The 500,812-nt window shown below is 33.7% G+C and overlaps 9 protein-coding genes across 14 annotated transcripts; 6 read left to right on the top strand and 3 right to left on the bottom strand.

Annotated features, from left to right (window-relative positions):
- The first annotated feature begins 40,420 nt into the window (after window positions 1-40,420).
- LOC149411656 (uncharacterized) lies at window positions 40,421-69,789 on the top strand. Of its 2 annotated transcripts, XM_089647017.1 has the most exons (5): window positions 40,421-40,677; window positions 53,019-53,179; window positions 57,017-60,561; window positions 62,216-62,311; window positions 69,519-69,789. In XM_089647017.1, exons 1-5 carry the CDS (start codon window positions 40,582-40,584, stop codon window positions 69,782-69,784), a joined length of 4,164 nt encoding a protein of 1,387 aa, XP_089503143.1. In that variant the 5' UTR covers window positions 40,421-40,581; the 3' UTR covers window positions 69,785-69,789. The 2 variants fall into 2 exon arrangements, with proteins under 2 accessions (XP_089503143.1, XP_089503144.1); XM_089647018.1 differs by lacking the exon at window positions 62,216-62,311.
- A 15,335-nt stretch (window positions 69,790-85,124) lies between these two features.
- LOC149411655 (ABC transporter G family member 20) lies at window positions 85,125-262,886 on the bottom strand. 3 transcript variants are annotated; one of them, XM_089646950.1, is made up of 14 exons: window positions 262,640-262,886; window positions 204,514-204,735; window positions 181,042-181,189; window positions 157,254-157,516; window positions 139,710-139,803; window positions 130,619-130,781; window positions 100,303-100,406; window positions 99,207-99,334; window positions 96,119-96,356; window positions 94,942-95,119; window positions 92,224-92,410; window positions 91,005-91,158; window positions 89,181-89,379; window positions 85,125-88,044 (listed from the first exon to the last, which is right to left on the bottom strand). In XM_089646950.1, the coding sequence occupies exons 2-14, from the start codon at window positions 204,636-204,638 to the stop codon at window positions 87,830-87,832; spliced, it is 2,196 nt and encodes a 731-aa protein (XP_089503076.1). In that variant the 5' UTR covers window positions 204,639-204,735; window positions 262,640-262,886; the 3' UTR covers window positions 85,125-87,829. The 3 variants fall into 3 exon arrangements, with proteins under 3 accessions (XP_089503076.1, XP_089503077.1, XP_089503078.1); XM_089646951.1 differs by having other exon boundaries at window positions 204,514-204,730; window positions 262,718-262,886; XM_089646952.1 differs by lacking the exons at window positions 204,514-204,735; window positions 262,640-262,886 and adding an exon at window positions 201,418-201,469.
- Window positions 223,549-382,944, top strand: Osi17 (DUF1676 domain-containing protein Osi17). Its single transcript, XM_089646714.1, has 10 exons — window positions 223,549-223,601; window positions 336,811-337,100; window positions 350,566-350,778; window positions 363,266-363,522; window positions 364,459-364,658; window positions 366,518-366,712; window positions 367,304-367,406; window positions 368,233-368,454; window positions 380,293-380,507; window positions 382,788-382,944. Exons 1-10 carry the CDS (start codon window positions 223,549-223,551, stop codon window positions 382,942-382,944), a joined length of 1,905 nt encoding a protein of 634 aa, XP_089502840.1.
- Window positions 382,945-395,159: 12,215 nt separating this feature from the next.
- Osi18 (DUF1676 domain-containing protein Osi18) lies at window positions 395,160-397,469 on the top strand. Its single transcript, XM_089646836.1, is given in 3 exon segments — window positions 395,160-395,657; window positions 396,060-396,206; window positions 397,276-397,469. Coding segments are annotated over 3 exon segments (834 nt in total). The 5' UTR covers window positions 395,160-395,164.
- Window positions 397,470-404,516: 7,047 nt separating this feature from the next.
- Window positions 404,517-406,832, top strand: LOC149411652 (uncharacterized). Its single transcript, XM_089646809.1, has 3 exons — window positions 404,517-404,768; window positions 405,278-405,697; window positions 406,675-406,832. The coding sequence occupies exons 1-3, from the start codon at window positions 404,556-404,558 to the stop codon at window positions 406,804-406,806; spliced, it is 765 nt and encodes a 254-aa protein (XP_089502935.1). The 5' UTR covers window positions 404,517-404,555; the 3' UTR covers window positions 406,807-406,832.
- A 4,072-nt stretch (window positions 406,833-410,904) lies between these two features.
- LOC149411651 (uncharacterized) lies at window positions 410,905-412,296 on the top strand. Its single transcript, XM_089646713.1, has 3 exons — window positions 410,905-411,038; window positions 411,349-411,735; window positions 412,162-412,296. The coding sequence occupies exons 1-3, from the start codon at window positions 410,955-410,957 to the stop codon at window positions 412,294-412,296; spliced, it is 606 nt and encodes a 201-aa protein (XP_089502839.1). The 5' UTR covers window positions 410,905-410,954.
- Window positions 412,297-433,900: 21,604 nt separating this feature from the next.
- Window positions 433,901-439,495, top strand: Osi20 (DUF1676 domain-containing protein Osi20). The gene is made up of 3 exons (XM_089646821.1): window positions 433,901-434,320; window positions 438,093-438,278; window positions 439,198-439,495. Exons 1-3 carry the CDS (start codon window positions 433,918-433,920, stop codon window positions 439,470-439,472), a joined length of 864 nt encoding a protein of 287 aa, XP_089502947.1. The 5' UTR covers window positions 433,901-433,917; the 3' UTR covers window positions 439,473-439,495.
- A 6,747-nt stretch (window positions 439,496-446,242) lies between these two features.
- On the bottom strand, window positions 446,243-472,944 carry Mitofilin (inner membrane mitochondrial protein mitofilin). Of its 3 annotated transcripts, XM_089647011.1 has the most exons (16): window positions 472,826-472,944; window positions 469,693-469,877; window positions 466,001-466,221; window positions 463,413-463,493; window positions 462,277-462,446; window positions 460,919-461,036; window positions 460,168-460,319; window positions 458,677-458,839; window positions 458,227-458,312; window positions 456,206-456,316; window positions 454,967-455,084; window positions 453,415-453,435; window positions 452,120-452,266; window positions 451,728-451,831; window positions 450,339-450,523; window positions 446,243-448,185 (listed from the first exon to the last, which is right to left on the bottom strand). In XM_089647011.1, exons 1-16 carry the CDS (start codon window positions 472,868-472,870, stop codon window positions 448,008-448,010), a joined length of 2,085 nt encoding a protein of 694 aa, XP_089503137.1. In that variant the 5' UTR covers window positions 472,871-472,944; the 3' UTR covers window positions 446,243-448,007. The 3 variants fall into 3 exon arrangements, with proteins under 3 accessions (XP_089503137.1, XP_089503138.1, XP_089503139.1); XM_089647012.1 differs by lacking the exon at window positions 453,415-453,435; XM_089647013.1 differs by lacking the exon at window positions 463,413-463,493.
- An 11,000-nt stretch (window positions 472,945-483,944) lies between these two features.
- On the bottom strand, window positions 483,945-500,357 carry LOC149411648 (vesicular integral-membrane protein VIP36). Its single transcript, XM_089646925.1, has 6 exons — window positions 500,156-500,357; window positions 499,956-500,071; window positions 495,931-496,128; window positions 491,377-491,539; window positions 489,397-489,563; window positions 483,945-484,498 (listed from the first exon to the last, which is right to left on the bottom strand). Exons 1-6 carry the CDS (start codon window positions 500,280-500,282, stop codon window positions 484,283-484,285), a joined length of 987 nt encoding a protein of 328 aa, XP_089503051.1. The 5' UTR covers window positions 500,283-500,357; the 3' UTR covers window positions 483,945-484,282.
- Window positions 500,358-500,812: the final 455 nt, after the last annotated feature.

Raw genomic sequence — 500,812 nt, 5'->3', positions numbered from 1 at the left:
CCATTTATGACTTCTGCGCAGGATCTGAATGTTCGTTCATAAACGAACCGCCCGGCCTAGCGACGCTAAAATTAAGTGAGGTGGTCAAATTGTAACACGTTTGTAAAAGTGTCTAACTAAAAAGTGTAACAAAATATTAAACTTCAGAAACAAGCCCGAAATTTTGTTTATCCGATTTAGGATTTGTGGTTACGTTTTTTTAGGCAGCGAGCAATTTAGGCAGCCAGCTATTGCAAAAAGTACTAGTAATTCGTAAGCAGATTTTATTTTCGAGGACCGAATGGTGATATTGCAATGCGATTTGCCTGTGTAGTGTCATTGATAAATCACCAAATATTTATTGATAAATCACCAAAAGTGGGCCTCAAGCGCTCCGCGCAAGTTGTTTTGTTCTCATTTTCCTGATTGGCTGATCTATTAATTTGAACTTCTATGGTTATACTCGTAGAATCACCGATGAGATAAACTGATAGAATAGTGAGAGGCGTGTCTATATTCCCAAATAACTCTTAATTTATCATAATTCGGTTGATATTGATTGAAAACCTTCAAATATAGAAATTTTTTCTTGAAAATATTCCAATCTGGCGTCTAGTAGTCGAAAAGACTACTATGTAAATTGACGCTATTGGTTTTCTTTCAAATCTAAATAAATCGCACTTAAACTTAAGTTAGGTGATAACCTAACTAACCTAACAATAGATCATAATATATAGTATGAACCATTATTAATATGAAACCGCGCACACAAAAGTGTCCCTAACCTCGTTCACCCATACTACTGCTGCTCGCCTTAGTTTCTACCGACACACATAATGTACAGCTTTCAATGGATCTGCTGCTTTGATAGTCGCTGCAGTTTACTCGTAGCCCCTTTATATGTATACCATATTGCCGTTTACGTCTACTATCTATACGTCGTGGGTACCAATGACGAAAAATCACAGTGAGTTGTTTGTTTACTGTCTGGTTAGAATCGATCTTGACTTATATCTAATAACTAATAACCTTCGCTAACGTAAGTAAATAAGTTATAATGAAGTCTGGGCACTCGAAACCATAAGTTGAAAATGAGCACACGATAACATTGGTTATTTTTAAGCTCATCAAAGAAGGCAACATTTAGGCCTTCACTCATTCCAGTGTGGAAAAATCCTGGTGAAAAACACCAGAATTTCAGAATCCAATCGATTCTTGAAATGGCTTTAGACGTGTTTGGTGCCAGATCTAAATAACCAGGTATTCCCCTACCTTCCTTTTCTCATCTCGTTCTCTTCTGTCTCACATTAAAAATACCCTAATCGGATTCCATAGTCCGTTAGCTCCTGGACAGTTGGAACTCTTGTTGGGGTAATTACATTAAAAATAATAATAACAACTCTGCACAGCTTTCGACAAGAATTGTATCGCTTCTAAAAACTCCTCTTCCTCATTCGGAAGACCTTAGCCTAAACATGTATTTAGTAAACTTAAATAAATACACGTATCTTCCAAGTTTACTAAAGTACTTATTTTTTTTTCATTGGAACCACTGTAAACTGAAGTTTTCTTAACTTTTTTTGTAAAAAGAAAGACGAACATTCCCGCGTTAAAATAATCTATCTAATTTGGTTTTGTTCTTCTTTTTACGAGGCAGTATTTTTGTTAAATATTTTACAAGAGCAAGGCAATTCTTTCCTAATGAAAGCTGGTGCTTGTGCTTAGGAAAGGGTGATATTAATTTATTTTTAATATACAGAGCTGTATAATAGGGTGTTGGTTTAATATGGAAGACAGTATGATAGAGACGTTATTTATAAATCTTCCAAGTAATTGTGCGGGAGACCTAAAATCCATTTTTTATAGATAAAAATCGTTTCTTACTTATTTTTATGCCCTAATATTACTGTTTTTTTAACTTGGAATAAACACAAAAGTTACGATTCAATTTTTTTAAATTAAAAAAAAATTAAAACTTTACCTTGCTTAAACTTTACCTTTACTTAAACTTGCCTTGTGCGGGAGACCTAAACATTTTTTTAAAAATCCAAAACTTTTTGTGGTGAGTTGTGGTACCTAGTAGCAATTTTTTTCAACTTGGAATTAGAAAACAAAAAAAAAGTTAAAAATCGATACACCCTACTGTATAATGATAAAAACGTAAAAAGAAAAAAGGAAAATGTTTTAAATTGAATGATAAGTGCACACAGAAATAAGAATATTTTTTTAAATACAAAGGTGGTACAGTAAATCGAATGTACATGATTAGTTATATGTTATTATACGAGTAGTTGGTACCGACATGAGTTATGTATAGTTTACACTATTTTACTTATTCATATATAAGAGGAGTGGCACAGCTTTTTATAAAATAAATCAACAGTTTTATTTCGAGATTGGTGAATTTTACACACTTCAAAACCAGAGGAAGGTCACTGTACGTACGAGATTTCTAAAAATCAGCCCTTTTCACACCCTTATTAATTTGTTTTAAATTTCGCTACATCTTCGAAAATAATTAAAATATTTTAATAATAAAAAAAATACAGTGTGTGGCAAGCCTACGCACGACGGAAGTGAAACTTTTAGTATTCTTCTCTCTCTCTCTTTTCATTTCATTCTCTCTTTTTTTCTGTCTATTGACATATTTATAAGTGGCAAGTGATAAAAAAAAAATAAAAGTTATAAAAATATGGGATTCGAACCCGGGTCCTGGATAACGAGTGTCGAACGCTCTGCCTCTAGACCGCGAGGAGAGGTATCTCGCGCGACGAGAACCGCATATGCAACGTGTACTCCTCAATTGACTTGTCCCGCGCAAATTTTCGTTTTCAAACACGGCAAATGAATAATATCACATAACGTCTCGTTAACGCTTTATATAGGGTCGAATCGAAGATATATCGGCAGTGTGAAGTCATATCTGTCGTTTTTTCAAAATATTTCCGTGCATTTGTCCGTTTTGGAAAAGATCTATCGTGTTTTAACAGTCTCATACCCGTGTGGAGTCTGAATTTGAAAAACATTTTTAAATTTTGAAAAATTCACTTACGGCTGTGTTTTTTACTAAAAAAACTTGTCACGCACGTCTGCGAGGGTAATTAGTCGCGTTATCGGCCTTGATTAGTAATTTTAATGATTCAAAATAAAAATAATTAATCAAAATACCGAGCGACTCTACCGGCTCGATTTGTAAGCTATATTTCGACCAAAATATCATATAGGTACCCACCGTTACTTCTAGCCAATTACTCGAGTGAACACCTGCCGGTCTAGAGTCTCACTAAATGGTTTTACACATTTCGGGAGACTCTCGGTTAAAATTAACAAATTTATGTAATTTTTTACTACATTATTACAAATCATGTAGATATCTTCTTATATGTATGCCTGACAAAGTCGCAGCACGAGAGCATTTTATCACTTTTCCTCGTATTAAAAAAATCACAAAAAGAAAAAAAAAATAGTTTAAGCGGGGATCGAACCTCGGTTCTTCACGACGACAGTCGGGCGCTCTGCCTCTAGACCGCGAAGCTGAGTTTGGAGAGTGACCTAAACTAGGTATATAATATTAGCTAGGCTCCTATAGCGAAATGATCACGGTTTTTCGTGACGGTCATGTGTCGGTTTTACTCCTGTCCTCGAAAATGCATGACGCGCGTAAAGAAGTTTCACTTCAAAAAACTCAGCTTACCCAAGCTATAAAAAGTACTAAACTAAAATCGAATATTATTTGAAATTAACTCAATTAACCTTGTTATATGTTTATTACGGTCGTCCGCCTATCGGTATTTGCCCATACCTGCTTTCTTTAAATACGTCCGGCATCTCTTGCTCGCTTGCACATAGGAGTTGAGTGGGGCGGAAAAGAAAAAGAGATTCGAATTGGGTTTCGCGGTCATAAAAACCCTTATTCCAGAAATTGAATTATTACAATAACAAATAATATATAATCATTTTGTTGAAATACCGATGTAAACGAAAGGCTCAATGATAAATATAAAAATCAGACTTACACTACAATTCGATAATTATGTACATATAGTTTATAGGACCTTTACAAAGAGATAAGTACATAATATTCATATAAAACATTGAATATATACATAAAAACATTCTGCCATTGAAATGAGGCCGGCGCAATAGGTAGAACTACTCTTCCCAACGTTATGCATCAATCGACCGAACGGGTAGAACTACCTTTCCCGGCCGAAATGTGTTAATATTAAAGCAGAATATTTATACTTGATGAAATTTTGTGCACTTGACGTCCAAAATAAGAGTAAATTAGATAAAAGGGCAACGCGGGGTTTCAACTAGTAATTTATAAAAAGCATATAAAATCTGCATAATTTACATTTCAAAATAGGATATTATTCATTTCAACACACGCAGGTAATCGCATAAATATGAGAATATATAGAATTCCTCCTATTCCCATCCTTATAGCAGGAAAATGTTGTTGTGCAATGATGGAATTAGTTTATTTAGCAAAGGATTGAAATGATCGCCACAGAAGAAATCCACAGCTTTGGACGACTAACCATAACTTCAAGCAATCGTTTATATGAAGATGATTGTTGATGTTGAATTTTAAATTTATCAACCATAAAGTAATGGGCCGCCCTTGCAGTGCATAACTTAGAAATAATAGACGTACATTATATAATTATCATGGCTTCCCGAGTACATTATCATAGAAAACAGGCTACACTATTTATGAATAGAAAATTAGCATCAGAATGTTAAAACTGTGACCGATGGAAAAGTACTTGAGATGAAAATACAATAATAAATCAACGGACACTTATTAATAGTTCATTATTAATACTAAGTACCGCTTGCGTTTTTTTTAGTATTTTCAAGGGAAATGGGGCAACATCCCTTTGAAATTATTTTTAAAATCAGTCAATCAACATTTTGAATAAACTTAAAAACCAGTAATCAGAACTTTGTAGTAATGTGATTAGAGCAGTGTGATAAAAGTAAATAATCGAAAATTCTACTAAAAAATATTCGTCTGCTTCTTTCTTCTTCGTGAATTTCAGTACGACCGGCTACAGACGTTTTTGATATCCATGCACGTCAATAAGCGATGAATTTCGGTAGGTTTAAAACCAAAAAACTACGCTAACACTTGGATTAACCACACAGCGGGAGTTCCACGTATCAAATTGTAAATTTACAGAGTTGCGGGGAATTTAATCTCCATGTCTCGTGAATACAGGTGAGGGTAAGTACCTGAGGGATGGTTTTTTTTCTACCCGATGCGAGTGGGCTGCTTATAGCAACTTATAGGGCTGAAATAGTATCTTTTTTAGTTTTTTTTTTCTGTAGGTATTTTTTTTGTAAATTTATATATATTTATTTTAAAAATTAATAAAGGTTTTTATTGTTTTTATTTTTGTGACTTTATACTATATTTTTTTGTATATTTGGTTGCTTTGTAATTTTTTATTTGAGTCCACTCATCGAGGGGGGAATGTAATGGAGACTGGAAATGGATAGGTGGGATTGTCATCGGGACTTGAACGCCCGAGACATGCCATGCTCGGGTTTGAGTGCATAGGAAGTTTCGAATAGAACGATTTGGCTAATTCTACCATGTGGGTTTTCAATGGGGGGATTTTTGTGCCTGAATTAATTATACTATTTCGGAAAAACCAAGGGTTTTTTGGGTATCTTCTAAGTGTGGCTTTCTGGAATGATGCAAGACGATTTGTGTTCCTCGTGCCCCATATGGGTGAGGCGTAAGTCATGATGGGGCGTACCTGTGTTTTGTAGATGAGAAGTTTGTTTTGAATTGAAGTTTTAGCGTTGGAGTGAAGTAGGGGGTATAGAGAGTTGGATGTCTTTTTAGCTTTGTTTAGGGTGATTTTAATGTGTTTTGTCCATGTAAGTCGTTTGTCAAGGGTCACTCCAAGATATTTGACCGATTTTTGCCATGGTCGTACATCGTTATTTCCTCTCTCGGTGCCCGGCCGCTCTTTCTATGGGAGAAAAAGACAGCAACGCTCTTTGAGAGATTCACGTCTATACGCCATCTATCGTACCAATCTTCAAGTATGTCAATGTTTCTTTGTAATCGGTAAGTAATCATCCTGGGTGAACAGTATCTAACCATAGTAGTGTCATCTGCGTACAGAGCTTTATGTGAATTAGAATTTTCAGAGAGAGGAATGTCGTGAGTGTAGACATTGAAGAGGATAGGAGAAAACAGAGACCCTTGCGGGACCCCTGCTGTCATGAAGCGTTTTTTTGAGAGAGCGCTTCCGTATTTTACTTGAAAAGTACGTAAGCGTAGAAATGATTTGAAGGCACCGAGTAGCTGGGGATCGATGCCTGTTTCGTGGAGTTTGAGAAGTAGGCCGTTTATCCATACTTTATCGAAAGCTTTGGCTATGTCCAGGAATATGGCGCCAGTTGATCGCTTGGAATTGAAGCCTTCGATGATAATTTCAGAGACTCTGAGGAGTTGGTGGAGGGTGGAGTGATTTGTTCTAAAGCCGTGTCAAAAGGATTTTTTCATATATTTTACCAATATTTGAAAGAAGGCTGATCGGGCGGTGATTTTCGCAGAAGAGGGGGTCTTTTCCCGGTTTTGGGAGAACGATGACGTGCGCATGTTTCCAGCGATTTCGGAAAGTAGCGCAGGCTGAGAGCGGTGTTGATGACATTTACTATTGCAAGTATTCCTTTTTGGGAGAGGGCTTCAAGAGCGAAGTTTGTGACGCCGCGCCATCTGGGCCGGGAGCTTTTTTTTATTTTTCCGGCTGTTTATATCACGGATGACTTCGGCCGGGGTAGTGAAGTGGATATTTGTATTGAGGCGGTGATTTAATACATAATTAATTTTTCAGTTGACATTTGCAATGTGATCTGATCTAGGTCGGCGTGTTTGAAACTGGGGCTGAATTGGATTTCAAGACTGTCAGCGAACGCCTCCGCTTTGTCATGATTATTGAAAACGAGACCGTTTTTGGCATAAATGGGGTGGTTAGGGGTGGGGGTGCCTTTTAGAGTTTTGGATAATTTCCACAGAGAGCCGTCCTGTGGATTTACCTCTTGAATTTTCATGTTCCAAGTGGAATTTACGTGCTCTCGAAGTTTTTTCAGTGGCGGCGGACGATTTTTTTTGATTTTATGAGGTCTTTTGAGTTTGGGAGGTTTTCCTTAAAATTTATTGGGGAGGTTGCGGGGAGGGGTTTCGAAGAATCATCTATTGCGGACATGATTTCGGACATTTATGTTAGGGTTTATGAATAATTTTTCCACTCTGTGCAAAAAGTGTGTCCAAACAGTATTTTTGTTAATTAATTTAATGGAAACCAGTGTCACAACGGTGACTCTGGTGAATCTACATCAAATTTGGAGTAAATTTTAAAATATGATGTTTTTGATGTGGCATTTGGTTTTCGAGTAAATCTAGACCCAAGTTGGAAATCTTAAGATCAAATTTCAAAAAATCATATACAAGGGCGGTTACTATTAGCTGTTCATTGGCTTTTAAAATGCGTGAAAGAATATACACGATTCCAAATGCTTTTTTAACTCTTTAGTTGCCGAAAAAATGAATAAACCAAAATCAAAAAAATATACATACATAGATGTATGTTTTCGGGATCTCTATGCGATGTAGATTCTCTAAATTTTCCGCTTATACCACTAGTTTTCGGACACCGTGTATAAATACCTACTCTGCACCTCATATCTGTATTAGTTCTATGCATCACTCCGTAAGGTAAAGTACACTCTCTGTATATCAAAATGCGTTTTTATCTACTTGAAATGGCTTTGGCGTGTTTGGTGATTAGATCTGTAGAGCCAGGTACTTCACAACCTCCCTCTTCCCCAATTCATTTCCCTCTGCACTCCCTTCAGTCTCACCGTTTACCCTGATATTGGGAATGTCCCAATAATTTGAAGCATTCGGAGCTCCAGTGCGGTAACTACAGAGATTAAAAAAATAATCCCAAAATGTTTGGGTTACATTTTTTTAATTATATGCGGTAGATGGTAAGTGAAAATATCTACCTACCATTTACAGACCAACAACAACCAACAACAGACAATATTGATTTTTCTTAAGAACACGCACCAAATTCGACGAAATTCCCCAGACAATCTTTGATATACTCGTTCTTATCTCGGAAACACTGAAAGAAACTAAACAAAGTTTGCTATGAACTCCCCACGCCTGCTCGAATAGAACCTGTTGTAATCTCATCAAATAACTTTCACTATCTGAAGTCTCGAAATGAACAAAATTTATTCTTCTTACGATATTACGAAGACTGGTAGGTAACATATTTATCGATTTGTATATTACGTCTGCGCCAACGTCCTTGATTTCTCACAGGGTTGTGAATCCTGTACCCTTGATGATTAGTATAAACCTAGACTGTTAAAGCAGATGCATTGCGAATTCGTAGAAAAAACAACAACAAAAAACATTATGTTAACGTTTGCGATGTTTTGTCAAATACGGATCCGCTATTAGGTCTCCCAATTATGAGAACCAAAATTATAGGATCGAAACCATACAAGTAACCCATGTATTCGCTTACGGTGAAGGTTTAAATGATCAATTTGTAACGTATAACGACGGAATTTCTCTCTATAAACTACACTCTCTTACAGCCAGATGTAATTTTTTTGATTTATTGCTTCTGCATCAAGAAAATCAACAAGGATTATGAAAGATATGTTCAATATTAAATCCTACCTCGCAAATACAGAATATTTCTTCCCTTTATCGCAAACATTAGGATACTATTACACTGTACACTGCTCTAATAATGAAATTTAATTACTTTAAAAACAAAATTTTATCATTAATCCCATCAAGATGATATTGTGAAGAAACCTTTTATTTATAATACTGTACCTACCAAATCTATGTCTCATTTATTCTACCTTTTACCCATAATAATAATAATAATAATATTAGACAATTTGATTTGCGCCGCTTTTGTGAGATATCACCTCAGGGGCGCTTTACAGTTGATGCAGGTATTACAAAAAATATAAATATTACAAAAATAAGTAAAATGAAGAACAGGAACAGGTGACATGAAGATAGAAGATGGAGACTCTGCAGCAAGAATTCTAGGTGGTGAAGAAACTGGACCAACTGCTGCAGCGAAAGAGTCCACCGCGTCCACCAACAGTGCCAGCACGAGGTTCGTCATCCGTCCAGGTATGTGTCTGCTGCTAATAAAGCGCTGACACCATATCCTCACATAGATAACAGACCTTGGCAGCACCGCTGTGACGTTCGACGAATATAGAAGAGGGAGATTCTGCAGCAATAATCCTAGGTGGTGGAGAAACTGGACCAGCTGCTGCAGCGAGACTTCTTTGTCATTCTTCTTCTTTTGCACACTAAGATAATTATTTTTGTTAATATTATAATTTTTGTTATTACTTTGTATCCATGTACGTACATTTTTGGGAATTATACCTATTTTATATACCGATATAAAACTAAAATAAATAAAATAACATTTGCTATATTTCTGATACTTTGAAGGCTTTAATGTTTCTAATCTCGTTAAAGTAAAACAATTAGGAGGGCTGTTATTACTAGTAATAATTTTCCGACAACAGAAAAAAAATGCATAAATTTGCTTTAGCAAAAATACTAATGTCGGTTGTGTCCGTCTGTAACTTTGCTTGAATGAACTCTAGAATTCTGATTTGCTTTGAAAGTGTCATTTTCAAAATTGGAACTGTGTGAAAAATTCAGACAAGCCATAATGTAAGTACCTACCTATTAATAAAATATTTAAAACAGAAAATTATTTTAATAGTCCTTTTCAAAATTGGAATCATAATATCCCGTGATTTTCACGGGTCTGCACTAATTATTTATAAAATTTTACATAATGTGAAAAGCATCCACCCATCAGCGGTAAAAGAGATTATTTGTATCACGCCTTCCAATGAATGCTGTTGAAATGAGATCCCTGAGGCGTATGTGTAGTAAAATCATGTATGGTCGTGTGAGGAATGTGGAGATCCGCAAAGAGTGCAAGGATGTAAGATTAAGAAAGGGACGCTTAGATGGTTTGGCAATGTAGAGCGAATGAGCGAAGAAAGGAGTGTAAGGAGGATATATGATGCAAATGCGAATGGTATATGATGCAGAAGTCGGGGACGCCCGAGGAAGACATGGCACGATCAAGTGAAGAGTCGGGCCATGTCAAGAGTCAGAATAATAGAAGAGTATGTATGAGACGATGTATGAATGTGAATGAGGCATGAAGTGTGTGCCAATACAGAGTTGTTTGACAGTGCGTCCTCTCTGCCTACCCCTGCGGGGAAACGGCGTGATGGTTAGTTAGTTAGTTTTCCACTTGTGAAAGATTTTTTCAAATTTCTAAATTCATAATTAGGCATAAATTTATCAAAATTTGAGCCAATTAATGGACTATTGAATGAATTATTAACTTACATCATTATTGGTTGAAAATATTTTATGATTTTATAACCTTCATGTGCCTATATACATTCAGCGCAGCTAACATCAACCACCTCTGCATAATATGCAATACCGACTACAAGGTACAATAAATTATTATTCTTCCGCTAGAGGTGAATATCACTTAATAGCGTTCACTCAGTTTTAGTTGGTAAAAGCCGCAGTAAGCCTATCCCAATCGATACAATTAGTTTGGGATACTAATAGTACAAGTCTGAACACCACTGCTACCTGTCTACATAAAACAACCTGTCCTAATTGAATTAGCGAATACACGGAAAATTAAATATTATGACCTACACTGGACTAGTAGCTAGTGCATGGTAAGAAAAGTTGAGGTCGACCATATCTTCGATATAAACGAGCACTTATCTACCAATATCTTTTTTATGTCCGGGTTAAATCTTCCCCGCAGGAAAAAAAACCCTTCCACACACTTTTCCACAAATGATCATCTAGTAAATCCACATTATGCAAGTGCATTATATAAACTTAATAAATACAAAAACAACACGTCAAATCACCAGAGATCAAATGGGAAAATAATTCACCGACTCCAGATATTTTCATATCAGAGGGTTCGGCTCCGTAGAACTTCTAATTGGACCTATAAATCCTACTGATTCCTCAATATAAACATTTTAAAAATCTTTCGTAATCCGACATGTATTTAAAATGACTGATTTTTGCATATTTATGTATAAATTCTTTGACAGATCTAATACGCCTAAATTTTGAATGAGAGAGCTAGGTATAATGTATATATTATAATCTAAGAATTATTATTTACTATTATTTGTGTTATTTTTCGTCCGATTTAATCCATTAATAATGTGGTAAATACAGTTTAATTTTATCGGAAAAAAGCGAGGTTATTTCGGACATATTATTTTTTAATTGACTTTTACCGTGGTAATTTAATAAAACTTTCATGAATAAGATGTCTTTCAATATTATAAATGCCTTATATAAATGGAGGTAAACACAAAATCAACGTTTGGGTTGTGCCAAAATCGACCCAAAATGTCAGATTCTTTTGGTTACTTGCTCTCTGGAAACTTAAGAAGCTTTTTTTTAGCTCCTTAAATAAAAAGACTGTGTTATTTTTAAATTTCTGTGTTTTTTTCGACGTATTGATTAAAAATGTTTGCAGTAAGCTTTTTGTTTCAACTGTTTTTCAAATAGGTATAAAGAAATACTTCGTAATTCCGAAATTCGATGAGAAGTTATAATTATTTCAAGTTTATACAACAGATAAACAACCCCCTTTAATTAAATCATTTTGTATTTATATATATTGTATATATTTATTGTGATGTCACACATCTGCCCTGATGATGGACACTGTAACGTTGTCCGAAACGTTGGCTAAAGGAGTAGGCGCAACACGGCATAACACCCTAAAAACAAATAACAAAAATACTTTTGGCCGTGAAAATCTTAAATCATATTGTATTTATATATATTGTATATATTTATTGTGATGTCACACATCTGCCCTGATGATGGACACTGTAATGTTGTCCGAAACGTTGGCTAAAGGAGTAGGCGCAACACGGCATAACACCCCAAAAACAAATAACAAAAATACTTTTGTCGGTGAAAATCTTAAATCATATTTTTTTTTATTTTATGTCAGTTTATATTTTACGTTTCAATTATTAGGTTTTCACATACACAGTCGTTCAAGGGATAAAAAAAATTACCACGTTTTTTTAGTAAGACTGATAATATTTTCATTTGATTTGATTTCTTCCGGTAATTCGCCAAATATATTCATTGTGATGTACCGAGTACATCAACGACAATATTTAAGAATATTCCTTGTTTTCTTGAAATGACCTATACAAATTAAAACAAATTTTGTTGAGTGTTGAATGAGCGACCTCTGGATCCAGAATTAAACAATCTGACATTCAAATACGTTTAGTTCCATGACCCGAGCAACACCGCATCTGAACACCACGGGACAAGGTATATAAAAGAAACTATAAACCAGATTCGAAGCTAATAATAGAGGCGAGTCTCCTTTTTGGCATTCCATACAGACCGTGCCAAGTCTCGGCCTCGCTCTGGGGCATGTGACAGAGTGACGAGGAAAACAACATTGTCTATTTGCTCATTGCATCATATGACCAAGACGAAACACATTCTGGAGCAAGTGTAAACAATAAAAGTAACTAATATGAAATAATACTGTTTGAGCTTTTCCAACACAGGAAAGAAAGGAATAGTAGAACCAACACATCATCAGATCGCCAGATAGTAAAGATCAACAGATCTTCAGAATGCTAGACTGCCAGATCGGCATTTCTTCAGATCCTGATCTCCAAACTGTGTAAAAAAACAATGCAGGAGACCATAAGGGAGATTCCGGTTCTAATTAAGGATAAGGAATTGTCCTTAACCTTAACATTATTAACGACTTTTAAGCTAACGGAAATTTTAGTTCTCCCTGACGTTGGAAAAGCGGATTGACGGCAAAAAAGTCCTTTATTTTAATCGCCCCTCTGAATCATTAACACTGAACATAAAATCATTTGAAATGCCAATGTATGGGCGAATGCTCAAAATACCATTAAATAGCGTAGAAGTTTTGGAAAACCAATGTAGAAGTTCTTCATCAAATGATCAAGAATTGTGGCTTATTTAATTTATTGATTACATTTGTTTACAACAATAACACGGCATATAACAAGAACATACAAATAATAGAAATGAAAGACGAGAATTGTAGGTACCGACAAACTAAATACACCTGAAAATAGCAACAACAAAAACACGCGCCAGGAAGATAATTATTTCTGAACAATGTTTTGATGGAACACGTGATTTACTAGCTGTAGAAGAAAACTCAATTTTGTTGGTCGTACGTTTGAAGAACGATAAATAATAAAAAATAGCCAAGAAGCAGAAGAAGACAATGTACTTCTTGGCTTATTCTTAATCTAATTGACTGGAACGAGTGCAATCTCGCAGAGTTGTTCCAGATTGTAACTTAGAGGGTGAAAAACGTCTAATGATAGGAGAGGACATCTGAAGAAAGAGTAGAGATAAGGACGTCATCTTTCCTCTCTACAAAAATTATACAAACGAATCATGTAATTGCGAAAATGTAGGTACTTTACAACTATTATTTTTTGTAGAATTGAATAAAAATCTAGAGTAACCGGTGCCATTTGGCAATTATTCAAAATTCAGGCATGAAATATTTTAGCACCAGCAAAAATTCAAGCATCTCATTAAGAAAGAAAACAGGCGCGTTTGCATTAGTGTTGGTAGTAATTATTTGAGTGGGTGTGTGGAAAAGGGACACACATGTTTCTTTAATTTATTTTTAAATGTAGGCGCGTCTCGCACGTCATGACTCAAACATTACATGATTCAAAGCCATTATTACTGAAAAATTGACTCGTGCTATTGAAACATTATTTCAATATTTCATAAGTTTGCAACCTGTTGACTGAAAATAATATATTTTATTTATGTAAAGTGTTGTGACTGCTGTAAAACAGATTAATTTATCAATCATTATTTTTCTACCACTTGAAAATATTTGTAGGGTGTATTGATCAAATGTTACAATAAAACTACATTAAAAATACATTTACAAATCTTTGCTATGTCCAGACTGTGATTTGGCCTCCTTAACCTATGCTCTCCACTAGGCACCTGCACATACTGCTCAAATCTTCTACCACGCAATCAGTCCACAACTTCCAAAATCTGCATCTTAGTCGCTTCAACTTGTCATGATTTTTGGTATCATGTCATCTGGTATTCTATCTGCATAGTTTTTGGGACCTACAAAAACCTATAATAGTTTCACGATCAATTAGATTATCGGGTAATGGTTGATTTCAATTCTGTATTTTAGATCGTCGGCCTATAAATATCTATTGAAAGTACTCAGCATTCAAATATTGATAATTTTGTTTTTCGTTTTGGATTTTTTGAAGAAAATGCAAGAAGAGTGAAGAAGATGCAATACGAGTCGAGACTGTTCAAGAAGATTCAAGTGCTAAGAATAGCCTAGAAAGGGCAAGAAGAAATAAGAAGATGCAAGAAGAACAAATAGCCGCCAAAATGATCAAGAAAGAGCAAAGAAGGGGTAAGAGAAGGCAATAAGAGCAAAGAAGAGACAGGAGGAAGGAATAAGAGCAAATAATAGACTAGAATCAAGAAGAGTCAAGAGGAGACGAGAAAAGTAAAAGAGAGACAAGATGAGGCAATAAGAGCAAAAAGGAGACGTAAGGAGGTAAAACATTTAAAGAAGTCAGATAAAAAGAAGCTAGAAGAGACAAGAAAAAGCAAAAAAGGAAGAAATGAAAAAACAATATTTAATCCATTCCTTTATTCCTGTCTGTCCTACTTTCCTATATTTTTTATAGGTTGCCATGTCTTTCGGCTGATAAAACTCCAACATACTCACATCCCCAGAGCACGTGTTCTCTCCTAATTCGATTATTTATTTGTCCCATGTCGCAAATTGATTTATTTATTTGTACCCTGTCCTACCAGTAACACCAGGATAGGAGAACTCCTGGCTGGGGTGGTACTTTCGTAACGCATCGTATGAGCAAATAAAAATCACAGTGATCATCTCTCAATTCGATCCTTTATATTTTGAAGGTCATCTAAAAATAACTAAGGTCGGGCAATTTGAATGCGTGTGTTATATTAAAATTTACAGTTGTAGCTATTTTGGCGTTGAGGTGCAAATTAAACAATGCGGACCGCGAATCTATCTAGTGTTACCACGGTCACACATCATATCCACAGAAAATCTCCAAAGTTGCTTCTGTAAATCTGTAAGTACTTCGTGATTTGGAAAAAAAACATGCCATGCCTAAAGCCCATGGGTTTGGGAGATTAGAATGTCCATTTGTATTTTATTTTACGTGACATCGCGTGACTGTCAATGGAAATAAGTAACAAGGATATAAAAAGGGTCCTTTAGTAATAAAGGTATAAGATAAGATAACACAAATGGTTTGGGTGAATGCTTCGACAAGTGTGAAGCTAAATTAATTAAATCCTGTATTGATGTATTGATCGGACCGAAATAGAAGGATGCCGACTTTAAAAGTCGTGTGATACCTGCAAAAGCTATGTGAATGAAAGCATGTCAAAAAAAGGGAAATACATAGAGCTATATTATAAAATAGAGAAGTCAGCACATACAAACGGAGACTTGAAACGGTGTTCTGTTTGGTTCGGGCAAGTATAATATTTATAAGATATTATGATATCCATAAATGTGCATTAATATACAGGTACACCAGGGGGCACTGTTTTGTTAGGACTTGGAAAACGTGCTCTGAGGATTGGAAGGAGGTTGGAGTTTAATCGACCGGTACACATGGCAAGCTAGTAAGCCAATATTGGAATTAGGGATGGGCAGGAATAAAGGAACTGATTGAGCGTTGTTTTTTTTTATCTTTATGACTTCCTTCTTCTCGTCTCTTATTGTCTCTCCTGTGCTCTTCTTGTCTCTTCTTGGATCTTCTTGCCTCGCCTTGGTTCTCCTTGAATCTTTTCGGACCTTCTTGGCTCGTCTTGTCTATTCGTGGCTCTTCTTGCCTCTTCTTGGCTCGCATTGACTCTTCTTGCATCTTATCGCCCCTTTTGGTCGCCTTGGCTCTTCTTGTCTTTTCTAGCCTCTTTTTGTCTATTTTTGCTTCTTGTTGTCTCTTATTATCTCATATTGCCTCTTCTTGGTTCATCTTTACTTGGCTCTTGTTGCCTCTTTTTGTCTCTTCTTGGCTTTTCTTGTTTCTTATTGGTTCTTATGCGTCACCCCTTCTTGGAACACCATTACGTCTCTCTTTGTGTCTCTCCTTGGTTCTTTTCGTCCCCTCTTGGCTCGTTTCGTCTATTCATGAATCTTCTTACCACCCTTTCCTTGTCTCTTGTTGGATCTTAATAACTAATCCTCAGACAGAGGAGCCATCCAACTAATCCGTACCGACCCCCCCCCCCCTCACGCTCACACACCGCCTCACTCTTTTTTTTCCGGCTCTCCGAGTATCCGTGAAATGGTTCCATGATAACTCAACACAGTGAAAATTCAACACACTTTTAAAAAGTGCTATAAAGTCATTAGAAACGATGAAAAAAAAATTTAAACCTAACCTAACCTAACCTACTTAACCCAGTTAGTAAATTTTTTGTTTCATCACTTTCCATGACTTTATACATATAAATTTTTAAAGATGTGATGAATTATCATTTTGATGAGTTATCTGGTCACCCCGTGAAATACCTAAATAAAATAAAATCGAAACCAAACCTAAAATAAAAATCTCATCTATATATTCATAAACAAACATAAATATTACAAAATATCCATATGTATTCATATCCATACATGTCCATAAATACTGGTAGAACAAGTACACCATTCCCACCTGCAGTCTATGCTCCAAATACTGTATCTATCAAACGGATAGTCCGTTTCTACAGAGTTTTTTTCAGGTCTTTTGGGGCTCCAGACGAGAGTAAGCAGTCTAATTCAACACACGGTCAGTAGTGGTATTAGTAAATGAGTTAGAGGCGAGTCACAATATCATTATAATTGAACAGTTATAATGATATAATTGAACAACATTTTAATTGCATGAATGCATACAGTAGGTGACTAAATTTAAAATACTCATCGTATGTTTAAGAATTATTAATAGTAATTTAATTTACCAATGACATTATTTTTAATAAGAACTAGCTGTGTGGCTCAGAGTGACTGTGCAGATAGAGAAACAATAACAGATGGTGTTGTTTTTTTTAAACCCTGTTTTTACCTATCACAGATGACATCTATATAATATAGGTATATAAAAACACACGCGTATTCGAATGCAACATTGTGTCAAAATTTCAAAGCTACCGCTGAAGAAATTTCGAACGAACATTTATATTTTTATTTATATGGACACAAACATTTATATTTTAGTTTGGGTTTAGTACGAATTTCCGGTGAATTTTTATGCGGTGTGGAAGTTAATCATACCAGGAAAAATATTACGCATTTGGTTCGACATTGAAATGAAAAAAATGCATAGCCACAACCAATAACCAAAGGTATGCAGTAATGCACGTAGTTGGGGCAGATTATACTTACGTCAGTTAACATAATTTCAATGTTCGCATTATAAAACGGTTGTATGACGTGATGCCTAAACCACACCGGGGAAACCAACTTATAAGTCTCTGAACACAAAATACCGCAAAAAATGCTTGACCTTCGCTAGAAAATTGTTCCAACATTGTTCTTCTTCTGCTTCTTCATATGGTTGGGGATAGTTGATGGAGTTCAAAGTGGGATGCTGAGCTTATCCAGCCAGTCGAGGGCAGCGGTCACATGGTTCAGCAGAGATGTGGCTCCGGGAAACTGATGAAAGGGACATTCTTCCACGATGTATTCTGTTATTTTAATGTGTCTAAATTCACACACATAAAGATTATTTTAGGTCCCATTGATGCATCGGACAATGACTGTGACTGCACAGGATGCGGTTTAGTGAGGTCCGTGTCTTTCGAGGGAGAGAGAACCCTGGCAACCCTTTTCAAGTCCGAAGTCTGCCAATATAGTCAAAAGTAACCATGAATTTTATTGAGCATGAAACCATTGCAAGATTCTAGAGGTATTAAAGATTAGGTTGGACGTGTAAACGACACGACACCAGGACTGGAGGAGAATGTGTAGAATATTTGTAGAGGAAGCCAAATCCCACCTCGAACCTGGAACCTGCACGGAGAAAATCATGACCAAGTGGATGACCCAGTAAAAACGAACCAGATGCAGACCGACGAAGAGTACTGATTGGTTGGAGAATTGGAGTACTATTGGAAGGCCAGAGAACTGGAGGCAAATGGATAGACACCGGAACCTGTGGAGAATATTTGTATGGGAAGCCAAATCCCACCTGGAACCTGTACGGAGAAAATCATGACCAAGTGGATGCTCCAGTAAAAACGAACCAGATGCAGACCGACGAAGAGTACTGATTGGTTGGAGGATTGGAGTACTATTGGAAGGCCAGAGAACTGGAGGCAAATGGATAGACACCGGAACCTGTGGAGAATATGTGTATGGGAAGCCAAATCCCACCTGGAACCTGCACTGAGAAAATTTGATATAAAATATTGATAATTTATTAAGAATCTCTTCAAATTATTCGTAATCCCGTTAAAACTGGGATTGAAGGCCGCTAACGAATGAATTGATAGGTTTCCTGATAAACTTTTAGTAAAATACCAATGTATTGTCACGATATCGGAACTCGTGTTCATAAAAATCGTAACATTTTCGCATTTTGTGACTATATATTATTAAGCCAAACGAAAGTACATGAACATGTGTTTCGATATTGTTACGAATCTACAAAAAGTTTATCGGGAGGCAGCCTATAATTTGAAGAGATGTTGAATAAATTTGCAATATTAATGTGGATGAAATTTTACCTACTTGACCTTCAAAACAAGAGTCACTGACTATATGAGAAACGTCCCCATTTCCTTTTCCCATCCCTTAAAGCAGAATAAAGCGCGGGTAACGCCAAGGGAACTTCAGCTAGTATTAAATATTTTTGTGTTGGTCTGATTTCAACACAAAAGACAAACATTCCCGACAATATTTGAAAATCTCCTCATTAAGCGGAAAATGTTGCTTCTGTTGTGATGGAGAACTCAGCCAGCCGAGGAATTTAACACACTACGCCTGGGTGGGACCCAAACGCGATGTCAACCCAACTACCGACCGCTCAGTTTTTTTTATTTAGTAAAAGATTATACATTTATATACATTATTTAAGAAATGTTTTGAGGATTCCCGTTTTAGGACAGTCAAATTAGGATGAGTATTAACATTTTGATAAGTTGTTTGATAAGTATAGTATTAAAATAATAATGAAATAATAGGTATATGTACTTTTAACTGGTGCCTTAGCCTACTAACATATTTTGTATAAATATGAATAACAAAGAGAAGAAATAGAATAAAATAAAATATCCAATTAAACATAAGATTAACTGCTGCTTGGGTAGCATTCTAATTTAAAAGTAATAGGTAGGTACATATATACACATAATGATAAAAATTAGAAAATAAAGGTATCTTTTAAATGTTTTCTTTTTTGTTGGAGTTTTTGTTGTTGTTTTTGGTTTGTGTTTGATTTCATTTTTTGTGTAGTAAAAGTTCACTCTCCTTTCTACCTAATTGATGAAACCAATTAGTGGTCAATTTATGAAGAATAGCTGTGTTTTCCTTTTTCCAAGCATCAGGCATGAAGTTGTATAGTTTTGGACCTAAGAATGAGAAGTGTCTTTGAGCGAGAGATGTTTTAGTTGTGAGTGGTACAATTGGATTTCTCCGTGAGTGGCGGGTGTCGTGAGAGTGGTTAATAATGGGTAAAGGTGGCGTTGTTGATGGGTGTTTAAAATAAATTTTCTCATGTACAGTTGTCTAACATCCAGAACTCTGAACTCTTCAAATAGTGCATCGCTATGATATCTAAATGGTTTTTTGAGGATTACCCTTAGTGATTTTTGAGCTATTGCTAATTTGTCTTTAATTAATTTGCTAGCTGTTTCGACTTTTATGCTCAACAGTTCGGCTGTGAAATAACTTACCTTATCTTTCTTAAAATGACCCCTATACTCCCAAAGATATAGAGACATAGACAAAGAAACTCTAGAAAAAAAATGCGCTTGTTGCTTTTACGTCCAACAGATGGCGTTTTTTTTTTTCAAGCGCGTTTGTCCAACAAATTACGCTGTTTTTTTTAACACACACGTATTCGAATGCAACGTTGTGTCAAAATTTCACATCAATTGGTGAAGAACTTTGGGAGATTTAAAATTTTGAACAAACGATAACCAAAACAAAGATAACCTGACATCCAAATCCTTTTCAAGTGGGCAGATATACTTTCGAGTGAAACGTTGCTTATAAATCGTAGATAAACATATTTTACATGAAGCATTGATTTATATTACGAAATCTCTTTACCTAAGTAAAGCGCAAAACTATTAACCAGAATAGTGTATTAATAATATCTTTCTAGGTTAAAGATAAAATATAACACTTACTTTTATAGTTATTACCAAATTAAGTGACAAACCTACCAAGGTACACTTATCAATAAGTAGGTTAAGTAGTGGTCACCAGTAGCGGTTCGTAGCCACTGGGAGTTCAATCGGTGATTAAAATATACATATTTAAATACGACAGTCTTTCCGATGTTATGTTTATATTTTCTCTAGATCTAAATTCACGAAACTCAATTCGGTGATTCATTAAAATATCTGTTGCTGAAGAACATAACCCTTAAGGCGATGCACTAAGTAGTAATGCAAAATAATATGTTTTATGTTTGAAAATTTGGTCACCTAGAAATGCTTCAGGTACAAATTGAAAAAAAATGTTACCGGACAGCAAAGTGCCCATAACATTTTTCACTCCAAATGTGCTAAGGAAAAGCTGGTTAAAGTTTGTCGGGTACGTGCCGATACACCCTGTATATTTTTATAAAATTGATATGTTATAGGACAAAAACTGCGGTTTTATTTTACTTTTACCGATCGATTCATGTTATTTCCGATAAAATATTTATATTTACCTTTTATGATACCAAATAATGCAAAATTTGCGTGAAAGCTATCCGTATCTTGTACAGAACAAACATAACATCAAACCCGACCGATTAAATTGCTTATCATTGTCACATATCATATCACGCCCACTTGCAAAAATTTGGCCGAAATTAACTACTCGTACATTGACGTAGAGGCCGTTCATAACATGCATTAAACTGTCAAACAGTAAGGGGGAGTACACCACATCATAATTACATGTTATTAAACGAAGGGGGCTTCGGGATAAAGGACAGATAATAAAAATAAACGGAGATATGGCATGGAAGCGTGCCGACTGTAGCCGAGTTTCAACCAAACTATACGGACTATGAAGGCGACATAAGACTCTAATAACGGGGGTTTGCTCGACGCTCACATTTTAATTATTTCTGATGAACGTATTACTAAAATCTCAATTTTTTATAGAGGAATCCCTGCGAATGTAAGTTATTTGTATTTAATATTAACAAAAACAGGAACTTACCGTTAAAATATTTTATGTAAAACGGTTTAAAGATTTTATAAAACGTTTTTCGACTATAAAATTAGCGGTAAGCACTAGATTTGAATGAATTAGTAACTTTCCGAGGGATTCCTCTAGAAACATTTGAGATTTTAGTAATTCGTTCATCATTGGAGGGAACCCACCGCCGGGGGAGGTACCAGTGGTTCGTGGGACGGCCGCACCGGATTAATGTCAAACGACTGGATGCAGGAACAGGGTCTACCCGCCCCCATGGTGGGGAAATGAACAACACAGTAGTAATTCGTTCATCAGTAAGAATTAAAATAAACCCCACAGAAATATCGATTTTCTAGGCCTGCTAAGGCAAAGTCGACCATAGATCCATCCATTATTTTTATTTGGATGTTATCATTAATGTTTCTAATTTCTTCAGGTAGTCGATTGAAAAAAATTCTCGCCCGGTAAGTGTAATAATTTTGTGCAAAGGAAGTGTTTAATTTTGGGTATGGAAAAATATGTTTAAGTCGAGTACGGTTTTCAGTTATAAATTGGTACTTGTCTTTTTCTTTTATGATTTGAATTAATGCATTTTTAGTATAAGGATCTTTAAATGAAGGCACTTGAAATTCTTCGAATAATCGATCCGTTGGGTAATCGGAAGGTTTTCTTAATATTATTTTAATTATTAACCCTTGTACCACTTCTATTGGAGTAAGGTTAGTTTTGTATGTGGATCCATTATTTAATAATAATCATTTATTTCATTATTTTCTCTCTTCCGAAAAATAACGTCCTGTCGTCACTAACACGCTTTTGGCTCGAAAGGTCAATTAATATTTTGATAGATACATAAGCAACCAAATTCTAAGGAGGGTTTTTTTACAGAATTTGAACAATTCATCAAATTTCATAAATGATTTTCAAGTACTGTTCATTTTTTGTTATTATTTCAGTTTTGTGAAGCCCCTGGCCAATAAAGTTATAATAATATAACTTGAATAGAACATTCACTGAACTTTGAACAATTCATTAAATTTCAAAAATGATTTTCAAGTACTGTGAAGGTTCTATTCATTTTCTGATATTATTTCAGTTTCGTGAAGCCCCTGGCCAATAAAGTTATAATAATATAACTTGAATAGAACATTCACTGAACTTTGAACAATTTATTAAATTTCAAAAATGATTTTCAAGTACTGTGAAGGTTCTATTCATTTTTTGTTATTATTTCAGTTTTGTGAAGCCCCTGGCCAATAAAGTTATAATAATATAACTTGAATAGAACATTCACTGAACTTTGAACAATTCATTAAATTTCAAAAATGATTTTCAAGTACTGTGAAGGTTCTATTCATTTTCTGATATTATTTCAGTTTCGTGAAGCCCCTGGCCAATAAAGTTATAATAATATAACTTGAATAGAACATTCACTGAACTTTGAACAATTCATTAAATTTCAAAAATGATTTTCAAGTACTGTGAAGGTTCTATTCATTTTTTGTTATTATTTCAGTTTTGTGAAGCCCCTGGCCAATAAAGTTATAATAATATAACTTGAATAGAACATTCACTGAACTTTGAACAATTCATTAAATTTCAAAAATGATTTTCAAGTACTGTGAAGGTTCTATTCATTTTCTGATATTATTTCAGTTTCGTGAAGCCCCTGGCCAATAAAGATATAATAATAGCACTTGAATACTAACTTCACAGAACTTGAAAATCAATTTTGAATTGTTCAAATTCCGTGAAACAACCCGTTCTAAGTATTACGAATACGAATGAGTGTAAGCTATAATTGGCACGAAATTCAAAATGCAGAATTGCTAACTTAAATTTTTTTCTTCCTATTTACTGAAGATTTTACCGATTTAAAAAAAATAAGGTATATAACGAATATAAATTGAAAAGTCAAGCATGGAAATCGATACAAAAACATATTTATATTAGGGTAGTCGAATTTCATTAACATTCATATTATTTTTTTGCGATTTAGCATTTATCTAATTTTGCTAGAATTTAGTTATTATATTGAAAGCTGTTAAATGTTGTAAATAAAGTTGAAATATCTGAAAAATAATTACAATAAATTTTAAAGAAAAAAATATATCACGATATTTCAGTCTATTCTTAAATTTCATCGAATTCAGAATTGATTGAGAATTTCAGCAGATTACGCAGGGCCGTTAAATCTTATACAAACGTAAACAAAGTTAAAATATGTACACCGTAACTGAGAAAAATATCAAAGAGAAAAATTTCACAGCATTTACCAGTTTTGCCTAAATTTCAAAATATAACTGTCGATTGTTAATTTTAGATGATGATAAAAAAAATAAGGCAGAAATGTCAACAGTGGAACCGAAATAATTATAGAAAGAACAAAAAGATTTCTTTCTATTAACTAATCTTATAAATAAAGCCATCTTACAAAATGATTTCAGATACACCGAAATATTTCAGATAAATAAAAAATTATTCAAATTTCATGGCAATCACAATATTTATCTAAATTTCATTGAGGGTATTCAGAATCGGAATCGATAGTGAATTTCAGCTGATTTCGCCGAGACATTAAGGACGGGTTGTTTAACAGAATTTGAATAATTCATCATATTTTTTAATTTAATTTTAAATTTCTGTGACAGTTCCATTCAAGTGCTGTTATTATTTCAGGTTTGTGAGGCAACTGGCCTATAAAAATATAATAACAGAACTTAAAATAGACGTACGCAGAACTTGATGATTAACGTTGAAATTTGATGATTTGTTCAAATTCTGTAAAACAACTAGTCCTAAATATTGTAAACAAAGCCAAAATATCGACACTGTAACTGACATAAATATTTTTTTTAAATCATGAAGTTTCATATCAATGACAATATTTACCTAAAATTCATCTATATAACAAAAATCAATAAATTTCATCACAACTACAATTTTAAAATAGTATAAAATATAGTCGATATTCGCGTCTGTCTGTTTGTGCGCTTAGTTCTTCTAAACTTCGCAACGGATTGTTATAGAGTTTTCACTATCATTTAGAGCAGGGGTGCTCAAACGGTCGATCGCGATCGACCGGTCGATCGCGAGTTCTTTTTAAGTCGATCTCGAGAAAAATTTTCCATTTTTCATGCCTTCTTTTTTATTATTTATTTGTAGCTTGTAGCGGACTGAGTTACTGAACGGAGTGTTCTGGAACATTGCAGATAATATCAGATATATATCTCATAGCCACAGCATCTGACACAAAATTCTGGTATTTTATATCTGAAGATAAATATCCGAATCTAAGGCAAATCGCCCTTCAGTTGACGGCAATGTTTGGGTCAACTTACTTGTGCGAGTCTGCATTTTCTGAAATGAAGATAATTATGTCAAAATATCGCAATCGACTAACTGACGAACATATGTCATCGTGCTTGCGATTAGCACTCGGTAATTACGTACCATCGTATGAAAAGTATGCTGAGGACATGCAGTGCCACGCTTCAACATCCAAAGTCACTATTTAGTTATGTTTAGAAACTAGAACTCGTTTGTTTTTTGTAAGAACCAATAAACTTGCAATTTTGGATAAATATAAGTTTTTTATTGACTTTTTAGTGCAGACCTCCACCTACCTTGACTAAAAAAATGCATATTGCGAACTAATTTCTGTCGTTCCTCCAAATTCTATGTGGATTCGTGGCCATGCAATTGTGCAACGTCCCTATATATACACTTATACCTGCGCCACGATACACCCTACCTACATAGACGACAATCCTGCATCACACATACTTGCAGCCTCTCAGAGTCGATCGATCGGAATCTAATAATATTGAAGTAGATCGCCAGCAGTTCAAGTTTGAGCACCCCTGATTTAGAGCATTTCTTCTGGAAGGTTTACATATATGATACATGCATATTATATTTATAGAAAGTAGAAAAAAATCGATGTTTTATTATCAAGTCGTAAAAATATATTTTCGGGCACTACATTGCTAACGCTGGCTAAACCTCATGAGATACATCAAAATAATGTACTACGGAATTGTATATCTTAAAAAGGCCTACAGCAAATTCTACTATGGTTTATGTCTATCTCCTAAGGATAACTCCCAGCAACGCCAGGTAAAACTTCAGCTAGTATATCCTTAAATTTCATGGAATGTGAATTCCAGCAATTTTCGTACCACCTTCAGAGTGAGGTCACAACAAGGCTACGTGCAGGGGGCGCGTTTACAGTGACGTCAGTACGTTTTAAGGGGCGGTATTGCGTCACTTGCCCCCACTGGGGAGGCAAAATGGTAGAGAAGTGGGTTGTTGTGACGTCAGCGGGAAATTTTGGTGAAGTAAGTATTGTGACGCCATTACTGGAGATTATGGTGAAAGGTTTGAATTTTGGCAACTCCTTCTACTAATAGTAACGTAAGGAGCATATAATAAAGAAAACACAATCTATTCAGTGGTAGCGAACATTTGAAGAATTTATTTTATGGTTCATAGAAGTACCTATGTAGAAATTAAAATAACAAATAACAAAAAAATATATACAATAAAAGATATAAATTTGTTTTAGACCACTTTAATTTTAATTGTACTCTACCGGTTTCGGAAGCACCCTTCGTTCGCCAGGAGAATATTAAAACTAACCTATGATACAAAATATTGACACAAAAAATATAATTTAGGTGTTTGAGTGGGAGGTTAACAAAGGGGGACGGGTAATTGGAGGAATTCCAGCAATAACAGAGCGGTTTACTGGAAATATATCTAGAATGGGACTAAACGATAAATTAATTTGGTTATTCAATATACTAGCGTTATTATTTAGGGATTTTTTGATTTCAAGAGCTTCTAAGTTATCCAATATTTTGCTTTTATTATTACGGTGAAGAATTCTAAGCCCTGTGTCCTTATTAAAAGTATGGTGGAAATAAGATGATTGGCAAACTCTGAAAAATTATTGTTATTTAAACATCTTAAATGTTCCGTGATTCTAATATTTATATTTCTGGCTGTCTTACCTATGTAGAATGATGGACAATCATTGCAACATAGTTGGTAAATGCCTGAGTGGCTCATTTTATGATCTTTATCTTTAGTGTTTTTCAATAATTTACCTAAGGTGTTATCAGTATAGAACGCGGGTTTAATGTGGGAAGGTAAATTTTTTGTACTAACTGAAGAAAAATTGGATATATACAGGGTGTATCGGCACTAACCCGACAAACTTTAACCAGTTATTCCTTAGCACATTTGGAGTAAAAAATGTTATGGGCACTTTGCAGTCCGGTATAATTTTTTTTTCAATTAAAAACAAAAAAAATAAAAATCTCCACACTACATCACTGTCATTGGCATTGCTTTTCGGGTTCAACAGCTGTTATAAGCAAGTATGTCGAAAAGCGTCTTCGCTCTTTCGCACACACTAAATAATAATAGTTAAACATGAGACGAATGGTGCCGTGCCATTTCGTTGTGATTGTAAAAGTGCGCCAATATAGGTACACACGTGCATTATTCAACGGAATTCGAATAAAATATTGCCAGATGGGTTTTCAAACTTTGACAAAGGATAAAACAGTGGTGACATGTGGTGAAAATATCAATAGTAAATTTTTTATTTAAAAAAAAACGTTACCGGACAGCAAAGTGCACATAAGATTTTTTACTCCAAATATGCTAAGGATTAGTTGGTTAAAGTTTGTCGGGTACGTGCCGATACACCCTGTATAAGATTCTACGCCATTGAAAAAAATATATAATTAAATCAAAAGTCGCTGATGCAAACATCCCTCACATATCATGAATAACTTGCGGTTACTACCCGGTTTCGTCGGAGTTTCGAGGAAGAAGTCAAGGAAGATAGACCCTAAAATAAATTCGAAATCTTAACGACATAAGTGATGATGTCGTGTAAAAACAATATACGGCGCGCGGCCCGGCGAAATGGTCAGACCTACGGTCGAATTTGACCTAGCAGATCTAGAAAATTGATCTTTCCGTGGGTTTTATTTGATTTATTTCTGATGAACTTATTACTAAAATCTCAGATGTTTCTAGAGGAATCCCTCGGGAAGTTACTAATAATTAATCTTCTAGAAAAATTAAATCTGGTACCTGCTTACTGCTAATTTAATAGTTGAAAAAACGTTTTATAAAATTTTGAAACCGTTTTACGTAAAATATTTTAAAGGTAAGGTACTGTTTTTGTTATTTGTTTTTGGGGTATTATACCGTGTTGCGCTAACTCCTTCTTTAGCCAACGTTTCGGACAGCATTGCAGTGTCCATCATCAGGGCAGATGTCTTATTTTCTTAATTTATCAAATAAGACATCTGCCCTGATGATGGACACTGCAATGCTGTCCGAAACGTTGGCTAAAGAAGGAGTTAGCGCAACACGGCATAATACCCCAAAAACAAATAACAAAAATACTTTTGGCCGTGAAAATCTTAAATCATATAAGGTACTGTTTTTTATTTACCTTAAATATAAATAACTTACATCCGTAGGGATCGGTTTAAAATTATCGTTAGGAATTAATTAGAGTAGTTATTCGAGTCTTGTGTCGGACGTCTTCTGTCAGAATAACAGAAGGAAATATATGAGACGATGTATGAATGCAAATGAAGCAAGTGGGAAGCAAGGTCCATCCTCTCTTCCTATTGAGAAACATGTAACGAATAATATGGCGTCTGTCTTATTTTTTTACAGTTACGTGAAATTTTAAGGCTCCATAGCTCATGATGGAATGACGTGACGAGATGAAAACCGTCGATTGTCTAGAAATTGTGGAAAATGTGACTCCTCAGCCCACCGTTCGGGGGTTTTACTCATTAAAAATAAATTTAAAAAACAAAAAACAGATTTCAATTTTGTAGTCGAGATGTAGTGTGCAATAATACAGGGTTTTCCAATAAGAGGTGTTATTTTGATATTCAATCGTAAAGATCAATGGTTTCGTTGCTTGTGTGGCACGTAGCGCCATCTTTTTGAAAGTAAACGTTGTCCAGATCAATACCGTCCAATTCCGGCCATAAAAAATCATTAATCATCTCTCGATAGAGCAATCCATTCACCGTAACTGTTGCTCCAGCCTCATTTTCGAAAAAGTAAGGTCTAATGACTCCGCTGAACCATAAACCGCACCAAACAGTCACATGTTGAGAATAGAGAGGCTTTTAAATAATAACTCTTGGGTTTTCCGAGCCCCAGATGCGACAATTTTGCTTGTTCACGAAGCCACCGAGGTGGAAATGGGCCTCATCACTCAAGATGAATTGCATTTGATTCACTTAAGTGAATTTTAATCATTTCAATGCGATGTTGAAGCGTGTATCGTTCCATTTTTTATTAATGGCGTAGTTTCTACTTGTCAAATGTCAAAAAATGACAGCTTCAAAAGTAACGTCTACCGAAATAGCGGGCTATTCAAAATAACACCTCTTATTGGAAAACCCTGTACAATATAAACCTGAATCCATGGACAAAGATGACACATTTATCCAAGAAATATAACATTTCCGCGACATTTCATCATGTCGTCGACAGAATGACAAACGTGTCGTAATTATCATACTACCTACATTATAAGGATAAAGCCAATCAATTTCCCGACAAACATGACTACATACTCACTGAATAAATCCATTTAATTAATAATCAATGTCATCAACGTAATAAAGTCAGCAAATCACGGAAAAGGGTGGAGGGATATCGATAAAAAAGCACATACTTGCGATGTTCTTGAGTTCCCCAACTCGACGCATAAAGTAAGCAATAACAATGAATTGAATAAATAATAATTTCATTATTAATAAGTAGCACATACTTTGCTACTGGATAAAAAAACATAACTACTTTTCACAAGAAGTATCAAGTATGCATAGGTCGTATGAAACACGATTTATGATGCAATTTTTCAAAGAGATTTGAAATGAATTCGAATTTAAACGATGAGTCAACCATCCTCACACCTAAAATCGATGGTTTTGTATACAGAATGACGCGTAAAAAGTATCCTTGGGCGTAGACAGAGGTCGTGGAGGTGATTCCGTAGTACGATGCGTGACGTCACAGACGGGCCCCCTCGGAGAGTCATCCAAAGGTCGCTTGGCGGGCAAATGAACAGAACCTCTCAGAATAACAAGGTTATATATAACACAGCAATGATATGGGAACGTGAAATTTAAAATATATCTCTCTAGAGAATATTATACCTGAGTATGTCTGCACAGATTTATGGAATGGGTCGGTGTTCAAATTTACGTGGAATACTGCTCTACCTAGTCATAAAAGTCATAAATAATAGGGTTTATTTTAGGCCCGGTATATCGGTTGATTTAAAGCTAGGCATGGAATTCCGTTCATCACCTTGCAAACAAACACTGTGAACTTATTGATATTATATTTGGTGTTAATAATTTTGTGAGTTTCAAAAGGCAACTAATTTCAGACCTTTTTGCTAGTTATTAACCTGTATTATTTATTAGCTTTTAAAAAAAGTCTTGCCTCTATATCTTCCAAAGTTTAAATCACATACTCCTTAGTTTATTTGTTTTAGTAATAATTTAATACCATTTCAAGTACTATTATTTAAATTCGATATTAATTACAGCGTTGGTATTTTGCCATTACTTATAAGTTTTTTTTTCTATGGATACAACAGACATTATTTTTCTTCTTTTTTTTAAACTTGTTTTATAACACATATCAGTATATTAAATATGTATTTATTTTTTATATACCTTACGAGTAAATTATTTTCCTGTTTTCGGTGTTACTGGTTTGCAACAAACATGAATAATTGTATACATATACGAATGTACAATGTACATACTTCTGTTATGTTTTAAACCTTGCATTATTTACAATAGCAGGTGTTATTATTTGGCTTCATGTATTATGTCACACTTACATTCATAAATTGTCAATTTCTTCTATAAAATCCCGATATTAATGAATAATAAATTAAATCTGTTACCGCTAGCACCATAGTGTCTAAAGAGGGAACTATTCTGCGGCTTACCAAGGCTTAAGTGGCTGATTTAGCACGCTTAAATTTGCGCGAGGAATGTCGCACATAGCGAGGATACGAACTGACTGATATACCGGGCCTTAGAAAATCAAACACATACGTATGTTTGTTTACTGTGTGTTATGTTATGTACTAACACTCAATTTAGAATACTTTGTTAGTGTGTGTAAAATTTGAAGGCTGTTCGTTTTTTTAGTAAAGTACCTACGCATAATTTTCTCTTCTATTTTTGTTTGTTCGTAGTCTATTTAGTTCTAGTACTGAATTTAGAATAGAATAGCTATTATTTATATTAGTGTGTGTAAGTGAAGGTTGTTTGCATAACACAATACAATGTCTAGAGAAGTACCGACACGTAATTTTCAACCGGTGTTCTTGTAAAGGGGGGAGTTCATTTTACTCTTGGAATATTGTGTGTGGTTGTCGATTTGCACGTAGACATTATTTTTAGAGGTTATAAGACAAGCGGGTGTGTGCCCTATTTTTTTTATTCAAAAAATAAACAATATTTAAATATCGATGGTACAATCTATTGTTCCCTGCGTTCTGGTTTTTGAAAAAAATATATATTTAAAAATTCAGCCTTCGTATGTTTGTGCGCGCAAAATTCGAAAAGTAGTCAATCGATATCGCTGAAAATTTCAAAGTTTGTTCTTATTAGTGCCATGAGTGTTTACAGTGTTGTTTGACTGGTAGAAGCCGGGGACGCCCGAAGAATAATACTTAACGCAATGTCTTTGCACTGGAATAAGAAATAGATTCGAATTAAGGGGAAGCTTAATGCTCAATCACTATTTTGATTAATCGTTATAAAGAATTTGTGTACATTATGAATACCAAAAAATATGCTTTAGATAAATTGAAGGTTTTCCTATCGTTTCGCTTGAGTAGAATACAAATAAAAAAATAAATTACTCAATTAAAAAAAATGTAAAGTACCAAAAAAATATCTTTTTTCAATAGAAATGTATGAACGCGTAAAGGAATCAACTTTAAAAATACAATATTATAGCTAAGATTTTCTGTGACAGTTTCACTTGATTAATTTTTTTGCTTTCTTATAAAATTATAAAATAAATAAAAACCAGTTTTGTGCTTGAAATCGAACGTTTCTAGACTCCCTTTGTCAAGCGATTTTAATGCCTATTACCTACAATATAAGATATATCAAGAACATACACATTCTTGGCTTGTAGCTTCCTCTTAATGAAATTATTTAAAATATGGACAAATTAATTTCATGGTCACGCCATGTGTAAAATAATCTCAATGAATGCGTTTCTTTACAACGGTAAAATATCACATACTTACAACACGATCAATGAAGAGGTACATGTTACGTCACGAGTCGAGCCCCTTTTTGCCTTTACCAATACCATAAAGCTAAAAAGCCCACCAATACCAACATAACGGAATATAATACAACATTAAGTCGCGCGTTCACAACCACAAACGCAAGGAAAATAAATACCACGTGATAGGCTTACATACACATACCATAGACATCTGCCAGTACCTACTTACAGCTGATGTAATACGAAAATGCCGAAATACGTCGCAAGAATATAAAAGATGGTGAAATTTTATCATCGTGGTTCTAGAACGTCAATTATTGAGCTTAAGAAAATCTATTAATAATAATTGGGTTGTATACCAAGGAGCAAAGGTTTGTGGGTGGGATTTATGTTAAATTGCTGGAACGTTCATTTTACTGAAAGGCAGAAAACTTTTATCGGACATTTATGTCTCACTAAAAACCTAAGCGAGCTTTTTTCTATCTGAAATTAGTGCCTTACCTTTAAAAATAATAAAGTACCTTTTTACGCAATTGGATAAATTTGTGTCTTTTATTTTGTTATTATACAATAAATGTTAACCCTTTTACAGCGCATGACAACAAAATTAAAGTAAAGTTTTTAATTTAATGTTCAATTTTCTGGTACATCCGTACTATTAGAGTAACTAAACAATGATTTTGATGGTAAACTTAAATTTAATCATAAACTGATCGTTCATAGATGGCGCTAATTCAATTATTTTAGAAAAAACTAGTTTTAGTATAAATATTAAGATGAATTATTTGTTTGCACCTGCACATACGGTATATTAAGATAAATAAATATTATTTTCCGTATGAAAACTCAGAAAGGCATACAAATGTTATATTGGATTGAATCACCGATGTGCCTTATATTTTCACGAATGTAGGTAATAGGCATTAAAATCGCTTGGCAAACGGAGTCTAGAAACGTTCGATTTCAAGCACAAAAGTGCTTTTTATTTATTTTGTAAATAATTCTATAAGAAAGAAAAAAAGTGATATTTTTTTATTCAGTGACTTGGTTATTACAATTACTTGGTATATACAAATAATTCATCTTAATATTTCAAGCATAACATCCAAAAGTATTTTTTCCTAAAAAATAACTTAGCACCATCTATGAAGGAGAAATTTGTGAATAATTTTAAGTAGGGCAGCACTTAAAGAGTAAATTACGTTTTAGAAAAGGCCAAGCATACTCTTAACTATCAATTAAATACATAGGTACCAGTTCATCGCAATTACAATCTCCACCGAACATACATCAGGGTCATAATCGATTTCCTTGTTAATTTCACCAAATTTATACTACTTTTAGAGTAAGGTCATAGAATTCGCCCTTCGAACGAAACACGTCGAGGAATGTAAAATATTTTTGCCGTTTTGATTGCGAAGTTTAACGGACCATAAAAATGCTATAAAAGTATCTAAGGAGTTAACATGACAAAACCAATAAAAATACCCTAAACTAACAATTGAAAAAGATTATTTTGTATTTTGAACAATCTATTTCCATTTCAACACGTCTTTCCGGATGTCTGTGTACTGAGGACGGACCGCCATACAATTCTGCGGAAAAAATTCGGTTTATGGGAGTCACTCGAATAACCGAAATTGAACTTGATTTAGACTAATTTAGGGCTGGGGAATCCGAATCTGTAAGAATTAGGTGGGGGTCGGCACTATTAACTGAGTTATAGGGTTTTGAAATTTCGTACGCGATACATAGAAACCATGTTTTATTTATCAATTATGACATAAGAAAATCAAATTAGTGACTATTTATTAGACTCAAATTTCAGAAGTGCCAGCCAAAAAATAAAAAGTGTTGCCATATAATAATAATATCAATGCATGGAAAATTCAGAAAATTAAATATCATTTGCCAGATTTGTAGTTTATTATTTAAAATCTTGTAAATATTAAATTTATATATATATAACCTAACCTAACTGTGATTTTCTATAACAAAAAATGACCCTTTAATAACGCCCACTCGCATCCCCTTTAGAGTTATATCCCAGTTTTCAAGTAGTTTGTGGGCTACGCTAGGTTTGTAAAGACTGGTTTGTGATTTGATTCTAATACCTTTTTTCCATTTTATTTCCTGTTACAAAAAATTGCCCCTTTAATAACGCCTGCTCGCGTCCCCTTTAGAGTTACATCCCAGTTTTCAAATAGTTTGTGGGCTACGCTAGGTTTGTATAGACTGGTTTGTGATTTAATTCTAATACCTTTTTTCCATGTTATTTCCTGTTACAAAAAATTGCCCCTTTAATAACGCCTGCTCGCGTCCCCTTTAGAGTTACATCCCAGTTTTCAAATAGTTTGTGGGCTACGCTAGGTTTGTATAGACTGGTTTGTGATTTAATTCTAATACCTTTTTCCCATGTTCTTCTGCCTACTCTAACCCAAACTAAAAACCTAACCTATTTTGTAAAAAAATATTATTATTATATGGCAACACTTTTTATTTTTTGGTTGGCACTTCTGAAATGTGAGACTAATAAATCGTCACTAACTTGATTTTCTTATGTCATAATTGATAAATAAAACATGGTTTCTATGTATCGCGTACGAAATTTCAAAACCCTATAACTCAGTTAATAGTGCCGACCCCCACCTAATTCTTACAGATTCGGATTCCCCAGCCCTAAATTAGTCTAAATCAAGTTCAATTTCGGTTATTCGAGTGACTCCCATAAACCGAATTTTACCCAATTCTGCCTTGACACACATTTATTGCTTCATTCACATTCATGCACTGTCTCATAACATTAATTACTACGAAGATTTAATTAAAACCACAACCACGGGTTATAAAATATTATTTTTTTAACTGCGCACCCCGGTTTAAAGGCCTTTGGAATCTGAACCAAGGGTCATACAATGTCAAAGATCCAACAGGGAACGAACTGCGCACATGGGTAAGCACTAAGAATTCCTGGAATATTGGCAATACTTACGACACCTGAATCAATATTAGTCTTAAAAAATTTTAAGTTCAAACAGTAACCGAAAATAAAATTTATGGCTGCAACATTCGATTTTTGAAGATCAAACTAGAAATTAATTTGGAAAGGTGACGCAATAATCTGTATTGATATTTATTTACATAAATATAGGTAGATACAAAAAGTAACTCAAGAAAAAATCAAGAATATTTCTACATAAAATAAAGTGGGTACTGGATAAAAATACTACCTAATTATTGTGCAATATAATTTTACATAAATTAAGTAGGTACTTTCACCTTTCTCATTTTGAATAAGTAAGTACCTACCTAATTAAAAACGCGCTCAAAAATTAAAAATAATATCACTTCTACCCACATTGTATTTTACGAAATATCATTAATAAATAATAACAAGTACACTGAAAACTTATTTAAATTAATTTATTATTATGTATGCTTAAAATCAGGAAGTACAACGGTAGATAATTTTTGATTACAACAAAATATTTATAAAAATTTGAATGTCACCTTGGCGTTACGTTTCGGCTATGTAGTTTTATTTTTAGACTGTGAAAAAGGAAAGTCTGGTGCAAATTATTGATAGTATCAAAAGTAAAGATCGTCAAGTTAGCATTTTATAAAAGTTTCAATTCAAAATAGAATTATAAAGAGCACTTACGTATTTTTGTCGCGAATTAAATCCTTTGGCGCTCGTCTGAAGCCTGATCTGAACAAACTTCACACTTGTCCAGGCGTGCGATCTCGTAAACAATAACAGATTTTTTATGTGTTTCTAAAATAAAACTAACACAGAATCGTTCGTTTACAATCTGGAAATGTATAAATATGCCAGAAAGCTCGAAACAATGCTAAAAATCGACAGTTTTGCAGAAGATATCATAACCACAAAATACTAAAATTATTCTGTCACTCGCGCTTCGCCGGTCGGCATTAAGTCGGCACCTACCTAACAAAGTATCTCATCGAAGACCTTTTTTGTAAATGATTAGCAAGTCCAACGTCGAAGATGGCAGTAAAATATGACAGTAAAGTGTCAATATTGGAACTTAAGTGTCGTTACGTAAATAGTACCGTATAAAAAGTAAATACATTAGCAAATAAAATGGACTTGCGCAAACGTCTCAGGAGCCGACTTATCTTCCAATAATTTAGACATGTACAAAATACTAGCGCCCTGTTGCCCAAAATTGTAACTACATATCCCTCGGGCATGTCTCGGGCTATTATAGTGGATTTCGAAATTTCGGGATAATCAACTTCTTTATTTACCTTACAATAAATTTTCCTTGCGCTAACGTGTTTGAAATTTTCCAAATTGGCAATGATGTATTTGTTTCGCATTAGTAACTCTTATGTCCATAACAGTGAAGCCTCAGCTATATTAACTTTTCAAAGTTAAAAACAATCATTAGTAATGCATTACTTAATAAACCCGATTTTGTTCCCAAAATTTTACTCAATTTTCAGGTTTTCCTTGAAAATTTGCTATTTATATTACATTTTTATTTATTTTTTATTTATTTAATACATGTTACATTGTTTTGAAATTTACATAAAGTAGATATAATGAATCACCATACTAGGCGGCTGCCTGTTTCATGGTGACCAATTGAGTGTAATTACTTTGTATGAAAATGAAATCTAGTGTAAACATTACATTATAGTTTTTTAATTAACATTAACAGATTTTGTGCTTCTTTATGACGTATTTGTGTTTTAAATTATAATAACGGGTTTTCCAATAAGAGGTGTTATTTTGATATTCAATCGTAAAAGATCAATAGTTTAGATGCTTGTGTGGCACGTAGCGCCGTCTTGTTGAAAGTAAACGTTGTCCAGATCAATACCATCCAATTCCAGCCATAAAAAATCATTAATCATCTCTCGATAACGATCCATTCACCGTAACTGTTGCTCCAGCCTCATTTTCAAGTAAGGTCCAATGACGCCGCCGGACCATAATCCGCACCAAACAGTCACACGTTGAGGATAAAGAGGCTTTTCAACAATAACTCTTGGGTTTTCCGAGCCCCAGATGCGACAATTTTGCTTGTTGACGAAGTCACCGAGGTGGAAATGGGCCTCATAACTCAAGATGATTTGCATTTGATTCACTCAAGTAAATTTTAATAATTTCAATGCGTTGTTGAAGCGTGTATCGTTCCATTTTTATTAATGGCGTAGTTTCTACTTGTCAAATGTCAAAAACGACAGCTTCAAAACTAACATCTACTGAAATAGCGGGCTATTCAAAATAACACCTCTTATTGGAAAATTCTGTATATAGACCATAAAAGAATTCGATTTTTCAGCGGAAACCTTGGAAATTATTTGTTCGTTACTGATAATTATTAAAAAACAATAATTTTGCTGTCTCTACCATGTACATATAATATTAGATAAATAAAAATAGCTTTTTGGTTGGCTTAAAATTAAATTACAAATGACTAATATGTAATGAAAAGTTTGTCATATAAAAATTAATTTTCCCTCCAAGAAACGCTTCTTTTGTGATGTTTTATTTTATATTTCATTACAATGACACAGTAGCTTGGATAAGATTTTTTTTAATAATCAGTATAAACTTACAAAAAAATCCCAAGTCGCTTCTAAAATTATGTAAAACCGATTTTTTTAATGGCTTATTTCTCATAATTTAAAACACGATTAAATAAAATAGCAGATATTTATGCATATTCAAAGTTTACTTATAACCCTTTAATTTAAAAATATATATATATCAGTTTGGTTCGATATTTTGGACTCAAACCCGAATTTAAGTTTTGTTATGAAAATGTGCAACCGTTCCTAGATATGCTCAATTCGTATATATATGAAAATATTTTAGTACCTATTTGCTATTATCCAACAATGTGAAAAGAACGGTTCATGTAATAGAACTACCACGAATACATTGCAAATTTTTACCGGGGGGGTACCTATCCGGAGATTTATTTTCAAATATCGAAAATAAAAAGTAGGCAAGCGTTTAAAATAGAATCAAACAAGTGACTCCGACAAGAAACGAAAAATTTTCATCATAAATTCTTTCATTTTGTGCGCATCGGGTGTATATCGAATTTCCTCCAAATTTTAGAGTGAATACACGGTCTTAAAAATTTATTGTTACTTTCTGCTTCTTTTTAAAAAAGACGAACACGTCGTTCAGTGATATTTCTCGAAATTATTATAGAATAGTTGTTTTCCGCGATGTACTACTGTACGGAGTGTGGTGATGAATTGATGAGTGACGGTGAAGGGGAGGTATCCCCATCCACTTCTGCGCCTGATGTCCCTGAAGACGCCTGTCGACGCAGAAAGAAGAGAAGATGCGGAAAAAGGAGACGCAGGAACCCTAACAGAAGGTGTGTCTGCAGGAATCCTGCGACGGGTAATTTCAAAAGGAAGCGTTGCTGCCCATCTAACCACAGGCAATGCTTTATTATCAAGAAGAGGAGACGCAGATGTTAACCAAAAATATGGTTCACTCAAAATAAATATTATGTCGTTTATGATGTACGATGTTTTTATATTGTTTAAAAGTATTATGTACTTGTTTCAATAAATATTTAAATAAAAGACTTGTAATCCATTATTTTGTTTAACGCCACGACAGCAAGTAACCTATACCTACTGGCATCTAATATTTTATTTTATTCCAAGTTTATGAATCCGGCATGATGCCCCAAAAATATTTTTTTTGGTATTGGATATCTAAAAAAAATGCCTGTCAGATTTGAACAAAAGAAAGCGTTCAGACAATGAATCTAAAAAGCCGTTGACGGAGTTATTCGAGAACGATGTTAAGCCGCGGCGTGAAGTAAAGATGTATGAAAAAATTCTAAATCCTACTCAATAAGTATGAAAGTTCATTATGCACCATTTTGCTTACAAATCATTTCAAAAGTTTGTCATACAAGATGGCTGCCAGACAGGGACGGCCCTGAGCCAAACGGCGCTTGGAGCGAGTAAAATTTTGGCGTCCCTTGTCACAACCAGTAGACGCTAGGTGATCACTGTAGTAAATAATATTCAGATGATGTGTATTTTTGTGTAGCTATGTTTTTATGTTAAAAAAAAACCTAAGGGCAATGTATTAGGACTGTCAGGTGTTAGGTATTATCAACGCCTCAAAACAATTATTGTAGGCGTTTGATAAAGTTAGTAATCTTCTTTTTTAAATATTAATTTAGGTTATTTTTATAATGGTAAACTTATGGTTATAAGACAAGGTTGTTTATGCATGGCACAAAGAGTACTAAAATATCCATACAAATTGAAAATATCTCCTAAGTAATTATTGCTCATAATATTTTTTTATCCTTTGTGTCATGCATAAAAAAACCTTGTCTTGTAAACATGAGTTTATCATTAAAAAATAATAATATTTGACAAATAAAAATATTTCACCACCAAATGTAGATATAATATGTCTTGATGCCATCTAGTGGGAAATTTAGCACTAACAAAGCCTTTCCTACAAAAATATAATAAGTATGTTGTTTACATGTGAAAAAATATAATAAGCAATAATTGTTGATTTAAAAACTAGTACATATTGAATTATTTGGTGGGTTGTGAATAAGCCGACGTAGCTTAGTGGTTCAGAGCACCTGACCGGCAATCAGAAGGTTCATATCTCGTCGGCGGCATTTATTTTTACTGGGGAGATATTTTCAATTTGTATGGATATTTCAGGCGAGTAATTATTGCTTATATATTAATTTATTAATTTTGGCTTCACCATTTGGCCAGATTTTTCTTTAAATTAATTACATTTTTTTTTCAATCAACAGTTATATCGAAGAAAGAAACTTTTTTATAAAAAAACAGTAAATTATAGTAATCAAACATACAGACGATTCTAGAATAGTGACCAACAAAACGGTACCTACAGAGCTAATATAGTAATAGTAGGTATCACAAAATTATAAAATTAGGAACATGTGCACAGTAATCTTCTTGAAAGTATTAAACCTTTCATACTTGTTTTATGTTTTACCGTTACCGGTTTCAGCTTATTATAGCCATCTTCAGATTAGTATAATTATTCCTAAAACTATGGTTTATATTCACAACATTTGGGGGAGGGGTGAACTCCCGTTCACAGGGATTAATTTTTTTAAGTGAACTATTTTAAATAAAAAAGCCCAATTAATGTTAAAGTTCGTAAAATCCGTTGAAATCAATACTGCCTGCTCATCAAATAAAAATAAAAACCTTTCTTACGTATATTCTTGTACACCTCGATTGTCAATTAATACAAAACCCACAGCACGTCATATTGTAAATCATTACAACAAAACACAGAAATAGTAAAGTTTATTACTTTGAAAAGCGCCCAAAATTAAATTTTATACAATTCTCACAACATCATATTTGATGTTTTGATGTAGATGCGGCGTTGGGTTTTTTTTATAATGCTGCCATATTAGAAAAATAAAAGTTTCCACCCGCAGCTTACAATTTTAAGGCAGAGCACACCGTTTCCTGAAAACAGGCCAACCAACTTGCAAAAGTTATAAACATTGTGAGCATTGTCAAACAGGGAGTAAATTTTTCCATAATGTTATAAATTGCACCGATGTTTGTAGAAAATACGCGTTGATTAGTCCATCTTTGTGTTATTATTATTTTAAGTAGATTGCGTATGCGATTGTGCAGTTGATCGCCGGCGTTTCTCGACTACTAAATGGAGATAGCGCAGTCTTTCCCTCTCTTACCTGGAGACCCTCGTTTGATCGATCATATTGTTTGCGAGCTCAAATCTCAAGGAATATTCGACCAGGTTGGTGATAAACAAATTAAAAACATATCTAACAACCTAATTGCTCTTTTCATGCCTTTTGCCAATTGCTTCAAGACCCATACTTGATATATTTAATTCCGCCTTCGCTCATTCATAATATCTACTTACATCATGCTGTATGTATACATTTACAATAATTATTCGCCGACTGTCTTGTTTATCAATGGATTACCAACGTTTTATCGCCACATTGTGTGTAAGGCATTGTGTATGTATTTAGATGGGTAATCGTCCTTGAATAACATTGTATGGAAGGATTTGACATTTTGTTTTTCATATTTCGTTGTGAATAATTTATCCAGGAAATGACATCTTAGGACGGGTTGTTTCGTAAAATTTGAACAATTCATCAAATTTCAACGTTCATTATCAAGTTCTGTGAAAGACTTATTCAAATTCTGTTTTTATATCATTGTAGGCTAGTTGCTTGACAAAACTGAAATAAAAACAGAACTTGAAAAAGTCTTTCACAGAACTTGAAAATGAACGTTGAAATTTGATGAATTGTTCAGATTCTCCGAAACAACCCGTCCTTAGTAACATATACTATTGTTGGTTTATTATATTCCCCCGGTTCAACGAACCATTCTCATCATTTTATAGTAATATATATCTTTATATTATTACAAATGAAAAATATAAAGATCTCGTTATTAGATGTGATTAATAATAATAAATATAGACATGCCAATTTTCAACCTCCAAAAGTTAGGTTATATTCATTTATTGTAACGGCAACATCGAGTATTGGATATGAATGCTCTTTAATTAATATACAATAAATGATTTGCATAGTTTTCATAGTCCATCTCATTATTGGAGTGTCCGTGTATATCACAAATGATTCAACTCATTTTTGTCAACAAATACAATTTTTAAAATATTTAGTGTGTTACTTATAATTTAATAATAATAGTGTCGTAATGCGCAGATTAGTTCTTATCTTTTCTGAAATATTGATCGAGGCCATATGCTTTCTTATTTTATTTGTTTATCAATTTGCGTAATCATAAATTTAAAGCTATTTTGTAATACCCCACAATAGTCCCTCTCGAAATCAGCAGAACTATAGTGGAACCTCGGTTTATAACCATAATTCGTTCCGGAAATGTGTATCAAAGCATATTACTCCATGAGAAATAATGTAAACTAAGATGAACTTGTTGCCAAAACTTAAAATTGTTAATGTACTACTTGTACTCACAAAAATGGGTAGTGTGTTAAATATATTGCCAATCTATCCCCACCTACTGGAATGATCGTTATGCGAACTGTAAACTAAAGTGGCACCATCTCATTGAAGAGTTTAAGAGACATTGGAGAGCGCCGTTCATGTTTCGGAGAAACTTCAGTACTATGGTCGACATCCACTCTCTGCGCGTATACATAATTGATGTTCCCGGGTGACGTTCCTTGATACTTTTATTACTCTTATTTGCTTTGATTTGCGATGATATTGGGTCAATCCGCACCAAATCATCCAGGCCATGTCACCCACCATCTCAGATTTTGATGAAACTTTAAATTTTTAATCCTTCCATATAGATAAGAAAATATACCAAATTTTACCTTCCTACCTCAACTCGTTTTTTTTTATGGGCAGTTGAAGTTTGGGCAAAATAAGCGTTTTTACATATTCCGAGCACTCCGGAAGAGCTTGTACCTTCAATGAAAAAAAATTGTATCTTTGTCATTTATAGTGCAAATGCAATGAAAATTTTCAATATTATCAAGAAAACTATGCTGATTGCAGAAAAAAATAAATAAACCCTTTACATTTATCTACTTGACTTTAAAAAATTACCAAAAGTAATTTTTGGGACGGAAAAGGTACTTTACAAAAAAGCAATATCTCGGGAAGGTACAGTGTTAATGAAGTAATTTTTTTTTATTCATATCTACAAATAGCATAGAATCACATACAAAAATAAAATTCATGGCATTTTACTTGCTTCAATAAATAAAATCCATTTTAAACTTTTTTCAAACTTTTTGTGATTTTTTTTATATCTATTTTTAGTTTTTACCATTCTAAAAGTAACTAATAAAGCAATCCCTGGACAAAAAATTTGTAATGCATGCAGAGCAAAAATTAGTAAGAGCCAAAACCTTAACAATGAAATTGAAGAGCTTAACACTTTTCAAGAAGACATAAGTGAAGTTGAAAATGTTTTAAACAAAGAAATTTTTTTACAAGAAATCAACACTTCTTTAACTGACATTGGAGAATCTCCATTTAAACTACATGATATACCATCCCACAGTAAGTCTAGTTACGCTAAACGGAAGTTAGATTCTGCTTGTTCAACCTTAAAGAAAAAAGTAAGTAAAGTTTTAGAAAAAGAATTTTCCCCAGTAAAATGTGATGCAAAAATACCAAGATGTATTCAAGAAAAAGCTAATGACATGGACAGGCTTGTTGAGTTGGTTAAAAAAAAATTGGAAACACAAGTTACACGCCGTGAGAGAATTCAGCTTCTAACTCTCGCTCCATCTTCGTGGAGTAGAAAAAAGGTTGCTGAAGAATTCAGTGTTGGTGAATACTCAGTTCGTAAAGCACGAGAGCTACTAAATGAAAATGGTATCATTGCTTTACCTGATCCAAAAAAAGGAAAACCATTAGACCAAGGAACAGTTACTTTGGTTAAAAATTTCTACCAAAACGATGAATTTTCTCGTGTTATGCCAGGGAAAAAAGATAAAGTTAGCATAACCAAAAATGTTTATGAACAAAAAAGACTATTGCTTTGTAACCTGAATGAACTTTATGCTACCTTCAAGTTTGAATACCCTGCTTCAAAAATTGGGATTTCGAAATTTTGTTGGTTGCGTCCCAAATGGTGTGTGCCAGTAGGTTCTCCAGGCTCTCATTCTGTCTGCGTTTGTGCAATTCATCAAAATGTAGTGTTGCTTCTTAATGCTTGTGACAGTGAAGAAACGTACAATGATTTAATGGACTACTTAGTGTGCTCAAAGAACAATAGAGACTGTATGCTTCGACATTGCGATAAGTGTTCAACATCTAGTGAAAATCTTAAGAAACATTTGTTAGAAAAATTTGAAGAATGGGACCAAGAAGATGAAATTACATACAGTGCATGGGTAACTACTGATAGAACACAGCAGGTTTCAGTTACAGTTCCCTTTCATGAATATGTAGAACATCTTGTGAAGAGTCTTGTAAAACTTCTTCCTCATTCTTTTATAACAAAGTCTCAATCAAAATATCTCAAAGAGTCCCTAAAAGCACAGCTTCAGATAAATGAAGCTGTTGTGTTATTAGACTTCAGTGAAAACTTCTCCTATGTTATCCAGAATGAAGTCCAGGGTTACCACTGGACGCAAGACAGTTGTTCACTCCACCCAGTGGTAATTTACACTTGTGAAGAGCCTGGCAAAGATCTCACAGTGTCAAGCTTGTGTGTAATTTCAGATGACTTGGAACATGATGTAAGTTTCGTTTACGAAACTCAAAAAATTGTTGCTCAATTTTTAAATCAAAAATTTCCCCAAATTCAAAGTGTTCATTATTTTACTGATGGTTGCGCAGCGCAATATAAAAACTGCAAAAACTTTTTAAATCTGTGTCACCATCAAAAAGACTTCAACTTGAAAGCATGTTGGTCGTTTTTTGCTACGAGTCATGGGAAATCTCCCTGTGATGGAATAGGTGGAACAGTAAAACGTCTTCTAACTAGAGAAAGTTTGCAACTTGGCCCTGGCAACACTATCACAACTGTAGACAAAACTTTTAAGTTTTGTCAGTCGAGAGTAGAAAATATATATTTTTACTTGCTGAGAAAAGAAAGCTTATTCACTTGCAGGCAACAATTACAGCAGCGTTTTTCACAAGCTAAAACAATACCAGGCACTCGAGGTTTCCACTGCTTTGTTCCTCTGTCTGAAAATGAAGTTGGCACAAAAAGGATAAGTTCAGATTCAGTTTATGCTTTGATTTTTAACTTCAGTGGGGAACGAAATCGCTCTGAGCAACTAAGTATGGTACAAATTTGTACAAACTCTTATGTAGCTTGCGTATATGACAACCATTGGTTTTTTGGACTTGTGGTTTCCAAAGATGAAGACGAGTGTGATGTATCAATCAAGTTTATGCATCCTTTTGGCCCAGCTCCATCCTTTTACTGGCCACATCAAAAAGAAGATATTTGTTTTGTTCCACTACAAAATATTTTTAATATCGTTGACCCTCCCACAACAAAAGGTTCAGGAAGAGCTTACTACTTTCTTGAAAAAGACGTTCATCATGCTGATCAAAAGTTCAACCATCTTATGGGTCAGATCAAGAATAAAAGTAAAAAATGAACTTGAACATTTATTTGTAAACAATATTATTGTAATGTACTTTCATTTAACCTAATCCTACATTGCCTGTTTTATTTTTATTGTATTTGTTTTTTAAAGAGTTAACTTTGTATTGAAAAGAGTTAAAAAGTTGATCTTGTTATAAAATATTGCTATGGTGTATGCATTCAGGGTAAGGAACAAGGTACATTATTTTGTTGGTGCCTTAAGCTTACATTGCAAGCTTACCAGCATGTTGTAAAGGACCGAATAAGTTTGACTTTTTTTATTTGCAAATACAGTATCTAGATTTTAAAAAACTTGGAACAATTCTGTATGATTAAGATTTCTCATTTTAAAAACGTTTCTACACTGTGAAGCACACAAAATACCAGGAGTTTTATTTTTTTAGGTTGTACTATGTTTATTGTAGATAAGAATAAAAAAAAAATTACAAAAAGTTTGAAAAAAGTTTAAAATGGATTTTATTTATTGAAGCAAGTAAAATGCCATGAATTTTATTTTTGTATGTGATTCTATGCTATTTGTAGATATGAATAAAAAAAAAAATTACTTCATTAACACTGTACCTTCCCGAGATATTGCTTTTTTGTAAAGTACCTTTTCCGTCCCAAAAATTACTTTTGGTAATTTTTTAAAGTCAAGTAGATAAATGTAAAGGGTTTATTTATTTTTTTCTGCAATCAGCATAGTTTTCTTGATAATATTGAAAATTTTCATTGCATTTGCACTATAAATGACAAAGATACAATTTTTTTTCATTGAAGGTACAAGCTCTTCCGGAGTGCTCGGAATATGTAAAAACGCTTATTTTGCCCAAACTTCAACTGCCCATAAAAAAAAAACGAGTTGAGGTAGGAAGGTAAAATTTGGTATATTTTCTTATCTATATGGAAGGATTAAAAATTTAAAGTTTCATCAAAATCTGAGATGGTGGGTGACAAATCCAAAATTTTCTGGATGATTTGGTGCGGATTGACCCTAATTATCATCGGTTGATAATTGTTATTTTTAGATTGACTGAAATTTTGGGAGTGCGTTGCTCCAACGGTCCTTAGAGTTAGCCGCCACTGATTAAAGTTATCTCTAAGTAATCCACCGCTCGATTATCCGACAACCACTATAATTTGCCGTTACTTTTACTAAACTCGCCGATATTCATTTGTCAAATTAAGTAGTCCGCCGCATGCCTAGACTTGGCCAAGCTTTGTACACCGACACGACAATCTTACTCACATGGTTACTATTCTCGTGTGACCATTTTACCATTTGCCAGTGTTGTTTTAGGATATTTCCGTTAGTCCTGCGTATTCTATCAACATGTGTTTCTGTTTGTTTCATTCTATCACGTTTTTTTTTAGTAAATTTATAAAATGGGATCTTCTCGCAAGCGTAAACACGTTAATTTCAAAACAAAAAATGGAAATTTTACGATAGATCGATAGCGGTGTTTTTTTGTTTTTATGAAATACTAGCTGTACACCGCCACGCGTTGCTGTAGCTCAGTCTGTCTGTGCAGATAGAGAAATACTATCACGCGTTGCTTTTACGTCCAATAAATGGCGCTGTTTTTCAAAAAAGCATGTTTGTCACAGGTGACATCTAAATAATATAGGTATACAAAAACACAAGCATATTCTAATGAAACATTGTGTCAAAATTTCAAAGCAATCGTTGAAGAACTTTTGGAGATTTAAGATTTTGAACAAAAGAACATTTACATTTTATTTATATAGATTTGTTTTAATTTTCAGCATATTTGTATGTATGCACTATAACAATACGCCGCTTTTACTAATTGGACACTTGCCCGGTTTTTGATTAGTGATAGAGTACTGTATTTACTATTTAACCCTGGATAACTAATCGCTCGTCGAGGCGACGACGCGCTAGTCGGCGAAATTCGAAATCACCTACTTCCCCCCGCTCCCCGACCTTGACTCTTTCATTACCTTCCTAATTTGAGTAAACAGTGCAGCACGTGACGCGATTGCGGCCACACGCATACTAGGGCTTGCCCTATGACCATCTCGTCGTCCGCTGGACGAAAGTTTAGTTATAACAACAATTTTATTGTTAAGGTACGTACATTCATATATTGTCATGATTGAGGATATTCTTGGAGAATCTTCTACAATAGAAGCTCCGGTTCCATCTACTTCAAACGTGTGTAAAATTTGCTACCTGTGTCCATCCAAGGATGACCAAACACCGTTGCACCAGATGTAGAAAGGCTATTTGTGGTCCATATAATGTTGACATGTGTGGTCACTGTGTAGACTGATATTTTGATATTAATTTGTTCATTATAAACCGTTCCGTTTTACAGGTACGTTTTTAACGGATACGTCATAAACTTATGCTCTGTTCACACATAGGCACCGTATAACGTTCAACGGATCCGTCATTACTGGATGCGATGTGTGAACAGTATACCGCCGCTATTCTACAAGGATGGACGCTGTCGTGTTGTATTGGTACTATCGTCGGAGATGGAAGATTCGACGTTATTGGCAGCATCCACTTATGGCCCAAAGATCTAGAGAGGGTGCTTACAGTTTACTTATTAGTCAGTTACGAGGTGATGATTAATGTCTACTTTTGATGAACTTCTTAAACTATTGCAAACTATCAAACTATTGCAAACTTAAACTGTCGCATCACTCCCCCTCCTACACCCCGCACACACCTCCCGCCACGCACACAGTATCTATCCGTTAAAATTCTACGTATCCGTATATTTTTACTGTTCCGTCGTCCAGTATTCGATGACAAAACGGAATGTCATTTTTTTACGGAACGATATTTTTTAATGTATACAGAATACTGTGCCATGTGTGAAGTCGCTCATACAACTACATACGCCATCGACGAAAAAAAAATTACACAATAAAACGGAACAGTAAAACGGAGACATGTGTGAACGGGCCGTAACAAGTTCCCATCTTAATTAAATATTTTTGATTTATTTCTAGTGTTTTATTGCGTAGTGCACTCGATGAAAGTGTAGTTACAATGAAACAATGAAAACAGTTGAGTTATCTAGTGTTAATACCATTAAAGCCCAGCTACACTACTCGCGAAGTTGATCGAAGTTGACCGAATACGATAGTGTGTGCACGAACTTCACTTCGCTTCAGGCAACTTCGCTTCGCTTCGCCCGACTTCCGATTGTTGTCGGTAAATGCGCCCGAGTCAAAGGACTCGAGTCCGAGAGACTGAGTTGGACTGAGTTACTCGCGAAGTTGCACGAGTGTGTGGGCATGCACTTCGAACTTCGGCTAACTTCGTTGAAGCGTCGAAGCGAGTAGTGTAGCTGACACTTTAGGGGCCGGTGTCCTTCAAACAACACATTCTTAACATAGCCTGGTTAACCTCTAGAGACCGGAGCCCTGCATTTGCAGTGTTGAAGAATCGTGTCCACGGTACGAAGCACTGCAATTGCAGATCGACCTTATACATTAATTTTGCCTTCGGATATTACCTCTACTGGGTTAGTTAAAGACAAAAATAAAAATTTCACATTATTAAGTATGGTATTAATAATAATAATAATATTTGGATGATTTGTATGGAGTTGTTTGTGTGCAAAATCACCTCAAGGGTGCTGTACAAACATATAATACATTTCTACAATGATTACTAACTAATAAGACTAGTCAAACTATTATCAATTTATTGCTAACAGATTGCATCCACCGGTTCGTCGACTAATACAAAGCTATATGTACAATGCATTTGATTGATGAATGTGATGCTAGAATGTATATATGTTATTATTCTTATTTATGTATATTTTGTACAGTCAGATAATATACAGTACCATACTTACCTGGTATGTCACTTGAGATTAACACTGTTTATTAGAGAAATTTAGATACGGTTCGCACGCACAGGACATAATTTGACTTTCTGGTATTTATTTTATTTTAATTTTAATTTTGTCTATTGAAGTTTCTTGCCGTCCCCTACGGGTTAATATATATTGTAAAGTTCCTACACACGTCTAATCGAATTCATTAACTAAGAGCAATATCCACTGCGAACGAAGCTAAGCTAGTACTATGCGAATGCTAGGTTTTGTACAGATTTTTTGCAGATGCAACGCAAAATCTGTTTCAAATGTTTTTTTCTCGAGATACCCTGTACTCAAATGATATAGAAAAGGTGCAAAAAGACCAAGTGAATCAGATACTTGAGTCGAGACATTTAGTCTGAATAATAGAAGAGTATGTTTGATACTATGTATGAATGTGAATGAGGCAAGGAGTGTGTGTGCCAAGACCGAGTTGTTTGGCGGTTCGTCCTCTCTGCCTACCCCTGCGGAGAAACGGCGTGATGGTTAGTAAGCAAAAAAAGTTTAAGCGATATCTTTACATGCGAGAGTTTGGGTACTACTCTCTGTTGACCCTCTGGCTTTCTCGCTGGAATTCTTTAAAAAAATATTAAAAACGATTCACTAAACGTCATGTTCATGAAAAATGAGAAATTTATAACTGCACTCGAAATGCGAGATTGGTTTCCCTTGAGTTGCGTTTACAGATAAGTGCAAATCGAGTTTTAAGTTGCGTTCAAAACACAAGACTGGTTTAAATTTAAGAGTAATTCTGCATAAATTTTAATCACCACTCATAATTAAATTTTCTTCAGAGATATAGACATTTTTCAGTCAAACCTCGATGAATTCAAGATTAGAATAAGTATTTTTTTTAAGTACCAGGCTTCAACGCAACTGATATAATTAATGTATGTAATTGATCAATGTACACTTATGTATGGTATTAATTGTAAATGTTGTGAAATGTTACTGGAATCACTGTTTTTCACAAATAAACAATAAATAAATAGGTTCCATGATATTTCATCAAAATTACAATTGAACACACCTTTAAAAAGTGATATAGTCACTAAAAGTGATGAAACAAAAACTAGGTTAAATAGTTACCTTTATAACCTAGTTTTTGTTTCATCACTTTCATGACTTTATATCACTTTTTGTAGGTGTGTTGAACTGTCATTTTGATCTGATACCCGGTCACCAAATAAATAATATCCTCCATGCTAGGAAGTCACCTGTGTTGTGGAGGCATATGATCTGGTTATCAAACACAGTTAAAGTCATTTCATGCAACGCTTCGATTCTGAATGGCGGTCTTTCACCAGGGCATTTCTTTCTCTTTCTCTATGACTTAGAATCTGAGGTTCCACTGTTTGGTCAAATCTGAAAACTTTCCGACTCGAACCATAAGTCATGTATGCTCGCCGATTCACTAGGAACTTCGTCCAGTTAGCAAATTAATATTCAATTGGTACCCGACTGCCCCATTATTATCTTTATTGAGTGTATATTTTATTAAGTGATTGTAAAAGTGCAACATGATCATTATTAAGTGTAGCAATAACTTCTGCAACATTGATTTCTTTGTCTGTAAATACGCACCGTGTTTGTCTCGTCTGGAATTTAATTCTTCCACATCGTTATGTTCGCCCCATCGCAATTTTCATTCAAAGGCTAAGTAATGAATTAATTTATTTTTAAAAGAAATACTTAACATGCAAGTTTTGCAACTCCACCACAGTATAATATAGACTTTAGAAGGTTGATCTTTTTCCGAGAACTGCAATTAGTTAATTTTAGTAATATGTAGCAGCCGTGTCACCGCTGCTAGGATCATCATATCATAATCAGACCGCACGTGTAGGATGGCGAATAAAAAAAGCTGAATCAACAATCAGACTTACGAATTAAAATATCGACCTTTGATACCGCGAATGTGAAGGAATGCAGGGTGATGCAAAACGTTCATACAATGAACCGAGTCAGCGGTCCTGCGGGTTCGATGTCCAGACGCTGCTCCAACCTGTGGAAGACGAGAATAAAGGAATCAGCACCTATATAAGCGGAGGAGGACCTAAGTACATCATCATTCCACTCGAGAAGTCCGACTCGGCGTAACGGAGGAGTTTGCCGTTATGGCCGGTTCCCCCCGCGTCACGCCTCGCTCTTTCTTCACCACACCGCTTCAGGACCTGCTCATCTACACCCGGTTTTGCACGGACAACAATTATGGACTCTTTGGGATTCACCTCAGCGCCCTGGCTCTGGCTATCATTCCTGTCCAGTGCTGACCTCACGCGTCTAGACCCTGCGACCACTTCGCCGGTCTGCACCTAGGCCCCGCGGCATCGTCGCCAGCCTGCATCTCCCGTTCATCTGCCGACCAGGCCCATCGCACTTTCAGCTACCTCGTTCACACTGGAGTCCCGGAAGACCCCTCATCTCCATCAGTGCTGAATACATCCACTAGTCCGGTCTCCACCAACGCGGCGTCGACTCACTGACCCGCGCCTCGACCACATCATCGCCGTCCACGCCTGGTATCATCGTCATCGGTCCAGAGCCATCTCCCAACTGCGCAATTATACTGACTTAAAATAAACACCGTGACACAAAACACAACATCATCTTTGATTGTCTGACTACCAGATCCCCATAAATATAATAAATAATATATTTATCTGACACAGTCATACTTTCTAATTTTGCAATTGTTCCAGCATAACGAATCACATTACAAAGTCAAATAAACTTAATGATGTGTCAACATGTTTTATTTTACAAATTCTTATTCAAATACTCGATCCTCAATACCCATGCCTAACCCTTAACTATCTACCCTCGGTCTCACAGACACCAGTGATATTGTTTTTGTGAATAAATAACTAAGTGTGCACGCATTTTTATATTTCGTGCATCCATGTACCTTCTTCCCACAACCCGCGCATTTGCATTTGGTGAGTAAAAAACTTCTGTCGCCGTTCTGAGAGACCGGGGGTAAGCAGTATGTTTTATTTGCAATTTTGTAACAGTAATTACTTTTTATTGAAATTTTTGTGTTTATGTATAAATTGATTATCGTATTTATGAAAATTAGTAATGAGAAGTTTTTTTCTATTATGGATCTCATTTTCCATGTATGTTGACTTTTTCCTTTTTTTTGAGTTTATAAGGGGATTTGGATTTATCTAAGAAATACTGTTGATTTTTTATGCTTATATAATTTTAATAAATAGTAAAAATCCTTAAAATCATTAGTTTTATTTCAAATTAGTAAACTCCTGCAATGCTTCGCTATTGCTAATGTCTTTCTCGGGCGTCTCTGACTTCTCCCACCATTCACTACTGTATACCACAATGTTACTGTTAATAAAATACATTACATCGACTTTAATTCGACTCAGTATCTCATTCCAGTGCAGAGATATTGCGTTAAGTATTCTTCAGGCGTTCATGACTTTTCTACCATTCAAACTACTCTAAAGATTCCTGGCACTAATAAGAACAAACATTGAAATTTTCAGCTATATCGGCTTACTACTTTTCGAGTTTTGTGAGCACAAACTTACTCGGGCTGAATTTTTATCTATTAAGATTATCTTCCATTGCCATTGATTTTTTTGCGAGAGCGATATTTCGCCGAAGTCTCACGTGGGTAGGTAGTTAAGGGTTAATAATCTGGGTAAATTCTTCTTGAGTCATTGCCTTATTGCTGAAGATCGCAACTCCTTTGGGTTCTCCACTCCTCGCGGTTCTATGTTGCGTGGAGAGTTGCGGAAATCGACGTTTCGGGCATCTGTGATAATTGATGATCTTCATCTGTTTCACTTTGCCAGTATAACGTGCTTCTACGGGTTCGGCTTCTCAGATTGGCCAGCAACGTGTAAATAGCATGTGTATATTGGAGATTTAAAAATACTAATGACGACAATATCAAATGAACAAGCCTAAGTTTCAAAAATGTCTGTATGTTTCCTTTTGCTGGGTTTATGGGCAACAAATCAACCTCATCACTATGTTCATCCTAGCATAGGATTCGGCCTGCAAAAATATTCGTCTCTAATTGTCCGTCTTGCTTCAATCCCCTTCCACACTCGGTCCGCCTCTGGGTAACAAATATGTGGTCATTTAATGAATGAGTTATGTTTACTTTGCTTAGTTCCGCAAGGAGTGCATCGCCGATGTAGACACCAAGCCGGCTTACCAGAACTTGCGGCAGCGGGTGGAAGGCTCCGTGGCTGGCTTCCTGAGCAATCAGAAGTGGAAGCCGGACCTCAATAAGAACCAGCTCCGCGAGAAGCTGAGGAAACACATCTTAGAGTGAGCATCCCGTTATTATACTCAACATCACTCGTCATGATTTTCATTTTTACTTAGGTTTGTTGCAGACTTCGTCAAGTTTGACATCGAAGACCAGGAAAGATCATTTTGAATTTTTGGTATTTGAACTCTCTTTTTATCGCTGACATTCATAACAACATGACTGTTATGCTTTGATTTGATGATGATTTGATCAAAATCAATTTGATGAATGTGATTTTCAAAAGTATAAATTTCAAATTGGCGCTGATTGTCGATTCAACTGCCCATCATCACCCCCAACGGAGGACACCTCCCTTCCCATTCAAGTCAGATGCTTTTTGACCAGACCTCATGCATGGTTGTATGTATAATTAATGGACGTTTGCTTGCTTGGTGGCAATTTCTTCCAATCAACCAACCCAGATTTACAAATCAAGTTTTTAAATCATGTACATGTCTCGAGTGGTCGAGGGGTAAGGCTCTCGACTAGCAAGCTGGAGGTCGCGGGTTCAAATCCTGGCGTGCGCAAGTAACTTTAAAATAATTGTATTTTAGTATCGCCCTTGTGTAAGACCACCATTCAGAATTGAAAAGTTGCTTGAAATGGCTTTGGCTGTGTTTGGTGACCAGATCTGAATAGCCAGGTTCTTCCCCACCTTCCTCTTTCCCATCTCCTTCCCCTCCCCACGTCAGCCTCATACGATTTTTTCTTTCTCTTTTTATCTTATATAAATTTAGTTATCTAAACTTAAAAAAACTCTGTATCATGCAATATATCATGTTAAATACACATGTATGTAAAAGCTCAACAGGGCGTTTATAATAAATAAATAAATAACGTACCCTTATTAAGCTATAGTTTCACTGGCTCTAGACGGTTGGGAGTAGTTGGGACTTTTGTGCAGTTTTATATAAAAAAAAATTTAATTTTACATTCCTCATTTTTTTAACAGATGAATCATATTTTTTAACAGATATTTTATTATATATTCTATTATAGTATCTTTCTAATTATTTATAAATTTACGGAAAAGCTACAAGAATTAATTTCGAACAATCGATCAAAACACCATCCATACAGTAAGAATTATATTTTTGTACCGTTCCATATGTGAAACTAATAATTTTGAATCAAAATATCAATGTAAAATTGTCTCCCAGTTTTGTAACTCATCGGGATTGCTGTAACAAGAAATAAAAAAACATTAAAATATTAATGTATGCATTGAAGTTACATGTTAAAATCACCTAATACATGAATCATTAGATGCGTCACTAGCTAAATGTTTCATAGAGTGATTCATTTGTAGTAGACAACTCATTCAGAAATGATTTATTTATTTATAGATTTTACGCCCATACGGGCTTTTATAAAATTTGATGTACTATATAATAGTTTATTGTAACAGTAATCAAGAAATAGATATTTGCTATTATATAAATTCAATGCAGAAGAATAGTATTTTGCTTAGCTTAGTTATTTATATTATTAAGATATGTTACTACAGCCTTCTTGTAACTAATACAGGGTTTTCCAATAAGAGGTGTTATTTTGATATTCAATCGTAAAAGATCAATGGTTTCGTTGCTTGTGTGGCACGAAGCGCCGTCTTGTTGAAAGTAAACGTTGTCCAGATCAATACCATCCAATTCCGGCCATAAAAAATCATTAATCATCTCTCGATAGCGCAATCCATTCACCGTAACTGTTGCTTCAGCCTCATTTTCGAAAAAGTAAGGTCCAATGACTCCGTCGGACCATAAACCGCACCTAACAGTCACATGTTGAGGATAGAGAGGCTTTTCAACAATAACTCTTGGGTTTTCCGAGCCCCAGATGCAACAATTTTGCTTGTTGACGAAGCCACCGAGGTGGAAATGGGCCTCATCACTCAAGATGATTTGCATTTGATTCAATCAAGTGAATTTTAATAATTTCAATGCGTTGTTGAAGCGTGTATCGTTCCATTTTTATTAATGGCGTAGTTTCTACTTGTCAAATGTCAAAAATGACAGCTTCAAAAGTAACATCTACCGAAATAGCGGGCTATTCAAAATAACACCTCTTATTGGAAAACCCTGTATCTTGTATGATATTGTTGTTGCTGTTGAATTATATCCGTAGTATGGTAGGATTTTTATCTCTTCTACTGATACCCGTATTTTCTCCTTAGATGAATTAAAAGGGAGGATAGGTTGGTGAGACAACGCGCGCAGTTCCACTGGGTCCAGTGGACAAACTGGTGATTAACTGCATTCAGTATCATTATCTTGTAATGATAAACTTGTAACACTATTATTATAACGTTGGGCGCTATTGTAACATGTTATCAAGGTGAAGGGCACGTTGCGCGCCAATTATAACGGTTGTGACTACATAAGCCACGTTGCCGTCATTTACAACGGGATATTAAGGTTGCAAGGCACTTTGTCGCCTTTGTAACAAGTTATGTGGAACATAGTGTAGAAATAAAAGAAAGAAGGAAATGATTCCAAGATACAATATTTATTTCTACAACTTTAGATAACACGAAAACTCTTTAAATCCATAGTTAATATCTCAGGGGTGTGCATCATCCGAAGGATTGAATGCACGGTTGGAAAATTTAAAATTACATTGAGAGATTGACAATAAGGTTGGTGACATTAAAATTTAACTGACCTGATAAACGTGAAAGGGCGCCAAAGCAGTGCCATCCGGCAAAGCTAAAATTTTAATGTGTAGAGCATTGGATGACCAAGGTAAAAAAGCTAACAGCGACGTCATCGTAGCTCGTAATAATATGTCGGCCCATGAGGTGGCTCGTGTCTTCTGCTTCACAACGTTCCGGTACCGCAGCCTGTTGAATACTGACGCGTGGAAGTGGCCGTCCTGACCGCCAGCCCGTCTCCCGTTTCCTCTTGAAGTTGCCATGTGGCAAAGCAGCCGTAAATCAGAGATGGGAACTGATTGTTGCTATGACTCTGTAGCGGACTAGATATAACTGCTACAAACTAATGTTTATAAGACAAGGTTTACAACAATTTGCGTTCATAAACCTGTCGGTCAGACAAGCTGTAACCGGCTGGCACAAACACGTCGCTCTAGACTCTTTTTTGTGAAAAAAATGCTTCCGGTACTTTTGAGATGTGCACAAATCATTCTGGAGCAAAAACCAAATAGAAACACATAATAGTATGGAAGACAACCTATTGACAGTGCATCGTATTTTACAACTCAGTTCGCTCGTTTGTTCGACACGAATGAGGGTAAAAGCCGCCACCTGACAGGCGAGGGTGTGCGCTGCGAGCAGTCTTCCCTATTAAGCTCGCAACTACGCGAGGAGGCAAGAGAAACGAGGAATGTTCGAAATAATATAGCCGTTTCACCCGTACACATATTATTTGAATGGCTATCTCGGTCTAATGCGTTCTGTTCATTTATCTATGAATGATGTTATTTGTAGCCATTTCATGAATTAACAAATGATTTCCCCCCTTAACCCGCCTCACAATGTAGCCTGACCAACCAGGGAACAATACGTTAATATCCCTCGGTTGTACACAGCCCCATGGGTCTTTTGTGGTGTTTTTGGGACCATTCAAAAGCGGTGACCGGGTATGTCATCAAAACGACAATTCAACATACCTACAAAAAGTGATATAAAGTCATGAAAAGTGATGAAACAAGAACTAGGTTTAATAGTTACCTATGTAACCTATTTAAAATGTGATGACTCTATATCACATTTCAAAGGTGTGTTGAATTTTCATTTTGATGAAATATCATGGAACCTTCAAAAGCCATCCATCCCAACATCAACATCCCTGTGATATGTCATATTTGATGATACTAATTATTTTTTCTCATTTCAGTTCCAATTTTCTGGACCAAGGAGTGGAGAGAATAGTGGACCAAGCCGTCAATCCTAAAATCGCCTCTGTTTTCTTGCCGCAAGTCGAAGAAGTCGTCTACAAGTGTTTCGGGCTTGAAAAGCCTGACAGATCTGATCAAGACTACGCCAACGGGGTATCCACCTCGGAACTAAAGATCGTCACCGAGGACTTGCTCCCAGAAGACTTGGAAGCCGTCAGCCCAGATTCTGTCAAGTCTCACGAGAAACCTGCAGAGAATTTGTTTGAGAATATAGAATTACCTCCTGATCAAATCATGGTAGAAAAAAAGGAAGAGACTGAGGTGAAGGTGGACAGGATCTACCCCAGCGTCGATACGGAAGAGTCTGACGATTCTAAGGATGAAGAGTTTGAATCTCCCGCTTTTGAACCTCTGGATGACGATCTGATCAAAAGAGAAGGAAGCCCGAACAACTCGCAGATGTCCGGGTTAAGTGACTTGAATTCGAGAGATTCCAACGATTCCAACTCGATTGCGGAAAAGGTTAAGAAATCCAACGAAAAAGTTGCAGAATCACATCTTTCCCAAGCTTCAAACGATTCTGAAGTTTCAATCAAGGTCTCCAAGCTGGGGAAGAAGTCGCTCATGTACGATAGCACCTTCAGTGGTGACGATGCTAATATTAATTCCCCGGCTAAAAGAGAGCCCGCAGACGGATGCTTCAAGTTCTCAAATCACGAAGATAACTCGTCCGACGCTAGGCAGTGTTTCGAACCCGCCAAAGAGGAACCCATGGAATGCGACGATAACAGCGTTGACAAAAATTTCGCTAAGAGTGTAGTGAAAACAGAAGAAGTTGTCAAGAGTACAAGCAGCAGCGAAACAGCTGAACCCATAAAACACCACAGATCCAGTGTCGATTCTAAAACTTCCTCGGAAAGTTTAAAAATTGTGGACAAGTTCGACGGTTCCCTCGATTCTACCGAGTTAAGCTGTATTTACACGAGTACTGTGAAGAAGGAATCTTACATAGTCAAGGATTCATATACCTTTACTAATAAAATCACGTCTATGGATGAAGGCAGTATGGATGACGATTCAAGTAGCAATGGATTGAAAATTGATTTGCAAGAGACAGTGCAGTACTCCGAAGAGAACATCACCGGTATTGATAGATTGAGCATTTCCGAGGAAGCTAGTATGAAGTCTCCCATTGAAGATGCTAAGAAGGATAAGTTGGGCGGAAGTGAGAGACATAAGAGTTCTTCTAAAGATGAGAGACGATCCTCGAGTAGCCACCATTCCAAGGATCATAGAGACAAGAGAGACGACCATCACAAGAGCTCTCACTCTAGGCACAGAGAGAGCAGTGGACATCACGAGAGAAAGCACAGCTCTTCACAAGATAGGAAGGAAGGATCTCACTCGAAAAGCAGCAAGGAGTGTGGTGACAAGGACAAGTACGGAAAATCTAGCAATGGAGAATCCAGGAAGGAGTCTTCAAGTGATAGGCACAAGAGCTCTTCTTCCAGACATTCGTCCAGCTCCAAGCACTACAGTAGCTCCAAACATCGAGACGAGTCTCACAGGTCAAGACATTCCACCTCGGATAAGTCCGATGGACACAGTCTTTCTCGTCAAGACTCTCATAGAAGTGATAAGGACAGGGATTCGTCCAAGCGTTCCGAGAGCAAGGAACCTTCCAAACATAGAGACAAAGGATCCGATCACTCCAGTACCGAGAGGAGCAAGTCTTCATCGCACGGATCTAAGGATAAAAGTAGCTCAAAACACTCTCATCATGATAAGGAACGCAAGTCCTCTGGGGAAAAGAAAGATGAAAAGAAGAGTAAAGATAAATCGGAGAAAGATGATCACTACAGCTCTTCCGGTAGAGGCAATAGAACCAGGAGATCGACTGATCGTGATTCCAACGATGGGAACAATGGTTCCAACAAGAGCTCCAGCTCTAATTCTGTAGAATCTTCCACTTCTGCTAATCAATCTAACAAGGAGAAGTCCAACAGTTCAGGCAAAGACAATTGCTCCAATGGGAATGTGTCATCTGGACAGAGTGATAGCATCACTAAAGCCGCTAAGGACAAACTGAACATACTTGCCGGTGGATACATCAAATCCGAATTTAACATGTTCGAACCTGTTGTCAAGAAACCAGTTGTTCCTCTCATGAACTTACACCGGTCACCCGAAGCAACAGTCACCAAGAAACCTGTTATCCACATTGACAGCCAGCTTAATCCGAGTCCAATTAAAATCGAGCAAGAAAATATTCCAGAGCCGATTGTGGAAGAAACCTTGCCCAAGCTAAAGAAGCCCAAATTCGCTTCAAACATATTTGAAGCCAGAAAGTTGATGAAAGTCCGGAAGAACATGGACAAGATGGAGCTGAAACGCAAGCAGGACGCTCAAGAACTCATAGAGAAACAAAACAACGTCTCCAAAAATGAAAGTAGGATTTTCTCTGGCGTTTCAGGTCCTGAATTACATATTGCTTGTGCAAAGGACATTGCGGATACACCCAAGAAAATTCCTAAAATTAGAAGGTCTAGGGACGATTCAGATCTTGAATTACATATGGCTTGTGCGAAGAAGATTGCGGATTCACCCAAGAAAAGTCCTAAAATTAGAAGATCTATGGATGATTCAGATCTTGAACCAGACTTCCTCGGATTCGACGAAGAGTCTAGGAAAAAACTGCAGATCAATCTTGAGAAAGTTAAAAAGCATCTTAAGAATTACCTGGCCACTGTTAACGGAGTGGAACACAAATTCGATTCCGTAGTTCACTTGATCGGGTGCGATAAAAGCTTGGAACAAGCGTTTGTCAGGCTCAGCCGAAAGAACCACAAGATCAAGACTGTGAATCTACGCAAAAACGGGTTTGTGACACAGAATGTCGAAAAGTCTAGAGTTTCTCCGCAGAACTTTATCCTTTCGCCCGATTCAGACTTGTTACCATCAAGTTCGCGGTGCTACGTCGAGCTGAGTGATATAAAAAACAGTATGCATTCTGAAATGATGAAGGCCATGCGATTGCCGCTGAAGAAGAGAAAGCTGGCCCAACGCAAGATCATAAAGAGCCTTGAGATGAAACCGGACATTTTCGAAATCAAACCGGACCCAGTTCAAGAACTGATGCCAGATTATGATAATGATGATTCTAACTTCAGAAATTATGAAAATTCTAATGAGTACGGCAGTGAATATTATTCCAAGATGGACGATATGTTGAGTCGTGCAACAAAACAAGACATCATGGAGATTATCCTGGGAGGGGATATGAAATTTGATGCGTCTAGTGTCGATTTAAAATTTGTTCAGAACGAATTTATCCACCACTCTTCTAATGCGAATAAAATCATTGATGGAGTCATAGATAAACCAAATGGTAAAGTCACAGAGACACCGAGAAAGCGGAAGATTACTTTTGAAATAGCGGAGGAGAAAACCGAGGGGCAGAGAACAAACTTCAACAACAATTTAAAACAGCAGAATGAACCCACTGTTGCAAAGCGAAGATATATCCAGAAAGTTTCCCCTGAAGGTATGCAGTATACATTTTTTATTGGATTATAAAATATATTTCTACATATATAATACTTAACATTACTAGTTGCGTAGCGATTGCTTTGGTTAACCCCTTAACCGTCCTTCCACAAATTTTTGTTTTGATTGTTTCCCAATTCAATCAATCTGTCACTTATTTCTTTCTAACAAAGTAAGTCAATACAACCATTGTCTTGGCATTATATACAGGGTGTATCGGCACTTACCCGACAAACTTTAACCAGCTTTTCCTTAGCACATTTGGAGTAAAAAATGTTATGGGCACTTTGCTGTCCGGTAACATTTTTTTTCAATTAAAAACAAAAAATTATAAAAAAATCCTCCGTCACTGTCATTGGCATTGTTTCTCGTGTTCAACAGCTGTTATTAGCAAGTGTGTCCAAAAGCATCTTCGCTCTTTCCACACTAAATAATAATAGTTAAAAATGAGACGAATGGTGCCATACCATTTCGTTGTGATTGTAAAAGCGCGCCAATGTAGGCACGTACGTACATTATTCAACGAAACTCGAATAAAATATTGCCAGATGGGTTTTCAAACTGTGACAAAGAATAAAACAGTGGTGACATGTGGTGAAAATATGAATGGTAAATTTTTTATTAAAAAATATGTTACCGGACAGCAAAGTGCCCATAACATTTTTTACTCCAAATGTGCTAAGGAATAGCTGGTTAAAGTTTATCGGGTACGTGCCGATACACCCTGTATAATTGTAAGCTAACATAATATCGTCATTCGCCATTCGTCATTCGGCATGCAAAGTGATATTTTAAACACTCCAGCGATAGAGATTTCCGGGTGTTCGGTTTTCGATTCAGCCATTCGATTTAATTATTAAACCACACAAATAAAAATACTGAAACGTATGGACTGTGAAAAGTAGAATTTATAATTAATTTCAATTCATAAAAATCACCTAAACTAAATTTGGGTAGTAGCCATCGCTCGAGTGGTTAATTCCATTTGATTCGTAATAATTTTCTCCGAATATGTTCATCAACGGAACTTTGAATATTGTGTTTATTTTTTGGCCAAATACATAATGATGCAACACCGATTCCAATGACTGTACTTATTCTAGTTATAATAAAGTACCATTCACTTGAAACGTGAATGTAGACGTTTTGCTTTGTTAAAATATTTTTTTAATTTAATCAACGGCCACTTATCGAACAGTGAGATACTGGCACATATCCACCTATTTGTGTCAGTCTCACACTCGGGAACGTCGCCACAACTTGTTTAAGTGTCGAGTGATTTGTTCAAATCTGTATCTGAATTTACCCGTGGGGAGAGCGACCCGCTATCTGAATATGGTGGATGACAAATTCGACATATTCTTTGAAACTTACAGTGAGTTGACAATATTTTTGACACTATCTACATACAAATATATAAATGTGTCAACAGTAGGTATTGTTATACAAAACAATTAGGTATTTTTATAATATGTACGCGAATAAAATAAATAAATGTGTGTTGTGATTTTTCTCTTCACAACAATCAATTTTATGTCACATTTGAGTAATTGCATGCCGAACGAACGATGATATTTATTATAATTATTTACAAATCATTTATGGATTTCCTAAATGACTAACGTTCTTCTTTCAATGGTTTGTTTGCGCAGAGTCTAAGGGTGTGGCTCTAGTCCATACTAACAATGCGACGGGGCCCCTGGGAAAGGCACGAAGAATCGGGCTGCCTAAATCTAAGAAGTCTTCAGGTGTGGCCCGGTCTTTATAATTATTATGCATTGCCGACTTTGTGTGTATATCCTGTCCTTGTACGTCCTTGTTTGCATGTTTGCTCTTCATAAGTTTATTTTAATATGTACATTCATTGTTAGAACCTTGTTCCACAGGGATATGCAAGTATCCCATACTCATTCTGTGTACACACATCGCAAATAACTTGTCCCGCACAGCTTGTATACGTCGCTACTGAAATCACGAAACCCGCTTCGCCAACAATCATTTTCGAATTCTCGAAACTACACAACCAATCAGTTGGTGTAACTGTCTTTTGTTACATATATCCTTTCTTTGTTGACTGTATTGTTCCTAGCATTGTTTTAATGCATATGTGCACAAGTGTTGCCATATTTAAAACCTGGACGGTATGAGTTGTGATAACCTCCCCCGGCTGGTCGCGGGAGACTGGCGTCCCCTACGAGCTTACAAAATGTCGGCAACGTTTGCCTGTGTACGAACCTTCGCCCAGATGCATGGCGGTAGTCGCCGAGATACTTGAAACGAGATGATGATACCAGAGTATCCCTGTGGAAGAAAAGCCTTACGGTTCCATAACAAAACAGAACATTGATGAAAGGTAAAGAAAATTGAAGAAATAACCTCTTGTTTTATCTGTTCTGTTTTGTGACTGTTCTATTTCATCTGGTTATTGATTGCTACATAATTATTATCAACTGCATATCATCACTTAGCTACATAATAAATATATATGTAAAACCTAGATAAATATTTTTTTTTTGGTTTGTGTCATGTACCTTTATTTATATGTACATATATATTTTCTTTTTTTGTTGTTTTTGTTATCACAATATTATTTTTTAACAGGCTTAGGACCTTCCTTGACAGGAATATGCAAGTATCCCCGCGAGAGAGAGACAGAGACCCGCATCGCCACCACCTTTGACCGGGTCTGGCACCGAGGACTTGTCAACAAATTGCATTCTTACGGACTTCCCGCATCCCTGTGTACGTGGATTGCTAACTTTTTAAGGGATAGGTCGATTCAGGCGGTTGCTGACGGTTTCACCTCTTCCTCGCACTCCATAAATGCTGGCGTCCCACAGGGATCGGTTCTGTCTCCGACTTTGTTTTTGTTGCACATCAATGACCTTTTGACATGTGCACCGATTCATTGTTACGCGGATGACAGTACAGTTCATGATAGCTTTTTGTTTGACAAGCCCCCAAAGGGCACACAAACTCCAACGGCTCGGAGGGCTTTGAAGCAGAGAATGGACGGTTATCTCGAGAGTATTTCCTCCTGGGGTAAAAATAATCTCGTCGAATTTAATGTTTCAAAGACCCAATCCTGTCTGATTACGTCTAAAAGGGATCGAAATGATAATCTAGTCTCCTTCAACGGAAGCAATCTTCCGAACAGGCCTTCCATTGATATGCTTGGTGTAACTATAAGTGACCAGCTCAGGTACGGGGGCTCCATCGAAGCCAGAGTAAAGTTGGCCTCTCAGAAGCTGGGCGTACTGTACAGGGCCCGCAGATACTTTAATAGTACACAACTGCTCACCCTGTACAAATCGCAAGTGCGCCCTACGGTCGAATTTGGCAGCCATCTCTGGTCTGGAGCCCCTAAATACCTGAAAAAAACCCTTGACTCTGTGCAGAAACGGGCGGTCCGTTTGATAGATTCCCCAATCTTAACAAACGGACTGCAATCTTTAGAGCACAGGCGTCAGGTAGGTATGCTGTCCTTGTTCTATCGGTATTACAATGGAAGATGCTCTGAGGAACTAGCGTCATTGATCCCTTCGGCACCGGTGCGTAGTCGGGATACACGCCAAACGCGCGCCCAACATTTGTACACAGTTGACACTTGTCACATGAGAACGGGTCGCTTCTACGATTCGTTCTTAAGTTCTACAGCTCGGCTGTGGAACGAACTGCCGGCCTCTGTGTTTCCTCCCTCCTACAACATGGGACTCTTCAAGACCCATGTTCACTCCTTCCTCTCCACAAAAAGACCCTCCACACAGCATCCCCAAAGATGACATAGGCCCTGAGGGAAATTATTTTCTTCAGGGCCTCCTGTGTGGAGTAAATATAAAAAAAAAAAAAAAAAAAAAAACCTCTCGAAATGTCAAAACTAGCTTTCATAACCTCACTCATAACTAATGTAGTTGTCTTTTTTTGTTGGCTGTTTTGTTCCTAGCACTAAAGCACACCCATCGTTACAAAATGTCTGACACAATTGACGATGATAATATATGTACTATCATTTTTGCTAGACTATAATATTTATTAATTGCTCCGCCATATGAGGTCTTGACGACGTGTGTGGTAACGACTTCGACCGGCTGATCGCAGGAGACTGGCGTCACAGACGAGTTGACGAAATATTAGCAACGTGTGTGTGATGCATAGCGATAGTCTCCAAGATTATTCGTCGACTATCAGATACTTGTGTATCCCTTTATTACGTAAGATAGTTCAATGTCGTTTTTCAGGCTTCAATAAGGCTTCTATAAATACAAAATAACCAGTCAAACGATGCCTTAAGCCATGGCTTACTAAATTTATGTAGATGATTTTTGCCAAATTTCTTTAAACTAATTTTTTTTATAAAACCTACAAATTGGATAGTAACTGTTATGTCTCTGCTTTACTTGAAGATTTCTGTGTTGGGAACTCTTTGATAAAGTAAAAGGTTCTTTTACTATAATTGAGTTTGTTTACGTAACAATATATAAGTCTGGATTTAGCTACACTGTTCATTACCCGAGTCTGTCAATAATATCCCACAGGCAATTGCTACACTCTAGCGACATCTGTCGGACTCTGGAGTAAGCTTTATGACTAGCGCCATCTATCGCTTGAATACCCAACATATTACCATACATCACAGTAACAAATAGGTGGATTCATTGACTATATAGTCCAGTCAGTGGGGAGTTTTACCTTGCAAAAGGTTAGGTAGTAGCGATTTTGATATATGTTGTTAAGATTGGGACTCTAAGGAAAAAAAAAAGTTTTCGACCTTGGGAGGGTCGAGCTCGACCCGCCATCTTGGATTGAAGGTGCCAAAATTTGTTTTTTTCAAAATAATTGTGAAGTGGTCGTTTTTACAACCAAATTGTTCAAGGCAAACTTAAAGACAACTAAATTACCTACATTTTTTGTAGATAGTTTTTTGTTTGTAAGTCTAATAGGTAACGAGTTACAGTGGCGGAAATGTGAATATTTTTCTGAAAAATGATGAAATTCCCAACTTTGTAATTTTTTCGGGTTATTCATTACATAATTATAATAATTTTGTTAATTCATTTCCACACCACCATGAGGTAGGGAACATGGGCATTTTTTTATTGTGGTATCCCCAGTAGGTCTACTCCACAGATATACCAGCGATGGTAGATTTCTAAATTATGTTACATTACTATGAATTATGTTACTATAAATTATGTTACTTAATAACAGTCTTCGTCACCAATGTCATCATCTAACTCATTGCCTGTGATACTGAGATTCTGGCCTTCCATTGACAAAATCTCTTCTTCTTCGTCCTCGACGTCTTCTGGCGAATTTCGGCATGTTTGACCATTACAGCACCCACATACAATAGAACACTTCAATCCAGCTTTCCTGCAGCTACATGCAACACCGCATCCTTTTTTACAACTATTGCATAAAATAAATTTTAATAAAGTCTTGGGTGCTGGTTTCTTTGTCATTCTTACTGGAATAAGCCCGTTGGTGTCACGTTTCCAGCCCCAGTTTCTGGATTTTTTTGGATTCCATACCATTTTTGGACTTGATGGTACGTTCTAAATGCATGGTACCGTGCAGTGTCGTTCGTTGGTGGCAAAGAGGCAAGATTGAATTTGCTTTTTGTTGTCGACTTTGCGAAACGTTTGTAGCGGACTTCTTCCAAGGTTTCCTTATCCATGTCACCCCTGTACAAGCAACAAGAAAGCGTGTTCCTGCAACTGCTATGTCTTCTGGTGTTGCATCATGTTGTTTGAAGATTCCTATCATGGCATTGAGTCTTGTGTCGTTTTGCACAAGCGAACAAAATTTTGTTTTTCCTTAGTTGAAGAAGGACGATGTTGTATCGCAGCCGCTAAAGGCATGAAGAAACAGAATATTCTCAGCCGCCTCTTTGTATTTCACACTATTCGCGGAATACAGTCTTTCAAAAGTTTTGCCTCTCCCGGGTTTGCGAAGATATATACTACTTTTGGGTGGTGCTAATGCTGTCAACAGAACTAGGAGATCAACGTCTTCGCCAATAATGAAAACAGCGTCATATGATGAACACAAGGAAATCGCAGTATAGACAATCAACTCATCAGCATCTTCTTCAGCCTGCCTAACTGTAAAATCATCCTGTATAAATTGCTTTGTAAGCATCGAAATCAGACGGACTTTGTTATTTTCATTGGCTAAAAATCGTTCTTGTGAAACTTGAACTGGCATTGTTTCACCGAAAAGAACATCTGCAGACATGAGCATCCAGGCAACGTCCTAATCAGTGTTGCCAAGTCAGCTGTAGACTAGGATCCCACTATAACAAATCAACGTCATCGAGCACACGGATGATGCTATATAAGTATATTGTAACGTAGAAATACGTTAAAATGATATTGTGTAATATGTTTGTACAAAATTTATAAAGAAAATTGGGGTTTTACAATTTTTTGTCAAAATTTTCTTCTTTCAACCGCTGTAGCTCGTTACTTATTAAACTTACAAAAAAAAACTCTTTCAAAAAATGTAGGTAATTTAGTTGTCTTTAAGTTTGCCTTCAACAATTTGGTTGTAAAATCAACCAATTCATAATTATTTTGAAAAAACCAAATTTTGGCACCTTCAATCCAAGATGGCGGATCGAGCTCGACCCCCCCAAGGTCGAAAACTTTTTTTTTTCTTTAGAGTCCCAATCTTAACAACATATGTGAAAATCGCTACTACCTAACCTTTTGCAAGGTGGAGCCCTTTTTTATCCCCCACTGACTGGACTAATAAACCACTGTGAGAAGTTTATATGTCTCATGGTATGATTTTTTTAATGAGCACGCATGGGCGTATCCAAAACCGAACGCTCGTAGTACTCAAACGATGTGTAGTATTAAAATTATGTGAATAAACTTTGACCCAAACGTAATGGAATTTGATAATCATTTTGAAAATTAAGCTATCTTTAACCTCTCAGAAAAAGACTTTTATTTACTTTGTGTTCCTTTGCGAACTGTCAAAACGTGAAAATTTTTGTATTATTCACGAGTTTTGTTAAAAGCTTCATAACTCACGTTTTGGGAAACGTAGCCTCATTCTAAAAAATGTTTTGGAAAGATTATGAAATTCACTATCGTATTGTTTTGTTATACGTAAATATTTGCGTTTCTAAATATACATTTTCTGAAAACGTCAAAAATATGTAAAAATCGCTGACCATTATTTCAAAGCTGTGAAAAATGTACTTTTTTCTGAGTATCATAAAGAAATAACACTTTATAGTATATTGAAGAAATATAATTAAAAACTATTAGTCACCTCAAAATATTAACCGTCCAAACTAAAATATTTTTAATAAATTATTTAGAAACGCAATAAATTATGAACGAACAAGATGACAGATCCAATCGACTTAGATAATGCACCTCTACATTCCATAGATATTCTTGAATACAGACGCGTAGCGTTATTCATTATCGATACTCTGTTTTTTAAATCATGGCAATCCGTATACTAGTGATGGAAATAAATCGATTTTTGTAAAATCTCGCGCGTTTACGCGAAAAGACGTACTAATGTCTTGACCGCTATTATCATATTTACGTCTTTTGACGTTCTAATGTTCCGAGTGGTTAAAACTGAATACTTTATACAATTATACATATAGAATATGTATCACACTTTCTCTAGTATGTCTGTTTAAGATTTCACTGTTTTTAAAAAATGTTATATAGGGTGTCCGGGTTTAAAGTGCCCCAACTTTGCATGGTTTTAGAAGTAGTAAAGGTAAATAATTTTTTTCGAAATTCCAATGATTTTAGGTAGTTTTTAGGTAAAAAAGGTGAATTGTTTGTATGGAAAAATAAATATTCCTCCAAGGAAAAATATTTAGTAAGGAAAAAAAGGTATGATTTGAGATTTTCACGGCCAAAAGTATTATAGTGGTTTGTTTTTGGGGTATTATGCCTTGTTGCACTACCTCCTTCTTTAGCCATCGTTTCGGACAGCATTGCAGAGTCCATCATTGCCTCAATCAATTGCCTCCGTAATCAGCCATGCTCTTGAAATTCATAAAAATCCCGTAAATATTGATAAGAGGCGATGGAGCTAAGCTCAGTAGTTCTTGGTATCCGGTAATTGACGGCTACACCAGAACGAAACGCAGAAAACCACTTTAAACTTTTATTTTAATGCCAGCTCTTGGAGGGTTGGAGCTGGCAACACGGTATCGCATCTTCATACATAAGAACATATTTCAGCACAACCTTAGATTACACATCTGCCCTGATGATGGATACTGCAATGCTGTCCGAAACATTGGCTATAGAAGGATTCAGCGCAACACGGCATAATACCCCAAAAACAAATCACTATAATGAAAAAAAAAAGTTAGAATTTCGAAAAAAAATTATTTATCTTTTTTATTTCTACCCTTACCCTGTATAATACTAGTGCAGTCAGACCTTTGAAAACATCACGGGATATTATAATTGTAGGATTTGTGAAGCTGAAAGTATTTATAAAACAAACATTGTCAATTTTAGGACAATCAGAAATTTATCTTTTGAATTTCTAAAATTACAACATTTGTCAAAAATTTTAAGAAAAGATACACATTTCAAATATAGAATAGTATCTACTTTATCGCTTGTCTGGATTGTTATCAAAATCAGTTCCATTGTTGAAAATGACTCTGAATTAAAGCAAATCCAAGTTGTTCGGTTGTAGAGTTGCTTGGACCGAGTCTACATCTAGCACCTCCTATCACACAATCTTATCCTATGACAAGACCTAACCTAACTTATAATTTTTATTTATTTATTATTTTAATAAATAATATCTAACACTATAATGCTTCTATATGAAGGTCTATTAATATAAACCTTCAAAGTGCGAGAGAGAATAATCCACATTCTCCGTATACATATCTTCTGCTGTCCATCTTGACATCGATAATAATAACCATTTTCTCGCATTCTGATGTTCCAGGAATCTCGAGGAACAGTCTCAGCATTCCGAGCAGTCCCGAAAGTGACAAATCGGTTGAAAACCACATCAACCGAGACGTCTACTCCCTCAAGTCAAAGAACTTCAAAGAAAATTCCGAGGACGTCGGTTCCACGGCCTTGAATCACGCCAATCACCAGATGACTAAACGCACGCGTAACAGCTTCAACAAGGACAAGATAACTGTTAAAAATTGTATTAATGAGAAGTTGTTTGAGTCGAATATGCTCTCAATGGAGCAGGCATAGAAAATTAGTATTTATTTTGATCTATGCAGTTGTCGGGTATGCAATCCATCAGTATTGCATGTATGATCCGTGAAGTTTCACTAAAATACATAATACATTGTATCAATACTTGTCGCTTGAATGGATAGTTGCGTTGAAAAGGTTAACCCGATATACATTATCAATCAGCGGGTCATGGTATGCAGATAGCATATATGTGATCTGTGAAGTTTCACTAAAAACACGATACATTGTGTAAAAACGTGTTGTGTGATGGGATATGGCCATCATTGTAAAAGTTAAACATTTTAGGTTTTAATTCATTCCTGAAATGCGATTGTGTGAAATTAAGTTTAGACGGTATTAATTTGATGCGTCGATAAAGGACTTACTAAATTGTGCGATTTTCATTTAGAATTGATTGATAATAAATGTCATTATTTTAATTTCTCTTTGAATAATGTTTATTGTAAAGCTGTGTTCATTGTTCATTCATGCTTGACGGTTTTGGTTCGATCAAACGTGTTGACTTGAAACCATGCTCGTTGTTACATCCACACGCCCGAGCAGCTCGACATAAAACACCATAGACATACCACCAAGATGCTTAGTCAAATCTTAAATTTCTGTCGAACATCGAGCAAGTATTACCGCCCTTGAAATCTTTTTCTCGATAAATTTATACCAGTCACCCTGAATAGAATAAATCTTAAAATAGTTTTAATGTCTATCTTTTGATTTTATATTGTGTTAATAATAACAAATGAATTGAATAATATTAAAATAGATAATTATTTATGTATAATGCCTCACTTGCATAGTAAGAGTTGTACGTAATTAAATGCTATGTATGAAAATATAATATCAATGATTTGATCCATCCCAGCATAAGATATATTCTTCGAGATGTGATTTGAGACTTCACAACCAAAAGTATTAGTGATTTATTTTTGGGGTATTATGCCGTGTTGTGCTAACTCCGTCTTTATCCAACGCTTCGAACAGCATTACAGTGTCCATCATCAGGGCAGATTTATAAATATTGTGGTGAAGTGTGTGCTTATGTATGTAGAAGTAATACCGTGTCGCAAACTCCAATCTTCTAAGAGCTGGTAATACATTATAATTTAACCTCTCAGACATAGAATTTTATTTATTATGTGTCCCTTTGAGAACTGTCAGAACGTGATAATTTTTGTGTTATTTACGAGTTTTACTAAAATCTTCATAACTCACGTTTTGGGAAACGTAGCCTCATTCTAAAAATTGTTTTGGAAAGATTATGAAATCCACTATCGCATTGTGTTGTTATACGTAAATATTTGCGTTTCTAAATATACATTTTATGAAAACGTCAAAAATATGTAAAAATCGCTTACCATTATTTCAAAGCCTTGAAAAATGTACTTTTTTCTGAGTAGCATAAAGGAATAACACTTTATATATTGAAGAAATATATTTAAAAACTATTAGTCACCTCAAAATATTAACCGTCCAAACTAAAATATTTTTAATAAATTATTTAGAAACGCAATAAATTATTAACGAACATCTTGACAGTTTCAATCGCCTTAGATAATGCACCTCTACGTTCCATAGATATTCTTGAATACAGACGCATAGCGTTATTCATTATCGATACTCTGTTTTTTAAATCATGGGAATCCGTATACTAGTGATGGAAATGAATCAATTTTTGTAAAATCTCGCGCGTTTACGTGAAAAGACGTTCTAATGTCTTGACCGCTATTATCATATTTACATCTTTTGACGTTCTAATGTTCTGAGTGGTTAAGATAGTTTTTTTGCGTTAAGTGTAGCCTTCAATTATCGGATACCAAGAACTATTGAGCTGAGCCCCGTCTTTATTGATATTTATGGTATTTTTATGAATTTGTCTCCGTAATAGGGCGTGCTCTATGTGTTTTGGGTCTTCCCAGAATTTCAGGAACAATCCAAAGTAATGGCCGGTCTCAATTAAATGCTCGGCAATTGCCGATTTGTCAGGGTGGCCGAGTTTACATGCTCGAAATTTTTTTTATATTCTTTTGGAGATCGTCCGTTCTGTCTGGCCAACATAATCCTTGTCACATCCGGAAGAGTTGAGTTTATAAACTCCATCTGTTTCCTCAAGATTTACACATCTCCCCCGATGATGGACGCTGTAATGCTGTCTGAAAAGTTGACTAAAGAAGGAGGTAGTGCAGCACTGCATAAATCACTATTATATTCTTCCACTTAAATTTTTTTGTATATATGTTTTTTTTTTTACGTGAATACTGCACAGGATTCCCAATAGCCTTGTAAGAATATGAAATCCCCGATTGGGATATGTTGTTAGGCTAAAGGGAATGGAAAGGAGCTTTTTTTATTTAGCTTATTAAGGTACATGTAAATTCAATAAAATTTTATTTACCCGTGTTGGGTTTCAAACCAGCGACCTCTGGGTCTGGACCCAAGGAGTTAACTACTGAGCCACAAATGTTCCAATATCTTTTGCATTGATGGATACAATAACAAAATGGAATAACTGTTTGTCCTAACGCAGTTTGTTGATCGCCGAATATATTAATTAACTGTATTAACCTTTTGAATGCGTTAATTTGCTCCGTTTTATCTATACCTGTACGCGGTACATATTTTCAAATACCTATACACGCAATTAAATGTCAAATTATAGCATTCTGTCATGATTTATTGGACTATATAGACAGAACAGATTATTCTCCACAATATGAAAACAAATCCTCGTGTGTCAACACTCTTAGATGTTTATAAAAACAAAAACATAAAATTTCATACATCTTTTGAATGTGGTCCCGCCATTCTCTCGGCGTGTGTGTACTTAGGCCACTGCGTTGATAGACACAAGTGGGACACCATGATCACTTATCATTTTTAGTTACGAAAAGTTGTGAATGACATACTAGTACTAACGCCATCTGTTGACAAAAATGTAAACTAAAGGACTAAAAGGCGCACTTGATTATCGATCTTTTTTTATGAAATACAATTTTATTTTTGAGAAATTCTTGTAGATGTCAGCATCGTGATAGTTCTACGAATGTCCAAGTGAGCAAGAAATACATTTATGACGAAAGAGCGCTGGAATATCGGCCGTCAAAGTTTCCGTATCAACTGTTGATATGGCCGCGTGTGAGTATAGACTTTTTGCCGTAACAACAGTTGATACAGCCGCGTGCAAAGAGTTAAAGATGAATTTGTTGTTTCAATTTGAATGTGCTGAAATCACAACCCATGTGTTAAATTTGATAAAAATGTTGTGAATCTTTATTGTAAATAAAATGAATTAAATATAATCAAGATTTTTGATGAATTTTAGTAAATCATGAGATTTAGTCAGTGTGAATCAGCCTGAATATTTAGTACATACGTCTGCCGATTATTGCCGAGCTGTCAGCAAACCGCTTAGTCTACAAAGCGGTCAAATGAAAGTTATGCATTTGGTGTGTAGGTAGAAACTAGGGCGGGGCGATGCGATTTGCAGTAGAATGGGTTATTGACGTTGGTGATACTTTTATGCTGATACTTTTTGTACTAATAACAATGGTTCATGGCCCAACTCTCTTTTTTTCCGTTACAATCTAAGCTAAAATCCAAGAGAAGACTAACTAAGTTTGTTACAAGATCTGTACTATACTTTCTTCTTCTTCTGGTGTCCTCTCCTGTCGGAGGTTGGCTATCATCATCGTTATCTTCACCCTGCAGACTTCAGCCCGGAAAGTTTATTTGAAATACGAACAAAGGCTCAGATTAAAAATAATATTTTATATGTAATAAAATAATCATTTTTGATGTTTATTTAGTTTGTTTCATCAAATATACATGTGCTGTTATTTTCTCTCCGCCTATCCCTACTAGGATTTGGTTATCAATGAAGAGTTGTGTTTAAAAGGTTTTGTTTATGTTATATCTTATTGAAGGTATAAGTACAGCAGCAAGAGTTACTATCCATCTGAAGTTTGTGCAGTCTATTGTCATTAAATCTTGGAGATGTTCATCGGTAAGTCTGCTCCGGAATTTATTTTGAATGAAGTTCTTCTTGGAAAATGCTGCTTTACAAACATAAGTTGACCCAAACAAAGTGAGAAGTTTCAAGGCTATTTCTTTTAATTTTGGGTATTTATTACCACAAGCAAATATTATACAAAAATCTTGACAAGAAACTTCCCGTTTTTGGTGTTTTAAAACTGCATTTTCTTGGAAATCGATAATTTCCATCTGGAGAGCAGCTTTATTACTCCCGAAAATATTTGCAGCTTCATTGCTCCATTCATCACCGGGATGCAGTGAGTTAATGTTACTGAGGATTTCGACGAAATTCTCAAATTTCTTAAAATCTGTGAATCTATTTTGTGCTGACCTGTTAACACAAGGCCTGCACAAAATAGGTCGGCGGTCCGGATCCGGAACCGCGGTCCGCTATTTGGTGATCCCTGGCATAAACTGTTTTATCTCCGGCCTGCAGGAATAACTTGGCAATGATTATGCCAGCGGGGAGACCTATCTCGTTGTTAAATAAAATCACATCAGATATTGACATATTTAACGAAGCAGAATTTAGACGGCGAGTTTTGTGTAAATTCTGCTTTTGTGTATTTATCCTTTGCTGATGAGCGTGTTTTGGATTTTGCACGGCTGATAAACGGCCATTTACGATACATAAATGTTTTTTTTTCCATTCTGTAGCGTTTGGAGTGCATTTATCAGCAAGGCACTTACTGATAAATTAAATCCTTGTATAGCTTTTAAAAATGAATTAAATTTTTATTTTTTCTTAAAATGATCAAAGTGATGAATGTATAAAGAAATTAATTGAATTGAATTACACGTGGACGGAAAACAAGAAACTATATCCGAATGTTAGAAATATTCACTTTAGATTTAGATTATGTATTTGTCCTAAAATTTTAATGTTAAAATTCAGAGATAGTTATATTTTTAATTATATACTTTGAGTAGCCGTTTGATTAAAATTGCAAAATAAGGTAAGGTTTCTTTGTATTTTTATATTAAAAATTTTGGTGTTCATTTTTTATAGAAAAATTTCAACAGATAAATATATAATTAAGTGTGTATAATTAATTAAAATAATTGCATTTGTTTTTTCTATCTATATAATTGGATTATTGAGAAAAAAACTGTTTTTTTTTTTAGTTTTTAAAAGTTGGGAAGTAACTAAGTAATATTCAAAGAAATTTGAATGTTGGTCACCAGGGTGATACTGAGAGTATCTACTACTGAACTGGTAACGAAAAAGCATGGCAGTAGTCATCCAGAATAAAGTTACTAATGAAAAACGTAACACGCATTTTTATCGTTTACTTAACCCTTTAAATGCGTGACGATTCGATGCTATGTGCCCTTGTAAATGGCACTTTATCATTTATGTGTGTTTGCAAAACAACTGTTGTGACGTTCTCGTTCGGGGCACAGATGCTTGCAACCCAATTGATGTGATGTCCGCCTACAATGGGGTAACTGCAATATATAAAGTAAACACAATTTGTAAAATTATGCCCTTTAGAGTAGAATTTCTTTATTTTAGCTTGACTAATTTAGTGTGCTAACGCAGTGTAATTGTCAAAATTGCTTTCGCTAGTTAAAGAATTGAACAATAAATATGCAAAATAAAAACTTGTTTTATTTATTTTTTTTAAAATGGCACAACTTGAGGCGATGTAATGCAAAATCATGTGTTTTTGGTTTGGAAATTTGATCACCTAAAAATATTATACGCCTGCAGAATTCATCTTGGCCTTTGCTTCTACCTGGCATTTTTTTTTTGCATAGTTTTATAAGTCTAAAAATAATAAAGTTTCAGGCCTGTAAAATTCTTTAAAGTGTATCTTCTACTTGTCAATCTATTTAAGAATTTGTTTTTATTGCGTAATGTGGCAAATTTGGTTTTTGGACTCTTGTGCCTGAACTCAAATAAAACATCATTTTTAGCCATTTTTTTGTGACCAAAACAGGCGCCCGGCGTTTATCGGAAATTTCAACCTTAACGTCACCAGCGTAAGGAGTTCTAGAATTTTATGAATTAGATCTCATTGAAGGGTCAAAATTTAGTATAATGAAAATCAGGTATTAATTTTTACCTTTAGTCAAATAATTCAAATTTCCAAGTCGACGGTTGTAATTAAATACTAAAGATTATAAAACATAATCTCCTCATGTAATATTTTAAAACTTATTTTGTCAAATTATCTAATAGATTCTGAAAAAAAACGTAAATATTATCATTAATTATGTGAAAAAGTAATTTTCAATGACCTATAAATTTGTGCAATTTTCATGATTCCAGAGCACACTGTTCATGAGTTTTTAACGAAACATACATTTTTCACATTCACATTTTCAAAATTGGAATTGATCAGACAAGTGATAAAGTAAGTACCTGCCTATAATTAGACAATAATTAAATTTTTTCAAATCAATAACATTCTATGTTTGAAGTGTGTATTTCTTTTATTAAAATTTTCGACAGTTTTCATGATTTTTCAAGTTTACTAATATTCCCGGGGCATTCCAGATCGTCTCTCTATTTTGTCAACAAAATCAAATAAATATTTGTTTTATGGCAATGATTACTTTCAGCTTCACAAATCCTACAATTATAACAATCCATGATTTTTCACGGGTCTGCGTTAGTTTAGCAGTAAAAATAAAACAAAATTACAAGGTCAGTGTGCCCCAAGTAAGCTCAATTTTTTCCTCACTTCTGGTGAATATATTCAAATATGTATTGACATTCTTTCTTGAACAGATAATCAATTTCATTGGCTTGTCTGGGGCCTAGGAGTCGAAGGGTCTTATTTTGACTGGCGACATCAGTTTGCTCTCAGATCGGTACAGATCACACTTATAGGAATTATCTGTGCAGTGAGTGTTATGCACATATTGTCTATCTGGTGGAAAACTGTTGTAACCACTGGAGTGATTTTTGGCATATTATGCCAAGTTTGCAAAACGTTTTTGGCAATTGCTTTTCATAATGTGGCATATTTATAGAACCTAAAAATGTGGGATGAATCCATATGATTTTTTTCAGATTAAATTGACAATTTAATTAGTCCTAAATGACAAACTGACTATGTACATAATATTGTAAGTGTAAAACTGTGCTAAGCATTTGGCACAGTTGTCTTTTTAGTGTAAAGCTATCCTATGTAGCTAATAAAGTTCACACTTAAGGCGAAATAGGTAGACTTGACCTGAAATTTGACAATTTTGAGGCTAGTTTTAGACGTATGGACACTTTTCTAGAAAAAAAAACAAATTGATTTTGAAAGATCGTTATTTTATCTAGTAAAGCAAGATGTAAAATTTTGAAAAATAATATTATTTTCATATCATAATAAAGTGTTACCGTTGGATGTTGCGCAGATTTTTTGCATTTTCAAAGGTGAATTTGTATTATACAACAAATATTTCAAATCATATAATAATACAGTATAAACAATCAATAAATTATCTACCAAAATTATGTATAAGAATTTTGTTTTTATTTCAAATAAAATTACTAATAAATAAATCCGAACACATGTTTTGTGACGAAAATCCCCCAATTTGACTATTTATTTATGGTCTTACAAATTGGTATAGTTCAGATTTTTGTACAAAAATAATTTACCAAGACATTATTGAAACATTAGAAATAATTTATGACCAAAAAATATATTCTTAAAGTATACACGGTGTCCGGAAACTCGTAGTACAAGCGGGAAACTGGAGAATCTACACCACATGGGGAACCCAAAAAAACATAAAGTTTTTTGATTTGAGCATTTTCAAAAAAAAAAAAAAAAATAAATAAAAATATTTTTCGGCTATTTTAGGGTTAAAGTTTTTTCTGGTGTTTAGGGTTGGATAACAGATGTTTTAACCCTGCAGAGCAGAAATATTTTATGATTACACCGGGTTAAATGAAGGGTGATTTCAAAATAATGCTTCAAATCCGAGTTTCTTCATTTGTTTTACTTTCAAATAGTTTTAATTAGTTGGGTACTTTGATCTTCAGTAATAATTTATAAGAATTTGATTAAAAAAAAAAAAAAAAATCAACTTCAAACTCGATTTACTCGATAACGAAAGCTCAAATAAAAAAAAAATATACTACAAAATCGACTCCAAATGTGATGTAGATTCACCAGTTTCCCGCTTGTACTACGAGTTTCCGGACACCCTGTATAATAGTAATTAATTTCGATTCGCGGTTTGTGCATTTTTATTAACTCGGCGCAACACAAAATTTTGTCATACTCCGCCGCGACTGGGCGGCGAGCGGACGTGTAGTCCACGCCGGTCTAGTTAATAACATTTTAAAGAAATTCCTCGCTTAAAAATGGGGAGAAAAATACCCTTGGAACAAAAGTTTTTTAGAAAACACAAATTACGACATCAAAAACGTATGTGGGAGATATATTTTAAAAAAAAACAAAGGTTAGTGTATTTAATTATCCATGTACATTGTACGTACTTATATGCTACAGGGTCGTTCGAAAGAATCAGTCAGAATAAGCACATAAACATTTGGCGATAATTTTGTGTTGTTTAATTTCCAGGGAAAAGAATCAACTATGGGGACTATCAGGAGTTTATGTCTGTCATCGATGTTTCATGTATAAATGTTAAAACTTATGCCAAAGTACGTGAAACTGTTTGTGATTGGTGGTAAAAAAGTGCAACGAACCAAATGAATTTTGATTCGTGATGTGATGTGCCATTCAAATCATTTTACTGTTCATAATTTCTATTTTATTGTCCAATTCACTATTACATTGGTATAATTCAACATATTTAATATTTTTTGTTTTACTTTTTGTCAGTTTCATAATGTCATTGTGAATTGAGCTTCTTGTTTTAGGAAAAAAGACGAGGTTATTTTTGACATACTAACCTATGATTTTTCAATCGAAATTTACCTTGTGAATTTAATAACATTTCGAAAATTAGACGAGTCAGGTCGCTCCGTTAACCATGAAAACAAATACATGAAAGCGATACAATATTATGCAATCGCATAACTACACATGTAGGTAGGTACCGTAGAAAATAGTTGGAAATAAAACCTAGTTTTAATATATATACTACTTCAGTTTTAAGGAATAAACCCTCTTTTCAATGTCATACGTATCAAATTAAGTAATACTTTAAAGATAAGTTTTAGAAATAAAACTTACCGGTAATACCTTTCGGACAAACGAATAAATATGTAAAACAAAAGATTTTTACTCACTTTTGGAAAACCTATGTAAAATAAATTTAAAAATAATTAATAATAAATTATTTGAATTTTTTTTGAAATGTATATTCATATACCTACATATTTTATATCTACCATGTCAACGCACTGCATTTGTATTTATTTATGTTTACGCACTACTTATTAGGAAGAAAGCTACAACCGAGAATTCAACCACAATAATTTTTATTTCATCGGAACCATGCTGTAGTTTTCGTCAGTCGTGCAGGTGTACGGCTTGCAGTGGAATGAATTCGGTATTTTTGTCTCGTTCTAAAAAAACGTCCGATCGCGAGACCGTCTTTTAACGAAATTTGAATTCTCGTCCGCTGGTTAAGACGCCTTAAGAAGTTTTGTTTATCAGTCGCTTGAAATTCCATACAAGAACTGAAAAAAACACAATTTTTTCCCACATAACAAGTTTTAGATAAAACTGCTTCCTGTCTTGAAGTTTTTAAAGTTCTGCCGTGAATCCATCATGAACAAAAACTAGTTACAAAATAAACCTGAAAATATCCCTTTTTTCCAAAAGTTATAATTACCTGTAACCCGTTTTACGTTTTAGAAGTTGGGCAGGAAAACCATCATAAACCAAAACTAGTATTTCAACAGTCATAAAAAGAACAATTTTGAAACTGAAGCATGTTACTCGAGTTACACAGTGGCAGTTCGAGATTTTTGTGTTTGCTATGATTGAAAAAATACAAAAGTATTGATGTTGTTGAAGCCAGAAACTATAAAATATATATATTTCATTTTACCCTGTTTTACTGTATACCATATTATTTAATTAATATCATTCCTCAAAAAATGAATATGGAAACATATGAACTGCTTACTGCGTTACAAAGCCAATGAATCCACCTAGATTTCACCGCTTATCCCATATTTCTAGGTTCTATAAATTTAGCACATTATAACAAGCGATCGCTCAAAACGCTTTTGCCATAATATGTCAGAAACTGCTCGAGTGGATATTTTCGTGTCACCATTCTATTATTTTTGTATAATTCATTAGAAGCGTCATACAAACAAGCATACACTCGATAAATAGCTCCATTTCGCTCATAGCTTTTCGATAAATAGTAGATCGCATGGTTGATTTTGTAATTTTGTACAACTGTATCGCTGCCTGCTGCGATTATGACTGGCTCGCGCCCTATGCGGGGGGGTATAACTCCGATCGAAAATTTGAACCGAAATATTGTTACGTCATATATTATGTTTGCCTAACTATATCCACCAATGAAAAACTCGGAAAATCTATGGAATAAACTTTCAAAGTATTTCATTGGTGTATAGTATAATAAGTAGGCTCCGAATGAGAATTTTACTATCTATATATTGGCATATCTATGATTTTTTAGGAGAAATTTGTTTCATACAAAAAGCCAGAAGTTATCAATGTACAGAAGTTGATTTATAGCCCTGTATATAGCGGGGATGATGCGATCTTGTGTAATACAATCAGATCCACGGCAACAGAATGCCATTTTTTTTAAATCCCAATAAAATAAACGTACACATATATTTAAATATATAAAATGACCAGAGATGTGCTTTATTTCAAATAAATCCATTTCAAATGGAAATGCAAAATGGGTATTTTCCATTTTGCATTTTAAATGCTTTTCTAAAAACCATTTTGCATTTTGCATTTTAAATGCCTTTCTCAATGTATTTTCCATTTTAAATGCTTTTTTGCAACATTCTTCCTACTATCTCCACTCATCTTTTTTTCATAAGCCCCAAATATCAGTCGGTCCTCAACCTCGCTATGAGAGATAATTTACATTTGTCAAGTTGCTCCCTGGTAGGAGCCCTGGCAATTGAGTGATACCATTACAAAATACTGAACGTGGGGCCATGACGCTATAATTTAAATGTTAGAGAGCAGTTTCTACGTTTTTACGTTTGCAACATTAGTCCCGCGCAATTTTTTTGTGGTTTCATAATCTGTAGTCGTGGTGTTTTTGGATTTACCATCATGTAATATGTTTGTTCTACATTGATGTCCATTATTAAATGACAAAATTGTTTAAAAATTCTATAATTATCTTAATTGTTTGACCCGAGAAACCATTTTGCATTTTCAATGCATTTTGAAAATAGGTATTTTGCATTTGAAATGCTTTTCTAAAAACCATTTTGCATTTTGCATTTTCAAATGGAAAAGTTTTGACCCATTTCCATTTTGCATTTCAAATGGTTTTGGGTACCCATTTTGCACATCTCTGAAAATGACACACTATAAGAATAACATTCTTTAATTGCTTGTAACATCTCCCTCTAGTTACACTTTTAGGTGAACGAAATCAGAAAAAATGCTCACCTGGACAATTTACTCTTTGTCTATTAGGACAGTTTTACACTTGATAAGTAATTGTAATCATAATATATGATTACATTGTATTAATGTAATATGTTTAGAGTTAATGGAAAATTCCTATTTGTTTTATTTTTAACTGTATCAAAGAATGGTGCTTTATTTTGTGTTTAATTAGTAAAAAAATATTTTTGTGTTTGTTAATTATAGAATCTTTTAGGATAAATAATATGCATTTTTTGTGATTATGAAAAATATGTTCATTAAAAAACATTATTCTATAACCTATGATAATTACTTTAATTATAGTTTGAAAGAGCTATATAGGTACATCAAATACGGTAAAATAAAAATGTATAAAGTACATTTTATTCTTTTCATAAATCTCATATTGTAAATAATTAAACTGTAATTAAAAATACTTTTTTATTTCACAAATGAAGTTTTATTTTACTTATGGTTCATTCCAGAATGCGACAATACCTGTTGCAAAGAATTTAGTCGTAAGTAGTCATTTTTTTTACATCAATATTACAATATGTTGTTATGATAATCTTAAAGTAAGATAAGATAGGTTCATTATCAATCATAATCACATATCATTGGTTTTTGGTTTGAAAATTTGGTCGCCTAGAAATTTTTCAGATGCTTTAATTAAATACTGTGAGTAGAATACATCTTGGCCTTTGAAATAATCGAGTATTTTTTATATAAGTCTTTTTATAAGGCCAGAAAAAAATAATGCATAAGGCCTATGAAAACTGCTTTAAAGTTAAAAAATCTCCTACCTATGAACCCATTTTCGGTTATGGTTTTATTGTATAATGTGGCAATTTAAGTTATTTATAAAATGTTTGAAAAACATTTAAATATTTGTGTCTGAACATCCACAAAATAAAATAAAAGGCACTTTTTGGCCATGTTTTTTTCTTGCATAAATCAAAACAGTTGGATGGTGTTAAGCGGTAATTTAAGCCTTATCGCCATCTACGTAAGGTGTGTTATTGTTAGCGGCTCGATTCAAAATATTACACAACGTAGTGCATCGCCTTAATGTGTATATATCATTCTTTGAGTTTTTTAGTTTAAAAGAGCAGTTACCCCCAGTATCTGGAGTTGTGTGATCAGAAGTGATAGGTGGTTGAGTACCTACAGATTAAGGAAAATTAGACCCTTAATCTGAGTTCTGTAATCGTGGAAGATCACTGAGGAGTTGTGCGCTTGACAGTGGCGAAACTATACCATCGGGGGCCCGTGGCAAACTCATTGGATGGGGCCCCCCCAGTAAAAATCACAGTCGCGTAGTAATTGATTTTTTATAAATAACTTTGTTACTAATATTGTGTGCATTTTTATTTTAAAAAGCATAGGTTTTACAGATGTAGGTGTAATGAAAAAACAATTTAGTCTTTACAAGATATTTATGAATAAAATTCTTTTCTCCTAGCTTTCTGTTCCGCAAAAGTATCAATAACGTCGTCAAAGTTTAAAGATCGGGCCATTGAATTTTCAATAGACAGAATAGCCATGTTACGTAGCCTGTCTTGTCCCATTGACTTTCTTAAATATGTTTTTATTTATTTTAGTTTCGAAAATGACCTTTCGGTACTAACTGTAGTCACAGGAATTGTAACAAATAACATTAATGCAGTACATACTTCAGGAAAGCTGCACGACATAAAATGATTCTTTATTATTAATAAATCAGCAAGTTCTCTAATACTCAAAGCCTTTTCTATTTCGTCTCTGAAGGTGGACCGAAAACTGAGAATTTCCCTGGCAAATGATTCAGATATGTCTTTTTTTATATAAATCATTTAAAGTCATTTAAATTTTGCAAAGTGGCAGGTTACAAAACACTAACATTAGAAACAATTTCATTAGTTGGCAGGAAACGCGATTTCAGTTGATTAATAATGATGTCTTTTCTTGATGGCCTTTGCCATAAAGAACATATTTTATCGAGTATTGGAGAATATTACAACTAAAGAATTGTGTCTAACTTTAGTTGATTTTATGTACTTATATAAAATGTATAATTTTTACTAAATTTTGATTAAAATTTTAGGTTACTTCTGACTTTTAAGCTCGCGGCCCCGTGGCAGCCGGGGCCCCAGCCCCCGCGGGGCCTATGGCATTTTGCCAGCCCTGCCACCCTATAGTTTCGCCACTGGCGGTTGAAGCCAATAGGTATCGAAGTACCTAAAAATTTAGGGGAATTAGACTGTTAATCTGAGTTCTGTAATTGTCGAAGATAACAGAGGAGTAGTGCGGTTGAAGTCAATAGGTATAGAAGTACTTGCAGATTAAGGGGAATTAGTTCCTTAATCTGACTTCGACTCTTGGTTAGCTGATAGGTAGCTAAGTTACAGTTGAAAATCAGACCCTTTTTATCAATGAATTTTATTATAATAAATTGATGTGAAGAAAAATCGAAGAAAGTGTTTTCCTGCTTTCCTTTGGGTGTTCTCTTACCAAGACAGCAGAAACACTTATTATGATATAAGTGAATATTTTGACTTATTTTTATAACTCTTTTGTCTTCTCTGCATTTTTTCACCTCCATTGTTGAAGAGCCGTAAGATCCTTGACTCTCGGTTCAGTTACGCATTAAAATTCCTATGATTGCAAATAAAAATTGCATATTTTAATGGGTTTTTTCCAATGACTAAAGAAATTTATTATTCCTTATTCAATGGTTTTTTCACACAAAATTTATTTAAATTAAAATGTGTATTCCTATCTTGTTCCAGAGTGGTGGGTACCTTTAGGACGGGATATTATTTATTATTGTTAAAAAAATATACTTGTTTGCATAGTTTAAAGCTATTCATCAAATTTAAAAGTTAAATTTCAAGTTCTGTGAAAGTTTTATTGAAGTTCTGTTATTATTTCGTCATGGACCGTTTATTTCACAGTACTCGGATAATAACAGCTTGAATAGGAGATTCACAGAACTTTAATATCGTGAAATTTGATGAATTGTTCAAATTCTGTGAAACAACACATTATTAACATCACCTGGTTAACCCCTGGGGATCGGAGCCCTGCATTTGCAGTGTTGAAGAATTGTTCGCACGCATGGTACTAAGCACTGCAATTGCAGTGTTGACCTTATACATTCATTTTGTCTTTGGATATTCCTTTTACTGGGTTTGTTAAAGACAAAAATCAAAATGTCGCCTTGTCAAGTATGGTATTGTGTACATGTTAACTTTAACAAGAATGTATATGTATTTATTTATTGAAATTTCTTGCCTGCCCCCACTAGTTAAAGACCACTATTGAACATGGCTTTGTCGTGTTTGGTGACCTGGTCTGAATACCAGGTACTTGAAAACCTTCTTTTCATCTCCTTCCGTTCACCTCTCCGTTTTGCCTCACAACATAAAAAATCGTTTTATTTTATTTTTATTACATTTTATTTATACATATCACATTCTGTCTGACAGAAGAACCATTTCAGACCTAATTTTATTATACAGAGTCATGAACAACCTTATTGACAGCCCTGCCATCGTTGCTGCTATTAAACTCTATGTACCGACAAGAAATACTAGACAAAATACAACATTCTTTTGCGACACATATAAAACCAACTATCAGTCAAACTCACTTACCAATAGGATGCATGATTTGGGCAACAAGTTTGGTGGTATTATAGATATATTCCATGATTCCCTTTATAATCTTAAATTCAAATTAAACCAACACTTTGTGGAATCATACAAATTATTGTAATAGATTTAACGATTAGATATGTTATTGTAATGTTTTATATTATATTTTGTTCTTTGTTATTGTTAAATATTATGTTGTTTAAAATGTTTCTTTACGCCATATTCTTCAAAAACTACTTGTATATTTTTTTAAAATTCTTCACTTTTATAACTCTTAGTATAAATTCTAACTCGATAACTTATGTAAAACTTATTTATAATCTATGTAAAAGCCCCTATGGGCGTATAACAACAACAATAAACAAAAATAATAACTGGTTTATCACTCTATATCCTTAAATATTATACAGGTACACACTTCACATATCAAATGGCAAGGTGTCTTCTCATATTAAAGCATAATTTATTTACATTATTTTATGATACAATGTACCTGAAGATACATAGCAATTCCTAGATACCTATACTTTGGAAATAAAAAGTTAAAAAATCTAAATAATATCTAAGCACCTACAGAAATGAATGTATATTTTCTTATTTTTTAACCCTAGATAACTAATCGCTTGTCGAGGCGACGACGCGCTACTCGGCGAAATTCGAAATCACCCACTTCCCCCCGCTCCCCGACCTTGACTCTTTCATTACCTTCCTAATTTGAGTAAACAGTGCAGCACGTGACGCGATTGCGGCCACACGTATACTAGGACGTGCCCTATGACCTTCTCGTCGTCCGCTGGACGAAAGTTTATTTAAAACAACAATTTTTATTTTTAAGGTAAGTACATTCATATATTCTTATATTTATTGTTAACCTTTCCGGGAGTATGGACGCTAATAAACGACGGTATACACTTTCGCCAAAGGAGTATGGACGGCTATGGACGACAGGCGTCGCATATTCATATTCGATGCATATTCTGTAAATATGCATCGTATTGCCATCTATGGGCATATTCCTGTAACTTTACACCAATTTTAAACATTTTACATCATTATGGCCAGAGATATCGGCTGTTATTTATTTTGCATACTATCATAAAGCATACATTTAATCAAAAAACATATTTTTTTTTTTATGTAAAAAAAAACTCACACCTCAGAGCACGGCCGGCATTACGTAACTTACTCCCGGAAAGGTTAATGTTGGCGAATCTTCTACAATAGAAGCTCCAGTTCCGTCTACGTCAAATGTGCGTAAAATTTGCTACCATGGCTCGGAGGATGACCAAACACCGTTGCACCAGATGTAGAAAGGCTATTTGTGGTCCACATAATGTTGACATGTGTGGTCACTGTGGAGACTGATATTTTGATGTTAATTTGTACTTAATTTGTTCATTATAAACCTTACTTTTGTGCCATGTAACAAGTTCTTATCTTAATTAAATGATTTATTTGTAGTGTTTTATTGCGTAGTCCACTCGACGAAAGTGTAGTTACAATGAAACAATGAAAACAGTTTAGTTATCTAGGGTTAAAGAAATACCAACATATATATCCATTTAGATTCACTTACACCAAGACAAAAAGTAATTACTTACTCTCCTAAAAAATAATAAGTATCAATAATGATAAAAATTACACATAATTTCAATGAGATTATTGAGAAGCATACATATTTGACATTAACTAAATATCTGTTGAAAATACAATTTTTTTCATGTATTTTATGATTCGACCTTAAAGATTTGATGAATATCGTTTACTGGTTTTGTAAAATGTCACTTATTAATTTTATTAAAAGCAACTCTGTCATGACCGTAAAAACATATTTCTATAATCTTACCATTAAAACTTTACAGTTATTAAAAAATGCTTCTCGTATTGGTTTGATTACAGATACCACTTGCCAATACACTTATAATTAATTTAATTTGCTAATAATTAAAATTAACAGATCAATTAATAATATTTAAATTGTTGTTTAATTAACCACTCGAGCGTTGGGGTATTTACAGTTCCATGATAACTCCTCAAAATGACAATTTAACACACCTTTAAAAGGTGATATAAAGTCATTAAAAGTGATGAAACAAAAACTAGGTTAAATAGTTACATTTGTAACCTATTTAACCTAGTTTTTGTTTCATCACTTTTCCGGTTATCCGGTCACTGTTTTATGGAATTGTTTAATATCCATTTTTAACAATCGCATTCAATTCTACAATAGTATAACATAAGTATTTACACAAAAGGCAGTGAGATTCACATCTGAAGTGATTAAGAAATATCTGCCAAGTTTTCTGGCTATATTATTTTATAATACATACAGGGTGATATTATATTCTTGATGTGAAATATAGTATAAGATCATAAAATGCTTCGGTGACATCTTTCTTTAATAAAAAATTTAAAAAAAAATATTTCTTTCACATGTCACCGCTGATTAGAACCTAATGCCGGCACGTTTGTACCACGTGATGTGCAACGTCCAGTTAAAAGAGGATTGGACAGTAAGGGCCAGTAAGAATTAGTAGAGGAATTGAACCAACGACATGTGGGTGGGAACCTTACACTCATTTACTAACCGGTCAAGTTCGTTAATATATTTTAATAGCCTTGAGAACCTGCCCTTCTCGTATCGGAGGTTGGCTATTATCAGGGCAATCCTCACCCTGCTGGCTGCATTGTGGAACAACTCTACAGCAGAATCATGTTGTACCAGTCACATAACAAAACTTTTCATAATCGCTTCAGTTATGAATCTGAACTGTTGCTACTGACAATATTCTTAGTTTACCTTTTTAATAATAGCTAATACCAAGTTTAGTTATCACTAAGACATTTTAAGGTTATGACTTATTGAAACGGAGTGAGAGATAGCACGATATGATCAGGAATGAGATCCATCCAATTGACACAAGGTATCCATCGATAACGTGGAAGTCTGTGAAGAAATATCCTTTTTCAATGATGTTTCTCAAAGACTGGATAGGAATGGTGAAGGGAAGGAAGAGAGACACAATCCTCAGTCCGTTGGTCATACCTTCAATGGGCCAGACGATTCCTGAAAAAAAAGGAAACTTCTTTTAAAGCTGTGTTTTCTAACGAGAGTTGATTAAAATAAATAAATCGTAAAGATTAAGGCTGTTGATTGCGTACGTCGGTCGCTTGCGGTAATATGTAGGTAAATGAATAAAGAGCTGTAGAACCACACGATTCATTACGCTTTGCGTACTAGTACCATCCACTACGATCCAGCTCCTCATTAGTCATCCACTACGTCATCGTTCGACCGACGGTATGCGTGGCACTATTTCCAGCCTAAGACAAAATAAGTAGGTACATCTTTTAGACCACCTTTTCAAAGGCAAAGGCCTTTTTTATCTCCACTGACTGGAATATCTCTATCAAATTGCGTAAATGAGTGACAAAATGCCCTCATGTGTGATGAGAAAGTGTATTTATTACAGGCAAACACCAAGGAATAACATTTCATTTTCAAAGACAATGTTGGTAGTTCTTATTCGAAGTATGATACAGTTAAATATGACCGAAGGAGATAGTTCCCATTAGCTCAGTTGGTAGAGCGGTGCCCCGGCAAGGCAAGGATCCTGGGTTCGAGTCCTAGATGTGACCGTATCTTTTTCTGATTTTACTGTTACGAATCGTTAATAATGTCTTCAATATTTGAATAACATTTCATTTGTAAATGACTTATTATTGTTAGTAATACAATTATTTTTATTATTTCCTGAAAATTTTCAGCGCCATTAGAGGGAGTCAGATAGCGAATGTAGCAACACATGAATATGAGAAGGATAGCCCATCAGTAGGTCGTCTCATACAGCGTTCCTATTTCATCTTAGTATAAGCGAGTAAGCATGTCTTGTCATCGCAATCACCATTGATGTAGATGTAATATTCACCGCAACTTTTAAGTGTGTAAACGCTGTCTGGTTCTGTATCTATTTCATTCAAACACTTATATTATGCTTTGAATGTCTTTCTTTTTCATGCATGAATGAATGTTTAAATTAAGAATTTACTGGAAACATAAGTGTGTTTGACACTTACTACATTTTGTGAGATAATAAGTGTTCTACATGATTGAAATGTCATTGATGTTAAATGTATATGACTTGTTATTGACGGGAAAAAAACCAATTAATAATATGTATGAATTATTTTTGAATAACTTACCGCAAAGCAGAATCATTGGGTAGAAGCTACCGGTAGACACAAAGAATGCAACTGAGTAGGAATTGCACATGATGGAAACGAAGAAGCCGTAGCACATTCCCACGTAGCCCTGTAGCGCTAACAGTACGGCTACATTGGCTATGTCGCCGTTGAACGGCACTTTGTAGCCCAGGAAGGTGACGATCATAACCTCAATTGTCTAGAAAATTAAACAAAATTAGTTAATACTTCAACGTGAAGAGTTTTATGTTTTTAAACAGATGGACATGATGTTTGAAGAAGTTTTGTATGGAGAACTAAAGTTTTGTGGATGATTTAAAAATTCATTGATTATGGATAGCATTCATACCAGAGTTTTAAATACTCTCAGTATCGCCCTGGTGAAAGACCACCATTTAGAATCGAAATACATTAGACATAGGGGTGATGCTACACCGAAAAAATAAATCTTAAATGTATATTAAAATTCCAAAATACAGAGGTAAAACTGGCGCGACGAAAGGGGCGTGGATTTTAAAATTGAAATATGTCATTTTTTTTTCGGTGACCGGATAGCCCATCAAAATGACAAAAATAAAAAATGACGAAAATCACACCTATAAAAAGTGTTATAAAGTTATGAAAAATGATGAAACAAAAACTAGGTTAAATAGGTTACATATGTAACAGTACCGGACAGCAGATGAATATACCTAATAATTATTAAATAATTAAGAAAGTGAATATTCTGATATTGCACATTTTACGATGCCGAATCCTTTGAGGCTTATCTCGCACGATGAGTCATATTGATAAGATTTTAAATCACCTTACACGTGTCATATCGCCAGTTCAAGGATGAATTACTGACAAAACTGTGGGACCTTAGTAATTAATTCTCGGCGCTATGACGCATTGTAATATTTCTGTTTAGATATAAGAATAATTGCTACACATTAACATGTGTAGAAACTGTATTTTAACCCAATAAATACGCAAACAACTGGCCCAACTGACAACCAGTCAGTTGTCTAACGACATGCGCGAAGTTGTGTTTCATTGCAAATCCTTACCCAAGGTACCCCCGAGAGGAAACCGGCATTTTACAGTCGATATCACTGGCGTAGGTGTCCAGTACAGTAACTATTTAACCTGGTTTTTGTTTCATCACTTTTAATGAATTTATATCACCTTTTAAAGGTGTGTTGAATTGTCATTTTAAGGACTTATCATAGAACCGTTTTTTTCAGAGCACGAAGTGCAAGTACGAAGATCTAAATGTGCGAATGGGGCCCATAATATAAATGTGAATGAAACAATGAAAGACAAAGGACACATAGTAGAGATGGCCTGATAGCCTGATAAGGACGGACAGCAACATTGGTAGTCAGCACGGTTCGTTAGTAAACAGCATTGCTGCCTTGCGCTGGTTTTTAAATCGAGACATTAAAAGTTTTGTGCGTTCATTTTAGTTCTTGTCAGGACAGAGGGCTCGATAATGGTGACAGATCTGATATATCGGGATGGATGCCACATCATACTAATAAGATCAAACATAGGGTCGAAGCACAGAATGTTGAACTATGATTGAAAGAAAAGAAATTTATTGCATCTTTTACCCTCTCCCCCGACTAATAGTTATTTCTTTTAGTAATTAAATTGAAACAAAGGGTTGCGAAGTAAGTTGAGGAAGGAATTTTTTTCTGACTGTGTTACAAGATTTAATAATAGGTAGGTAGCAAGCAAAAAACTTTTAAGGACAGATCCCAGGTTATATAGATATTTAATAACCTCCATAATATGTATATGGAATTGAGAAGCTTTGTATTGAAATGATTAATTTACCTGTATGATGATGATGATGGATTGAATAACAATGTGTACTGTTAGTATCTCCCTGCTGTTGACTCCAGCGACTACGATTCTATCCCAAACTCCTTCCAGTCTGTCGGCAATCATCAGGTTTGATGTGGCGGTTGTTGCCAAGAAGAATAGAATTCTGAAATCGAATTTAGAATAGAAATATTGCTTTAAATGGTTTTAGCTATGTTTAGTGACAATATCTGAATAGTCCAATACTTCCCAATGTTACTTTTTCCAATTTATTTCCATTCCCACTCCTCTCAGTCTCCCAAACAAAATTTCTCACATCTTGTCAAGTTAAGTTACATCCTGTGATTTTTCACGGGAACAAGTAGAAAAATAAAAATTAATTTAGAAAAAAATCATGATATTTTGGGAGATTTTTCCAACGTTTCATAGACTGAGGGTAGGTAGTTAATTGACTAAAATAGGGGGTAAATAGTTGAGGGTTAACTGTTTAAAATATAAAACATTTTCATAAATAATAAACAGGGTTTTCCAATAAGAGGTGTTATTTTGATATTCAATCGTAAAAAATCAATGGTTTCGTTGCTTGCGTGGCACGTAGCGCCGTTTTGTTGAAAGTAAACATTGTCCAGATCAATACCATCCAATTTCAGCCATAAAAAATCATTAATCATCTCTCGATAGCGATCCATTCACCGTAACTGTTGCTCCAGCCTCATTTTCGAAAAAGTAAGGTCCAATGACTCCGCCGGACCATGAACAGTACCAAACAGTCACACGTTGAGGATAGAGAGGCTTTTTAACAATAACTCTTGGGTTTTTCGAGCCCCAGATGCGACAATTTTGGTTGTTGACGAAGCCACCGAGGTGGAAATGGGCCTCATCACTCAAGATGATTTTCATTTGATTCACTCAAGTGAATTTTAATAATTTCAGTGCGTTGTTGAAGCATGTATCGTTCCATTTTTATAAATGGCGTAGTTTCTACTTGTCAAATGTTAAAAAATGACAGCTTCAAAAGTAACATCTATCGAAATAGCAGGCTATTCAAAATAACACCTCTTATTGGAAAACCCTGTATGTATATATATAAATGTGAATGCAACCTTAATATATTTTAAAAGAACGTCAATTTTCAACAATTTTCTGGAGGTACTTCTGTTTTGAATCAAGTTACACGAATAATCTCTGCACCTCACCAGGATGATTTCAAGAAGTATTGTATTTAACTCACGTTGCCATCAGGCCGGGTGCCATAAAATCGGTGAAGGAGCTGTCCTTGGTGCCGTAGATAGGATCCTGGAAGTTGATCGGGATGTTGGCGAGCTTGGGCGAGGACTGACAGTCGATCAGAAGAGACTTGGCAAACTTCTCATACTCGTTGTACAGCTTCTTCTTCACAAAGTGGGAGATCTGATGGTCTGTAAACACAAACGAGATGGAAATTAGTCGACATTTTGTACATTTTGATATCTGTACAGTCTGGATCCATTCATACTGTTGCGTATGATAATTTATCACAATTTAATCAAATGCTCAAACGGACCGAGACCGTAAACGTTAAATTTCAAAAATTAATAATAGAGTTGATTGCCTGAAAATATATAGCAATCTCTCAATTTACATACTTGCATTAACCTAAAAAAAGTATGAGATAGAAAAAGTTGTACAAATTTCATTAAATTGAAGTTCACATTTCGAGAGCTTAACAATTAATATACATGTAATAATAAAAATAGTTAATTAATAGCGCAGAAAAGAGTTAATTAATAGAGCAGACAAGAGAAAAATCACAGGATAATCTGAATTTTCGGCAAAACAGTTCCAATTTTGAAAATTGAAATTAAGACAATTATCTGTTAAACATATTATGTTAACGTAGGTACTTTATCGCTTGTCTAAATTCATTGAAAAATCAAAAAGAATTTTGAAAATGACCGACGTAATTAATTATTTCATAGCGTAGAGTGGATAATTGAATTATTTTTCAAGTAGATTTGGCTCAGTATTATTATTTTATTATATACCAAAATACTGTACTTAGGGCGATGCCATACGTAGTAATGCGAAATCCTGTGTTTTTGGTTTGAAAATTTGGTTGCCTAGAAATGTTTCGGATGCTTTAATTAAATACTGCGAGTAGAATACATCTTGGCCTTTGAAATAATCGAGTATTTTTTAGATAAGTCTTTTTATAAGCCCAGAAAAAAATAATGTAAAGGCCTATGAAAACTGCTTTAAAGTTCAAAATCTCCTACTTACGAACCCATTTTCGGTTATCATTTTATTGTTTAATGTGGCAAATTAAATTATTTATAAAATGATCGGAAAAAAAATAAATATTTATCCCTGAACATCCACAAAATAAAATAAAAGGCACTTTTCGGCCATGTTTTTTTCTTGCATAAATCAAAACAGGCGGTTGGTGTTACGCGGGAATTTAAACCTTATCGCCATCTACGTAAGGGTTGTTATTGATAGCGGCTCAATTTAAAATATTACATGACGTAGTGCATCGCCTTAAATCAAAATTGAGCATGGATTTTTATAGTTATAGATAATAAATTAATATTTATGATTAAAACTAGCTGTATCCCGCATGCGTTGCTGTGACTCAGTCTGTCTGTGTAAAAGGAGAAACAATAGCGCGTGTTGCTTTTACGTCCGACATATTTTTTTTTTTTTTTTTTTTTTTTTTTTTTAAAAGAAAGACAAACATTCCCGGGTTACGAATAACCCAACAATGTTTGAAAATCTCCTACTACCACCACAGAAAGCCGAAAATGTTGCTTGTGTTGTGATGGAGGACTTAGCCAGCCGAGGAATCGAACACGCGACGCTCGGGTGAGACCCAAGCGCTATGCCCACTCAACCACTGACCGGTCAATATAGCGCTCTTTTAAAAAAAACATGTTTTTACTTGTCAAGAGAGACAAATATAATAACACACACGTATTCAAATTTAACATTGTGTTCAAATTTAAAAGCAATCGGTGAAGAATTTCCGGAGATTTAAGATTATTACCAAACGAACATTATTTTCTTTTCTTTTCTTTTCAATTTTCTACAAAGATAAAATATGTATATTTAGAGTAATTTTAACTGAACTGCCTTAAAGAAACACAAGTATACCCACGAACTGGCGATGCCTATGTGGGATTTTTTTGCTATCATACATTTATGCATATTATTATTTTTATGTATATGCTGTTTATGAACTCGTGTGTGTGTACGTGTATTGTGTGTGTATGTTATGTATGGTGTGTAATACACTATATATGTATACATATGTGCATGTGTACATATACTTTTCTGTAATTCGCATTGTTTCTTTCTTTTTTTTAATATGTATGTAAAAAACATAATTTGTATTTTAAAACCATGTATGTAACAAAAAAAAAAAATAAAAAAAAAAAAAAAAATAAAAAATTTACATTTTCATTTATATGGATGGGGACCTTTAAAAAATGTCAAATACCTTACCTCTATTGGTATTTGATACTAAATTAGAAATAATAACGTAATCTTTTTTAAAATTTATTTTATTGTTTTTAAATCAATGCAGGTTTTATAATTTTATAAGCAACATTAAATTTATTTATAAAAATGTTTTTCTTCATCGTACTGATTTTATTTTACTTAAATCTGGTAATGAGTCATTAATTTTAAATTGGCTTATTAAAAAAAAATCTAAATAAATTCACACATTTTGAAAACACATTAACTTCAAAAAATTACTGCAGTTTGAAAATATGACTAAACATATTTAATTTTCCATTATTATTTTTAAAACATTACAAAATTTCCCTTTTAATGGGTTTTTAAGTATTAAGGTTTATATATGTAAAACACATCAAACAAATGACACTGAAGCGATAGGCCGATAGAAGTACACTGTGGGCGTGTCCAGGGTGCCGGAAGTAATGTTATTTTGGGTGAAATTACTACTCACTGCTCATGTCAAGCCAGTATGTGGCGAAGCTGTTCTCGAGGGAGCCGTCCGATGCCGCCCTGCCGTCCTCGGTCCTCTCGAAGGCAGACTCCGAGAAGTTGCTGGCCAGGTACAGCACCCCGTTCACCTTGCCCGTCTCCAGCATGTGAAAGGCCTCCGCTTTGGTGGCGAAGAATGTCTGTAAGATAAAGGATAGTCATAACGTCATATTTAGAGAAATAGGCTCTTCCTTGGCTAATGGTCTAATAGATCATTTTCAGAGGCGGGTATGGGTACTCCTACCGAGTCAGAGTGGGAGAGGCCAATTGAGGTACACCCTTTCACCTCTCCAGCTGGATGGATTCGTACGTCTGTCACTCCTGGACACTCTGACCCTCAGATTCCTTCCCATCCCTCAAACCTTTTCCTTCCTAAAAACTCCTCTCCTCCATTTTCTTAAAAGACCCTCCACAAAGCAATTTGATTTTTAATGCTTGGTGTAATTTTTGCCCTTTTATGCTGTACTCAAAAACTATGGGTACAGGTCATTATGTATTACACATTATCTTTAATACTAAATTCTAAATATTGACATTTGGAATTTTTTATATCTTTTTTAAGCTTGGATTGTATCGCAGAAAATAAAAAAAAATACTCTGATTGCATCTTGTGAAGTTTATATCTTCTTCGATGCAATTTTTTGCTTTTTATTTTGTCAATTTGTTAATATACTTTAAGAGGAAGCTACAAGCCAAACATGTGTATATTCTTGGTATATCTTACAACGTAGGTAATAGGCATTACAATCGCTTGACCAACAGAGTCTAGAAATGTTCGATTTCATGCAAAAAACTGGTTTTTATTTATTTTGTAAATAATTTTATAAGAAAGCAAAAAAGTTAATCAAGTGAAACTGTCACAGAAAATCTTAGCTATAGTACTGTATTTTTTAAAGTTGTTTCCTTTATGCGTTCATACATTTCTACAGGAAAAAAAAAATTTTTTAGTAGTTTGCATTTATATTTTTTATTGAGTAAATTATATATTTATTTGTATTCTACTCAAGCGAAGCGATAGGAAAACCTTCAATTTATCTAAAACATATTTTTTGTAAGTATTCATTATGTACACCAATTCGTTATGAAGATTAATCAAAATAGTGCTTTGGCATTATGCTTCGCTTTAACTGTAAACTCACCTTTTGTATAATCTCACTATCCAAAGAGTGTATATACCGGCAGCTCAGCTTGTTATAGTGGCAGGCATACTCCTCAGGGTCGTAGGTGGCAGTGACCAGCGAGGAGTTGAGGCAGTCGCTCCAGAGTGGGACCTCGTGGTTAACGATCGCCAGAGTTATGACGCGGGGGTCGTGGCCAACGGAGAACAGGAACGCCAGCATTTGGAGTATGGGGAATAGTACTGAGAAGGCGAAACCGCTGGAAATTTAATAAAAAAATTATGGAAAAAGCCAAAAATGACAGCCGCCAAACAGGTTCGAACATGGTCATCATTTTCATGGTGCTTCATCCTAGGGTAATCTAATCTTCAGAAATCTTTCCAACATACTTTTCATTTACATATATATGCTTGATTCAACTCTAATCTCAAGGCTTCATACTCAAGGCGTCCTGAAGGTCCCTCCCAGAGAAACAGAAATACGTAAGATAAAATATTCAAAATCATGTTTTTTGTCGTGGAATTTAGAATTTAAAATCGTGTTAAAGTGAAATATTTAAAATCTTATTTATTTGTTTTTATAACATCAATTGTGATAATAATGTATTGTAATTTTTGTAGCCTAGGGTTTTAGATTAGGGCGTCCCCGCGGGTGTGATGTATGGTAATAAGTTGGGTATTCAAGCGATAGATGGCACTAGTCAGAAAGCTTACTCCAGAGTCCGACAGATGTCGCTAGAGTGTAGCAATTGCCTGTGGGGTATCCTTGTCAGACTTCAAGCTTCTAGAAACAGAGAATTACCAACTCTCGGGTAATGAACAGTGTAGATAAATCCAGACTTAATTTATTGTAACGTAAATAAACGTAATTATTGTAAAGAACCTTTTACTTTATCAAAGAGTTCCCAACACAGAAATCTGCATAGTAAGCAGAGATATAACAGTTTGATAGATTTCAAATGAATTGCAATCTTTAGAGCATAAGCGACAGGTTGGAATGCTGTCCTTGTTCTATCGGTATTTCAATGAAACATCCTCCAAGGAAGTAGCGTCATTGATCCTTTCGGCATCTGTGCAAACTTGGGAAACACGCCCTCAACATTTGAACACATTTGACATCTAGCACTCTTTCTGCATCTTCGTTTCAACGGTTTTAGTTTTAAATAGCTGGTGTGCCCGACAATGCCCTGGCTTCATGTTAATTTTTATCATCTTCAACTTATTTTGAATACCAAGTGTGCAAAATTTCACCAAGAAGCAACAAAATTTAATGGTGGGAAAAGTAATAGGGGTGGTTTTTAAAACTCTCACTCAAAGTGATCTTCTTTTTTGTGGGATTAAAAAGACGCTAAGTTGATTTACGTAGTGTTAGAGTGAGACAACAATAGACCAGCGTTCATACAGAGTAGCGCGCTCATACTCAGTCTCTTTCAATACAGGACCATCATTTAAGTTAGACCTTAGTCCGCCATAGTGTATTCTATAAATGATGTATCAATTCAATTAACTACAGAGAAGAACAGTGCAGTTACGTAAACGGTCTCTCGCACCAAACATCTAAATTATGTTGGCGCAGATGATGGGATTATTATTAAATTCTTATTGAACTCTTGTTTCGAAATCCAAGTAGCAAACTTTCATCATTCTCGGAATAAAACTGTAGATTTGATTTTTTTTTAAACTCGCAGACACTCTTCTTTCTTTAATATATTAAAGATTGATAGATATTCACTAATATCACATTAATCATTGCAATCATGGTTAGATGTGATCTCGGAATCTTCCGTTTGCTGAAAGGGCTCAATAATCAATTTCACCACCTTAAGCGATTTCCTATTGCGAGGTAACTATAACTGCAAAACTATTTGAAAAGGGAGATTCTAAATAAAATACAAAGCAAAATAATGTCTAAAGATAAACAGATGGGCTTTAATTGTAGATTATCCACTAATATGGCAAGGTACACTGCAGAGCAAATAATAGAATTTTACAAGAAACGATAAACTACTGTATACGGGTACTTCTTAGACCTAAGTAAAGTCTTTGACAGTGTCTGTCACAAAACTTTATGGGAGAAATTGAAAGCTAGAAATGTACCCACCATATATATCAACACACTATCACGATGGCACTCCCAGCAGGAAATCGTTGTACGGTGAGCAAGTACTTACTCCCAACCGATATACTTGCGGTCAAGAGTAAGGCAAGGAATGTGTATGTCCCCCATCCTGTTCAATGTATACATGGACGAATTATCAAATCGTCTGGACACCAGAGCAGGCTGTCATATTAACAATTTATGTCTTACTCACATAAGCTATGCGGACGACATGATTTTCGTAGCTCCGTCGATCAAGGGATTGAGATTATTACTAAATATCTGTGAAGAATATGGAAAACAGGACAATATGATATACAACCCGAAGAAGATGAAAATGATTGCGTTCCACTATGAGAAAAATCCCGATAAGATGCTCCTCGTGTAACATAAAATTCTTGGGGCATACCATCAATGAAGACCTTTTGGACGGCAATATTGAACGACAACGATGAAGTATTATCTAGTGTCTACTATAATTGCCCGAAGCTTTTACAAATGCAGCAATAGTGTTAAAAAAACATTGTTCAATGCATTTTGTACTAGCCTGTATATATGTGAGACATGGTGTCACTACCGAACTTCTTTGATGGAACAACCCTAATCCAATATAATAATGCCTGTAGTATACACAGATAATGCAGCGCATTGACAATGTTTACGTAACTAGGACTGAATGGATTCACCGGCCTGATGAGAAACCAGCCTGAGGAGACACATACTGGAGCCAGGATGCGGCTAATGACCGAAAACACGGTGGTGACTGCAACCCTCCAGCACCAAACGCCATTCCTGAGTGAGCGCTGGGCCCGAGCTCAATCAAGACCACGCCCGACATAATAAGTCATAATTGTTTATTTTTAGATTTACATATATCTATTTAAATTCATTGCATTCACATAACTACTGTCTATTTAAAACTAACCTTCCCACATCCTGGAATAAAGATATTAGTATTCTATTTTTATGTTTTTAAATAAAAATCTAACTATATAGTAAATTAAATATTTACCCAGGATGTCTTGAGAACTGTTGAACGCTTTTAATGAAAAGTGCTTTGAAGTGGTAACTCTGTGATGTTAGCAATTTTTTGGCTGTTATTGTCTCGTTGTTGTTATTGTTGGGGCCATCAGTCAAAATCTGAAACAGAAATAACAGTATGCAATTTAACAACAACTATATAGTTTTTATAGGTATACTCAAAAAACTTCATAATCTGCTCTTTCATAGATAGCGTTAATTTAATTAATAATAAGTTATGCTTCAAAATATGAAGATTAATTATTTGTTTGCGCCTGTACATACGCAATATTAATATGAATAAATAGTTTTGTACACATACAAACTCAATTATTTCAAGAAAGGCATACAAATACAATATTGTATCGCTGATTCAAAGAGCAGATTATCAGTTCTTACAAGTTATTAAAATTATTCAAAAACTAATGGTTCATACATAGATGGTTCAAAATTTAATTATTTTAAGAAAAAAATATTTTTATAATTTATGCTTTAAAATACGAAATATTTTTAATAATTTTCTTGCATAATTTTTAGAAGGGACTGCGGTTTATGGGCTTAGTTAAGTAAACACATACCTAATCGCAGTGAGTTTGCGGTGATGTGTATTTATGGGAATTAAAAAATATCAGAATTATTAAAACTACTCCCACATAGAAATCAAAGATGCGTTGATTGATGTGTGATTCTCATTTTAGAAACTTTGCATAAACATGCCTACTTTACGCTTTTCCTATTTGTACCGCATACTTTAAGCATATATTTTGACATTTTTATATCGTTAGAGCATATGGTATGTAAGTTAAAATATATTTAAAAAAAACATCTGTAACAGTTTTTTCCAATCCGATGGCCAAAGTTTTCAATTGGTGTTTCTGCATTGTAGGAAAAGGCCAGTAGTTTTTCGGATTGATTATCATATTAGAAGCTTTAAATATATTTGAATAAAAAACATCTGTACCAGTTTTTTCCTTAATACGGTGGCCAAAGTTTTCAAATGGTGTTTCTGCATTGTAGGAAAAAGCCAGTAGTTTTTCGGGTTGATTATAGAAGATTAATTTAAAAACTATATGTTATAATAAACTCACCTCTGAGCTTCCAGTATTGTACATATTATTAAAGTCTTCTGCAGATTGATATTGTTTTTTCACTTCTCCGCTTTCCGGGTCGGTGCCGCCATCTATGGGATTTTCTGCAAAGGAAAGGAAAAATCCAATTAGTTTTTTCACAAGAAATTCACTCCATTCAGCAGAAAATATGTTTGTTTTTCTCACTTAAAAATTCTTTACGACGGTGAGTTATGGCGTCAAGAAATTTGCAGTTTTATTCAGTAAGGAATTTCAAGGTCAAATTTTATTGAACCATTTTCATATCGTAAAGCCATTCAATTAATGAGATTATTAAGAGTTATGAATTACAAAAACAAAAAAAGACGCTTTTTCAATATTATTACAATTTTCAATTAATTACATTATTTTTATTCCACTGAAGAGATAAACTAGTATGCACGAAATAAGGTAAATTTTCCCTTATTTTTAAAAATATCGATAACCTTTATTTAATAATGAGACTAAGAGTTAAAAGATTGTCGCAAAATAAGTTTTCTTTCAAATCCTTTTGGATCACACTTCTAGAGCTTTTAAGTTCAGTGGTTTGTTCCATATTTCGAATCTCGCCAAGCAGGGTAGTAATAACTAGTTACTGTATATATATTTCACATTTTTTAATTAACAAAAAAATATTTTTTTATAAACTCGTGTTTAAAAACTAGGCCACCATATGCATATTTAATAAGTAAAACCATTTTAATATGGAAATAATTTTGGCAACTTTTTTGTAAAATTAATATTTTCACATTATTATAAAAAAGTGGTTTAATTTGGACCCATAAAAATACAAATTTATAGAACCACTCTATGAAATATTTTTCATTAACATAAAAGTTATAATAAGGTCAATATAATAAAATAAAATATATTTAAATATTTCATAAATTCATATAAAATATTTATTGTTATTATTTTATCCACGTTTACGATTCATGATCAAGTTCAGATTTATTCATAATAAAATTAAACATAAAAAATTCTATTAAGTATAATATTTTATTGCTTATAATTACACAGAACATTGATAATTCCTAGAAGTGTAATCTAGCCAATTTGAAAGAGTACGATTGTCGTAAATTTACTACGTGGTAATGCGTGTAAATCATATGTTTTTGGTTTGAAAATTTGATCGCTTATTTAACAGAGGCTTTAATAAATTTGACATTTTTGCGACAAGCCTTTTTATAAGCCTAGAAAAAATAAAGTATCAGGCCAATAAAACTGCTTTTTCGTTCAAAATCTCATAATTACGAACCAATTGTTAGTTGTGGTTTTATTGCATAACGTGGAAAATTAAGTTATTCAGAAAATTATCGTAAAACATTCAAATATTTGTGCTTTAACTTTGAAAAATGAAACAAAAGCAGTTTTTGCCGATGATTTTTCATGCATAAATTAACACAGGCGGCTGGATTCAAGAGGGAATTTAAACCTTATTGTCATCTACATAAGAAGTGTTATTGTTAGCGGCTCGATTAATTTTTTCACATGTTGACGCCGGAAAGGAAAAAGGTCGTAAGCGACAATTTAGTAAATAATGAGTTTATCATACTGTTTTCATTAGAATTTTTGTCTGATCAAAACTGTATTTTTAACTAATTTTGACTAAATTGTCGCTTACGCCTTTTTGCCTTTCCGGCGTTGACATGTGAAATTCTTTTTTGTAAGTTCTTTCTGTGCTTCTTCTGCATATTGGTTACCAAACCGTGTGTTTGAGCTTGAAAGCTTATAAACAAATTGGTATGGATATTATTGTTGCAGTAAAATATACTTTTGGTTTGCGTGACTCCATTCCTCTATTGACTTTTAGGGTCATATGTGACCGGGCATATTTTATAAAAGTATTTAAAAAAAATTTTCTACCATCTAGAAATACGTATTTTTTTGATGTTAAAAATAAAAATAATAATTCTTTCCAGCTTGCCTCAAATATTTATACTGGATGCCATTAATAAAATCCAAAAAATAGCCAAAATTAAACGAAAATAATTATTTTTATATAAGTTACAATTATCTTACAAATTCCCCAACAAAATGAATGTGTTTTCGAAATATCGAGTTCTCTCAATTTTTCTACAATTGGAGTAAAAATTAATTAAGAATGTGGTAAGCGTTTTTTGCTTTAACATTTTTGTTGTTCGATATTATAATTTTATTATTTGAATTAGAAATGTTTATTTCAAATATATATAACGGAAAGATTATTTATTTATTTATTTTTTATTTATTTAGTACAGGTGATGATACAATGACATATGTATATATACATAAAAAATACTTTGACTGCCCAACTAGGAGGAATTCCCGTTTTAGGACTTGTATTATTATATTTTATTGTATCTAGTTAACAAAAAAAGTATTTGTTTTTAAGGAAATTAAAAAAAAATAAGATGTAAATAGCACATTTGGAATACATACGAGACATTGTGTGCGAAAATATTCTGAAGTGCTAATTATATCAGTTGAGACGCAGCCTTGTGTTAAAAAATATGTTTATTGCTATCTTGAAGTCACCGAAGGATAATTGAAAAATGTCTATCTCAGAAGATACGTGGTTTAAGGGTGTATTCGTTCTTCCCAAACGCATGTTAATTGGTATGTTGGTCCTGTCTCTTGGAAAAATAAAGGTCTGTGCTGCCTAGTTCTGCTGAAGTTATTGCGAGTGTAAAAATACGTTCCAGAACTTCAGATAGCAAATGGGCCCATTTTTCTTCTAACGTCCAGAAGATCTAGTCCTACATTTAATTCCATTATTTATTAACTGGCTGACGGGTACTCGGCGTTGCTAGAATTTTCTATATATTCAATAAATAATATATCTGTCTAAATCAGAGGTTCCCAAACTTTTTTGCCCCGTAGACCACTTGCCAAAATTTTTTTTGCCTGCCGAATATTGAATTTTCCTAAAACTATTAACGTCCTATGTAAAAATCATTTATTTTTTTAGTAAAAATATTCCCTTCCCTTGCCTGCCCAACAACCGGTTGGCGGTATAGTTGCTCTGTTTTTACATTGTGCAGACAGGGGCACCCTTGTGAGGTATTACACCAAATGAAAATGAAGCAGTATAATCAACGGGAATTTCTGGAAAAACTGGCCCTACAGAACTGCCCCTTAAGTTCTCTGTCAGTGCTTATTCCGGTCAGTTCTTCTTGTCACGTGATATCCGATTCTTCAATGTTGCATTTCCTCAGCCAAAATGTCCTCAAACTTAGTTTTGAAGTCTGTGTGAAGTGCATTTAAATGTTGAACGTCATTATTACCCTGGACGTTTTTTAAAAACAAGTTGGGGAACCAGGAAAATTCGCGGCTTCCAATGTGCAATGTATAATTAATTCTGTATTAATTCTGAAGAGAAAAGGACGTAGACTCTATTTATATACCTCAATTAACAACTCAACGAAATATAAAAATACAAATATCAAATAAGTCATTTCTCAGTCTATTAAATTTGTTTTAGGTCTATTGTGTCATTTACGGAACTCTTAATTGGTAAATGGGGGTCCGCCCGAATGTACCCCCATTTGAATCTCGTGGACCCCCAAATTTTATTCTCGCTGACATAGACCCCAGCATGCCGATATCGACCCCTAGGGGTCCATATAGACCACTTTGGGAACCTCTGGTCTAAATGATAGTGGAAACCCTATCAGTCTCCGTTGCATAGTTTAGAATAGTTCCCATAAATGCTAGCGTCCCACAGGGATCGGTTCTGTCTCCGACTTTGTTTTTGTTGCACATCAATGACCTTTTGACATGTGCACCGATTCATTGTTACGCGGATGACAGTACAGTTCATGATAGCTTTTTGTTTGACAAGCCCCCAAAGGGCACACAAACTCCAACGGCTCGGAGGGCTTTGAAGCAGAGAATGGACGGTTATCTCGAGAGTATTTCCTCCTGGGGTAAAAATAATCTCGTCGAATTTAATGTTTCAAAGACCCAATCCTGTCTGATTACGTCTAAAAGGGATCCAAATGATAATCTAGTCTCCTTCAACGGAAGCAATCTTCCGAACAGGCCTTCCATTGATATGCTTGGTGTAACTATAAGTGACCAGCTCAGGTACGGGGGCTCCATCGAAGCCAGAGTAAAGTTGGCCTATCAGAAGCTGGGCGTACTGTACAGGGCCCGCAGATACTTTAATAGTACACAACTGCTCACCCTGTACAAATCGCAAGTGCGCCCTACTGTCGAATTTGGCAGCCATCTCTGGTCTGGAGCCCCAAAATACCTGAAAAAAACCCTTGACTCTGTGCAGAAACGGGCGGTCCGTTTGATAGATTCCCCAATCTTAACAAACGGACTGCAATCTTTAGAGCACAGGCGTCAGGTAGGTATGCTGTCCTTGTTCTATCGGTATTACAATGGAAGATGCTCTGAGGAACTAGCGTCATTGATCCATTCGGCACCGGTGCGTAGTCGGGATACACGCCAAACGCGCGCCCAACATTTGTACACAGTTGACACTTGTCACATGAGAACGGGTCGCTTCTACGATTCGTTCTTAAGTTCAACAGCTCGGCTGTGGAACGAACTGCCGGCCTCTGTGTTTCCTCCCTCCTACAACATGGGACTCTTCAAGACCCATGTTCACTCCTTCCTCTCCAAAAAAGACCCTCCACACAGCATCCCCAAAGATGACATAGGCCCCGAGGGAAATTATTTTCTTCAGGGCCTCCTGTGTGGAGTAAATATAAAAAAAAAAAAAAGAACTAAGCGCACAAACAGACAGACGCAGATAGTGACTTTGTTTTATATTATTTAGAGATACCAATGTATTGACACAAATTACTAAGTTTATCAGGAAACGGCCTGTAATTCCGTTTTTAGTTCATTATGATCCGGGATGTTCCCGAACGTTCCAGAATATTCCCTAACATTCCAGAATGATCCGGGATGTTCTGGAATGTTGTGGAATGCTCTCGAATACTCTCTAATGTTCTGGACTGTTCTAGATGTTTTTCAAAATCTTCAAAAGCACGTCCTTCAGGTAAAAACGGGAACCTTCTTCATGGATGGGGGATAGAGGGCTACCACACAATATAACTCCCTTGATCGTACCGGGGCTCGATTCTAAGTTTTAGCCGCACGCACATAACATTATTATATTCTGGGCAGTGAGGAATACAAATGGCAGTTAGTGCAAAAATTTCTGCCATGAAATTCATCTTAAGACCTCTGGTATTAAGTAGTGGAATCTGAAAGCTTGTCAATGCAAGCAATTCTGGACCATGAAAAGCATAATTTAGAATTTTATTGAAGAAGTAATTGAAAATCTTTCCGACAATTCAAAAATATTATTAAGGCGATGCCATACGTCGTGTGACATTTTGAATCAAGCCGCTAACAATAACACCCCTTATGTAGATGGCGATAAGGTTTAAATTCCCGTTCAACACCATCAGTCTTTTTTGATAAATACAAGAAAAAAACATGGCCAAAAAGTTGCTTTTATTTTATTTTGCGGACGTTCAGGCACAAATATTTAATTGTTTTACGATCATTTTATAAAGAACTTAATTTGCCACATTATACAATAAAATCATAACCGAAAATGGGTTTGTAAGTTGGAGATTTTGAATTTTAAAGCAGTTTTTATAGGCCTTTAGACTATTTTTTTCTGGGCTTATAAAAAGACTTATCTAAAAAATACTGGATCATCTCGTAGGCCAAGATGTGTTCTACTCGCAGTATTTAATTAAAGCATCTAAAACATCTAAAACATCTAAAGTGATCTAATTTTAAAACCAAAAAACATGATTTTTTAAAAGAATGTTGTAATTCAACAAAATTGCTGGATACACATTTTAAAATTAAGAAAATGGAAAAATTTATATTGTAGTCTTTCAATAACTTGTACATGCATATTGTAATGTGGGTTCCAGACGGGAGAATTGTATTCAAGTGGAATTCTAACAAAGGAAAAATTTGGCAGCTTAATATTTTTGTGATTTCTAGTTAACCTATTTTTAAATCCCATAATTTGTAAGCCCTTATTTTTATTATTATTATTCTGTATATTTAAAGCCAAATAATATATCACTAGACTAGAACAACTATTACCGTATACTTTGCAATGAATTTCACCGACTTACAATCCAACTAAGGAATAGTTCATGTTAATAATTTCGCAACCGAATCTCGTTAGAACCTTGGTTTAATTAATATCGAGTTAGACGTCTTAGTGCTACGACTCTACTCCTGGTAGATAACTGGTTGCTATATTATTATAAGCCAAAGTGTAGATATGTTTTTTAATATCAAGGATAACAACATTTCTCCACTTAGCTGCGTATTCTGTAGCTATCCATCTAAATGCAAAATATTTCAGTTTGTGCGTTTTGGGGTCATCGCGATCGGTGTGATATCATTATTAATTCTGAGATGTTATGCGTGGAGCAGTAGTTGAGTGATATTATTAATTAAATCATGTTGTCGTACCATTATTATATATATAGTTTTATTAACGTCATTGATGAACGCAGGTTCTTTTCCCCACAAACCTCCAATTCGGAACACACTTTCTTAAACAAAAATAATAACAGGTCTGAGCACGTGTCGAAGCTTTTTAAGGCGATGCACTACGTCGTGTAACAATTTAAATTGAGCCGCTATCAATAACAACCCTTACGTAGATGGCGATAAGGTTTAAATTCCCGCTTAACACCATTCGCCTGTTTTGATTTATGCAAGAAAAAAACATAGCCAAAAAGTGCCTTTTATTTTATTTTGTGGATATTCAGGCATAAATATTAATTTTTTTCCCATGATTTTCTAAATAATTTAATTTGCCACATTATACAATAAAATTATAACCGAAAATGGGTTCGTAAGTAGGAGATTTTGAACTTTAAAGCAGTTTTCATAGGCCTTATACATTATTTTTTTCTGGGCTTATAAAAAGACTTATCTAAAAAATACTCGATTATTTTAAAGACCAAGATGTATTCTACTCGCAGTATTTAATTAAAGCATCTGAAACATTTCTAGGCGACCAAATTTTCAAACCAAAAACACATGATTTTGCATTACTACGTAGCGCATCGCCTTAAGTGATATTTTTGCGGAGTAGTGCCATTATTTTGTCTCGAATTTTAGATTCCTGGAGTAACTAGGTAAATATCTCAAACTGGTTCAAGTATCGGGACTTCATTGAAGGATCAGCAAATCTGGCTCCTGAAAAGCTGGATGTTCTATATAGGGCTAGTCAGTTCTTCCGTGGGTTTTAAAATAGTCCAGCAGTTGTTGAATTTATTGTCTACCTCTGGACTGAACAAATCGATCCTATAATGATGCAAAAACGTAGGTATGCTGCGCTATGTGAACTCTGGTGCACCAGTTAGAAGTTCTACGGGCAAGATCGGAACACCCGTTCATACTATATATGTCGCCCACATTTTTGCAATCGTTTTCATTGACTGGTTCTTGTGTAAAACGGTGCGCCAGGCATGTGGAACGAACTACCGGCATTCGTCTTTCTTCCACTTTTTAATGCTGGCATCTTCAACAAATCCCCCACTACAGCTTCTTATTAAGCCCCGGAATTCCTAATTTCTACCGATTTAAAACAAGTTTCTCTTTAAATCTTTAAGTTTTTAAGTACTAAAAAAATATATTTGATATTTTTGAAGATAATATCTAAACGATTGTTTTGCCGAAACGTGAATTTTATAAAATTCCCTCGACAGAAAAAAATCGCAAAGTAAGCTAGTAAGAAAATTATTAAAAACACGTTTTGTTTAATTATTTAATATGTTATAGGCATGAAAAAAATCACACTGTATCTTTAAATACAAATAAAGTATTTGTCGAGAGATTTTTGCTGTATTTCAAATGAGTCGTGTTTTATTAAATATATCTCTTCTATCCAATTTCTTATTTGTAATTTTTCAAAGAAAATTTCTTCTGAAAGCTTATCACTTTGTGATGTCATTATTTATTATATTAAAAAACAAATAACTTTGTTTACATCACTTTAATATATTAAAGTGATTTATTTATTTTTATTATATATTTTACACATAAAACCTCTACGTGTTTCATGAACAAAGTTCACCTCATCAGGAGCAAGTATATACTAAAGTCAAAAATTAAATATAGATATCTTATTTGTAATTTTAGTTTGGAATGATCTCAAAAGATGGCGGTAATCTAAAATGCAGTACTTTTTATTTACTTATCTCTTATCTTCGAACGACTATGAAACCTCTGTGCCCAATTATTGAAGCTATTGGCGGTGGGAGTTTACAAAATTATAAGTCTTAAATCTGCATCATAACGTTGCCCAACTGGGTAGTGATAATTAAACAGTACGAGCATGGTTGTTCGGCATTAGGTGTCTTAACAAATGAATGCTGAGCACTTCTCGAATAGGGAACTTGTTAGCATAGTGATACTTCGCAGCCACCCTTCTCAAAGGCAGTATTTCGGCAGACCCTAGAACGTAAACGTTACTTAATAATATTTCAATGATTTTGAAAAACTATTGAGTTGATCGTTTCAACAGGAAAACAGACTTGACGAAATTTTAATAAAAAAAACAACGACAAAAAATATTTCAAGTATTGCTATTTATTCGTAAGTATGCAAATATGGTTATTGGCTATTATAGCTGGAAACACGTGGTAGATTTGAGGTAGTCAATGGGTTTTTATGGTAATGAGTTACAACACAGACACCGGCCGGAGTACGTTGTTCTTGATTTATCCAAGTGTATGACATAACAATTTTGTTCAATTCAAATTTCTGCGAGAGAAAATTCCAGGGTTGAAGTAAAAATTAAAAAATTTCAGCTATTGATTATTTTTTTATTGAAATAACTTTTAAAAGTTATACCCATCATTGTAATATATTATTGAAGAAGAAGATAATACTAACAAATGAAACAGAATAAGACACAGAAAAATAAAAAAGAAAGTAAATTCAGAAGAACAGAAGAAATATTTAAAAACTTCCAAGTCTTCAATGTACAAAAGCTATATTAAAAAAAATATTTCATAAAAAAAAACATATCTGAATACTCCACTACACAACATTAATACTCAACCAGAGAAATAAGCGAAACTATACTGTTTACTCTTAGTTTGAATTTATCTTTTGAACAGAGAAATATTAAATTTTATGATACGAAATTATACAATGCTCAAACAAAAAATAACGAAAATGAATATATTTAAAACAAAAGTAAAAATATGGCTGAGAGAACAAAGTGATATTCAAGATACAAACATTATGAAGACGATGTAAAAACAACTACTGAAGAAACTAAATTAAAAAAAAAACTAAAAAACTACAGGCCAACTCAGAGCAGGAAAAACTAATTTATACTTATATTATACTTTATACCTACATTATGTACAAACTTTGCAATTGAAACTATTAACAAAGTTTTAAAAAGTAGATCTTCGATATAAAAAAAAATTGGATGACTAAATCTGAATAAATTGCTAGGTACGTCTCAACCTTCCTCTCACATATTTTTCCATTCAGCCATACAACTCACCCAACTGGGGATGTCACAATCCCATTGGCTCCGGTAAGTAAGGAATCCTGTGCAGTTTTCACACAAAAAAACCGAGATCATTTTTTTAAACATTTTTCATTGACTTTATAAAATTTGTGCGAAACCGGTTAGCAAATTCATAATTTCATGAATTGAGAAAAAAAGTCTCATGAGCGTTTTAAAAAACTCTAATCTCTAAACAGTATAAAATAAAGTCGCTACCCGCGTCTGTCTGTTTGTGCGCTTAGTTCTTCCAAACTACGCAACGGATTTTTATAAAGTTTTCACTATCGTTTAGAGAATTTCTTCCGGAAGGTTTATCTCTAAATAGTAAAAAATAAAGTCGCTCCCCGCGTCTGTCAGTTTGTGCGTTCTTCTCAACTACGAATCGGATTTTGATAGAGTTTTCACTATCATTTAAAGAATTTCTTTCTGTCTTTCCTTTCTTCTGGAAGGTTTATACATAAGTTACACGCATATTAGTAGAGTATTGGATAATATGGAACTGCTAGCGTCTTTTTAAAATCAGGTGTGCAGAAATTTATCTGTCTGAATCCGGTTCTGTTTACCGAAATAACCGGTTTTTCTTTCTGACCCACTCTGCACAACGGTGGCCCACTTCCTCGGATACTAACTTCCTCTTACTTTCATCTTGCACAGGCCGATGATATAAAAACCATATTATGTATTATTATTAAACCACCTTATGTAACCAATTGATACTCGAACGACGGCCCCTTTTTGGCGGTAACAGAACGAGGTAATAAAATTAATGGAAATTATTTAATTTTATTTTTTGTTTTAGTACAAGCTCAAGAGTACCAACTGCTACCAACTGAAGAGAAAGGTAGGGAAATACGTGGCTATTCCAATCTGGTCACCAAACATGGATAAACCAATTTAAGGCGAAGCTTAATGCTAAATTACAATTTTGATTAATCTTTATAACGAATTGGTGTACATTATGAATACCAAAAAATATGCTTTAGATAAATTGAAGGTTTTCCTATCGTTTCGCTTGAGTAGAATGCAAATTATATAATAAATTACTCAATAAAAAATATAAATGTAAACTAAAAAAAAATTTTTTTTCAATAGAAATGTATGAACGCGTAAAGGAAACAACTTAAAAAAATACAGTATTATAGCTACGATTATCTGTGACAGTTTCATTTGACTAACTTTTTTGCTTTCTTATAAAATTGTTTACAAAATAAATAAAAACCAGTTTTGTGCTTGAAATCGAACGATTCTAGACTCCGTTTGTCAAGCGATTTTAATGCCTATTACCTACAATATACCAAGAATATACACATTTTTGGCTTGTAGCTTCCTCTTGAGCAACTTTTCGGTAATGAATGGTGATCTTCACCAGGGCGACACTAAAGGACGGGTTGTTTCGGAGAATTTGAACAATTCATCAAATTTCAACGTTCATTTTCGGGTTCTGTGAAAGACTTATTCAAGTTCTGTTTTTATATCATTGTAGGCTAGTTGCTTGACAAAACTGAAATAAAAACAGAACTTGAAAAAGTCTTTCACAGAACTTGAAAATGAACGTTGAAATTTGATGAATTGTTCAGATTCTCCGAAACAACCCGTCCTAAGAGTATCTTATATATATATTATTTTAAATTAGCTGACACGTACCCAGCATTGCTTGGGATAATTAATGGTTTGGAATAAATTTTGAGGTTGTGAATTCTATTGTTAAGATGGAAATAATATTATTTTAAAGAATTGAAAAAGTTAACTTTTTTAAAGTATTTGTCTCAGTTGATCGTATCATGTCTTATTCGGGCGTTCCCGAATTTTTCTACCATTCACTACTGTATAACGTATTGTTACTGTTAACAAACTACACAATATCGATTTTCGAGACTTTCTATTATATATTATTCCCAATGAGTTAGAAAAACACATGTCGGAAAGGACAGCATTATAAACTCAGAAGAAATTATTATAGACACATACCAAGTTATAACACAATAAATAGAAACAGCGTGCAGAGGAAAAGTATAGGTACTTGAACGTTATGGTCACAGTTGATTTCATACACTGTCTTTTGCCCTTTGACTGAATAATTATTTAGTTGATACAGGGTGGCGCAAAACTACCGTTATGGTTTGAATGTTTAATAACTTTTTAAATTTATTTTTATTTCAGAATTTTGTGAAGAAAACTTGGGGAATTTGATATGGAACACTACACAACGAAACAGCGATCAACAGTTGTTGAATTTTATTTTGAAAATCAACGGTCAATTGTTTTGATGCAGCGTGCTTATCGTCGTTTTTTTAATGTGCGTACTGGAGTTTCAGCACCAACAACAAACCGCCTGGTTGCAAATTTTCGACAACATGGTACAGTAAGACACCTTCCATATACCGGAAAACCACGTACGGTCCACACGGAAGAAAATATCCAACGTTTTGTGGATAGTGTGCAGGACAGTCCAGAAATATCAACAAAAAGACGTTCGGCACAACTGGGGCTATCGCGGAGGTCCGTTCAGAGGATTTTGGACACATTGCACAATATGTTCCCATATAAGATTCAGCTTGTGCAAGATAGCCGATAAACTACCAACAACGGCTTAATTATGCCATTTCATTCCGACAAAAAGCAGAAGAAAATCGCGATTTCATTAACAATTTGATAATGAGCGATGAAACCCATTACCAATTGAATGGTTTCGTAAACAAGGAATATTGCAGGATATGGGCTACGGAGAATCCAAGAACAGTTCATCAGCAAAAAATTACACCCACTGTTCTTTACTGTTAACCAACACCTCTGCCGGTCACCCCAAATGGTTCGATACGTTTGGTTATTTATCAGGGGTGCCCGGTTTCATCGAGTGAGGTGTGTTCAGGATGCGCCTATCCTCCAACTGCGTGGCGTGCCAGATCGGGAGAGGCTGGTTTGGAGTGGACCTCTTCAACTGGTCTCACGACCCATCCTCTTGCAGCCGCAGTGGGAGGGATATATTCATATCTCCGTTACTTCTGGACACACTCTTAAACCCAACTCTCATACCCTTTACCTTCCCGGAACTTCCTCTTCTTCCTTCCCATAAATAGACCATCTACACCGCATCCCAAAACATGACATAGGCCCTGAGGATAATTATTTTCCTCAGCCAGGTGTTGGGATAATGCAAACAAAATATTCTAAGAAACTGATGACGTTGGGGATTTCGTTACAATTCCACCAGTAGGTACCAAATGAGTCAAATGTCTTAGTTGTTATTTTATGTTTGCATTAATCTTAAATTAAATTACATCACAATTCTGTGTTCTAATTCTTTAATGGACAATCTTTTATGTACATAATTTAATTTTTACGGCCAACTAATTTCATTTTTGCATTAATTTATTTTAGAATATCACCATGAATTTGTTTGGCTCTGTAATGCCGGAATCACACGAGGACAATGCAGAAGACAATACAATAGTGTGATCACTTCACGAGGAGCAACAAATAAACGAATATCCTACGTGTGTACGGGGCCATTTGATGAAATTAATATTGAAGACTAATAAATCTTCACATCTGCGAACAAGCTCACGTAATAGAGTAAGTGTATTGATTGTTCAATGGAAATACATATTGCGTTGGCTTGTATAATAAACTCATGTGTGTCAGATCAAGTTTAGTGATGGTCTTAGTATGATTCTATTGCTCTTTGTGTACTTTTGGGGAAAAATGTGTAGTTTTAGGAATAAGGATGACAATAAAATTTGTTTTGCTTTTTTAGTCTGAAATATCTACATCCAAGCAATTATTATATTCAGATTTCAATGACAAGTTAGCCTTTCAGATATTGGGTGTACAGGGCAATTTTACAGGGTCCGTACAGGGTACACAACTGCTGACTCTGCACAAATCACAAGTAAGCTCTACTGTTGAATCTGGTCTGGGGCCCTAAGGTACTAAGGTACTAAAAAAATAGAAATAGAAGAAGTAGTGCACAAACAGTTTCTTGTTCTACTCGTATTTCAATGGAAGATGCTCCGATGAACTAGTGTCATTGATCGGGAAACATGCCAAACGCGCATCCAATATTTATACACGGTTGATATTTGCCACATTAAAACGGGTTATTTCTATGACTAGTTCTTGAATTCAACAGCTCAGCTGTGGAACGATTTGACGGCATCTGTGTTCGTTCTCTCCTACATCATGTTCATTCCATCCTCTCCTCAAAAATACCATCCACGCAGCATCCCCAAAGATGACACAGGGGAAATTATTTTTCTCTGAACCATAGTGGAATTAATAGGTATGAAGAGGAAAATCCGAGCCTAGACTACCTAGCTCCTATAGTTTTTTTTACTCTTGTTAGCCGAAAAAAATGAGAAAAATGCCTTTTTTTGGTTGTCTACGTGATGAAGATTTATCAACATTCGTTTGTACCGTTTCCAGACATCGTTTATATTTAAACATATAAATATTTTTTAATCAATACCTGCTGATGTGGGTACCGTAACTACGGTAAATAATATATTATATTATGTTCAGTGTAAACGAAGTCCAAAAGGTTTATACTCATTAAAATATAAATGAACATCATATTCACGATGTCATTTGGTGGAAGTATGGCGTTTTACAATTAATAACTGATTGCCAATAGGTACACGATATCTTAAATGTCACACTCGCATGCATTTTTCGCTTGCTGTTGAACTCAAAGAGAACTTCCTGATTGGTTATGTGGAATTTACTACAAGTGTGAAATATTTATTTTTGCGATATTTGTCGTCAATTCACATAAGATCATTCAACTCCTAGACCCGAGGTGGCTAGAAAATATTGACTATCTGCCTCGGCAAGTCAAAATGTTCCTTAAAATTATGTTAGCTATTTTTTAGTATCCAGGTATTGCACGCATTTACTATTCCCCTCTATGATTTCTTTTAACCTCAAAATATCCCTTAATCGGGCGTTCCATCAGTTCCACTGTTTTGGAGCAATAAAATACTAGTTTTAGTAGTTTATACACAAAATACATGATATATAGGATTTTTCGCATAAAATTCAATTTGGGGAGGAGGGAATGGGTACCGTCGCCCGGGAATAATTTATTTGAAAATCAACTTCTCTGTTATAAGTCATCCTAGTTGGTTTGCTATGTTTGGTGTCTTAGCAGGGTTTCCCGTATTCATGGAGTGACGTTTATACAGGCCTTCGATATTGGTAGGTGAAGGTTGAGTTTTGAGTTTTGAGCTGCCTTTGACCTCTCCCGCCGGACTTTCTCGACCCATCGCCTTACACCGCAGATGGAGGAGTGGATTCATACATCCGGGACACACTGAACCCAGATTCCTACGCACCCCTTATACCCTTATTTTTTCTTGAAGCTGCTCTACTTTTTTTCCTTCAAAAGACCCTCTTCACTTCATCCCCAAATTAAAAGTTACTTCGTTACATAAGTAGGATGAAATAGGACATCAAACCAAAGAAATTGGTCTTCAACACCACTGTAGCATCCCACCTGAACTACTGCAGAAGTTATCTTCTTAAGTAGGACAAGAGGAAAATTAGACATCAAAACAAGGAAATTGGTTTACAACATCACTGTAGCATCCCACCTGAACTACTGCAGAAGTTATCTTCTTAAGTAGGATAAGAGGAAAATTAGACATAAAAACAAGGAAATTGGTTTACAACATCACTGTAGCGTTTCCCGTGAGTTACTGCAAAAATGTAATTTTTCGAAGCAATAAAACACAACTTAAAAGAATGGAAATAATTCAGAACAGAGAAATGAGGTCTATATTGTGCTGTAGCAGATATACTAGGATTAAAACAATCCAACGCCAACTCAATCTTCTAAGTGTGTGGCGACGTTTAGGGGGTATTTCACTATCTCTGATTATGTTCTGACTAAGCACTAATCCGCGGATTAGTCATTTTTTCGTTTTCACTATATCTGAATAACGCTAACGCTCGGGTTAAAGTTCGATTTGACTAATCAGTGCTCGAACCTCACGTTAGGCGCTATTCCTCGAATCAAAGATGGCGTCAAAACATTCCGAGTTTGACAGCGGAGAAATGAGTCGAATTTTGTTGCGAATTATTATGGATACCGAGGTTTTTGATTTACAGAAGCAGGTGAAAGGGCGGCGATACGAAGGCCGCGAGTTTTAAGAGCTCGAATGAATTTGAATGCTTGTATGATTCATCCTGAATGATTTGATTGTGTTCAAAATAAGAAACAATGTATTAATTCGACACGAATCTATCTAAAATGACCTGATAATCAACATAACATAACCAAAAAAATGCACACTTTGCGGTGTGGCGGGAAACTTGTCAATTGGCGTTGACGTTAGCATTCCATAGACATTGCGGCAAAACATGACAGCCGTTGTAGTAGATTGGGTAACTGCAAACATTTTGCGATGTTGCCAGACTATTTCGAGTGTTATCTATCCGGAAGCTCGGCAACAATGGTGAAACGGTCGCCGTTGAATAACAAAGTTATTCTGATCTTTAAAGCCAGCCAACGGCTAGCTAGTCAGATATTTAGCCCGACATAGTGAAATACCCCCTTAGTCTATAATACTCTAGTATTTATTTATAAGTTAAAATGTTATGACAATGTTAAAAAGTGTTAGTATTAATAGTACAGCCCATGGCTATCCTACGAGAAGCTGCAAATAATTTAGGCTTCCCAAGACAGATTTATCGGTAAAACAAAACAATATTTATTAAAAAGGTTTTAAAATGTTCAACGAACTCCCCGTAAATGTTCAGGAAGTTAAAAGTCTAAGAGCTTTTCGCATCTTAATGTTGTAGGTAGGTAATAGAAAAATATTATAGAAGTTTTATAATATGTATTTACATGTAAAATGTTAAATTTTATACCTAAATAAAATGATCAAGGTCTTGAGGGAGATTATTTTTCGCAGGATGTAGTTATATCCAAAAAAACTACCAAGGACTGTGAAAGTTCTATTATTATTTCAGTTCTGTGGAGCGATTGGCCAATGTTAATATAATAACAGAACACGAATAGGACTTTCACAAAATTTGGAAATAAACTTTGAAATTGAAGAATTGTTCAAATTCTCAGAAACGACCCGTCCTAAGAGACAAATACATAAATCATTGCAGTGAATCTATTTCGTTTCTTCATAATATCACGTGTTTTGTGATTCAATATTTGTTTTCCAATTTCTTTAGTTTTTATTGACCTTTCACGTATCGAATCATCTCTCATCTATGAACTTGGCCCAATTTCAGGTAGCGGCTATATACCTAACATCACCCATCTGCTTGATTTTCTAATTCATTGACTGTGAGATCTAAACCAGAAAAAAACGATCACGAACATAGATAATAGATACAAATTATTAGTATGAACCTGTGCGCACAAAACGTCTCGCCAAAACTTGTGTTTCTACCTACACACTACAGCGTTACTAATAGAAATATACTTTCTAAGCGTTAAATAGTGTTTTAGTTAAGTACTGATTCCCGTTCTTACTAATAATAAATAGGTTTTATTCATTAATATTCCGGAAACACTGTTTTAGCACACTTAATAAATTATTTACCAATACGTAGAGACACCCATTCATAGCTTTAATTTTTAAGAAATGTAGCATTAATTATTGAAAAAATAGCTTTTGTAGCTTTAATTTTGCGTTTTCATAGCGTTTATAGCTAAATAGGACAACGTCAAGGAATGGGAATCGGCAAGAGGGGAAAAACAATTAAATTAGCAAAATCACTTGAAATTTGTTCATTGTACAGGGTTTTCCAATAAGAGGTGTTATTTTGAATAGCCCGCTATTTCGGTAGATGTTACTTTTGAAGCTGTCATTCCTTGACATTTGACAAGTAGAAACTACGCCATTAATAAAAATGGAACGATACACGCTTCAACAACGCATTGAAATTATTAAAATTCACTTGAGTGAATCAAATGCAAATCATCTTGATTGATGAGGCCCATTTCCACCTCGGTGGCTTCGTCAACAAGCAAAATTGTCGCATTCGGGGCTCGGAAAACCCAATAGTTATTATTGAAAAGCCTCTCTATCCTTAACATGTGTCTGTTTGGTGCGGTTTATGGTTCGGCGGTCATTGGACCTTACTTTTTTGAAAATGAGGCTGGAGCAACAGTTACGGTGAATGGATTGCGCTATCGAGAGACGATTAATGATTTTTCATGACCGGAATTGGATGGTATTGATCTGGACAACGTTTATTTTCAACAAGACGGCGTTACGTGCCACACAAGCAACGAAACCATTGATCTTTTACGATTGAATATCAAAATAACACCTCTTATTGGAAAACCCTGTATTATTGATAGAAACTCAACATGGCACATGTTTCTACAGTAGAGTGTGTCATGTTCATTCTACGATCTGTCAATACAAGATTATGGCGATACTATGCACAGGGTCCTACACAGTCATCAGAGCTGCCTCAGCAAATTCTCTGTGAACAACAGAGCTTTACAGCTAAGAGTAGCTGAATTATGTCTATAGTGACTCCATCCCTCACTTGCTCTACGAGCTGTCTTTGAAAATAGCTGTTACCTTCCAGGAATTGACTGTTATCAACTGATTTGAATATTGGTACAAGCCTACTTTTAATTGCTAAAATAATAGCGTCTGATCGCTGGACATTTTGACCTACAATCGCAGGATTGAACATTTTACCAGCGTGTTAAAAAAATGGATTAGTGCTGTTGTCTTGATGGTTCAGCATATGAGATGCAAGTTTCACAGAACTCTTCTGACAACTCTCTCTCTTATTTGGGTTAAGACAACCTGGTTCTTTACCTCCTGCACAGCCTTTAAGGTTCGCTATGAACACCATTTATCGTTTTAATTCGCGAAAATATCGTTAATGCTATGAATGGATGTCTCTACCCATACTATTTGATAGGTGGAGATAAATTCATATTAAGTAGGTAACAGCTCGGTACAGACGTAACATTGCTGCTGATGGTGGCCGTCAAAGCGATGAGAAAGTCGTCTTTAGCATCGGTGCAATTGCGCTGGGGCAATACTGAATTTTAGCGCATAAAAATAATGAATCATCAAAATTCTAGTTTAAAAATATTGCGAGTTGATTAGAATTAGGTCAAAGTGGTGGCCTACTTAGTCGAGGGGTAAGGCTCTCGATTAGCAAGCTGAACATCGCGGGTTTGAATCCCGGCGTGCGCAAGTAAATTTAATTTTATTAATTTGTGTTATTTCGCAATTTATTAATTTTAAATAACAACAGTATATTTGCGGCACGTTTCAGAGAGGAAGATACTCTCAGTATCGCCCTGGTGCTTCGTTGGCCGTGTTTGGTGACCAAATCTGAATAGCCAGGTACTTCTCCACCTTCCGCTTCCCGATCTCCTTCCCCTCCCCACAACCTTCAGCCTCACAACATATCCCAATCGGGAATGCTACAGTCTCACTGGCTCAAGGCGGTTTGGAGCAGTTGGGTCTCTTGTGCGGTTTCACATTAAAAACAGGCAGGTATCCTAAGTTCACCCGAGTATAATTTAATTTCAAATCATTTAGTCAAAATACATGATTGGTATTTGAATAGGATTTTAATGTTCAACGTAACGTACATTATAATCTACGCGTTCATAAATGACGTAAATTTAATTATTTTATTATAATATACTTTTTGCAAGTTATACGTTAAAATATTAATACAAATTATTTGTTTGCACCCATACATGCGTAATATGAATACGAATAAATAGTTTTGTCGGTATAAATACTCATTTCTTTCAAGAAAGGCATACAATTACAATATTGTATATGTGATACAATCCAATATTGTATTTGTATGCCTTTCTTGAAAGAATTGAGTTTTAAATTCAGTAAACGCCAAAGATGTTTTTATCATCCAAAAGAGGTGCCTACGAAAAATTACAAACTCTGATCACCGGGATAAATGTAGATCAATTTATAAAAATCTCAAACTTCTGACAGTGACGGACATATATATATATATATATGTCCGTCACTGTCAGAATATATATATATATATATATAATAGGTCATCTCCAGAAAAGTTTCATCAAAAAAAACTCAACACATAAACACGCTACAAGGTTCACAGAAAACTTATTAATCCCCAAAACAAACAAAACTATATTTCAAAAAGGACCACACTACATGGCCATTAAAGTATATAACAACCTTCCACGTAGCATCAAAAAAATAACCGACATACTTAAATTTAAATCATCACTAAAAACATTTCTTTTAAATAAATGTCACTACACCTTAAATGAATACCTTACATAAATTAAATACCTCTGTTTATTATTTTTTTATTTAAATACATTTGTTAACATGTAATTGTTGGGTTATGTAATATAATGTGTATTTGTTGAGTTAGCTGGAAGAAATAGGATATAACCTATAAGCTATGCCCTTTGTACTCTATATTTTTGTGCAATAAATATTTTTTTTATATTTGAATTTGAATACGGAAAACCCCGGTTTATTCATATTCATATGGCATGTATACGGGCGCTAACAAATAACTCATTTTAATATTTAAAAGCATAACATGCAAAGAGTGTTTATTATTAAAATGATTCAATTAGCTCCATCTACGAGAGTGCAGATTATGAATTATTTTAAGTTTACTCTTAAATGGAATTACAAAATTCAATGGATCATGAGGGAAAAAATGACACATTGGGAGCTGAAATTCTGGATGAAAATTACAAGGTGTCGGAGATCACCATTCAAAACTAAATGGTTATGTACAAAACCTAATATCTTAGTTAAAAATATAATAATCAATCATTCATATGAAGGTTCTATCGACGTATTTTAAAGGTACAACAATTACAATAGAGCCATTATGTTATTGTGTTTACAAATTAGCATTAGTTTGTGATAAAACAATTCAAAAGTGTTAGATGCTACTATAAGGGTTAACCAACTCGTGTGACCTTCATTGTAAAGAGGTTGAGGAACCCATTTCTGTCCAAAACGATCGAGGAAATGAAAAACGAAGATCTAAATTACCCATTGAATGGGTTATTAGTTTTAAATCATATTATTTGACAAAGGTAAATCATATTTTATATTTTTATATTCTCCCCATTAAATTCTCATAAAATTTTATGTGTTCTCATATTAATTTCCTTCATAAACTTGGAATCTTTTGTTAAATTGAAATTTTAAAAGCTTATATTTTAAATTTTAAAAAGCTGTATTGACCAAGAAAATTTACGTTTTACTAAAAAAAACTGATTTCTGCTCTATATTTCATCTTTCCGACCACAAGATCTTGAAATTTTATCTGGATATTTGTCATCTTTATGGAAGCTGAGAAGGGGGACTTTATGAACAGAGGAAGGAGTGAACCTGAGTCTTGAAGAGAACCTTATTGTTGGAGAGCGGATACATAAAAGCTGGTAAGTCGTTCATGAGCTGTTGAGCACATGTAAAAACGAACTCTACTCGAACGGAATTTTTGATCGACAAATATGTTGGCAAAGTGTTTGGCGTGTCTAGCGTGGTCATGTAAAAATAACAAGATTTAAAATGAATACCATAGTAAAATTATTTTTGTGTTTTTGCAAATTTGCAAATACATTGTTCATAAATTAATTGCATTCGATTAATCGTAGATGTTTTGTTTTATAGAAGTTGCATGCATATTATAATTATCGCAGTAATTGTAATTTCATCATGATTAGTTAGTTGTAGTGAAACCCGGCCGGCATTAAGGCGATGCAATACGTCGTGTAATATTTTAAAATGAGCCGCTATCAATAACAACCCTTACGTAGATGGCGATAAGGTTTAAATTCCCGCTTAACACCATCCGCCTGTTTTCATTTATACAAGAAAAAAACATGGCCAAAAAGTGCCTTTTATTTTATTTTGTGGATGTTCAGGCATAAATATTTAGTTTTTTTTCGATCATTTTATAAATAACTTAATTTGCCACATTAACAATAAAGGTTCGTAAGTAGGAGATTTTGAACTTTAAAGCAGTTTTCATAGGCCTTTACATTATTTTTTTCTGAGCTTATAAAAAGACTTATCTAAAAAATACTCGATTATTTCAAAGGCCGAGATGTATTTTACTCGCAGTATTTAATTAAAGCATCTGAAACATTTCTAGGCGACCAAATTTTCAAACCAAAAACACATGATTTTGCATTACTACGTATGACATCGCCTTAAGTATAACAAAAACAAGGGTAGTGTTTACTAAGCTAATGTTTTTATTTTAAACTAGCTTACTTGTACCCGGTGTTTCTGGGGGTTATCCTTAGGAGATAGACATATACAATATTGGACTTTTCTGTAAGCCTTTTTAATATATACAATTCCGTAGTTTATTATTTTGTTGTATCTCATAAGGTTTATTAGCCAGCGTTAGCAATGTAGTGTTCGAAAAAATATTTTTTACAACTTGATTATAAAACATCGAATTTTCTCTACTTTCTATAATTACAATATGCAAGTATTGTATATGTAAACCTTCAGAATGAAATTTTATAAATGATAGTCAAAACCTTATCTGTGATGTCTGTACGAATGTGGATGAGTGCAAGCGAGATCGAATGCTTGAGAGATCTTATAAAAGGCGATGCACGTTAGTTGTGCGCCTCTTTTGTTACATACAGCTCCCCAATAAATACCAGTACATAGATCACATAAGAGTATTATTGCATACTACCCGACACGCTAAAAAATACTCCATGTACTACATTTGGCGCAGCCGCGGAAAACAATATCCGTATCAATATCCGTTGTGTAGTTTATAAGAACTAAGCGCACAAACAGATGCTGATAGCGACATTATTTTATATTATTTAGTTAGAGATTGTAAGTAAAAGTCGTTATGAGGTCGGTAAAAACGTTAAAAATGGGAAGCAATATTTAAATTTGACGGAACGCAGGAAGAAGTGGTCTATTTGTTTAGCAGTTTTGATGCCATCATAATACACTTACTGTAAATCATTTTCCATAACAGTATGTCTCTTTAATTTGGCAATAATAGTTGCTACAATTAAGTTGCATTGTGAGTATTGTTCGTTTTATGTCCTATCCCACGATTAGCAAATTTTTAGCTAATTGCTTAATTAATTGTTTGACGCCGTGGGATATTGAAAATATTGATATTATCAATATTTCCATGCGAATTTGCATTTTGAGTAAGTGTAATTATTAACTTTTATTTCAAATGATATACCGATCATGTAGTTAGTGCGAATAAACCATTGTAAAAATGAAAGAAAAAGGTTTTATTTAGAATTTGATTAGAAACTTATCTTAAATACATTTTTTACTAGATGTGGGGTTTTTCACTCAGAAAAGAAGTAAAACAATTTTATTTTACTAGTTACTAGCTACTAGTATATAACTTAATTTGCCATTAGAGAATCAAACCATATCTGAAAAGTACGTAATAAGGTAGATATTTAATTAAAATAAACTATAATATTTCGAGGCGGTCCAAATTTCAAATTAAAACACACATGATTTTGAATTATGTTTCAACTGCATGACATCTGATGTCGTCCTAAAAATATTAGAAATACTTATATTAAATTTGATAAACAACTAACTTTCCGGTATAAAAAAATCTCAAAATGATGATGGATTAGGATTTCTTATGTTCGCACTTTGGTAGGTCTTTTGAAGCAAGGAACAAGGGCCAAAGAACAAGGAACAAGGAAGGAACAAGGAACAAGCAACAATGAACAAGGAACGGTAAGAAGTTAAGTAAAGGTTGAATTTTGTTGTATTTCATTGAAATTTAATTGCCATCCACATATATCAGAGTGATGCTAGTGTCACACGACGGATTATATTCATAATATATCGCTGGCCATCAATAATAGTAATGTTATAAATGCGCAAATAGTAATATAAAGTCGCAAAAATACAAACAAACTGCTTTACAAAATGACAAAAGTATGGTATCAGAATCACCCAATAACCTTTAATTTGTTTTTTACTTCCTGAATTTGATTGTTTTTTATGTGTACGTATGTCGCTCAAGAGTCTACACTGTTCCTAAAAATCCGGACCCTGGTGAACTATTGCATCGCCAATTGTGGCAAATTGTAAAGCTAATGGAAATCAATAAGGAAAGGAGATACAAGTAAGTAAGTCTGGGAAGTACCGGGCTATTCAGATCTGGTCTCCAAACATTTCAAGCAACGTATCAATTCTGAATTGCAGTTTTTCACCAAGGCGACTGATACGTTCTACCATTCTAGAACGTGTCGCAAACAGAATATACAATATTTAAATATTGAAGACAATATTAGTGATTTCTAAACGAAAATCTGAAACAGAAAAATCAGAAAAGGAAACGGTCACATCTGGGACTCGAACCCAGGACCCTTGTCTTTCCGGGACAGTGCTCTACCAACTGAGCTGATGGGACCCTATTCCCCTCGGTCACTTTTAACTGTATCATACTTCGAATAAGAAATACTAACATTGTCTTCATTTTTTCACCGCACATTTTTTATTGGCAACTATCTTTATGTATGATCGCAAGATTCAACCCGAACTAAATGCAATCCAGACAGCGTCTTTTTAGATAAAACTATCTTATTTTTTTTTATTTTTAATGTGCGACATCTGTTGACTTTTCTGCAAGTCTAGAATGAATATTTTATTTTTCGGAATAACTTTATTGAGTAAAACCTCAAATTGTAATATTTAAATATTGAAGACAATATTAGTGATTTCTAAACGAAAATCTGAAACAGAAAAATCAGAAAAGGAAACGGTCACATCTGGGACTCGAACCCAGGACCCTTGTCTTTCCGGGACAGTGCTCTACCGACTGAGCTAATGGGACCCTATTCCCCTCGGTCACTTTTAACTGTATCATACTTCGAATAAGAAATACTAACATTGTCTTCATTTTTTCACCGCACATTTTTTATTGGCAACTATCTTTATGTATGATCGCAAGATTCAACCCGAACTAAATGCAATCCAGACAGCGTCTTTTTAGATAAACCTATCTTATTTTTTTTTATTTTTAATGTGCGACATCTGTTGACTTTTCTGCAAGTCTAGAATGAATATTTTATTTTTCGGAATAACTTTATTGAGTAAAACCTCAAATTGTAATATTTAAATATTGAAGACAATATTAGTGATTTCTAAACGAAAATCTGAAACAGAAAAATCATAAAAGGAAACGGTCACATCTGGGACTCGAACCCAGGACCCTTGTCTTTCCGGGACAGTGCTCTACCGACTGCTACTACTACTACGACTACTCTCCTGGGTTCGAGTCCCAGATGTGACCGTTTCCTTTTCTGATTTTTCTGTTTCAGATTTTCGTTTAGAAATCACTAATATTGTCTTCAATATTTAAATATTACAATTTGAGGTTTTACTCAATAAAGTTATTCCGAAAAATAGAATATACAATATTATTTTACAGCAATTGTAGAGAAACAACATACAAATTAACATGAGCTTCATAGCATGGAATGTAGCTATCCATTAAAATTAAATGAAACAATATAACTTTGTTCAAACAACTACATTTTAAACAACCGCTTCATTACCACGGCAAAACAATACTAAACAGTAAAGTTTGCATCGACGATAATGTAGTGGTTCAAACAAAGTTATGTAGGCATATTTTTTCATTCAATCAAATAGAATTTATTTGCGTACACCGGAATTCGAACCCGCAACCTTTTGATTCGTAGTCAAAGATCTTAACCCCTTGACCACGGAGGTAATCATTCATAAAACATCACTAAGGATTCCATTAGAAGTAATACAATATATAATTATATTTCTGTACCTAACGACCAAAGTACCTCATTAATCCTGATTCGGTGAAATTTGCTGTCCAGCCTTCGAGTAATTGCAAATAAGAGGTCATCTTCACTTTTTCTTGCTAATTCCTACACGTACTGACCGCAATAAATATTATGTAGCATTAACCTCAAAGACGCTGCTGTATCATAAATGAGATTTTGATAGCTTGCCTTAAATGCTACTGACGCAAATATGGGTAAAATTTTAGAATTTCACTTATGTATTATAATACGCACAAATTATTAAAATAACTTTTCGTTTCAACATTCTATGGGAGATAGTAAAGATGCATTAAAAGTTTTCTTTTCTGTCAAAGTTAAAAATTTTCCATGTTTTGACCAGTTTTATACAAGTGAACCAGCAACTCGAAAATAAAGAATAAGACAAAGAAACCGAATAAGACCCTTGTAAACTTCAAAAAGGTCAATTTCTAAAAATGTCTATAATTTTTCAACAAAAAAATTATAATTTTAGATTATAAAGAAAACTGACAGTACATAAATGTTATCGCTAGGCAAACTTGAGGAAAATATTTAAAAAATTCTTTCAGCGTCACAAATCCTACAATTATGAAATCCCATGTTTTATTATGGGTCTGAGGTAGTATTTTTATAAGTAGTGCATTTTGGCGATATTTGGCTATTGGAAAAGTAATCCAGGATGTTTTGAGGATACGTCAATATTTCCAAATTTCAAAGCCCTATTCGTGTAATGTATGATTTAGATTATTCAAATTGTCGTATATACTCCTAGTTAGTTATTTACAGTTTGACGGTCTCGGACTAGCAAGCTGGAGGTTGCGGGTTCAAATACCGACATGCGCAAGATTTTTTTTTTTCTTTACTTTATTTATTTTCATTTCTTTACATATATTATACATATTAATAGATAGTAAATAATAACATAATATATAATACCGAATTGTATACACAAGAAATTAAAACCCACTAAGGCACTGCCTGAGTGTGGGTAATATAAAACGATTACTATATTTCAAGTACCTAAGTATAATATATATAAGTAGAAAAAGTTAAGTTAATTGGTGTTATTTTACAAATTACTCATTTAAAAAAAATATTTTGTATATTTGTGGCTCATTCCAGAGAAACATACTCTCAGCACCGCTCTGATGTAAGACCACCAATCAGAATTGAATCGTTGCTTGAAATGCCTTTGGCCGTGTTTGGTGATGAGAACTGAATAGTCAGGTATATCCCCACCTTCCTATTAACATCTCCTTCACCCTACCTTGCTCCAATTGGAGATGCCATAGTCTCACTGGCTCCATACGGTTTGGAGCAGTTAAGACTCTTATGCGGTTTCACACAAAAAAGTAAATATATTTTAAAAACAAAGTTTAATTACTACAATTCGTCTATTTTCAATTTTCGATCTAGTAGCCAATTTCGTAGAACTTTTTTTTTGGTTTGACTGAGGATCGAAACATCCTTCACAAGGACAAATCAACCGGGCTAACAACTCCGCCAAATCCAGATTAGGTATGACCTACATCGATTTCGTATATTAACTGCTGCAATATCATCCAATTTTAGAGGATTGCGTGTGTATGCGCGATTGCTCATCAATTTGTATTAATTCATGGATTGATTAATTCATGGATTAATTAATTCATTAATTCAATAATTCATTCATTTATTCATTAATTCATTTATTCATTCATTCATTGATCCATTCATTCATTCATGCATGCATTAATTCATTCATTTATTGATTCATTCATTCACGAAAACAAAAGTGAAATTCAAATAGATGTATTTTAAAAACAATAATCTTTAGAATTGTAATATTATTTTTTCAAGTGTGATGCTTACAGCGATGTCTGATAGTACCTAAGGTTTTTTGGTAAACAAATTTTTCCCTACCGAGAAAATACAAGGCCTCTAAGTTTATAATAGCCAGGTAATACAGGGTTTTCCAATAAGAGGTGTTATTTTGATATTCAATCGTAAAAGATCAATGGTTTCGTTGCTTGTGTGGCAGGTAGCGCCGTCTTGTTGAAAATTAACGTTGTCCAGATCAATACCATCCAATTTCGGCCATAAAAAATCATTAATCATCTCTCGATAGCGCAATCCATTCACTGTAACTAGTGCTCCAGCCTCATTTTCGAAAAAGTAAGGTCCAATGACTCCGCCGGACCATAAACCGCACCAAACAGTCACACGTTGAGAATAAAAAGGCTTTTGAACAATAATTCTTAGGTTTTCCGAGCCCCAGATGCGACAATTTTGCTTGTTGACGAATCCAATGAGGTGGAAATGGGCTTCATCACTCAAGATGATTTGCATGTGATTCACTCAAGTGAATTTTAATAATTTCAATGCGTTGTTGAAACGAGTATCGTTCCATTTTTATTAATAGCGTAGTTTTTACTTGTCAAATGTTAAAAAAATGACAGCTTCAAAAGTAACATCTACCGAAATAGCGGGCTATTCAAAATAAAACCTCTTATTGGAAAACCTTGTATTTAAAACACCCATATGAGGTAAAAATTGTGAGGCGCATATGACGCCGTTCTATTTGTATAAAGAACATTAACTTTAAATTCAGCAAATTTAAATGATTCACCACTTCATGGAAAATAAGAATCTAGAAAATCAAAAAAAAAAAGCATTGAAACTTTTCACATTGAGAAGGTTAGGTGTTAGGTTAGCATAATAATATTGCATTATGTTTGAGGTCAGGCACGCAATGGAAACGATAATTTCTTTTTCCGCTGAAGTGTACCCAAGGTTGTGCCCAATTTTCTTTTTAAACGTCTACTTTTACCAATGAGTCAAATTCAATAAGAAAAAGTTCAAATACACGAATGACTCTTTCGTAATAATATTCTCTCACTGTGATTTGTATACTTCAACGTTAAGATTTTTGGATGTTGATAAATAATGAGGTCAATGACTAACTAAGTAAATAACACGTATTTTAACACACGAATAGGCACAGCGGATTAACGTCATAAAAACATGGTTCTATCACACTCTACTTGCTTTAAAAACATGCACACTTTAATATCCCTTTTATTCCGATATTTTAAATGTCATGAGTCATGACTCGAGTATTCTAGTAGTATACTGTCAGACAGTGTTATTAGATGTAATTGATTCGTCAATTCCCAAGGAAGACATGGCCCGATCAAGTGAATCAGATACTCGAGTCGGGCCATGTCAAGAGTTAAAATAATAGAAGAGTATGTATGAGACGATGTATGAATGTGGATAAGCAAAGAAGTGTGTGCCAAGACCGAGTTGTTTAGCGGTCCGTCCTCTCTGCCCACCCCTGCGGGGGAACGGCGTGATGGTTAGTTAGTTAGTTATATTACTTCAAATTTGTCACTGAACGTGTAAGTCGAAGTGAATACTGATCTAACTTGGCTAGAATAAGCTTAAGAACACAAATAAAAACAGCGTGTGTTATGTATACCAATGTACCTTGATAAGGTAACGGCCAGCATTCCTTCCGTTAGTACTCAGGCCATAGGCCCATTAATCTATATCCCATATTTAATCTTATTCCCTTGACGGTAACCCAGTCCCTTAACCCTGGAATTCCAGATTACAAAGCCAATAGCATTTTTGTTGTTTTATTTTCAACAAAAACATAGAAAATCAGTAGGAATTGGACATTTGTTGAGCAGTTACGAAAAAAACGTCAAAATAAGTCACTGGAGACAAAAATTTCATTCACATTTTTTACTGCAAATGATATCAGGAATCACAGGTTAAAGTAAGTCAAGTGCGTCCCTTAACACCCTGTACATCTGTCCTATGTAATTTCTCCAGGTTATCTACTTATATTGAGTGAAATGTTTTTTTTCTTTCTCATGTCATTTAAAATATATTACAATGGATACAAGTGAAAATATTCTTAGTTTTATTATATTTTCCAACTAAATAAGCGTTAATCACAATAAAAATAAGTCGATGAAAATAAATACAGCACCTATATGACTTTTTAAATCGGAAATGTGATACAGGGTTTTCCAATAAGAGGTGTTATTTTGATATTCAATCGTAAAAAATCAATGGTTTCGTTGCTTGTGTAGCACGTAGCGCCGTCTTGTTGAAAGTAAAAGTTGTCTAGATCAACACCATCCAATTCCGGCTATGAAAAATCATTAATCATCTCTCGATAGCGCAATCCATTCACCGTAACTGTTGCTCCAGCCTCATTTTCGAAAAAGTAAGGTCCAATGATTCCGCCGGACCATAAACCGCACCAAACAGTCACACGTTGAGGATAAAGAGGCTTTTCAACAATAACTCTCGGGTTTTCCGAGCCCCAGATGCGACAATTTTGCTTGTTGACGAAGCCACCGAGGTGGAAATGGGCCTCATCACTCAAGATGATTTGCATTTGATTCAATCAAGTGAATTTTAATAATTTCAATGCGTTGTTGAAGCGTGTATCGTTCCATTTTTATTAATGACGTAGGTTCTACTTGTGAAATATCAAAAAATAACACCTTCAAAAGTAATATCTACCGATATAACGGGCTATTCAAAATAACACCTCTTATTGGAAAACCCCGTATTTCAAATTGATTTTTGCCACGCGCTATTTCACAAATAAAAAAAACATATTTGCAAGCAACGAAAAGACAAACTGGAATAATATTCAGAAACATTATTCACTTGCCAAGCGAATAAAATGTATTTTAGTATACTAGGAGCATTTTTAAGGTTGAAAATACCATCAAATCGATGCAAGTCCGGTGAGCTACTAACAAATCTACGGTGGATTCGCCGGCACACGTCGCGTACAAACGTCAGAAATCCACTGTGGATTTCTTGGCAGGCTAGAGGTTAGAGATGGCAACGGTTTTGCGTACAAGAATTTGAACTCTAGTAGTTATTCAAAATCTGGGTTATTGTCAGGTCCCTTTGTTCCATAATACAACTTCCCATGTTATTATTTAGCAATCCTTATCCTTGAATCCTTCAGAATTTTCACTGACCATTATGCTCAATGATGACGGGCTCCTCGTTGCTACCGTCCGCTTTCGACTGCTTGATGGACAGGATCAGGAAGGCTTCCTCCAGGGTCTGCGAGTTGAACCTCCTCATCAGCTGGTCCGGAGACTCTTCGGCTAGAAGTTCTCCGCCCCTCATCAGTCCTATCTGAAAAGTTAATGCTCGTTTAGCAAAAAAAAAACAAAATCTTATCGTATTCCATGGAATGCGTTCGTTTGAATAATCCTGATATATCTAGCATGGTAGATCGATGAAACCCTATTATCAATACTATATTGACGGAATTCGTCAACTATGGTCACACGATCAGAATCTGTTTCCGACAGTCGGTAGATAAAAGTCGCTGCTTTTAGCGCTGCCTCCAAGGTGTCAATATGCACATTTTTTGAACAACTGGCTTATTTATTTATTTATTTAACGCCCAGAGGTCTTTTACATGGTTGGTAGTATAATTTTAATTTGACAGATATTTAAAAACATAAAAAAATAAGAATAAAATTACATTTGATAAAAGCTATGCAACAAGTCATAAAAACACAAGAAACAAAAACAGAAAATTACAGCTATTTGTAGGTTTACATGATGTGTTTAGGAGTATTGTTGAAATAAATGTTTTAAATGATCCACAAAACTTGCCAAGTTGGTATTGAATATGTCAACATCACCCAAGTAATGATTTCCCATGGTGTGAAGTCGTTGCATCGGAGAGTGGGCAATGTAGTTACGCTTATGTATGCTGCTGTAGAATATTGTATTTTTTCGTGTTGTTACTGTGGGTGTATGTATGTTTATAAGTTGCAGGAGTTCACAACAGTCGAATTAAGAGTTAAGTATTTTGAATAAGAACGTTAAATCGTTTATTTTACGTCTGTCTTCTAATGTATGTATTTTTAGAGTATTTAATAAGAAATTTTATTTTAAGTTAATGAAAGGAGGTTAACTACGTAAGCTCTAACTAATTAATTCATCCAAGACGCGATCAATCGATTCCTTTCCAGCTTGGATAAACAAAAGTTGTTAGTTATGACATGCCTAAAGACCTTATAGACTAATTTACCCATTTCTTAGTGTCAAAAAGTATATACGGAGAGTCAATGTATATTAAAGTTAATATTCCAATTCGACATTGTCAATTTATTGGTATTTTCAACTTTTACATAGCCGTCTGACGTTTATGAATGTTAATTAGTCGACAGATGCGCTAGTGTTGCCATCGTATAATGATTTCCTATTATATTTCGTGTCAATATCGGTTCGGGTATCAACGGTGCAGTCGTGCTCGGAATATTGATATAAATATGTCTGAAGTTAAGTCCATAGATCTGGTAAAGTTAAGTTATCAATTTGATCGTGCTCGACCCTCTTAGAGGTTACACAAGTCGCGTCTTGTATTTAAGAGGAAGCTACAAGCCAAAAATGTGTATAATCTTGGTATACCATATATAGTATTGTAGGTAATAGGCATTAAAATCGCTTGACAAACGGAGTCTAGAAACGTTCGATTTCAAACACAAAACTGGTTTTTATTTATTTTGTAAATAATTTTATAAGGACGGGTTGTTTCGGAGAATTTGAACAATTCGTCAAATTTCAACGTTCATTTCCGGGATCTGTGAAAGTCCTATTCAAGCTCTGTTATTATATCATTATAGGCTAGTTGCTTGACAAAATTGAAATTAAAACAGAACTTGAAAAAATCTTTCACAGAACTGGAAAATGAACGTTGAAATTTGATGAATTGTTCAAATTCTCCGCAACAACCCGTCCTAAGAAAGCAAAAAAGTTAATCAAGTTAAACTGTCACAGATAATTTTAGCTATACTATATTTTTTTAAAGTTTTTTTCCTTTATGCGTTCACACATTTTTATTATTATACATATATATATATATATATATTTTTTTTAATATTAACTCCACACAGGAGGCCCTGAAGAAAATAATTTCCATCAGGGCCTATGTCATCTTTGGGGATGCTGTGTGGAGGGTCTTTTTGTGGAGAGGAAGGAGTGAACATGGGTTTTGAAGAGTCCCATGTTGTAGGAGGGAGGAAACACAGAGGCCGGCAGTTCGTTCCACAGCCGAGTTGTTGAACTTAAGAACGAATCGTAGAAGCGACCCGTTCTCATGTGACAAATGACAACCGTGTACAAATGTTGGGCGCGCGTTTGGCGTGTATACCGACTACGCACCGGTGCCGAAGGGATCAATGACGCTAGTTCCTCAGAGCATCTTCCATTGTAATACCGATAGAACAAGGACAGCATACCTACCTGACGCCTGTGCTCTAAAGATTGCAGTCCGTTTGTTAAGATTATATTTTGTATTGAGTAATTAATTATTTTATTTGTATTCTAATCAAGCGAAACGATAGGAAAACCTTCAATTTATCTAAAGCATATTTTTTTGTATTCATAATGTACACCAATTCGTTATAAAGATTAATCAAAATACTGATTTGGAATTAAGCTTCGCCTTAACCAAACCATTGATCGAATGTTAAAAGGTTTTTTTCGTGTCAGTTCGTTCGTAAACTTCAATCGTATTTGTAATTATTTCCAGGTGTCAATTTCAGAGTCCAAAGAAAAATTATCTTAACGACATTAGTGACTATTGATCACATTGACCAATATCGAAAAAAAATATTCTGATATGTTTGTTGGTGGATTTTATAGCTTATTTTGCCTAAATGGTTTAGAGAGTGGTAGATAGGTATTGTTAGTTTCTACTGACCTGGTGAAAGATCAGCGTTCAAAATTCGAAACGTTGTTTGAAAAGGCTTTAGCCATGTTTAGTAACCAGTAATTATGTTGAACTACAACACTATGTTAAATCATATGAATATGCTCAAATTGTCAGACAGAAGAATTTTCACTGACTTGGTATTTCTATATAAAATTCTAAATGATTTAGTTGATAGTCCTGTATTGCTAGAATTGATAAGCTTCCGGATTCCACAACCTAATACTAGAAGTCAGGATTTATTTTACGTCAGGACTTACTACCATATGTATTCCTCTTTGCCCAGAATACTAATGGACAGTGGACATCTTCAATTTATCTTTAAAGAAATATAAAATGTTGTTAAAGAAGTTATTAAGTTATGTACAATAAATAATGTATATTTCTTTATATTCATATGTAAAAGCCCCGAAAAGGGAGTTAATTAATAAATAAATTAGTTGAGACTCCTGTGCCGTGTTCACATTCAATATTTTTTTACACACCGGCCACACAACGCACTTGAGACGCTCCCAATTAGCAAGCAAGTTAATGAACACTTAAACATTGATGGGAACGGTCGAATGCTGTATTATAGTCACAATTGATTTAATACACTATATTTTTTACTGCTTAATTATGTGTTTGCTAGTTGGGAGCGGCTCACGGGCGCTGTGCGTCCATTGTGTAATACAAATAATGTAATAACTTCTCTATTGACATTCTGCCTTACTAAAAAACGTACTTTAAAATGTACGCAACTGATAAACAACCATTAAAAACACATTAATGTTTTTTTATCACTTGTGCAGAATGTTAAACACGTTTATTAGTAGGGCTTATCATAATTACACAAATATACTGCGTATTAAGTATACTTCGTCATAAGCAAAAATGTATAAGTATAATTGAATCGCTGACAGCCCTGAATTGTTAATGTCAAGTTTCGATGCCTACTCAGCTATTCCAAGTACAATTAATTTTGTGGGTAACAATAAACTCACTACTGACTATTATCAGAGACATAAGACACTAGGTCTTATACAAGCCTAGTACAGGGTTTTTCAATAAAAGGTGTTATTTTGATATTCAATCGTGAAAGATCAATGGTCTTGTTGAAAGTAAACGTTGTCCAGATCAATACCATCCAATTCCGGCCATAAAAAATCATTAATCATCTCTCGATAGCGCAATCCATTCACCGTAACTGTTGCTCCAGCCTCATTTTCGAAAAAGTAAGGTCCAATGACTCCACCGGACCACAAACCGCACCAAACAGTCACAAGTTGAGGATAAAGAGGTTTTCAACAATAACTCTTGGGTTTTACGAGCCCCAGATGCAAAAATTTTGCTTGTTAACGAAGCCACCGAGGTGGAAATTGGCCTTATCACTCAAGATGACTTGCATTTGATTCACTCAAGTGAATTTTAATAATTTCAATGGGTTGTTGAAGCGTGTATCGTTCCATTTTTATTAATGGCGTAGTTTCTACTTGTCAAATGTCAAAAAATGACAGCTTCAAAAGTAACATCTACCGAAATAGCGGGCTATTCAAAATAACACCTCTTATTATAAAACCCTGTATAAAGTAGTTCAACTACTGTTAAAGCCCAGCTACACTACTCGCGAAGTTGATCGAAGTTGACCGAATACGATACTGTGGGCACGAACTTCACTTCACTTCGGGCAACTTCGCTTCGCTTCGCCCGACTTCCGATTGTTGTCGGTAAATGCGCCCGAGTCAAAGGACTCGAAGCGTTACTCGCGAAGTTGCACGAGTGTGTGGGCACGCACTTCGAACTTCGGCTAACTTCGTCGAGGACTTCGTCGAAGCGTCGAAGCGAGTAGTGTAGCCGACACTTTACACTGGTATATATTTATTTTGAATTATGCATTGTCTTACAGCACTTATATTAATAACTGCATCACTTGCAATAGTGTTTTTGTTTACACATTAATATTTCTTTAACTTATTGCTAATATTATCCTGTTGACCACTGTACGCTTGTAATTCGATTATCACTGTATTGTAAAAGCCATTATATGGCGTTTGAATAAATAAATAAATAAAAAAGCAGCTAGGAATTTACAAGGGTCACATTTTGATAAACGAGACATTTAACTTATCATAATAAAAAGTACTCAGAATGTGTCTTTTGCAAATTCTAGATATATAAATATAATTGTAATAAAATATCTTTATATATTACATTACAATATTACGGCATTTGGACAAACATAACGTATAAGGCGATGCCATACGTAGTAATGCAAAATCATGTGTTTTTGGTTTGAAAATTTGGTCGTCTAGAAATGTTTCAGATGCTTTAATTAAATACTGCGAGTAGAATACATCTTGGCCTTTGAAATAATCGAGAATTTTTTAGATAAGTCTTTTTATAAGTCCAGAAAAAAATAATGTATAAGGCCAATGAAAACTGCTTTAAAGTTCAAAATCTTCTTCTTACGAACCCATTTTCGGTTATAATTTTACTGAATAATGTGGAAAATTAAGTTATTTATAAAATGATCGAAAAAAAATTAAATATTTATGCCTGAACATCCACAAAATAAAATAAAAGGCACTTTTTGGCCGTGTTTTTTTCTTGCATAAATCAAAACAGGCGGATGGTGTTAAGCGGGAATTTAAACCTTATCGCCATCTACGTAAGGGTTGTTATTGATTGCGGCTCAATTTAAAATATTACACGACGTAGTGCATCGCCTTAAATTCAGAATGTCAAAGTAATACTTTCTGTAGATAATGAGAAAAAAACTTTAGCCAATGCATTCGCCATTAGGCAAAGATATTAGAAGAACGAGATGTGCTATGCGCAGTTCGTACTGAGTGGAATTGTTTTGCCGAGTGTCGCCGGTTTTGTTCACCAATACTACTGCACACCTTCGCTTACGCTAAGGTATCCGCACTAATACATAGAACAGATTTCTGTGCGTACACGTCCCGATACCGTTCAAAGTACCCTAATTAGGTAGTACTTCGGCTACGGTCCGGCGGCCAACATAGCATATCTCGTTCTTTTAATATCTTTGCCATTAGGGAAACCGCATTTCTAAGTTAAAAAAACCGCAGAGAAAATGCGCGCAGATCTCATTACCGTCATAGATCATAGCATTGAGTTTATAGCGACAGGTTCAAATGTACCTGCATGTACAACGAGCATTACCCTTTTACAGATATAATTACGTTTGGTACCTCGTGCACCCATAAATACAGTATTACACGTCAACTAAAACTTCCTTCCTTCCTTCCTTTTATAACAATCTCAGGCGAAATTACGTAATGACATTTTATGGACATACGTAATAGGTACTACAACTATGTAATAACTAAAAAATTTCTAACTGTATCTTATTGTACTGTGTATGTCTTAACAAATAAATAAAATAAAAAAACTAAATATTATCTAGACAGGTCGTGTGATTATTAAAATTAACACCGAAAACCAAAATATACACGGAGAAAACTCACTGATATTAAATATTGTTAATTTATTAAAAATCTGGTCAAATTATTCGTTTAACTGTTAACAACGGGACTGCATTTCTTTAACGATTGAATTGAAAGGGTTCCAATTAAAGTATCAGTTAAAAAGCGAATGTTTTATATGGACGGCGGAACACGTTTTCATACAAATACTGATATTTACATTTACATAGGCACTGATATTGTCCCCTTTCTCATGATATTTAATAGGAAAAAACACGTTTCTCGATATACTCTGAATGACTAATATTTGATCAGGAAATTGGCATGCTATCACTTTTTTTAACAGGATCGTTTTTCTCCGTGTAGGTTTAAGAAAAAAATAAGTTAACATTACTTACCTGTTAGTATTTACCTATTATTTGTTGTTGTTAATTTTGCTTCTTGTCATTATCAATATGATCACCCTATGATTGTGGCTGATAAGTCAACACAGGTACTTTGTAAAACTTATTTAGTCAAAAGAATATTACTGTTTATTGTTTCTTTACATGGTATCTTTTTTACATTAGAATTTTAACCTCACTAGGACAAGCCTGTGTTGTTGTTGTTGTCAACTTTAAACGTACTGCCCAGCTGTAATATTACTTTAAATATCTGTAGAGTTTATTAATTATACCATGTTCACAAGTTAATTATTTCCTATAATTGCAAAGCTGCATATCTCGACAGAGGAATTTCCTAGTGAGATGAACGACTTAATATTTTTTTGCAACATAAGGCGATGCACTACGTCGTGTAATATTTTAAATCGAGCGGCTATCAATAAAACCCCTTACGTAGATGGCGATAAGGTTTAAATTCCCGCTTAACACCATCCGCCTGTTTTGATTTATGCATGAAAAAAACATGGCCAAAAAGTGCCTTTTATTTTATTTTGTGGAGGTTCAGGCATAAATATTTAATTTTTTTCCGATCATTTTATAAATAACTTAATTTGCCACATTATACATTAAAATCATAAACGAAAATGGGTTCGTAAGTAGGAGATTTTGAACTTTAAAGTAGTTTTCATAGGCCTTATACATAATTTTTTTCTGGGCTTATAAAAAGACTTATCTAAAAAATACTCGATTATTTCAAAGGCCAAGATGTTTTCTACTCGCAGTATTTAATTAAAGCATCTGAAATATTTCTAGGCGACCAAATTTTCAACAAAAAACACATGATTTTGCATTACTACTTAGTGCATCGCCTTACGAGTAAAAGTACCATTTTTATAAATAAATAAATAGTGAATAGTTGCCGGACTCATTTTGATTTCGTGTAATGATTTATTACACGTGTCTCTAAATAATGCTTTTTGTTTTGAAAAATCCTGTATATAAATTAAAATACAAAACAAATGTTTTAAAGTTTCACGTATATTTGTTAAACTGAGCCGCCAGCTACCGTAGATTGCACATCTCGGTCTACGCAGGAAAATTCTCTGCTCTGCAATCGGTAATCATAATATGGCTTACGATTTAATTTTTTATTACAGTAATTTCTGAAATTGGAGTATCATTTAACTTCTAATTGGGATTTCGACTGTGTTGGTGAAATACAGTGTTACAGGGCCTCGATTCTCGACGAAGTCATTCCACTCGAACAACGAATGGTTCGACCCACTCGTTGTTCGAGCGGAATGACTAATAAACGGAATGTCGAGAATCGAGGCCCCTGGCCTTACAATTAGAGTTAATCATAACAACACAAACAAGGAGCTTTACTAATAAACGTGTTTTAAATTTTACGTAACCGATAAACAACTATTAATATATCATTGATTGTTTATTAGTTGTGTAAGATTTAAAAACACATTTATTAGTTAGGGGTTTAGTGTGTATTGATGCGTGTGTATTCAGATACGAAGGCGATATCCTCGCGAAAGGTCACTGAGTAACAGTCTCTTGGCTTGCTTACGCCTACTTATTGTTATAAGCAATAACGTATAGTATACGATAATCAATTTAGAATACTCGATTTTCGATCTTTAAACGTTGTGTTATTTTTATCAATTAGTTCGAAAATGACATATTTTTAAAAATGGCATTTTTTAACGAATTTGAAACATGCTGTATGCAAGCATTGCATCTGTGTGAGTTCTGCATTCGACTCCATGTATGGTGCTATTTATAACTGTACAATCAAAGGGCTACAGAAAATTTATAAAAAAATGTATTTAGTTTGAATCCATCATAGGGACTATTCAATACAAGTAATGACCAACCATTATAAGTACAATAAATTCTTTGTTAGAACCATTATAAGTACAACCAATTATAAGTACAATAAAAAATCTAAGACATTGTAAACAATATTATTGCTGCACTCATTTAATGAACATTTAAAAATTCACACAAATTTATGTTTGCGTGAATTGATTAACCTAATTCTATGGTAACAAAAAAAACCAACCAGTTTGTTATGTAGAAATTTGCTGATGAAAAAAAAAACCAACAAAAAACTGGAATCAAGAGATTAGCTAATAAGTTTCGCGAAAAACTATAAAAAAATATTGTTATTTATGTACGTTTGTAACATTAAAGCCTGAATGAGTCTTTTGACTGCTTAAAACATTATTTCTTTTTTTGTTATATTCATAAAACCGATTACTGTATCTTGTTATTCTTATTAATGGTATTTTTTGCGTGGCGCAGTCTAGTAATTTAATTTATTTACACATGATCGTTCCATTTCAGAGTGAAAAATAAATTTATTTACGCATGATCGTTCCATTTCAGAGTGATAAATAAACTTATTTACACATGATCGTTCTATTACAGAGTGACAAATAAATTTATTTACACATGATCGTTCCATTACAGAGTGATAAATAAATTTAAACTAAACAGTTACAGTACTCACCCTGTGTGCTTGTCTTGCTTCTTCTATGTAATGAGTCGTAATGATAACGGCTACTTTATGATTGTCAGACAGGTCCACGAGGTAATTCCATATTCTGAAACAATTACATACAAATAAATTAATCAAAATGAACAAAATTTTCCAAAATACGGATAGCACTTTTACACATTGTACCACACATAAATTACTGTAGCAGCATTATATTCTTATCCAACGACGGTTTAATGAAACAAATGACAATTCTACAAAATAGAGCAATGAGAACCATATTAAAGAAAAATAGATACACAAAAATTAAGAACATGTTGAAGGAGTTAAATATCTTGTAATTTAAACAAATTATTTACTTTAATACCATATTTTTAATCTACAAGATAATCAATGGCCATACGTCTAGTGAATTCCTAAGAAAAATTATAAACTACAGAACAAACACACACATAAGGAAAATAAATCAATTGAGACTCCCCTTCAGGAAAAAAAACACAGAGTCAAAAGTCATTGATGTACGGAGCGTGTAATGATATGCCCTTTCTACTTCAAACTTTTCCTTCTCTTCTTTCTACGATACATTTTCCTTAAGTCCCGTAGGTAACTTTTCCATAAGGCTTTGGTTATATATATATCCGGGGTAGGAAGGTCCTCCCTGCCGTCTTTTCTTTATTACACACCCCTTCAAGTGTGTACATCCTAGTTTGTCTACGTGACGTACGACCTTGAACGTACTCATTTCACGTGACGGTTCAGTATAAAAAGGCTTCACCGAACGTTGTGTTGGGTTTTTGTTTCTCGGTTTAGAAACCTAGTTATTTATGTTTTGTGTGGTATCCCTTGGTTCTTTTGAGATAGAGTGAGTTGAATCCATTACCGCTGTTTTTCAAAACCATTTCATAAACCTTATCTTCTAAGTCGCCTGCTCACCCCCCCCTAGCTACTCGATTCTACCTATCGTAGGGTAATGTGAATATAATAAAGTGTTAGATTTTATATATGTGATATACATACGATAAATTTATGGTGTTAGTTGTCGGCGCCATCCATGTATATATTTTGGGAGGGGAAGGAGAGGAAAGGAAATGAATTTTTTTCAAGTTAAGATTGACTCCTCCGCTTACCAAACAAAACTGATGGATGATAGTTCGAACAAGGCAATCGATATCTGCGTGTCTGGATATCACAACCGGCCGGGTCTCCCCTTGTTCCAAATCGGCAACCTTCACGCCAGAATAAAGAAAACCAGGTCTCTTCACCAATTTCAGAATTGCCCCAATCTCAAACACCTCCAGGATAAACTACTTTACTGAGTGTAGAAGGGGAAAACCATAACATCCCTTTATCACGAATCTAGTCGCGAAAATGTGACACGTAAGGTCCTAAGTTACGTGCCACCTCTAGAAAACGTTGTAACTCCCACGTCGTCGGGGATTTACATCCCTTTCTAGGTCAATACATAGGTAACACACGACGATCTTGTCGACATTTTGCCTGCTTATTAACGATAGGTTGTGTGCCTACCCATTCAGCCAATTATCATGTGAGATATATGTAAGGTCTACTCGAAATGCCAAATTTAGGATGAGGACTGTCTGTATTTTAATATTTGGTTCCAGTATTTATTTTATGAGGTTACTAGCATCCTCGTGTATTAGGTATGGGTAACTTCTACTGAATACCTATCCTCTCAGGTAAGGTATAAACGGATAATTGGTTTGATGTTTTGCATTTAATTTAAAGAGGCTGCCTACCTCTCGAAAGATACCTGTTGAGAAAAGTTGTTCGGTTGGTAGTTTTATTTCGGAGATTACCATCTCCCTCTTTCGTCTTTAGATTTGTTTTCGTGCATCCCAATTCGTAACTTAGAAAGTCAAACAATAGATGAAAAGTATTAAATTAGAAAAGTCAAATAACAGAAGAAAAGTTTTCATTTTGTTCCGTCTGGTTGCATCCGAACGCTTTCAATTTGGGACGGCATACGCTAGCAAAACTTCCCCTTTGACTGACTGTACTCCGCGCCTCTCGGCCTATATATGAAAAGTCATTGGCCTGTCTCTCACTCACAGCTGATTGACAATCCGTCTAGGGTATTCCTTTTAATGATAACATTATTTGGGCGGCAGGTGTCGTAAACTTAGTTGTATCCGTCTTTTAAAGGGGGTCCTCTGGAATTTAATAAATAATATGAAAAACTCACCCAGTTAGGCACCTCTCATTCTCAGCGTGAAGCTTACCTGGTTACACTATATAGCTAAATCACTTTAATTTTCGACCTCCTCCCTACGCTTATAAAAGGGTAATTAAATATTCCTGTAAATAAAATTGTACCTCCCTAATCTGTTAGGATTCGAACCCACAGTTAATAATCTATTTGATTCTCTGGTTTTCGGTCTCCGTGGATAGAATGCCATCTCGCCAAATCAATAACTTAGCCCGATTAAACACTTCCTGCCTTTAAGTACATTCACTCTATTTTAAAACGCAATCAATATTTTTATTATTTTCATGTTTTTAAGACAAGCAATCTAGTTCGAACTGTATACGAAATCACGTTTAAATCAACACAACTTTATAACACAATCGCGATTGCACAACACCTGGCGCCCCTGAGGTGGGTTTTTACAAAACGGCGCTCTACAAATTATCCGATTATTATTATTGTCATTATTATTAATTGTTTTCTCACTGAGTCCAACCACTTTCACTTCGCACAAAACCGGTTCAATAATATTTCACTTTAGTTCAAAATTCCACAATACTATTAACACCATCTGAATCCACTAATTCACTGCAATTTCACACAACACTTCTCATTTGTATAGATTTCATGGAGCTGTCAACGCACTCAAGTTCCAAACCTGACTGTCGCTCCGGTCTCTCCTTTCCCGTGGGAATCTGTTTACTCCAGGCCTGTCTGTCCATAAATCTTCTCATATTCTAAACAAAAAAATTTTTGGAGTATGTTTGTCTCGTTTATTTTATGTGAGTATCCAAACATCACAAGCGTTGAAGATATTTGGAGAGCTACCAGAAGAAAACATAAAAAAATTTAAAATTAAACTACGAAAATATGTAATTGATTCATTTTAAATGTGTTACTATAATTGTTTCTGCTATCGTGGTACGAGAACACGCCGTCAGATGGAATGCAGGAAAACACTTCTTCTTTTTGACATATAAATTTATTAATTCACAATATAATTGCAGAGGATCTTATTTTCCTCTGCTAAAACTTAAACTGAAAGAAATAAAGGTCTAGTTTCCTCTATTCTTCAGTTTTCCCTAGGTTTACATAAACCTAGTAATTATCTCACGACTGACTGCCTAGGTACGTCTGTACCTACCAGTTATAGCAACACTCTAATGCTGTCCTTTTTCTGGGAGGTATCTGTATTTAAACTAAATTCTGAAGGACATTTTACCAAAATAAAGATGTTCCACCCGCTCGTTGGCAATCAACATTCTTAACATAAATAAAATGCACTTAACTATTCTTAATGATACAAACGTGACTTAAACAATACAAATATTTTAAAGGAATTATTTTAAGGGAGATGAAACTTTATTTGGGGTTTTTATTACTATGGGACAGGGGTGGGAAAGGTATTGGCAAATATTTTTAGGCATAATGGTTTAACTAGGGTGATCATAAAATATAAAGCGAACAGCCCTATTTGAAAGCTGCCGCTGCTTGAAATAAAATGTCACTAATTCTTAAATCATAAATGATACACAAACAAGACAATATCTTTATAAAAATACCAGGCCAATGAATTGTTTTATTGTAGGGTCGAATGTGCAAATGTGGGAAGCTACACTATCTTTAAAAATACGAACTGTGAGAACTGGCCTGAAGGTTAAATTTTACTGAGCAATATGTAATAGTCGCATTCTGGAAGATACATACCTCCTCCCGTGAAGTACTTCACAAAATAGGCTAAGAATGCGACTGTTATCTTTATTAGGTACATACTGCATGTCTACGAAAATTACCAGTTAAATTTATTAAAATGTCTAAAATACAAATATTTATGCTACTCTTAAAACTAAAAATTCCGTGGAATATGTAAATCTTATGACTAAAAATTGTGTAGTAGGTAATGTCTTAAAACTAGAAATTCCGTAAAAAATGTAAATCTTATGACTAAAAATTGTGTAGTAGGTAATGTATTAAAACTAGAAATCCCGTAAAAAATGTAAATCTTATGACTAAAAATTGTGTAATAGGTAATGTATTAAAACTATAAATTCCGTAAAAAATGTATATCTTAATGACTGACTAAATGGTTGTAGTAGGTAATTTCGCATTCACCTCCACCCTTAAACCCGCCTTGAGCATGTATGTATGTAATATCTAGTATTAATTTCTTCGCACTTTCTACTGAATTTACACTATCTAAATAGTCGTTCATGTAATGTTTTGTTTTTATTGCTTTGACGGCCTGGGGATACTGAGATAAAAATTGATCCGCGTTTTTATTTTTTACGAATTGCGCCGAACAAGGTGATGATTTTGCGCCAAAAATTATAAGAAGGGAAGAAACCGCGTCACGCGCCTCTCCTTTTAACGCTTTTTGTAATCTATATAAATTTTCGCTGTCAGATACTTTTAAGAAGTCTGTGGTATGATGGTATATTGATTTGAACGCAATCCATTCAATTGGATTGCCGTTAAATGTGGGAAGATCATTGACTTTGGGCCTGGTATTATATAAAGACATTGCCTTACCAATTGATTCCGCGAGACGGTCTTCAGTTATAGCAGGTGTTGGTCCCTGGAATCGGCCCTGCGACTCTGGCCACTGTTGCCCGTCGCGTTGCTCTGCTAAGTTGAATGGCTGCTCTGATGTAGGCAGCTCACAGCAGCTACTGCTTGGCTGCTGATGCTGCGTCAACTGCAGCTGAAGAGATTGCCCTACCAAGGGCTGCTGATGTGATGTTCCTCTGGGTGGGAGTAGCTCGTACCGCCCGCCCTGCTGCTGCTGCTCCAACCGCTGTCCCAAGTGCAGCGGAAGAGCCTGCTCTGTCCCAGGCTCCAATTGCGATGGGAGAGTCTGCCCTGCCAAGGGCTGCTGCTCTGATGATCCTTTTGGTGGGAGTAATGCGTACCGCCCACCCTTGTGCTGCTCCAACCGCTGTTCCAATTGCAGCGGATGAGCCTGCTTTACCCGAGGCTCCATTTGCGACGGGAGAGTCTGCCCTGCCAAGGACTGTTGCTGTGCAGTTCTTGTGGGCGGTTGTAGTGATAACCGCCCATCATGGAGCAGTTCCTGTTGCTGCTCCATTTGAACTCGAAGAGGTTGTTCATCGTGATCTCCAAGTTCTGATGATGAACTGTGATGTGACTGGTCCACCCAGTCATTGACTCTATCCTCGAGAGTCCGTTGCGAAGTCCTTGATGCAGCTTCTAAAACGAGCGCCGCATGTTGCTCCTCTGCATCCAATATTGACATTGCTGCAGCCATCTTTGCTTCGGAAGCGGCCATCTTTGCTTCGGCCATCTCCGTAAGTAGGCGGGCCTTTTGTCTCGTGATGTGCACCTTGGTTTCTGAAGCTTTTATTTGAGCCTCCGTCCAGCTGCTGCTGGTTCCCGCCTTGCTGCCGCAGACAGATGACGTCTTTGAGTGTTGTCCCGCTTCCATGATGCTGCTGTTCCCGATGCGGCTCGAAGGACCATATGTTTCTGCTATCGTGGTACGAGAACACGCAGTCAGATGGAATGCAGGAAAACACTTCTTCTTTTTGACATATAAATTTATTAATTCACAATATAATTGCAGAGGATCTTATTTTCCTCTGCTAAAACTTAAACTGAAAGAAATAAAGGTCTAGTTTCCTCTATTCTTCAGTTTTCCCTAGGTTTACATAAACCTAGTAATTATCTCACGACTGACTGCCTAGGTACGTCTGTACCTACCAGTTATAGCAACACTCTAATGCTGTCCTTTTTCTGGGAGGTATCTGTATTTAAACTAAATTCTGAAGGACATTTTACCAAAATAAAGATGTTCCACCCGCTCGTTGGCAAACAACATTCTTAACATAAATAAAATGCACTTAACTATTCTTAATGATACAAACGTGACTTAAACAATACAAATATTTTAAAGGAATTATTTTAAGGGAGATGAAACTTTATTTGGGGTTTTTATTACTATGGGACAGGGGTGGGAAAGGTATTGGCAAATATTTTTAGGCTTAATGGTTTAACTAGGGTGATCATAAAATATAAAGCGAACAGCCCTATTTGAAAGCTGCCGCTGCTTGAAATAAAATGTCACTAATTCTTAAATCATAAATGATACACAAACAAGACAATATCTTTATAAAAATACCAGGCCAATGAATTGTTTTATTGTAGGGTCGAATGTGCAAATGTGGGAAGCTACACTATCTTTAAAAATACGAACTGTGAGAACTGGCCTGAAGGTTAAATTTTACTGAGCAATATGTAATAGTCGCATTCTGGAAGATACAATAATTATATGTATATGTATATAAGGATTGTATTAGGACATAGATAACTATGTACCTACTTAAAATACCGCAATAAGCAATAGCATCTGTAGTTTTATTTATTTGATTAATGTGTTTTACTTCACAATTTACAAAAATAAAATAATATATAGTGTATTTGAGGCAAGTTCCAGAGTGGAAGATTATCTTAGTATCGCCCTTGTGTAAGACCACCATTTAGAAATGAAATGTTGCTTGAAATGGCTTTGTCCGTGTTTAGTGACCAGATCTGAATAGCCAGATACTTCCCCACCTTCCTCTTTCCCATCTCCTTCACCTCCTTTCTACCTTCAGCCTAACAATATACCCCAATCGGGGATACCATAGTATGCCATTGGCGAATATGCCCACCTTGAGCTATTCTCCAAGGATTGCTGCACGAAGAAAATGATCCTGTTAAATAAGTGATAACATGCCAATTTCCAGATAAAATTTTAATCATTCAGAATAAATCGAGAACACGTGTTCTTTTCATAATAAATATCATGATTGAATGCGTATATATCAATATGTCAATACCAATATCAATATTTGTACTGTAACTGATAGCAGTTAAGCAGGTGTTTATAACGAAAAATAAATAAAAATATTCATGTTTAGTGACCAAATATGAATAGCCAAGAATTTCCAAACCTTCTCCAAACCTTGCGAATGAGGGATAATCATTCAGAATCGAGCCGTTGGCGTTGTTTTAAATGTCTGTGACTACAATTTGTGACCAGGTCTGAATAGTCAGAACTGCCACCAGTTGTCAAAATCGCGTTGACGAAAACTCGTTTGAAGATTGCGAAGTCATTTTGCCTACATCCTACGTTTAAATAACACAAAAACTTCGTGATGTTTTTCAAGTTTTTTGTGGTTTTCTGTTTACAACTCGTCAAAAAGTAATTAGTGTAGGTACTATAATAACTTAACGGAATCATTGTCTAAGAATTTTTTCATACAATTTTGACCAAATTGCATCAAAATTACATAACAATTGATTTGACCTTCATTCTTTGTTTGCGATCATTTTGTAATCTTTAAATGACGTTGGCTGTTGGTAATCATTTTTTGATGTGTTTATTTTTTGTATCACACTGAAGCCAGTGGGACTATGGCAACCACATTTGGGGATTGTTGTGAAGCGAAAAGAAATGCATAGGTATATGATCTAGTTTAAATTGTTGGACCGCCTGTTGGCTATGTGGGTTCAATTACCCGCTAGCTAAATCCTCCATCATTGCACAAGGAATATTTTTCATTACGAGATATTGTCAGGTTATTCGTTAGAAACAAAATAAATAAACGAGAAACATGAAGTTGTTTCCAGATCACGGGTATAAAAAATATAAAACCGACTTAATATACTTACTTAAACCTGCCCGCACCGAAGGAGGGTTAAACACATCCCCCAAACGTAATTTTTGTAAGATATCTAAATCTTTTGTTAATCACATACTCTACAATAAATTCATGTAATCCTTGATAAAATATTCGGTACTCGATCTGCATTAAAAAAAAATATCCCGTCATGTTTTTTAAAGATATTAACAATCCCGCAGCCAAGTGGGGGATTAGGTAGCACCCAAAATTACTATCCTTCTTTTACGTATTAGCTTAAATACTTGACTAATCATTTTAGTATTTTACGTACTTCTGCGCAAATACATAAGTTACCATTAATAATTGGAATTTCCATAGTTTAAAATCACATAGGACAGAAAACTGCATGGGGTCGTCGGAAGACCCACTTGGTTATAGACGTTTTGCTTGGCATCTTGGCCTGTCAAGAGTTAAAAAAATATTTATTGAATTTCGACGAAATTACCCTCCCTCCATCACGTTGTATCCCAATAATTAAAAAAAAGAAGGCGAATATGGTGGTAAAATGAGCATTGTTATGCATATAATTAGCTAAACTTGAAAAAATTCCTGTGTGTCTGTATCATGCAGTATATCATGTTATGTATACATATATGTAAAAGCCCAACAGGGCGTTTATAATAAGTAAATAAATAATAAATGCGATATATTATGGGGGACAATAGTGACCCCCTTTTGGGTGATGTGTGATTTGTATCTTCTTTAAAACTGCTGCGTGAGTTTATCAAATATTTTATTTATGAGTTATAAATCTAACATTTCGACGGGAGCAATTTACAATAAATAAAGTAGAAGAAATATATTTTTCACATATTTATTTTGATGTCATGTTTTACGTACAAAAATAAAAAGATAGGTTAAGTAGAACAAACAACAAGAGAAAAAAAAAGAAACAAATAAATATAATATACATATAGGAAAAAATCCTAGGTGAGAATTTACACAAAGGTTCTCATACATGGGAAAAAATTAAATATGGATAATTACAAATATAGAGAAAATAAAATGAGAAAATAGACCAGATTTTTTTTTTCATTTTTAAATGTACTTAAAAATATTCTTGAAATGAATTGAATCTTGAAATATACTTGCGAAATTTTTCATTATTTTATGCATATCTGCAATAGTGTGTAGGCAATATAATTCAGAGATTTCATACCATATTTTACAAGTTACTATGATAACTCCTCAAAATGACAATTCAACACACATTTAAACGGTGATATAAAGTGATTAAAAGTGAAGAAACTAAAACTAGGTTAAACATATTATATATATATATTTTTTTACATCACTTTTTTTCTTGATTTTAAAGTGGTTTGATTTTAGTGTGGGTTGATTGTTGGGTAATTTGTAGGGTGGTGGTAATGATTTCATATTTGTAAAGGATTGTGATTGGAAGAATACCGGAAACTGAATAGATGTTCATGACATGAGTGAAAATTTGAGAGCTTGACTTCGTACTGCCTGCAGATCAGTTCGATTCGGAATTGTAATGTTATCACCGAATACAATCACGTATATTAGTTGTGGTCTTGTCTTATGTATGGGTAAGTTGATATATTTGTGATACAAATATTATTTTTTTAGTTTATCATTTGGTGTTAGCGTTCTCCTTCGGCGAATATGATTATGAATTCATTCCATTTGTTTACTTGACTGTAGAATGCAGAATATTGCAAATTATCGCAATTAGTTGAGTAAACAGAATTCTTTTTATTCTTATATGATATAAGTACGATTGCATTATTTATGCATATTAAATTAAGCTTTTGTATTCGAAGGAATATTTCCACAGCCTATTATGAAATAACACAGCCTGTTCTTATAACGAATGGCTTATTATGGTAGTGTCTATTGAAGATTTGTGTTTATTTGATGATTGCACATACTTTATTCAAAAACCTTCTCAAAAGCATTAAAAATATCTAATATTTTTATGCATTTCTTATAAAGGTACCCATGGTACTTTGATGCACTCGTTAAGAGTATAACCAAGCTATTTGACAACGGAATAAATATGACAGCGCCCTAAGATGACAACACCGATGGGTATTGCCTGCGGATAGACATTCCTAAACGTCAAACGGCTACGTATATACGAATAAATTGACAATGTCAATTTGTAAAACTCTTCCTTTAAAATATACTGTCTGTCAATTTGGTATTGAACCGTAACTCGTGATATTCTTATAGAAGAACGTGCGTGCAAGACGTCTTTCAATTCTTCGATCTTCTTGTCTGCTTCAGTTAAGATACAAATTTTGCACAACGAATGACATTTTTTACAAAAAAGTTGCGCATTCTCAGTGACGGCCAAAAGGCCGCGCTTAACTCTTGACAGGCCAATATGCCAAACAAAATGTCTGTAACCAAGTGAGTCTTCCGACGACCCCATGCATGTTTCTGTCTTATGAGTTTTTAAACTATAGAAATCCCAATTATTCAGTGAATTATTAATGGTAACTTATGTATTTGCGCAGAAATTCGTAAAATACTAAAATGAAATGTCAAGTATTTAAGCTAATATAAGGAGGATAGTAATTTTGGGTACTACCTACTCCCGCACTTGGCTGCGGGATAGTTAATTAGGCAGATTTTGTCTATCTACCGGCTGTTGAAACATTTTATATCAATTTATGACCACGATTGTTCGCACATTTTTCCTAATGCTGCACAATAATGAATAACCATAGATGATGGATTTAGTCAACACTGTTTAGATAAAGGGTTTTTTCGATCGATTGTGCTAGAGCCCCTGGGAATAAAGGAGTGTAATATAGTAATATATATTAGGGATACTATAGTCCCATTGGCTCTGGACTGATGGGTCTCTTGCGCGGTACCCAGATGAAAATTATTGAAAAAAAAATTCTAATTTTTCTTATTATGATTAGTGACTCTTCAATAATATGACGACTGTCTCCGTGGAAGGCCCTCAACTAATAACCCTGAGGTCACTGGTTCAAATCCCGGCATGCGCATGTTAATTTTATTTAATTAATTTGTGTTTCACATTTAATTCATTTGCAATAATATAAATTAGTCCCCAGAGTGGGAAGGTACTCTCAGTCTCGCCCTGATAAAAGACTACCATTAAAAATTTAAAAATTGCTTGAAAAGGCTTAAGCCGTGTTTGGTAACTATATGTGAATAGCTAGGAACTTTCACACCTTCCTCTTACCCACATCATAAAAAAATCACAATAAATTTACATTGGTTCAGGAGATGAAATGTAGAATATTGTAGACGTCGATATTGAATGTACCCAGTACTGACACAGGAATTTTTATTCTATTTCTGTCCTAGCTGCTCTTTAAATTCGAATATTTTATAATCGAAGGCTTTGCATACTAATGTAACTTTGCCGATAAAAATCGAAAGAGGATACAATTTTTGCTATGCTATTTTTGCTGTGAATAAAATATATCGCTAAATAAATTTTGCAGATACATGCGTCCAAAAAATTATGTTTCTTAGATCTTCCATAAATACTTTAATTTTATTTTCAATTTTCCAATCAATTTTTCAAGAGATGTAAGTATCTACGTAATATTAAAAAAATCATGCCTATAAAATATAATACCTAAGTTAAAGTAAGTATGCAAATGGGAAACCACAAAGGCATTGCCTTTGTGTTGGTAATGTAACCAGAAATTATCATTTTAAAGGATCAATTTCAACTTTTTAAAGTTATAAAATACTAATTATAATTTACTTATAAGTATAGTTAAAGCAAGCAAGGTTTAAATACAAAATTCCATGGAGTTATAAATACATAGAAGTCATGATTCAATGATGAAAGTTTTTTGAATAAAATAAAATACTGTATATAAATGTATACATCATGTATGTTTCTTAAATCTTCCATAGATACTTTCATTTTATTTTCATTTTCTCCAATCATTTTTACAAGAGATATAAGTATCTACGTAATATTATAAAAATTACATGAAGTTATAACTACATAGAAGTAGTGATTCAATGATGAATTTTTTTTTGTACAAAACAAAATACTGTGTATAAATGTACATCATGTATATTTATACATCAACAAGCATAGAATTAAGAAGAAAACTAGAAGGGCCTTCCGTATGAATTTGAGTGGTTAAAAATGTGTCACTGACTTAGTACCTTCTGGTACTTGACCATTTATCACGCGATCTATCTTAAATCGCCATCCCATTTAAATTTCGTAATCTGTTTTGTATGGAATGCAACTTAGAGCAATAGTTTTTTTTTATATTAACATCAATAAATTTGACAAATTTCAATTTTTCGTGATTTTCTCAATTATCATATTAGGCTCATGCCCGTATTACGGTAGTCGTACACGATTTATATTATATACAAGAACTAAGAAAATAATATTTCATCGAAATGCTAAAAAGTAAGATTAAAATGCTTTTAAATTATATCAATTATTTCACAGAAGACACAAATTATACCAATAATTTCACATAAGACACAAATTATACCAATTATTTCATAGAAGACACAAATTATACCAATTATTTCACAGAAGACACAAATTTTGTCCCATTTCAAATATCCAATATTGTATACGGATACTAAAAGCGATGTGTTTCAATATTTATTCAGCCATAAAAAATATGCCATTAGCCATAATAATGAATTAAAAAATTCTTTTGTGAATTTTTTTACATGTTTTAGAAATACGCAATACATCATCGCTTTACAGGATATAAAAGTGGTAGGTAAATCAAGAATCGAAGAATATAAATGTGTTAATTTTCATAGCAAATAAATTATTACATGAGGATTTTTTTCATCACATATCTATTAATTGAGGACACAAAAAGTTCTGTTTTAAAAAATGAGCAGACAATAAATGATGTAGATATGTTTGAACGTCGGTGTTTTTTAAATTTCAAGAGAAGTGAAATGATTATTCATGTTGGCTATTGAAATGACACGTGGAAATAATATTTGTTTTCTCAGATTCATTTGTATCTACTACAATTAGGAAGAAAATAAAATTGTATCCTTGTCGGATATTGAACGTAATTAAGTTGAGTTTGCACGTCAAAGCGCGTGATTCTTGAATCTTTACGGAAAATAATACACATAATACCATCGATAGGGAAAACTATTACAGTAGAACTACGTAAGTAATATTCGAAATTTTTTAAAATAAATCTTTCAGTAGAAAACTAACGAAAATATAAAAAAATACGTTTTGTAATGTTAAAAAAAAACACGACGTCCTGTGTAGAAGAGTGGTTATCTGATTGACTATGAGTTCAGAGATTATGAGTTATAAACCTAGAGAGAGAGCATAGTAAAATAAAATAAAATAAATATTTTATGTAGATAGTTATGTTTTTTACATTTTTAAATAGCTTTTGCTGCACTTGGTGATCAGTCTGGTAAGCCAAGTTCATCGCCACCGTCACCTTTTTTATATATTTCTTTTCTCCACTTCTTTAAGTCACTTAATATTCCCCAATTCTAACAATGTAATAGTTTCACTGGGTTCGGGTAGTTGGCATTTAAAATGCAGTATTTTTAAAATAGTAACACGGGTAAGTTTTTAAAACAATAACAATCATCGTTGAAATAATTTTATTACGTGATACTTTTGACTTGTCTATAAATTGTAAGTGCAAATTACTAAGCGATGGATGGTAGACTGAATTGCACTAAGTACACTTGAAAATTAAAATTTACATGGATTTTGTCTTATCGATCAGGTGTCTACCATCTACTAGACGGTTACGAACAAAGACTTACATATTTCAAATTAGAGAGTCTAGTTAAAAGATGAAACATAAATGACCTCTTAATGCTTTACAAAATTGTGAATAATCAAGTAGATAGTAACATAGTCCATCTCATCAAGTTAAACGCCAGGCCCAAATTCACTAGAAACCTTAACATATTTTGGACCGAAATTTTTGCCAATAATACTGAATATTTATTCCTATGTCTAGAATGTCTCGATCATACAACAATATTTCTAAAACACATGCCTGCTTAGATATTTTCGTAAATAATATAACTTGTTTCAAGAGATATCTCCACGATTTCTGTACCTAAAAAAATAATAAACAAATATTGGTTGTTGATTTTTGATGGTTTTGATATTTTCTATTAAAGCATATTTTTAAAATTATTATATCTTGTAATTTTAAGCTTTGTGTAAAAAACACTGATATTTTTTTTCCTTCAGTGAATGTGCAAATGTGATTGCTGCAGACACATTAGTCTAGGGACATTTATATTTGTTTGTAAATTTATTTTATACTAACCACAAAAATGTACTTGAAATGTCCTGTTTGTGTCTCAAATAAAATAAAAAATTAAATTCTATACATATCACATCGCATTATGCTCCTATATGGGTTTATTTTAAAAAGGATTCCTTTTCAACAAAAAACTGAATAACATTAATAACAAACTTTGATGCATCCATCGTAATAGCTTTACAAGCTTACTAATTTAAAATTAAAAAATATTAAGTACCAAAAAATATTTGATTATATTAGCGAACTCTCATTAAAACCAGAGCCTCTGGCAGTCGGTACGTCGGTAATTAACTAGCTATGAAACCTTTTTTTCGTTGGGGTAGGCAGAAAGGATGAACACATATCTATCTTGCCATACACACCTCAACTCTTATATATTTTTTTAAAGCGGAGACGGGTTACACGTAGTTCCCGTGAGCACTTAGGCCATAGGCCCATTGTGCTCTATCTTCCATTTTACCTCATTCCTTTAACAACAACCCAGTCCTTCATCTCAGTCTCTTCATCCTCTTCACATTTCCTGCATCTATTGGTGTTTTCTACTCCCAACATCTGCATGTGTCTCCTGAGATGGCAGTATCCCGTTAGTAGTCCTACCAGTTCCATCAGCATGTTTCTGTCCATATCGAGTAGTTTCTTGGTTCGTCTAGGGCAGAGGTTCCCAAACTTTTTTGCCCCTTTAGACCACTTGCCAATTTTTTTTTCCGTAGACCCCCTACCTGCCGAATATTGAATTTTCCTAAAACTATTAACGTCCCATGTGATAATAGTTTATTTTTTCGTAAAAAGATTCCCTTCCCTTGCCTGCCCAACAACCGGGTGGCGGTATAGTTCCTCTGTCTTTGCATTGTGCAGACAGGGGCACCCTTGTGAGGTATTACATCAAATTAAAATGAAGCAGGATAAGCAACGGGAATTTCTTTCTGTAGCTAGCCCTACAGAACTGCCCCATAAGTTCTTTGTCAGTGCTTATTCCGATCATTTCTTCTTGTCACATGATTTCCGATTCTTCGACGTTCCATTTCCATTGTCAAAATGTCCTCAAACTTAGTTTTTAAATCTGTGTGAAGTACATTTAAATGTTGATAAACGTTACCCTGAACGTTTTTCAAAAACAAGTTGGGGATCTGGGAAAATTCGCGGCTTCTGATGTGCAATGTTTTGATTCAATATATTAATTATGACGAGAAAAGGAACTTATATCTCTGTTTATATACCTCAATAAACAACTTTACGAAATATAAAAATACAAATATCAAATAAGTAATTTCTCAGTCTATTATTAGTATTACACAAACTGTGTTATTTGTGTTAGGTGTATTGTGTCATTTACGGAACTCCTAAATGTTGGCTTGAGGTAAATGGGGGTCGGCTCGTATGTACCCCCATTTGAATCTTATGGACCCCTAAATTTTTTTCTCGCTGACATGGACCCCCAGAAAGCCGATATCGACCCCTGGGGGTCCATATAGACCACTTTGGGAACCTCTGGTCTAGGGTCTGGTCCTATCTCATTCCAGGTGCCCTCTCCCATTCTTTGCGGTGCTGGGATTTGACCCACCTATCAATATTTAATTTTGTGTGGCAAGCTGCCACTCCCACGGCCGGCTCGGATCCTACAAGTGGTGCTTTCGCCCCTTTCCTTGCTAGTACGTCAGCCCGCTCGTTGTCCTCAATACCTCTATGTCCTGGCCTCGAATCATATACTATTATAAAAAAATCTTCTCTTACGTTGTTTTCTGTTATCTCGAATAAGTAAATGATCTCAGTCAATACATATTTGATTAGCTTCAGGTCATGTATTTATCATTGTATTTTTGTTTATTATTATCAACTTTTCCGTCAATCCACTCTCTACTTCATTGAACGTATTTATCTCACATCAAAATAATTTGGTAAGTTTAATTAATTATCGCCTACCCCGGGAGCTAAACGGCGCTAGTAAAAAACTTAAGAGCGCTGTTAGATGTTAGCTATTTTAGCGATTCTTAAACGAAAATTTGAAACAGAAAAAGATACGGTCGCATCTAGGACTATATAAAGTCGCAAATAAATTCAATAGATGTCGCACATAAAAATAAAAATAATATATATATTTATCTAAGACACTGTCTAGATTCCATTTAGTTCGAGTTGATTCTTGCGATCATACATAGATATGTCAGTTAATAAAAATGTGCGGTGAGAGAAATGAAGGCAATGTCGATAGTTCTTGTTCGAAGTATGATCCAGTTAAATATTACCAAAGGAGATAGAGTCCCATTAGCTCAGTTGGTAGAGCGGTGCCCCGGCAAGGCAAGGATCCTGGGTTCGAGTCCTAGATGTGACCGTATCTTTTTTTGATTTTCCTGTTTCAAATATTCGTTTAGGGATTGATAATATTGTCTTCAATAATAAAATATTACAATTTGAGGTTTTACGAATATAAAAACAAATGCCATTATTACGAAGGTTATGCAATGTTTTAAAACAATGAACTTAACTAACATCATAATTAATTTTCCCAGCACCAAATATGGTGCATATACATGAGAAACGAATGTATTGTGATATTTATGACAGGAAATCTACCAAAATCTCTATGAATTTATGTAATGTTGAAGGTGTGAACCTTTTCATTGTATTATTGATTTATTTATTGATAAACACCCTTTTTCGTGGCTTTTACATATAAATATTAGTAAAAATACATTATTTATCGTACATAACTGAAGTGCTTCATTAACAACATTTTATATTTGTTTAAAGATAAATTGAAGATATCCACTGACTTGGTATAATTGTTTTCCTCCATTAGTGTTCTGGGCAAAGAGAAATACATATGGTAGATAGTCCCAGAATTTCCGTACTGATCCTGATCCTGACTTCTAGTATAACGTAGTGGAATCCAGTAGTTTATCAATTCTAGCAATACCGGACTATCAACTAAATGATTTATAATTTTATATAGAAATACCAAGTCAGTGAAAATTGTTCTGTCTGACAATTTGAGCATATTCATATAATTTAACAGAGTGTTGTACTTCAACATAATTGCTGGATTACCAATTTAAAAATTTATAAAATGTAAGAATTTATTTGTGTATTCTTTAAACAGATTGTACATGTATATTATAATGTGGGTTCCAGACATATCATCTAACCTTTGACCTGAAATATCTTAGAGGATGGACAATCTTGTGAATCCGAATTTTTCTCTCGTTTTTCCAGAAACGCAAATAGTTTTAGGTGTTCCTATCCCAAATTTTTGAATGTGGATTGATAATAATACGGATGTCTTTTTGTCATATTATTTGCCAAATTAATACCCCGTATGCTAAAGTTCTATGTAATTCTATAGATTTTATAAATATATAAATTTAAATAATAAATTTTAAATAAATAATTTCAAAAATGTTACCTGTCTCTCAAGACCGGATCTAAGCCAACAGTCGGTTCATCAAGGATCAGCAATTCGGGTTCATGCACCAGCGCCGCCGCGAAGGAAACCCTTCTCTGCTGACCTCCGCTCAGATTCTTTAGCAATCGTCCTTCCGGAGGCAGGTCGAGCAGGACGCTGAGGGAGTGGAAACGCTCCAGGATTCTGGAGTCAGGCATGCCGTAGATGCGGCCGAAGAAGAATATTGCGTCCCTCACGCTGAATTCGCCTACCAGGGCTACTTCCTGGAAATAAAATAATTCATGTGAATTACAGATAAGTAAATTAGATTTTTATTGATAACTAGCTAAAGTGTACCCGGCGCACAGAGTCGTATTTGCACGATCTACGCGGCCAAAAGTCCCAATCTCAAAATAACAATACTATTCATAAAAACCGGTTCCCCGAACAAAGGACTAACCCGTGAACAGAACCCGTCCCTGTTCTACCTTGTATTGCGCCCCGCGCACCCGTGGTGTCAGCCGGAATTGAACCATTTCACCTAGTGCACGTATCTGTTCTCGGCGACGCGCTTTATTATACGAACTTCCCAAGTTATTTTTTATGTTAACAAGTTATTGTTACAAATTGAAAGTGATGGATTCTAATGAAGAAGGTAAGAAACTTACAAATTACATTATAAAAATCATGGTAAACTACAAAACAAGATTATTATTTCAACTTATAAAAAATGTCTTTTTCGTACCCTGATTTCCTTCAATATTTTTCTTTACTAGTGTTTTTGTTCATGTATAGGGGTAGATCGGGCTATGGTTATTATTACAGGTTGTTATTTGATCCTTTTCCTTATAACTAGTATGAAAATCGTGTCCGGAAACTTCCGGATAAATATAGTTTTGAGGCGTTAGAGATATGTAGCGAAATTTCGTATAAAATTGGAAATGTTTGTTAGTGTCTTTTAACTTAATGTATGTTTGTTTTAGGTTCAGAGGGTGCATCAGGAGTAAAGATTGTGACTCGACAATACTTATTCGACCGCATGAAGAAGGAAAATTTGCCTAGTTTAGATGCAAATCTAAACTATCTAAAAGATCAACTTTTGTCATGTGAAAATTATAATGAAGACCAAATTATTAAATTGAAACGTGGTTTTGCCTTTTTAAAATCAGAACTGAAACAAAAGTTGGTCAAAGCTCATTATAAAGAAGCTAATTTTCTAAAATACAACCAATCTTCGCTAGAATGTACTTTTGAAATACCTGTAGTTGAGACACAAAAACGGCCAGGTCGGCCATCCAAGTCGTTCGAAGACTTAAGTGAGAGGAGCATTTAGCCTATAAACTCCAAGTTCAAAAATACAGGGAAAGGAAATCGAAGGAGGAGAAAGACCTAGAAGAGCAAACCAAGAAAGAGATACAAAGAAGGTTTCGCAATGAAACAGGGCTAATAATAGATATGCCTAAGTCCAATTTCGGCAATTCCAATGATGGCAATACCAGCAGAAGGTTCTTTGAGGACCCCAAATTAGCTGCGAAAATAACTGGCATCAGCTATGAGCTAATTTACAGACTAAAAGTCATATTGCAAGCAATTTCAATCGGATTCAAAATTGATCCCGTAAAGTATGAAAAATATGCTTCAGAAACTGCTCGCGTTTATGTGGACCTATATGATTGGCACCCTATGACGCCAACAATGCACAAGCTTTTAGTCCATGGCGCAGTCATCATCGAAAAGGCATTATTACCAATCGGACAGCTTTCCGAGGAAGCAGCTGAAGATCGCAACAAACATTTTAGATGTTACCGCCAAGATTATGCGAGGAAATTTTCAAGGGAAAGCTGTAATCAGGATATTTTTAATCGCCTTCTACTTACTTCTGATCCTATGCTAAGTAGCATTTGACGGCCGGCATAGTCCAGTGGTAACGCATTGGACTGCCATTCCGAAGGTCGCGGGTTCGAACCCGGCGTGCGCAAATAAATTTTATTTGATTAATTTGTGTTATTTCACAATTAATCAATTAAAATAATATATAGTATATTTGCGGCACGTTCCAGAGTGGAAGATACTACCAGTATCGCCCTGGTGTAAGACCACCATTCAGAATTGAAACGTTGCTCCAAATGGCTTTAGCCGTGTTTAGTGACTAGATCTGAATAGCCAGGTACTTCCCCACCTTCCTCTTTCCCTTCCCCACTTACCTTCAGCCTCACAACATCCCCCAATTGGGGATGCCACAGTCTCACTGGCTCCAGACGGGAGCAGTTGGGACTCTTGTGAGGTATTCACTATAAAAAAAAAAAAAAAAAGCATGCGGACTGTAAAAAAAGGAAATCTGGAACATTTTTACCTGAAACTTTGGCCATGTTTGCACCTGCAGACCCCAATATATCAGAAAGTTCATCGGAGAGTGATGAAGAATGCCAATAAACTAGCATTTTTATTGTTATTTCCCTTTGTACAGACCGAAAATTGTACTTTTTTGATTTTTTGTAAATATATAAAGTATATAATCTTGAATATATATATAATTATTGTGAAAAATTGTTTTTTAATTTATTTACATTGTTTAGATACCAATTCAGTATAAACATAGTTTTGGCCGCGTAGATCGTACAAATACGATTCTGTGCGGCGTTACTGGTTTTTTTTTTTTTTTTTTTTTTTTTTTAATTTTTTTATTATCAATATAAAGTTTTTTTACAGGTTTTTTTTTCGATGTCTGTCTCACTAGGATAAACCTGTGTCGAGACAGACGTATTTGATACATGAATTAATGTTTACATATTTTTTGATACATAAAATATTTCATTACATTAAATGACATTGTGAAAAAGATACAAAATAATAAATGATAAATTTGTTAATCAGCATCTAGTTGGAGTACATACTTATGTTGGGATTTTTATAAAATTTTTGATCGTGGATCTGTCTTGGCTGATGATCCAAGCCTTGATGTCTGTTTTATATTTAAAAAAAAATCGTTCAGTCTAATGGCTAGTGGGAGAGCATTATATAGCCTTGTTGCAAAATATCTAAAATTTCTCTGGCCAAAAATTGTTTTAGCGAAAGGGATTTGTAAGAAATTATGTCCTTTGGTTCTAGTATCACGAGCAGTTTGGATATTGTCAAAAGTAGTTTTGTGTTTGAAGAGGTATGTTAGTATGTTTTTGGCATAAAGTTGCCTAATGTCCATAACACAGATTTTCCTAAAGATTTCATCCGAACTGCTTGTGATTGGTAGTTGAGGATAATCTTTATTATAAGTTTCTGAGCTTTAGATATTGGTTATATTTAGGAGATAAACATACACCACTGTACACTTTTCTGTAGACATTTTGAAGATTTACAATTCCGTAATAAATTATTTTGATGTTATCATAAGGTTTAGCCAGCGTTAGCAATGAAGTGCTCAAAAAAATATTTTTACGACTTGATTATAAAACATCGATTTTTTTCTACTTTTTATAAATACAATATGCTTGTATTATATATGTAAACCTTCCAAAAGAAATTTTCTAAGTGATTGAAAATTTTTTATTAAAATCCATTGCGTAGTTTAGAAGAAATAAGCGCACAAACTAAACACAGATGCGGATGGCGACTTTATTTTATACTACAGGGTTTTCCAATAAGAGGTGTTATTTTGAATAGCTCGCTATTTCGGTAGATGTTACTTTAATGCTTTCATTTTTTGACATTTGACAAGTAGAAACTACGTCATTAATAAAAATGAAAAGATAAACGCTTCAACAACGCATTAAAATTATTAAAATTCGCTTGAGTGAATGAAATGCAAATCATCTTGAGTGATGAGGCCCATTTCCACCTTGGTGGCTTCGTCAACAAGTAAATTGTCGCATCTAAGGCTCGGAAAACCCAAGAATTATTGTTAAAAAGCCTCTCTATCCTCAACGTGTGACAGTTTGGTGCGGTTTATGGTCCGGCGGAGTCATTGGACTTAACTTTTTCGAAAATGAGGCTGGAGCAACAGTTACGGTGAATTGATTGCGCTATTGAGAGATGATTAATGATTTTTTACCGCCGTAATCGCATGGTATTGATTTGGACAACGTTTACTTTCAACAAGACGGCGCTACGTGCCACACAAGCAACTAAATCATTGATCTTTCACGATTGAATATCAAAATAAAACCTCTTATTGGAAAACCCTGTATTCAGAAATATTTAGATATTTAGAGATATTAAGCTCAAAATTCACGTGACATAAAATTATTGTTCTTAAGATTTATGTACTACATATAACTCATTATATATATGAGGGCTGATGTAACTCTGGGCTGTCTCAAAAACTTTTTAAATAAAAACTCCCTGGGACTACTTAGGACTTTTATTTAGTGATAGATTACAACGAGTTAGGATGGCTTCTGTGATGAACTTGCCCTGGGATAATTTTTTTCCGTTTATTGTAGGAATTAATTAATTCTGGTTTCTCCAATCAAATCGTGGTTGGAGGTGACATCTAGTTAAAAATGGTGAGAACTAGAGGGAAAAGGGGCGTGTCGTTTTTTTTTATCTACGCCAAAAGTTAAGATGCGACCAATCAAAGAAGCCTAGCCTAAGCCTTATTGATTTATTATGGTGAGAAAGAATTTTTCAGTTGATCTCACGAAATAGGGATTTACCAGATGTTGGATAGCTGTTTTAAAAGCAAGTGCTTAGATTTATGATGGTAGAGAAAAAAACTTGGAACATGCCCTGCGTTTAGCAGAGACCTCCGGGATGGTGTTTTGAATTCTCAGATTTAGTTCAGTGCAGTAGTAGCGAATTTGCCAGGTGGGGGCGGGTAGAAAAAAAAACCCTAACAAGATCAATAAGAAACAATTCAACTCCGTTAAGCAATGCTACTAGGTGCCTTCCTTAGTAGGAAATACGCCGTTAAATATAGTTACGTAATTTTTCTAAGGATTTAGACGAATTATAATTGTGACTGGCGAGGTAAATCACATTTTATCAGGACGAGTTTGGAAGTTGCCTAATTAAATTAAAATCCTGCAAGAAGATTTAAAAATAAAACTATTACATCATAATTATTTACTACATCCTAGACCGTGTTGATAATTGTGAGCCGAGCTAAAATGCTGGTGGGCCGACACGCCACTGGACTGAGGGGAGTCGGGTTTCATTATTTTGCAAAGAATTGGACAGTTTACTTGAGAAGTAACAAGTTATTGGTTTTGAAACGATTTAAATTAATGTGACGGATTCTAGTGCTTATAATCTATGTGTGGTCTTTTTAGTGCAATTCTGTTCTTGAACACACGAAAAGTTTCAGATTTCGAAGAACATAAATTAGATTTCGCCATTTGGAGAAGGTGGAGTTGATTTGGGGGTGGGGGGAGCGCGAGAGTTGGACGGGAGTCTAGATTGGGGAGAACTAAGAGACGGTCGAGATAGTCAGCGTGGAAGAGCGGGGGAAGATAGTCGAGGGTGAAAGAGCGGTTCAGGGAGTCAGGTTTTGAAAGCGTTTGGGAGACGGTCAAGCATAGCCAGCATCGGTCAACGTTGTAATATAGTCAAGGCGATTAAAAGCTACGAGGCGCGCCAACAAAGAATTTATCGTCGGGACACGAACACGGCTAAAATCATTTAGTGTAGGAAGTGTGATTTTTCTAACAGCATGGGTATTTTACTGCATGTGACTGTGTTTGTTTCTTATAATTATTTGGATTGCACTAAGATGAAGTTTCATTATAATCTAATTATCAACCCTCATTTCTTAGAGAAATAGATTCGCTCCAATACGGGTAAACAAAATAATTCAATTGTATTTTGAAGTAAGGGTATTTAACTTGAATACTATAGGTAATTATGTTAAAATCTTCAACAGAAGAATTTTAAGTCCGGACCCTTTTACAAAAGGTAGCCATAAATCACATTGTGAAGAAGCCGACCGGGTCTTAGCCATTACAAAAAGGACGAAGAGCGGTTACTCTAAAAACGCTTTAGATTATTCAACAATAGGCATTATTTATGAGTTAGACTATTTTTCGCAATTTAACATGATTTAAAATAATTCTCCAGTAGTTATATTTAGCGTAAAAAATTTATAAAATATAAACCATTGTACTTATGCGATGTTTTTATAATCCGGCGAACGGTTATTAGTCGAAAAAATCAGATACCTATAGGCGGAATAGTAACGGATAGAATGGTTAATTATATGCTTCAATACCTGTTATTTAACAATAAGTTATCGTATTCTCCTTGGACATCCAATATATTTGGTATTATCAAAGTTATTCGCGGAATTAACACAGCGGATAGAAGGTAGCCGCCGAGAGAACACATCTGTCTAGCTTCTTTATTCTATCAAGTGAGATTTTCATTCACATAAGTTTGGTTTGGGACGAAGTGTACGAATTTTCCGTAGGCTGTCCTATCTTATCAAAGCGACAAAAGCGAAGGAATCGAAATTGGTAATTGGCTTGCCTAATAGGAACTTTTTGTATTAGCAAAGTCGATAACCCTGAATACCGAGGTAGCGCCTATTACAGTAGAACAGCGCCGGCCTTTCCCGTGCTCTTGGTGTGGTTGAGTTATTCCCGTAAAAGCATCGGTTTCTGTCGAAGGTGTTGGAGGACCAGCCTAAGACTGTTACCCTGGATAGACCCCTGTTTCGAGTATTTTCAGCTGGTGAGAGGACGCTTTCACGGAGTTCCAATCAAAGGGAACGAAGATTGCTAATGGACTTTCCTACTTGAGTTAGCTTGGTAGACGAAGGAACAAAGCGGATAATGGCTATGCTATTCTTTTCTGACGTATGGAGAGGATTTTCTCGCTGACAAAACGAAGGGATCGTGACGAATATGAAGTTGTTTCGGCGATTTCTGACGTACTTCCTGACAAATTCAATAAATACTTACCCCACTATAGGAGGAGAAGTCATCCAGAATTAGGTTGGGAATTGACTCTGACTGAAACCGTTTGAGGTGACGGAGATCGGATGGTTTCAGATTCACGACGTGATGATTCTTGTATCCTTGATCCTTAGCGCCAGAAGTCGAGGATATCATTCTATACCATTCTTTGATATTTGAAGCGAACGGAGGGTAACAAACGATAGAGCAAATGACCATGACTTTAAAGTGGGGTAAGATCTCCCGTCCCGGAAACATTCGTTATGTCGGATGGATGCCCTCATCCAAATTAAATATTGACATGACTATTTTGAGTGTGGACGAAAGACTTGAAGTATGTTCTGTATTGCACATATGATAAACATGTGTCATTACCTCTACTGGAACGAGAAGCTGTATAGACTGGAGCCAGGAGCTATTTGGAGTAACGTGACTGCAGAGGCGAAGGCGAACAAACTGGAGCTGGATCTAACTTATTCTTACTAGCGCAAACCAGAGAGGTGTTCACGGGACTCCCGAACTCCTGACGTTACTGATGCAAACCACTTCAGTATATGTTTATGTCTGAGGTTAGTAGAGTGGACTCCTAACTTTCGGCATGCTGGCGAAGCTTAACTCATCATCGATTTGGGGGAGGTTGACGCGACCTAAACCACGCGCTACCCACGTGACCCAAATGGTTCTTGACATCGGGCTATCATGCCACCGGACCGGAGCAGCTCCTTGTACCTAACGGTATAAGATGAATCTTCATCAATCATCATCATTATCAACATCATCATTTACCAACAAGAACCCACATATCAGAATTCAAAGGAATCCTACCTTCATCACCCTCCGGCAGGAGGCAAAACATGTCATTATTTCATCTGTCGCTGAGCAATATTCAATTAATTTCTGGAGGTGTTGGGATTGGACCATCAATTTGGCTGCTCTCGAGCTGGTCACGTTGATGGATGGGATTAGGACGGAGACTAATCGAAAGCAACACATTTTTTGTCTCCAGCTATTCCCAAAAATACCTACTCATAGAAAAAACTAACAACCCATAGCCAAATCATTAACCTAGAATCTTGTGCATCTTGAATTGAATTGTCTATAGAGAATTTCATGTACCTACTTGTATTTAATTGTCCCATTATATTAGCATATCAACGACTGCAGTAACCGGAAACGTTCTGGCGAGCAAACAAGGTAGGAAAAGGTAGTTAAAATCAGGGTAGTCGGTCATTGTCTTATTTTAAAACCATACAGAATGTAACACGCCTCATCTAAAAAGAACCAAAGTTACCACTACCAATTAAAAGGATCCTTCAATGAATTAATCACTGTCGAAACAAAAAATTGACACAACGTGACATATTAATTCGATAAGATTGAAGGGTTGATGTACCGCGAGAAGTTGCAAATCAGACGGGAGAAATCATTAATTTTCACGAAGTGAGAAAATAGAGTCAGCGATTTCTTTTACGCGGGAGAGGAGTAGAGTCGTTTCAGTGACACAACGTGACATATTAATTCAATTTCAATTTAACCCGAAGGGAGAACTTTAAAAACATTACACTTCATTAGCAGGCGGTAGGAATGATTCAGGATCCTGATCTCAAGGTCGCAATCGTATTTATCCAAGTCTCAATTCCTGCATTATCGACAGCTTTATTGTTACCAGTATCATCTATGACTAACGTATTAAACTACTATCTAGGATATCACAGATACTGAAAATATAAGAATTATGTATTTTTTTAGTTTTAGAATATTACATAAATTACTTCACAACTGAAATTATACTCCTTAATATTTTTTTCTCTCATTTTCTTTTCTTTTATTTGTAATCATCCATAATTTATATTTACCTATCTGTGACCGGATAAGCAAATTTCAAATGTAAATTCCTACCTTGGTTTTGTGCATGTTTATTCTAGTATGTTTCTTTTCTTGTTTACTTTTATTGTTTGTTTTACTTAAGAGGAACAGCTACGCGGCCTTTTTCACACAAAAATTTGGATTTGAGGCAGAAATACTTGACCAAAAAGAGTAAAATATTGTTTTAAATTTAAGGGTGTAGCAAATATATGGTGATTTGTGCTGCTTTTTTTCATTTATGTTTTAAATAATAAAAAAACATAGGTCATTAATTAAATCAATCTTCAACAGCCTATCCGAAAATATCAGAACAATCAAAAACGATAAACACATATTAAAAGCGATTAAAGAGAAGTTCAATGTAAATATACCAAAATGATGAAACTATCTTCTTAATTAATTATAAATTATAATATTATTATTTCCTTAAATCATAACTACAAACGTCGTACATAAAATTAAGATTTCAACCCAAAAAACGCATTTCTTACTATGTTTTATTTTTTACAGTTTATATTTAGAAAGAACTTTGGGTAAGATTAGTTTTTTCGAAATTACTCACTAAAAATTTTGAATAACGAAAAATTGAATTATTTGATGGCCTATATATCACAAATAAATAAATTTTTGTCAAGTATTTGGGTCTTATCCAAATTTAAGTTTTGTGAAAAAAGACGAGTAGCCGTATTCATGATTTTGCACTGTAAGTATTGTATGTGAAACTTATAAAATAATTTGTCATCTGTTGGGAAGTAAGAGCTTCACAGATGCACTCATAGAGGGCAGTGCATAGAGCTTGCTTGGAAGTCCGCAAGATGGCAGCTAGTATCCAGTAGTCGCCAGGACCAGTTAGAATGCTCCCAGATAAATTTGGTGTGCTCAGATCTCATTTAGCCAGCTTCTATTTAGGTCGACTATTGAGTCACCATTGTAATACGCGAAGTATTAATAAATCCCTAATTTAACACAAAGAACTTATTATTTAAAATCTCCTTCCACGACGAGTTGGAGAACTGTTAGTGGGAACACAACACTATCAACACAGAAAAAAAAGATAACGGTCACAATTATCAATCGAATACATGATCTCGTTTTTCAGGGATAGGCGTCTTAAACCAATAGACCATTATGACCAATTTATTTAACGTCAAATTTTTCGATCTCATATTTCAAATTCAGAATTAATTCTGAACCTATTATACAAGGTGTATCGGCAAGTACCCGACAAAATTTAACCAGCTATTCCTCAGCACATTTGGAGTAAAATATGTTATTTGCGCTTTGCTGTCCGGTAACATTTTTTTTCCATTAAAAACAAAAAATAAATAAAAATTCCACACTCCGTCACTGTCATTTGCGTTGTTTCTCGCGTTCAACAGCTGTTATTAGCAAGTGTGTCAAAGAGTATCCTCGCTCTTTCGTACACACTAAATAATAATAGTTAAAAATGAGACGAATGGTGCCGTGCCATTTCGTTGTGATTGTAAAAGGTACGTACGTACATTATTCAACGAAACTCCAACAAAATATTGCCAGATGGGTTTTCAAACTTTGACAAAGGATAAAACATTGGTGACATGTGGTGAAAATATGAATAATAAATTTTTTATTAAAAAAAATGTTACCGGACAGCAAAGTGCCCATAACATTTTTTACTCCAAATGTGCTAAGGAATAGCTGGTTAAAGCTTGTCGGGTACTTGCCGATACACCCTGTATACCACACACTTGCGAAGTGAAATTTTATATTGTAACCTACACTATAACGACCGGGTAGTGGCTCCATACTTAAGACCACTACCGTCATATTGACGGCTGAACAGGTGTGAGTGTAATTTTTGTTATTATATAAAATAAATAAAACAATAAATAATAAAATTGTTTACTTTATTGAATTAGTTGCACATTTTGTAGAATATAATCTACAAAAAGACAAACGAAACGAATATTTGGTGACTAGAGATCATCATGAGATTGAATACTAACAACTGACACCAAAAAGACAAAATCAAAGTTCAGATCGAGTATAAATTATATGGGATACCGAAATAAAGGGACAGATTAGTTCATTTTGCAAGGTGAACTCAATACATGTTGTAAACTTGGAAAAAAAAGGTTGTAAAAAAACTCAGCTTAGTAGCCCCAACCGTCAAATTGACGGCGGTGGTCTCTGCAGGAATAAATCATTATCTTTAAAAAAAATCAATAGTAAAAAAAATCCAATTAATACAATAAACTTTATCGGACAGCCGTCAAAATGACGGCTATGATCTTCTAGTGTTAATACTGCGCTTTATTTGGAGTTGTTAACAATTAGAGCCTTAAAAACGTAAATAACACTTATGTATTGAGCAAACGGTCTGGGAGATTGATTGGAAAACCCACAATGGCGTAATACGAATCACACTTGTTATTAGACTTTTTTTATATAATGTAAACACTGTATATGTTGTTATATAATTAACACGCTGTTAAACTCGATTGACAGTAAGGTAAGAAATTTTCAAATATTTGCACTTACTGTCCCTTTTCCGCTAATTACTATACAAAAACTGTATCTACGCAGATACACAATTTAATTTTTTTATAATTGGGTATGAAAAAACTACAGTAATGTGTCATTTCAACGTAAACGTTAACCAGAATGACATGGATTATGATGCATTATTTGCGTGTCTCTTGCAACCTTCATGGTTAATGTCGAAGATATAAAGAGAAGTGTTATTTACTAGCTTCATTCCTCGTGTCATGATGTGCTGAAGTGCTGAGCCAACATATCTGTTCTGATATGTTGTAGGTATGCATTAACACAACCCTAAGTATGTTTTGAACAGTGATGACAAACTGAGAAAATGAAAACAATAGATTAGAGATATCGTAGATACAAAATTTTTATAGGTTAGAGCAGTGATAATATACCCGAAAATTTTGAATCTATGGGGGGTGTGATTAGCGAATTTCAGATGAAGATAATTCCCCACATTTTTCAAATCTGTGTAGGGAGAATGTACGGAATTTCGAATAGGTATAATTCCCCACTATATTTTTCAAGCCATGGGAAGGGGGTGCCTGGGGAATTCGGAGAAAAATAATTCCCAACAATATTTTCAAAACCATGCCACCCTATGGGGTGGTGCCTAAGGAATTTTCAATAAAACTGCCGAAAAATCAAAAACATACGCAGGGTGCATTTTCAGTGGTAATAAACTGCATTCGAAAGATTTTCAAAAAATTCGGTGGATTTTTCAAAATTTTTGTAGATTTTCAAGAATTTCGTGAGATTTTCAAAAATTTCGGTAGATTGTAGCCGAAATCGGTAGATCTACCAAAATTTCGGTAGGTGTGGCATCCCTGATTTTGAACGCATTGACTATAATAAAAGTGCTAATTTTTGTACATTTATAGTACAGACCTTATTGACTGAGCATAAATTTTCCTGAAAAGGTAGAAACACAATATCTGATGTGAGTTTGGGGCTCAATCTGCCTGAATGCTAGTTGAGCATCCTACATACTGGTATATCGACCACCTCATTTACAAATATAATTATGTCAAACAACATTACCACGCATTAAGAAAGCGAGATTCGGTATTTACGCGCCGAAGTGTGTACACTTTTTAGTAGCATACCTCAAAGTGTTTGTACAGTTTTGTCACATACATCATGAGGATAGGTCTGTAATGCAAAACGTGAAATATGAGATGGCCACCTTCAAACTTAATTATTAGTGACCAAACGAAACTGAGCCGAAACCGAAACTTAAGTAATGTGTCCTAATACAATTCTTAGCAAGTAAATCTAAAAAATAGTATGAAACAATAATTCGCCAAATATCCTAATTGCTCCGTACATCAAGGACTTTGAATCTGGGTCTATATTTTTATTTAAATTATTATTGTTATACTTGTAACAATTTATGAAAGTTAGTGTTAAATAATATGCAGAATGAAATAAAATACATCAATTTAATGAATAAATTGGTTTACGGGTGCCCGGAGGTAAAGTTTATAAACTTCGGGAGGTGATTCTGCATGATAGTAAAAAAAGTAAAGAGTAGTCACCGAACCTCGGTAGTGTGCAGTCGTGTTTACTTCCAGTGCTCTGTGTTTGACGGCTGACTGACGGCGGCGCGGCGTACAGATAAGATTTATTTATTGTTACATTTTCGTATTCATTATTTTTGTTTCTATTATTAGTTTGCGACGCAGTTGCGTGTATTATTTCTATCATTTATTATTTCTTAAATAGTATTTATTGTTTCATTTTTTTTTAATTTGTTGAAATGGAGGAGGATGAAAATCGACCTCATGACCCTGAGTCCATTTCTAATATTGCAGACGTCTACGATTCTGATGATTCCCAAGCTTCTGTAACCATTCCTTCCCGAAAACGGCGACCTCCGCTTTGTCTTAATGTACCTCCTAAAATTAAATCTCTTTCACAAACAAACGAATCCCCAATCTCTCATGGAAGTTATAATGATACCATTCCTACAGAAGCAAAAGCCATTGAGCTTATGTATTCTATTTCATCTTCAGTTCTATTTATTGTTAATGTCCAAAGGACTGAACAGGGGAAAATAATTCATCCCCTGGATTTCGGTAAATTTATTTTTAGCTCAAAACTCAATAACCTCGGTATTATAAATGGATCAATAAAACCGGAAGGTCGATACAAACTATCCATAGAATTTAAATCCGCCACATTAGCTAATGATTTTGTTAAAAAAATAGGTTCTCTTTCAAATGATAAATTTAAATCTTTCATACCTACTTTCAATTTAACCAGAATGGGCAGAGTAAGAGGTATCCCAACCGATCTATCAGAAACGGAAATAGTAGACGCTCTTAATGACTCTCAATTAACTCCAAAAGTTTTAAAAGCACGTCGTTTGAATTTCAAGGATACTTCCACCGGCACCACTATATGGAAACCTTCCCAATCCGTTGTTATCACTTTTGAAGGTCAAACATTACCATCCCGTGTATTTATTTATTATAACGCTCTTCCCGTTGAAGTATACAGATTCCCGACGATCCAATGTTTCAACTGTTGCCGTTTTGGCCATTCAAAACCTATTTGTCGTTCCCCTCCTCGTTGCTTCCATTGCGGAGAGGATCATCCCTTTGAACAGTGTCAAAATACAATGAATAACCCTATTTGTATTAATTGTAAGGGCAACCATACTGCTGTTAGTGTGGCCTGTCCAGAGTTATCTAGACAGAGAAATATCAAACAGTCAATGGCTGCAGACAACATTTCCTACTTTCAGGCTTCTAAATTATTCTCTCCTACGAAAAAATCTTTTGCAGAGATAACGTCTAACGCTTCTATCTTTCATTTTTCTTCCCCTAAATCCCCTCTATCATCTTCCCACAAAGAAACAATTTTCAAACCGATAAAATCTAATCCAAAATTTATTCCTTCTTTCGATAAAAAACTACATAATGATCTTTTCTTAACCCGAATGGGAATAATAAATCCCAGGCTCCCAATGGGACTGCCTTAAAAAACTGTTCCACTTCCGATATCTTACCTAAAGTCATGATTGAAAATTCTTCTTTTATTCAAACTTTAATTACCCTATTAATTACGATCCTTTCAAATAACAATAAAGTACCGTCCAACGCTGCCGATTATATGAAATCTTTACTCTCTAGCCTTCCCGATGTATCCGCAACTGAGCAAAATACTTCAATGGAATAGTAGAAGTCTATTCGCCAACAAAATTGATCTTGTACAGTTACTTGATGAACATAATATTTCAGTTGCTGCCATCTCCGAAACGTGGTTAAAACCCTCATACCAATTTAAGATTCCTGGATATCATTGTCTAAGACATGATAGACTGGATGGCAAAGGTGGCACTGCTCTTATTATACATAATTCTATCCCTTTTAAACAAATTATTTTCAACACTCTCCCCAATAATTTTCAGATAGTAGCAGCTGTTGTATCTGATATTACATTACTATCAATATATATCCCTCCCTCTACAATTTTTGTTGAAAACGAATGGTCAACATTTATATCCCAGATTCGTCCCCCGTATATGATACTTGGGGACTTCAATGCTCATTCTCCTTCTTGGGGCAGTGAGTTAACAAACCGTTCTGGCCATAATCTATTAGAATTTATGGATACCTATAATTTATGTATTCCAAATGATGGATCTCCAACTCGTTTCACTGCCCCTCAACATCGGAAAAGTGCAGTCGATTTATCTCTTTGCTCATCTTCGGTGATTCCCATATGTTCTTGGAACATTCTTAAAGATCCACTTTCCAGTGACCATTTTCCTATAATAATTACCTTCCACCATCTATCTTCCACGCATTCCTTTTCGATAAACAATAGTTTTAAATTTAAAACGAAAGACGCGAATTGGAGAAATTTTTCTTCAGAATTAGACTCCATTGTTCAAGCATCTAAGTCTTCCCTTGTCAACACTAGTTTACAATGTGAATTATTTCCTAACATGATAATAAAAGCTGCAGAAAAAACACTTAAAAAACGTAATGTAAACATTGAGATAAAACATTCCACCCCATGGTGGGATGAAGAATGCACTAGTGTCGTTAAATCCAGAAGAGAAGCAATTTCCATTTTCCGTAAATGTATGTCTTTCGAAAATTACCTTTCTGTGAAACGCGCCCAGGCAGAAGCGAAACGCGTTTTGAAAAACAAAAAGCGGTCTGGATGGCGAAAATTCTGTGAACGCTTGTCTCCTGAATCTCCCCAGTCATACGTATGGTCCAATTTAAAAAAATTCGGTTCGTCATATACTCCCCAGCGTTCCAAACATATTCCAGAAGAAATTATTATAGGTTTTGCTGATAAGATAGCTCCTCCGTCAGTTGCCAGATGTGAGGAAATGCCTTCCTTTATTTCTTATCCATCTCACTCTAGCTGGCTGGACTCTCCTTTCTCAGTAAGTGAATTAAATCGAGTAATCAATTCCCTTCCAGACTCTTCTCCTGGCCCTGATGGAATCTTATATAGTTTCATTAAAGCATTCTCAGACATGTCGGTTGAATATTTTTTATCCCTAATTAATTACATGTTCGAAACGGGATTTATTCCTGAAGTCTGGAAAGTTCAAAAAATTCTTCCGATTTTAAAACCTGGCAAAAATCCATCTGAAATCTCATCCTATCGTCCTATTGCTCTTTCGTCGTGTTTAATGAAAGTAGCAGAACACTTGATAAAGAACAGATTGGAATGGTTTGTTGAAAATAACAGAACTATCTCTCCTAATAAATATGGCTTCCGGAAAAAGAAATCAACCATAGATAATTTAAGTGTATTAACAACAGACATCCGTATATCTCAGTCCCTTAATTCTTGCACTCTGGCCACATTTCTTGATCTTTCGTCAGCTTACGACGATGTATTAATTAACATTTTGAAAGAAAAATTAGTTAAAATAAAAATTCCCTTAAAACTAGTTCAATTTATTATTAATTTACTAACAGACAGATCCATTATTATCCACTTTTCCTCAAAAACGATAAATCGCAAACTATGGAAGGGGTTACCTCAGGGGTCCGTAATCAGTCCATTATTATTTAATATATATATAAGTGATTTAGACAATGTAATTCCTTCATCTGTCAAGCGATTTTATTTTGCTGATGATTTCCTTATATATTTATCACACAAAAATCTATCGCGCGCTGCGAAGGAATTGAATTTGGCTTTACATAATATTAAAGTTTGGTTGTTGACTAATGGGATGAATTTAGCTACGTCTAAAACCAAAGTAGTGGCTTTTACGCGCAAAAGAAAAATACCCCCCTTTTCTGTCTGCTTTGATAATGTCCCTCTTCAAATCGTTAAGCAAATTAAATTTCTTGGACTACTTTTGGATCATAAACTTTCCTGGCTCCCGCATATTCAGAACATTTCGGCTAAGTGTGAAAAGGGGCTAAATATTATGCGAACTGTTTCCAGAGTGTGGTGGGGATCTCATCCTACTACTCTTAAATTAATGTATGGTGCTCTAGTGCGAAGCCATTTGGATTATGGAACATTTCTTTTCGATCCTCTTCCTAAATATTTGGACAAAAAACTTGAAAGAATTCAGTCGAAAGCGCTCAGAATAATTATTGGAGCGATGAAATCTTCTCCAATTAATTCTCTCCAGGTAGAATGTGTTGATCCCCCCTTAATTCTGAGGAGACAATTCCTGGCTGATAAATATATTTTTAAATCTTTTTCTGTATCGCGTCACCCTTTAGAACAAAGCCTTGATTATTTGTTCAATAACTTAAATAACGAAAAAAGATAGACAGATAAAAATCGACTTCCTCTTCTTCTAAAAAGTTTTCTTTCATTCAAATCTCTGTCCTCTTCCCTCCAAAATCTACAAAAAGATCCTATCCTTCCTATTTTCACTATCCCATTTGATTCTTTCAATTATATCCCCAATGTTATAACTTCAGACTTCCGAACTGATATTTTAACCTCATCTAATCAAAATGTTGAGGAAAAATTTAAAAACATTACATCTTCTAAGTTTCCAGAATTTTCACTCATTTACACAGATGGTTCTAAGTCTGATAACAAAGATTGTGGAGCTGCGGTACACATTCCCGAATTCGATTTAGATTTGTCTTATAAATTGCCTAAAGAAATTTCTATATTTACTGCAGAATGCTTCGCAATTGAACAAGCTTTGAGCCAAATCCAGCTTTTCAATATTCGACGAGCCTTACTGTGCACTGACTCACTAAGCGCAGTGTTGAAAATTTCCTCAAATATCCATAAACCAGAAGACTATATTATTTATAATATCAGAAACACCCTTAAATCTTTAAATGAATTAAATTTCGAGACAATATTGGTTTGGGTCCCTGGCCATTTGGGAATTGAGGGTAACGAGAAAGCCGATTCTCTAGCTAAACTTGGAACAATTTCTGGCTCTAATCCTTTAGATTTTAGAATTCCTATCTCTGACGTCATCCCAATTCTTAAATCCAATATGATTCGCTCCTGGGAAGAAAATTGGTCTGATACGAAAACCCAAACTGGTGCTTTTTATGCTGGAATACAAAATCATATACCAAGTAAACCTTGGTTCCACGGCAAGAAAAAATCCAAAAGATTTATTTCCTGTATCTCGAGAATGAGAATTGGTCATTGCTCCATTGCATCCCATTTGTTTAAAATCCGGGTCCAAGATAGTCCACTCTGCCAGTGCGGCATGGAAAATGAGACTCTTGATCATGTTTTCTTTAATTGTAAAAATCATTCATCTTTCAAAGGCATTTATCGTTTACTTATAAAAATCACCCACCAATCTCCCCTTAGTATTCCTTATTTACTTTCTCTTAACAATTCTCGCATTTTCTCAGTTCTATACAAGTTCATAGACTTGAATGACTTCAATATTTGAGATTTCCTATTCCCGTATAGATTTCCCATAAAATTATAACCATCTCCCCTAACTTTAACGGCACATAGCACTCTTTTTAGGGTGAATTGCCTAATACAAAAAAAAAAAAAAAAAAAGTAAAAAAAAAAAAACTTTTTTAGAATTTTCATTGTTTAGAAGTAGTGTTCAGGTACAAAAGTTGAATTGTTTGTATGGAAAAAATAACATTCTTCTATGGAAAGATATTTGTGTACAGTAAAAAACAACTGAATTACGAAAAAGTTATTTTTATTACTTGTACTGAAGTGAAGAAACACCTCCCGAAGTTTGTGGACTTTTATCACAATTTATTCATGCCGAAGTTTCGGTAAATTTTTGGCCGAAGTCACTGCTGTTATGTTATAACAACAATTTCATTTTTTCTATCCCTCAGATAATAGAACAAAGGGAAAAGTGGCATGGAAGCGTGCCGACTGTTGCCGAGGTACGACCAAACTTCACGAGCTATCAAATCGGCTACACTGTGCCAGTTATGCGTGTGGTGTTTAGGAGAAACATAGAAGTATCTCCCCCAAGAACTCTCGTGAAACCCGATATTAGCAGGGGTGTCCAAGTTCATGGGTGAGGTTTATCCAGGTTTTGCTGGTGGATACATCTATCCAACAGCTGCGTGGAGAACCGAAAAGGGAGAGACTGGTTGAGGGAGACCCTTTGATCTCTCAAACCAGACTCTATCAACCTTTTGATTAGCACCGCAGTGGGAATGATGGATTTATACGTGCGTCACTCTTGGATACGCTGATCCTTAGATTCCTACCATCCCTTTTACCTTCCCTGAATTTCCTTGAAATAACCTCCATGCATCTCCAAAGATGACATAGGCCCTGAGAGAAATTATTTACTCCTATGTGGAGTAATGTACAAGAAATAATAATAATAAGAATGATGTTAAAAACTAATCTTCATCGATTCAGAAAACTATCCTAGAGAAAAGATATAGAGTTTATTTTTAATACATAACACGAAACTTGCTCTGATGGCGTTAAATTTTTAACGAATTAGAGAAAAAAAAAGACATTTCGAGAACCGTTCCGAATTGAATGGTAGTTTAACGAGAAGGCAAGTCGGAGAGCATTTTTCAATTATTTACACTCCATTTCCTATTCTTATTCAATGAAGATACGTTTTCAACACGCCTGTGTCACAATGTTCATCATAATCAGTGGCGTAACCGGGCAGCCGGAATGGCGTAAAGGGGTTCACGTTGGAGAGATCAAATGCACAGTAAACAATCGAATCAAAAATATGTGAATACATTTCAAACGATGAATTTTAAAAGAAATGAACTTTTAAAGAAAAGAAATGAACTTTTAACGAAAAGAAATGAACTTTTAATAAAAAGAAATGAACTTTTTTAAATAAAAGAAATGAACTGTAAATGAAAAAAAAAATTACAGAAAAGAAATGAACTTTTAATAAAAAGAAATGAACTTTTAAAGAAAAGGAATGAACTTTTAAAGAAATGAAATTAACGATCAGCCGAAGGAAGGTTTAAAAAATATGTGTGTACACCGCCCAAGAGTCTAAAAAGCTCCCAACTGGGATCTGCTGTGATGTTCAAGGGAGAAGGAAAGAAAAGGAGATGGGGAAGAGTTTATTTATCTATTCAAATCTCGAAGATTAAAATAAAGAAATTCCCGTAAAAACATGGAATATTAAAAAAAAATCAACCGATTTCAGAGCACAACTCAAAAAACTTGCCTCTTCAGAAATTTAAAACGATAAATTATTAAAATAAACCGAAATATATAATACATTTGAGTTTTTTTTCGCAAATTGTGAGCAACTTTTTTTTACTATCCAACAAATATGGAACCCTTCTGAGCCCGGGAATTTGTCATTACGCCACTGATCGTCATGGTGATTATTTTTTTATCAATTCGTTCCATCTGGTTGTATGACCGATCCACTTGTACTTTCGTTGTTTTTATTTCGTGGTGTATTGAAATTTATACCGTAAACAGATTTATAATCGCTGGCTTTGTTAGGATTTCAGTTTTTTTGATTACCACACACAATTATCTGCATGTTACGTGGGGAGCAGTAGAAATTTGTACGTCTTTTTGAGGAGAGTAAACATCGGTAATGGAGAGACAGAAACGGACGAGAAATTCATAAAATATCCGTAACCCTGTATGGAGCCGATTGCACATTTGACTCAGAGCATATTTCGTTGAAATTCTTTTAGAACAAACGTAGCACTATCATCTATTATCCCATCTGTTAAGGGTATGTTATGCGAAAAGGATTTCTGGATTTTCTAAAGGTTTTGTATGTAAGTATCTAAGGGTTGCAAACCAAAATTGGTTAACAAACTTACTAGTATGATGCAAAATCTACCAGAATCAAAAATGTGCGCTGTTGTAATATTTGTGGGGTTTGTACCCCAAGTTTTGACCTGGAGTAAGTTTTGAACCACGTGCTTGACCTGGCAACGTAAAAACATATTTATATGAAAAATAGCTTGTCATGCAACAGATTTCATTTATTTTTTTCTTCAATTGGCGTTAGACTTATTTTTTTCCCATATCATTTAATTATCAAACACACTTATTTCGGTTATCTGTGCTGGTCCTGGGTAACTCTGGTTTAATGAACTCAAATATGCTTTATAATTCAGGGAAATTTTCAAAACTGATTTATTGAAGAATTCATGCGAGTATTTTTATACAAGAAAATTATTTTTATTTTCCATTCTGTATTTGAAATATTATGTTCTTTTATTTAAAATATCTTGACAAATAACGACAGATTTTCAATTTTCAAGAAAGCGTTAATTACTAGATAACCAACACTTCTGTTGTAGGTTAAACAAAGTGGTTTGCTACGTTTGGTGACTTAGCAGAGGTTCCAGTGATCATGAGGTGAGGTTTGTTTGTGCATTTGTGGCCGATGATGTGCCGACCCTGAACACTCTCAACCCATCGCTTGCATCGCAGTGGGAGAGATGGATTCATATGTCAATCCTGGATACATTAACTCCCAGATTCCTACTCTCCCCTCACATCGTAGAGAAACCCTCTAGAACTTCGTTTCCTTTTTTAACATAAAAAGTCCCTCCACACAGCATCCTCAAAGATGACACAGGCTCTGAGACAATTATTCCTCCTGTGTGAAGTTAATGTAAAAAAATTCAATTTAACTCTCATTTCCATTGTAATTAACGTCTCACTCAAACGTATTGTACAGGGTACAGTAAAACAGACAGTGCAGTTTTGAAGGACAGGTACATCCCGTGTGGTGGGGGTAGGAACCTGAGAGGGGCCTCATTGTGTCGGGAGGGTCGTTCCGTTTTCAGTAGTTATCATGATTTGATCCGGACAACACCGGGGCTTCGCCGTCCGCACGTTTTGAAAAGCCGTTCTTTAATCGCCGGTGTATTGTGCAAACTGCACTGTCTGTTTGCTGCACCTTGTATGAGTTACTTTTGAAAAAAACCGTTCTTTTTTGTGCGGGTATTGAACCTACTAAAATTCAACTAGAATTTACTCATCTCTTGGTGCAACAGTTTTCTAAGTACATCACTTATAACAATACACTTTATCCGATTCGGTAATGGATAATGGTTTTCTTAGGTATTTGTAGTTTGGCTATGAGAACCAGTAACTGGTTATTCTCGTTCGGTTTTGCGGCCGCAGTATCCAGTATGTACTCAAGATATAACGGTAATCTAAATTGAAGCCAGATGTAATATCCATCTACTGCTATAACTAGTGGTTAGTCGACCTTCTAGTTGTTGTTATGCAATTGAAAGCAATTCGTCTCTTGCTGACGTCCAAATTTATGGCATTAAGCTGACGGCAGACAGATGCGGTAGAAACGCATTAAAAGGTGACTCAAATCTGATGAATACTTATAATTTAAAAAAAATATATACTCCGTTTTTACTACCCGTATATGAGCAGTTACTACATGGATTAACAAAACGTCTTTTGAAGGAAAGATAAGTCATTCATTGATTTTTCATCTTTGAATATTGATCTCAATAAAAAAATATTACTAAGTCAGATCTCTACATATTGTGATAAAAAAAATGATTTATCTATAAAAATATTCTATTATATAAGATCATATTATGCATAAAATCTATGGTTAACAAAACATAATGCATAAATTGAATGATTTAAGTTCATTTTGAAATATTATATTTAGATGAGACATGAATCGAAAAAATAGATTCTGCATTTTTACCTCCAACTGACCTCCAACTCTTCCAACGCTCTACGTAAAACTGCTGAATCCGGTCTACGCACACCGCTTATCGCGTTTTAATATTGGAACAAGTTTCGAAGAGATCAGTATCGCCTTTAATTGTAGTTCTATTAACATTATACATTTTTCGCATTAACATCTGTGGATTTCAGATATTATTAATACCTACAAAATATAATATTTTTTTCAAATTCCCTCCATTAGTATTATGGGCAAAGAGGAATACATATGGTAGTTTTTCGACAGAATTTCTGCATGAATTTTTTCATGTTTTCAAACAATAATATCAAAATATTGAGACTAATGCATCATTCATTGTTTTTCTTAGATTTTCCCACTTGCATCGCTCTGATCATAATGTCAAAAATAAAATTCTATGAGAAATAAACACAAAAAAAAATTACAACTGAATAATGAAAAACACCATGTCATTTAATTCCTCTTTTCACAAACTTTAGAAATAGCCTAGTATGTACGTGCAATTTTAATGCATTTTGACACCAACAAAAAACCAACAATCTAATTTTGAACCTTTCGAAACGAAAACATGTGTGTTTCAAAAATTATTTATTTTATGTGTTTTTACGTATCTTCGGAATGTTATGCAACAACAAATTTACACGTGTTGGAGTGCGAACAAAAGCAGAAATGCTACTTATCTTCTTATAAAGTTAAAAGTATACAACGCATTCATTGGAATTTAAAAAAAGAGATAAGAGAGAAAAAAATGTGACATGTTATAATGAATTTTTGTGTCGAAGCTAGCTGCATACTTTATGTGTGATATATACTTGAATTTGGAGTTGTATTGAGAATTTTTAATATCTATCACCGTTAATTTTAATATGTATGCATAAAAGGGTATATTGTAACAAATGGTTTTCTGCAGGTAATCGCTACAATACGAAGAATACTACAATAACTAAAGTGGTGAAATATTTTCTAGCAACCCATATGAAAGAATCTTCGATGAGGTAATCACTTATTTTTAATTAGTTATTCGTTTAAATTTAACATAAATTTACACGTTTCTATGATCCAACATAAGATTTAGATTAAAATTGAAACATAGGTATTCAATATCGCTCCACAGTGCTGAGATCGCATACAAATTAATATAGGCGACACATTACGCTATACATAACTTGTAGCGTGGTCTCTCACAGGCAACAAAAAACAATTTTATGCGCCCTTGTGAAAACCTACCATTCAGAATCGAAATATTGCTTGAAATGGCTTAAGTTGTGTTTGACGACAAGATATTTTGATACCGTCCTTTTCATAACATACCCCAATTGGAGAGACCGTAGTCCTACTAGCTCCAAACACTTGAAACTCTTTGGCGTTTGAATCCTGGATCCACAATGTGGCTTCCCATTTATCAGTATGTAATTTTATTAATAATAATTACCTGTGGCATGTATCCAATACGTTTTGCCTTCTGTGGTGAAGTATCTCCTCCAAGAACTCTCGTGAAACCAGATACAAGGGATTTCCTGCCAACTACACAGGATAGCAATGTTGTCTTTCCACATCCCGATGATCCTAGGAGTCCGTATCTAGAAATGAAAAAAAAACATAATTTAATAAGCGCTATTATATACTTACTAAGCTATTTATTTACTCAACTACCATGGATACCAGTATGTGGTGATAGGTTGTGCTTGAAAATGCACGGTCAAACAATAACATAGCTATAACAAGCAAAAAGTTACTACAATCGATAGCGGTTGTAAAACGTGTTCTTATACAGATTGAAAAGTGGAGTCCATTGAATTCATTGAAGTAGAAGAAGAATCACCATTAGAAGCATTGGCCTCTCTTGGGCCTAGGAGTCGAAATTGTATACAATTTCCATTCAGTGAGTGGAACTCGAGAAACATTCATATTTACTGAGCAAGTTCTTATTTCTTGGAATATTAAAAGAGCATTAATGGAATGTGGGATGGTCATAAAACTGTTTCAATATTAAAAACCAAAAAATCATTAAAATTAATTGCATTGGTCTGAGCTTGAGGAAACTCGAGATAAAGATTATAATATTAAATAATAGTATCACATACAAGGTGTTGAAGAACATACTTGACATAATTTAACCAGTGATTTCCGAGATTATTTGGAGTAAAAAATGTAACTAAAATTTTGGTCTCAATAATTAAAAAATTTTCGCCGTTCTTTAAATTTTAATATAGTGTTTCTAGGCGTCGCATAACTTGACAACATTAATGTTTGAACCTTAAATCAACATAAATTTAACGTTTTCGTATAAATAATTCAAACACATTTTTCTCCCATTGCACAGTAAATATAATATCTGTATTTATTTTTATGATGTAATTACGCAGGTAATACAGTTTTCCCATAGATAATTCAAGGATTTGCGTTTTATTGCAATTTTCCTGTTGGAAGTTGCCAAGTTTATGTTGTTTAGCACGAAAGAAATAAACCTTTTTTCATAATTATTTTTACATTGAAAATAAATTTATGTTTACAAGACAAGGTTTTTATGCAAAGCAAACGGATAACAGATTAATAAGAAATAATTTTTATCCTGAAACACAATATAAATTGAAAAGATCTAAAAAGAAAACACGACTTTCGCCGACGGGAATTAAACCCGCACGTTCTGATTGCTGGTCAGGTGCTCGGAACCAATGTGCTACGTCGGATTATTTTTAACCGTCAAATAGTTAAAAAAATACTAGTATTTCATTCAACAATTATTTTTCACCTGTCAAAAGTGTTTTTCACAGCGATTCCATGCACCTGACCGGCAATCAGAAAGTGCAGGTTCACTTTCCGTCGACGGCATTTATTTTTTCTAGAAAATCTTTCCATTAATATTTTGTAATAATTATTGCTTATAATAATTCGTTAATTTTACCACCGTTTTGATGTGAGGAAGAAGTGACACGTTAATGGAGGACTAAACGCCGTAGGCGCTAACAAAAAAATGTCCAAAGAAGCGAAGTTAGCAGTCCACAACGGAGTGCTGGTACCTACCTTGATGTATGGAAGTGAGGCATGGAACTGGCAAAGAAAGGATGAAAGTAGATTAAATGCCGTTGAAATGAGATCCCTGAGGCGTATGTGTGGTAAAACCATGTTTGATCGTGTGAGGAATGTGGAGATCCGCAAAGAGTGCAAGGCTGATGTAAGCGTAATGAGTAAGATTAAGAAAGGGACGCTTAGATGGTTTGGGCATGTAGAGCGAATGAGCGAAGATAGGAGTGTAAGGAGGATATATGATGCAAATGTGAATGGTAGCAGAAGTCGGGGACGCCCGAGGAAGACATGGCACGATCAAGTGAATCAGATACTCGAGTCGGGCCATGTCAAGAATCAGAATAATAGAAGAGTATGTATGAGACGATGTATGAATGTGAATGAGGCAAGGAGTGTGTGCCAAGACCGAGTTGTTTGGCGGTCCGTCCTCTCTGCCTACCCCTGCGGGGAAACGGCGTGATGGTTAGTTAGTTAGTTAGTTAAGAAGTGACACAAAAATGAATCAATTTGTGTGATAACCGCAAAACAGTCCTAGCTTTCCTGAACCAGTGACACTATTGCACCCATTGTTTGAGGAATGAACAAAGGAGGCTGTAATGCCAACAAATGTGACTATTGGTGACTTTTAAGCTGCCATTGAAGGTGTTTTTTTACTAACGTACCTCCTAAATCTTTTATTCTTCTTTGCATGGTGGATGGAAGTTGTTGGAAAAATTCAGAATCCTTTAGCTATTTTTTAGCTTACCTAGGTATATGCTGAAATGTTACACTGTATGATAAAACTCTAACATCCGGAAAACATACCCAGGCAATTAATATACTTTAATTGTTTTGTAAATGCGATTACAACGTCATTATTTATTAATCCATTATTGTTCATGTCTAGATAACACGCGTGTGTTTAACATAAATATGTTTGTTCTGTCATGAATTATTAACGCGCAGTTAGTATTATCGTCCCACGCAAATAATCAATTATTAAATAATAAACTTGTCGATTAAACCCTTACTAATTATATCAGAAAAAATGACATTATCAGGGAAATATGTCAATCAATTTTTCTGACATTGAAATTTATATACGTCGAGAAGTCATGCAAAATATCATCGATATTGGCAGATAATTTTAATAATAGAAATTGGCCGATTAAGAAAATAAAGCGCGCTTATAGCGTGGTCTGTCACAAAACACTAGCGAAATCGGGAAGCAGAACTAGTAATAGATAAATTATAAATATGAAATACCGTGGGATAGAATGGTGATGCAAAAATTGCTCGTGAAAGAGCCACAGCTATTGGTTGGCGAAATAATGGTGTCACGGAAAAAATAAGACAAAGGTTATGCAATCAACACTCACGGATTTATTTAGCGCATTATGCATTTTATGATAACGACAGGAATCATAATTCACAAGGAGTTATTGCTAAACAGTAAAGCATTATTATATGGTGAAAAACGAAGCAAGAAGATTTGAAAAATAGAAGGCCAAAAACAAGTGTTTTTGTCGATTGATGTAATTTTCGTAGTCGCAATGGTTGCATATTTGTTACCCCTCGTAATAATTATCGGAAAACAGTATAAATTTATCAGGCCAATCATCGTAGATTGAATAAATATTATCTAATATTATATTATAGAGTGATAAAAAACCCGTTCATCTTGTGAAACATTACATATTTATGATATAAAAACCGTTCATCTTGGGAAACAATAAATATTTGTCATACAAAAACCGTTCATCTTGTGAAACAATAAATATTTGTGATACAAAAACCGTTCATCTTGTGAAACAATAAATATTTTTGATACAAAAACCGTTCATCTTGTGAAACAATAAATATTTGTGATACAAAAACCGTTCGGTGAAACAATACTAGATGTACATCTATAGACTATAGAGCCGACTAAAGACCAACATTTAAGACCGACATCAAAAGCTTCAATTGAAGTCACAACATTCACAAGGTAAAGACCTCCTTCCCATTCCCATTTTTCCTTGTAATAAACACGAATTTTCATTCTTATTTTCTCGTTAAAAAGTCCAATCGTCGAGTACCAATCGATTCGGTACGCAACACTACCTATTTAACGGTCACTATCTCCCATCAATATTCTACAAAGCAAGATACAACATACGTCCCATTAGAATGCCACGGTTCCATGATAACTCAACACAGTGACAATTCAACACACCTTTAAAAAGTGATATAAAGTCATTAGAAACGATGAAAAAATTTTTTAAACCCAACCTAACCTACTTCACCCAGTTAATAAAGTTTTTGTTTCATCACTTTCCACGATTTTATATAACTTTTTAAAGATGTGATGAAATATCATTTTGATGATTTATCCGGTCACCGAATTCCACATGGTGACATAAATAGGTTCTCTGTCTAGGATTACTAGTCAGTTGCTTTCATATACTTCTTCATCATTTCTCAATTTCCTTCAACCTCACAACGTTACATAATTGGGGACGCCGTACTTAATTATACTATTTATGTGAAACCGCAAAAGAGTCCCAACTGCTCCCAACCGTCTGGAGCCAGTGAGACTATGGCGTCCCCAATTGGGGTAGGTTGTGAGGCTGAAGGTAGTGGTAAAGGGAAGGAGATGAAGAATAGGAAGGTGAAAAAGAAGTTGACTATTTACATCTGGTCACCAAGAACGGCCAAATCAATTGCAAGCAACGTTTTAAGGGGAAGCTTAATGCTAAATCACTATTTTGATTAATCTTTATAACGAATCGGTGTACATTTTGAAAACCAAAAAATATGCTTTGGATAAATTGAAAATTTTCCTATCGTTTCACTTGAGTAGAATACAAATAAATTACTTATTAAAAAATATAAATGGAAATTACAAAAAAAAAAATTTCCATAGAAATGTATGAACACGTAAGGAAAGAACTTAAAAAAAAACAAAATATTATAGCTAAGATTATCTGTGACTGTTTCACTTCATTAAATTTTTTGTTTTCTTATAAAATTATTTACAAAATAAATAAAAAACAGTTTTGTGCTTGAAATTGAACGTTTCTAGACTCTGTTTGTCAAGCGATTTTAATGCCTATTACCTACAGTAGCTTCCTCTCAATTCTGAACGGTGGTCTTATACCAGGGTGATACTAAAAGCATAAATTACACAAATTTTATTTTTCACCATCCGCTGAAATCTGTTATTAATCATTTTCCTCGAGATTTCTAGTAATAATCTCAGATTTATAATTGACAGTAATTAATTTTGTTATTAATTATAAGCTACTGCAACAAAAGTTTTCCAGCCTATATCATTAGGAACGTTGTTGATAATTATTCATCTATCATTAGATGAGAAATTATGCATCCGATAATCCCATGTTATGTTGGGTCAGTATCAAATAAGGAAATACGTACCCACCCGCTACATAATTACCGATCAAATCATTCATTATTATTCAACTTCAATAATCACTCAAACAGTTGTCATAACATTAAGCATTATCGCAAGTAGTTTTACATTATAAATGTATTAATATTACATAGTTTCTTTTTTGAAACTACAAAGTGATGATGTTTATGTAATAGTTTATCACGTTCAACTTTGATAGAATTATCCTTAAAGCGATGCACTACGTCGTGTAATATTTTGAATCGAGCCGCTTTCAATAATACACCTTACGTAGATGGCGATAAGGCTTACGGAAACAAAAGGATAGTTACGTAGAATAATTTACTTACTAACGGACCATGTCAAATTACAACATTACACGTTACACAAGTTAATACAAGAAGAATTGTTACAATACAAGAATAATTAAAAAAATATACGTCTATGACAACAATAGGGTACATAAACAATAAATAAAATATCAAGTCAAGACAGGAACAAGGTTTTAATGGATTTCACGACTTTTTCCATATCAATATAAAATTCTACTTGAGGTGACTGACAAAAATCATGGCAAACACCAAAAAATTCAAAGTCCTTTTGACATATCTTGTCATTCTGGACATTGGTGAACGGTATCCATAATTTGTGGAGTGTTGATTGAGGAAAAGCAAATCATTATTTTTGAGCCTATGGGAAGAGATATTGAAAAGGATGTGTTGCAATAAAGTATGTGAGTCAATCAAACTGTTAATAATTTTGAAAATGCAGAAAATATCAAAGTCCTTCCTACGTTTTTCTAAAGAATAAAGATTTAATTTTACTTAAAGTTCATCGTATAATCAATTGCCTCTTTCTAGCCCTAACCTCCAAGCACTTCTCCTCAAGAAGCGATGCTGTACGGATTCGACATGATTAATGTGAACATCATAGAATGGAGACCACATAACGCAGGTATATTCTAGATTACGGCGTACCAACAAACAGTAAAGAGTTTTTAGGGTAATTATATTATTGGAGTCAAAGGTAATTCTATTGATGAAGCCAAGTACCTGAAAAGATTTATTAACAACATTATTAATGGGTTCACGAAAAGACAGCTTGTAATCCAAAGTGACACCAAGGTCCTTGATAGACTGCACAGTAGAAAAGCAAAGATCATTTAGTTATTAATGAAAATTTATCATGTATTGTGCAATTGCAAGTTTTATTATTAACATGGATTAAAAATAATACAACTAAACTGTTAATATATCTGATTTGTCACAAGATATTTCGTAAAGTTATAGTTAGAAACATAGAAACAGCAACAGTCTTGTTCCATTTACTACCACCTACAAGCAAAAAAACGACAGACAAAATACCAAGAGACTAGCTGAGAGAATGTTATGCAATCTCCAAGAGTTTTTATCTGCCTGCAAAAAATTAAGACAACCAAACGCTTGTTTAACATTTAAAGAATTCAAGATAGCAAGTTACGTAGCAAAATTTTGATTTGAATCTAATATAAAAGATCTACATGATTGATTTTAGTACGGATTATTATCACAAGTGGTTAGACTTTTTAATCTGTCCTAATTTTCATTAGCAATGTGGCGTATTGATAATTATCATTGCCCCTGGGTAAGCCTGTTAACCAAACCCCACGCCTATGATTTATATTTTAAGGTAACTAATAATCAAATTACTAAAATACCAAGAAACTACTCGATATGGACAGAAACATGCTGATGGAACTGGTAGGACTACTAACGGGACACTGCCATCTCAGGAGACACATGCAGATATTGGGAGTAGAAAACACCAATAGACGCAGGAAATGTGAAGAGGATGAAGAGACTCCAATTCACCTATGGTGCCAATGTCCTGCCCTGGTGGGAACTAGGCTCAGATACCTGGGGAGACATACAGTAGAACCAGAAGACATAGCCACATACCCAATGACAACCCTGATGAAGTTTATTAAGGTTGTTGTTAAAGGATTAAGGTAAAATGGGAGATATCACAATGGGCCTATGGCCTAGGTGCTCACGGGAACTACGTGTAAACCGTCTCGGCTTTAAATAAATAATCAAACTGGTTTATAGCTCAGTTGACAAATGCGTCGGTTTAACTCTGAGGCGAGTCGTGGGTTCAATTCCTATGCTAGCTAAGTAATCCATCATTACAAAAGCGCAATGTTTTCAGCTTACAATAATATCAGTATTAGTATTGTCAGGTTATTCGTTACCCTGTTACGTTTGTCTTAAAAATTGGTTGGCGAGTCACAACGGAAACTTAAAAGTCCTTCTATATTCCTGGCAAATTAGGCATCATTAAAAATCTTTGAAAATTAAAACTGATAAATTAAAGTACTTACCTACAATACTAATCCAGTCTATCTATAACTCTGATTCAGAGAACTCTAGAACTCGGATTTGCTTTGAATTTACTTCACTTTGAAAATTAAAACTGATAAATTTAAGTACCTACCAATAATATAATATTTTTTAGCAGATTTCTTTTAGATGAATATCTTGAAAGTACTCTAACAGACTTAAAGTAGGGACCTACCTATACTAATATTAAATTATGAGACGGGTTGAGTTTTGTAAATAATTTAGAGACAAATTTGAAATTGAAAATTATATTTGAAATAATAGAATTACCCGCTCCCCTTTGTTAACCTCCCACTCAAACACTTGACACAGGGGTTAAAATTCTTCACCGTAATAATAAAAGCAAAAGTTTGGATAACTTAGAAGCTCTTGAAATCAAAAAATCCGTAAATAATAACGCTAGTATATTGAATAACCAAATTAATTTATCGTTTAGTCCCATTCTAGATATATTTCCAGTAAACCGCTCTGTTATTGCTGGAATTCCCCCAATTACCCGCTCCCCTTTGTTAACCTCCCACTCAAACACCTAAATTATATTTTTTGTGTATATATCTGTCAATATTTTGTATGATAGGTTAGTTTTAATATTCTCCTGACGAAGGAAGGGTGCTTCCGAAATCGGTGGAGTACAATTAAAATTAAAGCGGTCTAAAACAAATTTATATCTTATTGTGTAAATCCCATAGTTATATATCCCATGATTTTACGTATCTGAGCTAGTAAATAGTTATACCATATTAAAATCAAAATAATGTTTGCCTTTAAACGTAATAAATAATAATCACATTGATGCCCAACGATGCAATTCCACAGAATGATGCATTTAATATCCATAACATTGGAACTACTCGTCCTGAATTCTTTGTTCTATGACTGCGTGAAGCCATTAACTTCCAATACCAATTAAAATAATCTATTCGATAAAGAAACCTCCACTTTACCCATTTTAACAAAACAACAAAGTATGAAATAGGCTTCACCACAAATATTTATATTTTATTTTTGTAATAACTTAATGAGTCAAATCTCAAATTGTAATATTTAATTATTGAAGACAATATTAGCATTTAACCGGAAAATAAGGTATAACTATATATTTATTTATTTTTAAGAAACAAACACTTTTACATAATATACAATGTTAAATATACAAGTGAACTGAAGACAAGCCACAGAAGTTTCTTATGCTAAAGTTCATAGGAAATGAATTTTTAATATTTAAATATTGAAGACAATATTAGTGATTTCTAAACGAAAATCTGAAACAGAAAAATCAGAAAAGGAAACGGTCACATCTGGGACTCGAACCCAGGACCCTTGTCTTTCCGTGACAGTGCTCTACCAACTGAGCTAATGGGACCCAATTCTCCTCGGTCACTTTTAACTGTATCATACTTCGAATAAGAACTACTAACATTGTCTTCATTTTTTAACCGCACATTTTTATTGGCAACTATCTTTATGTATGATCGCAAGATTCAACCCGAACTAAATGAAATCCAGACAGCGTCTTTTTAGATAAACCTATCTTATTTTTTATTTTTAATGTGCGACATCTGTTGACTTTTCTGCAAGTCTAGAACGAATATTTATTTTTCGGAATAACTTTATTGAGTAAAACCTCAAATTGTAATATTTAAATATTGAAGACAATATTAGTGATTTCTAAACGAAAATCTGAAACAGAAAAATCAGAAAAGGAAACGCACAACGGTCACATCTGGTCACACGATTTTAATATCTTAAAATTAATTTAGGGTTATATGAAGGGGATAGGAAGAGGAATATAGGAAGAGGATAGGAAATGCTCCCGATACATTCCATACTCTCATACTAATAATCGATCGTACGCATTACTTCATATTGATATTTCTTTAGGTTATTACTAAAAATGTCAAAGCTGTAAAATTTTGTATTATATTGTGCACATACACGAGGAAATGGGTAATTTTTTCGAATATTTTTTCTACACGAGGGTAAATAAAATAAATCAGATCAAATTATCTAAGACACTGTCTACATTGCATTTAGTTTGGGTTGAATCATAATACGGGCACGTGCCTAGTATGGTGGCTGTAGATAACAAAATACAGTAATCATTTAAATTTTTATGAATAAAGAAACACAAAAAAAAATCTTGCAATCATACCTAAAGATAGCAGTCAATAAAAATGTGCGGTGAGAAAATGAAGACAATGTCGGTAGGTCTTATTTGAATTATGATTCAGTTAAATATGACCGAAGGAGATAGGGTCCCATAAGCTCAGTTCGTAGAGCAGTGCCCCGGCACTTTTAGATAAGGCTTGATAGAAGAGAGGATATTTGTTTTGATGGGGACAAACAAAAATATGTGATCTAGAGTTCCCCCTTCTAGATCTCAAAAGTACAATCCGAGGAGTCAAGCAAGTGCATTTTGATAAGGTGAGATGAGAACGAACGGAACAGTGTCCAATTCTCATTCGAATAAGGTATTTTTTTGTAAAATATTAGGGAAACCACTATTTTGATTGAATAGTTCTTCGTATTGAGGCATAGCAGGCTACGTTGAATTCACTAGAAATGTGCCAATACTCACTAAAAAATTGCGGCTACATGTAAATCAAACATAGAAAGGGTTCAGAAAAAGATTTTGAAATATGTTTCTTAAAGTTTGCGATATTTTGAAAACTATGTCTCCGTGAACTTTAAAACTCTTGATGAACGTCAAGATATTAGAGACCTAGTAATGTTTCATAAGATAATTCATAATTTTATTGATAGCACGTATCTATTACAAAATACTATTTTCAGATGGATTGGGATTTGAGGCCAAAATACCCAACCAAAATCAACTATTAATTTTTTTAATTCAAAATGTTTAGGAAATATCTATTATGGATTTGTGGTCTTTTATTTGTTTGTATTTTAAACTATTATATATAAGTGATTAAATAAATAAGTTTTAAGTGATCTTAGAGGCAACTTTGGCATTTTTTGTTAGTAAATATATTGTGGATACCGCATCGCCTATTGGAGTATGCTTTGTTAGTAAATATACTGCGGATACCGCATCGCCTATTGGATTATGTTTTGTTAGTAAATATACTGTGGATATCGCATCGCCTATTGGAGTATGTTTTATTAGTAAATATACTGCGGATACCGCATCGCCTATTGGAGTATGTTTTGTTATTAAATATACTGCGGATACCGCATCGCCTATTGGAGTATGTTTTGTTAGTAAATATACTGTGGATACCGCATCGCCTATTGGAGTATGCTTTGTTGGTAAATATACTGTGGAAACCGCATCGCCTATTGGAGTATGTTTTGTTAGTAAATATACTGTGGATACCGCATCGCCTATTGGAGTATGCTTTGTTGGTAAATATACTGTGGAAACCGCATCGCCTATTGGAGTATGTTTTGTTAGTAAATATATTGTGAATACCGCATCGCCTATTGGAGTATGTTTTGTTAGTAAGTATACTGTGGATACCTCATCGCCTATTGGAGTATGCTTTGTTAGTAAATATACTGTGGATACCGCATCGCCTATTGGAGTATGCTTTGTTGGTAAATATACTGTGGAAACCGCATCGCCTATTGGAGTATGTTTTGTTAGTAAATATATTGTGAATACCGCATCGCCTATTGGAGTATGTTTTGTTAGTAAGTATACTGTGGATACCGCATCGCCTATTGGAGTATGCTTTGTTGGTAAATATACTGTGGAAACCGCATCGCCTATTGGAGTATGCTTTGTTGGTAAATATACTGTGGAAACCGCATCGCCTATTGGAGTATGTTTTGTTAGTAAATATACTGCGGATACCGCATCGCCTATTGGAGTATGTTTTGTTAGTAAATATACTGTGGATACCGCATCGCCTATTGTGGTATGTTTTGAGGCTAAATAGAACAGTAGGGGTGGCAATAGAGATGGTAAAAGAGTAAGTTTGGGAAGTTCCTGGCTATTCAGATCTTGTTACTAACACCGCTGGTCATTTCAATCCACGCTCACCTTCTGATATATATATATATACTTTTGAGGTGAAACTTGAAAGAAGAAATTTAAAAACACAAGCATTTAGGTACTATATTGCAGTGTTCCGCAAACTTTTTATGTTCACGGTACACCTAACTAATCAAGAAATTTTAACGGTACACCAAAGAAAAAAAAACAAGGTAAATTTTGGATAGGATTGGCTAGGCTTATTACGAATAACGGCGAACTTTGAGGTTAAACTACGAAAGCTGCATGTCATCATAATTTAAAAAAACATCCCAGGTTTTGAATGGTTTGTTTGGCAAAGCAGGGTTTGTCTAGCCGGGTTTGTGTAATTATGATTGATATTTATCACATAACAGTGACAGAATGACCGCGAACTGTCACCGAATCGGTTCGAGAAGTGAATTTTAATTTTACGCAATTCAAAAAGTTTCCTTTTATAGTAATTACGGCATATCTAAAGTTTTTTTCTAAAAATTATTCGTAATAAGCGTGGCCACTCCGAACCAAAATTTACCAAAAACAATATTTTATTAATATTTATTATTAAAATCAATATAACATGAAAAGATGTTTAATGCGAAATGTGAGCCTGTTTAACTGAACACAGACGATCAAAATTTGGAAAAATCGTTGATAAAGCTGCTCGCATCTCTTCGTCGATCGTCCTCAGGCGTTCTCTTTTTTTTTACTTTATCGTTGTGAGAGTTGAAAACCCCAATTCGCATAAATAGGTCGTGGCAAATGGTAATAGAATTGCAATAGCTCGCTTTGACAGCAGTGGATACTCATTTTTTACGTGGAGCCAAAAATGTGCTAACTCTGTTTCAGAAAATTTTAATTTTAATGTCCAATCAGTTTTAAGCTCCATGAATTCGTAATGTTATGTTGTCACGCGCATGCACCCCGATAGCTCATGCGCAATCACGTGATAATGTAGCAATAGCACCCCACTTATGTAGTGTAGCACACGTGATAATGTAGCGTAGCGGCGCGCGTAGCACACGGCCACTTCGCAGCGATCGAGTCCCACCCACGCCACCTCCGGCCGCCGCGCCGCACAGAAAAGTAAAGACAGATTTACAAAGCACTTTGTGATAAGTGACGCGGGACTCGCGGCACACTTACAAATGGCCACGGCACACCAGTGTGCCGCGGAGCACACTTTGCGGAACACTGCTATATTGCACGACATAACCAATATATCCTACGGTAACCGGACAACTCAGGTTATCGAACGTCACGTTAGGTTAGGTTAGGTTTAGGTATAAGCTAGTTTTTCACTTCTAAATACTAATTTTTTTATGACTTTATATCACTTTTCAAAGGTGTATTAATTTATCACTGTTGGTTAGAAAATTTGATCGATAAAAAATATTATAAATGCTATGAGTAGATCACATCTTGACATTTGATAAAATCGAGAAATATTATAAATGTTTTAATTAAATGCTGTGAGCAGATCACATCTTGGCCTTTGATATAATCGAGAAAAATTATAAATGTTTATTAAATACTGTGAGAATAATAATCAAAGTTTTTTTATAAGCCGTAAAAAGGATCAAGACTATACGCAATGCTTTGAAGTAAAAATCTTTTCGGATTTTTTTTTGTATAAAGTCGTAATTTATGATAATGATTAGATGATGATAGGAAAACATATTATTTTTTTATTATTTTTTTTGATAAATTAACTTTGTGGCTTGACTTCAACAAAATAAACACAAATATTTGTTTGAAACCGCTTTACTTAAAAAGTTATTGCGCTACCGGTTAAGGAAGGAACATCCCTTAGTGAGAAAAACATTAAGACTTGAAGGAATATGCCGATGTCAAATTATAATTCTAATAAAAATAATGGCATAGCACTTTGTATCGAGGTATAATATACTAATTTTGGTTTTAAAATAAGCGTTATTTTGAGCTATTTAGTATTATAAAGAAGTTCATTAAAATTATGCATAACTAACAATATACATTGGATTTGTTCCATAATAATAATTTGTCTAACGAACACCTTGCACTTTGTTTGTGTACACAAACATTTCATTGAGAGTTGAAGGAAGATTGCATGAACAATGATTGAACAAAGCAATCGTCAGTTAACTGCGTAATAAAATACATGGCCTAAGTCTGAGAGAGCCTATCATAATATATTTACATGTTCTGCATACAATACGGCCATTAGTTTAGCGGATTGTGAATATCACAATATTATGTTGGTATACATTTATAATAATGTGGAACCTTCGTGTATTATGCTTTCGTTAACAATACAAAGGATGATGTCAAATTTATTAAACAAAAAAAAAAAAAAAAATGCAAAATTTATTTTAAGGAGTATTACTATGAAATGAAGAATGTAATATAAAAAAGACCTTGTGGAGATCAGGTTTTATTTTATTTTTAAAGTTGAGGCACAAACAAAAAAATTATAATTATTTTTATAAGCAATAATTGTTCGCCTGAAACACTCATCCACATTGAAAAAATCTCCTGATAAAAAATACATGACGCCAACGGGACACGAACCCGTGTCCATTCGATTTCCGGTCGAAAGCTCTGACCACTGAGCTATGGGGGCTTATTTCTTACCCGAGAAAATATTCAATATATGCTAGTGTTTCATTCAACAATTACTGCTTTTTACATTTTTTCACCTGAGAACAACCAACTTTATTTTTATATGAGAAAGGCATTGTAAGTGCTAAATCTCTCACTAGATGGCGTTGATACAAATTGTATACATTTTTTAGGTGAAATACTTGGACTTGTCAAATATTAATTATTTTTTTTTTTTGATAAATTAATGTTTTAAAGACAAGATTTTATTTATGCATAGCACAAAGGATAACAATTATTTTTATAAGCAATAATTGTTCGCCTGAAACACTCATCCACATTGAAAAAATCTCCTGATAAAAAATACATGACGCCAACGGGACACGAACGAAAAAAATAAACACGGTGTTTATTTTGTTGAAGTCAAGCCACAAAGTTAATTTTTTTACTCGATTGTGTTAAATTCAAAATTCAAAAAAATGTTCATTTCACAAAAATACAGAGTACAAAGGGTATAGCTTATAGGTTATATCCTATTTCTTACAGCTAACCCAACAAATTCACATTATATTACATAACCCAACAATTACATGTTAACAAACGAATGTAAATAATAAAAAAAAAACAGAGGTATTCATTTAAGATGTAGTGACATTTGTTTAAGAGAAATGTTTTTAGTGATGATTTAAATTTAAATATGTCGGTTATTTGTTTGATTCTACGTGGAAGGTTGTTATATACTTTAATATCCATGTAGTGTGGTCCTTTTTGAAATATAGTTTTGTTTGCTTTTGGGATCAATAAGTTTTCTGTGAACCTTGTAGCGTGTTTATGTGTTGAGTTTTTTGTGGGAACTTTTCTGGAGATGATCGAACTAACCAGGCATAACTCCATTATATATATGTCCGTCACTGTCAGAAGTTTGAGATTTTTATAAATTGGTCTACATGAATCCCGGTGATCAGAGTTTGTAATTTTTCGTAGACACCTCTTTTGGATGATAAAAAACATCTTTGGCGTTTACTGAGTTTCCCCAAAAAACTATTCCGTATTTTATCATTGAGTATACGTATCCATAGTATGCGCTGATTACTGACTCGATGTTTAAGATATTTTTAAGGGTGCCTAGAACAAAAGAAAAGCTACTGATTTTTGCTACAACTTTAGATACATGTTCTTTCCAGTTTATATTTGCATCTAGTTGTATTCCCAGCAATGAACAAGTTTGGGAAGAAATTGTATCGTTTTTTATTAAATTTTATACAAAGGTAGTAATGTGTTTTATAAATACGATTTCTGTGATGTAATAGGATATGAATAACTGAAGTCATCGTCATTAACAAGACAATCAACGATAAAAAATATTTAAAAAAATCATAATCAAAACCAAAATTTACTTCGCGATTGGCATGTTGAGAAACCAAATATTTTAGTTTATTTCTGCGAAGCAGCAAAAACTTTTTAAATTGTGAGAATTTATGGTCAAATAAATTGTATTATAGCTCGCAACGCATTTCCACCATGAGCTTTGAAATATACATTTTCAACAAAAAACTTGCAAATATAGAAATACATGCTGACATATTCACTGCTAGTTACTATCGTTTCAGAAGTTCATTGTATCACATTTTAGGTATTAATAGCACAAACTCATGATGATTAAATTAATTATTATATTAAAACACAAATAACTTTGTTTACGTCACTTAAATATATATAACCTCTTCATGTTTCATGAACGAAGTTCACCTCATCAGGAGTAGGTATATGAGGCCCCTAGAAACAAAGACGGAAGTGTCCACCAAACGTCAAAAATGAGTTGAATATGCAGTTTTTTAGAGAAAGGTTCATTCTATCTCGAGAATATATCTGATTTTAATATAATTGTCATTAAACCATAGTATTTTGGCTTTAAAGTTTTGTTGTTGTAACAAATACGGCAGTGTCCACCTCCTTCCGAAACAAAAGCGGCAGTTTTTCAAATAGCCAATCAGGAGCCTTTATTCATAATGGCGGCCGTACTTGAATTCATACAAACTCGTGCGGAAGCGTGAGTGAATCGTGTAGTGAAAAGTTGTTATTTTTTGTGGAAATAACCATTTATTGTTAGTGGACGTCAAATATTCCAAGAATGGAAACTTTCCCCGATATATTGCCACCGGAATCAGTGAGAAAAAGTGTCAAACAACCGCATAAATGGAAGGCAAACATCGCCAAGAAAAAAAGGTAAACCGTCATCATGTTGTAGGCAAATGTCAAAATATGACATTTTTAGATTTATCTGAATTTGTTCACAATTTTTTTTCACAATTAATCAAGTAAGGGGAGATGTCTACTAAATAATAGTAACTAATCGTTTTAATATTATTCACAGATATTCTCCAACGTGTTTACCATCTGCTCCCGCTTGCAACCACAAAACTTCAAAAAGTTTTCAATGCAGTAGCATTAAAATGACAGATTTGATACGTTTTCACAAGATTTTTTACTCACGTAAGGACAAAAAATATCAAGATGCACTAATTTTAAAATTTTGTAAACCAGTATCCATTAAACGTCAGCGACCTAGGAAAGGCACTTACAAAACAAAACAATTTCAAACAAAATTTTCATTTAGATTGTCCGACGGCTCCATAATTCCAGTGTGTCAACAAACATTTCTAAAGAGCATAAATATTTCAAAACAAAGGGTGCAACACATAATGGAATGTTTTTATAAAACTGGCAAAATTGCTACGGAAAATCGTGGTGGCGATCATCGGAGTCGTCATTTCGTGGAAAGGTTAGAATTCACCATGAATTTTATAAAGAAGTTCAAGTGCACTGAAGCACATTACTGTCGAAATGCTTCAAACCTTCGAAGATATTTACCTTCTAACCTCAGCATTCGGAAGATGTATTTAATGTGCAAGAAAAAAGCACAAGAAGATAAAGGAATTACCATCAGTCAATCATACTTCAGGAGTGTGTTCAATAAAAAATTTAATTTGGGGTTTGGAACTCCTCGCACTGATGTTTGTTCGACTTGTTTGCAATTGTCGGAAAAAATAAAACAAACTTCGGACGAACGTGAAAAAGTAGATCTGATGATAAAAAAACGAATACATAAAAAAAAATATGACGAGTTTTTCAAATGGAAGGAGAAGTGATCAGGAAAGGAGAAGTGATTTGGTAACAGTTTCCTTCGACTGCGAAAAAAATCTGGTGTTACCAAAAGTGCCTGACCAGCAAGCCTACTATAGTCGGCAGTTATATTTTTATAACTTTACGACTGTAGTTGGTTCATCAAAAGAACCGTTAACTAAAGAAAATGTATTCAGTTACTGTTGGTTGGAAAATACTCATGTAAAGGGATCCAATGAGATAGCATCTGCAGTATACCATAGATTGAAGAATCTCCCCTTAGATGGGATCAAAACAGTAAGACTGATGGCTGACGGGTGTCCAGGCCAAAACAAAAATTCCATCATTATTGGCATGTGTATGCGATGGTTTTCTGAGGCTCCAGCTAGTCTTAAAAAAATTGAGTTGATTTTTCCGGTAACTGGACACTCTTTTATGCCAGCCGATAGAGTATTTGGTAATATAGAAAAAGAAATAAAAAACATGAACAAATTATCCAACCGGAAGAATACTACAATATTGTATCCAATTTTGCTACAGTTATAAAGTTGGGTACCGAGGTAGAAGTAAGCGAATGGAAAAATGCTTCGCAACTTATTCTGAAGCCTACATCATCATGGGCATCTCGATTTTCGGAGACGAAAAGGTTCATTTTGAAAAGAAACAAGAATAAAACTACTATTCTTTTAAAAGGAGAAACAAATTATAGATGTGACCTATCAACTTTCCATAATATCTGCAAGAGGAATTTAACTGCAAATATGATAAATCCCAGTTTAATTGAGGCTAATCAAATTTCGGTTAATCCTTTAAAATTACGAGATGTTGCAAAACTGCTAAATATCCACTTTGGCGGTGACTGGAGAAATATTCCCGAATTGAATTTCTACTCGAAATTATGTCCAACTACTTCTCTTGTACCTCAAGAAGAAGATGATTATGTTCACATAGAATGTAATGAGGAATCGGCAGAAATCGTGTCAGACTTATTAATGATTTAGTTAATTTTTGTATTATTTTATAATTTTGTTAACTTTTCTTTAAATCTATTTTTACCTTTAATTAAATCTATTTTACCTTTTTTAAATCTATTTTCTGTTATCCAGAAATTTCTAAGATAGAAGTGACCTATCAACTTTCAATAATATCTTCAAGAGGAACTCAACTGCAACTTTTTCAATAAAAAAAATCTTCCTAAAAATATTGTTTTCTTACATTGACTGCAACATCTTTGAAATTGTCATTTACATCAAAACCGGCAGTTTCCAACTGTTTGTGAAACAAAACAGCAAGTGTCCAAAATGGTCAAAATGATTGAAACAAAAACGGAAGTGTCCATCAAAAAAATTCATTTTTTAAAGAAACTGGGGCATTTAGATACATAGATGATTTAAAATAGTATTCTTAAACCGGTTTACTATCATATTATTAAAATTTCCTTGCATATTGATGAATAACGGACTGATTAAACGTTTTTTTTAGATTGCCAACAATTTAACAAAGTGGACACTTCCGTCTTTGTTTCTAGGGGCCTCATATACTAAAGTAAAAAAATAAATATAGATTACAATTGAACAGTGGGAGGAGTGGGGAGGGGTAAGAGTAAATTGTACCTTATTTTATTTTTAAATTGCTAATTTATTATTTTTTAAAATTTCAGTTTCGCAGCAACATTCCCTCATCCCTTTCCTCTCCCATCCCGCTACAACGCCAAAACCTGTCTCCCACTCTATCCATCCTGTATTCTTATAAACACATATATTCTTGTATAATGCATTATAAAGGTTTATTGAATTTGTTCTCCTTCCATTTTTATACTTGTTACTTAGTTCGGCTTTTAAATTTGTTACATAGTCCTGCTTTATATATTTTTGTCTACATTCACTAAATACTTAGTTGAATATTACCTAATCAACCCTTCGGTTGACATTTATAAATGGTCTGTTTCTTTTCACCCTTCTTTGAATATTAAGACTGTTTATGTACCTTAAAATAAATAACTAAAAACAATAAAACTAACAAAAAATAACCTTATATTGTGAAGAAGAACAATATGTCGTCAGCTGTTCGATAGTAATTAAAAAAAATAACGCAAAGAGAACAAAATTTTCAACTCGAATTACCAATTATTTTGTTTATGAAGGTTTTGATCAATAACATCCAAAATCCCGGGCGAAACCGGGGAGTACCTAAATCTTAAATTATATTAATAGTATCGATTTTAGAAATCTTAAGAAAATATATTATATCTTTAATTTATGTCGGATCTCAGTGGGATTGTGGAAAAACAAATTACCTACTCATAAATAATCACTACTGGTTTTTATGTATTTTGTATTATTATTTCATCATCATTTTTTATTTTAATTAGTCAATTAAATACGCATTTAGCTTATAGTTATAGATTTCAGTTTTTTATAAAAAAAATCGCTTGATATTTTCTCTTTTTTGGAGGTTGATAAAATATTTTGCAGATTAAATCATATTGCTACTATGTGCAAAAAATTAATAATATTATTTTGTCTTTTATTACATCCTTCTTCAAATGATTATGACATTTCGTTGACCACAGATAATGTCGTTAATTAATGAAAAAAATACGAAATGTAAACCTTAGACCCGATTTGAACGAACTTGAGCCAGTCGTAAATTCGTCTCGTAATTATTAATTATTGCGCAACCAAACAAACGGAAATTAGCGTTTGACACGGAAGAAGAAACAAACTTGTGTTTTAGAGATGAATACTGAAATGACGTCAGTTTTACACACACTTCAATTGAAATATCAAAATTCTTTCTTGTCTTTTCTCGTCATCTTATAAAAGTCGTAAAAATGATGTTTACTAACGAATGTTCTATCTAAGGGCCATGGAAATCTAAAGGTAGGATCACACTGGGTCGACGTACACTACATAAGAAATACATTACGATATCTGAACTAATTACAATCCATACAATTTTTATGGAATTAGATGCTGTGACAAGTGTGTATCTATAGGTTAATGTCATCTTTTTGGATGCTGGAGGGTGCTTTTTAAGTAAAGGAAGGAGAGGAAGTTCTGGAAAGGTAAAACGTATGATGGTTGGGTGGGAATCTAGGGATCAGTTTGTCTATGAGTGACGGACATGAATATATTCCTCTCACTGCCGCGTAAGGCGATGGGTCGAAAGACCAGTTGAAGAGGTCGAAGAGTCTTCCTAAACCAGCTGGTGATGATCTGGCTTGTAAGTCACACAGACCATCAGGGAATAATTAATTCCCTATGAAAAAATGGATTGATTAAAAAATTTACTCTGCAGGAAAGGTAACAAATTATAATCCAGCCACCAAATACATAAAAACAGAAGACTCACCGAAAATATCACTCGCATTGAGTTTAGCTCCTTAATCTTCAAATTCGGCAGCGGACGGCAATCGGCACAATAATACTTGCATTTGCACTATGAAATTATAATCTGTCACAACCAGCTCTCAAGAGAGTAGAATTTAGAATAATCTTGAATTAGCACATTGTAATTCCAAAAGTACTGCCATATTATTGTGACAAAAATATTTTAATCCCTTAGTCTTAAATCGACCAAACAGGAATAGCGGTGCCTTCTTTTGTCAAATAATATAATTCGGATGAATCTAGCTGATTAATGCAAAGATGACTGTAATTAATTATCACTCACCTGCAGAGCAAAATCTATACAAAAATGACCAGAGATGTCTATTCTGTCCACTATTTTAAATTTTAAAATTTGATTTCAAACTAATTTTAAGTCTACTGCTTCTCCACCAGCCTCTCCTAATCCGGCATACAACGCAGCGCATCCTTAAAACACCTCACCCGATAAACCCGGGCACCCCTGCTAAATCAACAAACGCAGTAAACCATGGCCCCTTTGGCAGAGGTGTTAGTTATCCAATAAATAGTTCCCAGGGCGACGGTACCCAAACACGTCACCAAAATCGAAAATATATATTATTTTGTTTAGTAAATTAGCTTTGGGATTACTAGAATTATTACTAATTTCCAACGGCTCTAAAAGTGCTCTAATAATATTATCTATTCATTTAAATAAAAATGTAAATGTTAATTTGTTTAAAATATTTAATCTCCGAAAGTTCTAAGCGGATTGCTTTGAAATTTTGACACAATGTTGCATTCGATTACGCGTGTGTTTTATATTTATATTAAATTTTTATATTATTTACTTTTATTCTTCTAGACACAAATAGACCTATGTACCCATATAACTTCTCCGCTTCTACTATTTTGTTTTGTTGAATCTTTTAAACTCAATTAAATGCGTCAGGATTCATTTTTGCCATTATGTTTACATTCTTCTTTATTGTATTAATTTTTATATGTTTACTCTGATACAAAATGCTTGTATTTTTTTTAAAGAAAAGCCCACTAGGGCGTGTAATAAATAAAAATACATATATTATATAGATGACACCTGCGACAGTTTTTACATGTAAAATGTACTTTTTTTTAAATAGATGAGATCTGCTCATCTGTTTTTCATCTGAATTAAGGAAACTAACATATGTGTGGTAATATAAGGCAAATGTGAGGTAAAAACGTGTTTGCCAGAGTTAAAATTTAAAGTATGAAAAATTTTCCAGGCTTTTTGGTAAATGGAATGGATAGGATTAAGAACTGTGCGAAGAACGGTAATTGGTTTGTGCATATAGAACGGATGAACGAAGAAACGAATGAAATAGAACATATGATGGAGTACTGAATGGTAGAATAAGTCGGGACACTCCGTGGCCTCCGTCGTCGATAAGTAAGGTTCTCGAAGATCCGAAAGTCCCGGGTTCAAATCCCGGCGTGCGCAAGTAAATTTTATTTGATGATATTGTGTTTTTCAAAATTTATTAATTTAAAATAGTATTTAGTATACTTGCAGCACGTTCCAGAGTACAAGAAACTTTCAGTGTCGCCCTGGTGTAAGAACACCATTGAGAATCGAAACGTTGCTTGAAATGGCTTTAGCCGTGTTTGGCGACCAGATATGAATAGCCAGGTACACCTCCACCTTCCAATTCCCCATCTCCACTACTTTCAGCCTCATAACGTACCCCAACTGGGGATACCATAGTCTGACAAGCACTAGACGGTTGGGAGCAGTTGGGACTGTGCGGTATCCACATAAAAAGCATCAAATAGGGTCAAATTCAGAATAACCAATGTAAGAGAAGATACATGAATGTGAATGAAGCAAGGAGTTTGCCAAGACATAGTTGTGTGGCGTTCCCTGCGGAGAAACGGCGTGATGGTTAGTTAGTTATCCTAAACTCAAGTTACTAAACACCGTGTAATGTACCCGGGTCATTGAGATTAAAAACATTTGGTTGTTTTCGATTCGGGTGCAAACTGGGTACACTGCGGTCAGCAAAAAAGCACAACAAAATAGCTCCCATAAACACAAATAAAATTAAATGATTAGTGCCACAATTAAATATGAATTCAGTGAAAATATTTTTTATGATAATTTGTTAAAGATGTTATCCTGAATGTTAATTATGTGAATTCGATGACTCGGTATAAATACGTTTGGTTTGAATTAATTGAAATGAATCAACGCAATATATTTTGTTTGTATATGTTCTCATCTCTTCTTCAATAAACTAAAATAAGGTAGATATCCTCGTCTGTCTGTTTGTGCACTTAGTTCTTCTAAACTAAGCCACGGATTTCATAAACTTCATAAACAAAAATAATGTAAGTACATAAAATAATTAAAATGGAGATCAAAATATTAATGTATTGTAAGATCCTCTCGACCTACAATGAGTTTTGTAACTCATCGGGATTGCTCTAGCCAGAAATAAAAAATACTTCATAAACAAACATGTATATAAATACATAAAATAATTAAAATGGATATCCAGATTTTAAACATATTAATGTATTGTAAGATCCTCTCGACCTAAAATGAGTTGTGTAACTCATCGGGATTGCTCTAGCAAGAAATAAAAAATTCTTCATAAACAAACATGTATGTAAATACATAAAAAAATTAAAATGGAGATCCAGATTTTAAACTTCATAAACAAACATAATGTAAATAAATAAAATAATTAAAATGGAGATCTACGTATTAAGCTTCATAAACAAACATATATGTAAATATATAAAATAATTAAAATGGAGATTTACATATTAAGCTTTATAAGCAAACATAATGTAAATACATAAAATAATTAAAATAGAGATCTACGTATTTTTTTTATTTTTGTAAGAAACAAACAGCTTTTATATAATATACAATGACAGATATAAATATACAAGTTAATTGAAGTCAAGCCATAGAAGTTTCTTATGTTGAAGTTAATTGGAAATGAAGTTTTAATATCTTTAAATTAATTTGGTGTTAAAGGAAGGAGAGAGGGTATTAAACTTCATAACCAAACATATATATAAATACATAAAATAATTAACAATTACTTACATCATTCCCTTTTCCACCGTCATGTTCAAATAGTTCAGGACTATTTTTTTCTTAGGGTCGCTTTTCTTCCCGTAATATTTGTACGCCTGCCTCACTATCACAGCGGGTTCTTCTTTGGTAGCCATTTCGACGAACTGATGAATTTATTGTCTCACAAGAAAACTTAAAACTTAATTCACTTCGAATTAATTAATCAAACACTTTTCATTTATCATCACTACGCTTGGAAAAAAATAAGTTTTTATTACTTTAACTCCACACAGGAGGCCATGGGGAAAAAAATCCTTAGGGCTATGTCATGTTTTGGGAGGCAGTGTTGAAGGTTTTTTTAGGAGAGGAGGGAATGAACAAAGGTCTTGAAGAGAGCCATTTTGTAGAAGGGAGGAAATACAGTAGCCGGAATATCATTCCACAACCGAGCTGTTGAGCTCAAGTCGTAGAAACGATCCTTTCTCATGTGACAAATGTCAACCTTGTACAGATGTTGGGCGCGTGTTTTCCGACAATGCACCGGTGACTAAAGGATCAATGACGCAGGTTCCTCGGATCATCTTTCATTGATTTATTCAGATGGTGGACCACCACACAGCTCTGTATTTATTGCTTCTTGCTTTATTCACATTCATGGATCGTCTCATACATACCCTTCTATATTCTAACTTTTGACACGATCAAATTTAAGCATTTGATTAAGTTTATCGTGCTATGTCATAACTATAATTTATAAGGTTTTTTCCCTTTCTGAAAAACGTTATTTAGTGTGTTTTTTTCTTGCCTTTTAACTCTTGACAGGCCAAGATGCCAAACAAAACGTCTGTAACCAAGTGGGTCTTCCGACGACCCCATGCATTTTTCTCTCTTATGGGCTTTTAAACTATAGAAAACCAAATTATTCAGTCAATTATTAATGGCAGCTATACGTAAAATACTAAAATGGTATGTCAAGTATTTAAACTAATATAAGGGGGATAGTAGTTGTGCGTTCTACCTACTCCCCCACTTAGCTGCGTGATAGTTAACAACCTCAATACCAACAATATAAAATAATGAGTAAAATTTTAAGCAAAAAATTTAAAGCGCCAAATATTTTTGATCCATTAATTTTATTATCTATTTTTATTGATTTTATATCCAATACAAAAAGCAGTCGCAGATAAGAAAAAAAATTGCCAAACAAAAATAAAAATTGTAAAGTTTTTTTTTTGTATCGCGACTCTGATAAATTAAGTGCGTAATAAATTTTTTATAATTTCATTCACAATTAATGAAATAGTTTCATGGTCGGCATTAAAATTTGATTTACATAAACTATTTTTTTTTAATCTCGAGGTCAAATGATGTCCTTCTTGATCTGAAACAAAGAAAAACAACGATTAATTCAATAAATAATTTAGAAAAAAAACAAGCATTGAAAATTTAAAGCAGGAAGTTTTGTGCATTTAAATGTTATGTTTTAATAATAATAAATAGATTCCAAATTAATTTTTTTTCTTCTAGAACATCCTTAATAATAAAGATTGTTTTTCACGTTTTTAAATTAACTATACCCATCTGTTTGATCTTAAGAGTTTTCTTTATAAGCTTGCCGCAATAAAGCTAAAGAAGTTTAGAAACGTAAGTATTGTGTTTTTCCTTAAATGTTTATTTGTTCTTTTTTGTTTTTGTTATGTATTTTTATTTGTATTATTTGAATTTATTTAGGAAACATACAGTTGTACATGTAAATTAATTTTACATTAAAGTTGAATAAAATAAATCCAGTAAAGTTCTATAATTTAATATAATTAAGTTTCCGGATTCCACAACGTAATACTAGAAGTCAGAATTTATTTCGGTGTTGAAATTCTGGGACTAACTACCATAGGTATTACTCTTTGCCCAGAATACTAATGGAGGGAAAAAATATACCAAGTCAGTGGACATCTTCAATTTATCTTTGAACAAACATAAATATTGTCAATGAAACAATTCAGCTATGTACAATAAATTAATATTTTGCATATCCCTTTCAGCCCCAGTGTTAATTAAAATTAACATGAACTTTGTGATTTTTTTTACCATAACGGTAGCGATTTAGAAAAACCATGTTTTCGTTTTCTTATAGTTTGTAGTATTTTCTGTGGCGTCTATTTTTTCCGCTCTGTTGAAATCCTTATTCCCGCCACAACAACGATAAATATTTTGAGATCTGCTGATTGTGAGTTTCATCGAATTTCTGCCGTCATTGATTACTTAATTTAAGGTGTGATATCAATATTTCATACTCGAATTACAAATATTTTAACGCATTAAGATGTGTTCTATAATAATAACATCAGTTCAATTCACTGATCACAGTCATTTCTCAGAATATCATAAATGAATTTCAATGTTCATTCAAATTAACACTGGTAGTGTCGGACATGTTTTCGACTAGTATCGCGAATTTTTAAAGATTTATTTTCCTTGATTATTTCTTTATTTCTGGATGAATTTTAGTTAAAATTTTATTTGTTTGTACCTTAGAGATTATCACTTCATTGTAAATGTGCATTTTTGACATGAAACAGTTATTTGTATTACTTTTGTGTTATGTTTATTTTATTTCTATTTAAAAAATACCCTCTGACGCCCAATGTTAATTCAATTTAACATATAAAAATTTTTAAAAAAAATCAAAAAATTAAATAAAAAAATATTTCAAATAATTTTCTGAGGTATTATCAAGCATTACATTATTATTGTTGAAACAATAATGCGGGTGTGAAAGGCTTAAGAATATTTTCTTTAAATAAAAATAGAATATTTACATGTAAAAGCCCTGAAAAAAAGCGTTAATTAATAAATGAATAAATCATTGGATTGCTTTGCGAGTTACTTTTATCCGCTAATGTTAACTTTAACTTTGCACTACTGTACTAATTAGACCTGCTTACATGTATCTGTAATATTTGTCTATTTGAGGCAGAGGGAATGAGATACCTGAGCCAAAAAATATGTGAATACTGCATAATAGTCCCAACTTCTACCAACACTCTGGAGCCTGTGAGACTATGGCACCCTCATATGGAATAAATGGGGGTATGTCGTGAGGCTAAATATAGTGGGGAGGGGAAGCAGTTGGGGAAAAGGGAAGTGAGCGAGTTTCTGGATATTCAGATATGGTCACCAAACAGAGCTAAAGCCGTTTCAAGTAACGGTTCAATTTTGAATGGTGGTCTTTCACCTGGTCGATACTCGAGTATTACGAGTATTTTCCTCTCTTCAACATGCAGTAATTACTCCGGATTCGTAGTCGAAGATTAACTCACTCTAACTAGAGGCCATGAATGAATGATTATTGAGCGTGGATTACTGTATAACGGAGTACAAGAGGAATATATGATATATGAAACACAATAATATGTAAAATGAAAATGGCGACGGCTCAAAAATACACGGTATGAGCAAGTGAATAAAATAATTATTTTGGGTGATGATTTGGAAAAGAGAAGAGTAGTTATTTATTAATGTTCTCTATAAAACGGTTATGCTATATATTGGAATAACGATACGATTACAATATACGTAAGTTATGTATGCACACGAATGGGCACGAATTAATATAATAATATAATTTATAATCTTTATTTAGTAAATTTGCAATTACAGACATGTAAATAGATAGAATACATAAGAAGTTTAGGATTCTCATAATCTGCCTTACTAGGCTAGTGGCTAGCCTGTGTTGAGGCAGTCATTCCAAAACAATATTGTGAAAGGTACTGTTATCCTGCATAACTACCAACTGTTAAATAACTATTAGCAAACCTTAATTTTAAGATTGTTCACAGAAAATCACACCTTCGTCGAACATTTGACTTATTTTACGCTGCGTAATAAAATCCTTTTAAGGAAGTGTAACCTTCCGTGTAATAAAAATTAAACAGTCTGTCTACTTGTCCTTGTCAACCTATTTACAGAAAATTACACGTGTTATTAGCAAGTCAACAAATTTTGACGCAGGTAATCGAAAACATATCACTATAGCCAGTCATCGATAATATCATTTCGTAAATAAAATTTCCAAATTTATCATTTTTTCTGGAAACTTCATGAATATTATGAATGACGTCAGAAAATTTGGTGTGTCGCATCCGTGTGTGAAAATCAAATAATTAAGGTAATATTGGAACAGGTATTTTGGGTAATGCTATTTGGTCCCAACTGCTCACAACCGTCTTGAGTCGGTAAGACTACGGCCTCACCGATTGGGGTTGTTGTGAGGCTGGATGGAAAGGAGACGGGAAGAGGAAGGTGGGGATATACCTGGTGATTCAGACCTGGTTACCAAACGCGACAAAAGCAATTTAAAGTAACGTTTCAATCATGAATGTTGGTCTTACACAAGGGCAATACTGAGAGTATCTTCTAACCTGGAACGTGCCGCAAACCTTTTATATATTATATTATGAATAATTTTTGAAATAATAAAAAAACGCGACCTCCGGATTGCTAGTTGAGGCCTTGGCTATCTAGAAGTGTAAGTAATTAAATTAGAGGTTCCCAAGTAACACGATGACAGGGATTAACTAAAAAAGGAAGTCATTAAATTAACTCACTTCCCGACATCCGACCGAGCTGAAACTAGGCAGACTCGTTGTCGATGACTATGCATTCTATCATTCACCACTTTGATATGACTCATGCACACTTGGTTTTCCTTTAAATAAGTGTAGATCATACTTCTTAGGATTTTCTGTTCTTTGTCATCCCTATTTGGGATATGTTGCGAGGCTGAGGGGAGTGAGGAGGGACAAACGTGGAAAAAAGAAAGATTATTCAATATTATATTTTTTTTACAATTCTACATTTTAAAACTTACATTTCTAAATTCATTATCCTTTCTTATTAGATTAATACTCTAAAAATACGTAGAGACGTAAAACAGACAATTTAATTTATTTTAAAACATAAAATACTTAACTCCTAATTCGACTGTTCCGAACTTCTGCAACTCATAAATCTAACATCTACGCGTATCAAGAGCAGCACGACAAAATACACTATTCTACTGCAGAATAACTAAGTAAACTAACAACTACTACATGTCTCATTTACAGATACTGCGCGCAGCGATTCTACACTGCGGTAAATCAATACTTACAATACAATACCATATTAAATACTTATCCCAACCCTATTCTTAAACCTAACAACTGAATTAAAAAAATGTTACTTGTGTTTTTTTTTTACTATTCTGATTTTATTTTTTATAATTTTTTTTATGTTAAAGTTGTAATTAAATTGTAAATTATTTTATGTCAAGGTTGTACTTAATTTCTAAATTATTTATGTTAAAATTGTAAATCATTTTATGTTGACGTTGTGCTTAAATTATCTTCTGTTAAAGTTGTACGTAAATTGTAAATTATTTTATGTTAAAGTTGTACTTTAATTGTAAATCATTTTATGTTAAAGTTGTACTTATATTATACATTATTTTGTGTTCGAATTGTACTTAAATTGAAATGATTTTATTTAAAAGTTGTAATTATAATGGAGATTATTTTATGTTAAAGTTGTAATTATAATATAACATATATCGTCGGCCTACTGGCTAAGTCCACTAAGTCACTAAAACACAATCCTGAGATAATCGCATTTTAATATTTAGCGATTTTGGAAAGGCTATAAGTGGATGAATATCTCTAAAATACATATTTTTTAATATTTTATAATTTAGATTGAACCCTTTAGTACCTTATCAATACACAATATTAGTTGAAAGCAATAACAGCAACCTTTAATTAAAGATTTACAAAAAAATGAGCCAGACTTAGTGGTTTTTACCCGTCAATAATGACGTAGTGTGCTTTGCTTGTTAAGATTATTGTCAAATTGTTGACTGAAATGCTGCAAAATAGCTTTAAGATTATTTTAATTATAATATTTAATTATTAAATACCGATTTTTACTTCTTATAATAATTTCTAAATAAGACAAAAGTTTTTTTTAGGTTGTTTTTTTATTAAAATAATAATAATTACAAATTATTGTTGGTACCTACTGAAATTCAGATATTCAAAGCTACCAAAGAAATATTAATGATAATAATAATCACATAAAAGATATTATGACGAATATCAGAAATAAACAATGTGTGTTTTTAGATGAAATAAAAAAGATTATAAAAACATTAATCAACGTAAAAATAAGCAATGTTTGTAATATTTAGTAGAAATAAATATGAAAATTGTACCTAGGTTGCATGAAGTTAGTAATAGATACGCAGATGTGGCAGATCTATTTAACTGCACGCAAGGTAGGTACAAGAGGGCTATGCTATCAAATCTTTTCAATCAATAGTAATTTAATCTAATTCTACCTTATTTGCACTATAGAAACTTATGTACTTGTATCTCTTGTTTACTTACTAACTTACTCTCTAATGTCATTTCACAATCAAATGCCACATATATTTGTAATTCTTTTTTTTAAATATTTCTACGATTTTAACTGTGACATGTTATCATTGTTTATGGTATATTTATACCGTTGATATTAAATAAATAAATAAAACCAAGAATGCAATACAAATTTTAACATTTATTACAAATAAAAATAATAATAATTACCAATCATTATTGGTGTTTACTGAAAGACACATTCATAATATTTTATAATAATAAAAAAGGCTTTTAAGGGATGCGTATACGTGTAGACATGTACATAGGTACGGTACACTCTACTCATCTTCAGGATCGGAATCAGAAAAGCTGGGCTCAGGAGCTACATTTTTGATGCTACTTAAACATGGTATATTTTCATATCAGTTATGTAAGGCTGGTGGAATAATATTGGTCTTACTTAGTTTTCACAGGTCATTCTTTTTTTGCGACTGATATTGGAATGGGCTTTGTATAAAGCTATGGTATAATAACATTGCTTTGCTCTTCGATCTGTGCATGTGTTATTTTATTTCTGATTGGTCGTGAAAGGGAGGCAACGGAAATCCTCTTGTAGTCACTGGAATAGTCATACCGATATTCTATGTTTGGTATTTTTTCTGATATCGGAAGCATTTAACTTTTAGCCATTTGACAATGTTGGAATCCTCATCAACCTTCTTATTTTTAATTGTCATTTCAACCAACTTTTTCAGATCTAAAAAATCTGTAAATAAAACTTCTTTAGTTTCATATGGAGGCTTATTTTTTTTTGTAAGTTCGAGCCATTTTAAAAACGTTGATCCATTCGTGCACACTAAAGATATCCAAATGTTTTGTTTTGTTTTCAATTGCACTGTGCATTGAGTCTACTTTCATAAATGAATGACCGCTTTCAAGAAATTTTTGTTCAATAACACACATGGAAGTGTTTTGGACGAAATGCAGGAACAGCGCGGAAATTTGTATATTTCTATTTTGTCCACCACAAGCATCTGAAAATATGGATACTTCAGTGATTTGCTGTGGGAGTTGTTTTAAATAAATGGCCATGCACGTTCCAATTTCACAACTACCCTTTTTCCCGTTATTTTCTGTCCAAAGGTAACAGAGACCCTTATTTGGAGGTGCCGCTTCATAGATTGTAAAATTATACAAATTTAACTTTCGCAAATAATAAAGTAAGCTCACTTGGGAGCAAGGTTTTTTTTGGCAAAACACTTTGCAAGTCACATGTTATAGACATTAAAGTAGAATCCTCAATAGTTCTTTTCTTATCTTCGTCTTTGGCTTTCATGGATGCAGATTTTCGGTTTTGGTGTTGTTGATAGTTATCTTCAAGGGTTTCCTTTTCTGGGGCACCGGCCTTGTTGTATACTGTACAGGTGACGCATTGATCTTTCTTTGGTTTGAAGAAGGACAAGTTATAGTTCTGGCAGAATATTCTTCGGTAAGTTATAAGACTAACAGGATTGTCATCACCGTCTTCTGTACACTTCCCTTCATACAGCGCATGCATATTTGCAATGGTTAGTTTGGAATCTTAATATTGCCTCTTTGTGAATTTCCGTATATAGTGGCTCTCTAGTGAAGGAAAGTTTTCAATATGTTGCTTCACTTTTAAAAATCTACCGTCGTCGGTTTTGTTAGATGGAGCCCTTCGCCTAGTGTATAATGTCTGACTTAATGTGTTTTGCTTGCCAATAATATCGGATTTATGACTTAGTGTGAATTTAAAAACATGATTATATCGAAAACGATTAAATATACGACTAAATGGAGTATGCCAGTCGAAAGAGGACGATTTTTTACATAAGACCTCATACTTAAGTCATTTCATGAAGAAACGGGACTTTGTGGACTTTGCCGCCAAGCCGACGATATAAGCCTTCTGGGCATTAAATAAAGTCCTTGTAAAGTAATCGTAACTAATTTACTTGTAAACAAACCCAAACCTGAATAGTAACTAAAATTTGCCTAAATATAACTACTGAAAAGGTAGCTTCCACCACTTGCTGACATTGACTTTCATCTGTATTATAAAAACATATATTTGATTACGTATTCAAAATGAGTTTCTCAGCCTTGTGAAAAGTGACGTATTTTCATAATTTGTCGTAGAACCTGATTGTTTTTTTTATAATTATTTTAATTTACCCACGCTATGATATTGAAACATAAAGAGAAGTTTGGTCCTGACATAGTTTACCCCACATAGATATTTCTTTATAAGGTTTAATCAGCTTTTTAATAAGTCCGTTGAAACGATCTATTCTTTGCCTTGTCAATTGTTGATGAAGTTGTTGTATTTGTGCATTGAATTGTTTTTTTGACTATGCCACACGACAGAGGAAAACTTTTTTTTGGAACCTTAATTTTAAGTTGAATAAATCTAACACCATCATTTTACTAGCATTTGTTAATCCAAATATTGTTAGGGAACGGTTAGGTTAAAGTAAATCAAGTACGTCTTTTAAGAGGAAGCTACAAGCCAAAAATCTGTATATTCTTGGAATACCTTATATTGTAGGTAATAAGCATTAAAATCGCTTGACAAACGGAGTCTAGAAACGTTCAATTTCCAGCACAAAACTGGTTTTTATTTATTTTGTTAATAATTTTATAAGAAAGCAAAAAAAAAAAAGTTAATCAAGTGAAACTGTCACAGATAATTTTAGATATAATACTGTATTTTTTTTAAGTTGTTTCCTTAACGCGTTCATACATTTCTGTTGCAAAAATTTATTTTTTAAGTTTACATTTATATTTTTATTGAGTAATTTATTATTTTATTTGTATTCTACTCAAGCGAAACGATAGGAAAACCTTCCATTTATCTAAAGCATGTTTTTTGGTATTCATAATATACACCAATTAGTTATAAAGATTAATCAAAATAGTGATTTAGCACTAAGCTTCACCTTAAAACCATGCATTTAGAATTTCTACCGATTTATTACACAATTTTCTTGAATAATTAAAGTTTTTGAGCTTTCAAAAAATATACGTTATTTTTGTAGATAATCTTTATACACTTGCTGGTAATTTCTGAAAACATATGAAATTCACCCGATAGAAAAAACATGCACCGAAAATTACAACAAACACATTTGGTTCTGTTATTTAACGTGTTGAAGATATAAAAAAAACACAACGTTTCTGTAAATGCTAATTAAGACATATGTAGAAAGATTTTTGCTTTATTTTAAATAAATTAATGCTTTATTAAATGTTTCAGCTGCCACTTATTAATTGAGTTTTTTTAATTAACCCGACGCCCTCTAAAATTTGTATTTACATATCTTCGTTCCTAGCTATTTTTTTTCTTCTTTTTTAATGCTTACTTCGAAGCCTTAACTAACTAACAAATCATCACGCCGTTTCCCGGTAGAGGTAGGCAGAGAGGACAGACCGCCAAGCAACTCGGTCTTGGTAGACACTTCTTGCTTTAGTCACATTCATATATACTCATTACCCATATGTTATTCTGATTCTTATAACCCGACTCAAGAATTTCGTTCACTTGACCATGCCATGTCTTCCTCGGGCGTCCTGACTTTATCTACCATACACTGCCTCTCTATTTTCATCGTTATTAATATTCTAAATAAAACCATTGATTTATAAAATGACTACCACGAAGGCTATGATTACGGTTGCTTTATGGGATTTTACTGCCAGACAGTTGGAAAGGAGAAGAGTGTCAAGGGAATCCACTGCTCGGAACTGATTTATCTTTTTATTTGTTTAAAATAATATGAATTTGAAAAACAAATCTATTCATATGCTCGTACGTACACGTAACGATAAAAATTTAAAAAGCTGCTCTGGGGAAACATTTAACTATTTTCAGTATTTTTAGACATAATGTTACGGTTATGAAAATTAAAAAAAATAAACATTAGTTTTGCCAACCCGATTTATGGGTTCAAAAATATTTTTAAAAAACTTGAGGATTCTGGAGCCATTTTTTTTAAGGGTAGAAAAGTGAAAAATGAAAAACGAAATACTTTTGAGAATGTTTTACCAGCTATTCCAAAAATTATTTGAGGTAAAAACTTAATTAAAATTTTGGTAACCGGTGACATTTATTATCATTTTTTTTCATAAACAAACAACAAAAAAACTATTCACATGACGTCATCGGTCTTTTTTCCGAGTAACCCAACTCCTAACCCGACCCTAACTGTCAAACACTGTCCTACTGTTTTTTAACGTTTTTAGTTAAAAAAAAAAATATATATATATTACAAAAAATCTCTGTATTCACTGGTTAAAATAATTCGTGTATATCTCTTAATACCCTTCGAAATAGAGTTTTTCCAGTTTTCTCATTATTATTGCATGTACGATGTTTTATTTATTTATTCATTTTCGACAGTTTAAATTTAATCAGTTTGTACATAAGTATCGTATAGCTAAAATTAAATCCAATTATGAATTTCCTCCTTGTGACTTTACCTCTACTGAGAAAGCATAATATGGAATAAGTAATTTAGATTTCTGAGAAAGGAATATGAATTAAAAAATTTATACAAAACAAAAGATTATAAACAATACATTTATAGCCATGGAGAGAGGTTGTAGATATAAATCAAATCATAATAGATATATAAACAATAGAGACATAAACATTATTCACAAACCATCAGAGAAATATTCTTTTATCGACCTCTTGTATTTGGTAAGTTCGCAACTGAAAATATCAACCTTGGATACTACGCTATTGTAATTATTGCATAGTCTGTTCAGGCAAGAATTCTGCTTAGAGTTCGTTTTGCATTTTGAAATATTTACCAATAAAAAATGGTGTAATTTATTTATTTTTTTACTAACGCCCTTTTTAGGAACTTGTACATACGAATAGTAAAAAATATATACAGATTAATAAAGTACATATTTACCATACATAACTAAACTGTCTCAGTAACAATCTTTTGTATTTGTTAAGTGATAAATTAAAGATGTCCACTGACTCAGCATTATTCTGGGCAGTGAAGAATTCAAATCATTGTTTAGCATTTCTGCAATGAAAAAAATCCCGACTTCTAGCATTACGTAAAAGACTATCCCATCAAAACCGTGGTTTCAATAAATCGCCTATTTTTCTATTCCAAAAGAGTTATTTCCTCATTCATTCCAATGGAAATTGTTCCACTCTTTCTCACCTTTATAAAATTCACGTCCTTGATTGTACGTTCTGTGGTTTTTAACTTTAGATCACATGTTTTTTGTTAGTCCCTCTCTAAACAAATACCCTCTCTTCTATCAAGCCTTATGTAAAATTGCCTCATCTCTTCTAAGTGATGGACTAGAACACCCCCAAAAGGTGAGAGCAAGAAACACTGAAAAAAAACAAACATAAAAGTTTTCTTATGCTCGCTAACTTTCAATAATACTGTTCAATAAATGAATAAACCCGAAACTGCTGCAATAAACAGCTAATAACACCAATAAATTTGATAAATTAATAAAAAAAACCCTCAGTAAAACAGAGAAACTCAAAACAAATTTGACGTCAATCGGATTACAATAAAAACAGATATTAATGTTATTGTAAATTTGAATAATTAGACAAAAACGAATAAACCTTTACTTGCTTGGAACGAATAGAGATAAGTTAATACTAGTAGTTCTGATGACAATAGACGTCGCACCTAAAAAAGTATGTTTCTAATTTTCTTTTATGTAATAAATCAAAAACAAAATATCCGGTGAAATTATGAGACTTGTAAGTAGGTACTTAAATATACATAATATAATATTTTATGGAACATTCTTTAAATTTCAAATAAGGAATTAAAATTTTTTATTCGAAACGTGACTTGTTTTTCAAACTACCTTCTGGCAGTTAGGTGCCATAATGTTGATTAATCCTATTTTAGTAGGACACGCGATCTCTGAAAAATTAAAAATGTTCTATTGAACACGGCTACCATATTGACATAATACATTTATATACAGATGCAATGCCAAAAGGTCGAGTTGAAATAGTCAGTCAATTAACCATATAATTTTAGTTAACCTAACAATAACGAGAGTAACATAATTAATAAGTAAAAAACACGGAAAAAAAATTGGGTTTCGATCAGGAGTTGAACTGGCAGTCTTTCCTACCGAACCCAATTCATCTACTGCATTTTCAGCAATCTCTTGTTTGTTGAAAATTGTTAGCATTATGTAGAAATGTTTTAATTTTTCCATGATAGATATTAGTCCATACTGACGCTCGGTTCAATTCAGAAATTATTTACTTCCAACAGAAAGTACGTCTAACAGGAAAAAAATCACAAAGAAACAGATTTCTTGGAATAAAAATTAGTAAATAATGAAATTCACAATGTAATTACAATATATGTAGGTAGAAATAAAGATCAGTAGTGATTAAATTTAAGGCGATGCACTACGTTGTGTAATATTTCAAATTGAGCCGCTATTAATAACAATCCTTACATATATGGCGATTAGGTTTAAATTACCGCTTAACACCATTCGCCTGTTTTGATTTATGTAAGAAAAAAACATGGCCAAAAAGTGCCTTTTATTTTATTTTGTGGATGTTCAGGCATAAATATTAAATTTTTTCCATCATTTTATAAATAACTTAATTTTCCACATTATACAATAAAATCATAACCGAAAATGGGTTCGTAAGTAGGAGATTTTAAACTTTAAAGCAGTTTTCATGGGCCTATACATTATTTTTTTCTGGGCTTATAAAAAGACTTATATAAAAAAAATACTCGATCATTTCAAAGGCCAAGATGTATTCTACTGGCAGTATTTAATTAAAGCATCTGAAACATTTCTAGGCGACCAAATTTTCAAACCAAAAACACATGATTTTGCATTTCTACGTAGTGCATCGCCTTAAATTAAAATGAGAATATTCTTGGTTCCTACCGGAATATAATTGATCCATATATGACTATCACCTTACTGGAAAACTATTTGAATTATAGAACATGACGATTGAAAATAAAAAGTTATAATTCGAGTGCGTTTGTTTTTGAAAATAGAATAAGGATTGGGATGTGATTGGGACTACTATGGAAGCAAGTTGTTGGCGTTTTTCGTGTACATAATCTCGTTGAAAAGTAAAAATAAGGAAGTCAACGATCTTTGAAGTGGTTTTAAGTACTCATTTGTTTTGTTGTGGCGATAATTACCTCGAGCTATCGCGGTAATTATGTTGTGTGCTTCTTTGCAGAAATACAGTGGTAAGTGATTGGTCAACCAGTTTTCCTTCCGTCCATACCCTGTTCATTCCTATACTAATTATCACCCAACTCCAGCAAACACCCATTCATTATTTGCAGCCCATTTTTAGATACATCCCTAGAGATGATATAGGCCGTGAGGGAGATTATTTTCCTCAGGGTCTCATGTGTAGTGTTGATTTAAAAAATGGAAAAAGCCATTCAAATTTGATGATACCTAACATACCCGTTCTGTTTATAATATTTTTCAGCTTCAGACACAAATAATATTTCTTACTTCTATCTGAGCTATTGGAGGTATAGTTTGAGTTGAATTTAAAAAAGGAATGACCGTTTGAAGAGAAAGGTTGCCAGGGCAAAGAACCGACGTGATATTAGCCGCAGGGCCATCGGACGTAAACAATTTTTTGCTGTTCCATTTTTAAACACTCGGAGCGCATAAAATGACGGAGCATTTTTAGATAGGTACTGAGTTAATCAATCATTGAACTGAGGTGTTTGAACTTTTTTCAACATGGTCTCACATCTTCTTTGTTAGTAAAATACATATTTATCTTTTCATCTTGTTCGTAGGAACCCGCTCCCTATTTTTTCTTCTTTAACTTTTAACCGGTTTAAATGGTTTGGGCGTGTGATAGATAGGAGTGTAAGGAGAATATATGACGCAAATGCGAATGTTAGAAAAAGTCGGGGACACCCGAGGAAGATATGGCACGATCAAGTTAGTCAAATTTGAACGATCGGTGGCTGAGTTCAATCCAAGTGTTCAATTCCTCGGCTGGCTAAGTCCTCAATCAAAACACAAGCATCATTTTCCGCTGACTGTGGTGGTAGTAGGAGATATTAAAATATTTTCAGGTTATTCGTAACCCGGGAATGTTTGTCTTCCTTTTTAAAAAAAAAATAAAAAAAAAAAACTATAGTTGGGTCATGTCAAGAGTCAGAATAATAGTAAAGTAAGAATGAGATGGTGTATGAATGTGAATAAGGCAAGGAGTGTGTGCCAAGATCGAGATGTTTGGTGGCCCGTCCTCTCTGCCCACTGACATATAAAAAATGCAAAAAACAACAAGTTATAAGCTGTTAATTTAATTAACACCTCCCTAATTGAGAATAACTCGTGTTGATTGTCCATTTGGTTACAAGTATAGTACTATGTAACCCAAGTGGTTTTAAACACTTTTTTATTGATGCCTTAAATTTAGACAGTGGCTTGTAATATCTTACAATATTAATTCCATTAATTTAATTTCTTCTGTTAATTTCATTTTGTCTTTGGTCTGTGAGCAATGGCGTAGTTATAGCATTCACCCTCACCCCCCTCAATTATATAGTCCTTGCCTTTGAGTAAAACCCGTAACTAGATTGCATATAGTTACGAGAAGGCTATAATAACATACCTCAATAATAATAATAAAATTTAAAAAAAACTTATATCATTGATGTCGCTATTCCAAATTCCATTAATATTCAAAAATTTGTTTCTGAAAAAATAAGAAAATACACAGATTTAGGAAATGAGATCAAAAGAATTTGACATTCTCAGACTATAAAAATATTACCATTGTTATTTCGGCTACTGGCATTATATCTAGCTCTCTCAATCAAACTTTAGGCGTATTAGATCTGTCAAAGAATTTATAAATAAAAATGCAAAAAATCAGTCATTTTAAATACATGTAGGATTACGAAAGATTTTTTAAATATTTATATTGAAGGATTAGTAGGATTTATAGGTCCAATTAGAAGTTCTACCGAGCCGAACCCTCTGATATGAAAATAGGTGATTCGACGTGTCGTTCTTGTATTGTTTTGTATTTATTATGCTTCTATAATGCACTTGCATAATATGAATTGACTAGATGATCATTTATGGAAAAGTGTGTGGAAGGGTTTAGTTTTTCCTATGGGGAAGATTTAAACCGGACATAAAGTCGGAAAATGAAATTAAGGTAAGCGTAAAGCAATTTTTCAGCTTGGTTTACATATGTATAATTTTAATATCAAATATGACTTCATGATTACAATTACTAATTTATTATTGATTTACTTATCACATGTTTGTAAAGGCAGTGCTTTAATTTCATGCATTGTAGATTAGATAGATTTTTTAGTATTATTTCAACCGCCATGCTAGGGATGTCCTTGTGTTATGGCGGATTAAGTTTACAGATCGAAGCTTTTTATATGTATAATAGTTTTTACTATATTTTTTGTCAAACTGACATTTAATTACTTTTTTTTTTTTTTAAAAAAGAAAGACAAGCATTCCCAGGTTACGAATAACCCAACAATGTTTGAAAATCTCCTACTACCACCACAGGTTACTTAATACTTAAAATTATTCTCGCTTCATCTTAATCTTCTACATTCAAACTTGAATTGTATAATTTCATAAAAAAGTAACTTTAAGTTACCTGCAATTTCATAATATTGTGTCAACAAAAATCTAGCTGACAACCAGTCTGTAAATTGCCATCTCAACACAGGCGTTTTACACCTAGTGAGATGGGCAATACGTCATTATTGTAATTAAAAGTAAAAAAAATAATGAAATAAATACAATTCAGATTTAGTTATAAATATGATTGGATAAGGAATGTGAGAAATGTATGGTTAGAGTGTAGAATGTTATGATAGAAACGTATTGCAGATGTAATCCATAATGTTATTTGTGTTTTGAAAGTATTGAGTTGAAGTAGATGAATTGTCGTATTGTATATAATAAATAACACATTTAAAAAAATAATACGTTCCCGACTAAACTAGGTGCATGAATGTATTATGGTGGTTGAACTTTATTCCTATATTAATATTTCGTTATTTTGCAAAAGGCCTCGACAGTAGAGTGATGAAATATTTAAACAAACCTACCTCTAATATTGCGTTACTGTTTCTTTTGACCAGCCTTGACAGATCATAAATTCGCAGTAGGCGTAGTATAATTGCGTCATAAAAATTAATAACATTTCTTCACATCTTTTAGCCGAATGTTTAAATTACGATTCACTACCCAATATACCAATATAACACCTCTGAGATACAAGTGTATCAATTCACAAGAAATTCTTAGCAAACCTGTCAACACAGGAAATATTATACGACATTCGTTAGGTGACTGCGTATTTGCTTGAGAAAAATAAACTCAATATTTTGAGAATCTCAATCATTTTGCGGTTTAGTGTTTTTCGAAGAAAGGAATTTGGGTTTCGCTAAAACCCCTTTTCAACTCGTTGTTTTGTGTTCAAAGTTGTTTGCAGAAAGTTCTTTGAACTTCTTTTTAATTTGGGCTTCATCCATTCCAATAAAATGGTATTTTTGCTGGTTTTTTATTCTAGCAAAAAATTACGATGTGATATTTTTATTAATATTTTTTTTGACGAATAATTTTCTATAACGAATTAAAATGTGACATTTTCGATTGTTCGTTTTTATTTGTGACTTTGGCAGTGTCGACATCACGCGGGTGACGTTGGTGACAGTCGTATTTTTTTACCTTAGCTCCACACAGGAGGCCCCGAGGAATTTATCTTTATATACTGTGTGGAGGGTTTTTTAAGGAAAGGAAGGAGAGGAAAATAAGGGAAGGAAAAATATATGAGGGGTGGGTTCGAATCTGGGATTCACTGTGACTAAGAGTGACGGGCGTTTGAATTTATCCCCCACTGCGGTGCAAAGCGATGTATCGAGAATCTCTTGCTGGAATAAATATCTCCTTCAATAGTTTCTCCAAATCCGGTTAACCACACACTAGGTGGGCAGGTACCTAGGCAATCCGCACCCCATGAACCCGGGCACCCCTGCTAGTCACCAAACGTAGCAAACCACTTGGGGTGACGTGGTGTTGGTTTTCCAATGAATGGTCCCGGAACGGAGGCACTCATACCCGCCTACCAAATTATTGAAATAGAAGAAGAACATTGTCTTACCAGACATCGGCATTTTCTATGTCGCAGTGATGTTTTAGCCAGTTGCAACAGTTTCGGATTGTGCGATATTTGATCGTTTTTGAAATCAATAATCACGAATGAAAATATTAAAATTACATATTTTAGTACGATAATCGTAATCAGAAAAATAAACTTTAAATCTTCTACACATTTTTAACGGTAGATATTAATAATTTGTGTCTATACCTCGTTATATACCTATTAAGGGGGATTTTATTTTCGTATTTAAAAAAAAAATGTTCCAATAATCTCTATATCTACTTTTTATGTTAGTAAATTGAAGATTAAGAACAGATATTTTCACAGAGGCGAAACATATAATTATTGTATCGGAACTTGACTGTCTTACCGGTACAGGCCTTATTATGGCACAAAATATTGATTCATTATATATCTGAATCCGAATATAAGAGGAAAGCGGAACATGAACACAATACTAGGTTTACAAAAAATCAAGGAATGCTTGTACCAAAATCTAACAATAAATATGGACAGTGAACCCTGGAATATAACGTGCCCAAAATATTCAACATGTTACCAAGCAATATAAAAAATTGCGAATTACCTCAGAGATTCAAATATATGCTGAAAACATGGCTAATAAGCAGAGATACTCTGTATTAGTAATACTCTTGATTATGGCAGTGGTTAGTGATAAATACTATGTATAAGTTGTTTTGTAATTAGTAATGATATTATGTACATATGTTATATTGTAATTGAACATGAACATCCTGTTGATAAACTGCTTAATTGCGCTTTAGTGGGATTGTACTTTGAAGAATAATAAAAAATAGTAAAAAAGACGTCCTACGAAAACATTCCATATTTAATGTGAATTCTATACATTTTTGTTTTATTTTCCAATGTACATTTGTTACTTAAATTTTGTTTACTTTACTACCGGTTTCGACACAACCGTGTCATTAACTAGCAATCTTAAAACGAAACCGGTAGCTAAGTAAACAAAATTTAAGTAAAAAATGTACATTAAGAAATGAAAATAAAAGTCGTTTGATCTTTGTGGTTATATTAAGTTATCGAGGGTTGGATAAATGTATAAATATTTATGACTGTGGGTGAAGCAAGATGCGAAATATAGTACCTATGATTTATTATCTCGTGAGAAAATATTAAGTGCATATTAAATAATTTTGAAAGCCCAATTTTGTGAGATATTCACACATCACTAGCAGTTAAAAACCCGCTCCGCGGGTTTTTTTTGTTATAATCGTTGTTCTGTCAAAATGGTGCGAAATTATTATTTACGTAAATAATATTAAATAAAATATTTTTAAAAATCGTAAATGTTAAAAGTTGTTGTTTATTGTCATTAAGTTGAAAAATGAAAAGTTTGTTTTATTTTTAAAAGCATATTAAAACGGTAGTTTGGTAGTTTGAATTGATGAAATTGTACGTATTTGTTATGGATTATTTCAAATAAGATTATTCGCTATTATGCAGCCCGAGGTGCGCTCTGTCGGCCAACAAGGAAACTACTCCAACGGCCGGTAAAGGAGGGATTGACATTTTCAAGGAACCTTAGATGGACCTATGCGGAATTTACCCGAAACATACGATTTGAATTCGACTAATTAGGTAGCCGAAACCGTCCAGACGCTGGCGTAATATTACAAAACTAGCAGTTAAAAACCCGCTCCGCGGGTTTTTTTCTGCTAGGCCCTGCGGGCGGCTCTTAGTTGGGCTTCGCCCATTTTAAGTGATATTAACAACAGTTACATTTAATAGATAGATATTAGAACATTCACAGAGAGAGGGTGAGTAGGTATATATATTGTTAAAACACGGAACAGGAAGGAGTTAATTAATAATAACATGCTAAATTTACGCATAATAAGAATGACAGTTGTTTGAATAAATGAAATTTTACGTATTTGTGATGGATTATTTCAAATGAAACACTATTATTGACTACATGTCTACAACTGATATTAACTGTTATCGTACCTAATATAATTAGCTCATAGGAGACTTGCAGTGCTTGAATATGTGTAACAACCGTCAATGTCTAGAAGTTGAATCAATATCGTTTAGTTTGTCACAATTAAAGATAGTTTTAACAAAGTTGACTTAAATAATAGATTATTACATATTGATTAATTGTACCCGTGTTTATGAATAAAAGGAGGGTAATTGTGCGATGACATTAGCATTCGGTTTAATTAAAATGTGTTAATTTTACTCCAACTGGTGGTAATTCTTTACCTACAACTGTTACTGTATCTAATAAAGTTTAAAGTTAGATTATATATACACCTTCATCAGGAGAGTAAAAATCTATATATAAAGGTAGATTATTACAATATAGCGCCCCTGAGGTGATATCTCACAAAAGCGGCGCTATGCAAATTGTCCAATAAATAAATAAATATAATGTTTACATTTTATTGTGTATACACCGAAGTCAAAAATTAAATATAGATTGCAATTGGGAAAGAAGAAGTGGAAGGAGGGGGGAGGGGCAAGAGTAGGCTGGGTTTATAATAATTAGGAATTACAATATCGTTAGACGGGAAAGACCAGTTGAGTGGGAAAATATTTAAAAAAGGGTTTATAAAAAAATTCTTGTTAATTATATCTGCTTTTATATGAATATGTTTCCTCATTTCTAAAATTTCAAAATTATTTATAGTGAAGTATTTTAAGACCTGAAAAAAACAAATAGCATATAAGCATAAAACAATATATTCATAAGACAAATAGCATTTAATAACGGTTATTCTAATAAATTGATAGTTGAAATACTAAATAAAAATATTAAACACATTCTCTTCAAACGGTCTTTCTAAAGATAGAAATAAACAATGGCGTAGAATTCTGTTTGTGGATAACGATACTTCTAAAATTATATATATAAACTATCCTGGTACCATTCAACTGGCGTTTTACACTAATAACAATGAAGAAATATATTCTTAATAATAAAGATAGCAAAATTCAAACAAAAAAATCAGGAGTTTAAAAACTCAATTGAGATGATTTTAATTTCTTTTACAAAGGTAGAACCAATAAAAACTTTGAAGTCAGAACTAAAGAATATCGCAGGGCTATAAATGGAAATAGTGAATCTGAGTTTGCAAATAATCTTTTGAATAATGATCACACTTTCGATAAAAATTCAGGTCTTAAAATACTTCACTCAGGATATAAAGCATCGTAAATAAATAATTTTGAAATTTTAGAAATTAGAAAACATGCCAATATAAAATCAGATATAATTAATAAGAAAAAAATATATAAATAATAATGATAAATGCCATTACAAAGTGATAAGCTTCCAGAAGAAATCTTCTTATAAAACGCTTGTTAATGGTAAGTAGTCAAGTATTGTGAGCTGCATATTTAAATATTCGCGCCAGGCATTTGGTTCGTTTTTAAACCGCCAGAGGTGCGCTCTGTCGGCCATCTTGAAGAAACGCGTGAATTTTTATAAACGTCAACCATAATCACGTAACTGTGGAGAATTTTCATTGTAATGTAATTAATCCAATGGATTATGAACTTTCTAAAACATATTTTCTTCGATATTATCCAAAAATTATATGAGCAGAAACGATGCTTTTAAAGAAATCTCGTATTATTATGAGGCGATCCTATTTTAGTATGGAATCGTGTCTTAATATTCAAGTTACCCGAAACAGACAATTTTAATTTGACCAATCAGAGGGCCTACATCGTCCAGACGCTGGGACAATAATACTATCAGATTATTTATAATCAAACATACTAATTTCGTTGATCTTTTTTGATTGAACTCTAATTCGCCTTGAATTAAAGTGTGTTTTTCGAAATTGGAACTGTTTGTGAGAAGAATAATTCAGACAAGTGATAATGTAGGTACTTATCGCCGTTTTCAACGTAATGTATTAATAATTTCCCGTAATATTTCACGGGTCTGAACTAATTATATAATTAGATTATTATAAAAGTGCTTATCTATTGCAAAAAAATACTTTGGGAATAAATTACAGATTTCATTAAAATTATCATATTATACAAAGAAAAAATGCAGATATTATAAAAATTTTGCGTTACAGTGTTTTGTTTCCATCTTCTAGATCTGAAATGATATATTTTAACCGTATTTTTTATTTGTTATAAACCTTCATGAAGAAATAATTTTTTGATTTTGCTTAAAAACATATATATATATCTAGTTTTTTTCAGGCTTAAAAGGGAAAATAAATATTCTTCTTCAGAAAAGTGGAAAATAAAATAAGCTTTACAAAACTCTTTACAAAAAAATGATACTCCAATAACATTACAATTAATTCCATAACACCTACCAAATAACGATCAATATATGAAAATTTGGCGTACGCGCTCGAAATTATAACAAAACATCCGCACGACCACATGTCTAATACGAGTAATGCGTGATGACTGATGACAATGACATTAATGATTTTAGTCATGCCCCATGTGGCCGGAATGGCGGCTGACTGCGACATATATATTTTGATGATGTTTAATTATTTGGTGATGAGCCGTCGTGCATTGTTTCTTCATACTGTGACCATGGTTTTTTTATACAATGTAAAATGGCTTTACTGAGATCTTAAATTATGTTTTGGTCTAGCAAGTAAGTTGTTGTCATCGGAGAGCCATTATTTTGCGAAGTGTTACCTTTTCCCATTATTGGCTATTTAGGTTAAGGTTGGAATTTGATATTAATTGAAAGCTATCCAATCGACTGTAATTTTAAATAACGTAGTATCTCATATGACAGGTGATAATTCAAAGAGACTGGACAACTCCTTATATCTTGCAGTTGCTTCGCTTTAATGCCTTCTTTCTCATTTAAGCATTCGGATTTCTATCGACTTATAACATGTTTCTCCTGAACACTAAGTTTTTAAGTTCGTAAAAAAATGTATGTCATCGTAAGATAATATCTATATATTTGTAGAACCATTTCGGTTGTACAAATTTATAGATATTATCTATACAAATGTAAAGATAGATATTATCTACAAATCTATACAAATGTATGTGAAGATATTATCTACAAATGTATGTATAGATATTATCTACAAATATATGGATATTATCTATACATTTATAGAACCGAAATGGTAATTATATTATATTCACTTGACGGAAAAAGTCGCAAAGTATGCTGCGAAAATTATTAAAAACACATTTAAAATATTATGTATTTAACATGTTATAGATACGGAAAAAAAACGCAGTATTTCTTTAAATGAAACTTAGGCATTTGTCAATAGATTTTTGCTCTATGTTAAACAAGTTAATTTTCACTAATTGATCTCTGACATTCTTATTTACATATCTTATATTCCTTTCAAACCACCTTTTTCTTATTTTAAAACGCTTACTACGGAGCCTTAAGGAGATTCGATGCGAAGAAATTCAAAATCATTTAAAATGATGTGATTTTGGTTTTTAAATTCGGTCGCCTAGAAAATTTATACGTGACTTAATTAAATAATAATTAGAATTCATTCCAGAATGTATGCAGGGATAGTGCAATGCAATACATTCCATCTTTGGAAATAATATTAAAAATAATTAGAATAAGATAAATAAATAGGCACAAAAATGCGGAATTTAAGTGAAAAAAAAGATACACAAAAAAATGTGTGAAAGCAGCCGTTTATGGAGGATAATTGGACATCTCCCTTCTCCAGAGGGCCATCAGGGGGGACTCCATCCAGGCAACCATGGCAGTAGTGATTGTGTTACTTGACTGGCGTAGTCTGTGCCATTAGCTTCCCATGTGGTGACGGAGAAGCGCTCTGAAAGAGTGCTCTCGTCCCTCCAGGAACGTTTCCGTAGCGCTGCAGTATCTCGGTAGGCGGAATAGTTGGCGATAAGCATTATTGTAAGCGACTTTTATTGTACTGTACTGTAAACAAAGCAAGTAGAATACATCTTAGCCTTTAATGTAATAATAATAAAAATACGTCTTTTTATAAGTTTAGAAAAACATAAAGTATCAGGCACATAAAAAAAGCTTTGAAACTTGAAATCTTTTACTTTATAGAACCTCTTTTCGAATACTGTTTTATTGTAAAATGTATTAAATTATGTTCTTTAGATTACGATTGGAAAACACTTTGACATTTGTGACAACATTACAAAATGAAATAAAAATTCATTTTTGCGACTTTTTTGCATAGAAAAATCAAAGTCGGCGGCCAGTGAAAGGGGAATTTCAACCATAATTGCGTAAGAAGTGCATAATTTCGACCGGTTCCGAATGTTACATACCGAGGTGGATCACCAAGTGGCACATTTATTACACTACAAGCACGTGGGAGATATTACAAAAATTGTTATGAAAATTTAATAAATGCAATTGCTGATGGCTAGCCTGATGGATAGCTATCAGAATGGCTAGCTAGCCAGCAGTCCTGGAATGCTGATAGCTATCAGAATGACTAGCTATCGAGCAGTCCATAGAATGCCGATAGCTAGCCTGATGGATAGCTATCAGAATTGCTAGCAATCCAGCGTAGGTACATGAAATGCTGATAGCTGGCTTGATGGATAGCTATCAGAATGGCTGGCTATCCAGCAGTCCATGGAATGCTGTTAGCTAGCCTGATGGACAGCTATCAGGGAGTGAGGTGAAGAGATAAAACGAGAAGAGACAAGACAAACGTAGAATGAATGCGATAGAAATGAATTTTTGGGGTATATCTACGTTGTGTAAAAATATACGACATTAACTCGGATAAGAACGTTGTTAAGAAAACAGATGCTTATAGATAGTCATTTAGCACAAAAATTTACCACAAGTTGCAATTGCCTTTATCAACATGGTTTTCAAATGTTTTTAAATCACACATTATTCGTTGACAAATGTTTACCCTAAGTTTATCAAAACCTATATTAAGCGTTCAATATACATCTGAAATAAACACAACATCCGCTGTCGATAATTAACTTCAACATCTATGCAAAATAGCCGAAATACTGTGTTTTTCTTAATTATTTTATTAAGTATACCTATTATGTCTTTGTTATGTCGTTATAATATCCTTAACATAAAACCATACAAAAACAGGAAAAACAATATCGTAAACCTGCACAGTTACTAATTAAACTGAAATTGGCAATTAAGGCATCATTATATTACGAAAACTTAATTACTCTTGTTAATAAAATACGAACAACTCGAACTAGTCGTAAATAATAAATATATTATAATTTTAACATCTCCTGACTGAGTCGGAAATCGTGGACCATAGAAACCATAAAAAGATGAGCATCCCAGCTTATTTCGCTTCAGATATGGCGACCTTGAAAGTGCGAAGTGTCATTATTAGTTGCCAGTGCACATAGGTCCCCATCTCAGTATTAGCTGAACAAAATTTGTTTTGATTTTAGTAAAATCTAATTCAAATCATAAAATAATATTGACATGTAAAATGGTTTAAGAAAAGTACTTAGTACACAATACACACGGAGCACTTTTGTAGACGGCGCGTCGCGTTGTTGGGTTCCAAACCAAGAGTCACGGGTTCAATATTGTGCCTAACTAAACCCAACATAATTGTTGAAGCAACCATTTCCATATTTTTATATTATAGTAGAAGGAAATAAAATATTGTCAAGTTATTTTTAACCTTAGAATCTTTACCTTTAAAAAAAGTTCACATAGGAGGCCACGAGGAAAATAATTTCCCTAATGACCTATGAAATTTATATAACCATCTATAAGGCAACGTGTCATAGAGACGTCCCTTTTTCAAGTGACAAATGTCAACCGTATAGAAATGATGGGCAAGAGTTTGATTGGGATCAATTACGTTAGTTCCTCGGAGCGTATTCCATTGAAATATCAGTAGAACAAGGACAGCATTCCTACCTGACACCTGTGCTGTGAATATTTCAATACGTTTGTATAGATAGGAAAATCTACCAAACGGATAAGCCCGCTTCTGCAAGGTCAAATCAAGAGTCAAGTGATTTGAAAAATTTCGGAGAAAATAACGAATAGGGTGTTAATGTCATCAAAATAATCTCCCAAACCTGTTATTTAAATTTGTTAAGCATTCACGAATTTCACCAAAAAGCAAATTAATTAATTAATCTCATCTTTTAATACATATTTTTGACCAGTAAATGTTACGATTGGAACCATTGTGCCGTTATTTTGCTCAAAATGGTGGTAAACTGAAAATTATGGTGACTGTCCAATGGACAAAGGAAAGTGAATCGTTCTTATTATGCTCGCTCGTGCACCATTTAACAATGGTTTGTTTATTATTTAAGAGTGCGATGTATTAAAAGATATTAACTGGAACTATTGTTTATTATGTTCAACTAGTTTTACCCCTTTGATAAAATCACGTACAAGAGGGTTAGTTATGCTTTTACGCTACCAAAATTTAAACCCTCTTACTTACAATCGATAACAACCATTTACGATACAAATGGTTATTATCAGAGGCACTTAAAATACATCAACGCCAGGTCAACAACCAAAACGACGATAATCCGTTTACACACTTGGCGAAGCTTTCAGTGATATCACTATTTTCCATTAACCTTTACTACAAACCGGTTAACATTATGAATACCAAAAAATATTTCCCTATTATTTCAGTAAAATTAAAATAAAATTGTTATTTCACAATAATATAAGCTTAAACTGAATTTGCCAACCATATTTTGGTTAAAAATCATTATTTTCAAATCATTTAAATAAAGTGTTTAAAAATTTGTACATACAAAAATTAGAAAATATACTAATAGCGAACTAAATATTATTAATTACGAAATATTTTTTTTAAAATAGCTATATCTTAAATTTATTTACACATTTTTAATATTTTTTATTTTTTTTAACATATCTTGATTCTGTGGTGTTAATTTATAAAAGTTTTTGAATAAATAAGTACATAAATGCAATAATTATCTATTTTATAACTTTTTTTTTTTGATTCAAGATAAAACACATTATTTTGTGCATTTTGTATAATGCGCATCACAATAAATAATGTCTGGAGAATAAGGAAGTTGAGTCCATTTTTTTTATTTTTTTTTATCAATGTTCGCATTCAAACTTAAATACTGGTATTTTTTTTTTTTTTTAAAGTTTGTTTTCATAGTTAAATTAATTCTCAAAGTTTAAATTTTACTAAGCCCGCCAAAACGAGCGGAATCCGAGCGGTAACAGGCGGGGTGTGGTGTGACGTCATTAGAACTGTGAAAACCACGTCGCTTAAGCATTATGTATGGAAAAAAAATTAATTCTTCAACAAGGAATTCCAGTAATTTTTTTACCAATGTTAACCGTCTATTATAATTGATGTTATTAAAAAAAAAGAAAATTGATTAAGATTTCATAGTTAAATTAATATTTTAAGTTAGAATATTTGCTTTTCACGCCCGATACGGTACTTGTACGGTATCGCCGTCGCTACTTGTTGACGTTCCCCGCGCGAATTCAGGACCACCGCGCAGAAAAGTAAAGACCAAAAGTAAAATAACGGTTTACAGCCCAGTTCACTGTGAGACTTTTCTGAGCGGCCGGCGGCCTGAAGTGTATCACATGCTATGTGACATGTATAATAATAAAAACATCTAAGTTATGCAATAAACAACATATTATTATAAAGCACTATACGAATATGTATCTTTAGAAATCCATTTCATATAATAATAATAACAAATACGTACATATATTTGACAAACCCAAATAAACCTTTGGCCTATACACCTCTCTCATCTAAATCGACCATCTCTCATGTAATAGAAAGAGATGCACCATAGGTGTTCCGTTGTACGTACAAGTCACGACACATGTGACGACAGAATTCTTTCGACCAATCGTGGAGCGTATACAGTCTATTGCTATTGAATGCTTTTTCAAGAACGTTTAACTAATTCTAAGAATAATAATATAGAAATATATTTATATATTTAGAATCGATATTTTTTGATCTACATGAACATATTTTTTATAAGTCAAAATATTTTTCACTCAACTTCCTTATTTTTAGGTTGTCTCTCGTCCAAAAATCGACAATTTACGTGATTTTTTTTGACGTTTCTAGGTCTTTAAAACATGTTATTAAATGTTTATCAAATCCATGAGCAGAAATCAGGGGCCACAAAATAACAGCTACCTAATGCTACGATTGCTCTAACAAAAATACAAATAAAAAAATTTTTAAACGAAGTAGTCGTTCATATATTATTATTTCATTTATCTGCAGCTTTTGTTAAAACGACTTTAAATTCTTTACTTACTGTTATCATCACCACATAACATACCCACATAATTACGAACATATCAAAAACTGACGAGTTTCACAAATAAACATTTTGAAATGGACGCATCATTTCAAAAATTTACAGACACTAATTTAAAACAAGCATTCTATGGTTCTTTCGTATTTGTATAACATATAAAATTTAAAAAAAAAATTTAACGCATCTTAAGAAATGTAAACTTATTATTCATTTTATTAGTTTTAAATTTGTAGTTTTTCGATTAATTTAAATAAATAAATTAATTAATTCGAGACTAAATTTAGAATTTTTTCCATCAAATTTGGAAAAAGAGCATTAAAACCAGCTGTTAAACGTCTTTTAAAATAGTTTGAAGCGTATACTGAGGTGATCTATCACAAAAACGGCGCCATACAAATTGTCCAATAAATAAATAAATAAATAAAATCAAAATGCTCAAATAGAAAAAAGTTTTTTTTGGCTTCTTGTACTACGATTTTCCAGACACCGTGTAAAACGCTGTTTAGTGACTAAATAATTTAAAAGTTACTTCATTTCAGATTGTAGTTTGCTTTTTAAAATACTTGTTTTTAAAAACCTTTTAAAGCTTTCAAAACTAAGAAAAATAAACATCGTGCCACTTCACCGCAGGGATCAGGGGTAAAGCTTGAATACTTCACCGTATTCAAGCTTCATCTACATTCATACATAGTATTTCATTGTATATACCTTTGACGTAAACTGATCTCACGACTAAAATAAAGCTAAATACCCAAATTATTGATGACAAAAATATTTGTATGATTCATAAAACGAAAGTAAAAGTAATATTAATGACAAATAGAAAAACAGTTTCAACCTTGTAACGCAATATATTTATGAACTTTGGTATCCCGTACATAATAAGATTTAAATAATTGTGCAGTAAATTTTCTAATTAACTTATAATAATAATAGTTTAGTGTGTTAAAATATTAATATTTAGCAAAATCACTTTCCATTTATAAAATAATTACTACAGATTTCCTCAGCTCTTGGAAAAAATGACTACAGATTTCTCAAGTTCTTGGCAAAAATTACTTCAGATTTCCTCAGTTCTTGCCAAAAATTACTACAGATTTCCTCAGTTCTTTGCTAAAATTACTATAGAGTTCCTCAGTTCTAGGCAAAAATTACTACAAAATTCCCCAGTTCTTGACAGAAACAACTACGGATTTCCTCAGTTCTTGGCAAAAACTACTACAGATTTTCTTAGTTCTTGGCAATAATTAAAAAAAAGAGAAACAATCTCGATACCTACATACATATTTATTTCTATTATGTTTTAGTATTCCCAATTAATTAATTTCACAAATGAATTACATATTTATTTACCTGCATTGCCAGTTGAAATTTTTACCAAATTTTTTTCAAAATAAATAAATGATGTTAAAATTATTTTTTGTGTCTTAATCTGTTTCATGTTTAGCTTAGATTAGTTACTACTATCTTATTTTTCAACAACAACGAATTTATGGGTATAACCATAAAAAAATTTGTTCCTTAATATTCATTTAATGTGAATAGGTATGCCAAATAAATAAAAATTGGGATTTTTTATCACAGTCACTAACTAGGTTACAAACCAATTTATTAGGACGTTGTGATATTATATTAAATTATAACATTGTTAATTTTGAATTTGAAATATGAGACCGACAAATATGACGTTGAGTGATCAAGAAGCTGTCTCGGTAAGACGAAAGATCCTTGGTTCGATTCCTAGTTGTCACCATTATTTTTTCCGTGTTTTGCTCTGTTTCATGTTTCATTCTTCAATGGTTAATTATACATTTTTTTTATTTTAAAATACAAAATTGTACATTGAAAAGATTACACATCGATTATTGTATGTAGAATTGTTGTCTCGTGTGGTAAGAATATTGATTTAAATCTGTGTTGCAATATTTTTTATAGCAAAAAGCTTAACGAGAAAATCGCGTTGATAAAGTCAATTAAACTATAATTTGAAGAGTATTTCTAACAATAAAACTCTATTACCTTAATAAAAATACAACATTAACAGTTAATTTAAATGTGTATATTATTCTTTTAACTTTGCAAAGTGCAAACATGTTCATTATAAATAGCTATATATCATCTATCTATCTAAATTTCTTATTAAATACTCTAAAAATACATACATTAGAAAACAGACGTAAAATAAACGATTTAACGTTCTTATTAAAAATAATTAACTCTAAATTCGACTGTTGTGAACTCCTGCAACTTATAAACATACATACACCCACAGTAATAACACGACAAAATACAATATTCTACAGCAGCATACATAAGCGTAACTACATTGCCCACTCTCCGATACAACGACTTCACACCATGGGAAATCATTACTTGGGTGATGTTGACATATTCAATACCAACTTGGCAAGTTTTGTGGATAATTTAAAACATTTATTTCAACAATGCTCCTAAACACATCATGTAAACCTACAAATAGATGTAATTTTCTGTTTTTGTTTCTTGTGTTAGTATGACTTGTTGCATAGCTTTTATCAAATGTAATTTTATACTTATTTTTTATGTTTCAAAGTATCTGTCAAATTAAAATTATACTACCAACCATGTAAAAGCCCTCTGGGCGTTAAATAAATAAATAAAAATCTAAATGTTCGTTTGTTCAAAATCTTAAGCCTGTATTATATAGACGTCACCTTTGACAGCTTTCACATGTAAAAATGTAATTTTATTGAAAAGCAGCGCCATCTATTGGAGATAAAAACAACAATGCTATTGTTTCTCTATCTGCACGAACTGACTGAGCCACAACAACGCACACTCAAAAAGCACACCAATCATAACTTCGAATCAGTTTAAAAGCCAATATCATCGATCCGGCTCTAAAATGTTGCATTTATTATTATCGTCCCTCCCTTTGTACACGGTAACCGGAATATTGTGGTATAAATGAGATACTAGAAATTTAGTACATCAGTAATATAATTTTTGCTAAGCTTTTACACCTAAGTCATTTTATGATTTTTAAGGTTTTATTTTACCTTAGGATATAAAGCGATGAAATGTGATATAAGACTCTATAAGATTACAATACAAAGCAGAAGTAAATATTTTCTGTATTTCATTACATCAAGTGACTAGAGTCAAGGAACTTTATCACGGAAGTTAAATCTTTCCAAAATTTTCACATAAAACTACAAGAAATTTCAAGAAGATTTGAATAAGAATTAACAAAATTACTAAATTATATGGATTACAAAAATATATATAAATTTGAAAACAAAAACATTAAATCTGTATTATCAGATACATACTAAACGAAATAAATAAGGCTAGACTGATTTAAGGGTAATGTACACGATTAAGAAAGGGACTAGAGGATTAATTATTAGTTCAGCACAAATTTCTTAAGTACGTAAATTTTAAGCTCGGAATTCCTGTTGATTACATTAATTATGTCAGTTTGATGAATCAATTGCATCTAATAACACTGTCTGACAGGAGAATTATTTCAGACCTGGTTGTGTTACACAGAGTCATTAACAACTTAATTGATAGTCCTGCCATCCTTTCCACTATTAAACTACATGTGCCGACTAGGAATACAAGACAAAATATAACATTCTTCTGTAATACATACTCGACCAACTATCAGACACACTCACTGACCAATAGGATGCATGATCTGGGCAACAAGTATGGGGGTGCTATTGATTTATTTATTGACTCCATATATAGAATTAAGCATAATCTACACCAGGGGTGCTCAAACGGTCGATCGCGATCGACCGGTCGCGAGTGCTTTTTGAGTCGATCTCGAGAAAAACATTTATTATTTATTTGTTGCTTGTAGCGGACTGAGTTACTGAACGGAGTGTTCTGGAACATTGCAGATAATATCAGATATACATCTCATAGCCACAGCATCTGACACAAAATTCTGGTATTTTATATCTGAAGATAAATATCCGAATCTAAGGCAAATCGCCCTTCAGTTGACGGCAATGTTTGGGTCAACTTACTTGTGCGAGTCTGCATTTTCTGAAACGAAGATTATTAAGTCAAAATATCGCAATCGACTAACTGACGAACATAAAATGTTATATATTATGTCATCGTGCTTGCGATTAGCACTCGGTAATTACGTACCATCGTATGAAAAGTATGCTGAGGACATGCAGTGCCACGCTTCAACATCCAAAGACATTATTTAGTTAAGTTTAGAAACTAGAACTCGTTTTTTGTAAGAACCAATAAACTTGCAATTTTTAATAAATATAAGTTTTTTTATTGACTTTTTAGTGCAGACCTCCACCTACCTTGACTAAAAAAAAATGCATATTGCGAACTAATTTCTGTCGTTCCTCCAAATTCTACGTGGATTCGTGGCCATGCAATTGTGCAACGTCCCTATATATACACTTATACCTGCGCCACGATACACCCTACCTACATAGACGACAATCCTGCATCACACATACTTGCAGCCTCTCAGAGTCGATCGATCGGAATCTAAGTTCAAGTTTGAGCAGCCCTGATCTACACCAACACTTTGTTGAATCCTACAAATTAGAGTAGCGTTGGTAAATTAGTTTTAATGATTTGTCTTATATGTAGTGTTGTTGTAATTTCTTTTTTACTTTATGTTACTCTTACGTTTTACTAATATTGCTTCATATTTTTTAATATTTTCTCATTATACTTGTAATCACAATTTTACAAGTGTGTATTTTGTATCTTCTTTAAAATGGATTATATCTATTTACTGTCAATATCTCCTGTATAATACATATTCTCCTATGTAAACTGCATCATGTATCACTTCTATGTAAAAGCCATTTTAGGCGTATATTTATATAAATAAAATAAAATTAAGAACAGTGCGCTATGATGGTAAGAACGGATAATCGAAGAAAGGAGTGAAAGAGAACATATGATGTGGAAGTAAATGGTAGAAGTCGGAGTCCTTAGGAAGATAAAGCACGGGTAAATCATTCCACTAGAACAACGAGTGATTAGACCATAGACATATGAATATTAGTAGACCTGCCCTAAGTGATTAAAAGCGTATTATCCCCACTCCCCATACCGGTTCCATTGGAGCCGGCTGTGCTCGCGTATGGCCTCAAGTGAAATTTGAAAACGTGACGTCATCATTCTTGTGCGAACTATGGTCGAGGCATCATCGGTTCATTTTACGAAATAACACGGCAAAATGTTGACTTGTGATATGAAAACTTGTAAAAATAGATGTGAAAAAGAGAATAAACCCAATTGTCGTATTACATTCCATAAGTAAGCATTATTTTACTTTATTTTAAGCTTATTCACACCGTATTATATGGATCAGTTTTAGAAACATATACTATCACATCACAATGTAGCGATTCTCAAGTGTGCTCATCGTTGTTTACTGGGGTAAGTAAATTATGAAACATTTGTAAAAGTGTCTTAACTAAATACTCTGAAACTAACTACGACTCTGCAAACAGAAGAAATTTACTTTGCCGAATTTGGACTTCGCAAATTAGTTCATAACGTGGCGAGTAATTTGCGCTCCCATGTAAAAATGTCTATTCATTCAAAAGCAGATTTTACTTTTAAGAACTAAATGGTGATATTATAATGCGAGATGCCTATTTACTGTCAGATTGATTTATTGATGAATCACAGTCAGCTTAACCCCCTTCGTTCTTCAACAGTTGATTTTACCCCTCGCCATTATCTTCTCGTCTATTAATTCCTATGTCTGTGGATTAGACCCACTCGGTTCGATTGGAATGTCTTTTACCCACTCGTTGTCCGAGTGGAATGACTTTTGTCGTTTGGCGTATGTAATTAAGAACATTTGACGAGGCTCAAGAATAAGAATGTCGACCAACGTATGTTCTTTCGACGGGGATTGCAAGCGGCCTGGATTGGAGAATCGATACCCTGGTGTAAGACCACCATTCAGAATTGAAACGTTGCTTGAAATAGACCTTGCCGTGTTTGGTGACCAGATCTCAATAGCCAAGTTACTCCACTTTCCAATTTCCCATCTATTTCCCCTCACCACTACCTTCAGCCTAAGTATTCACATAAAAAGAAAATCAAATATGGATCAAGTCCAGATTCACAATAACAGATGTGTGAGACGATTACAGACATATGAATATATAGACTAGAAATTAAAGGTGAGGGGTAAAATCAACTGTTGAAGAACGAAGGGGGTAAAGCTGACTGTGATTCGTCAATAAATCAATCTGACAGTATATAGGCATCTCGCATTATAATATCACCATTTAGTTCTTAAAAGTAAAATCTGCTTTTATTTATTTATTTATTCATTTTTGGGAAAATCAACAGTTTACATTTTTACAGATTGTACATAAGTAAAATAGCCAAAATAAAACCAATTACGGATTTCCTCCTTGTGATTTTACGTAAGACAGCATTAGAAGAAATAATTAAATTTATGAGAAATGTGAAGTTATAATTATATAAAATAAAAGAATTGTATAAAATAATAGAACAAAATAATACAACAAAAATAAAAATAAAGGGGAAAAAAAAACTAAAATTTATATAAAATAAAAGATTATCGATACATTGGTAACCATAAGAATACAAACAATATTGTGCATATAAATCAAATCATAACCATAACCATTTTGATTGAGGTTATGATAATCTCTATCTCGTCTGTAAATATGGTACCGTGGATCGAAAAGTTCCTCATTAAAGATTGAATTGTTAAGCCATGTTTCACTGAGACATATAATGTCATAGTTGTTTAATAATACATTTTGAAGAAAAATATGTGTCTTGGTTCTGAGACCTCTTAAGTTTTGTTAGTATAATTCTAAAGATTCCATTGTATTAAGTATATAGTGCAGTTAATATAAAGTTGCTGGAAAGTTAGTTGATGGAAATATTGTATGTTTTTAGTTTTTCTAGATCATTATAATTATTTATGCAATGGTGATTTGTGTTTTCATTAAGTCTTACATAAATTTTACAATTTTTTATCCAACAGAATTTGAATTTATTAATTTTGGTAAACTCTCTGACCTTTTTGTAGAGTACTTTGTTTTTATGAGTTAAATGTTCATTTATATAGATCCGTTGTTTTCCATTAAAGTTAATATCCTCTGCTGTTAGGCCCCTTCTTGTCCGGATTGCTGCTATGATTTCGTCTTTCTGTTTCCTGCCATTTAGTTTTACTATAATATTCCGCGGTCTTCCTTCAATCTTCTCCTTGGGGGTGACTCGGGTGGCGTATTCAATGTCGTCGCTTACTATATTTAATTCTGAATAGATCCTTTCGATAATCTCCGTCAGGTTCTCTTGTTTTTTTTCTGGTATCCCAATGATCTCTATGTTATTAATGCGTGCGTGTTGTTCGTTAGCATCCAATTGTTTTTGTAATTCTTTAAATTCACTTTGTATTACGGCGTTTTGTTCCAGAGTTTTTTCAAGGTTGTTGTTTTTTTTTGTATCAATTTTTTTTTCTAGAGTTAATATTTTATTTTTTAATTCCTCGATTTCTTCTTTATACTCGTTTCTGATGATTTCCAGAAATTGTACCTTAAATTCTTCAAACTTTTTGTCAAGAAGTTGAATGAATAGACATTTTTACATGGGAGCGCAAATTACTCGCCACGTTATGAACAAATTTGCGAAGTCCAAATTCGGCAAAAAAAAATTTCTTCTATTTTCAGAGTCGAATATTTTGTTTACGTATTTAGTTAAGACACTTTTATATGTGTTCATAATTTACTTCCCAGTAACAACGATGCGCACACTTGAGAATCGCTACATTCGACCAGATGTATCTCGATGTAATAGTATATGTTTCTACAACTGATTCATATTATACGATGTGAATAAGCTTAAAATGATGCTTACATATGGAATGTAATACGACAATTGGGTTTATTCTCCTTTTCACATCTATTTTTACAAGTTTTCATAGCACAGGCCACTATTTTGCCGTGTTATTTCATAAAATGCCTAAACGATAGCTCGACGCTAGTTCGAACAAGAATGATGACGTCACATTCTCAAGATTCACGGGAAGCCATACGCGAGCCCAGCCGGCTCCAATGGAACCGGTATGGGGAGTGGGGAATAATACGCTTTTAATCACTTAGGGCAGGTCTACTAATATTCATATGTCTATGGAGACGATGCATGAATATGAAGTTACCAATCACCGTGTAATGTACCCGAGACACCAACGACCTCTTTATTAAGGTAAAAAAACATTTGGTTGTTTTCAATTTGGGTGCAAACTGGGTACACTGCGGTCAACAAGAAAGGACAAGAAAATGGGTCCCATAAACACCAATAAAGTGAAATGATTAGTGCCACGATTAAATATGAATTTGTCGAAAATATTTTTTATGATAATTTGTTGAAGATGTTGTCCTGAATGTTAATTATGTGAATTCGATGACTCGGCATAAATACGTGTGATTTTGAACGAATTGAAATGAAACAACGCAATATATTTTGTTTGTACGAGTATGTTCTATATGTTCTAATCTCTTCTCTAAATAGTATAAAATAAAGTCGCTATCCGCGTCTGTCTGTTTGTGCTCTTAGTTCTTCTAAACTACGCCACGGATTTTGTCAATATTATCATTTAGAGAATTTTTTCCCGAAGGTTTATATATAATAATGAAATGAGCTCCCTGAGGCGTATGTGTGGTAAAACCATTTATGATCGTGTGGGAAATGTGGAGATCCGCAAAGAGTGCAAGGCTGATGGAAGCGTAATGAATAAGAACAAGAAAGGGACGCTTAGATGGTTTGGGCATGTGGAGCAAATGAGCGAAGAAAGGAGTGTAAGGAGAATATACGATGCAAATGTGAATGGTAGCAGAAGTCGGGGACTCCCGAGAAAGACATGGCACGACCAAGAGAATCAGATACTTGAGTCGGGCCATGTGGGTGGGGCCGTGTGTTGGCGGTCCGTCCTCTCTGCCTACCCCTGCGGAGAAACGGCGTGATGGTTAGTTAGTTAGTTATTTAGTTTAAGTAGAGATAAATTTTCCAGAGCCGGCTATACTTCAGCTAGTTCTGTAACTATAATGGAAAAGGTTCTTCCGACCATCTTGGTCCAAATATAATATGAGGTATACTGGTAATGTCTGTAATGCAATATTTTTTGAAAAAAATATCGGAATAGTATTAACTTTGAACTATTCATAAAATTTATTTTATTTGATTAAAGACAAGACTTCCAACTTCTTCCCATTCGACTAGAGCCGGTGGGACTATGGCATCTCCAAACGGGTTATTTTATGAGGCTGATAGAAGTGAAAAGAAGGAGACGAGGAAAGGTCTGATGTACTTACCTATTCAGATGTGGTCATTAAACACGGTAAATTTCATTTCAAATAATGTTTCGATTCTGAATAGTGGTATTACACCGGAGCGTTACTGTGTGACGCTACCACTCTTAATAACATCTACTAAAATTACACACTTTTTAAAATTACACTCCTCTGGATTCATAGCCGAGGATTTTTTCAATAGGTTCTGTTCACAAATGATTCAACCACGTGAAATGCTGTCAAGCGGGTATTATTTTCAATTATCTAACTTTATATATCTATTTTATTGATTTAAACAGATAGAAAGCTCCGTAACTTATGACGGAAATGAAATTGCGATTTATTTTTGCATTTCGGGTACAATATTCTACATAGAAAAACTATGCGATTATGCTTAAACACCACAGTAAAACTTTTAAATGTGCTACTCCAGATCAGAAATCTATAAAAATGTTAGCCCGTTATTCCAGCAGCAATAAAACGATCAAATATTACTTATTTATCTCACAAAAATAACAGTGTATATAAAAAAACTCCTATAATAAATATTCTATTTGGAATAATCTTTAAATGCACTTAAAAATAAAGCTTATATATATATATAGAATCCAACTGTAATTATTCTATTATCCTGTCATATGACGAATTACACAAATGAGTTCAAGAAAATTCTAGTAATCCTCTTATGTTCAAAACGACAATAAAAAAATTGTCTTACGGTTTATTACGTTTTATGAATTGATTCGGGTCAAGAAATTAAATTTGAATGGTACCTACTCGGTTAATAAGAGATTGTTATACTTTTATATAGATTGTTGACCTTAAAAAATATTTTTATTATATTATGTGATTATTCGGACGGTTATTCAAGCAATTTAAAAATTTATTCAAAACAATTTTTGACTGTTATTTGAACTTAATAAATAACGTAAAGGCTAACCTCTTTGGTAACTTTGATTGGGTAGTTTAAGGAAGTTACCTTGGATGAATCATATATGAAAATCACGGATTCGATAACACTATAATTATTAATGTATTTATTCATATTTTCCTTTTATATTATATGTGTCATATGAGATGTTATATCTGGGTGCTGTGATGTTGATTTTGAGATTTACGAACCTTACATAAATGGCCCTTAAAAGGTTGTAAGGAACCTAAGTCAATCATAACTATGTAGCAAAATTCAGTTTTTTGTCTCAAGTAGCAAAAATCTAGAACTGTGAACTCCGGCGTGATAAAAATAATTTTAAAAAATTCTGTCTACAATTTATGGATTTAACCAAATATTTTAATAAGATCCATAGTAGAATATATTTACTGATAATCATTTTTTTCAATTTAATAGTTTTATTTGAAGCCGCTATGAATAATGTGTGATATTTATCGTCTATTGACGTATTTTATAACTAACTTATTTTATTCTCGTATCAAATAAGATTTAATAAGTCTTTAAATAACCAGGAAATCAATTAAAGGCCGGCGTGGTCTAGTGGTATACGCTTTTGACTACAGATCCGAAGGTCGCGGGTTCGAACCCGGCGTGCGCAAATAAATTTTATTTGATTAATTTGTGTTATTTCACAATTAATTAATTTAAAATAATATATAGTATATTTGCGGCACGTTCCAGAGTGGAAGATACTCTCAGTATCGCCCTGGTGTAAGACCACCATTCAGAATTGAAACGTTGCTTGAAATGGCTTTAGCCGTGTTTGGTGACCAGATCTGAATAGCCAGGTACTTCCCCACCTTCCTCTTCCCCATCTCCCTCCCCTCCCCAATACCCTCAGCCTCACATCATACCCCAATTGGGGATGCCATAGTCTCACTGGCTCCAGACGGGAGCAGTTGGGACTCTTGTGCGGTAATACTGTAAAAAAAAAAAAAAAAAAGTACATAAAATGTGGTGGCTAATAAATACTAATTCCAAAGTTATAAATTTAACTAATTTTATTATAACTAATATATAATGTAAATATTTTTATGGTGTCTTCAAGCGATTTGACTAGATTTTAATACTAATAAGACAAAAATATCATTTTCGTTAAATATTTTCATGGACACATTTTACATATTTATTCGTGTAGCCCACGTGGAAGATTTGACCTTTTTATACGATTATTATTATAATTCGTTTGTATGCATAACAAAATAAAGATAATATAAAAAAAATATTTCCAAATTGTGGCTAGGAAATGTTAAAACATATTAATGTGGACTATGGGTATCTTGTTAAGCGATACTAGGGCGATACTGAGAGTATCTTTTACTCTGGAACGATGTGCTCCTACTGTTCAAAGAATTGTTAAAAACTCATTGTAAAAAAGGTGCTGCCAGTGATGCCAGGTTCTTGCTAGCGATACACTTTTTTTTTTTAAATGACATCTTGTAACACTTTGTATTTGTTCTCTGAGGTTACTCTATCAATGTTCATCCGTTTGCCAGCTATAATTACAATCATATAAAGTGAATAAAAAATAACTAAATGCAGACTGGCAGCGCTCCAAAAATAAGTAGTATTACCATTTTTCATGGGAATCCATTTGCAACCTTCCAACTGAAATATCCTCTCGTAACTATTACTTTGTTATCAATTCACTCTATAAATATAATATATATCTAGTTGTTGGATAGCCTTAATCCTTTTAAGTTATTGTAAAGTTTTTTTTCTGCAGATCATTCCAATATTTTAAATGTCTTTGACGGTCTTCGTTATCGAGGGGTAAGGCTCTCGACTAGCAAGCTGGAGGTCGCGGGTACTAATCCCGGCGTGCGCAAGTAAATTATATTTAATGATTATTTCAAAAATTACTAATTTGAAATAATATAAAGTATTTTAAATATAAAAAGACAAACATTTTCGGGTTACAAATAACCTGACAATATATTTATTCAAATATGATTTAAGATTTTCACGGCCAAAAGTATTTTTGTTATTTGTTTTTGGGGTGTTATGCCGTGTTGCGCAAAGCTCAATAGTTATGGTATCCGGTAATTGACGGATACACCAGAGCTAAACGAAGAAAACCACTTTAAATAAAAAAAAATGATACGTTAATGTTAGCTCAGAGGGTTGGAGCTGGCAACACGGTATCACAACCTCATACTTAAGCTCACATTTCACCACAACCTCAAATAACACATCTGCCCTGATGATGGACACTGCAATGCTGTTCGAAACTTTGGCTAAAGAAGAAATTAGCGCAACACGGCATAACACCCCAAAAACAAATAACAAAAATATATTTATTGTTTTCAAGTTTAATTTGTAGAACTCCATTATATATTTTTATTTCTTTTATACATGACTTACTTTTCTACTTCCGATTTAGTTGTCCGGGTTAAATCTTCCCCAAAGGAAAAACTTAACCCTTCCACTCACTTTTCCACAAATGATCATCTAGTCAATCAACATTATGTAAGTGCATTATATAAGTAAAATAAATACAAAACAATACAAGAACAACAACACGTCAAATCACCAGATATCAAATGGGAAAAAAAATTCACCGTCTCCAGATATTTTCATATCAGAGGGTTCGGCTCGGTAGAACTTCTAACAGGGCCTATAAATCCTACTGATCCCTCAACATAAATATTTAAAAAATCTTTTGTTATCCTACATGTATTCAAAATGACCGACTTTTGCATCTTTATATATAATTTTTTTGATAAATCTAATACGCCTAAATTTTTAATAATATTATTATTCGATTTATAAAAACAGTTTATTTACAAACAAGTTCTACTAAGTAATTATTATTACGTGTGACAGTTGTTTCGCCCTCTCAAGCATTATCAGACTGTTTTTATAAATTGAATAATAATATTATTTACTAAAAATATTTTAATATTCAGGAGTATAACGGCTTAACGCATAAAAATTCTAACAAAAGGTTAATTGACTTTACTGATTACTGATGTTTTGGTTATTTTCACGGTTGACTATTAAAAATGGTCAACCAATTTCGGTGCGTTCAGACGTCACACCTGTAGTATCCCAGAAAACTGCTTTATTTATTGTTTTTAAACTGGTTGTGTGGAAATTTTCACTAAGCGGACGTGACTCAAGGCAACTATACACATCCTTCGCTGATTTTGGAACCATTTAAAAACGGACTTGGCGAATCGGGACTACGATTGCTTAGATAATTTGTATATAATTGTCTATGTGCTGAACAATATGTAGAAATTAGTCATATATGAAAATCCGTATAAAACAGGCAGGAAGTTGAAATTTCGGCAAAATCTCATAGTTTAAAAATAAGAATACATACTTAAGGCGATGCTATACGTAGTAATGCAAAATCATGTGTTTTTGGTTTGAAAATTTGGTCGCCTAGAAATGTTTCAGATGCTTTAATTAAATACTGCGAGTAGAATACATCTTGGCCTTTGAAATAATCGAGTATTTTTTAGATAACTCTTTTTATAAGCCCAGAAAAAAATAGTGTAAAGGCCTATGAAAACTGATTTAAAGTTAAAATCACCTACTTACGAACCCATTTTCGGTTATAATTTTATTGTATAGTGTGGCAAATTAAGTTATTTATAAAATGATCGAAAAAAAAATATATATGTATGCCTGAACATCCACAAAATAAAATAAAAGGCACTTTTTGGCCATGTTTTTTTCTTGCATAAATCAAAACAGGCGGATGGTGTTAAGCGGGAATTTAAACCTTATCGCCATCTACGTAAGGGTTGTTATTGATAGCGGCTCAATTTAAAATATTACACGACGTAGTGCATCGCCTTAATTAGACATTCTAATTATGAATATTTTTGGACCATGCTGTTTGATAGGAGCAACGAAAAGAAGTTTTTAAAATGAATTATCTGAACCAGTCTGTAAACGATATGTGAAGGGATTTTAGTGATACAAATATTTAAAATGAATTGCATCACGTGATTTTTTTTTTAAAACTATTTTTGTTTCATAATACTAGTACTAACGCACTTAAGAGCTTTAACCACTCCCACCCAAACAAAAAAAAATACCATGTCACCAAATATTCCAGCTTGAAGTTAATTTCAAATGGATTCGCTAATTTTTTATGTAACATAAAATGAAATACCATTTTATGTTACATAAAATTAAATACTGTTTTATGTTACATAAAATGAAATACCATTTTATGTAACATAATATGAAATACCATTCTTATGTAACATAAAATGAAATACCATTTTATGTAACATAATATGAAATAGCATTTTTGAAAGCAGATAAAAGACTTCAAGACGAAGCTTAATGCTAAATAACTATTTTGATTAATCTTTATAACAAATAGGTGTACATTATGAATACCAAAAATATGATTTACATAAATTGAAGGTTTTCCTATCGTTTTCCTTGAGTAGAATACAAATAAAAAATAAATTACTCAATAAAAATATAAATGTAAACTACTAAAAAAATATATTTTTAATAGAATGTATGAACGCTTAAAGGAAACAACTTAAAAAAATAAAGTATTATAGCTAAGATTATCTGTGACAGTTACCTTTGATTTAATTTTTTTGCTTTCTTATGAAATTATCTACAAAATAAACAAAAAGCACTTTTGTGCTTTGAAATCGAACGTTTCTAGACTCCGTTTGTCAAGCGATTTTAATGCCTATAACCTAAATTTGTGACAATATAAGGCATACCAAGAATATACACATTTTTGTGTTGTAGCTTCCCCTTAAGGTCTAGTAATTTCGCAAAAATTCAAATTTAACATTGTCATCAAATAGTCATTCAGCGCCATTTTATATTTTGACAATGAAAAGTCCCCCTTTCAGCTTTCTATCAAATTGTAAGAAGCTGAAAATATTAAACAAATGTTAGTTTACTCTTCTGCCTCTCAGAATTTATTCAAAGGCTAAAACGGTCTTAGAATCAGCATTTAACGGGAACCTTTCAATTGTCAAAAAAAACAAAATGTTGCTGAATGCCCGGATTGAATGCTTTCCACCCAGTAGGGTTTTATAAAACAGCTTCTCTTATTCCTAATCTTAACATGACCTGACTTAAATATTTGATTCATTTGACAGTGCCATGTTTTCCGGGGTCTCGTTGACATGATACTTTTGCCTTGTTAGATTATTCCTTTATCTAATCCTTTCAAATGTATACAATTTAAAGCGATGCCATACGTAGTAATGCAAAATCATGTGTTTTTGGTTTGAAAATGTGGTCGCCTAGAAATGTTTCAGATGCTTTAATTAAATACTGCGAGTAGAATACATCTTATACGCCTTAATACGCCTTTGAAATATTCGAGTATTTTTTAGATAAGTCTTTTTATAAGCCCAGAAAAAAATAATTTATAAGGCCTATGAAAACTGCTTTAAAGTTCAAAATCTTCTACTTACGAACCGATTTTCGGTTATAATTTTATTGTTTAATGTGGCAAATTAAATTATTTATAAAATGATCAGAAAAAAACCTATATATTTACGTCTAGGCCATGTTTTATTCTTGTATAAATCAAAACAGGCGGATGGTGTTAAGCGGGAATTTAAACCTTATCGCCATCTACGTAAGGGTTGTTATTGATAGCGGCTCAATTTAAAATATTGCACGACATAGTGCATCGCCTTAATAACAATGTTACATTTGACGTTTACCGAAGTTTACATCGAAATTGCATTTTTTACAAGCCTGCTTCATGATTCAAATGCGATTTTAATGCACATAATCCTTAACCATTTCGATTATGTTGATTGAAGTTTTAAATATGAACGAAGCAGTTTAGGACATCAATTAAACAATGCTTATGTAATTACAAGTCTACCTTCAAGATAAGGTCAATCTAATCAATTAGGTTTTTAAAATAACTTTCAAGGTTAACAAATTATCAGTTTATTTATTTTCCAATCACAATCAACATGTAAACATAAAAATAGGTACCTAACAAGTATGACGGAGTAACTAAGTATATGTTTAGTGAATTCTCTCTTTAATGTGACAAAACTCAAGCTTAACAGTGGTAAAGCTTGGGTTTAACCACATTTTTTGTGTAAGACCGCACAACAGTCACAAACTGATCCCGTCTGGAAGCATCCCCAATCGGGGTACGTTGTGAGGCTGAAAGTAGTTGAAAGGGAAAGGAGATGGAGAAGATGATGGTGGGGAATTACCTGGCTGTTCAAATCTGGTCACTTTAATTTTGGATGGTGGTCTTAAACTAGGGCGATACTGAGAGTATCTTCTACAATGGAACGTGCCGAAAACTTCCTACATAGTAATTTATGAAATAATACAAATTGATCAAATTAAATTTAGAATTGAATCCGCGACCTCCAGCTTGCTAGTCGAGAGACTCACCCCTCGACTACGGAGGCCGAAAACCTACCCACAATTTGGACACGTTTTCATAATTTTTATCCTTTGCTTCCCGTCACTTATAAGTTTTAGTTTTAACTAGATCGGAATTTTTTTTCAATGCGGAAATTCTGGCACTAACTAACATAATATGTAGTTCTTATTACCCAGGATAGTAATGGAAGCTAATAAAATGGATTATAAAATATTGTTGCTGGGGCAGTTCAGTTATATACAAAAATCACAAGGCCGGGACACTCATTCAAAGCAGCCTCCTAACCTGTATGGGATTTTACAAAAATATTAATTTTAGTTTTTTTTTCAATTTTATCTTATTTATTAAAACATCTTAACATATTTTAGTTAATTTCAAAAAACAAATAAAAATACATTTTTGGAGGTTCTCATACTAGTGTTAGGAGGCTAATTTGATTCAGTCTCCCGGGCCTTGTGATCTGGAAGGTTTTGCGTAACCAGGCGACTGCTCTAAGCGCTAAGCTATCTAGGCAGCCAATAGAGCAGCTGTGATTAACCTATACTTTATTTATTTGTGTGAAACAAACAGATTATGTAGTACAAAGATATAATAAATACATGAAGTTAATTAAAGTTGGTAAAAGAGATAAGAGCTTTTTTTTAGGTGAGAGGAAGAGGAATATAGGATAAGGATAGGAAATGCTGACGATATATTTCATACTTACGTATTAATTTATAAGCGTATGCGCTACTTCTGTACAATATTTCGAAAAGTTATTGTTGGAAATGTTATGAAGTTTAGTTTATAATTTAAATATTTCAATTTTTTTCGTTGAATTCTTTCGATTCTTTAACGAACACAAATAATTAAACTGAATCTTTGGTTTTATGTAATTTGAGAAATTCGATTAAAAATGTAAAAATGGTTTCTGTAGCTACTAGCTAATTTCCAATAGTATAAAATAGCTCGCAAAGCCAGTCGAAAATTAAGTTATTAATAAAATGTTCGGAAAAAAATTAAATATTTATGCCTGAAAATCCACAAAATAAAATAAAAGGCACTTTTGGCCATGTTTTTTTCTTGCATAAATCAAAACATGCGGATGGTGTTAAGCGGGAATTTAAACCTTATCGCCATCTACGTAAGGGTTGTTATTGATAGCGGCTTAATTTAAAATATTACACGACGTAGTACATCGCCTTAACTTCAGATAAGCACTTTATTAAGTGAAAAAAAATCTATGAATGTTTAACAAATAAAAACAAAAGTTCTCAATAATTATTATCTACCATTAATTTGGACTGTGGATGTAATTGTATCAAATCAAGCCCGTCGTCGCACGGATCGGCAAGCAATAGATATAAACAGAATGAAAGAATGAAGAACCTGCGCAGAAAATTAAGTTAGCTAGGTCTGCAGCACAGTTCTGAGTGGAACTTTTCTGCGCATTGAGTATTGCAGAATTCAGTTTAGGCCGATTGCTTACCGACCCGTGTGACGGAGGGCTAGTATTGATTTGTTTTTGTTACATCGAACGATTTTAAATAAAGTATTTGAAAAAGGAGATTCTCTGTGAATCGTCAAAAATCAAATGTTCAAATAAAATTTTATGTTATTACGAGGAAGTTAAGTTTTTTTAACCTAAAAATTACAGTGCTAATTTTGTCTCAATAAATGTGACCTCGAAAAATGTTTATTTGCAATTTTTATTAAGCTTAATGCTAACCTGATTTTTGGTTTCCTACTACGAGTAGGAATTACTAATTAAGAAACAATAATTTCACCAATGAAATTATTATATACAGTGTTTTCTAATAAGAGGTGTTATTTTGAACAGCCCGTTATTTCGGTAGATGTTACTTTTGAAGCTGTAATTTTTTGACATTTTACAAGTAAAAACTACGCCATTAATAAAAATGGAACGACACACGCTTCAACAACGTATTGAAATTATTAAATTTCACTTGAGTGAATCAAATGCAAATCATCTTGAGTGATGAGGCCCATTTCCACCTCGGTGGCTTCGTCAACAAGCAAAATTGTCGCATCTGGGTCTCGGAAAACCCAAGAGTTATTGTTGAAAAGCCTTTTTATTCTCAACGTGTGACTGTTTGGTGCGGTTTATGGTCCGGAGGAGTCATTAGACCTTACTTTTTCGAAAATGAGGCTGGAGCAACAGTTACGGTGAATAAATTGCGCTATCGAGAGATGATTAATGATTTTTTATGGCCGGAATTGGATGGTATTGATCTGAAAAACGTTTACTTTCAACAAAACGGCGCTACGTGCCACACAAACAACAAAACTATTGATCTTTTACGATTAAATATCAAAATAACACCTCTTATTGGAAAACCCAGTATATTAGTATTAAAAACAGATTGATGACAAAATTATGTCCTACCAGAGTAAAAAATACTTTCAGTATCACCCTGGTATAAGACCACCATTCAGAATTGTTGATTTAAAGGGTTTAACCATGTTTGGTGACCAGAACTGAAGATCCAGGTACTTCTAAATCTCCTTCCCCTCGCCACTACTTGCAGCCTGACAACATACCCAAATTGGGGATACCATAGTCTCACTGGCTTCAGGTTGAGAATTGAGACTCTCGTGCGATATTCACATTAAAAATAAGTACATTTAATGGTACGTTTTAAAGACAGTGTTGTTCTCTATTAATTAATTAACATCATGTTTATATGTATTGCATTTAGTCAGTTACATACTGTGGATAATCACGTTAATCACAACATGCATATCTGCTTAATGAAGGCACATCGTGCCGAAACCGGTTAGCGTGTTTGCATAAATAAAGTGAGTACACGAGGTTCGTGAATGCATTTCTAGTTGAAAATCCGAACAAACGTAACGAATTGTTTTTTAACTCTTGGCAGGCCAAGATGCCAAATCGTCTCTGTCTGAAACCAAGGGGTCTTCCGACGACCCCATGCATTTTTCTGTCTTATGGGCTTTTAAACTAAAGAAATCCCAATTATTCAGTGAATTATTAATGGTAACTTATGTATTTGTGCAGAAATACGTCAAAAACTAAATTTTTTTAATTTTTTTTATTTTTTTTATTTTTTTTTATTTTTTTATTTTTTATTTTTTATTATTTATTACATTTATTATATAAGTACATTTTTGTTTATTTGTTACAATATAAGATCAAATATTTCAGGACTCCTCTTCCATAGAAGCATTAGCTTGTGGCTGGAAGAGGAGTGTACATTGTTTTATTGCAATAAGTATGTAATTAAAAATAAAATGATTTTAAACTCATTTAAATGAAGTGAGTTATTTTTCATGAAGTGAGTTATTCTTAAGATTAATTCAATTGGAAACATTTTTATTTTTTGTGAGTTTGTCTTTAAAATATTTTTTTACAGTATTTATTATTTTGATGTTATCATTAATGTTTCTAATTTCTTCAGGTAGTCGATTGAAAAAAATTCTTGCCCGGTAAGTGTAATAATTTTGTGCAAAGGAAGTGTTTAATTTTGGGCATGGAAAAATATATTTAAGTCTAGTACGGTTTTCAGTTAGAAATTGATACTTGTCTTTTTCTTTTATGATTTGAATTAGTGCATTTTTAATATAAAGATCTTTAAATGAAGGCACTTGAAATTCTTCGAATAATCGATCCGTTGGGTAATCGGAAGGTTTTCGTAATATTATTTTAATTATTAACCTTTGTACCACTTCTATTGGAGTAAGGTTAGTTTTGTATGTGGATCCCCAACTAATGATACCATATTGTAGCGTTGATTGGACCAAGGCATAATATATTAAATATAGGTTTTTTAAAGATAAAAAATTTCTGATTCTTAAAAATACATATATCAGTTTTCTGATTTTTTTTACAATTTGATATATTTGTTCCTTCCAATTCAAATTTTTATCGATAATTACTCCTAGATATTTGATTGTGTTTGTGTTTTTTAGTATTGTGCAGTTTTGGAGACAGTAATTTTTATTATGTATTTTGGAATTGTCATGAATGATGATGTTAAAATTTTTAGGGATGTCTTTTGTGTGTATTGCAAATGGAATTACATATGTTTTATCGCTATTTAGTGATAGCAAATTAATGTCGAAGAAATTCTTAAGAGTATTTATGTCTTCAGTGGCTTTAAGTATTACGTTTTCCCAAGTTTTTTCGCTTATTATTAGAACTGTGTCGTCGGCATACGAAGTAATTTGGCCATGTAGTGGTTGAAAGAAAATGTCGTTAACATATATGGTGAAAAGAATTGGTCCAAGCACTGTACCTTGCGGGATTCCAAAGTCAGAATGTTCTTTATCGCTATTAACATTATTTATTTTTACGACTTGTGGTCGATTTTTTAGGTAGTTTGAAATCCATTTAATCGCGTTGTCTTTTATGCCTATATTATTCATTTTTTTTAGTAGAATCTTATGCGATATGCTATCAAAGGCTTTCCTTAGATCAATAAATATACCTGCACATTTTTTACCTTTATCTAAAGATTCGTAAATGTATGAAGTTACGTTAGCAATAGCATCTTGTGTGCTGAGAGATTTTATAAATCCAAACTGGTTTTTGTGTAGTATTTTATTATTATCTAGGAAATTGACTAATTGTTTTTTTACTATTTTTTCAAAGATTTTTCCTATATTTGAAATTAAACAGATTGGTCGATAATTTGTTACTTGATGTGGATCTCCAGATTTGTAAATAGGTGAGATTATTGTATTTTTGTAGTTCGTTGGAAATATTCCTTTTGTTAAACTTAGGTTTATTAAATGAGTGATTGGTTTTATTAAATAAGGTTTCATAGATTTTAACATATGTGCCGTAATAGAATCAAAACCGGGAGACGAACCTACTTTCATATTATCTATTATTTTTATGATTTCACATTCTGTTGTCGTTTCAAACGTTGAGAGTATATTACGTTCCTGTAAGTTTTCATTATTATGATTTTCCGGGATAAAAGATTTTTTCCGACATTAGCAAAAAAAGAGTTAAATATGTTTGCACATTGTTTAGGTTGCATATTGGCATCTATAATTTTGTTATCATGCTCAATATATTTTACGTTTTGTGTTTTTTTTGTATTGTCAATAGCCAAATTAACTGTTTTCCACATTTGTTTTTGGTTATTTTCTGAGGATAATATTTTATTTTTAAAAAAATCTTCTTTACTTTTTTAAATATAGGCTGTTAATTTATTTTTATATTTTTTATATAAAATATATGCATTTTCATTTTGGGGATTTTTTAAAGTTGTCTTGTAAAGTTTTTCTTTGTTTCTAATAGATATTATAAGTCCTTGTGTAATCCAAGGCTTTAAACATCTTAATTTAGATTTTATGTGTGTTGTTGTTTCATTTGTTGAATTTTTAATGTGTTGCGACAGGGTATTTTCAAAGTTAGTCGAACATGTTTCAGTGTCATCACTGTTTAAAACATTGTTCCAATCCTCTTTTTTTTAGCTTTTCAGTGAGAATGGTCATATTAATGGTGGATTTTTTAGTTATTATATTATGTTTTTTTTGTTTAATATTGTTATTATATAGAAGTAAGCATGAATGATGGTCAGTTATGTTAGTTTTCCAAACAATTGATTTTAATTTGTGAAGATTTTTAATATTTACGTTTGTCCAGATATGATCTAAGCAGGATGGAGTATGTTCTTTTATTTCTCTTGTGTTTTTATTTATGCAAGATATGAAGTTTTGTTCAGTCATACAGTTAATGTATTCATTTTTGCAACCATTTTCAATTTTGTCATTAATGTTTAAGTTAAAATCACCTACAATGAAGCAAAGCTTATTTTTAAATTTCGATAATATGCATTTACGGTCAAGTATTTAAGCTAATATAAGGAGGATAGTAATTTTGGGTACTACCTACTCCCCCACTTGGCTGAGGGATAGTTAACAAAGATTAACTCCTAATTCCTGTAATACATACGACTATATAAATTTTAGGTACATTTCAACAAGATTATACAATACTTGAGTGATACTCAAACAAATATGTGTAGGTATACTCACAAGTATTTAAACTAACCATTAAAATGACTGCCTCAACACAGGCTAGCCGGTAGCCTAGTGAGGCAGGTTATGAGAATCCTCAACTTTACCTCAACATATTTGTGCAGAAATACGTAAAATACTAAAATTATATGTAGAGTATTTAAGCTAATAGAAGGGGGATAGTAATTTTGGGTACTACCTACTCCCCCACTTCTGCGGGATAGTTAATTAGTGGTGAACACAATATTCAACAGTATTGTTAACTAACTTTCTAACTACACACCGTTTCGCTGAAAGAGTTGGCAGATAGCATAGACCGTCACACAACTCTGTCTTGGCATACATTCCTTGCTCCATTCACATTCATGTGTCGTCTAATATAAACTCTTTTGCTATTCTGACACAATGTATTTTTTCAAATCGTTATAATATATAGATTTATAATTTGGGAAGCGGGTATGGGTACCGTCATGTCCTCATTACTGCTTTGGCAGTTTAGCGGGTGCTTGTATTGAAGAATAAAAAATAATAATAGGTAGCAGAAGTCAGGGCGCCAGAGGAAGAAAATAAACGACCAAGTGAATCAAATAATTGAGTCGGCCCATGTCAAGAGTCAGAATAAAAGAAGAGTATGTATGCCAAGACCGAGTTGTTTGGCGTTCCGTCATCTCTGCCTACCCCTGCAGCGAAACGGCGTGGTGGTTAGTTAGTTAGTTCAAAAATAATTATTATATACTAAATATCTACAGCCTCATTTTTAATTTTAGTTAATTTAAATCATATTAGCATGTTTACACTGTATAATTGTTCAGTATATTAGCATATTTACACTGCATAATTTGTTCATTATATTAGCATATTTATGCTGTATAATTGTTGAGTTTATTAGCATGCTTACATTGTAGAATTGTTTAGTATATTATTTTTTAAATAAAAATGATTTCTTTTGTATTTATAAATAAATATATCAAAATTCATTTTTGTGGGTTTCAAAAGGCAACTAATTTCAGTAAAATTAATTTTTATCATTTCTTGACTATACCACTCTCCTTTTTATTTTGTTTTTAACACACATATTTATGAATGCATGCATGTATGAAAATATTGGCTTTATAAGTGTTTTTATTTATTTACCATTATAGGTTCTATTATTTAAATTCAATGTCAATTATGGCATTGGTGTTGGCTAATGCGTATTAATTAGTTTTCATTGTTTACATCGTTTTGTTTTCTTTTTAAATTCTTCTGTCTATAATGTTATGACATACCTTGTTTTCTGTTTTACTGGTTTACAACAATCATGAATAATTGTGTGCATGTACATTAGAGTGTCCCAGGACATAAGGAAGTATTTTTTTTCATGAATTTAAATATGCATACCCTCTTATTTTATTCCATTTGATTCCAATAACTCATATAATAAATATTATTTTGATTAAACACCGGCAACCCGTGCCGACTTGATGCCAAACATATGGTACAGAGTTAATATGGAAGGATTTTCAACTTTCATTTTTGTCGGATAAATAAAATATAAAAATGCACAAATGTTCAATTATGTAGTATTTTATATTTAAACATGGTTTATTGATTAAATTTTTTCTTCATACTTTGTTTTTTACAGTCAGGATAAATCTTCCTGTGTTCCTGAACGCATCGTAACAAAAATAATTTTTGTTCCTCTTTGACCGTGATATTAAGCCATGAAAATCTTGCATTAACTTAACAGTTCTTTCAGCTGTATCATTCACTACCCTCAGCGGCGACACCTTCTTTCTGACTTCTTGATACGAAGCATTATTTGACCACATCGTAGGGAATTCGTTAAGAAAACTGGCATCTGTGTACAGACGATCAAACAAATACTTGCTCTTAACTGAAATGAAGTCGTAAATATTTTTCTCTGAAACAAAAGTCACTAAATTATGATATAAACAAAAACCTCAATACAAAACATAATTTAAACTACTTAATAAACTTACTATACAATTTACCATCAAGATCTTCCTTCGATGGGATGTAAAGTTTGTCATGGGTTGATAAATTTTTTTTTTTTGATATTTTGAGCATTTTTATTTTAGTTGTTTGATCCACAGCATGGTCAAACAGCTATAAAATAGATCCTTCATCGGTCAAATACCATAACTGCTTACTGAACAGAAATAAAGCTGCCATTGAGATGTTTTCATCAATTTTTTCTTAAGCCTTCGTCGATTTCAAAAAGCACAAGTCCCGGTTAGGTGCTTTAACTGCTATAATACATTGTAACCATGGCTTGACATAGGATGTTACTATGAACAGGCAAACGTCTAAAAGTGCCGCCTTATCCTTACCGGTAATTTTAAATTGCGCACAAATTAATGATATTTTCAAGGAATAAAGCGCCTTTGCCATCCATCGAGCACCTGGAGGCCGAATCTTAAATTTTCTAAAATATCACACAGAGCTCTAAAAACTCTCAATAGTCATCTAAAAGTATTTTTGTTGTCAGTGCAGTACGGTAAAAGTCAAGCAAATCATTGATTTCGGAAGCGGTTAGGTGCAATGTGAGATTTTCTCTGTAGCATTGAATTTTATCGGGATCAACATTTTTACAGTTATCTTGAAACTTTTTGAAGAGTGGTATATCAGGGCTTATAGTCATTTGACTGATTTTTACTTCAAACAGAGCTTTAAAAAACCAACTATGGCTATATTTGGTATATATTGACAGTTAAATTCACTTTCCAGATATTGTTGAACAAAACTTCAAGAACTTGTCCATTAGATGGCATTTTAGAACCCGATATTTGGTGTTTTACGACTCCTATTAAAAATATACTCTTTTTAGAAATGCGTAAATCTAACAACATCTTGCCTGAACGAGTGATTTTCGTTTACTACAACTTTCGTTAACAAAATAGCAAGTTACTACAAGCTCATCAACACGTTTGCTCGCTGGCGTCTTAATGTACAAGTACTGACATCTTTCGATGCAAGTCGGCACGGGTGGCAGTTGTCCAAAGTAAACGAAAAAAAATTTATAAGTGTTTTGTCATTATTAAAACAAAATTAGAGGGTATGCGTTGAAAAATAACAACTTTAATTTTTTTGGGACACCCTAATGTACATACATACTTTTATATTTTACAATTTGCTTTGTTTACAATATAAAATGTAATAATTTGAGTTCGATGTTAATCATAGTGTTAGTACTTGTATTCTTCATACTGTAATAAACTGTCAATTTTCTTGTGAAAGTGTATTAGGCTTTAATAAATAATCTATTTTAATCGAATACCTATTATACAAAGAAACCCGTGTTTCTCTACCCGCATAATTTTCTTCACAAACAGCCACTGCCACCCACCGGTGGTTACGGTAGTAGACATCCCTTGGTGTCATATCGAAAGTAAGAGAGTTTGGCGGGGGTGGCTGAACGTTGGTTGGAGTGGGTGACGAAAATGTGATTTGTTATAGAAGGGCCGCGAATGCCTCAGATTATTAAAAATGGGCCCGCCGACTGTGTCGGTGAGTCTGGAAGGTTCCAGAAAGTTAATAAAGGTTCTCGAATGCTCTAGAAGGTTCTAGAAGGAGAAACTTCAAGAAGGTTCTATAAGGTTCCAAACTGACTGGCGGAGTGTGTCGGTGAGTATAGAAGGTTCCGGAATGAAAATGCTCTTGAAAGTTACGCGTGGTGGGCTACAATTAGTAAGTACATAAAATAATAAGCGTTAAATGCTGCTTGTACAATGATGAAGCACATGGCAATTAGACGATCTAATCCACGACGCCTGGATGGGAACCCTATGCATCGAATGTGTCCACTTGGCTACTATCCGGTCAAAATGGTCTTTGTTAAAATAGATTTGACAGTAAGAGAGTTTAAAAATGTTAATGTTTGACATTTCATGCGTTTTCAGTCGTGTTATTTGGATTCAAATCATTATAACGACGTATAGTCAATAACTTTATGTAATCATCCGAATGAGAACGGTTGAAAACACGAATACGGTGAACAAACTTTATGTAGACAACGATGTACTGACAGTTTGCTTGTAACGATTGAAACGTAACAGTAGCAATTATTGTGGTTATGAACGTGGATAGTGATTATATTGTCCAATTAAAGATTTGCTGTGATAGAATCAGCGCGTTGAAATTTAAAGAATAGTTAAATGTGTTTTGTTAAAGGTTATAAACTCGTAGTCTTGAATCGCGAGTAGGTACATAACATGGCACAGAAAAGATTGAGAAAGTACAAATTTGTTTTCGACGATACCTTGATTTTTGGGCTATCTCTATATATGAGTCATCATAAATCAGCCACGTTTTTCAGGATTTCATCACTGAAAAGTCATAGATTTTCCACAGACGTACTTATTTTACAAAAAATAGCAATATATATGATAGATCGCTCTCAATTACTTGAACGAATTCAATAAAGAGTGCCCATCACACAAACCGGCAAAACTGCACATTAAACACTTCTCAATCTAACCCTAAAACAAAACAAAACAAATCCATTCACCGTGCTTCGTACATTTTAACATTTCATACAGAGAATTCACCGCGCTTCATACATTTTAACATTTCATACAGTGATTTCACCGCGTTTCATACATTTTAACATTGCATACAGTGAATTCACCGCGCTTCATACATTTTAACATTTCATACAGTGATTTCACCGCGCTTCATACATTTTAACATTGCATACAGTGAATTCACCGCGCTTCATACATTTTAACATTTCATACAGTGAATTCAATTTATTCGGTAATTAAGTCACATCTTCAAACATGAAATCGATAAATAACATTCATACAATACAATTGTATTAATAATGAACACTTTGGTGTCGGAATTTTTTTTTCATATTTCAAACATTGATTTATTTCGTCAAATGAGTATCTCGTTGGTGGAAGATAAACTTTGAAAAAAAATTACTAAAAGTTATATGCTCGTCTTTTTCTCACAATTCCCTTTTATCAAAAATTGTTTTATGTTAGTTTTTCAATCATGCAAAGAAAAAAATGGTAGCTTTGGATAAATTTGTTTTTGCGTCCCTGAAAATTTACCTTGCCTCACTCATATAGTATAGTTGGACTCTCTGTGTGGTGTAATTTTAATTTCGTATGCACCACTTTTCAAGTTTTTTTAAACCGGTTTTCAAACCTAACCATTCCTTCTTCGGAGAACAGCTTAAATGTAGCGCAACTTTGCACAAGGTCCCAAAAAAACAACAAACAAAGGACAAATGCTAACTCTGAAAATTATAAATCAAAATAAACAGTCTACCAATATTCTTCATACTGTAATAAAGTGTCAATTTTCTTGTGAAAACCTTATTAGGCGTTAGTAAATAATGTAATCTAAACTAATATTTATATATTATAAAAATAAACCCGTGTTTACCAGCCTAATTTTCTTCACAACCAGCCACTGCCACCCACCAGTGGTTATGGTAGTAGACAGCCCTGGTGTCACATCGAAAGTAAGAGATTTTGGTGGGGGTGGCTGAGCGTGGGTGGGGGTGGGTGACGAAAATGTGCTTTATGAACACACCTTTTAATCATAGAGAAGTCAATGTTCTTTAAAATATTTATATATCTATATTTATTATTTGATTTTTGTTTACATTCGTTCAGTACTTAATTCCATTCAATTTACCGTCCACCTCACATCAGTGTTTGTATTATTTTTATACAATTATTTTGAAATGTTTTTTATTCTAGAAGGATATTCGTGATAAAAACAGTGCAGACTAATAAAAAAATATGTATTATACGTGCATAAGTTCCCTTATTGTTGCAACGGAATAATCAAGTTTTGAGAATGACAATATTTGTTTGCAAAAGAATACAGGGTTACATATAGTAACGTGTCATTCTATTTTAAGAAAATGTGAGAAAAATGCATATTGAAAGTTGCATTGAAATAAATTTTGGGAAAATTTATTATTATTTCATTTTTATTTTTTTTATTTCTTGCTAGAGCAATCCCGATTAGTTACAAAACTCATTATAGGACGAGAGGATATTACAATAAGTAGGTGAGAATTAATAGGTACAATTTAACTTTAGTATTTTGATATCAAAATTATAAGTTTCACATACGAAACAGTACAAAAAAAAAATAATCATGATTATAAGTTTCACATATAAAACAGTACAAATTAGAAACAGTAAGGTTATGTAGAACAAACAAGAATAGGGATAACTTTTTGAAGCTTATAAACCATTTAATAATGTTGACGAAGATACAACTCTCAGAGAAAAAAAATATGGAACAGAAAATAAAAAAAAGTTAACTCTTGTAAAAATTTATGTTCTTTCCAGACTTATCGAAAAAGTCAGTTAAATATATATAAATAGTTAAAATAAGTAAAATTGGATAGATATGTCCGACACACTATCTAGATTGTAAAAATATTCAAGTAGAGCTTTGCACAAACACGCACACACACACACAAAAAGTGGAAAATAATTGAAGATAAAATTAGTAATTCAAAAATTAAAGTATTAGATCGATAAAAATGACGGATTGTAATGAAGTGGCAATAGCTCAGTTGTCAGAGCGCTAGTCCCATTAAAACCAGATGATCCAGGTTCGAGTCCCAATTGCGGTGATGATATTATGTTCGTCAAAGATTGATTTATTAATAATTAAGTTTATTTTAAAAGTTCAAGTCCTGACTGATATTGATATTTAATAATTTTAATGTTTTTTTCTGAAACATTACGACTGATCTTTCGCTTGACTGATATTCTTATCGGCAAAAAGTTTTTCAACAAAACAATTATCTCAGTAAGGGTTGGCAACTATCAAGACCGAGAAGAAATGTTTTTAATTTTATCGAATCGTGAATCAACCGATTTGTTTTAGGTCAAAACAATTTCAGTGATTTTATCTTACCTCTAATTTTAACACTTCAAGACTTTGCCAATATCTTGCGCAAATTTGAAAAACAACCGGAGAAAGATGTTGAAATAATTACCAATAAAATAATGCGATAACACAATGAATAGTTAAGTGCACTTAAAAAGTTTTTTACATAAAATGATTGTGTTTCATTCTATAATAACATTTTACAAGATTTTTAAAAACGAGTAATGTGTTTCAGAAAAGTATTTTTTTAAGTTACAGTACATAATTTATCATTTTGTAAAATATCTTGTAAATTATCTATTTTAAACCTTAGATCTTGTTTTTTTTCGAAATTTTTACAATTATTTTTATTTCGTTAGAGTTGTTTCGAATTCCCAAATAATGATCAAATTAACAGTGAAAATTTCGTAACACAAGGTTTAAATCAAAGACAGAAATAATGAATCCACATACTTTTGTATATTTGTGTTTAAAAAAAATTAAATTAAAAAAATAAACAATGTTTTTAAAATCTATTTTTTGGTCACTTTACCCAAAAATAAATTATATGATTATTTATATGTTAATAATATTCTAATAGGTAATTAAAAAATTTTCAAACGCTTCTTCTCAAATATGGAATATTTTTGAGTTTAAAAAAATGAGATTGGTTGAAATAAGAAGCTACAATTTTAGAAGAAAAAAAACATTTACGTACCTCTTAGATGATTTTGTTCTGCCCACAAATTGTTAAATAACGCAAAAAACTCTGAAGACACATAATTTTTGTATAAAATTCGGAATAATGAGTAATTTTTCACTTACTTAATTGAGAGAATTAAAAATATATATTTTTACAAAATTAGAACAATTAAATGAAAAATATTATTGAAGACACCGTACTTAAATAAACGTGATTTGTTCGCAATAATTTCCGCATCAGTTTTATGCAATTTCTTCAGTTTATTTTTGCGCAATGACAAATTGAAGCCGTTCAATTTAAACTGAATGAATTTAAAATCAAAAATTACTGCAACAGACGAACGCTCGTTACAAACGAGTACCCACCGCGAAAGACTGACCAAAACTAAGCCATTAGCATTAAAACACCAGTCTACCAATGAAAGTTACTAACTTCACTTTTTACAACAAAAATGTCAAACAAACCAACCAACAAACTTTAAACACATCGAATTAAACAGTAACTTTTTATATGCACGCAAGTTTTATCTACTTATTGCTTCTTTTTATGTGTGATTGAATGTTACGCGTCAAAAATCAGTATATAAGAGTGAAAGGAAATCATTTAGTAAAATACTAGTGTGTAAAAAAATTCGCATGAAGCGTTTGTCCGGTGTAAATTATAGAATTTTTTTTTGAGGTGGTCACTTTTTACTGGCTTGTTCGTTGTTACGTTTGTGACTGTGTCTCGTAATTTTTTTAGTATTTTATCTGTTGGTAATCGAATTTCACAGCGTGTACGCGAATTGTACTGGATATTATAATACGTTAATATAAATCAGGTGGTATGTATTATGTATGTCAATTGACGATATTGCTCGTCAATAATCGTATTTCCGTATGTCAAAAAATAATGGATTTTGTAATGATTGTTGGTCAATGGATTGCTGCATAAAAAGATGTAATGGAATGAGAGTTATAAATAAGCATGTAGAGATTATAGTGGTTTCTTTTTGGGGTATAATGCCGTGTTGCGCTTCCTCCTTCTGTAACATCGCCAACTTTCGGACAGCATTACAGTGTTCATCATCAGGTCTGACGTATGATGTAAAATGAACAGAATGGCATGCAGGGAAGTTTCAGCTTAGGAAACAATAAGATTTAAATATTGAAGACAATATTAGTGATTCTTAAACGCAAATCTGAAACAGAAAAATCAGAAAAGGAAACGGTCACATCTGGGACACGAACCCAGGACCCTTGTCTTTCCGGGACAATGCTCTACCAACTGCGCTAATGGGACCCTATCCTCATCGGTCACTTTTAACTGTATCATACTTCGAATAAGAACTACCAACGTTGTCTTCATTTTTTCACCGCACATTTTTATTGGCAACTATCTTTATGTATGATCGCAAGATTCAACCCGAACTAAATGCAATCCTAGACAGCGTCTTATAGATAAACCTATCTTATTGTTTTTATTTTTAATGTGCGACATCTATTGACTTTTTCTGCAAGTCTAGAAATGAATTATTATTTTTCGGAATAACTTATTGAGTAAAACCTCAAATTATAATATTTAAATATTGAAGACAATATTAGTGATTCTTAAACGCAAATCTGAAACAGAAAAATCAGAAAAGTGACCGATGAGGATAGGGTCCCATTAGCGCAGTTGGTAGAGCATTGTCCCGGAAAGACAAGGGTCCTGGGTTCGTGTCCCAGATGTGACCGTTTCCTTTTCTGATTTTTCTGTTTCAGATTTGCGTTTAAGAATCACTAATATTGTCTTCAATATTTAAATATTATAATTTGAGGTTTTACTCAATAAGTTATTCCGAAAAATAACAATAAGATTTATTTATTTTAGACGCCCATTTGGCACATATCATATGTTAAAATTGTAAAGAATCTAAGTATATAATAACAATATTATAATAATCTTTATTATTTATAACTCCGATTATAATAAGAGTTACTACATTAATATACTTAATTAATAAAGTTAAATTATATTAATATAATTATAGTTAGTCACTATATTAATATATAACTATTGTATGTAATAATAGTTAATCTATTAAATACAAAAATAAATAATTTGCGACTCTTAATAGACTAACTATTATATTAATAATAGTTGGTGATGATAGCGATTTGAATCTCTAAATAACAATGAGGTCTAAATAATAAAAACATAAATAATATGCGACTCTTAATTGACTAACTATTTTATTTTTTAAATTTTCCGATTTTATGTCCGGGTTAAATCTTCCCCATAGGAAAAACTAAAACCTTCCACACACTTTTCCACAAATGATCAGCTAGTCAATCCACATTATGCAAGTGCATTATATAAACATAATAAATACAAAACAATACAAGAACAACATAACTCACCAGAGATCAAATGGGAAAATAATTCACCGACTCCAGATATTTTCATATCAGAGGGTTCGGCTCGGTAGAACTTCTAACAGGGCCTATAAATCCTACTGATCCCTCAACATAAATATTTAAAAAATCTTTCATTATCCTACATGTATTTAAAATGACTGATTTTTGCTCATTTTGATCAATAATTACTATTATTATTGACTAAATGATTTGCTTCTTTCAATAGACTAACTTTTATATTAATAATAGTTAGTCTATTAAGAGTCGCAAATTATTTATTTTTTTATTATATAGACCTCATTGTTGTGAGGTCAACGTATTACAGTGATAATGTTATTATGATAGGGATTTGAATCTAAAATATAAAAATAAACAATGTTTAGATCTTAGTGTGTTGTTTCTTTTAGTTGGGTTGTGTTTATAGCTCGTGTATATGCATTAGCCTAATAAGCCCAGGGCCTCAATTCTCAACGAAGTCATTCCAATCGATCAAAGAGTTGTTCGACCCACTCGTTGTTCGAGTGGTATGACTTTTGACGATTGGCGTATGTAGTTATGTACCTTCGACGAAACTTAAGAATGTCGACCAATGAATGTACTTTCGACGGCGATTACGAGCGGCCTTGATTGGATAATCGATACCCAGGTCCACGAATGACTTGATCCAGTTTTTTTATTTGTTTTTGAAAGCTAGATTGTTTATGTTGTGTTTTAATTGCGAACGAAATAATATTATGCAATTTTGGTCGGAGGAAGTACTGTGTCCTTTGTCCAAAAGTAGTATTCATTGGGGGAATTAACGAGAGTACATTTTTAACACAATAATAAACTGATACAATTAAGAATTAAGAAGCAATGTTATTAACATTAAATATGTCGACAGAGCAAGCTTCATTCCCAACACAATGCAATCTCTGTGAACAAGATAGTTAATTAAGTGCGAGAAGCAACTACATTAAATGGTGCGATGAACGACTTAAGATTTTTTTGTAACATTAGGCGATGCACTACGTCATGTAATATTTTAAATTGAGCCGCTAGCAATAACAACCTTTACGTAGATGGCGATAAGGCTTGAATTACCGCTTAACACCATCCGTCTGTTTTAATTTATGCAAGAAAAAAACATGGCCAAAAAGTGCCTTTTATTTTATTTTGTGGATGTTCAGGCATAAATATTTAACTTTTTTCATATCATTTTATAAATAACTTAATTTGCCACATTATACAATAAAATCATAACCGAAAATGGGTTCGAAAGTAGGAGATTTTGAACTTTAAAGCAGTTTTCATAGGACTATACATAATTTTTTTCTGGGCTTATAAAAAGACTTATCTAAAAAATACACGATTATTTCAAAGGTCAAGATGTATTCTACTCACAGTATTAATTAAAGCATCTGAAACATTTCTAGGCGACCAAATTTTCAAACCAAAAACACATGATTATGCATTACTACGTATGGCATCGCCTTCAACCTGTTTAATTTAGATTATCAATGAAAATATGTAAACATACATTTTTGTTATGCCTGGCATTTAAAGTGAAGCATCCAATTTCTGTAAAAATGGATGTCCAACGACAAAAATAGACATTAAAACACCTACAATTACATATTTGATAGAAAGGAAACATAGGTTGAAGAGTTTTAAATTAGTGAGCTTTTTCACAAAATATTATTTTAATTTAATACAGTTGTATTAACTATTTGTTGTTAAGAGCTTGTAAAATGAGTAAATTACACAGAAAACACTCTTCTTTAAAATATCTCAAAATGATATTAATAAATTAAATATGCAACCTATGTAAAATACAATATCGCATATTTCAACGAAGGATTTTTTTAAAGAGTTCGTTTCGCGGAATCTCCACATAATACAAGTAGACAATATTCCTAAGCTATTACCAAAATTAAGTTTTCGATTTTGCAGTCCAGTTACCAGAATACAGGGCGAGGCAATAAATAGTGCAGTTTTAAAGGGTTATAAAAAAAAACATCGCAACTCACAGAAATGGGGTTCATTTTATTTTATTTGGTATATCATGCAGTTTTTTACATCAAGATCATGTCTCCCAGCAGCGGTACATTGATAATGGTAGGTTCTGAAGTTTTCTCGATAGGTATAGCGGCGATTTCCTCCTGAATTCGATCCTTGAGTTCTTCCAAGGTGTGAGGTCGATGTTTAAAAACATTTTCCTTCATGTAGCCCCACAGGAAGAAGTTTAGAATTTCAGCTGGAAGAACCGATAAGTCCTTTGGATGGCGAAGCCCAGATGTTGTCCGGATCAAACCATGGTAACGACTGAAAATGGAACTACCCTCCCGAAACAATAAGACTCTCTACAAGGTTCCTACCCCCACACGGGATGTATTGGCCCTTCATAACTGCACTGTCTGTTTTGCTGCATCCTGTAGATAAATTTTGATAAAAGGATTTGAAAGGATGCATTACACTCAGAACCGGTTTTACCTGTTAAAGGCCCTAACCCAAGATTTTGGTCGTCCCGTAAACAACGAAATCATAATTTGAGATATTAGGCTACTTTCTTCGTGAAAATTAATTTTATTACTTCTTTAATCGCTAAATCATTTGTGGTGAAATTTCAATTAAATGAAAATAAAACACTTTGTTCAAACCACTAACTTTTTATCAAAATAATCGACACGCTTCAAAACAATACTATTAATTAGTAGCGATATCCTGATGAAGAAACCATTGGTTTTGAAACATGGAACAAGATGTTTTATTTTAATAAATTTGTTTTACTATTTCAAATTATTAATATAATTAGCTATTAAGTCTAGCCATTTAATAAATAAAGATTCGAAATTTTAAAATTGTAAATTCATATGTCATACGGCATATATTCTGGTCTAGTAATGTGTAATTTCTATCACCTAAGAAATTCTAAAAATATAGTAGGTACTATAGGATTCATATGTCTTATACTGATTTATAAATGTGGAAATTCTTACTATACAATTGTAAATGTTTTCCAAAATGCATTGGAAAGAATCTCAGACTTGTGATGTCCCGAAAGAAACCATTCATCTGTTCTGAATGCAATTACTAATGTTATCCAAATTGATCCTTGTAATAAATTACATCTTTGCGATTCTTTCAAGGATAAAGAAACCATTCTGTCACTTCGAATGCAATCAACAATGTTCTCAAAATTTGTTTTGACAGCATCGCCATTCCATTGTAAGAATATTATGTACTAAATACACAATTTAGTTGTCCTGAAACGGGAATCCTTCGCAGTTGGACAGACAAAGGTTAATTTTGTTTTGTATTGTTGTAATTTATATATTTTATTTTTCTTTTTTAAAACTTCCGATTTAGTTGTCCGGGTTAAGTCTTCCCCAAAGGAAAAACTTAACCCTTCCACTCACTTTTCCACAAATGATCAGCTAGTCAATCAACACTATGTAAGTGCATTATATAAGTAAAATAAATACAAAACAATACAAGAACAACAACACGTCAAATCACCAGATATCAAATGGGAAAAAAAATTCACCGTCTCCAGATATTTTCATATCAGAGGGTTCGGCTCGGTAGAACTTCTAACAGGGCCTATAAATCCTACTGATCCCTCAACATAAATATTTAAAAAATCTTTTGTTATCCTACATGTATTCAAAATGACCGACTTTTGCATCTTTATATATAAATTTTTTGATAGATCTATACGCCTAAATTTTTAATTAGAGAGCTAGGTATAATGCCAGTAGCCGAAATAACGAATGGTAATATTTTTATAGTCTGAGAATGCCAAATTCTTTTTATTTCATTTCCTAAATCTGTGTATTTTCTTATTTTTTCACTAACAGATTTTTGAATATTACAGGAATTTGGAATAGCAACATCAATGATATAAGTTGTTTTTTTAATTTTGTCATGTAAAACTATATCGGGTCTATTATGACTAATCGCTCGGTCTGTTAGTATAGTTTTATCATAATATATTTTATAAAATTCGTTTTCTAAAAATGAATTTGGTTCGTATTCATAATATGGTACTACATTACGGCAGTCAATCAAGTTATGTTTAATTACCAAATTTTGGTGAATTATTTTTAAAACTTGATTGTGCCTAAATGTATACTCGGACGGTGCTAATATAGAACATCCCGATATAATATGTTCTATAGTTTCCGGAAAAGCCAAACATTTTCTACACAAATCATCAATTTGATTTGTATCTTTGATTATATGCTTTCTATAATTTTTAGTATTAATGACTCTATCCTGAATTGCAAGCATAAATCCTTCTATTTCTGCGCTCAACTCTCCAATACTCAACCATTTGTTTGACTTAATTTTGTCAACATACGTTTGGTTGAGATAATTGAAGTGTTTTGCGTGTAAAATTTTATTTGACCAGGAATCTAATAATTCCTGGTTGGGATTTATAAAAATTTTGGCATTCTCATCGTATAAATTTAAAAGTGTAATATTTCTATCTGCCTTGCAAATTATTTTGTGCATTTCTGAGCTATGAGCTTTCCTATGGAAAAAAGTTCTTAGCATTTCTACCTGATTATGTTTCAAAGAAGTTATTTTGACTATACCTCTACCTCCTAAATTTCTAGGTAAATTAACTCGTTATATATATTATATATATTTATTATTTTTATTATTTTATTATTCATTACATTTATTATATAAGTACATTTTTGTTTATTTGTTACAATATAAGATAAAATATTTCAGGATTATAAAATATTTATAAAATATATAAATAAAAAAATTATAAAACGAAAACGTTTTATATGATAATTTCCTATTAGGATATATAAGTTGAAGTGGAAGGCATTATCAGTCCGTGGTGAGGCCGCTTCATTCAAATTATTAATCGGAGACCCCTCACTTTATAGGAATAAGATTACAAGAAACTTGAATTTCATTATAAATAACTATAAAAACGGTATGTTTCACAGAATTTGAAAAATTCTAAAAATTTCAAAGTTACTTAAAATTAGGATCCTCGTACATATACAGGGTGTATCGGCACGTACCCGACAAACTTTAACCAGCTATTCCTTAGCACATTTGGAGTAAAAAATGTTATGGGCACTTTTCTGTCCGGTAACATTTTTTTTAATAAAAAATTCAGTATTCATATTTTCACCACATGTCACCAAAGTCTTATCCTTTGTCAAAGTTTGAAAAACCATCTGGCAATATTTTAATAATGTACGTACGTACCTACGTTGGCGCGCTTTTACAATCACAACGAAATGGCACGGCACCATTCGTCTCATTTTTAACTATTATTATTTAGTGTGTACGAAAGAGCGAAGACACTTTTTGACACACTTTCCAATAACAGCTGTTGAACACGAGAAACAATGCAAATGACAGTGACGGAGTGTGGATTTTTAAATTTATTTTTTGTTTTTAATGGAAAAAAATGTTACCGGACAGCAAAGTGCCCATAACATTTTTTACTCCAAATGTGCTGAGGAATAGCTGGTTAAAGTTTGTCGGGTTAGTGCCGATACACCCTGTATAGCACCATGCTCATTGAAGTAAGGAACTTTTTTGTTCAAACTTGGTTTGTTCAAAATCTTAAATCTCCGATAGTTTTTCACCGTTGCTTTGAAATTTTGACACAACTTTTTACTCAAATACGCGTGTGTTTTTATATACCTTTATTTTATAGATGTCACCTGTGACAGGTAAAAACATGTTTTTAAAAAAAAAAACAGCGCCATCTGTTGGACGAAAAGCAAGCTAGTCAAAAATAAACTCGTAAATGCAGCCGTCAGTGTCGTTGACATTTTGATAGTTCACGATCTTCCGATGATAGTAGAGAGCATAGATATAACACTCACGTTGATAATAGTTTGGTGTTACAAAGAAAAAAGAAGTACATTCCAATATTAAAAGCATGGACAATACATTGAATATTGTTGTAATATCATTACGGAGAAAACTTATTCATATGATATATTGTTAATTTGTTAAAAAATCAGATCAAATTATTCGTTTTCCTGTTAAAACTGGAGGCCTATAACGAATAATTTGACAAATTTAATAACAAACTATCAGTAAAGCACGAATATGCTATGAGGAAGTCAAAACACGTGTTCTTCAAAATCATAAAAGTTTCGCATCTCGTCCGTTATATTTATTCCGATAAGGTCATCTGTATGAAATCGTATTCAGATATATTCTGAATTACTGAAATTTTTTTGGGAAATAAATAATCATGCAGTCACATTTTAACAGTATTTTGATAAAAATTTTCATTTTTCTCCGTACGACGAATATACGGATTGTATAAGCTGAGCTTAAAATCAACTGATATACCAGGCCTACATCTCCAAACAATCTAAGCCTGTTTATTGGTAAATTAGCAAAAAAATGAGCAAAGATGTTCTCCGATCAGAGGTTTTAAAACAGCGTCACCAATAGTGTTTCACAAACTGTATCCCGACACGAACACGTTGCGGACCAGGGCCGCTTGCGACCGTTTTGAAACCAAACAAGGTCGCGTCGTGGACAAATATTACGACATTTATTACCTGTTATTTCCTTTATTTACAGAGGTTGAGCCCTGTCGATAGTACTATCGGAAGAAATATTGCCATTACTATCTGCTTAATAAATAAATTTAACAGCTATTAATAAAATGTTGTTTAGTGCATTGACTTTTTGAAATATTGGCATACAGAGCTCCGGACCAAACAGGCTCCTTTCTCTTTCATCGTGATTTTAATATAATGATTGTTGAAAAATTAGTTTATTTGATTGTTTGTGAAAAATTATTCGCAAAGGGTAAACACGGCTGCAATATGGGGAGGTTAAACTTTACGAAGGATTTGTTTAGGTTTTTTTATATGTGGTACGTACGTTTTCATGGGTGGGATATCCGCATAAAATGTTTCCGCGAGACTTAAGATGTAACTAACTAACTAACTAACTAACTAACCATCACGCCGTTTCCCCGCAGGGGTAGGCAGAGAGGACGGACCGCCAAACAACTCGGTCTTGGCACACACTCCTTGCCTCATTCACATTCATACATCGTCTCATACATACTCTTCTATTGTTCTGACTCTTGAGATGGCCCGACTCAAGTATCTAATTCACTTGGTCGTGCCATGTCTTCCTCGGGCGTCCCCAACTTCTGCTACCATTCACATTTGCATCGTATACTCTCCTGACACTCCTTTCTTTGTTCATTTGCTCTACATGCCCAAACCATCTAAGCGTCCCTTTCTTGATCTTACTCATTACGCTTACATCAGCCTTGCACTTTTTGCGGATATCCACATTCCTCACGCGATCATACATGGTTTTACCACACATACGCCTTAGGGATCTCATTTCAACAGCATTCAATCTACTTTCATCCTTTCTTTGCAAGTTCCATGCCTCACTTCCATACATCAGGGTAGGTACCAGCACTCCATTGTGGAGCTTTTGCTTGAGCATTGCTAACTTCGCTTCTTTGGACATTTTTTTGTTAGCGCCAACTGGGTTCAGTCCTCCATTAATGGAGTTACCTGCATTTACTCTTCTTTCAATATCTCTGTCAGCCTTCCCATCTCTCATAAACATGCTTCCTAAATACACAAATTCATCCACCTGCTCCAAGTATTCCTCATTCACAGCTATATTGCACACTGTTTTCGTACTCTCTCTTTCAAACACTATTACTTTAGACTTACTTACATTCATCATTAAGTCATTCTTCACGCATACTTCGTTCATCCTAGACACGAGAGACTGCAGATCATCCATACTATTAGCAATCAGCACCGCATCATCAGCATACTTAAGATGTGATTTTTTAATAAGGGGATTTCAGAGTTTTTGTGGAGTTGGGTTACTCTTAACCATTTGGGGTTACCTAGGGCTATGCGTATGGCTTTATTCTGAAATGTTTTACGTTTTTTCAAAAGATACCCAGATGGGACTTGCATAAGTTAGTTTCGGCCTTATGTTGATTTTTAAATAAGGAGTTTATTTTTAGGTGATAGTTTTTTCTTCTTTTTGATTGGCATGGGGTAAGTTGTGATGTTAGAGTTTACATTTCAACTTTTTCATCATAGCAGATATGGAAATATCAATCATGGGGTTAAATTAAAGACAATTAAATTAATTTATCTTTTCCGATATCAAAAATTACGTTTCTCGTTTTTAATTTGATGATATCACAGTTTATAATTCTCATGTTAAATTAGCAGACGTCAAAGTATACATTTCAACTTTTTCATCACAACAGATATGTAAATACCAATTATCGAGTTGAATCGAAAAAAATAAAATTAATATATCTTTTCCTATAATAAAATTCCTATGATTAAATATCCCACTAGAAGAATTACAATATCATCTTTTATTAAATACTTTAAAAATACACACATTGGAAGACAGGCGTAAAATAAACGACTTTTTTATTCAAGATTCTAAACTCTAATTTCGACTGTTGCGAACTTCTGCAACTCATAAACTTACGAATACGTACAATAACAACACGACAAAATACATTATTCCAATACAACACAAATAAGCGCAATTACATTGCGAACTCCCTAATACAACGGTTTAACACTATGGGAAACCAATACTTAGGTGATGTCGATATATTTAATATTAACTTTGCGAATTGTGTGGATTACGTAAAATACTAATTTAAACACTGTTCCTATATTAAACACTATTAAACACTGTTCCATATATTTAAAACTGTTCTCAAACCTACCTTACACACAACATATTATAGTTATAAGTTTGAAATATATCATGTACAAATATAAATAATTATGTGAACACTGTAAATATTATATAGAAATAAATAATAAAAAATATATATATATATATATGGAAGTTATATTTTTGTAAGCCATTCAAATCGCTGTATTTTTTAATTTATGTTCTTTTATTTTTAATATTTCTTTCGCAAACTATGATTTGTTTCAAAACTGTCATTAAAATTGTACCACCTACATGTAAAAGCCCTCTGGGCGTTAAATAAATTAATTTAAAAAAAATACAAAAAAAAATTTACACATATTATTCTTATTAACTTAAAGAAGGAAAAATTACATGGGAGCGAAATTATTCGGAAGATAGTACAGAAAGCAGTTGTTGTCTAAGTGCGTGTTGCCAATTGCTGAATTGCATTAATAAATTCGCTTTTTATTCCCAGCTTAGTAATCGGTGAGTTTATTATGTCCTCTCATTGCTTTGAATTATCATCGATTCTTACCGGAGACTTGCATATCCTGACCTTAATTTATTACAAGTGCTGTTGTAATATCGTAAAGAAGACACATAATGCTTTTTGACCTTTCCGGAAAATTTCTAAGGTGTGTAATTTTTATCGATTCTTTGAATTCTACATTATTCTTCGGGTTTTGCAACATTTTAACGTATTTTCAGCATGTGTAATTTATGTATTTTCTTGGAGAAGTTATAATATTTCTAGAACTAAAACAAAGTTTATTTATTTCACAGGTATTTAGTTTTATAAAACCTCAAATTAAAGTAACCATTTATGCTTATAATAACCGAGTAAAAATTGACCTTTAATTAAAACTTATGCCTAGTTGATAAATTATGAAAATAGAGGTGAAATAATACTTATGAATATTTCAGGTTGATTCCGTGGTAACGAGCTTATAACTGTTTTTGATTTCAGCTTCTTTTTTGAGTAAGCTAATCAGAAGCTTAAGATAAAATTTAAAATTAATTACAAATACACAGCAGACTTGTTTTTATAAATAAACCAGTATCTTATAAATTAAATAATTAATTACGTAGGTCCGGCTCTAATATTTTCTTAATGCTTATGTAGTTATCTTAACATTTCTCAGCTATATCGGAAAGCCGACTATTTTAAATGCTCTTATACTTATCTTAACATTTCTTAGCTATTTCGGAAAGCCGACTATTTTAAATGCTCTTATACTTATCTTAACATTTCTCAGCTATATCGGAAAACCGACTTTTTTAGATGCTTCTATACTTATCTTAACATTTATCAGCTGTATCGGAAAGCCGACTTTTTTAAATGCTCCTATACTCAGCTACATCGGAAAGCTGACTAATTTATTTTAGAATTTAGCAATAAGTAATTATGAACTATAAACTGAAATACGGAAATCGGTAGCAGTACTACGTTTTAGATTTTAAATCTTCACGTTGTGTATCCACCGTTGAGTGATAACCGTGGAGGAAAGAAGGGAGAGGAGATGGGCAAATAGCTTTAGGGGAACCGGGCACAAAACATCAATTTAACTCAATTGGGCATAAGCACAACGAAGTAAAAAAAATAAAGTTTTAAATTTTAAAGTTTTTTTAACTGAAAAATCTATCAGCTTATAACCGATACCAGCACCATACAGGATGCCTTTCGCTTGTTCAAACACTTAATTTTCTTCTCTTCGGAATCTCTTCGGCTTGTTCTGGCTGTTTGTGTATACAAACCGAACGACTTAAGAATGGGCAGAGCAGCTAGGCTAATGTATACTATACCTGCTCGCGACTACTATACGTGTACTATAAACCCGAAAAAATAATACTTAGAATGCTTTGAACTTTATGAAATTTATACACAATATTTTTCCAGTAATCTTTTTTCGAAATTCATCAAAAAATACATTTTTTGATGTTGGTAAAGTGGGATAATTTTTTATAATTTTCTCAGTAGTGCCCTGTTTTTTTAAATTATTTATTACATCATAATACATTCATCACATCTTGGTAACTGTAATGCCAGCGTCACATTATAATTTTTTATTTCATCCATCCTATGTTTCCTCACTTCACCGACGTATGTAAAAAATATATGCCTTTAAATATCATTCTTGTGTCTGCACAGCTGATACATGTCAACGCATTTATTTATTACTGCTCCTAGCGCACCAATATAATAATTCTCTAAACAATAAGGTCATATTGTTTTCTTATATATTTTACAACATGCGCATTTCTTTGAAATTAAATATGTTTTTCGTTTTTCTCAAGTCAACATTCGCGGTACGCATGCCGAGGAATTCACTCAATTAAAACTCTGGTGTAGTAATCACACGTGATTGACTCTTATGTGAATATCTCACAAGTATACCAACAAAAAAATCACATTTTTTAACATAAGCTCCAAACAAGACGCTTTGAGAAAAATAACTTCCCTCAGGGCCTATGTCATATTTGCGGATGCTATGTGGAGGGTCTTTTGAGGAGAGAGTGGAGAGGAAATTCTAGGAAGGAAAAACTTGTGAGATGTATGTAGGATCTAGGGATTAATGTGTTCAGGAGTGACAGACTTATGAATCCATCCCTCTCAATGGTGTGGGATGGGTCGAGATAGTACTGCTGGAGAAATCAAAAGATCTTTTTCAACCAGTTCCTTTCGTTTCAGCCCGCTAACCAGAGAGTGAGTGAACTAGTAAACCTCAACCCAAGAACCCTACTAAGTCATCAAACGTAGCAAACCACTTGGTTAATGGTTCCCGCGGCTTAGCACCGGGGCGATACTGATAGTATCTTGCACCCTGATATATGGCACAAATTTACTTAATTAAATGTATAACAAAATAAAATATTCACATTTTTTTTTACTAGATTTGGTTTCGCGACATTTGGATTCGTAGACGAGAATCTTTATCGGTCGATCACGGAGTTAGTCGAACAAGTTGTTACAATAATGAAGGTGAATCGAAGTACATCTGCAATAAATGTAACAAAAAAGTGTGGCTTTAGAATTGCGTCTTAAGTAATTTAAAACTCAACGTGCTCTTATTATTGTAATCATTTTTTAGTGAACCTATTTCACACCTTGATTGTCCTATCCTTATCCAAATTTGAATTTAATTTATTCACGTTATTCATTTAAATACTTACCCCTTCACTAATAAACGTTTTTAGATTTTACACAACTAACGATCAAAAAACATTAACATTACTGGTTGTTGATCAGTTATGTAAAATTTAAAACGCGTTTATTAGTAAGACTCTCAGATGTTAACATAATATGAGCATTAATATATGTTTTAAATCTTTTATCATACATATTATAAGTCGCAGAAATTTAATTTACAGTCATTGCGTACGTAATAAAAACGTGTTTTTTCTTCAAAAGGTTAAATGAGAGTTTTAAACTCTTTACGACCATGTCTTAATTGAGCTCTTATATAATAATATCTACGTATAAAAAAAATATTTCAATTTTTAGTGAAAGTTTTGAATACTAGCGCCATCTATAGAGAAGCTGTCGAAATAAGGCGAAAAAGTTTCTTCAAACCACAACAAAGTGCTAGGAAATAAAGAGGCTTCGATTTTAGGAAAATATTTATTTCATAGAGGGCGCTATGCGAGCTTATCGATGTTTTCGTAACTTCCCGTTTTGAAGGCTATGGAGGTTTGATTCATTCATATCAAAATTATAATTTTTTTAATATAAGATCAATAAGAAAAATCACGGGAAAATAGAGAACGGAAAATATAAACTGCTTAAAAATATTTAAATAGTTTCCTCGTCTTGAACAATAAACTGTCGCTGAGCAAGAAATGTGTATTTTGAAAATTGCACAGTTTTTTTTCCGTGCTCCTGATATTTTTTCTTGTCGGCAAGTTCAAACTTTGACGTTTATTATTTTAATTTTTTCCTCTGTTGCTCATCTCACTGGGGAATTCCTGTGTAGAGATGAGCAGCTTTACAGTTATATTTAATCAAATAAGTGCACTAAATAATTATTTTAACCTAACCTAACCTACTTAACCCAGTTAATAAAGTTTTTGTTTCATCACTTTCCATGACTTTATATAACTTTTTAAAGATGTGATGAATTATCATTGTGATGATTTATCCGGTCACCATATCGAATATAGGCTTTCTAAGGTGATGGTGAGGGTAATCCAAAGTCACCACTCTCAGCTAGTATGGAATTTTTGACCATTTTTTTGTATAGATTTAATGAACCTATAGTTTTTATATTTTCACTGAGCATATTATAAAGAAACAGAGCTTTATAAGAAAAACTCATTTGTCCAAAAGATGTTCTGGTATTCACCGGCTGATAGATTAAAAAAAGAACCCAAACAAGTGTTTCGCACTTGTTGCGATCTTTTGGCAGTATCAATGTTGTTGAAAAATTTACAGAGCCTTATTGACATAATTTTACATTCACTTTATAATAACTGTGACGAATACATAAACTTTTCTTACTCATAATTTTTTTAATTATTTTTTGTTCAACATTTAAAGTCTCTTGGGTAGTCTTTTGACAAGAACCCCAACATACAACATGTATGAAATCATTGATTGAACAAGCATAGAATACAGTTACTAATGCAACCATATCAAATATATTTCATAGAGTCTTGAAGATGTAGGCTAGCTTTCTTATTTTAAATGTTAATATAATAACATGATTTTAGATGTCTATCAATTATTTAGCCAAGATATTTAATATTGTCTACTCTTTCCAAAGGTTGACAATAACACTCCTGCACACAACAATGTATTTTTAAGAAATGGTCTAAGGATGGATGATTTACAGAGGAAATGCTAAAATTAATATATTTGGACTTGGTCTTGTTTAAGGTTAACAGGTTTTAATCAAGCCAAATTTTGAATGCCTAGCACTTAGCATGAGTTTCATCCCATTTAATACCAGCAAATACAAAAACAGTGTCATCTGCAAATACAACTGAAGTAACAGAAAACGGCAGCTTACAAAGGTCGTTAATATATTACAAAAATAAATTTGGACCCAGAACACTACCCTGAGGAACACTATATACGGTTTATTTATTTGAAACAATTTAATCATTAATCATTGCTCTCTGTGATATATTTCCAAGATAAGTTCTGAACCAATCTAAAGCTTTAAACGATACCCATTGCACTGAGTTTTTAGGAGTCAAATGCCTTAGACAAGTCAAACATATTAGATTGTATGTTTTTTACATATCTTTGTGACATAAACTCCACTACTAAAAATTATTAACCTATGAAACTTTCGTGCTCCTAATATTTTGTTTCTGCCGACAGGTTGACGTTTAAGAATACAGAATTTTCCAATAAGAGATGTTATTTTGAATAGCCCGCTATTTCGGTAGATGTTACTTATAAAGCTGTTATTTTTTAACATTTGACAAGTAAAAACTACGCCAATAATAAAAATGGAACAATACACGCTTCAACAATGCATTGAAATTATTTAAATTCACTTGAGTGAATCAAATGCAAATCATCTTGAGTGATGAGGCCCATTTCCACCTCGGTGGCTTCGTCAACAAGCAAAATTGTCTCATCTGGGGCTCAGAAAACCCAAGAATTATTGTTGAAAAGCCTCTCTTTTCTCAACGTGTGACTGTTTGGTGCTGTTTATGGTCCGGCGGAGTCATTGGACCTTACTTTTTTGAAAATGAAGCTGGAGCAACAGTTACGGTGAATGGATTGCGCTATCGAGATATGATTAATGATTTTTTATAAAAAGAAATGTATGGTATTGATTTGGACAACGTTTACTTTCAACACAACGGTGCAACGTGTCACGCAAGCAACAAACCATTGATCTTTTACGATTGAATATCAAAATAACACCTCTTATTGGAAAACCCTGTATATAGAGCGCAGATCCGTTAAAAAGTAAGAGAGTCCATTGAACTATGTTAAAAGGTGAAATTATATTCATCTTGTTTTCAGCTTTGATATTCTCCCAAAATTGTCTTCAGTTTGATAGTTTGTTGGAAGTTCTCACTCATTCAAATCCGGTGAATCTCTTGAAGAGGATAATTATTCCATATCATGATTGGGTCATCTTATCTCAATCTTTTCACCGACCGAAGATGCTGATATTGGACTTCTAATGGTCATATTTTAGAGTACAAGTATGACAAGTTTACTTTATAAATAACTTAAAAAATTATTTAAAAAACCCAATTGAATTACAGTAGGCACTGACCGCTTTTGATATTTAAAAAAATGCTTAAAAGCTTTGACGAGATTACAATATAGGTTAACGCATGAATTATACTAAATGAATGCTGTTGTCACGATTACATTATGTTCTATTGTGTTGTATAGATATAATAAAATAGAACCTGCATTATGTATTTTTGTATGTTTTTTGTCGAGAAACACGAATACTGTTCTACATAAAAAAAATCAGTGGCTTATCGACCGCCCGGACAGCTTCAATAATCGCCTAGAGTCCTAAATCAAATATTACAAAATTATATTATTAGAGTGACATTGTTCTTACGGTCTTATAATATTCTTCGTAAATTTAGTTACTCGTGGATATATACATGGTTTTATTGATTTCTTACATTTCTTGTCACTACGACCCTGTATAACATATTTTGATATTAAAAGAATTAAAGAACGGTAAAGAGCCTACGCTCACTTTGTTTGCAAAAAGAACAAAACTTGTTTACATCACAACTTGAAAAAGATAACAGATTGTATAGTATTTTTTAATGTAATAAAAAAATAGTTGCCGATATCCACTTTTTCAATTTTCTACTTGAAAATTTTTTCTTCCTTATTCATAATAAAGATTAGCTTGTTGATTTTTAAGCAAACCTGTTTTAATTACATGAAAATATTAATGTTGTCACTTCATTGAGTAAAATAATACGTTTTCTACATTGACTGGTTTTAATTTAGGTAAGTAGCAAGAATTTGTATTTAAAAAAAAAATAATACCATAATCTATAAGTTAACTAGCAAGATCTGAGTAGTAGTACACAAACCTTCATTTTTAACCACTATTTTTTTTCTTTTGGCTCTCAAAATTACCAACATCGGCAGGGTAAACTTATACAGTAGTATCACGTACGTTACCGTGCGCGTTGGGTAAACGTTCGCCAAATTTGTGCATGGTTCACTAACGCAAAATACAAACTCTACAGAATTCCTCATTTTTTATTCAATTCAAAAAAATTTGGGTCACCTTAAAGCAGGTCGTATGTAGTATGAGCCCTACTCATTCATTAAAAAATGACAGGTAAATTACGTTTTTTCATGGTTTTCTTAGTTATTTCGCCTCTTTTAACAATCGATGCGACTGTGCGACCAACCATATTAAAATTGTGATCTCTAACAATTTTTTGGTTAAGGCGATGCCATACGTAGTAATGCAAAATCATGTGTTTTTGGTTTGAAAATTTGGTCACCTAGAAATGTTTCAGATGCTTTAATTAAATACTGCAAGTAGAATACATCTTGGCCTTTGAAATAATCGAGTATTTATTTGAAAGGTCTTTTTATAAGCGCAGAAAAAATAATGTAAAGGCTTATGAAAACTGCTTTAAATTTCAAAATCTCCTACTTACGAACCCATTTTCGGTTATGATTTTATTGTATAATGTGGCAAATTAAGTTATTTATAAAATGATCGAAAAAAAATTAAATATTTATGCCTAAACATCCACAAAATAAAATAAAAGGCACTTTTTGGCCATGTTTTTTTCTTGCATAAATCAAAACAGGCGGATGGTGTTAAGCGGGAATTTAAACCTTATCGCCATCTACGTAAGGGTTGTTATTGATAGCGGCTCAATTTAAAATACCTATTACACGACGTAGTGCATCGCCTTAAATAATGTTAGTTTCACGGGTGCAAAGAGGAAATTCTCATAAATCTGTTTTTAAGTTGATTTTGTTTTTTTAGGGGTTTGTGTGTGGGTAAAATTACACGGTTATCTTACGCTTACCCCTCTACATACTAATAATTTTTACGTTGAAAATACTTATATATTCATACTGGGTGCTTACACTTACATTGCGGTATAGATTAAGTATACGCAAACGACATATATGTGTTTATTTATTGTTATTAAGTTTAATTTGTAGAACTCCATTTTATTTTTTTATTTTTTATATATACAATAATATTATTATTGGGTTTATAAAAACAGTTTATTTTTAAACAAGTTCTGCTGTGTAATTATTATTACGCGTGACAGCTGTTTCGCCCTCTGAAGGCATTATCAAACTGTTTGACAGTTTGATAATGCCTTCAGAGGGCGAAACAGCTGTCACGCGTAATAATAATTACACAGCAGAACTTGTTTAAAAATAAACTGTTTTTATAAACCCAATAATAATATTATTGTATATATAAAAAAAAAAAAAAAAAAAAAAAAAAAAAAAAAAAAAAAAAAAAAAAAAAAAAAAAAAAAAAAAAAAAAAAAAGACATATATGTGCACCTTTGAATATATATCGGAACCATGTGAGTATTTTGAGTATGTTTGAGATAGCTAAATTATAAATTATATTATAATCATACAAAAAAACATCCACAACGTTTTAATAAAAAAATTCCAATGTCAAATTGCGTAAGGTTACCCCAATCTACTCTACAGTATCACATCAAAAACCCAGTTATACTGATTAGGATGATTAAGGAAGGTTTACATTACGAGCCTTGAGTCCTCATTGGATCCTTTCCTAGAATAGAATTCCCTGCTTCTGCGCATTGCGTAGTGCGTAGGCCGTAGCCTCATTGGAATGGAAGCTGAAGTGGGTTAGTGAGACGACAACGTGCACTTCTGCGCATCGGCCTTCGCATATAAGCATTTAAATCAAATTAGTGCAACCGCCCTTCATCGGGTAATATCACCACTTGATTCGATGAGAAAAATTATCGTGTATTCAATATGGATATTTTAATATTTTCTTAAATAAATACCGTTGAATTTCGTTTCTTCGGACAGGGCGAGTGACTTCGTACATGTGCTTTGTGCATGTAATTCATAAATCACGTGCCCCTGAGAAGAAATGGTTCGCTGTTATCAGTTATCAATTGGATGCCAACTTTCGTGACCGATGTACGTGTGTTGTTAATTTTAGTTTGCTTAAAAATTCACTTTTATCGACGTTTAAAATTGTGAATTTATTTATTGATTTATCAATAAATTCTGGAACAGGTCTGTTTCTTTCCCGTTTGTTCACTTTTTTTCAAAAGAAATTTTTTATCTTTGTTTACATATTTTTATTTTGTTCAGAACTTCTGAATGATATTTTAATTATTACATTAATATGCACGCATCTTTGCACTTCTGTTTTACTTTTGTTTATATTTTATTTGCTCCAGTGACGTGGTTACTCCGACAATATTATTGCCTCTCTTTTAAAAAGTTATTATTTTAAAAAATGTAATTCCGATACCTTAAGTTTCAAATATATTTTAAGATTTTACTTTCTTCTAGATTACCAACTTCATAAAAATTCTACGGTACTTTTTAATGTGCACAGTCATTGAAGACGAAGTAGTAAGCTAAATGTTGTAGTATATATATGCTGTTTTCCATAGCATATAAGTATAATATATATACTGAGATTGAAAACCTTTTAAGTTCCCAGGAGTAAAGGATCACCATGACAAAAAACACACAAAATCACTGTTCTGTCAGACTTAATCTGCTTACGATAACCTATTAAGCTTTATTGTTAAAATCGGATGCATCGAACATCGCATCTCTCGAAAATACTGAAATTTTTATCCTTACATAGTTCTCGGGTCGATAGTAAACTATTGCTTTTAACCCTACACAGGAGGCTCTGAGGAAAATAATTTGCCCCAGGGCTTATATCATTTTTGGCGATGCTGTGTGGGGGAGCTTTTAAAAAAAAAGAAAGGTGAAGAAGTTCTAGTAAGGAAAAAGGTATGAGGGGTGGGTAGGAATCTAGGGATCAGTGTCCAGGAGTGACGGAAGTATGAATATATCCCTTCCACATCCCTAATCACGATTTGGCATGCCACGCAGCTGGTGCCCTGCGAAATCAACCACTTGGGGTGACTTATGGCAGAGGCGTTGGTTATCCTATAAATAGTTCCCGGGGCGGCGGTACCCAAAACCCGCCTCCCAAGAAGAATATCGTTTTATCTATATATTATTATATACCATATGCGTGATGTTCTAACTGAGTTAGGACCTAGGATTTTGGTAATTTCTTGGTGCAGAACCATTGAATAAAGAAGCAAACAAGAAATGCAATGTGGACATGTTTCGTGATACAAAAGTCAGACCATTCTTTGCAATTTAATTTCGAACAAATGGGATGGCGATATACGATTTCAGGCGAGTATAAGAAAGACAGAGCGCTAATGGGCTAGAACCAAGAGGTACTAAGATACACAATGCAAGAAGGCGTTTCTAGTTCTTATCTAGTCGGTGTGCAGAACCAATTGATACCAATATTGATTCCCCTGAGATGACTTACTATACTAGTTAGATGTCTTAGAGTGGACTCAGTATAAATTTTAGGAATATTATATATATAAGTTATATATTTTGTTTTTTTTTTCAGTTTTTATTTAACATTAACAACTGTTTTAAAAATACAAAGTAAAGAAGTTTATTAAAGGACCTCCTCACTAGCTATTCTTGTTTATTGGTGGATTGTAGGTTGTTGTAAGGGTGTTACATCTTTGTAATGTTTTATTTTATTCTTATTTTATCTATATCGAACATATTATCATTAGGTCTGGTATCTATGTGAGAATATCATATCAGCGCTTTATTAGCAGCAGACACATACCTGAACGGATGACGAACATTGTGCTGGCACCGTTGGTGGACTCGGTGGACTCTTTCGCTGCAGCAGCTGGTCCAGTTTCTTCACCACCAAGGAGTCTTGCTGCAGAGTCTCCATCTTCTATCTCCGTGTAACCTGTTCCTGTTCTTTATTTTACATAACTTAACTTCACTTTATTTTTGTAATATTTATATTTTTTGTAAAACCTGCATCAACTGTAAAGCGCCCCTGAGGTGATATCTCACAAAAGCGGCGCTGTACAAATTGTCTTGTAAATTAATTAATTAATTAATTAATAGAGTTTTTTACAGGTGTACCAATTGAAATAATTACATCCACTTAGCTACGCGTATACCACTGTTGTGGCGGTAGTTAGGTATTATTAACGGAATTAAAATTAAATCAAATTATTAATAAAATCCAGGAAGCGAAGATTGTACGGAGTTAAAAGATTCCTTGTAAAGTAGGCTATTGCAATTTGATTCAGGTTTTTTGAATCGGGTAAAACAGGACGAGTTTTCATTGGATTCATCTAAAATAAAGTGCCAGTACCCAATATGTATCCAGGTCGAATAAGCTATAAGGTAAAACACGTTCCATCCTTTAAGAAAACGCCATACTCTGCTCTACTTTTAATGATAAATGTTTTGTATTAAAAACACGATTTTATTTCAGAACTTTCTTACAAGTACCTGGAAATATTACAAATTGGATTTTTTATAAATTCTTCGATATTATAAAGATGCAATAAAAAATATACTATTTATTTCAACTGAAGAGTGGTTCAGTGGTTAATGTTTCAAAGACCCAATCCTGTCTGATTACGTCTAAAAGGGATCCAAATGATAATCTAGTCTCCTTCAACGGAAGCAATCTTCCGAACAGGCCTTCCATTGATATGCTTGGTGTAACTATAAGTGACCAGCTCAGGTACGGGGGCTCCATCGTAGCTAGAGTAAAGTTGGCCTCTCAGAAGCTGGGCGTACTGTACAGGGCCCGCAGATACTTTAATAGTACACAACTGCTCACCTTGTACAAATCGCAAGTGCGCCCTACTGTCGAATTTGGCAGCCATCTCTGGTCTGGAGCCCCAAAATACCTGAAAAAAACCCTTGACTCTGTGCAGAAACGGGCGGTCCGTTTGATAGATTCCCCAATCTTAACAAACGGACTGCAATCTTTAGAGCACAGGCGTCAGGTAGGTATGCTGTCCTTGTTCTATCGGTATTACAATGGAAGATGCTCTGAAGAACTAGCGTCATTGATCCCTTCGGCACCGGTGCGTAGTCGGGATACACGCCAAACGCGCGCCCAACATTTGTACACAGTTGACACTTGTCACATGAGAACGGGTCGCTTCTACGATTCGTTCTTAAGTTCAACAGCTCGGCTGTGGAACGAACTGCCGGCCTCTGTGTTTCCTCCCTCCTACAACATGGGACTCTTCAAGACCCATGTTCACTCCTTCCTCTCCACAAAAAGACCCTCCACACAGCATCCCCAAAGATGACATAGGCCCTGAGGGAAATTATTTTCTTCAGGGCCTCCTGTGTGGAGTAAATATATAAAAAAAAAAAAAAGGAAGATCTCGACCTTCGTAAGAATAAAAGTTACAGGACAGGTTTCGTTCTTCATCTGCGTTGAAATATTTATAATGACTTCCATAATTCCCCCAAAAATTGCCGGTGGATTAAAAAAAAATATATATATTATTTTGCTTCACAACACTCAGACCAATAGCCCTCATAAATATAAATATATTTGTTGATAGCAGTGGCGTACCATAATCCTTATAACGATTTTAGCTTTTTTCACAAAAATAACTTTGAAGGGCAAATACACCTCTTAGGGATGTGAAAATTGGTAAAGTTTTTTCACATTAAAAACAAACCGAATTTTTTATTAAATAATTTAATTTTGTACGAAACAAAAATTTTCTGTAATATAAATATATATGTATATATTGTATATATACAGGGTTTTCAGGGACGTACGTGACATATTTTAACCAGTGATTCATGACATTATTTAGTTGAAAATCTGAATGAAATTTTTTGGTTTCCCGTGAAAATTTTAAAACAGTCAGACACATCTTAAAACATTAAAATAACGTTAGGTACTAAACAGTTAGGGGCGAGTGAGGGGTCAGGCGGTTGCTCGGCTGATTGACTACTGATGAAATGTGGAAGATTATTTGTGTGTTTTAAAAAAAAATAATTAATAATGAATGAAAAAAAGTGACCAGATTCAAAAATTTTAATTACATTCTTGACTTCAAATAATTTCAAAGTAAGTCAAGTACGTCCCTTAACACCCTGTGTGTATACATATAAAGTTAAATAAGGTTTGGCCATAAAAGTTTATTTTACTAAAATTGCTTAGTAATAATGTGAGATTCATAATGTCTTAAAACTAGTAAATTGGTAAACAGGGAAGATTTAGTTTAAAAATACATTTCATCTTCTGACACATTTCATACTCATTTATTATTGTATGATTGAACACATTACTTCAGTTTGATTTCCACAAGCACAAAATTTGACAGGTTCACAGGAAAGAAACAACAAGATAATATACACGGATTTCACGGGTGAAGTGCACTATCTTCAAGGAGTAAAATAATAAGAAAATATGAAGAATTTTTTTAGAAATTCCAACGTTTTAAGGTAATTTCAGATAAAAAAAGTTGAATTGTTTGTATAGAAAAAAAAATCTATTGAAAAAGATTTTTGTATGAAAAAAAAACCGCGGACTTTCGACAAATTTATTTATTATATTTTTACTTCTAGCATCAAGTTAATGCACTTTACTCCCGGACACCCAGTGTAATATGTAGTTTCCGTAATAATTGATGATATTATATATATGATATTGATAATCGTGTGATAGGAATCGAAGCCACGACCTATTGATCAGGAAGCGAACACATTACTTTGCCTTTGGGCTACGATAGCATAAAAAACTAGTTACGAAGTTTTTTTATGAATTATTGAAAAACATTATCATTTTACGGTTAAATGGACTTCGATGCCATATTAATTTTTATATCTGTGAATGTATCTCCGATAAAACAAGAAAGTTAAAGTTAAGTTATACTTTACAAGTTGGGTCAATTACAAATGGCATTACTTATTGATGGTGCGAACTGATTACCAACCTTCCAGTGGAGTGTACAGAGTTTTTAATCATGGGAGGCAGAAATTAACTGTTTATAATTTTACCATCTCACTACAGAAGTTATCGCTTAGAATGGACAAGCTGCAGGATTTAGCCAATGTTAATGTACCGTGTTCTATTACACGGAATGGACTGTAAACCAAATCAACAAGGATGCGAAAATATAAAGCACATTCAATTGGGTTTTAAAATCACGGGAAATGTGGAATGATGGAAACAGCCTACCTCGATTTCCCATGAATCCCTGCAGTATGGCTCTCGACAAACTGGCACTGTACGCAGGGTGAAAATTTCCTCCAAAAGGAGATGATATTTTGCAAACAGAGCACAAATCATGTGAATATACGACTCCAATTCACGACGACACAACAATTGCAACTGCTTGCCACGACGACACAATGTTATAAGCTAATTATTGGATAAGTAAATATTCCACACATTTTTTTGTCGCACAATTGCACGAAAGAAAGTCAACGATATTTCTTATTTCGTTAATAAAATTGTGTTAATTAATAAAGGTTCTAACAGATGGCACTGATTGCTACGTTTATGATTTGTACCCAAAGGCACGTCCTATTTCGACACTAACAGAAAATAGATTTCTTTTGAATGCGCACTGCGCACACATCAATATTTTTTTTGTAGAATACAGTCAACATTGATTATGTCACGTATCAGCTTGTGATTTGACTTTTGACGCGCGTGTTATTTTTGAGAGTGTAGGTTGATTTCTTTGTTATGTAAGTAATCTAGAGTAAGTAGTTCTTATGTGTCTATTTGGAATGCAAAGCTCTGCAACCTTCTGATTGTTAAGTTGTTCCTTCATTACCGTAGGTACAGATGTATACTATTTGCAGTGATAGATCAGGTTCAACCATTTCTAAGGGTAAGACTTGAAAGCTTTGGACGTCAATTTTCAGGATTTTTGTTAGACTTGATCAGTCCAGGTCATATGTAAACTTCCCCTTGAGTCTGGATCTACTGAAATTCATTTTACTGATGCCCAAACGATTCTAGGGGTATAACTTTTCAGAAAAATTATGCAGACACTAAATTACTTTAAAAATCCTATTTTCTAGTGAAAGCATCACATTCGACTGCAAAATAGGTGAACATATCAACTTCACACCGGAGTCATCTTTGGAGAAGCTGTGTGGAAAGAAAAGAAAAAAAAATCTGAGAAGTAAAAGGTTTGAGGGGAAATCTGGGGTTCAATGTGTACAGTAGTGACGGATGTGTGAATCCATCTATTCCACTGCAGCGGTTTGTGGATAGAGTTCGACTGGAGAGGTCAAACGTGTTCCTCAATCAGCCTCACCCGATCCAAATCACCACGCAGAAGATGGGCAGATGCATCCATAACCAAGACCAGAAGAAACCTCACCCTATAAACCCGAGAATCCCTGTCAGGTTACAAAACAATGCAAACCACTTGGCACCCCAACCCTTGGTGACTTCCTACGGCAGACGTGTTGGTTATCCAATACCCGCCTCCCAAATTGAAATGTAACATAAAGTACTACCTTCCAACCGAATTTAAATATCTCACAGAATGTATACTTATGCCTTTTTTGGAGAAGACACCTGAATTTACCTTATCAAAAAGTTTGAATCTTCGACCGTCTAGCAGAGGTTTTATATAAATATCAGTATTATGGCTAAAGTAAGTACCTACCTCTTACTGTAAACAGGAGATGAAATCGTCTTGCAATGTTCATTATTTTGAAGCACGAACTTATAATAACTAACTTGTGTCACAAACGCATGACTTCGCACGACATTAAACTAAATATCCTTTCTCAATTTCTACAATTTCTAAATTCGAACAGGAAAGTTTATGAATTTGATTGCCAATTATATAAATAATATGTGAACATTAGATTACATAAAATATTAGCAATTTCTACTTAAAATTTCACTGAAAATCATTGATCATATATTTTTTTAACCAAGTTTCGATAAATACAATATAATTTTAACTTTGAAGTTATAATACAATGATAGAAATTTCATTGGTTTTTTTTAAAGATATCCCAAATGATTAGCTACAGTTAAAGACCTCCATCTCGAATAATTTTTTTTGCACTAAAGTCAAGGTTAATTCGTCTATAACTAGGTATATAAGTTACTTGATTAATTTTTTTTTCCCTATTTTTTAAATTACGATTTCTGAATTTCGTCATTTAGGATTTAGGTTCTTAATTAGTTGGTAATTGAGTATAAATGGCAATTAATCTTTCAGATTCTTATATTGTAAAAACCATTGACATTGGACAAAGATTTTCAAAGTATAAAATATTTTGATCAAGGTAATTTTAGAACTTTTAAGGACAATATTTATGTTATTGACGTTTTTAATATTCCAATTATTTTATCAGTGAAAACACCGCCATCAACTCCAAGTTTCATTACTATATCTATGATAACATTGACGATAATCTTCATAATTCATTTCAGGAAATCCGACTCAAATGTTCATTTAATTTTTAATACGACATACTTATTTTTAGGTCAAATGCCTTAACTCTCTTAAAGCAAAGTTCAGTGTCAAGATATATGTTATGAGAAGGCGTTAGAAATGTCATTTAATACTATTATCTACCATCTAATCAAAATTTAATTTAATTCCGACAACTTCACGTTTGGATTTTAATGCCAAAACCACGATTTTTCATTGCGAATTTGTACGTTACAATTATTCATTAAGGTTAACCTCAAAAGACCGGGTTTCACGCGAATTTTCTTTTTGGCCTATTCATTTTTAACCTGTCTTTACATATTTCTGTTCAACAAATTTTGAGTTCAGTATACAGAGAAAATATTTAGTTTTACTAGATTAGGTATGTTCTTTTGTGAATTCTAATGACAATGAAATATAAAACATGTTTATAACAATAAATTCGTGCTTCACTTTGGCAACATCAAAAAAAATTATCAAGAGATTCAGGGTCGCTTATTACCTAGTGTTTAAAAAGCGTCGTCATTTTGTCTAATTGTCTAATTTTTCTCACACATTTGAATTGTTGTCTGTAAGCTAGAAAAACTAAAAATAATAATCATTTTAAAAACTATTTAGGAAGTTCATTTCAATGAATAGATCAACTTAGAGAAATAAGTTGTCCAAAGTTGCCCAAAATAAACTATTACTTACTTCAAATATCAATATATTTTTCAAAAATCTAAGTTCTTTCTTGAACAGGCCTATCTTGGACCTGTGAGTTGGAGGGTTTTAAAATGTAAATTGATGACATCAGATTTCTTCCACACCGGTAGTCAAGTTATTTTATTTATTTATTTATTACAAAATAATACATTACGAAATGAAAATTTATGATGTATTATTCCCAGTTTACACAACTCATTTCAAGAAAGACAAAATAAGATTAAAGATAAGGCAACATAGACACATTAAAATAAATAAACGCAGTAGTTATTAAGAGTAGTTGTTAAGAGTTCCAAAGAAAGAATGTGTCAGTTATTAATAAAACTGCTGAGGAAATAGCTTTTAAGAGCTTTTGCCAATGTTTTTTTTGTTCGTTGCCGTAAGTTTTAAGGAAATGCTGCCCTTGTTCCATACGTATTTAAATGAAGATGCTTCGAGCAACTATCGTATTGATCCCTTAGGCACCGGTGCATAGTCGAAAAAAACGTCAAACGCGCGCCCAACATTTATAAGCGATTGACAATTGTCATATAAGAATAGATCTTTCTACGACTCGTTCTAGAATCCAATAGCTGCTCAGCTGTGGAACGATTTGACAGTCAAATAACATTTACGCAATATAATTTCGATTCTGTACACGTGACATTCTGAGATTTAAAAAATCATAATTCTTTTATTTTATGAAAATTGATTAGTGTTGTGTTATCATATTTACAATATCGTCCTATTACTATAATAATAAAATAAATTTATTCCAGAATGTACGCAGGAGTAGTGCAATGCAATTAATTTAATTTCACATTTCAAAATAATAAAGAAAAAAATAGTCAAAATAACAATACATAAAAATAATGAAAACAGAAAAAAATTGAACAATATTAAATAAAAAAATGTATGCAAATAGACGTTTATAGAGGATAATTGAAAATCTCTTGTAGGCGTCTATTTCATTTAGGTGGGATGGGGTGGCTGTGCTGAATCTATTGTCAATCCAGTTATTACAGTAAAATAAATAATTTTGAGAATTATATTTAAATGCCAACCTACCCATCCCTCAAATGAACTATTTGCTAAAATTGTCTTAGATATTCGCCAGTTATTTACTAAGAATATTATAATATGGTTTCTAATAATAATATCTTAATAATTATAACTTTGCAACTATGAATAGATAGAATACATAACAATTGGATAAAGTTGAGGATTCTCATAACCTGCTTCACTAGGCTAGACACTGTGTTGAGGCAGTCATTTTAATGGTTAGTTTAAATACTTGTGAGTATACCTACACACATTTGTTTGAGTATCACTCAAGTATTGTATAATCTTGTTGAAATATACCTAAAATTTATATAGTCGTATGTATTATAGGAATTAGGAGTTAATCTTTGTTAACTATCCCGCAGCCAAGTGGGGGAGTAGGTAGTACCCCAAATTACTATTCTCCTTATATTAGCTTAAATACTTGACATCATTTTAGTATTTTACGTATTGCTGCACAAATAAATAAGTTACCATTAATAATTGACTGAATAATTGGGATTTCTATATATTTTTTTATTTGGTACAATATTTTTTACATTTAAAAGTTTTCCAGTAATGTTGACCTCACTGGGTGGCTTGCCCGTGCTGAGGCCTTCATTTTATAATATTTAAATATAATCTACATAATACATTTAAAAAGAAAATAATACATTTAAAATATAATCTTGTGTGTTTATGAGTGATGTGTGTTTGTTTATATTGGTTTTGTGTGTTACGTGTAGGTTTTATTTTTATTTTATGCTATGACATTTTGGTAATATTGTCTTTTTTGTTTTTTAATCCATTTTTTAATTTTGTGTTTGAATTTATTTTTATTTTCCTCAATTTTAATTTCAAGTTTTACACTGATGAATGCTTTTATAGCATGGTATTGGTAGCGTCTTTAAAACCCATAAGATAGAAAATCGTGGGGTGGTCGAAAAACCCGCATGGTTTTGAAACAGACGTTTTGTTTGGCATCTTGGCCTGTCAAGAGTTCAAATAACAAAAATTTTCTATAAAATAAAACAAAATTTTCGGAATAATATAAATATATTGATTGTACGTTTAGTTTATACGAAGTGGAGGAAATGGTTGGAGATATTTTATTAATCTGACCTGTTTTAAATAAACGTATCCGCCCACCGCGACCGCAAAATTTTCGAATCGGTACATTATATTACAGATGCAACCAATATTTTTATAATGATATACCAACTACTGTGCCAAAATCTTAACTGCCCGAGAACTGTTGGTAAAGTGAAAAATATTGTGAGACTAAAAAATATAGTGGACGAAACGACACGGAAAGATGGGATAAACATTACGATTGATTTATCTTTGTCCTTGATTAACAACTTCGTAACAATTTATTACACATGTCATAACAATTTACAATTTGTAACCTTTTTTGAAATCTTACAACTGATAGCGAGGACAGTAATCATAACAATATGAATTTGTAAATGTAAATAAGTATGTTAGTCGTAAATCTCTAGTTGTAAGAAACTATTTACTCGGTAACAAAAATATGTATAGTTTTAAGTCTAAGTTGTAAGTCACTTGTAATAAATCGGAGTTATAAGTCTAAGTGTTAGGAGTATTGGTTAAATTAAGTATAAAACACCCTTGAGGTGATTTTTTGAGGTGAATGGCGCTATAAAAATATCCAAACATTATAATATTCAAATCTCGGCACTTAACATAATTCAAGGTATTTTAATCAACCTACAGGTTTTTAAAATTTAGGATGGTCGTCTATTAACGGGGTGATACTGAAAGTATCTTCTTCCGCGAAATGATGTGATTAAATATAATTTATTTATTAAATAATAAATAATAATCGGTTTCATTTGTCTGTTTCCTTCTTGTTTGTTCTACTTAACTTCCCTTTTTCTATTTTTGTACGGTTTTGTATGTGAAACTTTTAATTTTGGCATCAAATTACAAATGTTAAATTGCACATATTAACTCCCACATATGTATTGTAAGTTCCTCTTGTCCTACAATGAGTTTTATAACTCATCGGAAATGCTCTAGCAGGAAATAAAAATAACATAAAATAAAAAATAAATCAATTATGGAAGGTATGATATTTGTTGTGTATAGAAAACAACAAAAAGTTAAATTACAGAGAAGAGACCAATTAGTATAAGACCGAAGAGATGTTTAGTTAAGTGAGATGAAGTGTAGTTATGTGAATTGAAGTTAAGCGTAGTGTGGCGAAGTCAAGTTAGTTATTAACTTAAGTCAATTAACTTCATATTTCATTATATTTGTTTATTATGTTTTAACATATTTATTGCATTCATATCTTTCAAGCATGGTCTCATTCTTATCTAATTATCACATTCACCTATTCCAGCACGAGCTTGTTATTATTTAATTATCATATTCACCTATTCCAGCATAATCTTGGTCTTATCTAATTATCACATTCACATATTCCAGCATGATCTAGTTCTTATCTAATTATCATATTCACCTATTGCAGCATGATCTTGTTCTAATCTAATTATCATATTCACCTATTGCAGCATGATCTTGTTCTTATCGAATTTTCACATTCACCTAATCCAACATGATATTGTTTTAATCTAATTATCACATTCACCTATTTCAGCATGATCTTGTTATTATTTAATTATCAGATTCACCTATTCTCTTTCTCTTTAAAACGATGCTTATGTGACATATAGTTTGTACTTTAAAGGAAAAAGGGGAACAAATATACTTTTATTTAGTAGATAATATTTTATCGCTGTAGTTTTAATCCCTTACCAATGGGCTTGTTTTAGATTTTGTGCAGCTGAGAAACAACCATTACTCTAAGGGTTGATTATCGGTTGTGTATGGCTTAAAATACGCATAAAAGTAAAGCTCAAAACCTTACATTGTATTGTTTACACTTTATTAAAAAGAACTGTATTTAATTGGCCACCAAGAAACAAGCAGTTGCCTAGTACGGTGATTAAATGTGTCAATATCTAGTAAATTAAATCAATTTATTGCCATGTATTTTATTTAAAAAAATGTTGTGTGAAGTTGTGTAATGATAAGTTTAGAAGTTGACAATCCAAGATGAGTTGAGTTGAGTAGAGTGAAGTCATCGTAATATAAATTAAGTTAATTAAAGTTTTTCTTTTTAAAAGAAAGACAAACATTCCCGAATTACTATTATTAGCTGTATCACATTCAATGTCGTTTTGTATACATATTGTTGTGTTCTTAAATGTAATACTAATATTCGCCTATGTACCACCGTGTACTTATAATCTCATGTATCACATTATTGTAAAAGCCTTTTATGGCGTTTAATAAATAAATAAATTACGAATAAAGTGACAATACTTGATAAATCTCATAATACCATAGCTGTAAGCGGAAAATGTTTCTTGTTTCGTGATGGAGGTCTTTAGCCAGCCGAGGAATTGAACTCACTATTCCATGGCAACTCAGGACAGTGGCAATATCACTTTTGAAAAGTGATACGAAGTCATTTAAAGTGGTAAAAAAAGGCCTATAAACCTGACCTAAGGTAACCTATTTAACCTACTTTTTTATCACTTTTCAACACTTTACATCCCTTTTCAAGGGTGTGTTGAATTGTCATTTGTCAGGGAGTTTGGTGATCACCGAACTCGCGACGCCTGGGCAGGAACCCGACGCGATTCCAAGTCAGCCACTGACCGGCCCGTTTCTTTGACTTGAGTTAGTTTGATTGAGATAAATTAAGTTTCCAAATTTCAGATAAATCAAGTCAATCCAAGTCAAGTTTACTTTATGTGAATGGCATACAAGAGTCCCAACTGCTTCCAACCGTCTGTAGCCAGTGAGACTATGGCATCCCCAATTGGGGTATGTTATGAGGCTGAAGGTAGTGGGGAGGGAAAAAAGAATGAGAAGGGAGTTTTTGGTTATTCAGATCTGGTCACTCAACATGGCTAAAGTCATTTAAAGCAACGTTTCAATTCTGAATGGTGGTCTTACACCAAGGCGATACTGAAACAATATTCCACTCTGTAACGTGCCTCAAGTAGGTATACTAAATTGTATAACACAACAAAAATTCGTCAAATAAAATTTCTTGCGCACGCCGGGATTTGAACCGGCGACCTTTGGATTGTTAGTTGAGATCACTCGACCAAAGAGGCCGCCAAGACAAGTACAGTTTGTTCGACATAATCAGGTGTATCGAGTTAAATTTGAATTAATTCAAGTCAAGTGCAAGTTGGGTTAAGTCAAGTTCATGTTGAGTTAAGTCAAGTTCAAGTTGAGTTAAATTAAATAAAAAATCTATTGGAATGGAGTGAAGAAACGTAAAAAGCGAATGAATCGGAACGAAGGTGATAAAATCGATGGTATAATGATAATACCTAGTTGATAGGCTGCTCTACCAATAGTGGGTACTGAAGATGAGGCGAGGCGGCATGGGGTATAAAGGGGCACTGACCCACATCGCGACGCTACTTGGTCAAAACTCGGTGAAGTCCGCGTTTATCAATACGAGTTCAATAATGGACACAATATATTTTTTATTAGTTTTTTGTCATTCGAGATGTAAACGATTTTACATAAAGTTACTACAATATTTATCTACACAGCAAGATTGACAGGACAGTATGATTGAAATTAAAAATTAAAAAAGTAATAATAAAATTCAAATGAAATAAACGTCCAGTTTGTCGGCACTGAAACGGAAAACTGAAAATTTATATCCGTATTAAGGGAAAAAGTTCAATAACTGAAATAATTCGTAAAATAATATTTATTTATAAAAAATTCAATAACTGAAATAGTATAGAGGGAAAAGGTTCAATAACGCAAATAATTCGTGTGGAGGGAAAAAGTTTAATAATTTAAATAATTAATTTAGATGGAAAAAGTTCAATAACTGAAATAATTTTTGAAATAATATTTAAACAACATAATTTCAATTGTGTGTTCCGTGTACGTGATATACAAAAATTAAAAAAAAAAAACATGGTTCTTTTATTATTTATGAATGTACGCAGAGGCAGTACTATGCAATATATTCCACATTTTAAAATAATAACAACAAATAAAAACAATTTACACATAGAACATAAACAGAAAATAAGTGAAAATATCTAAGAGGAAAATTTATGCGAGTAGCCATTTATGGATAATATTTGACCGTCTCTCGTTGATTCCATCATTTCCGTGGCGCTGCAGTATCTCGGTAGGTGGAATACTTGACGATAAGTATTACTTATGATTTCAGGCTGCTATGCCATAAGGATGCAATGTAATACACCCACAGTTCTGACGTTTACAGCAATATGCGGAATGCGTTGAATAGTATCATTTTGATATTTATAACACAAAAACGAAAAGGCCTTGACAGCATACCTGCTCTAACGTATATCGCTCTTCTTTATCTTTTCATTTGCTTGATGTCCTTCAGATCGTTTGTGATAATATGTGCCAGGTATTTCACGCTACAACTAACATCCATTTACCTACCGTCTATCCATACTGAGGGTATTTGCAGGGGTTCGTTTTAACATTTAAAAATCATAACGATTGACACGGCCTTATTATCTACAAGGTTGTGATTTTATTTTAAATGTTTACATATTTGGTGTAATTTCTTTAGTGCGCTAAGCGCGGTGCTAGTAGAATCATATCATCTGCGTAATTAATATTATTTACAAATACTCCTTGAACACGGCAATATTTTTATGAGTGTCATTAAGTCTTTAGATTAGTTCATCAGTTGAAGAGAACTGCAGACACGCTCCCTCCTTGCCTTACGATATTTTCATTAAAAAGGGTTGAAAAACAGTGCAGAAAATGTCACGACGTTTTTGACAAGGTAGGAGAGGAAGTTCTGGGAAGGTAAAATGTATGAGAGTTGGGTTGGAATCTAGGGATCAGTTTGTCCAGGAGTGACGGACTTATGAATATATACCTCCCACTGCGGTTCAAGGCGATGGATCGAGAGGTCAGTTGGAGAGGTAACTCCCCAAACCAGCCTCTCTCGATTTGGCACCCAACGCAGCTGGTGGGTATGCGCATCCTGAATACATCTCACCCTATGAACCCGGGCACCCCTGCTAAATCACCAAACATAGCGAATCACTTGCGGTGACCTATAGCACAGGTGTTCCATCCAAAAAATGGTTTCCCAAAAACGCCTCCCAAATTGAATCGCTATTATATCTTGCGAAACTACTCTTTTCCTAAGTTATAATGAATTTATGCCGCCGCGCCGTTCTTTCAGTAGTTGGTGGCGTAATGGTGAGTATGGTTGCCTTCAAAGCAGTTGATCGAGGTTCGATTCTCAGCGGTGGCAAAAAATGCATTTTTAAAATTTCATATCCCATCATGTCCAAATGATGGAAAATATTACAGGCTTTTTGTTCTATGAAATTTTGTTTTTGATTTATTTAATAAGAGAAATTTATAAATAAACTTTTTTGGATGCGAGATCTACTCTGTTCACAAAACTGGTAGAGAAAAATAAAGTTAAGTTTTTTTTACTCAAATAAAAGTTAATTTATCGAGTTTCCTATCAGGAAACGGCTTTAAAATACATTTAATAATATTTTAAGAAAGAAATTCAAGAACCTGAACAATTTATCAGGCCATCTTTAACAAACTGTTCTTTAACACGTTTAAAACTACAGTGGCCGCACAGTGTTCTCATTTGTGCCGCGGCCTTCGCCCGAGTAACCGCCGTCAGTTGCGAAGCCTTCCCGTAGAACCTTCGTCTCGTCACGTGCGAGAGATTCCAAACTCTAATGAGAATTCAAAATTCCAACCCACACGCGCGTTTCAAAGTTTTAAACGATTCCAAAAGAAATCTATTCGATTTTTAAGCCAAGCTACCGTGAAAATAAACCTATGCGTGATAAAAATTACTGAATAAAAGACAAAAAACAACTATTTACTAAGAGTGATTGCTCAAAAGAAAAGCGATTTAAAAGAATTTTGTCGTCCTCAAATTGGAGTGTTTATGTTTTCGATATTTCAATTTGAGCGCCATATTTTGATTTCTATTTAAAACTGAAAAAAACAGTTATGAAAGTGGTGTTAAGTTATTAATACAACTTAAAAGTAAGTTTATCAATCATTTGGACCGGATGTGACATATTGTGGACAGCTTTTAAGGTAGGTTTTTTATGTTTGTTTATTTTAAATTAGAGTGTTAACTGTTCGTGCCATCAAATGAGGCTTTCCTTCTTATTTTTTTGCTGTTGTTTGAATTTAAATAGCCTCCGTTTAGCATAGCCTTTCAAATTGATGATATTTGGGTTTATAGCAGCAACACTTTCTACAAATATAAATATTTGAGACATGCTTGAGAGTGGACTACTTAGAACTACTTAATTGGCATTTTAAGTAACACATCTGATTTTGTATGCGTATAAAAATACATAGGCACGCAGCTCGTGCCGTAAGATTTACAAACATTATAAGTGAGGGTACCTACTACATCACGCTATTCCTGATAAACGTCCATAAGTAGTGTCCCTTTCTTTATCATATCCGTTACACGTCTTCGTCATATTTACATTATTCACTAGGTCATCCGTGAATTTCAGCACTACTTCGAAGCCTACTCTCAGCATCAAAATCATTGGAGACATGTTGCTGGAAATGGCTTTAGCTATTCTTAGAGACATAGATCTGAACATATAGGTGCTTTCAGATCTCACCCTAACCGTCTATTCCATGCTTTTCCTTTCACTATCACAACTTTCGTCACATTAGGAATGAAATAGCCTCACTCGTTTCGGGCAGTTGGTACTCTTCGATGTTATCACGAACATAGTTTTTTTTTTTAATTGCCGTTATAATTTATATATTTTTAGTATTTTAAATGAGCACATATATGTCCTAATATAATCCTTTTATAGGTATTATTTAAAACATGTCTTTTAGAAGAAATCAATACACATGTTTTCATAATTTAAGTTTAAATTTGTTTGCGTTTACTTCTGGTAATTTGCAAAAATCTTTATTGATCCTTACATCAAGGACTTTCGGTTTTTTTTCTGAAGGGGAAAGATGAATCTTATTTCATTTCTTTTCCTCGTCTCATGTCTGTGTGGTACTGCAGGTTTTCAATTTTTCTTATAAATTCAATTGATGTATGACCATTAATTAGTTTATAGCAAAAATTGATAGATATTGCGATGATTTTTGTACGTCTATTTTTCTTTAGTATAATTCTCGTAGCTCATTATATTGTAGTATTATCATTTGTTTAGTTAATCCATCGTTGGCTAAGAATAGAATGCTGCTACTACACTAATTAAAGTGTGTTACAATGATAGCGTTGTACACTTTTTTAACCTTAGACTGTTTTTAGGAATTTTTGGCAATTTATGAAAGATCAAGAATTCATTACGAAACTAGAAACTAGTACTCCCATTCGTAGCGTTCTTATACGAAAAAAGGAAACGGATATTCACGTTTATCGCTACGAAAAGGTCCAGATTAACGGAATAAATTAATTGTTCCAATCAATAAATTTGTTTCGTAAAACAAGAACCTAAGATTACGTTTAAGTGTAAATTTCCAACAACAAATTTCAGTCAATTTTTACAAATTTATTTTACCAATAGTTACTACTCACTTTTTTTAAAGATTATTTTATTAAAAACATTCATCAATTTTAAAATTAATTTCATAAATACAACAAAGCGTTTTGTCTTATTCGTATGAACCTAAAATAAAAAATGACAAACCTTCCGAGTTGAAAGTAGACGCCTTTAATAAACCGTGCAAATTTCGTGATGCCAGAGCAATCATTTCGACTATTTATACTGGGTTTACAGTTTAGTTCCACAGCATAAGAAAGATTTCGGATACAGTTGTATTTTTATTAGTCGTGGGTATTGACGATATTGAATAAATATACCAATGTGTGTTGGCTTAACATATAACATATCTACATCACCAATACAATACTTGTTAATGTTATGCTACGTATTCATACGCCAGCCAAATTGCCGAACTGAACAACTTATGGGAAAGGAACAAAGCAACTGCAAAAGGCGCGAAACGCCAATTGCAGTTGCTTCGTTCCTTTCCCGTAATTCGTGGCTCGGTTCGCGTTTTGGTTCCCAAATGTATACGTACCATTAGAGAGGAGTATGTGTGAGTTAGTCACTTGACCCAGTCACTGCTTCTTAGTTACAAATCAATCATTTTGATCAAGGAATTTTGAGAGAAATCATTTCCAATGTTCTATATATTTTCAAAGTTTAATATATTTTTAATTTTAATATATTTTACTATTCAATATATTTTGAATGCTCAATAAATTTTGAATGTTCAATATTTACAATGTTTATTATATTTTCAATATATTTACAATGTTTTTAAAGTTCAACATATTTTGAATGTTCAATATATTTTAATGTTCAATATATTTTCAAAGTTTAATATATTTTCAATGTTCAATATATTTTCAATATTTTTAAAGTTCAATATATTTTTAATGTTCAATATATTTTCAATATTCAATATATTTTAAAACTCTCTACGTAAGATTAGGTCGATATCCGATTTCAGTGAATGAAAAAAGATTTGACTTCCAACAAAAAAACATCAATAGAATTCTATTATCATGTTTTGCACGTTCATGCTCCATATGATAATTTGCACAGCCTTTTAAATGTTCCCTAATTACACGAAATGAAAATATATTAAATTATGTTAATTTATTTTTGACTTGTAATGGGAATAAACACTCAGATTTTTGTGTCAAAGTTGACTCTTATCATAAATTGTTATACTAATTATAACAACATATAAATGTAGCGCAATTGTGATAAAATATATTTGAAGCAAGCGCGCTTTCATCCAATGCATTATGGCCCTCTACGCTAGTGATTAAAATACCATATAAATTATATGAATTTCTATGATTGGAACTTGGAACCAATATCAAACCTATTAAAAAATAGCAGCCTCTTTTCCATATTTTAATTTATATTCTTATTCTTCAAGACTGAAACAGACTTCATAACGCTAGAGTTTACGGTTGGCAAGATTTTGATGTTTTAAAACAGAGATACTTTGCAGTGAAGAGAATGACGTTATCAATTTATGCTTTGATATGAATAAGATTTTGTTATGACTATTAGAAATGACATAATTTTCAAAAGCCATACAAATATAAAGAAAATCAATATTAAGAAAGCATCTTTGTATGCAAATTATTTTCGCACATCGGTTGATGAGTTGAACCATTATGAAACTGTTAAATAATTATAATTAGGTCGTGGGAAATTGCGAACAAAAGAGTTATAACGTACATAAACGTTACTACAAGCAAGGATTGAAGTCATGTCAGGAAAATAGTCGCTCGTTAGCAACAAATGGGTACCTACGTTATTATTGTTTACAAAGTCATGGAGTAGTTTCTAATTTGGAAGGCGAGGATGGGTTCCGCCGCTCCGGGAACAATTTATTGGATAACCAACCTACTTTTGGATCGCTACTTTTGGTGACTTAGAAGGGGTTCATGGGGTGGGATTTGTCTGGGTCTTTGCATTTGCCCACCTGCTGCGTGGCGGGCTGTAACGGAAGAGACTGGTTGAGGGAGACCTTTTGACCTCTCCAGCCGGACTCTCTCAAAACCCCGCCTTACACCGCAGTGGGAGTGATGGATTCGTCCGTCACTCCTGCATACATTGACCCCCAGATTTCTACCCATCCCTCATACATTTATCATTCCCAGAATTACCTCTATTTTTTTTTCTTAAAAATACCCTGCACATAGCATCCCCAAAGATGACAGAGGCGTGAGGGATTTTTTTTCCTCGGGGCCAGATTTCCCAAAGTTTTTTTAAATGTTTAAACAAAAAAGATATTATATTATATTTATAGGTAGTACCTGTTCATTGGATTTATGTACAAGTTTGTAGCGTTTTTATTAAATTAACTATTCTTTCATAAACTAATCTACAATAAATTATTTTGCACGGTTTATGGTTGATTTTCGACGGTGTGTCAGTACGTCGGCTTAGAAATAAAAAGAATAACAAGATTGTGATTATTTAAATAAATATATGAAATCTGTAGCAGTAATACCAGGAAAATAGGGTGGACATGAAATAACCTCCAAATCGTATTTTCAAATAGTTACTTTAATAATGTTAGTGATGGCGATTGACAAACCAATATTATATCATTCAAAGCTTCTCCGTTAATCCATTACATTTATGAAAATTATTCGGGAGAGCAAAAACAACTGTGTATGTTGTTCCAAGCTTAACCTTTTCTAATTTACTTATTGTGAAAACAACTGTTTATGTTGTTCCAAGTTCAAATTTTTCTAATTTACTTATTGTGAAAACAACTGCGTATGTTGTTCCAAGTTTAACCTTTTCTAATTTACTTATTGTGAAAATTATTTTTGGGATTTTATGATCTTTTTTATTCGAAGAGCTACTATATTCTTTAAAACTGCACTTTTAACTGCAGCGTAAACTACTAAAGGGCAAAAGAAAATAACTTAAACTAAGAGCAATTAACAGTTAATAAGAAATTAACAGTTCGCTTTAATTGTTTGTTTGGTTACCAATGTCGTGTTCACCTTTATTATGAAAATAATTGCCGCTCCGTTAATTAAGAGAGTTTTCTTTATGTGTTTTATTCATTATAAACCGAGAAACTTACGAATATGGATAAAAAACAGTTGATTAATTAAAACTCACATTTTTTAAACTTATTTTTATTTTAGTACGACACAAGAGTCCCAACTACTCTCAACCGTCTGGAGCCAGTGAGACTATGGCATTCCCGATTGGGGTATGTTATGTGGCTAAAAGTAGTAGGGAGGGGAAGGAGATGGGGGAGAGGGAGGTGGGGAGTACTTGGCTATTCAGATCTAGTCAATAAAAACGGCTGAAGCCATTTCAAGCAATGTTTCAATTTCTGAATGGTGGTCTTACACTAGGGTGATTCTGAGAGTACCTTCCACTCTGGAACGTGCCACAAGTATATGTGCATTGTATTATTTTGCGAAATAACTCAATTTCATCAGATAAAATTAACTTGTGCACGCTGGGATTTGAACCCGCGACCTTCGAATTGCTAGTCAAGGACCTTACCTCTCGACCCATACACACGTCACACGTCTTACGTCTAGTGCCAGCGAAACTATAAGGGTACGTATACATTTGCGAACCGAAACGCGAACCGTACCACGAATAACGCGAAAGCGCTAACTGCAAACAGCGTTTCGCGCCATTTGCGGTTGTTTCGTTTCTTTTCCATAAGTTGAGGTTCAGTTCGGCAGTTCGGCTCGCGGATGTATACGTAGCATAACATCCTCAATTGGGGTATGTTGAACGTAGTAGGAAGAGAAAAGAGTGGGTAAAGAGCAAGGTGGGTCACCGAACACTGCTAAAGTCATTTAGAGCAACGTCTCTTTTTTTTTTTTTTAAATATAGTATTTCATGGTCAATTGTATCAAAAGCTTTTTGAAGGTCAATAAAAACTGCCAAGCATTTTTTACCTTCATCCAGTTTTTTTATAATTGTATTTGTTACTTTAGCTATAGCATCACCAGTACCCAGGTTTTCCCTAAAACCGTATTGCGTCGTTGATAATATTTTATTTTCATCCAAAAATTTAACCATTTGTTTTTTTATTACTTTTTCCAATATTTTCGATAGTGTAGGTAATAGACTAATTGGTCGATAGTTAGATATATCATTTTTGGGACCGCTTTTGTATATTGGAATAATCGTAGCAACTTTAAGACGTGTGGGAAAAATACCTTTTCTTATTGAAAGATTTACAGGGTACGTCAGTGGGTAGATTAGCTCATTTAGTAGATATTTAATTGCTCTGTTTGATATCAGTTCATTTCCCGATGAGGTATTTGTGTTTAGGGAGGCTATGGTATTTCTTATATCTTCACTTGTTATCTTGACTATGTTAAGGGAGTTTTCTTGATTGACATTTTCATTCCACACTGTTTTTTCGGCAGTAAATGAAGATTGTTTGATTTTATTCGCTAAGTTCGAGCCTATATTGCAAAAATAATTGTTTGCAAAGTCGAGAATTTTTTCTGGATGTTCTGCAAAAGATGTTGGTATCCTGTCAATGTTTAATTCTTTAATGTTTTTAACATTGTGCGAGGCTTTAGCGTTTGTAATTTCGTTTATAATCTGCCAGAATTTCCGGGAATCATTATTACATTCCTCGATTTTCTTTTTATAGAATGCTTCTTTAGCATAACGGATTACATTTTTACAAATGTTACGATATCTTTTGTAGAAGCGATGTAAATGGATATCATAGGGGTGGTTTCTTACTTTTCTGTGGAGTTTGTCTTTTTTCCTGATTGAGTTGATAATGTTCTGACTAATCCAGGGTTTAATATGAATATTTTTATGAGATATCTTTTTTTCTGTCGTTATGGTGTTTGTTAGAATAATGTTCTGAGTAAAGTCAATAAAATAATTCCAAGCAGCATCAGTATCATCATTGCCAAGAAGGTTTGACCAGTCAGCAATTTGTAGCTCGATTTTAACGTTTTCCCAATTTGTTTCAGACTTTGCTATGACAGATTTCTTTTTTTTGATTTATAGATGTATTTTTATTATTAATAGATAGAAGTATTGTGTAGTGATCAGTCAGTGTAGAAGGGTAAATAATGGTTTGAGTTAATTTATCAGTTTTACTAAAAATATGATCAACGCATGATTTGCTTTCATTGCATACTCGTGTAGGTTCATCAACCAGGCTTTTAAAACCATGGTGAGCTAGTGTATGTATGTAATCATATTTTTTTGGATTTCCATTTTCCAGGATATCAATATTTATATCTCCGATAATAAAAACATTCTTAGTATTTTTGAGTAAGTTAAGCTCGAAATGTAAGGAGTTTAAGAATGGCTCCAGATTTTTTGTAGAAGGTGATCTATATATTGCGAGAACTGTTATATCCTTACCAATTGATATCCTTAGACAGTTTGCGTTATTAATATTGATCTCTCTGACTTCAACTTCAGTGTCTTCTTTAACGTATGCAATAACACCATCACTCTTTGTATTATTCATTAGTGTGGAGTAAGAGACATATTTATCAATTTGTAGAGGGTAGTGTTTATCAGTTAACCAACATTCAGTAAGGATAATTTTGTCCCAGGTTAAATTTAATTTAAACTTTTAATTAATATTTGTAGCTCGTCAAAGTTTTTGTTTATGCTTCTAATATTTTGATGCAGTATGTTAAAATTTTTGTTCATTGTTGATAGGTTAGGTAAGTTTGCTTTTTTTGCATTAGGTTTCGTGGTTAATGTATTGTCAGCCATTTTTAATTTTTGTAATACTTGTTATTTTGAGCCATTTTATTTATATGATGTTTTTAAAATCGTCTATATGTTTAACGTAAATTATTTTTTCGTTTGCATTTCTTCTTGCCATTATTTTTCCCTCTTTGTGCCAGACGTATGCATAGTTTTTTTCTTTTGAGATTTGTTTGGTTTTCCAAAGAAGTTCCTTATGGTAAGGGCTCAGTTCTTCAGCTATGTATATTGTTTCAGTTGAAATATCTTTGATCGCAGCATAATTGATGTTTGTTCTATTTGCAATAAGCTTGTCTCTGGTCAATTTATCTGAAAATTGCACTAGTATTTTAGGTGGTGCATTGATTCGCCTATCAGGTATCCTTTTTACCTCTATAATTTTGCCGTATTTTAGATTCACTCCTGCCGCCGCTGCCACTTTTTTAACCACTTCAATTTGCTGTTCCCCATTTTTTGTGGAATGCCTGCTATTTCAATATAATTAGAGCGGGTTTTGTACTCCATATCTGAAATTTTTATTTCTAATTGTTTAATTATAGTATTTTTCTCCTGGTGCTCTTTTTTCAGGTTTATAAATTCATTTTCAATTTTTTTGGTTTGTAGGATTGTCATCTCTAGTTGTTTAATCAAATCATCATATTGACTGCTCATAAACTCCATGCTTTTTTGGGTGTCCTGTTGTTGCTTTTCAATTTTTAAAATAATTTCTTTTTTTATAGCATCTAGTTTTTTTTCGAAAATCAGTGTAATTTTTTCTATGCTGAATTTTTCTTCAGGTTCAATGTTAGCACCCTTTCCTCTAGTGTTAGCCATTATTTACTGTAAAATGTAACAACCTGCCCCGGTTTTAGATATTGAAGTAGAGGTACAATACCGATGATGACAGTTAGAAGTTTTGTTTTTATCTATGGATAACTATGGAGTGACAGTTTTATAAGATTTATTCTCAATTTTTTTTTGTAATCACTTTAGTTATCCGGGATTACGGATATTAAATCGATTTTTTGTAATCTAACTCACAGTTTCGAGCACTTTTCCACACAAATCACTCACTTTCGGTATAGATATTATAAATAATAGCAGGATAACTTATTTGCACTTTTATACGTATTTGTAGTCCATAGAAGTTTTTTTGAGTGAGTTTTTTCACCAGTGAGTTTCTACCACTCTATGAAGGAAAGACGATACTTTGAAACAAGATATAAAACGTTTTTTATGACTTTTCATCTTGTCTGCCGCCCTCTCGGGGACATTCAGACATAGATCGTTAATAATTCTTTCAGTAATATAAACTTGTAATAAAAAAATCTTACAAGTTCGTAAGACGCATGCGTATTTTTAACGATGTTTTAATGAATGTGTGTTGCGGTTTTTACTGACTGACTTGAAACATGGGATCACATATATATTTTTGTTTTTAGTATCAGAAACACAAACTAGATGGCCCCTTGCTGAAAAATATTAGTTGGCACTCGAATTTTATTTCGATACGTCATATGTTTAGTTTTAGACTAAGGACGGGTTGTTTCAGAGAATTTAAAAAATTCATCAAATTTCACAGTTGATTTTCAAGGACTGTGAAAGTTCGATTATTATTTAATTTCTGCGATATAATGGTAATACTAGGCCATGTTGATATTTATTTTTTTTAAAGCTGACCTTTATTGACTGAAAATTATTACATTTTTTTTAAACAATGTGTAGATAGTCCCACAAAGCTGCCACATGGCTGCTTGTCTGCAGGTTCTATCTCAATATACAATTATAATACAATATTTATATCTTAAATTCAATATCTCCCATTATATAAAATAAATAACATGACTCTTACATACAATCATAGAACTCACTAAAGCGTCCCAAGTACACAAACACTTTGAATGACAATACGATAACGTACATTCAAAAGTACAAGACAATATAGCACACAGATAACACACATTCAAAAGTAAGACAATACGATAACACACATAGAAAGTGAATAACATCGTACTGTAGCACAATGCAATAGAATTAAAATTCTAGTTAACTAAGTGAAAAATGTTATTTTAATGTTTTTTCTGGAAATAAAAAGCTTGGCCGTGAAAGGAAAAAAAATACATTCATAAACAGAACTTCAATAGGACTTTCAGAGAACTTGGAAATTAACTTTGAAATTTGTTGAATTGTTCAAATTTTCTGAATTAACCCGTCCTAAATCTTAAATGTTTATACTAAATTCAAAATAATGTTATATTAGATTTAAAAATAGTTTTCTAAATGCAAGGAAGCGCAAAAGTAATTGCATAATGTGAATTTGTCATAATTTTTGCAAATGGCGTCAAATGTCATTGTGTTTTAACATTTATTTTGTAGACCAATAGAGAAGTAGTTCACAACAAGCAATGGAGCGATACATTTCCGTGATACAAATAAACTCAAATGTTGAAAATCCACCCACTTCCATCAATATCGAACCCACAACGCCCGAGTGGGAACCAATAACTGCCACTCAACATTTAGTTGAGTATATATAGCACGTTTTTTTCGCTTAAAAACATTATATCACCCACTAAATAGCGCCATTGGCTCGCTAAATGTGAAATCTGCTTGACCGACCGCAACCTAACAACTGATTGGCTACTCAAATACTTACGGTTGCGAATTCATACCAACAACCCCTGATCCAAAGAATCCCAGATTTATTTATTAAATGTGTTTAAAATTTGTACGCCACTATGCAGGTGGAGATATGTTTCATAAGTAGTGTTATTTTTGGCGTGTGAGGGACATTCTAGTACATTTTTATTCTTTTCAGTTACTGTAAACCTCTTATCGCTTTTAACTACTGTTAAAACAAAGTGATGAACTTCAAACAACGAGATAATGACATCTTTGTGACAGTGGCATGTCGTATACTTTAGAATAGTAAAATGCTACTTTATGAGTTATTAAGATGTTTAATGTCGTCAAAGTATGCAAAAATAACATTTTCTTACAGCATGTTAAGGTACGTTGACTCTTATTGTTACGTTTTATGAGCGTTACGAATATGGCTTGAAAATTGGTGTCAAAAAATATTGATGAATAAATTAAATACTTGCTTGGAAAGTATCAATTTTTCACAGTTACGTCGATCGACAAATTAGTAAATGTTATGTCGTTCGCACAAAAGATATTAAATTCAAAATTACATTACTCTTATATTTACAATACTTATAATTTATGGTGTAATTGTGATCATAGTTATTTTTCAAGTAGTTCATCAGAGTATGTTTACTTTTATTTTTAAAAATACATTTTTAAATTTATTTACATTCTGTGCTTTTTCACAGGTTTGTGATTACACGTAATTTAAACATGTGTCATTGGATAAACAGTGCTATGTTATTTTAAACGTGTGTCATTATATATACAGTGCTATGTTCTTTTAAACATGTGTCATTATATATTCAGTGCTTGGCTTCTTTAAACATGTGTCATTAGATAAACAGTGCTATGTTCGTTTAAACATGTGTCATTAGATGAACGTACAGTGCTATATTCTTTTAAACATGTGTCATTACATATATAGTGCTATGTTCTTTTAAACATCTGTCATTGATAATGATAATGATTTAATGATTTATTGTCTTCTTTTCTTATTAACACATAGATATAATGATATCCTCACTGGGATCTCCCGTGCTGAGGATGTCATTTACATATTATAATTTAATTATAAGAAATTAATATTACAACAAAGTATAATGTAGTATATATATATTTTTTAAGTAATTTTAAAATAAGTAAGGTACTGTTTTTTGGTATAGTTCAGTTGATTCTGTTTTAGTCTGTGTTTGATTTCAGTAAATTTTCTATTTCAGATCTTCCTATGTTAAGTATCCAGCTTTTTATTTCAGATTTAAATGTTAAAGTGTTGAGGTTTTTGAGTGTGAGTGGTATTTTGTTGTAGAGTTTAATACTGTGATATAAGAAGCTTTTTTGCCCAAAAGTTGTATTTGTAATTATTTGTTGGATAAGTTTTTGATCATGAGATGTAGTGTTTCTATTGTACGTGTTTGTTGTTATTTCTCGTGTTTTGTGTTTATGAATGTAAATGAGTATAGTTTTAGAATATAGTTGTTTAATAGACATGATGTTAAGATTGGTGAAGATTTCGTTAGTGCTAGTTCTTACAGGAACTTTCAGTATAATTTTCATTATGGCTTTTTGAGATTTAATAAGTGGATTTAGTATGTTTTTATTTGCACTGCCCCATCCGATAATACCGTATTCTAACAGTGATTGGCAGAGAGCCATGTAGATTTTGATTAAGTCTTTTTTAATGAGCACATTCCTGATAGTTTTGAAAAAATAACGAAGTTTTTTAATTTTATTATCTAAATAGCTAATGTGATTGGTCCATTTTAAATTTCCATCTATTTTTAGACCTAGATACGTTATATGGTCAACATTTTCTAATGAGGGACAATTACAATGCTCATTTAAGTGATGCGGGCTATGAATTTTCAAGTTATGGTTTTCTTCAGAGTTTTTTGTATTTTTTATTTTGAAAGTGATGAATTTGGTTTTATTAGCATTTAGTGTAAGTGAATAGTAGTCTAGCCATTTTTTAATCCTGTTTAGTGTGTCTTCTGCTTTCTTAAATGTTTCTGTCCAATTATTCCCATTTATAAGGAGAACAGTATCATCCGCAAAACTTATGATTTCTCCGTCACATTCTATGTGGCATAGATCATTAATGTAAATTAGGAACAGAATCGGACCCAGAATACTTCCTTGAGGCACCCCGCATTTGACATCAATACACTCACTGGTTATGTTGTTAAGTTTCACAGTTTGCTTTCTATTTCCCATGTAGCTTTTAAAGAATATCAGTTCATTATCAGTGATCCCTATGTTAACTAGTTTTTCAAAAAGATGTTGGTGATTTATTGTGTCAAAGGCTTTAGAAAGGTCGAGAAATACTCCAATGCATTTTTTATGTGAATCTAGAGAATTTTTAATATATTCAATTACTAAAGCTATGGCGTTGGATGTTCCTAGATTTTTTCTGAAACCAAATTGTTTTGGTGATAATAGTTTATTTGATTCTAGGTAATCGATGAGTTGAGTTTTAACTGTTATTTCTAAGATTTTAGATAATGTGTTCAGAATTGTGATTGGTCTGTAGTTATTGATATCTGTACGATTTCCTGATTTAAAGATTGGTGTAATAGTCCCTATTTTGAGTTGTGATGGAAATCTGCTTTCCGTAATAGATTTGTTTATTAGAAAGAGTATCGGTTCGGTAATTTCATCTTGTATAAATTTTAATGTTTTCATTGTGATTTCATCACTACCAGATGAAGATGTTGGTTTGAATTTAGAAAATATTAGAATTGGTTCTTGTTTAGTGATTTGTTTTAGAGCAAATTTAAACCTTTGTGGATTTGGGTGTTTGTTTATTTTTGGGTTATAGTGTTGGGGTTTGGTTATTTTATTCGCTAAGTTCGAGCCTATGTTTGCAAAAAAGTTGTTTGTGTAGTTAATTAGTTGATGTACGTTTTTGTTGAGCGAGAGTGTGCCGTTCTCTGTGTTGATTTCTTCCAATGGGTTTGCTTTGTTTTGATTTGTGTAGGTGATTTCTTTAATTATTTGCCAGAGAAGTTTTGGATTATTATTGGATTGATGAATTTTAGATCTGTAGTAATTTTGTTTGGCCGATTTAGTAAGATTGGAGCAGATGTTTCTATAATTTTTGTAAAATAGTTTTAAGGAAAGGTCGTATGGATAGTTTTTTACTTGCTGATGGAGCTTGTCTCTTTTTCTTATACATTTTAGTAGGCCAGGTGTGATCCATGCTTTTTTGATAATTTTATTGTGTGAATATGTGTAAGTTTTTATTGAGGTGTGGTTATGTATTTTTAATTGCAATAGTTTAATAAATAATTTCCAAGCATCTTCAAGGTCTTCAGCTTTATATATTAATTCCCAGGTTTCAGTTTTTAGTGAATTTTTTAGTTCGTTGTAGTCTATAACATGTCTATTCCCCGTTAAATTTTGAGTCGATGGTCGATTTTCCTTTGCATGGATGTTAAAAATTAAAGTGTAGTGATCAGTGATAGTGGATTGATGTATGATTGTGGAATATTTTTTATTTGTTTTTGTCATTATGTGGTCAATGCAGGTTTGCGAGGGGATTGATTTATTAATTTTGTGATCCACTCTTGTTGGTTCCCTTACAGCGGCAGTCATCCCGTGGGAGAGGAGTAGTAATTGGTATTCCTGTGTTTGTGGATGTTGCCTTCCGGTATCCAATATGTTAATGTTGATGTCCCCTATGATGAACAAGTTCCTGATGTTTCGTTCTTGAAGTAGAATGGAGTCTAGTGATTCAAGAAATGGTGACAAATTTGTAGATGAAGGGGATCTGTAGATAGCGAAGATGCATGTGTCTTGATCAAGTTTTACTTTCAAACAGTTTGCGTCTTGTAGTTCGATTTCTTCTATTTTGCATTCCATCTTATTTTTACAATATACAATTACTCCATCGTTTTGATGTTTGTGAAGTTTAGTATTGAAGACTTTGTAGTTGTTGATGTTTTTATGCACATATGTTGAGGAATTTATCCAACATTCTGTAAGGATTAATAGGTCAGGTTCTAAATATAATTCATTTAGAACCTGATATATACAGTGCTTGGCTCTTTTAAACATGTGTCATTAGATATACAGTGCTATGTTCTTTTAAACGTGTGTCATTAGATGTACAGTACTATGTTCCTTTAATCATGTCTCATTAGATATACAGTGCTATGTTCTGTTAACCTTCATGGTTCTTTGTCGATGCTTGGAAGAACTAGCGTCATTGATCCCTTCGACATCGGTGCATAGTCGGAAAAGACGCCAAATCCACGGTTGGCATTTATCACTCGAGAACGGGTCGTTTCCACGGCTTTTTTCTTAGATCAAGAGCTCGACTGGAGAAAAATTTGCCATCCACTGTATTTCTATTCCATGCTAACTCCTTCCTCTTCTCAGAAAGACCCTACACACAGCATCCCCAAAGATGACATAGACCCAGCAAATAATCAAAATTATTTTCTTAAGTGCCACCTGTGTGGATTTAATGTAAAAAAGTGACTTAACTATGCCTTTCCCAAGACAATAAGCAACAAATCAAAAAAAATCAGATTATGAATGTTAAAAAACAAATAACCTTTTGTAACCTATTGATCAAAAGCATCGGTTTTGCACTCATCAATCCTAATCAAACTAAAACCCGCTTTACACAAACAAAAGTTTTAGGCTTTCGTGATAGGGGTAGGGATTAATCAAACATATAGTTATTCGTTTCAATTATAATAATAATAGGAATGAAAATTTATTTTTATTTCATTAATGTAGAATAAGTCAGAAGGCTCATGAAAATAATAAAGGAATATACGACTAACAATATCACTCTGGTGCCAGATCGGCATCGCCTCAGCTCGAGCCGTTCAGAATTCTTTGTACGTAACTCCATACTGCAAGGTACACCAATCAGCATCGTAACGGCATCGGGAGTCATAGTGAAATGAGGCGAGGCGATGTCGATCTGATGCCGAGCTGATATGTGCGCGTCGTGTGCGATTACCTTTATTTTGAGTCTTGAAATAACTATATATTTGCCAAATTTTAAATGCCTTTTCTGCAACACAGCTGATATAACTTTGAAGTTGATCTGGTTGAAATAATTACTAAGAAATTCTGACACATGATGGGCAAGAAATTTCAAAATGTTCCAGCAAAATTGTTTTCCAAAAAATATGTTAATTATCTGTTATTCTTGATCAGACTCGCACATCTTCAATCAGGGGTGAAACATTTTATAATGTTTTTAGTTTTCCACTTTCTACTTTGAACTTCCACCTTGTTTCTTGAAAGTTATACCGACAATAACCTACATTGCGGTTACCCATAGGCCTCAATTCATCGATTGATTTATATCTCAAACGGCCTATAACTTCAATCGTTAAATTCTCTGAGAACTCTTTGATTAACTGAGAAAATGATTATAATTGGCTTTCAATTGTCTGCCTACAACTTATTTGAAGATACAGAGTTACTGGCAAAGTTTTTCTCATGAGAAGCAGAGAAAATAGTGCTGTGATCAAATATCACTAGCATCAGTTGGTGTCCTTGGCTCTCCACGAGCCGCAGAACCACAAGGAGCGGTGGAGCCTTATCCACCAGGGAAATTGAAGTGGAAGTCACGGTCCATCAGCGATGAAGAACCAACTTAAGAAGAAGATGGAAAATTAGAAGTTTAGGAAGCATCTGGTTATTCCGATATGGTCGCCAAATACAGTGACAGCCATTTCAAACTTCGCAATCGCGGTCTTTTGCTATGGTGATAATGTATGTATCTACCACTCTGGCATATGTTTAATCTTCAACATTCACATTGCAAAAGTAAAAATAGATAGATTTAATCATTTTTAATTTATTTATTGCATCTCACTATACATAAAAGACTTTTTTCACATAAAAATTAACTTCACTAGGACTAAGCCTGTATCGAGGTTAATGATTTACATTTGACTGAAGCAAACATAAGAGTAATCACAAACATAAAGTAATTCTACATGCAAACACAAAATATTTCAAAATAAAAGAAAATTTAAGTATTAGATGTGTTATCAGATGGGTAATTTGACAGAATATTGTAACAATATTTGAACCATAACTAATCATTAATCATTATTCAAAAGAAGAAACAAAGTAGATAATAAAGACAGATAGGGTGACATTCAGTTTTTAGCAAATGGGACTTATATAAAATCTTATTATTTAAGAAAGGACAAGGATGAAAAATATTAAGACAATCGTCTGTCAATACAAAAACCTCAATTAACTTTTTAAATTTAACTAAGGAATTGGTACAATTAATATGATTTGAAAGAATATTAAACATAAGTGGTGCCTGATATAAATAATTTCTTTGACCAAAAGAAGTTTTAGTATGTACCGCCACAAAGTTCAATGTAGAGCTAATTCTAGTTCTTTCAGCAAATTTATTTTGAATGCTTCTGAATATGTTCTTTGAAAACGTGGGAGTTCTTACCGAATATCCAACAAGGCAATTAATTTGTTGGAATAACATTCTAATAGCAATAATATTCAAGTCCCGGTTTAGTCAGTAACTTGGTAACCGCCACATCACGGAGGTCGTATATCTATAAAATTATCATCACTTAATAACAAATGACCTGGATAAAAAACCGCATGACAGATTGCTTAAATAAATACACTTCAATATTGCAAACTTTTAAATTGACAACATCGAACATATTCCTCTTAAAATCTTCTTGTAAACAAGCGTACGTGCGTCCAATTTGTACCAATTCTAATTAATGTAATGAATTTAACATTAATAAAGTAACTCAAACATAAACAAGCGTAATTTCGCAAGCCTGAAAATGAGAACATATTTACACTTAATTAGTAGTGACCTAAATCAAACTGGATATAAATTACTTTTCTACAGCCCTTTAAAATAAATTATTCAAATTAAACCCAGTCAGGTTGAATTCCGCGAATTCTTTACTAAGAAAAAGTGAACTTCTTTTCTCAATTATATCTCAAGTATCACGTGTAAATAAAACAACGATTCCAAACAAGTTATCTCCGTTACTTTATGCTAATTGGTTTGAAGTAGATTTGGAATTTCATACAGCAGGCTGGGGTCTTGCAAAAATAATTAATAAAGATAACTCGACCTCTTTTGGGAACACGACCCAAATAATATCAGTGAAGCGTGACCTAAAAAAAGCGGAACTGCAAACCGGTTTTAAGGTCTAGACTTGCAGCAGTTTTACTTCGAAGAAATGAAGAGACTATGACGTTATATGTTATTTTCTTAGATGCTCTTGCCTTAAGTAAATCAATACAATTATGTTAGAATTTGTATTGTACAGTAAATTATAGCATTTGAGTCAAAATTATTTGCAATTCAAAAGATTGTCTCGTTTTATAATATCAGTATTTTTCTTTTTATTCGATATGGATTCGTAATGATTATAATGTGTTTTAATCTTAACTTGAATGCTAAAAACTGGTATTCGAATGAAACAGCAAAAACTTTCAAAAAGTGAGATGAAGTTTGCACGGATTTTTCGGTTCGGATTTTCTAGGTCAATGCATCAACGTGTTATATCAGTTCGCAACGTAATTTAACTCAAGGAAGCCAAGAATTGTATTAATAAGCCGTGTTTATATTGTTTACGTGTTAATAAAATCTATTTTTCTTCTGTAAATTAGTAAAACACTTATTTTTGAGATGTTTCCAATTGAAGTAATTTTTGCTGACTTAAGGCATTTTAAATACAAAAATCAAAAATTTTGGAGTACAATTTCGAAAGTTTATTTCGAAAAAAACGTTAGTGTATTTTTTCAATTCAAAATCATCCATTATTATAAATAGAATTTTTGTTATTTAGATGAATATTTTTAAAAACAAATAATCACTAATATCACTAGATTAGTTTTACAAACCCGTAAATATACGTTTTTATCGTACACTGTAAAGTTTTCATGTTGTGGCTTGAGGGATTTTATCACTTTGCAATTGATTTCGTAATAAATCTCCTAAAATATAGATAAATGAGGTAGATATTAAAACGAAATTTCTTAATTTTTTTCTTTATTTTGTTGTTTTTCCTCAAAAAGTGCACATCCTTCGATAACTACAAATACATTTATTTTTAAAAGCCTCCATTTTTCTCATTGCGGTGCTGTAGTTTGTAAAATTAAAAATCATTTATACAATAACATATCTGCACAATGCGTAGAATACATGCATTAAACTAACCCTCAAGTATAAAGACAGCCTTGGTTTTCCATAACACGTAAGTTCATTGACTACATTCCAATTGTAAATTGTCGGTCAGTGACTTTGATATTTCTTGTCTAATGATTATAAATCATCTCCTTTTTTCCACATCTTACCTACAATACTATTCCATGAAAGTTATTTTCCATTACTATCAATGTTGTGATAAATGAGTAATGTAATAACACGTTAATTAAACTAATCATCAGGTAGAGATACAGCCTTTGCATTACAGCACGTGAACTCGCAGACTACATTTTGACAATTTTATTTAATGTTAAGATGATAATTATTTTTGTTAATTCGATGTTATTTATATTATTGAAATAAATTAACAAGTAAGCCGAAATAATGAAAAGCTCTCATCAGTTTACAAAACACGAAACTGGTACTAAAATAAAAAAAAAAACATTTTAACTTCGTCCGTCTGCACATTTGTTTATACGTTCCGTTCTGGACAGCAAACACGGCTAAAGCCATTTCAAGCAGCGTTTCTACTCTAAATGGTAGTAAATTATGTATCGCTCTGTTTTTAATAATAAAATACCATATCCTAAAAATAACAAGTGATTTAAAACTGTCACTTAGACAATACTTTCAGTAGTCTGTAAAGCGTATATGCATGAATTATTGCAGAACATTTAAAAAAGATATAATAATATATATTTATCAAGTTAAATTTGATAGTTTGATAATGCTTTCAGAATGCGAAACATCTGTTACGTATATAATAATTACACATAATAACATATTTATAAAAAGGGTTTAAAAAGATATTGAAAAATAATATTGTTGAATATATAAAAGAAAAACTATATTTAATTGAAGCAAATACTTGGAGAAATCGGGGGTGCCTGAGGAATACATGGCACTATCAAGTGAATCAAATAAAAGATAATTGATCGAGTCAATAGTCAGAATAACAGAAGAATATCAGAATATCACATCTTCGGATCTACCGGATCTGCCCTGATGATGGACACTGCAACGCTGTCCGAAACGTCGGCTAAAGAAGGAGTTAGCGCAACACGGCATAACACCCCAAAAACAAACAACAAAAATGCTTTTGACCGTGAGAATCTAAAAACTTACCTAACAGAAGGGTGTGTATGAGATGTATAGCAGGAAAGATGAAAGTAGACTGAATGTTGTAGACATCGGATCCCTGAGGCGTATTTGTGGTAAAACCATGTAATGAGTAAGATTAAGAAAGGGTCGCTCAGATGGTTTGGACATAAAAAGTGAATGAACAAAGAAAGGAGTCTAAGAAAAAAATATGATGCAAATGAGGATGGTACAAGAAGTCGTGGACGGCTGAAGAAGACATGGCATGTTCAACTGAATCAGATACTTGAGTCAGGCCGTGTCAAGAGTCAATAGAAGGAATAATAGAAGAACCTCGATGTATGAATGTGAATGAGGCATGGAGTGCGCCCCAAACGGACTTATTTGATGATCCGTCCTCTCTGCCAATACTTGCGGGAAAACGGCGTGATGGTTAGTTAGTTAGTTAGTTATGTATGAGATGATGCATGAATGTAATGAACCAAGGAGTATGTCCCAACACAGATGTGTTTGGCGGGAAAATTGCGTTATGATTAGTGAGTTAGATATCAGAATTTTTTAAATCATCATCTGAAATCAAAAATCGAAATAAAATGTAAAAAATGTCCTATTCTTTTAAAATAAAGACTAAACTTCCTGATCTTTCTCCAACACGTGCGTGCATACATTAACCACCTTCTGATTGTTTCAGTGCGGTCAATGACTTGGCATTTGATAATCCGGCTAAATTATCAATAAAATCCGTCAAATTAGGCCGCAGCGGCAGATATAATCCCGCCAGCCAACTTTCTCTAAAATTGTTAACAAAAATAACCTTAAAAAATCTGTACGAGTCATAATATCAGAATAACGAATAACAAATGCATTCATTAAAGAATTATACCGTATTATTGAAAGTGACTTTGAAAAGAGATGGCGTGTCTTGGTCAACTTGTTAGAAATCACCGAAGAGATAAAAAGTTAGAAATGCTCTCTTGGCATGTCCAGGTGCTAGAAGTTAGCTCAATTTTTCCTCACGCTTATTGTCTGAAGGCCCCGTAGTAAGCTTTCATAGATGTTTTGAAAGGAATATATGTAAATACGAATGTTAGAGGGAGCTCGCTTCCATTTAAAAAAACGATAATACTAAACAAACATGGTAAACACATTTAATAAAACACAACTCGTTTGAAATAGAGTAAAAATCTCTCGTAAGATGCTTTAGATTAATTTAAAAATACACTGTTAATTTTGTCATACCCATAACATATTAAAAAACTGGAAAAAACGTGTTTTTAGTAATTTTCAGTGCTTACTTTGCGATTTTTTCTATAGAGGAAATTTCATAGAATTAACATTTCGGCATTTAGCGATGTTACGAGAATATTCTGGAACGATCTCCAATGCAAAACGCATTGTAGCGGGAACACTTTAGAAGCAAACGCGAGCGTTTGGCCTTTCTACCTGCAGGTCTGAAATGTTCTCGATGCACCGCTAGTGAAGTGGCCGCTATGGTCGTTTCCCCCCGCGTCGCGCCCCGATGTTGCTTCACCGCGCCGCTACAGGATCTACTCGCCTACACCCGGCTCTGCACGGACTAAAAATTATTATGGACTCTCGGGATTACATAAGCGCCCTGGCCCCGGCTATCTTGCCTGGCCATCGCTTCTCACGACCGCTAGAATCTGCGGCAGCTTCGCAGGTCTGCATCTTCCGTACATCTGCCGACCAGGTCCATCGCACCTTCAGCTACCTTTTTCACACTGGAGTGCCCGGAAGACTCCACGTCTTCACCAGTGCTGAACACATCCACGAATCCGGTCTCCACCAACGCGGTGTCGACTCACTGACCACCGCTTCTACCACTCCATCGCCGTCATCGCCACTTACACCTGGTGTCATCCTCATCAGTCTAGAGTCATCTCCAAACTGCGCAATTCTACTCAAAATAAAAGCTGTGACATAACACAACTATCATCATACATTATCTCATTATCAGATCCCCAAAGGCATAACAAATGTACAGATATTATCTTCAAAAATAACATAAGTCCGTCAAAATTGGGTATGCGGGGCTTAGTAACATTATTTATATTATGAATTGTTAGGGAGAAAAAATAGTAATCATAATTAATAATAGTAAATATGCCATTTATCTGCTAAAAATTTAGTAAAAGCAATAAATACTTGGGCAATACCTCTATTAATTTGGCATAATTAAATGGTCTAATACAGATTTAGATAACTTAGAAAGATTAATTAGAACTACGCCAACAAGGTTTAATTGCCATCATCCAAATTCAGCTATAGAACGAGTTAATTTACCTAGAAATTTAGGAGGTAGAGGTATAGTCAAAATAACTTCTTTGAAACATAATCAGGTAGAAATGCTAAGAACTTTTTTCCATAGGAAAGCTCATAGCTCAGAAATGCACAAAATAATTTGCAAGGCAGATAGAAATATTACACCTTTAAATGTATACGATGAGAATGCCAACATTTTTATAAATCCCAACCAGGAATTATTAGATTCCTGGTCAAATAAAATTTTACACGCAAAACACTTCAATTATCTCAACCAAACGTACCTATGTTGACAAAATTTCGTCAAACAAATGGTTGAGTATTGGAGAGTTGAGCGCAGAAATAGAAGGATTTATGCTTGCCATTCAGGATAGAGTCATTAATACTAAAAATTATAGAAAGCATATAATCAAAGATACAAATCAAATTGATGATTTGTGTAGAAAATGTTTGGCTTTTCCGGAAACTATAGAACATATTATATCGGGATGTTCTATATTAGCACCGTCCGAGTATACATTTAGGCACAATCAAGTTTTAAAAATAATTCACCAAAATTTGGTAATTAAACATAACTTGATTGACTGCCGTAATGTAGTACCATATTATGAATACGAACCAAATTCATTTTTAGAAAACGAATTTTATAAAATATATTATGATAAAACTCTATACTAACAGACCGAGCGACTAGTCATAATAGACCCGATATAGTTTTACATGACAAAATTAAAAAAATAACTTATATCATTGATGTCGCTATTCCAAATTCCTGTAATATTCAAAAATCTGTTAGTGAAAAAATAAGAAAATACACAGATTTAGGAAATGAAATAAAAAGAATTTGGCATTTTCAGACTATAAAAATATTACCATTCGTTATTTCGGCTACTGGCATTATACCTAGCTCTCTAATTAAAAATTTAGGCGTATTAGATCTATCAAAAAAATTATATATAAAGATGCAAAAGTCGGTCATTTTGAATACATGTAGGATAACAAAAGATTTTTTAAATATTTATGTTGAGGGATCAGTAGGATTTATAGGCTCTGTTAGAAGTTCTACCGAGCCGAACCCTCTGATATGAAAATATCTGGAGTCGGTGAATTATTTTCCCATTTGATCTCTGGTGAGTTGACGTGTTGTTCTTGTATTGTTTTGTATTTATTTTGCTTATATAATGCACTTACATAATGTTGATTGACTAGATGATCATTTGTGGAAAAGTGAGTGGAAGGGTTAAGTTTTTCCTTTGGGGAAGATTTAACCCGGACTACTAAATCGTAAGTTAAAATAAAAATAAAAATATACAATACACTGTAATTAACATTTTGTTAGTAAATTATTATATATTATGACACGTCAATCATCTATTTACAGTAAAAATTTACTTATTTTAACATTTGGGAAGTTAGGCGTACAACTACAAGTTATAAGGGCATTTAAAGATTAATTATTAAATAATGAAGAAAACTTACTGATATAAAATATTACTAATTTATAAAAAGAAATTGTCAAATTATTCGTATTCTTGTTAAAAACTGGAATGCAGGCCTTTAACTAATGAATTGACAGGTTTTCTAACACACTGTCGGTAAAACACAATTGTGTTGTGGGGATGTCGGAACACTTGTTCATGTTAGGAAATGGCCTGCCATCACGTTTTTAACAGGATTTTAATAAATAAACAATACTCATTTTTCTCCGGGTATGTTTTAGAAAATTTGTACAAAATATAATCACTCCTCTTGTCATGCTTCGCTATGCTAGAACATCTGTTCTACCGTGTGGTAACTTGAGCAATTTGTGGTGACAACTATGGCTGAAGTTTTCAGGCACGTATAAGCCATAGCCTTCCAAGAGGTGTGTGCTATCAAAATTCACAACTAAAACTAAGTATTACTCAATTTGGAAGACGGACTTGGGTACCGCCGCCCTGGGAACCATTTACTGGATAACCAAAATCTCTGCCGTACGTCAACCTAAGTGAGGATTTTAAAGGGGCCTGGATTCATCGGAATCCAAGCCCCTTCGGAAGAGGCTGGTTTGGGGTGACCCTTTGACCGCTCCAACTGTCTCTCGACTCATCGCCATCCTGGACACACTGATCCCTAGATTCCTACCCACCCCTCATACATTTTTCCTTCCCAAAACTTATTTTCCTTCCTTTCAACACAGCATCCCCAAAGATGACATAGGTCCTGAGGAAGATTATTTTCTTCTAAACTTCCTATGTGGAGTTAATGTAAAAAAAACTCGAACATCATTTGATAAAGAAGATACACTGGAAAAATGAAAAAAGTTCATTTTACAGTACTTTATTAATTTTTAATATTAAATGATTATACGCTTATTTTTGATGAAATTGATCAAATATATGTTTAACAGACAATCAATCACGTTTCTAGGTATTTTCTAATCAGTGTCGGTAGCTAACAACTTCTATGAACAGTGAACAGTCACCGCAGTAATAAGTGGAACATCTAAAAGCATAACCAGGTGGACGTCAGTAATGTGTTGGACTAAAATGGTTGTCAGGAAATACCCACTCGAATTAAATCTTCAACTGGAAGAAATTTATTTAAAATTCTAACCAGATTATTCAAAAACCTAACATCGTTTATATATTTTGCTTCGGGCACAGTTGGACTGATTGTAACAATGTGAAACCGGTATGTAACCAAATAAGTTAGTGAAATAAATTTTTAGTTTTTTTTTACTTTTTATGTTTTTTACTACCACAAACTAGTGAAAATTACGGGATATTATAATTTTAAGATTAGTGAAGCTGAAAGTATTTATAAAATGCGCCCTTGAGGTAATTTTTCACGAAAACGGTCAAAATTTTAAACAAACGAATATAAATATTAAAAATAAAGAACTATTAATTAATAATTTTTACACTTATATTCAAAGCAAACTTGAGTTCATTGAACTTTAAACATTTAAAAGAGGAATAACTAACGCACATCGTCAAATACAATCAAAATATTTTATTTTATTTTATTTTATTTTATATTATTTTATATTATGGAAACAAACAGTACATGATTTACAGAGATGAAGCAATATACAGGAATAAGATACTTCATGTTGGGTACCTATGATATGTTTTCTTGTAATGTCTGCTAAGTGGTATGTTTATTCCTTAATTACCAGGTGACGTGTGTAGTATATAGGTGTGTGTGTAATGTATGTATGAGTGTTTGTGTGTGTGTATCTGTAAGTATGCGCATTGAACAGTTTAAATTATTGACTTTATGCCACGTTTGAATTTGGGCAATGAATCCGAACAAATGTCAATGTTAGAGTTAAGAAAAATATTATTAAGAGTTCATACAATAACTCCATGCTCAGAAATTCTTCGTACGTCGCATATATTCTTGGTCTTTTTGATCTCTATGGCTTCACTAATTGGAATGTGTTGTGAGGTTGGAGAGGAAAGAGAGATAGGGAGGAGGAAGGTGGGAATGTACCTGGCTAATCAGATCTTGTAACCAAACAAAGCAAAAGTCGTTTCAAGCGACGATTTGATTCTGAATGATGGTCTTTGTAATGGTGGAAAGTATCTACCCTATCTGTTTGTTGTGAGTTGGGTGGTTTGTATGAATTACGGGTGAATATACCACCATTCATAACCGAACCTTTTATTTAAAAGAATTTCATGAGATGAAAAAAGCATAATGCTACCAACTAATAGAGGTGGCATGGCGGCATGTCGGCATGGCGGCATGCCACCTATCACCAAGTTACAACACGTTTGGTTATTTCGCAGGGGTGCCCGGGTTCATCGGGTGAGGTGTGTTGAGGATGCTCCTGGGTAGAGCCTTTAATATTTCTAATTGGTCCTTCCTTTCCTCAAGAGAGACCCTCCACACAGCATCTCAAAAGATGATATAATGCCTGAGGGAAATTATTTTTCTCATGGCCTTCTGTGTGGGGTTAATGAAAAAAAAAACTTTACAGGATGTAGATAAAAACGCGATTTGCAGTAGTATATGTGAACGATATTGGCGACACGTTTTGCGTGCGCAGTTTCGTACTAATAATAGTTGGTCGCCCATGTCTCTTGTTTCTATTAGCCGTTATTTTGACTCTAGGATTCATGCGTTTAAAAATACCGATCTAGCCTCAAATCTATTTGTGACAAAATACTACTTTCTTCATTTTACTATTAAGTGGCATCAAAAATAACTTATTTACAGCAATACAAACAATTTCACCTCCTACTAAATACGAGTATACTAATTTGTTGAATAAGCATTCCTAAGCATTCACCTACACTTTATTGCCTCTACGCACCGTACTTCTCTAGTGGGTCAAACTATGCTTTAGTATAACCGCTGTAACAGAATACTGAGTGCCTACTTAAAAGAAAGAAGACTGTAATAATTAAATAAAAAAGAGGCAGGAGTAGGTACTAACTTTTGTGGTTTACGCTGCACATAAATTGTTGTGGTTGCCAGATAATTGACAATATTAGAAAATTATTGACTTGTTAGTTAAAATACTATACTCTTTAAGTACTTTTTTAAGGATACCAATCTTTTTTTATCTATGGTAAACGTATTTGGGATGATTACTGTTAGAAATTCAATTTTTAGAGCAGAGTTTTATTTTGGAACATGATCGGGTTTCGTGTCTGTAGATGCGTTGATGTATTATACGCTTCTTTGTACAAACGTAACTACGCTACGTAACTAATTTACCATCCTGCTATTTCGCCGCAGGTCTAGGCAGAGACGATTGAACGCCACACAACTTTGTCTGGCACACACTCTTCTTCTTGTTTTAATCACATTCACGTATATTTACATATTTTACCGACTCTTGACGTGACTTGACTCATTTATATGATTCATTTGATAGTGCCTCTTCGTGGGTCTTCTTTGCATTACCGAAAGAACGATAGTCAGACAGGCCGAGTTCTTTACCGAGTTGCCAAAAATTTCTGAACCATAAACTTTTGGGTTTTAACGGAGTTTAATCAATGCTTACAAGTTTGTTAGGTATGCATTTGACATGTAGATGCAAATGTACAGAAAGTAAACGTTCTCCAGATCAATACCATCCAATTCCGGCCAAAAAAATCATTAATCATCTCTCGATAGCGCAATCCATTCACCGTAACTGTTGCTTCAGCCGCATTTTCGAAAAAGTAAGGTCTAATGACTCCGCCGGACCATAAACCGCACCAAACAGTCACACGTTGAGAATAAGGAAGCTTTTCAATAATAACTCTTGGGTTTTCCGAGCCCCAGATGCGACAATTTTGCTTGTTGACGAAGCCACCTAGGTAGAAATGGGCATCATCACTCAAGATGATTTGCATTTGATTCAATCAAGTGAATTTTTATAATTTCAATGCGTTTTTGAAGCGTGTATCGTTCCATTTTTATTAATGGCGTAGTTTTTACTTGTCAAATGTCAAAAAATGACAGTTTCAAAAGTAACATCTACCGAAATAGCGCGCTATTCAAAATAACACTTCTTATTGGAAAACCCTGTATATAACTTAAATTATACAAGTTTGTTTTTTGACAATATACGTGCCCATATAAATCCGTGAGTTTTTAAGGTAATTTCGTCACGCATAGAAAATAAACTTTTAGAAAAAAGCTTAAACGACTTACAGATGTTAATCCATCTTATACAAGGTGACTGGTAGTAGACGCTTAATAAGTAGATAAATGTTACTGAAGACGTGTCTTCCTCTACAAGAAATAGAAAGTAGTAGCAAATCAATATATCATCATTATCGCCTTAACGGCTACCGTGGTTGAGGGGTAAGGCTCTCGACTAGCAATCCGGAGGTCGCGCGCTAAAATTTGTAAATAATTTGACAGATTTGCGTTATTTACACAATTAAATTATGTTTTTTAAAATACGGTAATTTTTGCGGCAACCAGAGTGGAAGATATTCTTAGTGTCGCTCTGGTGTAAGACCACCATTCATAATTGAAATGAGCCGTGTTTAGTGACCAGATCTGAACAGCCAGGTACTTCCTTACCGACCTCTTCCACATCAACTTCTCACCCCACTATATTCAGCCTCACAACACACCCAATTAGGGATGCCATAGTCTCACACGGTTGGAATTCATTATGACTCTTGTGATGTATTCAAATTAAATATATAAAAATATAGAAGAACTTTGAACGATACCGACTGGCACTTTCAGCAAAATTGGAGCAAAGCTCGAAATAGCTACAACTTACTAAAACAAGACCTGAATAAAGGGATAGTCGACGAATAATATATTTCCTTCAATTTCTTACAAATCTATAATATTCTTCAAATATTGTAACGATAAGGAATATTTGAATATACTGTAACGTAACGAATTTTATTTGTACAATTCATTTTTACAGGAGACCCTAAAGAAAATAATTTCCCTCAGGGCCTATGTCATCGGATTCTGTGTGGAGAATCTTTTAAAGAAAACGAAGAAGAGGAAGTTCTTGTAAAGAAAAAAATTCATACCTATTTCCTAGTTGAGTAGGAATCTAATCCACTAGTGACATATGTATGAACTTTTGAGATTCTAAAGACCGTTTTTGCGTTCCTTTTACATATTAATTTTTGTTCTAGCGATTTAAAACTAGACCTAGATTCAAAATAGGTACCTACTCGCCCATATCATCATGACGTCAACTGTTTTGGCAGCATATTTTATTTAAAAAAATATAAATTGTAATAAAAATAAGACAAACATTCCGGGGTTACGAATAACATGAAAAAATATATAATCTTCTACTATTTTTAACTATTTATGCCATTCAATATTTTGTATCTAGCACCAGTTACCGTGTATACGAAAATATTTGATTGGAAAGCTGTGCCATAAATACGACATTAAAAAACGTTTCTCCTCATTTTTAATCCTTATTCCGTCTTGCCCTGTTTTAAAGATATTTAACGAAGGATTAGAGTTGATGAACAGAAGAATCAATTCAAGATGGGAACTAGAGTAGAATCTACGGAATTTTTGCGTCTCTCGTGACAACTTGAATTATGTTATATCTACCGTTAATACCGTTTATATACCTACTAAAAACGATTAAGTTCAATGCAAAAATGTCAAAATGATGAAACTATCTTCTTAATTAACTATAAATTTTAATTTTAGTTCATTTAGATATATTTTTTTATATTCATACTTCCTTAAATCATAATTACAAACACTAACTATACTCCATTATGATGAGCATCACTCTTCTAAACACAAACGCCAGCTTTTATAGAAGAGAAACATAAAAAAAATCAAAAACAGTGAAAACTATTTTTATGAATTATTTTAGTAAACACGAATTATTATACTCTGTAAATTGATTTATAATTAAATAAAAAAATCCTATTAGGAAATCTAATATATACACATATTAATGCAAAACAACGTTTACACAGTCTTAATAACAATCTGGTATAAAATATTGTTAACAAAAATTTTCATTAATATTATCATTCATTTGGAGGATATTTGTAGATTTTTTAATTTGTTAATCCTTGTAAGATATGTAACTTATTATTTTTTTTTAAATTTAAATTGTTCAAATAAGAAGTAAATGTGTGTAAAACGCCCTTTGGGCGTTTAAATAAAATTTAAAAAACTGATTATGATTTTTAGACATCATGTTTTGACACATTTGTTGTATTTGGGAATGCTGTGTGAAGTGTCTGTATAAAAAAAAATGGATTAGGTGTATTGTTCTTCAAACTGCCTAGAAAAGGAAACATTACTTGGGAAATCAAAACGCTTAAAACTGATGCCAATAATAGAAGCAACTTTCATTTGATAAACAACAGCATCTTGCATGGTCCACGCCTCAATGACTGCACAAGTAAGAGTATTAAAGATAGGTTTAGAATGCAGACTTCAGCATTGGGTTACATTCCAAGCAATACTCGTGCAATAAGATATCAGAAATAACAACACTGAGTTTATTGCATTTTGCATTACCAGAATATGAATTTATATTCGCATTCAACAGCAACATGCAATTGTCATTTGACTAGCTTATCTAATTCATTAAAAATGTGTAAAAGACGCTTTGCACTTTTGAATAACAAAGTAGCGAACACTGGAATTAATTAAATCAATTTTTTTTTGTTATTCATCAGCCAAGTCGTACTGTCTCTTTTTTACTCCATGATATTTCTTATCTATAATATAATTACGATATTAATTAATGCATCGGTGCTGACGGGATCAATGACGCTAGTTCCTCGGAGAATCTTCCTTTGTAATATCGGTAGAACGAAGACCTGCGCTTTAAAGATTGCAATCAGTTTGTTAAAATAGAGACTAATCTATCAAACAGACTGCCCTTTCTCCACTGAATATGGAACTACTATGTTATACAGGACTTGTAGCAAAGATGCAAGAAAACGCTGCAAAGGCTTCTATCAGTAAGCTTGCAGGACGACGGAGTGATGGAAGCCTCACACTAGAAGGCTCCATGGTGTGAAGATAAACAAGACAGTTTTTTTGACATAAGAGATTTAAGGTGAAAATCGGGATACAAAATAAGAATCGTTTGCTAAATTAGGAAGTTCTCATAGCTTCCTCTGGGTTAGAAATTAAAAGCACTAATTTCAGATGCGGGTCTGTAACTCTAAGTCAATGAACTCCAGAACTTCTGTTTTGAATTTAAGTTTCATTTTCAAACTTGGAAGTACGTCTACCAATAATATGATATTTTAAAATAAAATTATTTAAACTGATTTGTCCATCCCATTTAGATGAGACACGAAACGATAAAATTGTTTCGACTTTTTTACTTCATATTTGACCTGGCTCCAAACCCTGTAACTAAAAACTACTGAAAACGATACTCTTGTGGTAATAGTGAAAAAAATTTCAACGAAATATTAGTACGTAGTAACATTAGTTTATATCTGTCATGCTCGTGCTGAAAATAGATTCACTAAATTATATAAAATAAAAGGTGCAGAAAATTAATAATCTCCAAAGTGATTTATAATTTAAATTATTTGGTAAATAGTGGAAACTACCTTAAATACCATTTTAATCACATATTTGTTTGTGCGTTCTATCAGTAGCTTAACTTGAAAGTGTTCCATTATCGACAGCAATCTGATGCAGTTGCATGTTTGAGTCTGTTTTATAGAGAAAGTGAAATAATAATTGATTTTTATAAACACTCGCTTGCACTCTTGCAAAGGCAATTTAAAACTTTATAAAAAAGATAAATATTTATCAAGATTTATTTGACACCAGCTGTCATGAACCCGGCGTTGCTCGGTGACTTATGAATGGTTTTGGGAATTTGATGTTTTGCAGTTTTGAGTTTGTGAATTCTACTGTACCTGTCAACTGGATGCACTTTAAGGCGAAGCTTAGTGCTAAATCAATATTTTGATTAATCTTTATAACAAATTGGTGTACATTATGAATACCAGTACATATGCTTTAGATAAATTGAAGGTTTTCCTATCGTTTTGCTTGAGTAGAAAACAAATAAAATAATAAATTACTCAACAAAATCATGACTTGGGTGATGTTGACATATTCAATACCAACTTGGCAAGTTTTGTGGATCATTTAAAACATTTATTTCAACAATACTCCTAAACACATCATGCAAACCTACAAATAGCTGTAATTTTCTGTTTAGGTTTCTTGTGTTTGTATGACTTGTTGCATAGTTTTTATCAAATGTAATTTTCTTCTTATTTGTTACGTTTCAAAGTATCTGTCCAATTAAAATTATACTACCAACCATGTAAAAGCCCTCTGGGCGTTAAATAAATAAATAAATAAAAATAAAATAAATAAAAAATATAAATGTAAACTACTAAAAAAACTTTGAAGTAATGTATGAACGCGTAAAGGAAACAACTTTTTTTGTATTATGGCTTTTGTATTATTGTATTAACTTTTTATTAACTTCTTTTGTATTATTTGTGACAGTTTCACTTGATTAACTTTATTGCTTTCTTATAAAATTATTTACAAAATAAATAAAAACCAGTTTTGTGCTTGAAATCGAACGTTTCTAGATTACGTTTGTCAAGCGATTTTAATGTCTATTACTTACAGTTTAAGTACCTAATACAAAAAATATATAAATTTTTGGCTTGTAGCTTCGTTTTAAGCGTTGAAATACTATTATTATATTATAATAAGTATTTGTTTGACTTGATCGTGCCGTGTCTTCCTCGGGTGTCCTGGACTTCTCCAGCTATTCACTTTTATCGTTCATATAATATTATGATATTCACATTTTTATTACTAAAAAACTAAATAATATCGACGCGTCCCCTTGTCTACTATTCACCACAGTATACCATATTGTTACTTTCAAAAATCTACATTGTATCGTCATTGATTCGACTAAGTATCTCATTCCATGCATAGATAATGCGTCTTCTTCGGGCATACCCGACTATTTCAAACAACGTGATCGAACTACTCTCTAAACACTCTTGGTACTCAACGGAATCGTAATAAACAGGAACCAATGGTCGAGTGGTTTAAGACGCCTGTACCGGTAAGACAAGAGAATCTGGGTTCGATTCCTAGTTGTGACCGTTATCTTATTATTTTTCTGTGTCTTATTCTGTTTCATGTTTCCTTTAGATTTATTAGTATTATCTTCTTCTTCAATGATATATTACATTAATGGGTATAACCTTCAAATTAAGTTAAAAATGTGTTCATTCATTTTTAAGATCCAAGGGAGGGACAACAATTGAAATAAACCAATCGTCCTAATCTTGACAATCGAATACAAATTAATATTTGCTTTTATCAAACGCAATAAAACCCAAAAACTCAACAAAATATTGTAGGTAATAATTTAAACACACGCAGTTCAACAGAATGCAGTTTTCACCTGTAAACGAAGGCCGTAGGCTAATGTCACACCTATCATATAAAATTATGCATAATTTGATAGTTATGTACCAAGCAACTACAGACAGGTGCGGCACCACGATCTACCAAGCATATCACGTGGCAGAACACTTGTATTTTCTCAGCACTGCATGACACGAGGTAATGTGCTACTAAATAACTTGAAGGTTTCAAGAGACATGCAAGTAACGTCCCTTAATTCATGTCATATGGTTTCATGTTTTATACGTATGAGCTTACCACTTAAATTTAATTTTATGATAAAATAACACATTTTTGTATTTTGTTCATGCGTTTATGCGTACAGTAAATAGACACTTTCTAACAATGAATATTAAAAATAAAACGTACGCATTCATCTTCTGATATTATTATTAAGTCTATCTAGCGCGTTTCGTCCCATCATCAAACGAAAGTTTTCTCCACACTACGACTGTTTTTTTGCTCCACTATTTTTTGCCTTATTTACCGTTGTTTTTGCCTCGTTTTAAATCATTCATGTTGCGATAAACAGATGGAAACGCACGAGCAAAGCAAAATGAGTGTTATTTTGTATGTATTTTCAAAATGTTTTCTTGTCTCAAAGATGCAGCGAAAAAAGCAATAATACATTTTCATTTTAACTGGGGGACAGAAAATCTTTATTTTTTTACATATAAATTTGTACAGAGTTACCATAGATAGAGAATTTCCCTCAGGCTACAGTAATACAAGTGTTAAATATGTTATTATTTATAAACATTCCATACCCTACACGTAATGCATCCCTGAAGCGTATGTGTGGTAAAACCATGTATGATCGTGTGATAATGGAGATTCGCAAAGAATGCAAGACTGATGTAAAAGCGTAATGATTAAGATTAAGAAAGGAACGCTTAAGTAGAGAGACTGAATGCTGTAGAAATGAGATCCCTGAGGCGTATGTGTGGTAAAACCATGTATGATCGTGTGAGAAATGTGGAGATTCGCAAAGAATGCAAGACTGATGTAAAAGCGTAATGAGTAAGATTAAGAAAGGAACGCTTAGATGGTTTTGACATGTAGAGCGAATGAGCAAAGAAAGGAGTATAAGGAGAATATATGACGCAAATGTGAATGGTAGCAGAAGTTAGGGACATCCGAAGAAGACATGGCACCATCGTGTAAATCAGATACTTGAGTCGGGCCATGTCTAAAGTCAGAATAATAGAAGAATATGTATGAATGTGTATGAGGAGAGGAGTGTGTTCCAAGACCCAGTTGTTTGGCGGTTCATCGTCTCTGCCTACCCCTGCGGGGAAACGGCGTGATGGTTAGTTAGTTAGTTATAACCTATATTCAATTAGATGTGTATTCTTATATGGCAGACAGAGTATTGCATTCACCGCTTTGTTCAGCTGAATTAAACTAACAATATTATTATTAACCGTTTAGAATATCTAGGCCAAGTACTTTTAGCTCCTAACGTAAATTTCATCATGAGCTATGGATCTTTTAAATAAAATTTTTTACTCCTCCCTGGCTGCCCTGCATGAAAATGGTGAATTATAGATTTCACAAGAGGTACATACCTATAAAGTGTTCACCAATACGTGATAAATATATATATTTTTTATTTCATTGGTGGTCTCTATGTAATTCCGGTTCATTGACATGAAACAATGAAACTGACTGTGGGAACGAATCTGACAAGCAATGAAATAGGTACGATAGCTTTTGTATTAATTAATAAACCTTTATTTAAAATGTGTATATATTAAATCTAATTTTTTACGAAGTTTGAATTTTTCAAGCTTATTTAGGACTGGTTAAAGTTTAGGAAAGTTAATTTTCAAGTTCTGTGAAAGATTTATTCAAGTTCTGTTATTATTTCAGTTCTGTCAAGCAACTAGCCTATAATGATATAATAACAGAACTTGAATAGGACTTTCACAGAACCCGAACATGAACGTTAAAATTTGATGAATTGTTCAAATTCTCCAAAACAACACATCCTAAGAGTGTTCATATAAAAAGTAAATTTCGGGTCGTCTTTTTTAAATATATATTTTAATAATATATATATATATATATATATATATATATATATATATATATATATATATATATATATATATATATATATATATATATTTAGATACATTAATAAAGAAATTGAAATTTATAAATGCTTTCAAATTCACAAATCCTACAATTATTATATCCCGTGATTTTAATTTTACTGATTGAAACATAATTGTTCCTAAATATATTATTATTTGTTCATAAATACAGTACCCAACTGGGCCGTTCATGCAAGGTAAACTGTTTATATTTCTAAGGACGGGTTGTTTCAAAGAATTTTAACAATTCATCAAATTTCCAAGTTCCTTTGCAAGCTGTGTTTTTATTTTAGTTCTCTCAAGCAACTAGCCTATAATGATATATTAGCAGAACTTGAACAGGATTTTCACAAAACCAGAAAATGAACGTTGAAATTTGATAAATTGTTCAAATTCTCCGAAACAACCTGTCCTTGTTAGAAATATTTAACCTCTCAGGCTAATTTGTTCGATTTTTCGAACAAACAGCTTTTAACCGTTTAATCAATTTGTTCGCTCTAGGGAACAGCTCATATGGTCTCATAGAAATCGTTGTGTCTCCCTTACTATCATGGTGAGAAATATGATCTAAACGGTGTTAGAAAGAGAAAACACTACGCTTCATATAAAAATTTAGAGTTAAAATGTACACCTAAATGAAATCAAAGGTTCCGACGACAATTTGAGAAAAATAATTATACTTTTTACCAATTATTTTTATATGAAACGACAAAAATGTATATAATATACATTTGTTTAATAAAAGATGTGTTTTTTTTTCGTTATCAGTAATTTCAGGTCAGTGTTTAAAAAATGTAATGTGAGCAATTTTTAAACCTTTTTTATTTAAAAATTTTATGTCTCAAAAATTATATTTTCATTTCTATTATTTACATTTAAAAGCTTATTTTATCATATTTAAAAAATGTTTGCAATAATATTTAAAATTTTCCAACGGATTCCGTTTCTTAATAGCAATATTCGACGAATGTAAATACGTAAAATAAATAGTGAATATAAAGATAAATGAATATATTTACTTAATTTATTATGATTAAAAAAATGCATACGCATTTGACCGCATTCGACACGTATTTATATAAACAAATTGCAAATTATTCATAATTTAAAATGTGTGTAATGTTTGTAGATATATAAAGACGCGTTCTTATCGCGTGTAATATTATAATATGAGAAATGACATTCGCGGTTAAATAGTGATAGTTGAACGTTGAATGCCATGGAAGAAATATGCACGTTATTGTTTCAATTTGGTTAACGGTCGTATTGTGTTTGCGGGCAAGAGAAAATAGTGTCAGAGTCGTGGATGTTTTTTTTAACAATTTCAACGAGTGGTCAGGTTAGTTATATTTGGTTTGGCCTATTTTAACAATAGATAAATTATTTTGTAACATTATACAAAGTAAACAGCGCATATGATCATTTTTATATTAAAACATTATTAGAATGAGACTGCAATTGATTGACTGAGCGTGGCGAGGCCCTGTTTTAACTGCACCGTTTTGCATTTGTCTGTGTATAAAATTTGTTTGTATGTTCGTTTCCGACTCAAAATGGTGACCATTTTGATGGTTCAGTTAAGATTCTTTTTTTAAGTGTGAAATTGTCGTATTTATCTGGATTTTCTTATTCGCATTAAATTATTGCGAAAAAAGTTTGTAAAAATAGTTGTCATTGAGGTAGTGATGTCTTTTTAGACAAATTAGGCATTTACTAAATTGAAATTTAAAAAAATATTATTTAAAATAAGTGGTTTATAATTAATTGGGTAGATATTTAAAGAAATATTATTGCGAAAAATGGAAACATGCTTACTTGAAAATTGTAACTTCTTTCAATACTGCTAGTCAGTCAGTCATGTAGGGTCAGTCAGTCAAGTCAGTCAGTCATGTAGAGTCCGTCATCGAGAGGCAGTCTTGACGGTCAGTCTCGAAAAAATAGTCTGGGGCAGTAGTCTGTCACAAGTGGTAGAGAGTTACACCACTACTGATTGAGGGAACTTAGACCTTTAATCTTAGAGTAGGCTGTGATAGTCGTCTATCAGAAGTGGTAGGTAGTGAAATTCCACTAATGATTAAGAGAAATTAGACCCTTAATCTAGTACCTACCAGTAAACTTCAGCTATGGCTGACAGTTAGTAATATTTGTGTTTGTATTATATAAAAAAGAAAGTGTTATCCTGCCTACCATGGGGTGAACTCGTACCAAGATGGTGGAAACACCCACATTTTACTGTTCAATTAATTGCTCGATTCTGTACAAAAGAATTGAACTAAATTTTGAATTGATTGCTTTCAAAGCATGTCTATGCATACAGGCAAGCATTAAGGCTTCTTAAATCACATCAAATGGAGATAATTTTACGGATTTGGTATTTATAAGTATTGGGAATTAATTGAGTTGAATTTTGGAAACCTGGTGAACCTACACATGCACATCCTCAAGGCTTGAATAAATTATTAACCTGTTAGAAATAAGTAACGGAACATTGATGACAAAAATATACCACATTCATTACTGAACATTTTCTTTACGCATAGTAATAAATTTTTTTATTCGTTGTCAATGTTTTTTACATCATTGGTTAGTAAATTATTGATATTACCCACAAAATTTACAATAAATCATGTCAATTGTCCTGTTTCATAAACCATATTAATAAAAATTTGTGGCAAAAAATTCTCTTTCTTTTATCGAGAATCTAGAAGATAACTTTTTTCCACCCGATTCGACGTGTTAAGAAGGCAAATGTAGCACAAAACAGGTTTTTTTACTATTGGTGAACGGGACAATTGTTTTTTATAAACCGATCCAAGTGCGATTCAAATGCCTTATGGATCAATAAACTGTTGAATATTATTGACGTAATTAACATACATTTTTCTTTCTTTTACAGATCTGAAGATGCAGTCCAAATAATTTCAAAGAATGTTACACCACAAAACAAACCTTATCATAAATATTATATTGAAAGTTGTTAATATTTACAAGCAGCGATCGTGAAAATATGTTTAAAAGACTGAATTGTGTTTGCAAGATGGCTACCAATAGTAAATGTGTGCGATTACAAGAACAAAAGTACGACAACTCTAGCAACTCCAAACAAAAAAGTGTTAAAAACAGCGTTTTAAACAATTTAAACTCCGCTGTTTTCGCAATGCTGATTCAAAGAACAACGTTCACGGTAGTTTTAATTTTATCAATTTTAAGTTTTCCATCAATCGTTAGTGCTGATATTCAAACTTCTTCAACGTTCAGATCAAGTGTGCCTATAATTGTATTTGATGGAAGTTTTGCAGAAGAAAACGCAATTGAAAGACCAAAAAAAGACGAAATTTTGGTACATAGTCCAGTTTTTATACCATTGACTGAACCATCACCAATTCCTGAAACTATAACAGTTGGGAGACCAACAATAAGAGAAGAATATAGTTCAAGATCGTGGAAATTCTCTCCTGAATCTATAACAATCGGTAGATCAACCAAAAGAGAAGAATTTAGCACGACGCCAAGGAAATATTATCCAGACACCGTAACAGTTGAAAAACCAACCAAAACGGAAGATTTCAGTTCTTCTTCAAGGAAGTTTAGCAATGAATCTTTCAATACTGGGAATACGCTTTGGGATGGTCTTTTGAACGAGTGTATGGTGAAGCCTTCAGTCAGTTGCATCCAAAAGAACGTGTACACGTTCCTGGACTCCAGTTTGGGGATAAGTGGAGATGTGAATGTGATAGAAGGCTTTATGTTCAAGAAGAACAAATTAGCCAGCTGGAAGTATTCTGAGAAAGCCAATAAGAAGAAGGAAGACAACATGGTGGATGGAGAGAACAGCGAGGATATAGAAGATGAAGAAGAAGCCAGACACTCAGGTAACAATCTTTTCATATACGTTCTCTAAATATTCACAATACTTCTAACAGTTTCGAAGCTATTTTATTTGTGTTCTGCTTATAGCGGTTGCGTTTTAAAATACCAACGTGAAATAAGACAAGATGCCATATTGTTTGTCTCATTATGCGAAATAAGACAAGATGCCATTTTGTTTGTCCCATTATGTGAAATAAGACAAGATGCCATATTGTTTGTCCCAATATGTGAAATAAGACAAGATGCCATATTGTTTGTCCCATTGTGTGAAATAAAACAAGATGCCATATTGATTGTCCACTATGTGAAATAAGACAAGATGCCATATTGTTTGTCCATTATGTGAAATAAGATAAGATGCCATATAGATTGACCCATTTTCTGAAATAAGAAAAAATGCCGTACCTATAGTTTGTCGCATTTTCTAAAATAAGACAATATGCAATATTGTTTGTCCTTTTCTGAAAAAAAAAACAAGATGGCATATTTTTTGCCTCATTTTCAGCAATAATTGATAATTGAAAAAAGTACTTGAAAACAGTATCAATGACAATACAAACTATTAATGCAGTAAAAATCTATTTTATTCCGTTAACTTAACAAAGGAGGCCATGAGAGATATCCCTAAAGGCTTTTATCATCTTTGTGGATGATACTGTATAACGGCTCTTTTGACGGATCTTGAGGATACCAATCATTCTACAACCTGGCTATTAAAAATCTGAACGAGTCATAGAAGCGACTAGTTCTCATGTGACAAATGTTATAAAAACGAATTTCCCATAAAGATCATCGATGTTTTTTTAAATAATTTAACATTATCTTCACACGGGAACAGAAACATAAAATGGACATTTTAATTTTAAATTTGTTTAAAAAAACCATATTTTACCAAGCCCAAAAAAACTCACAAACAGTTTATAAGTTAATAAACCCAAGGTATGCAAAAAATAACATATTTGACCTCATTAGAGACCAATAACATCACACATTTCTAAGACCATATTAAATCAGTAGGTAATAATAATTTATACAATTACTATTTGCATCATGAACAGTGTTCATACAAAACACTCGTAATTTTCGTGTTTGGTCACTAGAAGAAAAATGGAAAGTCTAACGAAAACAAACACGATACATGAACTAGTTTTTAAAACCAAATGAGTGAACCAATTAACGCTAATGCCATGCAATAAAAACACGAATATGTAATCGAATAAATATATTGTACAATGGCAGTTGAACAAAATTAATTTTGGAAATTTGTGATCTTGAGATAGACATTGATCTTTTAATATTCTACAGTCTACAAACAAATAACATTTAATTATATAAACTTTTTTATATGAACATCGAGTCTCTATAGCTTTTGACTGTTTGGAAACAGTTCGATTATTTCATCCCCAATTGGAGATGTTATAAATTAACTTTTTGATCCATTATAAATGTTTTTTTAAATCTACGAGTACACCCATATAAACAGTCACTCCGTCCGCTTGATAGATTCTCTTATGTTAACAAAATAATTGCAATCCTTAGAACACAGACTTCATGTAGATATTCTGTCCTTGTTCTACCGGTATAACAATAGAAGAAGCTCCGAGGAACTAGTATCATTGAACCCTTCAGCACCGGTGCACAGTCGGAAAATAAGCCAAGCGCGCACCCAACATATGTACACGGTTGAAATTTGTCATATTCTCAAAAATACCGCGCAGTATCCCCAAAGATGACATTGGCTCTGAGAGAACGTATTTTCCTCGGGGTCTATGAAGTTAAGGCGATGCACTACGTCGTGTAATATTTTAATTTGAGCCGCTGTCAATAACAACCCTTACGTAGATGGCGATAAGGTTTAAATTCCCGCTTAACACCATCCGCATGTTTTGATTTATGCAAGAAAAAAACATGGCCAAAAAGTGTCTTTTATTTTATTTTGTGGATGTTAAGGCATAAATATTTAAAAAATTTCCAATCATTTTATAAATAACTTAATTTGCCACATTATACAATAAAATCATAACCGAAAATGGGTTCGTAAGTAGGAGATTTTGAACTTTAAAGCAGTTTTCAAAGGTCTTGTACATTATTTTTTTCTGGGCTTATAAAAAAAAATATCTAAAAAATACTCGATTATTTCAAAGGCCAACATGTATTCTACTCGCAGTATTTAATTAAAGCATCTGAAATATTTCTAGGCGACCAAATTTTCAAACCAAAAACACATGATTTTGCATTACTACGTATGGCATCGCCTTAATGTAAAAAAAACAGCATTCACAACGCCCTGGACTCACTGGCTCCGGTTAATCAGGAGTAGTAGTAGAGATTCTTGTGCAAGATGCATTTTATATACTCAAGGAACTTGTTATATACAGACTTGGTGGTACTGTGAGGATCTCAATAATTATACGCGTGTGCGGATAGAATGTTTATTAACACTTTAGAACGGATTTTCTACTACTATCTTCTTAGCTGTCGGTTGGGAAAAGAGAGCGAGCAGATGAATCCATCAACTTTTATACGTCGATCTGTCATCTCGCTCTTACACATTCAAAAAGCAGGCGTACCACCTAAAACCTTTCTTACAGAACTCAAATTCATAACCGTAATTATTGGCCGTGAAAATCTTAAATTGCACGTTGAATTATTCAACAATTTTAGCGTGTATACAGTAGAAAAATTGTACACGTGTTTAGAACGCTCTTTATGGACTACTTTTCTTTTTTCAAATCGTTTAAATGGGTACCTTTGCCAAAATTTTTTTCTGAAGAGTGGAGTTTTAAGCATTCCTTTGAATTCTGCCAAGACTGTAAAAGTAGCGGTAAGCACCAGATCTTATTTTTCTAGACTATGAATTAGTAACTTCCCGAGAGATCCTTCTAGAAATATTTTTAGTGTTATTAATACGTTAATCAGAAATAATTGAAATAAACCCCATTAAAAGATCGATTTTCTAGGCCTGCTGGCGCAAAGTCGATCGTGGGTCTATCCATTTTGCCGGGCCGCGCGCCAAATATTGTTTTTACACGACTTCATAATTTATGCTATTAAGTTTCCCATTTTATTTTAGAGATTTGAGAGGGAAAATTCAGCCGCAGGTCTGTCCAATACACAAGGGCCGCGCGTCGCATATTTTTGTGCACGACTGCTTCACTTACGTCATTAAGATTCTGGATTTAATTTAGGGTATTGTTTCGTCTCAAGCATCGAGAAAGTTTTTTATTGGATTTATCATTTTAGGTTTGTCGGCAAGATGCATTCTTTTGCATGACAATTATTTATAATTATAATAACTTATCAGGACATTTTGACTCGGAACGTCTATAATTTATGAAATAATTCGAAATTTATAAAACATATTCCTTTTATGTAGGTAATAAGTAATAAAACTGTCACTTCTCTTTTTATACCGTCTGTACGGTAAAAAAATATTAATATTTTTTTAATTTGACAATTTTTTAAAAATTTTATCCGTCTAATAATGTATAAATATTTGATACAAACTGTGAAGAATCTGATAGTATTATTACGCTAACGTCTGGACGGTTTCGGCCCTCTGATTGGTCAAATTCAAATCTTTCTGCCGCTGGAGTAGTTTCCCTATTGGCCGACAGAGCGCACCTCTGGCGGCATAATAGCGAATAATAGTGTTTCATTTGAAATAATCCATAACAAATACGTACAATTTCATTTATTCAAACAACGGTTATTCTTTACGTACAAGTACCGTCTTCATACGCATTTAAAAATAAAACAAACATTTGATTCAACTTAACAATAAAACAACAATTTGCATTTAAGGTTTTTAAAAATATTGATATTTAATATTATTTACGTAAATAATAATTTTGCACCATTTTGACAGAAAACCGATATGAAGTTCGCGCATAATACGCGTTTTTTTGAAGGAAGCACTGCCAACCCAATTAAAAAAATAAAACACAATCGGAAGCTAGAAACACTTCGTTGATTGTAAAATTAGCCAATAAATCTCTAATCTGACATGTACTTATATGCATAATAAAATGTAGATGTAATTATCACATGTACTTATATGTATAATAACATGATAGTTTAGGTTAGGTTATGTTGGGTTATTATAGGTTAACTGTTGTTAGTATCACTCAAACTGGGCGAAGCCCAAAGAAGTGCCGCCCACAGGGCCTAGCACTTGCTTAGCAACTGCTAGTAATTATTTATCTTTCCAATGACTAACATATCACATATCTACGCATTATAGAAAAAAAGATAAAAAATACTTTTGTAATGTATTGACGCCCCGGTCAGATCTGTCCTTAAGAGGCTTTAATGGAATATGATGTTTGTGTCTAGTAATGACCATCCGAAGCCTGAACATATGTTTTATAAATATCGATTTTTTTCAAAATTATAGACATCCCGAGTCAAAATGTCCTGGTAAGTTTTTTGATAACATTTCCATGTTTGATATTAAAAATTTAATTTTACAAAAATCAATTTTTTCAAAAATATTTTTTTTAGTAACGACAATTTCAAAATTAAGTAATATGTAGCACATTTTAGATACCTCGGCGAGCTTTCCGAAATTCCAAGAAAATTCCCCGGGTTGTTGGGACTTGTTGGTAAAAATATTTAAAAACCTCAAGGGTTAAATAATTGCCTTTCTATGGCAATACTGACACATTGGATTTACCGCGTAGACGTTATGAAAAGTCAAAATCTCAGGTATTTGCTATGCAAAACTGATATTTATTTATTTGCTGATTGACCAATTAACAGTCGCTGAGATTTACCCGTGATATCATAAATAATAACTGCACAACTCCGAATTTCCAAGTTAAATTCTGTCTTCATCAATTAATGCATCCAAAAATATTGGTTAGCAAAAATCGAACTTGTCCTTTCAAATATTGGAAATAACACCTGATACCCTACATAGAGAAAATGTCGTAGATATTATAAAATAATAAACGCGCGCTGCCTATGTTCAAGTGTTTTTAATTTTATATAATAAGATGAGAAGTGCCGACACGAAAGGTTATTCAGAAAAACCATCAATCTTCCTGAAGACATTACCAATGGCAGTTGTGTTCTAGTCTCTACGACTCGGACAGTTAAATACCTATGCCCACGCGTTCTTCGTTAATCTTACTGGAACGTACTTGTGATTTTGAACGATATTTTCAACAACAAAAAATATTGGTGATTTAACGTTTTATGTTTAATAAGGTAATTTATACTCAGCATTCCAGAAATTGGTGTGACAGGCCTACATTAACTAATGTACAAGTAAATTTAATAAAATAATAAACACAGCGTAGAAGATTTCTAATTTTGATAATGTTAATTCATTGTGAAATTGCATTTTAATCTGACTTTTTTTATAAAAAACATCTAATTATTTGGCGGGTCGGGAATAAGCCGACGTAGCTTAGTGGTTCAGAGCACCTGACTGGCAATCAGAAGGTGCGGGTCCAGTTCCAGATAAAGTAGATACTCTCAGTATCACCATGGTTAAAGACCATCATTAAGAAACGAAGCGTTATTTGGATTGACTTTATCCGTGTTCGATTATCAAATCTGAATAGCTAGGAACTTACCAAACCTCGCTTTCTTACTTATTGGGGATTTTAAAGTCCTATTTACTCCGGTGAGTCAGAAGCAGTTGGAACTCGTATGCATGTTCAGAAAAAAATGTATACCATTTCAAAAAATAATTTGAACAATTCTTCAAATTTAAAAATTGATTTTCAAGATCTGTGAAGGTTTTATTCAAGTTCTGTTATTATTTCAGTTATGTAAAGCCCCTGGTCAATAATGAAATATTAATAGAACCTTTACAGAACTTGAAAATCAACATCGAAATTTGATGAATTTTTCGGATTCCGCGAAACACCCTCCATATTCTTACCAAATCCGAACACGAAATCATCCTTAGAACTTGAATCTAAAAATAGTCAAACGAAATTAATCTAACAATAATACACAATAGTTTCACGTTTGAATATATCACATTATTCCATCAGGTCACGACCCAAATCGAAACAGGAAAAGCAACTCTATAAAACCTATAAACTAAAGATGGTAAGTATCTCCATGCTACCAAAGATCAACTTTTATTTATTATTATCATCGATATGCAAATTGTATCATCATTATTATTGATATTGGGGTCAACTTTTACCTAACGACAATTCAATCTCCTAAAACCAACATGGTATTGGGTGACGCATGCGTAGAAGTGTAAACAACTAAAGAATATTGCCTTTGAAATGTGGGCTTTTTAGTTGATATTTAAAATGGCTTACGTTCTATGTCGGTATCGCACAAGTGTTTTATCTGCCCGGAGCCAGTGAGACTATGGAATCCCCAAGTTGAGGAGTGTTGTGTTGTGAGGCTGAAAGAGATGAGAAATGGAGAGGTTTGTTGACACGTTACTTTGGTAGATAATCAAAACTCGCATTAAAAAAACCCTTCGTTTGCAAACAAGCAGAAATATTGATTATATTGACAATTCAATGGGGCCTCATCAAGAGTAAGACTCACATTACCAAATCATATTTAATAAAAAAAAATATTCCACTGTTGACTGTTTAAAAAAAAGAATGATATTTATTATATTTTAGTAAAAGGAGATTTTCAAAAAAGGTTTGATGCCTCCTGCCTCCAACGAATGCGTGAACAGTTGTTGGTCACATGATTTGCTTTAGTTCAACTACCTATAAAAGTGTGGCTTGTAAATGAATTATTATTTTGAATTTACTATCCAAAGTTCTCTGCCTTTGCACACTACAGACCACACGCAAAAAAATCATCACAGTTTTATGATTTTCTCTAGGTTGTTCACATTTGATCTTATTGACTGACTTTAATTTTATACAGCAAAAAATATATTTATAACAGTTCCCTTTCACCGTGGAGAGATAATCTATGGAAGATAATTTTTCAGATACAATAATTTCAATAAGCATATATTAATTATTGATATAGAGATCAGCAATTTGACGGACCACACCTGCATACATCTCCGAACTTTACATTTTTTCCTGGCGTTCTCATTCCTCTACCGGGCATGTTTTTTGTAAATTTTCTTTACAATGATTTCATCTCAATTGCATTCTTACTTCATTAGCCATTAGTCCTTTTTTAATGGCTTGCTAACTGTAAAAGTTACTAACAAACAAACTAAATATCATGTCGTTTCTCGTAGAGGCAAGCAGCGAGGATTAAACGCCACACTCCCTAGTAAGTTTTTACATGAAATTGATATAATATATTATTATATACAACATTTGTTGAAGTAACAATGGTATACCAAGTACAAGATATAAAGCATGAGTCATAATTTCAACACATTTGTAATTAGGTACACATAAAACCCAGTTCTTTACATCACTAATACAAAATAAATACATCCATAAAATTTCCTTATCTATTACCAAAATTATGCAGATAAAATTTTCACGGAAAAATGTAGCATTTCGCCTCGTATTTTTGGTTGGTACATGTTATTTTATTTTATTATTTCGGCGAGAATTGTAGGGCTATTATTAATAAATCATTTAATAATTTTACTTAATAGAACATCCCTGCATCCTTGTTTTATTTCATTCATTTACGCGTTACATGCTTATCCTCTTGTCAATCCTCTTTCCTATCGTCCCTCATCAAATTAAAAATTCGACAATCCAAATATTAGTTAAATTATTAATATCTCACCAAATATTATAATTCAATCCAAGCAAATACTGCACACATCTGTGTAAACAAATAAAAAACAAATCCCATAAATAAAATGTCGTTTCTTTATCTGTGTAATCTTTATTCGGCTGATATCTCAAAGTCACGACTGTTTAAATAAATCTTTTATTACGACTTTCAAAAAGAGTTTATTTTCTTGAGAGTTGAAGGGAAATTGAAAGGGAAAACTCACGATTGAGCGACACGCGTTACGCTTCAGCTTTTGGAAAATTGGATAAACAAAATGTAACTACATTTCTTATTTATTTGTGAATTTAACGACCCGTCGCAAACTTGACTTGTAGGCAGATAAACAATTCAACTTTTAGGTAGGTAAAATTAAATGTCTTTCATTTGTGGCTAGCTGAATTACTTTTAAATCAATGAACGAATGATTGTCAGACTAGGGAATTTGTTCTGCCAGTTTTAAAATCATTTGTTATCTACTACTTAATCAAATATTTGCTTGTCTGCCTGCCAATGAATTAATAATTATGCTTTGATTCCAAAATCCCAATGCAATGATATACATTTTTTTTAAATCTCTGGGAAAGATAAACAGAGAAGTCTCTTCGCAATACTAACTAACATTGAGAGAAAAATCAGACAATACTGATTGTGATTTTCCATGGATCTTATCTGAAACAGTTGCGTATTGGACACGCCGTCGAAATCTCATATTTGATACAGCGGCGTCAATCAGGTTAACAATTAAATGGGTACCCCTTTGAGGAAATTGTATTTTTTTCTAGAATCTAGATTGTTTTTTAATAAACAACATCAACGCACGGTCAGACATGAAACCCGAATAAAGTGGTTTTGTAAACAATAATTTCTGAATGCAATATATAAAAGAAATTTATAAAAATCTAGTTGCAGCGGGGTTTTGTATTATAAAAATTGGGATGCCATGTTATAAATTTAAGAAAAATATGGTTCAGTTCTCCCGACATCGCCCTTGTAAAATACTACCGTTCAGGATAGAAACGTTGCTTGAAATAACTTTAGCCATGTTTGGTGACACGAACTGAATAGACAAGCGCTTTCCAACCTTCCCGTCAATCTTCTTTCCTTCTTAATTCTTTCAGCCTCACAACACACATCGGGAGCAGTTGGGACTATCGTGAGCTATTAAAAATCGGTTTTAAGAAATGGTTCTCATAGTCTTCTCGTAAAAGCTTGTCATTAAAACCGCATTACTTATCTTTCCAAACTAGAATGTTTTTGGAGAACGACCAGAAACACTGTGATTTCATTCATATTGTCGTTGTGTTTTACCAGTTATATGAAAAAAGTATGGGAATGTTTAATGATTTTTGAACGAGTGACTGATGGGTTTAGGTAGCGGGAACGCTTTGCTCTGATTGATGAATTTCAAAAATAGATTAGCCAAAGCATTAAAAATGATATTGGTTTAAGGAACGACAAAAACTTTTTCAAGACTGATTATATAAATATACGTGAGTACTATATAAAGTAAGCCAATAATTATTACCGGGTTTTGCTCTAGTTTCTTCCCTTGACAAAATTTAAACAAAAATTACTGCGCCTTTCTATTCCCTACTCCCTTTAGCCTCAAAATATGCCCATTATATATATGCCATAGTACTCGGAAAAAGTTAATAATATTGCATGGTATTTACAGAAAACAATTACTTGGCATCTTCAACTTTGTTAGCGATTCATATGTCGGACAAATTCTCCAACGCGTTCAAATTAAATTTTTTGGAAGCGTTGGAGCATTTTTCCGACATATTAATCTTTGTTAGCGATTCCATATGTCAGACAAATGCTCCAACGCTTTCAAACTAACTTTTTTGGACGTGTTGGAGCATATTTTCGATATTTTAATCTTTGTTAGCGATACATATGTCGGACAAATGCTCCAACGCGTACAAACTATAAAAAAAATAGTTTTTTTTCCTAACCAATTTAGTTGCCAAGATTTTGTATTAAAGCCACTTACGATGTGATAGTCGCTTTTTAATATTAAATTTTAAAATTAGATTACTATAAGATTAAAACAAGATTAATATATAAGATTAAACTAAGATAAAACAATTTTCTTTAAATATTAAAATAAAATTATGAAATAAGATCAAATCAATGTTAAAAAGAGTTTTTTTTATTATTAAAGTAATAAAAAACCATATTCAAATAAGATTAAAATAAGATTGAAATCAGATTATCATAATATGAAAATAAGATTAAACCAATATTAAAATACTATAAAACTAAGATAAAACAAGATTAAAACAATATTAAAATAAGATTTAAATGAGATTACCATAATATTAAAATAAAATTAAAGCAAAATTAAAATACTATGAAACTAAGATAAAACAAGATTAAAACAATATTAAAATAAGATTAAAATAAGATTGAAATGAGATTACCATAATATTAAAATAAGATTAAAGCAAAATTAAAATACTACGAAACTAAGAAAAAACAAGATTAACACAATATTACAATAAGATTGAAATGAGATAACCATAATATTGAAATAAGATTAAAGCAAAATTAAAATACTATGAAACTAAGATAAAATAAGATTAAAACAATATTAAAATATGATAAAAATAAGATTTAAAAAATAATAACATAAGATTAAAGCAATGTTGACCTTTGTTTGACGTTTGACGTTCAATGTTTGACGTCCTGGTGGGATCTACGCGATTTTGTTACTTACACTATTTACTGCATGAGACAACAAGAGTTTTTTTTATAACAAAAAATAAAATGAATAACTTTAAAAAAGTGAACATAATACACTGTAGATATACATTTGCTTTTAAATTGCAAATGGAATAAAAATAATATAAAACAATAAAAATTAAAATAAATAACTTTTCATACAAAACTATTTAATCAATATAATTGGTAAATAGTGTTAAACCGATGATTTCTTCGCTGAGATAAAAATTACGAAATATTATTATTATTTATTTATTAATCATGAAACGCCCTGATACAGAATTTTCATCCTCATGAAGAAACCATTGGTTTTAATCTTTCTTTTGGAGTATCAGGGCCGAAGGCTTGGAATAAACTTCCTCCGGAACTAAGATCCATGACAAGTCCAACAGAATTTAGGTCTAAACTAAAAACTTACCTTTTTAAGCTGTCATACCCTTAAATTAAATATACCATTCATGAGAGAAAGCCCAGTTATATCCAATTATGTCCTAAATCCTGTATCTAAATTTCGCTAATAAACAATTAGTTAATGTTAATAAAATGTTAATCTCAAGTGACCAGTTGAGTATGGTACTGTGTATTATCTCAATATATAGTTAGTAGATCATTGTAGAAATGTATTATATATTTGTACATCGCCCTCGAGGTGGTTTTGCACAAAAACGGCGCTACATAAATCATCCAAGTATTATTATTATTATAAATAATCATTTAAATAGATTTCCACACAACCATTAAGACGAAATAAGACTCTAATAACGGGGGTTTGCTCTACGCTCACATTTTTAAATCTTTCTGATGAACGTATTACTTAATTGTCAAATGTTTCTAGAGGGATCTCTACGGATGTAAGTTATTTATATTTAAGATTAAAATATTTTATGTAAACCGGTTTTAAAAATTTTATGAAACGATTTTCAATCGTAAAATTGCCTGCTAGGGCAAAGTCGACCCTAGGTCCATCCATTACGACAGGCCGCGCGCCGAATATATTTTTATACGACTTCATCACTTGTGTCGTTAAGATTTTCACTTTATTTTAGAGATTTGATAAAGCAAATTCAACCGCAGGTCTCTCCAATACCCCCGGGCCGAGTGTCGCATATTTTTGTACACGTCTGCTTCACTTACTTATTTAAGATTCAGGCCTTATTTTAAGGTATTGTCTCGTCTTAACAAAACACGTACAAGAGATCGCCTTTGCATGTCGTTAAAGCGATTCAACAATAGGCAATAATCCCATTTCTGGTCAGTGTTCGAAGCGTAGAAAGACGCAGCCTTATTTACGTGACAGTCAATTTGTCACGTGTCATCGTTTGAGGCTTTAACGTCGGTGTGAAGGCTTCTACCAAGTGCAAAAATTAAGTACCCACAACCAGGGGAGTATGTCACTGGATCATCGATTATTGTTTTATTGCAACTCGTTATTCCGCAAACTTTCTTGTGAATCCGATAGGTTATCTTGTATTTGATTTATTACGGAATTCTCAGCGGTTTAGTGAAGACACATATGATAGTATGCTAATTAGACTCATTTTCATATTTTTAAACAATGCAATTTTTACACACCATTAAACACTTTTTTTATACGTCACATTATGTAAATCGTGTATAATTATCAACCTTTATGATTAATAAACATCGTAGTTCGATCTCCCTCTTTTCGCTAGTTGTATTGTTTTAATATTGAGTTCATAAAGGAAACTCTGAGATCTTTCTCTGAGCTTATGTCATCAATGGGATGCTGTATGGGGTATTGAGCCTTGTGTATAAGAGGAAAGAAAAGCAATAGGTATTATACAGTGGTGTCTAATGCGAAAAATGTAAGCAATCATTTGACGTGTCGAAATGACCAATGATGCCAGAACATCGCTGCAATTATCGATAAAATATCGGTACCAGAAAAAAGAGAAAAACGAATTTTGCTTTATGTATTAAACTAATTACATTTTTTTAATTCACAAGTTTTTTTTGTGTTGCTTGTATAAATTTTTGAATATTTTTTTTTCATCCATTCACAGTACAAAATTTCTAATTTTAAAATTAATAACATTTGACGGCCTCCGTGACGTTGGATAAGGCTCTCGACTAGCAATCCGAAGATTGCGGGTTCAAATCTTGGCGTGTGCAAGTAAATTATATTTGATCAATTTGTGTTATTTCACATTTTATCCATTTAAAATAATATATAGTATACTTACGGCATGTTCCAGAATGGAAGATACTCTCAGTATCACCCTGGTGTAAGACCACCATTCAGGATTGAAACATTGCTTGAATGGTTTTAATCGTGTTTGGTGATCTGATCTGAGTAGCCAGATACTTTTATACCTTTGCCTTCCCCATCTCTTTCCCATCCCACTACCTTCAGCTTCACAACATACCCCAATTCGGGATTCTATAGTCTCACTGGCTCTAGACACCAACACCTCTGCCAAAGGTCACCCCTCACTATGCTTGGTGATTTAGAAGGAGTGACGTGTAGGTGCGTAGCGTGCCAGATTGAGAGAGATTGGTTTGAGGAGACCCTTTGACTTCTCCTACTGGTTTCTCGACCGATCACCTTACGTCGCAGCGGGGGGGATATATTCATATAAATTCACTCTTGGCTACATTGATCCCTAGATTCCTACCCACCCCTCATACCCTTTACTTCCCATAAACCACTCTCCTTCTTTTTCTTGAAAAGACCCTTTACACAGCATCCCCAAAAGTGATATAGGCCCTGAAGTAAATTATTTTTCTGTGGGAGGTTAATGTAAAAAAATGCCTTTATTTATTTTATTTAAGCGTTTCTCTGAAATTGGATGACATTGCAGCAGTCAATGTACCAAATAAATGTCGGTCTTACCCAATTGGGATTTGGCTCAGTTGTTAGTGTGGTTAACTCCAGTCCCTGGGAACGAAGGTTCAATCGTCATTCAAAATAAATAAAAAAATCTACTAGCCGGCCCAAGAGATGTATTATACGAGTAGTAAAAAGAAACTTTTTTAAGGAAGACATGGACGAATCACCTTTTAAACAATATATTAATTTGTTCACAGAATCCCCTCTAGAAGAAGTCACAGACGCCCTCTACGACAAGGGCGTTACGTTCCTGATGGGTCATGATCTCGAGCTGGCCCTTCCCGAGATGATGTTTGGGGGCGCCACCCTCAAGGTGTCTCCGAGGAGTCTTGATGGAGAGGGGGCCATCGTCAGGCTGGACCTAGAACCCAACAGCAAAGGGGAGGGGAGGATATTCTTCAAGAAAATCAGTAAGTGGAGATTTTTTACAAGTGTGGTATTTGTTATGACTTGCGCTGCTGCGGGAATGAACCACATTTCTTCTCAAACACGAGTCAAGGGAGTAAACCATTGAAATGATTGCATATCAGTGACTTGCTCTATATAAATATTCCAGTCTGCAATCTGCAAGTTGATATGATTAATGTTTCTAGTAGTGCTTTCACATTTTATTCAAAAATTATTTCGATATAAATCTACTCCAAAATCCATTTTTTACTACGACACTTCTGTGCTGTTAAAAAAACATATTATTAAAATGGGCATTCCTAGAGAATGCCTAAATTACGATAACGTACTTTGTTCATTAAATTTAATAAAATAATCTGATCTTAGAATAATTTCCGATTTAACCTGTTTGTATAAAATCATCAATTCAATGTTTGATACCCCTGATTTATTATATGTAATCTCTTTTCATACTTCAAGCAGGTCAGTTACAAGACAGTACCTACCACATTATTGTAGCAATTCTATATCAACGTCCCAATATCACACTCCTATGCGACGGATTCAACAGCTAGGAAACAAATACTCCGTATTTAGTACATCAATTTCATTATATAAGCATACCTTATTGAAGTTTTTTTCATCATGTAGGGGAATTTTTTTTGATAAAGCTATTTAAATGGACAGTATTACAGTATTTTGCACGTTAACAGTATTTTGTCGGCTGAAAGAAAAAAAATATTTTGGATTTTTTATTTTTATATTTTCTACCTACATATTGTGTAGATCAAATTCAACAATATTTTTATTTATTTATGTGTTTTAAACAGTTATTTCCTACACTATTTACGAGTATATTTTCTTAAATATTGTAATATATGTATGTAAAAGCCTTAAAAGGCGTAAAATAAATAAACAACTGAGGCATATATGCAGTAAAGCCTGGAATGTGATTATTTGAAAAGAACCCAAAGCCGATGCTAAGATAACTTAAACACGTATGGTGGACGGATAGAGGAAGCTCTGTCAGGGGAATAAGCGCTCATTACCTGTAATTACAATTGAAGGTTATGTGTTGTATAATATTATGGTCATTTATATTTTAGATAACATCTAGAAAGTTTATTATTTTTTTAACCTATTCGAATAACGCCTTAACCCTTTCAGCCCCAGTGTTGTGTTCGTACAAACAGGTCTCCAACTCGTCTTGGAAGGAGTTTAATAAATAAGTGGTTCTTTTAGATTAATCAGGAATTTATTAATACTCCGCGTATTATAATAGTGACTAGATAGTCGACCTAACTAGAAGCTGGCTAATTGGAATCTGAAACAGAAAGTTTCTCTGAGATCCTTCCCACTGGCCCTGGCGACTACTGGCCACTGGCTCCATCTTGCGGACTTCCACGCAAGCTCTATGCACTGCCATCTGTGCGTGTATCTATGAAACTCTTTCTTCTCAACACCCAGGATTAATTCAAATTAATTCGAACTTTGTAATTTTTTTTACCATAACTGTAGCGATTTAGAAAAGTCGGGTATTTGTTTTCTTATAGCTTGTAGTCTTCTCTGTGGCGTTTATTTTTTTCCGCTAGGTTGCAATCTTTAATCCCGCCACAAAAACGGTAAATATTTTAACAGCTGCAGATTATGCATTCTATCAAATTTCTGCCGACATTGATTACCTAATTGAAGAAAAGACATGAAAGATTCTACTCTAATTACATATTTTGATGTGTTTTGTAATGATAACATCAGTTAAATTCACTTTTCACAGTAGTTATTAGCCAGAATATTTGAAAGAAATTTCGATGTTAATTCAAATTAACACTATTTTCGATATTTTCGAGAGGTATGGCCAATTTCTAAAGATTAAATATCTTCGAATATTTCTTAATTTTTGAATGAATTGTAGTTCAAATATGTACTTTATTACATTAAACAGTAGTTATTAGTATTATTTGTCTATTATGTTTATTTTACCTCATTATTTAAAAAAAAACGTCTGACGTCCAACTTTAAGCCAAATTAATTATGTATACATAATTTTTTTTTAAATATTTTCTGAGGTATTTTCAAGCATTAAATATTTTATATATGTGAAAGCAGTAATGCAGGTGTGAAAGGGTTAACTACTCGCATCATCAGCCGTAAAGTAAACCACAACATAACGAATTCCTGACTAAATTATAGGTTCGAATTATCGATGCTCTAGTGGCCACTTATTGGGCAGGTTACACTGGAATACGTTATTACCAGAACGGGTTCGTAATTATTTGATCTTGATATTGAATATGATCGAACCCGTAACCGAGTCAAGGCCAACCCGTTAAAGTAGAACGAAATTTTGCTTGAAATTGCTTTAGTTATGTTTAATGATTAGACCTCAAAAGCTAGGTACCTCACAACCTTCACCTTTCCCATTTCCTCCCCCTCCCCGCTATCGAATTGGGAATGCCATAGTTTTTTATGTGACATATCACAAGAATACCTGTCTTTACAGTATAAAGACAGGGGTACTATTTCATCACCCGATTGGGTAGCGTTGTGAGGCGGGTTAAGGTAAGGGCTGTAAGAAGGAATTTATTCATGCGAGTCTTGAAGAGAAAAAACATATGCAGGTACAGATATCGACTTACACTAATACTACACGGAGAAAACTTACTGATATGAAATATTGTTAATTTTTTTTAAATCTTGTCAAATTATTAGTTTTCCTGTTAAAAAAGTGACTGGAAGCCTATAAAGAATGAATTGGCAAATTTCATAAAAAATCTATCAGTAAAGCACGAATTTGTTATGAGGAAGTCGGAACACGTGTTCTGAAAAATAATTATATTTTCGCATCTCCTCCAAAACATTTATTCAGACAAGGCCACCTGCGTGACCACGTGTTCAGATATGTTCGGAATGACTAATATTTTATCAGGAAATAGTCCCGCAGTCACATTTTTAACAGTTTCCTGATGAAAACAAATCCGTACTCATTAATCTCCGTGTTCTGTAATTATCTGTGTAGCCTACATAGCTACTGTGAAAGGGTGTTCGCGTACGTGCATGTTGCACAGGGATCAATGCAGCTAGCTTCTTAGAGCAGGCTTGATTTAAATACCTGTAGAACAGACTCACTGCACCTGTATATTAGAGATGGCAATCGGTCTGTTAAGAATGGATTGTCAATCCGACGGTCATTGTACAAAATCAAGAAGGCTAACCGCCGGATCCAGATGGTTAGGAACAATTGGGACTCTTGTGCTTCAAGTATTCGTTAGTTTATCAAGAATCCTGCCCAATGGTTGTGTTATTACCTCAATTTTCAATATTACATGATTTATTTATTCGTAACAAGAGTTTCAAAGCTTTTTTATAGGACAAGTTGTTTCAGAGAATTTGAACAATTCATCAAATTTCAAAGAATATTTTCAAGTTCTGAATTATTTAAAAAGTTTTTTTAAACAACTGGCTGATAATGATATAATAACAGAACTTGAATAGAACCTTCAAAGAACATGAAAATTCCAAGATTTGAATAATTCATCAAATTTCAAAGTTTATTTTCAAATTCTGTGAAGTTTCTATTCATGTTCTATTATTATATCATTACTGGCCAATTGCTTCACAAAACTGAAATAATAACAGAACTTGGATAGAATCTTCACAGAACGTGAAAATCAAGTATTAAACTTGATGAATTATTGAAATTCTGTGAAATAACCCGTCCTTAGTGGTCGTCAAACTAAAATTCAAAAATATGATTAAACAAAACAAAAGTAAAAAAATCAATATAAAGTTCATGACAACGGGTCATATCTACTCGTTCCTCAGATCAACAGCTCAGTTGTGAAACGATTTGCCGGCTTCTGTGTTTCCTCCCTCTTTTCACTCAAAAAGACCCTCCATAGCTTCCCGAAATATGACATAGATATGAGTTAATGTAAAAAAGTGTCAACAAACTCAGTAAATATTTTCAAGTATCCTAATAAAATAAGAAATATATCTAAATAAAATAATTGCTTGTTTTCAAATCTTTGATACTCGTATCTGCAATAAAAAATGCACCGTGATGTTAAATCACCACCATGATAGTTACGTTTAAAATTCCATAGAAATTGAGCTTATTCTGACATTTAAAATCTTTATCAAACCTATTGTCTAACAAAATTAACCACCCTTAAAAAGGTCAAATCATCTGTTGGTCAAATTATTCTCATGTCATAATATTGAATTTTCCTTTTTGCAAAGTACGTTTTTTTACTCGCATCGTTTCAATGTTACGGTAAACGCCTCTGACAACCTCCAACTTGACACTAATGCGGGTTCTCACCGTGCGTTTTCATCAGGTTCAACGGTCGCGTCGCTGCACTCCGTTGAATCGTGTTGAATGGGATTTTTTTTAAAAGAGGTGTGAGTAAAAAACAGCTATTAGTGATTGTATTTGCATGCGAGCAGTATTGTTGTAGGTATGTAGGTAGGCATTAAGCGGAGAGATTTTTTGTTAACAAATCATTACGTTTTTACTGAACATGACCGGATTTAATACTTGTATAGACATATTTTTCTCTTATTTTCCGTAAAGATCTTCATTTTTATTGACGACATGCTTTGTGATCGGTATTCAGACAGTATCTGGGTAGTTTTCGTACTCGGATTTCCGTGATTACTCATCGTTTAGCTTTCTAAAAAAAATATTATATTCTTTAAAACATCTTCATGCACAGTATGCACAGTGCCTATCTCAATAATCTTTATATCAAGCGGTCTTGATGTTGTCGGAGTTTAGCCAAGTTCTGTTTTAACTCGACTGTCTGTAAATTTGTTTGTGGGTTCAATTTCCGTGTCATGAAATCTGCTGCACCCACTTTATTAATCAAGCTAGTCTTACGCTGGCTAGACGGCTAACTTTGACTACTATTCAGTAAAGATTATTTTTTCATATTTAAAATCGTCTTGTTTAATCGCATTTTTTCAATATTATTCTTCTTTCCTGCCTGAAAAATGTTTCAAAAACAATTTTCATTGACATAGTTACGTTTTCTAAAACAAATTGTAAAAGTAAGTATTTAAAATTTAAAAATGTTGCTTAAAATATATATGTTATTAATGAGGTAGTTATTTATGTATCTACTTACAAATCTTATGATTTCAGAGGATACTTTGGTTTTCATTTATTTAGCGAGCTCTAATTTCCACAGAAATACTAAAACAAAAGGTGGTTTCAGATCCTGGCGTGAGCTAATACAATATACATACTATATTTGCGGCACGTTCCAAAGTGGTAGATACTCCCAATCCGCCCTCATGAAAGTCCAATATTCAGAAGGTTTAAATATATTTAGCTAAGTTTGTTGTCTAGATGTCAAGATAGAATGTAATTTTCAACTGCCCGCTTCCTGACTCCAAACGACTGGAACAACTAAGAAGCAACTCCTCTGCTGTATACACGTTCATGAAATATTTTATTTTATTTATGCGATAAGAACTCGCATCAGACAGAATCATTCGAAATATTTCAAATACGCACTTGACTTCTTCGGTCACTCAATATCCGGTCGCGTTACCCACATGCGCATGCGCCGCCATTCATACTAATGCAATATGCGAATACACGAGGACAGTACAATTCCGTTTTGTACCAGCTCCGGACCGCGTTTTTCCTATTCCGTGTTCAATAGGGATCAGTACTAGAGTTTATAAGGAGAATTAGCCTAACAAACCCGTGCGAGTTTCAGAGGAGTACTGCCGTACTGCCTCCTGTTGAACTGTTCTAGTGTAAACAATAGTTTGGAAGATAGAACAATGAACCAAAAACATTGTCCCAGAGTTAGACGGGTTTAGTCTTACTCCCATTACCGCGCCCGGCCGCGTTGTCCACGTGTAAACGCGTTTTGACAAGACAGTAGAACAATAGCCAGTCGCTCCGCGCGTACGTATCTCGGCTCACGACGCACGGAATGTCGCGTAAATGGAACACTACAATACATCTTGGTATAAAAAACCGACAAAAAGATAATATTTTTTTGAACTCGCTCGTAACGCACGTCGTAGTGTATCCATCATCATTGGTATCCATCGTCTTCGGTATTGTCCTCATGTGATCCTGGTATTACACACCGCACAAATATATTTGTTTGTGCAAGTTGACTTTCTTATTCTAACTGACGGCGATAAGCAATGTAATTATTTTTGATAGTTTGGGGACTTATATCTTTTAAGGCGAAGCTTAGTGCCAAATCACTATTTTGATTAATCTTTATAACGAATTGGTGAACATTATGAATACCAAAAAATATGCTTTAAATAAATTGAAGGTTTTGTTATCGCTTCGCCTGAGTAGAATACAAATAAAATAATAAATTACTAAATAAAAAATATAAATTTAAACTACTAAAAAAACATTTTTTCAATAGAAATTTATGAAAGCATTAAGGAAACAACTTTTAAAAAATACATTATTATAGCTAAGATTATCTGTGACAGTTTCACTTGATTAACTTTTCTGCTTTCTTATAAAATTATTTAGAAAATAAATAAAAACCAGTTTTTTTGCTTGAAATCGAACGCTTCTAGACACCATTTGTCAAGCGATTTTAATGCCTATTACCTACAATATAAGATATACCAAGAATATACGCTTTTTTGGCTTGTAGCTTCCTTTTAATGTGAGTACAAGAGATCCAACTGCTCCCTGTCTGGATCCAGAGCAACTATGGCATCCTCAATTGGGGTATGTTGAGCGGCTGAAGGAGATGAGGAGGAGGAAGGTAGTGATGTATCTGGCTATTCAGATCTGGTCATCAAAAACGGCTAAAGCCATTTCAAGTAACTTTTTTCTTTCACGATAAAAAAATGAATTAAAAAATAATGCGCTGGGATTTGTGACACGTGACTTACCACTGAATCACGGAGGCCGTTTCGATTTTTTTGTTTGTTTTAACCTTTTTTCCATTTTTTTCGGCAACTTAATTACTATTAAAAAAACGGCTCTACGCTTCGACGCATTTTAAAAGACATTAAACAGCTCTTTACCCCGTAGCAGTAAATTCCCTCGATTGAAAAATAGTAAAATGTTGCCCGAAAATTATAAAAAACACACCTTATTCTATTATTTCCTGATATAGGTATGAGAAATTAAAAACTTATTTTTTAATGCTGCCTAACTCAGATGTCAAGAGATTTATGCTCTTTTTAAATAAGTCGTGTATTATAAAATATTTTTCGTTGACGATTATTCGTTATAATCGTCTTTTTTATTAGCGCATTCCCCCTATCATTGGTATTTACATAAAATTAAACTGATTCAGTCATCTTCTTTTGCAAGACCCCGTTTTCTGAATTTCTGCCAATTTATAACACATTTCTTTAGAAAACTCTTAAAAAAATATGTGTTTTTTTTAATAATTGCCGATCTGAAAAATTAATTACATGAAATTCTGTTGACGGAGCAAAGCGTGTTAAAAATGATTTAAAACACACCTGGTTCTGGTATTTTTCGTATGATAAAAATCATTGTGATTCTTCGACATAGTTACTTTCGTAAACATTGACACCCAAATTAGTAGACGAGCCAATTAGGAAAAGGAGAACAAAACCAACTTGAGAAAGCCAGGGAGATTTGTTAATAAATTAACCTGACAGTATACAAGCAACTCGCATTGTAATATCACCATTTTGTTCTCGAAACTAAAATCTGCTTTCGTGCCTACTTGTCTTTATTACAATAGCGCGCAAATTGTTGGCTGCGTAAGTTACTTTGCTACATGTAGGTACTATCCCAAAATTGGGTAAACGAAAGTTCGGTTTTGTTTCCAAAATTTTACATTTTACTACACTTTTAGATTATTTTCATAATTACCTTAATTTTATCGATCGCCTGGCATCACTGCGTCAGGAGATCGTTTAAGGCGATGCACTACGTCGTGTAATATTTTGAATCGAGCCGCTATCAATAACACACCTTAAGTAGATGGTGATAAGGCTTAAATTCCCTCTTAACACCATCCACCTTTTTTGATTTATGCAAGAAAAAAACATGGCCAAAAAGTGTCTTTTATTTTATTTTGTGGATATTCAAATATTTAAATGTTTTCCGATCATTTTATAAATAACTTAATATGCCACATTATACAATAAAACCATAACCGAAAATGGGTTCATAAGTAGGAGATTTCGAACTTTAAACAGTTTTCATAGGCCTTATACATTATTTTTTTCTGGGCTTATGAAAGACTTATTTAAAAAGTACTCGATTATTTCAAAGGCCAGGATGTATTCTACTCGAAGCATTTAATTAAAGCATCTGATCTAGGCGACCAAATTTTCAAACCAAAAACACGTGATTTTGCATTACTGCATAGTGCATCGCCTTAACAACGAACATTCAAATCCTGCAGAGAAAAGTCACATAATGAACAAGGCTGCAAATCTTTACGTTAATTTAGCGAACTTTACTCTTCTGCAAATGTTATTCCAATGTGCGCTTCTCGGTGGTCAATGTACGACGATGTCATAGTTTATTCAAACCATTCTCGAAGCGTCCTGGTGCCAAAAATATGGTCACGTGGTTTGCCTCCAGCTCGTCGAAAATTTCAAGGTAGGGCAAGTCTATTAATTTGAAACTCTATGTACGTAAGGAATGTTCTGAGAATCTCCTCTATTTTGAATAATTCGTGCTTCATAAAATATTATCGCTTACGCGTATTGATTATAATCTTTTGTTATTATTAGCGCGCTCTTTCTAACATTCATATTTACATATTTCCCTTTCAAACCATCTTTTTAAACGCTTACTACGAAGCCTTAAGTTATCTCAATAAACATTTTCCTTTCAATGGTTCATTGAAGATGCCTTGTTATTTTACCTGTTCAGGTTATTTCTATAGCCTTAATATCGAGCTCATACAAACCGTTATGTTCACGGTTAAGACAACTTTCTCCTTGACTTTAAGGATGAGTGTTTTTGTGAGATTCAAATTATGTGGATGTTTTTGGAAACAGATCGTAAAAACTTTTTAAAACTCATAAGCCTTTTTGAAATGCAATTTTTTAAAGCCAAAAATACTAGTAATTGCGTGAATAGTAGTTCTCGCGTCCAAAGATATAAGTTTCTATATGTTTTGGTTTTGATTTATAAATACTCACCTACTTAATTAACATATTTTTTAATAACAAATAAGTAATTATTAAGTTTTTCCAAAGAAAGGTCACAATCTCATTGATATTTTTTTTTTCAAAAATTTTCAGGCATTAAGGTAGGTACCTACCATAATATTCATTATTCCGTTATGACAGCTAACATCCACGCTCATGCGAACTCTGGCGGGATAAAAAGGTAGTAATCAACACGACCACAATATTTAACCGGAAACGAAAAACACAAACAAATTTACAGATTTAAAATATGACTTTGCTACTCGTACGCTCAGTCAAAAAAAAATAGCAATACATGTACAGTAAAAAGGCATTGATTAGCAAATTTTAAATTTTTTTTATTTGATTTATTTATTTATTTTATAAATGTATAAATTACAAAAATACAAAACTAAATGAACCTTTGTCTGTCCAACTGGGAAGGATTTCCGTTTCAGGACAGCCAAATTGTGTATTTAGTACATAATATTCCTACAATGGAATGGCGATACTGTCAAAACAAATTTTGAGAACATTGTTGATGCATTCAAAGTGACAGGATGGTTTCTTTATCCTTGAAAGAATCACAAAGATGTAATTTATTACCAGGGTCAATTTGGATAACATTAGTAATTGCATTCAGAACAGATGAATGGTTTCTTTCGGGACATCACAAGTCTGAGATTCTTTCCAGGGCATTTTGGAGAACATTTAAAATTGTATAGTTAGAATTTCCACATTTATAAATCATTATAAGACATATGAATCCTACATTTTTAGAATTTCTTAAGTGATAGAATTTTGCTATGAGTTTGTCGTTTATTCCGTCCATACGATGCCCGTGCAACTAACTGAGTCGCTCCCAACTAGCAAATAAATCATTAAGCAGTCAAAACTTAAGGTTATTGAAATCAATATTGACTGAAATCGTGTATTTGCGCTTATCTATAAATGTACAAGTAATTTATCAACTTATTTGCTAGTTAGGGGCGCTCCTGTGCGATGTGCGGGTGCATTTTGAACGGAACCATTGAGATATGTATGCTGAATGGAAATGGATGCAGAAGTAGGTAAAATAAATAATTGAAAGAAAGTGTTAAGCAGAAATATGAAAGTATACTAAATGCTGTAGAAATGAGATCCCTGAGGCGTAAGTGTGGTATAATCATGTATGATCGTGGGAGGAATGTGGAGATCTGCAAAGAATGCACAGATGCTGTAAGATTTATTGGTCATGCAGAGCGAATTATCAAAGAAAGGAGTGTAAGGAGAATATTTGACGCAAATGTGTATGGTTGAAGAGGTCAGAGACGCCCGAGGAAGACATGACACGATCAAGTAAATCAGATACTTGAGTCGGGCCATGTCAAGAGTCAGAATAATAGAAGAGTATGTATCAGACGATATATGACTGTGCATGAGTCAAGGAGTGTGTGCCAAGACCGAATCGATTGGCGGTCCAACCTCTCTGCCTACCCCTGTCGTAAAACGGCATGATATTCAGTTGGTTAATATGTACGGTAAAAAATTTGAGGTCAAAATAGGTAAAGAAGAATTTTCATTAATCTTAACGACATTTTTAATCGTTTTTGAAGTGAAACTTCTTTACGCGCGTCATGCATTTTCGAGGACCGGAGTAAAACCGACTCATGACCGTCACGAAAAACCGTGATCATTTGGTGGTGGGGGTACGGGACCCCCACCACCGCTCACCGTTCACTGTCGCTCTCTCACCGTAGTCGCTTACTGAGGTGAGGGAGCCACTGACGAACGTTCTCTCTCTCTTCTCTCTTTTCCTCTCTCTCTAGCCAACGACGCCACGCCAGGCATCAGCTGCTTGCTTCGTGTACTGCGCGGTGAGTGTAATACGAGTGAAATACGTAATTGATTGTAGTTTATTCGATTTGGAACAGAGTTTTAGTGTCAAAAATGAGTAGTGACGAGATAGAAGTGAGAAAAAAGAGAGAATTAAATAAAAAGAGGGAGAGAAGAATACTAAAAGTTTCACTTCCGTCGTGCGTAGGCTTGCCACACACTGTATTTTTTTATTATTAGAGTTACGGAGTTACACAACTACAGGTTTTACAAAATTAGGTAATGTTGTGTTTCTGAAAAAAGTGGACAAGGAAAAAAGGAAGAATATTGTTGATAGGTACAAATATTTAATATATAAGTTGTTGTTATATTAGGGATGCCGTAATCCCACTGGTAGCGAGCTGTTGGTAGTCTTGTGCAGCGTCACAAAAAAAGATATAGAACACACGCAAATACCAACTTGCTGGTATCATCAGTCAATAGTGTGTACCAATCATCAGTCAATATCCCGTACAAAATCAAGGTGAATACTACAATTATACGTACATATCTTAGTTAATACGAGTCTAATAAACCCGTGTAATATTTACAGACACGAGATATTATATGCTACTTATATTTCTGGGTCATCATTACGCCATTTCCGTTCTCACAGTAAAAAATCACATCATAAATACAATAATTATGTTATTATGCATATAAATGGTTATTGTAATTCCGATAAAGCCTATGGTTATGGGAAACATGGGATATTATTATTTTATTTTTACATTTAATGCAAATTTAATTTTTTTTTTAATTTCTTCAATTAAAAACGATTTCATTTATTGCCAATAATTTTATCGAGTAAACATAAATTTTATTTCATTAATTTGTGTTATTTCACAAATCGCTCGCCTGGGTTGAAACGCGACGCATTTTTGCAGAGATAAAACTTACTGATATAAAATTCTGTTCGTTTATTAAAACTTTGGCCAAATTATCCGATTTCCTGTTAAAAATGGGACTGCAGGTTTATAATGAATGAATTTAAATAGTTCCTAACAAAGTACCAGTCAAAAGACAATGTTTTATGAGGACGGCGGAACACGTGTATATGCAAATACTGATAATGGCCGCATTCCGTCATGATATCTATTAGGAAAACAACACGTGTTCTCTATATGTTCTGAATCACCAATATTTTATCAGGAAGTTGGCATGCATTTTTTTAATATGATTGTTTTTCTCCGTGTAAGTTCAGCTACCAATTTGTGTGATATTTACGACATGATAATGATCTGTGTGATATTTGTGTGGTTTTTACTTGATTCCTAATTGCCTATTTAATATACTATATTTTTACAACCTACGTAAAGTACAAAATAATATATAATCCAGTTATAATTATTGTGGGGAAATATTTAACCGCTTATCAACAACTACAAAACATTTAAAATAGAGAAAATAATGAAGATTACGAAACTGTATCATTAAATGATTTTTTGTCGTCTTTTTACAGAAAATACTTCAAAGCAAGATATGAACGACATTACGATTATAAAACTTAATGTTTTTTTTTCTTTTTCACAGAAAAATACATCAAAAGCAAAATTTTAATGGCAATATTAGCCATTGTCGTAATCGTGAAGCTGATTAAGTTGAAACTGTTCGTCTTCCTGCCTCTTCTGATGGGAGTCCACAACGCCAAGAAGTTGTTCCTGAAGTTTGTCTTGTTCGTGTTCCCTGCCTTAACCCACATCTTCAAGCTATGTTCCTGGTACCATAATAACTATCACAGCACCAAATATCATCATCACCATCATCAGATCTCACACCTTCATCACACGGTTAGTATTTTGCGATGCTTTGGGGTAAAAATAATGGATATTCGTCTGCATACATATTTTTTATAAATATCTTAATTTTTTTTACGATGTATCGATATCAGTGTGAGTGAAAACATAACTTTTTTTTCTTTTTTTGTGATCAAGATAATACATGTGACATTTAGTGTACATATTAGTATAAAGTAAATATAATAGCTGTTCCTCGCCATAAAGACACAAGGTTCTTTGTTTGGTGGGGAATTTATTTTTACTCAATGAATAAAATCACATAATAAATAGTGTTTATTTTTTACAATGTAGCAGTTATTTATTTTATGTATTTATTCATTTTCGGGAAATCGACTGTTTACATTTAATCAGTTCGTACATAAGTATTATATAGTAAAATAAAACCAATTGTGGATTTCCTCCTTGTGACTTTAACTGAAACAGCATAATATGGAATAAGTTATTTAAATTTGTGAGAAAGAATTATGAATTAAAAAATTTATACAAAACAAAAGATTATATAAAACGAAAAATTTACAAAACAATACATTTTTAACCATGGAGAGAGGTTTTAGATATAAATCAAATCATAATAGAAATATAAACAATAGAGACATAAAAATTATTCACAAACCATCAGAGAAATATTATTTTATGAACCTCTTGTATTTGGTAAGTTCGCAACTGAAAATATCAAGCTTGGATAATACACTATGTAATTATTGCATAGTCTGTTCAGGCAAGAATTCTGCTTAGACTTGATGAATGTAAACATAGTTAAAGAAAGAAATAATATATGTAATAAAGACAACGCAAGATTTGCGTAAAACCGGCAAAGTATATTTTTTATTTAAAGGACTGTTATGGTAGTTTAAGGTAATTTTTCAATTTAAGCTGAAAATATATTCCCAGATGTATGCATTTTAAATGTGATAACATTTTTTTTAGTTACCTCACCATTCCTTCGGAGGCCCCCCGATCGAGTCCCACGGGCCCCCTTCTGGTCACGGTCCTCCATCCGGTCATGCTAGCTACGTGCTCTCGGAACCTCCGCACGGGGGCTTCGGAGGCTACGCCCCCTCAGGGCCCCCTGGCGGTCATTACGGGGAGCAGGACTGGCAGCTGTCTGGACCTGGTCTGGGCCCTGAGTGAGTACAATAATATGATACATCACTTTTAGGCATGAATTGAGGCACAAACTATAACGTGAATGCTTTTTAATGACCATGCCGAAACTAGTTGTAAATATGTAAGTCTAATATCCGACGATGTTATCGAAAATAAAATAAAACCCGGACAACATCAATCAATCAATCAATAACAGTAATTTTAATTGATGCCTCATTTGAACAGCTAACTAAGTTTTGTGTCTTCGTTGTTCTCTTAATAAGATTTTTCTTATCGAATTTCATCTACCGTAAAAACTCATCTTGATAAATCCTACATTGGAATTGACCCAGAGAAAATGGTACCGGATATCCTTTAGGAGTAAATTCCTGTTCATACTATCATCATACCACTTTTACTGAGGCATAGTTAGTCATTGTTAGCCTAATGACTTAGTTAACACTCGAGTTCATACGGTTGACTAAGGGACTGAATCAGAAACACCATGAAGGATGTGAACGCATGTAACTTTCCTTATTGAAAGAAAGTTTTTCCTATTACTATGCAGACTCCAATAATGTAATGAAAAATTATTTTGTGGTATATACATAATAAAGTTCATTTTTTAAATAATATTTAATGATATCTGTTATTTGGTGACGAGCAGAGGTTCCCAAACTTTTTTGCCCCGTAGCCACTTTTTTTTCGTAGACTGCGAATATTGAATTTTCATAAAACTATTAACGACCCATGTGATAATAATTTATTTTTTCATAAAAATTTTCCCTTCCTCCTTGCCTGTCCAACAACCGGGTGGCGGTATCGTTCCTCTGTTTTTGCATTGTGCAGACAGGGGCGCCCTTGTGATGTATTACACCAAATGAAAATGAAGCAGGATAAGTAACTAGAATTTATTTCTGTAGCTGGCCCTACTGAACTGTCCGTTAAGTCCTTTATCAGTGCTTATTCCGGTCATTTCTACTTGTCACATGATTGCCAATTCGTCAACGTTCCATTTCCATAGTCAAAATGTCCTCAAACTTAGTTTTTAAGTCTGTGTGAAGTACATTTAAATGTTGATAAACGTTACCCTGGACGTTTTTCAAAAAAAAGACTTCCAATGTGCAATATTTTTCTTAAATATATTAATTCTGACGAGAAAAGGAACGTATATCTCTGTTTATATACCTCAATAAACAACTTTACGAAATATAAAAATACAAATATCAAATAAGTAATTTCTCAGTCTATTATTAGTATTACGTAAACTGTTTTATTTGTTTTTTGTTTTTAATGAGTTTTTATTATTCACAATGTATATTTGTTACGTATAATTAATTATACGTAACAAATATACATTGTGAATAATAAAAACTCATTAAAAACAAAAAAGTCTAGAAATTGTTACATAGTGAAAATACAATGAAATACAAAAAATTGTTTTATTTGTGTTGGGTGTATTGTGTCATTTACGGAACTCCTAATTTTTGACTTGAGGTAAATGGGGGTCGGCTCGTATGTACCCCTATTTGAATCTTGTGGACCCCTAAATTTTTTTCTCGCTGTCTTGGACCCCCAGCAAGCCGATATCGACTTTGGGAACGTTTGGTGTAGGGGTTTTAAAAAAATATTGTTTGGTAGAATCATACATTATTCAAGACAGTTTTGATGTAAATGTAATCTTAACAAAAACAAGTAGACAAAGTTACCTTGGGTAAGGTAACAGATTTGTAAATAATGTTTTACGTAGGTCAGGAAATTAGTAACAGATTATTAAACAGCCGCATTCAGAAGGAGCTTATTGGAGTGTTTAGGTGTTGAATGAGTACAAACTGTGAATTAACTGCTATAGATAGGTATCTCGTTTTATTAATGCATCAATACCAATTAAAATTTATAGATATATTAGCGGCGACAACCACCGCAACACCATCGTGAATAACTTCAATCCCCGCCCTGAAGACATGGTGGACATCAAGTCATGGGGCCTGGTGCCGCCCCCTGGCCAGGGCGGCCCGCCTTCAGGATACGCTAGACCCATCTCCTCGCCCTACTTCGAGGAACAGAAGCTTATCAGACAAGCTGAGGCTAACAGGTAAGAAGAGTGCAAAATTTTACCCTGAGGGAATACCACAGGGTTCATAGTTGGAGTCTCTAGTATTTTTACTTCGCTATTTATTTGTTCAATGTTCAAAATTCAAGTGCTTGTTGTCTTTTGATTTTTTCTGATACCTTAATGAGGTCGATACGAAACATTTATAGAAAGAATTTTAAAGAAGTGCAATAAAATAGGTACTAATAAAGCTTGCTCTAAAGTCAAAGACTTATTAGACAAGCAGCTAAACGGTTAGTCAATCATTTGATGGTATATATTACTCTGAAGGAATATCATAGGGCACACAGTAAGTAGGTATCCCTTTTAAGTGTATTCTAAGTGTATGTTCCAAACGTAGATGTTTAAAACTTATTACTTGTTTACCAGAATATGGCTGACATTTTTTTATTCTATTGCAGACATGGTTTTTCAAACATTCAATATGGTACAAAGAGATAAGTACGGGCGAAGCTTCTAATAGATATGAGAGTCTCAGAGCGAAAAGCTCAGGGTACCTATTGAGTACATGGTAGCTTTTACACACGAAAATGTATATTTATGTTTACAAACGTGTTTTTTTTTGTTTTTCAGGAAGCCATTAGGTCCACTTCAAGGTCAACAAATCTACTCTCAAGGCTATTCAAATGTCAAGAAGAACGCTAATCTCATCAGTCAACAGGAAAAAGAGGCTCTGGTAAAAATTCTTTCAAACTTTCTTTATATATAAATAGAGGAGTTGATTTGGTCAAGAGTATTAAATTGGAGGAGGTGAACAGTAGTGAAACCTGTCTTTGTAAAATAGTATAATATACCATATGGTAACACTCTCAGTTTACAAGTGTAAACGGCTTGTTGGTAAATTACACACCAGACTGATTAGTGAATGAATGAAACTGAATTTCACGACTTCACGATATCGCATGGCAAATATTTACATTTTCAGTCACGACTTTTCAGAGCCATTAACGTTAACGAGGTAAGCCAGTACTACTCGAAAAGTGATCGTTTTCTATGTTGGAACAAAAGTATAAACAAAGAACAACCAACAGCCCTGAAAAAACTGACCATAAAAAAATAACAGCGCAAATAAATTAAAATAATATACCTACTTGAAAATTTAAAAAAAAGCGAATAATTCAATCATCACCAATAATTTAAAAATTGTCTTGGTGGTCCGTGCCTCTGTTTTTTTGGCAAGAAGTTGTGATACCTTTAATTTCTCTCTGTGAAAAACAGAGAGTTTTTATTTATTTTTTGTTGATGGTACATCACTTCTGCTGGTTGCATCTACTTAGCGGTACCCGCTTTTGTTTCATTGCGTTTTCGCTATGTCAGTTTGGTCTTAGCTCGATAACAGTGGGCGCGCTTCCATGCCACATCACCGTTGTTTCTAGTGTATCTGTTCACTTACCTTAAGTTAAATCTAACTTTGCTTTTCTAATTCCCATAAGTGTTAGGTTATCCTTTTTCTAACTTTATTTGGTGTTTACTTTATTGAATATATATTATATACATTTTAGATTCGCGCAGCGCAAATTCAAACCGAGGATGCCCTCAGAAAAAAGGCTCGGCAAGCCCAGCAACAACAACTATTGCAGCAACAGAGTCAGCAACAGCAACTAATACAGCAACAGAATCAGCAACTGATACAGCAGCAGCAACTTCACCAGCAGCAACAGCAGCAGGCGCAACAGCAACTGCTGCAGCAACAGCAAAAACAAGAACAAGTACAGCAAATCACGGTAATTTGATGCGTTTATTTTTATAAAAATATTGCTTCGCTTGAAACTGCCTTTTTTCTATTTACTTCCCTAAGTGCTGCCCAAATTCTGTGGATAAATCTAGCATTAGGTTCTTGTTAGTGGCGACATGTAAAAGAAATAAAGTTTATTTATATTCTTATAAAGTCTGTCGAAAACGTCCTAATATACGATATTTTTAATATTTTTAGTAAATAAATTCACTTTTTACAATAAATATATAAATTATTACACGTTAAACTGAGATAAAGAAAAAAATAATAACTTTCCTTTGCCATAGAGAGACGAAGCTCTCGTGTTTGTTGAGGGAGTTCATGCTCAAATAATTAATAAAATAAAGTCATACAAATTCTAAAATATTGTAAACAATAATAACAATAAAATAAATAAGAAAAATTCAAGATTTATCGACCAGAACAGAAAATAAGTTTTTTTTAAACAACAACTTTTTTTATTTCTTGCTGGAGCAATCGGAACTTATAGTACATAAATACTAATAGAGGGACTTATAATACATAGATGGGAGTTAAAAGGTACAATTTTACATTAGTATTTTGATATCAAAATTATAAGTTTCACACCCAAAACAGTACAAAAATAGAAAAAGGGAGGTTAAGTAGAACAAGTAAGACGAAACAAATATATTATATACACATATAAGCACAGATCCAAGGTAGTAATTTAGGAGAAGGTACTTAACTTAGGTAGGTAACAAATACGGAATCTTAGTGGTTTTAGGTAATTTTTCAATTTAAACTTAAATTCATGAATATTTTCTTTTTTTTAGAGAGGTATGTTCTTATTAATTTCAAATATTATTTTTATTATAAAACATTGATATTACTATAATTTTAATGATAACCAAAAAAAGCAGTCACGCTTTGATTCCACATGGCGGGTTATCTGCAGGTTCTACCATTTTTCTTTAATTTAATAAACATAACACATAAAGATTTTTTCGGTAACTTTATTATTTTTTGTTTTATTTATTTTGGTAAATATTCGGAATCGCTGGACACGGACTGTACGAAATATTTTTAAATAATACCTTCTGATTAACCTTAATTACTATAAAAGGAATCTGACTGTAATATTAATAATCCAACCTAACCTATAATAACCTTACCTTTTTTAATTTTTCTTTATTTATAAAACATAATAAATTTAAGGAGTTAAATTTTTTAACTCATTACCAGAAAAAAATTAGAAACATTAATGCAAATATAAACGAATTCAAAAGCCACCTTAAAAAGTATTCCGAACAGTTGAACTGAATCGTACCAAATATAAACCAATATAACAACACCCCCATACACACAAGCCCTGCTTATTTATGGGGGTACATCAAATACTAATATTATGTAATTAATAACTGTACTATATTGTGTAATTATATTATGTAATTGTTATATTATGTAATTCGTGTATCTTTTTTTTACTAATAAAAAAAAAAAAAAAAAAAAATTTAAATATCTAAATATTTTTCGAGTTTGGCCAAAATAGTACTTACCTAATATTTACATAGAGTAAATGGTTTAAATTCTAGCCACTCATATTAGGAATACTAACAAAAGAAAATGTCATCAACAGAAATTGATGATTGAACAGTCATCCCATACAACGAAAGCGAATTTTCATTTTACGTAATTAAAAATTAAAATGCTAAAATTAAAAATTTCCTAAATGCAGTTAGATTCCTTTTATAGTAATTAAGGTAAATCAGAAGGTTTTATTAAAAAATATTTCGTATAATCCGTGTCCAGCGATTCCGAATAATTACCTTTACTTACGTTAATCCTAAATAGTGTAGATATTTTGAATATTGATATCTTTCTATTCTTTTTGTTATTTTTATATCTTTCTGATATATTAAATTGTAAGTTTAAACTGTTTTTTTTTTTTTTAAATCTGTATTATTTTTTTCTGTGATAATTTTCATTTCTAGATACAAACAAAACTCTCATAACATCAACGGTTTCTACGAATATCTATTAATTTATTAATTATTCAATGAATGTGAAAAGTAAAAATTTCTCCATCGGAAGTTCCGCGCTAGTTATTTCATGAATCGTCTAGATTTCGTGATTCAACTGCTACAGAAATCACACCATACAAAACCCATTAAACAATGTGTTTGTCTCAGACAGGAATTTGTTTGCATTTATAGGTATCGCATCGAATGTTGATGCGAAAATAGATCTCGCACAAGTATACTGCTTGCATACAACATATTTCAAAATTGTACCAGCGAGAGGTCGTAAGTGACCTCATCGGTGTTAAGGCGAAACTTAATGCTAAATCACTATTTTGATTAATCTTTATAACGAATCGGCGTACATTATGAATACAAAAAATATGCTTTAGATAAATTGAAGGTTTTCCAATCGTTTCGCTTGTGTAGAATACAAATAAAAAAATAAATTACTCAGTAACAAATAAAAATGTAAACTACTAAAAAAATATCTTTTCAATAGAAATTTATGAACGCGTAAAGGAATCAACATTTAAAAATACAGTAGTATAGCTAAGATTATCTGTGACAGTTTCAGTTGATTAACTTTTTAGCTTTCCTATAAAATTATTTAGAAAATAACTAAAAACCAGTTTTGTGCTTGAAAACGAACGTTTCTAGACACCGTTTGTCAAGCGATTTTAATGCCTATTACCTACAATATAAGGTATACCAAGAATAAACACATTTTTGGCTTCTAGCTTCCTCTTAAAAGAAAGAGGGCGACCGACGATGACGTCTGTACGACAAGTACATTAAACAAGAAATTTCAATTACAATAAGAATAAACTTTTTGCTGTGTCAGTTTTTTCGAAACACTTTTTTTTTAATTTCATTATTTATTCATTATATCTAAAACAAAGTTTCATAATATTCAAAATATAAAAAATAAACTTTGAAATAAATTTTTTTATAAAATTATAATTCTTGGTGAATTTAATGTTTGCATATTGCAAAACTATCGAAATATTATGTAAAAAATGTGTATGCTGCTAGGGATAAAAATTAAAACATGGTGATCAGAGTCACATTTCGGAGTAGGGCATCTTTGAAATACAATTTTATAAGTTTATTACAACAACACGCCGATCACAAAAATATCTTTAAAAATAATTCTAGTAACTAGATCTGAATTGATAGATTCTTCAAAACCGTTCAGTTCCTCTTTTCATTACCATATTTATATCGGCCTCCGAACAATTCTCAACTTAGAAGTTCGTTTGGACTCGAAACTAAAAAGCTAGGAACTATCTTGACTACTGTACTGGACACCTACGCCAGTGACATTGACTGTAAAATGCCGGTTTCCTCTCGGGGTACCTTGGGTAAGGATTTGAAATGAAACATAACTTCGCGAATGTCGTCGGACAACTGACTGGTTGTGCCAGTTGTTTGCGTATTTATTGGGTTCGAATTCAACAATTTCTACACGTGTTAATGTGGAGCAATTATTTTTATATCTAGGTAGAAATATTATAAGGCGTCATAGCGCCGAGAATAAATTACTAAGGTCCTACAGTTTTGTCGTGCGAGTAATTCATCCTTGAACTGGCGATATGAAACGTGTGCGGTGATTTAAAATCTTATCATCGTGCGAGATAAGCCTCAAAGGAGTCGGCATCGTAAAATGTTCAGATAAATATTCATTTTCTTGTTTATGATTTAGGTACATCCATCTGCTTTCCGATAAAACTACCCATCAATCTTCGACCTCAAAATACTCCACAAATAAGCTGCAATATTCAAAATTACCTAAGCAATTTTTTTTCTAGGACGATTTCTAATCATTTCTCTTAGAAATCTATATGAAATCAAAAAGCGCAATACACATAATCTATCTATCAATCAAAAGCCCGTTTCTCTTTGAACTATTATTCATTAAAACAATGGTACACATAAAATGACTCGTAAACAATCCCCTGATTACTTATCAAATTATATAATCAAAAACTGATATTACCAACACACTTTTATAGTATCATACGTGCTCATTTGCTTGAGAAATAGATTTGTGGGCTAAGCGATTGGCGTGTTTATTTTGTGTGGTTTTTTCTTAGGAATGCACTCCATTATCAATTATGTGTTGCACTTTGAGCACCGGAAAACAATAAGAATAATGGGTATCGGTGCATTTTCCCAGACCTTTAATGCATTAGCATCGGAAGTGCAAAAAAACCGGTCTCAATCAAGAGCAGAGAAAAAGTACAGCAATTGTATTCAAACATTCTAGTCTACATAACAATTATCTTTGTAATGCGTTGCATCATAATGGGATACTATTATGCAGGTGTCCTTTATTGTAATACATTGGTTACATTGTAATATCGACAATATATTACAAAATAACAACAATAAAATGTAATATACATTATTCCCATCGAGTTTAATAAAATTCATTTCGGAAAAGACAACATTATACAAAGTAAATTATTTTTTTATTAAAAAAAATATTTTAATGAAGGGTGTACATGTATTTTGAACTATTAAGACAGACTAGACAGACTTTCTACAGTAAATTGAAACATTAACAAAGATGTATATAAGTTAGATACTTCCAAAGAAAGATTTTGGCGCTGCTTAATAAAACTGCTGAGGAAATATCTTTTAAGAGCTTTTGCCAATATTTTTTATTGTTGCTGAAAGTTTTAGGTTACTGGGTAATGCGTTGTATTGCATACATGCGATGTATTGTGAGGAGTCAATTCAAAATTTTAAGGCGATGCACTACGTCGTGTAATATTTTAAATTGAGCCGCTATCAATAACAACCCTTACGTAGATGGCGATTAGGTTTAAATTCCCGCTCAACACCATCCGCCTGTTTTGATTTATACAAGAAAAAAACATGGCCAAAAAGTGCCTTTTATTTTATTTTGTGGGTGTTCAGGCATAATTTTTTTTTTTTCGATCATTTTGTAAATAACTTTATTTGCCACACTATACAATAAAATCATAACTGAAAATGGGTTCGTAAGTAGGAGATTTTGAACTTTAAAGCAGTTTTCATAGGCCTTATACATTATTTTTTCTGGGCTTATAAGAAGATTTATCTAAAAAATACTCGATTATTTCAAAGGCCAAGATGTATTCTACTCACAGTATTTAATTAAAGCATCTAAAACATTTCTAGGCGACCAAATTTTCAAACCAAAAACACATGATTTTGCATTACTACGTATGGCATCGCCTTAAGGCTATAACATTCCCATTTGGGTGTGTTGTGAGGTTGATGAGAATGAGGAAGGGAAAGAGATAGAGAAGGAGAAGGTTGGGAAGTGCTTAGCTACTCAGATCAGGTCACTAACCAAGGGAATCGCTGTTTCATTTAGTGTTGGATAGGAAACGATTTCGAAATATTTTTGTATGAAGTACTAAAATGCGGTGTGGAGAAGTCCCACCAGAAATGAGAAAATTTCCATTGAATATTTTCGTATCTTGGAGGTTGCTAGTGGCCAGTACACAAACACCTTACCACCTCTCCGATGTAATACAAAAATATAGCAAATACGAAATGCAGTAATTTTTTGTTAATACTCAAACATCACACAATCTAAAAACATTTGTACGAGCACTGGAGAAGCAGTAGACTTAAAATTAGTTTGAAATAAAATTTTAAAATTAAAAATAGTGTACAGAAGAGACATCTCTTGTAAGTTTTGTATAGATTTTGCTCTGCAGGTGAGTGATAATGAATTACAGTCAACTTTGCATTAATCAGATGGATTCATCCGAATTATATCGTTTGTCAAAAGAGGTCAATTTAAGACTAAAGGATTAAAATATTTTTTGTCACAATAATGTGGCAGTACTTTTGGAATTACAATGTGCTAATTCATTATTATTCTAAATTCCACTCTCTTGAGAGCTGGTGGTGACAGATTATAATTTCATACTGCGAATGCAAATATTATTGTGCCGATCACCAGTCCGCTGCCGAATTTGAAGATTAAGGAGCTAAACTCAATGCGAGTGATATTTCTGTTGAGTCTTCTGCTTTTATGTATTTGGTGGCTGGATTATAAGTGGTTACTTCTCCTGCAGAGTGAATTTAATAATCAATCCATTTTTTCATAGGGAATTAATTTCCCCGATGGTCTGTGTGACTACAAGCCAGGTCATCACCAAGGACAAAGAAAAGCAGTTATTACAAATATACTTTGTGAGGCAGCGAGACATTTAACGTTTTTGTATATGACATTTGTAGTACGTCTTGTATGAGGTACTCAACACTAATTTCAAGAAACACTGGAGCGTTTTTGGCCACAATTTGGCCAATTCGCCAAAACCCGCGAGCGTCCGCTGGCCAAAATTTGGCCAATTTGAAGAGATATTTTAAAACATCTGTTGGAATCATATCAAAAGTTTCTGTGCTTTGAAATTTTCGGTCAATTACAAAACTAATTTAGTAGTTTCACTTTTTAACAAGAGATGTCTCGCATCTCCTTTGAATTATTTGCTATCGATATTCCGCAAACTGAAATTATTGAAAGAAATTGTTACAAATCATGTGTTTATATATAAAAAAAACATGCATTTTGAAAGAAGTAAGCTGGAGTATGCTAGTGGTGTGTGGACTACGACCCAAACTAAATATGTTGATATGCTTGAACAAAATCCAGGAAAAATTCTTCACGTTCATGCACCATATAGACTTATTTGAGACAACAAATAGATTAAGCCTAGAAACTTGTAATACTTAATTTCAATATGATTCATGACTCCATTGATAGCCCATTCCTCTAGGGATGCTATGGCTTATACGTGCTCGAAAACTTTTAATTCTTTTTCAGCCATAGTCGGCGCCATGTCTTGTTCAAGATACCACAGACAGAATAGATGTAGGTACTAGCACAACATGATACGAAGAATGGCGCTGTTGAATGAAATTTCAGAAATAGTAGATGTATTTCATTTCTCTGTAAATAGCCTTAAGAATTTTTTGTAAAATTATCTTCCCAAATAGTGAGAGTGTCCGAATGAGAATGAGATAAATGGAGAGGTTACAACGAAAGATTGCGTATTCCGAACTCTTTAGTAAAATTCGGATTTCATGTTCCATTTCGAAATCAGGATATGTATAAATTTATATAAAAAACTGAAATATTTATGTCAAGAAGAGTGTTTGGGTGGCTTCATTTTTTATTAAAAACTACAGTTTTATTCCAGGGGATGAAATTTTGCACACTTGACGATCAAAATAAGTGGAAAATTATCAATACAGTATATTTGATTTTGAAAAATTCTGGGTAAAGCCCGTGCCACGCCGGGAACTTAAACATAGAATAAGTATTTTTTTCAATTTACCAATCATATTTTAATTTTTTTTCTTGAATATTTATCTATAATTTATATTCATAAATTTATGAAATGTAAACATGTATTGCATACCTGTTTATTTATTTATGTCTATTCTTGAATACACATTTTACAAATGATTACAGTGGTTTATATTGTAATACAGAGAAAAAAGTACAGAAAAAGGTATAAGAAATAAAGAACATAGGTTGATATCGGTAAAACTGTGTGTGGGTGATATTGTATGTTACGTGAACACCTCACTAGGAGAACCTGTGCTGAGGTGTTAACGTGTTTGTGATTAAGTGTGATAGGTATTTATGTGTTGTAGTAGAAAGTTATTTTTTTTCACAGACATATATTTAAACATGAAAACACACATTTATATATGTGAGTGTATGTATTTTTAGATAATTCTTGAAGAACGTGTAAAATGTTTAATTTTACTTATTATATTTTGGTTATGTTTGGTTTGGAATTATAATCTTTTGAATAAAGATTATAATTATATTGTTATATTGTTTGGGCATGTGTATTTGATAGAATATTGCATTTGCGAAATGGTTTATTTTTAAATACGGATTTTATATTATTTAATACGGATTCTGATTTTCTGTAAATAATCCAAAATTTTGGATTGCAATATCCAGTTACAACGACGTGGCGCTAGGTTGTGCGAAATGCTTTTACATTGATAGCATTAACACCTCAGTGCGAAACAATGTTTTTTATGTTTCCTGTCGGAAGGGACATAAAATGTTTACGTGAGAAATTGAGGTGTAGGAATAAGCACGGGTAAATAGACCTTTCTCGGAATACCCTAGATATTCAACGGTACCTATTGTTATCATAGATATAACGTACTCGGCTCTGGGTTCAGAGGTTGAGAGGTTCAAAACCCGGCAAGAACAAAAAATAACGTTTAATTAAAACGCCAAAAAACTGAATAATATTTTTTTTATTTATAAATACTCGTATTTATAAATATTATACGCCCATAGTTCAGTGGAACAGTAAAATAGTATTTTAAATATATGTAGAACCAATGCAGAAGAAAATTATTATATTCACTTTAATTGTAATCATTACTGAGATATTTTATTATAGCCTTCCTGTAACTATATTCCATGCAGTTGAAGATATCTAAAATTTCTGCGAAAGTGTTGCCAACTGCATGCAATCTAGGTATATGCGAGTATCTATATGACTCAGTTCTGATATTATTGTTGCCATTAAAAATAATGTTTGATCGAGTTCTAGTTGGTATGTTGAAGGTGATTAGACAGAAATAAATTTAAGTCAGAAACAAGTATTCTATCTGTGAGTTTTAATAATTTTAATTCTTTCGTACAGTTTTGTTGTACTTTATAGTTTGTATTGGTAGACCGAGTTTATAGTTAATATATCTTATAAATATATGCAGAATTTTTTCAATGGAATTGGTGTGGACTTTGAAGTCAGAGGATCAGATTGAAGAATTATATTCGACTTGACTTCGAACTAAAGAAGAATATAAGATTTTTTAAGTTGATATGTTTTCAAAGTCTCAGCCATTACGGAGAATAAATTCCTGCATTTTAAATTATTTGTTTGTTATTGAGTTGATGTGAGAAACAAAATTAAATTTAGAAAAAAAAATAATACCTACATCATTAATTTTATTTACTGGGGTAAAGGAAACATTATTCATTCTATATTGATAATTGAAAAGTTGATTTGTTCCAAAAATCTAATTATTTGGCATTTGTTAATGTTTAGATAAAGTTTGTTAAGTTTGCACCAATCTCGTAATATGTTTGAATGTGAATACAATCATCAATAGTTTTTCATAAGTTTTAAGGGCTTTTCACTGTATCATCGGCGAAAAGCAACACTTCAACATTATTACTTTAAAATTATTATCAAATATACATAAATAATTTTATATATGAAAACTAACATTTTTACTTGTGTTGAGAAACTCATTAATGGAACTGTTTGGAGTACTAATGGGACACAGCCACTTCAGGAGACACGTACAGCTTTTGGGAGTGGAAAACACCCAGAGATGCATGGAAATTTGAAGAGAATGAACAGACCATGCTATGGTACCAATGTTCCGCCCTGATAGAAACGATGCTCAGATACCTGGGAAGACACATTGTGGAACCAGAAAACATGGCCTAATATCCAATGACAACTTTGGTGAACTTTCGGAGTGTAAAACACCAAGAAATGCAGGAAATGTTAAGAGAATGAAGAGACCATGCTATGGTACCAATGTTCCGCCCTGATAGAAACGATGCTCAGATACCTGGGAAGACACATTGTGGAACCAGAAAACATGGCCCAATATCCAATGACAACTTTCGGAGTGTAAAACACCAAGAAATGCAGGAAATGTGAAAAGAATGAAGATACCAATGCTATGGTACCAATGTCCCGCAAAGATAGAAACGATGCTCAGATACCTGGGAAGACACATTGTGGAACCAGGAGACATGGCCTAATATCCAATGACAACTTTGGTGAACTTTGGGAGTGTAAAACACCAAGAAATGCAGGAAATGTGAAGAGAATGAAGATACCAATTCTATGGTACCAATATCCCGCCAAGATAGAAACGATGCTCAGATACCTGGGAAGACACATTGTGGAACCAGGAGACATGGCCTAATATCCAATGACAACTTTGGTGAACTTTGGGAGTGTAAAACACCAAGAAATGCAGGAAATGTGAAGAGAATGAAGATACCAATTCTATGGTACCAATATCCCGCCAAGATAGAAACGATGCTCAGATACCTGGGAAGACACATTGTGGAACCAGGAGACATGGCCTAATATCCAATGACAACTTTGGTGAACTTTGGGAGTGTAAAACACCAAGAAATGCAGGAAATGTGAAGAGAATGAAGATACCAATTCTATGGTACCAATATCCCGCCAAGATAGAAACGATGCTCAGATACCTGGAAAGACACATTGTGGAACCAGGAGACATGGCCTAATATCCAATGACAACCCTGGTGAACTTTGGGAGTGGAAAACACCAAGAAACGTAGGAAATGTGAAGAAAATGAAGAGACCATGCTATGGTACCAATGCCCCGCCCTGGCTAAGAAAAAGACACACTGTGGCCCCTTCTGAGAAGACACATTGAGAAACCAGGAGACATAGCCTAATATCCAATGACAACTCTAGTGAACTTTATCTAAGGGACTGGGTTTCTGTTAAGAGAATTAGGTAACATGGGAGATTGCATAATAGACTCGTGATAAGGTCAGGTTCACCCCAGTGAAATCGATAACTGTAAAATATCGGAACGATAGGCGTAACTAACGATGATTTCAAATGTCGCGCAGTTGATATCCAAACCGATATTGATAACGCAATAAATATGAAATCGATATTAGCTGGCAACACTGCGTCTATGATTTGATATTAAGTGTAAAACGGCTATGTACAAGTTAAAAATTGTAATAAATAGACAATGTTGAATTTAAATATTAACTTTAATATGCATTACCATTAACTATGCCGCTATTTAAAGGGCCGAAGACCGATAGGTCTCCCGGCCAAGGGGAATCGATTGAACCACCATACAAAATGAGAAGAAAAAGAAGAATATGCATTGGCAGTCCGCATGTATTCTGTCATAGTAAAAGGGGAGTTAACTAGTTAATGAGGTCTTTAGTCATAACCAATAACTTGAATCAATTGATCGCGTCTCAGATGAATTAATTAAGTCTGAGTATCGTTTATACGATTTCTTTCAATTCTAGGAGCTCTGTTAGTTCACCTCCATTTATTAATAATCCAGTTATTTTGCAAAACGAATGACGTTGTCCAAAAAGTTGTGCATATTGACAACTTATCTGTTTGGATTATGCCATCTTGAAGGCCGCGCTAAAAGCAGCGACTTTTGTTTACGAATGACCGTGCTCGCAAATATCGCTAACTGACCATAGATGGATTTCGTCAATGGAGCACTGATATGGGCTACTAATACGTATAATACTGTCTCCGATTTATGAATAATAAATATACTTGTGTTGAGGTGACTCACAAAAAATGTTTTGATGAGCTGAAAAACTAATTAAACAAGTATTTATAGTTATACCTAATTACTTATCAAATTTTTCATGTTTAATAGTGACTGATAAAAACGAATAGTGTGATTTACACGTATGTACCGATTTGAATAAAACTCTGATAAAAGATTTGGCATCCCCAATTGGGGCATGATTTAAGTCGGAAGGCAGTGGGAAGTCAAATGAGATGGGGGAGAGAAAGGTGGAAAAGTACTGGGCTATTTATATCTGTCTTTCACAAGAGCGACACTTAAAATATCTTCCATTCTGTTTATTAAAGAATGGAAGATATTTGAGAATGTTTGATCAATTTTAGCAGAAGTGAAAAAAACTTTAACTTTTTTGGTACGAACACACGCTCAAAAAATATTTTGCGAGTATTTGCTGCTTCTGTATAACATTACTTGTTTGAAACTCAATATGTTTTTTTGTTTAATTTCAGAGCTATAACGGTATTACCGGACCATCGCCCCAAGACTCATCTCCCGCCATAGTGTACGACTCTTTCTACGGCCCCATCCTACAGCGAGTGGACAAGGTGTTTGAGAGCCTGTCCTTCTTCAACGAGCCCTGCAGAGAGCGGTTGGTCTGTTCCATGTACAAGAACCCGCAACGGTACAGCCCGCATAGCAACCTGGTGTCCAATGAACTCAGCAGGTAGGGAAGACGTAGAAGTTTAATAAACAGTGATCATCCTATTGGATGCGAGCCTTCGACATTTTTCCCCAGTCTCCAGTTATTCCCATTCTGCTCCAATCCTTTTACAATCAGTCAATATATTTTTTCCTCGGTCTGCCTCTGGATTAATCTCAGGAATGGATTTGACCTTCTCCACGATGCGCTTCACTGACTGCGGTCCCTAACCATTCCCATTTTCAGATCTCTTCATTCTGCTCCAATCATTTTCCAATCAGTCAATGTATGTTTTCCTCGGTCTGCCTCTGGATTAATCTCAGGAATAGATTTGACCTTCTCCATGATGCGCTCCACTGACTGCGGTTCCTAACCATTCCCATTTTCAGATCTCCTTATGCAGCTCCAATCGTTTTCCAATCAGTCAATGTATGTTTTCCTCGGTCTGCCTCTGGATTGATCTCAGGAATGGAATTAACCTTCTCCACAATGCGCTCCACTGACTGAGGTCCCTTACCAATTTCTATTTTCAGATCTCCTCATTCCGCTCCAATAAGTCAATATATGTTTTCCTCAGTCTGCCTCTGGCTTGATCTCAGGAATAGATTTGACATTCTCCATGTTGTGCTTCACTGACTACGGTCCCTTAACATTCCAGATTTCCTCATTCTGCTCCAATTCTTTTCCATGAAGACGCAGTCAATCTACATTTTTCTCTATCTGCCTCTGGATTCATCCCAAGATGGAATTTGACCTTCCCCACATATGCGCTTCACTGACTGCGATCCCTCACAATTCTTATTAAATCCTCGGTTCTTTCCATTCTGCCCTAATACTTTCCCACGCAGACGCAGTCAATCCACTCGGTCTGCCTCTGGATTCATTCCAAGATGGGATTTTAACTCCTCCATAAATATTCTCAACGTTCCTTCTCAGCTCTCAATCCTTCCCACCTGGCTGATTCTCTCTTCCACGCAATGTATTCATATTCACCTCTTCCTCAGTTTGTCTCTGTGTTGCTTTCACTAGGGCACGTTTAACACTACACGCCACAATAATACGTAATTATTGCGTGTGGCAAACCGCTCGCAAATTATTCCATAATTACTCTTATTTCTGCTAGAATTAGCACTGAGACAAGTTTAAAACCAGTCATGTGGCTTTTGAAACTGTAATCAGTTCAACATTTATATATTATTGTATCGAACAAGTAACCGGCTGCCGAAATGAATTCTATGACAGCTTGTTATTAGTCACTTAGCTTCTAAAACGCTGCTATTGACTTAAAACTTCATTATTTTGAAAACAAAAAAATTGTGACAGATTAAAAGGCTTCGTAAACTCGAATTCATTGAACACACAATTTCTTCTCGCATAAATTCTTCCGGCTGTTGATGCTTGAACTCGTATCACCTGCTGATATATTATTAGGTCAGTGTGCTACTCCACTGTTGGGACTGTCTCGTGTGTTGGTGAGTCGATGTGTTAATTATTATTCGTGGTGTCTTTGTACGACTCGTATAGCTGTTACTAATGCTTTGCAATTGATATTAAATGCGGAAATTATGTTGTGTGGGTGACCTGTACAAACTGTATCTATCTTCTATCTACCTATCTACATAAATAAAAATTTAAATGTTCGTTTTTTCAAAATCGATGATTTCTTTGAAATTTTGATACAACGTTGCATTCGAATACGCGTGTGTTTTATATACCTATATTATACAGTTCAATCTGTTGCACGTAAAAGCAGCATGCGCTATTGTTGCACGATTAGATTAAGCCTATTGCCTTAAGATTAGAAATTGGTTTTCAATCATCTATGTACCCTTACGTGTCCTTTGGTGATTCCGTTAGTGTAGTGGTTTATTAATGCAATTATCGTATTGTTTATGATCCCCTGGATTGAAAATTACAAATTATAGGTAGAATATTTTTTTCAAAGACATAATTAAAAGTAGCTGCTTTTATTTGCTGTCGTCTTGGTACTTAATTGAAATAATTTTACATTTTAATTCAAGATACGAACTAAAAAGTATGTCCCCTATCTTTTGTGTGTCTTCTTCCTGGTACTTCATTGAAATAATATTTGGTTTTAATTCAAGACATTATTTTAGACTATGTGTGTTAATAATAATAATCTGTTTATTTATAATTGATAATAATATTATTTATATATATTTACACATTGTAATTGAACATGTGCATCTCGTTGATAGACTGCTTAATTGTAAATTGACGGGATAATACTTTGAAGAACAACAAATAAAATTTTAAAAATAACGATTTTATTCCATCTTCCAGAGACGCCTCCGAGCTGCAGAAGCCTACACCCGGAAGCAATGATGCTGTGAGGTTCTACAAATATGTGCAGGCCGCACGGGACGGACAGGAAAAGAAGGACTGCCTGCAGCTCTACTCCAAGTGTTCGGTGGACACGGAGAGGAAGAAAAAGAAATAAATTTAGATTAATTTGAAACAATAAAACTAAAAAAAAATATTACAAAAAAAATGATGGCCCGAGAGTGAAAGTGTTAAATGAATATGCAAAATTAAAAAAAATTGGCTTGGGAGAGAAAGTGTTAAATGTTAATTTACGTTGGTATTAGATATTTTTTAATTATGGCAACGGCTATGTTTTCGCATTTGAATTGAATTTCGAATTAAATTATTGAAAAAAATTTAAACAATTAATAATTTTTTTTCAAATATAATATTATTGGAATATCCCGGCTGGTTTGAATATTGCATCGATACTAAAATAATTTGTGTTTAACATATCATTTTACTAAAGAAATCGCAGATCACAATGCTACGAAAACCAATAGTATTTTGAATGTACCAAAATTAAACATGTTAAACTCAGATGTTATATATTTTGAATAGATACCCAGCAAAGTTAGTGAAGTAACATTTTTCACACATTTTGCTGACGAAAACATGTTTGTGATTTAGATTTTTGCTGTTTTAACCTTCAAAGATGGTGCTGTATCATATAAGAGATTTTGACCGCGTGCCTCATTTGCGACGTTGCAAATATGATACACGAATTTTAACAGTCGATAAAGGCAGTATTTCTAGAAAGGCTTTCGATGTGACATGACAATTCCTACTCACAAATATTGATTCTACTTTTCACTACTCACAAAAACCAAATATCTTTAACGATTTTATTGTAAACAATTTGCTTTATAACAAGTTATTTTTTAATTAAACTACGCTTTCTCAAATATTTTAAACAAAATTAAATACTTTTTCAATAATTGCGAAAACATAATGCAAATTTATTTATTTTATTTAAAATAAAAGAAATTAAATACAGTTAATTTATTAATTGTTAGACTAACAAAGGATTGGTTTAGACTTTAAAATGTAAATAAATAGTTTTAGAGCTTATCTGGGGTTCAGAGGTAAAAAGGTAAAACTAATCATTTTGTCTGTTTTTTTAAAACATTCGGAAATATTTGTGTGAATGCTAGTCTTCGATAGCATATCAAAAGCAATTAGGTATACATAATTTAATATTATGTAGTATTTAATTCATAATAATTTATTTTAGAAATTATAATAGGTATTTTTAAAGTAATGATAATTTGATTTTTAAGCATCACTCATGTAATTCAAAAGAATCGTTTCTGTATTTCTCGTGTTTTGAGAAAACGGTTTCTGAAAATTATTTTACGAATTTTAAAATATTTGTGAAAAATCGAACAACTGCAATCTTCAATTTTTTTTGTCTAATCTAAGTTTTTTTTGTCTAAGTTAGTCTTTCCGTAATCTAAGTATTCTTTTTAGTCTAAGTTAGTCTTTTGTAATATAAGTATTTTTTTTAGCTCCTCAGGCTAATTTTTTCGTTTTAACAGATCCTTATGGTCTCATGGAAATCGTTGCGTCTCTCTTACCGTCATAGTTAGAAATAGGAATTAAATGGTGTTAGAAAAAAAAATTCCGAGCTTTACACTAAATACAGAAGTTAACCACAGAATAATTAAAATGTACACCTCTATGAAACCAAAAAGTTCCGAAAGAAAATTGAAAAAATATTCTGAAATTTTTGTATTTTTTTTTATAATATGAAACGACAAAATGGTAAGGTTTCAGTAATGTTTATAACACATTTTTGTTTTTTTTTGTGTTATCAAAATTTTGAATTTCAAAAACTATATGTTTATTTAATTTTTTTAAATTTTAAAGCTTATTTCATTAATTTTCTAAAACAGTTTTTAGTTTTCGGATACGTTCAGAAATTTTCCATTTATTAGGATTTTATTGAGAAACGGAAAAACACCCAATTTCTCTGATTTTCTGACAGATATGCCAGAGGCCTGAAGGGCTGGTAAAAATATGATTTACATTAAAAAATATTAAATTTTTAATAATTGCAAATAAAAAAATTTAATTATTATTTTTCGGAATAACTTATTGAGTAAAACCTCAAATTATAATATTTAAATATTGAAGACAATATTAGTGATTTTTAAACGATGTGACATGTCAAAAATGTCCCAGATGTGACCGTTTCCTTTTCTGATTTTTCTCGTTTCAGATTTGCGTTTAAAAATCACTAATATTGTCTTCAATATTTAAAAAAATTTAAGTTTAAATTGTGAAATTAGATAAATAGCAGATGTGGTACCTATATATTCAACAAAATTTGTGAATTCACTGATATATCTGGTTTTTCACTCAAAATCGCGATTATCGCTCTTATTGTTATGAACAATATATAGAAAAAATTGTATAAATTATTTATGTGATTTAAGATATGCATTGCCTTATATTTAGAAAGAGGATAAATATGTAGATAATTTTGTAGATTGTCAGTTAAATAATTTAATAATACTTATTCACCTTTAACCCTTCAGTACTTTCATAACTTTTGTGCAGTTTGCAATGTTTTTTGTGTATTTTAAATGCGCTATATACATCTTATTTTGTAATTTTCCATAAAAAACAAATACTGTTTTTAGAAACAAGATAAAATTATCTTTTCTATGTATGCATTTTAAATAAACATTACTATTTCTAAATAATAAAATTTAAATATTAAACGTGAAAAATATTATCAAAAACGCTAACCACATTTTTACTTAAATTTTTACTCCAATCATAGAAAAATTGACAGAATTTAATATTTCGAAAACATGTTCGTTTTGTTTGGGGAATTTGTAAGAAAACTGTATCTTCACTTTCATCTCGTTTATATAATAAAAAATAAGATATAATTTTATTAATTAAAACCGATTGTTATGATAACGGCGCGAAAAATTAGTTATTCATTTTGGCTAATTTTAGGATTTTATCAATTAATTCCAGTATAAATATTTGAAATAAACTAGAAAGAATTACTATATTTCTTTCTAAAGCCAAAAAAATTAAGTAAAAATTCTTTTTGTAAAATATGGACCCTCGGTCATATATGACCCTCAAGCGCTGGAGGGGTTAAATTAATAACTGGAATGACACAGCAACAAATAAAATCTGTTAAATTATGGAATTAATCAAAGACGTTTATAAAACTTAAACATAACAATTTGTTATTATTTATAATATGTTATAATTTACACGATTGAATACCATAAATATAAAAGAATATTCTCTAGTATGCTATTTGTAGGCCTACATTTGTAATAAAATTTAAATGGTTTGCGATTCATATTTTGCTAGCCCATACAACGATATTTTATAATCGTTTTTTTAAATTAATGAACATGGAATATGTAGATAACTAAGTTTTAAATATTCCATTCAGTACGATCAAGTAAACCTTATAATTTGAAAAAATGTAAATTAAATAGTTAAGTTTTAGTTTCTTACTTAGAAGTTTTTTTTTGTTATGGTGTGTTTTTTTGTTTCGATAATTGTGTTATTTTTGTTTAGTGACTATTAAAGGAAGATATCGGAGTAATTTTATTAATTTAATATTTATTTATGACAGACTTAAATGAATTTATTTATTTATTGTGTTTAGTTAGGGGTCAAATGTTTTATTTATTTTGTGTGGCTGGTAATTTATTTGTGTGTTTTTGTTAAAAATAAATAAATAAACAATGTGTTATTCATTTTTTTTTATTCCTGTCATTGAATAAATGTATATTTCCCATTTTTTATGATACAGGTATAAAATCATATAATTTTAAGTGCAAAACGTAACAAAGATTTATAATTTCACATCACACTTGTAAAATCATAAATCTTTGTTACACTTATCACACTAACAAATAAGTGTCAAACTTAGTGAATATGTTGGATTTAGAAAAAAACATCCCGGATTCTGTGGCATAAAAAATAAGTGTCAAACTTAGTGAATATGTTGGATTTAGAAAAAAACATCCCGGATTCTGTGGCATAATTTTGGCATAGCTAATAAGTGTCAAACTTAGTGAATATGTTGGATTTAGAAAAAAACATCCCGGATTCTGTGGCATAATTTTGGCATAGCTAATAAGTGTCAAACATAGTGAATATGTTGGATTTAGAAAAATCATCCCGGATTCTGTGGCATAATTTTGGCATAGCTAATAAGTGTCAAACTTAGTGAATATGTTGGATTTAGAAAAAACATTCCGGATTCTGTGGCATAATTTTGGCATAGCAAATAAGTCTCAAACTTAGTGAATATGTTGGATTTAGAAAAAACATCCCGGATTCTGTGGCATAATTTTGGCATAGCAAATAAGTCTCAAACTTAGTGAATATGTTGGATTTAGAAAAAACATCCCGGATTCTGTGGCATAATTTTGGCATAGCAAATAAGTCTCAAACTTAGTGAATATGTTGGATTTAGAAAAAACATCCCGGATTCTGTGGCATAACAAATAAGTGTCAAACTTAGTGAATATGTTGGATTTAGTAAAAACATCCCGGATTCTGTGGCATAATTTCGGCATAACAAATAAGTGTCAAACTTAGTGAATATGTTGGATTTAGAAAAAACATCCCGGATTCTGTGGCATAATTTTGGCATAACAAATAAGTGTCAAACTTAGTGAATATGTTGGATTTAGAAAAAACATCCCGGATTCTGTGGCATAACAAATAAGTGTCAAGCTTAGTGAATATGTTGGATTTAGTAAAAACATCCCGGATTCTGTGGCATAATTTCGGCATAACAAATAAGTGTCAAACTTAGTGGATAAGTTGGATATAGAAAAAACATCCCGGATTCTTTGGCATAATTTTGGCATCCTCAATTGAGTTATTATGTGTGGCTGAAGGGAGTGAGAGGGGGGGGGGGGAAGAAAATAAGAAAATTAAGCAAAAAAGTTTTTCAGATCTGTTCATTACAAGAAACGTTTCCAAGGTGGTTGCAAAGATAGTTTTAGAAACAACTCATCTTAAGTAGGTACGCCTATATTCTGGTAATGAATTGATTGTCAAGTCTACAAATAAAAAATAAAAATTGATTTTAAACTAAATTAAACGATTAAACAAACAAAAAAGGACTTGATTCTTCGGTTGATGTAAAATAGTACACAATTATAACAGGAGTGCATAATAATTGGAGAAGTAGCCATAAAATCAAAATTAGTAATATTTTATAAAAGAAGAGTAATAATAATAATATTTAATATTTTATTAAATACAAACATTAATACAAAAAATTATAGAAAGCATATAATCAAAGATACAAATCAAATTGATGATTTGTGTAGAAAAAGGCTTTTCCGGAAACTATAGAACATATTATATCGGGATGTTCTATATTAGCACCGTCCGAGTATACATTAAGGCACAATCAAGTTTTAAAAATAATTCACCAAAATTTGGTAATTAAACATAACTTGATTGACTGCCGTAATATAGTACCATATTATGAATACGAACCAAATTCATTTTTAGAAAACGAATTTTATAAAATATATTATGATAAAACTATACTAACAGACCGAGCGATTAGTCATAACAGACCCGATATAGTTTTACATGACAAAATTAAAAAAATAACTTATATCATTGATGTCGCTATTCCAAATTCCTGTAGGTAATATTCAAAAATCTGTTAGTGAAAAAATAAGGAAATACACAGATTTAGGAAATGAAATAAAAAGAATTTGGCATTCTCAGACTATAAAAATATTATCATTCGTTATTTCGGCTACTGGCATTATACCTAGCTCTCTAATTCAAAATTTAGGCGTATTAGATCTATCAAAAAAATTATATATAAAGATGCAAAAGTCGGTCATTTTGAATACATGTAGGATAACAAAAGATTTTTCAAATATTTATGTTGAAGGATCAGTAGGATTTATAGGCCCTGTTAGAAGTTCTACCGAGCCGAACCCTCTGATATGTATATAAATATATGTTTGTAAATATCTGGAGTCGGTGAATTATTTTCCCATTTGATCTCTGGTGAGTTGACGTGTTGTTCTTGTATTGTTTTGTATTTATTTTTCTTATATAATGCACTTACATAATCTTGATTGACTAGATGATCATTTGTGGAAAAGTGAGTGGAAGGGTTAAGTTTTTCCTTTGGGGAAGATTTAACCCGAACAACTAAATCGGAAGTTTAAAAAAAGAAAAAAAAAATTATAATAAATCTGAACTAAACATGAAACAAAACAAGACACATAAAAAAAGATAATGGTCTCAACTGGGAATCGAACCTATCTTACCGGGACAACGTATATTATGTCCCATATACAGGAAAATCGAATATTTTTTATCTGAGACACTATCTAGGTTGCAAATAATTTCTTTAGAATTTTGTAATCTTTCAAAAAGATAGCAACCGGAAAAATTAATTTAAGGTAATATTGTAAGTTTTTAATTTGAAATCTGAGATTGAAAAAAATTACATAACATAATTAGGTCCCAATGGCCGAGTAGCTAAAGGCATTGTCCCAGCAAACAGAGATCCTGGGTTCGATTCCCAGTTGAGACCGTTACCTTTTTATTTTTCGGTGTCTTGTTCTGTATCACGTTTCGTTTAAATGTATCATTATTATCTTCTTCTTCAATGATAATTACATTACTGGGTATATATAACCTTCAAAAGTAAAAAAAAATAAGCCAATTAAAAAATAAAATAAAAATTTCTTCGTAAAATCTACCAGGAGCACATAAATGATAAAAGGTGTAATTTATGTGAACCCTTGGTAAAACTTTATTTGCGGCCAGAAATACTAAGAGCACATAATGTTTTAAGAGATCGAAATATTAAAAAATATATATATTATTTTCTTTTAGGTTTTTTACGCCTGCTTATCTCATGATTCTGCGATATAAATAGCTTCAAAGCTGTGAGTATTGCAGAGATGACGTTTCTAGGCGTATAAAGGTAAGGAATTTAAAAATATATTATGAAACTCATTGAAGCTATAGTAAGTATATAATTATATAGATACACCAAATTATTTTATTTATTTATTTACGGTTCAAGTAAGGAATACAAAATAATTATACAATGTAAACATACTAACATGATTTGTATTATCAACTAAACATCATGTCACTTAAACAACTCTATTCTAAAACAATACTACTTTACATTCATAAATACAAACACTAGAAATAACAACTAACACACATATTAGAAACACTAGATCTCAGGGTCAAAAATATATCCAACAAGCAACTACAAATACAATATTGGGGCAAAAAAGCTTCGAATAACATGGTACTAAACTCTACAACAAAATCCCACTCTCATTCAAAACTCACACCAATATTTTAACATTTAAATCTCAAATTAAAAGCTGGATACAAATTATAGGGAGATCATAAATAGATAATATACTAACACTAAATACAATCTAAAACCACTCAATTGAACAAAAAAAAACACCTTGTAATAATATATATAATTATTTCAGAAAAAAACTATTTGATATATTTATAATTACTTTATATTATCCATACTACTAAATTTTAATCATATGTAAATGAAATTCTCAGCACGGGAGATCATAAAAGATAATAAAACACTAATTATTATTATTATCAACTCAAATTAGGTTATAAGAAACAAAATATAAACAAACAAACTTTTTCAAAAAATATGCTAAATTCTTTTCTGAGAGTTCTTTCAGTGCTATTACAAAAAATCTATTACTTCTGTATTATTTGGCTACCTAAGCTGTGTGTGCGTAATATAAGGGAATTTATAAATGAATTGACATTATCGCTGCTCTGAAAGATGTTTTTTTAAGTTCGTCTCTATTAAGAACATTAAGGCGATGCTATACGTAGTAATGCAAAATCATGTGTTTTTGGTTTGAAAATTTGGTCGCCTAGAAATGTTTCAGATGCTTTAATTAAATACTGCGAGTAGAACACATTTTGGCCTTTGAAATAATCGAGTATTTTTTAGATCTTTAAGTCTTTTTATAAGCCCAAAAAAAAAATATATATAAGGCCTATGAAAACTGCTTTAAAGTTCAAAATCTCCTACTTACAAACCCATTTTCGGTTATAATTTCAATGTATAGTGTGACAAATTAAGTTATTTATAAAATGATTGGAAAAAAAATTAATATTTATGCCTGAACGTCCACAAAATAAAATAAATCGCCATCTACGTAAGGGTTGTTATTGATAGCGTTAAATGATATCAATTGCAATAATTCTGAGCTGTCAGTAAGGGAATTAACGATTTTTAAAAGAAAAATTATGTCTGATACCATCTGTCGGACAGCTTTATTAATTTTAGATCTTTCATTAGACAGTTATAGTTAATATTTTCAATGGGAGTTTTAAGTTTGTAATCTGTGTCTTAATAATTTGTGCTGTATTTTTTTCAATAGAATCTTATTGAACCTTATAATGCGGTTTTTTTTTTTTTATAAATTTAATTTAGATTAAATTTGATAATATTATTATTAAGTTCTGCAAGTGTTTTAGTTTTTTATTATTGTGACAGCTGTTTCGGCTTACAAGGCCATTTTCAAACTGTGGTTAGTCCACATTGAGACGACGTATTTATATTATTTCAAATGTAAATTTTGAAGGTGCATACATTGATTTATTACTGGTTACACCGATGACATGATCATACATCATACATCATACATGATGACATGAACACAAAAACAATAAATAAATTATAATGCGGTGACCAAATAGTGTTTTTGAATTTGGCTCCGGACTAATGAATGATTACAAAAAAGTAGATGTATTACAAAAGTCTTAAGCAATTCTTATTATAAAACCGAGTTGTTCCTGTTATTATTCCTAGTGCCCTATATTTTTGTATGCCAGTAATGAGTAATATTTTGGAAAGTGAATGGAGGTGACGGATTCACGATTTAGTCCTAGAATACGTGTCTACAGAAGTCTCTGTTCAATGTACACCATACAGTATACCTGTACAGTACACCGTATGTACTATACATTGTACATGTACAGTACACCACATACTATACACCATACTTACTTACACTTTACATGGAGCGGAATGCGGCGAAACGCACTGCCTGAATTCTACACATCTAAATACTATACGAACACGTGCCGCGAATATATACGCAGGATATAGCCGACCATTGATCATTTTCGCGCATGCTTTATCTTATCTGAGCAGGTACGGTTTAAACAGTTTTAATTCGACGTGAATAAACATTGTTTAAAACGTTTTTATTATATTTTTTATGTATTCATCAATGGATTATTAATTATGAAAACGATAAAACATTTGCAACATCATATGGCAAAACATATCAACAATTTTTTTTCTTGAAAACTTTTGGAAAACGAAGTCGATCAAATATGATTTATTTTTGGGGTATTATGCCGCGTTGTGCTACCTCCTTCTTTAATCAACGTTTTGTATACCATTATAGTGTCCATCAACAGGGCAGATGCGTAAAACTAACTGAGGTCTTACTTCTTGATATCGAAACGGTTCCTTTAACGAATAATTTATAAAATGCCCTTCCCTTAAAATATTCACCAAAAATGTTTTTTCGTTATGTGAAATCATACCTAACTACAATATCGGCCGAGTATATCAGTTGATTTTATGCTCGGCTTGGTTAGAATGTCGAGCTTAGCGCGGCATGGAACATAATCCGTAAATGGGTCGGAAGTCTAGATTTCAACAATATTAAATGAGGTACATTTCGGAACCACTAATCCATCATTTTGAGTGAATCTTGTGTTATGTTAATGGTAGACTCTTTCCTTACACAAGGAATCCGACTATTCAATTTGTTGACTTATTATATTATACAACAATAATCCTAATATCTAACAACTAAAACATTCAAAGACTTGTACATTATTTTGATGTTAATTCTGTGTGCATTTGTGTACTTAACAGCCGTTATTAAAAAAACATGTTACTCTTTTTACAGATTATTCCACTGCGTGCTTTTTTGATATTATCTCAATTTTAAAACATAAAATTTAACACAATATCTATTAGTACATTATTTACACAACCGGTGAAATTAATAAGCAATTAAGAATTCAAACAAGGCTTCCTAAGCCACGATTGTTTGGTAGTTCACTCCTAATCCAACCAACTCTGCAAACCTAACCTAACAAGCTTTAAAATAACATTCTACAAGTTTGATTTGAGATTTTCACGGCCAAAAGTATTATAGTGATTTGTGTTTGGGGTATTATGCCGTGTTGCGCTACCTCCTTCTTTAGCCAACGTTTCGGACAGCATTGCAGTGTCCATCATACACATCTAGATTACACATCTGCCCTGATGATGGACACCGCAATGCTATACGAAACGTTGGCTAAAGAACGAGGTAGTGTAACACGGCATAAAACTCCAAAAACAAATCACTATAACATTCTACAAAATTAAGAGCTATTAATAATTGTTCACAAGATATAAGATAAAATAGGGAGTTCAAGATGTATTTCTTCCCTCTCATACAGCATGAGTCTCTTCAAGACACAGGTTCAATCCTTCCACGAAAAATACCCTCCACACAGCATCCCCAGAGATGACACAGGTCCTGAGGGAAAATATTTTATTCAGAGCCTCTTGTGAAGAGTTATAAAAATACTTAAAAAAAATAATCTGTATCTTTTGAATAATTATGTCGTGTGTTTTTTATGAAAGAGTCGGCAGTTTTTTACTGTTTAAATGTTATTTTATTATTGCTATTATAATGTTTTTTTCTCCACATCAATTTTGCACCTCTAACTGAAGAGGAAGAAATGTACCTGTAAATTGTTACAGGTTACATTGGTATAATAAATAAATGGCATAGCATGAGAAGTAACAGATATAATAATACATATAGCAAGATTGATGAGTATTAAAGGAGGAAGCCACACCTACTAACTTCGAAACTTACATTTCTGTACGAGCGCAGAATCCGGCCACAACCAGCAGGTTGGCCCGATGATGGCCAACTTCCGATGGCAAAGGGCGCCAGAAGAAAAAAAGCATGAAAACATTTTCGTGTTACATTCTTTATCCTATGTGAACATAGTTCTTGGCTACGTCCTCATTAGGCCGCTCCCAACTAGCAAATAAATTATTAAATTAAGCAGTCAAAAAGAGCAAAATAACGTGTATAAAATTAAACTAGTATTTTATTAGCAATAATTATTAGCCTGAAACACTCATCCACATTGAAAAATCTCCTGATAAAATATACATGACGCCAACGGGACTTGAACCCGTGTCTTTTCGATTGGTTGTTTCAGGTGAAAAAATGTAACAAGCAGTAATTGTTGAATGAAACACTAGTATATATTGAATTATTTCGCGGATAAGAGATAAGCCGCCATAGCTCAGTGGTCAGAACTGTCGACCGGAAATCGAAAGACCACGGTTCAAGTCCCGTTGGCGTCATGTATCTTTTATCAGGAGATTTTTCAATGTGGATGAGTGTTTCAGGCTAATAATTATTAACTAGGTCTGGCTCGTGACGAGTATCCTGGAAAGGACTTAATATTAGTTTCTTCAAAATAGCCACAATGGCTTAAACCTTGTTTGGTGACCAAAGCTGAATAGCCAGGGACTTCCCCCACCTTCCTCTCTTCCTTCCCTACTATCCTTAGCCTCACAACCTATCCCAATTGAGGATGCCATAGTCTCACTGCTTCCAAGATGGTTGGGAGCAGTTGGGACTCCTTGTACGGTTCCAAAAATTTCAATTCCAGGAGGGTAAATAATACAATTTTCCATATTCTATTTGCCATTATTCTTCTATCAATCAAACCCCCAAGACTGATATTGCCAACAAATAGCTGAATGCAGGCCCTAGCGGCAAAGGATTGTAATTTTCTAGCTAATATGAATTACGATTTTACCCTAGAAATTGCTAAATAAACATTTTGACTTTCTCCAAAGAACATTAATCTAACGAATATTAAATATAATTACGAAATCAAATCAATTTCTGCAAGCATCAAATCACACTCCGCCCCAAGAAACACGACCAACTCCACAAACAAGCTTTTGAAAACCATAACATTATTTTACGACGAGGTTCGTGTGACGGTTAATTATTATTAATTATATTCAATACATGCGTCAACCCAGTTTTACACTCCAACCATTTCTTCCTTTGCCAAAACAATCGGACGAAAGTGTTCGCTCAGTCTTCTGTACAAGTACCAAATGAATCTAATTACACATACAAAAACTGCTCGTATAAAAACCAAGCCCATAAAATTAAAACGATTGTATTCGACTGGCAGTCAGTCAAACAGCACCTGTCTTCAATCAATCAAAAAACAATTATAAAAAACAAATCAAAATGTTTAAGATCGCGCTTTGTTGTTTGGCCATCGTAGCAGGAGTCACATGTCAAGAAAACTCAGCATCAAACCTAGCCGCAGACATTTACAAAGGATGCTTGAGCCAGTATTCATATTCTTGCATCAAGCCTAAAGCGCTGGCATGGATGAGTTCAGTTGTCAATGACGACATCATCAGCATCACCGATGATTTGACCATTGTCAAGACTGGTTCTGTGGATTCTGACGCCAGGAGCGCAAAGGATGGCAGGTTCGCCGTGTTCAGCGAGGTTGAGGACTTCCTGGCTACGCATACCCTGAAGATTAGGATCCCTGAGTCTCTGACTGCCGGAGGAGCCGGAGAATATGTGCCAAGGTCCCTGCTGCAAGGATTACCCGAGAGTCTGGATGTGCCACTTACTGAAGGAGGAGTGCAAGAAGGTCAATATTAATACATTAGTTTATTGCAATCCATATTTTAATAAGATTTTATACTATATATGTAGAAGTCGCGTTAAAAATAAGATACAATAGCGTATGCAATAATCACCTTTTCACTCAATTAAATTGCTACTTTTAGTTTCCTTTTCAATCATTTTTTATATAATCTCATCTTTAATTGCAACACATTATTAAGATTTCAGAAACCGATGAACGAGTGGATAATATTGTAATAAAATCTGGTCAATTTGATTTATATTGATTAATTTTTGCGTTAGCTATCAGCTAGCACAGTTCAAATATTAAAGCTGTAGTAATTTTCAGTATTTTGTTGCTTTTGCTCTTCAATAAATAATATTATCATGGCAGATGATGAAAAACTGTCTAAAACATCAACAAAAAATAGTACAAATCTTAACTCGTATAACACTTACACGTAATTAGCACTTTTTAATGTTTCCATTGTATGTTTAGGTCGCGGCTTCGTCAAGAAGGTGATGATCCCCTTCCTAATGGGCCTGAAGTTCAAGGCTTCCGTCCTGGTCCCCATCGCGCTCGCCCTCATCGCCCTCAAGACATGGAAGGCTATCACTCTCGGCCTCATCTCCCTGGTGCTCTCAGGTAATGACAAAAATATACACATTTTTCCAGTCAACATCATACGGAGTCATATCTCAGGGTTGGATTGGCCTCCTCCACAAATGTTCTCTACTGGATGTGGTCCTACTCATTCGCTTAAGTGCTTCGTATCCTGCACCAATCCTCTTCCACACTGTTCATTCACCACTTCCTCGGTCTCCTCCTAGGTGGATTTCGATGGGACACCTAAACGGTAATAATGTTCAGCGTTCTTTCATCAGGCATTATTTCTACACCCCATTCCCATTGCAGTCTTCGAGACATGATTTCATGATTTCACGCAGTTTGTTTATCCACCTTTTCCTCGAGTTACTTTTGGGTTTTCTTCTATCATACTCTTCCACAATTAATATCGAGATCTCCTAGTCCATCTAGGCCTTTGACGTCTTCCTGTGGACGTTTCAGTTTTGCAGAGGAATGTGTGAAAAATTCTTAGGCATTCAGCGGCTATGTGCTTGGTAGTCCATCCCAACTGATATACATCCAGGGTTTTCACTACTCCGTGAATGTTGGTCTTCTTTTAATAGAACGGATCCAATCGATCGTCTTATATCTGACAGAGTTAAAATCTGACTGGCGAAAAAATGAAAATGTACAGATACATCAGATTAAAATATTTTATATTATTTGAGAATAATTTAAAATAGTGAAAAACAAAATTTAAATAAATAATTCATTTTCTTTCTTTATGATTTCTCGTATCTTTTTCATAGAATCGTACAAAAAGCTTCGTACTTTCAAAATAATATTTTGCTTACGTTTAAATAAATACCTTCATATATAGTTTTGCCAAGTTGTCAATGTGGTTATTAGTCAAAGCAAAGGAATTATTTCTCCAGAAGTAAAATGTTTTTGAAGAGAAGTTATCGTATTTTAACATTTGCAAACAGTGTCAGAAAACATTACTTCCTATTTCCGTGTCAACTGTGACAAGAGGAGCATAAACGAATTATTTTTTTCTACCCGGTGATCGGACTGCCTGTTGCTAATAGGACCTTAAAAAAACTGATATTAAAAATGATTAAATGATGTTTTTTTCTTTTCCCACCAGGCGCCATGGTAATCTTCAAGTTCACCAAGCCTAAGGTGGTGAACTACGAGGTGATCCACTACCCTCAGCACCATGACCATCATGTGGAGCACATCCCCGCCCCCGCAGGGTGGGAGCAGCCACAACCCCACGGACCTTACAGGGCTCGTGCCTTCGACAACGCCCAAACCCTGGCTTACTCCAGTCAGCTGTAAGGAGTGACATCTCACAGCCTTCAACACTACCCAGGATATACTACCAAGTTATTTATTAGGATGAATGAGTATTTATTTGCGATTATTTATTTGATTTTGTAAATTAATTAAAATTATTGAAACGAATTTTCTTTGTTTTTTTGTTACACCTGTTCTATCATGAATTTCTCTGAATTTCCCGACACATCATTGTTTATTATATGTAGGAATCAAACAGTTATATATAATTACAATACATAATAATGGTAATTTAATTATCATTGTAATATATGACCGGTCGGTAGCTGAGTTGACATCGCGTTTGGATCCCACCCAGGCGTAGTGTGTTCAATTCCTCGGCTGGCTAAGTCCTCCATCACAACACAAGCAACATTTTCCGCTTACTGTGGTGGTAGTAGGAGATTTTCAAATATTGTCAGGTTATTCGTAACTTTCTCTTTATAAAAAAAAATAAAATAAAATAAACAAAAATATAAAAATAGTAATAAAAAATAAAGATAATTGAATTGTGAAATAAACATACGATAAACCAATTACGTTGTCATAAAAGAGTATACATGTTTGGTGCATTATGAACAAAAAATAAATAAACCGTGATAGCAATATAAATGAGTGTCATATGATAAATTCAGCCAATTTGACTTAGATGTTTTCAAGGTACAGTTGAAAATATCTACATAATCCGTAAGTTTGAATGTTTTCAGATACGTCTCGTTATTGAATTTTACACTTACAATGTGATATTATGTGGGGTGGTGTTCAGAGCAACGAAATACAATCTTTCTAACAGATATGATCAATCAATAACATTGTTCATGATATTATAAATCAACAAGATAGTTCTAATTTATAAGTAGTCGCTCTCTCAAACACAACCTTCTGTAATTTCGACCCTTAAAATGCAAATTGCGATACTTAATCATGCCATAACTTCTTGGGATGTATCTAACCTCTTCATGTTCTCTTTTACTCAATTAAAATTATAATAGAAAAAGCTTAGGTACCTAAATACTTGCCGTTACAGAAACATGTACCTACGTAAGTAAACAACAATAAAATAATTAACACGATATTTATTTTAAATGGTTTTTATTAGTGAAACTTTAGTTGTCACAATTTGAAAATGTTGAGGTAATTTGACAACTTTGAGGTAATTTTGACAACATTGAGGTAATTTGACAACATTGAGTTAATACACAGAATAAAGAAAACTCCAAGTGCCTTCCATATAAATTTGAATGGGAACAAATGTGCCACTGACTTAGTACCTTTTGGTTCCAGACCATTTAGCATTCGGTCAATATTTCTTACTGCGTGAAATCGTAACACAGTTTTTTTAATGGAAATATAGGCCCGAATCGGGTTTATAATATTTGGATCACAAAACACGCCCACAAGGCACTTATTGTGTCATTCTTTATTCTATCACGAATTAAATATATTGTTTAAATAAATAAGTCGTTCTCGTACAGTATTAAAAACATTAATTTAAAAATTAAATATACCTACCCAAACAGAAAAACAGCCAAGAGTAAAATTCTATTGATAAATAGTAAACGTAGACGTAAAGAACCTAATTATTCTGGCTTATTAAAAGTTTTATCAACAATTTCATTACTGAATTCCTTCTACAAGTGTGTGTCAAATTACCTCAACGTTGTCAAACTACCTCAACGTTGTCAAATTGTGACAAATCAATTTCATGAGTGTAATATTGTTGTTTCATTAATAAAAATCATTTTAAATAATTTTATGAGTGTAATATTGTCTTCCTAAAAAAATTATCCACACAATAGTTTATTCTCTAGCATTACCCGTAAATTGAATTGAAACATTCAAAAAAAGATATTAGTATATTAAGCGTTAAATCAATACTTCACAGCAGCTTAGCGCATGATGGTAATGACTCTAAAAGCCGAAAATATTTGCTTTATCCTTTGTAATAGAGAAAATATCATAACAACACATCTTATGATACGTATAGGTACATACGCGAGCCGAACTGTCGAACGGAACCTCAACTTATGGGAAAGGAACGAAGTAACCGCAAATGGCACGAAACGCAGTTTGCAGTTGATTCGTTCCTTTCCCGTAATTCGTGGCTCGGTTCGCGTTTCGGTTTGCAAATGTATACGTACCATTAGAGATCGAGAGTTTTAAAAACAGTTTTCAATCAGTTTTTGATTGAGGCATAATACACAGAGATAACTTACTAATGACGGGACAGCAGGCCCTTGACGAATGAATTGACAGATTTCATAACAAACTATCAGTAAAGTACAAATATGTTATGAGGAAGTCGGAACACGTGTTCTTAAAATTTATAATGTTTTCGCATTTCAAGGCCACATGCGTGAACACGTGTTCAAATATATTCTAAATGACTAATAGTTTATTAGGAAATGGGCATGCAGTCACATTATAATTGTTTAAATAATTATTATATTGCTTTTTTTCAAACATTTTATTTATTAACATTTTCACTACTTATATCTACATTTTAAAGTGAAAGAAACGTCACTATTTCAAAAAAAAATAAACTCTTCTACAAGTAGGTACTATAATATTGAAGAAATTCAAATGTTTAAGACGATTACACATTTGAGAAAAGAATCCACAGAAATAAATTTACAGACAGACGAAATGCAAAACGGTCAAGATAAAACATATTAACAGATGCTTTCTTCGTACTACATTTGTAGCAACAACAAAAAAAAATTTCTGTAATGTTATTTCTAAAAAAATCATTTTTATAGATAGTCATAATTTAATTATATGTTGAGGTCATAAATATATATAAATAAACGCATCGTTTGCTCCAATTTAGCAACATAAATAATTGACATGGTTCAATTATATTTTAAAAGGATGTGACAATATGAAAGTTTATCGAGGCTCCCGGTATCAAGAGTAGAATTGTAATTGCTTAGCGAGGTAGTAAAGCGATTAGAAAAATATCCTGCATTATTATGCAGGATATTTTCATTCTGCTCATTAGCAAAGCAGAATGCAATGTTATGATAAATTATAAAACACGGAAATGAGGCCAAACACAAAACAATTAGAAAATGTTCTTGTTTCAAGAAAATTGTATACAACACGGAAAAAAAATGCATTCCGGTTAAAAACGGGACTGCAGGCGTTTAACGAATTAATTCACAGGTTTTCTAATAAACACTAATGTGTTATGGCAATGTCGGAACACGTGTTATGAATGTACTAAAAGTTTATTAGGAAACGGCATGCAATACTCCTTTTTCTCCGTGCAAATTCCTGAAAGTAGTGGGTCTGTGAGAGAGGTTGTATGACTGCCAAAAAACAGGAAAATTGACTATATTTTTCCCCAAGAGCTTCCCTTCGGTCATTTTGCAAGATGCTGTGCAGAGGTTATTTTAAGTAGATAATTTTTAAAGAGTAAGCCTGGTTTGTAGGAGAGAAAGGACACATATCCGGCAGAGCTGTTGATGAAATGAAATGCAAATGATCATCATATGTCGTGCCCATAGACATATGAATATTAGTAGACCTGCCCTAAGTGATTAAAAGCGTATTATCCCCACTCCCCATACCGGTTCCATTGAGCCGGCTGGGCTCGCATATGGCCTCAAGTGAAATTTGAAAACGTGACGTCATCATTCTTGTGCGAACTATGGTCGAGGCATCATCGGTTCATTTTACGAAATAACACGGCAAAATCTTGACTTGTACTATGAAAACTTGTAAAAATAGATGTGAAAAAGAGAATAAACCCAATTGTCGTATTACATTCCATATATAAGCATTATTTTACTTTATTTTAAGCATATTCACATCGTATAATATGAATCAGTTGTTACTATCACATCGAGAAACGTCTGGACGCGAAACACAAAGCTGGTGGGTTGCTGGGAAGTAAATTATGAACATTTATAAAAGTGTCTTAACTAAATACTCTGAAACTAACTACGACTCTGCAAACAGAAGAAATTTACTTTGCCGAATTTGGACTTCGCAAATTAGTTCATAACGTGGCGAGTAATTTGCGCTCCCATGTAAAAATGTCTATTCATTCAAAGGCAGATTTGACTTTTAAGAACTAAATGGTGATATTATAATGCGAGATGCCTATTTACTGTCAGATTGATTTATTGACGAATCACAGTCAGCTTAACCCCCTTCGTTCTTCAACAGTTGATTTTACCCCTCGCCATTATCTTCTCGTCTATTAATTCCTATGTCTGTGGTCGTGCCACAGGTCGTCCCAAGTGGTTGGCTACGTTTTGTGACATAGCAAGTGTGCCCAGGTTCGTCGGGTGAGGTTCGTAAATGGAGAGATCGGTTGAGGGAGGTCCTTTGGCCTCTACAGCTGGACTCACGCGCACAATGCAATACAGTGGGACTGATGGATTCATGCGCCCATAACTCCTGGCCAGTTTCCATCAAACTAATCATTCCTTTTTCTTGTTCAGAACTTTCTTCCTTTCAGATGACATAGTCCTCGAGGAAAATATTTTCCTCACGTTTCTCCATAGGAACATACCACAAAATATCAAAAACTTCATTCCATCAAAATTTAATTACCAATAAAAACATTTCAGGTTATTGTTTTTGTTCGTATTTCATTTTAGCAGTCCACAATGGAGTGCTGGTACCTACCCTGATGTATGGAAGTGAAGTATGGAACTGGCAAAGAAAGGATGGAAGTAGATTGAATGCTGTTGAAATGAGATCCATGAGGCGTTTGTGTGGTAAAACCATGTTTGATCGTGTGATGAATCTGGGAATCCGCAAAGAGTGCAAGGCTGATGTAAGCGTAATGAGTAAGATTAAGATAGGGACGCTTAGATGGTTTGGGCATGTAGAGCGAATGAGCGAAGATAGTAGTGTAATAAGGATATATGATGCAAATGCGAATGGTAGCAGAAGTCGGGGACGCCCGAGGAAGACATGGCACGATCAAGTGAATCAGGTACTCGAGTCGGGCGATGTCAAGAGTCAGAATAATGAGACGATGTATGAATGTGAATGATTCAAAAAGTGTGTGCCAAGACCGAGTTGTTTGGCGGTGCGTCCTCTCTGCCTACCCCTGTAGATAATTAGTTAGTTAGTATTTTAAATACTTTTTAGCTACTTTTTTACCTACTTCTGTTTCAGTTACGTAATTTTATACTTTGGTTGCGAGAAATAGGCAACCCTACAAGCAAAACCAATCAATTTATTGATCATGTACATTAACGAAATTTAGATTTTTTTAAATAACCTTTAATTCATATTGATAAATCATCTGTTCAACGTACCTAATTGATCGACAGTACCACCCTAAGTCCAAAAAATGATTACTGTAATAAATGTCTTAGAGAAATGCATTTGAACTTTTGGAACCATAACGGATATGAAACGGCAGAAATGAAAAGCAAACCTCTTTGGCCGGACCCTACAAGGATCCTAGCGGTCTATGGCACGTCGGAGGTTGAATTTTAATGAGAAATTCTTATCAGTTGATGTTATACGGAGATATGAGCTAATCGTGTCACCTAGTGACCCCCATTTTGTGAAAAATTTCAAAAAAAATATTAGAGATCAAGTTGTAACGAACGTCTCTGGCAAGGGGTAAGCGAGTTGCTTCTGAACCCAGAGATCGTGAGATTGAAACCAAGGAAATAAAATATTATTATTTCACATGGGTTACGTTACGTATAACACATGGACGACAAAAGGAGTATATTAGAAAATATAACTAATTAAGCTCCACGACGTTTCCCCGCAGGGGTAGGCAGACAAACAAATTTATCTCATACAAAAATCCCATTCCGTTATTCTGACTATTGACTATTTGGTTAACTTTATCGTATCTTGTCTTCCTTGGGCGTCCACAACTTCTTCACGTTCGTGTCTTTACTTTTTTTTATTTTTACTTTCACAGGAAGACCTGCAAATAATTTCCCTTGGGGCCAATGTTATCTTTGGGATGCTGTTTGGAGGGTCTTTTTTGGGGAGAGAAAGTAGTGAACATGGGTAAATGAGACCCATGTTGTAGGAGGGGGGTGTTTACATTGTGAGTGTTTTAGTGTCTGGAGATGACCGTAGGTTCTAATAGGCATAACTCTAATTATAAATATATTTACTCATATATTTTTGTGATCGTTAAATATTTCAGCTTTTTTTAAAGGGGTCTTTTAAAAACCTATATAACCGGAATGTATGCATCTCTTTTGCGTAGTAAAAACATCTAAAAGAGTCATGTTATCGGTGCCATATCGTATCGAAAGTATCACCTTATTTAACTTACTTACCATAATTAATCGTCAACAAAATTGCATTTATTATTTGAATGCTGGAATACTCGTACAATCACCAATTTGTAGCCTAGAAGTTTTATGTTACAGGTGATACTAAAAAACTTGATTTTGATTTGGAAATAATGTGATTCTTGTTTCATTGTTCATTCTGTCGAGTCGTATAGCACGTTATTACTTCATCCAACAACATTACTAATGTAAGTGCTGTGACGAGGAAATTACGTCGAAATTCCCACAAAACAAATTGAAATAATATTGTAATTTCATTGAAGCAAAGTTCGATCAGTTCCGGAAAGACAGCTGGAAGTCATTGCCAAGCGAACAGGAGACAATTTGCATTCAAGACGCAACCTTGAAGCAGCAGTGCTTTGCATATTAATGGTAAAATACTACTCAAAGAAATGTCTCTCTATCACACACTGACTGATAAATCATAATGTAAAACGAAGAAGGACAAAAAATAGAACATTAAAAACGGAATAGGATGCGTAGACCATTGTACCTATTGAATCAACCAGCCGATAAAACTGGACACAAACAGAAAGCTAATTAAACACAGCTTGATACTGGCGGTTGTGCCCTTTTTTATTTGCTGCTTGTAAGTGACGATTGTCGCTTTCCTTTGGTAGTATAACGAGTGCGTATAATCACCAACTGTAAAATCAAACCAACTTGCTGCACAATTCTCCTTTTTGTATCAGCCAAATAAATCGTTGTATAAATAGTGTGTACCGCACCCAATTGTCATCAGTAGAGCACCAGTCTTCGAACTGTCATCAGTACAGTAGTCTATTTAAACAAAGCAAATATGAACGGAAAAGTGTTGTGTTTCCTGGGTTTGGCGCTTTTGGGAGTGGCGGCAGGACAGCCTGCCAAGCCTGCCTTCTGGAAGGGCACCCCCATGGACAGCATGGTGGAGGAAATGAGGTCCGGATGCTCAGGGGGAAATGATGCCATCGCCTGCATGAAGTTCAAGGTGATCTCTCTGCTGGACACCATCTTCAGGAAGGACTCTTACCAGGTGCTTAAAAAAGTTATAAGATAAATCGAAAACGTCAACCATAATCAAATAGATCTTGCTATTTGGATTATCAGGGCTTTCAAAGTTGTGTTTTTTTTTATATTTATATCAGAAACGTGGATTAACATGGATGTCAATTTTGGGTTGCAATTCTTAACTTGTTCGAATTAATTACGATAACAGCATAATAGTAAAATTGGATGAATATTCAAATCTAACAAGCTTTACATGACTAATTAGTCATGTAACTAGTTCTAGTGCCATTTTCGCTTTTATTATAAAATCTTTCAAATTGGGTACTTTTGTAAATAGGTCAAGCGCATCTTGGTATCAATCAATATTCTGTGTCAATCTCATATCTCATTCCTCTGTTACTATTCGGGTCAAGGACAATTTTCCTCGGCAAGGAGCCTCTAGGCGTCCCTGTTCTGTGCTACTTCATAGAAACTTGAATTTACTCGATTTATTTTGATTCCATCAATATCTTTATAATTGTGAATGTCTTCCAGGTATCCGAAACCGTCGAAGTAACGCGCAACAACTACAATGGAAACGAAATTACCGGCCGCTCTTCGGGAGGCGACTTCCTCGATGTTGTCCAGGAATACCTCCAGAGCCACGATGTCTCTTTCAAGCTCCCCATCGCTGGAGCCAAGGTCACCGTCTCCCCCCGGAACCTCGATGAGGAAGAACTTAACGTGAACATCAACTTCGCCGGAGATGAGTCCAGGGCTTCGGGAGTCGAGCCACGCAAGTCCAAGCTGAAGAAGATCATCGTGCCCATCCTGGTGTTCGTCCTGCTGAAGGTCATCACCCTGGTGCCCCTCGCTCTCGGAGTCCTTGGACTGAAGGCCTGGAACGCGCTCCAGCTGTCTTTCTTCTCTTTCGTCATCTCAGTTGCCCTCGCCATCTTCCAGCTGTGCAAGAAGGTACAGTTTATATTACGTTGATACTAACTCCTCGCAAATTAAAACGCGACTAAAGTTTGACAATTTAAACAACCTAAAAGAATATTCAAATGTTAGAATTATTTTTTCGCAACTATCGAACCGTTTGGATTCGTGTCAAAATTTCAATCTAGATTCCTCTCATTGCTTTATTAAAACCCTGTTACCCGTAAATATATTAAAAGACTTTTACATTTCTGCATTCATCAATTACGTTAAAATTGTTGACTATTGACGGGTTCGTATTTTAATATCTTAGAATCATTTACGTCTCATACCTGAATACATGGATTGTTGTATTTTGATGTCCTATATTTAATCCAAAATATTAGCAATCGTCCTCAATAACTTGAAAATATTTTATGGCTGCAAAAAATCAACAATCTTCATTGTCTTTAATAAACACAATGTCTTAAAACGATTGTTTTTGCAGTACTCAACAATTCAACAGCATTCATTAAAATAATCAATTAACTTTCTCAATCTCTTGAAACCTTATGACTAAGACACCCTTTTCATTGTGCACGATGAAAAATTAGTATTGATAAATTATTAAGAATATATTAAAATTATTGGTATTCCGGTTAAAACGGGATTGCAGGCCCTTAACGAATAAATTAAAAGGTTTCCTGATAAACTTTTAGTAAAATACCAATGTATTATCCCTATGTCGGAACACGTGTTTATAAAATACTAATATTTTCGCATTTCGTCATTAAATATTATCAATGAAAATTCAGGTGCATGAACGTGTTTTTTGATATATTTATCACGAAACGGCCTCCAATCCCGTTTTTTCCGGATTACCATTAATTTGAAGAGATTCTTAATAAATTAGCAATTCTCATTTTTCTCCATGATTTGATAGATCCCTTGGATGTTGTAACTACCGTTTAGTCCTTGCATGTATAATTGCACTAAAACAATAATCAATCTCTTAATCAATGTGTTAATTCCAGATCGCCGCCGACAACTCTCCTCCCCAGCTTTCCCATGGACCATGGGAGGCGCTCTCCAGCAACTACCGTGCTCGCTCCATGGATGAGCCCATCACCAACGCCCAGAACTTGGCCTACAACTCCTACCTCTAAATCCATAGCCAAAATCTCCAACCAAATTCACACCACAATTGCAAGAATCAAACTCACAAATCTGCGCATCTTAACATAGCAAAAACATCACGAAGCTAAACGGCTTGTGATGGATTTGTGACCTGTATAAAATATTGAGATGCAGCAGTTTCGTGCTGTGAGACATGGTACAAGAAACTTCAACAAAAGGAGTAATAACATGGTTTTATCTTTTGTGACGCCGTGATTTTTATCCGTTGGAGTTGATACAACGATTGATGACTGTATAATTTAATAATTTATTTTATTTGTATTATTTATTTGAATAAAAGATGTGCTCAAGAATATTTTTTGACTTCTTGTATATTATCTACATATCGACAAGTATATCCAAACGTTTCGATAGTTTCTTCTTTTTATTCAAAAGTCTTACGTCCAGCTTTGGACAAAAGTATTTTTCAAATGATTTTCATCCATCCGAAGCCAGCGTTCTCTCTGTGTATTGTGCGGTATTTATACCCGTAAAGGGCTTGAATCGTATTTTCTTGCCCGTTTACTTCTGGCAGATCTATGTATAGCTCAGACAGAGTTTTAACCACATTAAGGTTATACATGATGATGTCTTGGTCTGTCTCTAAAAGCCAAATTCTTGCTTCGTTTATTACCGTGGCTCACCAGCAACCAACAATTAAATTCTAACCGACTGGATTGATAGTTTACGGCACTTATTCCGAATTTCTGTCATTCTGTTGAAGCGGTGTTCCAAAACCAACCTCACCGTGAAAAAAATCGTTTTAGGGATGGAGAATTTTTCATGGTTGGCTGTCACAAAATTACTAAATTAATAATTACCTTCAACATTAGGGCACTAGTAAGCCATATATCGAAGTGAAAAATATGTTTTTTAATATAATAATTTTTTTCCGAATTCATTCAAATCCACATTCGAAGCTCCACAGGGATCTCAAATATACCGCACTTAAAATCATCAATAATTTTGTTTAAACATTGTAGAATAAATAATGAACAGTTTACTAAGGCGGTTAAGTTGAACTCTACTGTAACCTGTTAAGTTAAGAATTGTTGAAGAAAATATATAAAATAATAACATGTTGTATCTACAGAGGGAACTGTTACTAAGAATATGGGATTGCAAACGAGCTAAAACATTTGGGAATCAAGAAGTCAAACATACAAAGGTCACCCAGGAATCTATGATCAACATTTGACCAAAGAATAACTTCATGCAAGGAAATCTTGCAACGGATGACCAGATTTTTCTTCAAGTGTTCCTTGAAAAATTAGTGTAAAAAATTAAATAATATGCCAAAACGTGAATTGCGTTTGAAAATTATTGTACAAAAGAGCAAATTATGTTTCAGAGAAAGAAATAAAATATTAAATGTTTTAATTTTACATGTGAACCCGAACCTGTGAGATTATGACATCCCCAATTAGGGTATATCGTGAAGCTGTAGGGTATGGAGATATATGGCGAAGATGAAGGTGGAAAAATACCTGGCTATTCAGATCTGGTCACCAAACACGACTAAAGCCACCAGGGCGATACTGGGACTATATTGCATTCTGGAACGTATCATACGTACTATATATTATTTGAATTAAATGTAAAATAAAAGAGTTTATTTCTAAAATTTACTTGCGTACGCCGGCATTCGTACCCGCGACCTTCGGATTGATAGTCGAGTATTCCTACTCCTCGACCACGAAGACCTAAACTTATAATGGAAACTTTTTCCGTAATATCAAAAACAATATTAGTCAATTAGATACTCACTTGTACCTAGATTACATGCAATTGGCAAATAATTACGCAGAAATTGTAGATTTGTTCAACTGCACGGAATATAGTTACAAGAAGGCTATAGTAACATACCTCAGTAATATAAATAACTTAGCTAAGCTTAATACGATTCTTCTGCATTAAATTTCTATATAACTAATAGCATACTTTTATTTCTTGATTACTGTTGTACTAAACTATTATATATGTCAAATGTTTGTAAAAACCCGAATGGGCGTAGAATATATAAATAAATAAATATTTTAATTTACTGGAAAATTTTGAAATGTATAAAAATATTGTACCAAATAAAAAAAAAATAAAAAAATGAAAAACTTCAACAATTCCATGTTTAAAGATGAGGTAAGTATGGGCTAAAATATTAATATAAGAGAGAAAAAATCCTCCTCAAAATATAAAAGAAACCACTGGATGTATCATCATTCTGCCAAAACTAACAAATTTATTTTAGGAAATTCCTAAAATCAAAGTTTATTTATGCTAGTATTTACTTAATTCTATTTATTTACAGCAGGTACAAATACCTTTACATACAGAATGAAAAATATTTTCACAAAAAAAGGATTACAAAACGTGCATTACGCAGTGTAAGCATACTAATATAATAGGCATATTTTACAATTACATTTATAATCGGGCCATAGGCAACAGAATGTTGACTACGTGTTATGCTTTTTTGGAAGTTCTTTCGGTGCTATCAAAAATATCTGCTACTTCTGCATATTGGTTACGTTATTTGTGTATGCCTGTTATAAGGGAGTTTTTAAACTAATTGTTGAAATGAAATATATTTTAGTTCTTTTTTGTTGTTTGTTTTTGGGGTGTTATGCCGTGTTGCGCTAACTTCTTCTTTAGCCGACATTTCGGACAACGTTGCAGTGTCCATCATCAGGGCAGATCCGGTAGATCCGAAGATGTGGACACAACAACAACAACTGTGGGCGCAACACGGCATAACACCCCAAAAACAAACAACAAAAATGCTTTTGGCCGTGAGAATCTAAAAACTTACCTATATTTTAGTTCGTTTGGGTGGCTATAGGATATCCTGCCTGAAACACGAATAATAAGGACCAGAGCTTTACATATTTTCAAGCATTCAGATCTTGCTAATTGAGTTCATAGAGCTTTAAGCTTTAGGTTTCATTTTTTAACCTGCTTTTTTGATACGAAGTCTGATAATAACCTGATCTGTGTATTTTTATCACTTCTCAAAGATTTCTGTTTGGTCAGATTATCAAAATACTATACTAAATTATAGGAATAGCGCTATTTACACTATGATCTTAAGTAATGAGACAAATCCAACAAAGAAAACTATTCTCATACTAGGGCAGACCAATATTGAAAATACATTTAAAATAATTTTCTATTATAGGTAGGTACCCGGTTCCATGATAACTCAACACAGTGACAATTCAACACACCTTTAAAAAGTGTTATAAAGTCATTAGAAACGATGATTTTTTGTTTAACCTAACCTAACTTAACCTACATAACCCAGTTAATAAAGTTTTGTTTCATCACTTTCCATGACTTTATATAACTTTTTAAAGTTGTGATGAATTATCATTGTGATGATTTATCCGGTTACCGTAGGTACCCATCTACTTTACGGCTTGTTTGAATTTTTTACACAAACAGTTCCAATCTCGAAAATGACACTTTGTCTCGACAAACTGTCTCAATAGAAAGGAGGTGAGTGGTTTATTTGTGGAAAGGAGAGAAGTTCATACAGTCTCTAAAAATACTTTTAGAAGATACTCAAGTATCTCCACCCTGAAGGAAATTATTTTTTCCCACGGCCTCTTGTGTGGAGTTACTAGTAAAATAAAATGATTCCATAATGATAAACGTTTCGAAATAAATCAAAGAAAGCTTAGCAACTTCCGATATGAATATGATGATATAAGTCTATAAAATTCCAACCTCACAGACACTCATGTGAGGCATTTTGTTGTGAGATAAAACAAACAACTGTGGAGTAAGCAGAGGTTGCCCACTGCCGGTGTCTAACGGGGGAGAGTCACCAATAATCATCAAAACTTTAGACATTCGAGAGAGGCCCATGTCCGAAGCCGGACGTCCGTAAGCTCACAAAGAAGAAGAATAGGATTTGGTATTGATTTGGTAGTACAGTTTGCTGGTATTTACTTTCACTTTCCTTTGGAAGCGTAGCGGCCAAATGTAAAGCAAACTTTCTTCAGGATTCGCTTTTTCATATCGGCTTGTCAAATGGCAGTATAAATAGCATCCTCTGCACCCACAAATCATCAGTACCTCATCAACTATCGCACTGCCAACAGCTCGGAAAGCAGCCATAAGTTCAAACAAAGCCTTCAAGATGAACGGAAAAGTGTTGTGTTTCTTGGGATTGGCCCTTTTGGGAGCGGCTATGGGACAACCTTCCTGGAACACAAATGATGAGGTCCAGATCTTTACATGTTTTCAAGCTTTCGGATCATGTAAATGAGTTCACAGAGCTTTGAACCTGAGAGTTTTGTTCCATTTCTTACCTTGCTTCAGTTAATTGTTGAAGGTTCAAAGTTCTATCATTGGCTTTATTAATCAAATGGGATGAATACTCAAATCTTATCTTTACGAACAAATCAATTCAAACCTTAAATTCTTCACGTGCCAATTTATGTGCCAGTCCTGGTCAACGCATATTTTAGTCAGTTTTGCAGGACAATGAACATCGTTTTTTCAATCTGATGATAATAGTTTCTTTCTTTTAGGTATCCGAAACCGCCGCTGGCCGTTCTTCTGAAGGTGACTTCCTCTACCAGGTGCAGAGTTATCTCAAGGGCGATGGTGCCTCTTTTGACCTCCCTATCGCTGGAGCCAAGGTCACCATCTCTCCCCGTAACCTCGAGGAAGAAGAACTGAACGTCAACATCAACTTCGCTGGAGAAGGGGAAGCCAGGGCTTCAGGAGTTGCACCACGCAAGTCCAAGCTGAAGAAGATCGTTGTTCCAATCATGATCTTTGTCCTTCTGAAGGTCATGACCGTCGTGCCCCTCCTCTTTGGAGTCTTGGGACTGAAGGCTTGGAACGCACTCCAGCTGACTTTCTTCTCTTTCATCGTCTCCTTTGGACTTGCAGTATTCCAGCTTTGCAAGAAGGTACAGTTTTTTCTTTAAATATTACTATTATTATACAGATATGGTCTAAATATCTACTTACCACACCCATTCATGCCTAAGGCCCACAGTGCTATCTCTCATATAGCTCCTGAATTATTTGACAGCATCCCAGTCTCTTTAATGAAGTTTACTAGGGTTGTCTTCGGATGTTCTCGATGTCTCCTCATAGCGAATTTCCCTGGGTATCCGAGCCTCCTTACAATACAGTGGTTCACCGCTGATTAAATTATGTTTCTTCACCCTCTGCACATATCCTATAACCAGTGTGATGCTTTCCACTAGAGCTCCACGTATCTCCAGAGTGGCAGTGTGTTGTTCTAACTGTCATTACTTTTCGAAAATAAAACACTTGTAATCAAATATTGAAAACTTTTTTCACTCTATCAATGTTTGTTTTATCTACAGTTCGCCGCCGACAACGCCGCACCCCATATCCACGCACATGCCCATAGCCCATGGGACGCTCTAGCCAGCAACTACCGTGCTCGCTCCATGGATGAGCCCAACGCCCAGAATTTGGCCTACAATTCCTACCTATAAGTCAACTGCCAACATCTCCAACAGCATTTAGAACCTGTGTATATTAATAATTTATTTTAATTGTATTATTTATTGTAATAAAAGACGTTCTCAAGAAAATTACTGACTTCTCATACCAACCAACATATTAATCCAATTGTTTCAAAGGCATCTATGGCAAGAATCTCAGCCACGTGTATTTTAAAACTTTTCCTGTTTTATTCTTATCAATTCTTATGATTCATCCTCCTTGATGGTTCCAGTCTACTTCCTTAGTTGATCCATTGCTTTTGCTCCTAGAAAATCTTTTCCGGCTTCTCCAGAGTCTATGATGTATTGTCTTGGTCCGCCTAAGAATAGCTTTACTTTCTACTGCACCTAAAGGGCTTTGTCCTCGAACTCGGCGTGCATGATCCTAGTGGACTACCTCTCTACTGCTGATGAGAGGTTGATCAGTCAATGAATATATATGTGTAGGATTGTATGTTACTACTGCAATATCCTGTATCGGGCCTAGCGTTACCAAAGGTTTCAAAAATAAATATGACCTTAAAACACGAAAATTATTTTTTTAAATCATGGCTACCTCTTTATTGGTTCTTTCCTGTTATGAATGAGTCTTTAAGAGGCAAATAATTTTAACTATAGGTATATATGGAGTTAACTGAGGATGAATTAGTAACGGCTATATGGTTTTTCCAGCAGAAGTTTGTACAGTGAGAATCATTATTTCATAGACAGTATAATTACCAGTATGGACATTTCCACTCCGATGGGAGGAACGCCCTTTATCCTCTCTATAATGAAAAGAGGGGTGATATAAGACAAAACATGGTAGGTGGGTGCCATGCGAGACTTAAAGAAGTTTTATATGAAGTAAATATAAAAAAATAGTTTTTACATGCACTATAAAAAGGAGTACCAATATTAACAACCCGTTGCAATCTTCAATCTCGATCTGTAGCTGACTTCTTGTTGAGACTGTTGAAAGTCATAACCTCTGAACTTAAATACATAGATTCTTCTGTTACATTGTATGAAACTGTTAACAATATTTCAATAAACGCTGATTTTTTTTTTTTTTTTTTTTTTTTTAAATACATAAACGGCTATACTGCCTTTTATAAATAAACATATAATAGAGTACAAAGTAAGAAAAATAATATTATTACATTATAGTAGTTTTAAACTTAAAAATAACATACAATTATTTTGTGTATCAGAACAAAAATAACAAAAAAAGAACAATGAGAAATATCATCATTTCATTTCAACATGTCCATATTGCGTATATAAAATTACAATATGGAAAAATAATTTTTGAGTGCATGTTTATATTGCGCTAATTTTAAGAAATAAATGTCGCCGATGTTGGCATGTTCATTTCCCAAAATGTGTAATCGACTGATTGGTGAGTAATAATGTGATAATGTATGTGTGTTATTATAGTAGAACGGTAGAGTCAGTCTATTGTTAGCGCGACCAGGGCAATGAAATCGTATTAGTTCTATTAAATCAGGGGTATCCAGGACCGAGTGAATTATTTTATATAATATTAATAGATCACAGATTTTTCTGCGATCTGATAAATTTACGAGATTAGTCCAGTTCAATAACAAATTATAGTCCTAATTATAGGATTCTCTTGGAATACCTAATTTAAAATTAATATACCTAAGGTATAAAATGCGAATAGTATCAATGTTACAAAATTGTTTGGTTATTCTAATAATAAATCCTAAAATCTTCATTGATCTATTAATAATATTAGTTATATGGCTAATAAATGTAAGTTTTGAGTTGAAAATAATACCTAGATCATTTATTGTTTCTACTGAGTTTAATATAATTTTGTCAAGATTGTATTCATAAATTGTCGGTTTCTTTATTTTATAAAATCTTATTATTTGACATTTACTAATGTTAAGTGCCAGTTTATTGCATATACACCAATTAAACAAATTGTTTAAATTTTTTTGTAAAATTATGCAATCAGAAATATTTTTAAATATTTATCCACAATGAAACTGAAACTGATATCAGTATAGTCAGTATTCTTAAAGAAACTTTATGATGTTTTTTTTTATTACTTATTACTTTTTCGGTACATCTGAATCAATAAACTAAGCAATAGAACAAATTTTCGCTGATAACTTTCATATTGTTTATAAAAGGGAATAAATTAACCCAAGAATTTTTGTTATTTATTTTTGGGGTGTTATGCCGTGTTGCGCTAACTCCTTATTTAGCCAACGTTTCGGACAGCATAACACCCCAAAAATAAATAACAAAAATACTTTTGGCCGTGAAAATCTAAAATCATATTTAACCCAAGAATTATTATTTTCCCAGAATTTTAGAAAAATTAAATATTTTTTCTTGAGATTTCCGTGCTCACAACCAGAATAATATATCCAATTATCTGGAATATGAATGGTGTATTCTTAATTATGGTTTTTGAAAATCTCTTCTAGACACTACACTGGCCTTCATCTAGTCAAGTGTGCATAATTTCACCAATCTCGGAATAAAACTGTAGATTTGTATTTAAAACAAACCCACGGACACTCGTATTAACAATGTGTATTATAATAATAAAAAAATCATCTCAAATCCTTTCACCGGATTGTTTTTGTTTTAGAGCTCTAAGCAAAGAAATTAGTATTATTTTTGTCGCGAGGAGAATTCTCTCGATTTAGTTCGTAAGTAAAACGTATGGTTATGCCGCTGAGATCTCCTTTGTAATCTGTGCATCTCCTTTACGATAAAGAGGTTACAACGGAGATATCAGCGGTTTACTACCTTCACACACATACTACATTTCAGGTATAGAGAAGCCTATCTTCTCCGTATGAACGAGCGCACTTAGTTACCACTCTTCGTTTTAAAATTGACACAATTAATTTAGACGTTTATAAATAATTCGGTCAAGAGGTTTCAGTGACAAATTCCTTGCCAGTTCCGAACAGAAACAGTGGCAGACCGTTGGACAGTGCGCAGTAGGCGCTAAAGTGGCATACTAAGTGATATTCCGCATACTAATTAATCAATAATTCATAAATAATTTGAAGTAGGATGTCACCCGTTTAGGACCATAGCGAATAAAAAGTAAGGTACTTGTTTAATCAACGTAGTACTTGCCCATAATGTAAACTATTTATTCGTTATCATTGTAGAAATCTTGGCAGAAATATGTGCAAAGTCATAAAGACACATTGTCATTCGAGAAAACTTCAGGGATGGTTTTTAACAGGCACAAATAAAAGACATATGATAACTAGTTTTACGTCCAGTAGGTAGGTAATACTCAGGAGTGTTTTTTGTCGGATTATGTTATCAGGTTTCCTACCAGAGAGTAACTTGACGAACGTATCTCTCAAAGCGGGCTTAAAAAGCAACTGAAATACAGGCCGTTGAAGGCATGCGAATTCTTCAATTCGAATTTGAATGTGGAATTTCCTGTAAATCAACCCTTGATATTTCGCGGTTTGAAACCACCCTCTGACAAGAGAGGACACTATGAGATGAATCCATCTCGTCATTCCATGAAAGCCTCTCTAAGACAGCGAAGATTATAATTTATAATAATGTGGTCATCACAAAGTAACACGTGGTTCGTGTGGTTATAAGCACTCTCTCAGGGCCGGCCGGCGAAAGTAAAATTATGGCTCCCCTTGTCAAAACCAGAAAACAACAAAATAGTATTTTTTCTTCACGCCAGAAGAAAGGACAGCACTATTTATTCATATATCACGGTTTTTCTCATTAAAACTTTCGCTCGGTTCGACGCCTATATATATATATATATTTATTTAGCTGTTTTTTACGAATTTTGTTCAGTTTGATTTTAAGATTGTAAGGTGTCTCTTTCTCCACTTTTATGTTCTGCATCTACCTATCTCGTTTTCACGTTGGTGTGCATTATGGCGCCCATACATCTGATTTTATAATGTTAATTTTTGCGTCCTTCTTGGTTTCTCACACTCTCGAATTTTAGTCCAAAAAAAGATAGGTAGATTGGTAGGAACAATATACCTAGATTGGTGTTAGTTGTACATGTGCGCGCTCAGTCGCTCAGCACTTGTAGAGTTAGTTAAAAAAGGATTTAACCTTCAAGATGCTTTGGTAAAACCTTAATAAAATCGATTGAGGTCTGTAATATCATATCACATCAATCAATTATTTAAAAGACACATCAATCGGTATTCTGCTGATGCTCCGTTTACATCACTCCCTCCTCCATTACAAAGGAGCTCATTTCAGAACTCTTCCCGAGTGGAAGATACTCTCAGTATCGCCCTGGTGTAAGACCACCATACAGAATTGATACGTTGCTTAAAATGGCTTTAGCCAGGTCTGCCATCAATAGGTTAAGGTGCTCCCTTAGCCGTTGTGCCCACATGATGCACATATGGGGCCTTAAAGAGTCGGCGATGTGTGAATTTAGTGCTGTACAGACCACCGAACATGTGGTCAACGAGTGCCCGCTCCATTCGTTCCCCGGCGGGATTGATGAGGTTCACATGGCGACGCCTGAGGGCCTAGAATGGCTCGCAGACCTAGATGTCCCCTTCTGACCCCCCCACCATACGAAAGAAGAAGAAGAATAGCCAGGTACTTTCTCTTCCCCATCTCATTCCCACTCCTACTATCTTCAACCCCACAACATACGTCATTTAGGTATGCTATAGTCTCACTGGCTTCAGACAGTTGGGAGCAGTCAAATTAAAAATTTTTTTTTTTTTTTTTTTATAGTGAATACCTCACAAGAGTCCCAACTGCTCCCGTCTGGAGCCAGTGAGACTATGGCATCCCCGATTGGGGGATGTTGTGAGGCTGAAGGGAAGTGGGGAAGGGAAAGAGGAAGGTGGGGAAGTACCTGGCTATTCAGATCTAGTCACTAAACACGGCTAAAGCCATTTGGAGCAACGTTTCAATTCTGAATGGTGGTCTTACACCAGGGCGATACTGGTAGTATCTTCCACTCTGGAACGTGCCGCAAATATACTATATATTATTTTAATTAATTAATTGTGAAATAACACAAATTAATCAAATAAAATTTATTTGCGCACGCCGGGTTCGAACCCGCGACCTTCGGAATGGCAGTCCAATGCGTTACCACTGGACTATGCCGGCCGTCAATTGTAAACGTCATAAACGTTAATAAACGTCATAATTATGTAACAGAAAGAGAGTAGACAACTTAGCTTTTAGAGGCAGTACCAAAAGCAATAAAAGTTCAATTAATTCTGGTTAATTGGTAGTTTTGGCAGTGATTAGATCGTCGATATTTCACGTAGCTAATATTATTGATATTCCGAGTAGGATGTGAAAACAGGATATAAATCATACGCCAATACAACACACAACGCGAAGAAACAAGAAAGTTTAAACGGGGTCTTTTACCTATTGCCCCATCGCTGTCAGGACGCTCTTGGGTCGGAATATTAACTCATGTTATTTTTCACTTTCATTGATCCGGATTACGTCCTTAGAACAATATTATTTGAATAATAATTTAATATATTGATGTCTTACCAAAATAATATTTTTATATTGATGTTTTGTGTACATCGCACTTCATGGCTTCGAAATTTCGACATCTGATCTGTCAAATAAACATCGCACCAGACCATCACCAGACAGAAGAACTATTAGAATTTCTGAAAATAATAATACAGGGTTTTCCAATAAGAGGTGTTATTTTGAATAGCCCGCTATTTCGGTAGATGTTACTTTTGAAGCTGTCATTTTTTTTTACATTTGACAAGTAGAAACTACGTTATTGATAAAAATGGAACGATACACGCTTCAACAACGCATTGAAATTAATAAAATTCACTTGAGTGAATCAAATGCAAATCATCTTGAGTGATGAGGCCCATTTCCACCTCGGTGGCTTCGTCAACAAGCAAAATTGTCGCAACTGAGGCTCGGAAAACCCAAGATTTATTGTTGAAAAACCTCTCTATTCTCAACGTGTGACTGTTTGGTGCGGTTTATGGTCCGGCGGAGTCATTGGACCTTACTTTTTCGAAAATGAGGCTGGAGCAACAGTTACGGTGAATGGATTGCGCTATCGAGAAATGATTAATGATTTTATATGGCCGGAATCAGATGTTATTGATTTGGACAATGTTTACTTTCAACAAGACGGCGCTACGTCCCACACAAGCAACGAAACCATTGATCTTTTACGATTGAATATCAAAATAACACCTCTTATTTGAAAACCCTGTATTTGGGATTCCAGACAGGCGATGCATATTTCAGTGTACTTCTGACTAGTGAGGAATATAGCATTACTAGCGTACGTAAATTTTTCAATAATTTACCCAGGTTTAGTATAAAACCTAACATTTGGTAAGATCTAGTAGTGATTGATGCAATGTGCGTATTAAATAATATAATAAAAAGATTTACGTATTTTGATAATACCCTTAAAGGTTGTTCGTTTTTAGCCATGGATTCAAAGGGTGAGAGGGAAAGGCGATAATTTATATACTCTGGGTACCAAGCATTGTTGATCGATAAAGGATTAATCGATAATCAATTTATTTTAGGCTTTTATATGATTTACTGCAGTGAAAACAAGAGGTTTTTTACGTTTAGATAGCAACAAAACAACATAAACATTATACTTGCGTTATTTGTCTCCATTCTATGATGTTCACATTAATCATATCGAATCCGTACACCATCGCTTATTAAGCGGAATTGCTTGGAGGTTAGGGCTAGAAAGAGGCGATTACTTATACAAGCAAAATTAAATCTTTCTTCTTTAGAAAAACGTAGGAAGGACTTTGATCTCATCAGTATATTCAAAATTATTAAGTATGTATAGATTGAATTGCCTATTTTCAGAGATGTGCAAAATGGGTACCCAAAACCATTTGAAATGCAAAATGGAAATGGGTCAAAACTTTTCCATTTGAAAATGCAAAATGCAAAATGGTTTTTAGAAAGGCATTTCAAATGCAAAATGCAAAATACCTATTTTCAAAATGCAAAATGGTTTCTCAGGTCAAACAATTAAAATAATTATACAATTTTGTCATTTAATAATGGACATCAATGTAGAACAAACATTTTTTTATTTTTTTTATTTTTTTTATTGAATAAATAGTTAATACATAATATCAACAAACAAGTCCTACTAAGCCGATTGAATTGGCTTGTCAACAGGTGCTTAAATTTAGTTTCAAATACATTTTTTAAAGTTATAATTTACATCTTATATCTACAGAATTAACAATTTTTCATACAATTTTTCATACATAATTAAAATAAATATTTTTTTTCCTATAGCCAATTTTTCACCATATATTTAACCTTATTCATAGATTTACATTGCTTTATAGTGTCAGGTAATAAATTAAATATCTTCGGTATGTTGTATTCAAACGTTCTCTGTCCGTATTTATTATTAAATTTCGGAACTATTAAGCCGTCATTGCGCGTGAATCTAGTACTGTATTTATGTTCTAATTTTTCTTTATGCTGCGGGGTAAATATATACTGAATTATGATTTTTTGCCATTGTATAGCCTTAACAGGTAAAATTTTGGCACTCTGAAACAGCAACGGTGTATTATGTCTCTGTTTAAAAATATTAGGGACGACTAGTAATTTTACAATTGCGTTTTGTACAACTTGGACTTGTTTCAGATTGGTTATACTAGTATTTCCCCATATGGTTAATCCATATCTTATAATAGATTCTGCCATTGACATATATATTATTTTAAGTGTTTCAATTGATAGGAAAAAATTTAATGTGTACATTCTGCCAGCAATTGATCTGAGTCTTTTACAGGTTTTTTTAATATGTTTGTCCCATTTGAAAAAGCAATCTACTGTAACACCAAGATAGACATATTCTGTAACTAATTCTAAGCTTTCACATTTACAATTAGTCGGGATATTTTTATGGATGCAATTAAAACTATGAGAAATAATATTAGGATTAAATTGAAATCTGGCATTAGGTGATCTTATATGCATAACTTTGGTTTTTTTAGCATTTATTAATAGTCCTGCATCATGTGACCATTTACAAAGTTGATTAAAGTCAATTTGCATGAGTTCAATTGCAATTTTTAGATCTTTATGTGATATTACCAATGCCGTATCATCTGCAAATACAAAATGTTTAACAAAAGAGAAAAGTTTTTTCATTATAGTTACATAAATTATGTATAGTGTAGGTCCCAATATGGAACCTTGTGGAACTCCTGCAGATACATTCTTTGTTTTACTAAAAGTATTATTTATTTTGGTACATATTTTTCTATTTCTAAGATAATCTTTAAATAAATTTAACACATTTCCTCTTATTCCAATTTTTTCTAAGGTTTCTAGCAGTTTTTTAGAGTTAATTGTGTCAAAAGCTTTAGAGTTATCGATAAATAACACAATAACATGTAATTTATTATTTAATTGATTATTTATGTAATTGGAAAAATCTTGCAGTAATTTTTCAGTATTTTTTTTTTCTTTGAAAGCCATATTGATTTGGATCTATGATAGCGAATTTTTCAATGTAATTATTTAATTTATTTGATAAAAATTTTTCGAGAATTTTTTCTAACGCAGGTAGTATACTAATAGGCCTATAATGTCCCAGTTCAATGTGTTTTCCACCTTTAAATATTGGTCTAGTAATGCTACATTTAAATTCTTGTGGAATTTTTGCTTGCTTTATTATCGTATTGATTAAATGAGTAATTATTGGCCCAAGAGTTTTTATATTTCTTTTTAAATCAAACATTCTTATATTGTCAATACCTGTGCTTTTAGAGTTTTTCATTTTTTTAACAATGTTTTCAATATCAGTTATAGTAGCTCTTGGTATAAATAAACTGTGAGGCAGTTCTTCCAGTACAATATTAGTAGCTTTGTGATTGCATTTATGTAACATGTTGCTGATGCTATCCGAGAAGTAATTCACAAAATCATTTGACACAGAATCCTCAGTTCTATCTTTTAACATAATATATCGTGTTATTGTTTCATCACAATCGTTTTTGGGTTTACGTCCTAAAATATTATTTATCACATCCCAGGTTTTTTTTTGTATCATTAAAACAGTTTTTAAATTTATTATTATATTAGTTAGTTTTATCTTTATTTATAAGTTTATTGACAAGGTTTCGTGATTTTTTGTATTCTGTTTCATATGTTTTGTTTGTTGGTGTACTTTTCCATTTTTTATATTGTTTATCCCTTTTATTTATTTGACATAATAATTCACTGCTTACCCATTCATTTATTGCATAAGGTCGTGTTTTCGGTTTTTGCACTATCGTTTTAGAACTGCTCTTGTAAAATTTATTAAATAAAGATTTTATTTTTTCATATAATGAAATACAATCCTTATCCTCTATAAGTTTACTCCAGTTATAATCTCTGATATGTCTATCAATATCCTTTTGTGAGATGATTTGAATATACTTATTTGCAAAGTCTACCTGACGTTTATGACATTTTATATTAATAGCAGTGATAAAATGATCGGCAATATTATTTTCACAGACGCAAGCTGTTATTTTCTTGCCTCTAAATTTGGCAAATATATGGTCAATACACGTGCGAGTAATTTGTCCATTTGATACAGCTTCTCTGGTTACTACATTGATGCATTTAGTTAAATAATGGTTAGTAAGTAAGTTTTCATACGAAGTTACAATATTATCTTGTTCATCAAGCAAATTAATATTTATATCTCCAAGTAAGATAATATTTTCCTTACTATTAATTGTCTCAAGATATAATGATAATTCCGTCAGAAATGAAGATTTACTGAAATTAGGAGGTCTATAGATAGCTATTATATTGACTTTAGTTTTGTCCTGGAGTATGAGCTTTCCTGATATATTTTCAAAATGTATTGATTTTAATGTTTTTAGTCTAAATTCAAATTTGTTTCTTATATACAATATAATACCTCCTCCTGACTTATCAGTCCTGCAGTAGTTATATGCATTATATCCAGGAATATTGTAAATACACATACTTTCAGTTTGAACAGATGTTTCACATAGCATCAGAATGTCAATATGCTTCAAACAATTAATTAAATATATATGCAATACATCCCAATATTTTTGTATAGATCTAATATTTAATTGAATACAAACAAGATTATCAGACGAATTTATGTTTTGTTTTTTTATCCAATCTTCTAAATTATTTACTGTACTACTTTCTATTTCATTATCATTATCTATATAAGAAAAATTATTCTGCGCCATTTAATTCGTGATGGTAATTAATTGTTTTCTTGTTTTGTTTAACAGACATATTTTGAGTATAAATTGAAGAATTTAATGTTAAATATTTTACAAAATAAAAGTGATTGTATTTGAAGCTAATTGGTACAAGTAATTTTTGATAAAGGCTTAATAAATATAAAATAAACTGTATGTTCACATCTAGTGTTATCTCAGAATATTTTAAAAAAATTTTAAAAGCTGTTTTTATAATTATGAATGTGAAATGTAGTACACAGTGAAAAAATGCATGTTTAAGTAAACAAAAAAATGTTGTTGAAGGTGACGTTATGATATTACTATTAAAAAAATAATGTAATATAATAATGTTATTTTTTTTAGTTAATTTGTGATTTTTTATAATTTTTATAACGATATTTATGTAATAAAATGTAATAACACTAAATCTACTTTGAGACAGGTTTAATCTTATTTCTAGTCAATATTCTATTTTTTCTTTTGCTAAAAAGCTCATTTTTTTATACACAATACATTTCGTTTTATCGTTTGCAGAATGCCTGATGTCAATATTCCAGTTCATTTTTTTATTTTTTTTATCACAATTTTTACATTTAGGTTCTTTATCTTTGTTAGCACAATCTTTGTAGGAATGATCACCAGCACAGTGTGTACACAATGGTTTGTCCTTTTCTTTATGAAGACACCTGACAGAAGTATGTCCAAAGCCCAGGCAGTGATAGCATTGCACTAGAGGATGGGCATCCTCTACTTGTATTCTCTGGTATCCCACATAGATTTTACCGGTATATACTAGCCTTCTTCTTATTTCAGTACTAACTGCTATTATGTAATTAGATGTGTTATTATATTTGTTTTTCAAGATCTTCTTTAACGTCATCTCAAATTCTGGTTTATCTATCATCACATCCTTGATATCTTCATTCTGTTCGATTATATCTTGTATTATATCATCCTTATTATAGTCATTAGCAATGCCCTTAAGTATTATAGTTGGTCTTTTCTTTTTAATTTCTGTAGCACTGATGTCTTTGAACTCGTCTCCGATAGCTTTACTCATTTTTTCCGCATCGTACTTTGTCGAACATTTTATAAGTATTCTATTTTTAGATATCGCATTAACACCAATCACTTTGGCACCAATCTTACTTAAGTTAATTTTCTTCCTGATTTTATTTTGTATATTTTCTGAAGATTCGTCAGCATTGTTCGATGAAACTATTAATTTGTAATCACTTTCCAATATTTTATTTTGATTTTCAGCTACTTTCCCGTATCCAAATGTTGGTTCGATTATTTTTTCCTTTGCTTCAGATAACTGAAGAGTTAGATGTCCCATCCAGTTAAATATAGCACTTGTTTTCGTTGTAATTAAGTTAATTTGTTCTTTATTAAATTTATTCACTTTATCTTGAACACAATTCAATAAATCATCAATTGCCTCCTTCGCAGAATCCATGAATTGATGTGGATTCATATTTTTTTGAAGTAAAAAACACCGTTTTTTAATAAAAACCTTAATAGGTTCTAGATATTTAGGATAAACTTTAAATTTCGTTATGTTTCACTGTTTGTTAATTGTTTAATTCACTAAATTGTTGTGTCTTATTGTCCTTTTTTCACAAACAATGAAGTAGAGCACAGATTCACTTTTTTAAAGTTTGAAAACGCACAAACAACGCACGATCGTGAAATCAATGTATTCTGCACTTTTTTACTGCTTAAATATAGCTTTATTTGCGTTTATTTCTTTAAATTAGTATGAGCAAGGATGAAACGTCAAGTCTGTAGGTAGGTAAAATATTGTTGTATTACATGATGGTAAAATAAAAATATTGTCATATTACATGATGGTAAATCCTTAAACACCACGACTACAGATTATGAAAACAAATTATGAAAACCACAAAAAAAATTTCACGGGACTAATGTTGCCAACGTAAAAACATAGAAACTGCCATCTAACATTTAATATTACAGCGTCATGGCCGGGGCCCCATGTTCAGTATTTGAATCAGTATTTTTTGTAATGGTATCACTCAATTGCCAGGGCTCCTACCAGGGAGCAACTTGACAAATGTAAATTATCTCTCATAGCGAGGTTGAGGACCGACTGATATTTGGGGCTTATGTAAAAAAGATGAGTGGAGATAGTAGGAAGAATGTTGCAAAAAGCATTTAAAATGGAAAATGCATTGAAAAAAGCATTTAAAATGCAAAATGGTTTTTAGAAAAGCATTTAAAATGCAAAATGGAAAATACCCATTTTGCATTTTGCATTTCCATTTGAAATGGATTTATTTGAAATAAAGCACATCTCTGCCTATTTTGTTGCAACTCATCACTTTCAATATCCCTTCCCGTAGACTTAGAAATAATGATTTGCTTTTCCTCAATTATCAGACTTGTCAACTCAAGAAAGGACCTTGAATTTTTTGGTGTGAGCCTAAATGATTTTTGTCATCATTACGCGAATAATGTTTTGTATTGAAATGGATGAAGTCGTGAATTCTATCAGAACCTTGATCCTGTCTTGACTTGATATTTCCTCTATTGTTTTTGTGCACAATTTTTTCGTAACACCTTTTATTGTAACATATTAAATATTATATTCGTAAATTTATCAGATCGCAGAAAAATCTGTGATCTATTAATATTATATAAAATAATTCACTCGGTCCTGGATACCCCTGATTTAATAGAACTAATACGATTTCATTGCCCTGGTCGCGCTAACAATGGACTGACTCTACCGTTCTACTATAATAACACACATACATTATCACATTATTACTCACCAATCAGTCGATTACACATTTTGGGAAATGAACATGCCAACATCGGCGACATTTATTTCTTAAAATTAGCGCAATATAAACATGCACTCAAAAATTATTTATCCATAATGTAACTTTATATACGCAATATGGAGATGTTGAAATGAAATGATGATATTTCTCATTGTTATTTTTTTGTTATTTTTGGTTGTGATACACAAAATAATTGTATGTTATTTTTAAGTTTAAAACTACTATAATGTAATGATATTATTTATCTTACTTTGTACTCTATTATATGTATATTTATAAAAGGCAGTATAGCCGTTTATGTATTTAAAATAAAATAAAATAAAATATCTCGCTGTACTAAGGTAATATGTAATGTGTTAATTGGACTTGTTCCTTTAGTAAATAAATAATACATGGTAGATATATACCTAGTTACATTTAAATGTATTCAAATGTTCCAAGTGTAATGAAGGCAAAAAATGGGTATTTCTGATATAGTTATATATAGTTTGTTTGATAGTTAATGTCGATATCTTGTCACAGATCCCGAGCATGACTGCAGATCGCTAACGTATTATGAACAGCTTACGTCGAATATATTGAAAACACTTGGTCATTGTGAACTGTTATTTGTTCGTTGGCGATCTGCAGCCATGCTCTGGAACGATGACAATTTACCGACATTGTCGATAAACCTTTATCGATCGACCGCGTTAGACCGGTGCGGTGAGACGGAATGGTTAAATGAAGCGCAGTGGTTAAAACGAGCATGACTGCAGATTGCTAACGTATTATGAACAGCTTACGTCGAATATATTGAAAACACCTGGTCATTGGGGTAAATGGTAATCTCCTAGTTGGACAGCCAAAGATCTCTGTAATATGTTTTTTTTTATTTTTATATTTACTCCACACAGGAGGCCCTGAAGAAAATAATTTACCTCAGGGCCTATGTCATCTTTGGGGATGCTGTGTGGAGGGTCTTTTTGTGGAGAGGAAGGAGTGAACATGGGTCTTGAAGAGTCCCATGTTGTAGGAGGGAGGAAACACAGAGGCCGGCAGTTCGTTCCACAGCCGAGCTGTTGAACTTAAGAACGAATCGTATAAGCGACCCGTTCTCATGTGACAAGTGTCAACTCTGTATAAATGTTGGGCGCGCGTTTGGCGTGTATCCCGACTACGCACCGGTGCCGATGTAATATGTCATGTTTTTTTAAATTAATAAATAAAAAAAATAATAAATTGTGAAATGTTGTTTGGTCGTTGGCGATCTGCAGTCATGCTATGGAACCATGACAAGTTACCGACATTGTCGAAAAACCTTCATCGATCGACCGTGTTAGACCGGTGAGACGGAAAGCTTAAATGAAGCGCAGTGGTTAAAATGAATTAGGTCCCAACCTGACAATAAAAAAAAATAGTTTAAAATATTTTAAATGCTAGTAAATTGTGTGTAAAATTTTAAATTGAATCAGGGAATGTTTTATTTTCACAAACTATGAATACCGTTAAAAAGATTACGATTATCGCACTAAGATATTTTAATATTTTCATTCATAATTATTGATTTCAAAAACGATCTAAATTTCCGAAACGATTCTAACTGGCTATTGTGACATAGCAACCGCCAATGTCTGGTAGGGATGACTCACTAACGTCGCCCGGCGTGACGTCATCTACGCCGAATTCACGAATTAAACCGATCATGTCATTTTGACGGCAAAAATGGCACATTTTATACTTAATTTGTCAACATAGGAATAAACTTAAAATACAAAAAAACTTTGGTTTAAGAGAATGAAGATAATTTTGGTAGTTCTTAGTCGAAGTATGATACAGTTAAATATGACCGAAGGGTCGGATTAGCTCAGTGGTAGAGCGAAATCCCGGAAAGACTGATGTCCTAGGTTTAATTCCAAGATGCGACCGAATATATTAAAAAAAATTTATTTCAAAATTGAGTACCTGTATGCAAAAACGACCTCAGGGACAGGAGGTCGTTTTTGGTAAAACGTTTTATTTGAACGATCGATTCCTTCTTTACCCACTGTATTAAAATCAGTTCGGTCTGTTGTCTACAGATTGTGCTATAAGAATTTTATTTTGTCCTACTTGGAGAGTCGTTTTTGCATATAAAACGTCAATTGGGTTGAAATCCTAGATTAACTTACTACTATACCAAATACAAAATGGCGTCCACTGCGTCTGATAGCTCTGATTCTTTTCCCGAAAAAATAGGTTTAAAGAAGCCTAGAAATGAAGATAAGTGGTAGAGAAACATCCTATCATCTTATCTTATCAATGTGAGGATACTGTGACAGCGCTTTTAGCAGCAGACACATACCTGGATGGATGACGAACCTCGTGCTGGCACTGTTGGTGGACTCTCACGCTGCAGCAGCTGGTCCAGTTTCCTCACCACCTAGGATTCTTGCTGCAGAGTCTCCATCTTCTATATTCGTTGAACGTCACAGCGGTGCTGCCAAGGTCTGTTATCTATGTGAGGATACTGTGACAGCGCTTTATTAGCAGCAGACACATACCTGGACGGATGATGTAATGATCTGCCCTTTCTACTTCAAACTTTTCCTTCTCTTCTTTCTACGATAAATTTTCCTTAAGTCCCGTAGGTAACTTTTCCATAAGGCTTTGGTTATATATATATCCGGGGTAGGAAGGTCCTCCCTGCCGTCTTTTCTTTATTACACACCCCTTCAAGTGTGTACATCCTAGTTTGTCTACGTGACGTACGACCTTGAACGTACTCATTTCACGTGACGGTTCAGTACAAAAAGGCTTCACCGAACGTTGTGTTGGGTTTTTGTTTCTCGGTTTAGAAACCTAGTTATTTATGTATGTGTGGTATCCCTTGGTTCTTTTGAGATAGAGTGAGTTGAATCCATTACCGCTGTGTTTTAAAACCATTTCATAAACCTTATCTTCTAAGTCGCCTGCTCCCCCCCCCCCCTCTAGCTACTCGATTCTACCTATCGTAGGGTAATGTGAATATAATAAAGTGTTAGATTTTATATATGTGACATACATACGATAAATTTATGGTGTTAGTTGTCGGCGCCATCCATGTATATATTTTAGGAGGGGAAGGAGAGGAAAGGAAATGATTTTTTTTCAAGCTAAGATTGACTCCTCCTCTTACCAAACAAAACTGATGGATGATAATTTGAGCAAGGCGATCGATATCTGCGTGTCTGGATATCACAACCGGCCGGGTCTCCCCTTGTTCCAAATCGGCAACCTTCACGCCAGAATAAAGAAAACCAGGTCTCATCACCAATTTCAGAATTGCCCCAATCTCAAACACCTCCAGGAAAATCTACTTTACTGAGTGTAGAAGGGGAAAACCATGACATCCCTTGTCACGAATCTAGTCGCGAAAATGTGACACGCAAGGTCCTAAGTTACGTGCCACCTCTAGAAAACGTTGTAACTCCCACGCCGTCGGGGATTTACATCCCTTTCTAGGTCAATACATAGATAACACACGACGATCTTGTCGACATTTAGCCTGCTTTTTAACGATAGGTTGTGTGCCTACCCATTCAGCCAATTATCATGTGAGATATATGTAAGGTCTACTCGAAATGCCAAATTTAGGATGAGGACTGTCTGTATTTTAATATTCGGTTCTAGTAATTATTTTATGAGGTTACTAGCATCCTCGTGTATTAGTTATGGGTAACTCCTACTGAATACCTATCCTCTCAGGTAGGTATAAACGGATAATTGGTTTGATTTTTGCATTTAATTTAAAGAGGCTGCCTACCTCTCGAAAGGTACCTGTTGAGAAAAGTTGTTCGGTTGGTAGTTTTATTTCGGAGATTACCATCTCCCTCTTTCGACTTTAGATTTGTTTTTGTGCATCCCAATTCGTAACTTAGAAAGTCAAACAATAGATGAAAAGTATTAAATTAGAAAGTCAAATAACAGAAGAAAAGTTTTCATTTTGTTCCGTCTGGTTGCATCCGATCGCTTTCAATTCGGGACGGCATACGCTAGCAAAACTTCCCCCTTTGACTGACTGTACCTGCGTCTTGTCCTATATATGAAAAGGTCGTTGACTCGTCTCTCGCTCACAGCTGATTGACGGTTCGCCTAGCACATCCCTGTTAATGATAACATTATTTGGGCGGCAGGTGTCGTAAACTTAGTTCCTGTACCTCGGTTGTATCCGTCTTTTAAAAAGGTCCTCTGAAATTTAATAAATAATATAAAAAACTCACCCAGTTAGTCACCTCTCATTCTCAGCGTGAAGCTTACCTGGTTACACTATATAGCTAAATCACTTTAATTTTCGACCTCCTCCCTACGCTTATAAAAGGGTAATTAAATATTCCTGTAAATAAAATTGTACCTCCCTAATCTGTTAGGATTCGAACCCACAGTTAATAATCTATTTGATTCTCTGGTTTTCGGTCTCCGTGGATAGAATGCCATCTCGCCAAATCAATAACTTAGCCCGATTAAAAACTTGCTGCCTTTATATACGGTCACTCTGTTTTAAAAACGAAATCATTATTATTATTATTTTCATGTTTTTAAGACAAGTAATTTAGTTTGAACTACACATTTAAATCAACACAACTTTATAACACAATCGCGATTGCACAACACCTGGCGCCCCTGAAGTGGGTTTTTACAAAACGGCGCTCTACAAATTATCCAATTATTATTATTGTCATTATTATTAATTGTTCTCTCACTGAGTCGAACCACTTTCACTTCACACAAACACCGGATCAATAATCTTTCACTTTAATTCAATATTCCGCAATATTCTCTAATACCATTTGAATTCAATAATTAACTGCAATTTCAAACAACACTTCTGATTTGTATCCCTTTCTCGGGGCTGTCAATGCACCCAAGTTCAAAACTCGACTGTCCCTCCGGTCTCTCCTTTCCCGTGGGAATCTGTTTACTCCAGGCCTGTCTGTCAATAAATCTTCCGTCGTTGTCTAAACAAAAAAAATTTTTTGAGCACGTTCGTTTATTATTTATCGTTTATTTTTGTGGATATTCAAAACATCACAATGACGAACCACGTGCTGGCACTGTTGGTGGACTCTCACGCTGCAGCAGCTGGTCCAGTTTCCTCACTACCTAGGATTCTTCCTGCGGATTCTCCATCTTCGTGTCACCTGTTTCTGTACTTCATTTTATTTAACTTAATTTCAATTTATTTTTGCAATATTTATATTTTTTTGTAATACCTGCATTAACTGTAAAGCGCCCCTTAGGTGATATCTCACAAAAACGGCGCTATACAAATCATCCAATAAATAAATAAATATAACATATTAAGGTGAAGCTTAGTGCTAAATCACTATTTTGATTAATCTTTATAACGAATTGGTGTTCATTATGAATACCAAAAAATATGCTTTAGATAAGTTGAAGGTTTTCCTATCGTTTCGCTTGAGTAGAATACAAATAAATAAAAAATTACACAATAGAAAATATAAATGCAACTACAACATTTTTTTTCAATAGAAATGTATGAACACGTAAAGGAAACAACTTTTTAAAAATACAATATTATAGCTAAGATTGTCTGTGACAGTTTCACTTGATCAACTTTTTTCCTTTTTTATAAAATTATTTACGAAATAAATAAAAACCAGTTTTGTGCTTGAAATCGAACGTTTGTAGACTCCGTTAGTCAAGCAATTTTAATGCCTATTACCTACAATATAAGGTATACCAAGAATATACACATTTTTGGCTTGTAGCTTCCTCATAACAGAACAAAACGCGTTTTTAATAATTTTCGGAGCTTACTTTGCGATTTTTTCTATCAATGGGATTTCATATAATTAACGTTTCGACATAACAAATGTATATAGTATACATAAATAGAAAAAAAAAATATTTGAACATCTTCAAAAATAACAAATATTTTGTTGGAACTTAAAAACTTAAAGAGTTCGAGAAAATTGTTATACATCGGTAGAAATTGGATATGCGGGGGCTTAACACCAGATGCCTGTTTTGATTTACACAAAAAACAAACATCGCCAAAATGAACATTTTATTTTATTTTATAGCTCGATATTAGCAAAGGCTAAGCTGTGTTCTGCTCGCAGTATTTAATTAAAGCGTCTATAATTTAATATAATACATAATAATGGCGATCTAAATTTTAAACCAATTATATGTGCGTTTGCGCGGGGTTTGCAGCGTGTCGAACGGAAGTTAATCATCCTAGAAAACACATGCAATACTTATCAATAGAAAAGGGTTGATTACGTTTTTTAAGGGAGCTAAGAGAGTAAGATTTTACACAGATTAACTACTATAATTGTCCTGCTCTCAGTCGTCTGAGTAGATACATAAAACAATAATATAACCACAGACATAGGAATTAATAGACGAGAAGATAATGGCCAGGGGTAAAATCAACTGTTGAAGAACGAAGGGGGTTAAGCTGACTGTGATTCGTCAATAAATCAATCTGACAGTAAATAGGCATCTCGCATTATAATATCACCATTTAGTTCTTAAAAGTAAAATCTGCTTTTGAATGAATAGACATTTTTACATGGGAGCGCAAATTACTCGCCACGTTATGAACTAATTTGCGAAGTCCAAATTCGGCAAAGTAAATTTCTTCTGTTTGCAGAGTCGTAGTTAGTTTCAGAGTATTTAGTTAAGACACTTTTACAAATGTTTCATAATTTACTTACCCCAGTAAACAACGATGAGCACACTTGAGAATCGCTACATTGTGATGTGATAGTATATGTTTCTAAAACTGATCCATATAATACGGTGTGAATAAGCTTAAAATAAAGTAAAATAATGCTTACTTATGGAATGTAATACGACAATTGGGTTTATTCTCTTTTTCACATCTATTTTTACAAGTTTTCATATCACAAGTCAACATTTTGCAGTGTTATTTCGTAAAATGAACCGATGATGCCTCGACCATAGTTCGCACAAGAATGATGACGTCACGTTTTCTAAATTCACTTGAGGCCATACGCGAGCACAGCCGGCTCCAATGGAACCGGTATGGGGAGTGGGCGCTTAATAATAATACGCTTTTAATCACTTAGGGCAGGTCTACTAATATTCATATGTCTATGAATATAACTGTACTAGCTGACGTGTACCTGGCGTTACTGGGGGTTATCTTTAAGAGATAGACATATAACATTTTTAATTTTTTGTAGGTCTTTTTAAGATATACAATTCCGTAGTACATTATTTTGATGTATCTCGTAAGGTTTAGCCAGCGCAATGTAAGTGTCTAAAAATATTTTTTTACGACTTTATTACAAAACATCGATTTTTTTCTACTTTATACAAATATAATATGCATGTATTAAATGTTTTTTTTTTTATTTTAACTTTGGTACAATATCTTATATTTCTTACATTTAAAATTTATTAATGTTGGCCTCACTGGGTGGCTTACCTGTGCTGAGGATATATAAACCTTCCGAGAGAAAATTTCTAAATGATAGTGAAAACCCTATCAAAATCCCTTGGTTAGTTTAGAAGAACTAAGCGCACAAACAGACAGACGCGGAAGAGCAACACTGTTTTTTATACTATTTAGAGATAACGCGAAGAGTAATGAATGTGGTTAAAATCAATCAAATTAAGATTTCCGTCTGAAATAATATTTTTCCCTTGAAGGATATTAACAAAATGCGCGAGTTTACAAAATCTTGACTGCAGGTCACTAACAAACAACACTTCACAGCGACTAAGTGGTCTTAATTCATTCGACGCATACTGTTGTTTGTTTGTTAGCGATCTGCAGTCGTGCTCGGGAACGATGATAATTTATCGATATTATCGATAAATCCTTCATCGACAAGACCGTGCTTGATAACCTGATGCGCCTTACCTTTACGCCTTACTTTTTATTACTGATTGAGTGTGTCAATCCTATTAGCATGGGTTCGCACACCACATGGAAGGCTAGTTATAAAATATAATCAAAATTATTAACATATTTTCCCTTAAATTTTAGAGGTTTTCAACACCTACCAGTTTCCAAACGCAAAAATAATTATAAGAAAACAATATAGTCTGTTGTCTATAGTGTAGATATTCGATTTCTCCATTTGATTTGATAAATAATATCACACTATCACATGACAAATCGGTACACTTCTCACCTTTCTCTTCCCCAGTTCTTCCCTATATCACAATATACCGCAATTGGGGATAAGTCCCAATGCACTAGTGCCATGACTGCAGAAAGTGCGGAGTAACTAGAAATATTTGCATGAATCTCCAATACTTCAAGTCTACCGGAACCATCGACCATCTACCCCGTGACCACTGGTCCAATTCCTTCCACCGCCTGTATAAAGCATAATGCTTGTTTTAGGAGCCGCACTACCAAATTCACCGCTCGCACGTGCGGACCAATAATCCAACACACACCAACCAATCAATATTCAGCAGGCATAACTGAATATTCGTCCCCGCTACTATTAATCGACGCATATATAAACCAAGCCCACTTATCCGGAATGACACACACTCATCACCAGTGGAAGACAGCGCATCAAACAATCAAAGCCTAGTCCAATCAATCAATCAATCAAATATCAATCGAGATGAAGGGTTTCATCTGCTTCGTTGTTCTCGCGCTGGCGGCTTGCAATGCCAGATCTCTGGACAGTGAGATCGGAGCTCCAAGGATCGGTAGCGGTGATGAGCTCCTCTCATCCATCATTGATGAGTGCTTTGGTGCTCCTTCCGCTACTGAGTGCCTGAAGGTCAAAGTTCTCACTTATCTGGACACCGTTCTCGGCTACAGCGAGCAGAGCGCCCGTGCTTTCTCCAGTGAAAACATCGATAAGGTTATCTTCGATAGGGTCGGAAGAGTGCTCAACAGGAATGAGTTCAAGATGAGGCTGCCAGAGTTCATCTTCCAGGGAGCTGAAGTAAGCTACAGGGCTGATAAGGGACTCGACGTCAACTTCGATGATGATGAGACCGACGCTGGAACCAATTCAGGTTTGAGAGTTTATTCATTATTAATATGATCACTAATACACTTTGACTTCTGCTACAAACGTCTCTCATGACCTTTGTGTTGTCGTGATCCCTTGATGTTGATTCTGGAGGTTGCGGGTTTGATTCCCGTCCAATTTAGTGATAGCTCAACAAATTTGATAGAATATTTTTCAAAACTCCGTAACATGTCAATTTAATCGAAATGATATATAGATGTCTAAAAAAAACAACATCGAGATCATTATGTAATTTTTCATCAGTATTATTTAACTATCGACAGCTATACGATACCTTTTCTTGATCAATTCAAAATTAATATAGCACATATTGTTGCCTACCTACTTTGCAATAACAAATAAATTCTTAGCTGTCGTTGGGAAAAATATAGACACATTTCAAAACACACAGTGTCATGCCTTGAACCCTTCAATTGGTGCCAGGAAAACGATTTTTCTTTCACTTTTAATGACATTTAAGAAATATGATAATTAAATCTGCAGTTCTAATGAATTCAACTCCTCAACCTTTGGATTCAACTTTCGTCACCAAATCGATTACTTTTACAATGTAAATATTTTTATCATTAAATCACGTTCTTTTAGAAAAATGCATACTTTGAAACTGTTACACAATTATTTAAGAATGCAATGTTAAATTTTTTTTTAAATCTAGTGTTGCAATCAGCAATCACCCAAAAACATTGGGACGTTTTTTTTACTTGTGAGGTAGGTGGGTAGCCTTAATATTTATTGCTGGCAATAAATCCATTGTTTTACGAACTGTTTTAACTTGTATAACTCAAAAATCGTTGATTAAGTACTTCACTAAATACCAGAAAATCGGATTCCCTTAGGACGGGTTGTTTCATAAAATTTGAACAATTCATCAAATTTCAAAGTTAATTTTCAAGTTATGTGAAAATCCTATTGAAGTTTTATTATTAAATCAACATGGGACAGTTGTTTTACAGAACTAAAATAAAAATATAACTTGAATAGAACTTTCACAGTCCTTAAAAATTAACTATGAAATTTGATAATTGTTCAAATTCTCTGAAACAAACCATCCTTAGACTTACGACCCTCAAATTATTAATCCTAATTTTTCTTTAACCATATTTTCGAACCCTCTTCCAAGTACCTACGCCTTAGAAATGCTAATTTCGATAGAACAGCAAGTGGAAGGAACCATTAGGGCAAGTACCAGAGTAAATTAGGGTAACTATTAGGGAAAACTAGGGCAAATTCTAGGGTAACTTTCTTTTCCACATATTTTTCTGCACTTACTATTTACCGTTCAGTATCCGTTCTATAAACGGATGTAATAAATGTTTAATATATTTTCTATGTCACCTGCAACATAGAAGCCAACACCCGAACAATGTCAACGTAATTAACTTGCCATTATCGCTTTAATGTTTAAAAATTTATACACCTTGCATTAATCATGGATCATTTCACTCTACTGATCATGCCTCGAATAAATAATTTAGTTTCTTAACTGATAAAAGCTCTATGGTAAACTTTCTTTTAATTTTAACATGCGTAGTTCATATGAATGGACGCTTAAGGTGAATACAAAATCAAAAGAAAATACCTGTGACATTCCTTTGTGTATTGTTTGTAGGTTCTTCTCGCTGATATTTTGGGCCGACAAATTTAAATTTGCCTGCTTATTTCGAGAATACCTTAGGTTTTTTGTCAAATTATAATATAATATAATGATATTTTTTCACCTTTTTAAGTATTTTTTTCTCATTGAAAAGTTTGGCAATTTCCATGGTGACATAGCTCACATTTAAATTGCTTTGACACAAACGTATTCTGCTTTTAAGAATTCCTACAAACATTTAAAAAAAACTTAAACACAATATTTTTTTCATATTCTCAAAGTTTATGCGTAATATTTATTTTATGGATTTACTAAAACAAATTTTATTTGTGTCTCAAATTTTGTTTATGTTTGATTATGTAATTACGTGTAATTCCCATTATAACACACTCTCCTTGTAATCGTTCACAAAATGTCCCTTTTCATTTTAAAGTAGATATATACTTATGGGCAAATCACTTGCCAAAGGGGATTCATTTGAATTTATCTGTGCAAGCCAATAGTGGTTCAAATTGGTTCGAATTAGTTTGAAACACCCACCCGCAATCATGTAGCAGTCTTATGATATAATAAACCACTACACAAGAAAGAATCTTTTCCAAATGATTTTACTGTACTCTTTCTGTAATCGTGTAAATTTAAGAATGATTTGTTGATGTGATTTTTTCAATCCTTTTGCATAAGCCATGGAAACTTGGGCACTAAACCTAGCATTAAGGCAATGCCATACGTAGTAATGCAAAATCATGTGTTTTTGGTTTGAAAATTTGGTCGCCTAGAAATGTTTCAGATGCTTTAATTAAATACTGCGAGTAGAATACATCTTGGCCTTTGAAATGATCGAGTATTTTCTAGATAAATCTTTTTATAAGCCCAGAAAAAAATAATGTATAAGGCCTATGAAAACTGCTTTAAAGTTCAAAATCTCCTACTTACGAACCCATTTTCGGTTATAATTTTATTGTATAATGTAGCAAATTAAGTTATTTATAAAATGATTGGAAAAAAATTAAATATTTATGTCTGAACATCCACAAAATAAAATAAAAGGCACTTTGTGGCCATGTTTTTTTCTTGAATAAATCAAAACAGGCGGATGGTGTTAAGCGGGAATTTTAACCATATCGCCATCTACGTAAGGGTTGTTATTGATAGCGGCTCAATTTAAAATATTACACGACGTAGTGCATCGCCTTAACACTGAAGATAAACGATTTTTAAATCGTAGATTTTTAAAAGCATCCTCAAAATATCTTGGACAGTTAGAAGAAATAAAAGTTGACGTTTTATTAAAAAAAAAACCGGACAAGTTTGTGTCGCAAGTGACCGGAACCGATAGGACTATTGCATCCCCAATCGCGGTATGTGGGAGGCTAAAGGGAGTGGAGAGTGCAAGAAGGTGGGTATGAGGAATGCTGAGAAGTACCTGTCTATTAAGACCTGGTAATCAAACACGGACAAACTCATTTCTGGCAACGTTTCAATTTTGAATTCTCGCTTTTCACTGGAATAATACTGAGAGTAACAACTCTAAGCCTGTCGTCCAACAGGTCGGTAAGCAATCGACATAAAACAAATGCTGTAGGACCCTGCGCAAAAAAGTTTCACACTGAATTTTCACACGTCTTGCAGCATTCGGTTTATGTCGATTGAAGCTGATTTTCATGAAAAATTGCCTATTCACACCCTTACACAGCCGTGACCTAAAACTAAAGTCATTATTCTGCATGTCATAGAAACCAAGCATTATAGATATACACTTTAAATCTTGTATTTATTATCAACTTTATTGCTAATTAGCAACTTTTTACGGCGATTTCTTGCCGGCAAGGTGTAGCGTCAAGATTTCCATATTGTAGGGCAAGATTGTCATTTGTCTCGGCTTCCGATATTAAGACAATATTATTGACCAAATCTATATCCTTCTCGCCCTGTTACATATACTCGTAATTATATGTGCATCTCTGTTGGTCACCTACTAGCTACCAAAACTGACATATTATTTTTTAATAATTTCTCGATTTTCAATGCAACTTTCTCGTCAATATTGAACGAAAAAATATTTACCTGCAATTGAGTTTGCAGGGCGGAGATATTTTTTTATGATCCGATAGCAAAGGTTTGTTTTAGACTCGTCGACTATAACGTGTGGTGTTTTCAGGCCGCGGCTTGCTGAAGAAGAAGTTGCTGCTGCCAGTCCTGCTGCTCCTGAAGCTGAAGATGAAACTGCTGATGCCCATCTTCGTGGCGCTGATCGGTCTCAAGGCCATGAAGGCACTCATCCTTAGCAAGGTCGCCATCCTGCTCGTCGTTGGATTCCTGGTCGCTCAGCTCCTCAAGAAAGGAGGTAAGATTCACAAAGTTATACAATTTACAGTGATTGCGATTATTAACGATTTAGATTATCAACGATCACGATTAAGCTTATCGACGATTGATTATAACGATTATAAATGATTTAGCTTGTCAACGATTAAGATTATGAACGATTAAGATTATCAAAGATCAAGCATATCAACGATTATTATTGATTTAGCTGGTGAACGATTGACACAGATTAAGCTTATCAACGATATTATAATTCCATTTTCCAATTTTAGAAAACCTATTCAAATAATTTTCTGTTCAAATATTATATCACAGCTAGGTATCTAGAATACGTACTTAATTGCTTGTGTGGATTATTCTTTACACAATCAGTTTCTTGTTTGAAAACGACACTTAAATTCAAATCCAATTTGAGTTCATTGAACGTGAAAATGTCACTCAGGAATAACTAACGCACATCATCATAGACAACCGAATTAGTAGGTATGTGTGATTATCAATATTTATGATTATCAATGATTATGATCGATAACTATTATCATCGATTACGATTATCAACGTTTACGATTTTTAACTATAATCAAAGTTTACGATTATCGAAGTTATCATTCTAAATTAATTTATTTTCGGTAATTGTCTCGTGGTCCACGCATAAGACTTTTAGCTGGGGATTTGTTGTTCAAAATCCAGCATTAAACCAGGGCCGGCCCTTAGCCAAACGGCGACAGGCGCTGTAAAATATGTTGGGTATTATCAGCGCCTTGGCCACTTGGCAAGACGGCGCCTGGAGCGGATTGCTCCAATCGCGCCTGCACAGGGCCGGCCAATTCAATCTCTTCCTCGGTACAGCTGTAGGTCGATTTCACTTCATCGTGACTTTCACTGTCATCAAATCTGGAAATTTTTGTTAATTAATTGTATTATTTGTTTCGTTCCAGGTATGCCAATGGCCATGGCCATGACCCCCGCCCCTGAACCCCCGACTGCACCCTCCACCGCCTACGGCCCGGCCGCCCCGGCACCCTCTTCCGCCCCCGCAGACAGCTACTCCCCCCACTGGGAACCCTCCAACAACGGGCCCTACGCCCGCGTCTGGGATTCCGCCCAGAACTCCGCCTACAACGCGTACCTACCCGCCTCATCATCCAGCTACTCAAGCCCTTCAACGTCTTCCGTGAGCATTGCGACAGCTAGCGGATCCAGCACGTACTAAATACCAAAAATGGTTTGAAACTTGGATTAGAAGACTGCTGTTTTAACGACATTTAAAAAAAAAAATTGATGGAAAAACCGCCGTTTTACCGCCATATTTTAATGTAAACTGACGTATAGGACTCTTCTTTACCGACACAACCGACCCAGTTTTGATAATACTTCACATAATGTTGAAAAAATACTAATTTATTATTTTTTTTCTTCTATTATTGTGATTTTTGACGACTTTAAATTTCAGTATCTCTTGCACGACTTCGATATTCTTGCTAAATGTGTTTTTTTTAAGTTTGTATCTTCTTTGTTATGTAGTCATAGAAAGTAGAATGGCTACCTTTTCCTCTCAGGGTGTATTTCTCAATGAGAAATAACCCAACCAATGACAAGTTTGTAATGTCATTGCTTAAAACCAAATGAAAACTGTACAAAACTTCATAGCGTCAAATTGATCGAGATGAGAAGTTGAAATGACACAGACCAAAAACCTTCTTATTAAGTACCTATTTATAATTTAACTTTATTAGCGCGCTTACTCGTTCTAAATACCTTTGTAGATAAACTTTTTCTTATGAATGTTAGATGTCGCCTTGTTCTGTTTTTTTGTTTTTGTTTTGTGTTCTTGTTATTTTTTGTTGCTTATTATGATTTTGTTGCTTTTTATAACTTTGCATTTCGTGTTTGATGCAAAATTCTTTCCAAAATGAATTGATAGAATTATTGTATAGTTGAGAATATAATTTAATAAATTATTTTATTTATTTTAAATGTTACATGAATTGTTTTTCCACTCAACCTATTATTCATTTTACCATGCTTTGGCTATGTTTAGTAATTAAATCATAACCGGGTATTTGTTAATATTCTCTTCCACTTAACCATTTCCGTCTGCCCCACATCCTACAAACGGGGATGCCATAGTCCCACCGGTTTCAAACAACGGGAGTTTTGTATGCAGTCAAAATTTTTTCATTAATCTTCTCGAATTCCGCTGCACGCTTAATATGCAAAAAAATACATAAATATTACCTGGTTTCAACTTAATTACTACAAGAAATAACTATTTATGTAGTGGGAGATGGTAAAAGATGCATTAAAGTCCAATTTTTTCTCAATCAAAGTTAGGTTTGAAGGTTAGGAAATACGCACAAATTATTAAAATAACCCAAAGTAACCCCTAATTTTGAACAGGTTTACTTAAACCCTCGACCTAAAGAGTTGTCTCCATTCGATATTTAAGTTAAAATCAAGTGATGTTTTTTTAAAGAGCCTTTGGATACAGCGGAATTCGACAAGTTTACCAAATTTTCATTTATAATGACGGAAGTAACCCGCGAAAGTTTGTATTTTTTTACTTTTGTTTTTATACATAAGAGAAATTAACCTTACCATTGCAAACAGGAGTACCCAACATCTCTAGACCAACTATCCTCGTTGTATCATTTTAAGGCGATGCACTACGTCGTGTAATATTTTAAATTGAGCCGCTATCAATAACAACCCTTAGATGGCGATAAGGTTTAAATTCCCGCTTAACACCATTCACCTGTTTTGATTTATGCAAGACAAAAACATGGCCAAAAAGTGCCTTTTATTTTATTTTGTGGATGTTCAGGCATAAATATAATTTTTTTTTCGATCAGTTTATAAACAACTTAATTTGCCACATTATACAATAAAATCATAACAGAAAATGGGTTCGTGAGTAGGAGATTTTGAACTTGAAAGCAGTTTTCATAGGCCTTATACATTATTTTTTTCTGAGCTTATAAAAAGACTTATCTAAAAAATACTCGATTATTTCAAAGGCCGAGATGTATTCTACTCGCAGTATTTAATTAAAGCATCTGAAACATTTCTAGGCGACCAAATTTTCAAACCAAAAACACATGATTTTGCATTACTACGTATGGCATCGCCTTAAATAGAAACGTTATAGTTTTGTATTTCTAGCTAGTTAAAAAACTACATTACATCGACTTCGTATCTCGTTCCAGTGCAGAGATATTGCGTTAAGTATTCCTCGGGCGTCCCCGACTACTTCTACCATTAAAATCTATAAACACTCCCGGCACTAAGAATAAACATTGAAATTTTCAGCGATATCTGTGAAGAACTTTCGGAGATTTAAGATTTTGAACAAACAAACATTTTTACTTATACAGAAGATAAACACATCCTAACTAATATTATAAATACAAAAGTGTTTATCCTATTTTTCACTTCGCATCGGAACGACCGATCGACATATTTTGCGTAGGGAAGTTGGCGGAATGGCAAGTGACATAGGCTACTTTTCATCCCGGAAAATCATTCCATTCTCATGGAAAAATTCTTTATACAGTAATTTCTCCGTAATACGATGCAAGCAAAGAGACGGGTATAAGCAAGTAATCTATATAAATAAAAGGCGATGTCTGTATGTAGTGATGTATAAATTCCCGGGAATTTATTTCTGGGGAATATTCCCCTGGACGGGGAATTTTGGGAATTTTGATTTTAACAACATAATACCTCAAAAAGAATAATATTTATTAAATAAAAAATAAAATATACACACATATGGTACATATAGAGCAGGATAGATCCATAAAAACTATTCCCATATATATAGGAATAGGATCCAAGAGAAAAATAACAAAAAAACACCGATCAAAATTATTTTAAAGTGAGTAGTATCTCTATATAATTGTATACTGTACAGTATTAGTAGCCTATATACACTTTATGCTAGTAAACGGTACATATAAAAAATCAATCGTAAATCTGTAAAAATGACACAACTTCACAGATCGTTACTGTTCATCTGATGATACCGATTGGACACTGACACTATCAACTTCGCTTCCACTTTCACCTTCATATTCTTCTTCTTCTTCTTCTTCATCCGACCCGGACGAAGTTGTTGCCGACTCAGGATTATCTACGTTTTCTTCTTCCTCAGCACAGTCAATTGGATGTTTGCGTTTGCGAGTACCAGATAGGTTTGAAACGTTATGATGCGAAGCAATCTGCTCATCCGTGGAAGAAAGGGTTTTCTTGGGAGCAACTTGAGAGCCTCTTCAGAGGAAAGAAGTTTCCAATTTTGTGCCACAAATGTTATTTTCCCTGCTCCTTGAGTTGTTAGGCGATTCCTCCGTGTTGTATGAATGCGACTAAACGTGGTAAAAGATCTCTCAGTGGCTGTTGAAGTAATGGGAGCAGTCAATATTCTTATGGCAACCTGTGACAAATCAGATCATCCGCACATCCCCTTCCACCAGGTCACTGGCGTGATTTTATCGACACACTTCCATATGAATGCCTTGCTCCATGATTCTTCTTTAGCCCTATAATTGGCTAAATCAACAAGAACATTTGCACTATCAACAGTCTCCATATGACTTGCTACTTGGTCAATGAATTCAAGTGCTTCAAGTTGCTGTGCGTGGCTTAGCAGATGTCCTTGGGAACCTGGATCTAGTAGGGCAGCAGCCAGATGTATTGGAGCAATAGCAAATTCTTTGCGCTGCGCCGCCTTTTCCAGTATTTGCTTCTCTTCGGCATGTGACAGTAGAGACGCTGGAAGAGTTTTACTTAGACTGCTCTCAATATCCTCAAAAGCATACAATGCTTTGTGTGTTAGTGGATCGTCTCCCTCTAGCTGTGTAATCCAGGAAACAATCGGTCGCAGAACATCAGCTAATGATGTCACTCTTGTCCAGTAAACATCATCGTCCAACAGGCTGTTCTTCATATCACGAGGTAAAGATGAGGCAGCTTCGTTTACTGCAAATGTTTGCAGGCTTAATTTACATGCTAACACTCAATAAAGCATCCAAGAGAAATGTAGAAACCATTTTACTAAAAATAAAATAAATTCCCCGTTTTCGGGAATTTATTTCAGGTCGGGGAATATTCCCGGGTCTACATCACTATCTGTATGTGCCCTGTAGACTAAAGAACTAATGGACCGATTTTCCTTAAAATTTCTAAATTTGCTCTCATTAGTTGCCAGAAGCATTTAGAGAGTAGTTTGAAAGGTAGAAGTCGGGGGCACCCAAGAAAGACTTAAGGCAAGACCAAACCGCCGCGATCATTTTGCATCCGCGATGGCGTGCACGGTGAGCGTCCTGTGTGCGTGCAGAACCGTTCACACCAAACTAGCGATCAACTAGCGATCAGCTGGCGTCCGTGGCACTCGTACGTTCGTGTCGGTTGTGTGGTAGGTATAGCTCGGAGCGGGAACCATTTAAATAATCATAATCATGTTTGGAGACGAATCTGAAGAACAATTATTACTTCTAGCGGCTATTGGAGATGATGAAGATAGTAATATGATGAAGTAGTAATGAAAATATTAATTCATAAAAATGTATGTCCTATAAAAATAAATATATTTTTTCTAAAACTTACCACTTAATCCCAATAATTCTCCGATTTCTTTCCAAACTTGATACTTCTTTCTATTATTTTTATATTCTGGATGTGAAGTGTCATAAAGTAAACGATGCTTGCTAATTTCGTTGATCATTCGATCTGTATTTGTATCCGACATCATGAGAAATACCACAAACTCAGAGATAATTAAGTTGCGTGCAGCGTGCAGATCCTGCAAGCAGCAACTGATCGCGGACGCGAGCGATCTCCGCGTCCAGACGCTGCACTGGACGCCGCGGCCAATCAGAGAACGCTTCGATGTGAACACGTTGCTACAAGTTCATACACAACATCTGATCGCCACCGTGCACGGGATCGCGGACGCGCTTTGATCGCGGCGGTTTGTTCGGGCCTTTACGGAATGAGATACGAAGTGGAACTAATGTCGCTATAATGTAGTTTAATAGTAACAATATGGTAGACAGTAGTGAATACTATAAAAAGTCAGAGACGCCCAATGAATCAAATTCTTAAGTGTGATAAAATGTGGCGTATGTGATGAACGACGAAAGGGGTGTAAGGAGAATGTATGACGTGTAAATGAATGGTAGAGGAAGTCGAGGACACTCGAGGAAGACATGTCACGATCAAAGGAAACAAATACTTTAAAAAAGTTAACCACCTTAAAAATGCACCGTTCAGGTACTTATCGGGTTTATCTTAACAGGCTGGTTGCAATATTTATAGCACAGGTGTCAGGTAGGTATGCTGTCCTTGTTCTACCGGTATTACAACAGAAGATGCTCCGAGGAACTAGCGTCATTGATCCCTTCGGCGTCAGTGCATAATCAGCGAGTACGTCAAACGCACGCCCAACATATGTACACAGTTGACATTTGTCACATGCGAACGGGTCGTTTCTACGACTCGTTCTTGAGTTCAATGAACGATTTGTCGGCCCCTGTGTTTCCTCCCTCCTACAACATGAATCTCTTCAAGACTAATGTTCACTCCTTCCTCACCTCAAAAAGACCCTCAACAAAGCAGATGATATAGGCCCTGAAGGAAATTATTTTCCTCAGTGCCTCCTGTGTGGAGTTAAAAAAAAGGTACAATAGAATTCACAACTTCAAAACATTACTCCAAACCATTCATAACGTTAGCTAGTAAAACTAAAGTACTAGATTAAAACAGAAACGCAAGCCACAAATAATATATCTTGCGTGCTGGACCATACCGCACAGTTGTTTCCACCATTATAGGTGATACATGCCATCTCACTCGTGCTATTACCAAAGCTTCGTGAGGGCGTAAGGAAATCTACGTCCGTCGCCAGCCATCCGCCACCGCCGTAAGTCAGTCCAACCACAGCCGTTCATAGATATATGAAGAGGTCTTTTTAAGGGGGGGCTAGGGTTTTAAATTTTTTTTTTTGCATTTTTTAATTTTTTTTTAAATAAATGCTTAATATGTTAAGAATATTGTGTTCAAATTTCAAGTTGATTGGAGCAAAATTGACAAAGTTACGAGTATTTTTATACCTGTCGGATTTTAATCCCTACCCGACTATACGTATAAGCCGAGCAGAGCAGGAAGCTGAGAGACAAACTAAAGAAGGCAGGATTCGTCGTAGACAGGAGCAAAAAGGTGCTTTAGACATCATGGATGATAGCAACATCCTTTATGGACCTGGCATTGATGATTCAGTGTGAGGTAAGCCGATAAAATTTGCTTATAAACGTTTAATACCAGATTTTTTAGTGTTCAAAACTTTACAGCGTTTTTCCCACAACTCACGTTTTCAAAGTCGGTGACCGTCATAACTTCAAAACTACTGCACCGATCCTTTTGAAATTTTGAAAACTATTTCTGTACATAATTTACGAGGTAACGCTGGCGAGTTTTTTTCAAATTTGTTAATAATTATTATTTTACAATAACAAATTAGCCGATTTTTTTCACTAAAAATAGCGTTTTTCCCTTCAAAGTGTTCCAAAAAAGTGAAAAATTAAAATTTCGAAAAACCCTCCCAGCGTTACCTGGGAAAAACTATTATCTAACGAATGAACTTTAATTTGTTGATTTCAGATGACCCAGCACCGAGTTATGAGGGTCACCGCCATTCTACTTTTTTTTGAGACACGTCCGAATAATTGCTGCCATTGCCGTGTTTTTTAATATTTCTCCGTGAAAATTTTATACAACATTCTTTAAATGTCATACTTTACTGTCCTATTAGATTTAATAAAGAAATTTTAAATGTGTTGTCACAAAAAATTCACAAAAAAATGCCTTTTTTCGTACGAATTAACCCTAGCCCCCCCTTAATTAACTGTAATACAAGAGTCACCCCTCATCGAAACCAAAGTTTTGATTTGCATCTTAGCACGCCGAAGGTAAGAATGAAGAACGTCGTTTCAAAAATAAAACAGTCTAATTTATTTACATTTAATTTAAACAAAATTCAGAATGTTATAATCACATTTCACCCACGCCCATGTCATTTTACAAACGAAATTTGTGTGCGCTACGTTTTAAGTATTCCTTTGCTCATAAATATGTGAGGATAATAATTTTGAAAGGAAAATAAAAATAGAAAAAAATATATAATAGAACATTAGAACAATCATAAAATAGTGAATTTTGAACACAACAAAAGCTTAATACAAAATTTTACGTTTAATATTAGAAATTTTATTTGTGTTTGAAATAAAATTCTAATTAAACTTGCCAAGTTTGGCTAGCACGAAAAATCATACACAATATAATATAATCCAAATTTTTCAAGAAGAAAAATTACATATTTCACTCGTTTTTTTGTTGTTGTGATGAAAGATTATAGTAAATTATTTCATTTACGTAACGAGGATTCTGTTTTAACAATGATGTTCAAAATTTTATATATATTTAACACATAGATAATTTATAAACGTGTTAGAAACGTCTACGCAAAAGATAGTTAGGTGGAAGTTAAATGACTAGGCTTTTTACCTAATAAATTATAATATAAACAAATAATAATAATGAATTAATTTTTATAGTGTGTATTTGAAAATGGACCTTTTCAAAATACCCAGGGATTTTATCAAAAAATGACCACATATTTAATTTCATTTTTGTAGTAAAAATATCAAAGTGTAAACAAAGTTTTTCGGAAAAAAAAAATTATAAAAATTGTCTACGCAATCAGCCATTCAATAAATTAATTAGTATAAATCGTTGCTAAGAATCTTCAGAACATATACATTTGTAAGTATGTAAGTCTTTGCGTATAATATTGCTAACAATATATTTTATAGTTTTTCATTTTATGTATTTTTTTTTTTTTCTTGTCAAATAGTGTAATACTTACAATCATCGAATACGATAATTTTGTGTTGACAGTCACCGAAACAGATGCTCATTATATTTTCCAGTCATAGAAACACACACCCTCCAATCATCAAAACATACCAAGCATTGTAACTTACAATCATTGGATCATTCAATCGTTGAAACATGACATACAATCATTGTAACTTACAATCATTGGATCATTCAATCGTTGAAACATGACATACAATCATTGTAACTTACAATCATTGGATCATTCAATCGTTGAAACATGACATACAATCATTGTAACTTACAATCATTGGATCATTCAATCGTTGAAACATAACATACAATCATTGTAACTTACAATCATTCGAACATTCAATCGTTGAAACATAACATAAAATCATTGTAACTTACAATCATTGGATCATTCAATCATTGAAACATAACTCACACTCACTCAGAATCACTGAATCATAAGGTCATAGTAATTTACAATAATCGAATCATATAATCATTGTAACTTACAATCGATAGATCATCGCAATTTACAATCATTGAATGCCATGTTGATTTCAAATGCATCAAGTTCTAAAGATGTTATGTTTTTAAGGACGTTGGAGCCCTAAGGATAGTAAATTTCTGAAGATGTTTGAGCTCTTAAGATGTTATGTTTCTAAGGACGTTGGAAGTTCAAAGATGGTACATTTTTTTTAAGCACATTATTTTTTTATGAGGACATTGGAGCCCTAAAGATGGGATATTTCTAAAGATGTTTCTGAGGACGTTCAACGTCCAAAGATGGTACATTTCTAAGGTTGTTGGAGCCCTAAAGATGGTTCGTTTCTAAAATGTTGGAGCTCTAAAGATGCAGCAGCCCTGATGCAGATGCGTGTGCAAGGAGCGCACTGGCAGCCTGTCTCGCCTCTAGATGAAGGGCCATCTCGTTGGCCCAGTCCCTGGCAACGGTTGCCGGGGCCCCCCTGAGCAGCTGCATGTAGCGCAGGGCCTGGCCCCACTGGGAGCGCTCTACGCAGTACCTGCGGAGGATAATAAAATAACATCAGTAATATACAGTGAAATCTTAATCGATCGTTTCTCGAGTAATCGTTTTCAAGCATTGTCATTGTTTTCTCCCAATCCTGAATCAATCATACAAAACTGTGGTTATCGTGGTGTATAAATGAAAAATCTCTCCAACTCAGGTATAGCGTTTATTGATAAGTTGAAAGCTGATTTTACAATCGCAATATTTCACGTTTATTTATGCACAAATACTGTGGAATGCTCGCGAAACTAGGTCGTAGTACTCGTAGGTAGGTGCAGCCGACGATAGTAAATACTGAATACTAATAATATGCTCGCTGCGTCGGGCTTATTTATATTGTTCGGTCGGTGGCAACAGCAGGTAGTTAAATGGCAACTAAATCGAGACCACTCGCTCGGTCTGGCCCTTTCCCGAAGTTTCGACGGCGTGGCAATTATGCCTAGGCCGTAGACTCAAACCTTCTGGCGAGTTCTCGTAATGTGTAAGACCGACTTGCGATATTATTGTCGTCGTTAGACAAGTAGGTGCTTGTAGTAGGTAGATTACTTTGTTTACGATGCGATTTGGACTGCAGGTACATAATTCGGGAGTAGGTACTAAGTAGGTCGAGCGGTTTATTATTAATTAGTTAATCTAGCTCGACGCTACAAAACTAACAATATTAGATCGCATCGGATGCTTCACTGTGCATCGTTTTACCGCATTAATGGTTTAAATTACGCAGTTTTTATACTATTTTACTCGATCGATCGCTGCCGGCAAACACTTCTGATATTAGTTGTCTTTAGACTTACAAACGCAGTGGTGCAGGATTGCGGTTATCTATCTAGTATTTGAGCATTCCAATTTCAAAAATGTCTGGTGAAAAAAGTGAGTACACTTCAAGAAAGAATAAAAATTGTCGAAGAAAATAAAAAAATCCCATTGAAAAATGCGTTGATGTAGCCAAGCGTTAAACACATTCATAGCACGTGTGAAATATGTATCTTTTTTAACCTTTCCGGGAGTATGGACGCTAATGAACGACGGAACACACTTTCGCCAAAGGAGTATGGACGGCTATGGACGACAGGGGTCGCATGTTCATATTCGATGCATATTCTGTAAAAATGCATCGTATTGCCATCTATTGGCATATTCCTGTAACTTTACACCAATTTTAAACATTTTACATCATTATCAACAGAGATATCGGCTGTTATTTATTTTGCATACTATCATAGAATTTAATCAAAAAATATCATTTTTTATTTATGTAAAAAAAACTCACTCCCCAGAGCACGGCCAGCATTACATAACTTACTCCCGGAAAGGTTAAGAATATTAAACATTTAAGGATGAATGTAACTTTTTTCTATATTCCCACATTCATTGTTTTCCCGCATTCATATAGTTTACTATTCCAATAGTGTCATGACTTTGGCTCTCCACTGGGACAATGCATTGTTAAGGGTTAAGGAAGCTAAAGTTGGAAATTGCACCATTAATCTGAAACACCAGACCCCTTTTAAAGGGAAATCAAAAAATAGAATCAATAATGAACTCTAAAGTGTTTCAAGTGCAAGCGATTCTGTTAAAAAAAATTTATGCATTTTCTCATGGCATACAGGTTTAAATCGCATATCAAAAAATTTCCAGCTAGTGCGAAATTCCAATGCTAGCAGCGCATGAATGGTTTGTCGGCGGGAAAAAATTCTTGTAACTGGTGCACAAACGGTTTGCCATAGGTTAAGGGTTAAAAAAGGCTTACTTTTTCAGAACCGAAATCTATCATATTCCCACCATAAGTGCAAGCGAGAAAACATCATCCCTCTCGCTTCATTCTGGGCGAGTACATAAAAAATGGTGCCCTGCGGTACCTGAGGAGCTTGACCAGACTGACGAGCGATCCAACAGGATCAGGCAGGCAAGGATATATTCGCTTCTTACTCTCGTCTCCTCTCCAAGAAGTGGGAAGCCGAAGTATTTAGATCATGACAATAGGTCCCTTCAAAACGACACATAGAGGTATCACTATAATCTCCGAATAACCTACATATGATGCTAATGTCTCCTCTTTTAAGAAGTCTCATGACTCCTCGTATCATGACCATATCAATAACAAGGCCATATCAGCAGCGTCGGTGTTCAGCGATCGGTACCAACCTTGCCCTTTCCAAGATGTCGTAGTTGTCCAGCTTGGAAAAGTCGGTGGGCTCGTCCTTAATCTCCCCGCGGGGTGGTGGGGGGGGTCTGGCCAGTAGCAGGCCCTGCAACCAGGACAGCACAAAGATGTGGAGGCGCGCGCCGCACTCTGGCACCAAGGATAGGGAGCGGCACACTTTTTCAACCTGGCAATAAAATTACAAAAAAATTGTAGGTTGATAAAACTTTTCACCAAATAACTTCGTTACGAATTATGACAGATTGGTATCATAGAATATTAAAATTGTAGAATTTGTGAGGGTGAAAGTAATATTTATAAAATATTTGGACCATTACAAGATCATTTCCTATTAAAAAAATAATAAATTACTTTTCAAATGAACACCGTTAGTAAACTTTAACAAACGTTGGCGATTCAGATTTAGATCTGTCAAAAATTTAAACAGAAGAAATACATGTTTCACACATAGAATTATTATCTATTTATATAAAGACGATTGTCTGTTTGTTTGATTTTTATACAAATCTACAGTTTTATTCCAAGACTGATGAAATTTTGCAGACTTGACCTTCAAACCAAAATGAAGGTCACTGTATAAGTCTGATTTCGAAAAACTCTGTGTAAATCTTAGGCAATGCCGGGGACTTCAGCTAGTTAAAATAATTTTAAAATTTTTGGTTCCCACAATCAGAACCAATTTTGAAAATTCAACTTTATTGAACTTGAATAATTTTACACATTACATTATGAAGGAATATTTCAAAATTATGCACTTTATCAGAGACAACTGAAATGAGTATGTTTGATGATCTACATAAAGATTGAAGTTTTTGAGAACAATCCATTGGCAATGGACATGACAATTGCTAAGGACAGGAACCAATTTTTCTAAATATTTCCATATGGCGTGGAAATATGGACACTTGAACCAGCGAAAGAAAGCGGATTAACGACCTTGAAATGCGATGCTGGAGAAAAATACCATGGACAATCAGACGCACTAATATATATATCCATTCTGGAAAAGCTAGGTATCCTCAATAGACTATCAACTGTCTGCCTATAACATGTCCAAAGATACTGTGACATATCGCTTGCCAAACTGAGAACTCAAACCTGGAAAAGTCATGGTCATTGGCAAAGAGGAAGGCAGTGGAAGATCACTGATGCGGATATCAAATATCACCAACGTCCGAAAAGTCAGTGTCCTTGGCTCTCCGTACGTAGCGTAGGACCGCGGTAGGTGGAGAAGCCGTGTTCATCAGGAAAATTGAAGGGGATCACAATCCTCAACAACGAGGAAACTACTAAAGAAGAATTGGTATGAAGCTTGATACCGAAAGATTTTAAAATGTCTTGTTTTTACACCGAATTTTGTGTGAACATACCTTAATGAATCGTTCTCTCAGGCAGATTTCACTGAGCACTCCTCGCTCCCTTGCTGCAGCAGGAACTCCTCGCAGTACGGCTGCCACCAGCTCATCTGTGTCAGCTGGAAAAGAGAAAAATATTACTTATGTATGTGAGTAAAACTGTCTTAAAAAGTTTTCCAAAGGACCTGAAAAACATCCTACGTGGAAAAACCTTGCATATATGATGAATTTGACAAGTTGTTAATTTTTGTGTTCAAGGGAACGAAAACAGAAGTTATTACACTAGTGATTTATTGAAACATGCATCTGATAACCTAGAACAGGGCTAATGAACCTTGTTTACGTATAAGTGTGCCAGAGAATATGTGCAATTCTTAGAAATAAATAATAATTTTTATTTGACATACCTGCAGCTGTGGCGATGGCCTCCAGCTCAGTAGCCACAGAGACCCTGGCCGCCTTGGGCCCCCGGCCGCGGAGCACCCCCTCCAGGGCCTCGCTGGCGGCCCACAGCAACTGCGCCTGGCGGGCCATCTTGTCAGCGTCGGAACGAGCTGGAATCATGGAGAAGTTTAATATAAAATAATTCAAAATAATCATACAGTTCCATGATAGAAAAGAACAGTAACAAAACAGAACATTGAAGAAAACTGAAGGAAAGAAAAATAAAATTAACCTCACCCATTCTTTTTTTTGACCCAACGGCATACTACATAATTTTTATTTGTGACATCTGTGCATACTTGAGAAGGATTATTACTGTGTAGTATTGCACCCCATATTTCCCCAAATTAAACACTTTTTATGCTTTTTTTATGGGCGGGCAATGTGCTGATGCGTAAAAAGTGCAGTCCCCCAATCTTGGCGGCAGGTATGCCGATGGGTTAGAGAAAGAAAGTCAAACTGTGTTACGAATATCCCTACAATATTTTAAAAACTCCATCACACTAAGTGGAAATGTTGCTTGTGTCTAGATGGAGGACTTCTCTAGCATAGGAATCAAACCCACCATGTTTGGGTGGAAATCTGACTTAGTTAAACTTCTAACCACTCGAGAAAGATGGTGAGATATGCGTTAATTCTTTGGCTTTAACACAGTAAACAGTTTATGTTCCTGACTTGTTATTAACATTCGGAGGAGTGATTTTTGGAATGAGCGTGGTCGAATCCAAAACCGAGCTACAAATGAACATAGAGATTGAATTGAATGTACAGTTGGATTTGTCTGAACAATTTGGCATTATGCAACAAGTTCTGATAATTCTGGAGAAGATTCTGTAAATATTTGTCATAAGCAAACATTATATCACAACGGTAGCCAAGTAAGGCATGATGACATATAATATAATTATACAGACATTGTTAAATATGTCATTTAAAAGCATGCGATTCATACACAGGGTGTCCGGGGGTAAAGTGAGCTAACTTCAGGGGTGATTCTACATGATTTTAGAAGTAAAAAAGATAAACAAGTTTTTTCGAAATTCCAATGTTTTGGTAGTTTTTAGGTAAAAAAAAGTTGAATTTTAAGTTTGTATGGGAAAATAAATATTCTTCTATGGAAAAATATTTTTGAATGGGAAAATAAAAATTGGAAATTCTAAAAAACTTATTTACCTTTTTTACTTTTACCATGATGTAGAATCACCTTCCGACTTTACCCCCGGACACCCCGTATAATGTTTCATGGTTACATAGTTACCTTTTAAGTTATCGTCTAAGGCTGCATGAAAATATTATTGGTAAACATTTAAAAATATAGTAAATTTGTTAGTGGCTTAGGTTTAGTAATTCGGTAAGATTATAAACATAGCAATGGAGTGCTTTCTTTATATTGAACGTATTGATGTAATATTCAAATTATTCAAGCTATTACTAAAAGCAACAAATCTAAAAAACCATAATGGACTAGTAATAATTACATTTTGGTAGATGACAAAAGTGTACAATGCAAGAATAAAAATCATGGATAAGAGAGAAGAGATTATAAATTTATAAGACTTAGGCAAAGAAGTTATCGGTTGCAAAATTAGAGTTAACCTAGGCCCTTCTTTAACAGGGATACGCAAGTGTCTGATACTCGACGATTCAGGTATATTGGCGACAACCGTCATACATCTGCGCGGAGGTTCGTACACTTTGTAAACTTGTCGGCGATGCCAAACTCCCGCGACCAGTCGGGCGAGGTTGTTGCCTTTCACGTCGTCGGGACTTACATGGTGTCACTAGTAACAATGCGTATCCTTTAGATCAACGCTAGGAACAAAATATTCAACAAAGAATGACAGATACAGCAACTGTTTGGTTGTGAGTGAAAGCAATCTATGTTGATTCAACAATGATTGGTGGTAACGTGGGTCTTGTAATTCCAATAATTACGTGTCAAAAGTTGTTTGTGATATACAAAACCAGAGGCGGTTCCTTGGTACATGCATTTGTGCATTGCACTGCTTGTCTTCTGTCTTCAAATAACAACTTACAACGACACCGCTGCCCCAGTCATCGATGTACGAAAGTATGCTCCAGTCTTAATTCCCACTAGGTCATTATTTTCTAGTACAAGACTCCCGCGCAAGAGCAAGCGGGCCGTGCATATCCTGATATGCACAGAACAACGATTTACCATACTATTGAAACAACATCGGGCGGTATGGAGACAGCCAGACCTAGCCGAAACGGTGACATGAGCGAGACAGTTATCGTCCAATCATGTGTCAGAGCAGTGCAGATATATGCGCCTTGACGGAGAGAGAATTTGATCATGCTTAATCCAATGCGTCTGGAATGTATTCGCTTAGAAATACTAATGTACAATGATAACGCTACGACATTCACACATTTAAAGTCGTGCGCGGTAAATTCAATCATTTTCAACGATGAAATGCGTTTCCTTTACTCTCGAGATGGTTTTGGGAATGCGGACGTAGCAGTATTATTTAATCAATTAGCTTACATATATAACTTAGTAGATGAATGATAATGAATTGGAGCAGGTACCCCCTTCATCAATTTAATCCACCTAAATTACACACGAGATACATTTTAAAAGTGAAATGCACTGCTGGCAATTTCAGTCACGGGCAGCCTCTGTACACAACATGAGTATCGTATAGCAGTATCCCAGTGGGAGAAGGACTTTAAACAACACAAACTTAGGATTGTTGGAATTGTTGTTACGAAACAAGAAAGGTTATTCTACAGCCGAGCTTTTGACTATAAGAACGAGTGGTTATGTCAAAGATATAATAATGAACCTTTCAGTGCACTGTCTACACCCTGCAGACGACCCAGGACTGCAGCTAACCTCACTCCTGTGGCTGCCTTCTCGGCTGCCAGTTGCTCATTGCTGTGTTTCTTTTCGTCACGTTTCACCTAATTAAACAAAAATTAACATTAATAATTTGGGGTAACAGGGTGGGCTCTGCACTTAGTAAGCATCAAACAATACATATTCCGGTAAGTTTTTAGATTTTCACGGCCAAAAGCATTTTTGTTGTTTGTTTTTGGGGTGTTATGCCGTGTTGCGCTACATCTACGTAACACATCTTCGGATCTACCGGATCTGCCCTGATGATGGACACTGCAACGCTGTCCGAAACGTCGGCTAAAGAAGGAGTTAGCGCAACACGGCATAACACCCCAAAAACAAACAACAAAAATACATATTCCCTTTTCAGGACAATAATTCAAATAACTTTAAAAAATGATAATTGTAGGATTTAAAGTCCACTTGACAAAACTAAAAAACATAAAATAATAACTGTCAATAATAATTTCCTTTTTTTTTAAATATCTACAATGAAACCCACATCGTCGGGTTACCAGCAGAAGTCGGTAACGTACATTTTAGTATTTCTGAGATATTGGATTTTGAATGTTTGAAGAGCTGTGTAAATCAGCAATCAGAAGAGAAACACGCGTTTACTTCAAAAATATATATTAAATTGTTATTAAAATGCAGAAAACAAATAAATGTATTCACAAAATAAGGCATTTTTAACACATTTTAACAAAATTAAGCTAAGTTAAGCCAAAACAGTTACTTTTGCTAGTAAACTGACGATATAAAGTTCCTGCAAAGTTCAGTACAAGGTTTTACTTATTCAGTCCCTTGAAGCACGAGACAGGGTCACGATCTTCAGCAATGAGGAAACGGCTAAAGAATATCCCATAAAAGATTTTTTCCGGTCCTTTGGAAAACCTTAATTCGTCAGTTTATTCAAATCATTGTACAACAGATTATTTTTCAATTTCCAGTGCAGGATTTTTTATTTTAACATTCTTAACATATGGGAAAATCTGTTCTGCTGTGTTATATCCTACATGGTGACGACTACGGCTAAAGTAGTGCAGGAACGTATAGGCCATAGCATTCCAAGAGGCATAGTTTTACAAAACTAGGTATCGCGAGATTTGCATAACTTCTGGTTTCTAGGCTAAATATATTAGTTTTCCTGTATTACCGGTCTTGTTTTATTATGGGCAATACGAACCTGTTCAGTGCGATGGTCAAGAGCCTCTTGCAGTTGAAGCTGAAAGATCTCCATCTGTCTCTTGAGTTGTGCAGCCAGCTCTCTGTCGGCTTCCGCCTTTGCCAATTGCGTCTGTGAACAAAATAAACTAATAATGTAAAATAAATAAAATCATCTCCCGAACAATTTGATTTCGACATTCATAAAGCTGGGATCCCACCTAACCTATTCTATGATCTATTTCATAGAACGAACCATTCAGAAGTGGAACGGATCATCACGCATTCACACTTGCTCTATTTCTATATCAATGGGGTTGGATACTGCCTTTTTATGCCACCAGAGTTCGCATGAGCTGTCAAAATGTAATATGAATCCTATAATTTCTATACCCGCTATATCCGATTTTTTGACAAAATGATCTGAGTATGACATCTTGTTCACATTTTTGCGAGCAACAAGAGGAACCTAAAATTGAGTTTCAAAACCCTCCTTATCACGACCAAAAACCATGTTAAAACTGCGATTGAGAAACCAAATCCGCTATATCATACAGAAAGTAACTATCAAAACCCGCTATATCGGATTCAACCAATCGCAGTTATTTTGCCAAAATACAATATGGCCGCCGCTCTGACGCCACGCTCGTGTGTCAAAATGATCTACGCGTGTGTTTCTAAACCCGCCATGTCGGCTCAGTTGACTTTCAAAATCACCAAGTGAGTATCAAAATCCGCTTTATCCATTTTATTTATCGAAATTACTTAATTATTGCTAGACATATATAGAAAAATAAATGCTTTTCGAAATTTTATTACTCCAATTCATTATATAAAAAATTGTAATGCAATTACTTATGTACGCTAGAGATGTGACAGTTTTTTGCGGTTTTCTCCAAATCAATGAAAGTTGATATAGCGGGTATAGAAATTACACGACTCATATGTAATCTTATTCGAAAATTGTTGAAATTTGTTATAACTTCTGTAGATTGTTGTTGTGTTGATTGACATTTTTGTTTCTCTCCTTGTACTGCTTAGATTTTAGGTTCCAGAGGAATTCGTAATTATGATTACAATGGATTCCCGTCATTCGTATCCTATTTTTTTATTTGACATAACCAGAGACATTACCGTACTGTGCGGCGTTCGCGTAGCAACTGCTGTTCACAGGGTTCTATTCTATGGTCAATTCTATATGTTTTTCATGTCCTACAATGCACTTAAAAGGTTTTTGGTACTTCAAATACATTGTATAAACGGTACAATTATAACGGCCTACATCCCAATTTGAAATGTTATAAAAAAAATTGTTCAAGAATAAAATAAAATTATAATACCTATGTAATTAAAGTTGAAGTTGATTCAACATTCATTTCTTCTCTGCCGGAAGGTATTTGGTGTGGATGTACCGGCAGGCCACAAAATAAAATCGTCATGTAGAACAGCGTGTTAACGTGCTAATTCTATACGGTCGGCCTTGTGGGCACGGCTACCTAGAGCGCGTATACGTGCTTAAGGCACACAACCGGTTAAGCTTCTATTTTTATTGAGTGTTTTATGGCATAAAAAGCCTGTACTAACTGATAAGTACGGTGGGAATGCGCCATTAACTGTTGATTTTTATAATATCTCTTAAATTTTACGGCGCTAACTAACTAACCATCACGCCTTTTAGCGCAGGGGTAGGTAGAGAGGACGGACCGCCAAACAACTTGGTCTTGGAAAACACTCCTTGCCTCATACAAAGCTGGCTGTCTGAAAGCAATCTGTCACATCACGCAGCACGTTTTGACACAGTGGGCCTTACTAATAAAAGTGTTTTAAATTTTACACAACTGATAAACAATCATTTATACATATAGGGTTAATGTTTGTTTACCGGTTGTGTAAAATTTAAAACATGATTATTAGTAAGTGGGAATGTGTAACCGCACAACCGGTTATCCCCGCTGATGGATGACATATGCGGTAGCGGTAGACAGGTAGATCAGGTTAAAATCTAGGATAGATAAGTATTTTGTTTGTATTATAAAAAGTGACCTTTTTCTGGAAGAGCAGTGCGAGCTCCCTGCGTTCCCTTTCCAGCTCAATTTCCACTTTAGCTTTGAAAACATCTTCGTCAGATCCTGAAATATCAAAGAAAAATACAACTCTATAGTGCATACAATGCAACAAATTGTTCACAAGGTTCAGGCATTCATATATAATGACAATATATTTAGAAATATTATTGCCATATTTTCTGTAAATGAGCATAATTAATACACCATGTATGTATAAAAATGAGATAGTAAAAATCAACAAGGAATGAGAACTGGAAACGCAAGCTCACCTCTGAGCGTATTGTCCAACTTCTGCGTAACAGAGAGCAGTTGTTTTCTGTTACGTTTTAAAAATATTCTTGCAACAGTTTCTGTGCGTGAGCCTAAAATGCAGTATGTAATAAATTGAAAAATTTGAACTGGATATTCAAGGAGGACGATATCTTACCTCTGAGCGCATCGTCCACCTTCTGCGTAAGTTCACAGTCCATTTTAGCCAGGAGCTGCTGGTAGAGGAGCACCCTTCGCAGCGTCACCAGGAGAAGGGCGTCCGTGTCTCCGCCTCGGGTGTCCAGCTTGGCAGTAGAGATGTCTGCACGGGGGAAGAGGGCCTGAATAAGATCATAAACATATAAAATAAAACTAAATATGCACAGTGAAATTCCCCTGCAAGGTTTTTCAAAATTGAAATATCTTATGTGAGAAAACATAAAGCGGTCGCTACACTCAATGAGTTTTTTATCATAAGTGACTCTTCAATAAATAAAACTTACAGTCTACAGGTAACTCGCATTATAGTATCACTACTTTAGTCTTCGAAAATGAAATCTGCTTATGAATAAGTAGTAATTTATACAATTGCACATTAATTCCTCGCTGCGTAATAACCGTAAGTGCGAATCTCAAGTCGGGTGAAAAAAGTTCGACTAGTTTCCTAAATTGAATATTTTTATACAGTATTTAGTTTGACACAACAAATATTTTATAATTTAGTCACCGCAGTAAACGAACATGGAACAGTAGCAGGGTTTGAGCAGGTTTTGAGCAGGGTTTAGTTATTTCGATGAACGCTCGCCGGCGGTCAAAGAACGAATGATGTTGTAGTTTATTCAAGACACCCTCCTTGTGCCAAACAGATGGTCACGTGTTTTGCCTCTGCTCGTTGAAATGATACCCAGATCTTGCGACAAGGCATGCCTATAGAATTTTTTTTTTTTTTCTAATATTGATTACATTTTATGCTTTTGACTGACCAACTAGGAAGGATTCCCGTTTTGGACAGTCAAATTTACAGGTTTCAAGTTATTCTTGAAGAATACAGGATTTAAGACTAGGTAAAATAAGTATGTTAAAACGAAGATACATAAAAAGATACATAAAAAAGATTCATAAAGATACATGCGTTCGTGATAAATAATTATCAAATTACATTTTTTAGTAACATTTCGGAATCAGTCCTGCCTAGATCCAACAACCATTTTGTCACTCCTGGACCGAAGGATGATAATTCACACAGTTTCAGCTGAGAGGGGATTTTATTATATATTTTAGGACCGAGATATGAGAATATTTTTTGATAAGCTGCTCTGTTGCTTGTTGGAACGGAAAGGTCATTTCTTCCCTTACTTCTGGTTTGATATTTGTGTTCGGCTGTTTTCATTTTGTTTTTATTTTTATGAACATGGATTACTATTTTTTTAGTCGGACATCTAGTACATTAAATTCCTTGAAGAGAGCGTCGCTCGAATATCTGGAAGGTTTCTTCATAATAACGCGTAAAATAGATTTCTGTGCCTTCAATAACGTGTTTAATGTTGTTCTTCCTGTACCTCCCCACCCAATGCAACTGTAGGTTATGATTGAGTTACACAGCCCGTAGAATATGTTTTTTAAGTCTTGTTTTTAAGTCTTGAATATAAATGAATATGTTGTGAAATACCTCAAGTTCATCAATAAAATGCCTCCTGGCTTCTTCCACCTGAGGCCAGTATCTCGAAGCCACATCAGCAGCCGCCTTAATCTTCTCATATTCCTGTCTCTGGGAAGATAGATCAGCTCGAGCACGTTCCGCCTTGATCCCGGAGCAGGAATCTATTGAAAGAAGAATAAAATAAGTCTCTTAGTAAATCAAGCAATTTATCCACTTTTTAACGGTACAGCTACATATTTGATATCGTCACAGGAAAGCAATTATACTGATGCAACTACCATAATATATATTTTTTTTAAATTATCAAATTTCGAAAATGAATTGTGAATTGCAAACCACTAGTTAAAAAACCTTCATGAAACCACTGGACAGTTCGATGCAGAAAAATGTTTCAACAAAAAGAGTAAAATGTAGTAGACCGATTAGTAGCTGAGTGGACAAATGCGTCGGGTTACCACAGAGATGGTGTGCGTAGCAATTCTTCTGCAAGCCAAGTCCTCCACCATTGCAAAAGCAACATGTTTCACATGATTTGATGATTATTAGTGTTTAACTAATAATTATTAATTATTATAACCCGAGAATGTTTGTATTTCTTTTTAAAACAGAGAAGAAGAAGAAAGAAAAGAAAGGTAGAGGAATTTAGAGCAGTATCACTTTTATGTGACGATAATAGTACCCGAATTTAGGTTAGGTTATTTCATTTCACACCATTAGTCTATTTGACTCAAAATTAATGATTAATTTAATTGGCTCTTACCGAGTTTTTTGATAGCGGCCTTTACTCTGCATTCTGCGTCAATCTTCCTCTTGTTGGCACGCCTCAACTCATCCCAGGGTCCTTTTCCAGTTCCACCTTCAGCGCAGCTCTCCATTACCTATTAGAAAACAAAACAATGAATTATTAATCAGGACCCAAGTGCTTTTTGGGAGCTATACAGTAGTCCATCCCTTTCATCACAAGGTGCTATATCTCAGGGTGGAGTTTGGTCTCTTCCACTGGCTTCGGTTCCTCACCATTCTCTTTCAGCCTTCCTGTCCTGCCATCCACCTCTTCCTCGGTCTGTTACTGGGTCGCTTCCACTGGCATTCTTTCTACAGCCCATTCCCATCGCAGCCTTCGGGACCTACAGAATCTTACAATGGTCTCATGGGTAAATCCAGAGACGCTGGATATCGTTAATTTGCACAAATTATTTTTAAAACATTATGTATCAATTTAATAACAATGAGAAGCATCTATTTCAGTCGCCGGAGAAGAGCAAAAAAGTAATAGCTATTTCATTCAAATTAATAGAAGGATAATTATTGTCTTTTGTTCAATCCGTGTTTTAACTATCAGTATTTTTTTCAGCAGTTGTAGGCAGAGAGGACAGTCCGCCAAACAAATCGGTCCTAGCATACACTCCATGCCTCATTCACATTCATACATCATCTCTTACTTACTTTTGGGTGAGCTTAGTCACACTGTGTCACAACTGACTTTATTTTAGTTCATCTCTTTAGATTCTCTTTTCAATATTCAATGTACCCACAATAGACAATATTTATAAAAAATATTCAATTCTACAAATTTATAAAGAAATACAGTTAAATAACTTACAATTCAATTCATCAGCAAGATATCAAAAAACTATCAAAATCCCAAAACTCAATACAAAGCACACACAAAATACCTATCTCTATCTAGGTATAACATATTTTAACATCCTTCCATTATATCTAAAAAATATTGAAGATATTCAGGAATTTAAAATAAAATTAAATAATTACCTAAAACTACTATAAAAGTCCATATCTTACTCTTATTATTATTTCCTTCAAATCTTGAAACTGTATTATTGATAAATCTTGCCTATTTCTTACTTATCCCTTTGGTTTTGCAAATTTATTATTTACTTACTTACATGATTCCATATAATTGAGCTAGGATTCACTCACCAAACACAAGAGCCTCGTCTCTTTATGGTGAGGAAAAGCTATTATTATTTACCTTTATAACACTGTATAATATGTATAAATTGTATATTTATTGTAAAAAACATACAAATATTAAATAAATAAAAAAAAAAAAATAAAAAAATCTCCTTATCAATAATCTTAACAATGTATACTCACAGCATTAACTTTGGTCACGTATTCATTGAGGATATCGATGGCGCTTGTGTATGCAGAACTGGCTTCGGAAGACGCTGCCTCGAGGATCTTGACGTACTCGTTGGGTTCAGATATCCTCGGGGGCTCTGGCGGGGGCGGGTGTTGAGGGGTCTTAGGGTCACAGACTTTATCTGGATATCAAACGAAAGATATAGTAAGTAAATGGCAATAATTCAGGTTTCTAGAAAAGACCTATATACAGTGTTTCTTATTTCATCTTATGTACATACATATATGTACTTACTAAGAAGGGTCTTTCCAAAGCACACTATAATATGAGGCACAAACAATTTGTGCCTCAACCAATATGCATTGATTGGTATATTTCTTTAAAATAAATAAAATCACAAGAAAATTATTTTTTTTCAAAATTTCCATTAACAATTTTCATTTTCATTACGTACTGAAAATATAAAAATTATAGCACAGAGCCTTGAAAAATCAAGGGATTTTAAATTCCAATTTTGAAAATGCCATATTTAAATATTATAGGTGGGTACCTACTCTATCGCTTGTCTGAATAAATATACTTCACAAAACTGATTCTAATGTTTAAAATGACACTCAAGTCTATAGCAAATTTGAGTTCTTTGAATGTGAATAATTTCGCAGGTCGCAACCGAAATTAATATTTTTGATTAACTTTTCAAATGGATTTCGAATAAAAAAATAATTTCTTACATTTAACCCCTGGGGGTCGAACCCCTGCATTTGCAGTGTTGAAAATTTGAGCCCACTCACGGTACAAAGCACTTCAATTGCAGTGTCGAACTAATACATACATTCATTTTGTCCTCAGATAATACCTCTAGTAGGTTAGTGAAAGAAACAAAAATGTAATTTTATCAGGTATGGAGTTGTGTAGGCTTTAACAAAAATATCTTTTATTTATTGAAGTTTCTAGTCAGATGGAAAGTAACTTGTTATTACGGAAATAATTTCCTGAACATTTTAACGTCTATATCTGAAACTAATCTTGCATGTTTTGCTGCAGGACACTCGTAGCAGATTAAGAACCACTGTTTCCACTGTATAAAAATGCATTCAAACGTACCTGAAATATAAATTATAAAATGCCAATAGATTATTTAACTCACTTTCAACGGGTTCCACAAATATTTTATCTTCGCTGCCAGTAGGTTTCTCCTCGAATGCAATTTCCTTAATTTTCGGTGGCGCTGCAGAGTTAGAAGGGATTATGCGTTAATTGAGACAGAAGATGTACAAATGTGGATGAAGCCAAATGTGCTCTTAAAAGGTAATACATACAGTGAAACTCTCTGAAGGATAAACTTAAAAGAATTTATAAAATATACATTTTGCTAGTTAAATATTAAGACAAATTATTTGTTTGCCCCGTACACACGCAATATGAATATGAATAAATAATTTTGTCCTTATAAAAACACTATTCTTTCAAGAAAGGCATACAAATATACAATATTGTATCGGTGATTCAATCCAAAATTATATTTGAATGCTTTATTTGAAAGATTTGAGTTTTAAAACTACTTATTGATATTGCGTATATACGGGCGCAAACAAATAATTTGTCTTGATATTGTAAAGCATAACTTTCAAAGAGCGTATTTTAATAAAATAATTAAATTAACACCATCAATGAACACGTAGATTATAACGAACGTCGCGTTTAGCCTTAAGGGCAAACATAAAATTATTCATTAACTGCTCATTCATAGATCGCGATAGTGAAATTAATATAGGAAAAAACACATTTTAAAAATATTAAGATGAATTGTTTGTTTGCGCGTATACATACGGAATATGAATATGATTAAATAGTTTCGTCCATATAAAAATTGAATTTTTTCAAGAAAGGCATACAAATATACAATATTGGATTGAATCACCGATACAATATAGTATTTGTATGATGTCTTCTTGAAATAATTCAGTTTCGATACGGACAATATTATCAAATTGTATTCATATTGTGTATTGTCACGTAACGAATCGGACACGTTCAAAACTCCCGCGAATTCAAATTAGTCAGCGGTGAGTTGTTACCATTGTCGCTGTGCGCGCGCGCCTGCCTTGTGCACGGCCAAGTTGGTAAAACTGCTCTACGCTCGACACGCCGGCATTCAAATCACCAACGGCCCCACACTCACAATCTAGCCTTGGCCCTGTCAACATGTCTGTTTTGCTATTTGCTAACGAAACGCTAGGAATATTTAGGATGTAAATGACCCATCTCATTTGTGTATCTGTTTGTAATTGTGCTTTGTGAATATACTATCATACCCCATTAATGCGTTTCCTTTGACGAATTCGAAGTGGTTTGTTTGGCAATCAGTTCCCCGTGTAAAAGCCGTAGCTGACCTGACGCCTGATGATCATGATCTCAACCTCTACCACCTGAGCTAACGCCGATATGTACTAAGGCACCCTTTTTGCAATGGACCTCTCACAGGGAAATTGCGCCCTTTACAGTATGTACGGGAGTTAATAAAATTCTTTAAAGTATATCCTTAAATGGTAATGTCATGTACTTGTTAGCTTTTGAATAGGCTAACTTATTTACATTGAAAGGTGCAATTAATTAAGTTAGGTAAGTATGTAGTTGGATGTTGGGTAATTTTAAAGAAATTAAAGGGTGAGGAATTAATTAACATTAGGTTTATTAATCCCTTTGTTCCTTTTAGTGTACTGTATATCGATAGGAGTATTAATGTCACCATTAATGGCGTAAAGCCATTTCAAACAACCTTTTGATTCTGAACAGTGGTTATAATGAGAGTATCTACCACTCTTGAACATGCCGCAAATATACTTTATATCAATTAAATGTAAAATAACACATATTAATTAAATAAACATTATTTGTGCACACCCGGATTTAAACCCATGACCTCTGAACACATAGTCGAGGATATTTACTGCTTTACCACGGAGGATGTCAAAATCTAAAACATTTAGCTATTCTTAACCTTCCAGCGGGCGCGTTGAGAAATTTCCCTTGAGCGAGCGCTTGTCGTAAATTTTACGTCATCGAGTTTTCTCCATGTAAGTGGTGTTTTCTTTATACAAATGTTAGGGAATTTCTCTAAGGTTATGAAAAATGATAATAGGCAGCACTTAAAAAAAAAAAATATTCGACTTCGCAAAAAAAAACGAAGCAACACTCTCTAAACATGTTGATATTTCAAAACAAATATTTTATCGACTTATTTAGTCAGAATCAAAATTCTCATCCACACAATTGTTACAAACCACCTAATCTGAAGAATGGTTCTTGCATGTAATGGACTGGCAACGGCAACACTTCATTGATGCTGAGGATCTTTTCTTATCCAGTGCACATAGCTGACAAACACCGCGTTTTGGAAAGCTTCTATTTTCTTCTTCTGTTATCGGTTCAACTGCCCGACGGTAATTCACTTTGATCTCGTAATTCAGCACTTACATATTGCGGTAAATGATTGACATTTGATTTGATTTGATTTGACTCTAGCATATCTCGAAGCTCGATGCTTACGACTAAGTGGTAAGAGTGGGGGAAGCGATAAGGCGCGTCTGTCGTAAATTTTACGACAGCGCGCCCGCTGGAAGGTTAATTTTAACAATGACTAAGGGTTGGTTTAAGTTTAAATTGATAAGTGATTTTAGGTTGTAAGCTACGGCTACATGACAAAAAATCAAACAATCAATTTTAATTCCTCACCGATCGGAGCCAAGAGGTCAAACTTCTTATCGTTCTGCGAAGCTGGCTGCACCGATGGTTTGTCCTCACTGAAGAGCAACTCCGAGGCGGAAGCTGCCAGCCCCTTGACCTGTGACACCGCCCAGGAGCCTGTCATCTCCCGCTCCGAGTACATCAGGGCGATGGCGTCGTCAGTCCAGGGCACGTATTCCTTGAGAATCTTGCGGAAGTCTTTGTCACTCCTGGAAACAAGTGTACGATTTCAAGACGCAGTAGCATTATATTTATTTAAACTTAGCTTTCCAACAAACAATTCAATTTATTGTTGAAATAGGATGAAATCTATGGTCGGAAATGGATTATGAAGTATTTTTTAGAAAAAGAGGATGAGAAAGCAAATTTGCACCAAACTCTTAAAAAATGTTCATTCTGACTGTTAGTTGTAACCCTTCGAAATCTATGAATTGCTATCAAAGGTTAAGACCAGGTACGGCCGCTGCATCAAATGTTCGGTGGTTTACTGAGCGCCAAATGAAAAGCATAATTATATTGTACCCTTTTTTTTAAGGGCGGAGACAGTTTACACGTAGTTCCCGTGAGCACTTAAGCCATAGGCCATTGTGCTATCTCCCATTTTACCTCAATCCTTTAACAACAAGCCAGTCCCATTAATAAAGTTCACCAGGGTTGTCATTGGGTATGTGGCTATGTCTTCTGGTTCTACTGTATGTCTCTCCCAGGTATCTGAGCCTAGTTCCCACCAGGGCAGGACATTGACGCCATAGGTGAATTGGAATCTCTTCATCCTCTTCACATTTCCTACATCTATTGGTGCTTTCCACTCCCAATATCTGCATGTGATATTGAATCTACTTATAGTCACTCATTTTTAAAAAAGGCCAAAGAAATTCAATTACATAATATCAAAACAGAAATAATTTCATAATAATAACGCGCACGTGTGTAGCTAATAATTACAATGACAAAATAGGTTCCCTAAATATATTACGTGAATAATAATAATAAAAACATTGCATTTTGCTAACGAAATATTACTATCTCGTTCAAACCCTACGTAAGAAATACTTCACTCGAGCTTTTCTCTGGAATGGTTTGAATGATTCCGACGCTGTTCGGATTTTTTCGGTACATTTTGTCATTCTAACGGTTTGGATATGTTTGTTCAGCTTCATACAATCCAGCCGCGTGTTTCTCTCCATCACCCAGATTGGAACCTACCTTGGTTCAGACGGAATAATTCTTACACATGAGGCCGCGCTTTCACATATTTTTGAGAGAGGCTGGGTCGAGAGACTGGCCCCCCTCTCCCCAAACCAGCCTCTCCCAATCTGGCACACCACGTAACGGTAGGCACATCCTGAACACATCTCACCTGATAAACCCGGGCACCTCTGCTAAAGCACCAAATGTAGCATCCCACTTGGAGCGACCTATGGCAGAGGCGTTGGTACCCAAAACCGCGTCCAAATTGAGGTTTAAAATGTTGTTTAATTTTGTTGGCGGTTCGGTGCACGGGTAAACGAACGTTAGAACGAGCTGCGCCTGTGCCTGATTAACTCTTAAACCCTACCTGGGGTACTGGAGTACCCCCCTGCTATTTAAAATATCCACAATTTTGAAAATATTGCAGTGTTGCAAAAATCGCTCTAGCTAATCTACTCTCGATAATTGGCGCGTAAATACGTCGGTAAACCGTGACCTCCCGGCAAGTGCAGTCGCGTCCACAGGTGTTCCGGGGTACCCCAGTACCCCGTGGTAGGAATAGTGTTAGTTCTTCCTACCAGTTATACTTGAATTACTGAAGTTGTTTCTCGACATCTCTCTGGTAAGTTTACAAATTATTTATGATTTACTTTACTTTGTGATAATGGCTAGAGTACAGTGTTGATAGAGAGGGCCTGCGCCCAGTAACGCGACATTCATGGACTAATAATGTGTTATGAATGTAATGACAGTGTATGGAGTATAATGAGGTGTCTGAATTATTTTCAGGTATGGCATCCCAGACTCGAAATCTTGGAGGGGGGGGGTGAAATTGCAGCTGCTTTGTTGGTTTCTGACGACGAAAAGCTAAACCTAGGAGAAGATTCAGAAGATGAGCCCGACGGTGTTATCGAGGATTTCTGGGATCATTCTGAAGTCGCATCTCATGAAGACGGTGATCAAGTGGAAGGAGATGAAGAGTATTTAGTGCCTCTCAATGATGGGGCTGGTATAAATGAAGAAGATAGGCGCTTGGTTCGTGTGCTAGATGCTCCATTAGTTCTGTACAGAAAATGTCATAATAATGTAATGGAACTGACTGCTCCCGTACAAGGTCTTAACAGAAACCTGACATGTAACAATTGGTTCACGTCTATACCTACGGCCAAGAAGTAACTGGAAAAAGGGATAACATTAGTTGGAACTGCAAAGAAGAATAAACGAGAAATTTCTCCTGTTTACTTGGACAAAAAAAATTGATAAAGATGCACCTCAATGTTTGCCTACGACGAACCTCTCACACTTTTGTCATAATGTCCTCTGAAGTCAGCTAAGAAGAAAGCTGTAATAATGCTGTCCACCATGCATGACAGCCCTGACAAGGATAATGAAGTGTACCTTCCAGAAATAATACATTTCTATAATAAAACCAAATGCCTGGTGGATGTGTTCGACCAACTTTGTAAGAAGTACTCAATGTCCAGGATGACCAAAAGGTGGCCCATGTGTCTCTTCTACGGGTTGCTAAATGAGGTTGGTGTCAATTCTTGGGTCTTATTCAAGCTGTCAACTAACATTGATAAAGAGAAAATAACTAAGCGGCTTGAATTTCTTAAGAGTTTGTCGATGGCACTCATAAAGTCTCATATGAGAGCAAAATTTCAATGGCCAAGTTTAGCCCGGGATATCAGAGAAACTATACGTGCAGTCTTGAATATTCATAGTGAAGATCATAGGCCGGTCCCTGATAATCCCAAACCTGGTCGCTGCTGTTTTTGTCCGGACACAAAGGACAGAAAATCTCGATCTGTCTGTAACACTTGTCGCCGCCATATTTGTGCTGACCATCAATACAAAATCTGTCCTTCATGTTACGACAAAAATGTCTATTAGTTTTTATTAATAAATTTTATTGTATTTTCTTATTACTTTGCCATAATACAAATAATATTTTTTTAAATATCAAATACTTTTATTTTATAAATTTTTTTCTGCCCGGGGTACTTCAGTACCCCGTGGTAGGAATAATTACATTCCCAGAGTGGTAGGGTTTAAGAGTTAAGACAGTTATCTAATTTTTAAGGCAAAAGATTACAACAACCAAGTAAATTAATGAACAGGTCGTTTTTAACGGCTCGAATGTGGAAAGATTTGTCAGTCCCTTAAGACCCATCAAGATCACTCCTTCCTCTCAAAAAACCTACACACATCATCCTCAATGAAGTGATAGGCTCTGAGATACATAAATTATTTTCCTCAGGGCCTACAATTCTTGATTCATTTCAGCTGATCAAAATTTGTGTAATAATGGAAAAGGCCGAGAGACAACAACTAACAGTGACAGTTCTGTTCAATAATGTGACGAGAGTTTTAATCAACCAAACCTTAAGATTTTGTTCAACTTCTACAACATTGATGTGCAGATATAATATAATAATATAGGCATTATTATAATTCAATAAAAAATAGTACACACATCAAATACTAACTTTGCATAGGCTAAAGTAGCCCCCGTTAAGGCAGTGGCTCCCAGTGTCACCAGGAACAACTTGCCCCCGATTCCCCCACTTTTCTTGGGGGGCTCCTCATGGGGCGGGGGAGGGGGCGGGGGAGCGGAGCCCCCCGTGGCCGGTGTCGCCAGCTGGCGCACATTGTTGGTCAGGCGGGCATTTAGCTGTCATAAACAAAATTAAAAGAATAATTAGTCAAATTTGAATTTGGAATTAGAGTGAAAGATTATAGGTTGCCATATTATAATAATAAATAAAATTAGTCATGTTTGAATTTGGAATTACGTATTGTAGATTGAATGGTTAGTTTAGAGATAAACCGATAGAAGTGTTTTGGGCATGTATAATTGTGCTAGAAGTGAGGTAAATTCTTCCCTACTTCTGCGAAATTAAATTAAATTAAACATAAATTCAAATGTCGAAATTCTTTCTCGAGTAGATTATCAATTTGAGTCGAAAGGTATTATATAAATTTGCAATACCAGTTTTATTTCAAATAGTACAGATCACACATCTTGAGATTATCTGACCAATAGTTTAAAAATTAAACATTTTTACAGAAAAGTTGTTTTTTATTTGCGTTGAAAACAGAAATTAAAAATGGGCTAGTTTGAAACAAAGAAGTTTTTACAGTTCCCTCTAAAAAGTACTTAGATAATAATGAGAAATAAATGTTTCAGTATTTTGTTAAAATTAAAACAAATTTTTCACTTGGCGGCTATCAAATGATATGAATGTTTTAAGATTAGTTTTTTTCTTCTCTCATTTTACCCAAAATATGAACCTATGATCCTAAAATAGGTTCTTAGTTTGGGTTTAATTTTTAAAAAAGCTACAAATTCAGGATCGCTGGCCACGCACATTTTTTTTTTAAATAAAACCTTTTCATTCACCTTAATTACTATAAAAGCGTCGGGAATTTTTTCATTTCAACATTATAATTTTTAATAACGTTAGGGACAACCATTTCCAATAATTTCTGACAACGATATTTTCATATGTTTCTATTCCTGATACTACACACGGGACTAGAATAAAAAATAAAAAAACTATTTCAATATTATTATGCCAAAACATGGTGCGAAGAAAATACATCAAATCGCCTGTTTTTTTCTAACAAAATAGCTACTAAAATGCACTATTTTCCATTTCCGAAAACTGAAATACTTACTTATCATTATTATCTAACTGATACAAAGTGTTTTTAAAATAAAATGTGCATATTAAGCGCATCCCTATCCTCTGTATATTTATGAAAGTTACATTTCATAAAAAAATGCTGGCAATAAACCAAAAAGCCAAAAACAGAATCATCACAATCGCAGTTCATTTTAATTTTAAAATTTTCAAAAAGACTATAAAAAAACAACACTTGATTTCAACTTAAATATCTGATGGAGACAACTATTCTACCCTTCAGTACTTTCAACTCGTTTGTTCAGTTTGAAATGTTTTCTCTGTATTTAAAATGCGCTATAAACATCTTAATTTTTAATTTTCCGTTAAAAAAAACTGTTTTAGAAAGTAGATAAAATCATCTTTCCGGTGTATGCATTTAAAATATACATTACTATTTCTAAATAATAAAATTTTAATATCAAATGTGAAAAATGTTGTCAAAAATGTAATCACATTTTTACTTATTTTTTTACTCCAATCATAGAAAAATTGAGAGAACTGGATATTTCAAAAACATATTCGTTTTGTTTGGGGAATTTGTAAGAAAACTGTACCTTCACTTTTATCTCGTTCATATTATAAAAAATAAGAAATAATTTTTAAAGTTAAACTAATTGTAAATGTGAATTATTCATTTTGGCTATTTTTAGGATTTTATTAATGGGATCCAGTAAAAATATTTGAGGCAAAATGGAAAGAATTATTATTTTTCTTTCTAACATCAAAAAAATTATGTATTTTTGCATGATAGAAAAAAAGATAAAAATACTTTAAAATAAAATATGGACGACCAGTCATATATGACCCTCAAACGCTGGAGGGCACAAAAACATGCACAAAATAGGTTTTTAGGGTGTTAGTTTAAGTTATTTTAATAATTTATACATATTTCCTAACCTTTGAGAAAAAATGGAACTTTTATCTCCCACAATTTAAATAGTTATTTGTTGTAGTAATTAAGTTGAAATCAAGTGCTATTTGTAATTTTTGGCGTATTAAGCGTGCAGCGGAATTCAACAAGTTTATTATTTCATTTTGAATGGTAAAATTGATATTTCAAAGCTTAATAGTGGTTAATACAGCTTTTGCTCCGTGCACATCCTTGTCTGTTTCCAGATGTCATAATTTGTCTCATATAAAGCAAGTAAAAGATTAAAAATATGTGCTAATTACAAGAATTTTTGAATAAAAATTCTCAACAGGACAAGATTTTGATTTATATTGTCATTTGCAATGGTACTGCTGTAAACAATACCACAGCAACCAAGAATATCAAATTATTATTTTCACAAAACACTTACTTGGACCATCAAAAATTTGAGATTTCTTTTCATTTTTGACTGCGCTTTGTTTTTGAGTAATTGTAAAAAATATTAACGTCGTATTTTTGATTTTCAAATGTTATTTTGTTAGCACATAACGTTGCTTTTCAATTTTCTGCTCCATATTAAAATAAACCATTTTATGCATGAATTATATGCACTGAAAAAAGGTTAAATTGTAAGATAATCAAACATATTTGCACAATTTTTTCAGTCAATCCCTTTTTCAACAGCAAGCAAATATTGTTGGGACAATAAAATTCCTCAATGAAGGGGTTGTTTTGATTTCTGTAAGGGGCAGAAACTTACGAAGATTATAGCATTGAAATTAGTTTTGGTAGAGAAACATTTTAAATGAGGTTATGTTATTATGTAAGTTCACTTGAAACTGTCACTGGCAAAATTTTAGCATAAATAAAATTTTGTATAATCTCACTAGCTATGAACACAAGGGTGAAATGATTGACGTTCCTTTCAATATTCTTTTATTTTTAGTATCTGACAGATAATGTAGCAAAGGCGAAAGAAGACGTGACATAATTTACAAAAAGTGTAGCGGATCGAGCCGGTCGCAGAATTAGCAGAATTTGAGGATAATGGAGACAAACTACCTTAATGACTTCTGTCGTGGATATTTTCACTGGAATTCTAAACATTTTGCCTAATCAGGCACTGCCGAAAGACGATCGCGGATGTTTTTCGTCTCGATATTTTGAAAAGGTCGAAAACCCCTGGCGGCAATCGGTGACACTAACCTTTTGCGCTAGCTGTCATTCATTCTGTACAACAGCATTAAAATATATAAAAATTCATATGTGGGGTATTTTTGAAAAACATTTATTGCAAAAAATGTTTTCATTTATTGCAGTCCAAGTCCATCTTAGACGTGCTTACTAAGGTCATTATTATTGTATACAGGTTCCAATTTTTATAATTTTGTAATTAAGGCTGTCGGTTTCGACAATATTGCTGCTGAATATTTTAAAAGAGATAGCCATATAATTCTCACACGGTTGTGCAATTTTTTTAACCAATGTTTAAAGGAAGGTTACAACACGTCTTTGGATTGGAGAAGGGCTGTGATCATGCCGTTATACAATGGTAACGGGTCACGTATGTAATGTGGGAATCATAGGGCTATTATCCTGCTAAGTTCAGTTAGCAAACTGTATGGTAGAATTTTGATTGAAAGGGTAAGAAAGGAAACAAAGGATAAAATATGGGATGTGCAAGGTGCTTTTATGAGTAGAAAGGGGTGCATGGACCAGATCTTCTCATTGCATATGCTCACTGAGAAGTTTCTGGCAAAAACCCAGAAACTTTTCTGTGCCTTTGTAGATTTTCAAAAAGCATACGACAGCTACACAACCGTATGACAATTTGTTTTATAAAAACTGAAATGCAATTGTAAATATTTATAACGGTACGCCTATCCGTACAAACATTTGGAAAAATCTTTTTTTGTTGTTAAATACCAAAAACGCCCATTATTATTGTACACAGGTTCCCATTTTTATAACTTTGTAATTAACTTTTATTACCAGCTCTGCACCGTTTATAGTGTATATTATGTTGTATAATCACTATGTTTATTATGTTGTATAATCATCTTTATATTTACATACACTCATTTGATGTATTTGTTTAAAAAAAATTGTAACTAGTTAAGATAAAATGTAAATTTTGTATAGCCAAGGTCACCATTAATGGATGAAAGCCAAAATAAAAACAAAAATAAAAAAAAAACTAGGGTCAAAATAAATATAATTATTTAAAAAATGGCATTTTATCTGTACATGTATTTTTAATTTCTTCCAATTAACATCTAACTCAGGGGTACCCAACTCAAATCGTTTGGTGGGCCAAAGAAAAAATCACTGAGCTTAGGTGGGCCACACAGCGACCGGATAAATCATCACAATGATAATTATAATTCATTGCTTGACTTGATTTATTGCTTGACAAGGATTGCAGGCACAAATTGGTGATACTTTAAATATTTTCACAGAATTATTATACTCGTTTAAATACTGCATCTTCCACTCGTTTACCCTTGGTGCGTTATAAATAATTTAAAAAAATCGCTGTTTAAGCGGCGTGCTTTCTCTCTCAATCTCCGTTTATTAAAATCAGTCGGTCAGTTGCATTCGATCTTTCGAGAAATGTGAGGAAAAAAATATACCGGTTGGAATTGATTGCGAAAATAAATTCTTAGTGCGGCTATGGGCCTGCCACTTTTCAAGCAATAAATCAAAACCCCCATCGAGAGTCCGAGTACTAATAATAAGAAAGTTCTAATTTCACTAAATATAATATATAAAGCATAAGTGTGATAAAATTACGATAACGTTTTTTTTTGTATAAAATTAAAAACATAGAAACCTGAAAACTTCATTTTTGGCTGCAAAAAATCTTCCAGTGGGCCGCAGGTTGGGCATGCCTGATGCATGCCAGTGCCAGCCCCGAGGCAAGTCGGCGCGCCCGGAACAGTCTGCTCCAATTGCAACTGCACAGGACCGGTCCTGCATCTAACTCACCTTGAATCTTTTTTTAATTTATTCAAAAACATGTATTGAGAATATCACATTGAATCTGCAAAAAAAGAAGCCGATAAAAACATTCCCTTGGTTGTAATCCCATTCGAAAATTTTATATTCGCATACTGCATAACTTGAATTTAAGATTTTGCAATAAGAGTCCAGTCATAGTTCGTCTCGGTTCCATTCTGTATTTAACGTTATCATTGTATAAATAATGTTAAATACAGAATGGATTATTGTTTATATATATATATATACACGGTGTCCGGAAACTCGTAGTACAAGCGGGAAACTGGAGAATCTACACCACATGGGGAACCCAAAAAAACATAAAGTTTTTTGATATGAGCATTTTCAAAAAAAAAAACCAAAAAAAAATATTTTTCGGCTATTTTAGGGTTAAAGTTTTTTCTGGTGTTTAGGGTTGAATAACAGATGTTTTAACCCTGCAGAGCAGAAATATTTTATGATTACACCGGATTAAATGAAGGGTGATTTCAAAATAATGCTTCAAATCCGAGTTTCTTCATTTGTTTTACTTTCAAATAGTTTTAATTAGTTGGGTACTTTGATCTTCAGTAATAATTTATAAGAATTTGATTAAAAAAAAAAAAAAAAAAAATCAACTTCAAACTCGATTTACTCGATAACGAAAGCTCAAATAAAAAAAATATATACTACAAAATCGACTCCAAATGTGATGTAGATTCACCAGTTTCCCGCTTGTACTACGAGTTTCCGGACACCCTGTATATATATATACATTTATGTTACCGCCGTAATATGGACATCTACCTAGTTTGGGGGTATTTTCAATAAAAAAATTTAAAAGCATTTTAAAACATATAATTGTATTTGGATCATGCTTGAAAATGAATCATCGTTATTACGGCTCCCTTGAGGTGATATTATTGATTACTAGCTGTACCCCACCACGCATTGCTGTGGCTCAGTCTGTCTGTGCAGATAGAGATTACGTCCAACAGATTGTGCCGTTTTAAAAAAAAAACATGTTTTAACCTGTCATACGTGATATCTATATAATATAGGTACATAAACACAATTGCATATTCAAATGCAACCTTGTGTCAAAATTTCAAAGCAATCGGTGAAGGACTTTTGGAGATTTAAGATTTTGAACAAACGAAAATTAACATTTTTATTTATATAGATAGATAAGTTTTAAACGAAAACAGAATGCTTGGTTTTCTCTCTTTCTAACATTGCTCAAATCATATATCTATCTCACCATAACACAAAAGAGGATTTTTATGAGTCCATCTCAGTTGGTTCCGTAAAGGGAACAAATCGACTCTACTCCTATCGATATACGGTATACTAAAAGGAAGAAATCGACAATAGGGATTAATAAACATAATATTAATTACTTCATTACCCTATTTTCTTTAAAATTACCCAACATCCAACTACATACTTACCTAACTTAATTAATTGCACCTCTCAATGTAAATAACTTACCTAACCTATTCAAAAGCTAATAAGTTTATAATATTACCATTTAAGGATATACTTCAAAGAATTCATTAACTCCCGTACATACGCAATATGAATACAAATAAATAGTTATGTCCATTATTTTTTTAATGATAAACTAATTTTTATAAGACAAGGCAAGACTATTTTAAATATATACTACGCACTAGCCCATTCAATAATACAATACGGTATCGTTGCGTGGGGAGGAGCTTACAAAACCTCAATTTTGCCACTGGAAATTACCCAAAGACTAATAATAAAAATTATTACTAGGAAACCATCAGATTATTCAACCTCTCAACTTTTTAAAGACTTTCAAGTCCCACCTCTAAAAAATACATATATAAAAAATACGCTGCTTCAAATACACAAAGATTCTAAGAAGTCACACCACGCCATGGTACGCGTAGAGAGCAATAGACATAACACAGTGGGTCGCTTAAGTACGCCATTAATGCATACCAGTTTTGCACAACATTTCTACACATACAATGGAGTGATGTGGTTTAATCAATTGGAAATGGAACTAAGATTGGAACCTGATTATAATAAATTCAAAAATAGACTAAACAATGATATCTTAAATAGTTTGGCTACCTAGAATTGCATTGGAAATTGATTAAGAATATTTAATTGACAGTTTCTTTTTTTTAAATTTATTTTTTATTATATATATTTATAAATATTATTATTTTTTATCTATGCACGTATATATTGTTTTATAATTTTTTAACTTTTAATTTTAATTTTTAATAAACTTCTCTATGTTCCCGCCTTTACACACGAGTATTTTAACTCTCGTAAAGGTTATATATTGTAAACATATATGTGTTTTTACAGTTTTTTAATCAATGTTGCAGGATTAATTACTCATGATTATGTTACATATGTATGTATACAAAGAAACTAATAAAAAAAAAAAAATAAAAAAAAAGGTTTCTTTACATAGCACAAAGGATAACAAATTATTATAAACAATAAATAGTCGCCAGAAATATTCATACAAAATAAAGTTGGTTGTTTTCAGGTGAAAAAATATAATAAGCAGTAATTGTTGATTGAAGTACTGTTGGAATTAGCCGACGTAGCTCAGTGGTCCAGAGCATCTGACAGGACATCAGAAGGTGCAGGTTCAATTCCCGTCGGTGGCATTTTTTTTTTACTCGGGAGTTATTTTCAATTTGTATGGATATTTCAGGCGACTAATTATTGTTTATAATAATTAGTAATATCCATAGAAAAAATATAGTCCATAGGTTTAATCCATATAAAATATAGTTCATATAGGTTTATTTATGGTCGCCTCCATCAGCATCCAGCATTACTGCTCCCGGGGGAATTCTTCAACACCCTCGTCCCAAGGTGTGATGTTTAATTTTCTTATATGTATTTCCTGCGTTTGTACGACACTTTATTTTTCTAGTAGCCTCGATCTGCATCCAGTAATATTCCCTTATGTTCGATGTGCCTGAGCTGGACAATAAAAAAAAAGTTTCAAATACACCAAATAAAAGAACTTTAATTTCACAATTTTGGTATATTTCATGTAATTAACATAATATTATTATGGTACAAATGGAATACAAAAAAGAAGACAGTTTAACCATTTTTAGCCTTCACGCAACACTTTAAATTTAAGTGCAGTCTTTCTCATTTACAAATATCAATATTATATTCCAAACACCTTTTGGAGATCCTAAAATTAACAATAATAATTAATGAACCTACTTTTGACTAAATATTCAGAAGTAATTTTTTTAAACATCAAACGAAAAATGCATGTCTTGTGTAAATCCCAACGATTAAACTTATAATTTTATTGCTTTCATAAATGAGTTCAATTAAAATAATTATATAAGTCTAGAGAAGCATTTGGAAAAATTTACTATTGCTAATTTAACATAAATGTCATTCGATCATTTTATTTTACGCGTGAAGTTAATGTCGACTGCACAAATTAATAATATTAACAACAGCGAGCATTAAAAAATATTTTATTATCATTATAATATAAACATATTGACTGCTTTATATTATAAATTAAAAATAGTTACCAACCAAGAAAAGAAAAAAAAAGAAGGTTTTTTTACCAACAGAGTTAGTTTAAGGGTTTTTAGTGTGTTTTTTTCCACCATGGCAACTTTACAAATTTAAAACTTTTATTTCACGTCACGGTCACACCCAATGACTTGGCAGATTTGAATTGAAAAAGCTACTGTGTACATAATACGTTTTTTATTACCTCCCATAAAAAACAATACAGGTTAAATAAACAATACATATACATATACCATGGCACAATAATAAAAATGTATGCAAAACCTCATTCAATGTTGCAAGTGTAATAAAAATAATTAATTAGGGTGGTACTTTAATTTAAATACGCATCTGTAATGATACTCACGTAAGGTAGGTACCTGATAATATTTTTTGTAAAAAATGTAACTGGACACATCATATTAATTTAAAAATTTGATTGCAATGATGCAGAATTTCCGGAGTGGCCCTCTGATGCTTTTTGAATACACAAAGCGAACCAATGGTGTAGCAGTTTGGTAAAAAAAAAAAAGGTATTCGAGAGACAAATGAAAATTTCGAAAGGGGATCAGTGCATTTTATACCAAAGGTTGGCTGCATTGAAAATTTTGATAATAATCATTTTATTAATAATCTAACTACATAGTATTATTTTAATTAATAATCTAATTAAATAAGTATTATTTTATTGTTTTTTTATTTTAATCTGTTATACCGTCTATAAAATTTATTTTAGCGAGTGAAAAATTTATTATATGTATAGACCATAGACTAATTTCTTAAATCAAGCATTATTATTACATTAAAAAATATGTACGTGTAAATTACACTTACCTCTATTTACATTCATTATTGGAAACAATAAGACCAGATGCAAAAATTTCAACTGAATTAAATTCCTTACTACTGCTCTGAAGCCATTTTATAGGGGTGATAAAATTTACAAGCAACACCAGAACATATACATAATTCCTAGAGCTGAACTAAAACTGATGTCGCATGTTTACTTAAGACCTTTCGACTCCTGGGCCCCAGCCAGGTTTGAAATTGATTATATGTAAATGGAATCAAAAATTAACTCTAAAGTGTTTTAAGTGCAAACGATTCTGTTAAAAAAATTAATACACTTTCTCAATGCACACAGGTATAAATCGGATATCTAAAAATTCCAGCTAGGGTGAAATTCCAACGCCAGTAGCGCATGAACGGTTTGTCGGCAGGAAAAAATTCTTGTCACTGGTGCACAAATGCTTTTCCAGAGGTTAATGAATTTTTGTTACTGATTTTGCATTAGATAAATAAGAATAATTCATTGTAAGTAGACACAACATTGAAATGGCGGAAATTTTAATGTATAAGGTAGATAACATACATACATAAACAATGATATAAAGATCATGTAATAATAGCTAATGGTTACCGCCTATGTATATCCATTATTATAATTGTCTACCTAGTTAATATAAAATCATCACCACCTTTTTACAACCTATTATTTAAGAGGGTCTTTCTGACTTTTGCGTAAAAAAAAGATTATAAATTAATTTAATGTCAACAAAAAAACAAGTATCTATATTATTATTCTTTTTTCTTTTATTTGCCCAGAGTCCCAACTGCTTGCAATCATCAGGAGCCAAAAAGACTATGGCATCACATGTTGGGATATGTTGTGAGACTGAAGGTAAGGGAGATGGTGAAGAGGAAGGTGGGGAAGTGCCTGGCTCTCTAGATCTGGTCACCAAACATGACTAAAGCCATTTCAAACAACGCTTTGATTCTGAATGGTGATCTTTCACCGGGGCGATACTGAAAGTATCTACCACTCCGAACGTGCCACAAACTCACTAAACAATATTATTTTAAAGAAAATATATATACTTGATATAATAGGCATAAATTAAATAGAATAAGTTGCACACGCTGGGATTTGAATCCGCAACCCCCAGATTCTAGCTGAGGATAGTAACAACTCAACCACGGAGGCCATGGAGAAATTATAGAAGGCAATAGAAATGAATGAACGAATGAGCGCAGACACGTGAAAAATTATGGGTCAGTCATATGTCATAGAGGCGCTATTGCATACTAACATCAAAACATGTTCCACTATTACGACGTGAGTAGCAGTGCTTGGGGACCGGATTCCCTGCCACTTTTAAAGATATTTAACTATTACATATCTATCTAATTCCGATGAAATTAATTACTCCTTCCTCCCCTCACCGAATCTCCTTCATTTTTTTTAAAGGAAAGGACTACAGTAGTATGTATTTGGTTCTGTACCGTTTTGCATTACTTATGCCCAGTTGTATCGCAGAAATTCGCGTGTGACAGTCATTAAATGGACATTCAGCGACATTTTGTTTTCTTTGACAGTTGAAAGGTTCCCGTTAATTGCCGATTCTAAGTCCGTTTCAGCTTTTGAATAAATGGTGATCAACAGAAGAGGACCATTACAATGGGTGGTCAAATTATTAGTTAAACATGCAAAAATTACATTATCATCAGTTTGAAGCTGTGATTTAATCGCCCAACCGATTTCAATGAAATTTTGTGAATTTGTATGGATGGTTCCAGCATGAGATATAGTTTTGGACCCAATAGACGGAACTGTTGTCGAGATCTAAAAAAATTTTTTTTTTTTCAATGATTTTTTTTTTTCTTTAGATTTTTCATCAGGTGGTCGAGGTCACATCTAAGTCAGAGGTGCTCAAGAAAGACATTAGCAATAGCAAAGTATAGCTGGGATTCCACTAATTTCAAATAGAATTTTTGAAAAAACTTTCTTTTAAATAATACATATTTGAGAAAAAGCACAATACAAAACGTTAAAAAAAACTCATTTAGTAGAACCTCCCGTGGAATTAGTTACAATAACCCCATTTTTTTTTTTTTTTTTTAAAGAAAGACAAACATTCCCGGGTTACGAATAACATGACAATATTTGAAAATCTCCTACTACCACCACAGTAAGCTGAAAATGTTGCTTGTGTTGTGATGGAGGACTTAGCCAGCCGAGGAATTGAACACACTACGCCTGGGTGGGACCCAAACGCTATGTCAACTCGGCCACCGACCGGTCAATTTTTTTCCATTTCCAGGACAACACCTGGTTGTTCTAGCAGAAGTACTACCCCCGGCTTCATTTATAAATTTCATCATTTGCACTCCTAACTAGGGCAACTCCTGAATACATTTTCTCCTATTTTCCGGGCAAATGCCACGAAATTCATCATTTCGAGACATTTTCCGGGCAAATACCACGAAATTCATCATTTCGAGGCGCAGTGAATCGCTTTCCTTCCTATTATCTAATTTTCTGAGTTATTATATTTTTCTATCAAGTTTATTAATAAAATTAGCAAAAACATAATAAGCTGTTAATTCTTAAATAATACGAAAAAATTCTAGTGTAACTAATAATTTCGCATCATGTTGTCAGCTTCTTACAATTTGATAGAAAGTTGAAACGCACCTAGCATCAGAGTTTAACGGGGGTTTTGTCAAACAAACAAAATGGCACGGAATAACCATTTGATGACAATGTCACATTTGAATTTCTGCGAACCAACGGGCGATGTTTGGTTAAAATGGTAGGTATAAAAATAAACAATAATCTGAGTGTTATTGGAAAGGGCATAAGGAATATTAAAACACATGATCGCTCCGCAATATATGAGGTACCCTACTGCCCCACTTCGTTGAAAATTGCGATCATACATAAAGATAGTTGCCAATAAAAAAGTGCGGTGAGAAAAATGAAGACAATGTTGGTAGTTCTTATTCGAAGTATGATACAGTTAAATATGACCGAAAGAGATAGGGTCCCATTAGTTCAGTGGTAGAGCAGTGCCCCGGCAAGGCAAGGGTCCGAGATGTGACCGTATCCTTGTTTCAGATTTTTGTTTAGAAATCGCTAATATTGTCTTCAATAATGAAACGTGGGAGTTAACAGAATGGGCCTATGGACGGAACACTTATAGATTGTACGAAGACAGTCTTCGAATTTGTAATAATATTAACCTGTTGAACGTCGAAGTAGGAAAAAGTAAAAAAAACACCCAACAAGTGAAAATTTTCTGAACCGCTCGCAAATTACCTTGATTAGATTCAAATATTGGGATTAAAAACTATATTTTTTGCGATAGTTTTCTGTTTACCAGATGATGTACATATTTTATTATTTATGTTTATATCACGAGACGTTTCCCCAGAATTCCCATTTCAGAGACAACTGTCAAAAAATATATTTAACATAGTATATAAGGTAGTTCTATCATGTCTACGTATACCTGAATAAATAACCTACACGAAAAACAATAATCAAAAGGTGTTTTCAAAGAAATAATGACCTTCATACTACTTTGAAAACTATAATATTTTAATGTTTTGCAATGCCAATTTACGTAAACGAATTTTGACATTCGTAGAAAAATTATTTCATAAGCTGTCAGAGGCTACATTGATAAAATAAACAGTAAAATCTACAGTGACATTAGCGCAAGCGATTCTGTTTTTTCCATTTATACATTTCTTGAAGCACAAGGGTTCATATTCCATCGCTCCAACATGGATGGTACTAGAGCTCAAACACGGTCATAAAAAGTGGAACACACATGTGCGCGAACAGTCGACTGGTTAATAAAGAGTGAATGACAACACAACGAACTCAAGCATTCTTCGTTGGGAATGAGAAACAAAGGCTGTCCACAGATGAAATAGGCTGACGAATTAAAGAGAATTGCCGCCTTTGGATGGGTGAGAGCTACCAACAAAAATCGACAAAACTGGAAAAACATCATCACCACAACTTGTTCAAGATTCAACAGATGTTCTTGCACAGCATGGCATAACAATAGTAATGGTACTATTGAATGAAATTCCTAAAACAATAGATTTATAAAGCTTAAAACATTTTGTACGCCCATCTTTCCAATTGATAAAACAAGAAATCTTATACTGTAAATGGATAATTAATCTGTCTTACAATAATTTAAATAAATAAATGTCCAAAACTGGGCGTAAGGAGAAAGAGAAAGTGAAAGTCTTTTGCTATTGGGGCAATAATATTATTAATTCATACAAAAGATGGTATCAGCGTGCACTTAATTCAGTCATGATAAAAATTTATCTCTGTTCAACAAAACATCAATGAATTTAAAAGATACATTAGTCAAAGCCATCACCATTCTTTAGTTACAGCGGTCACAATTTAATATTCATTTTAGAACTACAAAATATAATTATCAGAAACATTTCCTAAGACAATTAATATTACATTAAGGTTGAAGTGTTTCAATCTTCGTCACATTTGTGGACGATCAGCGCCATTTATAATTTTTGACATTTTAACAGTCCTCATTGAACGCCGATTCTCAGACCGTTTCAGCATTTGATCAATAGCTGAAACAGGCTGAGAAATGTGACGGATATTGGAACATCTAAACACAACTCTTCCATTTTTCAAATGGAAAATAATTTATTTGAATTATAAGTTCTTTAAAAAAATAATTCAAATTAATAATGTTTTTTTTTTAAATGATCTGATTTATTACAGAAGTATTGGCTTTTAATTTTATAGGTCGCGCAATTAGAGTTGAGGCAAATATCACACAAGTGTACAATCATCGAATTTGAATATGTATTTGAAAAGCAAAAATAATAACAAGTTTAAAACATGCTAATTGCATGCAACAAATCTGTGTTGACTCAACTCTGGTTGCAATACCTATAAAAACCGAAAGAATTTTTTTTTTAATGCTAATTTCTTTTGCGTTTTTGTCTTGTAAGTCTTGTAATTTAAAATTCTTGATGTATCTAATCACTCGAGCGATGGAGATTTGTAGGTTATTGGGTTTTCGATTCGGCCGTTCGATTTATTTAACATTTAAATTTAGTATTAATTTAAATTCATATAAATCACATACATGAATTTGGGAAGATATCATTCGAGTGGTTTTAAGAATTTTTTTAAAGTTTAAACTGGTGTAGTGTTTAGTAGAATCTTTTCCTTGTTTTTTCCTGGTGCTTCTGGTAGAACATGATGCCGATAACTGCGCAGGCGACTAGCGCTATGGATCCCACAAGAAGCAGGAGAAAGATTTGAATCCCGGACATGGAAGACGGCTTCGTATCCTCGACGTGGTCTCGCGGAGGCTCGAACAGAGTGGCCGAAGGAAGGATATGAGACCTGTCACCCTGGTTCAGAACCTGGAAAGGAAAAATAACATTTTTTATGGGAATTAATTAAATGAGCACCAAAATAGCGTTAAGCTTCACACGAGCACCACACTCTCATAATATACATGGGCTTTCCCTATTTCAACATATCGCTGGCCATAATAGTGAAAGAGGCCAACCCCACATATATATGATGAAAGTATAGAGTTGGTGTGAGACTAGCATTATTGTAGAATATTGCTGGGCATAATAGTGAAAGAGACCAACCCCACATATATATGATGAAAGTATAACGCTGGTGTGAGACTAGCATTATTGTAGCATTTCGCTGACCATAATAGTGAACGAGGCCAAACCCACATATATATGATAAGAGTATAGCGCTGGTGTGAGACTAGTGGATTACTATATATATTGTGAGAGTAGCCGATTATTATATATATGTTGAGAGTATAGTACTGGGGTGAGACTAGCTAATTATTGTAGCAATTTTTCGTTGAAATTGAAATCACCTAAATAATATCTGGATAACAAAAATAATAAACGATATACAACAAGAACATGATTATTGAAAATACATTTAGTAGACATCAGAAAAAAATAACAAATATCCACAGACATATGAATATTAATAGACTAGAAATTAAGGATGAGGGGTAAAATCAACTGTTGAAGAACGAAGAGGGTAAAGCTGACTGTGATTCGTCAATAAATCAATCTGATAGTATATAGGCATCTCGCCTTATAATATCACCATTTAGTTCTTAAAATTAAAATCTGCTTTTGAATGAATAGACATTTTTACATGGGAGCGCAAATTACTCGCCACGTTATGAACAAATTTGCGAAGTCCAAATTCGGCAAAATAAATTTATTCTATTTTCAGAGTCGAATATTTCGTTTATGTATTTAGTTAAGACACTTTTATAAATGTTCATAATTTACTTCCCAGCAACCAACCAGCTTTGTGTTTCACGTCCAGACGTGTCTCGATGTGATAGTATAATTATGTTTCTACAACTGATCCATATTATACGATGTGAATATGCTTAAAATAAAGTAAAATAATGCTTATATATGGAATGTAATACAACAATTGGGTTTATTCTCTTTTTCACATCTATTTTTACAAGTTTTCATAGTACAAGTCACCATTTTGCCGTGTTATTTCGTAAAATGAACCGATGATGCCTCGACCATAGTTCGCACAAGAATGATGACGTCACGTTTTCTAAATTCACTTGAGGCCATACGCGAGCACAGCCGGCTCCAATGGAACCGGTATGGGGAGTGGGGAATAATACGCTTTTAATCACTTAGGGCAGGTCTACTAATATTCATATGTCTATGCAAATATCAGAAATATTCGGAAAAATATGTAATTTTCATATCCAAATGCGACTGCAATAAACAGGGTGGCCACAGAAAATGGATTTGATAAAGCTGTACCCTGCCATGCGTTGCTGTGCAGATAAAGAAACAATAGCGCGTGTTGCTTTTATGTCCAACAGATGTCGCACATTTAAAAAAAAAAAAAATGTTTTTACCTGTCACAGGCAATGGCGACTCGTGACTTTTGAGTGAGAAAGAGCGCTAAGTTTGAAATTTTTTACATTATTGATGTTGTTTAGTCTAAAACGTTTTTTTTCGAAATTTGATTTTTTGTATGAAGATTTTCCGAAAATTTCTGTTTGGTCGTGCGCCGCACGGATTTACTGAAAATCTTCATACAAAAAACTGGATTTTTCGAAAAAAAAGAAGACGTTACAACAACATCAATAATGCCATTTTTTGTTATATTGGCACTCTAGTACACCCAAAAGTCACAAGCCACCACTGGTCACAGGTGATATCTATATAATAGAGGTATATAAAAACACACTTATTTGAATGCAACGTTGTGTTAAAATTTCAAAACAATTTGTGAAGAACTTTCGGAGATTTGAAATTTTCAACCAATTGACATTTTAATTTTTATTTATATAGATAGATAAGATAGTTAGGGCATATCTTTCAATATTTTCATAACTCATTTCTCAACCTTTTAACTACCAATATAAAATCGATAATGTTCCCTTCACCTCTGTCAGTGAAATTAATGATCTTTGCGTAATTTTCGATTCAAAATTTAACTTCCTTTCACACATAAATTAAGTTACCAACAAAGGATTAAAAATGTTGGTTTCATTCTTCGAAATGCCAGAGAATTTCGTAATATTTCAACATTAAAAATCTTTAGTTCATAGTCAAGTCGAATATAATTCTTCTATCTGGTCCCCTCACTTCAAAATCCACTCTGACTCCATTGAAAACACTCAGCATAAATTCCTAAGATTCATTAACTATAAACTCGGTCTACCAATTGAAACAATAAACTACAATCACTTGATGAAAGAACTAAACTTATTAAAACTCTCAAAAGACTTGATTTTTATTTATAAAATTGTTAATGGTATTATAGACAGCCCTGATTTATTAAGTCTAATAACAACTACATACAACTAATCGAAAATTCTTTTTAATTGCAACAAAAATATCAGGACTGAGTCATTCAGATACTCGCTTATACCTAGATTGCATGCAGTTAGCAATGTTTTCTCAGAAGTAGTAGATGTGTTCAACTGCACGGAATATAGTTATAAGAAGGCTATAAAAACATACCTCAAACACAATAATCAATGTCAGGAATGATAATATTCTTCTGCATGGCTCCTATATCATATTTTACTACATCTAAACTGTTTACTTCAGATATCTTATAGTGTTAGCTAACATATGTATTATTTTATTAAAAATTATTATTTCTTATCCATAAGTATCATTAAATCGCTGACAGCCCTGAATTGTTAATGCCAAGTTGCGATGCCTACTCAGCTATTCCAAGTACAATTAATTTTGTGGGTAACAATAAACTTACTACTGACTATTATCATAGACACCTCATAATTTGACTTATGACAGGTCTTATACAAACCTAGTATAAATTAGTTCAGCTATTTTTACACTGGTATATATTTCTTTTGAATTATGCATTGTCTTACTGCACTTATATTAATAAGTGCATCACTTGCAATAGTGTTTTTGTTTACACATTAATTGTTCTTTAATTTATTGCTATTATTATCCTGTGTACCACTGTATGCTTGTAACTCGATTATCACTGTATTGTAAAAGCCACTTTATATAATAAATAAATAAATATTTTAGTAACTGCAAAGATTATAATAAATTAATAATTAAAATTCCCCGATTCCAAGACTTCACAGTCTCGGAAATAAATATTCTGATCTGGGAGATATATTTCATCTTAAAAATAATCAATATAAATATTGTTTATTTCAATTCTTTTATATATCGAGACACAAATAGACATCTATAATTTCTGCAATAAATATATTTTTATTTTTATTTTGAATATTTATTTCTGTGAGACTTCTTATCATTTTTACTAATGTATCTTATTTTATTATATGCTTTTGTTGTAACATTTAATATTTTTTCTATTTTCGTTTAATTATGTTTCCTTTATTGTTTAAATTTTGTAAAATTTATAATAACTGTGATACTCTACTATTAAACTTTGTAGTGTGTAAAAACTCATTAGGGCGTGTAGTAATAATAAATAAATAAATAATAATATACGTAAATCGAAAAAACCACATTATTAGAAATTTGTACCAAAAATAGGATTAGATAAAAGAAAATTATTTTAAAAATGTGTTGATTCGAAATTTATTATTTATTGTGTGTAATTCAAATAAATTCAAATTGTGCGAAGATACATAAAATAATTTTATAAATCTGAATCTGACACGCCGGCGTTTAACGAAGACAAGTAAAATTTGCATTACGTGGGTATAAATCGTCCTAATTCATATTATTATTACTTGTAAATCAAAATCTGACAGGCAAGGCGCGATGGTAATCGACGAAATTATTAAGAATTTTTACTGTCTTGAATCAAATACGAATATCTGAATTTGAAGGCCCGGCTGAGACGGTAATCTGCAAAACTTTGAATTCGATTTACACAAAAACAAGTCGTCCTATTTACTTCGTATACCTATCTGATTTCGAGGAGTGTCCGCGAAACTCACATTTTTGCAAACTTCGGTTATGAAAAATTAAAAAAATTCCCTAATAATTCTGAGGTTTACAGGTCAGTGACCACCCTGATGAAGTAATGGGTTAGGTTAGGTTATGTATGGATTGTCACAATATAACCTAGTGAACAGAATTATCAATAATACATATGTACATAAATATATGAATGTTCTAATTTAAAATTTTTCTAATTTTTTTCCACAGTAACAACACGAAAAAATACAATATTCTACAGCAGCACACATAAGCGTAACTACATTGCCCACTCTCCGATACAACGACTTCACACCATGGGAAATCATTACTTGGGTGATGTTGACATATTCAATACCAACTTGGCAAGTTTTGTGGATCATTTAAAACATTTATTTCAACAATACTCCTAAACACATCATGTAAACCTACAAATAGCTGTAATTTTCTGTTTTTGTTTCTTGTGTTTGTAAGACTTGTTGCATAGCTTTTATCAAATATAATTTTACTCTTATTTTTATGTTTCAAAGTATCTGTCAAATTAAAATTATACTACCAACCATGTAAAAGCCCTCTGGGCGTTAAATAAATAAATAAATAAATTTCTTTCATGAAATAAATATGATATCTAATATCTTTTTAAAAAGAAAGAAACATTCCATAATGTTTAACTTGAAAATATTGGATATTTTTTGATTGTGCAATGATGGAGGACTTAGCTAGCAGGGAGTTGAACCAACAACACCACAGTGGGAATCTAAAGCAATAATCAGCTCAGCCACTAATCGGTTTAAAAAGATTTTTCAGTTTACACTGCATTTATAAAAATTTTAAAAAAATTATCATCTCACGTCATGTGGCTCCTCCAGTTCGTACATCTTGATGGACAAGACGTCGTGATTGTCACTCAGGTCTCCGGTGGTGGCCGACACCCCGAAGAAGTAGCCGGTTGGCAGGAAGACCCCCTGCACGGCGAAGCACTCCTTCCAAGAGTTCTTTCCGTCAAAATCTGTTGACACTGTAACACAAAAATTGTTCATTATCGGTTAAAAAAAAAAAGTTCACATAATAATATATCCCTCGATTCCTACCCACCCCTCATCAATTTTCCCTTACCAGAGCTTCCTCTCCTTCCATTCCTTTAAAAGAACCCCACACAGCATCCCCAAAGATGACGTAGGCCCTGAGGAAAATTATTTTCCTTAGGGCTTCATGTGTGGGGTTAATGTAATAAATATATACAGGGTGTATCGGCACGTACCCGACAAACTTTAACCAGCTATTCCTTGGCACATTTGGAGTAAAAAATGTTATGGGCACTTTGCTGTCCGGTAAAAAAATTATTATTTATATTTTCACCACATGTCACCAATGTTTTATCCTTTGTCAAAGTTTGAAAACCCATCTGGCAATATTTTGTTCGAGTTTCGTTGAATAATGTACGTACGTACCTACGTTGGCGCGCTTTTACAATCACAACGAAATGGCACGGCACCATTCGTCTCATTTTTAACTATTTTTACTTAAAGAGCGAGGACACTTTTTGACACACTTGCTAATAACAGCTGTTGAACACGAGAAACAATGCAAATGACAGTGACGGAGTGTGGATTTTTTATTTATTTTTAGTTTTTAATGGAAAAAAAATGTTACCGGACAGCAAAGCGCCCATAACATTTTTTACTCCAAATGTGCTGAGGAATAGCTGGTTAAAGTTTGTCGGGTACTTGCCGATACACCCTGTATATCTATCCTATTTATTTGTTTTTGTGTTTAGTTTGTAGAACTCCATTTATTTTTATTTTTTTTAAATTTAATAATATAATTAGTTCTGCAAGTATTTTTTGGTTTTTGTTATTGTTACAGCTGTTTCGGCTTTCAAGGCCATTTTCAAACTGTGGTTATAACCACGTTTAGACGATTTTATTTTACCCCCTCCCAATTTAAAATGATTTATTACCGGTTAAACCGATTTACTGATAAAATAATTGTGACAATAGATTTCATATTCTGTGGGGGTATTTTGAAGTCAGTTTTCCCCACATTAATGTTATCTTTAGAAGAGGGGAATAAATAATTTTCCTTACTTTATTAATTAATGTTATATTAGGGTCATTGGTTCTTTTATTGATTTCTAACTGTTCAAGTGAATTTAATCTAAGGCCCTTTCTTTCTATACGTAAGGGTTTAAGTTCATTGTTGTCAAGCCGGACGTGATTATTCACTAAGAGAAGTTCTTTGAATTTTGTAAAAGTTCTTATATTATTATAACATCTTATATGTTCTACGAATCTAGCTGAAGTAGTGTTGTAGTCGGCGTTGTCACATTTTAATTCATATATGCCACTATTATTAAGTTTTGAATTTCTACTTTTAGAGTTTTTAAGGTTTGTTCCTATGTTATTATTTGTTTTTTATTGGACCGATGAATTTGATTTATTTTACAATTATTAATTATAAGAAAATATATAATATATTTGTGGCACGAAAGTGGAAGATATTTTCAGTATTGTTCTGGTGAGAGACCACCATTTAGAATCGAAACATTGCTTAAAATAATAGCCATGTTTGGTGACTGAATAGCCAGGTGCTTCCCAACCTTTCTCTTCTCCACCTTCTTTCCTTCACTTCTCACTCTATCCATCATTACAATAAGTCCCACTGCCTTCGGAAAAGCAGTGAATACCCCAAGAATTACAAAAGTATTAGAATAAACTGTTAATATACAAGACAATGATAACAGAATAGTGTGAACACCGCTTGTTAAATTTAATCACATTCATAGTGCTAGGGTTTTCAGTACTTGTTTGATAGTTTAACAACAAACTTACCAGTAAGAACGTCATTTTCATATTTGACCGACATATGCGTATCCTTATCGGAGTTGCGGAAGCGCGCCTCACACCCGGCAAGCTGTGTGTGCGTGCCGTCGCGGTCGTGGTCGTAATGCAGCGTGCCGTTGTTCACCATGGCCGAGATGTATGGGTGCTGGTGCTGAAAGACGAAAACATTTAGAGGAATAAATATTAGATATTGTCAAATCACTCCTAATTGGGTTTTAGACATTGTTAAGGTTAAAGTGTGGTGATGAAGGCCTCATCATAACAGGGCACCAGATTGGTGAGGGCCAGCTGGAGTCGAACCAGGGGGGCTTACCGGTTGGAATAGCTCAATGGAAGGTAGAGGTGAGGTTCTTTGTCCACCAGGGCATGGGGGACTCTTTGCTTGCTTCGCCGCCCTCCACGGTCGGTACATGGGGAAAGGTCAATTCAATATCACAAACCAAAACGTGGAGAACAATAGGTTTATTACTGTAGTATTACACGGGGGGTACATCTTAACTATTAAGAACACAGTATCGAATTCTCTCTCTCTCAACAGGGTGAATTGGTAACTTGTTGAATTTACGAATTGAACACAAGCGTAATGGGGATATTTTGGAATTGCTTACGGATACGCCAAATCATACTGTAGGTCGTGGCCTTGTTGTACCAGGCAGACGATGTATTGGTGCACACGCGATTTAGTGGTAATATAACTCCAAGGAGCCGAATATAGCGGAACTGGTTCATGATTAAAATGGTACGGCAGTATATCGTTACACAACAATAGAGTTTAATTATGACGCGGGTTGATCGCGTGGGTTCGCGATCTCCGGTAAGATCGCGGTTGCTGGCGGCGCGCTCAATTGAGGCGATGATTCTGCCTGACCGCAGGACACGGTGTATACAAGGCCGATGCTGGATGTTGACTGCGGAGCCCTTGACCATGTGTTTGCGTATATACTTTGTGCGGGAGTGGGGGGAAGCTTGTACTGCTTTAGGGTGACCCTAGTTTATAATGCGTATTAGGGTGAACGTGTTTCATAACAACATGGAAATGACATCTTGAAGGAATGAGACCACAGAAATAAATAAAACATTGTAATTAATTTATGACATAATTTACAGTCATAAAACAAAACAAAACAGGATTGGCATCAATTTCTAAAACAGAAGCCCCGTGATTTCCCTCATGGGGTATTTCATCTTTGCACAAGCACCCCTGCTATGTCACCAAATGAAGCGAATCACTTGAGGTGACCTGCGGCAGAGGTGTTGGTTATCCAATGAATAGTTACAGGGGCGGCGGTACCCATACCCGTCTCCCAAAATCAAAGGATAACAAATTATTCTAAGCAATAAAATTAGTCGCCTGAAGTATCCATACAAATTGAAAATATCTCCCAGTATATGTATATTTAGTTTACAGTTGAAAAATGATTATAAGCATTAATTGTTGATTGAAGTTGTTTCGTGACGCTGAATTGTTTTAACACTTTCACACCCGCATTATTGTTTCCACACATATAAAATATGTAATGCTTGATAATACCTCACAAAATTATTTGAAAATTTTTGGCATTTAATATTTTTTTTTTTAGAGAATTTTCTATGTTAATTTGGATTAACATTGGGCGTCAGAGGGTATTTTTTAAATAGTAACGTAAAATAAACATAACACAAAAGTAATACAAATAACTGTTTCATGTCAAAAATGCACATTGACAATGTAGTGATAATCTCTAAGGTACAAACAAATAACATTTTAACTAAAATTCATTCATAAATAAAGAAAAAATTTAAGGTAATAAATCTTTAAAAATTCGTCATACTAGTCGAAAACATGCCCGTCACTACCAGTGTTAATTTGAATGAACATTGAAATTCATTTACAATATTCTGGGAAATGACTGTGATCAGTGAATTAAACTGATGTTATTATTATAGAACACATCTTAATGCGTTAAAATATTTGTAATTCGAGTAGAAAATATTGATATCTCACCTTAAATTAAGTAATCAATGACGGCAGAAATTCGATGAAACTCACAATCAGCAGATGTCAAAATATTTATCGTTGTTGTGGCGGGAATAAGAATTTCAACCACGCGGAAAAAATAGACACCACAGAAAAGACTACAAACTATAAGAAAACGTGGCTTTTCTAAATCGCTACAGTTACGGTAAAAAAATTCACAAAGTTCGTGTTAATTTGAATTAACACTGGGGCTGAAAGGGTTAACCCCTTTTTCGCTCCAACCAATAAGGAGGCTAGGATTCAAATTTAACTGGTTTGAATCTGCGCAGTGTTGCTTTGAGTGGAATCGAGCCGCCCGCGCCAGAGCGAAAGCGTCATCTAATGACAGTTGACAAAACACCGTACCGAAAGAACAACCGATGTGTCAATTCGATTTTTAACCAGAGTTATAATTAGCTCAATCTTATGCGAGTGCCTGTGAATTCCTCCACCATACGAGCGCTACCATAAGAACCATATCATCGAACATCCTAACTAACTCTTCCGTAAGTCACATTTGTGAATACCCATCTTTTTGGTTCTTTTCACATACCTGCCTAGATTATAACCATTATAATCTAACCCATGTGTCGATAGTCTACGCTATTATCGCACAGAAGTACTAGTACATATTGAATTATTTGGCGTGTTGGAAATAAGCCGACGTAGGTCATTTTAGTTGTTGCCTATCCGAAAGAGATAAATGGAGACTAGAGGCTTTTGAGATGTGTTGCTATAGAAGACTGTTAGGAATTTCCTGGAGAGACCATATTACAAATGAGGAGGTTCTCCAAAGAATCGAAGGAGGAAGGCACCTGCTCAGGACCTTGTCCGAAAGGCGTGCAAGATGGATCGGCCATGTTATACGACAAGTAGGCCTCTTGCATGTCATAATGGAGGTTATGACCGAGGGGACGCCCACGCCGAGAGTACCTGGAGGACCTGCTGGTGGACGTGCGCTGCTCATCATATGCAGAAGTCAAAAGAGCCGCACAAGACAGGGAAGAATGGAAGAGGAGATTAGATGAAATTGCTGCAAACCAATCCCAGGATTGAAACCAGAGAGAGAGAGAGCTCAGTGGTCCAGAGCACCTGACCGGACATCAGAAGGTGCTGGTTCAATTCCCGTCTGCGGCATTTATTTTTAATCGGGAGATATTTTCAAAAGGTATTTAGCGAATACAGCAGGGAGGGGGTGGTAGTGTAATATTGAACAAATCAGTGACTTTTTTTTTAATATGTGAAGTTTTCCAACTGTCATCTGGCATCCCCAAAATGAGTTATATAGTGGCTGGAGGGAGTGGGAGGGGGAAGAGGAAGATTAGGAAGCATCTGTGTATTCAGATCTGGCTACCAAACAACCATTGCCATTTCAAGAAACATTTCGATTCATAATTGGTTGTCTTTAACAAGGGCAATACTGCACGTTTCTATCACTCTGGCCTGAGCGGTGTGTTCCAAATACTGCATAAATGCCAGACCTATAGTTGTAGATGTCGTATGGTTAAAGCTAACTAGAACCGAAGCTGGAAATATATGGTTCCCAGAAATTAAATACATTAAAATTCATTTCAACATAAATTCACCAATAAACCTTGAATAGTAAATTAGATACACTTCATTTTTTCACATCCGTCAACATTTCTTTGTTTTTATTCAAATTAGAAGGTGCAAGAGCTAATGATATAATTCTAGAAGTTTTTGACGTTACTTCTTGTTTTCGATAAGCACAGACATTAACATGCTGTTGTCACTCTAGGATCCTTCCATTTCTGCGTAGGTTATGGTGTGTAGGTTATGTCTTAATCTTTACATACCTGAAGGTAAAGATCACGATCACCCAAAGGGGGATCACTCATATATTATCACGGAGCGATCGTGTCTCGTAATATTCCTTTCGCCCTTCCCAGTAACACTCAGAAATTAGTTTTCGTTTTATACCTACTACAAATGAATGATATTGTGGACTTTTTCAATAAAATTAACGTTTTACGTCTGCACTCACGGCTTGTTTGCGGCAAGGAATTTTAAAAAAAGTTATGGGGATCAACAATGTGATTTAAAAACAACTTAGATTTCAACTCATTTTGGGGATGTGTACTACCCCCCTCCGGTACAGGAGGGTTAATATCTCTGGAATCATGGTCAAAGCATTACTCCTGCATGACCATGAGAATCATTTAACAATTCTTTTTATGGTGAAGTAGAGTTGGAGGAAGTCATAGCGGGATACTGAGGTTATCGACAGTTAGTCGACAGCATCGGGAGTCATTTGGTTCAGCACAGATGTGCCTCTAAGATACTGATGAAGGGGACATTCTTCTACGACGTGTTCTGAGGATTAAATATGTCCACATTCACACAAATCAGAAACCATTGACCCCTTTTGCGCATCACATACGCACGGCGGCTGTGACAAATACTGTTACTTACTGTCAGTACAATGAGGAGATGGACAAAGAAATTCCCCTTACTTAAGTTAGGATCCCTGTTATCTCCCTAAGAATACACTAAAATTACTCGAGTAGAAGAAACTTATAACTTACGTTGTGTTTCCCGTTATGGTTGCTGTAAGTGTCCAGTATGATGGCGAGACCCACAAAGAAGTCCACGTTGCCGAAGACAGGGCCGGTGCGCATGCGGTCGCGTGCATACCAGATGGCCATACCATCGCCAAACAGGTCCTTGCCTTTGCCGTGCACTTTGAACTGGATCTGCACCTCCCAGTTGCGGGACATGCATGGCTGGAAATTCATACAAAAAAGGTTAATAATAATAATAATAATAATAATAATTGGATAATTTGTAGAGCGCCGTTTTTGTGAAAAATCACCTCAAGGGCGCTGTACAATTTATTTCTTAGGATCTACATTTGTTATTTAGAAAAGATACCAAAACATACTTACCTGGCAAGTCACTTCCAACAAACACACTTATATTAAAAAGTTTATGCTTATAAAAGATAGAACTGCACGCAGAGGACACTATATCAAAAAACACTGGTCGTCGCATGATCTTAAGTCTGCTATAGTTTTTATTTTAATTTAAATGTATTTTAACTGTCTTAAAAGCCTACAAATTGTTAGTTGTTATCATTTTTATTTATTTATTTTTAATTATTATTTATATTTATTTTATTTTATTTTTAGTATTTTTTACATTTTGTTAATTTAAATTTAAATTGCCGTCAACTGTGAAAGTGGAGGTTTCTGAAATTATGGATACGACTGTCTGAAAAGGTGCGTTTTAAGTTTAGACCTAAATTCTGTCGAGTCTGCGATCATTCTCAAATCATGTGGCAGTCCATTCCAGGCTTTAGGTCCTGACACGGCAAAAGCACGCTCACCGAACTTAGTATCTGGTGTGCGCTTTGGTTCCTTCAACCTTCCGATAGCTGATGACGTTGCTGACCTAAGGGTTGACTGTCGGGAATTGGAATCTTCTGGAATACACAATTCTGATAAATAAGCCGGAGCCATTCCGTTAAGTGACTTAAATACCATCCAGCATACCTTGAACTGGATTCTTTCAGGACATTTGAGCCAGTGCAGATTTTTGAGATGCTCTGAAATGTGGGAGTATTTAGATACTCCGGTGATAAGCCTTGCCGCGGCGTTGAAAACGGATTGTAATTTGTTGATTTGACATTTAGGGAGACTTGCATATATTCCGTTGCAATAATCTAGACGTGAAACAACATAGGAATTGACTAGCAATTTAGTCGCCTCTGTTGGCAGGTTTCTCCGCACTGCTTTAATTTGCCTTAATTGAAAGAACCCCGTGCTTACAGTTCTGTTCACCTGAGTTTTAAGGGAAAAATTAGCGTCCAGATTGACACCCAGTAATTTGATGCACGTTTTTGGAGTGATGTCACTTCCGGAAATGGTTATTGGGGAGTTTTCAATGTTATGCTGACGTCTGCTTGTAGCAGTCCACAGAAACTCAGTCTTTGTGGGATTCAGTTTCAATCTATTTGAGGTCATCCAGCGAGTAATTGCTTCTATACACTCAGTTATACGAATTTTTAGACTGTTTATTTCTTCTGGTAAGCAGTAAAAATAAACTTGCTGGTCATCAGCGTAGCAGTGAGATAGAAGGCCGAATGATTCTATTATTTTAGCGACATCATTTGTGAAGAGGATGAAGAGTAGTGGGCCCAGAACGGACCCTTGGGGTACTCCAGATGAAAGGGTTGCATAATTTGATTGGTTTTTTCCCACTTTTACGGCTTGTAAACGGTTGGCCAGGTATAAGATAAGCGCTACAACTACAAGTGCTGATCCCTCGCGAAGAATAACAAAAGGTTTTGGACATTTTTGAGAGAGAGATAAAGAATTTTTGAGAGAGAGATAAAGATTTTTTAGAATGATGCAAGAAGTGGTACCATGAGCTACACATACCAATTGAAGATCTCAAAGGTGTTCTTATTTAATTTTTCAGTTGTTTGTCTATGGGTCCTTGGAATGGTTCTTGTTAAATATTTCTAAAATAATTATATGTACTTCAAATTGACAAATTGACTATTTGATGTTTGCGAATTGCTACTTTTCTTAGTAAATTTTACATATTAACCCTTTGAACGCGTTAATTTGCTCCGTTTTATCTATACCCGTACGCGGTACACATTTTTAAATACCTATACACGCAATTAAATGTCAAATTATAGCATTCTGGCATGATTTATTTGACTATATAGACAGAACAGATTATTCTCCACAATATGAAAACAAATCCTCGTGTGTCAACACTCTTAGATGTTTATAAAAACAAAAACATAAAATTTCATACAAAGACGTACCCAAAGATATTAGAAGAACGAGATATGCTATGTTGGCCGCCGGACCGTAGCCGGAGTACTACCTAATTAGGGTACTTTGAACGGTATCGGGACGTGTACGCACAGAAATCTGTTCTATGTATTAGTGCGGATACCTTAGCGTAAGCGAAGGTGAGCAGTAGTATCACTCAGTACGAACTGCTCATAGCACATCTCGTTCTTCTAATATCTTTGGACGTACCGTATCTTTTGAATGTGGTCTCGCCATTCACTCGGCGTGTGTGTACTTAGGCTTTGATAGACACAAGTGGGACACCATGATCACTTATCATTTTTAGTTATGAAAAGTTGTGAATGACATACTAGTACTAACGCCATCCGTTGACAAAAATCTAAACTAAAGGACTAAAAGGCGCACTTGATTATCGATCTTTTTTTATGAAATACAATTTTATTTTTGAGAAATTCTTGTAGATGTCAGCATTGTGATAGTTCTACGAATGTCCAAGTGAGCAAGAAATACATTCATGACGAAAGAGCGCTGGAATATCGGCCGTCAAAGTTTCCGTATCAACTGTTGATACAGCCGCGTGTGAGTAGACTTTTTGCCGTAACAACAGTTGATACGGCCGCGTGCAAAGAGTTAAAAAGAAAAACCAGCAAAGGTCCAAACCGACTCATCGCTACTATAGATTGGTGTATCAAGTTTATTTTCCCATATGGCAACATGTCAACTAAAATGAATGATAGATTTTTTTAAATGCACATTTATGTGCATGGGAATGGGCCAATAATACGAAAATCAATTCAATGTGGCAACCAGATGTCATAAAAATGTATTTAATTCTCAAGCCAAAGGTGTTCACTAACCAGACCTAATCTTAGTCATAAATTTAACTTATCTCTATACCTGCGATTATAAAATTAATAAAAATAAGTGCTTGATATTATGGCCTTAAATGTAGGTTATGAAATTGGTTTCATCTCACAGAGGTTTGAAATAGGTTTATCAATAATGTTGAATTAAAGATAATCTTTTTAAATTAGAAATTTTATATGACTTCTGATTTGCGGCTTTCTTATCGCAATTGAAAAATATGTAACAGATAAATGAATAGGTCTACAATAGCTTACAAAGAAAATTAAAATTATTGTATTAACCTAGGGATTCCACACAGAAAAAAAACTGCAAATTTCATGATTCTAGATCGCACTGTTTATTTTTTTTAAAGAATAGACAAACATTCTCAGGTTACGAATAACATGATTTTATTTACTCCTACTACCATCATTATAGAGGGTAAAATGTTGCTTTTGCAATGATGGAGGACTTAGCTACCAGAGTATTGAACATGCAATGTCCGGGAACCCAACTCTTTGGATCAATTTAATTTTGACAGTTTACGAAAATAAGGAAATACGAATCTGATTGAAAATCGTTATGAAATTATTTAATTCAGTGAGAGTTTCAATTGAACTAATATTGATTCAATAGATTAGATAAAGAAACATTGTGTGTCAAAGAATAACCAAAAATCTGAGTGTTACCATGAACAGCAATTTACACAAATAAAGAAATAGCCAAATTTAAATGGCACAATTACTAGATCATTAGCATAACAATTATTGTTATGTTAATTTTCTGTTATTGTTTATTTTATAAACGCCAAGCAAGGTGAAACTAATGTTAGAAACGCATTTTAAAACACGCGCAAATTGAACATGATAACATTGCCCCTGACTCTGATTGTTTTACGTGGAAATATGAATACATAATGCATCTGATAAACTCACCACTGAATTCCATATAGCTCCACTTTTAGACTGCTCATCCGGAGTTATTCTAACTTGCTTCGGAGTCACCATTGTGCTGCCGACCAAATCCCAAAACGGAATAGTAATCCCGGTACCTAAAAATACAATATATTGTATAATATCACAAAAAAGCTAGTTTAATTGGTACAATAGTCATCAGTGAACATATCATAACCTACCTTGATACGGTTTTGTCAGGGAGTGTTCCCGTTTTTGGTAGTCTTTGGTATTCCATTGGGCGTCGATTCCAATGGAAAATAACAGTAATACCAGGTATTTGGCAGCGTTTTTACTAAATTTAAACATTTTGACAGATGATCGACACTTACTACACGTCTACCGACAAATTCTGGAAGATTGGCAGCGGGTTCAAATATCAGGCTAACCAATCAACAAACTCAATGTCATCGCGTCTGTCGGTAATGCAGGGTGTTTGTAGTGACATTTCGACCCTTGGAATAACCAAATTCATCTGACCACATCTGACCCAGCAATGCTTTGCCAAAATAGTCTCTGGAGAAGGATTTTTAAAGTTTATTATCGTATTATATTGCTGTAGCAGATGTTACTTTGTTATTTCAAGAGTGTAATCTGCTTCAAATAATTTTACAATCGGTAAAAACTTATAAAAGTGTTTTGTCTACTTGACCATAGGTGGTACTCATATCAAAATTTATTATTTTCTTTATTATAAAAAAAAACACAATAAAGTTGTAATAAAAAAAATCCTTCTGAAATCAAAAGATTGAACTGCGGGTTGAATTCCCGTCGGCGGCATGCATTTTTTCTCTGAAGATTTTTCAAATTATATTGCTGTTAAGAATAATAATTATTTC

Source organism: Hesperophylax consimilis, chromosome 25, assembly GCF_061612785.1.
Source record: "Hesperophylax consimilis isolate HC1 chromosome 25, BYU_Hcon_1.0, whole genome shotgun sequence".
Lineage (NCBI taxonomy): Eukaryota > Metazoa > Arthropoda > Insecta > Trichoptera > Limnephilidae > Hesperophylax > Hesperophylax consimilis.
The sequence above is the reverse complement of the archived record's forward strand: the minus strand, read 5'-3'. Positions and strand labels throughout refer to the sequence as shown.

What these genes read in the sequence shown, in the direction of transcription:
- LOC149411651 (XM_089646713.1), top strand. Translation starts at nt 410,955, where the DNA reads ATGAACGGAAAAGTGTTGTGTTTCTTGGGATTGGCCCTTTTGGGAGCG. An exon ending in CCTGGAACACAAATGATGAG is followed by an intron (nt 411,039 to 411,348) that starts GTCCAGATCTTT and finishes TCTTTCTTTTAG; the next exon opens with GTATCCGAAACCGCCGCTGG. An exon ending in TATTCCAGCTTTGCAAGAAG is followed by an intron (nt 411,736 to 412,161) that starts GTACAGTTTTTT and finishes TTTTATCTACAG; the next exon opens with TTCGCCGCCGACAACGCCGC.
- LOC149411652 (XM_089646809.1), top strand. Translation starts at nt 404,556, where the DNA reads ATGAACGGAAAAGTGTTGTGTTTCCTGGGTTTGGCGCTTTTGGGAGTG. An exon ending in TCAGGAAGGACTCTTACCAG is followed by an intron (nt 404,769 to 405,277) that starts GTGCTTAAAAAA and finishes AATGTCTTCCAG; the next exon opens with GTATCCGAAACCGTCGAAGT. An exon ending in TCTTCCAGCTGTGCAAGAAG is followed by an intron (nt 405,698 to 406,674) that starts GTACAGTTTATA and finishes TGTTAATTCCAG; the next exon opens with ATCGCCGCCGACAACTCTCC.
- Mitofilin (XM_089647011.1), bottom strand. Translation starts at nt 472,870, where the DNA reads ATGTTTAGAATTCCAGTGAAAATATCCACGACAGAAGTCATTAAG. An exon ending in GGTGGACGATGCGCTCAGAG is followed by an intron (nt 458,313 to 458,676) that starts GTAAGATATCGT and finishes TTGATATTTCAG; the next exon opens with GATCTGACGAAGATGTTTTC. An exon ending in GGCCATCGCCACAGCTGCAG is followed by an intron (nt 451,832 to 452,119) that starts GTATGTCAAATA and finishes TCTCTTTTCCAG; the next exon opens with CTGACACAGATGAGCTGGTG.
- LOC149411655 (XM_089646950.1), bottom strand. Translation starts at nt 204,638, where the DNA reads ATGGCTACCAAAGAAGAACCCGCTGTGATAGTGAGGCAGGCGTACAAA. An exon ending in CGTCATCATTGAGCATAATG is followed by an intron (nt 100,407 to 130,618) that starts GTCAGTGAAAAT and finishes TTTCCTTTGCAG; the next exon opens with AAAATCCCATAGATGGCGGC. An exon ending in ACAATACTGGAAGCTCAGAG is followed by an intron (nt 99,335 to 100,302) that starts GTGAGTTTATTA and finishes TTTCTGTTTCAG; the next exon opens with ATTTTGACTGATGGCCCCAA.
- LOC149411656 (XM_089647017.1), top strand. Translation starts at nt 40,582, where the DNA reads ATGGAGATAGCGCAGTCTTTCCCTCTCTTACCTGGAGACCCTCGTTTG. An exon ending in CCAGAAAGTTTCCCCTGAAG is followed by an intron (nt 60,562 to 62,215) that starts GTATGCAGTATA and finishes TTGTTTGCGCAG; the next exon opens with AGTCTAAGGGTGTGGCTCTA. An exon ending in TAAATCTAAGAAGTCTTCAG is followed by an intron (nt 62,312 to 69,518) that starts GTGTGGCCCGGT and finishes CTGATGTTCCAG; the next exon opens with GAATCTCGAGGAACAGTCTC.
- LOC149411648 (XM_089646925.1), bottom strand. Translation starts at nt 500,282, where the DNA reads ATGTTTAAATTTAGTAAAAACGCTGCCAAATACCTGGTATTACTGTTA. An exon ending in ACCATAACGGGAAACACAAC is followed by an intron (nt 491,540 to 495,930) that starts GTAAGTTATAAG and finishes TTCGTCTTTCAG; the next exon opens with CACCAGCACCCATACATCTC. An exon ending in TGAAAATGACGTTCTTACTG is followed by an intron (nt 489,564 to 491,376) that starts GTAAGTTTGTTG and finishes TTTGTGTTACAG; the next exon opens with TGTCAACAGATTTTGACGGA.
- Osi20 (XM_089646821.1), top strand. Translation starts at nt 433,918, where the DNA reads ATGAAGGGTTTCATCTGCTTCGTTGTTCTCGCGCTGGCGGCTTGCAAT. An exon ending in CGACGCTGGAACCAATTCAG is followed by an intron (nt 434,321 to 438,092) that starts GTTTGAGAGTTT and finishes TGGTGTTTTCAG; the next exon opens with GCCGCGGCTTGCTGAAGAAG. An exon ending in TCAGCTCCTCAAGAAAGGAG is followed by an intron (nt 438,279 to 439,197) that starts GTAAGATTCACA and finishes GTTTCGTTCCAG; the next exon opens with GTATGCCAATGGCCATGGCC.
- Osi17 (XM_089646714.1), top strand. Translation starts at nt 223,549, where the DNA reads ATGCAGCCCGAGGTGCGCTCTGTCGGCCAACAAGGAAACTACTCCAAC. An exon ending in GGAAACTACTCCAACGGCCG is followed by an intron (nt 223,602 to 336,810) that starts GTAAAGGAGGGA and finishes TTCTTCTTCAAG; the next exon opens with GAAGTTTAGCAATGAATCTT. An exon ending in AGACAAGCTGAGGCTAACAG is followed by an intron (nt 366,713 to 367,303) that starts GTAAGAAGAGTG and finishes TTTGTTTTTCAG; the next exon opens with GAAGCCATTAGGTCCACTTC.